Raw genomic sequence first — 570,813 nt, 5'->3', positions numbered from 1 at the left:
TGCCAACAAGCCCCTGGGTGATGTTAATGGATGCCACCACCACACCATGCATAGAAAGGAGTAGACTCTATGCTTGGTGCTTTCACTCCTGATCTCATGTGAGCCTCACAACAATTTTGGGAAGTGGGGTTATTATATCAAATTAATAGGTGATAAAACTGAGGCACACAGTAGGTACTCTCAATCCCAGCAAATCCATGATGGAGCCAAGATTCTAAAATGGGACTGCCTGTCTATAAAATCCAGGTCCTCTCCATTCCTTTGGTTCTAAATTGAGTGATTCCGTTAAAAAAATACCTTACATTGACTTCAGGCTTCCCACATTTCACCAACTTTACAGGTGAGGAGAATGAAGCCAAGAGAGGTGGTAATTGGGAGAATGTAGGGTGGGTCTTTTATCATGTTGTTGCTTACTTCTCATGGTCTGAGAACCAGCATATCAACATCACTTGGGAACTTGTGAAACATTTGGAATTTCAGGCCTCACTCAGGTCTACTCAATTAAAATATGCATTTGAACAGATCTCCTGGTGACTTACATGCCCTTCAAAGTTTGAGATGCACTGCTCTAGCAGCCTTTCTTTCTTTCTTTCTTTCTTTCTTTCTTTCTTTCTTTCTTTCTTTCTTTCTTTCTTTCTTTCTTTCTTTTTTTTTGAGATGGAGTCTTGCTCTGTTGCCAGGCTGGAGTGCAGTGGCACAATCTCGGCTCACTGCAACCTCCGCCTCCTGGGTTCAAGCGATTCTTCCACTTCAGCCTCCCGAATAGCTGGGACCACAGGCGTGTGCCAACACGCCCGGCTAATTTTTTGTTGTTGTATTTTTTAGTAGATATCAGGTTTCACCATGTTGGCCAGGATGGTCTCAATCTCTTGACTTCGTGATCCACCCACCTAGGCCTCCCAAAGCACTGGGATTACAGGCGTGAGCCACCGCACCTGGCCTCCTCATTTTTTTTTTTTTTAGACAAGGTCTCACTCTGTCGCCCAGGCTGGAATATAGTGGCTCCATCACAGCTCACTGCAACCTCTGCCGCTTCCTGGGTTTAAGTGATTCTTGTGTCCCAGCCTATGGAGTAGCTGGGATTACAGGCATGAGCCACCACACTGGCTAATCTTTGTATTTTTAGTAGAGATGGGTTTTACCATGTTAGCCAGGCTGGTCTTGAACTCCTGACTTCAGGTGATACACCTGCCTCAGCCTCCCAAAGTCCTGGGATTACAGGCATTAGCCACTGTGCCTGGCCCCTAGCAGGCTTTGGGGATGGGGTGTTGGCTGATCATGAACCCGGTGTGGAGGGGTAGGGAGGTGGCTCCCCTGTGTGGTGGGTGAGGGCTGGGCTAAGTGGTCAACTCATCCTGATGCTTCAACTACCCCAGGCGTGTGGCAGTGTGTACCTCTGTGGTGACCCAGCAGCTGCTGTCGGATCCCAGCCCCGAGGCCCCCAGGTCCCGGCCCTGCCGTGTAAGCACTGCGGATCGAAGCGTGAGGAAGGGCATCATGGCTTACAGTCTTGAGGACCTCCTTCTTAAGGTGAGAGTGCCCTGTGCGTTGCACAGCCCAGCTGTGAGCTGGGATTCAGCAGAGATGGAGGTCAGGGCTTAGAAGGTGACACGGTTTCCTTTCTGATACCAGCGCCTACTGATGGTAATGCCAGCCTGGAGAGCTGTCCAACTGAGTATCGATGGCTGATGTCTGTTTGGTAACAGGAGGAGGGCAGTATGTATGTTACCATCCTATGCTATCAGTAGGTCAGTGGTATTTTCAGGGCACATTTTTCTTGCTGGAAAATACCTGGCTTCCCTCTTCCATTAGTTTTTAAACTTGTAGAAATGCCTGAAAGTTAGGGAAATGAGCAGGAGTTTAGAGATTCCCTTCCCATCTCCTACCTTCAGCCAGGGCAAGTTCTCCTTAAATCTGCCTTCCAAAGAGGAACTTCCATGGAAGGCTTTGTTAATAACTGTGGAAGACTTTCCTCAAAGTATTGATTGGGCAAGCTTCCAGAGGAAGAAACCAGAGCCACACAGCTATTGTGGACAGTATTAACAGCAGGCAAGAAAGACAGTCTCCCCCATTCCTATCATCTGTTTCCACTCTGTTGGGTGTAACTTTCCCCCTTCCCCTCTCACAGCCTCTTCTCATCTTGCTCTGTATTAGTCACACAATCACATGGGCACCAGCTTCACTGGCCCATTCACTGATCATCTCATCTCTCTTTTTTCTTTTTTTTGAGACGGAGTCTCGTTCTATCACGCACGCTGGAGTGCAGTGGCGTTATCTCAGCTCACTGCAATCTCCGCCTCCCAGGTTCAAGCGATTCTTATGCCTCAGCCTCCTGAGAAGCTGGGCACACACCACAATTCCCAGTTAATTTTTGTATTTTTAGTACAGACAGTGTTTTGTCATGTTGGCAAGGCTGGTCTCAAACTCCTGACCTTAGGTGATCCTCCCACCTGTGCCTTCCAAAGTGCTGGGATTACAGGCATGAGCCACCACACCCATCCTCGATGATTATCTCTATGGGGGTGGAACCCTCTCACCTGCAATCCCAGGTGGCTGGTACAGGCCAAATATTTGCATTAGGCTTCCAATTATTAGGCCAATTTTAACATAAATTACAATTTCATGTAGAAATCATAGCTAAGCTCTTCAATCTAAGTTTCCTCCCCTATTTCTATGTATTAGTTCTGTTCTTCTAGGGAGCCAGTTTCCCCTCCTTTGTAAGGCTTCTGGCTGTGCACACTACATTTCTTGTGCTTTCACTCAAAAGGATTCATTCATACTCTAGTCTGGACTTGGTGCTGTTTTTTTGCCCTGAAGTCTTGCCACCCCTGGCATGAAAATGTCCTTGTATATAACTTCCCCTGGAGGAAGCAACTGCAAACTAACAATACCTTACATTGTACATAGTACAAATACAATACAAAACTTTTCCTGAATCATTTGAGAGTAAGTTGCCAACTTGCTGCTTATTACTCTTGGATACTTCAATGTGCATTTTCTACAAAGGAGGATATTCTCCTGTGTAGCCCTCATACAACTATTAAAATCAGGAAACAGTATTACATTACATTACTGTAATTGAATCCTGAGACTCAAGCATTGGCAGTTGTCCCAATAATATCCTTTGTAGCGAAAGGATCCAGGTCAGTATCAAGTGTTTATTTTATTGTATGTCTCTTTAGTTTCCTTCAGTCTGGAACAATTTCTCAGTCTTTCCTTGACTTTTATAGCCTTGACTATTTTGAAGATTATGTGCCAGCTATTTTTGTTTACTATCCCTTGGTTGGGAACTATCCGTTTCTTTAATTCAGGTTATATATCTTTGGCAGGAATATGATAAAAATAAGTTGCAGGCCAGGTGTGGTGGCTCACGCCTGTAATCCTAACATTTTGGGAGGCCGAGGCAGGAGGATTGCTTGAGCCCAGGAGTTCAAGACCAGCTGGGGCAACATAATGATACTCCATTTCTACAAAAATAATATACAAATTAGCTGGACATGGTGGTGTGCACCTGTAGTCCCAGTTACTCAGGAGGCTGAGGCAGGATGATTGCCTGAGCCTAGGAATTTGAGGCTACCGTGAACTGTGATTGCACCACTGCACTCTTCTGTGTGACAGAGTGAGACCCTGTCTCAAAAAAATTTAAAAAAAGATTGTCACTGCAAAATTATGTGCAGTTTTGATTTGTCACCTTACTGTTTTGTTTTGATTATTCAAATAAGGTGGTAGGTATAGTCAAGCTTCTTTATGCAACATTTTCCCCTCTGTTATTTATTTTCTAGGTCAATATTTTGTACTAAGTAAACATTGAATTCTGCATTTGTCATTGTATTCACTTATTGTTTTTTAGAGAAAGGGTCTTGCTCCATTGCCCAGGCTGGAGTGCAGTGATGTGATAATGGCTCACTGCAGCCTGAAACTCCTAGGTTCAAGTGATCCTGCCACCTCAGACTCCTGACTCACTAGGATTATAGGTACATGACCTCACACCTAATTTTTAATGTTTTTTTTAATAGAGATGGGGTCTAGCTATGTTTCCCAGCCTGGTCTCAAACTCCTGGCCTCAAGTGATTCTCCCATCTTGACCTCCCAAAGTGCTGGGATTAGAGGCATGAGCCACCGTACCTGGCCTGTTTATTCATTTATATCAAAAGGGATAAACATATTCCTATTTTAGTAGAATATATGAATGGCAACGGATTATTTATTGATGCTCAAGTTGTCCCATACTTGTCTGGTTGAATACCTTTCAACCTCCGCTTCTGTGTCTTTTTATAATGTCCCCATCATTCTTTGCATGCTTTCTTACTTTCTGGTGCAGCAAAGTATTACAGGCTCATCTTGTATTTTCCCTGCCCTGGTTCTTGAATTGGTCATTTCTTCTAAGGAGGTCTGCTTCATTTTAGTGGAGAATGGTATTCAGAAACCAAGATCAGGGAGCTAGGTATGTTCATTGCTATTGGTGTGTTGCTGATCCCAGGCCATTATTGAAAGATTTTAAAGTAGCAAAATATATTCCTTAGCAGACCCAAGCAAGAAAAGTGAAGTGAGAATTCCATTGTTCCAAGATAACTAATGATGTGGTTGTAAATGTCCTAAGGAGTCTATTTTTATTATGGACCATGTATTTTGGCAGGTGACTTGCAGCATTTCTTCTAATGAGAGCCTTAAGGTAGTTACCACTATTTTCATTCTCCAGAGGCAGAGGCCAAGTACATTCAGTGGGATTGAAACCCTGGCAGTTAACCCATGTTGTGCAACACTTTTGTGTTTAATCACTGTAACAATTTAAAAACTGTACATTTGGGAGGCTGAGGTGGGCAGATCACCTGAGGTCAGGAGTTTGAGACCAGCCTGATCAACATGGAGAAACCCCATCTCTACTAAAAATAAATAAATAAATAAAATTACTGGGTGTGGTGATGCATGCCTGTAATACCAGCTGCTCTGGTGGCTGAGGCAGGAGAATCACTTGAACCTGGGAGGTGGAGGTTGTAGTGAGCCGATATCACGCCATTGCACTCCAGCCTGATGAAAAAGTGCGAAACTCCATCTAAAACAAAATAAAACAAAACAAAACTATACTGTCTCAACTTCTTTTTTATTATGAAACTAGTTCAGAGAAGTGAGATAAGGAAAAATGGACCAATGACCTAAATGTAAGAGCTAAAACTATAAAACCCTTAGAAGAAAACATGAACATAATATGTAAGTCTTCATTACCTTGATTTCCTAGATATGGCACCAAAGCACGGCAACCAAAGAAAAACAACTAGACTTCATCAGCAATAAAACCTTTTCTTTTTTTTTGAGATGGAGTCTTGCTTTGTCTCCCAGGCTGGAATGCAGCGGTGCAATCTAGGGTCACTGCAACCTCTGCCTCATGGGTTCAAGTGATTCTTGTGCCTTAGCCTCTTGAGTAGCTGGGATTACAGGTGCCTGCCACCACGCCCAGCTGATTTTTTGTATTTTTAGTAGAGACAGGGTTTTACCATGTTGGCCAGGCTGGTCTCGAACTCTTGACCTCAGAAGATCCACCTGACTGTGCTTCCCAAAGTTCTGGATTACAGGCATAAGCCACTGTACCCAGCCTAAACTTTTGTATATCAAGAGATACTATCAAGAAAGTAAAAAACACAACCACAAAATGGGAGAAAATACTTGCAAATCATATAGCTGATAAGGGTCTAATATTAAGAATATATAGAGAGCACTTACAACTGGACAATACAAAGACAACCCAATTAAAAATGGGCAAAGGATTTGAGTAGAGATATTTCTCCAAAGAAGATACACAGTGGCCAATAAACACATGAAGAGATGCTTGGCTGGATGCATTGGCTCATGCCTGTAATCTAGCACTTTTGGAAGTTGGAGGTGGGCAGATTGCTTGAGCCCAGGAGTTCCAGACCAGCCTGGGTGACATGGCAAAACCCCATTTCTACAAAAAAAATACAAAAATTAGCTGGGAATGGTAGTGCATGCCTGTAGTCCCAGCTACTTAGGAGACTGAGGTGGGAGGATCACTTGCGCATAGGAGCTGATGCTGCAGTGAGCCGTAATGGCACCACTGCACTCCAGCCTGGGTGAGAGAGCAAGACACTGTTTTTTTGTTTTTTTGTTTTTTAAGGGCTCAGCATCATTAATCATTAGGGGAATGCAAATCAAAATCACTTCATCCACTAAAAAGTGGCTCTAAGGCTGGGTGTCATGGCTTATGCCTGTAAAAGCACTTTAGGAGTCTGAGGCGGGAGGGTCGCCTGAGCACCCAGTAGTTCGAGAACAGCCTTGGCAACATGGTGAGATCCTGTCTCTACTTAAAAAAAAAAATTGATTTGAAAGTAGATATAAAAATTATTTTTGGCTAAAATACCGACAATAAAAGCATCAGCGAGGATGTAAGGAAACTAGAGTTCTCATACATTGCTAGTGGGGATGTAAAATGATACAACCACTTTGGAAAACAGTTTTGTAGCTCCTCAGAGTTAAACATAGGCCCACTGTGGTGGCTCACACTTGTAATCCCAGAATTTTGGGTGGCTAAGGAAGGAGGACTGCTTGAGCCCAGGAGTTTGAGACCAGCCTGGGCAACAAAGTAGGATGCTGTATCCACTAAAAAAAATAAAAATAGAAATTAGCCAGGCCACATGGAGCAAGCCTGTAATCTCAGCTCCTTGGGAGACTGCAGCGTGAGAATCACTTGAGCCCAGGAGGTTGAGGCTGCAGTGAGCTGTGATCCTACCACTGCATTCCAACCTGGGTGAAAGAGCAAGACCCTGTCTCCAAAAAAGGAAAAAAAAATTGGCCAGGCACAGTGGCTCACGCCTGTAATCCCAGCACTTTGGGAGGCTGAGGCGGGTGGATCACGAGGTCAAGAGATTGAGACCATCTGGTCAACATGGTGAAACCCCGTCTCTACTCAAAATACAAAATATTAGCTGGGCATGGTGGCGCATGCCTGTAATCCCCGTTACTCAGGAGGCTGAGGCAGGAGAATTGCCTGAACCCAGGAGGCGGAGGTTGCGGTGAGCCCAGATCGCGCCATTGCACTCCAGCCTGGGTAACAAGAGCGAAAACTCCGTCTCAAAAATAAAAATTAAACATAGAGTTAATGTATGACTCAGCAATTCTACTTTTAGGTATATACCCAGGAGAATTGAAAATATATGTTCATATAAAAACTTGTATACAGGGGCCAGGCGCCGTGGTTCATGACTATAATATTGGCACTTTGGGAGGCTGAGGTGGGTGGATCACGTGAGGTCAGGAGTTTGAGACCAGCCTAACCAATATGGTAAAACCCCATCTCTACTAAAATTACAAAAATTAGCTGGGTGTGGTGGTATACGCCTGTAGTCCCATCTACTCAGGAGGCTGAAGCAGGAGAATTGCTTGAACCCAGGAGGTGGAGGTTACAGTGAACCAAGATCACGCCATTGAACTCCAGCTTGGGCAACAGAGTAAGACTCCATCTCAAAAATTAATAAAAAAATTAAAGTTAAAAAATAAAAACTTGTACACAAAAACTTGCTCAAAGCAGCATTACTCATAATAGTAAAAAAGAAACAATCCAAGTGTTCATCCATTATAAATAGATTTTTTAAAATGTGGGGTATATCTATACAGTAGAATATTATTTAGCCCCCCCCATCCCCAACCAAAAAAAAAAAAAAAACATGAATCACTTCTGGGCATGATAGCACATGTCTGCAATCCCAGCACTTTGGGAGGCTAAGGTAGGAGGATCCCTTGAGGCCAGGTGTTTGAGATCAGCCTAAGCAACATAGCCAGACACCATCTTTACAAAAAACATAAAAACTAGGCAGGTGTAATAGCATGCACCTGAAGTCCCAGCTACTAGGGAGGCTGAGGCAGGAGGATTGCTTGTGCCCAAGAGTTTGAGGCTGCAGTGAGCTACAATTATGTCATATGCTCTCTATTTATGCTTATGATATGCTTTTGATTACTGCATCCCAGCCTATTAGTTACTGCACTATTAGATAGCGGTGATGGTTGCACAACCTTTTGAATATACTAAAAAACTCTGAATTGTACACTTTTAGAGGGTAACTTTTAGATTATGTAAACTATACCCCAGTTAAAAATTATATGTGACTTACATTGTATTTTATTGAACAATATTGTTCCAGACTATGAACCCCGAAGCCAGGAGCCAAGAGGTACCATGATAATCTCTGGGTAGCGATTCCACAGCAGAGGGCCTGGGCTCCAGTTCCACCTCATAGATCCCAGCCCACTTGTTCTTTCCCTGGCAGCCAAGGAGCTATGATGTAGGGTTTCACCAGACTGGCTCTGTGGCTCCATAGGGATGGCAGAAGCATCACTGACCTCATTCCCCAGGTTCAGGACACTCTGATGCTGGCAGACAAGCCCTTCTTGCTGGTGCTGGAGGAAGATGGCACAATGGTAGAGACAGAAGAGTACTTCCAAGCCCTGGCAGGGGATACAGTGTTCATGGTCCTCCAGAAGGGGCAGAAATGGCAGCCCCCATCAGAACAGGTGAGGTCCCACCTGTCAGGGGAGAAAATCAGGACCCTGGGAGAAATCTTCAAGGGGTGAAGATCTAACCATCTGCTTGTCTCCATGCAGGAGACTAGGTACCAACTGTCCCTCTCCCATAAGCCTGCCAAGAAGATTGATGTGGCCCGTGTAACCTTTGACTTGTACAAGCTGAACCCACAGGACTTCATTGGCTGCCTGAACGTGAAGGCAACATTTTATGATACGTACTCCCTTTCCTACGATCTGCACTGCTATGGGGCCAAACGCATCGTGAAGTGAGTGAATTGGGATTTGGTGGGGACAGGGAGGGTACAGGCAATGGGAGAGCCCCAGTCTGTTCATGTGGACTCAGCCTGGGTCTGACATTGGTGCTGACAAAGCGTAGCCTGTAACAGACAACACAGAGCCTGATGGGCTCTTGAAGTGCTGTGGATGACACTGGTATGTGCCCAAGGGCCACACGTTCCTCCTGGTGGAACCTGGATGCATTTTGTTTTTATGACTACTTTAGCAACTACATTTTTAAATTGAAAATAGGAAGTTTTCCTAAGTAGTATTCAAGTCAATTTTTAAAAAATGAACATGTGTTGGCCAAGCGTGGTGACTCACACCTGTAATCCCAGCACTTTGGGAGGCCAAGGCAGGTGGATCACTTGAGGTCTGGAGTTTGAGACCAGCCTGGCCAACATGGCAAAACCCAATCTCTACAAAAATACAAAAATTAGCCAGGCATGGTGGTACATACCTGTAACCTCAACTACTCAGCAGGCTGAGGCAGGAGAATTGCTTGAACCCAGGAGGCGGAGTTTGCAGTGAGCCGAGATTGCGCCACTGAACTCCAGCCAGGGCAACAGAGCATGATTCTGTCTCAAAATAAGAAAAAATAAGTATGTGTCAAAGATTTAATGGAATTCATTAATTAATGAGAGAACCAGCAAGAAGTTACAATCAGTTCAAAGGAGAATTCAAAATCCCATACATATATAGGTCCAGCAAGAATGATGAGATAGACTGGGTGGAGTGGATCTCACCTGGAATCCCAGCACTTTGGGAGGTCAAGGAAGGAGGATCTCTTGAGCCCAGGAGTTTGAGAGCCTGGGCAACATAGTGAGACCCTGTGTCTACCACACTTGCACACACATGTGCACACTCACACAAAATGTTGTGAGTGGTAGTATGTACCTATAATCCCAGCTAGGTGGGAGGATTGCTTGAGCCTAGGAGTTTGAGGCTGCAGTGGGCTGTGTACTCCAGCCTGGGCAACAGAGTGAGACCTTGCCTCTAAAACGAAGAAAAAAAGAGATGATTGTATGTATACAAAATTGGGTTATTTCCCCCATGGCAATGGGAGGGATGAAATAATCTTCCCTCCATAAGACAGAATTAATTTGCAAGTCTCATCGACCAGAGTCATTTGTATTATATAATAAACGTTTCTTAAAACTTATTTTGAAAGTCTAACCAAGTGTTGCAGGAAGCATGAGAATATGTGAGGTCATGAGCCGAGTGCCGCCATGGCGATGTTTCCCAAATGCAGCTGCTCCGGTGGCAACCTGGGGCATCCTTACCTGTTGGGTGGATGTAGCCACCGAAGCTGAAGTGATCAAATCAGTCCAAACCCACAAAGCTTGCAAGCAGCAGAGCGTGACTGCTGGTCCATCTTTCCGATTAGAGTCTATTCTACCCCAATTCCTTCATTCAGTATTTCCTGAGTGCCCACTGTGTGCCTGGATGTATGCTGTAAATACAGATTCAGAGATGAACAAAATACCAGAACAAGTTCCATGAGGGCAGGACTTTCTGTGGCCACCAGTACCTTGGTAAATGCTGACACATAGTAGTTGTTTAAATGATGGTAGAATAAATGAAGACACAGGTGATCTCTGTTCCCATGGGGCTTCTGAGAAATCCTGTTCAGGGTCCCAAGAGTTCTACAAGATCATGTGTAACTAGAACATATCAGACCTTCTTGCTTTCTTCATTGATCTCCTGCAGACCCAATCTGCAGATGAGGACACTGAGGCTGTGTGGGTATCTGCTTGCCAGAGACAACAGTCGGTGGCAGGCTTGAGCCTGGTTCTGTGGCTGAGAGTTCCATTTTCTCCATGGCTACTTCTTCCAGGATACTACCATCTCATGTCCCCTCTTGATCTCAGACTGCCACCAATAGTCTGCATATTTCAAAACTGAGAACAAGAAGTTTCAGACCTTAAACTCAGTCCAGTTAGGGGAGGTGGTATTCTTAGACCTAAACACAGTAGATATGTGGGTATCAAAAAAATAATGGCAAGCTGGAATCAGCTTAGTGACTTAGTGGTATCACTGGGTTTTAAAAAATTGTGATAAATATATATAGCACAAAATCTGTCATTTGAACCATTTTAAAAGTGTACAATTCGGTGGCATTAAGTGCATTCACAATGTGGTGCAGCCATCCCTGCCATCCATTTCCAGACCTCTTGCATCATCCCAACCAGAAACTCTGTCCCTGAAGCCCGAAGTCTCCATTCCTCCACCCTGAAGACCCTGGTTGCCTCCACACCCTTTCTGCTATGAGTTTGCCAATTCTAGTACCGCGTGGAACTGGAATCAGACAATACTCATCCTTTGGGTCTGGCTTCCTTCACTTCAAATAATGTTTTCAAGGGTCATTCATATTGCAGCATGGAACAGCATGTCATTCCTTTTAAGGTCAGCTAGGTTGAAAGCCTCAGTTCCCAAATTTGAGAAGTAGGTATACTTCTAAGGTATAGCCTTGAAAATGTAAAGCATTCTCTTGTGCAGATGTGAATAGTTCTAAGTGTCTTTCTGCCCCCCACAGACTTATATGACCCTGGTCAGAATATAAGTTCACTTATTATTATTATTATTATTTTGAGACAGAGTCTCATTCTGTTGCCAGGCACCAGGCTGGAGTGCAGTGGCACAATCTTGGTTCACTGCAACCTCTGCCTCCCAGGTTCAAGCAATTCTCCTGCCTCAGCCTCCCGAGTAGCTGGGACTACAGGCACATGCCATCATGCCCAGCTAATTTTTGTATTTTTAGTAGAGACGGAGTTTCACCGTGTTGGCCAGGATGGTCTCGATCTCTTGACCTCGTGATTCGCCCGTCTCGGCCTCCCAAAGTGCTGGGATTACAGGCTTGAGCCACTGCACCCGGCCAAGTTCATTTATTGAATGAACGTTAATAAAAGACTAAAGTTTGAACAATAGCCAGGGAGCACTTCTTTGCCTTTTGTTTTCCCTTCCCTAATCCCACCTATGACTAGACACCTTGAGTGATCCTCACCTATCTCTTTCAAACAGATTTGGTAAGAATTTGATTAAAATTGTTTAACATTCTTTTTGTTTTTTTAGAGACAGGGTCTCACTCTGTTATCCAGGCAACAGTACAGCTGGGCAATCATGGCTCATTGCAGGCTCAACCTCCTAGCTCAAGTGATCCTCCTGAGTATCACAAGTGTGCGCTATCACGCTGGGCTAGTTCTTTAATGTTTTTGTAGAGACAAGGGTTCACTATGTTGACCAGGCAGGTCTTGAACTCCTGGCCTCGAGCCATCCTCCTCGGCCTCCCAAAGTGCTGGAATTATTGGCGTGATCCAGAACTGGCCAAAGTTGTCTAGCATTCAGCTGCTCTGGAACCCACCCCCACTTCTCCATTTCCCCTACTTTCTAAATATCCCACCCTGTGTTAATTGCTTTATGCTATTTCAGCCTCATGACCCTGGATGGCAGGTGTGGTGCCATTTTACCCATGAGGGAGCTGAAGCTCAGAACTAAAGCAGTTTGCTAAAGTTCACCCAGTTAATGACTGGATTAGCATTTAGCCCTGCCTGATTCAGGTTCTGTTCTCAGTACGTGATCACGCCAGGCATGGGTGTCTTCGTGTCCAGCACTCTGAACATGAGCTAGACTGAAGGTGACTTGGAAAGGCCTCAGAGTCTAGAACAGCAGTCTCAAGGGGCAGAGCCACATGATGGAGATTAATCTGGTTGGTTCAAAGTAGTAGTAGAAAAATAGAAGGCCTTATGAAATGAGCTGGGGTTTTGCATGAGAAAGTAGGGAGGTTCTGGGCATCTGAGGGAGAATTGCAGGTCCTCGCCCTAGTTCTGATTGTGCCTGCATTATCTGTTCCTATTTGCGCATCGCTCTAGAATTGATGAAGTGCTTTTAGTGCTACTACCTCAGTGGTATTCAAGTGTTATTAATGAAGAAAACAAGCATAAGGAAACCAATCCCTTTCAGGCCAGCATGGGAATATGGGGGTGCAGGGAGTGGTATACTCATGTTTTATTTTTATTTATTTATTTATTTTTGAGACGGAGTTGCCCAGGCTGGACTGCAGTGGTGCAATCTGGGCTCACTACAACCTCTGTCTCCTGGGTTCAAGCAATTCTTGTGCCTCAGCCTCTTAACCTTGAATAGCTGAGATTACAGGTATGCACCACCATGCCCAGCTAATTTTTTTATTTTTTAGTAGAGATGGGGTTTCACCATGTTGGCCAGGCTGGTCTGAAACTTCTCGCCTCAAATGATCTGCCTGCCTTGGCCTCCCAAAGTGTTGGGATTACAGGCGTGAGCCACCAAGCCTCATGTTTCTTTTTTTTCTTTTCTTTTTTTTTTTTGAGACAGTCTTGCTCTGTCACCCAGGCTGGAGTTCAGTGGCACCATCTCGGCTTACTGCAAACTCCGCCTCCTGGGTTCAAGCAATTCTCCTGCTTCAGGTTTTCAAGTAGCTGGGAGTATAGGCACCCATCACCATGCCTGGCTAATTTTTGTATTTTTAGTAAAGACAGGGTTTTACCATGTGGACCATGCTGGTCTCAAACTCCTGACCTCAGATGACCCGCCTGCCATGGCCTCCCAAAGTGCAAGGATTACAGGCGGGAGCTACTATGCCCGGCCTACTTTGTGTTCTTGACTTGCGTGCCCTCTCATTCCACCTAGGGAAGCTCTCCGCTGGGCCCTCTTCAGCATGCAGACCACGGGTCATGTGCTGCTTGGCACCTCCTGTTACCTACAACAGCTCCTTGATGCTACGGAGGAAGGGCAGCCCCCCAAGGGCAAAGCTTCATCCCTCATCCCGACCTGTCTGAAGATACTGCAGTGAAAGCCCAAGCCCTTGGAAACTTTCCCCAGCGAAGGACTAGACTAGGGGCCCCATGCTCAACTGGTAGTGCCCACAAGCCTGGCAGCTGTAGAGCCACTAACCTCCTTACACCTCCCTCACCGTGCAGGACCCTGAGTGAGGAGGAGGGGCTGGGAACCTGGGTGGGTTGGCCAAAGGAGAATCTCAGGCTCCTGGCCTGGCCCAGCTCCTTCCTGCCCAAGGCAGCTTAGCCCACCCAGACTGGTCCCTGCAGCTGTGGCATGACGTCTGCCCCTCAGCAATCCAGCCTCGTAGGCTGCACTCTCATGGTGCTCTCAACCTCCTGGCCCCCAGTCCCAGAACATTCCTGAGTGAATTCTCAAGCACACCAGGATGTGATATTAGGGAGTTTGCAATAAATTATTGATGCTGATATATCTTCTTTGCCTGTGTTATTTGGGGGTGGGGTTCCACCTGGCAGATTGGAGAGGGCTAAGGGAAGAGAAGAATCTATTGTCAAACCATTCTCTATAATGTAGGATTACAGATAACAGCACCTTTTCTACCAAAGGGGAAAAAAAAGAGCTGGGCACAGTAACATGTGCCTGCAGTCGCAGCTGCTCAGCAGGCTGAGGTGGGAGGCATCCCTTGAGCCTAGGAGTTCAAGCCCAGCCTGGGACATAATAGGCGAGACCCCAGTCTCTAAAAAACAAAATTGCAGTTGATTTTGAAACTAAAATCTGCTGTATTTAAGACTGGAGTTGATCATGTAATCGAAACCATAAGTAACAATTTCCTAATTAAATTCACCTATCAGAAAAGCTTCAATTGGGCAGGCGGGATTAATCACTCATCTAATTTCTTAGTGTCCCATTTTATAACTGTTTAAGTGGTTAGGTGAAAAAGTAGTACTGGAGTTGTAAGGCATTGCTCAGTCAATGCCCATCCTAACTTGCCAGACAGCTTATCGTTCATGTTCAGGACTTTCAACCTCAGGATTTCGAAGTGGGCTCATAGGTAGCCCCAAAGAGTACGAGTGTTTCATCAGTGTGAGCTGGCATTATCCAACATGGAACAACCCAAGACAAACATGAAAGGCTGAACTTAGGCTGGGCATGGTGGCTCATGCCTGTAATCCCAGCACTTTGGGAGGTCGAGGTGGCTGGATTAGCTGAGGTCGGGAGTTTGAGACTACCCTGACCAATGTGGTGAAACCCAGTTTCTACTAAAAACACAAAAAAATTAGCTGGGCATGGTGGCGGTTACCTGTAATCCCAGCTACTTGGGAAGCTAAGGTAGGAGAATTGCTTGAACCCAGGAGGCGGAGGTTGTGGTGGGCCAAGATTGTGCCACTGTACTCCAGCCTGGGCGACAGGGCAAGACTCTGTTTAAAAAAAAAAAAAAAAAGCTGAACTTGTAGGTGACTGTTTTATTTAGTCTGTTAATGAAAGATTTAAAAACGTGGCCAGGTGCAGTGGCTCATGCTTGATATCCTGGCACTTTAGGAGGCCGAGGCAGGAGTACTGCTTGAGGCCAGGAGTTCAAGAGCAGTCTGGGCAACATAGCCAGACCCTGTTTCTACACAAGATAATAAAAAAAAAATTAGCAGAGCATGGTGGCTGTAGTCCCGGCTACTCAGGAGACTGAGGCAGGAGGTTCACTTGAGGCCAGGATGTCACAGCTGCAGTGACTGATTGCGCCACTGCACTCTAGGCTGGGCAACAGAGTGAAAAAAACAAAAAGACTCAAAAACCCTATCATGGCCAGGCATGGTGGCTCATGCCTGTAATTCCAGCACTTTGGGAGGCCGAGGTGGGTGGATCATGAAGTCAGGAGTTCGAGATCAGCCTGGCCAACATGGCCAAACCCCATCTCTACTAAAAATACAAAAAATATTCTGGGCGTGGAGTTGGGCATCTGTAATCCCAGCTACTTTGGAAGCTGAGGCAGGAGAATTGCTTGAATGTGGGAGGCGCAGGTTGCAGTGAACGAAGACCATGCCATTGCGTTCCACCTTGGGTGACAGAGTGAGACTGCATCTAAAAAAAAATCCAAAGACAAAACGAAACAAAACAAAATCTATTGTTTCAGGACTCTTCCTATAAAGCCTATTTGGATTTAGTAAATACTAAGGCAAAGGCCTGTATTACCAAAGCTGGTCTGGGAGCTATTGCTGGCAGCAGACCCAATCCCTGCAGCCTGTGGGCAAAGTTGCTGAAGCTCGCTGAAGAGGGCCTGCTATTCTGGGCTCTCCTGCTCTTGCAGTTAGGGCTAGAGGCTGGCCCAGCACCAGGCTGGCTCTATGGCGTGAGCCTTCTGGCAGGAAGGCCTGATGTTTGTATTAGCACAGAAGCTATCCCAGTCCACCCTTGCCGAAAATGTGGCCAGGCCTACCAGCTCCTCCTGTAAAGTGCTCAGGAACAGAGTTAGAGTAGGGGTGGGAGGCTCGGTATTTGTCCCAAGCTTCTGTCCTCCTGACATCTGGAGTTTCACAAGTGAATCTTGAGCAACTGCCCACAGTTTCTTGGCACTGAGCCCAGGGAAAACAAGGTTCTTCCTTTTCTTCCAGGAGCTCAAGGGCTAATGGAGTCAAAGCAGCTGTGGTCAGTGAACAGGAAAGGGCAGCCTTTGATGAGGCCTGGGGCTGAGGAGGGAAGATTCCAAACAGCAAAGGAGAGCCAGCTTCCGCAGGGTCTGCTGGTCCTAGTTGGGGAATGGCCTTTCCTAGAGCCCCCGCACAGCCAGGAGCAGCTGTCATTAAGGTGGGCTGTGCCCCAGGCCCTCTGGCTGAGCTTTTTCATTTGCTCAAGCTGGTGGTCGGGAGTGCACAGGATGCCTTTGAGAAGGAGGATTCTAAATCTCAGGGGCCTGTGAGAGCAAAGTCACATATCTGAGCACAAAACAAGAAAACCACTTGTGTTTTTGCCACGCTTCTCACCAGCACTGTCCATATTTGTGCACATGATTTTTTTTTGAGACAGTCTCACTCTTATCACCCAGGCTGGAGTCCAGTGGTGCAATCTTGGCTCACTGCAATCTCTGCCTCCCAGGTTCAAGCATTCTCCTGCCCAAGCCTCCCAAGTACCTGGGATTACAGGCACCTGCCACCATGCCCAGCTAATTTTTGTAATTTTAGTAGAGACAGGGTTTCGCCATGTTGGCCAGACTGGTCTGGAATTCCTTACCTCAGGTGATCCACCTGCCTCGGACTCCCAAAGTGCTGGGATTACAGGTGTGAGCCATAGTGCCCGGCCCTTGTGCACATAATTTTATTTTTATTTTATTTGAGATGGAGTCTTGCTCTGTTGTCCAGGCTGGAGTGCAGTGGCATGATCTCGGCTCACGGCAACCTCTGCCTCTCAGGTTCAAGAGATTCTCGTGCCTTGGCCCTCTGAGTAGCTGGGATTACAGGCATGTGCCACCATGCCTGGCTAATATTTGTATTTTCAGTAAAGATGGGGGTTTCACCATGTTAGCCAGGCTGGCCTCAAACTCCTGGCCTCAAGAGATCCATCTGCTTCATCTTCCTAAAGTGCCTTTGGATTCCCAAAGTGCTGGGATTACAGCTATGAGCCACCATGCCTGGCATGTGCACATCATTTTAAAAACTGATATCTTTTACACAGGTTATCTTCCAAGAAAAAGAAGAAAAAAAAGCTGATATCTTTGAAAACATTGTTTATTGACATAATTTATATACAATAAAATGTATTTTATTTACAGGTATGTGGTTCAATAAGTTTTGGCAAATTTATAGTTATGTAACCACCATTTCTGACAAACCAAAAAGCTGTCCTCTGTCCCTTTATAGTCATGTAAATAGAATTTTTTAAATGTCATGTAAATATCATACTGTCAATTTTTATTTCTATTTTTATAAATTAAAAAAACACATTTTTAGAAAATTATTATGAGGCATACAGTCTTTTATATCTGGCTTAGATTTTTCAACTCTGTGTATGTGTGTGAAGAAGAAATATATCAGTGAGGTAAAACATTTAAGCAGTTCCAAAGGGTAAACATAATTGTTCATCTAACCCCATCTGATTCCTTCAGAAGCAAACACCATCTTGTTTTTGTGTGTACTTTCAGAAACACAGAAGGATGTAAATAAGAAATAGACATCCATCACTGGGCTCAGTGGCTCATACCTGTAATCCCAGCAGTTTGGGAGGCCAAGGTGGGCAGATCACCTGAGGTCAGGAGTTTGAGACCCGGCCTGACCAACAAGGAGAAACCCTGTCTCTACTAAAAATTAGCCCAGCATGGTGGTGCATGCCTGTAATTCCAGTTACTTGGGAGGCTGAGACAGGAGAATCGCTTGAACCCGGGAGTCGAAGGTTAAGGTGAGCCAAGACCATGCCATTGCACTCCATTCTGGGCAACGAGAGCAAAACTCTGTCTCTCAAAAAAAAAAAAGAAAGAAAAAAGAAATAGACATTCATCACATATGCTTATTCTGGTCACATGGTCCTTTACTTTCCTCTTTTGATTTAATATATTCTGGAGATCAATTCACATGAACTCCTATAGAACTATGCATTCTACCCTCAATGTCTCCATGGTACAGATGTGCCAGAGCTGATTTAGCCACTCCTCTGATAGATTTAGATTTATTGACAATATTTTGCTAATGCAAACCGCAAATTGAAAGTTAAAGTGCTCTTAGCAAATAAAACAATACAGAGATTGCATGGAACTTCTCTACAGTTGCCATCATAGGTTAGAACTGTTTGTTCTTCGCCTTTTCCTACTTCACATCTTGTTTCTCTTTGTTGCTTTTCCCCTCCTCCTCTGCCTGAGCCCCCCTACACACCTGTTCCTCCTGGTGAATTCCCATTTCTTCTTCACCACCCATTAATCAGACCCCTGCCCGGAGCCTTACCAGACTGCACCTCTGTTCCTGGCTCTTGTTTCTCTGCACCTCCCCAGCAGCATTTTGCAAGACAGTTAGTGATGCTGTAGCCTAACTCTGATACTTCCATGACCTTGTAGTGGGGCCTGAGTCTTGTTGATCTGTGTTTGCATCACACATGCCAGAGTTAGCATTCAAAAAATGTTGGGTGAGCGAGTGATGCTGTCTTAGATTGATTTCTCCTGTAGAGCTCACCACAGTATTAAGGTCTTTTAGGCTGACTGACTGTGCCATGGACAGCATGGTAACCTCTGTGACCTGCATGAACACCCTAGATGAGTTCCTGGAGAATAGAAAGTCTGAAGCAACTGGAAAACCACAGAAGGTGAAGAAATGATCAACGCCTGCAGCACCTAATAAACTTGAGACTTCTATTGTTCCTTATTCCTGCCTCAATTGATAAGGCAATTGGACTTTGTAACCAACGTTGGTCAACCTTGTGACTCCAGACCCTATGACCCCCTGCCAGCTTCCAAACACCACCCTAAACTGTAACTTCTGTAACTTTCCACTGCCTACCCCAAATCTATAAAACCAACTCCTATCCCACTGCCCTCCACTGACTCTCTTTCTGGACTCAGCCTGCCCACACCTGGGTGAATAAACAGCCATGCTGCTCACACAAAGCCTGTTTGTGGGGGTCTCTTCATTCAGAGAGTGCATTTTAATACACAATACAATTTATGTTTCACATTTTGAGATTCATTTCATCTTTGCATTGGCAAACAATGCTATGGTGAACCCCTTTCTACCCCTGGCCTCTTTCTCCTTGGTTTTTGAAGCAGGTTTACTGAGCCAAAAGGAGTGGAATTATTTTTTCTTCCCACTTTGCCTTCCAAAATTGTGCATACTAGTGGGTTTTCTTTTTTGTTTTTTGTTTTTTTTTTAAGTTAGGAAGCTCCTAAAAATCAGAATGGTCATCAAAAAACCTTGACCTTCCTTCATAGTTTGTAATTGCCTGATGAGGTCTTCCTGCCCACTGCACAGACAAAACCAATTCATTGAGACTGTGGCATTGCAATAAAGAAAGCGTTTAACTGACATGCGGCTGGCCATGTTATCCAGGAGATGGAGTTGCTACTCAAATCTACCTCCCCGAAAATGTGGAGGATGGATTTTTTCCAGGGTAGTTCGGTGGGCGGGGATTCGAGGAATAGGTGCTGCTTCCTGGTTGGGGATGCAGTCATAGGGGTGTGGGAAATGCTCCTTGTTCACTGAATCTGCTTCTTGGTGGGTCCACAGGACCGGTTGAGCCAAGAATTGAGGGTCCGGGTGGGACCATCTGGTCGTCAGAAATGCAAAAATCTGAAAGGATTTTGGTTGAAATGAAAGAGTCACATTTCAAAAGGCCAATCTTAGGTTCTACAATAGTGAATTGGGGAAGTTGCAAATCTTGTGACCTCCAGAATAATGACTGGTAACCATGTAACAGAATTCTGAGCAGAATTCAGGTGGCTTTTCATTCGTTGGCTCCAGGGGTTGTGGGAACCAAGTGGGCAAGATAGCTGAGGTTCGGTCACACACCCAGGAAGCACTGACCCTGTGTGAGATGACAGAGGCTAGGACAAACACAGGACCTGGGACCTGATGTGACAGCCGTGGGAACAACAGTGCCATGGTGATGTCTAATGGACAATTGTCAGTGAGTGTTGTCAACCCCACTTTCAAGGGACGTCCAGAACCTAGTCCTTCCCCTGACCCCTGCTGCCACCCCTCTGGTCCTGCCACTGTCATCACTTGCCTGGATCGTTGCAGTGGCCTTTCTGGGCTTCCTCCCTCCACCCACCCGCCCCTGGGTCCCTGGACCATGTAGCATCCAGAGGGCTTCAGGTCCCCATCGTGTTCCTCCTCTGCTCAGAAGAGGCTCCCCACACTGGGGTAAAAGGCAGAGTCCTCCAGGGCCCTGTGTGAACTTCTGCTCCCTTGAGAGAGATAGAGAACTCAGAAAGTCCTCCCTCCTCCTCCCCGCCCCCGGCTCCTCCTCTGCCACACCAGCTTCCTCGCCATTTCCACAACGAGCCAGGCACCTGTGGGCCTCCAGGTGCACACAGCTAACTGGCTCACTTACTTTAAGTCTTTGCTTCACTCTAACTCGACAACACAACCCACCCACCCCAGCTGGATCTTTCTCCTAAGCACATTTCCAATCGAACAGATGACATGTGATTTTTTTTTTCTTTCTTTTTCTTTTTGAGACGGAGTTTTGCTCTTGTTACCCAGGCTGGAGTGCAATGGCGCGATCTCGGCTCACCGCAACCTCCGCCTCCTGGGTTCAAGCAATTCTCCTGTCTCATCCTCCCAAGTAGCTGGGATTACAGGCACACGCCACCATGCCCAGCTAATTTTTTGTATTTTTAGTAGAAACGGGGTTTCACCATGTTGACCAGGATGGTCTCGATCTCTTGACCTTGTGATCCACCTGCCTCGGCCTCCCAAACAACATGTGATTTCTATTTACCACCATTATTGTCTGGCTTTCCTCACTGAAATGGAAACCCTGGAGACAGGAATTTTCTTATTTTGTGCACTGTGGTAACTGCTCAGCAACTGGAACAGTGTTGGGCACATGGACTAGAAGCTCAATAAATATTTATTGAATAAATGAATGAACGGTGTTTGCCGAAAGAACCTTCACACTCCGGAATACTTGAAGTGTTGCTGCAATTCCAGACCAGCAAGATGCAGAGGAAAACCTTGAGAAGAGGACCCAGAGGAGGAAACCACAGTGTTTACACACCAGCATCTGAAGGAGTGAAATATGCCAGCTTGGAGCTGGAGCCTGGCCAAGGAGGAAAAGGTCCTGCCAAGGACTGCACCATGCAGAGGCCACTGCCCCTGACCTGGTGTATGAGACTCTCCTTGATTCAACAATATTCCTATGAGACAGTCAGTCTGCAAAACAAGGTTCCTGACAGGAGGGGCTGAGGCAAGGTGGTCTAGCCAGTTGGTAGGATTGAGTGACAACCCCAGACCCATGCCAGAATTCAAGGCTGAGCAGGAGGTTCCACAAAGGCATCTCTTAGGTGCTGAGTGCTGAGACCACAAAGCCAAAAAAATGGGATGTCTTGGTTTGATTGCAGACTCAGCAAAAATGAACCTAAGCCTGCTCCCCATGGCTGGGTGATGTCTTGGGAAGGCACCAGGGTTCAGCTCAGCCTGCTTCAGTATAGAGATAGTTTTTAACCCTGCATGTGTTCTAGTGGCACTCTGGACATCTAGACACCTGTGCAGGGGGGCATATGAGGAGAACAGTCTCCCTGGCCAGCCTAGATGTGGCCTAGCCTGAGGTGGGAGGAAATCAAAGGTGGGGCTGGATGTTCTTTCAGCCTCCCTGGCAGAGATCAAGGTCAGCTTGGCCAAGCTTCTGAGGGCTGGCTGTGATGTTGGGGAGGGAGGCAGTTCCCAGAGCAGGAATGCCTCTCCTGGGGCTCCCATCCTTGCAAGGGAAGAGCCTGCCCTCCTCCCTTCACAGCCTCCTTCCCTGCAGCCCGCTGGGGGCAAGTGACGGGGGGAATCTGTGCCCCAGGGGCAAACCTCCAGGCTCTGGCTTAGCCCCACCCTGGGGAAACATTGACAGCCCCCCTGGAGGAGAGCCTTGCTGCAGGAAGACTCTAGGGAGGGGCCCAGCTGTGGGTCCTGGGCTCTTGGTGACAGTATCCCAGACTCCAAACTCTCTGTGCCTGGAGGCAGTTCCCTTCCCTGGTTACAACAGATTCCCATCTCACCCTGCCCTACTGCATGCCCCTGGGCAGGGAGGCACAGGGAGATGGCAGGGCAGGGGAAGCAGGGGCCAGACAGGAGAAAGAGATGATGCCCTGGGTGAGGTGTTCACCACCCCGCTGAAGTGGAAAACCCTGGCTTCTCCCAGTAGAAACTTCAGGATCCCCAAAATTGGACCAGCAAATAAACTTAGTGACAGTCACAGCAGCCTTCTGGAAACTCATAGCAGATGTTCGCTGCCCCTGCTGGTCCCCAGGACCCATCTGCCGGTGGCCTCGGGGACCCAGTATTGTACTTCCAATGCTCTGCAGACACACCTTGGGCTTGAATTCTATCTCACTAATTCCACAAATATTGATTTATGGCCTACTGGGTGTGAGGCCTGTGCAGCTGTGGGGGAGGCAAGGACCCTGCTCCAGTGGGAATGACAGGTGTAAAACAGGATGACTTAAGAATCTGGGAAGGGGGACAAAGCAGAGTACTGGAAAGTGGCTGGGTGAGTGGGGGAGGGCAGCCTGGGACGGGGTAAACAGCAAATCTTTGCCATCCTTTCCTGGCCAGATAGCATTGGGAGGCTACCCGAGCTCTCTTCAGTCTGTTTCCTCACCTGGATGGTGGAGCTGGAGCTCACCCACTGCCTGACCCTGCTTTCTGGGCTGCCTCTAGGGAATCCACCATGGCCAGGCCTGTTCCCTGTCTCCATGGCTGTCAGTCCCTCCGGAGAATGACCCCCGCGAAAAGGATGTCGTTGGCCAAAAAGGGAGATGAACAAGTTAAGGTTGTCTGCCCTGCACCTAGGGTCACATGGCTCCTGAGGCCCAGCCTGGGTGGACCCTGGAAGGGGCTTTGTCTGACTGTGGGTTTTGCCTTGGTGCCTGGAGCTCCTTCCCTATGGGAACCTCTCAGCCTGATTAACATGGGCAGACAGGACCTGAAGGGGCCATCCATTGGTCCTTCTGAAAATGCTCACCAGGCAGGGTGAGTGTGGGGAGGCCATGCGCAATGTGTGGGACTCTGCCCTGCACCCGCTCAGAGCCTCAGCCCTGCAGAGACAATGGGAATGATTTTCTGTGGGTGGGGTCACCCTAATACTTCTCTGAGGTCTCTTTTCGTTTCAGTTTTACTGAGTAACAGCGAGGACCACGTGACTGCATGCCACTTAAATTAGGGTGTGCAGAACCCCCATTCTGTGCAGGGAGGGCGAAAAGCAACAGAGTATCTGCCACCCACCTGCCACCTTTCCAGTGCCACTACAAGATTTGTAAGAAATGGTCATTTATCAGGAACTATCTTTATGAAAAAGGATAAAACAGAGCAGGGCAGGGGAGAAGTGCTGCAGGCTCCAACATTGCTGGGCACACAGCAGTCTGGGCGTCTCACCCGGCTCCTCCCTGCAGCCATTGGCATCCACTGTCAGGTTTCAATGTTGAATTCATCCGAATGATGTTTTTGCAGAAATAGAAAACTCTGGCTGAGGCCAGGCGCACCTGTAATCTCAGCACTTTGGGAGGTCAAGGCTGGCAGATCACTTGAGGCCAGCAGTTCCAGACCAGCCTGGCCAACACGGTAAAACTTTGTCTCTACTAAAAATGCAAAAATTAGCTGGCTGTGGTGGTGCACACCTGTAATCCCAGCTCCTCAGGAGGCTGAGGCATGAGAATCATTTGGATCCAGAAGGCAAAGGTTGCAGTGAACTGAGATCAGTCCACTGCCCTCAGGCCTAGGCAACATAGTGAGACTCGGTCTCATAAAAAAAAAAAAGCTGGAGAAGGATGGCTCATGTCTATAATCCCAGCACTTTGGGAGGCCAAATGGGGAGGATCTCTTGATTCCAGGTCCTCAAGACCAGCCTGGGCAATATGGCAGAAACCCATCTTTACAGAAATTACAAAACTTAGCTGGGTGTGGTGGCACATGCCTATAGTCCCAGCTACTCGGGAGGCTGAGATGGGAGGATGGCTTAAGCCCAGAAGTTGGAGGCTGCAGTGAGCTGGGCAACAGAGCGAGACCCTGTCTCAAAAAAAAGTGGGGCAGATGACTAGGCAGAGCACAGAGGGTTCTTAGGGCAGTGACACTATTCTGAAGGATACTGTAACAGTGGATGTGTGACATCCATCTGTCCAAACCCAATGGGTGAAATGCCAAGGGTGGGTCAGCTGTGGGCTTTGAGTGATTGTGAGGTGGCCATGGGCTCCTCCACTGTAGCCAACACAGCAGTCTGGTGGGGATGTAGATAGAGGGGGAGGCTGTGCATGAGTGGAAGCAGGCTGTATATGTGAACTCTATACTTTCTATTGTTTTTCTGTGAGCCTAAAGCTGCTTTCAAAAACAGGCTTTATTAAGAATTAATTTCACCTGGCCAGGCATGGTGGCTCATGCCTGTAATCCCAGCACGTTGGGAGGCTGAGGCAGGAAGATCGATTGAGCCCAGGTGTTTGAGACCCGGCTGGGCAACATGGCGAAAACCCATCTCTATAAGAAAACACAAAATTTAGCCGGGCGTGGTGGTGCCTGCCTGTAGTCCCAACTACTCGGGACGCTGAGGTGGGAGGATCTCTTGAGCTTGAGAGGTAGAGGCTGCAGTGAGACATGATCGCCCCACTGCACTGCGGCCTGGACAAGAGTGAGACCTTGTCTCAAAAATAGAATAAAAGACTAAAGATGAAAAGCGCTGTGGCTGCTGGGTGGGAAGACAAGGGAAGGGACAAAGGAAACCTTAAGGTTTCTGCTAACTCTTCCCAAAGAATTGGAAACAATCTTTACCAAATGTTTCATTTCCTTTTACACTCCCCTCCTGCAATGCAGTTCACCAAGCAAACTGTTCCTTATTCTTCCTTAGAAACCCCGCCCCCTTAGAAACCCCGCCCCCTCACAATTGTTCTTAACCTCCTGAAGTCTTATCACCCTCCACCCACCACACAAAAACACAGGAAGGAATTACTTAAATACAATGCAGGATTACTTAAATCTGAATGAGTATCAATTACCTATTCCTATATAATTAATAAATAAATAAATAGACAACATTTCCCTGTTGTCATACAGGCTGGAATGTAATGGTGCAGTCTTGGCTCACTGCAACCTCCACCTCCCAGGTTCAAGCGATTCGCTTGCTTCAGCCTCCCAAGTGGCTGGGACTACAGGCACGCACCACCACACCCAGCTAGTTTTCGCGTTTTTAGTAGAGAGGGGGTTTCACCACGTTGGCCAGGCTGGTTTTGAACTCCTGATCTCAGGCGATCCACTCGCTTCTGCCTCCCAAAGTGCTGGGATTATAGACATGAGTCACTGTTGCCTGGGCAAATATATTTCAAAATGGGGTTTCACCATGTCGCCCAGGCTGGTCTCCAACTCCTCGGCTCAAGCGATCCACCCTCCCCTCTGCCTCCTACAGTGCTGCCTCTACAGGCACCTACATGTTTCTGACAAGAATAGTGCATAGGTATCTCATAATGCCTGATTGTTTCACTATTAGATAAGTTTAATCATGGTATTAAGATAATCACAGCCTTTTCACTCCATGGTAGACATTCTTTTCCCTCGCCTTCCCCCAACCTCCATGATTAGGACGTGTTCTGTGGGGTGATACTTTGGTGTCACACGGATCTTGTTTCCCACCCACCTCTCTCACCTGTGGTATTGGCATCACTGGTGATCTCTACCTGAATCCTTTTTATTTCAGTGATTTTGAATATATTCCTTCTACTGGCATTCACCTGTTAGATATCCCCCCTGTTTTTCACCTGGTACAGTTTCTACGTCGTGTCTCTATGGATTTGGCTGTTCTGAACATCTTATGCAAATGGAATCATACCCTGTGTGGTCTTCTGTGATTGGCTCCCTGCACTTCACACATTTTCCAGTTTCATCCTCATTGTAGCATGTGTCAGTATTTCAGTCCTTTCTATGGCCAAATAGTAATCCATCGTATGTCTATGCCACATGAATTTTGTTCATTCATTCATCAGTGTTGGACATTTAGGTAGTTTTCACCTTTTGACTATTATCAGTAATACTGCTATGAACATTTGTGTACAAGTTTTTGTGCGGACATTTCAGTTGGGTACATACCCAGGAGTGGAATTGCTGGAGTCAAGTGGAAACTCTGTATTTACCTTTTTGAGGAATGATCAGTGTTTTCCCAAGTAGTCACACCATTTCACATTCCCACCAGCAGTGTGTGAACACTCGAATATCTCTGCATTTTTGGCAACACTTGCTATTATCAGGCTTTTTAACTGGAACCATCCTACTGGGTGATAGTGGCATCTCACTGTGGTTGTCATTTACATTTCCCTGATGGCTAATGATGCTGGGCATCTTTGTTATTTCTAACTCTTCTTTGGAAAAATATCTATGTGGATCCTTTCCCCAGTTTTTGTCTTTTTCTTAAGTTGTAGACGTTCTTTAGAATGTCTTCTAGACGTTTCTTCTAGAAACAAGTCCTTTATCAAATGTGATTTGCAAATACTTTCTCAGACTCTTTAGTTGGTCTTGTCTTTTTACTTTCTTGGTGGTGTCCTTCCAAGCACATACATGTTTAATTTTTTTGTTGTTGTTGCTCATGTTTTCAATATCAGACCTAAGAGGTGATTGCAAATCTGAATTTATGGAGATTTACCCTATGTTTTCATTTCCTTCATTCCTTCCTTCCCTCCTTCCTTCCTTCCTTCCCTCCCTCCTTCCTTCCTTCCCTTTCTCCCTCCTTCCCTCCCTACCTCCCTCCTTCCTTCCCTCCTTCCTTCCTTCCTTCCTTCCTTTCTTTCTTCTTTCTTTCAACAGTTTCACTCTTGTCGCCAGGCTGGAGTGCAGTATCACATTCTCAGCTCACTGCAATCTCCTCTGCCTCCCGGGTTCAAACAATTCTCCAGCCTTGCCTCCTGAGTAGCTGGGATTACAGGCATGCGTCACCATGCCCAGCTAATTTTGTATTTTTAGTTGAGATAGGATCTCACCATGTTGAGCAGGCTATTCTTGAATTCTTGACCTCAGGTGATCTACCCACCTCAGCCTCCCAAAGTGCTGGGATTACAGGTGTTAGCCGCTGCACCTGTCTATCCTATCCTTTTTTTTCTAAGAATTTTATAGTTTTCGCTCTTAATGTCTCAGTCTTTGATCCATTTTGAGTTAACTTTGTGGCATATAGGACTCCTGGTTGATGGGTGTTTTGGGTTTTGTTGAGCACCTTGATAATATCCTACTCCCTCTGGCCTCCATTGTTTCTGATGAGAAGTCAGCTGTTAATCTTTTGGGAGTTCCCTTGTTAATGATGAGTCATTTTTCTCTTGTTGCTTTCAGATTTTTTCCTAGCCTTTGGCTTTAAACATTATTGAAACTGTGTTTTATTTTACACAGCAGATCCAATCACGTTCAGGATCTTCTGAAGGGAGTTTCTGAGGAAGGTCTTTGTGATTTGTTCTGATCACAGGGGTGTTTTTCTATTTGTGTAGATCTTTGGGTTTATCTTATAGGGATTTCACTGGGCTTCCTGGATGTGGACATTAATATCTTACAATAAATTTGGAAAACTTTGAGCCATCGTTGTTTTAGTATTTTTTCTCCCTGTTCTTTCTCTCCTCTCTTTCCTGCTCTCCCATTATATAACTTGGTAGGGCCCCATATTTCCTGTGACTACATTTTTCTTCAGTCATTTTTCTCTGTTCTTCAGATTGCATAATGTCTGCCAGTCTATCTTCAAGTTTGCTAATCCTTCCTCTTGCAAGTTCAAACTACTCTTTTTTGTTTGTTTGATTTTTGAGACAAGGTCTCCCTCTGTTACCCAGGCAGAGGTAATCACAGCTCATTGCAGCCTCGACTTCCCAGGCCCAAGCAATTCTTCCACTTCAGCCTCCTGAGTAGCTGGTACTAGAGTCATGCACCACCACACTGGATTATTATTATTATTATTATTTGAGATACATTCTCGAGGCTGGGCATGCTCAAGCCTGTAATCCCAGCATTTTGGGAGGTTGGGGTGGGTGGATCATTTGAGGCCAGGATTTCAAGACCAGCCAGGCCAACATGGCAAAACCCCATCTCTACTAAAAATACAAAAATTAACAGGTGTGGTGGCTGTAAGGTTGACTGAAAGGATGGGGAGGCAGACCCAGGGTCAGGTGTAGCCAGTTTGTTTCAACCTGCCAGACTGGCTGCTTCACCATAGGCGGTGAAGGTGGCAGCAGCCTGGCTTACAGACTATGGGGGATATACAGGGGGTTTGCAGGTGGCTGGGTGCTATTCTAAGAAAAACCGCCTCGTGGTTCTTCAGTGCTAACATCCTACTTAATGGGGTCACCATCCTGGGTCCGAGAGCCAGATGCAGCCACATCCTGGAACCTAGGTGCCCTGTTTGCAAGGCATGAGGCTGTTTTCGCTGTGAACTTGGCTTAGCAGGGGAGAATGGGGAGGGGGGTCTATGAGCTTGCCTTGCTGTGATCCTAACAGTGGCAGACACCTGTAGTCCCAGCTACTCAGGACGCTGAGGCAGGAGAATCTCTTGAACCCAGGAGGCAGAGGCTGCAGTGAGCTAAGATTGCACCACTGCACTCCAGCCTGGATGACAGAGCAAGACTCTGTCTCAAAAAAAAGAGAGAGAGAGAATTGAGACAGTCTTCCTCTGTCACCCAGGCTGGTGTGATCTCAGCTCCTACTGGTCCGGCACCCATAACCCGCCAAGGTCTCTTACTGCAGTGCCCTCCCCCAGCCACTCCTCTTTCCAGACCCAGAGAAGCAGCTCCTCTGAAACATCTCTCCTCCCACCGGAGGGACCAGTCACCCCTTCCTCAGCCACATCTTCAGAGCCGCCCCCTTCCCACTGTTTGTCACTGCATCCTCTCTCTAGGAGGGGCTTCCCGTTCTGCCCGGCACAGGGTCTGGCCCACAGGTGCTGATACATGACAACAGAATAACTAAATCTCTTCACCAACAAGAAACACTCGTGAGTACCGACTGTGTGTCGGGTAGGCCCTGTCCTAAGGGTTGTCCTCAGGTATGTAACTTCTAGTTGGGGAAGATGAGCAGAAACTCCCAGTTTATGCTCTTCTCCCCTACTCTGCACTTCCCAGGGGACGGGGCTGGAAGCCTCCTGCAGCCAGAATGGAACTGGGTGGGGAGGAGGGAGAGTGGCTGAAGGCAAAGGCCAAGCTGAGAAAGGTCCAAGCCCACGGCTGGCTGGGGGCCCTAGTCAGGACTCAAGTTTTGTGAAAGGGAGAAAAAAAAAGCAACTCCCACCAAAGCAACAGTTAGTTTAGAGCCTGATGATAAACGTGCCACTGAAAACGTTTCCTTCCTTTATTCTTCTAGAACCAGAGAATTCTTCCTGAAAGAGATGGCCCCTGAGGCCATTGAGAAGCATCTTGGGGTGGAGTGGAAGCGGTCCTGAGAGCTGGTCTTGCTGTCCCTTGTCCCCCAACCCCAGGTGACATGAAGCCAAGCTCCAGAGAAGAGCCGGGCCCATGGGGTGTTTGGATTTTACTCCAAGTCTAATTCCCAGTCCGGTGCCCCTGCCTCCAGCGGCTCTACTTCCTCTGTCTGCTTGGCCTAGGAAGGGGTGCGTGGCAGAGTGCGGGGCATGGGGAGAGAAAGTGAGGCCCAGGGGAAGCCCCAGGAGGGCGGTGTGGTGCATTCGGCTCTGGCCCCTGTCTGGGTTCAGGCCTCCAAGTAGGTCCTCCTGTTTGCTCATCTTCTGAGGCCCGGGGCTTCTTCAGAGCCTCCATGGGTCCCACCCCGGCACCCATCACATGGTGTCTGGCCCCTGCCTGGCTCACACCCCCACCCCCACCTGCTACCCTATTTCTATCCCTAGGACACCCCGCTGGGCACTGCTGTTCCCTCTCATAGAAGACTTTTACAGGCCCTGCTCATCCCTTTTGCCAATCAAGTGAATGTCACCTCCTCAGAGAAGCCCTCCCTGAGCACCCCATCTGCAGTAGGGTCACCCCGTCTTCCACCCTCACTTTTCCTGGTGTTTCCTTGCTAGCCCCTGTCCCTGTGGGGAGTTTTCTGCACTGATAGACTAGTCTTCCTTAACCACCCAGGGGCCAGCGTGTCTGTCTTCTCTGTCCCTGTGCGTGGGAGATGCTCAATGATCATTTGTCAGCAAAAATGAAACAGGAAGACCCCTGAGGTGCTGGGATTAAGAGCCATTCACCCCAGGTGAGGAAGGAGCTTTGAGGAACGGGAGAGAACCCGAGTTAGTGCCCCCTGCCCACCCTGAGGGTCAGCCCCATGCAGGGTGGACCAATGAGCCTTGGGGTATCTGTAACCAAAGATGGTTCTTGATAAGTGACCATTTCTTGCAAATCTTGTAGTAGCATTGGAAAGGTGGCAGGTGGGTGGCTGATACTCTGCTGTTTTGTGCCCTCCCTGCATAGAACAGGGCTGTGCATACCCTAGTTTGTGTGGCATGCAGTCATGTGGTCCTCACTGTTACTCAGAAACACTGAAAAAAAAAGAGACCTTAGTCTTTTCCTTTCTCTATTTCTTTCTTATTTCATTCTTTTTTCTTTTTCTTTCTTTCTTTCTTTTTTTTTTTTGAGACAGAGTTTTACTCTTGTTCAGGCTGGAGTGTTATAACGCAATCTTGGTTCACTGCAACCTCTGCCCCCCAGGTTCAAGTGATTCTCCTGCGTCAGCCTCCCAAGTAGCTGGGATTACAGTCACGTGCCACCACGCCCAGCTAATTTTTTGTATTTTTAGTAGAGACAGGGTTTCACCATGTTGGCCAGGCTGTTTTCGAACTGACCTCTGGTAATCTGCCCGCCTCTGCCTCCCAAAGTGGGAGGATTACAGGTGTGAGCCACCGCACCCGGCCTTCTTTTTTTTCTTTTCTCACTCTGTCACTCAGGCTTGAGTGCAGGGACACTATCTCAGCTCGCTGCAGCCTTGACCTCCAGGGATCATGTGATCTTCCTGCCTCAGCCTTCCCGGTAGCCAGGACTGCAGGCGTGCACCACCACACCCAGCTAATTTTTTGTATTTTTAGTAGAGACTGCGTTTTGCCATGTTGCCCAGGCTGATCTTGGACTTCTGGGCTCAAGCAGTCTGCCTGCCTTGGCCTCCGAGAGTGCTGGAATTACAGGAGTGAGCCATCGCACCCAGCGGTCTTCTCATTGTTCTGCCATCAGCAGCCACTTCGTGTGACTCCCCAGCCTCCTCAGCTTCCACTGTTTTTCCATCACATGCAGAATAAAACCTAAAGGCTGGCCCCCAGCTGCCCTCCTAACCTTGTTTCTTATCACTCTCCCATTGGCTCCTCCTGGACCAACCTCACTCCTTGCTGACCTCAAAATCACCCTGTACTTGGCTGTGGGAGGAACGCCACGGTCACTGTTCCCAAAGCGCCACCAGGGGGCTGACGCCACACTCCCTGCAGGCCTCTGCTCCGACACCACCTCCCTAGAAGGACTCAGCCAGCACCATGTGAAGTACCCATTCGGTGAAACACACTAAATATTTTCAGTCACTTCTGCTCTTAATTTTTCTAGCAGTTACTCAAAACTCTAAACATGAGTAAGCCCCGTACTTCCGGATTTACGATTTCATGAAAGTTGAAGACTTAGCTCACTTTTACCATGCCCTGGCTGCATTCATTGTAACTGTTTCTCACCTCCTGTGTGAACTTCAGGAGTCGCCTTTATAACTCTGCACCTGTCTTCTCAGCTCTGTTTTGGGAGCCATCATGGGGAGATGACATCTGTGTACCACTCATGAGTCCCATAGCCACTGACAGCTTATCTGAGGAGATCGGGCGTTCGGGGTGGTGTGGCCGAGACCCCACTGACAGCTTTACATGGCCATTGACTGTCCAAATTCTGTCAACTATAGTGTTTAAATTGTTTTATTTATATTTTCTGTAAATCCAGTTGAGCTTTTCATGCTTTGTGTGCTGATTCAGAAAAGTAAAATAAGGAAAGTGAAATCAATAACCAGCACTTAGGCTGATATCATTATGCAACTTCTCCTGCAGATCCAAGACCTAAGATTGGACACAATGAATCCACACCAGCCCTGCGTCAAACTGCTTACCATCCATTCTATGTTTAAAGTCGTGCTCATGTTACTTGGTCTCATATTTGGTCTGACTTTCTAGCACAGATCTATCGTGCTAGACTATGTAATTGTCTTACTTACAGTTTTGACGTAACAGGCATATGGATTTCCCCTCATTACTAAGAGTCCTAATTGTAGCCTCTTAAGTTAATTATGACATATTGAACACAAAATCCACTTTCTCTGTGAAATCTCTCTTTGTGGGGCTCCTTGAATTCTTTTTCTAAGAAAGAAAGAGAAAGGATGAAAGAAAGACGGAAGAGAGAGAGACAGAAAGGAAGAATGAAAAAAGAAAGAAACTTAGGTCAGCTTCTCTTCCCCTTCCCTTCTCTTCCTTTCCCTTCCCTTCCTTTCCCTTTCCTTTCTTTCTCTTTCCTTTACTTTCCTTCTTTTCCTTTTTTAATTTCCTTTTTCTTTTTCTCTCTCTCTTCTTCCTTTCCCTTCCTTTCCTTTTTCCTTTCTCCTTTCCTTTCCCTTTTTCCCCTTCCCTTTTTCTTTCCCCTTCCCTTTCTCCTTTCTCCCTCCCCTCCCATTTCCTTCTTCCCTTCCCTTTCTTTCCAGGGTATCACTTTGTAACTCAGGCTGGAGTCCAGTGCTGCCATCTCAACTCACTGAAACCTCTACCTCCCAGGCTGAAGTCATCCTCCCACCTCAGCCTCCTGGGTTTACAGGTGTGTGCCACCACAGCCAGTTAATTTTTACATTTTTTTTTTTTGTAGAGACAGGGTTTCACCATGTTGTTCAGGCTGGTCTCAATTTTCTGAGCTCAAACGATCCGCCAGCCTCGACCTCCCAAAGTGCTGGGATTACAGGTGTGAGCCACTACTGTGCCCAGTCAGATCGGGCACTTTCTAGACCTTCCTAAAAGCTGTGTCTTGGATTTTGCTTTCCTCTACTGCTAGGTGAGGTCCATACAGCTACCCATGACTAACTCTGAAAGCTATTGATACATGGCAGTGCACTGAGAAAGTTCACACCTCACAGTGAATTAAAGAAATATGAGCATAGTCTGGGTGCAGTGGCTCACGCCTGTAATCCCAGCACTTTGAAAGACTGAAGTGGGTGGATCATGAGGTCAGGAGATTGAGACCATCCTGGGCAACATGGTGAAACCCCATCTCTACTAAAAATACAAAAATTAACTGGGCGTGGTGGCTCAAGCCTGTAATCCTAGCTACTTGGGAGGCTGAAGCAGGAGAATTGCTTGAACCAGGGAGTCAGAAGTTGCAGTGAGCCGAGATCATGCCATTGTACTCCAGCCTGGTGACAGAGTGAGAGTGAGAAAAGAAATGAAAAGTATGAGTATAAATTAAATAACTGGTGTCATTGGCCCTCCATATATCTTTTTTCTCCAAAAATTATTAATAAATAACAAAGTACGGTTATTTTGTATGCCAGTGCATACAGATTTTAACATTTGGATATATATTTCTTTGAAAGCTAGGATATGTTTTCTAATGCTCTTTCATTGAAGTCAGCTCCTAATATTCAGCATAAATATGAGTTATGAATCCCAGTATGTACCTGAGCCTCACTCTCCCTCCCCGAGCACCACACCCTGCCCTGGGCCCTTCTTTGGCACATGGACAGATGCATGGGACCGCTGGGGGTGGGAGTGCTGGACTGGGAATCAGACTTGGAGTATAATCCAAATGGCCCACGAGCACACAGCTTGAGCTGCCCCAGTGGGTTTCCGTGGCAACCTCAAATCAGACTCTGCTCCTTAGTTGGCCAGCACCTATTAAGAGTTTTCCACTTTGGGCGATGGTATTGGTGGTGGCACTTCCAGGAGGGACACAGCAACTTAGCAGAAGGACAGACTCACAGGGGCTCTTGGGGAGCTCAAGTGGGGCCCACAGAGACCTTCTCTCTGGGGTTCCAAACTGGCATTTAGAAGGAGATTCAGTACTCACACCTGGGGTGTTTCAGAATATTCAGGAGACCAGAGAGACCAATGGGTGAAACAGGAGGATTTTATTAAGGTGGCCACTGGCTCAGCCGATTAGCATCCCAAGATTGAGCAAAGGAGAAAGAAAATGGTAGACTTTTTATACATCCAGGATGACTTAACACAGGTTTGCAGAAGCCAGAACAAAGAACAGTTAATTTGTAGCATGTCTTGTGATGTATGTTACATTTGAAAAATAGCATTTTGAGAAACGCATTGCACATTCTTTGGGTGTTATCTTGCCCTGTGACCTTGCAGCTGGTCAGCAAGAAAAATGGGAGTCTTGAGATGCCTGGGAACTTGCTGAGAATGTGGGGAGAATAGATAAGGTAGGTTTTAAGGAGTTAATTTTAAGCAGAGCTGGGGTAAGATTTTATATTGAGCACAACACAGTAAACTGTATTATGCAGCAATTGTAGGCTACCATTGTTCTTACTGAATTTCCCTCTTCCTTTCCCCCCTTTGTTGCTTTTTATTAACTCTTTGGTAGGAAACAACCCCATTGCTTTCAGCATTTACTAGTATTTGGAAGTTAATTTTGGTTTAGGTCACTTGATATTTCTATGAGCTTATTTATTAGTTTTATGCCTGTTTGGTTTTTGTAGCTGGATGTCAGGGCGATGGCTTAGGTGTGTTGCAGAGCTTTTTAAGACAACCCTTTTGGGAGTGCCTTTGTATTTTTGGTGAACAGCAGGCTGGTGTGTTAGCTTATTACCCTTTCTCTTGGTGGTGATCTTACCCTTTCTCTTGGTGGGTGCAGGCAGAAGCACCTCATCAGTACTGAAATGCATCTCCTGACAGCCCTGTGGAAGTCCCAGCTTCTTCTTGGCCGAGCCAACACAGCCTTGGGCTGCCTAGCTTGGAGGACGCTGGCTTCCTGTGATGATGGTTGAGCCAGGGTGCTCTGGGTGGTGCTCTGGGTGGAGGAGGCGGCCATGAGGTCATGCTGGAGGGATTGTTGAGCCAAAGGTTCTAAATCTTCACTGCCGATGGAGGCTGCTGCTATGGTGGAGGCTGCGGCCACGGGGTCACGCTGGAGGGCCTGCTGAGCCAAGGTTTCTAAATCCCCACCACTGCCGTTGGAGCCCCAAGGGAGGAGGCCAAGGGATCACCACGCTGGAGGGCCTGCTGAGCCAAGGTTTCCAAATCCCCACCGCTGCCATTGGAGCTCCCAAGATAGGAGGCCACGGGGTCACGCTGGAGGGCCTGCTGAGCCAAGGTTTCTAAATCTCCACAATTGCTGATAGAGCTTTCGATGGTCGGGGAGGCCATGGGGGCATGCTGGGGGTCTGGATTAAAACTCTCTGGCTGGTTGTTCGGGTGGTCCACAATTTGCTCTTCATAAGTTGTCAGAGGTAACTCCTGGCCGTTGTTCACCCACGGGTCCTTCATGACTACTTCTACTGTTGGCCGCTCCCTGGGGTCTGGCGTTAACAGTTTTTTCATTAGGCTTTTAAGGCCTTCTGAAAAGAAGGCTGGGCAAATATAATTTCCAGATTTAATTTTTCGTTTGAGGATCATAGTACTCCATGAGGAGAAGGGCAGATCCCTGGACATCATCTGGTACAAAATGACGCCTAGGCTACAAACATCCATGGCGGGGCATTGGTAGCCCCGGCCCCAGAAGTCTTCTGGGGCCATGTAGACGTAGGTGCCACAGCGTGTTGTCAGCTTCTGCCCCTCACAGTAAGTTATTGCTGAGGCAAACAAAATCTGCAATTTTTATGTTACCTTTGCTGTCCAACAGGATGTTTCCCGGATTCAGGTCTCTATGTGCTATTCGTTTTTTGTGACAGTACTGCATGGCCGACAGCATCTGTTGGAACATGGCCCGGGCCTCCTCCTCCGTCACGTGGTTGCGGTACATCCACTGGTACAGGTTTCCTCCTGATGCGTACTCCATAATCAAGTGGCACACGTCTGTGGTGTCCATAACTTGATACAGCTTAATTATATTGGGGTGGTGCACAGATTTTAAAATATTCATCTCTCTCTGGCTAGTGGTGATGCAGGAGCCAGTTTCGCGGGTGATTTTCACGACCACCGGGGTCCTAGTCAGCAAGTGCCAGGCCAGCTTGACCTCACTGAAGTCACCACAGCCAATGAGGCCCAGCATTTCATAATTCTCCAGCCCCTGGTCAGGTGGGGTGGAGACCGATCCCTGCCCCATGGTGCCTGACATCTCTCTACACTACACAACTACTCTAACTATTCTAACTACACTAAAATACTAAACAATACTGACTATATTAAAGTATGCTAAAATACTGAGCAATGAAACTGACTATACTAACTATGCTAACAATGCGAACTAGAAAAACACACCAACGCCCCTCACACAGAAACCCTCCCCCACCCCCAACACCCCCCTGCCCTCAACCCCCTCCACACACACACACACACACACACACACACACAACTCGCAATCGCTAAACTGGTCTGAGTCCACAGGTCACCAAAGAAGCTTCCAGGGATCTATCAGACCAAAAACCATGACCCAGCCAGGGCCTTATACAGACCCTGACTGTGATTACATCACAAAGGCTTTTGATGACTTCAGAGCAAAGCAGGGGCCAGTCATGGCTGCGGATCATTCACAGTCCCCAAAACATCTTCCTCTTTTAAAAAGAAAAGTGCTTTTATCTAGATGGTTATAGAGATTGGTATTTAGTTTCCCAGCTATTTAAACTGGTACAACCCTTCAACAGCATTTTCATTTGTAGTTTTCTTTTTTCTATAATTTTTTTATTATACTCTTAAGTTCTGGGGTACATGTGTAGATTACGCAGGTTTGTTACATAGGTTCACACGTGCCACTGTGGTTTTCAATCATTTGTAATTTCAAAATCTGAAATAGCTTTTGGATTTTGAAGATCTCCTAATGTCTACATGCAAAATATTCTATTCCTTTTCTTTCATCTCTGAATAGTTGGTCTCAACCATTGAGAAGGGAGAGAATATTTTCCTTTCCTTTAGGGTTTTTCCTTCCTCATGTGGTTGAGATTATGTAATGGACACAGAGGAAACAGAAACACCCTACCCTCCATGAGCCCATAGCCTTGTCAGGAAGGCCCCCCAGCCATGAAGCTCCTTCAGTGTGAGGAGCACAGGTGAAGCGGGGGCCAGAGAAGAGTGGCCCTGGCCACAGGTCGGCGCTGGTGAGGGAGGAAGCACGGCTTTCTGGAGGCCAGTGTGCTGAGCCCTGCGGTGTGAGGAGGGGTCGCCTAAGTGAGTAGGGACAAGGGCAGGAGGGTGGCCTCTGCGAAGGCCCAGGATGACCGAGGGTGGCTCGCTAGAGGGATGCGCTAGTCTGAACGAGTGACTGGGGCCAGGTTGGGAGCGCTTGAGTCCCAGGACAGAGGCTGAGCCTGTATTTCAGGGCCGGGGCTGTGGAATAGTTCTGAGCCCCTCACTGGGCCACAGCCCTCAGACCCTGACTCTGCTCCTGACCTGGGAGTGAGCTCAACCGAACTTCACCTCCTCGCCAGCCTCGCTGCCTCCAGCCTTCCCCACCCACACCCCTCCTTTCAGGTTCCCAGAGGGATCCAAGGAAAAGCCACCTCTGGCCTCCACCACCCACCTGCTGGCCCTGAGACCTTCAAGGAGAAGCCCTCCTCCTTGTCCACCAGAGCTCACCTGGGCAGCCTGTTCTTCCCACGGTCCTGCCTTACAGACCACCCTCTGTACCCGGGTGAGTCAGTCCATCATGTTTTCTACACACAGTCCCCACTGCCTGGAGTCCCCCCCTTACTCTCCTGCACTGGGTGCCCTCCTGTCCCTTCAGTCCCAGCTGAGATATCTGGCACTCTGGGGAGCATCCCTGAGCCCCAGACACAGAGAAGCCTCTTCTGCCCTGGATCCCAGAACTGCTGGTGCTTTCCTTCTGCCATGGTGCAGAAACCTCTTACCCCCCCAACACACACATGCATACTCACACCTCGCACACACTTGCTACCATCTGGGGACATGGATTTCTGCCTGCTGGACTGCCTCTCTCCCACCCCAGCCTCTTGGGGGCCCCAGGAAGAGGTGCTGCTATTAATAGTAGGGGCCCCGTAGGTGCACTGGAGGTGGGGAAGGGAAGGGCTCCCGAGGAATAGCCCTGCATGGATGACAGCCACCCCACAGAGGGCATGGCCACCAGGAAATGTAGGTCTTTCTACATTTAGGTGGAGGCAGCAGGCACAGGCTGGAAGGAGAAAGTGGGGCTGGATTCCCAGGGTTCCTAAATGCCAGGATGAGGTGCTTCTGTTGCCTCCTGGGGAGCAAGCTTTGGAAGAGACTGAGGCCCATGAGGGCAGCACTGGGGAGGCTGGTCTGGAGGGAGATGGCCCCTGAAGGGGCATACCTGTGCCTGTCCCTGTTGGCTCAGCCCTCACTGTCACCAGGAATCCCTTGGTAGGGAATGGGGGGTGTCATGTCCTTCTGTCTGGAGCCTGAACACCCAGACATGTTCCCCCCAAGATTCTGCACTTTTTTATTTTTTCAAGACAGAGTCTCACGCTGTCATTCAGGCTGGAGTACAATGGCATGATCTCAGCTCACTGAAACCTCCGCTGCCTTGGTTCAAGTGATTCTTCTGCCTCAGCTTTCTGAGTATCTGGGATTACAGGTGTGCACCACCACGCCCAGCTCATTTTTTGTATTTTTAGTGGAGACGGGGTTTTGCCGTGTTGGCCAGGCTGGTCTTGGACTCCTGGGCTCAAGTGATCCTCCCACCTTGACTTCCCAAAGTGCTGGGATTCCAGGTGGGAGCCACTGCACTTGGCCTGCTCCTGCTCTTCCATCCGTGCATTGGAGTCGCCTCTCCCTGCAGGCAGCTGCTGCACCCTGAGTGCCTGGCACAACTGTGGCCCCGAGGAGATGCTCAAACACGTGACTCCCTGGGGGCCTCGGATCTGGGTGGCTCCCTTTTGTGACATGAGGCAGGAAGCAGAGCTCTGTGGGTCATGTGCCACCCTAGGGGATGAAGGCTGTCCTTGTTCTCTTGCGAGCCAGGCTTGGCCACTCTTCCAGGGGACCCACCCCCACTTCCTAGCCTGGCCGGCATCGGCCTTCCTGTCCCTGCCCGGAGTGGTGTCTGCCACATGCTCTGAAGTTGGTCCTTTGCTTCGAGGTCTTGAAGGGCAGGGTGTATGTGAGTCACCCACCACTGGGACCTGGTAGGGTGGGGAGGCATCTAAGCGGGACTGCTGCCAACCCCCTCCTGGGCCTGGAGTGGAGGCCGGCAACTCACTCCACCTTGCGGGGGGCTGATGGAAGGCCTCAAAGAGGCCTTGGCCATCCACTGGGCTCAGGAGCACCAGGGGCTTATCAGGGCTTGTGGCTGGGAGCAAGGCCAGGCCCTGGGGCTTCTGGGCCTGCTCTTGTTGAAGGGTGGCCTGTAGGTATTGGCCCGCGGGTGTCCCATGGCCTCCTGCATCTCATGGCCTTGCCCTTCCCCTTCAGCATGACCGTCCGGTGCCTTCATCAGCCTCCACAGAGCTCGTCCTGGTAGAGGATGTGAGGGTGAGCCTGGAAGAGGTGACCATCTACAACTGTCTTGGCTTCCAGATACAGCCCTTGCCCTGCCAGCTGCCTGGGTAAGACCCACCAGGGGACCCCCTCACCCTCCAACACACAGCCCAGCTCTCCCTGAATCTGCCTCCTGCAGGTGGAGCTCCGTCTCAGGAAAGACTCGGTGACTTCTTCCTCAACACCAGTGCTGTGGACGACATCAAGATGGCCTACCAGGAAACCAGGGCCATCACCATGGTAAGTTTGGGTCATTGGTCCCCAGGGTGATTTTCATTCTTCATCTGGGCCATCGTGATGTTCATAGATTGATATTTTTTAAGCTGTCACTTAATCTCATCAGCTATAGCTAGCAAAGCTGTTAGAGTCTCTGATTTATTCTGCAACTTTAGTCATTTTCATGCTACCTTTGTGATTTTTTTTATTTTTGAGACAGGATCTCACTCTGTTGCCTGGGCTGGAGTGCAGTAGCTTACTGCAGCCTTGACCTCCTGGGCTTAAGTGATCCTCCCAACTCAGCCTTCGGAGTAGCTGTGACTACCACCACCCGGCCGCACACACCACCACACCCGGCTAATTTTTGTATTTTTTGTAGAGACGGGATCTCGCCATGTTGCCCAGGCTGGTCTCGAACTCCTAGGCTCAAGAGTCCACCTGCCCTGGCCTCTCAAAGTGCTGGCATTACCTGTGTGACCCTCCGCACCCAGGCTACCTTTATGATTTTCATTCCATGTCCACAAACTACCCACACTGTCACCTATGGTTTCCTTTCTGTCAATCTTTTCATTAAAATTAAAATGTTATTACATAAGCAGCACTCTAACAACAATAAAGAAAATTGCTTTTAAGGAGGTTGTGCCTTTCTCTGTTTCCCTAGGTTGATTTCTTGACCCTCTCCCTATTCTTGCAAGTGTTGACTTATCTGTGCTCATGGCATGGAAGAATTTAGTGTTCTGTTTTCCATTATCTTATTCTATTCTCACTTTTTCTATTTCCCCATGTTGACAGGGAGGCTGGCTGATTATTTTTAATGTCATCATTTGTACTTCTGCCATTCTTTTCTAATCAGAGTGTTTGGATGGTCAGAATGTTTTTGTTCTTTCAAAAATATAGGGAAGAATAGAATGAAAAAAAGTAAAAGCAAACAAACACTGACATGTCTGCGTATCTGCACGACGGGTTATCATGCAATCACAAACACAACTCACGTTAGAAGGGAGCTCTTACTACGGAAAGTGTAATAAGCCCTCTCTAAGTCATCAACCCAAGGCAGCCCAAAGCTCATTGGTTTGATACAACAATGGCAGTGACACCCACCCCAGCATGTCATTAAACCACTGCTGTGCTGTGGCCTTTGAGGTGCTGTGAGCCCAAGACCTGCTTTCCTCTGTTAGAAGGGGTGGTTCCACATGGTTGAGGAGTGTTGCAGTCAGGCCAGCTTCAGAGACTTTTCCCGGACCCAGTGAGGCCTGGGTTGATTCGGTGCTTGGTGTGTGGTGGGGACTCAGATGGTGCAGCTCCGTGGATGGGCTAGAGGTGCACTGACCGTGGGTCTCCTGCCATCCTGATACTCGGGTTTGCTCTTGGCTTTGCCTGGTTCATGGAAGTAGCCCTTGAAGGCTCGCAGCAGCAGGAAACAACTTCCTGGCTTCAGGAAAGGCCAAAGTCGGAGTTCACCTTTGCAGTGACCATGTCCCAGAGTCTCCTTTCAGAAACACACTCAGGGCACCTTTCTTTTGCTTTTTGCACCTACTGACTTTCTGCACATGGACTGTCTCTAAATGAACTTCCTCTAGGGCACGATAGGTGTAAAGTCGGTGAGGGGAAGCAGCGGGGTGTGAGGAACAGCTGGAAGTGCTATGCTAAACAGACCTGGCCCCAAGGTGCAGTGTTGGGGAGTAACAGGGGAGGTGGAGACTATGGCAAACGAGCACACTGGCCAAGTCTAAGGGCAGCCACCACGCACCTCTAGCTGATTTCTGTTGTTCTTAATCACATCTATGTCGAGGTGATTCACATACCATGCAATTCACACACCTAAAGGATACAGTTCAGGGTTTTTTTGTACATTCTAGAACATTCACAGAGTTGGGAACCATCACCAAACACATCCTCCCCTCTGCTCCCCTCTCCTCTCTTTTCTTTCTTCCCTTCCCTTTTCTTTCTTTCTTTCCCTTCCCTTCCCTTTTCTTTCTTTTCTTTTCTTTCCAGGGTGTCACTATGTAACCCAGGCTGGAGTGCAGTGCTGCCAGCTCAGCTCACTGCAACCTCTGCCTCCCAGGCTGAAGCCATCCTCCCACCTCAGCCTCTTGAGTAGCTGGGATTACAGGTGTGCGCCACCAAAGCCAGCTAACTTCTATATATATATTTTTGCAGAGACAGGGTTTCGCCATGTTGCCCAGGCTGATCTTAACCTCCTGAGCTCAAGCAATCCACCAGCCTTGGCCTCCCAAAGTGCTGGGATTACATGTGTGAACCACTACTGTGCCCGGTCAGATCAGGCACTTTCTAGACCTTCCTAAAAGTTGTGTCTTGGATTTTGCTTTCCTCTACTGCTAGGTGAGGTCCATACAGCTACCCATGACTAACTCTGAAAGTTGTTGATACATGGCAGTGCACTGAGAAAGTTCATACCTCACAGTGAATTTATGAAATGTGAGCATAAATTAAATAACTGATTTCATTGGTCCTCCATATATCTTTCTAAAATTCTTAATAAAGTACGGTTATTTTGTATGCCAGTGCAAACAGATTTTAACATTTGGATATATATTTCTTTGAAAGCTAGGATATGTTTTCTAATGCTCTTTCATTGAAGTCAGCTCCTAACATTCAGCATAAATATGAGTTATGAATCCCAGTTATGTACCTGAGCCTCACTCTCCCTCCCTGAGCCCTGCACTCTGCCCTGGGCCCTTCCTTGGCAAGTGAACAGATGAATGGGAGCCACTGGGGGCAGGAGCACTGGACTGGGAATCAGATTTGGAGTATAATCCAAACGCCCCACAGGCCCACCGCTTCTCAATAGCTCAAAGCTGCCCCAGCTGGTTTCCATAACAACCTCAAATCAGACAATGCTCCTTAGTTGGCTAGAACCTATTAGTAAAGGTCAAAGGGAGTGGGGTGGGGGCAAGAATAATGGGGATGTCATAGTGATGGGGGGCAAGAATAATGGGGATGTCAGTGACCAGCAGAAGAGGAAGCCAGAGTTTTCCACTTCAGGTGATGGTATTGGTGGTGGCACTTCCAGAGGGGGCACAGCAGCTTGGCAGAGGGACAGACTCAGAGGTGCTCTTGGGGAGCTCAAGCAGGGCCCACAGGGACCTTCTCTCTGGGGTTGCAAACTGGCATCGGGTGGAGGGAGAGTCAGTATTCACACCCCGGGGGAGCCTCACCCCCAAAGTGGATTTTAAGGACAGCAGCACACTGGGGAGACAAGGGCCCCACATCACTCCCACCCTCTCCCCAGCCGCTTCTTGCTTCCTGGTCCTGCTCTTTATTGGGGACAGAGAATCTTATGTGACTGGTGGAACTCCAGGACCGTCCCTGGCCAGCGTCGGTAGTGGGCAGGGTCACCGCCTGTTCAAGGCTGTGCACACCGAGCCCCGGCCATGCATGATGGCAGGGCCTTCTGGACCTTGCTCAGGCTCCCTAGGGGCCCACAGGGAAGCTCTCTGATGGGTGCTGATGGGTGTCTGTATCAACAGATTCACTGCTTGGCACAGAAACACAGGGTTCCTGGGAGGCTGGAACCTGCCTTATGAAAGCCCCAGTTCCCATCACCCCCTCCATCCCTGGGGGCTGCTGTGTCTTGCCATCAACCCTCCCCTGACCCTCAGGACACCTGCCTCCCCCAGAAGCCCCCCACATCAAGCTGGGCTTGGCTGAAGGCTCACTCCTCCATCAGACCTCTGAGGGGGACCGCTTTGTGCTGCTGTTATCAAAAAGGGGAAACCATTCACAGCAGAAAGGCCAATGCCACACTAGACAGCCAGGAACCCAGCAGCACAAGTGGCCCCCTTAGGTGCTTTGGGGACCACACCCCCACCACTGTGACTCCAGCACAATCCGGTTCCCAGGACTTCTCCTCCTGGGAACCCCTCAGCATGATTAACACGGGCAGACGGGACCTGAAGGGACTGTTGGTCCTCCTGAAAATGCTCACCAGGCAGTGTGAGTGTGGAGAGGCCATGTGCAATGTGTGGGACTCTGCCCTGCACCTGCTCAGAGCCTCAGCCCTGTAGAGACACTGGGAATGATTTGCTGCAGGTGATGCTTCTCTGAGGTCTCTTTTCCTTGCAGTTTTTCTGAGTAACTTCGAGGACCCACGTGACTGTGTGCCGAATAAGCTAGGGTGTGCACAGGCCCCGTCCTGTGCAGGGAGGGCACAAAGCAGCAGAGCATCTGCCACCCACCTGCCACCTTTCCAATGCTCCTACAAGATTTGCAAGAAACTGTTGTTTATCAGAAATCATCTTTATTAGGCTGGGCGCAGTGGCTCACGCCTGTAATCCCAGCACTTTGGGAGGCCGAGGCGGGTGGATCACGAGGTCAAGAGATCGAGACCATCCTGGTCAACATGTGAAACCCTGTTTCTACTAAAAATACAAAAAAAAAAAAAAAACAAAACACGCTGGGCATGGTGGCGTGTGCCTGTAATCCCAGCTACTCAGGAGGCTGAGGCAGGAGAATTGCCTGAACCCAGGAGGCGGAGGTTGCGGTGAGCCGAGATTGCGCCATTGCACTCCAGCCTGGGTAACAAGAGCGAATCTCCGTCTCAAAAAAAAATCTTTATTTAAAAAAATAGAGCAGGGCAAAATAGAAGTGCTGCAGGCTCTGACATTGCTGGGCACACAGCAGTGTGGGCATGTCACCCGGCTCCTCCCCGCAGCCGTTGGCATCCACTCTCAGGTTTCCATGTTCCTGGACCTCAGCATGTTCCTGAGCCTTCGTCCTCTCCAATCTAAATGCAGAGACAATTGACATGGACTGTCTCAGGTGTTTTGCAAAATGCTATACATTCTCATTGACTCTGGTCACCCTGCTGTGCTCTAGAGTCAAAACCTCTTCCTCCTGTCTGGACTTCGGTCCTTTGCCCAACACTCCCCATCCCCTCCCTCTGCCACTCTCTGGCCCTGGGTCACCATCCATCTACTGCTACTTCAATGGGGTCGACTTGTTTAGATCAACACTTCCGGGGCATCACGTGGAATTGGTCTCTCTGAGGTGGTGGAGAGGCTGAGTAGTGGGATTTCCTCATTCCACGGTGCACACATCTATCTTATTCTCACATTGCACCCCATGAATGTACAAGCATGATTTGCCAATTAAAAGAATACTAATAAAGACAGGATAAATAGAGTAAAATGCCTGAAGTGCGGCTTCACCGCCACATCTACTTGATTTTGTCTTCAGCCATGCAACTATTTTGGGGTAATTTTTTATTTTTTTTTGAGATGGAGTCTTGCTCTGTTGCCAGGCTGGAGTGCAGTGGCATGATCTTGGCTCACTGCAACCTCCACCTCCCAGGTTCAAGCGATTCTCCTGCCTCAGCTTCCCGAGTAGCTGGTACCCGCCACCATGCCCCGCTAGTTTTTGTATTTTTAGTAGAGAGAGAGTTTCACCATGTTGGCCAGGATAGTCTCAGTCTCTTGACCTCATGATCTGCCTGCCTCAGACTCCCAAAGTGCTGGGATTATAGGTGTGAGCCATCGCGCCTGGCTGGGATGATCTTATTTCTCCTTTTCTTTGGTGGACACAAGCAACAAAATTTTAATAGAATGGAAAGCCATCACCTCGCATCCCTGCGGTAGCCCCAGCTTCTTTTTGGCCAGGCCAACGTCACAGCCTTGGGCTGCCCAGTTTGGACGACGCTAGCTTCCTGCAATGGTAGTTGAGCCAGGGATGTTTCTGGGTCTCTACCACTGTTGCCAGTGCTCTGGGTGGAGGGGGAGGCCACAGGGTCATGCTTGGGGGCTTCACTAAAGCTGTCTGGCTTCCTTTGCAGGCTGGCGGGTGCACTGGCAGGAGAGGTGGTGTTCTGCCGAATGTTGAATATGGGACAAGTTGGCTTGCTGCGGGCTCGCTTCAGTGGGAGAGGGAAGGCGGAAACTTCCGTGGATAGAGGACAGGTGGGAACCCCAGGAGGAAGGGATCATCATCTGATGACAGACTGTTTTTGTTTGTTCTAAAATGAGGCAGGTGGCCATAGGATAGTTAAATGCTTTTTCTTTGATTGACACAGCGATGCTTTTGGTCTGGAATCCCATGGCTACCATGAGCTGAGTTGCTTAGGGGTTCGGGTATCCAGGAGTGGCTCTTTGTATGTTGTCAGTGGCATATCTTGGCCACAGTTCACCCATGAGTCCCTCACAACTTGTTTCGGTGGGGGCTGCTCCTTGGGATCTAGAGTTAGTAACTTTTGAATGAGTCCTTCAAGTTGAAGGGGAGGAAAGCAGTGGGGCTTGGTAGCTTTCTGCAATAATACTATCCTTGAGGTCCATCGTGTTACCTGAGTAGAAGGGCAGGACCCTGGCCACCATACGTTCCATACATCCATGGTGGCACACTGGTACCCCTGGCCCAGGAAGAGTTCTGGGCAGGAATGGTGGCCTTCTGTCCTGACTTCTTGCCCTCCTTGGGCAGTCAAAAATTAAAAATGTGAACAGCCGGCTCCCCTTGAGCCTCTTTGGTTTCACAAGGAAGGCGGACTTTGTCAGGTGGGGAAGAGCAGGAGAGACCCCCCAGGAGGAAGGGACTGTGCTTAAATGACTCTGCACTTTTCCATATTCCAGGTTTAGGTAGATGGGATGATCATAAACATATTTTTTGTGGGGGAAATACTGATTCCAAGATGTGTGCTGCCTGGAATCCCATGACCACCATGGTCACAGGTGCCCAGGGTCTCTGGTGTCAGCAGTGTCTCCCGGCCACCATTGACCCAGGGGTCCCACGTCAGCTGGTTCAGTGGGGGCCACTCCCTGGGGTCGAGGCTGAGGAATTGCTTTACTAGTGTTTCCCGTGGAAACAAAAAAATAGGTGGGGAGTGATAGTGTCATATAGCCTGAGGTTAAAAGGGACCGCAGGTGGGGCTGGATGTTCTTTCAGCCTCCCTCACAGACATCACAGACAGAGCACTCAGCTTGGCCAAGCTTCTGCGGTGGCTGGCTGTGATGTCCGGGAGGGAGGCAGTCTCCATGCAGGAATGCCTTCCCTGGGGCTCCTATCCTTGAGAGGAGGAGTCGGCCATCCTCCCCTCACAGCCTCCTTCACTGCAGCCCATGGGAGCCCAGTGACATTGGAGGATCCGTGCCCCAGGGGCACACCTCTGGGCTCTGGCTTAGCCCCACCCCGGGAAAACATTCACAGCCCCTCCGGAGGAGAGCCCTGCTGCAGGAAGACTCTAGGGTAGGGCCCAGGTGCAGAGTGACAGTACCCCAGGCCCAAAACTCTCACTTCCCTGGTTACAACAGATTGCCACCACACCCTGCCCTACTGCCCGCCCCGCGGGGAAGTGGTCCAGGAGTGGAGGCGTGGACAGGCATCCCGGTGTCTGGAGTCGGGGCCAGCCTGGACAGCACGGCCAGCGCGGGGCAGACAGGGCGCACGGGGCAGGCCCCAGGCTTCAGAGCAGCCGTTGATATTGACGTGATCCAGCTGCATCGGGTCTCCAGGGAGATGCGGGCGGGGCCAGGCGACGGTGAGCGGCAGGGAGCTGGGCTTCCAACTGCCAAACGGCCCGGGCAGGCACCCCGGGACAGAGCCTGATTTCAGACCCCACAGGCGCCAGCGCCCTCTGCAGGTCCCGCGGTCCCGCGGCTCCCGGCCCAGCTCGGCGCCTCCAAGTACCTCACCAGAGCCCTCTCCGCTGGGTCCCTAGGGGCCTCAAAGCGCTGGCCCAGCCGCGGGGTCACCCCCTTGAGCCGCTCGACCTTCCCATGGGTTCTTTGGACCCCTTGGGTTTTAGAGTTTTTCTTTCCTAAGTGCTGCCCACCCGGACACCGCTGCCCCAGAACCGTAGCTCACCCAATGCGGCCACGTCCCCTGTGGGCCACCCATCAAGGGCACAGGCGACAGGAGACTCAAGGCACAGTGGTCCGCCCTGCCCGGGGCTCATCCTCGGAGTGGGGAGAGGCCACTAACTCGGGTTCTCTCCCCTTCCTCAAGGCTCCTTCCTCACCTGGGACGAAGGGCTCCCAATCTCAGTACCTCAGATAACCTTCCTGTTTCATTGATGCCAACGAGTGAACATTGACTATCTCCTGTGTGCAGGGACAGAGAAGACAGACACGCTGGCCCCCTGATGGGTGAGGGAGACTAGACTACCAGTGCAAAAAACTCCTCATAGAGATAGGTGCTAGGAAGGAAACACCAGGAAAAATGAGGGTGGAAGATGGGGGTGACCCTACTGCAGAATGGGGTGCTCAGAGTGCTTCTCTGAGGAGGTGACATTCACTAGATTGACAAAAGGGATGAGAAAGGTCTGTGAAAGTCTTCTAAGAGAGAGAACAGCAGTGCCCAGAGGGTTGTCCCAGGGATGGAAATAGGACAGTGGGTGGAGGGTGGGGGGTGTGAGCCAGGCAAGCAGAGCCTAGACTCTGTGCAATGGGTGCGGGGGTGGAACCCACAGAGGCTCTGAGAAAGGCCTGGGCCTCAGAAGATGGGGAAACAGGAGGACCCACTCAGAGGCCTTCACAACTGCCTAGGGCACAGGCTAGGATGTGGTTTAGGCTTCAGAAGGATGCTGGGTCCTCATGCTCTTCTCCAGGTGAAAGGGTTCCAGCTCCTTGGGCCCTTTGCACACAGACATGGTTCTGGGGCCCCGGCTACATGGACACCCTTCTGATGGTTATCGTCTGTAGCCAGGCAAGAGGGCTGGGCCGACTTTGCCGTTCCTTTGCCAAGTGGACAGAAGAAGGCAGCCTCTGGGGGCAGAATTGCTGGACTGAGAATTAGACTTGGAGTGTAATCCAAACACCCCACGGGCCCTGCCTCTTCTCTGGAGCTTGGCTTCAAGAAAAGTGGGACAAGGGATGGCAAGACCAGCTCTCAGGACCCTTGCCACTCCACCCCATGATGCTTTTACATGGTTCTCAGGGGCTACCTTTTTCAGGAAGAATTCTTGGGTTACAGGAAAGTAAAGGGAGGAAATGTGTTTTGAGTGGCACTTTGATCAGGCTCTAGACTAGGTGTGGGTTTGGTGGGGTTTGCTTTTCCTCCTGCTTCATACGGGAGTCCTGGCTAGGGCTGGGAGTGATATTCCTGTTTGTACATTTTTCATTCTATGTTGCACAGGAGGAGGTCTGGGAGAAAGGGGGACAGATACTAGCAAGTACATACATGATATGTATATATGCACCCGGCTCTGGAGCAGCTGCTGACATTTCGTCCAGCAGTTTTGAGTCTCCATGGAGATGAGGGCAGGGCCAGGTGGCAGTAATTCAAACGGAGCCTGGCTCCCAACAGCCATCTGCTGATGGCCCTGCCCAGCCTGGGTAAAGAGACAGAGCCTGGACTGGGAAGCAGAGCCAGGACCCTTAGGCAGAGCTGAACCCCTGAGAGCTTGCCCAGTAGGGAGCTTGGGATTCCCAAGATTGGACAGGCAAATAAGATTAGTGACAGTCCCACCAGCCTTCCCAAGAGTCACAGGAGGCACCTACTGCCTCTGCGTGTTCCCAGGCCTGCTCTACCAGGTGACCTTGGGGACAGACCCAGGGCTGCACTTCCAGTGCTCTGCAGACACACCTTGGGCTGGAATCCCAGGGTCTCACTGATTCCACAAATATTGATTGAGGGCCTACTGGGTGCGACACCTGTGTGGCTGTCAGGGAGGCAAGGTCCCTGTTCCAGTGGGGGTGACAGGTGTAAAGCAGGATGACTTCAGAACCGGAGAACGGGGACAAAGCAGAGTACTGGGAAGCGGTTAGGTGGGTGTGGGGCAGCCTGGGACAGGGTAAACAGTAAATCTTTGCCATCCATTTCTGGCCATATTATTGGGGATGCTACCTGATCTCTCTTCAGGCTCAGTTTCCTCACCTAGACAGTGGAGCTGGACCCACTCCCTACTACCTGATCCTGCTTTCTGGGCTGCCTTTAGGGAACCCGCCCTGCTCAGGCCTGTTCCCCACCCCCCATGGCTGTCAGTCCCCCAGGAGAAGAATGTCTGCCATATGGAGCCTGCTGGCAGCCAAGGGAGATGAATAAGTTAAGGTTGTCTCGTCTGCACCTGGCCCAGGTGGACACTTGAAGGGTGTTTCTCTCTTTGTGGGTCTTTACTTTGGTTCCTGGAGCCCCTTCCCTATAGTTCCTTGACTATAGGAAGTTCCTTGAGTTCAGCTCAGCTCTACGTGCCTGAAGCCCTGGCTTCTGGAGAAGAGATGTCAAGCTGTACCACAGGGCACAGCCAGAAACAATTCTAGCCTTGTCCAATGACAGTAAAAGCCAGGCCCAGGGAAGGAACACTCTCACAGGACCAGCACTTCCAGAGGGGGCACAGCAGCAAAGTGCAGAGACACACTCTGAAAGGCCTCTGTGGGGAGCTCAAGCAAAACCCACAGGGGCTCTCTTCCTGGGGTTGCAAACTGGCATTGGGTGGAGGGAGATTCAGTATTTACACCTAAGGGAGTCTCACCCCAAAGTGGATTTTAAGGACAGCAGCTCACTGGGGAGACAAGGGCTCCACATCACTCCCACCCTCTCCCCAGCCTGCTTCTTGCTTCCTGGTCCTGCTGTTTGTTGGGGACGGAGAATCTTATGTGACTGGTGGAACTCCAGGACCATCCCTGGCCAGCATCAGTAGTGGGCAGGGTCACCGCATATTCAAGGCTGTGCACTCCGAGCCCCGGCCATGCACGAGGGTGGGGCCTTCTGGACCTTCCTCAGGCTCCTCAGGAACCCACTAGGAAGCTCCCTGATGGGTGCTGAAGGGTGTCTGTACCAACAGATTCACTGCCTGGCACGGAGATACTGGGGTCCTGGGAGGGTAGAACCTGCCTTATGAAAGCCCCGGTTCCCATCACGCCCTCCACCTCTCAGGGCTGCTGTTCTCTCTTGCCATCAACCCTCCCCAGCCTTCCAGGACACCTGCCTCACCCAGAAGCACCCCTTCACCCTGGGCCTGGCTTAAGGCTCACTACTCCGTCAGGCCTCTGAGGGGGACCGCTTGGTGCCGCTGTTATCAAAAGGGGAACTATCGCAACAGAAAAGCCAATGTCACACAAGACAGCCAGGAACTCAGCAGCACAAGAGGCCCCCTCAGGTGCTTTGGGGACCACACTCCTGCACTCTGACCCCAGCACAGCCTGGTTCCCAGGACTTCTCCTCCTGGGAACCCCTCAGCATGATTAACATAGGCAGATGGGATCTGAAGGGGCCGTTGGTCCTTCTGAAAATGCTCACCAGGCAGTGAGAGTGTGGGGAGGCCATGCGCAATGTGTGGGACTCTGCCCTGCACCCGCTCAGAGCCTCAGCCCTGCAGAGACACTGGGAATGATTTGCTGTGGGTGGGGTCACCCTGATACTTCTCTGAGGTCTCTTTTCCTTTCAGTTTTTCTGAGTAACAGCGAGGACCACGTCAGTGCATGCCGAATAAACTAGGGTGTGCACAGACCCCGTCCTGTGCAGGGAGGGCACAAAGCAGCAGAGTGTCTATGACCTGCCACCTTTCCAATGCTCCTACAAGATTTGCAAGAAATGGTCATGTATCAGAAACATTTTTATTAAAAAAGATAAAATAGAGTAAGGCAGGGGAGACATGCTGCAGGCTCCAACGTTGCTGGGCACGCAGCAGTGTGGGCATCTCGCCCTGCTCCTGACATTTCCTCCAGCAGCCTCGGGTCTCCATGGAGATGGGGGTGGGGCCAGGTGGCAGTAACGCAAGTGGTGATTGGCATCCACTGTCAGGTTTCCATGTTCCTGGACCTCAGGGCCTTCATCCTCTCCAATCTAAATGCAGAGACATTTGACATGGACATGTTTTGCAAAATGCAATACATTCTCATTGACTCTGGTCACCCTGCTGTGCACTAGAGTCAAAACCTCTTCCTCCTGTCTGGACTTTGGTCCTTTGCCCAACACTCCCCATCCCCTCCCTCTGCCACTCTCCGGCCCTGGATCACCATCCATCTACTGCTACTTCAATGGGGTCGATCTGTTTAGATCAACACTTCTGGGGCATCATGTGGAATTGGTCTCTCTGAGGTGGTGGAGAGGCTGAGTAGCGGGATTTCCTCATTCCATGGTGCACACATCTATCTAATCCTCACATTGCACCCCAAGAATGAATACAAGCTTAATTTGCCAATTAAAACAATACTAATAAAGACAGGATAAATATAGTAAAATGCCAGAAGTGCGGCTTCACCATGTCACCTACATGATTTTTTTCTTCAGCCATGAAACTATGTTGGGGTGATCTTACTCTTCCTTTTCTTTGGTGAACAGAGACAAAAACATTTTAGTAGAATAGAAAGGCATCTCTTAGCAGCCCTTAGGCTACCCCAGCTTCTTGTTGGGAAGACTGATGTCATAGCCTTGGGCTGCCCAGCTTGGACAACGCTGGGTTCCTGGGAGGGTTTCTGGTGTGTCAGGGATTTTTCTGTGTTTTCACCACCTGCTGGTGCTGAGTGGAAGGGGAGACCACAGGGTCACCCTGGGGGCTTCAGTAAAACTTCCTGGCTTCCCAATCTGGCTTTCTCTATATGCTGGCAGGTGAACTGGCAGGAATGGTGGTCTTCTGCCCTGACTCCTGGCCCTCCTCCAGTGGGAACATTAAAAGTCTGACAAGCTGGCTCCCTGTGAGCCGACTTTGGTGGGAGAGGGAAGGTGGAAACGTCAGTGGATGGGGCAGGACAGGTGGGAACCCCAGGAGGAAGGGGTTCTCTGATGGTAGAGCACTTCCTTTCTCATTGTTTTGTGTGCTCTAAAATGAGGTAGGTGGCCATGGGATCATTGAATATTCTTTCTGTAATTGCCACAAGGATGTTCTTGGCCTGGAATCCTATGGCCACCATGAGCTGGATTGTTCAGGGTTCAGGTGGTCCAGGAGTGGGTCTTCATATCGTATCTTCTAGCTACTTTCAGTGGTGTCTTCTGGCTACTTTTCACCCATGGATTTTTCATCAGTAACAGTGAAGGACGCTCCCTGGCGTCCAGCGTTAGTAACTTTTGAATGAGTCAAGTTGAAGGGAAAAGAGTGGTGGGCATGGTACCTTCCTGGGAGAATTTTTTCTTGAAGCTCAGAGGGTTCCCTGAGTAGAAGGGCATAGCCCCAGCCCTTCTACGTACTGTACTCCTGGAATACAGCATGAAAAGACAGAAGAAATAGAGTAAAATGCGAAATGCAAGAAGTGCGCCTTGACTGCCCCACCTACATGATTTTCTCTTCAGCCATGCAATTATGTTGGGGCGATCTGATTCCTCCTTTGCTTTGGTTGACACATGAAAAAGGTTCTGGTGTCTCCTGGTGGGGCCAGACTGGCCACCATGGCTGCAGGCACAGACAGGGCAGAGATGAGGGCAGGGCCAGGTGGTGGAGATGGGTCTGAAACAGAAACCCAAGGGCAAAGGCCCCACCCAGCTTTAGCACCCAAGGTCTTCCGCTGTAAGCCCGCTTCAGTGCAAGAGGGAAGGTGGAAACTTCAATGGATAGAGGACAGGTGGGAACCCCAGGAGGAAGGGACCGGGGTCTAATAGTGGATAACTTCTTCTGTTTTGTTTGACCTAAAATTAGGTAAATGGCCATGGGATCTCTGAATAATTTCTCTTTGATTGCCACGGAGATGTTCTTAGCCTGGAATCCCATGCCCATCAATAGCCGGATTGTTTCAGGGTTTGGGTGTTCCAGGATTTGTTCTTTATACATTGTCAGAGGCAACTGCTGGCCACTGCTCACCCACAGGTCCCTCCTATGTTCTTCTAGTGTGGGCCACTCCCTGGGGTCTGGTGTTAACAGTTTTAAAGGAGGCTTTTGAGATGTTCTTAGCCTAGAATCCCATGCCCATCAATAGCTGGGTTGTTTCAGGGTTTGGATGGTCCAGGATTTCTTCTTTATACATTGTCAGAGGCAACTCCTGGCCACTGCTCACCTACAGGTCCCTCCTATGTTCTTCTAGTGTGGGCCGCTCCCTGGGGTCTTATGTTAACAGTTTTTAAGGAGGCTTTTAAGACCTTGGGGAAAGTAAACTGGGGAAAGATAGCTTTCAGGACCCTAACGCTGTGTGAGTGGAAAGGCAAATCCGCTGCCACCATCTGGAAAAGCGTTACTCAAGGACCCAAACATCTATGGGGGGCATTGGGAGCCCTGGCCCAGGAAGAGTTCTGGGGCCATGTAGGAGTCTGTGCCACAAAGGGCTGTCAGCTGCTGCCCTTCATGGGGCAAAAGCCAAAGTCTGCAATTTTTACATTACCGTCCTCATCCAGGATGGTGTTTTTTGGCCTCAGATCTCTATGTGTGATTTGTGTCTGGGGCAGTACTGCGTGGCCAACAGCATCTGCCCGAACACGGTCCCGGCCTCCTCCTCCTCATGAGGCCACCATGCTGTATCAGTTGAGCAGGTCTCCCCCTCCAGCATAATCCGTTACCGAATAACTGGTGTTGGGATTGTACACCTGGTACAATTGTATAATACTGGGGTGCCGGAAAGACTTTAAAATACTTCTCTCTCTGGAGAGTGATGCTGAAGAAGCCAGCCTTGTGGATGATTTTGATGGCCACGTGGGTCCTAGTCATTACGTGCTGAGCCCACATGACCTCACTGAACGTGTCATAGCCAATGATGTCCCGGATTTTATAATTCTGGGGTTCCCGGTCTGCTGGCGTGGAGACCACCTCGCTCCACTAACTACAAAACTCCTCTAACTGTGCCGCCTGTGCTAACAGTACTGACCCCACCTACTTGATTTTTGTCTTCAGCCATGCAACCATGTTGGGGTGATCTCATCCCTCCTATGCTTTGGTGGACATAGGCAAAAACATTTCAATAAGATGGAAAGGCATCTCCTGGCAACCTGCGGCAGCCACAGCTTCTTGTTGGCGAGGCTAACGTCAGAGCCTTGGGTGCCAGCCTTGGACGATGCTGGCTTCCGGGGAGGGCTTTTGGTGTGTTAGGGGTGTTTCTGGATTTCTGTGACGCCAACAATGCTGCGGGAGTTGGATGGAAGGGGAGACCACAGGGTCAAGGTGGGGGCTTCACTAAAACTTCCCAGATCCCCGGTGTGGCTTCCTCTGCAGGCTGGCAGGTGAACTGGCAAGAATGGTGGTCGTCTGCCCTGACTCCTGGCCCTCCTCTGGAGACTGAGTGCTCCTTGAGTAGAAGGGCACAGCCCCAGCCCTTCTACATACTGTATTCCTGGAATATAGCATGGCACTGAGGCTTCGTATGTCCATGCGGGTCACCCACACACCTGGCCCAGGGAGAGTTCTGGGGCCACGGAGGGGTACACGCCACAAAGACAATCAGCGTCTGCCCTCTCTGAACATTGGACTAACGCCGAAGTCCACAATTTATAAGTTGCCTTCTTCATTAAGTAGGAGTTTTATAGCTTTAGGTCTGTATGTGTGATGGTCTTTGAGTGGCAATACTGCAGGACTGATAGAACCTGCTAGAACATGTTCTGGGCCTCTTCCTCCTCCTCCTCCTCCTCCTCCTGGATGTGGCCATGGTGGCATATCTAGTGGTGCAGCTCTCCTCCTCTGGTTACTCCATAGCCACATAAATGGTGTCAATAACTTGATACAATTGAATTATATTTGGGCGACAGAGAGTCTTCTTGATACTCATCTCTCTCTCTCTGGAATGCAAGGCCAGCCTTCTTAGAGATTATTTGGATGGCAACCTAGGTCCCAGTTAAACTGTGCTGGGCCAGCTCCCTGGTGGACGGTGTCTGTGATCTGATAGTTTTGTATCTCCTTGACAAGCGAGGTGGAGGCTGATCCCTGCTCCATGGTGCCTCCCACCTATGCTGACTACAAACCCCACATCTGCAAACTATGCTGTGATGCACATCCGCCCTAACTACGCTGAGGCCACTAACTGTTGGTGACAATATCCCAGGCTCCAAACTCTTGGGGCCTGGGGGCCTTTTCCTTCCCTGGTTACACAGACTCCCACCACTCCCTGCCCACCTGCCCAGCCTGCGAGAAAGTGGACATGTCAACAGGCATTCTGGTGTCTCCTGGTGGGGCCAGACTGGCCACCATGGCTGCAGGCACAGACAGGGCAGAGACCAGGGCAGGGCCGGGTAATGGACATAGGTCTCAAACAGGACACCCAAGGGCAAAGGCCCCGCCCAGCCTCAGCACCCAAGGTCTTCTGCTGAATGCTGTAAGCCTGCTTCGGTGGAAGAGGGAAGGTGGAAACCTCGATGGGTAGAGAAGGACAGGTGGGAACCCCAGGAGGAAGGGACCGGGGTCTGAGAGTGGATTGCTTCTTGCCTGTTGTGTGTGAAAAATTAGCTGAGTGGCCATGGGATCACTGGATACTTTTCCTTTCGTTGCCATGGAGACATATTCTCAGACTTGAACCCCTTGGCCACCATTGGGTTGTTTTGGGGTTCAGGTTCTCCAGGACTTGCTCTTTGTTCATCTTCAGATGCAGCTCCTGGCCACTGTTCACCCACAGGTCCCTCCTAACTACTTCTAGTGTGGGCCATTCCCTAGGTCTAGCGTTAATAGTTTTTCAATGGGGCTTTGAAGACTTTGTGAAAAGTACCCTGGGAAAACGTAAATTCCAGTTACAATTATTTGCTTCAGGGTCCTAAAGCTGTGTGAGCAGAAGGGTGAAACCCCGGCCACCATCCTGAAAAGTGTACGTCAAAGCATTTATGGCGGGGCATTGGTAGCCCTGGCTTAGGAAGAGTTCTGGGTCCATGCAGGGGTCGGTGCCACAAAGGGCTGTCAGCTGCTGCCCCTCATGGGATGTGGTAGCAAAGCCGATGTCCGCGATCTTAACGTTCCCATCCTCATCCAGGATGGTGTTTTCTGGCCTCTGGTCTCTGTGTGCTATTTGTGTCTGGGGCAGTACTGCGTGGCCGGCAGCATCTGCCTGAACACAGTCCGGGCCTCGTCCTCCTCATGGGGCCGTGGCGGTGTATCCTGTTGTGCAGGTCTCCTCCTGCATATTCCATTATCAAGTAACCACTATCAGGACAATGATCGTACACTGGTACAATTGTATAATACCGGGGTGCCAGAGACACTGTAAAATACTTATCTCTCTCTGGAGTGTGACGCTGGGGGAGCCAGCCTTGGGGATGATTTTGATGGCCATGTAGGTCCCAGTCAGCAGATGTTGGGTCAGTTTGACCTCAGTGAATGTGCCAGGCCAATGGTGTCCAGGATTTTATAATTCTAGGGTTCCTGGTCAGGTGGGGTGAATGAAGATGGATCCCTGCCCCATGGTGCCACCTCTCTCCACTAACTACAAAACTACTCTAACTGTACCGCCTGTGCTAACAGTACTGACCCCACCAACTTGAGTTTTGTCCTCAGCCGTGCACCTGTGTTGGAGCAATCTTATTCCTCCTTTTCTTTGCTGGACACATGCAAAAACATTTAATAGAGTGCAAAGGCATCCCCTGGCAGCCACGTGGCAGCCGCAGCTTCTTATCGGCGAGGCTGACATCACAGCCTCAAGCTGCCTGGCTTGGAAGATGCTGGCCCCCTGGGAGAGTTTTTGGTGTGTCTGGGACATTGCTGGATTTCTGCAACTTCAACAATGCTGCTGGGGTTGGGTGGAAGGGGAGACCACAGGGTCACACTCGGGGTTTCACTAAAACTTCCTGGCTTCCCGGTCTGGCTTCCTCTGCTGGCAGGTGAACTGGCAGGAATGGTGGTCTTCTGCCCTGACTCCTGGCCCTCCTCAGGCAGCTGAACATTAAAAGTCTGACAAGCTGGCTCCCTGTGAGCCCACTTTGGTGGGAGAGGATAAGTGGAAATGTCAGTGGATGCGGAAGGACAGGTGGGAACCCCAAGAGGAAGGGGTTCTCTGATGGTGGAGCACTTCCTCTCTCGTTGTTTTGTGTGCTCTAAAATGAGGCAGGTGGCCATGGGATCGTTGAATTTTCTTTCTGCAATGGCTACAAAGATGTTCCTGGCCTGGAATCCCATGGCCATCATGAGCTGGATTGTTCGGGGTTCAGGTGGTTCAGGAGTGGCTCTTCGTTATGGTATCAGTGGCATCTTCTGGCTACTTTTCACCCATGGATTTTTCATGAGTTACAATGAAGGATGCTCCCTGGCGTCCAGCGTTAGTAACTTTTGAATGAGTCAAGTTGAAGGGAAAAAAGTGGCAGGGCATGGTATCTTCCTGGAAGAAATTTTTCTTGAAGTCCGGAGGGTTCCCTGAGTAGAAGGGCACAGCTCCGGCCTTTCCTGGAATACAGCCTCGCACTGGGGCTTCGTATGTCCATGGCGGGTCACCCGCATGCCTGGCCCATGGAGGGTTCTGGGGACATGTAGGGGTACACACCACACAAGGCTGTCAGCGTCTGCCTTTCTCTGAACATTGGACTACAGCTGAAGCCCACAGTGTAATGTTGCTGTCCTCGTTGGGTAGGATGTTTTGTGGCTTTAGGTCTGGATGTGTGATGTTCTTTAAGCAGCTGTACTCTAGGGCTGATAGAAGCTGACTGAACATGGTCCAGACCTTCCTCCTCTATGTGGCTGTGGTGGCATATCTGGTGGTGGAGTTACTCCATCACCACATAGATGATATCAATTTCCTGGTAGAGCTGAATATTTGGGCAATGGAGAGTCTTCATGATACCCATCTCTCTCTGGAGACCAAGGCCAGCCTTCTTAGGGATGATGTGGACGGCAACTCAGGTCCCAGTTAGCCTGGGCTGGGCCAGTTCCCTGGTGGATGTTAATGTCTTTGGAAGACTTTTCTCAAAGTATTGCTTGGGTAAGCTTTCCGAGGTGGAAATCAGGGCACACAGCTGTCGTGTTCAGTACTAACAGCATGCAAGAAAGAAAGGCTCCCCATTCCTATCCTTTTTGTCTACTCTGTTGGGGGTAACTTTCCCCCTGCCCCTCCTACAGCCTTGTCTACTCTTACTCTGTGTTAGTCACATAGTCAAATGGCCACCAGCTTCACTGGCCCATTTGCTGATCATCTTATATCTCTTTTATTTTTGTTTTGTTTTTTGGCTGGAATCTTGCTGTCACCCAAACTGTAGTGCAATGGTGTGACCTCGGCGCACTGCAGCCCTCACCTTGCAGGTTCAAGTGATTCTCATGCCTCAGCCTCCTGAGAAGCTGGGACTACAGGCACACACCACGATGCCCAGCTAATTTATCTATTTTAGGTAGAGTAGGGTTTTCTCATGTTGGTCAGACTGGTCTCAAACTCCTGACCTCAGGTGATCCACCCACCTCAGCCTCGTACAGTGCTGGGATTACAGGCATGAGCCATTGTGCCTGGCCAATAAATTCTTTTTTTTCTTCATAGTCTTTATTATTTTTAAAGGAGTTTCAGGTTCATAGCAAAACTGAGTAGAAAGTACAGAGCTCCTTTCTCAGATCTTCTGGTTCCAATGAGTTCGCTACTATGAACCCTGCGTCCAGAGAGGAAGACACAACATATCAGGATGATCACGGCTGTCAATCTGCCTGGCTGTGGGATCCACTCATGATGAGATGCAACCCTTAGGTCTTGTTTATAATTTGGTATGTTATTGCTATAAAGAGTCTGTTCTGCGAGTCTTGTGATCTCTGTTTTAATGCTAATGCTAGTAAGTTCTGCCTAAATTCCAAAGTGTGTGGGAGGGGAGGGTGTCTGACTCCTGCTTCCTATGGCCTGCACCAGTTTTCTGGGTATATTTGGGCTCTCCTTTGGCCAAGAGGGGAATCTACTCATCCTGTTGGAGGGCTTAGGACTTTTTGTTCTCTTTCCCTTTTCCTGTCAAGGAATACCAGAGGCAGCATGGATGACCCAGCTTTTCTTTCATCCTATGTTAACGCCGGGTGGCGTGCTACCTGCCCCAGGTCTACCATGTCTCCTGTGGGATCTTTCTGGCCAATGGACTTAGAGTCAAAGGACTTACAGCCAATTAAACATTCTAGGCCAGAGGAGAATGGAGGTGGGCAAGCACTCATGACCATCATTAAGCCTCTGAGGGCTGCGGCCTATCAATCTGGAAGCTAAGCTGTCTCTGAGCCTCAGTCAGCGCTTGCTGTGAAAGTGATCTAGAGCAATTACACAGTAGCGGTGATGGGGCCTTCTGATTGCTATGTGAATGCGCTGGCTCCTGAGGGTATTAAACCATCAGCTATTAATGCCGGGGGCTCTGAGCAGGGCACCCAGATGGGCTATCTGCAGGGCAAGGGCAAGGCCAGCCTATGGGCCTGGGTGGGCTGGCAGCACTTTCCACCCAGAGCAGATCCAGAGGTGACTTCGGACTTCACATCTGGGACCCAGAGCAGCCATGGCTCGAGAACACACACAGGCTCTGAGCAGAAATAAAAAGTAACCGGTCAGGCTAAAACCTGATACAGTGACTGTAGATGGTGCAGCGCCCTGAAGAAAACAGTGGTGGCCTGGGAGGGAGCCCACCTGGCCGGGCAGGCAGGGGAGGCCTGAGAAACAAGTAGCCAGCTGAGGTGACATCAAGAAGAGGATTCCCTGTGTCTGGAGGAACCGAAGACGCTGGGTGAGCTCTGTGCAGGGAGGTGCAGGAGGTGCTGGGCCTTGGGGAGTGGGGAGGGTGGGCTCTGATTGCCATCTGGCAGCTGTGGGATGAGGCCAGAGGAGGCTAGAGACCAAGAGGCTCCTGCAGGTGTCCCCAGAGCCCGTGGCCCACAGCGTCCCTTTGGAGTCTTCCTGGAGAGCTGTCAGCCCTGATGGTGGGGCTTTGGGGGCAGATGTGTTCTTTCTGAGGTCAACCATCATGGAGTTGTTGGTGGAAGTGACTTGGGTCATGTCCAGGCTGAGTGTCAAGTCCTGGAGCAGAGCCTCTGGCCAGCCTGCACTGGGCACATGGGCAGCTGCACCACAGACCTTTAGGGAATGGGACACAGATGCTGGGGAGTGGTTTCTGCAGCTTACAAGACTGCCAGGCTGCAAGTCAGTACCAGGACCAGCCCTATTGTAGGGAGGGGAACCTGGGAGCAGAGAGGTGAAGTCACTACCCTCGAGGACACACAGTTACCCATGGTGGGGCCAGGATTCAAATTCAGACTCTCTGCTGCATGCTGCAGCGCTTCTCTGTGGCTAGAGACTCCTGGAGGACAAACCAGGGCCTGATGCCCAGAGGCTTGACACAGAGCAGAGGGGCGAGAGCGGCTGGCAGTGAGCTACGTCCTGGGGCCTTGGGCACTTCGACGAAAGCATGATCTCAGGAACATTTCTCCTGTAGCCGCCTTGTAGATACTGGCAGCTCCTTGAGTCTGCCCCTGAGGCTGGGAGGCTCACTCCCTCTCCCCAGCATGGGGTCTGTTTGAGAGATGAGCTTTCCAGCCATCGTTATTGCATCCAGCTAAAACTGCCCTGAGAAGCACCTGAGCACATGTTCCCTGCTGGGTGCCCCTCTGCATTAGAAATGACAGACACTTAAGCTGGCTGGAGCAAGAAAAGGAACTGGCAGGCTCGTGAAGTTGACAAGTCCAAGGATGTATCTACCTCAGGCATGGCTGGATCCAGGGGCTCCCGGAGGTCATGAGGAGTCTGTCCTCCTTCTCTGTCCTCTGTATGGACTTCATTCTCAGGTCAACTCTTCCCAAGTGGGGGGCAGCGATGGCCACCAGCAGCTCTAGGCCTACCAGCTGAGCAGTTCCAAAGAAAACAGGATGCGCTTGGTCAGCGCACATGTCCAGGTAGGGATTTCATTGGCCAATGTTTGGGGCAATGTCTTGACTTGCTATTTGAATCAGTCATTTTGGCCTGAAGAATGAAGTGTTCTGATTGGTAGATCCAGGCCACATGCCAGGGGAGGGGTCAGTCCATTTGAACAGCAGGGTTTTGCAGGTTGTGGAGAAGTATGCAGGTAGAGGGGAGGTTGTCCTCACTGCTGGTGGGAAAGGAAAATCATATGGTTGCTGTGGACAAGGCATGGCGGCTCCTGAAAAAGCTAAGCATAGAATCACCATGTGACCCAGCAACCCCGCTTCTGGGTAAACGCTGAGCTGTGCACTTAAAAATGCTTAAGATGGGCCGGGCGCAGTGGCTCAAGCCTGTAATCCCAGCACTTTGGGAGGCCAAGGCGGGTGGATTACAAAATCAAGAGATCGAGACCATCCTGGTCAACATATAAAAAAAATACAAAATACAAAAATACTAAAAATACAACATACAAAATACAACATATAAAAAAAAATACAAAATACAACATACAAAAAAAATACAAAATACAACATACAAAAAAAATACAAAATACAAAAAAAATTAGCTGGGCATGGTGGTGCGTGCCTGTAATCCCAGCTACTCAGGAGGCTGAGGCAGGAGAATTGCCTGAACCCAGGAGGCGGAGGTTGTGGTGAGCCAAGATCGCGCCATTGCACTCCTGCCTGGGTAATGAGCGAAACTCTGTCTCAAAAAAAAAAAAAAATGCTTAAGATGGTATGTTTTATGCTACATGTGTTTTCCCACGTTTACAATTAATAATATAGTTTTTTAAAAAGAGTTTGAGCTTCACTGTGTAATGTGAGCGCCACAGGCTGTCCTCAAGCAGGAGACATGCACCATCACCTCCAGCAATGCTGGTGCCCCAGCCTCCATGCAGTCCTGGCCTGTCCTCGCTCACCACCCTCGGGATGCTGGCATCTCTGGCTGCTGCTCACTATATCCAGGGCAGAGCCTCTCTCCCTGCCATGCCCCATCATGGGCTCCCCATCTTGGCAAAGCCACCTCAGGGTGGAACTCTCCCAACTCTGAAGAAGCGCCCTGAAACCTCTGCCCCTTGTTGGTACATTCCAGAGGCGCGGGGGCCTGGGGGATATGAAGCTAGGGAAGCCCCTGCTTCGATTCCCCACTGCCCTTGTCCTGGATCCAACACCAAATAAAAAGAAAGAAGTGAAGTATTTGGGGCTTGGCTTCATTGCTGTTGGAAGGTCAAGAGTGGGTGGGGCAAGGCCCTGTACCCCAGGGTCCACAACAAGAGCCCGAGGCCATCAGCAGCTCCTCTGAGCTGCGAGACCCAGAATTCCCCACCTAGGGACAGATATGGGGCTTCCTATTGAGGTATTCCTCCAGTATCTTGGATCCAGGGCTGGGGAGCATGAAGTTTCACTTCACAGATGAAGAAACTGAGTCTGAAAGAGGAGGCATGGCTTGCCCAAGATCACATGGCAGTGAGTAGAGGGCGGGGACACACTGCCAGAACTGCCGACCACTGGGAGCCCCCTAACCCTGGAGAATAAGCCAGGCTGGCAAAATGACACCTAGCGGGCATAGGAACGTTAATACCATGAGACGGGAAAGAGTGGGCCCTGCCTAAACCTCAGCCCTTCTGCGGAGGGAGTGGGACTATCCCTTCCTCAGCAAGGGGCCACGGTCACCTAAAAAGGAAATATCCACAAGCCACACCCACCTGAAGAAAAGTGTGGCTCTGCCTAGTTGTGGGTTGAACTGTGGAAAAGTCTTTTCCTACATAACAGTGGCTCACGCCTGTTACCCCAGCACTTTGAGGGGCCAAGGCAGGAGGATCACTTGAGCCCACAACTTGGAGACCATGTTGTGCAACACAGTGAAATTGTTTCTACAGAAAATTTGACAGGCGTGGTGACATACACCTGTAATTCCAGCTACTTGGGAGGCTGAGGTAGAACTGCTTGAATCTGGGGGGGTGGAGGTTGCAGTGAGCTGAGATCTCGACACTTCACTCCAGCCTGAGTGACAGAGTGAGACTCAAAATAATAATAAGAATTAGCTGGGTGTGGAGGCACTTGCCTGTAATCCTAGCAGGAGAACTGCTTGAACCCAGGAGGCAGAGGTTGCAGTGACTGGAGATCATATCACTGCACTCCAGCCTTGGTAACAGAGACAAGAGACACACACACTCTCTCTCTCTCTCTCTCTCTCTCTCTCTCTCACACACACACACACACACACACACACACACACACGGATAAGGAAGCTGAGGTGGGAGAGTTGCTTGAGGCCAGGAGTTGGAGACTAGTCTGCCTGGGCAACATACTGAGACCCTGCTTTAAAAAACAAAAGAGTAAGAAGGCTGGGCACAGTGGCTCATGCCTGTAATCCCAGCATGTTGTGGGGGTGGCCAGGAGTTCAAGACCAACCTAGGCAACATAGCAAGACCCCATCTCAATTTTTTTTTTTTTGAGACGGGATGTCACTCTGTCACCCAGGCTGGAGTGCAGTGGCAAGATCTTGGCTCATTACAACATCTGCCTCCTGAGCTGATGATCCTCCCACCTCAGCCTCCCAAGTAGCTGGGACTACAGGCGTGTGCCACCACACATGGCTCACTTTTTTTGCATATTTTGTAGAGACAGGGTTTTACCATTTTACCCAGGCTGGTCTTAAAATCCTGGGTTCACGTGACCCACCCACCTCAGCTTCCCAAAGTGCTGGGATTACAGGCATGACCCACTAAGCCCAGCCCCATCTCTTTTTTTTTTTTTTGAGACAGAGCTTCACTCTAGTTGCCCAGGCTGGAGTGTAATGGCGCAATCTCAGCTCTCCACAAACTCCACCTCCTGGGTTCAGGCAATCCTCCTGCCTCGGCCTCCTGAGTAGCTGGGATTACAGGTATGTGCCACCATGTGCAGCTAATTTTTGTATTTTCAGTAAAGACAGGGTTTCTCCAGGTTGGTCAGGCTGGTCTCGAACTCCCAACCTCAGGTGATCTGCCTGCCTCAGCCTCCCAAAGTGCTGGGATTACAGGTGTGAGCCACCAGGCCTGGACTTTGTTTTTTTTTCTTGAGATGGAGTCTCACTCTGTTGCCCAGGCTGGAGTGCTATGGCGTGATCTTGGCTCACTGCAACCTCCACCTCCCAGGTTCAAGCAAATCTCCTGCCTCAGCCTCCTGAGTAGATGGGACTACAGGTGTGCACCATTATGCCTGGCTAATTTTTGTACTTTTAGTAGAGAAGGGGTGTCGTCATGTTGGCCAGGCTGGTCTTGAACTCCTGACCTCGAGATCCATCATCCGTGGCCTCCCAAAGTGTTGGAATTACAGGTGTGAGCCACCATGCCCGGCCTACAATTTTTAAAAGGATTAGCTGGGTGTGGTGTGTGCTTGTAGTCCCAGCTACTCAGGTGAGGCAGGAGTTCAAGGCTGCAGTGAGCTATGCCTGCACCACTACACTCCAGCCTGTGCAACAGAGTGAGACCCTGCCTCAAAAAAAAAAAAAAAAATGTCAGAAGAGCAGACAGACATGAGGAAAAAGCCATGTGAAGATGGAAGCAGGCAGGACACAGTGGTTTAGGTCTCTAATCCCAGTACTTTGGGAGGCGAAGGTAGGTGGATCTCTACCAAAAATACAAAAAATTAGCCGGGCATGGTAGCACATGCCTGTAATCCCAGCTACTCAGGAGGCTGAGGCAAGAGAATCGCTTGAACCCAGGAGGAAGAGGTTGCAGTGAGCCAAGATTGCGCTATTTCTCTCTTGCCTAAACAAAAAGAGTAAAACTCCGTCTCAAAAAAAGAAAAAAAAAATGAAGAAAGAAAGAAAGGACGGAAGGAAGGAAGGAAGGGAAGGAGGGAGGGAGGGAGGGAGGGAGGGAGGGAAGGGAGAATGGAGGAGAGCAGGCGTCCATGCTGCATCCTTGCTTTGTTCAGGGCGTTATGCTGAGACTGTCTCTGGCTCATCCTGTGGAGTTCATGAAAGTGGCAGATGCTCGGGAAGCTTACCCAGGACGCTGGGCTCCATCTTCTACCCAAATGCAGGTCCCTCTCTCCACCCAGCCACCACCTCTGTCACAGGTGAGCACACAGAAGTGAGGACCTACTATGGACAGGCAAGCAAAATCTGTTGTTTTTATTATTCACAGAAAAAATACTAACTGCTGTGGGTTGAAAATGTGAATAAGTTACTCTCTATTATTCAGGAACTGCTAGTCGGTTTTTACTGTGTCCCAGTGAATAACCAATCATTTCTACCTGCAGGAATACTGCAGCAGTGAAATGCAGACAGGAACGCTTCTTGCCAATGTACTCATCTTTCTAGGACAGAGGCTGTTTTAATTCAACTGGGCAAACTGACTTAGTTCTCTCCAAGCTTGTGAAAAAATACAAAAGTGGCAATCAGTTTTGTCAAACAAATACATACATCTGTTATTGATTTGCACAGGGGAACAGAGGAAGACCCTGTCTCAAAAAAAAAAAAAAAAAGAAAGAAAGAAAGAAAAGAAAAGAAAGGAAGAAAGAAAAAGACTGAGGTCTCTTTTCCTTTCAGTGTTTCTGAGTAACAGCGAGGACCAGGTGACTGCATGCTACACACACTAGGGTGTGCACAGCCCGGTCCTGTGCAGGGAGGGCACAAAGCAGCAGAGCGTCTGCCACCCCCCTGCCACCTTTCCAATGCTCCTACAAGATTTGCAAGAACTGTTGTTTACCAGGAACCATCTTTGGCGACAGGTACCTCAAGGCACACTGGTCCGCCCTGCATGGGGCTGACCCTCAGGGTGGGCAGGGGGCACTAACCCGGGTTCTCTCCCGTTCCTCAAAGCTCCTTCCTCACCCGGGGTGAATGGCTCCCAACCCCAGCACCTCAGGGTTCTTGCTGTTTCATTTTTGCTGACAAATGATCACTGAGCATCTCCCATGCACAGGGACAGAGAAGACAGACACACTAGCCCCCGGATGGGTAAGGAAGACTAATCTATCATTGCAGAAAACTCCCCATAGGGACAAGGGCTATCAAGGAAACACAAGGAAAAGTGAGGGTGGAAGAGAGGGTGACCCTACTGCAGATGGGGTGCTCAGGGAGGGCTTCTCTGAGGAGGTGACATTCACTTGATTGGCAAAGAGGATGGGCACGGCCTGTGAAAGTCTTTTATGAGGGGGAACTGCAGTGCCCAGTGAGGTGTCCCAGGATGAAAATAGGGCAGCAGGTGGGGGTGGGGGTGTGAGCCAGGCAGGGGCCAGACACTGTGTGATGTGTGTAGGGGTGGGACCCACAGAGGCTTTGAGGAAGCCCTGGGCCTCAGAAAATATGGAAACAGGTGGACCTACTTGGAGGCCTGCACCCAGACAGGGGGCCAGAGCTGAATGCATCACACCGCCCTCCTGGGGCTTCCCCTGGGCCTCGAATTCTCTCCCCACGCCCTGCACTCTGCCACGCACCCCTTCCTAGGCCAAGCAGACAGAGGAAGTAGAGCCGCTGGAGGCAGGGGCACCGGACTGGGAATTAGACTTGGAGTAAAATCCAAACACCCCACGGGCCCGGCTCTTCTCTGGAGCTTGGCTTCATGTCACCTGGGGTTGGGGGACAAGGGACAGCAAGACCAGCTCTCAGGACCCTTTCCACTCCACCCCAAGATGCTTCTCAATGGCCTCAGGGGCCATCTCTTTCAGGAAGAATTCTCTGGTTCTAGAAGAATAAAGGAAGGAAACGTTTTCAGTGGCATGTTTATCATCAGGCTCTAAACTAACTGTTGGTTTGGTGGGAGTTGCTTTTTTTTTTTTTTTTTCTCCCTTTCACAAAACCTGAGTCCTGACTAGGGCCAGGATTAGGTTCCAATTTCCAGATTTTTGTCATTTTGTGTTGCACAAGGCAGATACCTAGGGGACAAAGGGGGAGATTATTGACAACTAAATGATTTAGCTACAGAAAATGTAGGAGAAAAGGAATTAGGACAAGGGAGTAGGAATGGCAGAGGAGGAGCTGGGGAGAGGGAGTTGGGGGCCGGGCTGGGACAAGAAGAAAAGACACAGGGGAGGAGGCCAGGGAAATAAAGTCCCAGAGGTCAGCAGGGACTAGAGTCACAGCCTTAGGGGGGCCTCAGGAGAGCAGCAAGCTGCGTCTACCTTGGAAAGGTGGAGAGAAGACTACAGGGAGCTGGGCGGGGAGGAAAGAGGGTGAGGGGCAGGGCAGAGGAAGCAGGGCACAGACAGGAGGAAAAGCAGGTGCCCTGGGCACCATCATGGGGCCGTGGTCCAAGCAAGGACATGTGTCCGGGATGAGGGGGTGGGTGGCAGCTGCAGGGCCTGAAATCAGGTGCATCCTCCTTTTCCCTGAGACTGCTGTGTGGACAGTGGGGCACCTTCCCAGACCTCACACTTAGGAAGGTCATAGGCCTGGCCAGGTCTGCATGAAGTGTCATCCAGCTCCCAGGCCAGGGGCCTGCTAGTGCCGGTGATTTTTGTGTGAGCTTAGGTTGTCCCCTGCCAGGCGAGTAATCGGGAGCCCTGGCTCCCATGGCACCACCTGGCCCATCACATGACATTGACAAGCAGTCTGCAGGAAACAGAAGCTGATGGCTCCAGTGATGTTCAGAAATAGCTGTAGGGTCCCTTCTCCCCTCCAGTTGCCACCTGGCAGGGGATAAGTCTGAAGTGAGATCAGGGCTCCAGGAAGTGGGGGCCGAGATGATGCAGGCAGAGCCATGGAGCCTTCGAAGCTCCAGGGCATATGATGGTTTCAGCTCCCAGGTGCAGAGTTGCCTCTGGCTGCACTGATGGCATTTTAATGAGCAATGCGAATTTGTCATCTCCAACTTGATGATAAGATTTCCCCTTGGCTCAGCATTTGTCAGCATTCTCAGGTGGCACCTTCAGCACTGAGAAATTAGAATTCATTCCGGACATGGGTCACCACCACATCCTTCCCCTCACAAACGTTCTCCTGTGTCAATCAGGAAGCAGGTGTGTCCGGAACCCACGGAGAAGCTTTGTGGTGTGAGCCGCATGCACAGTGCAGTTAGGCGTGGGTGCAGGTCCCCCTCTGCCACCAGCTAGCAGCCAAGTGCCCTCCATTACCCAAGCCTCCAGGGTGGCCTGGTGGGTGCCCCCTTACAGTGTGACTCTGGGGCACATTTAGCCGATGTGCACCAGCCTGAGGGGCAGGCCAGGCTCCAAGGGCTCCAGAGATGACGGCTGGACGCCCATCCCCTGGGAAACTGAGTGGAAGAGCAATTGATTTCCCCACTGCCATTTTATGTCTTTGTTTAAGATGTGCAAAATGGTTTTTCTGAAGGAGAAGAAAAGGAGAAAAAGTCCTCCCCTGTGCTGCCCTGCGCGGGGCTCTGCAATGGGTGCACCACAGAACATCTTTGATTGTGAAGGAGCTGCCCACTCCTGACAGCAGTCACGTTGCAGGAATTTCAAGTCAGAGCCTCCAATTGAGTTCTCAAAGAAAGCACTCATTACTCTGTAACTTTCCAGTGGGGTTTCTTGGGGGAAATGTAATAAGCCGGGGTGAATCAGTGGCTCCTGGACCCTGCTCCTCAGCCTGTTTTGACACCAGGCTGGTGTGACGATGCTGAAGTTACATAGCCATGGTTTTGGAGTGTAAGCGTGACGTCCATCTTGGATCTTTGTTAATCTACTGTAAGTCATTGTATGAAATAACCCAGGTAGCCTTCATCTGTACCTTGCGCCCTCGAGCACGCTTACATGGGCGGCATGGGCGGCTTGCCGATCCTCTGTGCCCCCAGCCAGCCGTGGGCTTGGGCCTTTCTCAGCTTGGCTTTTGCCTTCAGCCATTCTCCCTCCTCCCCTCCCTGCAGTTCCATGCTGGCTGCAGGAGGCTTCCAGCCCCGTCCCCTGGGAAGTGGAGAGTCGGGGAGAAGAGCCTAAACTGGGAGTTTCTGCTCATCTTCCCCAACTAGAAGTTATATACCTGAGGACAACCCTTAGGACAGGGCCTACCCGACACACAGTCGGTACTCACGAGTGTTTCTTGTTGGTGAAGAGATTTAGTTATTCTGTTGTCATGTATCAGCACCTGTGGGCCACACCCTGTGCCGGGCAGAAGAATGGGAAGCCCCTCCTAGAGAGAGGATGCAGTGACAAACAGTGGGAAGGGGGCGGCTCTGAAGATGTGGCTGAGGAAGGGGTGACTGGTCCCTCCGGTGGGAGGAGAGATGTTTCAGAGGAGCTGCTTCTCTGGGTCTGGAAAGAGGAGTGGCTGGGGGAGGGCACTGCAGTAAGAGACCTTGGCGGGTTATGGGTGCCGGACCAGTAGGAGCTGAGATCGCACCAGCCTGGGTGACGGAGGAAGACTGTCTCAATTCTCTCTCTTTTTTTTTGAGACAGAGTCTTGCTCTGTCATCCAGGCTGGAGTGCAGTGGTGCAATCTTAGCTCACTGCAGCCTCTGCCTCCTGGGTTCAAGAGATTCTCCTGCCTCAGCCTCCCAAGTAGCTGGGCCTCAGCCTCCCAAGTAACAGGCACCTGCCACTGTTAGGATCACAGCAAGGCAAGCTCATAGACCCCCCTCCCCATTCTCCCCTGCTAAGCCGAGTTCACAGCAAAAACAGTCTCATACCTTGCAAACAGGGCACCTAGGTTCCAGGATATGGCTGCATCTGGCTCTCAGACTCAGGATGGTGACCCCATTAAGTAGGATGTTAGCACTGAAGAACCACGAGGCGGTTTTTCTTAGAATAGCACCCAGCCACCTGCAAACCCCCTGTATATCCCCCATAGTCTGTAAGCCAGGCTGCTGCCACCTTCACCGCCTATGGTGAAGCAGCCAGTCTGGCAGGTTGAAACAAACTGGCTACACCTGACCCTGGGTCTGCCTCCCCATCCTTTCGGTCAACCTTACAGCCACCACACCTGTTAATTTTTGTATTTTTAGTAGAGATGGGGTTTTGCCATGTTGGCCTGGCTGGTCTTGAAATCCTGGCCTCATTTATCCACCCACCCCAACCTCCCAAAATGCTGGGATTACAGGCTTGAGCATGCCCAGCCTCGAGAATGTATCTCAAATAATAATAATAATAATAATAATCCAGTGCGGTGGTGCATGACTCTAGTACCAGCTACTCAGGAGGCTGAAGTGGAAGAATTGCTTGGGCCTGGGACGTCGAGGCTGCAATGAGCTGTGATTACCTCTGCCTGGGTAACAGAGGGAGACCTTGTCTCAAAAATCAAACAAACAAAAAAGAGTAGTTTGAACTTGCAAAAGGAAGGATTAGCAAACTTGAAGATAGACTGACAGACATTATGCAATCTGAAGAACAGAGAAAAATGACTGAAGAAAAATGTAGTCACAGGAAATATGGGGCCCTACCAAGTTATATAATGGGAGAGCAGGAAAGAGAGGAGAGAAAGAACAGGGAGAAAAAATACTAAAACAACGATGGCTCAAAGTTTTCCAAATTTATTGTAAGATATTAATGTCCACATCCAGGAAGCCCAGTGAAATCCCTATAAGATAAACCCAAAGATCTACACAAATAGAAAAACACCCCTGTGATCAGAACAAATCACAAAGACCTTCCTCAGAAACTCCCTTCAGAAGATCCTGAACGTGATTGGATCTGCTGTGTAAAATAAAACACAGTTTCAATAATGTTTAAAGCCAAAGGCTAGGAAAAAATCTGAAAGCAACAAGAGAAAAATGACTCATCATTAACAAGGGAACTCCCAAAAGATTAACAGCTGACTTCTCATCAGAAACAATGGAGGCCAGAGGGAGTAGGATATTATCAAGGTGCTCAACAAAACCCAAAACACCCATCAACCAGGAGTCCTATATGCCACAAAGTTAACTCAAAATGGATCAAAGACTGAGACATTAAGAGCGAAAACTATAAAATTCTTAGAAAAAAAAGGATAGGATAGACAGGTGCAGCGGCTAACACCTGTAATCCCAGCACTTTGGGAGGCTGAGGTGGGTAGATCACCTGAGGTCAAGAATTCAAGAATAGCCTGCTCAACATGGTGAGATCCTATCTCAACTAAAAATACAAAATTAGCTGGGCATGGTGACGCATGCCTGTAATCCCAGCTACTCAGGAGGCAAGGCTGGAGAATTGTTTGAACCCGGGAGGCAGAGGAGATTGCAGTGAGCTGAGAATGTGACACTGCACTCCAGCCTGGCGACAAGAGTGAAACTGTTGAAAGAAAGAAGGAAGAAAGGAAGGAAGGAAGGAAGAAAGGAAGGAAGGAAGGAAGGAGGGAAGGAGGGAGAAAGGGAAGGAAGGAAGGAGGGAGGGAAGGAAGGAAGGAAGGAAGGAGGGAAGGAAGGAATGAAGGAAATGAAAACATAGGGTAAATCTCCATAAATTCAGATTTGCAATCACCTCTTAGGTATGATATTGAAAACATGAGCAACAACAACAAAAAAATTAAACATGTATGTGCTTGGAAGGACACCACCAAGAAAGTAAAAAGACAAGACCAACTAAAGAGTCTGAGAAAGTATTTGCAAATCACATTTGATAAAGGACTTGTTTCTAGAATATATAAAGAACGCCTACAACTTAAGAAAAAGACAAAAACTGGGGAAAGGATCCACATAGATATTTTTCCAAAGAAGAGTTAGAAATAACAAAGATGCCCAGCATCATTAGCCATCAGGGAAATGTAAATGACAACCACAGTGAGATGCCACTATCACCCAGTAGGATGGTTCCAATTAAAAAGCCTGATAATAGCAAGTGTTGCCAAAAATGCAGAGATATTCGAGTGTTCACACACTGCTGGTGGGAATGTGAAATGGTGTGACTACTTGGGAAAACACTGATCATTCCTCAAAAAGGTAAATACAGAGTTTCCACTTGACTCCAGCAATTCCACTCCTGGGTATGTACCCAACTGAAATGTCCGCACAAAAACTTGTACACAAATGTTCATAGCAGTATTACTGATAATAGTCAAAAGGTGAAAACTACCTAAATGTCCAACACTGATGAATGAATGAACAAAATTCATGTGGCATAGACATACGATGGATTACTATTTGGCCATAGAAAGGACTGAAATACTGACACATGCTACAATGAGGATGAAACTGGAAAACGTGTGAAGTGCAGGGAGCCAATCACAGAAGACCACACAGGGTGTGATTTCATTTGCATAAGATGTTCAGAACAGCCAAATCCATAGAGACACGACGTAGAAACTGTACCAGGTGAAAAACAGGGGGGAAATCTAACAGGTGAATGCCAGTTGAAGGAATATATTCAAAATCACTGAAATAAAAAGGATTCAGGTAGAGATCACCAGTGATGCCAATACCACAGGTGAGAGAGGTGGGTGGGAAACAAGATCCGTGTGACACCAAAGTATCACCCCACAGAACACGTCCTAATCATGGAGGTTGGGGGAAGGCGAGGGAAAAGAATGTCTACCATGGAGTGAAAAGGCTGTGACTATTTTAACACCATGATTAAACTTATCTAATAGTGTAACAATCAGGCATTATGAGGTACCTATGCACTATTCTTGTCAGAAACATGTAGGTGCCTGTAGAGGCAGCACTGTAGGAGGCAGAGGGGAGGGTGGATCGCTTGAGCCCAGGAGTTGGAGACCAGCCTGGGCGACATGGTGAAATCCCATCTTGAAATATATTTGCCCAGGCAACGGTGACTTGTGTCTATAATCCCAGCACTTTGGGAAGCGGAGGCGAGTGGATCGCCTGAGGTCAGGAGTTCAAGACCAGCCTGGCCAACGTGGTGAAACCCCCTCTCTACTAAAAACAGGAAAACTAGCTGGGTGTGGTGGTGCGTGCCTGTAGTCCCAGCCACTTGGGAGGCTGAAGCAAGCGAATCACTTGAATCTGGGAGGTGGAGGTTGCAGTGAGCCAAGACTACACCATTACATTCCAGCCTGTATGACAACAGGGAAATGTTGTCTATTTATTTATTTATTAATTATATAGGAATAGGTAATCGATACTCATTCAGATTTAAGTAATCCTGCATTGTCTTTAGGTAATTCCTTCCTGTGTTTTTGTGTGGTGGGTGGAGGGTGATAAGACTTCAGGAGGTTAAGAACAATTGTGATGAGGCTGGGTTTCTAAGGGGGCTGGGTTTCTTTCTTTCTCTTTTTTTTTTTTTTTTTTGAGAAGGAATTTCGCTCTTGTTACCCAGGCTGGAGTGCAATGGCGCGATCTCGGCTCACCACAACCTCCGCCTCCTGGGTTCAGGCAATTCTCCCGCCTCAGCCTCCTGAGTAGCTGGGATTACAGGCACGCGCCACCAGGGGGCAGGATTTCTAAGGAAGAATAAGGAACAGTTTGCTTGGTGAACTGCCTTGCCTGAGGGGAGCTTAAAAGGGAATGAAACATTTGATAAACATTGTTTCCAATTCTTTGCGAAGAGTTAGCAGAAACCTTTAAGGTTTCCTTTTGTCCCCTCCCTTGTCTACCCACCCAGCAGCCATAGCCCTTTTAATCTTTAGTCTTTTCTTCTTCTTCTTCTTTTTTTTTTTGAGATGGAGTTTCGCTCTTGTTACCCAGGCTGGAGGGCAATGGCGTGATCTCGGCTCACCACAACCTCCGCCTGTTGGGTTCAGGCAATTCTCCTGCCTCAGCCTCCTGAGTAGCTGGGATTACAGGCATGAGCCACCATGCCTGGCCAGGTGAAATTAATTTTTAATAAAGCCTGTTTTTGAAAGCAGCTTTAGGCTCACAGAAAAACAATAGAAAGTATAGAGTTCACATATACAGCCTGCTTCCTTCCACTCATGCACAGCCTCCCCCTCTATCTACATCCCCACCAGACTGCTGTGTTGGCTACAGTGGAGGAGCCCATGGCCACCTCACAATCACTCAAAGCCCACAGCTGACCCACCCTTGGCATTTCACCCATTGGGTTTGGACAGATGGATGTCACACATCCACTGTTACAGTATCCTTCAGAATAGTGTCACTGCCCTAAGAACCCTCTGTGCTCTGCCTAGTCATCTGTCCCACTTTTTTTGAGACAGGGTCTCGCTCTGTTGCCCAGCTCACTGCAGCCTCCAACTTCTGGGCTTAAGCCATCCTCCCATCTCAGCCTCCCGAGTAGCTGGGACTATAGGCATGTGCCGCCACACCCAGCTAAGTTTTGTAATTTCTGTAAAGATGGGTTTTTGCCATATTGCCCAGGCTGGTCTTGAGGACCTGGGCTCAAGAGATCCTCCCCATTTGGCCTCCCAAAGTGCTGGGATTATAGACATGAGCCATCCTTCTCCACATTTTTTTTTTTTTTTTTTTGGAGACAGAGTCTCACTATGTCACCTGGGCCTGAAATCAGTGGACTGATCTCAGTTCACTGCAACCTTTGCCTTCTGGATCCAAATGATTCTCATGCCTCAGCCTCCTGAGGAGCTGGGATTACAGGTGTGCACCACCACAGCCAGCTAATTTTTGCATTTTTAGTAGAGACAAAGTTTTACCGTGTTGGCCAGGCTGGTCTGGAGCTGCTGGCCTCAAGTGATCTGCCAGCCTTGACCTCCCAAAGTGCTGAGATTACAGGTGCGCCTGGCCTCAGCCAGAGTTTTCTATTTCTGCAAACACATCATTGGGATTTTAGTAAGAATGGCACTAAATATGTTACTTTGTGGTGCTTTGTATTCTAACAAGAGCAAGTTTTAAAATCAATAAACACTTCCATTTTTAGGTTTTCTTTAATTGTCTTCTGTAATACTATGTTGTTTTCTATACAAGTCTTATTCCTGCTTCATTAAATTTATTCCAAAGTATTCTTTTCCATGATACTGTCAGTGGAATTGCTTATTTTTTTTTTATTTATTTATTTTGAGACAGAGTTTTGCTCTTTCTGTCCAGGGTGGAGTGCAATGGCACGATCTCTGCTCACTGCAACCTCTATCCCCCTGGGTTCAAGCAATTCTCCTGCCTCAGCTTCCCAAGTAGCTAATATTACAGGCAACCACCACGCCCAGCTAATTTTTGTATTTTTAGTAGAGACAGAGTTTCACCATGTTGGCCAGGCTGGTCTCAAACTCCTGACCTCAGGTGATCCACTTGCCTCGGCCTTCCAAAGTGTTAGGATTGCAAGCGTGAGCCACTGCACCTGGTTGATAGAATGGTTATCTTAATTTCCTTTTCAGCTTGTTCATTGTTAGTGTAGTGTATAGAAATAGAACTGATTTTTGTGTGTTGATTTTGTAGACTGTGTCTTAGCTGAATTAGTTTTGAAAGCTGCGCACATGGGCGCACGTGTGTCAAATCTTTAGAGTTCTCTACTTTTGATCATATGTAAGATCGAAATCTGCTTTTAAGGTGGAGGAGATGGCATCATTCAAAGAGGGAAGAGTATAGACTTGAGACCCAGGGAATAAAGGCAGCTGTGAACCTGTAATCCTCACCTCAGGCCTTGAGCTGAGTCTCCTGGTCACAGAAGTTTGGTGGCTTCTCCATGGAGCTCAGGATGGATCCCAACAGGTCTTGGGAGTAACTGAGAGGGGGCTGAGCGTCTTAAAAGAAACAGGGAAATGCCTCTAAGGCTGAAAACACATTGCAGGCAGAAAAGCCACAACTGCCTGGGCCCCCTCTGCCAGGCTGCACCCCTCACTGGCCAAATGCCCCTACACCTTCCTGCAGGGGGAAAAAAAGATCATGTCACAGGCAAACCAAGATAATTTCACTTCTCCCTTTCCAATCTGGATGCTTCTTATCTTGTTCTTGCCTAATTGTTCTGGCTAGAATTTCAGTACTTTGTTGAATGAATAGAGGGGGAAAAGTGGACGTCCCTGTCTTGTTCTTGCTCCTAGAAGGAAAGTCTGCCGTCTTTCATTAGTGAGTTTGATGCTAGCTAAGGGTTTTTCACGTACGGCTTTTATTATGTTGAGGTAGTTTCTTTCTACTCCTAGTTTGTTGGGTGTTTTTATCATGAAATAGGTAATGAATTTCATCAGATAATTTTCTTTTTTTTTTCATCATCAGATAATTTTCTACATCAATTAAGGTGATCATGAGTCTCTTCCCCCTGCAATGAATGAGTTTTTTAATGCTGAGAAATCCTTGCATTCCAGGAATAAATTCCACTTGATCATCCTACATGATCCTAATAATACGCTGCTAAATTCAGTTTGCTGATATTTTGTTGAGGATTTTTGCATCAGTGTTCATAAGGAGTTAGTGGTTTTCTTTTCTTATTCTGTCATTGTCTGGCTTTGTATCAAGGCAATGCTGACCTCATAGAATGAGATAGCAAGTTTTGGGAACAGTTTAATAATTGGTGCAAGTTCTTCTTTTTCTGGGTGAGGTGGCATGCACTTGTCGTCCCAGCTACTGAGGAAGCTGAGACAGGAGGATCATTTGAGCCCAGGAGTTCAAGTCCAGCCTGGGTGACATACAGAGATGCCACCTCTGAAAAATGGGGCAGGGGTATGTTTGGTTGATTTTACCAGTGACAACATCAGGTCCAGAGCTTTTCTTTGTCTGGAGTTTTTTTGATAATTGAGTCAATCTCCTTACCAGTTATGAGTCTGTTCAGATTTTCTGTTTCTTTGTGATTCAGTCTTGGTAGGATGGCATTCCTAGGAATTTGTCTATAGCACCAAGTTGTCAAAGTTGTTCGCATACAATTGTTCAAAAGTACTCTTAGAATACTTTTTATTTTTGCAAAGTAATGTCCTCCCATTCATCTGTAATTTTGTTTTATTTTTATTTTTTGAGATGAAGTCTCACTCTGTTGTTCAGGCTGAAGTGCAGTGGCGCGATCTCAGGTCACTGCAACCTCTGCCTCCCTGGTTCAGGCGATTCTCCTGCCTCAGCCTCCCAAGTAACTGGGACTAGAGGCATGTGCCACCACACCTGGCTAATTTTTTATTTTTAGTGGAGACGGGATTTTTGAGGTCTGCCTCGTTTTTGAATGTAAATGTAAGTATTTATAGCTATACATTTCCTTCTTAGCGCTGCTTCCGCTGCACCTCATAGGTTTTGCAATGTTGTATTTTCCTTTCCTAATTGTGTTTCTAATCCGATTTTCTTTTCTAATTGTTTTTGTGATTTCTTCTTTGACCCATTGGGAGAGACGGATGAACAGGCAGAGCACAGAGGACTTTTAGGGCAGTGACACTATTCTGTGTGATGCTGCAATGGAGGCTAAGGTCGTTATGCATCTGTCCAAACCCACAGACTGTGCAACAGCAAGAGTGAGCCCGCATGGAAACTGAGGGCACTAGGTGATACTGAGGTTTCCTGTAGGCTCCTTGAGTGTGTGAAAAACACACTCTGGTGGGAAGGTTTCTAGAGAGGGAGGCTTAGGGTGAGGGGGTACATGGGAACTCTGTACTTTCTACTCAGTTTTGCTGTGAACCTAAAACTCCTCTAAAAATTATAAGGTCTATGAAAAAAAAATTCATTGGCCAGGCACAGCAGCTCACACCCAGAAATTTGGAAGGCCAAGGTGGGCAGATCACCTGAGGTCAGGTGTTCGAGACCAGCCTGGCCAACATGGTTAAACCCTGTCTCTACTAAAAATACAAAATTAGGCAGGCGTGCTGGCAGGCACCTGTAATCCCCGCTACTTGGGAGGCTGAGGCAGGAGAATCACTTGAACCCAGGAGGCGGAGGTTGCAGTGAGGTGAAATCGTGCCACTGCACTCCAGCCTGGGTGACAAGAGTGAAACTCTGTCTCAAAAACAAAAAAAAAAACTCGTTATCTCCCACTCCTGCCTTTAAGAAACAGTAGATGTGATCTATCTCATACAACGGCCCCTGGAAGCTGGGAGCTGGGAGCTGGGCTTCTGGTCTGGGCTGTACATCCCACCCCTCTCCCAGCTTCTGTCTCCTCAATAAAATGGGGACGACCACCTCTCTTCTCTCTCCCCCACAGTGGTGCAGTATTCTCAGGCATGGGCCCTATAAATACAGATACAGCTCTCCCTGTCCAAATGGGAGGAGCCTGAAATTCCCCCTCACAAGCCCACACAGCCCTTCCCTGGGTTGCCACTGAGATGCCTGGGCAGCCTGCAGAGCCTGGCTGTAGCCACCACACCTTTCATGCCCATGTTACGGGGCTACATTAAGGACTCACACAGGCCTGAGACAGCCCTGCACAATAGACGTGTAACACAGGCCACACATAATTGCCATATGAAAAAGTAACAGGTGAAATCAATTTTTAATAAACCTTGTTTTTGAAAGCAACCTTAAGTTCACAGCAAAACTGGGCAGAAAGTACAGAGTTCCCATTCACCCCCTTCCCCATGCATGCACAACCTCCTCCTCTACCCACATTCCCACCAGAATGGTTACAATGGAGGAGACTGTGGTGGCCTCACACTCACTAAGCCTACAGCTGACCTGACGGCCCACACTTGACATCGCACGTCCTATGGGTTTGGATGGATGGGTAATATCACACATTCACTATTATAGTACCTTTAAGAGCAGTGTCACTGCCCTAAAAATCCTCTGTGCTCTGCCTATTAATTCCCCCCCAACCCCACTGTTTTTCTTATTTTTTAGACAGGGACTCGCTGTCACCCAGGCTGGAGTGCACTGGTATCATCACAGCTCACTGAAGCTGCAAACTCCTGGGCTCAAGCAATCCTCCCACCTCTGCCTCCTATGTATCTGGGACTACAGCTATTTGTAGTCTACTATAGCTACCAGTAGCTTGGGATGGCAGGCACATGCCACCACATCCTGCTAATTTTATTTTTGTAGAGATGGGGTCTTGCTATGTTGCTCAAGCTGGTCTCAAACTCCTGCACTCAAGTGATCCTCTCATCTCGGCCCCCAACGTGTTGGGATTACAGGCATGAGGTACCACATCTGGCCTCAACCCTGTTGAGTTTTTTTTTTTTTTAATTCTTATCTTCAAAGCCATATTTGTTAAAAGTAACAGTTTATTTCTTTATTTTTATTTTTTCTCTCCTTTTCACAGGTGTTGAACAGTTTATTTTACTAATGCATGTGGTTTACCCTAACACATCCCAAATATTGTGATTCCAACATGTGGTTCTGGCTGCATTTCAGAGCTCATGGTCATATACCTTAGTCTGTTGTGGCTGCCATGACAAAATCCCGTAAAGGGGGTCTCTCCAACAACAGGAATATATGCTCACAGTTCTGGAGGCTGGAGGTCCCAGATCAGCCGGCATACGAAGTTTCTGGTGAGGGCCGGCTTTCTGGGTCATGCCTGTCATCTTCCCACTGTCAGCATATGGCAGAAGGGGTGAGGGAGCTCTCTGGGGCCTCTAGTATAAGGGCACTAATGCCAACCACAAGGGCCCCACCCCCATGACCCCATCACCTCCCAAATGTGCCACCCCCAGATGCCATCACCTTGGGGATGAGGTGTCAACACATGATTTGGGGGGACACAGACATTTGTTCACGTGATGGGTGGCTCCATGCTGGCCTGGCTCTGAGGCCTGACCTCCTGGTGGAGGGCCGTGCAGGTGCAGGGGTCTCATGCATTGGGGTCCCTGGTGGACACCTCCAACCCCTGCCCAGGCTCTACCTGGGAGGCAGTGGGTGCTGAGTCCTCTTGCAACCTTCTTAAGAAAGTCCCTACTAGCAGGGCACAGTGGCTCACGCCAGTAATCCCAGCACTTAGGGAGGCCAAGTCAGGTGGATCACTTGAGGCCAGGAGTTTGAGACCAGTCTGGCCAACATGGTGAAACCCTATCTCCACTAAAAATACAAAAATTAGCAGTGTGTGGTGGCAGACACCTGTAATCCCAGCTACTTGGGAAGCTGAGGCAGGAGAATCACTTGAACCCAGAAGGCAGAGGTTGCAGTGGGCAGAGATTACGCCATTGCACTCCAGACAGAGTGAGACTCTGTCTCAAAAACAGAAACAACAACAACAAAAAAAGAAATTTCCTTCTCTCAGAGCTCAGTGTGGGTAACCCCCCCATATAGGCACCAAGGAAGGAGAGCTAAGCAGAATCCTGGCACAATTAAGATCTCAAGAATATCTCAGTTTATAGTGTTACTACTCAGTTATTTCCCTTTATATAATCCTCTATATATAATCATATATTAGTTCACAGAATGAGTGCCTAGAGAATATCTTGCCATTCAGTTACTTCCACATATACATATATATAACTATATCTTAGTTCATAATCAGAGAAATGCCTAGAGTAGACACGGTACAGAACATGAATTAAGGAATAAGCACCTTATAATCGGAGGAATGCCTAGAGCAGACACAGTGCAGAGCATGATTTAAGGAAAAACAGTTATACCAGGAGAAGAATCCATGGCCCAGGCGGCAGCGTTCAGTATCGTAAAGATACCCGCTGTATGGCAGGCTTGGGGCAAAAGCCACTCCTCCTGATAAAGGAGTTGTAGGACCTTGCTCCTGCCCTCAGACTGGCAATCCCTCAAGCATCCGAGGGCTCAAAACCCCTCCAGATAATCACACCTTGATGACTGTGAACTTTATCAGCTCTTGTTACTGTGCTGCTCGAAAAGCATCTTCCTGTAGAACTCATTGGAAGCTGCCAGAAGGTGGCGGTAACCCTGACAGCTCTGTCACTACTGTGTGACTTAAAGCAGCCTCCTATAAATCTTAGAAGTAGCATGCCCCTAGATAAAGATATTGCACACTGCACCCTCTTCACTGCACACGGCCCATCTCCATGACCTAATGAGGGTGGACCCCTTACTGCACATGGCCTACTTCCTTGCCTCGATCACCTAATCGGAATGGACCCCTTGCTGCACACTGTCTACCTCCTCGCCTAGGTGACCTAATGGGGATGGACCCCATGTTTTATTGCTCATGACCCTATCACTATCCTTAAAGATGACTTCACTCACTGCCCTGCCCCCTAACCTATACACAATAAATACTGATGCTTGTGGACATTCAGGCCTCGCCTGACTCTGCTTATAGGTGGCGTGGCTCCCCGAGCCCAGTAGTGTTTTCCTTATACTTCTGGGTCCTGTCTCTTTATTTCTTGGATCCTGCGCCTCAGCACAGGATAAGGGACACCCCACGACCCTGTGGGGCCCCTAGCCCTACACTCAGGACTGGTAACAGATCAAGAAATGCATCCTGGGGAAGAGAGAAAGCAGCCTGGCCTGGCCTGGCCTGAGAAGGCTGGCATATACCATCTAAGGTGGCTCCCACCCTCAGGCCCTGGGTCCTGGGGCTTGATCCTTGGGTCCCCTCTCCAGCTGGCTGAGCTCTCTGCAGCAGGAGTGAGACTCCATCCTCCCTGCGCTCCCCACAAGCAGACCAAGTCTTGTCCTCCCTCCGCAGAGCCCCGCTCCCCCGGAGCCTGCTCTCTCTGGGTCAGGACCTGCATGAGAAGCAAGGGCAGCCCATGCCAACACCTCCCAGAGGCTGCAGGCAGTGCAGGCTGGTTTTCCTGTGATCAGTGCAAGTGTTTCTTCCAGTTATCTGACTTCCTTCCCGGGGACTCTGAGCCCACCGTAGCTTTCGGCATGCCTTTAAGGGACACAAAAGAACCACAACAGCCACCAATTCCGTGTCCTCATCAGTAAGGCAGGGCCCCCACCCACCCTGCCTGCCTCACACGGTGTGTAATGCTAGATGAAAAAGCCTATTACAAAGTGTCTAACAAAGGCTGGGGCAGTGGCTCATGCCTGTAATCCCAACACTTTGGGTGGCCGAGGCAGGTAGATCAAATGAGGTCGGGAGTTTGTGACCACCCTGGTCAACATGGTGAAACCCTGTCTCTACTAAAAATACAGAAAAATTAGGTGGGTATGATGGCGCATACCTGTAGCCTCAGCTACTCGGGAGACTGAGGCAGGAGAATCACTTGAGCCCAGGAGGCAGAGGTTGCAGTGAGGTGAGATTGTGCCACTGCACTCCAGCCTGGATGACAGAGTGAGACTCTGTCTCAAAAGAAAAAAAAAAAAAAAGGCTGGGCGCGGTGGCTAACGAGGCAGGTGGATCACCAGGTCAAGAGATCAAGACCATCCTGGTCAACATGGTGAAACCCCGTCTCTACTAAAAATATAAAAAATTAGCTGGGCATGGTGGCGTGTGCCTGTAATCCCAGCTACTCAGGAGGCTGAGGCAGGAGAATTGCCTGAACCCAGGAGGTGGAGGTTGCGGTGAGCCGAGATCGTGCCATTGCACTCCAGCCTGGGTAACAAGAGCGAAACCGTTCAAAAGAAGAAGAAGAAGAAGAAAGGAGAAAAGAGAAGGAGAAGGAGAAGGAGAAGGAGAAGGAGAAGAAGAAAGTGTCTGTTAAGTCCGATTGCAGTGGCTCATGCCTGTAATCCCAGCACTTTGGGAGGCTGAGGTAGGTGGGAGAGTCCCTTAAGCCCAGGAGTTTTATTTTCTTAAAGTATTATTTTATCATTTTTATTTTCTTGAGCCCAGGAGTTTGAGACTAGCCTGGGCAACATCATAAGACCCCGTATCTTAAAGAAATTTTTTTTAATTAGCCAGTTGTGGTGGTGCACACCTGTAGTCCCAGCTTCTCAGGAGACTGAAGTGGGAGGATTGCTTGAACCTGGGAGGTTGAGGCAGCAGTGAACTGTGATTGTGTCACTGCACTCCAGCCTGGGTGACAGAGCAAGAAACAAAGCACATTAGGAAAAGGTTCACACCAAACTCAAAGTGGAGACTGGGGTGAGAGTGAAAACTGGAAGCAGGCAGTAAAGGGGAGTTTACTTTTATCTCATTTCTTAAACAAGAAAAACAGTCAGGAAACTTGCGCGTATATATTGTTATATGATGACTAATTCCGATGGTAGGAATGTGGGCAGTCATTATATTATTCTTGTTTGTTTTTTTCTGTGTTCTTCTACCTTCGAAATAAAAATACCTTCCCTTTAATGTTAGTTGTAAGTTAGACAACTACTGTTATGCTGTCATCTTACAGATCAGTAAACTGAGGCTTAGGAAAAGGGCACTGGTTTAAGGCTCAGAGGCCAGGCAAGGCCACAGGAGTTCCAAGCTCAAAAGCAGGATGCTTTCTGCTATCGTGGCCACACAGAAGCACCCTTCCTCTTAAGGGCTGTCCCTACACCTCATAGCTTTCTAGGATGGGCCTTAGAAAAACCCTATAGATGTCCTTGGAGATTCAGGCTGGCTCTTTCCCAGGCTGGGAATGAAAGAGCTGGCCAGTCATGAGCAATTCGGGAATGTTTCTGTTTCTAGGATCTGGGGAGATGAGAATTACATCTACGTGGAAGGAATTTTTCACAGACACGTTGGTTCAACAAACCAATCCAGGCAAAGAGACAGGGAGTGTGGGAGGAGAGAGAAGAGGTGAGAGCAGGCAGGAACTGTGGTGTTCGTGCCAAGGGCTCGAGACAGCTAGTTGACTTGCCCCAGTTTGGCTGCTGGACCTGTACTGCATTTCCTCACCTTGAGCGCTGTCCAGTGAGACAGGGCCGTAAGCTGACTCACTAAAAGCAACAACAGAATGCAAAGCAAAGGCCTGCAGTTTATGAGGACATTGTGCTGTCTGCTTCCATGTCCCCCTTCAGTCTCTGTGTAAGCAATAAACTTGCTGCAATTAAGATGCCTAAGAGGAGCAGAGACCTCTGCCCATATTTTCCCTGGAGCCAAGCCTTTGTTATAGCTCCTGATGAAAACAGGTTTAACCAGCCACCTTAAGGGCGCCATTGTAGCTTTGAAATGTAAAATCTTTGAAATGTAAACTACTACCACTAGCCCCCTTAAACTGCCTTCTGAGCAGGATATCACAAGCCCCGGATATCTATTTTATGGAGTTTCTGTTTCCTTTCTGTCTACCCCTTTCTTTCTTTCTGCTGAGATAAGGTAAATGTAAACAAGAAAAAAGGTATAAAAGCTGTAACCCACAAAAATAAATTTGCTGCGTTTTGGCCATAATCTTCACGCATCCCTCCAGACTCTACTTTTCTATATTCTTTCTTTTCCGCGCACTCTCTCTCTCAGGTTGAACGAGACATCTACGTTGGCGGTCTCGGGGACTCCCGCAGGTCGGTAGTCCCCCGGCAGATGTGCCGGACCCCGACAAGGAACAACTCATTTCTGGAGAGCACTGAGATATCCGAGAACTGTTTTTTTATTAAAAATAAAAGTGTGCTGGTGGAGTGTGATGATTAACTATGTATCAACTTCGCTGAGCCAGAGGGACCAGATATTTGGTCAAACATTAATCTGGCCATTTCTCTGAGGGTGTTTTTGGATGAGATTAGCATTTGAATCTGTGGCCTGGGTAAAGCAGATGCTCCCTAATGTGGGTGGGCCTCATCCAGTCGGGTGATGGCCTGAACAGAACGAAAGCCTGAGCAAGAAAGAATTCCCGCTCTGGGCTTCCCAGTCATCTAGTGGGGATGTCAGTGTCTCCTGCCTTCAGACCTGAGCTGAAACATCAGCACTTCTGGGTTGGGAGCCTGCTGGCCTTCAGATTGAAACTAAACCATCAGCTCTCTTGGGATTCTAGTCAAATGCAGCTCTTAGGACTTTTCACCTGAAGTGAGAGTGAATCCAGGTAAGCAGCTTCATAGCCTAATTTATAATCACCCGATGGGTTCTTCCTGCCCACTGCACAAAACCAATCCACTAAGACCATGGCATTGTCGTAAATAAATTACTTAATTGACAGGAGGCTAGCCACGCCACTGTGCCACCGGGAAGATGGAGTTATTACTCAAATCAGTTTCCTCGAAAATTCCCAGGCTAGGATTTCTCAAGGATAGTGTGGCGGGCAGGGGCTAGGGGAATGGGTGCTGCTGACTGGTCAGGATGCAGCGACATGGGTGTGGGAAATGGTCCTCGAGCACTGAGTTTGCTTCTGGGTGGGGGCCACAGGACTAGTAGAGTCAAGAGTTGAGGGTCCGGGTGGGGTGATCTGGCCATCAGAAATGCAAAAGCCTGAAAAGACATCTCCAAAGGCCAATCTTAGGTTGGACAATCGTGAACTGGGGAAGCTGCAAACACTGTGGCCTCAGGAATAACAGCTGGTAATCAGTTACATGTACCCCTTAGCAGAATTCAGGCCCCTCTCTTCCTGCTAACCCGGTGGCCTTTCATTAACTCTATAAAGCCGGTTTAGTTTGGGGAAAGGGCTATTATCATTTAGACTACGAACTACCATTTCTCCCAAAGTTAGCTTGACCCAAGCCCAGGAGTGACCAAGGACGGTTTGGAGGTTAAAGACAAGCTACGGGTTGGTTAGATCAGATTTCTTTCGTTGTCAAAATTTTCTATTATAACTTTTGCAAAGGCGGTTTCAGGTTTTGTACTAAGACAGGTTTTCTGAACAGATCTAATTCATGCGCTCCCGCGCTCTCCCCAAAAGCAGTAGGACTCATTTCTGCCTTTCCTCCCTAGGCGGAGGCAAAGCCCCGCCTACTCTGGCTCTGAGTCCCGCCTGGTCACCATTCCGATTGACACTCAAACTGACCAATCAGCGCGCTGGTGGGAGCGTGACGCTGCGTCTCCGGACGCACAAGCGCGCTGTCCTTGTTCGGGAGATGGATGGCCGCCGTGTTTCGGGCTGGGTGTGGCGGCGGCGCCTAACTGTCCGCGCAGCGCTCGAGGACGCAGGCTTTGGCACCGAAGCCCGGTGATTAAGGACCCCCCTCCCTCTTGCGGGACGAAGGCTGGGGCAGGGGGAGGGCATGTGCTGGATCTGGATCCGTTAGATGTTACCTGAAAACAGCCCCCTTGGCCTCTCTGAGCCTCAGTGCCCTCGGCTATGGAGTGGGACCGGTCGTACCTGAATTTTCCAGAAGGTCAGCCCAGACATCTGAGGCATTTGTCAGAGGCCACAGGATTTGGGAAGAGTCGTGCAGACATAGGAATGGGCGGCACTTCGGGACCGAAAGATTCCCGTTGCTTCTCCCACCTTTTCCAGAAATCAGAACCAACCCAGAGGCTCCCGCCAACGGTCGGGGCCCCTCGGGGACCAGCCCTTCCCGGGGCTGCTGTCAAAGAACCTCAGTCGGGAGGAGTTGGTTGATGCGCTGCGGACAGCCGTGGTGGACCGGAAAGGTGAGGGGTGAGGGGGATTCCCGCGGGTGCGATCGAGCTCTCCAAGGAAGCCACAGGATCAGCCCTGCTTCTGCCTCCCGCTAGCAGCATGAGCTGGGACGAGCCACGCAATTTGCACCCTCTCCCCGCTCCTACCCCAATTGCCATGACGAAGTGGGGATAAGAGTGGGGAGAGGATGCAAATTACTAGGGAGCCTTGCACCTAGCAGCGCTCAGTAATGGGAGTTGCTGTACTAGATTATTGTTTATTGGCCGCTGTGGCTCACGCCTGTAATCCCAGCACTTTAGGAGGCCGACGCGGGCGGATCACCTGAGGTCAGGAGTTCAAGACCAGCCTGGTCAACATGGTGAAACCCCGTCTCTGCTAAAACTACACAAAATTAGCTGGGTGTCCGCTTATACTCGCGGCTACTCTGGAGGCTGAGGCAGGAGAACCACTTGAACCTGGATGGCAGAGGTTGCAGTGAGCCGAGATCATGCCACTGCACTCCAGCTTGGGCAACAAGAGCAAAACTCCGTCTCAAAAAAAAATTGTTTATTGATACACAAAACACAGGCTTTGGAGTCAGATGTATCCAGGCTCTGTGATCAGCTTGCTGTGTGGCTTTAGGAAAATGACTGAATTTCTCTGAACCTTAGTCTCTGTTCAGTGATTTATTTCTTAACTATTTCTTGAACATATGCTATGTTCCAGGCACTGTTCTAGGCAGGCTATAGAGTGCTGAAAAGGATAGATGTGGTTCCTACTCTCAGGGGAGAAATAGATGTCAGAAAATAAATGAACAAGTTACTAGTGATCAGTGCTGTGCATAATCATAAAACAGGGTTTTATGATTATGAGGAACAGTAGGAGGAGAACAGACATTAGATTGGAGATTTGGACTTCTCCATGTTGTGACTTTTGAGCCAGGATGATAAGGAGACAGACCTGGGAAATTTGGGGACAGAGGAAACAGCAAGTGCCAAGGCTCTGAGGTGGCAGAGGAACAGAACGCAGTTCAGTTTGGGTGAGGTTAACTCACGTCTGAGAGTCATCATAAGGCCAAGTGCGAAGATATTGGAGAAAGTGCTCTGGAAACTGAGTGCTGCATAAAGCGTTACCATTGCTTTTGCTGATGTTCATATGTGTATGTTTCAGGACCTCTAGTGACACTGAACAAGCCACAGGGTCTTCCAGTGACAGGTATGGGCAGGGGATGTGGGAAGGGAATGAAGTGGAAGGGGGTTTCTCGTCTCTGAGGATGGGAAAAGTGAAGGTTTGGCCTCCTGTATTTTTTCTTTCCTATTTCCCAGGAAAACCAGGAGAGCTGACATTGCTCTCAGTGCTGCCAGAGCTGAGCCAGTCCCTGGGACTTGGGGATCGGGAGCTCCAGGTTGTCCGAGCATCTGGGAAGTAAGTGGTGGGGGTGACAGGAGGCTGGGAGTACAGGCATCCGTCTGTGTTGGGGAAACAGCTGCTTGGGGATAAGCTGAGACATTTTCCTTGGGAAGGTGTGAGATCTTAGAGTTGGATACAAGTACTGTGAAGAGGAGGAAGCTGATGGCTCTGGGTTCAAATCCTCAAGTGTAAACGATGTGATACCAGGCCAAGCATGACACCTCCCTGAAGCTGGGCACAGTGACTTATGCCTGTAATCCTAGCACTTCAGGAGGCCAAGGCAGGAGGATTACTTAAGCCCAGGAGTTCAAGACCGGCTTGGGCAAAATAGACCCCATCTCTGGAAAAACAACAAAACCTTCCCTGAGGCCATGCACAGTGTTCACGCCTGTAATCGTTGGGAATTTGGGAGGCTGAGGTGAGAGGATTGTTTGAGTCCAGGAGTTCAAGACCAGCCTGGGCAATGTGTGAAAACCCTGTCTCTGTTAAAAAAAAAAAAAAAAAAAAAAAAACATAAAAACCAGCTGGGCATAGTGGCACATGCCTGTAGTCCCAGCTACTCAGGCGGCTGAGGTGGAAGAATCACCTGAGCTTAGATGATGATGGCTGCAGTGAGTTGAGATCCCGCCACTGTACTCCGGCCTGAGCAACCGGAGTGAGACGCTGTCTCAAAAAACAAAAAAACACCCTCCCTGAGCCTCAGTTCTCCTAATTGTAAAATCAAGAAAATAATACGCATGCTCAATGTGCAGTCACTTCTCCATGACTGTACTTGTGGCAGGCATTGCTAGTGGATCCATGATACCCTTTCCTCTAACTGCCATCAATTAAAGATGGTACTTGAGATGAAATATTTCTGTAGTTCCACAAACTCATGAGCTTTTTTGTGGGGAACTTAAGAGCTAATATATGCAGAATTTCTAGAAGAGTTCTGGCACATGGTGGACAATCGTTATATTTGGCGCTGAGCTCCCTGGGGCCTGGGCCAGAATGAGAACCACATGAAGCTACATAGTCCTGTTATATCAAACAAGGGGAGACCTTACTTGTTACTCAGGAGTGGTCTAGGTGGTAGTCCTGGTGTTAGTGTTTGGCCTGAAGCAGGTCCGTGTTGCTTCCTAAGAGCCTCCTTTTTAGTGGGTGAGTCTAAGGGACTTTAACTTGTGTGATTTGTCTCCTTACTCCAGGGAGACCTCTGGGCTTGTACTCCTCTCCAGCTGTCCCCAGATGACTAGTCGCCTCCAGAAGTTCTTCATTCATGCACGGAGAGCCCAGAGGCCCACAGCCACCTACTGGTGAGAGGCGCTGGGAGGTTCCTAGGGTGGTGGGGAGGTCCCAGCAAGCCATGATGTGATCTCCTCCTGCCCCTTTCTCAGTGCTGTCACTAATGGGATCCCAGCTACTTCTGAGGGGAAGATCCAGACCGCCCTGAAACTGGAACACATTGATGGGGTCAATCTTGTGAGTCCGGGTATGGGCAGGGAAGAGGAGGGATGCTTCTAGATATAGTATCCCTACAAGTCAGGGGTATGGATTTGGGATGGCTGGCTCTCCTGTCCCCTAAAACAGGCAAGTGACCACTGCCTAGACTGTGGCCCTGCCCAGAGTCTGTTGGGAGCAGGGAGGGTCTGGGTATAGCTGCCAGGCCTATGTAATGCTTGTTCCCTCTTGGCTGGCACCACAGTCAGTTCTGGTGAAGGCCCCATCCCGAAAGGACATCCTGGAAGGTGTCAAGAAGACTCTTAGCCACTTTCGTGTGTTGGCCACAGGCTCTGGCTGTGCCCTGGTCCAGCTGCAGCCGCTTACAGGTAGGTCTGGCGCACCTGCCAGCCTTTAAAACTGCACTTGATTTGGGAGGCTGTAGCCGGTAGATCACAAGGTCAGGAGTTCAAGACCAGCCTCATCAAGATGGTGAAACCCCATCTCTACCAAAAATTAGAAAAACTAGCCGGGCGTGGTGGCAGGCCCCTATAATCCCAGCTCCTCAGGAGGCTGAGGCAGGAGAATCGATTGAACCCAGGCAGCAGAGGTTGCAGTGAGCCAAGATCACACCACTGCACTGGAGCCAGGCACAGTAGCTGTAATGCCAGCACTTTGGTAGGCTGAGGCAGACAGATCACTTGAGGTCAGGAGTTCGAGACCAGCCTGGCTAACATAGTGAAACCCCATCTCTATTAAAAATACAAAAATTAGCTGGGGGTGGTAGTATGTACCTGTAATCCTAGCTACTTGGGAGGCTGAGGGAGGAGAATCACTTGAACCCAGGAGATGGAGGTTGCAGTGAACCAAGATTGCTCCATTGTACTCTAGCCTGGGAGACAGAGTGAAACTCCATCTCAAAAAAAAAAAAGATGTATTTGGTTCAGAGAGGCGAGGGGCTGGGGAGACAGTGGTGGTATCAACAGCAGCTTGGGGAGCATGTAATGGCCCCCAGAGGTATATGTGACTAGGCCCAGCTGGAGGAGGCAGCTCCAGGCCAGCACCCCAGCAGCAAAGAGCAGGCCTTAAGCCCAGTGGCTTCAACAGTTGGGGTTGCATCTCATCATGAGTGGATCCCACAGCCAGGCAGATGGACAGCTGTGATCATCCTGACCTGTTGTGTGTCCGTTTCTGGATGCAGGAGCCATAGTACCAACCTCACTGAAACCATATGGTCTGAGAAAGGCAGGTGGTGTTTCCAAAGGACGGGGAGGGGTGATACTGGTCGGACAGAAGGAGCAGCTGCCCACCGTCTCTCCTGGCTCTTTTCTTGCTCAGTGTTCTCCAGTCAGCTGCAGGTGCACATGGTACTACAGCTCTGCCCTGTGCTTGGGGACCACACGTACTCTGCCCGCGTGGGCACTGTCCTGGGCCAGCGATTTCTGCTGCCAGCTGAGAGCACCAAGCCCCAAACACAGGTACTCCAACCCACCTGCCTGCTGCTTTCTGGGAGGTAGAGGGAGATGTGAGCATGGGCAGCATCTCCAGACCTTAGCTGTGTAGCTTGCAACTACTGGGAGGCAGCCCATTTGGCTCCCAAGTCTCTCTCTGTACCCATATCTTGCTGTGTGGCCTTGGGCAAGTAACACCTGCTCTCTTGGGCTTCATTCTGTCCATCTGTTCAATAAGGGAGTTGAAGTGGCTGATTTTTTTTTTTTACTTTAAATTCTGGAGTACATGTGCACATCTTGCAGGATTGTTACATAGATATACACATGCCATGGTGGTTTGCTGCCTCCATCCCCCTGTCACCTACATTAGGTATGTCTCCTAATGTTATCGCTCCCCAATTTCCCCACCCTCTGCTATCCCTCCCCTAGCCCCCCCACCCCCCAACAGACCCCGGGGTGTGATGTTCCCATGTCCATATGTTCTCATTGTTCAACACCCACTTATGAGTGAGAAAACGCGGCGTTTGGTTTTCTGTTCTTGTGTCAGTTTGCTGAGAATGATGGTTTACAGATTCATGGCATACATACTACCACGTACGTTCCATTGTCTAGAGCTCACTCATGTCTCGCCAAGCTGCAAGAGGGCTGGGAAACTCAGTTGAGCTATGCCTAGGAAGAAACTGATCGGGCGACCCCTTAGCCAGTCTCTGCTGCAGTGTGAGTGCCTGTGTGAATGTCCACGCCTGTGTGCAAAGAGGAAATGATTAACAGCTGCAGAGCAGGGAGGAATGGAGGAAGCACTTGCCTTACTCCTTACTCCCATTTCCCTTAGAGCTGGGTACTCAGCTGCTTGGAACATGTGGGGCTGAACACAACATGGCTCTCCCATTCCAGGTCCTGGATGAAGCCCTTCTCAGACGCCTCCAGCTGACCCCCTCCCAGGCTGCCCAGATGCCCTTGCACCTCCACCTACATCGGCTCCTCCTCCCAGGCACCAGGGCCAGGGACACCCCTATTGAGCTCCTGGCACCCCTGCCCCCTTATTTCTCCAGGACCCTACAGTGCCTTGGGCTCTGCTTACAATAATCCTCCCTTTGTTCCTGACCCCTCACACACACACTAGATAGTGAGGGTGGGAGCTCCGGCCAGGCCCAAGGAGAATGAGGTCAGTGCTCAACATGCAGTCAGGTTTAATCCTGGGCTCTGCAGTCAGACAAACCCAAGATCACATCCTGGACGCTTGCTTGCTGTGTGACATTTGGGCAAGTAACTTGACCTCTTTGGACTTGTGATAATAAAAGTTCCTACCTCATGTTATGGTTTTGAGGATTTGCTAAGGAAGTAAATGTTTATTACAGACCTTGCTTTCTGCTGAGTTGACTACGTAGTCTTTTTCTTTGGTGGTTTCCATCCTGATCATGGCTGGGAGATGTTAGATTTGTGTGTGTGTGTGTGTTAAAATACATCTAAAACTTACCATCTTGGCCAGGGGCAGTGGCTCACACCTGTATTCCCAGCACTTTGGAAGGCCAAGGAGGGCAGATCACTTGAGCCTGGGAGTTTGAGACCAGCTTGGGCAACGTGGAGAAACCCTCTCTCTACTAAAAATAGAAAAATAAGCTGGGCATGGTGGTGCATGCCTGTAGTTCCAGCTACTTGGGAGGATCACCTGAGCCAGGGATTCAGAAGTTACAGTGAGCTGAGATCACACCATGCCACCTCACTCCAACCTGGGCCACAGAATAAGACCCTGTCTTAAAATAAAATTTACCATTTTAGCCATTTTAAGTGTACGGTTCTGTGGCATTAGTGTACTCACATTGTTGTGCAACCAGTACCACCATCCATCTCCAGAACTTTTTTTTTTTTTTTTGAGATGGAGTCTTGCTCTGTTGGCCCTGGCTGGAGTGCAGTGGCAACCTCCACCTCCCAGGTTCTTGTAATTCTCCTGCCTCAGCTTGTGCACACTGCCACGCCCGGCTAATTTATTGTATTTTAGTAGAGACAGGGTTTCACCATGTTGCCCAGGCTGGTCTCGAACTCCTGAGCTCAGGCAATCCTTCTGCCTTGGCCTCCCAAAGTGCTGGGATTACAGGTGTGAGCCACCGCACCCAGGCCAGAACTTTCTAATCTGATAAAACTGAAACTTTGGCCGGGTGCTGTGGCTCATGTCTGTAATCCCAGCACTTTGGGAGGCTGAGATGGGCAGATCCCTTGAAGTCAGCAGTTCAAGACCAGCCTGGCCAACATGGTGAAACCCTATCTCTATTAAAAATATAAAATTAGGCCGGGCACGGTGGCTCACGCCTGTAATCCCAGCACTTTGGGAGGCCAAGATGGGTGGATCACGAGGTCTAGAGATCGAGACCATCCTGGTCAACATGGTGAAACCCTGTCTCTACTCAAAATACAAAAAATTAGCTGGGCACGGTGGCACGTGCCTGTAATCCCAGCAACTCAGGAGGCTGAGGCAGGAGAATTGCCTGAACCCAGGAGGCAGAGGTTGCGGTGAGCCGAGATCGCGCCATTGCACTCCAGCCTGGGTAACAAGCGAAACTCCGTCTCTCTCTCTCTATATATATTATATATATTTTTTATATATAAATATTTATATATATTTTTAATTTGCTAAGCACAGTGGTAGGGGCTGTAATCGCAGCTACTAGGGCGGCTGATTCATGAGAATCCCTTGAACTTGGGAGATGGAGGCTGTAGTGATTGTGAGATGGCGCCATTGCACTCTAGCCTGAGTGATAGTGAGACTATCTCAGGGCTGGAAGTGGTGGCTCATGCCTATAATCCCAGCACTTTGGGAGGCCAAGGCAGGCAGATCACCTGAGGTCAGGAGTTAGAGACCAGCCTGGTGAACATAGTGAAATCCTGTCTCTCCTAAAAATGCAAATTAGTTGGGTATGGTGGCAGGTGCCTATAATCCCAGTTAGGAGGCTGAGGCAGGAGAGTCACTTGAATCCGGGGGGCAGAGGTTACAGTGAACCCAGCATGTGCCGCTGCACTCCAGCCTGGGCGACAGTGAGACTCCGCCTCAAAAATAAAATAAAACTTTGTCCCCATTAAACACTAATTCCCTCTCCCCCCAGCCCCTGTTAGCCACCATTCTGCTTCTGTCTCTATGAAGCTGACTATTCTAGGAACCTCATAAGTGGAGATGTCAGATTTTTTTGTTTAAAAAATTGTGAAATAGGGCCAGGCATGGTGGCTCACTCTTGTAATCCCAACACTTTGGGAGGCCGAGGTGGGTAGATCATGACATCAGGAGTTTGAGACCAGCCTGGCCAACGTGGTGAAACCTCGTCTCTACTAAAAATGCAAAAATTAGCTGGGTGTCGTGACAGGCACCTGTAATCCCAGCTACTTGAGAGGCTGAGGTAGGAGAATTGCTTGAACCCAGGAGATGGCAGCTGCAGTGAGACAAGGTTGCACCACTGCACTCCAGCTTGGGTGACACAGTGAGACTCCATCTCAAAAATAAAAATAAAAAATTACGCAATATAGCAAATGCCAAAGCATGCCTAAAACATTTCTGTGATTTAAAGGATACCATCATGGGGTGTGGTGGCTCATGCCTGTAATCACAGCACTTTGGGAGGCCAAGATGGGAGGATCTGTTGAGCCCAGCAATTCAAGACCAGCTTGGACAACATGGTGAAAACTTGTCTCTACAAAAAATTAGTCAGGCATAGTGGTGTACACCTGTAGTCCCAGCTACCCGGGAGGCTGAGGTGGGAGTATCACCTGAGCCCAGAAGATTGAGGCTGTAGTGCGCCGTGATCTGCCCTCCATCCTGGGCAACAGGGTGAAACCCTGTCTCAAAAGAAAACACAGGCTGGGCATAGTGGCTCATGCCTGTAATCCCAACTATTTGGGAGGCCGAGGCGGACAGATCACCTGAGGTCAGGAGTTTGAGACCAGCCTGGCCAACATGGTGAAACTCCATTTCTACTAAAAATACAAAAATTAGCCCAGTGCGGTGGTGGACATCTGTAATCCCAGCTACTCAGGAGACCGAGGCAGGAGAATCCCTTGAATCCAGGAGATAGAGGTTGCAGCAAGCCAAGATTGTGCCACTGTACTCCAGCCTGGGTGATAAGAATGAAACTCCATCTCAAAGAAAAAAAAAACAAAACACCACCATCCCCTCAGTGTCCATAGAGGATTGGTACCAGGATCCCCTTTGGATAACAAAATCTGATACCAAAATCTGTGGATGCTCATATCACTTGAATAAAATGGCAGTGTTTACATATACTCTACATACATCCTTTAAATCATTTCTGTATTACTTATCACAGCTAATGCAATATAGAGATATAAACAGTTGTTATACTGTATTGTTTTCATTTGTATTTTTTGTTGTATCATTTTTTATTTATTTTTACATCTGTGGTTGGTTGGGTCCACGGATGTGGCACTTTTGAATAGGGAGATACAATTATAAAGTAGTACCCATAGTACCCCCCTTGGTGCATGAAATAAAGGCACCCTCTCCTTTTTGTGTAGAGCAGCAATTATCAACCCTGGCCCTGTATTAGAATCCCCCTCCCCGAATCCCTCAGGAAGCTTCACTCCCCAATTCTGCACTGCAAAGATTCTGGCTTATTTGGCCTGGGGTGGCTACCCGGCCACTGATCTTTTAAAAAACTACCTGAGGCCAGGCATGGTGGTTCATGCCTGTAATCCCAGCACTTTGAGAAGCCAAGGTGGGTGGATCACAAGATCAGAAGATGAAGACCATCCTGGCTAACTCGGTGAAATCCCATCTCAGCTAAAAATACGAAAAATTAGCTGGGCGTGGTGGCACGCACCTGTAGTCCCAGCTACTAGGGAGGCTGAGGCAGGAGAATTGCTTAAACTTGGGAGGCAGAGGTTGCAGTGAACTGAGATGGTGCTGCTGCACTCCAGCCTGGGCAACAGAGTGAGACTCTGTCTCAAAAAAAGAAAGATCCTACCTGAAGGGGTTCTGTTCAGTCGAGGTTGGAAATGACTGCCCTGGTTTGGGAGAATTACTTGCTTTTCAAGTTTACTGCATATACATGCATTCCCTAACCAATGTATTTCATTTTGCCTGGTTTTGAAGTTTCTGGAACCACACTGTACATATTCTTTCATGATTGCTCTTGCTCCTGATTGTAAAGTGCGTCTGTGTTGCATAGCATGTGGTTTGAATTCCAGAGTTGGAATAGAGCAGTTAGGTCATTTGGCTGTTACCACAGTGCTGCTCCTGGTGCAGTTACACAAGGATTTCCGGATTAGAGTGTCTGGCCTGGTGTGTTTGTTTGCTAGAGCTGCCATTAACACATTAACACATTAACACAGCCCCAGTGGCTTAAAACAATGAGTGTATTAATAGTCTCTTGGTTCCAAAGGCCAGAAGTCCCAGCACAACATCACTCTGAAGGCTTGAGGGTTAGAATCCTTTCCAGATTCTCAGATGGCTCCAGGTGTCCCTTGGCTTGTGGCTGCATCACACCAATCTCTGCTTCCATTTTTCTAAGTTTTTTTTTTTTTTTTTTTTTTTGAGACAAAAATCTCGCTCTTCTTGCTCAGGTTGGAGTACAGTGGCACAATCTCAGCTCACTGCAACCTCCACCTCCCAGGTTCAAGAGATTCTCCTGCCTCAGCCTCCTGAGTAGCTGGGATTACAGGTGTGCAGCACCAGTCCCGGCTAATTTTTGTATTTTTAGTAGAGATGGGGTTTCACCATGTTGGCCAGGCTGGTCTTGAACTCCTGACTCCAAGAGATCCGCCCACCTTTGCCTCCCAAAATACTGGGATTAGAGACCTAAACCACTGTGTCCTGCCTGCTTCCATCTTCACATGGCTTTCTCCTCATGTCTGTCTGCTCTTCTGACTTTTTTTTTTTTTTGAGGCAGGGTCTCACTCTGTTGCACAGGCTGGAGTGTAGTGGTGCAGGCATAGCTCACTGCAGCCTTGAACTCCTGCCTCACCTGAGTAGCTGGGACTACAAGCACACACCACACCCGGCTAATCCTTTTAAAAATTGTAGGCCGGGCATGGTGGCTCACACCTGTAATTCCAACACTTTGGGAGGCCGAGGAGATGGATCTCAAGGTCAGGAGTTCGAGAGCAGCCTGGCCAACATGATGAAACCCCTTCTCTACTAAAAGTACAAAATTAGCCAGGCATGGTGGCACACACCTGTATTCCCATCCACTCAGGAGGTTGAGGCAGGAGAATTGCTTGAACCTGGGAGGTGGAGGTTGCAGTGAGCCAAGATCATGCCATTGCACTTTAGCCTGGGCAACAGAGCAAGATTCCATCTCAAAAAAAAAGTCTGGGTGTGGTGGTTCACGCCGGTAATCCCAGCACTTTGGGAGGCCGAGACAGGTGGATCACCTGAGGTTGGGAGTTCGAGACCAGCCTGACTAAACTGGAGAAACCCTGTCTCTACTAAAAATATAAAACTTAGCCGTGCATGGTGGCCCATGCCTGTAATCCCAGCTACTCAAGAGGCTGAGGCAGGAGAATCATTTGAACCTGGAAAGTGTAGGTTGCAGTGAGCCAAGATTGCACCATTGCACTCCAGGCTGGGCAACAAGAGTCAAACTCCATCTCAAAAAAAAAATGTATAGAGATGGGGGCCAGACTCAGTGGCTCATACCCCCATGTAATCCCAGCACTTTGGGAGGCTGAAGTGGGCAGGTCACTTGAACCCAGGATTCCAAGATAACCTGGGTAAAGTGGCAAAACCCTGTCTCTACAAAATATGCAAAAAAATTAGCCAGGTATGATGACACATGCCTGCAGTCCCAGCTGCTTGGGACACTGAGGTGGGAGGATCATCTGAGTTTAGGAGGCGGATGTTGAATGAGCCAAGATCTTGCCACTGCACTCCAGCCTGGGTAACAGACTGAAACCCTGTCTCAAAAAAAAAAAAAAATTGAGATGGGGTCTTGCTATGTTGACTAGGCTGGTCTTGAACTCCTGGCCTCAAGCAATCCACCTGCCTTGTCCCCCCTCCCCAAAACATGCTGGGGATGAAGCCCACTGTGCCCAGCCTTCTTACTCTTATTTTTTAAAGTAGGATCTTGGTATGTTGCCCAGGCAGACTAGTCTCCAATTCCTGGCCTCAAGCAACTCTCCCACCTTAGCCTCCTTATCCGTGTGTGTGTGTGAGTCTCTGTTGCCCTGGCCTCCAACTCCTGGCCTCAAGCAGTTCTCCCACCTCAGCCTCCTTTGTGTGTATGTGTGTGTGTGAGCGTCTCTGTTGCCCAGGGTGGAGTGCAGCGCCAGTCACTGCAACCTCTGCCTCCTGGGTTCAGGCAGTTCTGCTGGGATTACAGGCATGTGTCACCACACCGGGCTAATTTTTTTTTTTTTTTTTTTTTTTTTTTTTGAGATGGAGTCTCTGTCACCCAGGTTGGTGTGAAGTGGTGAGATTTCAGCTCATTGCAACCTCCACCCTCCAGGTTCAAGCTGTTCTCCTGCCTCAGCCTCCCGAGTAGCTGTAATTGCAGGCAAATGTCACCATGCCCAGTTAATTTTTGTATTTTTACTAGAGACAGGGTTTCGCCATGTTGGCCAGGCTGGTCTCCAACACGTGACCTCAGGTGTTCCACCCACTTCAGCCTCGCAAAATGCTTGGATTACAGGAGTGAGCCACTGGCCCTTATGCTTTCTTATAAAGACACTTGTCATTGAATATAAGCACCACACTGGTCGTTTGGATTATCTCATCTAAGATCTTAAACTTAGTTACATCTGCAAAGACTTTTTTTTTTTTTTTATAACTCTATCTCCCAGGTTCAGAGTGATCATGGCTCACCAGTTTTGATCTTCACAGGCTCAGGTAATCCTCCCATCCCAGCCTCCTGAGTAGTCAGGACTACAGGTGCGTGCCACCACGCCCAGCTAGTTTTCTGTAGAAACGGTTTCACCATGTTGCCCAGAGTGGTCTCAAACTTGTGGGCTTAAGCGATCCTCCTGCCTTGGCCTCTCAAAGTGTTGGAGTAACAGACGTAAGCCATAAGGTCACATCTCTTTTCCTACATAAGGTCACATTCACAGGGTCCAGGTAGACATCTCTTTTGAGGGGACCACAGTTCAACCTACAACTAGGCAGTGCCACACTTTTCTTCAGGTGGGTGTGGCTTGTGGATATTTCCTTTTTAGGTGACCGTGGCCCCTTGCTGAGGAAGGGATAGTCCCACTCCCTCCGCAGAAGGGCTGAGGTTTAGGCAAGGCCCACTCTTTCCCGTCTCATGGTATTAACGTTCCTATGCCCGCTAGGTGTCATTTTGCCAGCCTGGCTTATTCTCCAGGGTTAGGGGGCTCCCAGTGGTCGGCAGTTCTGGCAGTGTGTCCCCGCCCTCTACTCACTGCCATGTGATCTTGGGCAAGCCATGCCTCCTCTTTCAGACTCAGTTTCTTCATCTGTGAAGTGAAACCTCACACTCTCCACCCTCGGATTCAAGATACTGGAGGAATACCTCAATAGGAAGCCCCATTATCTGTCCCTAGGTGGGGAATTCTGGGTCTCGCAGCTCAGAGGAGCTGCTGATGGCCTCGGGCTCTTGTTGTGGACCCTGGGGTACAGGGCCTTGCCCCACCCACTCTTGACCTTCCAACAGCAATGAAGCCAAGCCCCAAATACTTCACTTCTTTCTTTTTATTTGGTGTTGGATCCAGGACAAGGGCAGTGGGGAATCAAAGCAGGGGCTTCCCTAGCTTCATATCCCCCAGACCCCTGCCCCTCTGGAATGTACCAACAAGGGGCAGGGGTTTCAGGGGGCTCAGCCTCTTTACAGGGCAGGCCTCAGCCCTGGGTTTGTCACAGTCTGGCCTTGAACTTGCCTTTCTTACGGGTGATAGGAATTGTTCCAACTTCAAAGGGCAGAGGCAACGCATTTCCAGGTGGTGGCCTCGGAGGCACAGGGGAGCAGGAACCTCGATGTGAAAGGAGGGGAGAAGAGGGAGATGATCAAGAGTCTGTTGAGGAAGCTCTTCCCTTGGGATGCCAGCCAGCCTGGGAGCTGCATTCTGCCTGTGCCCTCCAGCCCTGACCCCATGCTCAGCACTGCCCACTGGTTGTGAGTCATAGTTCGAGGCCCACCTTTCTTAGCTTCAGGATGCTGGGTGCCACCTTGAAATCAAGGTTAGGTGGGAGGGAAATGAAGACCTTGGGCGTGGGTAGAGTCCTCAAGGCCTTGCCTGTGATCCACAGGGCCTTAGTGCCCACCAGCTTGCTGTGCTGTTGTCTGAGGACCTGGCCCTGGTGTTGGAGTACTTGGGGAGAAGGCAGCTGGGCCTTGGTGTGGAGGCTGGGGAAATGGTGAGGGGCTGTGGGAGCAAGAGAAACTGTGAGGGCCTGCGGAGGCCCCAAGGTGGCCCAGCTGCCCTATGCGGTGTGTGTAGAGGATGGGGATGTGGAGGGGGTGGGGTAAGGGCAGATGGAGCCTTCCCAGTTCCTCCTCCAGAGGCAGTGAGAAGAACACAGGGCAGAGTCCAACAGACCTGGGTCTGCATCCCAGCTCTGCCCCTTCTGAGCTGTGCCACCTTGGGCAACTTCCAACTTCCTGATACCTCGGCTGGAAAATGGGGATAATAGCACCTAACTTGCTAGGTTGGTGTGAGGCCTAAAGGAGCTCGTAAGGTAGTAACACGGGGCAAACTGTTAAGTGTTGGACACATGTTAGTTTTTTTCCCCAGAGGTGACTCTGCTTGGACGCAAAGGCAGAATACTGCAGTGGCAAAGCATGGGTGCTGGAGAGAGCAACGTGGGCTTGAGTCCTGGCATCTTTGAAAGCAGGATAACTGCCTTGCAGAGTGACTACTCTGGAGGACACAATACTCATTTTGCCAAGTGGTTTTTTTTTTTTTTTTTGAGATGGAGTTTCGCTCTTGTCCCCCAGAGCGGAGTGCAATGGTGCAATCTTGAGTGACTGCAACCTCCTTTTCCCAGGTTCAAGCAATTCTCGTGCCTCAGCCTCCGGAGTAGCTGGGATTATAGGTGCCTGCCACACCTGGCTAATTTTTGTATTCTTTAGTAGAGACGGGGTTTCACCATGTTGCCCAGGCTGGTCTCGAACTCCTGACCTCAGGTGATCCACCTGCCTCAGCCTCCCAAAGTGCTTTTTGCTTGTTTGTTTGAATACAGCATCTCGCTGTCTCCCAGACTGGAGTTCAGTGGTGTGATCATAACTCACTGTACCCAGGACCTCCCCGGCTCAAGTGATCCTCCTGCCTTAGCCCCCTAAGTAGCTGGGACCACAGGGTCACGCCACCACACCCAGCTAATTTAGCTGTGTATTTTTAAAGAATACTTTGTGAGCAGTGGCTTTTACTTGGTACTGGTGGCTCTATGGTGGGAAGGCCGATCCAGGTGGTTGGAAGGAGCCTATGGAGCAGGAATAAATCGCCTTGGGACACTCGGGTGTTTTGGGGGAATGGTCTTACCCAGGGCCTGGGGGTTTTTCGGACTCAGTGGCAATCTGTTCAAGGGTTGAGGTTGCCTGTCCCACTAGAAAAGGTCATGGTGAAAATGCACCCCAATCTGGTGCTGGAGGAATCCCATTCCCGGAGACTGGGGCAGACCAGTGCTGTGGTACTTTTTGCCTTGCCTTTCTTCCCCTTTCCGGGGTCTGAAGTGGTGGCAGTGGAGTCTGGCTTCTCACTGTGCTCCAGGCTCCTGGCCCCAGCATCTTTCCTAGAAGCTGACCTGTGGGTAGGGGTCCCCGAGTCCTTGTCTTCCCCAGAGCTTCTCTGGCTCAGCAGGGGGAGTGCTGGGTGGACCCCCATCCGCCGATGACACATCACCATGGGCTTCTTGATGGTGGAGCCCTCTACCAGGAGCTGGATGCCCACATATCGGGGCACTTCCACAGCAGGCTGTGGGCAAGAAGAGGAGACAAGGCCTACTCAGTCAGTGGTCCTGGAATCCTTAGCCCAGCAGGACCCAGGGCAGAGACGGGTGGAATTACTTTCTGAGGCACCGGGTCAAAAAGACATTTCTGAGCTGAGAAATGGAAAGTCCACCTCTGAGTCAGTACCTAGAGTCACAGAGCTCCAGGGATTGCTAGCCCAGAGGAATGGAGGAAACCTAGCCATGCCCCACCAGCACCCCTTTACCACACTGTCCTAAGCTGCCCCCAGCCCCTGCTGGAGTGTGTGTGGCTCCGCTGCACAGGCTGCCGCTGGTGCATAGCTCTCTGAGCTGAGCCAATCAGATTCTCTGCACAGGGAATTTGAGTTATGCCACTCAGACAAGTAAGCGGCTTGGAGCCTGCCTAGAGCCTCGTGTGAACCCAGTTTATAGGGAAGCAGAAATTAAGAACCTTAAAGAAGACAGTCTGTGGAGAGAATGAAGTAGCGAATATGCAGAGGAAGGTAGAGAGAAAGGTCCAAGAGAGGAGCTCCCTTACAACTCTCAGTTCCTATCAGGCCAAGCTGTATGTCCTGCCCTCAGCTGGGCTCCAGGAGAGCTCCCTGTGCCTTGCCAGCAACCTGGAGCTAGTTGGAGGTGTCTTCTGTGCCACTGAAGGATCCTGATCAGAATCTATCTAAACATCAGAATTATTTGGAGCTTGTTAAAAATACAGCTATCAGCCGGGCACAGTGGTCACATCTGTAATCCCAGCACTTTGGGAGGCTAGGGCTGGCAGAACACCTAAGTTTAGGAGTTTGAGACCAGCCTTGCCAACATGGCGAAACCGTCTCCACTAAAAATACAAAATAATTAGCTGGGCATGGTGGCAGGCACCTGTAATTCCAGCTACTGAGGAGGCTGAGCAAGGAGAATCACTTGAACCCAGGAGGTAGAGCTTGCAGTGAGCCCAGATGGCACCATTGCATCCAGCCTGGGCAACTAAGAGTGAAACTCTATCTCAAAATAATAATAATAATAATACAGCTATCACCGGGTACAGTGGCTATGCCTATAATCCCAGAACTTTGGGAGGCCGAGGTGGGTGGATCACCTGAGGTCAGGAATGATCATGACCTCATGTTGACCAGCCTGGTCAACATGGCGAAACCCCGTCTCTACTAAAAACACAAAAATTGGCCAGGCGCGGCGGCTCACGCCTGTAATCTCAGCACTTTGGGAGGCCGAGGCAGGTGGATCACGAGGTCAAGAGATCAAGACCATTCTGGTCAACATTGTGAAACTCTGTCTCTACTAAAAACACAAAAAAATTAGCTGGGCATGGTGGCGTGTGCCTGTAATCCCAGCTACTCTGGAGGCTGAGGCAGGAGAATTGCCTGACCCCAGGAGGCGGAGATTGCAGTGAGCCAAGATCACACCATTGCACTCCAGCCTGGGTAACAAGAGCGAAATTCTGTCTCAACAAAAAATAATAATTAATTAATTAATTTAAAAAAAAAAAAAAATATATATATATATATATATATAACTTTCAGCACTCCTGAGTAGCCCCAGATGATGAGAGAAAGCTCATCTTTACAGAAGAATCTCAGCTAATAAATGCAGACGAAACAACAGAATTAGACATTCGATGTTTTGCAACTCTAATAAAATAGGCAGTAATCAAAACTAGTATCAAAACAATTAGATAAAAGAATGACAGGAAAATGTATAATCTGGACACAGCCAACACATTACCTTACAAAAAAATTAATTGCAAAGGGGAGATGTAGCTTTTATTATGGAGACATCTGGTAGCCACCATTGTAACCCAGAGTCAAACTCAGCAGCACTAACCGTGAGACACTCACAGGATGTGCCTTGTGATGCCACATGACGTACCTGGCATCACCTCTGAAGTGCTCTTGCCAGAAATGTTTAACCTGAACTCATCAAGCTGTTTGACCTAACTAATAAGTTCTGAGACAATCAGCTAACAGAAGACCAAGGTAAATAACACCATAAGGAAACAATCAGATAAATCCAGAATGCGGGACAGTTCTACAAAACAAACAGCCTGGCCCCTCAAAAGATCAAAACTATGGGGACAAAAGGCACTGGGGCTAGCCTAGATGAAAAGGGGCAAAAAAGTGCAAGGTGTGAGCCTTCATTATGTGCTGGCCTAAAGAACAAATCAGCAATAAAAAACATTTAGGGGGCTGGGCGCAGTGGCACACGCCTATATTCCCAGCACTTTGCAGGGGCCGAAGCAGGAGGATCACTTGAGGTCGAGAGTTCAAGACTGGCCTGGCCAACATGGTGAAATCCCATTTCTACTAAAAATACAAAAGTTAGCCAGGCATGGTTGTGGGTGCCTATAGTCCCAGCTACTCAAGAGGCTGAGGCAGGAGAAACACTTGAACCTGGGAGGTGGAGGTTGCAGAGCCAAGATTACACCATTGCACTCCAGCCTGGGTGACAGAGTGAGACTCCGTCTCAAAAAAAAAAAAAAAAGTTATTTGGGAGTCATTTGACAAATGCAGATGTGTAGTCTCCTTCCCAGGCTAGACATTTTGGATTTTGGGTCAGTCTCTGGGGTGGAGCCCCCTGACATCCATAGCAGCTTTCAGCTGCTTCTAGCCTGGGCACTGGCATTGGGAGCCCTGCACTACAATGGCACTTTTTCCCTCAGCTTGCCTGTGTATTTCCCCATTTACATTTTTTGAAACCAAATTGCCAATATATTAATTTAAGAAATGATCTATAACTGTAATAAAGACAAGATCTTTATCACACTTACGTGTGATCATTACATTCTCTTCCTGTAACCAAACCTTGACAGAAGCTAAATGCTAATCAGAAGCCACTTAAACTGCCACAAGAAATTCTATCCAGAGCTTAGAAAGTCTTGAAATCAATTTTATAATTTTTTAAAATGCTGTTCTATTTTACAAATAGATTCCAATCTCTTTTTGGAGCAAGATGAGTGAAATAATGATAATATTAATAATAAGAATGGTAGCTACCAGTAATTGCCTATTACTGTATATCCAGGCACTTGACAGGTTATGCATGTCCTAACCTCATTAGGTAATAACAACAATAGCTAAAACTTATTAGCATTTACTATATGCCAGGCACTATTCTAAAGTACTTTACTGGCTGGGCGAGGTGGCTCCTGCCTGTAATCCCAGCACTTTGGGAGGCCAAGGTGGGTGGATCACCTGAGGTCAGGAGTTCGAGACCAGCCTGACCAACATGGTAAAACCCTGTCTCTACTAAAAATACAAAAATTAGCCAGGTGTGGTGGCGGATACCTGTAATCTCAGCTATTTGGGAGGCTGAGGCAGGAGAATTGCTTGAACCTGGGAGGTGGAGGTTGCAGTGAGCCAAGATTATGCCAGTGCACTCCCACCTGGGCAACAGAGACGGGCTGTATTTACTCTGTCTCAAAAGTAAATAAATAAAAATGAAGTACTTTACTTATCAACTCATTTAATTCATACAACTCATAGTATCTAACTTTGATAATTAAGTACTATTTTTATTTATTTATTTATTTATTTTTTTAGACAGAGTCTTGGTCTGTGGACAAGCGCCAGGCTGGAGTGCAGTGGCACAGTCTCGGCTCACTGCAACCTACGCCTCCTGCTTTCAAGCAATTCACCTGCCTCAGCCTCCCGAGTTGCTGGGACTACAGGTGTGTGCCACCATGCCCTTCTATTTTTTTTGTATTTTTAGTAGAGACAGGGTTTCACTATGTTGGCCAGGATGGTCTCGATCTCTTGACCTCATGATCTGCCCGTCTCGGCCTCCCAAAGTGCTGGGATTACGGGTGTGAGACACCGCGCCCGGCCTATTTTTATCCTTACAGATGAGGAAACCCAGGGGTTAGGAATTTGTCCAAAGTCACACAGCTTGTTGTCACTGAACAGGAATTTGAACCCATATGTTATATGCCTCTCTAGAAATATCCACATATACTAATTCATTTTATTCTCCCATCCCCATGAGAAAGATGGTAATAATATCCCCATTTCAAAGATCAGGAGCCTGAGGCTCAGGGAGGTGAGGCCACCTTAGCAGGACCAGGACTTGAATCTGGGTCTTAAACTGGGTCTGACTGCAGAGCGCTATGCTCCAGTACGGGGCTGCCTGGAAGAGGGCACAGACTCTCTGGGGTTCTGCCTGGGTCCGACCTCCTCACCTGTTTATAGATGAGCTCAAAGGCTCCTGTGTCACAGTTGTGGTCCAGCCGCCGGTCAATGACGACTCGCAGGGTGTCAGCTTGCACACCAGCACAGAGCTGGGCAGTGACTGCTGTGGAGGGTGCCATGGTGGGGTTGGCATTGATTTCAATCAGCCAGGGCTGGAAGTCCTCCCCGAACACAAAGTCAGCGCCATAGAGCTCAAAGCTGGCCTTCCGACACTGCACAGTGTCCTGGGAGGTCTGAAGTGCATGGATCACAGCATTCTTCATGCCAGGCACGATGACGGTGGACCAAGCATTTGGGGCCCCCATCTCCTGCAAGTGAGCCTGGAACCTCTGGCTGGACCACATGTTGTCTGGAGGCAGCAGTGGATGCCGATGGCATGAGTTCTCCAGGTGCTTCTGGATGGAGTTGTTGCACAGGTGCACTGATCTGGGGAAGAGAACAGAAAGCTGAGGTCCAGGCCCTTGTGCCCCTCTCATCCAAGCTCAGGGAAGCAGGCAAATCCTGGAACCAGCCCTGGGCCACCCTGCACTGTTCAACTTGAGATAGGGCCCTACTGGGAAGGACAAAAAAAACAGAGGCCTGGGCCCCACCACATTCTTCTAAGGCCAGAACCACCCTTATCTTTGAGGGCTGCTCTGAGGGTGCCAATTACAGGAGCCACAGTACTAAGGGCTTTGTGCATAGTCTCAGTTAACCATCCCAGTGCTTGGAAGATGAGAGGGTGGGTAAGGGTATGGCCCCGTCATCACCAGGATGCCATCTCCACACTAGTTGTGAGATCTTAGGCAAGTCATCTAACCTGCATGCTCTTCACATCTGCAAAATGGGGGTAGTAACAGTACCCACTTCATTGTGGTTTTTTTTTTCCTTCAGACCTGGTGAACCAGAAGTATTCATTGGATTCTTATGAAGAATGAGATAATATATACAAAGTGCTCAGCACTATCACATATGAAGCACTCAATAATTGATAGCTATGAGTTTCAAACTACTGCCTCCCTTCTTCAGATGTGGAAACTGAGACTTAAATAGGTTTTCACGTGACCCAGAGTCAAACAACTTGGAAGCTGTAGAGACAGAATTCAAATTTAGGCTTCAAAGCTTTCTCTCACCCCAGAAGTTAATACAACATCTTGCCTTTCAAAACTCCTGACCTCCTTTCCCCTGCTCTACATTTGCTTCCCTTTTCCCCACAATGACACATATAATCTTTTAACCTGTTAGATAATTTCACTTGCGTTCATTGCTTCTTATTTCTCCCTGCTAGAATGTACCCTTGTGAGTTGGGATCTTGTTTTGTTCACTGCTATATCCCAAGTGCCCAGAACAGTAATGGCACAGGGTACACACTCAAGTCAAATCTGTTGGAGGGACCAAGAACAGTGTAATCCTAGCACTTTGGGACGCCGAGGTAGGACGATCACTTAAGCCCAAAAGTTTGAGACCAGCCTGGGCAACATAGTGAGACCTCATCTCTAAATGAAAAAATTTAAAAGTCAGCTGTGGTACATGCCTGTGATCTCATCTACTTAGAAGGCTGAAGAGGAAGGACTGCTTGAGCACAGGAGGTCGAGGCTGCAGTAAGCCATGACCATGCCATTGCACTCCAGCCTAGGCAACAGAGTGAGACTGCTCCATCTGTTGAAAAAAATAAATATATGTTGGATGCAAGGACAGCTGGCTGGATGCGGCCTCTGCCTGCCTGCAGCGTGTGTATGGAGCCCACCGCTGCTGCACAAGTCCCCTACACTGTAACCACCTGTTTGCTTGCCTGCTCCCCAACTAGGCAGGGAGCTCGTGGGAGGCAAGCAGTGGGGCTCACTTGTCTAAGTTCTTCAGGGAGAACGGCTGCGTGGAAAAGCGGAGATAGCTGTCACGGTAGAACCACACGGTAAGTGGGTTCCAGTCAGTTACCAGGAACCACTGTCTCAGGTCAAACTTGGTGCCAAAGATGAGCAGGGGCCGCTCAATATACTTTTGTACCACCCATTTGCTGTCCATCATCATGGGCTTGCCGTTCACCAGCTTAAGTATCTCCTCCAGGTGGTCCATGCACATGATGCCTATGCAGGAAAAGAGCAGTCAGGGATTGGGAAGTCAGACATGGGCTGGGAGAAGGGCCAGTTTGTCATGAGCTCTCATCCACAGAGCTGACAGGGCTGCATGGGTAAGGCTGCCTCCCTCAATTAGAACCCAGTTCCCTTTGGAAAAGCCAGGAATTTGCTAAGGATTTAAAATTTTTCCCAATTAACCAGTTTTGTTTGATTAAACAGGAATATGTATCTGAATAAAAATTTAAAGTGTTGGCCTTTTTTGTTTTTTAGTTTTTGGGATAGTCTCCCTCTGTCATCCAGGCTGGAGTGCAATGGCATGAGCTCAGCTCAGTGCAACCTCTGCCTCCTGGGTTCAAGTGATTCTCCTCCCTCAGCTTCCCGAGTAGCTGGGATTATAGGTGCCTGCCACCATGCCAGGCTAAGTTTTTTATTTTTAGTAGAGACAGGGTTTCACCATGTTGGCCAGGCTGGTCTCCAACTCCTGACCTCAAGTGATCCTCCCGCCTCAGGGTCCCAAAGTGCTAGGATTACAAGTGTGAGCCACTGCACCTGGCCAGTGTTGGGCTTTTTTAAAGCATGTGCATATTGCTTTCCCACCAATAATAAACAGACTATAAAACCAAAAATTAGACAGTACAAAAGGGCATACAATAACAAGTACATCTCCTTGTCCAGAGGCAGCCAACTGCTGCTTCCAGGTCCTTATGGATATCCTTCCGGGCCATGTCAGAGTCTACATGTGCTCAGTTTCCCTGCATTGTATCAATTAAAGCATGTTAAGGATTTGGAATAGTGCTTTAGATGCATGACTGCATTTACTCCTCACCTCACAGGAGGTATTATCATCCTCCTCATTTCACAGATGATGTTATATCACCTCAGGGAGGTGATATAACCTGCTAAAGGTCATGAAGAATATTAGTAGCAGAGCTGGGACTCAAACCCGAGCAATTTGGCTTCAATAAGACTGCACTATTCACTTCCTTGGCCTCTAGTGGGAGATGCAGGTTGTAGGGTGCCGGCGCAGGAAGTAGGAGCTGACCCCCACCTCGTCCGCGAGACTTGGCTCCTGGTTTCACGATCCAGATGTTGCGATCCCCTTCCATGTTTATCTGGGGTACCACAGCCCGCAGCTGCTGCAGGATGTCCTCACAGTGCTGGACCTGAGTGTCGTGGTGCCTGAGTTCTGCCCCTTTGCTGTGGAGAAATGATGGAACTTGGGACATGTGGGTGGAGAGGGTAAGAGGAGACATAGCCCACCCACCATCATCCAGGCAGCTTTGGTCACCCCCTCCCTGCAGATCTTGATAGGTCCCTCCCAAGCCTCCAGCCCCACCCTCAAGCCACCCCTGAAATCCTAACCTGCCCAGACTACAGGAATCAGAAAGGTTGATAAAATTCCATTTACCGCACCCCCTACTCCAACACTCCACCTGTGCCACCCTCTTCCTATTACATTAAAACTGTCTGACAGAATGTAATCATTCCAGTTCCTAATGATGGAGCACCACTATGCGCCAGGCACTGTGTGACAAGCACTTTCCATACATTATCACTAATCCTCTCAAGGCCGTGCCAGGGAACTGCTGGGACCTGTCCCCCACCCCCTGACCTTTTTTTTTTTTTTTTTTTTGAGACAGGGTCTTGCTCTGTCACCCAGGCTGGAGTGCAATGATGCAATCATGGCTCACTGCAGCCAGGAACTCCTGGGTCCAACCCTCAGCCTCCCAAGTAGTTGCAACTACAGGCATGCACCGCCACACCCAGGCTAATTTTTTTTTTGCAGAGATGGGTCTTATATTACCTAGGCTGGTCTTGAACTCCTGGCCTCAGGCAATCCTGCCTCAGCCTCCCAAAGTACTGGGATTACAGGCATGAGCTACCTTATCTAGCCCTGGTCCCATTTTAGAGAAATATAAACTGGGCCAGGTGCAGTGGCTCATGCCTATAATCCCAGCACTTTGGAAGGCCAAGGTGGGCAGATCAGGAGCTCCAGGCCAGCCTGGCCAACATGGCAAACCCCCATCTCTACTAAAAATACAAAAATTAGCCAGGTATGGTGGCGTGTGCCTGTAATCCCAGATACTCGGGAGGCTGAGGCAAGAGAATCGCTTGAACCCAAGAGGCAGAGGTTGCAGTGAGCCAAGATTGCACCACTGCACTCCAGCCTGGGCAATAGAGCAAGGCTCCATCTCAAAAAAAAAAAAAAAAAGGAAAAAAAGAAAAAGCAAAGAAAAGCAAACTGAAGCTTTGAGAGTTAAGGAACTTACCCAAGGCCACACACTGAGAGTTGAATGGTTCCTCCAGGATTCAAACTGTCCTGTCTGATTCCTTCACCTACAGGTGCTTTTTGAGGTTCATTCCCCTCTTAAATCTGGGCCTAACATTGGCTGATGCAATGTTAGCCTAATTTCTTTCAAGCACATCTGTATCACGCCTTTTCTTGCTTGTTTTCTCCTCATCATTTACCCCCACCTGACACATCTGCTTATTTGGTTCTAGTTAGGGATGCAGAATGTAACTAGAATGTAAACTCCGTAAGAGTAGGAACATTTTTTGCAGTTGTTCTCTGCTCTATTCCCCATCCCCAAGCACCATACCTGGCACTCAGCAGGTACTCCCTAAAAGTTTGCTCAATGAATGAATGGCTGCCTCAGCAAGTACTTTGGCAGGAGCTTGCCTCAGCAACTGGACTGCACAGACAGGGGTTCATGGACAAAGAGGGACAGAAAACGTCCTGTTTTCTACAGGACAGAAAATGTCCTGAACTAAACCAAGTCACAAAATACCCCAGATTGCATCTGATCCAGACTCTCCCATTTCTTTTCTTCTGACTGAATAGGACAGGAGTCTCCTATTCAGAGGAAGCTAACTCTGTGACACTTTTGCATCTTGAATGTTACCAGTTGTGGAGAACTTGCTCTTTTTTAAGGAGGAGGCAGCAGCCACTGGGGCAGTGCCAGGAACAGGGACAGCCAGATGCAGGGGGCTTGGCAAGGTCTCCTAGGAGTACTCACACTTAACATCCTGACAAACTTCTCTGTGGCCCATAGCATGAAGTATCTAGTCAGTACAGTAGTCTGTGATGTGGCCCAGAAAAATGTCACACAGGAGTGGCAGGAGCATGTGTAATTTGAAAAAGTATATTCAACATGACAATATGATTTTATAGTTAATGAAAAGAAAAAACACCAGTATTTTACTGAAAAGTCAGCCTTGATGAAAACCTGGCTGGCTTAGTTCTTAAAATCCAGTATTAGAAAAACAATAACAAAAACTGGCTGGGGAGGCAAGGATATTTTTGTTTGTTTGTTTTTGAGATGGATTTTTTTTTTTTTATATGGAGTCTCCTGTCTCAGCCTACCTAGTAGCTACAGGCATACGCCACCATGTCCAGTATTTTCAGTAAAGACAGGGTTTCAGTAGATTGGCCAGGCTGGTCTCGAAGTCCTAACTTCGTGATCCACCCACCTCGGCCGCCCAAAGTGCTGGGATTACAGGTGTGAGCCACCGTGCCCAGTGGATTTTTTTTTTTTTTTAAAGTTGAGAAGCATAACAGTAAATATTGAATGGATCAGGCTGGGTGCAGTGGCTCACGTCTGTAATCCCAGAACTTTGGGGGACTGTTTGAGCTCAGGAGTTCGAAACCAGCCTGGCTAATGTGGTGAAACCATGTCCTTACAAATATATATATATATAATACTAAGCACACTAAGATTAGCTAGGCCTGGTACCACATACCCATAATCCTATCTACTCAGAAGGCTGAAGTGGGAGAATCACTTGAGCCTGGGAGGCAAAGGTTGCAGTGAGATAAGACTGCACCACTGCACTCCAGCCTGGGCAACAGACTGAGACTCTGTTTCAAAAAAATAAAAAGAAAATATTGCCAGGTGCGGTGGCTCACACCTGTAATTCCAGCACTTTAGGAGGCCAAGGTGGGTGAATCACCTGAAGTCAGAAGTACGAGACCAGCCTGACCAACATGGAGAAACCCCGTCTCTTCTAAAAAAATAAAAAATAAAATTAGCCGAGCATGTTGGCATATGCCTGCAATCCCAGCTACTCTGGAGGCTGAGTTAGGAGAATCATTTGAACCCAGGAGGCAGAGGTTGTGGTAAGCTGAGATGGCACCATTGCACCCTAGCCTGGGCAACAAGAGCAAAACTCCGCCATACACACACACACACACACACACACACACACACACACACCACACACACTAATAAATAAGTAAAATATTGAAGGAATGAATGAATGCTGGTCATTTGTACTGAACCAATCAACACTGTGTATGTCTATTATATGATGCAATCTTTTATGAAATCCCGACTTTAGAGAGGGTCCTATAGCCCTCTAGAACTTGCCCCCACATACCAGAAATAAAAAGGACTCATATGTTTTACAATTAATGTTCTAAGCCTTGATTTTTCTTTTCTTTCTTGAGACAGAGTCTCACTCTGTCATCCAGGCTGGAGTGCAGTGGTATGATTCAGCTTGCTGCAACCTCTGCCTCCCGGGTTCAAGCCATTCTCCTGTCTCAGCCTCCCAAGTAGCTGGGATTACAGGAGTGTGACACCATCCCAGCCAATTTTCATATTTTTAGTGGAGATGGGGTTTCAACATGTTGGCCAGGCTGGTATTGAACCCTTGACCTCAAGTGATCTGCCCATCTTGGCCTCCCAAAGTACTGGGATTATAGGTGTGAACCACTGCCCCTGACCGCCTTGATAACTCTTAATTTAAGCTGGGTAGCTTTACTGTGGGAACAAGGGCTACACTTCATTTCTGGAACCTGGCATAATCCTTGGCACATAGTAGTTGCTCAAAAGTTGTTTACTATGTGTTCTGCCTTAGTCTATTCTCCCTCTAGTCCCTTCTGCATGCTTCTGCTGAATGGAATCTCCCTAAAGCAGCACCAGGCTCACCCTGATCCTCCCTTCTTCTACCTAAGAACCTTTTCCCAAAGTGTGTTCTGAAAACACTGCCCCTCAGGATGCTTGCGGGGAGGCAGGGCACTGGGCTCACTTAAGTACAGGATATGCTGCACACTCTCTCTATAGGCTTGCACCACCTATAGGTTCCAAAGAGTCCTGCACCGGGAAGGCCTCTAATTAACTGCTTAATCCAAGGTTTTCCCAATATGATGGACCACAAAAGCCCTTTTTTCATAAAATCTATTTACTTACTGTAGAATTAACCTCTGTGCACACACTTTGGGCAATGTGCTGTCCACTTGGCGGCACATGCTCTTAGTGACTATGCTATGCCAAGAACCAGAAAGAGTGGCCCAGACCCTATTATGGAGGCAGTGGGAGTCCTTGAGGGTTCCTGAGCAGAAGAGCAGCAGGGCAAACAAGAGCCGGAGGCTTGGTGAAGGAGTGGGGGCTGCATGAGACAAAGAGGGTCTGTCCCTAAGCACCTGCCCTCAGCCCAAAGTCCCAGCTGCAGGGTACTCACTGGACCACTTGGTAGTAGCACTGGAGGAAGAGGGACCAGTCCTTGGGGCTGAAATACAGTGGGGCCTCCAGGTCCTTGTCGATGTCCATGTGGGCCAGGTTGCTAAGGTACTCCTCGCACGCACACAGAGCTTTATCCACAAACTCTGGGGACACCAACACTTGGTTTTTCTCCTGTTTCTTGGGCTGCTTGTCTCCTTCACATAGGGAGGGGCCTGTCATGATCCCACATCAAGGCAGGTAATCTGACACATGCCACAGCCCCCATTGTCCTAAGGCCTGTCACTTACCTGAGGCACAGCACGAACCTATGTAGATCCCCTACTGCCCTGGGATGTGTCACTTAGCTGAGGCTTTGCTCTAAATTCACTGCAACTCTAGCACCTGCCCTTGGCTTCCACTGTCCCAGGACCTGTCACTCACTAAAGGCTCCACCCTAAGTGTCCCCAAGGCCTCTAACAGCACCTATAGCCATGGCACACACCTGCAGCCTCTCTGCCCCTGGGACCTCTGACACACCCGAGGCTCTGCCTAAAATGCACCTGGGAGCTTTGGCCTATGTGAACTCACTTATACATGAATACCCCTCCCCCAAGTCTGACACAGCTCCTTAAGTCCACACACTAGGAGTCCAGACCCATTCCCAGAATCTTGATAAAGAGCTACAACCCTTAGCCCACAGAAACACTAACCTCTGTGTGCACTGCTACTGCACAAGGCCCTGACACACACCTGAAAGTGATTACAGAAACTGACCCTTCAGAAGACCCCGTGCACACCCACAAACCTGACTCACCCCTGAACATCGCAATGCTCTAAAGATCCTCATATACAACTGAGGCCCTCAGTCTGACCTATACCATAAAAGCTTAAGCACAGGGTCTCTGGCCACACCTGAGGCCCTTGGACCCCTTATCCTGGCACACAACCAAGCCTTCCTTGTACGTGACACACACAAGAGACAGCAATGGGGAGATCTCCCTCTGGAAGATGCAGGACTGTCCTCCTTCCTAGAGAGCTGCCTCTACTTCCCTGAATCCCACGCTGATGGGTCCCTGGATTACAGGACTAGAAACCTGGAGACGGGAGCTAAATCCAGAAAGGAAAAGGCCAGGCAGTGGTTGGCTGGCATGCAGTGATAGTGAGCATTCCTCTGTGTCCCCCTCCAATCCCAGCTGTTCCTTCTGTTCAGGCCCAAGGTGTCCTTAGGCCATGTGTAAAGCCCGGTTTTGCTGCTTCCTTCTCCTCAGAGACCTGAGGCCCTCTCCAGGACGCTCAGCCACATGCCAGGCCCATGGGAGGGCTGAATGAGGAGTGGATCAACTAACAAATAGATGGGAAGACAAGTGTCTACATACCTGGGACAGAAAAATGGATGAGTAGATGGACTGGAAGACAGATAGGCAGGGGAGAGGAGAATGGAATAGGAGGTAGAGAGATGGGCTGATGGATCTGTGGAAGGATAGGTAGGCAGGGAGTGGATAGTTGGATGGGGAGTATGAAGCTGACGTCAGGTAGGTGAATGAAGAGATTAACAAAGGGTGACAGGTGAGAGGATGGAAGGATGAGTGGAAGGGTGGGTGGGTAAATTGGTAGATCAAAGAGTGGGTGAATAAGTGGGTGGATGGGTGAATGGATGGATGGATGGATGGGTGGGTGGATGGATGGGATGGATGGGTGGATGGATGGATGGGTAGATGTGAATCATACACAGATGTGTGGATGAACAAGTAGGTGGGTGGATGGATGGATGGATGGGTAGATGTGAATCATACACAGATGTGTGGATGAACAAGTAGGTGGGTGGATGAATAGATAGGTGGAAGGGCAGATCAGTGGAAGGACAGATGGGTGGAGGATAAATGAGTGGGAGAGTGGAGATAAGCACAGTACTTACCTGTGGCTTCTTCCTCTTCTGCCTGTATAGGGTATGACTTCCACTCAGACTTTACCACCAGCTTGAGAACGTTGCGGGCAGCTGTCAGCCAGAAGTCTTCTGCTCCCGGGGCATGGGATACCCTGCTCAGCCTCTAGGCTTGAGGCCTGTTCTGGTTCTAGAACCTGATCTTGACTTGTCCCATTTTGGATCTGGAATCTGACTCTACCTTTTCTGACTCTAGAGCCTGAGTTTAGAACTTGCTCCTGTTTCAGTTGTGGAACCAAACCCCAAATCTTACCTGACTTGGCTCATATTCTACCTTCAGAATCTGGCCTGGACCCACTGTCTGATTTATTTCATCTGTTCATGATCTATTTTTAATACTTATTCTATCCCGAGAACCAGACTGTATCCTACTTCAGATTTCGAATGTAATTTAAACCTGGCATAGAATCTGGATCCAAATTCTAACCTGAATTTAGAACATATTGTGGAATTGGAACCTAGTCTGCCTTAGAAACCCAAAGCCTGCTGCCTTCTTTGGAACCCAATTCAACTAGTGGAACTTGACATAAGCCTGGAATCTGTTCTGGATTCCAAACTCAAGGGACTGAGCAACTTTTAGAACCTGTTCTACAATATAAACCATGCTACCTGAGCTTTTCTGGAGGTCAGAGTTGACCAGACTAAGGGGCTCATTAAGGGAGGACACATTAGGGAAGGATAAAGATTGAGGGTAGGGAAGGAAGTCTGCTGGGACAGATAAGGGCATGAAGAGAGTCCTGCTGCTCTCCAATATGAGCTAGGTCTTTAGCCCTGCTCCTTCAGCCTCAGGTCCAGGCATGGGGCTGGGGTCTCCTTACCTATGAAGGCTTTTTTGTCATCCTCAGCCCCCAGGCGGTAGCAGCGTGGGAAGAAGGAGTCAGCATCAGCCTCATAAAACCATGGCAAATTCCGGAGATTGAGACATAGACCCACCTATGGAGTTAGCCGCTGAGGGGGCAGGACAGGACTGCCCACACTCAGCACACATCCAGACAGCTCAGAAAGCATCCCACCCGGATGCTCTCAGAGCCTTGGGCCCACTCGCTTGGTCTGACTTGCTCACATCTATCACTGTATGTTTGCCTGGGCCACGAATGTCTGACATCCCTCCTGTCCACCCTTTCACATTCTTAAAGAGCTGCCAAGGCCAGGTGCGGTAGTTCACACCTGTAATCCCAGCACTCTGGGAGGCTGAGGTGGGAGGATTGTCTGAGGCCAGAGGCCAGGAGTTCAAGACCAGCCTGGGCAACATAGCAAGACCCCATCTCTTAAAAATAAAACAAAAAAAGAGCTGCTTCCTCTAGAATCCTTCTTAACCCACATCAATAATATAATGGCAGGTCATTATTATAAAGCCCTTCGTCCTTGCCACAACCCCAGAAGATAGGCCTTACTGATATTCTCATTGAAAGGTGAGGAAACTGAGACTCAGAGAGGCAAAGTTACTTAATAAGAAACCCAGGTAAGGCTGGGCATGGCGGCTCATGCCTGTAATCCCAGCACTTTGGGAAGCGGAGGGAGGTGGATCACCTGAGGTCATGAGTTGGAGACCAGCTTGGCCAACATGGTGAAGCGCCGTCTCTACTAACAAATACAAAAATCAGCCAGATGTGGTGACATGCACCTGTAGTCACAGCTACTCAGGAGGCTGAGGCAGGAGAACTGCTTGAACCCAGGAGACAGAGGTTGCAGTAGGCCGAGATTGCACCACTGAACTTTTCTCAAAAACAAAATAAAACAAAACAAAAACAAAGAAACCTAGGTAAGACAGAATGGGTCCATTAGCCAGATATCTTTGGCTTAGGAGGTAAGAGCCTGCTTGTTCACTATCACTGGACTTGGTGACTGTTCTACCTCCAGACCCATTTGAATGCTGGAACATATTTTAGTCACTATGTCTATACATGCCAGATACCGCACAGGGGTTGGATTTGAACCAGTCAGATACTGGTCAGACTTCAAATCTGAATTATATACTTCCTCTTGCACTGAGAACTTCCTCTTACTGACAAGGAGAGTGGGGAGCAGAGCTGCCAACCCAAGGGCAAGGAGTTGGAAGCTGCCCTGCCTGCTCTGGGGAGCCTACCTTTGTGGTAAAGGAGCCAGCCCGGGCGTAGTGGTTTATCATCTGATCCTTAGAGAGGAAGCGATAGTCAAGCACGTCCCGCCGAGTGGTCCAGATGAAGTAGGGAGTCTCATTCCGAACCATGCGAGACTAGAGAGAAGGGGAGGAGATAGAAAGAGACCAGTGTGGGTAGCAGGGCTGAAGGCAGCTTCTCCCTGTCCTGCTGAGCAGGGTGGGTGAACAGGAAGGAGAGGATGCAGATGCTTCCAAGGTGGCCTCTAGCCCATACATCATCTTTGTGTAAGGCAAGAAAAGACTTCTCTTCCACCAGGGCACAGGAGGGCAGAGAGCAGGCCAGCCTTTCAACCTCCTTTTGGTCTTAGGGAGGCCAAAGGCTCCCTTCTGCCTCCTTTTGTCACTGTTTAAGGTGTCCTATGAGGCTTGTCATTCTCAGCCTCCAGGCAGTAGCAGTGTGAGAAGGAGTTAGCATCAGCCTCATCAAACCACAACAAATTCCGAAGACTAAGACATAGACCCACCTATGGAGTTAGCCGCTGAAGGGGCAGGGCCCCTAAGGGTGTTCCCAAGCAGTGACAAAGCTACACAACTTGTTTTGGCCCATGGTCATCAGTGACTTGCCCAGGGACAGGACGGTGACTCCAAGCAGATGGGCACACACCTTGTGACAAAGGCTATCTCATGGACCCCACCTCTCCATCCTTCCTACAACTCTGGGATGTGGGATAATTATTAATAACTAGTGTCAGCATATGTCTTTCTAAGCACCTTTCATGTCAGTTCATTCAAGGCTCACCACAATTCTGTGTGGTAGGGGCTACTGTTATCTGTTTCACAGATGAGGAAACCGAGGCACAGGGAGGCAAGTGACTTGCCCAAGGGCTCATGAGATTGATCCATATGAAGTTGCCAATATTCAACCATTCCTGACATAGAGAAATGGCTTTTTTTTTTTTTTTTTTTGAGATGGAGTCTGACTCTGTTACCCAGGCTGGAGTGAAGTGGTGTGATCTTGACTCACTGCAACCTCCGTCTCCTGGGTTCAAGTGATTCTTCTACCTCAGCTTCCCTAGTAGCTGGGATTACAGGCATGCACCACCATGCCCAGATAATTTTTTTTTGTATTTTTAGTAGAGACGGGGTTTCACCCTGTTCCCCAGGCTGGTCTTGAACACCTGACCTCAAATGATCTGCCCACCTTGGCCTCCCAAAGCACTGGGATTACAGGCATGACCCACTGTGCCCATCCAGAAATGGCAATTTTGTATAATTCAACTCAGTAAGTGGCACTGCCAGGATGCAAACCTCAACATGCATACCATCACAACCATCTCTTTCAGATTTTTTTGTTTTTTTTGTGGGTTTTTTTTTCTTGAGACAGAGTCTCACTCTGTTGCCTAGGCTGGAATGAGCGCAGTGGTGTGATCTTGGCCCACTGCAACCTCTGCCTCCCAGTTTCAAGCAAGTCTCCTGCCTCAGCCTGCCAAGTAGCTGGGACTACAGGTGCATGCCACCACCCCTAGCTAATTTTTTGTATTTTTAGTAGACACTGTTTTACCAGGTTAGCCAGGATGGTCTTGATCTCCTGACCTTGTTATCTGCCCACCTTGGCCTCCCTCCCAAAGTGCTGGGATTACAGGCGTGAGCCACCGCGCCCAGCCTTTTTTTTTTTCAGATGAAATATCACTTGTTCTGTCACCCAGGCTGCGGTACACCAGTGCAATCTCAGCTCACTACAACCTCTGCCTCCCAGGTTCAAGCAATTCTCCTGCCTTAGCCGCCTGAGTAGCTGTGTTTACAGGTGCCCGCCAGCACACCTGGCTAACTTTTGTATTTTTATTTTTGAGATGGAGTCTCACTCTGTTGCCCAGGCTGGAATGCAGTGGTGTGATCTCTGGTCACTGCAACCTTTGTTACCCAGATTCAAGCAATTCTCTTGCCTCAGCCTCCCAAGTAGCTGGGATTACAGGCATGTGCCACTATACCCAGTTAATTTTTCTACCTTTTTAGTAGAGATGGGGTTTCACCATGTTGGCCAGGTTAGTCTCGAACTGACCTCAGGAGTTCGAGATGTTCCACCAGCCTCGGCCTCCCAATGTGCTAGGAGTATAGGCATGAGCCACTGTACCCGGCCTTTATTTTATTTTTTGAGATAGAATCTCCCTCTGTCACCCAGGCTGGGGTGCAGTGGTGTGATCTCAGCTCACAGCAACCTCCACCTCCCAGGTTCAAGCAATTCTCCTGCCTCAGCCTCCTGAGTAGGGATTACAGGTGCTTGCCACCACACCCGGCTAATTTTTTTTTTTGGTAGAGACGAGGTTTCACCTTGTTGGCCAGGCTGGTCTCAAACTCCTGATCTCAGGGATCGGCCCCCCTTGGCCTCCTAAAGTACTGGGATTACAGACGTAAGCCACCCTGCTCAGCCTCTTCCAGAGCTTTTGAAGCCCTTCCTTCCTGCCTTCACTTACCAAGAGCAGAAGAAGGGGAACTATGCGGGTTTTTATTTGAAGGGGGAGCTATCATACATGGAGGCTGTGCTGGCATCTGATATGACCTAGCAGAGTTCTGAATCCAGGCCAGATGGGACACAGCCCTGCTGTGTCCCTCCTTACTCTGCAGGCCTAGCCAGCCTTTATTCACTTATTCCTTTTTCAGAGATAGAGTCTTGCTCTGCTGCCCAGGCTGCAGTGCAGTAGCAGGCTCATAGCTCACTGCAGCCTGTAACTCCCAGGTAACCTCCCAAGTAGCTAGGACTATAGGAACACACCACCACACCTGGATAATGTTTTTCTACATTTTTTGTAGAGACTGGGTCTTACTATGTTTCCCAGGCTGGTCTTGAACTCCTAGCCTCAAGTGATCCTCCCACCTCAGCCTCCTCATTAGCTGGGACCACAGGCATGAGCCACCATGCCTAGCTCTATTCAGCCTTTAAAGAGGCAGTTTTTACTATAGATAGGGAAACTGTGGCCCAGAAAAAAAGGACTTGTCTGAGTTCACCCAGCTGGACACCAGTGCTCTCCCTCTAAGCAGGCAGCCCTTGCTTCATCTTGGCCCCCAGGGCCCTCACCATCAGAGAATGTGTTCCATCTAGGTCATCAAATTTCAGTAAATCATCGAAGTCGAACACCTGTGGTGGCTGGAACTCCTCATACTCATCTTCATCCTCTGTGGATGCAGAGCCCAGAGCTGATGAGGCCCCTCTCCCTGACCCATAGCCCATAAGGCCTCCACCCTGGGACAGTGGGAACCAAAGGAAAGGGACTCAGAAGGGACAGCTGCGGAAAGGGAGGGAACAGCTCACCATCCTCAGTGGTGTCACTGTTACCCATCACTGAGCTATCCGGATCCTTCTGGAGTGGCAGCAGGGTGGAGCCTGAGCAATGGACCATCTTCTTCTCCACCCAGCCCCTCTGGCGCAAGAGACACCGGATCACCGGGTAGCGGCCTTGGATGGTAAAGATCTTCTTCTGCTACAAGGTGAGAGATGGATACTTTTAATAAGTATTGCATAAGTGCCAGACATAGGGGATATAAAGGTGAACCAGATAGTTATGGACTCTGCCATCAGAAAATTTTTATATTCCATAGGAGAGACAGACTATAAACAAGTAGAGAAATAAATATGCATGGTAATAATGATAATAGCAATGGCTAATATTTATTGAGGGCCTACTATGTGCTGAGAGCTTACATGCATTACTAACAATACTATGCCTTTTTGCTTTATTTTGTTTGAGCCAGGGTCTCACTCCATTGCCCAGGCAGTATCGTGGCACGATCTTCACTGCACCCTCTGCTCCTAGGTTCAAGCAATTCTCCTGCCTAAGCCTCCCTGAGTACCTAGGATTACAGGTGCGTGCCACCATGCCCAGATACTTTTTTTTTTTTTGAGACGGAGTCTTGCTCTGTCTCCCAGGCTGGAGTGCAGAGGCACAATCTCGGCTCACTGCAGCCTCCACTTCCCAGGTTTGAGTGATTGTCCTGCCTTGTGAGTAGCTGGGAATACAGGTGTGTGCCACCACATCCGACTAATTTTTGTATTTTTAGTAGAGATGGGGGTTTCACCATATTGGCCATGCTGCTCTCAAACTCCTGACCTCAGGTGATCCACCCACCTTGGCCTCCCAAAGTGCTGGGATTAAAAGTGTCAGCTACCACACCTGGCGCCCAGATAATTTTTATATTTTTTGGTAGAGACTCAGTTTCACTGTGTTGGCGCAGGCTAGTCTCGAATTCCTGGCCTCAAGTGATCCTCCTGCCTCAGCCTCCCAAAGTGCTGGGATTAGAGGTGTGAGCCACCATGCCTGGCCAATAGGATGCATTTTTGTTAGATGCTGTTATCCCCTTTTTACTGGCTATGAAACAGAAGCATAGCGAAGTTGAGCAGCCTGCCTCAGGCCATACAATGGTTAAGCAAAAGAGCAGAGATTTAAATCCTGGCAGTTTGGCTCTAGAAATTGCATACTTAATGGGGATTCAGAGAAACTACTTAGAAAAACATGGTCAGGGAAAGTTAAAAGGAAGCCATGAATGTACAGAGCTGGGAAATAAATGGTGGTTCAGGCAGAGGGGAATGCATGTGCAAAGGCCTTGAGGCTGGAGAGAGGTCAGAAGGAACTGAAGGGAGACCAGAGTGAGTGGAGATGGAAAATGAGGAGAGCCCCAGAAGAGGTAGGCAGTGGCCAGACTATGGAAGGCCCTGCAGGCCTTGAAACAGACTTGGATTTTATACAGAGTGTCGTGAGCAATAAAGGCTAAGGAAATCTTTCTAAGCTTGGCTTGCTGTTGTATGGAAAAAAGATGACGGGACAGGGATGGAGGCAGACCAGCTAGGAGGCTGTCATGGTTTGCTTAGGAGAGAAATCACAATTACTAAAATGAGAGTGGTGACAACACAGACGGGAGAAGGTGATAGAGTTGAAAATGGTTTTGAAGGTAGAGATGACGAGTAGTTTTGCTGATGGGATTAGACCTGTGGGTGAAGAAACAGAAAGATGAGATTTCTGATGTGAGCAACTGAGAGATGGGAAAGACCAGAGACTGGGAAGAACAACAGGTTTGGGCAGGAAAATCAGAATCTGGTTTGGGACATGAATTTGAAATGCTTGTTTAGTTCTCTGGGTGGAGATGACAGGTAGGGGCCTGAATCTACAGGGTGTGGAGTTCGAGGCTGGGCTGGAAGGGGCACAGAGCGGGTACCGCACACTGACTGGACTCAGAGCCAAGGACACAGCCAAAGAAGACAGACCTGGGGAAGGGGTCAGGGGGCCACTAACGGCTGAGAAACCTTCAAAGAGTGCTGAAAAGCAGCAGCCAAAGAGGAAGAAGGGAAAACTAGGAGCCTGCAGTCAGGCAGCCAAGGGGAAGTGTGTGGGCAGCGATGCAGAAAGATACTGTGTGCCCAATCGAGATAAGAGAGAAAGGCGCTGCTGGGTTTGGCTCCTGGAACTCACCAGGGCACCTTGATTAGGGTGGGACATCGCAGGGAACCAGAGTGGAGGGAGCCCAGAAGTTTGGTGCAGAAGGGGTAAATGGGGAGGAAGCTGATGATGGGTGTGGGGGTTGAGGGTTTTGCTGTTGTTTTCTCTTTTGCTTTTGTTTTTTTAAGGATGTAAGAAAATACCGCAGGGAGACGGGCTGAACCGCTCCCAGGGTCCTTTCTAAGCGCCCCCGCCCATCCTCCGACCTTGACAGCTCTCTCCACGTGGATTTTGGCATTTTGGAGCCGGTTCATGTTAGACGCCTTGGAGAATCGTCGCCAGACGACTGGGGAACCTGCAGAAAGATGCGGAGTAGGGGTGGGTAGACTGGGGTTTGGTCTAGGGTCTCCGCCTAGGATCTTTTCTGGCAGCCGATAGCCAAGCCTCTTCTCTTCCTCCCGCCTTCATCCGGATGCCCACCCTCGGCCGCTTTTCTCCCGATCCCTATTCCCTCCACCCCAGTGTCTTCTCCTCCTCGCAGCCGCCGTAGGCCAGGGCAAGCGGGTCGCACGGGGCCTCACCATCCTGCGGCAAGGGGTCATCCAGGACCAGGGTGTGTGGGGAGTCGAGGGGGTGGGGATCCACGTCGCCCTGGGCTTGGGTGCGGAGGACCAGGGTCTTGAAGGCGCGGCCAAGGCGGCAAGCAGGGGCGGGGCTGCCCGCCTTGCATCTGACGCCTGCCCGACCCGCCTCGGGCAGGGCGGAGGCGGGGCCTGGCCAAGGAGGCCTCCCTGGCAGACGGAAATCGGAGCGGCGTGCGGAGGGTAAACTGGTGCGTGGCTCGGGAGGCTGCAGCTTCCACAGCCAGTGGCACACTGAGCCGCCCTTCTGGCAGTACCAGGAGGCCTAGCCCCAGCGCCCAGGCCCCAGTTCCCCCGCGCTCAGGAGCGGTGGTGCGCCGGGCCCCTGCATGTGCCCCTCGCCGCGCGCACCCTCCCAGCACCGCTGATCCTGCCTCCCCTCCGCGTCGCCGCCTCCTCTCCCAGGAGGGCCCTGCCCAGGCTCGAGCCCTGTCCTTCATTCCAAGCCCCGCCCCGTTTGCTGTTACCTTGGAAACCATTCCCTGGGAACCATCAGACCGCTCCCAGCTGGTTTGGGGGCTGCGGTGGGCCCTGAGGCAGTCGAGCGAGGGCTTCTCTAGAAACTGGGGCCTCACCCAGACCGTCGATAAGCGGGGCACTCAAGGTGGAAGACAGCACTGAGTCCCACTTTAAGTTAGTGTCACGGTTCCTTATCCAATACTTCCTGGGTGCCACCGCCCTTAGGGCTTGAGTGATTCCACAGTATTTATAGGCGCTAACGAATGGTCCCTGACCTCATGGAGTTTACATCCCAGTGCGAGGGGAATAAGAAGCAAGTAACAAAAGAAGAGAATAGTGACAGGTATAATAAGGACAGTCAACAAGCAGAGGTGAAACCAGGAAGGGGGGCACATTTTAGGTAAGGTGGGGGTAGAGGATGTCCTCTCTAAAGAGGTGACACATTTAAGTTGAAGGTGTAAATTCGAGGAGTCACAAGTCACCAGGGAAAGGGGAGGAACAGTACTTCAGACAGGGGACAGTCCCAGCAACAGCTCTGAGGAGGGTAAGAACCTCTGTGCAAACCACAAGGCAGCTAATGTGGCTGGAGCCTGGTGAGGCCAGATCAGACCTGCCAGGCCTGGCAGATGGGCCTAGGGTAGTGTGTCCTTAGAGAGGGCAGCATATGGGGGTAACAAGAAAGTGCAGAGCATACCTTCCCCAGGAACTTGAAAATGGAAAAACATCATCTGAGTCAATTGCGAAAGAAACGTAACAGATCAGTTATGCCCAACCCCCAGGCTAAGAATAAGTAACCTCTTTGGAAGCACTGGAAAAGAATTATCCTCAAAAGTTTAAGGCTCCGAGATGTTAAACAATTTGCCTCAAATACCAGAGCAGAGGCGACACTGGAACCCAGTTCTGACTCCAAAGCCTGTCTCTTAAACATCCCTCTATATTATCACTCAGAAGGTTGCCTTGTTAGTCACAGAAGGACCTCACAGGGGCAGTTTAAGAGGCAAACTCTAGCAGCGTCCATGCAGGCAGAGTTGGATACGAGTACCCTGGCCCAAGAGCCCAGCTTTGTTAGTCACTGGGTATGAGTGAAGGTGGATCCCCCAACTCTCTGTCCAGCTGCCCCCAACCCCCCTTAGCTGATGGCTAGACTTCCTGAAAAGTATACTCCCCAGGAGAGGCAATTTAGGGAATTTGGACCCTGGGAGATAAGTGACAAATGAGGGTTTTGGCTGGTTCATGCAGGCAATGCTTTCCTGTAAGGGTTGTTGAGTGACCCTATCAGTCACCCAGTTTCACTGTGAGCACCTTTAACATTCACTGCAAAGCTAGAACAGAGTCATATGCCCTGGAGGGGAACACCTAATTTGGAGAGGTAGGGGGGTAGGTCACAGAGGTAATGTCATAAAGGGGATGATAGCACTTTGGGAGGCTGAGGCAGGAGGATCACCCAAGGCAGGCCAGGCAACAGAGAGACCTTAAAAAAAAATTAGCTGGGCATGGTAGTGGCACAGGCCTGTGGTACTAGCTACTCAGGAAGCTGAGGTCAGAGAATCACTTGAGCCCAGGGAAGCTGAGGCTGCAGTGAGCCATGACTGTGCCACTGCATTCCAGCCTGGGTGACAGTGCGAGACCCTATCTCAAAAATGAAAAAAAGAAAAAAAAGGGAGGGGGACAATAGTTATTTATGTTGCCCTCACCCCCTGCCTTTAACGTCACCCTTTCAAGAGACCCCTTTGGCCATCTGGAGGAATCCCTTTTGAAAGCTCACCTCAGCTGGGTGCGGTGGCTCACTCCTGTAATACCAGCACTTTGGGAGGCTGAGGCGGGCGGATCACAAGGTCAGGAGATCAAGACCATCATGGCCAGCATGGTGAAACAACATCTCTACTAAAATACATAAACTTAGCTGGGTGTGGTGGTGCGTGTCTGTAATCCCAGCTTCTCGGGAGGCTGAGGGAGAGGAATCGCTTGAACCCGGGAGGCGGAGGTTGCAGTGAGCTGAGATCGCATCACTGCACTCCAAGCTGGCAACAGAGTTAAGACTCCGTCTCAAAAAAAAAAAGCTCAACTCAAAGGTTAACTCTTCTTGAAGCTTACGCTGACATCCTCTCCTATAAATAATCCCTCTTTGGCCCCCAGACTTCCAATATTAAATATGAAACACTTCAGTGCACCTTTTACACATCTAGCTCTTTTCCTGGACCTCCCAAGTCTGAATGCAATAACATCATGAACACTGGAAATTATTCAACAGCCCAGCCACTGGGCTGGTAGAACAAACAACTACAATTCAGTCAGTGCCTGTGTGGCAGGGACCATGTCAGATTATTCATATTCATTATCTCCACTTTATAGACTAAGAAACTGAGACACAATAGAAATAACTTGCCCAAATCTGGCAAGATTCAGGACTCAAACACAAGGGGTTTTTTACTTCAAGATGTTACTTGAAGGCTGCACTAGGTAGCACTAGCCAACATAACTTTCTGCAGTGATGGGAATGTCTATCTATGTGTTGTATATGCTGTGTCTATATGCAAGTCTATATATGCTGTTGTAGATGGTACAGTCACTGGTAGCTGCTAAGTTGCCAGTGGGACCGGGGAACTAGATTTTAAACCTTTTTTAATTGTAATAATTAAAACTGAAATAGCCACTCGTGGATGGTGATTACTGTTTTAACACAGGCCAAAGTCTACTCTTGCTCACTGGCTGAGATTTGAGGCAAGCTATTACATCTCATGTCTGGAACCTCAGTTTCCTTATCCACCAAATGGGAGCACTGTTTCTCTGTGGTTACTTTTTAGCTCAAGTAAGATCATTATGTGAAAAACACCAAAGCTCTGAACGTTCAGGCAGAGAGAACAGTTTCAAAAATGAATGGTGCCTGGACTGCAATGAAAGGGGTCTCTGGATTGGGGCCCCTGGCAGGAATAATGACAGGACCAATCATGAGACTGCACCCAGTGGAGAGCTCCAGGCACAATTACCAGCCATCAGGGAAAATCAGCCCCACCTCCCCTCCTTTCACACAAACACACAGAGCATAGACCTCATGCAGCCCCAAAGGGGCAAAAAGAGACTTTAATTAGGGGAGAGAGGACCCACCAGAATTAGAAAAGGGACAGCTAGCGTGGGAGCAGAAGAGCCAGAGCAGGCAGGAGGAGGACCCGGCTGGGAAGCTCTGGAGGAGGACTCACCTTGCCACTATGGCAGGCACTGCACTGACAAAGGCGAAACAGTGGCCCCTCTCAACTGGGAGGGTACCCAATGGCCCCTATAGCCAGAGGTTGCCTGGCTTTTGGGCCCCAGGTCCTAGGCATGACTGGTGGTCCCCAATTTGGCCCTTGTCCCCAACCAGTGCTGGGTGGCCATCTTCAGGCAGAACTCAGGAAGCTGGCAGAGGGTTCCCACCACATATACTGTGCCCAAGGAGGCTTCGGAATAAAAGAGCAAGGGAGAGGAACTGGAATCTGAAACTTCCCTCCCTCCCCACGTGGGATGGCACAGGAGAGGAAAAATAGTCGCCTTCTGGGCTCCAGGCCCGCCCAGACCCACAGCAACCAATAAGGGACAATCACTGGGACCAGTCACAGCCACTGGAGGTGGAGGTTACTTTAAAAAAAAAAAAAAAAAAAAAGACAAAAAGGTTACAGACTCCTCTAAGCACAGAGTTTAAGTTTCAAGACATTAAAAAAAAATCTGTCCCGGCCCAGGGGACTTGAACATCAGAAGCCAGCCTGACCAGGCACGTGTGGCCTTGGGGCAGGTCCACTGCTGCTTTCTTGCCCAGCTAGCAAGCACACCACCCACCTCCCATATCAAATGCCCACCCTAACCCAGCTCCCTGCTGCCGCCACTGCTGTTCTAGAGAGTGACTCCAGGACGCCTTCATGGAGACATGGGGAGTCTGAGGGGGAAGGCCACAAGATCCAGCCGGATGGTTTAAAACTGTCAAGAGAACCAAGAGGCAGAACATGGTGGTTATTATTGCATCCTGGTGGGCCTGCTTTAAAGAAATGCATGAACCTGAGAGCTGCCACTGTGCTCAGATCTAAGGGGCAGAGTTGGGTCCCGGGACACCTCATGGTCTTGCTCTAATTCAGTCAGCTTTCAGAAGTGACATATGGGCACTGGCCCTAAGCCTAGCACTAGATAAGGCAGCAAAAAAAGTAACAGCCATGACAGCTTCTCCACAGCTCCCTTGTGCCCTGGCATGGAAGCTGCTAGAAAGCCCTGCCAGCATCTTGCTTGGTGAACTGAGGTTGCTTTCTTTAGGCATGGGGGCTCACATGCAAGGGGCTTTGGGACTTAGAGGGCCAAGTGCAGAAGGATCCAGGTTCTGGTACTTTTGTGTCAAGCTCTGGATGATCTGGCCCTTGAAATATTTTCTGCCCTCAAGGGTCCCCCATGCTGCCTAAGACAGTCCTGGACATTTTAGAGACCAAAGGTTGTGAACCAATGCCCATGCCTGCAACTATTCCAAAGATGAGTACTGTATGGCCCACGTGGTATTTATATGAATTAGTTGCTAACCTTGAAAACATGGGAGACACCATATACAAATCCAAATCTGGGGGCTCAATGGGCTGGAGCTGTGTGGGAGCCAGCCCCTGCAGATGAGGCATGTGCTCAGCAGCTCCTCACCCTGCCCTCTCCATACTCCATACTTAGCCCACTCCACAGCCACCCGACCTTTGCATGCACCTGATTTGTGACCCCTGACACATCTAAGATCTAAGATAGGTTATGGTACTATCTTAGATCTCTGAGTCAGACAACCCAGTTCCATGTTCTGGTTCCTCCTCTTACTGGCTGAGGGACCTTGGACAGTTGCTTTTAATTCCAGAGTCCCAGTTTACTGATCTCTAAAATGGTGATAATAGCTGACTCAAAAATTGTTTTGAGGCCGGGTGTGGTGGTTCAAGCCTGTAATCCCAGCACTTTGGGAGGCTGAGGCGGGTGGATCACGAGGTCAAGAGATAGAGACCATCCTGGTCAACATGGTGAAACCCCGTCTCTACTAAAAAATACAAAAAATTAGCTGGGCATGGTGGTGCGTGCCTGTAATCCCAGCTACTCGGGAGGCTGAGGCAGGAGAATTGCCTGAACCCGGGAAGTGGAGGTTGCGGTGAGCCGAGATCGTGCCATTGCACTCCAGCCTGGGTAACAAGAGCAAAACTCCATCTCAAAAAAAAAAAAAAAAATTGTTTTGAGTAATAAATGGGACATGTGAACATGCTTTTTTAGGTGTCTAATTCTATGAAATGTAATTGTCACAAATAAGTAAATGATTATTGAATGAGTGAGCCAAAGATTCAATTGGAACAAGAGCTATTTTCCCCTTCCAGTTCAATCTAGAGGCCTCCTAGTACCCTGGACATAAAATTTTGATACTGCAATACATGGAAAGCTTACTATGTACCAGGTGCTACATTTTACACATATGGTCTCATTTAATGCTCAACCACTCTGAAAGACATGTATTAACTACCAAATCCTCATTTCACAGCTGAGGAAACTGAGGCTTAGTTGAGAATTCAGTGACATGCCTAAGTAGGCGGTGGAACCTGGTTTCACACACAGGTTGTCGGCCTCCACAGCTGACTGAGCTCAACAACCACGCTGATCTGTGTGCACAGCACAGCTACTTTGTATGCTGGCCACCCTGAGTATAATTAAATCCCAGGGGAAGCAGGTATAATTTCCATTTTTAGCAATCTGAGCTCCTTCTGGACTGGGTGTGCACTCACTGGTGAGAGTACACACTAAGTCTACTGCCTAGAGATCACAGCCACTCTGGGTAGAACATGCCAACAAACCAAAGATTGTTTAGAAAAGTAGAAAAAAAAAGAAGGCATGTCTTGAATATCTAAACAACTAAGAACTATGTCATCAGTTACCAATGTAAATAATTCCACCTCTTCATATGACTACAGTCCTTTCGATTAGAAAGGCATAAACAATATAAGAGGAATCTGGAGGACTTAGGCCATGCAAGTGATGGAAAACAGGTTGAAGGAATCATGACTTTAAGCCTAAGAAACAGACGCTAAGGAAAGTACTGATGTCTATTTGAGAAGTGGAATTATACCATGATTAACTGTCCTATATTCCGGGAAAATTCACATGCAGACTTCACTTGCCTCACTTAGGGTTTGAACTAGATAGAGGTAAGGACTTTATGAACATCCTGAGATATAGAAATGAGTGTCCAAGTTCCTACAAGAGACTAAGAGACATCCTAGACACCCAAAAATACAGAAAATGCCTGTAGCGCTCAGAGATGAACCTGGGGCCTTCTAGCTCCAAAGCACCTGAGCAACCTGCTGTGTTCTAGGGGTTCCAAAGATATAAACACACTGCTAGCACCCCTTTCCCACCAGGTGCTAAGTTCTCAACATGACTCCAGATCCTTCAGCCTCTGGAAGGAAAGCAGAAAAGCCTATACTCACATTCTTAAGGAACTCCTCAGCCACAATGCGGGCACGGGCATTGACTGACAGCTTCATTTCACTGATCTCCTTGTCAATCTCCTCCATGAAGTGGATCACAAAGTCCACCAACTTGTGTTTGTACATCTGCTCTGTGTGGAAGTTGGTGATCAGAAAGCTGATGTCATACCCCTAGGAAAGAAGACAGCAGGGAGGAAGAAGGGAAGGAACAGGAGAGAATTAGCACCCCAGGGGAAGTGAGCTGGTCATGTCCTCCACTCATTCACATGTTTCTCACTGGCTGTGATCTTCTCCCAAGCTACACACCCTTCCAGTCAGCAGCCCACCTGCTCTGGGGAAGGGCGTGTAGGTTGGATCCAAGCAACTCAATCCAGTTGAGAATTCTGTGTGTATCAGACATCTCTGGAAGACTATCTGTGGCACAAACAACTCTACATTCAGAATGAGTCAAGGCACTTGAAGTCTTGTTACAGAAGAATCTAATCAAACAACAGGGAACATTTAGTCCAGAAAAGAGATGATGTGGAAGATGAGTGGGATTAAGGTATTTTTTCTGCTGGAGGCGTATGTGAGGAAGAGGAATTTTATTTACTCCAGGTGGCCAAAGAGGTTAGATCTAGGACCGGGAGAGAAAAATTTGGCTCAGGATGAGGAAGAACTTGGCCAACATGCCTGATGTATCTGATGATGGCATATCCTGCTGTGTGGTAGTTGTGGGGATGCTTTAAGTTAAGTTGGTAAGGAGTCTGTGGAGGAGGGTCAAGTACAAAGTCAGGCAACAACTGACCCAGTGTTAACTGTGGCTTTAAGAGACTATGATTCACTTTAGGAGGCCGAGATGGGTGGATCACCTGAGGTCACGAGACCAGCCTGACCAACATGATGAAACCCCATCTCTACTAAAATTACAAAATTAACCAGGCACGGTAGCACATGGTAGCTACTCAGGAGGCTGAGGCAGGAGAAATGGTTTGAACCTGGGAGGCAGAGGTTTCAGTGAGTCGAGATCACATCATTGTACTCCAGCCTGGGCAACAAGAGCAAAACTCCAACGACAATAACAACAACAAAATCACTGTGCTCTTTCTGCTGCTAGACTGTAGGCTCTGGGAATAAGCAATGTATCTTATATTTTTTGCCTTTTCCTTTTTCTTTTTTTAGATGGAGTCTCACTCTGTCACCCAGGCTGCGTGCAGTGGCACAATCTCGGCTCACTGTAACTTCTGCTTCCCGGGTTGAAGCAATTCTCTGCCTCAGCCTCCCGAGTAGCTGGAATTACAGGTGCCCGCCATCACACTGGGCTTATTTTTATATTTTTAGTATAGATGGGATGGCACCATCTTGGCCAGGCTGGTCTTGAACTCCTGACCTCATGATCCACCCTCCTCGGCCTCCCAAAGTGTTGGGATTACAGGCATGAGCCACCACTCCTGGTCCTTTTTTGCCTTTTGTATGGCTGAGGTAGACCCAACTTTTCCTAGGCTTCTGATCCTCTTGGTTCCCACTCCAGCTGAGATGAAGGCCAACTCTCAGTTCAGGCGGTGGTGCCAAACAGCTGGAAGAGCAGCAATCCAGGTTCTAGAAACAATTCCAGGCCATTCTGTAGCAGGATCCTGGGTATTGCAAATTCATGGGTCACAAGGTCTCACCTCCACAGGCTTTCTTCGAAGGATGAAGAAGTTTTCTGCTCGCATCATCATGAAGCGCATGAATTTGTGGCATAAAATCTTCTCAATCTCATCGGCCTGGGAAATAAAAGGGAGAAACATTTCTCTAAAGCCGACACCCAAGCCAAAAATACCCTGTAGCCTGGTCTTCTGACTCCAATTTCTCCAAAGCTCCCAGGAGACAGTGAGGTTTGGTACTCGGAAGGATCACTGAAGTGAGGGACCTGGCTGCCAACTGAAACAAGGGTCTATCTTGGGGCATCTCTTAATGAGGACCCATTCCAGAGAGGTAATTCTGGCAAACAGAGTCTTTTATGGCTTCTTTACGAGTCTACAGCGATACGCCAAGCTGCCCTTCTCATTCCCACTTCACTAGTGTTACATTTCCCAGGGTGTGTCGCAGCACCACCTGGGCTATCAGAGATAACTTTAGGTGGTCTCTGCTTTATAACACTGAACATCCAACAATCTCTGAAGTTTCTCCCTTCTGAACTCTCAACATTTCTTTTTTTTTTTTTTTTGAGATGGAGTCTCCCTCTGTTGCCCAGGCTGGAGTGCAGTGGCACAATCTCAGCCCACTGCAACCTCCACCTCCCAGGTCCAAGTGATTCTTGTGCCTCAACCTCCCAAGTAGCTGGGATTACAGGCACGTGCCACCGTACCCGGCCCTGAACGCTCAACATTTGTAAAGAAAGACTTCTGCAGCTGGTTGCTAGTATGCCTTAACACCTCCCAACACTTGTTAATCTCCCATTCTAACAAAGAAAGCAGGCCCCAGGGTTAGAACTTTCTGTAGAACACAGTATGTAGTCTGCATTTAATAATGCTGTTTTGTTTTTATCCTGTTGACAATTTAGAGTTGCCCACTACTGGCTGGGCATGGTGATTCATGCCTGTAATCCCAGCACTTTGGGAGGCTGAGGCAGGCAGATCTCCTGCGGTCAGGAGATTGAGTCCATCCTGACCAACATGGTGAAACCCCATCTCTACTAAAAATACAAAAATTAGATGGACATGTTGGTGGGCGCCTATAATCCCAGCTACTCAGGAGGCTGAGGCAGGAGAATTGCTTGAACCTGGGAGGCAGAAGTTGCAGTGAGCCAAGATCTTGCCACTGCACTCCAGCCTAGGCAACAAGAGTGAGCCTCCATCTGAATGTGGCACGCTGATCTCTCAGATGGGGACCCCTGGATTGAAAGTGAGGTCCTTATGTTACGTCTCTTACAAGGTGACCTTACCTGTTTCACAGCAATGCTGACCCGGACAGAGTTGATGGAGCCCTCAATCAGAACCTTTTCCTTCTCATTCCTGCTGATGGTCACAGGTTGTAACAGGAGTTCTTTGCTACTCCTGAAAACACAATGTCACAGAGTACTCTGTACTATAGAGGGACACAACAGTCAGAGTGACCCCACAGCAAGTCCTGGAATCACTATGACACCATGGAGTCCAAGGAATAGAAGACTCACAAGCAGAAGTGCTCCAAGATGGGGACCAGTGAGTGTGTTCTTCAGCAGAAAGAGCACAGGCTCTGAAGTCAGAGCGAAAAGGTTTTGAAATCCAGCCTCCTCTGTTACTTTCCTGGGCAAGTTACCCTGTTGGAATCTCAATTTTCTCATCTGTAAAATGACTCTGATTCCTATTTCATTGGCAAGGACTGAGAGAGATCAAAAAAGGGTCAGGTATCTAATAGCGTGCCTGGCACATAGTAGGAGCTTTACAAAGGACAGCTGATTTTAGTAACTACAAGTTAAATATCCCCAATCTGTAAATCTGAAATCCAAAATCTGAAACTGGCTGGGCACAGTAGCTCATCCCTGTAACTCCAGCACTTTGGGAGGCTGAGGCAGGTGGATCACTTGAGGTCAGGGGTTTGAGACCAGCCTGGCCAACATGGTGAAATCCCATCTCTACTAAAAACATAAAAATTAGCCAGGTGTGGTGGCACACCCCTATAACCCCAGCTTCTCAGGAGGCTGAGGCACAAGAATTGCTTGAACTCAGGAGGTGGCAGCTGCAATGAGCCAAGATTACACCACTTTACTCCAGCTTGAGCGACAGAATACGACTCTATCTCAAAAAAAAAAAAATCTGAAAGTTTCTGAGTGCTGACAAGATGCTCAAAGGAGATGCTCACTGGAGCATTTGGATTTGGAATTAGGAATGCTCAACTGGTTAAGTATCTGCAAATATTCCACAATCCAAAATACCTCCGGTCCTAAGCATTTTGCTTAAGGGATACTCAACTTATACAGGCAAATCAATATACCATTTAGAAATGCAGAGAGAATACCTGTCTTAGAAGTAGGGAAAGACTAAAACTGAACACAGTTTGGCTTCCTTTAATTATCAATCCAGAAATGATTATTTTTTTTTGCCTCTAGGGGCGGAGAGTGGCAGTCTATAGGAAATAACACAAAGGGCAGAGAAGATCAAAATCTGTCACACCAAACCCACTGATCCCCTATTCCAGCTCCCAAGAAGCCAAGTAGCACTGAGGGTGTGAAGCTCTTAAGACACCACAGTGAACCGAACAGACTAGGCCTTCAAGACCCCTACGAGTTCAGGTTCCAAGGTAATGTCTCCAAATACCTAGAGATCTGTAACAGTAATTAATTGTGGTGTGGTGTGTCTAAACTGGTATCATTTTCAAAGGCCCACTGGAAATCATGAACATTAAGCAAATATAACATCTTATCAGTTATTTTTAAAATTCAAAATTAAATGTTATCACTTAATGCAGTAACCCAGTTTATCTCAGTTATGTATGTACCAGATTGAATTTTATTTACTTATTTTTTGAGATAAGGTCTCACCCACGCTGGAGTGCACTGTCACAATGTTGGCTCACTGCAACCTCTACCTCCCAGGCTCAAGAGATCCTCCCACCTCAGCCTCCCAAGAAGGTGGGTCTGCAGGCATGCACCACCAAACCTGACTATTTTTGTGTATTTTTTTTGGTGGAGATGGAGTCTTGCCATATTGCCCAGGCTGATCTTGAACTCCAGGACTCAAGCGATCTGCCCACTTTAGCCTCCTAAAGTGCTCAGATTATAGGTGTGAGCCACTGTGCCTGGCCTCTAGATTGAATTTTAAAGGGGGAGAAGATATTTATGGAATGGAAATTAGATAAGAGGAAAATCATTCAAAATATGGAGTATTTGGATTAGGGGGTCAGAGGGTCTAGGCTGGTAGGGAAAAAAAAAATCCCTGATCCTTGCATTAGAAAAGTAGGGAGATAGCATCTTAGACAAATTAACTAATCTGACCATTCTTTAAACTACTAATATTTCAACAATGCCACAGGAGAGACTTCATCAACAGTCCTACTCTGAGAAGTCATACCTTGAGTCAAGCAATCTTGTCTTCTCCCTTGGGTTGTGTCCTGCCAACCCACTGACCCTATTTTCTTTTTCTTTTTTTGAGACAGAGTTTTGCTCTCGCTGCCCAGGCTGGAGTGCAATGGCACGATCTTGGGTCACTGCAATCTCTGCCTCCCAGGTTCAAGCAATTCTCCTGCCTCAGCCTCCCGAGTAGCTGGGATTACAGGCAGGCACCACCATGCCCAGCTAATTTTGTATCTTTAGTAGAGATGGGGTTTCTCCATGTTGGTCAGGTTGGTCTCGAACTCCCAACCTCAGGAGATCCTCCCGCCTCAGCCTCCCAAAGTGCTGGGATTACAGGCATGAGCCACCATGCCCGGCTGACCCTATTTTCTTAACTCCAAATCAGGAATCACCATTCAGCTAGCACCAAGACAAAATGTCAACTGCAGCTGTCCTGAGAACTCCAGGACATAAATTCATGGCACCCTCTAGACAGCAGCCATCTGTGTGCTGCACCCCCATCCCCACCTTGACTTGTCCTTCCCTACCTGACTTCCACTTCCGGTTTGTTGTGTCGTTCCACAACCTGGGAGGAGAAGTTCTCCAGGCAGAGGGCAGCCTGCAGCGTGGCCCGCACGGCACTCAGATAGGGGCGGAGAGTGGCAGTCTATAGGAAATAACACGAAGGGCAGAGAAGATCAAAATCTGTCACACCAAACCCACTGATCCCCTATTCCAGCTCCCACGAAGCCAAGTAGCACTGAGGGTGTGAAGCTCTTAAGACACCACAGTGAACCGAACAGACTAGGCCTTCGAGATGCCGTCCAAGGTATAGAGTGGTCGTTTTCAACAGAAGACTACTTTGCCTGCCAGGATACATTTGGCAATGATGAGACATATTTTCTTTTTCTTTTTAAACCTGGAGTCAGACCAGGGGAATGCTCAGATGATATATATATATTTTTGTTGTTGTTGTTGTTGAGATGGAGTTTCACTCCTGTTACCCAGGCTGGAGTGCAATGGCGCGATCTCAGCTCACCGCAACCTCTGCCTCCTGGGTTCAGGCAATTCTCCTGCCTCAGCCTCCTGAGTAGCTGGGATTACAGGCACGTGCCAGCATGCCCAGCTAATTTTTTTGTATTTTTGGTAGAGACGGGGTTTCACCATGTTGATCAGGATGGTCTCGATCTCTTGACCTCGTGATCCACCCGCCTCGGCCTCCCAAAGTGCTGGGATTACAGGCTTAAGCCACCGCGCCCGGCCTGCTGAGATATTTTCAACTATCGTGACTTGGCGGGGAGAGGTACTGCAGGCATTGAGTGGACAGATACCCACTAAACATTTGACAATGCATTACAAATAATTATCCAGCCTCAAGTATCAATAGTGCTGAGGCTGCGAAAGTGATCTAGAGACATACCAGTGAAATAATGATTGTCTTCAATCTTTATATGAGGCCAACAAATATATAGGTCTACTATTTGCCAGGCACTGAGCTAACTGGGAATTCAAAGATGATTAACACTATCGCTACCCAGACAGGTGTCAACTGGATAGCAGATATGCAGAAAATAATATGATATAAAGGAAGATGAAATGTGAAATATTTAGACTTACAAGTAATCTGTATTTGCAGACAAAACTGGTTTTGATTTGAAGATGAAATGGGATTAGGACTTTATAATGAGACAAAGCAGAATAAGGACATTCTTAGCAGAGGGATTAGCTTCTAGCTGCACTGGTCAGTCCTTACAGCAACCAAGTTCTTTGCCACCTCAGGGCTTTACACATACTTGACCATCTATTTGTAGGCTTTTCTCCTCTTTCTTTGCCTAAGTCATCCTTCAGATCTCAGCTTAATTAAGGAAGGCCTCTTAGAGGAGCCTTTCTTGACTTCCCCCTATAAGCATTTATTACAATTTAGAATAAAACATCTTTGTTTTATTTTTTGATTTTTTTTAACATTTATTCTTTTATTTTTATTTTTTTGAGATGGAGTCCTGCTTCTGTCGCACAGGCTGAAGTGTACTGGTGCAACCTTGGGTCACTGCAATCTCCACCTCTCGTGTGTTGAAGTGATTCTCCTGCCTTAGCTCCCAAGTAGCTGGGATTACAGGTGCACACCACCATGCCCGGCTAATTTTTGTATTTTTAGTAGAGGTGGGGTTACACCACCTTGGTCAGGCTAGTCTCGAACTCCTGACCTCAGGTGATCTGCCAGCCTCAGCCTCCCAGAGTGCTGGGATTACAGGCATGATCTACTACTCCCGGCCTTTATTTTATTTATTTATTTAAGACAGTCTAACTCTGTTGCCCAGACTGGAATGCAGTGGTGCAATCTTAGCTCACTGCAACCTCCACCTCCCAGGTTCAAGTGATTCACCTGCCTCAGCCACTAGAATAGCTGAGAATACAGGGGTGCACGACCATGCCTGGCTAATTTTTTATTTTAGTAGAGATGGGGTTTCACCATGTTGGCCAGGCTGGTCTCAAACTCCTGACTTCAAGTGATTGGCCCATCTCAGCCTCCCAAAGTGCTGGGATTACAGGCGTGAGCCACCCACCGCACCTGGCCTCCTTTGTGCCTTTGTAAAGTGATTTCTCCTTTACTAGACTGTAAACTTCATGGTCAACAAACGTCTATTTTATTCACAGCTATATAGTCTGCACCCTAGCTCAATACGTAACATATACATACAGTGTCTACTCATTTCCGGTAGAATAAATGAGTGAAAGAAATAATTAAGGTTAGAGTGACAAAAAAGGACATCAAGAGTTCCAGAGTAGTAATGAGTACAATGTTTCTATATATGAGAAGCATTTTAGATTCACTAAATGAGGCTGCGGTGGTAGGCTGGGGTGAGATCATGGGGAATCTTGAATGCCAGGCTACCAAGTTTAGCTTTTCTCTTAAGGGGGTAAGGAACTACTGGGGCTTTCTGAGGAGGAAGTTCATGACTGCAGCTGCATGGTGGCTCTGTGGAGAATGATCTGGAGAGGGAAGTGAGACATAGAGCAGACACTATAACAAGCAAAGAGTATCACAAGCAAAGAGTGTCATAAGCGTTGGACTGACATTAGATGTAGAAGATAATGGAATTAATTGAAAAACAACTTCCAACGCACTCTGGTCCAGCCATTCAATTAAATACTACTTAGCAATTCAAAAGAGTAACTACAGATACACACAACATGGATGACTCGCAAACTTACTATGGTAAGAAGCCACACTTAAAAGCCTACATACTAAAGAATCCATTTATATGACAATCTGAAGAAGGCAAAACTATAAGGGGGGAAAAAAATCACTGGTTGTCGGGGGTGGGAAGAAGGAGAGGACTGATTACAAAAGGGCTTGAGGGAACTTTTTGGGGTGATGGAAATGTTCTATATTTTGGTTGTAGTAGTGGTTACACAGCATGGCTTTCTTTTTTTTTTTAAACACGGGGTCTTTCTATATTGCTCAGGATGAAGTGCAGTAGCTATTCACAGGAGTGATCACAGTGTACTACAGCCTCAAACTTCTCGGCTCAAACAATCCTCCTGCCTCAGCCTCCTGATAGCTGGCACTACAGGCACATGCCACCATATCCAGCAAGATTTTGTCAACACTTATAGACAGTAAACCTAAAAAGGGTGACTGGCTCCATGACGCCTGTCCCTTCATGAATAAAACAGATGTAGTTTCATGTAATACCTCAATAAACTTGAATTTTTAAAAATCAAGAGACCTGTGCTCCATTAGGAAAAAAAAAATCCAGATTTCTAGCTGAGATACGAGGTCACAAAGTTTGCTAGGATAGGGAACCCAGGGTGAAGAGCAAGTTTAGAATGGAAGATGAGTTTTGAACTAGAGATCTAATTTCAATATAGCTTCAAAATATCCAGACAAACCCTGAAAGAGAGTTGGGAAGCCAGATTAGGAGTCACCAGAATGCAAAGGTCTTCGAAGCCAAGAGACTAGATCAGTATCACCAGGGAGGGTGTGGCGAAGAGGGAGGTGGTGATCCAAAGTCACAAATCCCAGGAATGCCCACATGTATGAAAAGGGAAGACTTCCAGGAAGGAAGGAATGAACAGTATGACAGCTAGCAAACACTAAGGCTGACACAGTTCTGTTCTGACTAGGAAGGGCCTGAGTGGAAGCAACACGAGAGATCCTCCAATGGGGTGGAAGCTGGGCTGGAGGTACCAACAGTGGTTCTCCCACTCTTGGTACATCCAGAAGAAGTGTGGCCGCCTGCCTTGAGCAACTGTAGGGTCAGGAAGGCAGAAGAGGACAAAGGGCGTGTTTAGTGACGCTCCATTGTGGATAGGCAGGTGGCCTTGCTACACGCCTCAGCGGCCCTACGACGGGCTAAGAAGCCGACTACGTACCCTCAAAACGCTCCAACAAGCCCTAGGAGGCCCCACTTCCGGCTTCCTCCAGGGCTCAGGAAAAGTCGCTACCTGCTTCGAAGGCTGATCGTGAAGCAGCAAGGCCCGCTTCATACCAGCGAATACCCCCACTCACCCCTTCCTCACCTCGGGCTCCCGCCCCGCCTCTTTCTCCCACCCTCATCGTGTCCCCACAGCCCCCGGCATCCATCGGCCCTGGGCCCCCACGGCAAAGCCACATCTCCCACCGGCCCACAGCCCTGAGGCTGAACAGCTGGGGGTCCCTAACTCGGGACCGGGCTCTCTCACCATCGCGGGCGCTGGATGGGCCGGAAAGCGGAAGTGCGGAAGCGGCCAGCCCCGCGATGCCTGCCCTTTCGCGAGAAGCGCAGCAGAGGTCTCCGCCCGACTTCCGGACGGTACCATCCATGCTCTGAGCGGGGTATGGAGCGCCTAGAACGCTTGGGCCTCCCGGAAGTTTTCCGGTTAGGGCTCTCTCGGTATTTTTAAACTCTTGTACACGGTTTACTACTCAAGATTCTCCAGGTATGCGTGCATCTCTCGCTTGTCCCTTCTGCCTTCTTGTCTCCTTTGCCACAGCCTCCCCCTAGACATGCAATGGTACAGCCCAGCCTCAGGTTGGGCACCAAATTAGGACAAGCTGAAGCGGAGGAGCCCTTCGTTTCTTCCGGTTCTGTGCCCCCATCCTTTCTCTCGCCCCTCCTACCCGCAGCTCCTGGGGTTCGGCGGGGCTAACTGCGGCGCCGCGATCTCAGCCGCCAAGCCCCGCCCCTCGCCCCGGGCTGTGCCCTGGGGCTCGCCTGAGGCCCACCACCCGCACCCAACCCCTAGTGGGCTTGCTCGAGGCCCACCTTTTCCCTACTTCCCTCAAATCCCAGTAGGCTCGCCCTCGCTGACTCCCCGCCCCCGCGTCAACTGCAAGGGGCCCGCCCATAGCCAGTTCCGGGGCGGTTGCTCCCACCGACCGGAACTCCCCGCGGCCTCGGGGCCGTAGGAGGCAGCAGTGAGGAGGTAGAGGGGGCGGGGGTCGCGCTAGGTGTCCGTGGATAACAGGGACTCTGAAGTCAAGACACTGGGGCGACCCCCGGGCGGTGCCAGCCATTAAATAGTCCCACTTCTTCTGTGCCAGGCACTGAACTGGGCTCTTGACTGGCATCATCTCTTAATCCTCAGACCATCCCAGGGAGGTAGGTACTGTTGTTATCCCCATTTTTCAGATTCAGACTTTTAATGGGGAAACAGACCAAGACTTCTTTTGTTCCCATTTTACAGATGGAAAAACTGAGACTCAAAAAGATCAAATAGGCCGGGCACGGTGGCTCACTCCTGTAATCCCAGCACTTTGGGAGGCTGAGGCGGGCGGATCACCTGAGGTTGGGAGCTCGAGACCATCCAGGCCAACATGGAGAAACCCCGTCTCTACTAAAAATACAAATTAGCCGGGTGTGGTGGTGCATGCCTGTAATCCCAGCTACTCGGGAGGCTGAGGCAGGAGAATCGCTTGAACCCGGGAGGCGGAGGCTGCGGTAACCCAAGATCATGCCATTGCACTGCAGCCTGGGCAACAAGAGCGAAACTCCGTCTCAAAAAAAAAAAAGGTCAAATAACATGTTCAGGGGCACATAAATAGAGAATGTTAAAGCCTGGGCTTGAACCCAGGTCTGTCTGGCTTACCAGCCCACGTTCTAAACCACTATTAGTGAGTGACTAGAGAAATGGGAAATGTGGAGTGTGGTAGGACAAGAAGAGGCAAGAAGAGGCTGAGTCCCAGAGAACTTGGTAAGAATGGGGTGCTTGGAACTCAGTCTTAGCAGAACCCAAGAGAAAAAGAAGGGAAGGAAAGAGCATCAGAAAGGCAAGGCATAGCAGTATAGCATGGTGATCAGGGGTGCAGACTCAAGACTAGCAGGGTTCAAATTGCATCTTGGAAGCATAGGCACATGCCCACCCTTACAGAGTCTCAGTTTCCTTCTCTGTAAAAATGAGATCACAGTGGTTCATGGTGCTGAGCGAGAAGTTCAGTGAGATAGACTGATAAAGTGCTCTGCACCTAGCTTGGCACAAGTTAAGTGCCCTATGAGTAGGAACTGTGCCATCAATCTTGTCAGGAAGGGACTGAACTCTGGCTTCCTTGAGGCTGTCCCTGGAGGTAAGAAGCCCTTGTTTTCAAACTATTTTGTCCCCCATCAATGGCTCTGTCCTCTCCAGCTCCACAGGATCCCCATATCCTGGGCCATGAGTGAGTTGAAAGACTGCCCCTTGCAGTTCCACGATTTCAAGTCTGTGGATCACCTGAAGGTCTGTCCCCGCTACACGGCAGTGCTGGCACGCTCTGAGGACGATGGCATCGGCATTGAGGAGCTGGACACCCTGCAGCTGGAGCTTGAGACCCTGCTGTCTTCTGCCAGCCGGCGCCTGCGTGTGCTTGAGGCCGAAACCCAGGTGATAGCCCAGAGAGGGTCGGTCACCAGAGATGGACTGCAACAAGTTATGGGATGGGTCATTGAGTTAGCCCCATATGCTGAGACCTGGGATACAGGGGTTTGTGGGGAGACGGGGAGAGACCCAAACTGGGCTTGCATGACACAAAAGGACTATGCATGATCCTCTTAAATTGCAAGATTTCTAATTCACTAAGCTTTTATTGACACCCCATCCCCCATTATGTTCTGGGTCCTATGCTAGCTCCTAGTTGGAGCTTGCCAACTAGGAAAGGGAGAAAGTCAGGTACATACTTGTGGTGTTGTGGTAAGGAGTACTAGGGAACTGGAATAGGGAGACCTGGATTTGAATCCTGGCATAAGCACTTGCTGGCATTGCTATTTCCTAGCTATGTGACTCTGGGAAAGCTGCCTCATCTCTGAGTATCAGTTTCCCTATCTGCAAAGTGGGGTGAATAATAGGACCTACCTTAGGGCTTTCATGAAGATTGAAAGAGAATTTTTACAAAAGCGCAGCCCAATACCAGGCACTAAGTAAGCACTTCAGATATTATTTATTCACTATTCTGATTACTTTATTCACAGCATAAACATTCCCTGAGCCTTGTGTGCCAGGCGCTATGCTGTATCCTGCAAAACAGAGATGGTTAAAATGGGCTTTCTGGTCTTCAGTAGCTTATGGTCTAGTTGAAGAGACAAGGTGTGATGGTCATTCCAATGTGACCAAACAACACAGTTGGGTCCACGGTGGAGGTATGAAGTGCCAGAGACTTGTAGAGGAAGGAGGTGCCAACTAAACCTAAAAGGATGAATGGAATTAACTGTCCCTGGGAATCCACGGAAGCTCCTTGAGGAAGGCTATGACACAAGCTGTATTTGAGCATCTAAGAACCTGGGTAACCGATTCAGAGAAGGCATCTCAATAGTAGTGAAATCAAAGTGAAGGTTTGCTGAGAGGACTCTTCTGTTAAACAGTATGTGACTAGCACGGGTGATACAGAGGTGAATCAGAGTACAGACAAACAAGTGAATGAGATGATGAGAAGTATATGAATAAAGTCTTGAGGCGAGGCACAGAAAATGAGCTGAATTTTGAAGGATGAGTAAGAGTTGACTAGGTAAAAAGAAGATGGGGAAAGACCCAGGAGCCTCCTTAGATTCTAGATCCTAATTTATTCACTAGAGGAAAGAGATATTCGGTGTTTTCTGTTCTCCCCCTCAGTGACAGTTTCTGTAAATTTCAGATCCTCACTGACTGGCAGGATAAGAAAGGTGACCGACGATTCCTGAAGCTGGGTCGAGACCATGAACTTGGAGCTCCCCCCAAACATGGGAAGCCCAAGAAGCAGAAACTGGAAGGGAAGGCGGGACATGGGCCGGGCCCTGGCCCAGGACGGCCGAAATCCAAAAACCTTCAGCCCAAGATCCAGGAATATGAATTCACGGATGACCCTATCGACGTGCCACGGATCCCCAAAAATGATGCCCCCAACAGGTCCTGGGCTAGAGAATATAGAAAGGGGCCTTGAGGTTCTGGTGGTGGCACTGGTGGGGCAGGGGTGCCCACTTAGGATCTGCTTCTCCCTGCAGGTTCTGGGCTTCAGTGGAGCCCTACTGTGCTGACATCACCAGCGAGGAGGTGCGCACACTTGAGGAGCTACTGAAGCCCCCAGAAGATGAGGCTGAGCATTACAAGGTAGAAATCCTGGGCTTTGATAGACGTGGTACAGAACAAGAGAGAATTAAAGCTATCAAAGCTATGCATCATCTCCCTTCCCCCACCCTGCCCAGCCTCCTATCTGCTCCATCAATGCATCCAGACACCCAGGCCCAAACTCAGCTTTCTCCATGCACTGCCTCCCCTCAACCCCAGCCAAATGGTCACCACACCCTCAAGCATCTACTTAGTGAAGTCTGCCCATGTTGCTTTATCTCTATCCCCTCTGCTTTGGTCCAAGCCTTGATCAACTTTTATCCAAACAGCCCCTTACGTTTCTTCCTGTTTTGAGGCCTCTGGAGAGAACTTTTTTCTTTCTTTCTTTGAGTCTCATTCTGTCACCAGGCTGGATTGCAGTGGCATGGTCTCAGCTCACTGTAACCTCCGCCTCCCGGGTTCAAGCGATTCTCCTGCCTCAGCCTCCCAGGTAGCTGGGACTATAGGCACGCATCACCATACCCAGCTAATTTTTGTACTTTTAGTAGAGACAGTTTCACCATGTTGGCCAGGATGGTCCGATCTCTTGACCTCGTGATCCGCCCATGTCGGCCTCCCAAGTGCTAGGATTACAGGCATGAGCCACCACACCGGACCTCTTCTTTTTTTAATATTTAAAACTCAGCCAGGCATAGTGGCTAACCCATGTAATCCCCTCACTTTGGGATGCCGTGGCAGGCAGATTTCCTGAGGTCATGAGTTTGAGACCAGCCTGACCAACATGGTGAAACCCTGTCTCTATTAAAAATACAAAAGTTAGCCGGGCATAGTGGTGTGCGCATGTAATCCCAGCTACTCGGGAGGCAGAGCCAGGAAAATCGCTTGAACCTGGGAGGTTGCTGCAGTGAACCAAGACCACGCCACTGTATTCCAGTCTGGGTGACAAAGCGAGATTCCCTCTCATTAAAAAAGAAAAAGAAGAAGAAGAAGATATAAAACTGTTTTCATGATGAAAATTAAATTTAGAAAATACAGAAAAATGTTGAGGGAGAATGCTCCCATAGGTCAGCTGTCATGATCAGATATGCTCATGATATGGCGCTGCTACTAGGCCTTTCTTCATCCCGTTACCTACAGGATCAAGTCCAAGTGTCTCAGTCCTTGGTGGCACAGCTCCAGTGCCCCTCTCCATTTTCCTCAGCCATACTCCTTTTCATTGCTGTGTTGACTGGTCCTACCAAGTACCTTGCCCTCATTCCAGGTCACCACAGGCTCCTTGCTGATCTCTGGGCCTCTGGCAATCTTTTTTCTCCTTGACAGACTTAACTCACCCTTCAAGGCCTTGACCTCATATTACCTCCACCAAAGCACCCTTTCAGTTACCCAGCAGAAAGTGAGTCTCTCTTTTGTGCTGCCACAACACTTTGATCTACCTCTTTCACGTCACTTACCTGATTTTTAAAAAAATTTATTTGAAAACGTAGTTCATAGTGACAGCAGTAGTACATTCAGACAATACAAACAGTAATTCCCTGTCACCTGTGACCTGAAGGCCCCTAATTCTCTCAAGAGGCAATTGCTGTGACCTGAGACAAACTGTGAATGTGGAGTATTCTGCACCTTCTATCTTGGGAATTGTTTCAGATTGGTTTCTGTGTATGTGTGTCTTAGTTCTTTTTGGACCTGTCTCCTAGAGTGTGAATGTAGAGGTTTTATCTTCTTTGTCCCTTCTTACCGGTACCTGTCACTGGGCTTGGCCCTGGACCTAGGGACTTGAGAGAGAAATAAGACAGATAAGTGAATTAATGAATGAAGCATGGCTGGCCAGTGTTTACCCACTCAGGGCCAGGTACCATCTTTACTACAGATCCCACCCCTGGGGAAACATTACTCCCAGCGCTGGGCCCAGGAGGACCTGCTGGAGGAGCAGAAGGATGGGGCCCGGGCAGCGGCTGTGGCTGACAAGAAGAAAGGCCTTATGGGGCCACTGACTGAACTGGACACTAAAGGTAGGCCCCCACCTCCCTGCCAGCCCCAGGTCAGGATTTCAGTTCCAGAACTTCAGCCTACCTGCCCTCCTTTCCCGTGCCCACTTAGATGTGGATGCCCTGCTGAAGAAGTCTGAGGCCCAGCACGAGCAGCCAGAAGATGGGTGCCCCTTTGGTGCCCTGACACAGCGCCTTCTGCAGGCCCTGGTGGAGGTGAGCACCCCAACCCAAAACATTACTTTGTGTTTTAATGTGTTATATTGGAATATATCATACATTGATTAGGTTGGTGCAAAAGTAAAAGCCTGTACTAATAGATAGCAAAAGATTGGGAATAATACATAACTTTTACACCAACCTAATAGAAAAGTCCACAGATCATAAATGTACAATTTTCACAAATGAGCTTGTATTACTAGCCTGGAAATTACAAAATGAAACATTACTATATCCTAGCAGCCCCTCTCATGTCTCTGCTTTTCTCCAACTTACCCCAAAGGTAGCCTCTACTCCACAGTTACTTTTGCTGAGCATTGGCTAAGGGCTGAGCTCTGTGGGGGTGCTTTATACACATCCTCCCTCTGGAGGCCAGGACAATGGTTAACCCTATGTTACAGGTGAGAATATTGAGGCTCAGAAAATGGAACTGTTTGTTTGAGATCTCACACAGCAGGATTCAAACGCTAGCTTCAGGGTCTCTGTCTTCACACCTGCTGGTTGACCTTAGACACACCCTCACACCCTTCACCTCATTGAACCTCAGTTTTCTGTTCTGGCTGAAACACAATAGTTTCTCTGATGTAACAGTCTGGGTACATGTTCCAGGTTGTCTAAGTTAGGGGAAGAGGCAGGTCTCTACCTCATATCATCAGACAGGGACCCCATCTGACGGTGGCCTTGCAGTCTGCACAGGGTCATTCTGGGTGTAATTGCCACTCCAGTCCCACAGAATAAGAGCAAGGAGGAGTGTGTGAAGGAAGCCTTTTGGGCCATGCCTAGCTGTGGCTGTTATCTCTTCTGATCACTTTCCCCTAGAGAGAATCTGTCACATGACCATACCCCCTTGCAAGGGAGCCTGGGAAATGTAATGCAGCTGGACAGGCATTGCCCAGCTGCTGCAGAGGACAGGAGAGCATGGCATTTAGACAATTAGCACCTCTGCCACAGCAGGCCTAGCACAGTGCCTGGTGTATTGCAGACACTTCACAAATCTTAGCTGTTCATTACCATTGTTGAGTATTAATCATTTCTCTTCTGTATTTCTTTGTTTTCGTATCATTACAAAAATAAAAGAGATTTCTAGAATGATCAAAGCAATTTGGGATCAGTACGGGAAGGCCTCCCAGAGTAGGTGGGATGGGAAAGATAAAAGGATATTTCTGGTCTGTGAAGACTATTGGTGTAGGTCAGAAAGGAGCAGGAAAGTGGAACAGCTCTTTTTCCTTCCACCCATTTCTGTGGTCTTCTAGGAAAATATTATTTCCCCTATGGAGGACTCTCCTATTCCTGACATGTCTGGAAAAGAATCAGGGGCTGACGGAGCAAGCACCTCCCCTCGCAATCAGAACAAGCCCTTCAGGTGAGTGGTGTCCTATCCTCACTCCACAATCTGGCCCCCGCTTCTGTTGGCTTCTGTCCATTTCAGCATGTAGGGGAGGTCCTCATCAATAGGAGACTATAATTAGGTGAAGCCCAATAGCAGTCTCAAGTGTGAGTGCTGGCCCAGCGTGTCTGCATGCACAGACTGAGTGCAGGGTTGTTCAGCACAGAAGTGTTCATACCATAAATAACCTAAATGTCCCACTGAAGGGGATTGATTGGCAAAATTGGCATGACTCCATATGATGAAATAACTTACAACTATTAATCATATAGTTGCAAGTATAGAGAAATATAGTTCATTGACATGAAAAGATGTAAATTATAGCATGCCAAGTGGGAAAAATGTTAGTTGTAGTCCAGTACAGACATTATAATCCTATTTTTACTTAAAATATATTTCTTTTTTTCTTTTCCTCTTTTTTTTTTGAGACGGAGTCTCGCTATTGTCATTTAGGTTTGAGTGCAATGGCACGATCTTGGTTCACTACAACCTCCACCTCTCGGGTTCAAGCGATTCTCCTGTCTTAGCCTCCAAGTAGCTGTGATTACAGGTGCCTGCCACCACACCTGGCTAACTTTTGTGTTTTTAGTAGAGATGGGGTTTCACCATGTTGGCCAGGCTGGTGTTGAACTCCTGACCTCAGGTGATCCTCCCACCTCAGCCTCCCAAAGTGCTGGGATTACAGGCATGAGCAACCACACCCAGCCTAGTTAAAATATATTTAAATATGTGCACATAGGGGAAAAAACCTGGACTAATATGTAAAAGATTGGGGATAATATATAACAAAATCTGGAATATATATAACAACATATAACAAAATAATAGTGCTTCTCTCTGGGTTGTTGGCATTACAGGTTTTTCCATATTTTTTGGACAGTGGATACATTTGCTTGTATTTAAAAACCAGACCAGATGCTTTACATCTGGATAGATTACAGAGGGGGTGCTCAGAGGGAAAGGCAGGTGTTCACTGACCTTGGGAAGCCCTGGGAACCTCCAAAGTGGGCCCTCCTCCAAGCTGGCTCTTGAGTCTGACAGGGGCCTGTCTCCTCATGCAGTGTGCCACATACTAAGTCCCTGGAGAGCCGCATCAAGGAGGAGCTAATTGCCCAGGGCCTTTTGGAGTCTGAGGACCGCCCCGCAGAGGACTCCGAGGATGAGGTCCTTGCTGAGCTGCGCAAACGGCAGGCAGAGCTGAAGGCACTTAGTGCCCACAACCGCACCAAGAAGCATGATCTGCTGAGGTGAGTATAAGCAGAATGCACGGTCCTGGGGGTGGCCTTGGAGACCGTGGCCACAGCTGGTCACTTTCTAGGGGCTTTACAACAGGCTTTCCAAACCTGGCTGTCCTCTAAATCACCTGGAGAGCCTTGAAAAAAAAGTAGTGACCAGTCCACCAGGTATTTCTCAAACAAATTCTAATCCCACAGAGGGGGGCTCAGGTACCTGTGACTGATCAGTTGATTTGATTTGGTTTGGTTTTTTAATTGTAGTAAGGGCATAATATAAAATTTATGCTCATGGAAGTCTGACGCAGGAGAATTGCTTGAACCTGAAAGGCGGAGGTTGCAGTGAGCCAAGACTGCACCATTGCACTCCAGCCTGGGCAACGAGCAAAACTCCATCTCAAAAAAGGAAAAAAAAAATTATCCTCTTCACCATTTTTAAGTGTATAGTTTAGTAGTGTTACCTATATTCACATTGTTATGTGATTTATTTTTTCTTTTCATGCTTCTTTTTCTCCCCAAAGTTTTATTATGAAAAATTTCATACATAAAATCTGAAATATTCATATAATAAACATCAGTATATTCTCCGCCTAGACTGATTAACTGTTAACATTTTGTTGGGGATCTGTGATTTTTATTTGCTCATCACAAGAAATTGATCAGTGTTTTAGGACACGTTCTTTAGGGAATCCGCCACAGTGCCTGCCATTCATTTGATGTCAACTCCCATCCATCTTGTCCTGCGTTGATAACAACAAGGGTATAAGTGACATCCAGAGGGAGACTGTGGAATAGCTGCCCTTTTGTTAAAGAGATAGGGAAGCAACCCAAGCAAGTCTCTTTGCTTCTCACCAGCAAGTGCCATGTCTTGACTTCACGGGGCCCTGACGGGTCAGGGCACAGTCATTCATTTGGTCTTTTTTTTTTTTTTTTTGAGACAGTGTCTCACTGTGTTTCCCAGGCTGGAGTGCAGTGGCGAAATCTCGGCTCACTGCAGCCTCCTCCTCCCGGGTTCAGACAATTCTCCTGCCTCAGCCTCCCAAATAGCTGAGATTACAGGCATGCACCACCATGCCCAGATAATCATTTGGCCATTCTTTTTGTCTCTTAGTCAGACATTGTGCTGGGGGCCAGCAAGAGAGGCAGGGCAAAGGACTTGCAGATTATTAGTAGATGATCAGTAAAGACAGGTACCATTAAAAGGAGAGGTAGTTGCTGACAAGCTGCTGCCAGGGTATTTAAGGATAAGGGTGACTAATGTATGTGGAGTGTCTACTGTGTGCCAGGGGCTTGTGTGCCAGGAGGGAGGTGGTATTTTCCTTGTTTACCAGATGAGGAAATAAAGGCCCGGTGAAGTGAAGTGCTCTGCTGAAGGTCACGCACTCAGTAAACAGCCAAGCTGAGACTTCATCCCATGGCTGAATCGAACCCTCTTTCTGTAATAGTTCATTTTTTTCTGAAGGGTGAGAAGAGGAAAACACAGATGAAAGAGGCACTAAAGGAAGGAGGAGAGACAGAAAAAGAGAGAAAAGTAGGCATGTGCAGTTACAGAAGTAATGGGCCCTATCAGGGCCTGGTGGCTCATGCCTTAATCCCAGCACTTTGGGAGACTGAGGCAGGAGGCTTGTTTGAGCTCAGGAGTTCAAGACTAGCCTGGGCAATGTGGTGAGACCTCATCTCTACCAAAAATTTTTTAAAATTAGCCAGGCATGGTGGCAGATGCCTATAGTCCTAGCTACTCAGGAGGCTGAGGTGGGAGGATCACTTGGTCCTGGGAGGGGGAGGCTGCAGTGAGCTTGATCAGGTCACTGTATTCCAGCATGGGTGACAGAGTGAGACCTGTCTCAAAAAAAAAAAAAGTAATGGGCAATAAAGAAATGGCTTGTGGCTCTTAGGAAACCAGAGCACAGCACTTACCCTGCTGCAGAACAGCTGCAAGGCCTTAAACACCGCCTGGCCTGAGCAGCAGCTTCCCCTTCTGGAAAACTGGCAGGCTGGACTCAATTGCTAAGCAACCTTCCAGCTCCACCATCAATGAAATGTATAAATCACATCCTATTCAGAGGGATTAATTTGGTGTCTCACCCACCTCCTGTCCACCTCAGGCTGCCTACACCGTGAGGGGGCTCTGAATATGGATGCCAAAGTAAGCAGGCCTTCTGCTGGCACCGGAGCACCTGTTAAAGAACAGTGTTTAAAAACAAGAGTTCGGCCCCAGCCTGCTCCAGATCTCCCACTTACTAACTGTGGAATCCTGGGATCCTTTTTGAGCCTCATTTTCTTCATTAGTGACATAAGAATAATAGTACATACTTTGCAGGGTTGTTAGGAGGATTAACAGAGAGAGAGAGAGCGAGTGTGTGTGTGTGTATGCATATGTATATTTTATTTAGAGACAAGGTCTTGCTCTTTTGCCCAGGTTGGTCTCAAACTCCTGGCCTCAAGTCATCTTCCTTCCTCCACCTCCCAAAGCGCTGAGATTACAGGCATGAGCTACTTTGCCCAGCCTACTGTATATGTTTTTAAGACCTTTTTTTTTTTTTAAGACACAGTCATGCTCTGTCACCCAAACTGGAGTGCAGTGGCATGATCACAGTTCACTCCTTGAACTCCTGGCCTCAAGCAGTCCTCAGCTCCTTTGGAGTTGGGACTACAGGTGTGCACCACCACACCCAGCTAATTTTTTAAATTTTTTGTAGAGACAGTCTCACTATGTTGCTCAGACTGGTCTTGAACTCCTGGGCTCAAGTGATCTCCTGCCTTGGGTTCCCAAAGTGCTGGGACTACAGATGTGAACCACCATGTGCAGCCAAGACTTTATTCTTTTAGAGCAGTTTTAAGTTCACGACAAAATTGAGAGGAAGGTACAGAGAATTCTCATATACTTCCTGTCCTTACATGTGCACACCCTCCTCCCTGATCAACATGAGTTAATTTTTCAAGAGCTTAAAATTATGCTATATAAGTGTGGTTCAGTAACTGCTTTTTGGTCACGATTGTATGAAACAATCCACAGGCGTGCCAGCCTGGGCTGGTGGGTAAGCTCAGTCTGGAAGAGGGAGGGACCACTCTCTGGAGGTGGGCTGACCATGACACCTGGCTGGCTGGTCCCCAACAGGCTGGCAAAGGAGGAGGTAAGCCGGCAGGAGCTGAGGCAGCGGGTGCGCATGGCTGACAATGAGGTCATGGATGCCTTTCGCAAGATCATGGCTGCCCGGCAGAAGAAGCGGACTCCCACCAAGAAAGAAAAGGACCAGGCCTGGAAGACTCTGAAAGAGCGTGAGAGCATCCTGAAGCTGCTGGATGGGTAGCCCTCACCCTTGCCTCAGGCTGCCTTCTGGGGGAGGGGAAGGGAGGCCCACTTCCTTCTTTGGGCACAGGGAGCGTTGGCCTGTGGCTGTCCCTCAAATGGTGGCAGTCTCTAGAGGACCGTGGCCCTTCCTTTGAGGTCTTTTGGCCTGCCTAGCTCTGTATAGCCAGGACATAGGAAGCCCTGCTGGGTTGGCCTGGGGCCTAGTCCGCTTGGTTCTCAAGATGAGGTTGGGGGGGCTTCGTTTCTGGATCTTCCTCTTCCCTCTCTTTACCATCCCCTACTCCCTAACCCCCTACCCCTCTCTCCCCGTCAAGGACTTCTCCCTGTGGTTTTATAAAGTGCAAACTAAGAATAAAGTGACTGCTGTGGTTTTTCAAAAAAAGCATCCAGTCTGAATGTCTGTTACGGTGAGGTAGGAAGGAACCAGTGTGGGTGGTAAGGTTTGTAGGGATATGCTTGGTGGCTCTCAGCCCGTGACCACCAACCTGTGGCATTCATTCAGGGAGAACTTTCTGAGCACCTCTTTCTGAGGTTACTCGTGGCTGCAGGTAACAACACCCCCCAGCTCCAAGTGGATTCACAATAAGGAAATGTGTGGGTGTGGACCGGGTGCAGTGGCTCAACACCTGTAATCCCAGCACTTTGGGAGGCTAAGACGGGTGGATAACATGAGATCAGGAGTTCAAGATGAGCCCTGACCAACATGGAGAAACACCGTCTCTACAAACAGTACAAAATCAGCCAGGCATGGTGGCACATGCCTGTAATCCCAGCTACTCGGGAGGCTGAGGCAGGAGAATCACTTGAACCCGGGAGGCAGAGGTTGCGGTGAGCTGAGATCCCGCCATTGCACTCTAGCCTGGGCAACAGAGTAAAACTCCATATCAAAAAAAAAAAAAAAAAAAAAGCAAATGTGTTGGCTGCAGGCTTGGCACCTTCAAGGTTAGCCAATATAGTAACTCTTCAGGGCCATCAAGGGTCCAGGTTCCTTAGGTGTCGCCACACTGCCCTCCACAGTGTCGATCTCTGCCTAAGCCAAGTTCTTTTCTGGTAGTAGTGTGGCAGTGGAGCAGTTGAGGCCAGATGCTTACTCATTTACATCCAGCACAGGAGGGAGCAGGAACCAGCAGGCTTCCATGGCACACCCACAGGAGCAAGAAGCCTTTTCCCAGATACCATCATGTTTCAGTGGCCCAAACTCAGCCTCACATGCCCATTCCTCAGTCACTGTGGCAAGGGAGACTGTCATGGTTTTACACCAATCAGAGTGGAGTTTGCTACTCCATCAAGGTGGTAGAGAGAGAGAGGGTAAAACCCAGCAAGATCTGAGTAGGAAGCGAAGAAGTGAGTGCTGGATAGGCCACCAACAACGTCCCTTCCACAGCTGGGGCAGGAAGCTTGGCCTGCAGGATACAGATGAATAAATATGCTGTGGTACCTACCTCAAGTTGTTCCCAGACTGGTCTGAGAGAATCAGGGAATAATCTGCAATTTACTGTGGGAAGGTGGAGGTCCACTCAGGGGAGAAGGGAGGGCAAGGTTCCCCGAGGAAGTGACCTATGAACTGAGCCATAAAGGAGGAGAGTGAACAGGGCCAACATTCTTGTATACCCAGCACCTCTCTGTTGGATAAAAGTCCCTTCCCCATCACATGGCTCTTGTCCAACTGCCAAACTAAGGTGGACACTTGACCCCAGCTTGGCCAGTCAAGTGCCAATCTCTAGCCAGAATGATTAGTCCTAGAAGCAGGCATGTGACCCAAGGTGGGTCACTTGAGGCCCTCCATTGCTCTGTGGATGCTGAGAGGAGAGCTTCACTTCTTTTCAGATCATAAGCCATAGGCTATAAGCTCAGACTACCCCCGTGACTTGTTCTCCTCCCATGGGGAAAGAATAAAGCTAGCCCAGAAAAGCAGGGCCAGGAGTTGGAGAAGCGCTGGATCCAGCTCTGCCTGAAACCACTGGATCCTCCCTTAGACTTCCCACATATATCAGCCCACAAAGGCTTCTTTTGGCTTAAACTAGTTTGCATTGGAGTTTTGTGACTTGTACCTAAAAAAGGCCTATTACAAGTGAATTTTGGCAAAAACAAAGCTGAAGTAGGATCCTGAGAGAGAGAGGACAGCATGAGGCCCTGCCTCCCACTAGGTGCGGGGCCAAGCTGCTGCAATTTTTCAGTGATCATTGTCCCCAGGTTGCTCACAGCCTTCTCAGAGAGAAAAGACACCCACACAGGCAATGATGAGAAACCAACTATAATCATAACGATAATGCAATTAAGTGCTCAGTAAATGTTAGGTATGTACCAGGCACTGTTCTGAGCTCATTCTCAGCTATCATAATAACATCCCAGTCACAGATGAGGAAACTGAGGCTTAGGAGGTGACATACCTTGCTTCAAGCAATTGAGTGGTTGAGCCACAATTGGAACTCAGGCCATTTGGCTTGCAGAGAGAGCCTCTTCATTACAACTCACTGTGGCCCCACTCCCATTACAGTCTATGTGAATGGTACTCCCTATACTTGAGCAGTGCCCAACCTGTGCAGCCATACATGGCAGCTCTGCTTGAAGACCCCTCCTCTTAACCACTCACTTCCATGTTCACTGGGCCACACCATAAGTATGGTGGGCGTTGTTAGTAGAGAGTTCCAAGAACAGAGACAGTTTTGTGGAGGAGGTGGGATAAGAGCTGACGTCCCAAAATTGGATAGAATTGTGAAAGAAGGAAGACAGATATAAATAGAAGGAAGAACCCTAGAAGACCAACTGGGCCTGGTTCACCAGGGAAGAAACTTAACTTTCAAGGATCAGTTGTGAACACTCTAGCTGTTCTCTGTTGCACAGCTACTATCTGCCTGGCACCGTGCCAGGCTGTTGACCCACCCCTCCTATCTGATGTTCACCACGCACCTTGAAGGGGATTTGTAATATTCCAACCTGCAGATGACACAGAGGCTCAAAGAGACACTGTGTCTTGCTGAGGCCATGCAGCCTTGATGCAGGAATAGTTGCTGTCCCCAGGTAGCACCATCCCTGGCAGAGTTCTTACAGTCATATCAGTGTCTGCTGAGCCAAAAGATGCCTCCGCTATGAATGTGGAGAAAGCTGGGTTGTCATCAGCAGGGCGGTTTCATTCTAATACCTCAAGTCTCCAAATTTAACTCAAAACAATTCTGATTCCTTATCACTAGTTTGGAGGCAAAGCCTTTTGTGTCTTGGCCCTAGAAAGCATCTGTCTTGCACAACATGGTCTCCCCAGAGTTCCAAATACCTTACAGCTGACTTTCAGCAACACCAGGGTGAGTGAGAACAGGGAGGGTGAGCTCTGACCCACAGTGGGTCCCCAGCCCCTGTCTGCTCCTGAGTACTCTGGACACCGAGTACTCTGGGTCCCAGCTGGCTCCTGCTGAAAAGAAAGTGATGGCTGGAACTTTGTGGAAATGTGGCCAGGGAGTAAATTTCTCTTTTGGCCTGGGGCTCAGGACTCAATGGAGAGCACCAAACCCAGTGGATTGTAACTCACTCGTTCAGTTATCAATAAACTCCCCATTTCTTCTCTTCACCTACCTAATTACCCCATTCACTTATTCACTCCATCTACACACCTCCATTTCCTCGTTATACTTTTGTTCCCTCACTCAGTGACCCTGTCACAATGGCTGAGAGCTATGGAGGTGACTAAGGCTCCAGAGATGGGGACACAGCTAGACAGATAAAACACTAGGCCACAAGAGCAATAAGAAGACTGCACAAAGTTGGCAGGGACCTGGGGCAGAAAAAGACTTCACAACAGCTTACAGGGTCAGGAAAGGCTTCAGGGAGAATGTAGAAAGGAAGCTGCTGGGCAGAAGATAACATTCCAGACAAAAGGAGCACGGCACAGAGGTGTGAAGAGCTGGCCTGCTTAGAGAGAAGAGAGAACTACCATGTGACTGCAGCCCTGGGTGTTTGGAGGGGAAAGGAAAGGATGAGTAATGACGCTAGAAAGTAGGCTGAAGACTAGGCTGGGCAAGATTTTGAATGGCAGGTTAAGGAGCATGGACTTTATTCTCCAAGTCAGTGGTGTTCCAAGTGTTGTCCCTGGACTGGCAGCATCAGCATCACTTGGGAACTTGATAAAAATGCAAACTCTTAGGCCACAGACCTACTGAATCAAAAGCTATGGGTGTATGGCCAGATGTGGTGGCTAACACTTATAATTCCAGCACTTTTGGAGGCCATGGAGGGGGGATCATCTGAGGTCAGGAGTTCAAGACCAGCCTGTCCAATATGGTGAAAGCCCAGATTCTCTACTAAAAATACAAAAATTAGCCAGACATGGTGGCCCGCACCTGTAATCCCAGCTACTTGGGAGGCTGAGGCAGGAGAATTGCTTGAACCCTGAAGGCAGAGGTTGCAGTGAGTAGAGACCGCACCACTGCACTCCAGCCTGGGCAACAGATTGAGCTCTGTCTCAAAACAAAACAAACAAATTTAAAAAAAAAAGAAACCTCTGGGTGTGGGGCCTAGCCACTCTATTTTAACATGCCTCCTAGGTGATTCCTAGTGTGTATTAAAGTTTGAGAATCACATTCTGAGGTAACAGGGAGCCATGAGTAGTTTGTGAGCAGAACAGTGCCATAATGGCACTCTGAATTAGACAGCACTCTCAAAGCAGCCTGGAGGCTGGACTGATGAGAGGGAGTGAGAGTGAAGTCAGTGCAAAGAAATACAAGTGAGATGGGGAATGTGGCAGACTAGTAGATGTCCTCCAAAATCTGTTTCAGCAATATTTCATGTTATTGGAATCATAAGTTGAAAATACTCTCCATACATTTGATAACAAATGGAATTTAACTTTCACATAGTGATTATCATAACCTTTAATCAAAAGGTCAAGACATATCATTCTTTGGGGTTCATTGTTGTTGCTTTTTGAGACAGGGTCTCACTCTGTTGCCCAGGCTGGAGTGCAGTGGCACAATCTAAATCACTGCAACCTCTACCTCCCAGATTCAAGTGATTCTCCTGCCTCAGCCTCCCAAGTAGCTGGGGTTACAGGCATGCGCCACCATGCCTGGCTAATTTTTGTATTTTTAGTAGAGATAGGGTCTCACCATGTTGGCCAGGTTGGTCTCGAACTCGTGGGCTCAAGTGATCCACCTACCTCGGCCTCCGGAAGTGCTGGGATTATAGGTGTGAGCCCAGCCAAAATAATAATAATAATTCAGAAATCTTGGAGCATATAGCCTTATCCTAATTTAGGATTACTTCTCTGAAATTGATTCCCAGAAGAGGAGTCTCTGAGTCAAAAGGCCTTGACATTATTTAAGCCTTTGATGCATACTGCCAAATTGCTTTCCAAAAGATCTTTAGCAAATCATTTTTCCGCCAGAATGTGGGACTACTCGTTCCTCACATCAACATGAGCCTTCAGTGTTACCAGCTTTTTAAACTTCAAATTTGAAAGGCTACAAATTATCTTTTACTTTGTACTTTTTTTATTACTAGTGAGATACAAAATGTCCTGTGTTTATTGTGTTTTATCTGCGTCCTTTGACTGTTTATTGAGTTCTTACTGTTTGTTTTCAATTCTGTGTGCTGTTTATATAATAAAAATATTAAGCCCATTATCTATAAAATATTTCCCTAGTCTGAAGTTTGCCTTTCATTGTTGGCTACCATTTCAGAGTAGGGTAGGGTTTTCACTTTTTGAAAAAAAATGTAACAAAAAGTAACAAAAGTTAAAGTTTCTTTTTTTCTTTCTTTCTTTTTTTTTTTTTTTTTTGAGATGGAGTTTCGCTCTTGTTACCCAGGCTGGAGTGCAATGGCACGATCTCGGCTCACCGCAACCTCTGTCTCCTGGGTTCAGGCAATTCTCCTGCCTCAGCCTCCTGAGCAGCTGGGATTACAGGCACGCACCACCATGCCCAGCTAATTTTTTGTATTTTTAGTAGAGGCGGGGTTTCACCATGTTGACCAGGATGGTCTCGATCTCTTGACCTCGTGATCCACCTGCCTCAGCCTCCCAAAGTGCTGGGATTACAGGTTTGAGCCACCGTGCCCGGCCAAGTTTCTTTTATTTTTGAGACAGAGCCTGGCTTTGTTGCTCAGTCTGGAATGCAGTGGTGGGAACTCTGCTCACTGCAGCCTCTACCTCCTGGATATAAGCTATTCTCCTGTTTCAACCTTCCCAGTAGCTGAAACTACAGGTGTGCGCCACCACACCTGGCTAATTTTTGTATTTTTAGTAGAAACGGGGTTTTGCTATGTTGCCCAGGCTGATCTAGAACTCCTGACCTCAGGTGATTCACTCACCTTGCCTTGGCCCCCCAAAGTGCTGGGATTCAGGCCTCAGCTACTGCACCCAGCCAAAGAATTTTTAAAAATAAAGCTGTCTGGTCGGACGGGGTGGCTCGCCCCTGTAATTCCAGCACTTTGGGAGGCCGAGGTGGGTAAATTGCCTGAGCTCAAGAGTTCACGACCATCCTGGGCAACACGGAGAAACCCCGTCTCTATTAAAATACAAAAAATTAGCCGGGAGTGGTGGCGTGTGCCTGTAATTCCAGCTACTTAGGAGGCTGAGGCAGAAGAATTGCTTGAACCCCAGAGGCAGAGGCTGCAGTGAGCCGAGATTGCCCCACTGCACTCCAGCCTGGGCGACACAGTGAGACTCTGTCTCAAAAAATAAATAAATAGGCTAGGGGCAGTGGCTCACACCTGTAATCCCAGCTCTTTGGGAGGCTGAGACAGGCAGATCATGAAATCAAGGGATTGAGACCATCCTGGCCAACAGATGAAAACCCGTCTCTGCTAAAAATACAAAAATTAGTGGGGCGTGGAAGCACATGCCTGTTATCCCAGCTACTTGGGAGGCTGAGGCAGGAGAAGCACTTGAACCTGGGAGGTGGAGGTTGCAGTGAGCTGAAATCAGGCCACTGCACTCCAGCCTGGCGACAGAGTAAGACTCTATCTCAATAAATAAATAAATAAATAAATAAATAAATAAATAAATAAATAAATAAAATAAACCTGTCTATTTCCTCCTTGTGATTTCTTCCATTTTCTCTAATGTTAGTTAAATACTCACTCTTTCAACAGCTTCCTTTCTGTCAGGTTCAAGAATTGATGAGGGTCAGGCACACTGGCTCACACCTATAATCCCAGCACTCTGGGAGGCTGAAGAAGGAGGGTCACTTGAGTCCAGAGTTCCAGAGGAGTCTGGGCAACAGAGGGAGACTCGATCTCTACAATAAATTAAAAAATTAAAAAAAATTAGCCAGGCATGGTAGTGCACATCTGTAGCCCCAGCTACTCAGGAGGCTGAGGTGGGACAATCACTCGAGTTCGGGAAGTCAAGGCTGCAGTGAGCCGAGATGGTGCCACTGTACTCCAGCCTGGGTGACAGAATTGATCGAGATGTCTGCACTGTTTTGTCATATATTTTGTTAAACAAAAAAGAAAGATTATCCCTGTTTTACCTGTGAACATTTGACTTTCCTTGACTCACCTTTTTTTTTTTTTTTTTTTTGAGATGAAGTCTCTCTGTGTCACTCAGGCTAAAGTACAATCTTTGCTCACTGCAACCTCCGTCTCCCAGGTTCAGGCGATTCTCCTGCCTCAGCCCCCTGAGTAGCTGGGACTACAGGTGCACGCCACCATGCCCAGCTAATTTCTGCATTTTTAGTAGAGTTGGGGTTTCACCATGTTGTCCAGGCTGGTCTCAAACTCCTAACTTCAGATGATCTGCCTGCCTCAGCCTTCCAAAGTGCTGGGATTACAGGCATGAGCCACTGTGCCAGGCCCTTGACTCACTTTGATTAGTACCGTGAAATGTGCTCATTGGGACTGGGGGCTGTAGAAGGATGTATATGTATATGCATCCAAAAAAATCTGGAAGAATTGTACTAAAAATGTGAACACTAGCTGTCTCTGGTTGGTGGGAGCCTGGCTGAGAGGGATGTGTTAATCTTGTCTCCCTGGCACCCCTAATTCCTTTAGACAAGATACATCTTCCATTCCTCATGGCTGCCCATTATAGTACACTTGTTCAATATAGTACCCTAATTCTCCTGGCAACAGTTCTGGAGGCCGAGGGGTGAACATGTCACCGTATCACTCAAGCAGAGCCAGAGTGCTTCCCTGAGGCTGAGATAGGAAATTGGGAGGATGCTTTCCATCTACTGTTTAATTAGAAAGCTGGGACTGCCTCACTCCATGTTTCCTGCCAAGTAGAAGATCACTCTGCAGAGAAAAAGAGGCCAACATGTGAAGAGAAATCAAGACAAGGAGAGAGGAGAGAAGACAGAGAAAGCAAATTCTATGAGTACTACATCTCCAGTTCCTGTCTCCAAGCCCCTGATCCCTGGTGTTTTTCTTGCAATCTTGTGCAGCTATTGTGAACTATCGATTCCTCTTGGGTGAAGCTGGTTTAGATTGGGATTCTGTCACTTAGGAAGTGAAAAAAATCTCATCAGATAGTCTGTGTGTGTTTTTAATATGTTATGCAATTTTCCTGCCATGACCATGTATCACTTGTTCAGTAGAAATACAAAATAAAGATAATGTGTTTGTTAAAGAAAAGAAAGCATGAGTGCATTCAGAAATGCTCAAAAGCAGGAAGAATTTAGAGCACACCATAGAAGTTGTACAAGTTGGCGGGGCATGGTGGCTCATGCCTGTAATCTCAGTACTTTGGGAGGCTGAGGTGGGTGGAATGCCTGAGGTTGGGAGTTCGAGACCAGCCTGACCAATATGGTGAAGCCCCATCTCTACTAAAAATACAAAAATTAGTTGGGTGTGCTGGTTCATGCCTGTAGTCCCAGCTACTTGGGACGCTGAGGCAGGAGAATCACTTGAACCCAGGAGGTGGAGGTTGCAGTGAGGTGAGATGACACCATTGCACTTCAGCCTGGGTGACAGAGTGAGACTCTGTTTCAAAAAAAGAAGAGAAGAAGTTGTACAAGCCTCAGAAGGACAAAGGCCACCTTATAACCCAGGGAGTGTTGTCATCAAGATAAACAGGAATTTGTGGCAAAAGAACTCCCAGTTCAGTGGGCATGTTTGGTGGGTATAGCAGAGAATCGGGGCTCAGCCCTGAGCAGGAGATTGATTTTTCCATAAACCAAGAAGTCTGGGATACTGAGATTTGGAAGAGGAATCCCTTAACCCCCTCTTCCTGGCCAAATCAAGTTCTTTCTCTGAGCCTCAGTTTACACTGAGGCTAGCTCTCATGTTTTGAATAGTGTTCTAGGCACTTCATATCATTATCTCATAGAATTCTCAGAACTCTGCATCAATCATCAATATTCCCATGTTCCCAAGTAAGACATTGAGGTTCAGAGAGTTACCTGTGTGACTGTTCAGAGAGTTACAGGATCAGTTAGACTGCAAAGCCTTTCTAGGAACCTCAGCTATCTTCCTCTGTCATCTGTAAGATGGGCATAATAAATTGGCCAGGTGCAGTGGCTCATGCCTGTAATTCCAGCACTTTGGGAAGTTGATTGGGGAGGATTGCTTGAGCCCAGGAGGTTGAGACCAGCCTGGCAATATAGTGAGACCCTCATCTCTACAAAAAATAAAAAGTTATCTAGGTGTGGTGACACGCACCTGTAGTCCCATCTACGTGGGAGACTGAGGTGGGCGGATGACTTGAGCCCAGGAGCTTGAGGTTGCAGTAAGCAGTGATCATGCCACTGCACTGAAGCCTGGGTGACAGAGCAAGACCTTGACTAATAAATAAAATAAAATAAAAATAAATGAGTGGGGGGATAAGCACTGTTCTCTCCCCATCACCAGCTGGAAAATGCAGGAATTCAGGAGTAGGGAGTGAGTGGAACTTGGAGGTCATTGGAGATAGAGTGGGGTCCCAAGCACCGTGCCTCCTCTGGCTGCCCCCAGTCCAGCCCCGTTCCCAATTCATGCGAGTTGCTCCCTGTGCTCCCTCCTTCCACTGGGCACCAAATTTCTTCCCAAGGAAGGCCTTGCACAAGCCGACCTTTGGCCCCTTGCCTTCTGTCCTAGTTGCAGGCTCTGTCCCCCACCTCCCCTAACCTGGCTCCCAGCCATCAAACCCTGGAGCCCAGCCAGTCACGTGATACCTCGGTCCTTTTTTGGCCTGCTTGCTTCAGGATCCCGATTTAACTTCCCCCTCCCCACCTCCCTCTGCCCTAGGACCTCTGGGCACCACCACCCACTCTGAGGAGCAAGTGTCTGGGGCTGAAGCCTCAGCTCAGTCTTGCAGAGGGACCTGGGCCTCTGTTTTCCCACCTGCCAAATGGTGTCCCCACCCTATGGCCGCCTCAACTCTCTTCATTGCCTACTCTTTCCAGGTTCTTTCCCACTCCCATGCTCCCCAACCCCCACCAGCCCCCACTTCTCCCCGCAGTTCTGAGGGCCTGTTTCCCTTCAGGGCACAGAAGGGTTGGGGAGAGGGGAAGGGCGACAGAGCCCTAAAGGAGGGTCTGAAAGAAACCACCACTAAGGGTCTGAAAGAAAACCATCAGGCCACAGGATGAGTTTGGCCGGCCTCTAGCCTCAGACAGACTGGGTTGGAATCCTGCTTTGCTTCCGACCACCCGCTGATTTGAAAATCATCTCTCTGGGCCTCAGTTGTCCCCGCTGTGAAATGGATCGCTGCTGAAGACCAAGGGCGGAAAGCGTCTAGCAGGAGATCTCTGACCAGAAGCAGGGAGGTGGCTTCCACCCGCGCCCCTTCCCCAGCCCTGGAGCGGCTCCTCGCCTCCCAATCCCGGGTCCCTCCGCCGCAGACTCCTCCTCCACTGACATCAGAGCCGCAGGCGGGCGGAGAGAGCCGGCGGAGCGAGCTGGCGGAGCGGAGCAAAGCCTCAGCCCCAGCGAGAGAACGGGCGGGCGGCCCAGGCGCTCAGCGGCGCGGACTGCGGCCGGAGCTCGGCGCCAGCCACCGCGGGCCTCCCAGCCAGCCCCGCGGCGGGGCAGCTGCAGGTACAGCCTAGCCCCCCGCTCCTGCACCCCTGGGCGCTGCGGAGGGGCGGCGGGAGCCCTCAGTCTCTGGGTAGGTAGCCTTCCCCAAGGAGTGGCCACTGGGCACTCTCCCGGGCGGTCTAGACCCTGAGGGGCAGGGCTGGGCCTTTTTCTCCTCCCTCTGCCCCAGGCCCAGCAAGTGCCAGGTGGGCCCATGGGACACTGAGTGGGTAATAGAGGAGGGGGCCTGAGTGAGCGCCTTCAGCTGGCCTGACAGTGGAAGGGCGTGGGCATTTGGAGGTATCCATGGGATGGGGGTGGGGGGCTTGTGGAGTGTGCTAATGTCTTAGGACAGTCGTGTGGGTCAGACGTGGGTGGGGGATCTGGGAATGCGCGTGTTTTTTTAAATTAGAGCAGTATCCACGTGTTGTGTGTGCTGGTATTTGGCTCTAAGGGTCTCAAGTCAGAGTTAGGAGGGGGTGTAGAATTGTGTACTGAGGATATTTGGAGTTAGGTGTTTATGGAGTTGGGGTTTGGTTTGGAATATTGGAGCTTCCAGGGGATGGGGTAGAGGAGCTGGAGGGTGTAGGGCATGTCTGGTATATGAGGGTGTGTGTGTGTGTCTGGGTGTCATCTTGTGCTGGTGTGGGTGGATGTGTCTTTTGGGAAGAGGGAGCTGGGTGAGGGATGTCTGGATAGACAGGCAGATGTTCGAGTGTAAGGCTATCTGGAGCAGTGTGTGGTGTAGACACGTGTGCTGATGTCTGGGAGTGTATGTGTGGTCATGGGATCTGGATACAAGGTGTACTGGATCTAGGAGGCAGGTGTTTGAGTTTAGGGCTGTTGGAGGGGACTTGGTATGGGTGTCTGCTACAGAGATGTTTGTGGATCTGTGAGGGTTGCATTTTGCTAGGCGTCCAGGTCTGTCTCTACATCTTACGCTCAAGTCTCCTTTCCTAGAAGTTTCTGCCCCTGGGATGAGTGGCCAGGGTCCCCTAGGAACAAGGTCCTGTTCCAGGAGTTGAATCTCACACCAGAGGCTCTAGTCAGGACACCAGCTCCTCATTCTCCCTTAGAGGAAAAGAGAGAAGGAAAGTGCTCTCCCTGAGGTCACAAAGCATGCTGGGCTCTGTTTTGGCCTCATCCTCTGTGGATGTATTGAGAGGCTGTGTTCGCTGAATGGGGCCCATTCTGGCTTCATATTGGAAGGATCAGCCTAGGGCATTCCATGGCCTTTACCCTCAGCAAGCTTAGCTGGGGGCCCTAGGCCAGGTGTCATTTGGGCCTCTGGACCCAGCCTCTACCCAACTCCAACCTCAGTCTCCCCATTCTTCATCTGATAAATGGGAGAGAACTCCCACCCTCTCCTGCTGGATAAGACAGATCTCAGCAGGGGAAGGGCCAGGCTAGATAGGATGAGATGGGGCCAGTAAGGGACAGAGTGGGTAGGACCATTTCTCAGGCTCCCGGGACCCAGATGGGGAGTCAGGAGGGAGAGGTCTGGGGAGCTCCAGCTGTGGCTGTTGTTGCTGTGGTAACAGTGCAGAAAGAGCTATTTTAAAATGTGGCTGAGATATTGCTGGAAGTCCAGGCTGCTGGAAACCTGATTTCCAAGAGGTCAGGGGCTGGAGGTGGGGAGGAGGAGGGCAAGGAGACACCCCAGCAATCTCCAGGGTGGGGCAGAGACATCACTAGTTCTAGGGACAAGGAGATCCTCCAGGCTTCTACTAGCTGCTCTGGGGGTTTATCTGTTGTACTGGCAGAGGTCAGGGTATCCCTGGGTGCTTGGATTTGGAGAGGGGGAAAACTGGGAAGTGAACTAGAATAAATGAATGAATGAATGCTGACTATGTTAAATAAAGAATTTTGCTGCCACCGTGAAAGGTTTTTCTCTAGGTATGAGAATTTGCCGAATGTTGAATAAACAAATGAATGTTTGTTGAATGATTTTGTCAAGTGGATGGATCTAGGATGGATAAATGCAGGTTGAATGACTGAATGGAGCCTGCAGCAAATTTCCAGACAGAAGACTGGGCTCCACTGAATCTCCTCCTTCCATTCTCTTGCAGGAGCCCTGGCTGTGGTCGGGGGGCAGTGGGCCATGCCGGGGGCAGTGGAAGGCCCCAGGTGGAAGCAGGCAGAGGACATTAGGGACATTTATGACTTCAGAGATGTTCTGGGCACGTGAGTACAGGGCAGGGCAGGATCGGGTGCTGGATGGCTAGGGGAGGCTGAGTCTAGGGTGGTGCTTCCTCTGGTCAATTAATGCTTCCTGTTTCCCACAGCCTAGGCTCTGTGGCAGCACTGCCTAGGGTCTAAACTGTCCCCAGCTTTTCACTTCTGGATGACAATGGGTGGGACATGGGTTGCTCTTCCAATATCCCTGGGTCCTTGAAGAAAAAGAAGTTGGGAGAATGGAGGTGTCAGTCAGTCCATCTAACTTGCTGCCAAGAGCTGGGTGTTCTGGCCTAGGTATGGGAACTGAGGCTGGGGATGGCTCTGTTCTTGGTGCTGGGAATGCAGAAATAACTCAAACCTGGTCTCTGCCCTTCAAGTTGATCCCAGACATGTGCAGGAGACAGACCCACAGAAAAATGACTACAGGGTGTGCACTGTGCTCCAATTGAGGTTGGGATTGAGGGCTTTGTGGAGCTGAGAGAGAGCTGTGCCTTCTGTCTGAGGGAAAACTTCCTGGAGAATGGGGCACTGGAACTGGGGAATGAAGGATGGGTAGGTGTGCACTTGTCAGAGAAGAAGAAGGGCATTACAGCCAGAAGGAATAGCATAAACAAAGGCCTATAGAGGCATGCTTCATGTGAAAAGAGGCAGAGAGTGGTGGAGCTTAAAATCAGAGGCTCACCAGGTGCGATGGCTCACACCTGTAATCCCAGCACTTTGGGAGGTTGAGGTGGGCGGATCACGAGGTCAGGAGATGGAGACCATCCTGGCTAATACGTTGAAACCCCGTCTCTACTAAGAATACAAATGTGTGTATTTTGGGACTATAGGCACGCATACAAATGGTGATGTGTGCCTGTAGTCCCAACTACTTGGGAGGCTGAGACAGGAGAATCACTTGGACCTGGGAGGTGGAGGTTGCAATGAGCCAAGATCGGGCCACGGCACTCCAGCCTGGGCAACAGAGCAAGACTCTATCTCAAAATAAGTAAATAAGTAAGTAAATAAATAATAAAATAACATCAGAGGCTGGGGGGAGAGTGGAATAAGAGGCTGGAGATGAAAGTGAGACAGTTTGTGTAGCATCTTGGAAGCCAGGCCAGGGAGGCTGGATATTGTCCCATAGGCCACAGGGAGACATTTAAGACTTTTTGGCAGGCGTGCAATTCAGGATAGTCACTCTGGTCACAGCTTGGAGGGTAAACTGGAGAAGGACAGGACTGGAAACCAGTGATTAGTTTACTACAGTAACTACCCCTAAGGATTGAAATTTCACCATGAGAGATGCTTTTCTTTGACTTGACTTCTTATTCTCCCAGAGAAACAAACAGATGTGGAAAGAATACCCTAGAAAATCCACCTTAATCAGTTAACTCTAGTTAAATGAGTTTATTTGTTCCTTTTTAAGAGCTTGTTCTAAAGCACTGCTTTTTTTTTTCTTTTTGGAGACAGAGTCTTGCTCTGTCTCCCAGGCTAGAGTGCAGTGGTACGATCTCCGCTCATTGCAACCTCTGCCTCCTGGGTTCAAGCAATTCTCCACTGCACCTGGCTACTTTTTGTATTTTTAGTAGAGACAGGGTTTCACCATATTGACCAGACTGGGCTTGAACTTCTGACCTCGTGATCCACCTGCCTCAGCCTCCCAAAATGCTGGGATTACAGGTGTAAGCCACCGTGTCCAGCCAGTACTGCTTCTTAAAGTTCAATGAGCATACAAATCACCTGAGGATTTTGTTAAATTGTGGATTCTGATTTAATAAATCTGGGACAAGGCCTAAGGTTTTGCATTTCTTTTCTTTTCTTTTTTTTTTTTTTTGACACAGGATCCAAAGCCATAGAGATTTTGCATTTCTAAAAAAGTTCCCAGGTGATGCTGAGGGTATTTTAAGGTTCTGAGTGTTAAATTAGCCATGACTCAAATTAGCAGAAAAAGGGATGAATCAACTGCACACATAATCAAAAAGCTCAGGGGTAGACTTCAGGCATGGCTGGATCCAGGGGCCCACATAATGTTATCAGGAAATGTCTCTGACCATTTCTCAGGTTGGACTTCCTCTGTGTTGATTTCATTCCCAAGCAGGCTCTCCCCAAGTGATGGAAAAGATGATCACCATTAGCTCCAGGCTTACATGGTACCAGCTCAGCAGGAGCCCCATTCTCAAAGTGCCAAGTAACCTGGCTTGCATCACGTGACCGATTACTGTGGTTAGGGGAGAGACTACTTTGACTGACCAGGCCTGGGTTATGTGATGACCTCTGGAACCAGGGGATGGTTGAGTGACTGGGGAGGATCATCCACATCCTTGATCCAGCAGTGGTTACAGAACCCATAGGGGATGGAGGAGAGGCTGGAGGGAAGCTGGGGTTCCAGTTCTTCACCTTGTGAATCCCCTCTCCCTATAGGGGGGCCTTCTCGGAGGTGATCCTGGCAGAAGATAAGAGGACGCAGAAGCTGGTGGCCATCAAATGCATCGCCAAGAAGGCCCTGGAGGGCAAGGAAGGCAGCATGGAGAATGAGATTGCTGTCCTGCACAAGTGCGTGGGCCACAGCCTTTCCCTGCCCCAAGTTGACCCTGCCTTGGCCCTCCCATCCTCCTCCTTCCCTGCTTTGAAAAAGTCATTTAAACTCTCTAAGCCTCAAATTGCTCATTTATAAAATGGGGATCACAATTTCCACTTGGCAGGGTTGTCGGGAATATCAGAGGTCCTTTATTTCAAGGACCTGGCACACAGCTAACATGACAGATGTGATGGAGATGCCAGTGCTTAGTAACCGGGGTTTAACTGTACAATCAGGTGTAAAGATCCATCCTGAACATGGGTTGAACCCACATATCTCAGTTGGTTTTGTCTCTGGACCTACTCAAGTTCCCCTCACATATTAAAGCCACTCAGCAAGTTTAAAAATGCCTGTCTGCTGACCCCCTGACTAAATCCACAGCAAACTGGTCTATGAATTGCTCATACTGATATGAAACCTCCTGTCCTCACTGGAAAACTTACAGAGAATCATTTCCCATCTCTCCCCTGAACTTCCAACCACCCTGGGCAGACCTTTTTTTTGAGTTGGAGTCTCACTCTGTCGCCCTGGCTGGAGCGCAGTGGCACAATCTTGGTTTACTGCAACCTCTGCCTCTAAGGTTCAAGCAATTCTCCTGCCTCGGCCTCAATAGTAGCTGGAATACAGGCACCTGCCACCATGCCTGGCTAATTTTCATATTTTTAGTAGAGGTGGGGTTTCGCTGTTGGCCAGGCTGGTCTCGAACTCCTGACTTCAGGTAATTCACCCACCTTGGCCTCCCAAAGTGCTGGGATTACAGGCATGAGCCACCACTCCCAGTCCCTGGACAGAGCATTTCTAATGAGACCCAGAGAGGACAAGGGACTTGTACACAGTCACATGACAAATCTGTGGCACAGCTGAGCCTTCCTCATCATCAAGATCAATTACTGCCTGACCAGCTTGGAGAAACCCCATCTCCACTAAAAATACAAAATGCCAGGCATGGTGGCACATGCCTGTAATCCCAACTACTCATGAGGCTGAGGCAGGAGAATCATTTGAATCCAGAAGGCAGAAGAGGTTGCAGTGAGCCAAGATTGCACCATTCATTGCACTCTAGCCTGGGCAACAAGAGCAAAACTCCATCTCCAGAAAAAAAAAAAAAAAAGATCAATTACCATTATTTATTCACTTATGAATATTTACTCTGTGCCAGGCACTGCCAAGCACCTTACCTGCATTATCTCACATGATCCTCACCCCAACATTTTGAGGGAAGTACTATCATTGGCTTTATTTTATAGGTAAAGAAACTGAGGCTCAGAGAGGTTACATTAAATCTAGCACCTACCCTGTACCAGGTGCTAGAGGAACACTGGCCATCAAGACAAAGCCTCTGGATTCAGGGAGCTTATGTCTGGTGGGGGAGGCTGATAAATGTGTAAACACAGAACCTCAAGCCCCCTTTTTTTTGAGACAGAATCTCACTCTGTCACCTAGGTTGGAGTTTAGTGGCGTGATCTGGGCTCACTGCAACCTCCACCTCCCGGGTTCAGGCACCTCTCCTGCCTCAGTCTCCTGAGTAGCTGGGATTACAGGTGCCCATCACTACGCCCAACTAATTTTTCTGTATTTTTAGTAGAGACAGGGTTTCATCATGTTGGCCAGGCTGGTCTGGAGCTCCTGACCTCAAGTGATCCTCCTGCCTTGGCTTCCCAAAGTGCTATGATTACAGGTGTGAGCCACCGCCTGGCCAGAAAACTCTTAAGAGGCATATATCAGGCTGGGTGCAGTGGCTCACACCTGTAATCCCAGCACTTTGGGAGGTCAAGGCAGGAGGATTGTTTGAGCCCAGGAATTCGACACTGACCTGGGCAACATGATGAAACCCTGTCTCTACCAAAAAATACAAAAATTAGCTAGGCATGGTTGTACGTGCCTGTAGACCCAGCTACTCAGGGGGCTGAGGTGGGAGCATCACCTGAGCCCAGGAGGTAAAGGTTTTAGTGAGCTGTGATTGTGCCACTGCACTCCAGCCTAGTTGACAGAGTGAGACCCTGTCTCAAAAAAAAAAAAAAAAAGTCATGTATCATCTGAGCACAGTGGTGAGCCTGCTGGTATCAGCTACTTGACAGAAGAGATCACTTGAGCCCAGCAGTTCGAGGTTGCAGAGCCACTGCACTCCAGCCTAGATAACACAGGAGACTCCATCTGCTGAAAAAAAAAAAAGGTCATATTATTGATCATTGTCATGAAGTGCAAAGTCCTGCACCCAAATAGCAAAATGTGACAGAGGCAGGATTTGGACCCAGGTCTGTGTGTGTCAGAGCCCAGTGTCTATCCCTCTGCTCTCTCACCTTCCAAGCAATGATAATCAAGCCTGGTAAGCCAGCTTTTCCTTTTGGGGCCTAGATCCCTGGTTTGTCCTCCACAGGTTTGCAGGCAGTGTGTGTGTGTGTGTGTGTGTGTTGGGAGGGGTGCGGTGCAAGCTGTCCTGAACTCTAAACCACTTTTTTTTTTTTTTGAGAAAGAGTCCCACTCTGTCACCCAGGCTGGAGTGCAATGGCACCATCTCAGCTCACTGCAACCTCCACCTCAGGAGTTCAAGCCATTCTCCTGCCTCAGCCTCCTGAGTAGCTGGGATTACAGGTGCATGCCACCACACCCAGCTCATTTTTGTATTTTTAGTAGAGACAGGGTTTCGTCATGTTGGTCAGGCTGGTCTCAAACTCCTGACCTTGTGATCTGCCCTCCTCGCCTTCCAAAGTGCTGAGATTACAGGCATTAGCTACGATGCCCAACCCATTTTTTTTAAGGGTGTCACTCTGTTGTCCAGGCTGGAGTATGGAGTACAGTGGCTATTCACAGGTGCAATCATAACAGATTGCAGCATCGAACTGCTGGGAGCAAGCGATCCTCCTGCCTCAGCCTCCCAAGTTCCCAAGTAGCTTGGACTACAGGTGCACACCACTATGCCTAGCTAAGCCACCTCATTTCTCCTTTCAGGATCAAGCACCCCAACATTGTAGCCCTGGATGACATCTATGAGAGTGGGGGCCACCTTTACCTCATCATGCAGCTGTGAGTGGCCCCACCTCTGCCTGCCCCCCACCCCCAACACACCTCTCCCTGCTGTCTCAACCCTCTTGGCCAGACTGCCCTATCCCCTGTTGCAGGGTGTCAGGTGGGGAGCTGTTTGATCGTATTGTGGAAAAAGGCTTCTACACAGAGCGGGACGCCAGCCGCCTCATCTTCCAGGTGCTGGATGCTGTGAAGTACCTGCATGACCTGGGCATTGTACACCGGGATCTCAAGGTGAGGCTTGATGGGGTGTGGTGGGCTGGGGTACCCAGAGGTGGAGCCTTTGCAAACCCCAAACTGTCTGACCTTGGACAACTTTCACCCCCTCACTGAGCCTTGGATTTCCATCTACAAGGTGGATCTTGTAACCCTTAATCTGCCTCCTCCCATTCTAGTCCAGATACTCAAAGGAACACAAAAGTGAATTGTGCTAGTATTTTATCCAAATAAAATGTTATGTCTTCTTCTGATTAAAAAAAAAAAGACTCACCAGGCATGGTGGCTTACACCTGTAATCCCAGCACTTCGGGAGGCAAGATGGGTGGATCACTTAAGGTGAGGAGTTAGAGCCCAGCCTGGCCAACATGGTGAAACCCCCCCTCCCCTGCCCCCGACTCTACCAAAAATACAAAAATTGGCCACGTGTGGTGGCAGGTGCCTGTAATCCAAGCTACTTGGGAGGCTGAAGCAGGAGAATCACTTGAACCTGGGAGGCGGAGGTTGCAGTAAGCGAAGATTGCACCATTGCACTCCAGCCTGGGTAACAGAATGAGACTTCATCTAAAAAAAAATCTTATTCCCTTTTTGTAGAAAACGTTGATGGAACAGCAAAGCATAAAGAAAAATGCCAGAGGCTGGGCACGGTGGCTCATGCCTGTAATTCCAGCACTTCGGGAGGCCAAGGCAGGTGGATCATGAGGCTGAGGCAGGTGGATCATGAGGCTGAGGCAGGAGAATCACTTGAACCCAGGAGGCAGAGGTTGCAGTGAGCCAAGATTGCACCACTGCACTCCAGCCTGGGCGAAAGAGCAAGATTCGGTTTCAAAAAGAAAAAAAAAAAGGCCAGAAATCCCTGAAATCCTACTCCTCAGAAATAGCGATGGGGCTCACATTTAGCAGTCCATCTCAATCCAGTCTACAAGGGCACTGGGGCTTGAATTCTGGCCCTTCTACTCCCTAAGTATGGGTTCTTGGGCAAGTCACTTTGCCTCTGAAGGCATCAGTTTCTTCATCTGTAAAACGGGATTATTCAGACTGGCTTGGCAGAGATGTGGTGAGGATGACATGAAATCAAGCACTAATCCAGGGTCTGGCATACAGTAGGCACTCAAAAATTTCTTTAGGGCTTTACAGTGCACACCTGAGGTTTATAGAAAGTTCTCTCTCACACTCTCTTGGCCCTTGTCCTTCCTGGAATTTTTGGGCTTCTTGAGAACTTCCTTGATTTTCTTATGGCAGCCATGAAGCCACAGTGGCTTTTGGGTGATCCATTATTTCTCAGTAGGTGCTTGAAGAGGCAGAAAGTTCTACTGGCCTCTAACCATCTCTGATTGCCCCTTCCCTTCCCTCCTGCCCTCCAAGCCAGAGAATCTGCTGTACTACAGCCTGGATGAAGACTCCAAAATCATGATCTCCGACTTTGGCCTCTCCAAGATGGAGGACCCGGGCAGTGTGCTCTCCACCGCCTGTGGAACTCCGGGATACGTGGGTGCGGAGGGCCCTGGGCTGGGGCTGTGGTGGTGGGGGGAACCAGGAGCTGAATGGCAGAGATTTGTCACCACCATGTCCTCTTCCCTCCATAGCCCCTGAGGTCCTGGCCCAGAAGCCCTACAGCAAGGCTGTGGATTGCTGGTCCATAGGTGTCATTGCCTACATCCTGTAAGTGGGGCTTAGCCATGGTAGGCTGTGGCTCCGGAGTTGTCCTCTCGCGCCTGCTTTCCTCTCTTCCTCCCTTTGCTATTCCTTCCTTCCTCCCTCCCTCCCCTTCTTTCCCTTTCTTTCTTCCTTCTACCAATCAATTACTAATATTAATTCATTCAGTAGATACTATGTTTTGGCCACTGTGCCAAGCACTGGGATTTAGCAGAGAACAAACCAGACAAAGTGCCTGCCCTCAGGGAGCTTTCTTTCTAGTAGGGAAGACAGCCAATCAACAAGTAAATAAATCTACAAAATAATTTCAGGAGATAAAAATAAATGCTGTGTAGTGACGTATGAATGAATGAATGAATGAATGAATGAATGAATGAATAAATGCTGTGGAGAGAAACCAAGCAGGGATAGGGAGATGGGGGTGATGCCATTTCAGTAGGGAGGTCAGGGACAGGCTTGCTGTGGAGGTGATGTCTGAGTGGTGAGGGAGCCAGACATTCAAGGTGTGGGGAAAGAGTGGCGTAGGCAGAGGCGACGGCAAGTGCAAAGGCCCTGAGGAGGGCAAGATGGCAACACATTCAAGAAACAGAAAGGACAATGTAGCTAGAAGGCGAGTGAGCAGGCAAGTAGGGCTGTGTAGAGTTTCCATAGGGAACTCCTTCCTGTGGGTTCTGCCTGACCCCTGGGACTGCCCCAGCGCTCCACCCCAGAGCCAATGGGTGCATCTGAAAGTGGAAATGAGGATGAGTTTCTCCCTGCCCAGGCTCTGCGGTTACCCCCCGTTCTATGACGAGAATGATGCCAAACTCTTTGAACAGATTTTGAAGGCCGAGTACGAGTTTGACTCTCCTTACTGGGACGACATCTCTGACTCTGGTATTTGGGGCTTTTCCCTTTTCCCCTGGGCCCTGCCTCTGGTCCTTCCCTCACCTGCTTTGGGGGCGGTCTCCCTCCTGCCTTCCTTCTGTCCGATTCTCCAGCGCTACACTAAGAGCTGTCTTTGAAACCAGACACCCCACCCCGGGCGCTTCCCTCTGCTTGGCTCCTAGAGTGAGAAACTTTAGGCATTCATCGTTCAATCTTCAAACATAGTCTATTTGAAACTTTTCCTACTGACTTCTAATGCCTAAAACACCACCATAAACATTATCATCCCTCCTTTTGTGCCCCCTATTGAGAAGCAAACCGGTGAAGCTACTATCAATTGTTTATGCATGGGTATAAATACACTGAGATTACTCAAGAACAAGTTTTTCTATTTCTTTTTTTTTTTTTTTTGAGACAAAGTGTTGCTCTGTCTCCCAGGCTGGAGTACAGCGACACGATCTTGACTCACTGCAACCTCCACCTCCTGGGTTCAAGCAGTTCTCCGCCTGTCTCCCGAGTAGCTGGGACTACAGCTGCACGCCACCATGCCTGGCTAATTTTTGTATTTTTAGTAGAGATGGAGTTTTACCATATTGGTCAGGCTGGTCTCAAACTCCTGATCTCAGGAGATCCACCTGCCTTGGCCTCTCTACTGTGCCTGGCCAAGAACAAATTTTTCTTAAGAGATAAAGGAAAGAGCTGGAAGGCTTGGGGTGGGGCGGGAGGATTTGAAGAAGAGCACAGGTAGGGTGGGGTAGGGCACGGACTGATCTGGCCTCTTTGTCTTGTTTTGATGCCAGGCCAGACCTGAGGGAGTGGGTATGATCTTGGTGGGAGTCCACAGGCACTACCATGCTGTCACTCTCTGCTTTTGTCTTGGGGGTTTAGCCAAAGATTTCATCCGGCACTTGATGGAGAAGGACCCAGAGAAAAGATTCACTTGTGAGCAGGCCTTGCAGCACCCATGGTGAGAATTCACACAAGCTGTGAGCTGGGTGGGATCTGGGGCCCCTAGGTCTGCCTCTGCCCTCATAGGCAACCCATCACATAACCTCATTCTAGGATTGCAGGCGATACGGCTCTAGATAAGAATATCCACCAGTCGGTGAGTGAGCAGATCAAGAAGAACTTTGCTAAGAGCAAGTGGAAGGTGAGTCCGTATCCTTAGTTCTGGTCCGAGCCTCCCCACGACTCCTCCCCATCCCTACCCATGCTCAGCTTGCACAGCACCTAGCACCAAGCTAGTCATACAGTAACTGCCTAGGGATCCTTACTGAAGAACTCCATTCATTCAACAAACACTCCCAATATCTTCCCTTTTCCAGAGAGGTTCCCTCACCTCCAAGTCTTGAGTGAGAAGCTATAATTCTTCAGGAGACATCTGATTCGGCCTATGGGGTCTGGGAAAGATCATAAATGTGGTGATGACCTGACAGAGCTGTCAGTGAAGTAGGAATCAGCCAGGCATAGTGGAATGTCTGCAGCCATTCAGGGAAGTGCCAATGCTAAGCCTGGCCAGACAGGAGGGCCTGGGAGGACTGAGAGGCAGGAGCCCAGGTTGGAGAGGCAGATAGGGGCCAGGCCTCTTAGGGCCTCAGATGCCACAGGGGAGCACCAACTTGATCCTGAGGGCACCAAGGAGCCCCAGCAAAATCTTAGGCAAGAATCTGCTGCATAGAAACAGCTCTCAGGGCTAGGCAAGGTGGCTCACGCCTATAATCCCAGCAGTTTGGGAGGCTGAGGTGGGCAGATCACCTGAGATCAGGAGCTTGAGACCAGCCTGGCCAATGTGGTGAAACCCTGTCTCTACTAAAAATACAAAAATTAGCCACACATGGTTGTACGTGCCTGTAATCCCAGCTGCTTGGGAGGCTAAGGCAGAATTACTTGAACCTGGGAGGTGGTGGTTGCAGTGAGCCGAGATCATACCACTGCACTCCAGCCTGGCTGACAAAGTGAGACTCCCTCTCAAAAAAAAGAAAGAGCTCTCGGGATGCAGAGAATGGCATGGAGTAAAGATTGGGTGACCCATTAGGAGGCTGTGAGAGAGATATGGGCAGGAGAGGTTAAAGGTTTGGATCACAGTAGTAGCAGCATGGGTGGAGAACAACAGTTGATCCAGGGGTCATTTAGGAGGTGGAACTAAGACGTGATGATGGAATGGACGTTGGGGGAAAGAGATGTCAAGGGCTGGCCCAAGTTTGTGGTTGGGAACAGAGTGGACAGTGGTACCAGGACTGAGATGGTAATCACAGGGACAGAAACATGTCTTGGAGGCATGGTTTTAAGTTTTAGACATGGTGAATTTGAGGGGTGTGTGGGACAGCTAGTTGGACATGTTGACTGGAGACACACACACACCTGGGCAAGTTACTTCAGCTTTCTATGCCTCAGTTTGCTTTTTTTTTTTGAGACGGAGTTTCGCTCTTGTTACCCAGGCTGGAGTGCAATGGCGCGATCTCGGCTCACCGCAACCTCCGCCTCCTGGATTCAGGCAATTCTCCTGCCTCAGCCTCCTGAGTAGCTGGGACTACGGGCATGTACTATCATGCCCAGCTAATTTTTGTATTTTTAGTAGAGACAGGGTTTCACCAAGTTGACCAGGATGGTCTCGATCTCTTGACCTCGTGATCCACCCGCCTTGGCCTCCCAAAGTGCTGGGATTACAGGCGTGAGCCACTGTGCCCGGCCTCAGTTTGCTTCTTTAAAAATGGTGATATTAGCTGGGTGTGGTGGTGCATATCTGTAATCTCAGCTACTCAGGAGGCTGAGGCAGGAGAACTGCTTGAACCTGGGAGGTAGAGGTTGCACTGAGCCGAGATCATGCCACTGCATGCCAGCCTGGGCAACAGAGTGAGACTACGTCTCAAAAAAAAAAAAGAAAAAGGAAATGGTGATATTAATAGTACATACCTCAAAGACTTGTGAAAATTAAGTGAATTACTATGTAAAGTGCTTAGAGCAGTAGCTGACATACAGTGTTATATAGTGTTTGCTATTACATAGTAATATGGAGTTATGTGTCTATTTTTATATATATACATACATTTAACATATGTGCATGTGTGTATAAATATATAATAAAGCCTTGTAGAGGTTTTTCAGGGGCTTTCGGGAAATCAATAAAATAACATCTGAATGAAAATAACAGAACAATTGCAAGAATCCCACTGCGCCCTTGCCCCATGACTTTTGACTCTCTCAAAAGTCCCTTCTTCCCTCTGCCTACAGCAAGCCTTCAATGCCACAGCTGTGGTGCGACACATGAGGAAGCTGCAGCTGGGCACCAGCCAGGAGGGGCAGGGGCAGACGGCAAGCCACGGGGAGCTGCTAACACCAGCGGCTGGGGGTGAGCAGCAGGCTCTGCAGAAGAGCATGGGTAGTTCATGAAGAGGCACCTGGGCTGGAGGGGAGGGCCTGCCCCTGTGGCCAGCTCTGTTCTCTCTTCCCCTGCAGGGCCGGCAGCTGGCTGCTGCTGTCGAGACTGCTACATAGAGCCAGGCCCAGAACTGTCCCCCACACTGCCCCGCCAGCTCTAGGGCCCTGGACCTCGGGTCAGGATCCCCTACGGGTCAGGATTCCCTACGTGAGAGGGCTTGAGGGCAGCCTGCTCCCCTTCCCTCCCTAAACTGGGAGTTTCCCTGCCCTGTCCCCTCCTCACCCACTTCCCCAGCATTCCTCACTGCATTTTCCATACAAATGTTTCTATTTTATTGTTCCTTCTTGTAATAAAGGGAAGAAGATAAAACCATTGTTGGCTTTGTTTCCCCAAATAGCCCCCACCCAACCTTGTTGTGCAAACTGCTTGATTTGGGGGTACCTGGCCCTTGAGGTAGTTGCAGGGAGGCCCCTCCCCAACATGAGACTGGGTAGGGATGGGGAGACAGAAGTGGGGAATGGAGAGGAAGGTGCTTGGGGAATTCCTTTGTCCAGGGCGCCCCATCTAGTCTTCCGGCCCTTTGGAACCCTTTCTGCGCTTTGCTGGTGCCTCCTGAGCACGGCGGGATTGACGCAGGTCAGCACTGAATAGCACCTGTAGGAGGGTGGAGTCTGGGTGGGGAGGAGGGTACACTGCGGTAGGGGCTGGTGGGACTAGTGACAGTGTTGGGATGTGGAAGAGTCCATGGGGAACAGGGCCAAAGGCAATGAGAGTCCACTGGGGTTGGGACAGGTGGCTGGAGAGTCCTTTAGGGCCACCTGGGGTGGTGGTGGTGGAAGAGTCCACTGGGTTAGGGCTGGAGGAGAAGTCCTATGGGGGTCTCGGCTGGAGAATGGGAAACCTAGGTATACTCACTGCTTGTGCCCAGCCAGCATAAGGTCCCCACAGGCTCCGGAAAAAGTTTCCTAAATCAGAAGTGATGAGGCTGTTAATTTGACCCCTTCTGTGACCCATCAACAGAGGTAGGGTCTGAGGGAGAGGTGACTAAGAGAGAAGATTCAACCATCCCAGCCCACTGCCAGCCCCTACAGCCCACTTTCTCTCCTCACCCAGTTCCTTGTTGGTCTGGGGGCTTGGGCCCTTTGCCTGGGACATGGTAGGGTGCCAGCTGTAGTCACGTTGGGCAATCTGCCACATGTGGACATCCACAGGCACAGCCTGGGGCTTGTCTAGGGCCATCAGGCAGATGCAGTCAGCCACCTTTGACAGACACAGAATGAGTCCTTGAGGAAGAAGGGCAGCATCTGGCCACCATCTTGCTTATAGCCCCAAAGCCAGCTGCTTTCTTGTTCACTCTGGGGTAACTGTTGTTCTATATTCTCAATCAATAAATACTATCTATGAATACACTTTGTTTTTAGAGATGGAGTCTTGCTCTGTTGCCCAGGATGGAGTGCACTGGTGCAATCTTGGCTCACTGCAACCTCTGCCTCCCAGGTTCAAGCAATTCTCCTGCCTCAACCTCCCATCACATGTGGCTAATTTTTGTATTTTTAGTAGAGACGGGGTTTCACCATGTTGGCCAACCTGGTCTCGAACTCCTGACCTCAAGTGATCCACCTACCTCGCCTTCCCAAAATGCTGGGATTACAGGCGTGAGCCACCATGCCCAGCCTATGAATACACTGAAATAGCTGTAAAAAAAACTGGTACTGGGTGAACACCTATGTGGGCCAGGTTCTTATCATAACCTGGGAAGACGGTATCACCACACCCATTTTACAGACAAGAAAACTGAGGTTCTGAAAGGTGAAGTGACCCGGCCAAAGTCACGTGGCTGAGAATAGGCAGAACTAAGATTTAATGTTAGGCTGTAGTCTAGAGCCCATCAAAAAAATTCTTTAAGCAAAAATTAATTTCTTAAACTGCAGAGAAGCGTAAAGAGAAAAAAAAAGGTTGGTGTGGTGGCTCATGCCTGTAATCCAAGCACTCTGAGAGGCCGAGGTGGGTGGGTCATGAGGTCAGGAGATCAAGACCATCCTGACCAACATGGTGAAATCCCATCTCTACTAAAAATACAAAAATTAGCTGGATGTGGTGGTGCGTGCCTGTAGTCCCAGCTGCTTGGGAGGCTGAGGCAGAATTGTTTGAACCTGGGAGGTTGCAGTGAGCTGAATCTAACCTGGCAACAAAGCAAGACTCTCTCAAAAAAAAAAGACAAATGCCTAATTTCCAATCATTTTATTGCCAGTTAACCCTATTGACATCAAACAAAAAGTTTTGTCAATACATGTAATTTTATGAAAGGAACAAAATGTGGCCAGGAGCAGTGGTTCATGCCTGTAATTCCAGCATTTTGGGAGGCCAAAGCAGGAACACTACTTGAGGGCAAGAGTTTTAAGACCAGCCTAGGCAACATTGTAAGAGCCTGTTTCTATAAAAAAAAAGGAAAAAAAAAACCCTGAAAAGAAGAAATATCTTCCCATTTGTCTCCCCAAAGGAATCTACTATTTCGTTTCCTGCAATTTCCTTCTGGAAATTTCTGCTTATATATAGAGCCATATATGTGTTACATCTGAAGAAATGGTCTTTCTAGAAATTCATTTAAAGGGCTATATCCTTTCCCTCTTTCTGCACTCTGCTTTTTTCTCTCATAAAACATCTACTGGCTGGACATGGTGGCTCACGCCTGTAATCCTAGCACTTTGGGAGGCTGAGGTGGGTGGATCGCCTGAGGTCAGGAGTTTGAGACCAGCCTAACTAACATGGAGAAACCCCGTCTCAACTAAAAATACAAAATTAGCCGGGTGTGGTGGTGCATGCCTCTAATCCCAGCTACTTTGGAGGCTGAGACAGGAGAATCACTTGAATTGGGAGGTGGTGGTTGCAGTGAGCCAAGATTGCATCATTGCACTCCAGCCTGGGCAACAAGAGTGAAACTCGGTCTCAAAAAAAAAAAAAAAAAAAGAAAAAAACAAACAAAAAAACACATCTACTTATATCCTTTCTCTTTCCTGCTCTACCTCAGGAAGCAAGCCTCCACCCAGCTCCCAGGCTTGGCTCATTTCCTGCTCTCTTCTCAGTGTCAGTGGAAAGGGCAGCTCCTACCCTGAGGCCTCACCTTGGTGCCCACTCCAGGCAGGGTGCAGAGGGCCTTGTGGGCCTCCTCATAGGAGGCCTCTCGTAGCTGCTGCAGCCAGGCTAGCCCACCCTGTTCTTCCAGGATGGCTCGGGCACTGGCACTCACATAGCGGGCACGGTAGCCCAGGCCCAGCTTCCTGAGATGAGCCTCCACATCTGGCCCTGTGGGGAGTGAGGAGAGCAGGCATCAGGCATCTTCAAGTTCTTCCTGTCCGTGGGCTAGTATGTAAGCCCTCCACCTCACAGGAGTGCTTTTCCCAGGTACTCCTCCCACCTCCCCACACTCTATGTGATAGTGGACACTTTTATGTGCAAGGGAAAATAAGTCATGGGTTCTGTCCCTCTACAAATGTTTTCTAAGCACCTACTATGAACTGGCCACTGGTCTAGTCCAGGTCTAGTCCAGGTCTAGTCCAGGGACTAGGAGCCCAGGTCTAGTCCAGGGACTGAGGACTTGCTGCCCTGGAGGAGCTCCCCAACTGAGTTCCTTAACCTTTCCAAAAAAGTGTTCACACTTGTGATCTAAAAAAATAACCACAATCTAGCAACAGCTTCTATGATCAAGTGCTGGGCATCAAGCACTGGCAACACGCTTCAGATACATTATCATGCTTACGTTTTCCAAGAACCCCATGGACAGTACTGCTATTTTCCCATTTTACAGGTGGAGAAAATGAGGGCTTACAAGAGGCTAACTTACTTAAGAAAGGACAGAGTGGAGATAAGATCTTGCACTTAGGTCTGGGATACCAACATCTGTGCTTTTTCTTTTCTTTCTGAGACAGGGTCTCGCTCTGTCACCCAGGCTGGAATGCAGTGACATGATCACAGTTCACTGCAGCCTCGACCTCCTAGGTTCAAGCGATCCTCCCACCTCAGCCTCCCGAGTAGCTGAAATGACAGGCTTGTACCACCATGCCTGCCTAATTTTATTTATTTTTTATAGAGAAGAGGTCTCATTATGTTGCCCAGGCTGGTCTCAAACTCCTGGGCTCAAGCCATCCTCCTGCCATGGCCTCTCAAAGTGCTGAAACTACAGGCATGAGCTACCACACCTGGCTAATGCCAGTGTTCTTAACCCATTACACTACACTGCCTCATGATTGCTTTATTCACCCCCCCAAACCCTTCTAGATTGAAACTGTTATTCCCATTCTACGAACAAGCTCAGAGAAGCCTGGAGAGGTGAATGACTTTCTTGAGGTCTCATGACTGACTAAGCCAGGAGCTGAGACTCAAGAATAGGTTTCTTTTTGTAATTCCAACACTTTGGGAGGCTGAGGTGGATCACGAGGTCAAGAGATCGAGACCATCCTGGTCAACATGGTGAAACCCCGTCTCTACTAAAAATACAAAAAATTAGCTGGGCATGGTGGCGCATGCCTGTAATCCCAGATACTCAGGAGGCTGAGGCTGGAGAATTGCTTGAACCCAGGAGGCAGAGGTTGCGGTGAGCCGAGATCACGCCATTGCACTCCAGCCTGGGTAACAAGAGTGAAACTCCATCTCAAAAAAAAAAAAAAAAAAAAAGAATAGGTTTCTTTTTGTTTGTTTGTTTGAGATGGAGTCTGGCTCTGTCACCCAGGCTGAAGTGCAGTGGCATGATCTTGGTTCACTGCAGCCTCCTGCTCCCAGGTTCAAGCAATTCTACTGCCTCACCCTCCTATGTAGCTGGGATTACAGGTACCTTACACCACGCCCAGCTAATTTTTGTATTTTTAGTAGAGATGGGGTTTTACCATGTTGGCCAGGCCGGTCTTGAACTCGTGACCTTAGATGATCTGCCTGCCTCGACCTGCCAAAATATAGGGATTACAGGCATGAGCCACCATGCCTGGCCAGAAATGGGTTTCTAAGCACCAAAAACATTCTCCTTTTTTGAGGTAGGCCGTCTCTTTGTCATGCAGTTCCCAAGTACTTGTCCTAGTTTGGTTCTCACATCTGCCAACTGAAACACTTGTCTCCATAAAATATTCATGACAACTCCAATAACAGCAAAGGTAGGTGCCATTATTATTCCATTTCACAGATGAAGGAACTTTAGTACAAAGATGCTAAATAATGTGCCCAAGTGAGAGTTGGCATTCAGAACCAGGCATGGGCCTGTCCCCAGAATGCATGCTTTTCTATGCATGCACAGATGTATTTCTATGAGGCATTGAACCCATTGGGCAAAAAGCACAGACCAGTGAGGTGCTGACATTTTAGGGATGCATAGGGAGGATGAGTAACTGGGGCTGATCAGACCAGGCAGGGCAGTTGTGGATGGGGGAAATGTTTGGGAAATGTTTACCAACTCAGGAAGCCTTGAGATAGTAACCAGGGGAGAAACGAACAGATCCTGAAAGCTGATGGAGGACCTAGGGACAGGGGACCTACCTACTCACCAGCCAGGGCCTGCAGGCTGGGGAAGCCATGGTAGGTGACATCATCAAGCTGGATGAGCTGAGGTCCAAAGGCCTGGCACAGCCGCTCCACCATACCCGTGATGCGGGCGATGTTGTTGTTGGAGGAACAGATAAAAGAGAAAAGGCACTCGATGGGGTCTTGTCGCAGCAGTCGCACACCTGGAGACCCGAAATGCAGGGGGTAAGAGAGAGATACCTGCTGTTGGGCGTGGCCTCTTCCTACCCACAGGCAAGATCCTAGGTACCAAAGCTCCAGGGGGATCCCAGGAGAATGATGGTCAGCACTATTATAGAAAGTAACACCAGACCTCTCATTCCTCACAGCATCTTGTGAGGGCTGGTTACCATCCCATTCCACAGATAAAGAGGCCACAATGTAAGCTCCATGAGGACCGGCATTTGGGTCCGTTTTGTTCATAGGTGTATACCCAGTCACACAGCAGATGCTTTGTATATATTTACAGCATGAATGAAGTCACTTGCCCTAGGTCTCACAACCAGGAGTGGGCTCAAAATCCTTGTCACTTCACTGTGGTGATAGCAGGATAATAATAATGGTAATACTAACTACCATGTGCCTGGCATTATTCTGAGCACTTTATATGTATTGGCTCCTTAAATCCTCATAAAAGCCTATGAAGCAGACAAAATCCCCACTTTACAGATGGTAAAACTGAGTCATAGAGAAGTAACTTATGTCCAAGAACCCTAACCTCAGCCCAGGTCCTGTACTTACCTTGGAATTTCTGAGCCACCTCTTGGAAGTGGGAGTCCACAGAACCCCAGTGGTGATACAGTTGAGCCAGGGTGACATCTAACTGGAAGTACTTGCATACGGCCTCCAGCTCATCTGGTGTGGGCCTGCCAGCCCGGCTCTGGTCTCCTCGATACACGGTGCAGTGGAGCTGCTCCTCAGTCTGAGTTAGTGTCCATACTTGATCCGCTAGTACACCACTCCAGTGTGCAGGGCTTTGCTCCCTCCACCTGAGCCCCAGGCACACAACAGCCCTGGTATTCAATTTCCTTTCTTGCACCCTTTCGGGTCCCTCCCATCCTACAATCGCTCCAGGTACAAAACTGATGTACTAACCGCAAAGTAAAAATGCTATCTTCCAGTCTGGGCAACATGGCGAAACCTCACCTCTACAAAAAATACAAAAATGTAGCCGGACATGGCACACACCTGCAGTCCCAGCTACTGGGGAGGCTGGGCCCAAGGGGCTCGAGGCTGCAATGAGCCTCTCTGCACTCCAGCTTCTGCGATAGAGTGAGACCCTGTCTCAAAAAAAGAAAAAGTGCCATTATCTTCTACATCAGTTATACCGCTTGATCCTTAAAATATCACTGCACAGACATATTAAAGGTAACAGGCTAGCCACCCTTGCTTGTTTCCTCTTTTATACCCCGGGGTTTCTTCCATCACTCCCCAAATTCCTTTGTATCCCATGCCGGGTAGAGCTGAGGCGGCAGGAGCCAGTCCCAGGGGACGGATCTCCCAGGTGCAGTCACTCACCGGAAGGACTGTCCAGAAGGCAGAACCAGGTCCAGGCGCAGCTCAGAGCGAGGGCACGGAATGGAGGCCCACATTGCAGGGGCGGAGGCTAGAGTACGATGCCCCAAGCGCCGGGGCAGAATCCCACGGGCCGGCATTTCCACAGTAGGCGCCGCCCCCAATGGCCCCGCCCACTCAGAACCGACCTAGTCCCCGCCCAAAAATCCCGCCCAGACAAGGACCACGCCCCTTAAGGCCTCACCCTCAGGGTCGTCTGCAACAACCTTCCCTATTTCACTTATTCCTCCACCTCCGGCAGGCCCCGCCCTTTGCGAGTTACGGAAGCCCGGCTTCCTGACCCAATCCTCCGGCTTTCCTGAGGTGCAGGTCCCGCCCCCTCCTTCCGACGCATCGTCTCCCGCCCCCAGGGACTCTAGGCGCTCAGAGCTGTGTTCTTCTGGGTTCTCCAGGGGCCGCCTCGCCACCACCGGAAGTAGGGCTCAAGCCCCGCTTATTTGACCTAGAGGTAGCCAATCCGCGGAGGAGGTGGGAGACGCCAATGAGAAATCGGGGTGGGCGGGCCGTTTCGAAGTGCCCGCGCGATTGGCGCGGACTGGGCTTCCTGCCCGCTACTGGCCTTTCCTCCTCCGGGATTGTCTGCACTCGCGGCGCTAACGAGTTCCATCCCGGCGCCTCGCGGTTCCTCAGGGCTGTCCGTCCTCAGAGCCACGTCCTTCCCTAGCCCATCCTCAGAAAGCCGTTCTCCCCCGAGCCTCTCCAGTTTCTGGCATTCGGTCTCCTCGGGCCGCCTCCCTCAAATCCTGTCTTCACAAAGAACCGGAGCGAACACAACTCCGGCCCCACAGCCCTCGGGAAGTATCTCCGGAGTATTCTTCAGTGCCCGCCGGCAAAGCTCGCCCCCTTCAAGCCCTTTAGGCGTCCTCTGAGACCTAAGGACTTCAGAGGCGTCCCTCGGATTGTCCCGCCTGCCGCCACAGCTGCTGCTTCCCTTCCTGGGCATTCTTTCCATACTCCCATCTGCTCATGCCCTCCTGGGAATGGGGCCTGTGACGAGAGGGTTTGTCTGGGCTTGGACCCAGAAGCCCATCAGGTTGAGTCCAAGTCCCAGTGTGTGGCCCTGAGGTAGCCGCCTGGAACAGGAGGATGGATTGTTTAATTTAGTCTTTCCTTCTGGAGGAAGACGTGAAAAAGGAGCTAGGAGACGCGAACTTTAATCTGGGCCATTCTCACTTTCCAGCATAGGGATCTGGGGTTGCTGTATCTGAACTATCAGACTGTTAATTTTTTTTTTTTGAGATGGAGTCTTGCTCTGTCGCCAGGCTGAAGTGCAATGGTAGCATCTCGGCTCACTGCAGCCTACACCTCCTGGGTTCAAGCAATTCTGCCTGTTTCCCGAGTAGCTGGGATTACAGGTGCGTGCTACTATGCCAGCTAGTTTTTGTAGTTTTAGTAGTGAGAGGGTTTCACCATGTTGGCCAAGATGGTCTTGATCCTGACCTCGTGATCTGCCCACCTCGGCCTCCTGAAATGCTGGGATTACAGGCATGAGCCACTGTGCCCGACTCAGACTGTAAGTTCTTGAAGTGCAACATCTGCAGCGGACTGACCCTAGTGTCCCAGGCAGAGACCTAGCAGCGTGCACCGTGAGCATGGAATCAACATCAGACCAATGTCATCATTATCTCAGTGCCGTCCTCAGTGGCTGCAAGGCCTGGGCCGCTCCCTCTTCCTGTGACTGTTCCTATCTGTAGGCATGCCACCCACAGGCACCTAGCACTTGGAAGGCATTCCTTCAATAAATGTTGGTGGAGTTGGGAAAGAAAGTGCCAAGGTTGGGGGTGAGCAAAAAGCAACTCTCTCCATCTCTGCTCTGTCTCCGATTAAGCAGTGGGGAAGGTCTCAGCTGTAGTGATGCTGAAGCATTTGGGCCATGCCACTGGCAAAGGACTTGAGGCCTCTGAGGCCCAAGAAGGAAATCGACAGTTGACTCTTTCGCTGGCAGTTCAACATACTGGTTCAAGAGCCAGCTTTACAAACAGAACTGGATTCCAATTCTAGCTCTCTAACTTCCTAGTTGTAGGAACTTAGGCAAGGTAATTTTTTGAAACCTCAGCATCTTTGTGGAGATAACCAGCTTATCATTAAACTACCGTATAGTTATTACAAGGATTACATAAAGCTTAGTGTCCAAAGGTACTTAGCACAGGGCTTGCTACTCACTCCATGCATGGGCAGTGGGAGCTCTCTTTGCTGTGTCTTATAAATGTAGCATGCACAGCAGTCAGCAACCACTTGGGCCAATTATGTGTCATCCCTGGGGCACAGAGCCTCCCTTTGTATCCCTTTGCCCTGGTAGGAGGCAAAAACAAAGAACTCTAGACAGTTTATTTTCTAAGAATCAATATATTTTCTTCCTTTGAAATAAATACAAACCAGTTTGAAAGGTGGGGGAATCTATGGGAAAGAGAAAGGAAATGGGGACAGGCCCCAGTCTTTTTTTTTTTTTTTTTTTAGTACCAAATGACTCTGGCGCGACCCGGAAACGCAGTTACAAATGAGAATAATTTAAATTCTCCGATTAATTACAATATTTACAACAGCAGGGGAGGGAGTCACCTAGTGCCCCTCTTCCAGGCTGGACAGATGCCCGCTCACCTCACCACCGGTAGGGGCCTCAGGCCTCTAGGCAGTATGGATTCTCCTGGCATGAGCAGGTGAAGGTGGTGGGAAGGCCTGTTTTATGCAGCATCCAAACTTTGGCCCACCACCCGCCCTCCAATGCCATAAGGTCTCTGGAGCTTTTTCTGACCTGTGGGCCCTCCGCCTCTTCTTGCGCTGAACTGCCATTGGCCCTTGGAGTGTTCTGTACAGTCCAGCTGCACTTAGGGCAGGAGGGACCTCCCCCACCCAGCTTCCCCTGAGACTGGCCCCAAGACCAGAAATGAGTCAGTGCAGAGGCCGGTGCCACTCCAGGACAGTGAGCAAAGGGGAGGAGAGAGGTCACAGGGCACTGTAGGTTGAACTGTGTTGGGCAGTATCAATCACTATCACTGGTATCACTGCTTTGCTCGCCTTGTACCTTGCTGCGGTGCTGCAGAGCCCTGTGGTAGGCGATCTGTACTGACTTGCGGATGTTGGACTTACGGCCCTCTAGCATCTTCTCCTTGTCTAGGTCCTGGTTCACACCCAGAGGAACCAGCTTGGTCCTGGGCAGCCACTGCCTACAGGACAAGGTGAAGATCAAATAAATCATCTCAGGGAGAACAAGCACCAGCCTTCCTCCTCTATTCACTCAAACACACCACCCAAGCACCCACTCTGGCCAGACTCTGATGGTCCCTGCCCTCAAAGGACTGTTCATGATCTAGTGATGAAAGAGCCCAGTTAACAGTTATACTGCATGGTGGCGGCGGGAGGGTAATCACAGGGTATTTATGGCTACAAAAAGGAGGTGCCCTGACCTCCCAGAAATAGCTACTCTGTGCCATAGGCTCCAGGCAGACTTTACTGACATTGAATACTCTCTGCAGACAATTAACAGAAAGACCACATGTGTAAATGTGACAGAACAGGGATTCAGAGCCTGAATGTTTATGCCTGCTTCATCCTCATTCACCGTGGATGCAGAAGTGGGAAAACTAAGTCTAGAAGCCATCTGAGTCTGGGTGGGAGCCACCTCTATATTTGTCATAGTCTCTGATGATCCTTTGGTTTCTAGCTACAGCTGTTTGTCCGCTACTGCCCACTCAGCCTCTCAGACTGATGGCCAATACAATCCTTTGCTCAAAAACCTGTTTTAAGTCTCTCCCTGGCTGATTGTTTTTTCATGATAGCCCAGTCTGCCTGTTGCTGGAGTTTCTTGGCAGTCTGCCCCCATACCACACAGGGCTACATCTGTGGCTACTTACCAGGTTCGTTTGTTGTCAAAGAAGAGGACGAGGTAGAGATGCTCTCGGGCTTCCTGGGTCATCTGCTCCCCAAGTTTCAGCACCTCCAGTGGGGGCACAGGGATGGGAACCCCATGGTGAAACATACCTTCTCGGGGCATCTTTGGATCAATGATCTGAGGGTTTAGTAAGAGCCTAGTTTGGTTCAGTCCACTTCCTCCCAAGGCTTGCCCTCCCCAAGAACTTGAAAACTACTGAAGTGAGGACAGAAAGGTTATCATGAAACTAGAACTACAGTGCTGACTCTTGGATTCTTTCTGCGTTAAATTATTTCAGAGCCCAAGGACCAAAGAGAAGGAAAAGGGAGAGAGGGAGAAACTGGGTGGGAGCTTGTAAGTGGTACTCAAACTGTATCTGCCCACCAGTCTACCTTGCCAAGAAACTGTGCCCCACAGCTCAGCAGGGAGTAGGAGAAGTCTGCTATGAATCTGTGTTCTGGGACTGGAAAGCAAGGGGCATGGTAAGAGAAGTGGAAGCGTACCAGAGCTGGGTATGATGGATACCCTCGGCATTTGGCCCACACGAGGTCCAGAGCATCCAGTGGGGAGTCCTCATCCTCTGACAGCCAACCAGCTCCCCGGCCCAGACTCTTCCTTACCACTTCGCAGGAATGGGAGAGAGGGGGTGGATCAGCAGCTGGGGGGCTGGCGAGGCCCTGACACTGGGTCCCCAGCATCCCTGGCCTTGGGCAAGGGAACTTACTGCTGTGGCCCACGCCGCGGCCAGTGCCCACGGAGTAGGCCTCATTCTCAGTGCCTGAGGTATCCTCACTGCTGTCCTCTGGGAAAGTTCCCCGAGAGAAGGAAGGTTTGCCCCGGCCTTGTTTTGAGGGCGTTGTGCTGTGGACAAAACAATGGGGGCTCAGCTCAAAGGAGGGGAAGAATGGGAACAACATTGTATGGGCCCTCTGCTCTTTTAAACTCCCGAGGTCTGAGACTTTTGGAAAGCAGAGGCTATATGAGAATTTCAAATTCAAAGACCCCCAGGGGCTAGGGTGGTGACCTGACTGAGGTGGGTTAGACTGAGCAGTGGCAGATAGGAGTGCATACTCTAATCGTCACCTTAACCCAGGATGGTTCTCTCTGTTCCATTAATGGTAACACTGATTTATTTATTTGGCAGAGAACCTTGAGTTTGAGCCATCTTAATCTAGACTGAGATGGCAGCCACCCCACTTCCAACTTCTAGGGAAACCTAGAAAGGCCCGAGAGCCCTGGAAGGAAATCCCGAGTCTGGCCTTGATCTGGAGGGCTGGTACCTGGTCCGGTCTGAGGCGGCACTGCTACTGCTACTGCTGCTGGACTCAGAGTCTGAGCTGCTCCGGGGAAGGCTGCAGTCATTACGGTACACCAAGAAACTCTTCTTCACTGGCTGGTTTCCACCGCTGAAGCCATTGGCTGGTAAGTCTTGGTTAAAGGGAGGGGGAGGAGGGAAGGAACCGGTCAGGAAGATGTAGATCAGAGATGACATGCAGGGTAAAGAGGGACTTGGAGCTTGGGTTCCCCTTCTGTGCTGGAAAATTCCTCCAACCTTGGCCAGCAGAGCTAGCTCTGGGCAGTGTCTACCACAGTTGACCACAGCCCTGCCCCACCCCTTGCTTCCCTTGGCAGTTACTGGCTTTAGGAGACAAATGGCTTAAAGGGCAGGAGATCCCCAAGGAAGGTGAGAAAAGAAAAGGTAAAGTGATACAATGGAGCAGGGGGCCCTGGGTGGGACTCTAGCTGGGTCAGTGTCTCTGGGCCTCAGTTTTCCCAACTATAAAATGAGTGGGTGGAGTTAAAGGATTCCTAAGTGCCCTTCTAGCTCTCTCTTTTTTGGGCAAATAAAGGGGTAATGGGAGAATGCTGGGAAGAATGGCAGCTTTGCTCACTCTCTTGGGGGGATGGGTGATGGTGAGGCTCACCCATTGGGGGGTCTTCTGTGGACTTATCACTGTCGCTGTCTGAGCTCGAACTGGGCCGGGGGCTCCTACCCCGCTTGCGCTGACGCAGGGACCCCATGATGGGGAGCTGGGGGGGCCCCACAGGACTGCCTCCGTGGCTGGGGGTCATCTGGCTCTCCCGGTTTTTGGGGGGCCGGCCCGGCCTCTTGGGCGGTCCAGCTGTCTTCGGGTTCTTTTTGGAGAACAGAACTGAGGTTCTCCTGCCCACCTCATGTGCGGGGGTTGAGGACATGTTGGGACCCAGGCCTGGAGCAGAGAAAGAAAGAAGGAGAGTTGGTGAGGGCCTGATTGAGAATAGATATCCAGGGTCATGCCCTGGGTATAGGACCATTTCTCCAGCTAAAGTTGGGGAGATCATTTTAGGGGCTTGGAATTTGGAACATTAACTCTTATACAAATAGCCAGAGAGGCAGCTAAGAGGCCCCTGATTGGGGAATGAGGGAGAAAGTACAGCTAGCTGTGTAGGAGGGACCTCTGCCTGGGGAATGGCAGGAGTTGAGTGTGTGCTGCAGAGCCAAAGTCTGACTTGCTTTGGGGTCCACCTTGCTATGGGGTTCAGACCTTTGCTTGTCTCCTGGCTGCTGCTCTCCTCTGCGGCACTGTCTGTCTGTCCATCCTTGTCACAGGCTGCCGGGTGGGGTGTCAGACTACCCCGGCCTGAGGGACCATGCCGCTCAGGCCCATCACGTCCAGTCTCTCGCTGGTGGGCAAGCTTCCGCCGCAGTGCTGTCATCTCTTTCTTGATCATCTTCGCACGCCGTGAGCGGCCTACACTCTGCTTGCTGGCATTCACTTCATCCAGCCGCTCTAGGAGCAGCTTCAGCTGCTCTTCCACTGGCAGGTGCTTCTGGTTCTCCAGCAAGACCAGCCGCTCTTCCTCAGCTGCTAGGGATAGGGTTGGAGGGGAAAAGGTCAGACTCAGGGCAGCCCTCAGGGCCCCTTGAACCTGGGCAGGCAGCAAGAAACCCACTCATCCCCCCTTGGCTTCTCACCAGGAACAGCTGTAAAATAGCAGCACCAAGATGTGGAATGGCGGGCACTGCTATCCATTCACCCATTCTGGCTTCTTGGGGAGCATTCCTGGGGATAGCTTGCCACTGCTCAGCCTAGTTCCTTTCTGCCTACACTGCCTGCTCCCAGGAGGGGACTTTTGGAAAGCTGTCCATCCCTGGCATTGGCCTCTTATATGTGTGTGTGACATATCACCCACCATCTTCATTGTGGTGTGTGGCCTCATCTCCAGCCAGGCTGTGGGGGATATGCATGCCCGTCTCAAAGTCAATGCCCATTTTTTCTGCCTGGCGCCGGGCCTGGCGGAGCACAGCACCACCCTGCTCACGAAGCCGTACTGCTGCCCGGTAGAAGATGGTGTCCTTGGCGTTATACTTGAGGCAGTTGCTGACGATGAGGTTGAAGTCCTCCTCAAAATCATCAAAATTCAGGTAGCGGTAAGCCTCCAAGTTCTGCTTCATGGTGAAAAAGTCCATGGGCTTTTTGATGTGGTCTAGGTAGTCAGGTACCTGGGAGGGCAGGGCAGGTTTGTCTTAAGTGGAGATATCCTCCTCATAGCCCCGAACCCTGCTCCTAACAAGCCCCCCTGAAATGTATCCAGCAACCTCCTCCCACCACAGTTAGAGGCAGGCATATAGCACAGGGAAAGGAAAGCTGGTTTCTGGTCCTGACTTTACCAGTCACAAGCTGTGTGACTTTGGCAAGTCTCTTCACCTCTCTGGGCCTACTTTTCCTTTCCTGGAAAATGTTGATGAAAGTAGAGCTAAATATATTTTCTAGACTACATGAGGCTTTACTAAGAAAATGGCTTGGGGACTTCTCTGAAAATAAACACCACCTTGCATTCCTATAGTTCTTTTTACTTCACAGTAACTTATAAGGAGGCTGCTGCCTCAGGCCTCTCATTTTATACCTTTTAGAGAGAAGAGTCTGCCAGTCAGGACCTAGGGCTTCAGAGCTGGTTCTTTAGGTGCTGAGCCTTCTAAAGTCTCCGTTCTAGGGTTCAGCACCCCGAAAGTGTCTTCCTGCCCTGGGATTATTCATTTGGCAGACTCAGTCCCTGCCTCTGGGGAAGGAGTGCAGACTGCCTCCCATTCTGGGCCCTTGGGGTGTGACAGGGACAAGACAGAGTCCAGGTGATACATGTGGCTCCAGTTCATCCTGCCCCAGAGCCACCAGCCCCTCTCTTCAAGGTCCCCATCTAGTCCCTGGCCCAGACCTGCAGCAGGGGTCCAACTGGGAGAGAAACAGAAAGAAGATGGAGTGAGGGGAAGGGATTCTTACTTCGTCCAATTCGGTTACCTCAGACAGAGGGACCGGCTCGCTGAAGATGTTGCCTGTGTCCTTCTCTTGGAGCTGCTCCAAGGTTTTGCGAAGGAGAATGAGGAAAGGGGTCAGTTGCATCTCCATGGCGATCTGCTGAACCTTGATCTAACACACAAAAAGGCCTGATCAGCCAGGCCTCGGCCAGTCCAGTGGCAGAGAGGTCTCAGGAGATAATCCCAGCTGGCCTGGGAACCCAGCTTCACAGCTGGGTGTACTCATACAGGTATACCTTCTACGAGGCTCCACCCAGGGAAACTTGTACCAACGATTCTGGTCTCCCCCTTTCTTGAACTACTAGCACCAGCTACCTATGTCACATAACCAAGGATTCTGTTCATACTCTCCTGTGACGTTCTGCTTCCAGTAGATCTAAAATCACACTGAGGACCAGGAGACCTGACTCCAGTGGCAGCTCTGCCACTATCTGGCTGGGGGACACATACTTTTCCTTCTCCTGGGTCTGTTTTCTCTTTTATAAAATAGGACTGGCCCAGGAGCACTCACCGTCTCCCTTTTGAGTTTTTCCCGCTTGCGGATCAATTCCACCAGCAGCCGAGCTCGCTCTAAGTCATGCCGGAGCCGCTGCCAGGACTTGAGCTGTTCTTTAAGGGCCCAGTTCTTATCCTCAGAATCTCTCTGTAGAGGCAAAAGGAAGATCAGGAGATGATCAGAGAGCCAGAGGAAAGGTCAGCAGGGAGAAGAGAGCCCAGGAAGCTAAGTTGACCTGGGCAGGTCAAGCCAAAAGAGGGAGCACAGTAATTTATTGGTAGTGCCTCTATCTGTGTGTCCCCAAGACCTGGCAGAGTAAATGTTTGGTATGTGTTTGCTGAATGAATACATAAACACATAGGAACAACATCTTTTCATTGAGGATTCCATGCTGAACCTGATTTAAGGGCTAGCTTAGAGGAGGAAAGAGCCTAAGCCCTCTGACACTGGAAGCTACAGTTGCAAATCTTGGTTTTAGTCTCCCCCAGGCCCTAGCTCCCAGAGCCCACAGGGAACTGGACACAGTACCCCAACTTGATCACAGTTCCTTTGAGATTGCAGGTGTGTCTGTAGGCGACGAAGCAATGGGACCCCATTCCGTGATTGCCGCTTCAGTGTCCAGTAGCTGTGCAGCCTCTGCATGAACTGGCTCTTCCTTTGGATGGTCAGGCGGTTGGTGATTTTACTAAGCCTGGGAGGAAGGAAACAAAGAGTAAAACCTGTTGGGCCCTGATTCTCTTAAGCAGACCAAGTGAGAGTTCCTAAATGGGGATGAAGTATCTCTTGTCTAAAAGGCCTGGGACTCTGGGCTTACAGCAAGGAAGAGAGAGTGGTGCCATCAATGGTACCACAGCAGACAGGAAACCAAGCTCCTGGCACTAAACCAGATCCTTAAGCCTGTACACTAGGGGTCAGGGACTTCCTCCCCTAAGATTGCTCTAGTCACTGCAGCCCAGAGTACTATTTGACCCTGGGAGCCCCACAGAGACTGAGCCTTTGAAGGTTTAAGATTAAATACAACTGTACACAGCAGAAATGTATAGTAAATCAAATAAATGGCACGAGAGAACTAAAATAATCCTGGCCATCACAACCCAAATGAGCATCAATAACCACTTTACAACTTCTTGAGCCTCCCCTTCCCTGCTTTTCATTCTATTTGTTTCTTCATAATTAGACCATGTTTTCCATTGCTGCCGATGGCAGTTCCATCCTCTTCCATCCCAGCTTAACAAACCACATCATCAAAGTGAAGGGCAGTTCAAAACACATTAGCTATGCCAGATAAAAGCTGACATTTCTGGCTCTTAACGTGAAAGTCAGGTGACCTGCTAAAGATAACTATCTCTTTTGAAAATATTTTGTTGTTTTTGTTTTTTTAACTTCTATGCAGCTCCTGGGAAGATAGCCCAGCCCTGCTGTTTTCTACTCCTGGGAGGAAGATAGCCCAGCCCTGCCATTCCACTCAGAAGGCTGCCAGTTCCTCTCCAGGACACTCCTTTGTCCCTCACCTGCCTGTCCACCTGCTCCCCACCTACCTGTGTGGTGGGATGCAGGGCACTGACACCACAGGCGCCGCTGCCCGCTTCTCTGCCAGGATCTTTCGTGCCTTCTTCATTTTGATCCGGGACTTGGCCTTGGCCTTCTTGACTTTCTCTGAGCTCCAGCCCTTACCCTCATCCTCCTCCTCATCTTCATCTTCCTCACCCTCACTGTGGGACAGGGCAGGCAGGCGGCGTGCTGAACCTGGAGGCGTGTGGATGTCGCAGTAGGCTGTCTTGCGGACACTGAAAGAGGTGCCGTTGGCGCCCGTCTCCCGCACAGGCTCCATCTTCATGTAAAGGCCAGCCTGCTGGGCGCATGTCACATGGAAGGCTGTGTAACAGTTGGCCTTGTGGCACTGGATGCAGGCCCCTGAGCCCCGTTGTTTGCAAATGTAGCAGGTGAGCTTCCAGCGAGCTGGTGGGATGTGCTCAATGCTGTCAATAGGCTCTAGGAAGACCGTGTTGGCAAAGCAGACCTCAGGGATCCACAAGGCACACACCACGTGGGCCCAGCGCCCGTCATCTGTCTGCTTGAAGGCACCGCCCTTGTTAGGGCACAGGGCACAATCCACAGCACGAGAGGGTGACTGCAGGCAACGGCGGCACAGCCACTGGCCCTCAGGGATATAGGGGACACCATAGCACTCCTGGTGCACGGCCAAGTTGCACATGTCACAGAAGAGGATGACATTGCTGTTCTGGCACTCACCATCGTTGCAGATACAGCAAACAGCATCCTCATCCACTAGAGCATTGGGGTCGCCTTTATTATGACTCTCAAAGTAGGACTCCTTCTCCAGCCGGTCCATTAGGTACTCAAAGATCTCCTGAGGGATGGGACTTACACCTTCTGTCTTCCGACGCTCATTCATGATATCCAGCCAGATGTAGTCCTCCTCGTCCATGTCATACTCTACTTCCTCATCCAGCTCCTCTGCAGACTTCTCAATGTACCTACAACAGTACACACAGGGAACTCAGCTTCACATGGTTGAGATTTCCCGCCCTTAAAGGCAATGGCTTTGCCTTTAAGGGCGGGAAATAAAGGCTCATTTGCCACTGAGCATTTATTCTCCACCTGTGCCCTTCAGATGTGTTGCTTCATTTCATCCTCACCTTAACTCCAGATACTATATATACTATCATCATTTCTATTTTGCTGAAAAGAAAACCTAAGACTTGGGAGGTTAATCACCCAGCCCCAGCTCACCTGTGAGAAAGTAGTAAAGCTGGAATGTGAACCTAGGCCTGCCACTACAAAGCTCATATCCTAGCTGCTTTATGTGACACCATCTTTGGGTTGCAGAGGCACAGCCAGCCTCCTCTAAAGGGAGGACGGTAGGGCAGCTAGGACCCCTTGGAGTGGTTCAGATGATGGTACGAAGAATCAGGGGAAGAAGGAAGGTCCTTGGATGTCACTGCCAAATTACATATAAGTAACTTTAACACTGGTGGGCAGGGCCTTGACTAGAATGCCATGGGTCTTCTCTTAGCTCAGGGCTCCCTCAAACTCAGGGTGTTTGTTCACTGGACAGCCTTGGGAGATAACAATCATAATAGCTAAGTTTTACCAAGCATTTACTATGAGCCAGGCATTGTGCTAAACTATTACGTTTATTCTTTCCACAGCCATAGAGTTAGTGTTCTTATTGTCCTCATTTTGTAGATGAGGAAACTTAAGCTTTGAGAAGTTAATCAAAACATAGATAGGTCACAACAATGGAGTAGCAGAGACAGAGGCATCAACCTCCAGCCCCAGTGCTCTTACTGTCCACCCTGTATCACTGTGCCAACAGGCCTGGAACTGAGGGCTACTCTACGTGCTTGTCACACAGAGAAGGTGCTCCTTGCCCTGCCATGCTATAGGTGGCCTGGACTCTGGCACTGTAAACTATAGGGTACAAAGGAAAAAATGGGGCTTTGGCTTCTAAGCAAACCAGATTTAAATCCTGCCTCTGCCATTTTGTGACTTTTTGGACATTACTGCTGTTATAAACCTCAGTTTTATTGATGACAGAACAAGGATAATACTACCTACTCAGAAAGATACTGTCAGGATTATATGGAATTATAAAAATGAATAAGCTACAAACTCCTTGCCTTTACATTTATTTATATAGTGCCTTGCCCAGGAGCCTCCTTCTCAGGCTCCAGCAGCCCCCCAGCACCCCATCAGGCCCAGGGAAGGAAGTATGAGCACCTTGGTATAAAACACCACCTAACCACTAAGTCATATGACCACATACAGACATGTGTGCAAATATGTAAACTTATCTTTTTATTAATAAGTTGTTTTAAAAAATGAATGAGCTAAGTCAAGTGGCATGTAACAGGCCCTAAAAAACATTAGCTCCTGTTTCTCCTCCCATGGAGGAAATGGGACTTTGGTTGCTACAGTGGGCCAGGCACACACAGGCTCTGGAGCCACACTGCCCGGGTCCTGTCTAACAGAGGGCAAGTGAGCAAATCTCCCTGGGACTTGTTTCTTCATCTATAAAGTGGTGATGCTAATCTGAACCTATTTCACGAAGGTATTGTGAGCATTAAATGAGTTAATGCAGGTAAAGTGCTTAGGATAGGGCCTGATGTGCAGCAAGCACTCAATAAATGTTAACTTCCTAGTTTTTGTATGGCCCTTACCCACCTTCCTAGCATTATAGCTGTTTATGTGTCTAACTCCTCCACTATAGGACAGAAGTAGGGGGTTGTGTCTGATTCACCATATAGACACAGGCACTCAATACTGTTCATTTGAAAGGCATTTTGAGGATGGAAGGGAGGAGAGAGACTGAAACATTGTAGGAAGCAGTTTCTTCCTTTTTAGCCTTTAACCTCTTCTCCAAGGTGACTGCAACATCCCTATCTTTGAAAAAGGGTATGACTCATGGATGGTGTGAACCATCTGGCTTCTTCCAGGCCTTGGCACCAGCTCTGCTGAGCACCAATTCTCACCCTTTTCTCTGCCATGACACACGTGACATTATGTGATGGTGCATAACACACTCCCACAGGCACCCAGATTACAGGCTGCAGTACAGATAAGGTAGGCTGCATGTCATGTATAATTCCTGGCACACCAGCTGACATGCCACCCTCTCTCGCCCCCTCAAGGAAGCATATCAGAATGCAAGCAAGAGAAAGTGATGTTATTAGAGAGATGACCTCAAATCTTCTCAATTTATATAAAAAGTAAATCATTTCCAAAACTTGGGCAGTTTTATCAACAGTGGTAACAAATCCCATGCAATATACTTCTCCCAGCTGTTTGCAGTATACCTGCTGAGAACTGCTCCCCTAAAAAATGGATCTGATCCCCAGAAAGAGTGAATCTAAGTGGAGGGAGGAAGAAAAGGAGCTGAATGAGCTGGGCTGGGATGCCTGTCAGAGCAGAGAGTGCTCAAGGGCCACTGGGAGGCAGGGGAAGCCCAAAGAGGGGTTTCTGTGTTAGGAGTGGGGCAGAGGTGGGTATGGCAGTCAGTATGAAAAGAGAAAATTGAAAAGACAGAAGGAACTGGAGTAGGACTGAAAAGATTAAAGAATGGGAGAAGAGGGAGATGGGTTTAAACTCAAACAGTGGAGAGATGAAAGTGCTACATGCCATATTGCTTGTGTTCCCAGATTTGCTTTTAAAGAACTGAGGTTTAGGTGGCTCACGCCTGTTATCCCAGCACTGTGGGAGGCTGTGGGCAGATCAGGAGGTCAGGAAATAGAGACCATCTTCGCCAACATGGTGAAACCCCCGTGTCTACTAAAAACACAAAAAATAGCTGGGAGTGGTGGCATGTGCCTGTAATCCCAGCTACTCAGTAGGCTGAGGCATGAGATCACTTGAACCCAGGAGGCAGAGGCTACAGTGAACCCAGATCGCACCACTGCATTCCAGCCTAGCAACAGAGCGAGACTCAGTCCCAAAAATTAAATAAATAAAATAAAAATTGAGGTTTAACATTATGTGGACTGCACTTTTGGTACAAAATGTTTTTTATATAAAAGTCTTTGTGACAAATCCTCCTCAGAGATCAAGCCTTCTGATTAGCTGACAACAAAACTTAACCACTGTTGGCAAATTAACTCAACAGAATGCTTTCTTTGCTTTGGATGCCAACTTTCAGGGAGGTTTTACACTTGGTTTTTGTACCATCCTTCAGCCAGGATTTCTCCATGTAGTTTCACCACCACACTGCCCGCCCCCATCCCTCATCTTTTACCTCATGTTAAAGGAAGAATTAAATGACAAAAATAGAAGGGCCACTGGAGAAGTATAAAATATTGCTTAAATATAAAATATTGCTTCAACATGTTAAAGGCTAGATGACAATAACAGAATAAATAATGTGAGAAATACAAAGGTAGATTTACAAAGTGCTTTTAGTACCTTATGAAATCAGTGACCCTAGTCTTCTAACTTTAGGGAGGCAGAGGAATACTGTATCTGCTCTGCAGATAGGGTCCGTAAAACACTGTAAGTTGGATGCATTTTTCCAAGGTCATGCAGTTAGGAAATGGAGAAGGCCAGGAATCAGAAATAGGATGTTTTGGCACAGTGGAAATAGTTACAGTTCAGGAGTCAGAGGAACCTGGGTTTGAATCCCAGTTCAGCTGTCTATTGGCATGTGATTTTAGATAAGTATGGCTGGGCACATTGGCTGGTGCCTATAATCGCAGCACTGTGGGAGGCTGAGGGGTGGATTACTTGAGCCCAGGAATTCAAGACCAGCCTAGGCAACATGGTGAAACCCCATCTCTAAAAAAAATTTAAAAAACTAGCTGGGCATGGTGGCATGCCCCTATAGTTACAGCTTCTTAGGAGGCTGAGTAGGAGGATCATTTAGGCACAGGAGGCAGAAGCTGCAGTGAGCCAAGATCATGCCACTGCACTCCAGCCTGGGTAACAGAGCCAGACCCTGCCTCAAAAAACAAAACAAAACAAAAAAACCAGAGAGATAAATCTGGCACCCTTTCTTGACCATAGTTTCCTCATCTGTGAAATGAGAAAAATACCTGAGAGTTGTGAGAATAAAATAAAGGAGAGGCATGTGGCACTGTAGAGTAACTGCCACCATTAGTGGGGTACCATTCCTCTCACTGCCCTGGCAAAATCAGTATTCTTTCACTATTCTTTATTCCTGCCACTCTCCTATCTGTGCCTCTTACCTCTCTCTGGCTCCTGAGCCCTGCTTGACCAGTTTTCCAGAGTTGCAAGATAGAGGTGGGCTTACCGGTAATAGGAAGTTGGCCGGGGTGGGGCATCAGGGGTGTCCTGTTCCAGCTCCCGATAGACCACCTCTGGTAGCTTGGGAGTGGTGCTTGCAGAAACATTGTGGTGGTGGTGATGGTTGGAGTCCTTGCGCTTCTCCTTGTTCTTATGTTTGCCTGACTTGGGAGTAGCAGCTGGCGTCTCAGTGTTCTCCTTGTTACTGCCATTCTCGGGGGCCTCCTCAGGGGCCTCCTCATCCTCTGACACCACATCCAGGTTGTCAAAGATGCTGATGCGGTGGACACGGCCATGCAGGTCCACCTCCACCATGCGCTGGGCCTGTGCATAGCTCATCACCTCACGGCCTGGTGACTGTGAGACCTCTGAGGGGCTGGGTGACTGCTTGTTGGCTGGGCGTGACTGGCGCCCTTTCTTCTTGTGCTTGCGGAGTGGAGTCTGTTGTGGGGGTGGTGGATTGTCGTGGTCATAGTGGTACAGGTGGTACTCAATACCACTGTAACTCTTGTAGACCTTTCGACAGGTCTCCACCGGGCACTCATATGGTGGCTTAGTCGCCCGCAAGTTGTGGCAGAAAGTCTTCACATCAAAGTCTACCCCCATGCTGTCACATCTAGAATATACAGATCAGTTAGCATAAGGCTGGGGATGAGTTACTGGCCACTTGCACCAGAGACCCCAGTCTTTCTAGTCCTTCCCCTCACTTGGTGTCACCAGGTCCTAGCCAGCCTACCTCTACAGTGTCTCCAAATGCCATCTCCTCTACCATGGCCCAGATCTGGACCCTCATCACCTCTTGCCTGGTCATCCTGCCCTATGTCTCAACCCTCTAGCCCAACCTCACATCATATTGGAGAGTGATCTTTCTACCAGGCAGCAGTGATGCCAGTCTTCTCACTAAAAGCCTCCTGATGCTCCCCAGTTCCTTCAAGATAATCTTCCAAATTCTCTATGATGCCATTCAAAGAGCTCTTCTCACTGTCTGGCCCTAGTTCTCCTTTCCAGATTCTTTTTACAAGTTACAGCTGTTTTTGTCTATACAGGGGAACCTACCATTCCCTGAATGTTATAGCCTCTCTTCCCTTTCTGATTGGTGGGCTCCTATTCAGTCTTCAAAAAAATCAACTCAAATGTTACTTCTGACACAACTTCTTTGATTCTCCCATGGGGAGCTGTTTCCACAGCATTCCATTCTCACCTCTACCACAGCACCTGACATACTGAAAGTTGTCTCCCCTCTAGACTGGGAGCTGTGTAGTAAAGACACCAGAGCCTATCCACCTCTGTATCCCCAGTACCTAGCATGCACTGGACACTCAGTTTTTGGCAAATGAATGACTTGTTGAATGAACAGCTGAATAAGGGGGATCACCAGATTGAGAGCTCAGATGGGATGAAGGCCATGTAGAAGGCTGAATGGTGGCCAATGATTCAGCCGTGGACTCCTGCAGAAATCACTGGATCACAGAAAGAATTCATTTAGTTTTGAGGTCTTTATGGGGAGCCTGGCTCTGGGACTGAGTAGGAGATGTACTGAGAAGCCAAGTGAAAACTGAGGTCATTTAGTCAGTGACAGCAGCCTGCATTACATATGAGCACTTCTTTCACCCATTCACGCAACAACTGAGTGACTACCAAGTGCCAGGCCCTAAGGGTACAAACACGAACACGACAGTCTAGGCATGCTCAGCTCCATGCTGGTCTGCAGGGGCCCTCCCTTCCCCCTCCTCAACATTCTTGGGTGAGTGTAGACAGCAGATGGCACCAGGCCTCAGGAAGCCCAGCTTGGTCAGAGACTGCCCCAATTTCTCTCGGCCTAGTTGAGTTCAACAATTCAGCTAGGGGCTTGGCACCATCCCAGCCGGGCAGAGCTACCCTGAGGTCTCTGACAAAATAAACCCTGTTGGTCTCTCCACCTGTGCCTTAACCAGGCAGGTGGGCTGCTTCAGCTCCTCTGTCAACGGCTCCTGACTTTCACATCAGTAACGCTACACGTCCAACTGCGACTCTCTTCTGCTTCCTACCTGCGGCTGTGTCTTTATAAACATAAGCCAACCGAAGCACAAACAAGCTCTCCTCTTTCCAAGCTGGGTCCCGGGTGAACGGCTCCCAAAGTAGTATAGCGAACCCAGCAATGTCCCCTTGGGACCCAGCAACAGGAGCACAGGTGAGGGAGACAAGAACTTAGATCAGAAAGCCCGCGGAGAGGGCCCAAGGGGAATGGCGGCTGCATCTGCCGCTGGAGCTCAGGGGGCTGGAGGAAGCAGGGGGCGGGGGCCGAAGAGATAGGGCTGGGCCCCGGCACTGCCCGCAACCCACTCTCCGGATGTGGTGGTGTTTCCCCTTTGTCGAAATGTAACAAGTGAAACAAGGCTTCCCTCCTGCCACTGGCCCGGGCAGCCCCGAAAGAGAACACTGTTGTCCCGGGATGCCTGCTGGGAACCAATGCACTGTCAGTTCTCCCAGCTGGAGTTGCCAGAGAGGCTCCCGGGCCACGCGGCTCTGCGCGCCCCACGAACGTAGCCTATCTCTTCCCTGCCGGCCACTCCCGCCCTGGTCCCAGGCCCGCACTCACCGGCCACCTCGAGTCCGGGCTCATCGCTGGGGGCGCCCGCCGGGGCTCCGACCCCACTTGGGGAGGCCGGCGGGGAAAGTCGGGCTGGGAAGGGGGAGCCCCAACTCCAGAGACTGTAGATCTCGCTACCCCGGCCCCCTGCCGCCCCACGCTGTGGTCCCGGCTCCCGGGAATTCCTGCGCTGACCCCTGCTGCTCCCGGTCCCGCCGGCGCCCCGGGGTCTCAACTCCGTCGGCCGCCGCCCGTTTCGCCGGCCCCTTGGATGCCCAGCCTCGGGACCGGGCGCCGCTGGAACAATGGAGGCTCCCAGAGGCAGCGCGAGGACAGCGGCGGCGGAGACCGTGGCGGCAAAGGCTGTGGCAGCGGCGGCGGCAGCAGCGGCGGCGACGGCGTCTGCGCAGGGTAAACGTGGCTTCGCAGCGCTGTTGAGCTGCACTTTCGCCACGTATCCCTGCCCGTCCGCTGAGGCTCGAGAGACAGTTCTCTGGAATTCAGAAAGGACCCTAGACACCCCAAAGGGGTCCTCTAGCTCTCTCATCTTAGAGTGGAGTTTCTGGAGACTGAAGTCGCCGTACTCAGGATCTCGGGTCGTCGGGCGGTTTATGGCGAATCTGCAGCCACGGACGGTGAGCGCCGGGTTGGGCGTGAGGAGCCCGCCCTTCTCCCCTCCCCCTCTGCCTCCTCCCTCTCCGCTCCCTGCCTCCTCCCTCTACGCGCCCTGCCTCCTGCTGGCGCCGTGGCTGCGGGAGGGACCCGGCCTTGGTCTCGGAGGAAGGCGGTGAGGCGGGGCCAGAGTAACGGGCGGGGCTGGGGGCAGGGCCGGGAGCAAGAGGGAGTCAGGCTGGAGCCTAAGGGGACCAGGAGTTATGGATTAGGGCCTGGGCGGGGCTGAAGACTAGGTCGGACTGTGGGGCCGGGCTTGTGGGTGGGGGCGGAGCCACTGTACAGGGGAACCCTGCTAGAATAGCGGGGTAAAAAGTGGGGCTAAACAGAAGAGGAGTACTCGGGAGATAAAGGGCGGAGCTTTGGATGGCCTAGAAAGTGTAGCTGCACTAGGAATAAAGCACACAGCTGGAAAAAACGACGCGACGCTGAAGGGAGCGGGCGGGGCTTGGGAAGGCAGGGGCGGAGCTAGGAGGACAGGGCGGGACCGATTAGGGATAACGGGATGTGATGCAAGGAAAGAAGAAACTCGGGAAAAGTAAAGGAGAGATGCTAGAGAAAAGGTATGGGTCTGAGGGAAGGGGCTGGGTTTGGGGCCGGTGGGTGTGAAAGGGCTTGTGTCTGGTAAAGCGGCGAGATCTCTGTGGGTTGGCAGGAATGTGCTCCGGGTTACTGATTGGAAGATGGTGCCAAAACAGCTGATTTAATGTGAGTGGGTCACCTCCTAGCAATGCGAACGTGGACAAGATCCGTTCTTCAAGTTTCTTATTTGTAAAATGGAGCTTGAAAATTCTATTGCCAATTATTGAGGGTTTCAGAGAACTTGGATGGCAGGGGAGACACCCTTAAACAATGCTTCTCCAGTTTTGTCATTAAAGAGGAGCATGAAAGGGTCTTCCAGGCTTCTGGGACAAAGCCCAAAGCATCTGAAAGCTTCTATCTTAATGCAAGCTTTGCATTTGACCCACTGAAATGTATGTTTTCTAAAAACCATCCCAATAAAATCGACATACCAGGAAGATGTTTGCTGATTAAGATCTTGGGATCTGAAGTCAAACTGATGAATTCTTTTAAACAAATGCCTCATCCTCTTAGAGCCTCAGTTTCCTCATGTGTAAAGTGGGAATAATATATGGTACTTGTTCTCACACAGTTGTGAGAATTAAATGAGATGATGCTTGTAAATCACCTAGCACACGGTTTAACATGTAGTGAATGTTCAAAGAAAATGTTAGCTGTTATCCTTATTAAAATAATTCAGAAGGCCGGGGCATGGTGGCTCACATCTGTAATCCCAGCATTTTGGGAGGCCGAGGCAGGCAGATCACCTGAGGTTGGGAGTTTGAGACCAACCTGACCAAATGGAGAAACCCTGTCTCTACTAAAAATACAAAATTAGACAAGTGTGGTGGTGGGCGCCTGTAATCCCAGCTAATCCAGAGGCTGAGTCAGGAAAATCACTTGAACCTGGGAGGTGGAGATTGCGGTGAGGCGAGATCACGTCATTGCACTCCAGCCTGGGCAACAAGAGCGAAACTCTGTCTCAAAAATAATAATAATAATAATTCAGGATAAATGGATCAAAATAGAGTTATACAAAGTCATCTCCTTTAGTTGTCAGGAATTTGTTTGGGAATCTGGTGAAAAGTATGGGCCATGTGCTGGATCTGGATTTTATGAAAAAACAAACAACTGTGAGCCTCTCTCCTGAGGAAAAACATACAAAGTTTCGCTTATTAAACTCTTTGAAGAATGTATGAAGAAGTGTTGGATGAACATGTTAGGATAGGGATGAACCTAGCTGAAGGCATCCTGGTTCCCTTCCTCTTGATGCAGCCCCAGGCCTTGGGTCCCATAGTCTTCCTTCCTTCCCCAAGATGCATGGAACAGAGGTGGAGTAAAGATCAGCTTTATTATTGGCATGAAGGCAGGGAGGTGGTGATAGTGCCAGGCCCTTCTGCAGGCAAGGAGGCGGAGTGCTTGTCAGCCAGCACTAATCCTTTAAGTTGGCCCTCCCAGTGAGGTCCAGGGTTCCAGGTGCCTCTGACTTAAAGCAGAAGCAGTGGGTGAGCAGGTGAGCAGACTGTGAGGCATTGGATATGTGGAATCCTCAGGGCTGCTCTGGAGCTGGAGTCGGGCTGGGGTTGACAGGGGGTGGGGGCCGAGGCTGGATGTCTCTGGTACGCATATAGGACAGCAACTGCTCCGGGATCTCGGCCAGCACATCCTTGGCCAGTCGGGCCATGCTCAACACCTGGTTCCCCGACCGGTCCACATAGTCTCGGAATGGGACGAACTGGGTCAGGCACAGACAAGAAGATATAAGCCATGACCAGGAGAGAGGGCATGGGGGTGCAGCAGGGAGGCTTCTTTTTTGACCCCCAATATCTCTTTCCAACTCTCACAGTATCTCCCTCCCCACATCTTGAACAGTTTTCTACATTTGCTGTCTCTCCACCCACTTTTTTTTTCCACCTTCTATTCACCCTCAACCCATTCCAGTTTGGCTTCACACAGTCCATTGAAGCTGCTCTTGCTGATGTCATCAGTGGCCCTGTGTTGCTAAATCAGTCCAGTGGACAGTAATTTTTAGTCCTCATCTTGTTTGACTTCTGTTTAGTTTTCCGTTATATTTGACCATAATTCTTCTGGACACATCCCATTCTTAATGCCACACTCTTCTGGCTTCTTGCTTACCTTTCTTGAAGCTCCCCCCTCCCACCACCATTCCTCTGGTCTACTTGCTCTCTAAATCTGGTCCCTTCTCTCTCTCAGCTCTCTTCCTGGATGATTTCATACACATCCATGACTTTAAAAATTGTTCCCTGGAGGGAAGTAGAGCAGGCCAGGAGGTAGGGAGGGAGACCTGGAAAGGAGGGAGCAGGGGAGGCAAGGGGCAGGGACCAGGGAGAAGGGATCCTGAGAATCGGAGGAGCCCAGAGAGATGGAGTTGGGGCAGGAAGGAAGAGGAGTCTGTGAGAAGGGGCTGGGAAAAGAGAGAGGCCTAGGAGAGGGACTTGGGGAGAGGAGGAGAAGAAACGAGGTATTGGGGGAGAGGAACTGATAAGAAAGTGGAGAATACTCCCCTTTCTGTGTCCCTGTGTTCTCATTGGGGGGAAAAGGGGAGGGCCAGTGGGAGGGGGAGGTGGGAAGGGATAGCCTGGGGAGAAATGCCAAATGTGGGTGAAGGGGAGAAGAAAAGCAAAGCACACTGCTATGTGTGTACCTACGCAACTGTCTTGCATGCTCTGCTCATGTACCCCAAAACCTAAAATCCAATAAAAAATTAAAAAATAAAATAAAATAAAATAAAAATAAAAATAAAATAAAATAAAAAAAAGAAAGTGGAGAATAAAAAGAAATCTGTTTCCTGATGACTGCTGAATTTATATATCTATCATGACCTCTTTTCAAAAAATTATGTTTCATTTTTATTTTTTATTTTTCCTTTTGAGATGGAGTTTCACTCTTGTTGCCCAGGCTGGAGTACAATGTCACCATTTTGGCTCACCGCAACCTCCGCCTCTCAGGCTCAAGCAATTTTCCTGTCTCGGGCTCCCGAGTTGCTGGGATTATAGGCATGAGCCACCACACCCAGCTAATTTTGTATTTTTAGTAGTAGAGATGGGGTTTCTCCATGTTGGTCAGGCTGGTCTCAAACTCCCGACCTCAGGTGATCCACCCACCTCAGTCTCCCAAAGTGCTGGGATTACAAGTGTGAGCCACCGCACCCAGCCTTTATTTTTTTAATGTAGCAGAGATAAGGTCTTGCTCTGTTGCCCAAGCTGGTCTCAAAACTCCTGGTCTCAAAGAGGTCCTCCTGTCTTGGTCTCCCAAAGTGTTGGGATTATAGGCATGAGCCGCCATGCCTGGGCTCATCCCTCACCTCTTTTTAAAGTCCAGAGCCACATATTTAGCTGCCCTCTAAATTTTTAGTATCACCTCTAAATATTTAGTATTACCTCTCCATTCACTTGTCACAGATACTTTGAACCCAATGTATGTATGTTCATAACTGAATTCTAGCTCTTTCTGCCAAATCTCCTCCTCTAGTTTTCCCCTTCCCAGCAAATGGGATGTCATTCACCCAGTTGCTTAAGCTGGAATACTGAGTCATCCTTGAAGCCTTCCTCATTCCCCATCATCATCTAATCATCAGGTCTTGTAACATTTTCTTCTTAAATATCTTTTGAATCTGCCACTTTCTCTCCCTCCCCACTGCTTCCAGCCAGATCTCTATCACCTCCCCTCTACTACTTCAAAGGCTTCCTCACTAACGTGTCTACCTGCCTTCTCTCTTGCCCTGCTGAAGTCCACCCTCCATGCAGCAGCTAGAGAGATCCTTTAAAAATGCAAGTCTGACCATCTCACTATCCTATGTAAAATCCTTTAAGAGCTTTTCAATTCTTTTATAACAAACTCCCAAATTTAGCCTCCCTTCTCACCCTTACCTGCTACCCTCGCTTCTGCTTTTTCATTGATTGGGCCAGTTCTTCTGAGCCTCAGAGCCTTGTCACATGCTGCTCCTGTCCCTGTAATGCTTATCCCCTCCCTTAGGTCTCAGCAAGCTAAATAACCCTTCCCTGACTATTGTACCTATGTTAGGTCCCTGTTACAGGCTCTCACAGTGGCATTTGCTATTCTTCTGGAGTACTTACCACAATCAAATGAGATATTTATTTGTGTGATTATTTATTATTGGTTGCCTCCACTAGAGGGCAGGAGCCTTGGGGATCTCCCGACCTACACCATGGATGTACCAAGGCTGCAGCAACCTTCCTATTTGTCAAAAAGGATGTATTCAAGGAATGAGAAAGGATGAAAGAGTGACAGGGAAGAAAGTAGGAGACTGAGAAAGTAACAAGTGTGAGTGGCTCCCAATTTAGCCTCTTCTTCTCACTGTGCCTCTCAGCTCCACCATCTCTCCCAGGTCAGGTCTACCTGAACGATGTCCCGCTCTGCGTAGCGTCCCCTAGAGGACACGCGCACATCATCACCATCCAACTCTTCCATTGCTGCAGAAAAGACACCCCTCAGCTGAATGGCCTCTCCGGCATACCCCATGTTGGCCCCTCCCTTTGAGCTCCCCTTTGGAGTCATCAGGAGAATGCTTAATGCTAGTGTTCAAGTCCTATGTCTTCTACAAAGTCCATCCTCCCAGGAACCCCAGGGGGAAGTATTAGTATCATCAGCCTTGGTTCTGATAAGGAAATGGGTTCAGAGAAGGTCTGTGACTTGGTCAAGGCCCCACAGGGGTATCTACCTTGTCTCTTCTGTGAGGCAGGCCCAAGTACCCGACCCCTTCCCACTTTTCTCCTCAGTTCTTAGTCCCATTCAGGGACACCCCATCGTACTCACCCTCAAACATGGCTGGTCCTACACCGACGATAATGATAGACATGGGCAGTGAGGAGGCCTGTGGGGGAAAGAGGGTGAACCGTTGGAGCAAGCAGCCATCACCAGGGAGGTAACTGTTAGGGGAAAGTTCTCCATGTATGTGTGTCATGGTTCTGCACATCTTGCAAGCAGAGGCATTGATTCTCTCTGACCCAGACTACTTTTTCAAGGATGTTTCTATATCAGTCAGCCTTGAAAGATTCAGTATTGCCGGGCGCAATGGCTCACGCCTGTAATCCTAGCACTTTAGGAGGCCGAGGCGGGTGGATCACAAGGTCAGGAGTTCAAGACCAGTCTGACCAACATAGTAAAACCCTGTCTCTACTAAAAATACAAAAAATTAGCCGGGCATGATGGTGGGTGCCTGTTATCTCAGCTACTCAGGAGGCTGAGGCAGGAGAATCACTTGAACCCGGGAGGTGGAGGTTGCAGTGAGCCAAGATCGCACCATTGTACTCCAACCTGGGTGACAGAGCGAGACTTTGTCTCAAGAAAAACAAACAAACAAAACAAAAAAAGAAAGATTCAGTATGTTCCTCTAGAGCAGAGGGCATATTTGCTTACTGTCCAACATAGTTTTAAAAAAAGGTCTCACTGGAGACCTTTGGAACAAAAGGCAAGCATGCTTACTGTCCATTATAAAAGACTCAAATTCCCTAAGCTCAGAGTTCCTCTTCTGTAATGCAACCCACAGTGGCTGCAAGGGTCATCTGTCCCTCTCCACATCATCCAGTGGGAACCAGGACTTAGAGAATTCAAGCAAATGCTAATACTCCAGCTACTGCTTTTGCTGGAAATCAAAGTCCTCTGTCTCTAATCCAAGAGTCTTGTGTCTTCTGCCAGCATCCATGAAACTGGCAGGCTAACTTGTTATCTTGCAAGTAGGATAAAATCTTAGCCTCTTCACAGTATTAACATTACTCCTCCCTGCCAAGCCCTCCTCCTCAGACTCACGCTGACGATGGCCTCCTTGGTCTGCGTCATGTCAGAGATGACCCCATCAGTGATGATGAGCAGAACATAGTACTGGGAACCATCAGAGATCTTGGCTGCAGCCCTGGATGAGAGGCCAAATCAGAATCCAGCTGAAAGCCAGACAGGCCAAAGGAACACCTTACCTCCAAAGCTTCCACAGCCAGTGGTGGACAGTGGGAGGTTCTGAAACCCATGCTCCTTCCCCAGACCTGGCAGCCTGCCCCTGTCTCTCTGCCTCTCTCTCTCTCTCTCTCTCTCTCTCAATATGTGTGTGTGTATGTGTGCACGTGTGTGTGCGTGTGTGTGTATTTTTGAGACAGAGTCTCACCCTGTTGTCCAGATTGGAGTGCAGTGGTGTGATCTCAGCTCACTGCAACCTCCGCCTACCCCAGGCTCAGGTGATCCTCCTGCCTCAGCCTCCAGAGTAGCTGGGACTACAGGCATGCGCCACCACGCCTGGCTAATTTTTGTATTTTTAGTAGAGATGGGGTTTTACCATGTTGGCCAGGCTGGTCTCAAACTCCTGACCTCAAGTGATTTGTCTGCCTCAGCCTCCCAAAGTGCTGGGATTACAGGCGTGAGCCACCACGCCTGGTCTGCCTTCAGTAATATTTATTGAGCACTTACTGTGGTAGGCACTGGAAATACATGAGGAGAAAAAAATAAATCCCTCCCAGCCCTCTGGAGTGAGGCAGACATTAATCCCAGATTCACACAAAAAGGTATAAAATTACCACTGTGATGAGTGCTGTGATGGAAGGGACACTGCTATGACTGGGTACAAGGGGGGAATCCTGGCCGGGTCCAGTGGCTCACACCTGTAATCTCAGCACTTTGGGAGTCCAAGGCAGATGGATCACTTGAGGCCAGGGGTTCAAGACCAGCCTAGCCAACATGGTGAGATCCTGTTTCTATGAAAAATACAAAAATTAGTTGGGCACAGTAGTGGATGCCTGTAATCCCAACTACTCAGGAGGCTGAGGAAGGAGAATTGCTTGAATCCAGCAGGTGGAGGTTGCAGTAAGCCCAGATCACACCACTACACTCCAGCCTGGGGGACAGAGCAAGACTCCATCTCAAAAAAAAAAAAAAAAAAAGTAAATAAAAAGAGGGGATCCTGATGTGACCCAGAAAGTCAGTGAAGGCTTCTTTAAGGAAGTGATGTTTGAGGAGAGAGAGACTAAGTGAAAGAGGAGAGGGATCTTTCTAGGAAGAGGGAACAGCAAGGACAAAGGCACTGTAGTGGGACTAAAGGACAACTTCCCTGTCTGGAGGACAGAAATTGAGGGAAGCAGACTGGGCCATGTGGCTGAGGGACATAGAGCTTAGACCCCACAGAGATTTATCAACCCCTGGCAAGATTTTGATGTTTATACATGAGCAAGAGCAAAGGCTGAAGGCTTCCTTGCTTCCCTGTCTCTCCCATTTTCTCTCTCTCCCTTCTTTCCTCTGCTGACCACATGTCATTGCCTGGGCTGCTAGGTCCCATGCAGTCCTCCCCCAGCCAGTCTAATAGCTGCTTCTAGAGCTCCTTTTCCTGCTCTCACTAGTCTTTGAATCCAAGATTGTTTTTCATCTGAAAAGGACTGCAGAATTCATTGAGTCCAGTCCCTTTATTTTGCATATTTAAAAAAACAGACCTAGAGAGGGCACAAAGGCAGTGGCAGACCCTGGTCTCTTGACTTCCAGTCTCCAGGCCTGTGTGGATTGGAAAGGATGGAGCTATGCTGTCCAATAAGGTAGCCTTAGTTGCATGTGGCTATTGAAATTTAAATTAAATAGAGTTAAACATGCAGTTCCTTGGTCACCCTAGCTATTTTCAAGTGCTCCATATCCATATGTGGCTGGTGAATACAATATTGGCCAGCATAGATACAGAACATTTCCATCATTGCAGAAAGTGTTAGTGGACAGTGCTGTATTGAAACCTCAAAATGTGAGGAAAGGCATGGAGAGGTTGTAGAATTATAAAATAGCTTTGGGGACAGGTAGGGTGGCTCAGGCCTGTGATCCTAGCACTTTGGGAGGCTGAGGCAGGAGGATCACTTGAGGCCAAGAATTTGAGAACAGCCTGGGCAACATAATGAGACCTGGTCTCTACAAAAAAAATTTAAATTAGCTGGGCTTGGTGGCACATGCCTATAGTCTCAGCTATTCGGGAGGCTGAGGCAGGAGGATTGCATGAGCCCAGTGAGCCATGATTGCATCACTGCACTCCAGTCTGGGAGACAGAGTAAGACCCCACCTAAAATAAAAATAAAAATAGGCCGGGCATGGTGGCTCATGCCTGTAATCCCAGCACTTTGGGAGGCTCAGGTGGGCAGATCATGAGGTCAGGAGATCAAGACTATCCTGGCCAACATGGTGAAACCCCGTCTCTACTAAAAATACAAAAATTATCTGGGTGTGGCAGCGTGTGCCTGTAGTCCCAGCTATTTGGGAGGCTGAGGCAGGAGAATACCTTGAATCCGGGAGGCAGAGGCTGCAGTGAGCTGAGATTTCACCACTGTACTCCAGCCTGGGTGACAGAGGAAGACTCTTCCTCAAAAAATAAATTAATTAAATAAAATAATTTTGGCTCAGTTTGCCTAGGCTGAGTGGGAATGGGTCATGATTCTCTCTTTTTTTGAGACAGAGTCTCACTCTGTTGCCCAGGTTTAAGTGATTCTCCTGCCTCAGCCTCCTAATTAGCTGGGATTACAGGTGCTCACCACCATGCCTGGCTAATTTTTATTTATTTATTTAGTAGGGATGGTGTTTTACCATGTTGTCCATGCTGGTCTTGAACTCCTAACCTCATTTTTCAGGTCTTAGGTTAGATGTTACATCCTCAAAGCCTAACCTCAATGCATTTTAGTAGTTTAAACCTCTCTCCCCCCTAGAACAATATCCTATTCTCTGCTGCCTGCTCAGCACCCAGCTTGGTACCTGACACGTATTAGGTATGCAATTGGTATTTGTGAAATGAGTGACAGGAAAAGGTACCAAGCTAGGTCTCTGAGGAGGCTGGGGCTAGAATTCAGGCTGAGGCTGAGGCCGCCTTGGCCTCCCAAGGTGCTGGGATTATAGGCATGAGCCACCATACCCAGCCAGCCACCATGCCTGGCCATGACCCTCCTTTACATCATCTACTCACTTCCTGAATTCTGGCCCCAGCCTCCTCAGAGACCTAGCTTGGTACCTCTTCCTGTCATTTACTCATTTCACAAATACCAATTGCATACCTAATACGTGTCAGGCGCCAAGCTGGGTGCTGAGCAGGCAGCAGAGAATAGGATATTGTTCTAGGGGAGAGAGGTTTAAACTACTAAAATGCATTGAGGTTAGGCTTTGAGGCTGTAACATCTAACCTAAGACCTGAAAAATGGGTTGGGTTTAGCCAGGTGGTGATGGGGGGTAGGGTGGGGTGATGGGGATGGGAAGGTAAAGGGAAAAGTATTCCAGAGAGAGAGAATGGCAAGTGCAAACCACGAGGAATTGCATGTAGAACTATAGCAGAGAAAGCTGGATCTGGTGGCTCACATCTGAAATCTCAGTGCTTTGGGAGGCTGACATCGGAGGATCCCTTGAGCCCAGGAGTTTGAGACCAGCTGGGCAACATAGGGAGACCCTGTCTCTACAAAAGTAACAAAATTAGCCTGGCATGGTGGCATGCACCTGTGGTCTTAGCTACTTGGAAGGCTGAGGTGGGAGGGAGGATAGCTTGAGCCAAGGAGTTCAAAGCTGTTGTGAGCTATAAAGGTATCACTGTACTTCAGCCTGGGCGACACAGTGAGACCCTGTCTCTTAAAAAGAAAAAAAAAAGACTGGGTGCCGTGGCTTATGCCTATAATTCTAGCACTTTGGGAGGCCAAGGTGGGTGGATCACAAGGTCAGGAGTTCAAGACCAGGCTGGCCGAGATGGTGAAACACCATCTCTACTAAAAAGACAAAAATTAGCTGGATGTGGTGGCAGGCACCTGTAATCCCAGCTACTCGGGATGCTGAGGCAGGGAATTGTTTGAACCTGGGAGGCAGAGGTTGCAGTGAGCCAAGATCGTGCCACTGCACTCCAGCCTGGGTGACAGAGTAAGACTCTGTCTCAAAAAAAAAAAAAAAAAAAAAAACTATAGAAGAGAAGGGACAGTGGGCATCATGGAAGGGTTTGGGGGCACAGGAGGTATATCTTTGGTTCCCTGTAGATGCAGTGCATTCTCAAGGCTATTTTGATCTGGAAGTTAGCTGAGGATATGGGTGAATGGCCAGGGGAGGCCAATCAGTGCCTCACTTGGCTGTAGAGTGGGGAACAATGGAGTCCTTTGTGATCATCAAAATCACAGCTGCACACTTGACATACATGATCTAATTTAATCCTCGCTGCCATTCTATAAGGTAGGCACTTTAAAAATTTCTATTTTTAGGGCTGGACACAGCAGCTTATGCCTCTAATCCCAGCACTTTGGGAGGCCAAGGGGGTGGATCACCTGTTAGGAGTTCAAGAGCAGCCTGGCCAACATCTGGCAAAACTCCATCTCTACTAGAAATACAAAAATTAGCCAGACATGATGGCAGGTGCCTGTAATCCCAGCAACTCTTGGGGCTGAGGCAGGAAGAGTTGATTGAACCTGGGAGGTGGAGATTGCAGTGAGCTGAGACCACACCACTGTACTCCAGCCTGGGTGACAGAGAAAGACTCCATCTCAGAAAAAAAAGTTGCTATTTTTAAAATGAGGAAACTGAAGCTTAGAGACATTAAGTAGCATCCCCAAGGGATTAAAAGCTGGGGTCCAAGCCCATGCTGACCAGCTGAGCCTAAAGCTGGAGTTCTTGCTTTTCTCACTCTCCATCCCCAGCCCATTCTCTGGATACTCCTCTGTATTCACTGCATACTCTAGTCTTATTAAACGCTTCACTGTTTCATGAACTTGCTCCTTCATGCCTCTGTGTTTTTCACATACCATTCCTTCTACCAGGCCTACTCTGCTTCTGTTTCACTGATAAAGCCTATTTCATCCTCTAGACCCAGCTGAGCAGTCCCCTTTATGGTATTGGAGCCTATACTCTTCCCCCTCTCTCTAGCATACTGCCTCACCCACCAAGATGGGCTGTCTGCTCCTCTAAGTGGGTTCTCACTGTATGATCTGCTGGATAAAGCTAGATGACTATAACTCCACTTAAGACACCTTTTTCCCCCTAAATTAAACATGGATGCAATGTGAGAAGAATATAAAATTTGCATGAATTTTTAAGATGAAATACAGAAACTTCAAAGACATTTTCAGCATGGCTGCTTTCGGCTATGCCCCCAGATTCCCCCAGAGGGACGCTGTCACTTGCCTTTGCCGACAGGCTACTTGCTAGAAAAGTCTGGGAAGCTCTGGTCTACAGAAGGCAATGATTTATTTATATTTCTGTCTCCTGCACCAAGGCGGGAGCTCCCAAGGGCAGGGACTAGATCTGATTCATCTGTGAATTTTCAGTGCCCCAGCAGAGAACTGAGCACACAGCAGATGCCCTTTGAATAGTAATAATGATAATAATAGTAACAGTAATAGCAAACACCTAGAGTACTTATGATGTGGCAGGCACTGTTCTAGGTGCTTGACATATATTATTTAGTTAGTCCTCACAACAACCCTATGAAGTAGACATTGTTATTTTCCTCATTTTACAAATGAGGAATGAGGCACAGAGAGGTTAAGAGTCTTGGACCAAAGCCACAGCTGGCGAGTGATAGAACCAGAGTGTTAACTACCCAGTCCGGCTCCAGAGCCCACACTCATGGCACATTGCCCCTTTACTGAATGTTTACTAAATGAATGAATGAATTTTGAATGAGTATAGTTGCATAAGATAATATTTAAGAAGTCTGCTTAATAACAAAAAATATGCTCATGTTCTAGTATTAGTGAAAAAAACCAGTAGTGAAATGTTACATGTATAATAATTTGAGTATAGTTGTGGATGCATAGGAAAAAGAACTGTATATACAGCCACAATTCCATGGACAGTATTCAGTGTGATTTCTTGATTTTCTACTGAAATTTTCTATAGTTATTATTAAAGAATCTATTATCATTACTACAAATTAGAAAATAAACAAATCTACTAGAATTAATACCTGGGTGATGAAATAATCTGTACAACAAACCCCCATGTGTCAAGTTTACCTATGTAGCACATGTACCCCTGAACTTAAAAGTTAAAAAAAATAAATCTTTGCTAGGGAAAAAAGTCTATGGACATATAAATCTCACTGAAATCCTTCCACTTCTATTCCCTTTTTGTTTCATATTTTTACCTCTAAGCTTTCTGAGGTGCTTTGTGTTAGATGGGTTTCTTCTGTTTACTATAAATTGGAGTTTGCTTATTTTTGATTCAATCAAATAATGTTTCTCTTTTTTAAGGTCAAACAGAGCTTTTCTTATTTATGTTTACTGACATATGTTTGGTTTTATTTCTGTCATTTCATAAATTTGTTTTAAATTTATTTTAATACCCTCTTTGGTTTTTTAAGTTATTTGATATATGATCTGGGTTTTCTTTGCTTTATTTTTATTCTGAAAATTTGGACAGTCACTCTTCAAGTTTTTAACCTACCATTTATTGAGCACGTACCATGGGCTAGACACTGTGCTAATACTTCTTACACTGTTATCTAATTTTAACCTTGCAATAACTCTGTAAGGAAGCTGCTATTGTCATCCATTATTACACCACCTTACAGAGATGAAGTGGATGCTTAAAGAGGCTAAGTTGCCTAAGGTCACATGGTTAGTGAGTGGTGGAGCTAGGATCACATTCAGGTCTGATGCTAAAACTTAGGTCTTCACCATTGTGCTGTAGGCTCTTCTGTCTCTTACCCAAACTCAAGGGCTGGGTTGTCATCCCTAAGCTGTGGGGTTAAGGTAATTTGCTGATATCCTTTCTTCCCCATAATAAGGTACAGTCATCCCTCAGTATCCACAGGGGATTGGTTCCAGGACCCCTGTGGATACCAAACTCCTCAGATGCTCAAGTTCGTTACATAAAATGGTGTAGTATTTGCATATAACCTATACACATCCTCCTTGTTTAATTAAAATATTTAATTTTGAAAAAATGAGCCAGGCATGGTGGCTTACGCCTGTAATTCCAGCACTTTGGGAGGCTGAGGTGGGTGGATCACCTGAAGTTAGGAGTTCAAGACCAGCCTGGCCAACATGTGAAACCCCATCTTTCCTAAAAACACAAAAATGAGCTGAGCGTGGTGGTGTGTGCCTGTAATCCCTGCTATTTGGGAGGATGAGGCAGGAGAAGTGCTTGAGCCTGGGAGGCGGAGGTTCCAGTGAGCTAAAATCATGCCACTGCACTCCAGCCTGGCAAAAGAGTGAGACTCTGTCTCAAAAGAAAAAAAGAAAAAAAAAAAGAGAGAGAGGGATTGGGTCTCACTATATTGCCCCGGTTGGTCTTGAACTCCTAGGCTCAAGTGATCCTCCTGCCTCAGTCTCCCAAAGTATTGGGATTGCAGGTGTGAACCACCGTGCCTGGCCTCTCCTATATACTTTAAGTAATTCTAAATTACTTAGAGTGCTCCTGACTATCCTTGGGGAGAGAGTCCCTTATGTGGGTCCCTGCATTTCCCCCACCCCCACCTAGTTTCCTTACCTGGCCACTTGGTTGATGACAGGAGCAAAGTAGGTGGGCCCATAGAGCTGCACTGTGCGCAGGCTCTGGAAATAGCTCTCCAGCACACCCTCAATGCCCGCACAGTTGGGGTCCTCATCATTGTTGTTCTGTCAAAAAATATGCCCTGCTAGGCTGAGCCCATGCAGGGTACACCCAGGAGTGCTCTGATCCCAGTTCACTCCTTCCATTTTTCATCAGTCCCTTTCATGCTCCCCTCCAAACCCAGCCCTGCTCCCCTCCCTGCTCTGCCATCCTCTCATAGCTTCCTGTTTCTCTACATGCCCTTTGAAGAAATGTAAACAGAACAAAATCATCAAATTGGGTGGGCCAGATGCCAGGGAATGGAGGGTAGGCTCTGGCCCATACCATACCAGGGGGAACTGGTGGGAGATCCGTCCCTCTGGGGGCAGCTTGGCTCCAAAGCCATAAGCTGGGAAGAGCTTGTCGCTGTCATAGTCCTGGATGATCTCTCCCACTGCCTTGAGGGCCATGGCATAGGCGCTGAGCTGGTAGGGACTCATGTAGTGCAGGGAGGTAGGTTGCAGAGGATTCCCTGTAGGGACACAGGAACCCCAGCCTCGTGATCATTGGATCATCCATCTGTTCACCTGTTCACACCATTGTGTGCGTTCATTCAACTATATCCATTTATCTGCCCTCTACCCATGCTCTCCCTCCTTATTTTACACAATCATCCATTTGTTCATTTATCCATCTGTCCACCCACCCATCCCTATACCTATTTATCCATTTACCTACCTACCTACACATCCATCCACCCATCTACCTGGTTATAGATCTATATTTAAGTCTACTTATGCGTCTTTATCCACTAATCTCTCCATTCTCTTACACAGCTATCCACTTACCCACTCATCCATCCATCTGTCCATCCATCCATCCACCCACCCACCCACTCACTTGTCTACTTGCCATTTTTCTTCATTTGCCATCCACTTATATAGCAATATTATTTTGTCCATCCAGCTAGCCAGCCCTCTCCATTCCATTCATTCTCCTGTCTATTCTCATATGGATCCATCCACTCATGCATTTCCCCTAGCTAATTACTTGTTGTTTCCCCAACTTAAACTCTGGTCCATTTGTCCACCCACATACCCATCCATGCATCTACTTGTCTAACCAATTATACTTACTCACCAACCCATCTACCCACTCCATTTCTTCATGGATCTATGCATTCATTCATGACTCACCACCTATTCACCTGTCCATCTTTCCTTATACCCTCTTTCTCTCTCATCCATGAGTCTACTCATCCACCTGTTGAGCTATCTATCCTTTCAACCTTCTATGATCCATCTACCCATCTATTTTTCTGCACTCTATTTTCCTGGCTGGGTTTTGCCTAAGTTTGGGCTTCTTGGGTAGGTAAACTTTTATCCCCAGGTAAGAATCCAGACCACTTCCTGATGACTCCCTTAGATGTCCCATCCCACCTCCCCCTTGTTCCCTCATCCATGCCTCACCATTGGAAGCTGTAAAGTCAATAGCTACTGTGAAGTTCAGCTGTGTCCTGTTGGGGAAGCAGATGAGTTGAGAGGTGAGGAACTAATAATTATTACATTACTATTTCTCAAACAATAATGTACATATGGATCACCTGGGGCTCACGTTAAAATGCAGATTCTGATCCAGATGGTCTGGGTAGAGTCTAACAAACTCCCAAGTAATGCTGATGTTGCTGGCTCATGGACCACACTTCAGGTAGCAGAATTAAATGCCTACTGTGTGGCAAGTGTATTAAATGTCATTTAATTTAACCCTTACTATAGCCCTGAAGTAGTAATTAATATCCCCATTTGGCTGGGTGAGTTGGCTCATCCCTGGTGGATAATCCCAGCACTATGGGAGGCCAAGGTGGGCGGATCACCTGAGGTTGGGAGTGCAAGACCAGCCTCACCAACGTGGAGAAACCCTGTCTCTAATAAAAATACAAAAAATTAGCCGAGCGTGGTGGAGCATGCCTGTAATCCCAACTACTCTGGAGGCTGAGGCAGGAGAGTCACTTGAACCTGGGAGGCAGAGGTTGTGGTGAGCCAAGATCTCGTTATTGCACTGCAGCCTGAGCAAAAAGAATGAAACTCCATCTCTCTCTCTCTTTTTTCTTTTTTTCTTTATTTTTTTTTTTAAGATGGGGTTTCACCATGTTGGCAGGCTGGTCTTGAACTCCTGACCTCAAGTGATCCACCGCGCCCAGCTTTTTTCTTTATTTTTTATTTTATTTTATCATCCAGCCCAAAATGTCAGAAACTCCATCTCAAAAAAAAAAAAAGAAAAAAAAAAAACAACAACCATTTTACATAAGAGAAAATTGAAGTGCAGAGAAGCAAAGTACCTTTCCCAGATCTGCCTGCCTCCTCCAGACCAAGCAGAATGTCCCCTATAGTCTGCTTGGTTTTTCCCACTCTCTCTACCTTTTCCTCTTGCCTGACTATAACTTCGTTTGGGATCCAATTAGGTTAGGTTACTGGGGCCACCAATGAAGACCACTGGTCTGGGAACCATCTTCCCAGGAGGAGCTGAAAGCTAAGAATGAAAGGCAGCCCCATGAAGGGAACTAAGAGGAGCAGTATTTTGCATTTTACAGAGCACTTTGTAGTTGGCCAAGTGTTTTAAAATTTATCTCCATGTCACTAGGCCCTGACCATTCATAAATAAGAAACCTGGGGCTCAGAACTGGGAGTAATTTATTGCCAGGCTTTCAGCCCAGAGTTTGGCCTGTGACTCACCCTCCCTTGATGTAATCAACAAAAGTGAATTCAGAGTCCACAGAGAAGGAGAGCAGCGTCACCTGTGGGACAGAATAGACAGCCCTGTCACTTTGGAAAAGGCAGTTGGGGTGGCAGAAGGGAGGGAGGCACATGGGATTTGGAAGGAGGCACATGACTGGAGGCAAATGATTCTACCCGCTCCCCCAGCCAGCCCCACCCTGTTCAACTTCCGACAGGGAAAAAAGGGGAAGCTGTCAGAAACAGTTGGCTTTCCAAAAGTATTTTAAATTGGGAAATGCAACTTAGTTTTTTCTTTCATTCTGTAAAAGAGTAAAATCTGAAAAATTTCCTGAGAAAAAAACAAAGAAAAAGTTAAGTGGTGCTCCTTGTGGCCAACATTATTATTCCAAGTAATCTGTGCCCACTGTCTTGCCTTGCCCTCAACATTTGTCATGCTATGTCAGTGGGGACAGACACGGAAGGATCCAGGGAGGGCCACAGCTTCAGGGAGCACTCACAGTTCCCGAGTTGACATATTTCTTCTTCTTACATTTCTTCCGAGGGTTAAGTACCTAAGTGGAGGTAACAGTGATGATAAGAAACAAAGGAAGAGAGGTCCAGACTGAGCACACTAGGATGGAGGGCCTCGGTGACCTGGGAAAGGCTGGAATGCTCACCTCATATACTGTGAACTGGTTCTGGGCCTTGCTGAGCTCCCGGTAGCTGGTGGTGAACTCCCCAATGAAATCGTGGCTGCAATGAGGTAGGCATGGCTAAGCAGCAGCTGCTGCTGGTTTGGAACCAGACCTGAAACCAATCTTTTATTCCTCCTATCCTAAGCCCCTACTTAGGCCGCAGGGCACTAGTGCTGGGGCCAGAAGGGAGGCCAAACATAGGGAAAAACGGGAAGAGACAGTGTCCAGAGAGACAATGCGGGGATCAGTTTTATCCAAGACACTAGTGTTTATCATCACCTTTCCTGGCTCCCAAAGCTGCTTTGGGGTCCTCAGTGAATGTACAACATATTATTGAGAACTGCTTGGGTCAAGTACAGGAGAAGGGACCATGTGGGGCAGTTCTACCTTCCATCCCGGTCCCAGTCGTACACATCAATCTTCACTGTTCTGAAATGTAGGAGGTAAACATGGTGAGTGTGGATGATAAACCCGAGACACCTCATACACTTAACCATACACATATCACCTCCCCGTCCACCCATTTGTCTTTCCATTAACTTGTTCATCTTTAAACTTACCTCCCATCCCATCCTGTCTATTCATTCATTAGTCCATGCCTGTACCCAACCATCTACCCCTATTAAGACTATTGCTGTTAGTACCACGAGTACTTTTTTTTGTTTGGTTGGTTTTTTTCCTACTCTGAGCCTTACTGTATTCCAGGCATTGTTCTCAGCACATTCACAAATTGTCTCATTTAACTTAACAATCACCCTATGTAAAGTAAGTACCATTATTCTTATTTTGGGATAAGGAAACTGAGATGCAAAAAAAAAAAAATTAATTTGGCTAAGATCCCATAGCTAGTAAATGACTGAACTGAGGTTTAAACTGAGGCATCCTGATTCCAAAGACTTTGTTCTTAACTGTCATGCCTAAATCATTCCATATGTCTGCCTATCAGTATATTAGCCCATCCAACCATCTATTTATCCATCTAGCTACCTATTTACCCATACATCTGTCAGTCCAATTTCCTATCAGTTCATCTCTTTAGCGACCTAGCTATACGTTTAGCCATTCATTGACTCACTGAGGCATGCAAGCATCCATCTGTCTGTCTATTCATCTACCCAACTATATAACATCTATCCATCTGGTTATCCACTCATCAACATAGCCATTCATCCACTCATCTATGTGCCCATCGATTCTTCCACCCTCCCACCTACCATTTACCTTTATATTACCCATTTACTCACTCATTTGGTTTACCTATCTATCTACTTTATACCCATCTATCAACTAATTCACCCACAAATCCATCCATTCATCCATTTGCCATCTATTCACCTATCCAACCATCAATCCACTTGTCACTCTACCTATCTTTTTGTATTCCACCTGCTTTTCCATTCATCCTCCTGCCTCCCCAGTCATCCATCAAACTCTCTTTTATTCATTTATCACCCACCCACTCATCCATCTGTTAATCACCCATCTGTATATCCACAAATCCACCCATCAGTCCAATTATCCATTCATCTGCTATCCATTCATTTATCTGCCCTTCTGCCCACCCACCAATTCATTTATGTATCCATCCACATACATATCCAGCCATTTACCAGTTTACCTATCCAACAATCCATTCATGTATCTGCTTATTATTTGTTCATCTCCCCTTTCATCTACTTGTCCACCTACCATTCCATCCATCAGTTGATCCATCCCTGGGTAGTCCACCTATCCATCTGTGTGGCTATTCGTCTGCCTCTCCTTCCACCCAACCTCATGTCCCAAACTGTCTCACTGAGCAGGACCATCCAATGCTATTAGGATACTTTTACTATTATTCTTGGGCCCAGGAACCCCACTGGCATGTCCTTGGCTCCTTACTCCCCAGTTTATGCTGAAGCTAACCTGTCATAGTCTCCATTGCACAGAGCCCGCACAGGGATGCTGAAGGGCTGCCACACAGGATTCAGTGTGTTTTTCACAACCTCTGTCTTGTGGCAGATGGTGAACCTGGAGGGGAGTGGGAGGGATTGGTATAATTTATCTCGTGACCAGGGGTAGGACTGAATCCAGAGACAGAGCCTGATGCTCTCAGAGATTCCTGAGATCCCCCACTTGTGAAGCACATGCCCCCACCCCAGTCTAAGAGCCCTGATGGCAGTGACTCACGTGCCATCTTCATTGCTCCTGTAGAACACAAGGAAGGGGTCTGATTTCCCAAAGAAGTCCTTCTTGTCCAGCTTGTTGGCACACAGCTGCATGGTGGCAATGTCCTAGGGATGGATGAAGTTGGGCTGGTGACATCCAAATTGCCCATAGCCTTCAGACAGTCCATTAAAGGGCTTATGAAGAGAGAAGGGAGCTCCTGGGTCTAGCATGTGGCCCTTACTGACCCGACAATTGCTAAGCTCTTCTGCAGTCAGCAATATGGTCCCACACTTCTTGCCTGGTACACCCCTGGAAGCAGAAAAAGCCCTCTTAGTGAGAGGAGGGATGGTAGGCAACAAGGACTGAGTGGCCAGTCTGGGGTTAGGTGGGCCAGGGGATTCAGTCCCTTCTGTCTTGAATGCCTTCTGGTGAGGAAGGGCCTCACTTTGACGGGTGGGATCTGTAAAAAGGGCTCAGACCAGCTTAGGTGAACATCTCACAACAGTGGTATGAGAAAGACATGGGATTTAGAGTCAGTGGATTCTAAATGATTGTTAAGCTGTGTGACCCTGGGCAAGTTATTTCCCCTTCCTCAGCCTTAGTTTTTTTCTCTATGACATGGGAATCATGATGACTTGTCAGGGCTGTGAAGAGATCTGAATGAGTGCATGGAAGGAAAAGCAACTTGTAAGCTTTACAGATATGAGCTGGTTGTATTCTTCCAAGCAAACTCTGGTTCCTACTATATGCTGGGTGCTGTGATAGATACGAATTGGGCAATTGGCGCTCTCCAGCTCTGCTAGACTGCCCGCAGCGAGCTCTGGGGGCAGGGGGAGGTGGAATGTCAAAGCCAATAGGTAAGTAGAGTGGGTTGTAGTGATGCCGAATAAGGGAGAAGAAGTTCTGTCCAGACCCAGGAACAAAAGGGCTGGTTTGTTAGGTCAAAGCTGATGTGCTTTCTGAAGACCATGGAGAGGGAGATTTTAAAGACAAGGGGACCTTATCCTTTCCTGATCCTAGAAGGAACACTTCCATGTGCTTGAACAACGCATACAAGGACCCCCATCCCCAGCAGTAAGAGACCTTGTTGATAGGGGCCTGCAACCCCTGATTCCCAAAGGAATCCAAAATGTGGCAGAGAGAAAACTAGGGTCCTGGGTCCCAGTACTGGCTCTAACTTGCTATGTGATTTTCCCTATCCTTAGAAGAGAGTTGAACTATTTCTTTCTTTTTATTTTTACCTGGTCTAAAACATCCTTTTATAGCGAAGTTGAACTATTTCTTTGGCTCCTTTGGTTTTTGACTCTTTGTGCTTTACAAAGAGGGAGTGTGATGAGGATAGGGACTATTCGCCTACAGCTGGCCATGGTGGCTCACATCCGTAATCCAAGCACTTTAGGAGGCTGAGGCGGGTGGATCACCTGAGGTCAGGAGTTCGAGACTAGCCTGACCAATATGGTGAAAACCCGTCTCTACTAAAAGTACCAAAAAAATTATTCGGGTATGGTGGCGGTTGCCTGTAATCCCAGCTGCTTGGGAGGTTGAGGCTGGAGAATCACTTGAACCCAGGAAGTGGAGTTTGTAGTGAGCTGAGATCAAGCTCTTGCACTCCAGCTTGGCTGACAGAGTGAGACTCCATCTCAAAATAAATAAATAGATAATTTGCCTGAACATAGGGGACTAACAAATTGTTGATTCTGTTGCCTTCTTATTGTTCTTTGCCTCCTTGGTGTTCTCCCTTACCACCTTATCCATCCAGTGTGAATTCCAGTCTGTGATTATAATAGTCATCCCCTTGCATCCTGTCTATTTTCCCCTTCTCTCACTTTTTTTTTTCCAAGAGTTGGGGTCTCAGGCGAGGTGTGATGGCTCATGCTTTAATCCCAGCACTTTGGGAGGCCGAAGAAGGTGGATCACCTGAGGTCAGGAGTTTGAGACTAGTCTGACCAACATGGAAAAACCCTGTCTCTACTAAAAATACAAAATTAGCTGGGCATGGTGGCACATGCCTGTAATCCCAGCTACTCGGGAGGCTGAGGCAGGAAAATCATTTGAACCTGGGAGGTGGAGGTTATCGTAAGCTGAGATTGTGCCATTGCACTCCAGCCTGGGCAAGAAGAGTGAAACTCTGTCTCAAAAAAAAAAAGTTGGGGTTTCACCCTGTTACCCAGGCTGGAGTGCAGTGGCACAATCATAGCTCACTGAAGCCTCAAATTCCTGGACTCAAGAGATGCTCCTGCATCAGCCTCTCAAGTAGCTGAGACTACAGCTGAGACACACCACTACACCTGGCTAAGTTTTTAATTTTTACTTTTTGTAGAGACAAGATCTGGCTATGTTGCCCAGACTGGTCTTGAACTCACGGCCTCAAGAGAGCCTCCTGCCTCAGCCTCCCAAAGTGCTTGGATTACAGGCGTGAGCCACGGGCCCAACCTTTTCTCTCACTTCACTATACTTATTTGGCAGAACCACAGCTGTAATTAAGCCTAACTCTGCCTAACCCATACTGCACCTATGAAACTGAACAAGGCCAGACAAAAACACACAATTATGTGAACTTGTGTCATTTTAAATGCATGCCTGCAGACCTCAAGAGGATCCTTAATGCTGCCTCAGAGTCATACTGTACATCCTGAGGCCCTTCACTCTTCAGTTTTGGTAGATGGCAGTTTCACTCCTCTCTCCTCAACCCCTAAAACCTCCTCCCCCATCCTTATTCTCAGCCAGTGACCTTGTTTCCCACTCACTGACAAAACTGAAGCAACCAGAAGAGAATGTCCACCCACCATGACACCTACACTGCCACCAGTATCTTCACCCACACAAGTGTGACTCCTACAGTTGCTATAAATGAACTGTCCTGTGCCTATTTATCCCTCCAGTGTGTACTACATTTCATACTGTCTTGTCTGTACAAGAAAATCACTTCAGGCCGGGCGTGGTGGCTCAAGCCTGTAATCCCAGCACTTTGGGAGGCTGAGGCGGGCGGATCACGAGGTCAAGAGATCGAGACCATCCTGGCCAACATGGTGAAACCCCGTCTCTAATAAAAATACAAAAATTAGCTGGGCTTGGTGGCGTGCACCTGTAGTCCCAGCTCCTTGGGAGGCTGAGGGAGGAGAATTGCTTGAACCCAGGAGGCGGAGGTTGCAGTCAGCCGAGATTGTGCCACTGCACTCCAGCCTAGCGTCTGGCGACAGAGTAAGACTCTGTCTCAAAAAAAAAGAAAGAAAATCACTTCAGTAACACTCACCTCCTTCTATTACATCAAGTTTGTACTCGGGCATTCCCATCAATGTGTAAATGTGGTATAATTTTCCTTGGAGAGATGGAGTCTCACTATGTTGCCCAGGCTGCTCCTGTACTCCTGGGCTCAAGTGATCCTCTCACCTCAGCCTCCAGAGTAGCTGGGATTGTACTACGACTGGCCAGTGTGGTATAATTTATCTCATGTTAAAATATTATTTTTTTTTTTGAGAAGGAGTCTCAATCTGTCACCCAGGCTGGAGTGTAATGGTGTTTTCTTGGCTCACTGCAACCTCTGCCTCCTGGGTTCAAGCGATTCTCCTGCCTCAGCCTCCCTAGTAGCTGAGATTACAGGCACACTCCACCATGCCCAGCTAATTTTTGTATTTTTAATAGACATGCGGTTTCACCATGTTGGCCAGGCTGGTCTCGAACTCCTGACCTCAGGTGATCTGACCGCCTCGGCCTCCTAAAGACCTGGCATAGTGGCTCACACCTGTAATCCCAGCACTTTAGGAGGCCGAGACAGATGGATCACCTGAGGTCAGGAGTGAGCCACCTGGTCCAGTCTTGTGTTAAAAAATTATAGACTTATTCTTGACCTCACTTCCTGCTTCAGCCACATCTCCTTTCCTTTTCTTTTTTGAAACAGAGTCTGCCTCTGTTGCCCAGGCTAGAGTGCAGTAGCGTGATCTTGGCTCACTGCAACCTCCTGCTTCTGGGTTCAAGCAACTGTCCTGCCTCAGCCTTCTGAGTAGCTGGGATTACAAGGGTACACCACCACTCCCAGCTAATTTTTTTGTATTGGGATTTCACCATCTTGGCCAGGCTGGTCTGGAACTCTGGACCTCAAGTGAATCACCCTCCTTGGCTTCCCAAAGTGCTAGGATTATAGGTGTGAGCCATGGTGCCCGGTCACACATCTCCTTTTCTCTTCTCCCCTTTGCTGTAAAACTCCTTGGAAGATTACTTGACTCCCATCCTCTTCTTCCATTCTCTTCACCTCCACCTCTCCTTCAAAACTATGGTTGCAAGAGTCACCAGGGACTAGGTGCAGTGGTCACACCTGTAATCCCAGTGCTTCGGGAGGCGGGCGGATCACCTGAGGTCAGGAGTTTGAGACCAGCCTGTTCAACATGGTGAAACCCTCTCTCTACTAAAAATACAAAAATTAGCTGGGCATGGTGGTGTGTGCCTGTAATCCCAGCTACTCAGAAGGCTGAGACAGGAGAATCACTTAAACTGGGAGGTGGAGATTGCAGTGTTGAGATCGCATCATCCCACTCCAGCCTGGGCAACAAAGAGTAAAACTCTGTTCAAGAAAAAAAAAAAGAGTCACCAGGGATTTTCATCTTGCTAAATGCAATGGCCAATTCCCAATCCTCATCTTTTCTGAGCTGCAGCAGCATTTGACGTGGTTGGTAACTCTCTCCTTGATATCCTTTTCTTTGCTTCCATGATGATGTCACCCTCTCTTGCTTCTCCTCCAACTTCATTCATTGCTCCGTCTCAGTCTTCTTTTCTAGGTCCAATTTGTGGAGCCTCAGTCTTTGGTTCTCTCTCTCTAGTCTCTTTCTCTCTTTTTTTCTCCTGCCATTCCTTCCCTCCTTTGGTGATCTTATCTAATAGCATAGCTTTAAAGTTAACATCTAAGGCCGGGCTCAGTGGCTCATGCCTGTAATACCAGCACTTTGGGAGGCCAAGGCAGGAGGACCACTTGATGACAAGAGTTCAAGACCAGCCTGATCAACACAGTGAGGCTCCCTGTCTCTACAAAAAATAATTTAAAAATTAACTGGGCCTGCTGGCATCTACCTGTAGTCTCAGCTACTTGGCTACTTGGGAGGCTTCAGTGGAAGTATTCCTTGAGCCCAGGAACTTGAGCTGCAGTGAGCTATTGCACCATTGCACTCCAGCCTGGGCTGCAGAGTAAGTGCCTGTCTTGAAGACAACAACAACAAAACCAGCATCCGAGACTCATTTGATACCTCCACTTGGATGTCTAACGTTTTATGAAACATAAAACGTCAGACTGAACTCTTGATTGAATTCCTCCCCCAACGTGCTTCTCCTTCACATGTTTTTGTTTGTTTTTTGTCCAGAGGCAGAGTTTCACTCTGTCACCCAGCTTGGGGTGTCACCCAAGCTTGAGCCCAGGAGTTCAAATTCCTGGGCTCAAGTGATCCTCCCACCTCAGCCTCCTAAATAGCTGGGACTACAGTTGCATATCACCATGTCTGGGTCTCCTTTTTTTTTTTTCCCACTATTCTCACATGGTGTCAATTCCATCTTTCCTGTTGCTCAGGCCAAAGACCTGGTATTGCCCGCAACTCTTTTCCTCTCACGTTCGTATTCAATCTATCAGGAACCTGTTAGCTCCTCCTTTAAAATATATCCTGAATCTGACCACTTCTCCCCTCCTTCAGTAGCGTGCTAGATTACTGTCAGTTTTCTCATTGGCTCTCTGCTTCTACCTTTGGCCACCCAAGGTTTATTCTGAACCCCACCACTAGCACCATCCTTTGCAAGCAGTCATATCATGTCACTCCTCTGCTCAGAGCCCTCCAGTGACTCCCATTTCAGAGTAAAGGTGGGAGTCCACTGCAAGGCCCTAACTGTTAGCTCTCCAACCTCACTTCCTCCTGCCTCCCAGTCACCTGGCTCCAGTCACGCTGGCCTCCTTTCTGTTCTTTGAATACACCAGGCTTTTGCACTGGCAGTTTCCTATGTCTTTCTTCCTCCATATGTCTGTACCATTTACTCCCTCACCTCCCCAGGTTGTTGATCCAAAGTTACCTGTCCATGAGGCCTGCTCAAACACACTGTTGAATCATGCACTTCCCACTCACCCAGTATTTCCAGTTCCCCTTATTCTGCTCTACTGATCTCTTTCCCTATAGCATTTAATATTGTCTAATCTATTATGTAATTTACTTATGTACTTTTGTACTGTCCTCCCCCCCACAACTAGAGTATCAGCCCCCTGAGGACAAGAACCTTTGTTTTGTTCACCATTGCAAGCTAGTCTTCTTTAGGAGTGGCTGACATAGGGTAGGTATACATAGTGTTTGTGGAATGGATGAAGCCCTGGTGCCTAGAACAGGGTGTGGCATATAAAACATGCTAATGCATATTTAATGAGTGGATGTAATGGAAATTCCTGCGGATTTGATTTAGTCCAGGGGAGTTCCCTGTGGAGAGGGGCTTGGAAATGGACCTTAAAGGTTGAATCACACTTAGAAAAAGAGTGAGGAGAGAGACAGAGAAAGAAAAAGAGGACATATCAGGCCTGAGACTGACTTGGGCAGAGCCCTGGAGATTGGATTTTCCTACGAGGGTGATGGGAGCCAGTGCTGTCCTGACCAGGGGGAACCCCAGCCTCCACTACTATCAGTCAGCGGCATCCTTGGGAAGGAGAATTTGGAAGCCTCCACCCCACTCCCACACCCCTTCATTCAGCTTACGTGAGGGTTCGCTCTACACGGCTGCCCTGGCCTCCAATCACCTCTCCCAGGGCCAGGAACGCTTGTCCCAGGAAATCCTATGCAGGACAAAGAGGCAGTGAGACCAGAAGCTCTGTGAGTGCTGAGTCCCAGCTCAGCCCCGGTGATGCTCCTGCACAGGGCCAGGCCAGTTCCCAGGTGGGTTAGCGGTGCAAGAGCCACTGCCCAGAATGGGCTTTAAAGGACGGGGGTATGAAAGAAGGAGTCTGTGGCAATCGCTGTCTCATCAGTCCAAGCCTGTGTCCCCAGCCTCTGCCCAGCCCCATTCAGCCTCACCTTCTGCAGGTCCCAGCAGTGGCAGCCAAGAAGGAAGAGGAACAGTGAGTGGGGGGCACAGGCAGGACACTCAGGCAGGAGGAGAGGGAGCAGGAGGGTGGGTTGGAGGCCTGAAGAAGATGGGGTCTGGTCGAGGGTTACAAGGAGTTCTAAGGGTCTTTTAACACATCCAAGCACCTCCTGTGCACTCCGCCAACCCTCGAGGAAATGCTTGCTCACCGGTTTGGAGATGTTGGTTTTGGAGTCCACGTTGTACCTAGGAAAAGAGTGGAACCGGTGTGGGGTGGGGCTGGCTGGGGGAGAGGCTGGAAAGGGGTTGGGCACCGAGTCTTGGTGAACATTTTGGGTGGAGGAATGGGTAGCTGTGGACCCGAATTCAGCTTTGGTCTCCTTTGGGGTAGGAGTCAGGGTGGAAGAGGGTCAAACCTGGGCCGAGGCCAAGTCAGGGGCTGCGGGGGCAGGGTCGTCTGGAAGGGGTCGGGCCTGAAGTGGAGCTGCGATAGGAGCAGAGTGGTGGGCGAGGCCAAAGCAGGGGACAGAACGGGACCACTTATCACTGAAGGGCAGGGCTCAGACTAGAGAGGGCCCTTCAGAATGGGAGGGAGGCCTGGGGGAAGAACCAGGCCGGGAGGCGAGGCGGGGGTGGGGCCAGCCAGAATTCCGGGTGGATCCAGGTCGGGGGGCGGGCCAAGACAATTCCGGGCGGGGCCTCACACATCGAAGCGCAGGTTTTGCTTTTCCTCAAAGAAATAGTCGAGGACGAATTTGCGCACGAAGTCTGGGTTCAGAGTGTTATCGATCACCTCGGTCCGTCCGAACTGGGCAGGGGGGTGGAGGGTCAGCGTGGGATGTGCAGCCCCGGGCGCGGCCCTGGGTCGGGAGAGGGGGCTCTGGGACTCACCTCCCGCCACTCCTGGCTGGCCCGGCTCTGCGTGTAAAGCACCACCACTGCAGGTGGGGGCGGGGAGGGAAGGACGTCAGGTCGGCTCGCACCCCTTGCCCCTACTCCACCCGCCCCTGAGTCGCGCCCAGACCCCAAGTTCCCCCTCCCGGTCCTGGAGCCGCCTACTGGGGTCGGACTTGGAGAAGGTATCAAGGTCTAGCAGGTTCCTAGAGAAAAGCAACAGACAGATAGAGAGTGGATCATCCTGGAGCCCGCGGCCTCGAGTCGGCTCTGAGCCCGGCACTGAGGGGAGGCATAGGGCTCGCAGCGAACCTCTGTCCCTCTTGACTACCCCAAGCGGGGGGTCCGCGCTGTCAGCACTCTGGACAGCACCAGAAATCGCTGTCCAGGAACCATGGCTCTACGGGCTGGACGCGAACGCACCCACACTGCCGCCAAGGGCCCAGGAAAGAGGGTTCGCCCCGGAACTTTGTCCTCCTGGGGCCGAGCTCCTACTGGGTACCTGCGACCCACTCCCGAACCCGTAGGCTGAGCCCTCTTTTGCGGGGTGGGGCTGCCCAAGATCCCCTCCTTCTCGATCCCACCAGCGACTCCCGTCATCAGCTGTGATTTTCCAGCCAATTACACCTCTCCCCCGGGGTCTAGCCCCTGCCCGGGCTGAGCCCCGGGGATGGGGCTGTGCCAGTGCCTAAGCCCTCCCCAGCGCGGCCCGCTCACCGGCAGGACACGGTAATTTCAATCTTGGTGGCCGGGACGCTGCGCTCTGAGGCTCCGCCGAGAGACATGGCTGGTTGGGCGACCCGAGCCGCAGGAGGCTGCGAGACCAGGGCTGCCGGAGCTAGGGGCGGCGGCAGCGGCGGGGCCGACCCATGTGCCTCGGCGACGGCAGCGGTGGCGGCGGCGGCGGCGGCAGTGGCTACACTCCCTCCAGCCCTGCGTTCGCTCCCGCCGCTCGCGCCCTGACAGTGGCCGCCGGCAGCAGCGGCTCCAGATGGCAGCCCAGCCCCGCCCGGCCCTGCGGGCGGCCCGCGCCCCATTGGAGCAGCGTGAAGCCAGCGGGAAACCTCACCCGACCCTCAGCTCCAACCCACACCTTGGTAGACTCTGACCTACTCTCTGGGGTGGAAACCCAAGCCCCCTAGAGTTGTCCATGATGCTGAAACATTTGGGGCACCTGGTGGGCACTGGGGTTGTTGACTCTTACTGAGCCACTCCCTTAGTGTTTCTGCCCTTTCCCACTCCCAGCCTGCCTAGGTCTCTGAATAGGAAAAGTACATTTCTTATTAGCTGTGTGACCTTGGACAAGTTACTCAACATCTCTGTGGCTCAATCTCACTGATGGAAACACTGTAACAGCAGCTACTTAAGGTGCTGTAAAATTTTACTGAGATAATCCAAGGAAAGCACTTAGCCCACAGCAAGTGCTCAATAAACATTCACTGGTATATTTATTTGTCCTCTGGGTATTCATACTGATGACAGTAAATGGTGGCTGTTGAGCATGGTGCAAAGCCGTCTGCCCATGCTTTTGAACCCTCACGACTTTCATGGCGTTACAGATGCAGACACACTGTCAAGATGCAGTCTACTGTAGGTCACACCGTAGAAGAGGATGGTAGTCAGTCAGGCCCTCCGCAACCACACATGCGCACCTGCTGCTATCTCCAGCTTCAGAAGCCAGTCCCTACTCCATAGGCAGGGCTCAAGGCAGGGGCTGCAGGTCACCTGTATCAGGACTGTGCTGCCTACAGAATGTGTTAAAGATGAAGATCCTAGCCAGGTGCAGTGGCTCACGCCTGTAATCCCAGCACTTTGGGAGGCCAAGGTGGGTGGATCACTTGAGCTTAGGAGTTCGAGACTAGCTTGGCCAATATGGTGAACCCCATCTCTACTAAAAATACAAAAATTAGCTGGGCATGGTGGCAAATGCCTGTAGTCCCAGCTACTTGGGAGGCCGAGGCAGGAGAATCGCTTGAACCCAGGAGGTGGAGGCTGCAGTGAGCCAAGATTGTACCATTGTACTCCAGCTTGGGTGACAGTGAGACTGCTTAAAAAAAAAAAAAAGAAAAGGAAAAAGATAGAGATCCTCCATCTCCTAAGTCCCAGGCAACTTCCTTAGCAATCCTAAGCCTAAAGCTTAGGCAGCCCAGAGAATGTGCACAGCTAAACCAGCCCCCTAGGTGACTATGGCCTGCTTAGGCTCGAGGCTCACTACTCCCAACAGTCTTGAGTACTGTCCCCACTCTAGGGATGACCATGGCTCATGAGTGGGGAGGTACAACTGTCCCCAGTTCTCTTCCTGTTTTACCTGCCCTCCACTTAAACACTCCTTGTCCAGCACAAGGAAGGACAATGAGAACTTCCTAATAGCTCCATAAAGACAGCAACCAAATGAGGACACAAGAGAGGGGCTGTTCAAAAAGACTTCAATTTTATTTTGTGATCTGTGTCAAACTGCCTCATTCTCAGTGCATGTGATCCCTCCTCCCCAGGAAACAAGAATTGAGAAGCAGGGTCTTTGTGAAGTCATGGCTTCCACAAGGCCCCCAGGAAACCCCACACAGTTCTGAGAGTTGATAGGAATCCCAGCAAAGATGGGGTGGGTGGGAGACAGTGACAAGAAGGGGTGGTGGTCACTAGTCAAGAGGCTGGGGGTTGGAAAACCCTTTCTTTGGCCTTGCTCAGCTTTGGGGCTGCCATGTACATGATGGAGAAGGGGGAATGACATTTCCCCCTGACCTGGAAGTACCCCTTTGGCCAGGCATGGCTTTGATTCTGCTAAGGGCTCAGCTGAGAGAGGAGCAGGAAACTGTCATGGGCTGGCTTCTTCACAAGGCGTTGCTGCTGATGCCCCGGAGTCCAACACCACGGGCAAACTGCTCCAGCAGGCCCCCGATGGCACCGGAGGGACTGGGGGCTACTGCCCGAAGCCCCACTGTGCTGCTGTAAGCAGCCAAGAAGGCTGAGCGCACCTCCTGCAGCCGAGTCTCTCGATCACTCAGGGCTGCAAGCCTATGGGGAGGAAAAGAGAAAACAAAGACATAACCCTGGGACAGGACCCAGCATCCTCATCCTCATTTCCCTCCACACCACTTGTCCTTGTGCTTCTGACTGCACAAGGCCAGTGTCTGTCCTGTGGTCACACTATCCTTGTGGTTCAGGCCCCAAATATCTGGCCCTGTTTTCCCTTAAACCATTCCTCTAAGCCCTCAGGCTACTGTTCCCACCCAGAGCAGGAACTTTTACTGGGGCACTAACCTTTCTTTTTTAAGTAAAAAAAAAATTTGTTTGAGACAAGGGCTCACTCTATTGCCCAGGTTGGAGTGCAGTGGTTGGGTCTTACTGTAGCCTCAACCTCTCGGGCTCAAGCCATCCTACCACCTCAGCCCCTCAAGTAGCTGGGACTACAGGCACGTTCCACCATGATGGGTTTTGCCATGTTGCCTAGGCTGGTCTCAAACTCCTGGACTCAACTGATCTGCCTGCCTAGGCCTCCCACAGTGCTGGGATTATAGGCATGGGCCACCGTGCCTGGCCTGACCTGATCTCTTGGGAAAATAACTATTTCTGCAATCCCTGGGAAGGAAGGAAGCTAAACAGGAGGGAATCGGCCCCAGCAGTTCTCTGCTTCCACTCCTCACAAAGAACAAGCTGAGGCATGAAGTTTTATACCTAATAGTAAGGAGACCCCCAAAATATGGCAGCAGGCCTCAGCCTTGGCTGGGCATGGTGGCTCACGCCTATAATCCCAGTACTTTGGCAGGCCGAGGTGGGTGGATCACTTGAGCTCAGGAGTTCAAGACCAGCCTGGCCAACGTGGCAAAACCCCGTTGCTACTAAAAACACCAAAATTAGCCAGGCATGGTGGCATGTGCCTGTAATCCCAGCTACTTGGGAGGCTGAAGGCAGGAGAATCACTTGAACCCGGGAGGCAGAGGTTGGAGTGAGCCAGATTGCGCCACTGCACTCCAGCCTGGGCGACAGAGAGAGACTATGTTAAAAAAAAAAAAAAAAAAAAAAAAAAGAAAAAAGAAAGGCCTCAGCCTTGAGGCTTAGACATGTCACATCTTAGGAGGAAGCTCTTGCCCCACTGCTGCTGGGTTGAGGCCAGGGTTCCCTACTGTAAACCTCTAGGGCTTTAGTTCCACATTCAGTCACTGTGGTTCCCAGGTAAACAGCTGAAAGGGTATTGGCTTTTCCAGAAAGATCTGTGTTCTGGTTCTATCCCCCTTTCCTCTCTTGGCCTCTGTAGGCTCTGATCACAGATAAAGGCCCCTCTTCTCTCCTTATCCTGGAATTACAAGTCAAGGAGGGAAACAAGTGCATGCAACTCAGGCTTATCAAAGTATGACACCACATGAGGCTGTGTGACATCCCAAAGGGCCTTTAATAGAAGAGGCTATACCCAACCTCTGGATTCAAAGGTCAGGTACTCACATGGCATTCCCCTGATGAGTCCCTGGAAGGCCCTCTCTAGGGGTCACAGACCTATATGAGAAGAGCCCTCACATTCCCATCCACCTAAATAGTAAGACCAGCCGTGGCTACTAATCTTGCTCCAAATCTACCCCCAAGAAACCAGTCCCACACAGTCCCTCCCTGGAAATCTGTCAGAGGCAGCCAAATCCCAAAGCCTCAATGACTTGTACCACAGGGCTTGTGGGAGCAGAGGGCGGTCTGAGGATAAATGACAGTCCTGGGGTAAGTAAGTGGGGAGACAGATGGGACTCTAAGGAAAGCAGATTGGTGGGAGCGAAATGTGAGATACGGAAGCAGTAGGCTCTGGGGCAAAGAAAAGTCAAATCACTCCTGCAGCAGCACTAAGAACATGGAGCTGAGACCGCATTTCTGCATTACCATGAACAGTCCTTCCCTGGCAACTGGGGGAGAAGCATGGCCCGAGATCTTCTTTACTTTCTAATTAGGTTTCACACAGGCCAAAGGCCACGCATGTTTGCCTCAGCATCTCCTTGTAGCATACAAGGGAGAAATAGACCAATAGTTTACACTCACAGGGGAACAACCAAAGATCCATACATGAGCATTCTAACTGTCCTGCCCCACCCCCTGCCACAGCTGCCCATTTCTGAGGGGTGGAAGGACAGAGACCACAATCTAATAAGAGACAAGAAAACAGTAGAGGATCTGTGATCCGTTTAGGGACACACACCAGGCAAAGGACTACCTACCACAGTGCCATTCCTTCTTGAGAGATGAGCTAACAGGCTCAGAAACGGCAAGCCTGACACTTGAAGATACAGCTAGTGAGTAGAGCAGCAAGGATTTGGACTGAAGTTTCTATGATAGCAAAGCTCAAGTGCTGAACCCACATGCTGCATGTCTTCACAGGAATCAACTCTGACTGCATCCCACAATCTTGGGGCCTTGAGATTATACAGAATCCAGCCCTTCTCTGAGACCCTTCCAGAACTAATGTATTAGCTAGGAGCTTAGAGTGCTGCCTGGGGCCTAAACTGTAGGTTCTAGGCTGGGTGACCTGAGGCCAGAGTTGGCTGTTTCAGTGGTTAACCCCAGGTAAGGGAGGGGTGCTATAAAGCAGGGATATCTGTGCTTCCTTCAGAGATGGCTCTTGAGCAAATGTGGCTGAAGTAGGAAGGCCCTACAGAAAGGTGCAATTTTTTTTTTAACCCTTCAAAAATCTAAGAGATCTTGTTTCTGGCCTAGGAGCTGGCTGCAGAGGAGGCTGTGCCAGGCACAGTGACCTCAGAAGCTCTTTGGTGACTTCACAGCTGCGGGCCACAGCCTGTGCCATCCTGGAATTTCAAGGTCTGACTGGCTCCTGACTGCCCCCCGCTAGGATCCAGGACCTCCTTTCCCTTCCCAACTCCCCAGGGCACCTTGCCTCCAACCTGCAACATGGGTGGGGATGACCTGGATTGTGGTGCGGCTCCAAGGAGCAGGTCTTGCTCCCCCAGCCACCAGAGGCTTTCTCCTCCCTGACATCCATGAAGCAGCAGAACAGGCCAGGGACAGGTAGTTCCCCCAGAGGCAGCTGCTTCAGTTAGGTGGACATACTATAAGAGTTGGAGACTCAGGGTTTTGTAGGTGTGGGATCTAGAATTCCCATCTAATTCTTATTCCTGCCCAGAGGTAAAAACAAAAGACAAGGTGGGTGGGGATGGCAAGTAACCCTAGATTCTGCTCAGCACAGCCTCAGGCTAACCCAGCACCACTCTGGCTCTGGCCTCCTCCACACACCTACCTTCACTATCCCACTGTTCTGCCTTCAAACGATTCTCATGTCAGGCAAAGGCTTATACAGAAATAGAATCTTCTATATTTACAGTCCAGCAGCTTTCCCTTTGGGTACACCTGAGACACCAGTGGATAGGTTTTAGAGGCTACAGAATGAACACACAAACCAGTGCACTTCCTGACCAGCCATAGGCCTCCTTCATACCTCAGGGGTCCAGCAGCTAAGACGGGGGAGGGCAGGAGGCCAGGCCAGCTCTTGAGCGCCAGCCTCTGCCTCATTTCTACCCAGCTCTCCTGACTGCTCACCAGCTTTTCACACGGGCAGGGAGCATCCTGCCTTCTCAAGCAAGACACTTACTGACAACTGTTAGGGAGCTCATCCGGGAAGCTGAAAGGGAGAGAGGAGTCTGTGTGCAGGACAGCCCGCTCCTGAATACTGCCACAGCCTGTTACCATCTGCCAGCTGCCATAGTCTGTGGAGAGAGAGGATCCGGGCAGGGGATGGTCCACTGATCTGGGGCAGAGAGGAGAGAGGGGAGAGGATGCAGTCAGTCAAATGCCTGACACAGAGGCTCTGGAGGGGGTTGGGGGGTGGCTGCTAGGTTCTGTTGTCAACCACTTTCTCCAAAAGTCTAAAAAAAACATGCTGGACAAGTAGTGACCGAGAAAAAAGAACAGATCATCAGGTAAGCTCAGCTGTGAGGATGGTACTTTGTGCAGACTTACTGTGGAAGCAAAAAATGAGAACAAAGCATGGCAGCAAGAGGTGAGTCGGAGCCACAGCCTGGGGCCAGGGCATGCCTGCGCTAGGAGTAAACAAGGCAAGGACAATCTCAACAGCACCAAATGAAGGCAGCAAGGCTGGCATCTAAATGAAGGTGACCCAGAATCTGGGTCACCCATGCTTCCTGGCATGCAGATTTGCAGGGTGGGCAACAGAGAACCCAGGAGCCACTGAGGTCCTATCAGAGGAGACAAGATCAGGCCTCTTGGGGACTGTAAGGGTATGACCTAGACTGAAGAGTGATGGAATGAGAGCCCTGAGATCCCCCTTTCTCTGCAGTGCCTTCTAGGTGCCATAGTTTGTATTCAGAAGCATCAGCCCAGCAGACTCACTGGCTATGCCCAGAGGGAAGGGATGAATCAGGCAGGCAGCCTGACAGCTTCATCAGGCCTTCTTCAGATGGAGGTTTGCGGGGTGGGAGGAAGAAAGTTGTGCTGGGAATCTACTGCTTCCACCTCCTCCCCACTCACAGCCAACCCCCCTCTTCTGTCCTGGGCAGTAGTCCAGCCAGTGCAGTGAGGGTGGAGACAGGGAGACATCAAACAAGGCCCTTCCACCTGCTACCCCAGGTCCCAGTCCCCAGAGGAACATCATCTTTGATGCCTGACCCTTTATTCTTTCATCTAAGAATAGCAGGTGGTGTTCCAACAGGGACCCAGAAACAGGAATGAAGAGCAGCGGGTGGGAGTGGAGAAGAACGTTCACTGGCTTTGGCACCCCCAGCTGGCTGGCATCAAGGGCTCCTACTCTGAGGTGACAGCCTGACCGGTCACCAGGCCAGTCTTATCCTCAAGCAGCTGCCACCGGAGTGCAGCCGGCCAGGTACTGCAACTCAGGAAATCCTTAACCATCCCCAAATGTAAGATGGGGAAACAGCAGCCCAGGCAGGTGAAGACATTTGCCTAAAGTTTCATAGCTAGTGAGCACGAGAAAACCTTTTTTTTTTTTTTTTAAGACAGAGTTTTACTCTTGTCGCCCAGGCTGGAGTACAACAGTGTGATCTTGGCTCACTGCAACTTCTGCCTCCTGGGTTCAAACAATTCTCCTGCCTCATCCTCCTGAGTAGCTGGAATTACAGGTGCCTGCCACCATGCCCGGCTATTTTGTGTATATTTTTAGTAGAGATAGGGTTTCACCATGTTGGCCAGCCTGGTCTCAAACTCTGGACCTCTGGTGATCCACCCGCCTCTGCCTCCCAAAGTGCTGGGATTACAAGATGTGAGCCACTGCACCCAGCCAAGAAGAGATTTTTAAAACCAAGAATGATTGCACATTTGTCCTGAAACAGAACCACCTTGGGACAAGGGAAAACAGATGGTTTTCTATGTTAAGGCTGTTGTAATCGGAACCCCCTACAACATACAGACTTGCCACATTCATCATTCCTGCTAAACTCTAGAAGGTGCGTGATGGCAGCATTAGGGATGAGAACAGGACGTGGTCTGTCACCTGATGGAAGCCCCTGGGGCCTGGACAGAGCAGGGCTTCCTTGTTTCTAGATGGAGAAACTTGGGTTCAGGCAGTCTGTAAATCAAAGAGACAGCTCCCAGGAGCAGCCTGCCCTGTGCCCCGTCCAGGTCACACCAGGCCTTCAGCTGGCACAACCCCAAGGTGCAGCGTAGCTCCACAAATCTCATCTCTTGTTCAAGCTGTAGGGTAGAATCTTTTGCAGTTTTGGCAGCTTGTGGGAAAACAACAGCTAAAAACCAGAATGCCGAGGGAATGGAAGGGATGCTGACTAGGAGGAGGCACAGCCCGGGCTGGGAGCATGGGGAAGTTTCTCAGGTCCCAAAACCACTCCTCCAGAGCCAGAGTAACACTGCCAAGGGAAACATGACCAATGGGATGGAGTTGTTGACGGGTTCCCCTCAAGGATTCCAGGCACCTTGGGCTAGTCGCTTCCCTTTACTTCCCCTGTGTCCCAGCAGGTAACATTGGCCAAGAACTGCAGTTGGAGCAGCTGTCAGATGGATTAGGCAGCACAGACAGCAGCAGGGTGTGTGATCCCAGGGGACAGAGGCATCTCTCAGCGAGCAGCCATCTTCTGCAGACCCTGGGATTTTTCAAGAGTGAGCACACCGGCTACAAAGGAGTATTCCTACTTGAAGGCTTTGTCAAAGAAAGGGCTACAAAGTGACCATTCAGCTCCTGGGGTTAAGTGCTCTCAATGCTAAGCAGGAGGGTGTTCATAAATACCACCACGGATTAGCTGGATGCAGGAGATACCCACAGAGCGTCAAGTCACCAGGAGTAAGGACCTGTGCCCACACACTGAGAAGGGAGGAAAAGCCTTCCAGTCAGTCTAAGAGCACGGGTAACTTAACCAGTTTCAATAAGAGCCCAAACTCTTTTGCCCTGTATCCCTACCTAAGTGCAAACAGAGCAGCAAACAGAGGGGTCCAAGCTCCACTGCCTCTGCTCTCCCACTACAGGACTAGAGAGAACATGGGACCAAGCAACCCTCAAACTGGAGGGTGGCGGAGCTGACAAGGCTTCAGAGGTCACCTGTCCATATCCCAGTGGCTCAGACCTCTGCCTAGGAGGGTGGGAGCTCAGCAACATTTCACTTCTTTAGTTGGATGCAGCCCAGAGCCCTCTTCACAGCACCCAGAGTTGCAGTTTCTACCGGCTCCCACCTCCCCAGATGCCCAGCTGAGGGCCAACTCAGAGAAGGTGCCTTTTAGCTAGTCCTTTCTGGAAGGGGGTACAAGAATACTCAGACAAACCGAGCTGGCTCAGCCTAGGAAGTACACAGCTCTGGGTGGGCATCTGGCCTTTTATGCAGCTGCCTAGTACCCTGACAGGACCTACAGGCTCTCAGACTAATAAAGCCAAGTCCTTAACCACAGCTACAGTTTACTGAGCATTGGTGAAAAGGTTATCTACTATGGGCAGTTTTTTTTTTTTTTTTGAGATGGTGTTTTGCTCTGTTGCCCAGGCTGGAGTGCAATGGCGCAATCTTGGCTCACTGCAACCTCTGCCTCCCGAGTTCAAGCAATTCTCCTGTCTCAACCTCCTGAGTGGCTGGGATTGCAGGCATGTGCTACCATGCCTGGCTATTTTTTGTGTTTTTAGTAGAGACAGGGTTTTACCATGTTGCCCAGGCTGGTCTTTAACTCCTGATCTTGTGATCTACCCATCTCGGCCTCCCAAAGTGCTGGGATTACAGGCATGAGCCATGGCGCCCGGGCCTTCTACTATGAGTATTTACTCCATCCATTCCAATCCATCCCAGTCCAGTCCAGTCCCGTCCCATCCATCCATCCATCCATCCATCCATCCATCCATCCATCCATCCATCCTATCTATCTTTAGTATTGGCAGGGTCTCACTATGTTGCTTAGCCTAGTCTTGAACTCCTGGGCTTAAACGATTCTTTGACCTTGGCCTCCCAAAGTGCTAGATTACAGGCATGAGCCACCATGTTCAGCCCATTATTTCATTTAAACTCAAACTTATGAGGGCCTGAATCATTTTCCTCCTTTAAAAACAGGATAAAATAACTGAGCTGAGAAGGGAAGTGATCTTTCCAAGTCAGACAGCTAGGACTGCAAAGCTATGATTGAAATCCAGGTCTGACCAAAGCCCTTGCTGATAATACACTCATCTTCCTTCCTGCTAAGGGGTGGGTGCCTCAGAAATTGGTTCATGGACCAGCACATAACCTCCAATGGGAGTAAAGCTTCTATGTATAACTGAAAAAAAAAAAAAAAAGGCTCTCATGTGACCCCTGGATGTGAGAGAGGAAGCAGGGTGTCATCCTGGAGCTGCTGTCAGCCATTTTGCCACCATTAGGGAAGCTAGCTGAACAAATCTGACATGTAGGAGGACGCAATGGGAACCACAGGGAAATAGAGCTGGAAACTTGAGAAGTTCCACCTGAAAACTGCTTTTCCATATATAGTTATTTCTTGTTATTCTTTTGTATCTGCAGGAGATTGGTTCCAGGACCAAGCCCTCGGATGCTCAAGTCCCTTATCAGCATGGCTCATCCTTGAACACCACATGCATAAACTGCACGGTTCACTCATATGCATATTATCTCCTGCCTCTGCTGCCCAACACAGCAAGAGACCTCCTCCCTCCACTTTCTCCTCAGCCTCCTCGGTATGAAGACGAGGAGAATGAAGACTTTTATGATGATCTACCTCTACTGAATGCACAGGAAATACGGTTTCCCTTTCTAATTTTCTTAACATTTTATTTTCCTCTAGCTTACCTAAGAATACAGTATATAATAGACATAACATACAAAATATGTGTTTACTGACTTTACATTATTGCTAAGACTTCTAGTCAAGAGCAGGCTATCTGTAGTTTTTGGAAAGTGAGAGTTATACATAGATTTTAATTGCATGGGGGTGACCAGCCCCAATCCCTGCACTGTATTTGCATATAACCTATGCATATCATCCTATATGCTTTAAATCATCTCTAGATTATCTAATACCATGTCAATGCTCTGTACGTAGCTGATACACTGTATTACTTTCTATTGTTTATGTTATCTTGAATGTTTTCAATCTGGTTCATTGATCATGGATGTGGAATCTGCAGATATGGAGGGCTGAGTGTAAATGCATCACCTTTATTGTTTCAGTCAGTTTGAGATGTGTTTTCTGTTATTTGCATTTGAAGACATCTGACAGGGCTAATATCGAAGGCTTGAAGGTATACAGCTAGGAAGGACCTTGGAATTGACCAAGCCTCTGATTACACAGATAAGAAAATGGAAACCCAAAGTCATCAAGTGACATGTCATGAAGTCACACAGAGTTAGTACTTTAGCTAAGATGTACAATCCTCGGCTCTGAAGGGACCTGGCTATCACCTAATCTAAACTTATCGTGCTTCCACTCACAAGCAGATGGCCTAGGGCAGAGTTCATTGCTCAAACAGTAGTTATAGTTAGCAGGTGGTGGTGGCTGGGCGAAGAGTAGCAAACTGGGCAGCAGAGTGTGGTCCCTGTGTGGCTGCTGGGCATCCCTAGCAAACTCCATCTGCTCTTCAGGCAGCCTGGCTTCAAGCTGGGACCAGTGGTGACACCATACCTCCCTGGGCATGGACACTGCTGTGCTAGCAACCCCCTACTCCTAAAGAATGCGTGACTCTGGAGCAGAGGCCAAGGCCACGCAGAGTGGAGCGACCTGCTAACCAGAGCCGGGGAGGCATGTGAGCTCAGAGCACTGGTCCTGGCCTTTCCCAGCCCTCAACCTTGTCGCTCATGAGAGGTTTAACAATGGTCGAGAAATGTAACTTAATCAGAAGCTGCAGGAGCAACAGTTAATGTTTAAAAACCACCAGGCAGGCCGGGCGTGGTGGCTCAAGCCTGTAATCCCAGCACTTTGGGAGGCCGAGGTGCGTGGATCACGAGGTCAAGAGATCGAGACCATCCTGGTCAACATGGTGAAATCCCATCTCTACTAAAAACAATACAAAAAATTATCTGGGAATGGTGGCACGTGCCTGTGATCCCAGCTACTCAGGAGGCTGAGGTGGGAGAATTGCTTGAACCCAGGAGGCGGAGGTTGCGCTGAGCTGAGATCGTGCCATTGCACTCCAGCCTGGGTAACAAGAGCGAAACTCCGTCTCAAAACAAACAAACAAAAAAAAACCACCAGGCTTGCTAGTGAGGGGTATGGGCTGGGGGTTAGGAAGAATCAGCACCCCACAGAACTTTCTTCCCAACCTGATTCATACCTACTACTTAACTTTGAACAAAGCTCCACAGATTCATTCCACGGGGGAATCCTGCTTTAAAAGAGAGATGCCTGTAGAATTTGGAGCATATAAAAGCCCAGATAATTCACATTAGGAGAATTTTCGCTGTCACAGACAGCTTCACTGAAAGGTTTTTCTTTCCATACAGCTTTTCCTACCACATTAAAGACCTGATTGGCTATTGTCACCTAAGAGGCAGGGAAGCTAATGACAGGATCCCTTAGGCACTTTAAGATAAAAGAGACTAAATTAATTTTAATGGTAATGGAAACACATAATTAGAATGCTCCAAATCTGAATAATTTAGACTTTCAAACCTCTGACCAACAGGTATCCAAGTCGGAAGCCTGGCTCCAGGCAGACATCCCCCAAACAGACAGCAGAGGGATCAAACATCTCACAGCGGCCCATCCCACACTTTTCAAAGCCTTGCAACCATCTTGGTCCAGCTAACCCAGGCTTGGCCAAGCCCCAGTATGCAGGGATCTGAGGTGAGGACAACCCCAGTCTTCCTCAGCCTCCTGAGAGAGGGCCTTAGTGACTATCCTGGACTGGCCACAAGAGCCTGAGCCATGCCATGCAGGCAGAAAGTCACCTGTGAGACTGAGGGACACTATCACAAGACTGGAAAGTGGGATCTTTTGGCAGGCAGAAGGGGATGGCGAGCTAGGGCATGGTAAAGGGTGACAGGGTGCTGCCCTCTGCATGGGAGCTCACTGCAGTCTGGGCGGTTAAGACTGAGGCAGGACCCAGATGACAAAAGGAACCCTCTAGTTTCCTCCCTAGTTGTTCAGCAATGCTGCACAGGCAGAAAAGGAGGCAGGGATGATGGCCTAGAGCCACAGCCAAGAACAGTGAGGGTCACACAGTGCCACTGCAGCCCCAGAGTGGCCCTGAGGACAGCTGGGTGCAGACAAGGGTGGCATGGCAGCAGGCATGCACACGGAAGAAAGGAAGGGGAACCAGCATGTGGGCTTGTCTGCCTGGCACCATCTCTGCCCTGCCACTTCCACCACACCTCCCATGGGCCAGACAGTGTGTGGCTGTGGTTTCACAGGCTCAGCTCCAGCACTTGGGCAGTGTTCTGAGCTGAAGAGCTCACCCAGTGGGGTGAGCACATGGGGCCCATGTGGGCAGTACATTCTGGAGCGCCCACTTGCCTCCCGCTTATCTGCCCTGCCTAGGTGCAGAGGATGTTCTTCCCCATCTTCCTTCATTGCCTGTTTTGGCCCAGAAGAAAAAAATCACCGGGTAGGTATGGGAGGAGGGTTCCAGAAGTTTCAGAATGTTTTTCTTCTTAACAGACCTGTTACTAACAAGGATGAAACTGAGTCTGAAAATCATGGGGACATGACGTGGCAGAGCTCTACTTGAATCTGGGATGTACTCCAAAGCTCATGCCCATTCTTCTAAATGTCCTTTTCTCCCTGGAATTCAATAAGGGCCTGAAGTCCCACACTGCTTTGTTCTCTCCAGAAAGGCAAGACATTCTCAAAGCTTTAGAAAACAAAGCAATTCACAGGATTCTTTTGATGGGGGTATAAAATGGAAATAGTGGTAGAAAATACTTTCCCCAAGTGCCAGACCAGCCCTCAATCCCAGCCTCTGGCCCATGCTCAGCTTTAAACTCACCCAGGAAGCACTGTCCCTGTAGCACCCTTCAGCCACGGCCCTGGCATGACCATCCTGGCTGAGCTGCTCCCTTTCCAGGTGTGCAGTCGCCCATGGTTTGTCCCAGCCACACACATCTAGCTCAGCTCCCTAACATCTGTTCTCACTGCCCCACCAATTCAGACGTGAAATGTGAGCCAGAAGTTACTCAGAATCTAGATCCGGCTCTTCAATCACAATGGGAGGTGTGCCTAGGATGTTGGGATCTGCCAAAGGTAACAAGCAGAGGCAGCCCCTATTCCCCACCCATCAGATCATAGCCACTGCACTTCTGGGTTCCCCTGCATTCTGCCAGGGTTCCAGGAAGAAGGAGCCTCAAACCACTCTACAAAGCAGCCCTTGCTTTGTTACCAAACGCTAACCCATACTCTAAATACTGGGCCTATAAGCTTGCTCCTCTGGCCCCCTAGGTCTACTGCCCACCAGGCAACATGTCAAGGAACCCCATCTTGAGACCCCAGTTCAGGTGCTGGCCCCCGACCCTCATCTTGCTAAGGGTGAAAGCTAGCCACTTCCAACAGCAAGGGCTTTGGAGCTCCTCACCTGGGTTTGGGGACCTCCAGGGGACTGCTACCCATCCTGAAAAAGTTATCAGAATGGTTTGAGGATGAGGAGCTGGAAGACCTGGCTTCCACCAGCCCCTGGTGGGAAGGCAAGTGGTCCTCTGAGGGTTGTGGCCGGTTCCAGAGGACACTCTGTGGAGAGGATGAGTGGCTCTTCCTCCTGCAGTGGAAGGAGCAGGGCTGTGAGCCAGGGGCCACAGCAGGCAAAGCCCTCTGCCCACCCTCATTGAACTTCAAGCCCAGCCTTTATTTCCACTGGGAAATCATCAAATGGGAGTAGGTAAATATTAACTCTCTCTCCAGCTCAGGTCCATGGACAGCAGGGCTGGGTCTTTATGGAGGGACTGTGGCATCCAAATCACACCAGCCTACTGGCCCCGAAGTATGTGCTAGAAAATGATTTCTCACAGTTCAGTCACTGCCCACCTCCATATGTTACGCAAAATCTTTTTTTTTTTTTTCTAAGAGACAGGGTCTCATCATATTGCCCAGGCTGAACTCCTGGGCTCAAGTGATCTTCCTGCCTTGGCCTCCCAAAGTGCTGGGATTACAAGTATGAGCCACTGCTCAGGACTTTGTTATGCAACATCTTGGGCCATTTGTCTAGGGTAAAAGTCATCAGGGTCTCAATTTCATGAGATTCTCAAAGGAGCTGACCCTCAAAGAAGTTCCCAATTCCCTATCATCTTACACCCACCTTTTTGGTTTTCTTTTTCCAAAACAGCCCCTATCTCCCCTGCAAATGATACAAAAGAGTTCCTCCAATAGCAGCCTCCCTGCCCCCTGCCCTACCTGCCCAGCTGTTTCTCTGTCCCACAGGGAGCCCTGGCCCTTTATGCTCCTGGGCCACCACAGGCAGTGCCCTTCACCAACCAGATGGCTGGCTTCTGAGGCCCAGTAGAGACAGGAGGAGCATGGAGCTATCCTCTCAGCTCTTCTGTTGGGGGCCCCCTTTGTTCTTGGGGCTCCAGCCTGGCTCCCTGGTGCTCATGGCCCTGGGCGACAGCTGTGAGTGACCTGGGTCCCAGTCTGGCCCCTTACCAAGCTGCCTGAGTCGGCGCTCCTGCTGGGACCAGCTCCACAGCCTCGTAAGTAAAGCTTCCAGCGGCTCCTGGGGAACTCTCCATGACCAGGGAGAAGTCACTGCCAAGGCTGGTGGTGCTGCCACGGTCCTTTCGTCCTAAAAGAGGCCACTGCCATCAGTCAGAATGTTCTTCTCCCACTACTGGTCCTGCACCTTTTCCACACCACAGAACTGGGAAAAAAAGTCCTTGCACAAACAGTTCCTGCCTGATCTGTACTCGGAAAGATGCAGGGATGAAGGGAAGTCTGTCAGGGCCCAGGACTCACTCAGCATGCAGATGTCTTCCAAGGTGAAGCCTGCATCCCGGGCTGGCAAACTCTTCCTCCTGGAAACAGAACCCAGAGCAGTAAATTCCGTATCTATCTGGGGTCTTATTGTCCCCCAACTCCCAATCCTGCCTGCCCTGGAAAGTGGCTCAACTCACTGGCAACTCGTGGAGACGTCCTACTCTAGGAAGTGTTATAAAACACCAGGCCCACTTCTGGGACCCACCCTGCAAGGCTCTGTCCAACACACAGGTGCAGATTTCTGAGGCCAGCAAGGTCTGCATCCTCCTCATCAGCTTGTACCCTCAGAGTTCAAGTCTGGCCCAACATGTTTGTAGCTCAGATTAGGAAGGTAAACCAACTCAGGCAAGACCCCAACTCTCACAAGGCAGTTGCCAGCCAAGACTCCTGCATTTCCCAGGCCAGAAGCAGCCTTCTGCCCCTTTGTAGGGGGCTGCAGTGTTCAACCATGCCTTCGGCTGCAGGGCATGGAGGGCAAGAGTTAGCTTGGGTGCACTGGGAGTTGAGAGTCCTACTCTCGGACTGGCTTCTTCCTGCAGCCAACACACCTGTTCTCTTGGTCATCAGAGACCACTCGTCTGTCCCAAAGCCTGTCTGCTAGTATGACTCCAAGTTGACCCCAATATGGCCTTCTCTGCAGAAGAGCCTCTTCACCAGGGGCCCTCAGCAGGGACCCCTAGGCTGGCGTCAGAGCGAAGGCAGGAGGGAGTACCAGCCCAACAAGCAGGGAGGCAGGGCGGGAATGAGGTGGACAGCCTCTGCCTGCCATGGAGCAGCCCTTCTCAGGGTGCCCTGGCCCAGCATGACACTTACCTCTGGGTTTTCAGAGCAGAGAACTCCTCAGAGGTGATATGCTTCAAAAAATTGAAGCAAAAGAAGAAAATCTAAAGGAGAGACCAAAGAGCAATGTACAGTGAGAAGAACCGAGGTGGCAGAACTCCCAGGAGAGGGCAGCCAGCTACTCAGGTCAAGGCCCCCACTGGACAGTGAGCCTGCTGTGGGACTGTGGGTGTGCTGGTCCATAAATGGTGTGGGTGGTACAGAGGCCTTCAGGGTCTGGCACATGCATTTGGGATGGGGCAAGGAAGGAAAGGATTTCCTTCCTGGGATTGCCAGAGATTAAGCCAGTGATTTTACAAACCATCGTCAAATTCAACGCATTGTGTTCTCAAGTGGTTAAAAAGGATAAAGTGAAACAGTGCCCTCTCGCCTCTTCTAAGATTCCCAGGGAGAGAGGCTAACAGGGAAGGGCAGCTGGGAGAGAGATGACTTGGGCATAGGGAAACAATGGATGAGGCAGGAACATAATGGAAGGGAAAGGAATCACATTTTTTAGGGGAGGTACCCAGAAATACTGGTTCAGAACTGGGGATTTGAGTTTGAGCCCTTGGCATCTCTCCATGTAGTCAAGAGGTGCTCCTCTTGTGTGGCGGTGTGGGCAGCCGCTATCTGGCCTGGAGCCTCCCTTGCTGAGGAGGTGTGAGGGTCAGGTCTTAAGTGTGAGGCAGGCACAGTCAGGAGATTCCTGATCCCAGCCTCAACCCCACCTCCATGAGCAAATTCTCTTCTCCCTTCCAGCCAGTGCCTAGCCCAGGGGCCTCCAGGAAGCACACACCAGCCTTCCATTTCTGTAGTGATTCCCAAAGGCCTGGTCCATGAGCCCCTCCTCACAGAAATCCTCACCTGGCATCCCATGAGCCCCGTGAGTTCCTTATCTCTGTGTGCCCTGGCAAGGAGCTGCCCCCGACAAGGACAGGGCTGCCCAAGTGGGGTCAGGATGAAAATGATGTGTTACCTAAGATTAAATAGGTGTTTTCACCACAGACTTTGTATGCTAATATGTTGACTGAACCTCAAAGGTGAGGTGGGGAGAGGACACAATGATGTTTAATTAATAGGCCCCAGGTTTTTACTTTGGACACATCACTGTCTGGATTGTCTGGGCAGGTAACAGAAAGGTCCTCAAGATGAACCCTGAAGCTGAGGAAGGCCTCTTGTCTACAGAGAGATGCCAAGGGCTGGAACTCACACACCACTTGGCTCAGCCACACTCTCTGAAGGCAGATCTGGTCTGCTTTGCAGGGGAAGGGATACCACACGGAGGGTAGAATGTCCTGGAGCTCTGGGAAAGTCCCAAAATGAAAGGCTACAAAGACGCTTCTTGAAGCACTGAATTCAATGCCAAACTCACCGCCTCTGAGGGAGTTCATGGAGGCCTCTGAGGAACAGGCTTTGAGCTCTACAGCCCTGGCAAATGCGGTAAGTATTCAGAAGAGATTTGGAAGGGGAGAGGAGCAGCTGAGACGGAGGAACAAAAGGAGGAGGCGCGAGATAAGATGCCCAGGAAGGAAGCAGCCTCACGAGGGTGAGAAAGACGAGAAAGACGCTTCGGGAAGATGAGGGAGTAGGGGCCAAAGAGAAGGAGCTGGCGCTATGGGACAGCTTCCATGCTGGGCGTCTGGACTCATTCTCCTAGTGAGGTAGCACACTTAACACCAGGAGACTCAGGTGAAGCACATCACCCAGCGTCATACAGGCAGTAAGGGGACCAACTAGGGGACACACTCAGAAAACAGGCACTAACAGGCAAGGCCTGCAGAGAGTGGCTGACAGAATTCGGGTGCAGAGAAGGTGATGGGCATGGGGGAGTGTGCTAAGTACACAGGAAGAGGAAAGAGGACACGGTCCACCTGGAGGCAGCCATGGGGGCAGGACTCTGCTGCTGGGCGCCCTGACATTGAAAAGTGGCTGAAGCGTGTGATGGAAGGATGGAGAAAAGAAGTGCTGCTGTGTTTTAGCTGCAGAGACAAGGGGCACAGAAAGGACTTGTAAGATGGTTCCAGAACTGAGCAGAGAAAACAAATGGTCTGTGAGAGGGAAGATTACAGGCAGCCAAGGCCACCATGTAACTGCTCACCCTGACATGTGGGCATGTATTCTCTCCACGGCACAGGCTCCTGAGGCCCAGAACAGAGAGCTGCTGTGCGCTTGTCCTGCCATGCTGCCTCAGGAGGAGAGGACAGGGGGCCACATCCCCGCACGCCAGGGCAGGAACTGCCCCTAAAACATGGAACGCAGAAAGACCACCCCCTGCCCCTCTTTCAGTGCTGAGCTGTGCCCACCAGCCATAAGCAGTACTCACCTCCTCCCCTTTGCTGAGCCGATCTACCAACATGTGCCTGAAAAAAGGAGGGTGGAGAGGCAAAATCAGCAGCACCAAGATGAGAAGGCCAAGGGGACAGGGTCACCAGACACAGACTGTGTCACTAGCACCAGCATGGCAGGTGGAGGGTGATCAGCAGCTTCGGTCCTTCTTGAGGGGTGGAGTAATCCTTACCTCTGACCCCAATCAAGGGAGCCACCACACCACTCACATGGAAACTGTTACCAACACACCAAAACCGAACTTCCTCAAAGGCTTACCCGAAGAGGAACCAGTCATAGGCCACAGTGAGGTAGAGGATCTCAGCAGGCTTTAGGGATGCGTGGATGAGCCCATCCTGGAAGAGACAACAGGAGATGTGACAGAGCCCTCTTCTCGTTCCAGGAGCTGAACCATAACCAGACCCAGTGACAACATAGGCTGAGGAACACCCCAAAGGACAGGGTTAAACACACCTGCTCTAAGTGATGGCATCCCCTGCCCCAATCTCTGTCTGGAGACAATCCTAAAACACCCAAAGAGGAGAGCTTGGTAGGGGCCCATTCATACTCACAGCCCACAAGGAAAGGCGCAAGAGGGAGATGAAGAGGGGCGTCCGATCCCAGCCTGAGATACAGTGTACCAGCAGCCCGCTGTCATCTACTCAGGAACGACAGAGAGAACCAGACATGGGCCAATGAGCAGGGAAGTACCACCACCTGGGCCTGGCGGGAGGGAGCCAGGCCCCACCAAGCCTCTGTCTCCTGTAGTGGCCTCCCCACGGATCTTCTCCAGCCTAGACCCAGAAAGGGGTGAGTGGCAGGCCTCTGGCTTTGTAGCCTCCTTTCTTCCTCCTGGCTATACTTCTCAATGTACTTCTGGGGATACAGTGTAGCCTACACAGTCTACTCTGCCCAGGTCATTTAAGCAGGGGCTGATATCCCTATCCAGTTTCTCAGAGGGCATTACAAGTATTTTTTTGGCCGGGGGTGGGGAGATCGTAATGAGTTCTTAATTTTGTTTTCCAGGATTTTGAGGACATGGAATAAAGCTACCAATGGACAAGTTCCATTCAGCCTGTGGGATTCTAGGGACTCCCTAAATCCCTCCCATGGCACAAAAGTTAGGTGTGTGACCCCAACAATCTATAGTTGGGGTAGAAAGAATTGGGAACTCCCCAAGGGTGCAGTGGCTTGAGGGCTCCGGAGAGGACAGACTCACCATCACTGTTAACTAAGGAAAGCAGCAGCTTCAGGTAGTTTTGTGTTTGTTGCACCAGGTCCCAACTCTGTTGGAGAAAATAGAGAAGAAAAGGGGTCTAAGAATGGACACGGACTCTGATTTAGAATTTTAAGGATTTAAAAAATAAAATGCCAAGAGTTATTCTGGGGCAACAAGTACACAAGGCCCTTGGTCACAGGCCATAGGTTTTGAATCCCAGGTAATCTGGGACATTCATATTCCAGCTCCAGCAGCTCCTTCCACCTCTCCTAGCAACCCTCAGCCTGTGGACCCCCTACTCTTGTGTTCTGACCCTGTGTGAGAATGAAGAACAGAAAGGGATGCTGAGGCCAGAGTGACCCACGACTCCCTGCCCACATTAGGGTCCTCTAAGTGCTGGACTCCTGGTATGGCTGTTCAGGAAGTCAGTAAAGGTAAATGAAGAGCCCTGAGGCTGTAGCCAATGTCTCCAAATGGCCACCTAAAAAGATTCATTTCTTCATTTGCCATCACATCACAGAAACTAAAACATCAACCTTTTCAAACATGCTTCATTTGCTTTTTATTACTATTTACTGCACACTATCTTTCGATCAATAATAAGTGGAGTCTGTCTGGCAGGGAAAGTCTTTTAAAACAGGAGGCCCATGAAGTAGAAGATGGAAAATTAAGCAAAAGCCTTAAAGAGATGATAAACCTTGTTCTAGCCCAAGTGCAAGGTCTAGCCCAGACCCTCTGAGAAACAGCCCAATTGGAACCTGGAACTCCATGGAGGGGCCTGACCCAGTTTTGCGGCACCCTTTTCCCTAGCTGGGGCAGCCTCTGTTCTCTTAAGATACAATTGCTTAGCAGTGTTCTGGGGCTGTGCAGAGAGGGTGGCGCATGCCAGCAAGATAGCACTTCCCAGGGGGAGGGGGAACACAGCACCTGTAATTGGAATGGCTTTCCCAGGAATTTAAAACAGGCTCATTTACCTGACCCTCCCATGCCCCCAGAGAGTTCTGACCCACTTTTAGTGGCTCCAGAGACAGGCACAGCAGTGCTGTGCTAATAAAGTCATTATCAGTAGTTGCACAAGGGGTCTCTCATCTCATCTGGCTCAATGTGTCAGACACACTCACTGCCAATGGAGCAGTGATTCTCACAGGGCAAGGAAACGCAGGAGAGGGAGATAGGAGCCACACTGTACCAAGCCCAGTGTCAGGTGGGCTGGGGAAGACTGCAGCAGACAGGGAGGGCAGGCCCCACCAAGGACTAGAGAGCTGTGGAGCACCAGCCACCATGACAGCTGCCTGGAGGAGATACTGACCTTTGGGGAAGGGCAGCAATTTCCCAGGGCTGGGGCAGGAGCTACAGGCTGGGGAGGGCTACGCTGGTAGAGAACCAAGGTCACATGGCTGAGCTGAAGGATAAATCCAGCCCTGTCGGACTCCAAAGACTCCACATTCTTAATCGTATCCTACACTGTAGGTACTTTTTTTAAAAACACCAGAGTAAGAAGCAAAAGTCTGAGGGGACTGCTCAAAGTGAGGACTGGGGAGATATGCTAAAAACTAGGCGCATGCCTGACTCTCATCCTATGTGCTTCATGAAAAAGTCTCCGGGAGCTGAGCTGAACACCATGCCTCTGCTTATGTTTCTATGCCTGGGGCACTCTTTCTCCTGGTTGGCAAACTCCTTTTCATCCTTCGAAGGCCTTGCCCAATTATCTTCTCTTTGGGGCTTCTGTGACTACTGGTCAAAACTATAATGTAGGTGATGGTTATGTTGTTGCCTCTTTTCGTAGTCTAATCCTCATGAGGGCAGAAGCTGCTTTGGCATTCCTCCATCTCTAAGGCTTAGTGTTTAGGGACTAGGAATCATTGCACAATGTCCCTTGCTGCCTGTTCATAGTTGGGGCAATGCTGAGTGCCTGAGGAGCAGCAGCCCCAGGGAGGAGTCTTAGGACACAGAAAGAAGGGGCGTACCTCTATGGAACTCAGTCTGGTTACATGGAGGGGAGCAAGACACATGTATACTTCTGCAACTGCTCCTACCATTCATTCATTCAGTGAACCTCACACTGCATGACTCCTAAAGGGCGTGGCACCAGGTGCACAAGGAAGAATATGACTTCAGCCCTCATGGAGCCATGGGAGAGGGAAGATAAAGCAAACCACTCCCAGGTGTGCAACTAAAAGGAGACCTTTAGGATGCTGTGCAGCCATGTGACTGGAGAGCCAGGCCTTATCTGTAGGGGCATCAGAGAAGGCTTCTCAGAGATGGTGATGTGAGACAGCATAAGCAACAGAGAAAGGAGACGTGTTTCTGGCAGAGAGCCTTAAAGAGATGAGAAATCCTGTTCTAGCCCAAGTGCACAAGCAAATGTGGAGAGGGCCGCCTTCTTAGGGAGCTGAAGGGAGGCCAGTGAGGCTGCAGGAATATCAGCTCGTCACAAGAACAGGCAAGACCAGATGGTATGGAGCTGGGTAGGCCATGTACAAGTTCTTGCATTGCATTCTGAGGAAAATGGGAAGTCAATGGGAGGTTTTAAGGCAGGGGTGACAATAATGAGGCCCCATGCTCAGCTGCCAGATGCACTGAGACAGGAATGGCCTGAGCTAGGTACTGCCTAAGAGATGAGGGCAAGGATTGCAGTTGCACCAGAAGCAGAGACAAGAGAACCAATGGGAGCTGGTGATGGATGTGGGGGGAGCAAAGAACTCGAGTTTCAGGTGTGAGCATCTGGGTAAATGGTGGGCTATGGTCAGCTCTACTCTGGACAGCTTGAGTCTGAGGGGCTGCCTGAAGGGACACATGTGAAAGGTGATGCAGGGCCGGGCACAGTGGCTCACACCTGTAATCCCAGCACTTTGGGAGGCTGAGGTGGGTGGATCATCGGAGGTTAGGAGTTTGAGACCAGCCTGACGAACATGGAGAAACGCCGTCTCTACTAAAAATAAAAAATTAGCTTGGCATGGTGGCACATGCTTATAATCCCAGCTACTTGGGAGGCTGAGGCAGGAGAATCACTTGAACCCAGGAGGCAGAGGTTGGAATGAGCCGAGATTGTGCCACTGCACTCCAGACTGGACAAAGAGCAAAACTCTGTCTCAAAAAAGAAAAGAAAAGAAGGAAAGAAAAGGAAAGGAAGAGAAGCGAAGAGAAAAGAAAAGGAAGGAAGGAAAGAAGGAAGGAAGGAAGGAAGGAAGGAAGGAAGGAAGGAAGGAAGGAAGGAAGGAAGGAAGGAGGGAAGGAGGGAAGGAGGGAAGGAGGGAAGGAAGGAAGGAGGGAAGGAGGGAAGGAGGGAAGGAGGGAAGGAGGGAAGGAGGGAGGGAAGGAGGGAGGGAGGGAGGGAGGGAGGGAGGGAGGGAGGGAGGGAGGGAAGGAGGAAAGGAAGGAAGGTAAGTAGGAAGGTTATGCAGGTATGGATGAGAGAGGCTTGGCCATGGGCTCATGGTGTGGACGATGGATGAGATCACCTGGGGAGATGGTGAAAAGTAACAAGGTATCAGCACCCCCAGGGCTTTGCGGGCAGAAAGGGCAGAGCGCACACCTGGCCAAGGAAGAGGATGCTAGGAGTCCCAGTGAGGCAAACGGGTTGAGCAACACCAAAGAGGTGGCTTCCCAGAAGGCGTCTGCCTGCCTGCTACACTCCAGCCCTGCCGCCTTCAGGCCTGGAAGTTTATCAGTGCTCATTTCCCTGAGTTAACTAGCTAGCAGCCTCTTCATAATTATCACTACAATCTGCTGGTATTTCAGGTCAGGAATCACTTTCAAGCAGTGATCATATTTGAGCCTGGCACAACTCTGAAATAGGTACTGCCAACACCACTTTCAGGGGAAAGTGAGGTCATTTGCTCAAGGCCACAGAGCCTTGAAGGAGGCGCCAGGCAAGCTGGAACCTAGATCCATGGCCTGCATCTACTAAGCAGAGCACCTCCTCACACGCACAGGACCCCTTCCTGAAGAGGCAAACATTCTTGGTGGGACCAGTACCAGGAACTGTCACATCTCATTTGCTGAGTAGTTCATCAGATCCAGTTTGTACCTGCATAAGGAGAAAAAATGGTGCCAGAAGGGACCAGGAAGAGGGTGGCTTGGGGCAGCGTCTACTTGACCTCTGCATGCAATAAAGAAAGAAGGAAGCCTGCAGGTTCCTTCATCCACTCAATCTGTCTAGGCACTGCTTCAGACATGAGACCACAGCACAGGCACCCCAAACCTGTTCGTTCTCCAGGCTTCCAGACCGTAACAAACAACTGGCCTGCTTTCCTCCCCAGTGCTCCCTCTCTTGCAAACACCTGCATAGGGGAGATCTGACATCACCCTACTTCATACATTCAAACAGTTGCTGTGAGTATCTACCTTGTGATTAGGGGCTAGATATAGAGAGATAAAACAAGACGGATCTTGCTGCTATCAGGACCACAGAGTACTGACACTGGTGATCTAGGAGCACCTAGTTGCTTAACATAGATGGGCCAGGCTTTCAAAGAAAGAGAGATCTCAAGGCTTGGTGGGAGCTGTCCAGACCTGGGAACGGGGAAACTAGCAGGGAGGCAGAATGTTTTCTGTTGTTTACTGGCTCGGTCTTTCAAGTTCTAGGCTCTGTGCCTGTTTCTGTGCTGGGATGCACAAGCTGTGGGTCCCCGTCCTCCAAGATTTCAGGGAAGCAGATCTCTAAATCAGTGACTACAGCTCAGTGGAAAATTCCATGACGGATGTGCCCAGGGGGTTAATGGGAATATAGATGCAGGCATCCAACTCGCCAGGGATAAGGAAGAGGCAGATGAGGGAAGTCTTCCTGAAGTAGATACTTGAGCCAAAGCCTGAAGGGCAGTATGTCAGCCAGACAAGAGGAAGCTGAGAGGTGGCAGCCAGGCAGAAGAACAGGACATGGGGAAGGTCGCAGAAAAACAAGACTACTTGTTCTGTCTGAAGCAAGTGACAAGCAAAGCTGCTGGCAGCCTTCAGACTGTGTGGGCTAAGGGTGGAGAGACGTATCCAGTAAGACTAGGGGCCCCTTCCATGGTGCGCAGTGACAGAGGAGAGCACGGTGGAAGTAATTTTAACGTTTCTATAATCAAATGAGGTCAGGCAGCTCTGTACTTCCTCTGGCTGAACACGCATTTAAAAGGAAAAGTGAAAAAGTAACTAAGCCCAGATCTGGAATAACAGACTCTATGAGGTCCTCTGGAAACAGAACCCCTGGTGGATGCAAATCTTTGAATGAGTCACGTTCAGAAAGCTTTGATTTTCTGGGCCATGAGCAAATCAGGAGATAGTTAAACAGACACGCAATTCCTCCTGTCTGAGAGGTCAGAGGGCCAAGGGCATCTGAGGGGACAAGCCAATCCATCAGGCAAATGCACGAGGGCCTTGTGGGGCAGGCAGCAGGGGTCCCCTTGGTCCCCACCCCCTTATCCTGCCCTCAATGCTTGAGTCAGGCCCCTCACCTGATACTGGCTCCAGTCAATGTTCAGAGAGTGAGTCAGGAAGTCGGGGATGCTCAATGGGGCATCAACGTAGTCCTGGAGACAGAAAGACGCCTGTGAGATGTGGGCTGGCCACCAGAGGAGGCTGAGGTAACGGGGAAGCTTGCAGTCCCAAGGCTGTGACTACCACAGGCAGCACTTGCCTTCTCCAGGCCAGACACCTGTGCTACCTGGGAGTGACAGCTTAAAAAAATCTATGTGACCAGATCATCACAGCTGAGTGGAGTTTTTCAGTCAGACACTGGTTGGTTGTCACTGAAATAGGCAAGGTCAATATGTATTCAGCTTCCAGCAGGTTTCCCTTAGCCTGCACCTACAAGCTGGGAAAGGAAAAGAATGCTGACCCTAGCCTATACACAGACAGTAGAGAAAGGAAGAGCTTTTCCTGAAAAATTCCCTTAAACAAAAGAGAAATAATGGGGAGAAGAAGGTATATATGACAAAAAATTTAATATGTATATACAAGGAGAAGAGGGAGCTAAAGAAAGAATGAAACTATCAGGGAAGAAGGTAGAAAAGAAAGAGGGAATTATTTTCCCAAAAAAGACTGCTAGCTGTTCTCTTTGGTCTCTCTTTACAAAGAGACCTGACCCAAGTTGATGTATGTTATTGCTCATACCTGCTTCCAGTTAAATATGAGCCCTTCCGCCATGTAATCCCGATCTTTATATTCCTTGAAAAATTCACAGCCTGGAAAAGAAGGGCAGAGTTATGACACCTCCCTTCCCAGCCCAAAGTCTTCTGAGACAGCCCTGGCCAGACCCAGAGCCCTGAATGCTGTGGACAGAGGGAGCCACCAGCTCACACTTCTCCAAACTAGTGGCTCCAGTGACGCCAAGGCTGACATGGTGGGCAAGAGCCAGGGGCGAGCCTCCAGAGCCCCTCTGGTTTCCTGGCTGCATGCCTTTTCTTTGAGGTGCCGCCTGCTCTCAGCCTCTTTGTAACTTTCTCCATCTATGCTCACTGATCACCGGTCACTTCCCCGACATTGCAGGTCCCTTTGCCCTACAGGTCTCTGTAGTGCCAATCCCCGTAAACAAAGGCATGACGTACCACTGCAGCCTAGTTGCAGAGGATCACTCTTCTTCATCTCTAAAATGGGAGCAAATAATGCTAGCCTCGCAGGCTTTTAGTGAAAAGTGAACATCCTATCATACTGGAAAGGACCATGGACAGTGCCTCAAACCTGGTGTTCAAGAGACACTGCCATGCCCAACAAAGCAAGCAAAGAGGCACTTTTCTGTGTTATTTGGTGGAAAAATTGTAAGTAACACCACCAGGATAAGCCTTCAGGAATAGAGAGCGAAACAATAGAGAGAATAGGGCTTTGGCAACATTACCAGCTTCAAATCTCAGCTTTTCACTTAACACTGTGACGCGGAACAAGTTGTTTAATGCCTCTAAGCCTTGATTTTCTCATTTGTAAAATGGCTATTTAAGGATGACATAATACATACAAAACACCTAGCACAGCACTGGTCCAAGTGGCACCCACACTGCCACTGCAACAAGAGCCCATGGTGCCTTCCCACAGTTTGAAGTCTACTTTGCTCTGCACTTGGGTTTGGCAGCCTTGGTCAGACAGAATCTGTTTTGCCTCTAGACTGTGGCCTGCCCCTGCTGAGTCTAAGCACAGTACAGTGAGCATCTGGGCTTTCAAGGAGCTCCTGGTGGCTTCAGGAAATGTGGTGGGAGAACACACTTGGCTGGCAGTTTCTTGCAGTCATTCTCAGCACCCAGGGCCTCTACACAAACCTCAGAGGGCACATGGCTTTGGCCTCACCTCCAACTCTGATGAAGTCCCAGAAGGCAAGAAAACAATCGTCCAAATTCAGGAGAAGTAGCTGCAAAGATTCCATGGAATGTCACAGCAACTCTTGGGTCAAGTTCCTGTCTAAGACCACCTCAGGGAAGATAGGAAAGCTTCTCTAGAGACCCAGCCCATGTTTTCCAGAAGTGGTTTTCATACCATATACATCCTACACTCTAATCCCCAGACCTCAAGAAGTCTGCAAACAATCCTCAACCATAACACTTCAGCCTATTCTTGGGAGCCTCAATGGGAGAAAGAATTATAGATCTCAGACAGAGGCCCTAAGTTATGAGCCCAGGTTTAGAAGAGACACCAATTATCCCTCAGAGCTCTTGTGAAGTGCTGTTTCTCCAACTCTAGCTGCTCAAATCAACACTGCGGGCCTTAGGCTGAGCTCAGACCTGCCTATGATGCAGAAGCAGTTTTTGTGAGAAATGAACAGGGCAATGCCTGATGTTCATTACCTGAACAGGCTTCTGAACCACTTTCAAGCAACAGGGGAGGGACCAAGACTGAGAAGAGCCACTCACTCAAGGAGGAAACAAATTATACTTGTGCTGCAGAGGGCCCCATCTATTTTGGTGCGCTGAAAGAAATGATCCCAGAATACTTCTTATTTCCAAGAGCCCAAGACAGTTTGACACAGCGAGAACTAAGGCTATTTAGTACCTGTTTGGCCTCAAAGTCATCATAAGGCTCAACTGAGATTCCTTAAATAGCATCAAAGTGCAGCTCATGGCTTGGTTTGGATCATTGTAATTTTATTTCTTTTTCTTATTATAAAGTGATACAAGTATGCAAAGAAACACAAGAACACAAGTATATCAAACAGGAGTGATTCTCCTGTTCCCCTTATCAGGGTGTGCAATGGTGTCTCTCCCCATCTCCAGCTTTTTAATTTTTATTGATACTCGTTACCCACCCCAACACACATACAAACTTAGATACAGTACATATAAACTTTGGTCTCTTTTGATGCCTCTTATAACAAAAAAAGTTTTGGGGAAAGCACTCAGACATCTTAACATTTGGCACATTTCCTTCTTCCTTTTTAGTAAGCACAGTTTCCTTTACTTGAGAGTGTACTATGTGATTCTGAATCCTGCTTATCTTAAGCTCTGTGACATTTTCCATGTCAAAAAGTTTAAGCATTTTCTATTTTTTTTTTTTTTGTAGAGACAGACTGTCGCTATGTTTCCCAGGCTAGTCTTGAACTCCTCGGCTCAAGCAATCCTACTGCCTAGGCTCCCCAAGGTGCTGAGATTACAGGCGGGAGCCACTGTGCCCAGCCCATTTTCTATTCTTCTACAATTATGCAATATTTCATCCTACTGATGGATGTGCCATCATTTAATCATTATTCTGATTCGTGAAAACATTTCTTGTTTTGCTATTACAAATAGATATTGTGATTAACATCCTCAGCACCAAGTTGGCTGAATTACATACTAATGACCAATTATCAGAAAAATACCTGGGTCAAAGAGTGCTAATATTTTGGGAGTCTTGTACCAAGTTGCCAAACTACAGCAGAAAGGACTCTGCATTACTATTTTGAAGCAGTGGTATTTATACTTCTAGCAAAACTATTTTTTCCAAACCAAGTCCTACTTGGAACCTAAATTTAAAATGAAGAAAGTGATGCCTGGTTCCTCAGGCAGTACAATCCTGCAGACAGTTCAGTCTGTGGAACCCCCGAAGCATCTCCTGGGAGTTGGAAACTGTGTCTGAAAAGCAGCTACAGAGTTACCCAATGGTTCCAATGTGAATCCCCTTATGTAGGATACTCCTGTCAGAGTGTAGGTCTGATACTGTCAAGCTCACCCCAGCATCGTTATCATCATCAGCTACATCAGCCCAAAGTTGCTTTTAGGGAAGAGGAGGTTCCCTGAGTCTTTCTTTCCCAACTACTCATCATTAGGCCTGTTACTTACAGGACACCTGTTATGGATGGGTCCAGCACTTCATTCTGAAATGGGTACCATTATCTTCATTTTATTAAGGAGGAAACTGATGCTCAGAAGGGTTACGGGACTTGTTCAAGGAGACAGTGCTACGGCTGGGATTCCTGCCCAGTTCTATGTGGCACCAAACACCATGCTGGCAAAGAACAGTGCACAGACTCAGGGGAAGTCCCCTGTAAAGGTGCTGGGTTACCAGGAGCTGGAGTTTGGATACCACCAGCTTGCTCATCTCTGATGAGATACTCCCCCTTAACCCCTCAAGGCACTAGATGAACCTGCCTGCCCTTTCTCATGGCTATGTGGCCCCAAAATTGAGGAGATGAGGTCCAACACAAAAAGGCAGATGCTTGTGTGAGGTTTTAAGGAGAAAGAGTATATTACTCCCTGTTGTCTGCTGACAGCATCTTGCACTGATGTTAGAGCTCCTTGGCCTCCCTTGCTAAACAGGCAGGTATTTCCAGAAAGCTTGAATGCTATAAACTAGACTACCAGTTTTAATATCCAGTGCAGAGACTACAGCCCCGGCCACAGGTTGCACATACTTTCATGTGCAAGGGACAAATGCAGCTTTGTGGATACCAATGTGCTTCGCAACATGGTGTGGCCATTGTCCAGTTGCTGGGAACACAGCAATTATGTGTTCTTCTACCACCAGAATAGCCTTGCCTGGGGCAATTTCCACAAATAACTCAATCACTTCAAGACATGCACCCAAAAGGGTGACATCCACTCAGACTAGAGCAGCAAGTGCAGCTGCTGACATGGACTACTAATAATGTCATTTTACACTTAAACAGTACTTTCATGTACAGAGCACTTTCATATAAATCAAAACTCTGAGCTACATTGTTTCAAGTTCCTGAAAAAATTTGAGCCATGGAAGGGTAAGTACTTCACTCAAGGCTGTGGCTAGTACCAGTGACAGTACTCAAACCCTAGACCCCTTGAGTGGAAAGCCCCTTCTCCAGGACACTGTCCTACACTTAGCTGGCCTGTAACTGGGAACCAAAATGTCCTATGCTGCCTGACACAAACCCTCCAGGAAAGCTCCCTGGACACCATTGTACCTAAGTAGAGAGGGCTTGCTCAAGGTCCCCCCCAGGTCCCCAGTCCTAGGACGCCTGCCACTAGATGAGAGCCCCCTACCTGGATATGGGATGGAGAGGAGGGTGAAGTCGGCATAGCGCTGGGCTTTGTCCACCTTCTCAGAGGAGGTTACACTATAAGACAGGGACACAATGTGTTACAGTATCATAACACACACACACAAACGCACACACACACACACATCCCATTCCTCAAATAAGGATTATAATCACAAATGAAGCTTCTGCTAAAAAACTATTCTTCAATGTTAACAATTCCCTTTGGCAGTGCCTACTTTGTACAATTAAGAATTCTCACTTTGGCTGGGTGAGGTGGCTTGAGGTGGAGTTCGAGACCAGCCTGGACAACATGGTAAAACCCCATCTCTACCAAAAATGTAAAAAAATTTAACTGGGTATGGTGGTACATTCCCATAATCTCAGCTACTCAGGAGGATGAAGCAGGAGAAGTGCTTAAACCTGGGAGGCAGAGGTTGCAGTGAGCCAAGATTATGTCCAGCCTGGGCAACGGAGCCAAACTCCACCTCAAAAAAAGAACTCTAACTTCTCTGCCCCTATTCCAATGTATCAAGTAAGGAAGATTACTCCCCCTCTAATACTACAGCAATCCTCAATCAGAGCCTAAAGGTGCAGAACAACCTTCCACCTGACCCCAAAATGCACACAGTATAGGCACTCTAACCCAGGAGTGAGATGAGAGCCAAATAATATAATCCTATGGGAATCCTTTTTTTTTTTGCTCTCCTGTTTTCAAGCCCACTTCTAAACAGGGTGAACAAATAGCATCTGAAAATAAACATTAGGGACTCTAACAGATAAAGGAAGGGAGGAATAAGGCAACATTCCGATCTGCAGATAGGTGAGCTCTGACTTTAGTCTCAGTGTGCTTCTAAGACCACCTTTTAGGATCATTAAAAGACATCATTTAAAAACAAACAAAATTTTGGAAAAAGCTCCTATAGTCTCATCACTAACCCAGGCAATATTTTTTAGTTTTGACTTCTCATATTTGAATTTGGTCCATATGTGTTTTTATATAATTGCAGTCACTGAAGTAAAATTTGAATATATGCTGTTTTTTTGTTTAATTTTAAAAGAAATCCTAGGACAAGGCACAGTGGTTCATACTTGTAATCCCAGCACTGTAAGGCAGGAAGACTGCTTAAGGCCACATGTCTGAGACCACCTTTGGTAACAAAGACCCCATCTCTATGAAAAATAAATTTAAAAAAATTAAGAGATTCTAATTTGTCACACATGGCATAGAACTTGGAGCCAGAAATAAAAATTACAGAGATATGTAAGAGAAGATGGCAGTAGAGCACTGGGTTGAGACTAATGGATTCCTCAGTCACTAACATACAACCTGAGCAAGCTATTTAAGCTCTCTGTGCTTCAGTATCTGAAAAAGGGGGACACTGGTACCTGTTTTGCAGGGCTGTCTGAACATACAGTGAGACAATGTACAGAAAGCCCTCTGTAAGGCCAGCACACAGTGACAGCTATGTACTGACGCCAGCCCTGCAAATCTGTACACACTGTCTCTGCTCATTTTGTGGTGGGTGCCTGTACTTACTTCATGCCAAACTTCACCTTCTTGTTCTCCACCATCAGGTCACAGATGTATCTGACTGACAGGTATCGAAGCAGCTTGATGTCATAGCCTCTGACCTTATCAAAAAGATGCGTGTCACCACTTCTGAAACAAAGAGCCAGGGGGAGAAGTCACACGGCATGTTCACTCAGAGGAGCATAGGGGTGGGCATTCATTCAGGGAAATATGGATGTCACTTTTCTCCAGAAGCTGGGGCATGTGCTAGGTAGATGCATGGGTGCCAAAGAGGCCAACTAGTTACAGAGAGGTTGCAGCGAAGGTGACTTCTAAGAGATTACCCCAGTCTCTGGGATGTATTTCAAAGAGGAGCAATTTGCAGGTGGAAATGGAAAAGGACTTCCTGGCATTGCTTGACTTTAAGCCAAAAGACTCAAGATAATCTCGGGATTCTAAAAAGCGGCAGGCTGGTAACTGATAGAATCTTTCCGTTTCCATTAGAGTTGATTTCCTCCACTCCCTCCTTTTCCCCCATTTATGACCATTTTTAGCCACATGACTTGCTCATAATGTAACAGGCTGAAATTCTTGTAGAGATAAAGTTTTTAGAGCTATTTTATCAACTGATTATGAAATACTAGCAAGTAAATTCCTTCTACCTAGCAGGCCAATGAAGCAAAGAAAAAAATAAAATGTTTCTATCTCAGTGCTGCCTTTTGATCAGCCCTGCAGATTTATGCAGTAGAAAGCACAAACAGTCACCAATACTTTTTTATTTTTTAATCCACACTGCTTTGTTGCCCCCAGCAATCTCTTTGCCAAAAACAGTATATGCTGAAGATGATGACCTGGCTGGGCAGAGGTCACCTGATCTAGGGAGAAGAGCCAAACATTCTTGAGCACAAGCCAGAGCCACTGCTTTCAGAGCTAACAGGCAGAACCCAGGCATAGCAAGATGCCCTTTCATGAACTAAACTATGATTCGGGAAGCTGATTTTAATGAGGGTGCTTGTGTGCATTCCAGAGATGCTTGTCACCAGTTAAAGACTTTCCATGTGGTACAGACCATGCAAAGGAGCTTTTCTAAAATATCCTGTAGTATTGTTTTCTAAAAACATTTGGGAATGGGATAGGAAGAGTGTAAACCAGCCCATTTCCTTTTATAGGGACTCAAACTTCTGTTCTGTACCAAGCTTTTCTTAGGTATAGCACCAATCATGCCGCTGTGAAACATCTGATCTCCAAATGTGCCTTCCAGGCTAGACCTTGTGTCTCCTATGTATTGACTGTAGCCCTTGCCCTGTGCCTCAGTAGTACTAGGTGTACTGGGTAAGATCTGGCAGGTTGGTAGCATCATAGCTGCAAACTGGCAACTCTGGGGGGGCTTTAAAACAAATATAGATGTCTGGGACCTATCTCAGGCCTGCAGTATCAGGAACCCCAAGAGCGGGACATTCTCTCTGAATCCAGATGTGCAGCCAAGATGGAGACAGACTGCTCAGGTATTTGGATGCTACCCAGTGGACTTCAATAGCCCTGTTTCAGGGATACAGACTTGGCAGACAGAAGGAAAAAAGGCCAATTCACTCACCTGAACCAGTGATAAACACACACAGACAATATGGCCATCTCTGGCCAGACACCCCATCCCCAACACAAGCCCTTGACCAGAGCAACCCGGCACTGACCGAACAGCACAGTCCTCCTCCGTGACGTCCTCCACATCTGCCCAGGCATCATCTGCACCCCCTGCCAGAAAAACCTATCTGTCAGTACTGAGGCTGTGACCCAGGGCTCCACACAGGGACTTCCTTATCAGCATCCTTCCCTGTAGTGCCAAGGGTGGGCTGGATCAACTTGGCTCCACCCCTAAGGACACACTATGCCCCCATATGCCTGGTAGTTTTCATCTCTAAGGTGAACTCGTTTGTCTCCTGGTTCCTGATAAAAGGAAGGCCCCTGATCTCCACCCAGCTCACTCAGACCCCCTACCTATACTACTATGGGCATGGGTAACTTCTGTTTTGAGATGGAGTCTTGCTCTGTCGCCCCTAGGCTGGAGTGCAGTGGCATGATCTCAGTTCACTGCAACCTCGGCCTCTAGGGTTCAAGTGATTCTTATGCTTCAGCCTCCCAAATAGCTGGGATTACAGGCATGTGCCACCATGCCCGACTAATTTTTTTTTTTTTTTGAGATGGAGTCTCGCTGTGTCACCCAGGCTAGAGTGCAATGGCACAATCTCGGCTCACTACAACCTCCGCCTCCTGAGTTCAAGTGATTCTCCTGCCTCAGCCTCCTGAGTAGCTGGGATTACAGGCATGTGCCACCATGCCCGGCTAATTTTTGTATTTTTAGTAGAGACAGGGTTTCACCATGTTGGTCAGGCTGGTCTTGATCTCCTGACCTCGGGCGATCCGCCTACCTTGGCCTCCCAAAGTGCTGGGATTATAGGCATGAGCCATGGTGCCCAGCCCAGGTATCTATTCTCTATGACTGGGTTCTCATTCTAGGTCAGAGGATGCTGTTCGACATTCACCTGAGAAAAAATAGTTGTAGCCTGAGCGTCCATACAGCTCTCCCCATCCAGCCAGTGTGGCCGACCTGCAAATGTGCTAGGAGAGAAACAGCATTTTCAGGGTCAGATGGTTTTCTGAAGCATGCACAGTTGAAGGAACACCTGGGATTCTCTGATTCTTCCAGGCCAGCATAATGGGCCCAAGAGCACTCCCCTAAGTTCAGCATCAAGGCTGCCACAGTCAGTAGGAAGATGCCCAGAATCAATCCACAACCTCTACCGAGAGAGTCTCACTCCCAAACAAGAGGTGCCAGTGTTACCAACAGGATTGGATTAGATAGAGTGGTTGTTGCATGTGTACTACATCCTGTACATGGTACTGAAAAACCCACCATCTACTCAGTGAATTTCAAAACAAGCCTATGAGGGAGATGTGGCAGGTGGCATGCATTGGTGCTGTTTCACAGATGAAGAAAAGAAAAGCAGGCTAAGAGGTTAAGTGATGTATAAGGTCATATAATGAGGGGTAAGCTGGGATTTAATCCAAACCCAATGACCCTAAAGCCTGTGTGCTTACTGTAATCTGAAACTGTTTAGCATAGAGGGGAACAACCTTTGTAGTGGCGAGAAGAGATGAGAAATGTTTTAGAGCTTTCTTTTCATCACTGAAGGGATTATTTTAAGTGAATTCTAGAAACCAAGCAATTGGCATGAACTTCAATATCTAATTGTAAGGCTACTTATTTAAATAAATAGTTTGCGGAAATCTAGTAGGGTGGGGGAAACGGGGGGAAGATACCTGGTGATAGGGAGGCAAATCAGCCCAAGTTTAGCTAAAGACTAAGAGAACATGGCCCTGTTATACTACAATGGGGAATGGGGAAGTTGTGAGGTGACAGACAGGGAGTGAAGTGCACTGCTTGAGTGGGTCACACAAAGTACTCATGCAAAGTTGGTCCCTAGAAGACTGCAAAGTACCATCTGAAGGCTTCTCCTTCTCTACCTGTAAGATAATGGGAAGGAAAGTTTTGCTGCTAAAGCAAAGAGTTGGTGTGTGGGAACGACTAGGTCACTTTCTGGCTCTCCCTGAGGTAGCAGCAGCCTAGGGGCGGGGACATTAATAGAAAAGTTACCTGCATATATATAACCTGGACAGAGCGAAGGACTTTATTGGTACCAGGGCAAGAGCTGGTTTGTGGAGAGGTTGTCCTAGAAGCCTACGAGAAGGATGAGGGCTAGTATTTCTGCTGGCCTAAGTAGGATGGAACTCCAGTGGGAGCCACTTAACTTTCTGTGTGTCTAAAAGCAATCTGAAAATCTGATTAAAAACTATCAACTGTCTCCTGAAAAAAAAAATGTACACATCATAATTTACTTACATTTCCAGGGATTTCTGGACTCTCCCAAGTCCACTGATGAACCTATCCCCAGACCCTCTTAAAAGCCTCTTTAAAGGAGTCAGCCATGTAATAAGGAGTAAAGTGGATGCTTCCACAGGAAAGGGCTGAGGACCCCTAAGACGCCAAAGGAAAGGGGGAAGTTTGGTTTCCAAAATTCAAGTTGTTGACAGGGTGTGTGGCTGCCTGTTCCACTGGCATATGTATCATGGCCACCCTCCCCGCTTCATCTAAGCTGCTGGCAGCTGACCTCACTCTCCTTTGCATTGTTTCTGTTAAATCTGTCAGAGCAGACGGCTGCCTTCTTTTTGGCTGTTGAGCTGAGACCCTTTTTCTGTTCCCAATTCTTCTACATCCCTTCTAATGACCTTGTCTTTTCAGTAATTGAGGCAGCCAGACCCAGGCCAAGAAGACCCCAGAGTCACATGGAGAAGAACAAGTTGGCCAAGTCCCCAAGCGGGGCACAGCCTCTTCAGGAAGGCCCCTGGGGGAGGGCTGACCCCTCTTGATACACACCTGTTCCTTTGCCTCATAACCCATCATCTCTGCCCTTTAAGCTGGTTCTTGACTGAAAACGCAAAAATGTTCTCTATTTATCTAGTTAGGAATGGCCTCCAATTCTGCCTGTGGAAAAGCGCTATGTAGGATTTGCTAATTTAGTAACCTCTGACCTCTGCTCCCCACCTCTTAAACGAAAAGAAAGATGAATTGTTCCAGTTTCAATGGTCTAAAACCAGACACAAGTGTTTGGGGAGAAAAAAGTCTGAGAATTTACCCTTCAATGATTGAACTGAGTTTTGAAAAAAAAATTTTTAATATATTTTACTTAACTCATCACATCCAAGATGTTATGTCAATATGTAATGACTTTTAAAATGAGTATTTTACATTTTTTCTATTAAATCTTCAAAATTTGATGTGTATTTTACACTTAAAGCATATCTTAAGTAGGATATGAAACTCTGGGCATTGGCTGGGCATGGTGCTTCACACCTATAATCCCAGCACTTTGGGAGGCCAAGGCGGGCAGATCACTTGAGGTTAGGAGTCTGAGACCAGCCTGGTCAACATGGTGAAACTCTGTCTCTACTAAAAAGACAAAAATTAGCCAGGTGCGGTGGAACGTGCCTATAATCCCAGCTACTTGGGAGATTGAGGCACAAGAATCACTAGAGCCCAGGAGGCGGAGGTTACAGTGAGGCAAGACGGTGCCACTGCACTCCAGTTTGGGCAACAGAGAGAAACTCTGTCTCAAAAAAAAAAAAAAAACAACAACAAAAACTTTGGGCATTTCAATAGAAATGTGGTCCCATTTGAAAGTTGTTTTTAACAACAAATTTTTATATCGCTTCGTCTTAAAAATTAAATTGAAATGAAATAAAATATAACCCTTGGTTCCTCAGTTGCACTAGCCACACCTAACTGAGTTTTGAAGGAAGCAGAACGCAGGCATTTCTTTTTCCTTAAATGTTAGACTCAGGGGGTATGGGTGCAAGTTTGTTACATGGATATACTGTGTAATGCTGGGGTTTAGTCTTCCATTTAACTCATCATCCAAACGGGGAATGCAGTAACCAACAGGTATTCAACCCTCGCCTCCTCCTCTCTCCCCTTTCCAGAGTCCCCAGTATCTACTGTTTCCACCTTTATGACCATGCGTACCCACTATTTAGCTCCCACTTATGAATGAGAACATGTGGTATTTCATTTTCTGTTACTGCTGGAAGCATTTAGGTTTAAAAAATTTTTGTAGTTATATGTATTTATTTATGGGGTACATGAGATATTTTGATACAGGCACACCATGCATAACAATCACATCAGAGTAAATGAGGTATCTGCCACCTCAAACATTTATCCTTTATGTTACAAACAATCCAATTATACTCTTATTTTTAAACGTACAATAAATTATTGTTGACTGTAGTCACCCTGTTGTGCTATCAAATACTAGATCTTACTCATTCTAACTATATTTTTGTACCTATTAACCATCCCCACTCCTCCCACTTGCCCCTGACAGTAGCCTTTCTCTGTCTCTGGTAATCTAATTCTACTCTTTAGCTTCATGAGTTCAATTGTTTTAATTTTTTTAGCTTCCAAATAAGTGAGAACATGTGAAGTCTGTCTTTTTGTGCCTCACTTATTTCACTTAACATAATGACCTCCAGTTCTATCCATGCTGATAACAAATGAGAGGATCTCATTCTTTTTCATCACTGAATGGTACTCCATTGCATACATGTACCATATTTTCTTTATCCATTCATCTGTCGATGGACATTTAAGTTGTGGAAGCAAGCATTTCTTCTTCTTTTTTTTAAATTTATTTTTATTTTTTAAAAAATAAAGATGGGGTTTCACCATGTTGTTCAGGCTGGTCTTGAACTCCTGGCCTCAGGTGATCTGCCCGCCTTGGCCTCCAAAGTGCTTGGATTACAGGTATGAGCCACCATACCAGGCCAGCAAGCATTTCTTAATACACCTCTCTCTTCACCAACCTGGCAGAGGTTGGTGGCCCTAAAGTAGTGTTGGTAATAATGCTGCCACCATCAATACTAGTTCTTAAGTGTCTACTGTGAGTCACACGTCTGACTTGACAAAACTACACAGTCCTCTCTGCTACATGCTTCTCAGAGCCTTAACTGTATCAACAAACATTTATCAATGTACTTCATGAATCTAGTATGCAGTATTTCTAAGTCTTGACAGGGAATGCTTTTCACAAGCATATCCTTAAACTGCTATTCTATGAAAACACTGTCTGGAGTATCTCCTGTGCAACTGATGAAGAGCACTGTGCTGCACAGAGTGGTACTCTTTAAAATGAAGCTGCAGGTCTGCATAGAGGCTCACGCCTGTACTCCCAGCACTTTGGAAGGCTGAGAAGGGCAGATTACCTGTCAGCAGTTTGAGGCCAGCCTGGCCAACACAGAGAAACCGTCTCTACTAAAAATACAAAAATTAGCTGGGTGTGGTGGTGCACTCCTGTAGTCCCAGCTACTGAGGAGGCTGAGGCAGGAGAACAGCTTGAACTTGGGAGGAGAAGGTGGCAGTGAGCCGAGCTTGTGCCACTGCATTTCAGCCTGGGTGACAGAGGGAGACTCCATCTCAAAAAAAAAAAAAAAAAAAAAAAAAAAAGCTGCAATAACTGCCAGGAACATGAAACCTTTTCCAAAGTGAAAACACCTTTAAGATCAGTTTCTAGGACCTAACTTCCATACATACTTTTCCCTAAAACTGATATGCCCAAGAAAGCCTTTGGGAGAGTCTCCCCTCCTACCTTCCTTTCCCAATTGCTCTTTTCCTACTTTATAAAAAAGGCACACCAGGGACTAAGACAACAGTCAATCTCTCCCCACTGCCCTGCCCTTGACCACTGAGGCACTCAGACACCAGCTAACGAAATAAACAGACTGGGGCCGGGTACGATGGCTCACGCCTATAATCCCAGCACTTTGGGAGGCCAAGGCGGGTGGATAACAAGGTCAGGAGATCAAGACCATCCTACCAATGTGGTGAAACCCCATCTCTACTAAAATATAAAAAACGAGCCTGGCATGGTGGCACATGCCTGTAGTCCCAGCTTCTCGGGAGGCTAAGGCAGGAGAATCACTTAAACCAGGGAGCCTGGCGACAGAGCAAGACTTCGTCTCAAAAAGAAAAGAAGAAATAAATAGACTGAATTCCTGCTTCCCTTCCCTTCTGAGGCTTCTTTATTCGTCTACTCTTCCTGGACCAATTTCCCCCAATTGCTACTTGCATTCAGGATTTCCCCACTCTAACATCACAATGGCTCACCTAGTAAACACAGAGCCACCTTCCTTCTCAAGCATTCAGCCTTCTTCATTCAATCCCCTCCATCCTCTGCCCTGACATGTACCCTCTACTTAGGGAAATTACTTATTCACTCTGAGCCTTTGTTTCATCTGCAATGAATTGGGCACATCCCTTATACCAAAAGATAGGTAAAAATGAGGCCGGGCGCGGTGGCTCAAGCCTGTAATCCCAGCACTTTGGGAGGCCGAGGCAGGTGGATCACGAGGTCAACAGATCGAGACCATCCTGGTCAACATGGTGAAACCCCGTCTCTACTAAAAATACAAAAAATTAGCTGGGCATGTTGGCACGTGCCTGTAATCCTAGCTACTCAGGAGGCTGAGGCAGGAGAATTGCCTGAACCCAGGAGGCGGAGGTTGTGGTGAGCTGAGATCGCGCCATTGCACTCCAGCCTGGGTAACAAGAGCGAAATTCCGTCTCAAAAAAAAAAAAAAAAAAAAAAAAAAAGAAACCATACTGGTGAGTTAAATTAACAAAAGTCCTTAGAATATAAGTTCCATGAGAATAAAGATTTTTGTCTGCTTTACATGCTGATGTATTTTAAGGACTGAAGCAGTATCTGGCACATAATACAGAATAAATACTTGGTTTATTATATAATTGAAAGAATGAACAAACAATATGCCAACTCACTTGATTTAATCTACTCCATAAACCTTTGAAATAGGTGATTATTATTCCCATTTTATAGGAGAGGAACAGGAGGCTTTGCATAGGCAGGAAGTAAGAGTCAAGATCTGAACCTAGGCAGTCTGGTTCTAGAACACGGGGTGGGGTATGCTGGTGTGACCATCCCTTCCCTACCTAGAACCATCCTTCAGTCAGAATTGGTCTGTTTCCCTGGATTGCTTCCAACAACACAAGGCACCCAGTAACCACCCAAGGCTTGGCTACTAAATGTTGAGGGGCAAAAAGACCCTATACTTTACATTAAGCCAGTTACCCCAGAAGACAATCTTGGGGGCAAAAAGACCCTATACTTTACATTAAGCCAGTTACCCCAGAAGACAATCTTGGAGCATGAAACTATGGTATGGCCTTACCTTGCCCTTGAACAGGATTACTGGGCAGACAAACCGTCCTCTGCACCGGGCCATCTTGCTGCGGTGGATGAGGTCTTGCAACTTGCTCACCTGCACAGTACTCTCAAACCTAACACACAGGCGAGAGGCAGGTCAAGCGGACTTCGAAGTGGGTACTTTGTGTACATCTGTTTATTCACACAGACCCCCATACTAGATCTATGCATGTAATACTTGCTTGAAATTAAATGTCATTCCTAAATTTTATATCATCGAGATACATACATACATACATACATACATACATACATATATATATATTTTTTAATATATATTTTTTATTTTTTGAGATGGAGTTTCACTCTTATTGCCCAGACTGGAGTGCAATGGCACTATCTTGGCTCACTGCAACCTCTGCCTCCCAGGTTCAAGCCATTCTCCTGCCTCAGCCTCCCAAGTAGCTGGCTACATTTTTGTATTAGCTGGCTAATACGAAAATTAGCAGCCACCATTCCTGGCTAATTTTGTATTTTTAATACAGACGGAGTTTCACCATGTTAACCAGGCTGGTCTCAAACTCCTGACTTCAGGTGATCCACCCACCTCGGCCTCCCAAAGTGCTGGGATTACAGGCATGATATATAATACGTTTTTCAGGAAAAAAGTGCTAATTATAAGTATTAAAACTTAAATCACCCTGATTTCTGAATCTTTTAAGATTTAAAAAAAAAAGTGAGCTAAATTGAAGACATACAAAAAAAATTCAGAAATATATACAGCAAACTGAATATTATGTCTAGGGTGTCCAGTTTTTTTTTTTTTTTTTTTTTTTTTGAGACAAATTCACTCTTGTTGCCCAGGCTGGAGTGCAATGGTGCGATCTCAGCTCACTGCAACCTCCACCTCCTGGGTTCAGGCAATTCTCCTGCCTCAGCCTCCCAAGTGGCTGGGATTACAGGTGTGCACCACCAAGCCTGGCTAATTTTGTATTTTTAGTAGAGACAGGGTTTCTCCATGTTGGTCAGGCTGGTCTTGAACTCCCAACCTCAGGTGATCCACCTTCTTGGCCTCCCAAAGAGCTGGGATTACAGGCATGAGCCACCATGCCCAACCTAGGGTATCCAATTTTTAATTCCCAGGATAAAACCTGGTGTGCCCTGGGGACTCTCTCTCTGGAAATCACAGGGCCATTTTTGTGATTATTTATCTATTTATTTTTTACATAACTTTGAATACAGATTTTTATGGTCTTTTAGAGTAAGGAGTCCCCAACCCCTGGGTTCCAGACCAGTACAAGTCTGTGTTCCGTTAGGAACCAGGAGAAATGAACAGACTGGGCTGGGTACAGCAGGAGGTGAGCAGCGGGCGAGTGAGCATTACCACCTGAGTTCCACCTTCTGTCAGATCATCAGCAGTGGCATTATATTCTCACAGGAGCTTGAACCCTATTGTGAACCGCACATGTGAGGGATTTAGGTTGCTGAGAATCTAATGCCTCATAATCTGAGGTGGAACAGTTTCATCTGAAACCATTTCTCCCACCCTGCTGTGGAAAAATTGTTTTCCATGAAACCAGTCCCTGGTGCAAAAAAGGTTGGGGACCGCTGTTTTAGAGGGCAGAATAAAATGACATTTCTTGGTCCACATGGCTCAAAGCCTCTGCTTTCACAGTCCATACAGCCAACAGTGCACAGAGCAAAAGAGGCAAAAGAAAAGCCGTATGTGACACAGGGACGTGAAGTGGTTAACTCACTGGGCTTGGTAAGCGAGCTTCTAGAACATGAAAGAGTCAGGTTTAGAAGTGAGCTCCAGCAAGTCACACCCATATCAAATCACACTTCCCTAAAATAAGGGTCTACTCTCAAAAACTCACCTACCAACCTTTGGCAAAGCTCACATCAGCCAGTCAGAGCTTCTGGTAGCAAGAGAAACAAGAGGCAGGAAAGTTAGAGCAGGAAGCTTTCCCAGCTACGCAGAGTAACCAAGCAGAAGGAAGGAAAGACACTCATGTTCCTTCCTTAAAAGGGCTGACCTTTCAGATCAACTCCTAGAGGGAATTTAATTCCTTCCACATCCTAATCCTTCTAGGGATCTGCAAGTTATTACACAGCTCCTCTTGTACACATCCACCCAAATATTATTTTCAGAAGGAATAAATCAGTGACTCCCACATACCTGTGGTACCTCTTTAAATGCATCTGGATGCTGTTGGGGTTAATAAAAACACAAAGTCTTTAAAACACTGCTGAATTCTTAGTCAAAATATATCCGTAGGCCGGGTGCGGGTGGCTCACACCTGTAATCCTAGCACTTTGGGAGGCCAAGGCGGGCAAATGACTTGAGGTCAGGAGTTCAAAACCAGCCTGGCCAACATGGTGAAACCTTGTCTCTACTAAAAATACAAAAAAATTAGCCAGGCGTGGTGGCAGGTGCTTGTAATCCCAGCTACTTGGGAGGTTGAGGCAGGAGAATTGCTTGAACCTGGGAGGCAGAGGTCGCAGTGAGCCGAGATGGTGCCACTGCAGTCCAGACTGAGCGACAGAGCAAGACTCCAACTCAAAAAAAAAAAAAAATATATATATATATATATAGATATATCTAAAACTATATATAGGTGATTGTGGCTTGACAATATAACTACTATCAAAAGGGGGTCTGAAAAAGAAGACTTCAAATAATAACTAGAACCAACAGTTTGATGACCTTGGAAAGAGAACAAAGGGATATAAAAACAAGACTGAACTTCCCATGGTGTCTTTTCCTGTAAGGAATAATTTTTGTCATTAATTTTTTTCTCTGTTGAATGAAGGAAAAACAGCAAACTTGAAAAGGTGCCTTTGCAAAGTGCCCATAGGGTGACAACAACCCACCAGGCAGCCCTAAGCATACAAGCTCATGGAGAACCAGAGTGTGCTGCCTTCCCCTCACTCAGTTTCTCTATGAAATCAAAAGGCACCACAGTACCAATTCATTACCTAATTAGACTCCATGAGAACATAAAACTGAACACCGTTAGTACTGCCACAGTGGCCTTGCTCCCACTGACTTAGCCCACGGCTGATGTCGCTGATCTGGTCAGCACCATCTGTTGCAATGGACTCTCACTTAGCTCACACCAGCCCTCTGAACCCTAAATGCCTACATCTGATTTTCCCAGGTAGAGTCCTCTCCTCAAAACCAAGGTGGATTTCTCATGCCAAACTTCTGTTAAAAACAAACAAACAAAAATCCCTGGTGGAGAACACATCAGCATTTTCCTCTAGGGAGGTCTTTTAATGTTTTCTTATTACACCAGCCAGTGGTTTACTGGTTCCCCTATATCAAGAATCAATTCAGTTTCTGTTCTCTCACTAGTTCCTGTTTTTATTTTTATTATCTCTTGTCCTTAAGATTCTTTTATTACAGTGCTAAACACTGAGCTGTGTCTGGCATATCATATTCACATTTGAAGGAATAAATGTAGGCTTCTGTATTTACATTTGTAATGTATGCACTGAAATCTCTGGCAAGACATTACCAGGTAGTGAGATTTTGTTTTTGTTTTTTCCTGACAAGGTCTTCCTCTGTTGCCCAGGCTGGAGTGCAGCGGCGTGATCATGGTTCACTGTAGCCTTGACTTCCTGGGCTCAGGTGATCCTCCCACCTCAGCCTCCCAGGCAGCTGGGACTACAGACACATGCCGCCTGTTTAATGCTTTGCATTTTTTGGTGCGACAAGGTCTCACCATGTTGCCCAGGATGGTCTCAAACTCCTGGGCTCAAGTGAAATGCCCATCTCGGCCTCCCAAGTAGCTAGGATTATAGGCATGAGCCACCATGCCCGGCCAAACTATTTTCAAATACAGAAGAAAATGCTGTTGTCACATGTCACATATTTCCAACAGGAAGCTTTCCCAACCAACCTGGTTTGGTACTTACCAAACAACCAAACTAGGTTGGTTGTTCCTATGATATGCACCAAAACTTCCTGAGATAAATGTTACTGCTGCTATTATTTAATAGGTAAGAGGCACAAAGCAGAGCTTACACCTACATTATCTCACTCAGGCCTCACTAACCCTATTTTACAGATGAAGTAGTTTAATGAGATGGAATCTCTAGCCCAAAGTCACAGAAGAGGTAAACAGGGTAGCTGAGATTCTAAACCCTGGTGGGTAGCCACTGGGCCCATGGTTTTAATCACTATTCCACGGTGCCTCACCTGTATTTCCCCTCATTCCATCTCTTATTAGACTCTGTTTCCCACTAGACCTAATGGTAAGGACTTCATCTATCTGGCTTCCAACTCGATCCCTGGGATCTATTAAACAGCCGCAGCTGAATGAACACTGTTGACAAACATGTCTTGGCTATTGAGAGATCCTGTCCAGGCTTCTATTCCCAGATTATGAACCAAATTGGAGAGGTTCCTTAACAGGACCAAAACATTGCTTAAATCCAATTCTACCCTGTTTAGCTCAGTCTATTCAGTATATGAGTAACAACGAAGCCAGATAGTAAAAAAGCAAAAATTATGTTTCTTCCCACCCAAACATACCCAAAGTCCTCGCTTTCAACAAGTAGACATCACCCACTCAGTTATCACTTCAGTAACACTTCAAGGCCTTGCAAGGAGTGAAAAATAAAAACAAACTCCTCTAAGGTTAATGATGTTCCATAGTGGCCTTGGCCTGACTGAATGGTTCTGCTAGACAAGGTGGGAGAGCCGCGGTGGTGAAAGAAAAGGCAGACAGGTGGATAGAGGAGAATCAGGAAATCTAGCTTTTAACCCCACTCTGCTTACTATCCCTGTGATATTGGGCAAAGGCAAGTTACTTCTCTGGGCTTCAATTTCATGTATAAAAGAGTGGTGATACTGTCTTCTTTGCTGGGTAGTTGTAGGCCTTAAGTAAGCTAGTGTGTAAATCCTTAACACCTGCCAAACAGCAGGTGCTCAATAAATATTAGTTTCCTTCTCTTTAAGGGATCAACACTAAACTTGTTTCCTTCCAGAAAAAGCTTATACAAGGCAACCACGACTAGGTTCCTCAATGTACTATTATGTTACCATAGGGTAACATTTGGTATTACCTGAGAGGTTGTTAGAATATGCCAAATCTCAGGCCCCACTTCAGGTAAGATCCCCAGTTGATTCACTCACAAAATCAACATAGAAAAGAACCACTCTGCTGGGTGCGGTGGCTCACACCTCTAATCCCAACACTTTGAAAGGCCGAGGTAAGGAAATCCGTTGAGAGTTTGAGACTCTCCTGGGCAAGGTAGTGAGGCCTTGTCTCTACTAAAAATTAAAGAAAAAATCAGCTGGGAGTGGTGGTATATGCCTGTATTCCCAGCAACTTGCGAGGCTGAGGTGGGAGAATCACTTGAGCCTGGGAAATCAAGGCTGCAGCAGCCATGACTGTGCCACTGCACTCCAGATCCTGTCTTAATTAAAAACAAAAAACCCGCCTCGATTATAGCTGAGCTTAATATCAGAATACCATCATCAGGGCAGAGGTAAAACCACCAGCCAGCCAGCACTGGAGGGGGTAGGAAGAAGAGGAAGGAGGAGAAGGGCAAGGCAAAAGCAAACAAAAACAAAAATAAAAAAACAAAAAAAACCCTCTTGTTCAGAAACTTTAGCTTAAAGGTTTACAGAAACTAAGTTTACCTGGTGGGGCGTGGTGGCTCATGGCTGTATTCCCAGCACTGTGGGAGGCCAAGGCAGGCAGATTGTTTGAGCCCAGGAGTTTGAGACTAGCCTGGCCATTATGGCAAAACCTCTTCTGTCCTAAAATACAAAAATTAGCCAGGTGTGGTGGCATGTGCCTGTAATCCCAGCTACCTGGGAGGCTGAGGCAGGAGAACTGCTTGAACCCAGGAGGCAGAGGCTGCAGTGAGCCAAGATGACACCAGAAAGAAAAGAAAAGAATGAAACTAAGTTTACCTAACTCCAAAAGGAGGAATTAGGGAAGAGCTAAGAACCATAAATAATGGGGCCATAATAAAGCCCAATTCTTTAGGCTTGGAGATCCCGAGTTCTTGGGTTACACAGCTGAGCATGGATACAATTTCTGTGATCTATATACAAGAATCCTTAACACTCTTTTCTTAGAGAACCCTATTACAACATTGTGAAATGGGCATTCTTTTTTTTTTTTTTGAGACAAGGTGTCACTCTGTCACCATGCTGGAGTGCTGTGGCATGATCTTGGCACACTGCAATCCCTGCCTCCTGGATTCAAGCAATTCTCCTGCCTCAGCCTCCTAACTGAGATTACAAGCATGTGCCACCACACCCAGCTAATTTTTGTATTTTTAGTAGAGATGGGGTTTCACCATGTTGGCCAGGATGGTCTCAATCTCCTGACCTCGTGATCCACCCACCTAAGCCTCCCAAAGTGCTGGGTTTATAGGTGTGAGCCACCACACCTGGCCGAAATGGGCACTTGTACAAACATCCCCACTTTACAGATGAGGAAACTAAGGCTTAGTGCTTAAACTCCTCCCACTGGGTTGTTCCTCTGCTGTAAACCTTCTCTGGCTCCCCATTGCCTACAGCAACTGTTCTCAAGCTATAGTGTATTTAAGACATCAAGGGAGCTCTCATAAAATGTAGATTCTGGAAATTCTGATTCAGAAGGCCCAGGAGAGGCTCTAGAATCTGTAATTTTTTTTTTTTTTTTTTCAGATGGAGTCTTGGTCTTGCTCTGTTGCCCAGGCTGGAGAGAACTGGCATTATCTTGGCTCACTACAACCTCCACCTCCTGGGTTCAAGTGATTCTCCTGCCTCGGCCACCCAGTAGCTGGTATTACAGGTGCCCACCACCACGCCTGGCTGATTTTTCTATTTTTGGTACAGAGGGTTTCACCATGTTGGCTGGGCTAAACCAAACCTCAGGTGATTCGCCCAAAGGAGGCTGGGATTACAGGCATGAGCCACCATACCAGGCCGAGAATTTGCAATCTTAGTAAGTACTCAGGGGTTCCTAGCACAATAAAACCACTGATAACCACACACAATCCACAAGTTCACACTCCTTGGCCTGATGATTAAGACCCTATATGAGCTGATTCCTAAGGACATTTCAGGGAAACTCTTGCTCATCCTTCTAATTCCAGTTATTCCCAGGCACACAAACACCAGGCAGAATTAACCATTCTCCTCAGCTGGCCTGTAGCAGTGCTTCTCAAACCTGGTATTGCATTTGAATCACCTGGACATCTTGTTCTCTGTGATTCTGGCTCAGTGGCTCTGGAGCCTGAGCTTCTGCATTTCTAACAAGTTATCGAATGCACTGATAGCCTTGCATTGAGTAGCAAGGGCCTCCTGCACTATTCAGCACGACTACTGTGGTGGTACTCACAACATTTCACCCACTGGGCTAGGATTTCACAGAGAGTGCTGACAATGGCACCTGAAATTCCCTTAAAATCAGCAGGAAGTAGGGAGATTAGGGGAGCAAACTTTGAAATCAACATATAGCACTTCCTAGAGCCTCAAGCTGTGTTAACTTATCAGTATCAACTATACCATTCACCAACTACCCAGAGGCCATATCCTGCACCAAGCTTTCTGTTCTGGTATAAACTGTTATCCCACATAAGGTACTCAGGTTGCTCACCATAAACGGTAGCTTTATTTCTAATTCTTAAAACATACACATCAGGCTTTTATAAGCCCTATTTATCATCTGGACTGCACTACCACTTTTCGAAAATTTTAATTAGTCCTTAAAAGGGCTAATTAACATGAGGTAGAGAATTACCAATAAGAAAACTAAGGACAAAGTAGATCGTTAACTTGCCCAGCATCTGTTACACAGCCAGCAACAGGGGAATCCAGGACGTGAACTCGACTCTAGACAGTCTGACTCTAGACCTTAGGCTCTTAAGTGCTACATATGGTAAACGCTGGTAAGCCTGTCTTGACACAGTGTACCTCCCACCCACACTCTCTAAAAAAAGGACACTGATGTTCAGAGAAGTCAAGTGTGAAGTTAGCTGTCTTAGGACAATGAGCTCTAGGGTGGAAGTGAAAGAGAAATGAAGGGTGGTTACTCCCAACCTCTCATTCTATATGCCATACCACCTTGCCAGTCTGACTTGTCCAACCTTGAAGTAAATAAAAATGCCAATAAGGCTTAACACCTGAGGAAAGTGAATCTGCCCTGCCCAGCTGCAGACTTCCTGGCCATAGGGATTAGCTGCCAGGGCCTCCCCAGACATGCACACTACGGTCACATGATGCTCACGTGTCTTTCTCCTTCTCAGAACTCTCATACTCCAGGAACACGATGTGCCGGGGATAGTGGCCGCAGATATCCCCATTCATGTTTGGAATCACGCTGAAACAGTAGTCTCGGCCAAACAGCTCCAGACATCTCTTTTCAATGCGCTCAACCTGCACAGAGAAGGGGACCAGAACACAAAGACAATTCTGGGGTTCTGAGGGTGAGAATTAGGAGGTCCATGACCTGGGAGGTCACTTGGAAAGACATGTACCTCAGTGACGATTACTCCGTGCTGGGAAGATGTGATGCTAGGCCACAGGCCCTATATGTAATTCATTAACCCATATATTGTATGCTCCAGGAAGGGTCCTTAACCCCCTAACAATGAATCTGAAATTGTAAGTTTTGAGCATTCAGGGGAGAGGATTATAGCTTTCATTAGATTCAAAGAGGCCTACAACCCATAAAACATAAGAACTCTTGCTGCAGGCTACTGAAACTGGCACTAATCCACTACCGTCCTTGGTCAGCTTCCCCATTTTTTTTTTTTTTTTTGAGACGGATTCTCGCTCTGTCGCCCAGGCTGGAGTGCAGTGGCAGGATCTCAGCTCACTGCAATCTCAGTCTACTGGGATCAAGTAAGCATATCTAGCTAATTTTTATATTTTTAGTAGAGATGGGGGGGTTTTACCATGTTGGCCAGGCAGGTCTTGAACTCCTGACCTCAGGTGTTCCATCCGCCTCAGCCTCCCAGGTATGAGCCACCGTGCCTGGCCTCTTCCCCATTCTTTTTTTTAACAAAAGTTTTTTAGTACAGATGAAGTCTATGTTTCCAGGCTGGTCTCGAACTCCTAGGTTGAAACAATCTACCCACCACAGCCTCTCAGTGTTAGGATTACAGGCATGAGCCACTTTTCCCCTTTCTTTAGCCATAGACTAGTACCTACAAGCTCTAGTTCATGCAATCAGTAAAAGCTTCAAAGTCTCACTTGTGAGACTCACTTGCGAAATAGAAGAAACAGCTCCCCCTAAAATTGCTTGTTTTGTTCAAAGTTCAGAGAAAAATGCACTAGTAAGAAAAGGCATAAGAACTGTAACATGAAGAAGTTTGCAAGAGGGCAGGGGGTGGTGGCTCATGACTGTAATCCCAGAACTTTGGGAGGCATGGAGGTGGGCGGATCACTTGAGGTCAGGAGATCAGCTTGGCCAACATGGTGAAACCCTATCTCCACTAAAAATATAAAAATTAGCCAGGCATGGTGGTATGTGTCTGCAGTCCCAGCTACTAGGGAGGCTGAGGCAGGAGGATCGCTTGAAGCCGGGAGGTGGAAGTTGTAGTGAGCCACGATCACACCACTGAACTCCAACCTGGGAGACAGAACAAGACTCCGTCTCAAAAAAAAAGAAAAAGTAGTTTGCAAGATGTTAGTCCAAAAGTAGTGAGTTATCTCGATTGTTCAGTTACAGATCTAACTCTCTCTTCTGCCTGAATAAATAAATAAATATATATGTTTGCAGGAGATTGGGAAGCCCAGAGAGATATTAAGGTATTAAGGCCAGGGGCGGCAGATATCAGGTAACTTATGACAACGCATATCTTCAGGGTCATGTAAGTTGGAAGAGAGGTCCAGAAAACCAGTGACCTACAGCCATTCAAAAGACCCTCCTTGGCCAGGGGTGATGGCTCATGCCTGTAATCCCAGCACTTTGGGAGGCCAAGGCAGGAGGACTGCTTAAGCCTAGGAGTTTGAGACCAGCCGGGTCTCATACTTGAGACCCTGTCTCTATGAAAATAAAAAAAAATTAGCCAGGCATAGTGTGTGTGCCTGTGGTCCCAGGTACTTGGGAAGCTTAAGTGGGAGGATAGCTTAAGCCCAAGAGTTCAAGGCTGCAGTGAGCCACAACTGTACCTCTGTATTCCAAGCTGGGCAACAGAGAGCCTGTCTCAAAAATAAATAAATAAATAAAAAATAAAAAAAGGGCAGATGCGGTGCCTCATGCCTGTAATCCCAGCACTTTGGGAGGCTGAGGCAGGCAGATCACCTGAGCTCAGGAATTTAAGACAAGCCTGGCCAACATGGTGAAACTCCATCTCTACTAAAAAATACAATAATTAGCCAGAAGTGGTGGTGGGCTCCTGTAGTACCAGTTACTTGGGAGGCTGACAGGCAGGGAGAATTGCTTGAACCAGGGAGGTGGAGGTTGCAATAAGCCGAGATTGCACCACTGCACTCCAGTCTAGGCGACAAAGCAAGACTCCCTCTCCAGAAAAAAAGAAAAGCAAATTCCAGGATCCCACCCCCAGAAATTCTGACTTGGTAGGATTGGGTGATCCACCCACCTTGATGCCTCTCAAAGTTCTGGGATTACAGTCATGAGTCTGACTTGGTAGGACTGGGTGGATTTAAGGAATCTCTAGTTTCACAAAGTACATAAATTTTAAAAGTATTCCAGATAATTCTGAAACAGGTGGCTCCCAAGACTACACTAGGAAAAGTTACTTGGCCATTTGGAGAGTGAGGAAGCCCAATCCTTACTGAACTCCTCCCTGGGTTACTTCAGAGACTACCAGATGGCAACTACAGAATCACAACTCAGAGTTGCCTCTGGGGCCAAACCAAAATTCTGTGGTGCAGGATGGAACAGAATTCCACTGGAAAACTTGGAGCTAAAGCTGCCAAAACCACGTGGGGGAATGAGATGGCAGGGTCAGCAAGATTCCCATTGCACTGCCAGACAGTGGTTAGGGTGGGGATGGCCTGAGTTGACAGGAAGCCCTCCAGGTCTGGCGATAAGATGATTGAGTGGAAATTCCAAAGGGAGGAAAAAGAGGAACTGAGACCTGCTTGATAAAGGAACTGAGAGGGAGTGTGGGTTATCTTCCTGCTCTATAGGGGAAGGAAAGGGATGGGCCTAAGTCATGCTGAGACCTTATAAGGGGGTAACACACTGGGTTCACCTCCTGGCTCCATTCTGACCTCTGACCCGGAGGAATCGTCTCCCTATTTTCCTCAGATTTGAGGGCTTTCCCCCTGACACAATTCATCCTAAGGCACCTGAAGCAGGGAACAGGCCTTCCTTAGCTCCTCCTACCTGATATTTGAACCTGGCACCTCAGCTTGATCTCTGACCTCCAGACCCCTTCTTAAACAAAAAGGATCTCTTTGCTGGGTTCATTCTAATCCCAGTTCCTCCTTCTACGGTTGTCAATTCCGAGTCTTATACTCCAGGTCCAAACGCTGGAGAGCTCCCCTCTTTCCCCCCTTCCTCAGCGGCGAGATCCTACTCCTACCTTTCTCTGACCCCTGGCCTCAGCCTTTTCTCTGTAAGTCCCCAAGTTAGGGACCTTCACCAGCTCATCGGGCCTCCAGTCTCACCTTGGAGCCACCGGTCCCGCTGCATTCCTTGGCCCGGTACTGAGTCCGGGAGAACTCCTCCAGCAGCTCCCCGAGCCCCGGCTCCTGCGGCGGCGGGTTGCCCGAAGAGGCCGAGGACCCCGCCGAGGAGGCGGTGGCGGCGGCCCGAGCGCCCGCCATGGCCCAGCCCCGCGTCCCCTCAATGTGCCCCAGACCGGCCCATGGCACCTGACGGCACTAACACCGACACTGGAACCTCGCGAACCCGCTCAGCCACCGCCTTCTACCTCCACTTCCGGCCCCGCCCCGTCCCGACGGATGTTTACTGTGGACCTGACCAATCGGAGCTCGCGACTTGCGCCCCGCCTACGATTACTGGCCCGCCCCCAGCGCGGCGCGATCCAAGTAGCCTTCAGGGAGGGGACACGAGGCCACCCGTGTTCCTCCCCAAGGGGTTTCCCCTGGGGAAGCCGGGCTCAACCATTGGGCTGCCGGGGGGGGGGGGGGCGATGCTAGCAGGAAGGAACCATTGGAAAGAACCAGAGGAAAAGTGGAATCAACAATTACACGGAGGCCGCGCCTAGTGGCTCACACCTGTAACCCCAGCACTTTGGGAAGCCGAGGCGCGCGGATCGCTTGAGGCCAAGGGTTCGAGACCTACCTGGCCAAGATGGTGAAACCATGTTATCTACTAAAAATACAAAAATTAGCCGGGCGCGGTGACACCCGCGGGTAATCCCAGCTACTTGGGAGACTGGGCAGGAGAATCGCTTAAACCCGCGAGGTGGAGGTTGCAGTGAGCCGAAATTGAACCACTGCACTCCAGCCTGGGCGACAGAGCGAGACTGTGTTTAAAAAAAAAAAATTACAGGGAGGGGAGGAGGGAACACTTGGAGGCCACAAATTAGTACTAGAAGCCATAATGGCAGTGGTAACCAATATTAAAACATTTCATAAAGCACTTTTCTCCCCCCGCTCCTCACAACATCCCTGTGACTACAGTGCATTATATCATCAGCCCTATTTTATTGAGACAGAGACTGGGAGTTAGGGAGGTGAAGTGACTGCCTTGAAATTCTGAGATGAAAAGCCTCTTGTTATTATTATTAATAATAATAGATATTACAGGCATTCGAGAAAGTGATGACAATAGTATAATGAACCCTCATGTACCCATTAACTGGTTTTCAACAATAATCAACATCTGCTTATCTATACTGTTTGAGCAATCCCTTCCCATCCAGGGAATTATTTTAAAGCAAATCCCAGACATCACATTATTTCATTTGTGAATACTGAAGCATTTATTGCCAACAGATTAGTACTTCAAAAAAAAAAAATGCATAACCGGGGTCCAAAGTGGCTCCCGCCGGAGGTCATGGCGATCGCGAAGGTGAGGTCATCAGTTCAAGGCTAACCTGAGCAACCTCATAAGCTCAAACTGATTGGCAAAAAAAAAAAAATGCATAACCACAAGGCCATTAACATACCTAAGAAAATTAACAATATTCCTTAATGTGGTCTAATACCCAGTCTGGGTTCCATTTTCTCAGATTGTCTCACAAATGTAATTCGTTTTTGGTAAACTTTTAATAAAAATATGATATGTACACCAGCGCATCGGAAGCCCCCTCCTGCCCACTTTCAGTCACTATCTACCCATTCACCAACAACTGCTCACCACCCTGCCCCCCTCACAGGTAATCACTAACCTGGCTTCTAGAGTCTTAATACTGTAGATTCTTTTTTTTTGAGACAGAGTCTTGCTCTGTCATCACGGCTGAGTGCAGTGGGGCGATCTTGGCTCATTGCAACCTCCGCCTCCCGGGTTCAAGTGATTCTTCTGCCTCAGCCTCCCGAGTAGCTGAGACTACAGGTGCGTGTAACCACATCCAGCTAATTTTTGTATTTTTAGTAGAGTTGGAGTTTCACCATGTTGGCCAGGATGGTCTCAATCTCTTGACCTCGTGATCTGCCTGCCTCAGCCTCCCAAAGTGCTGGAATTACAGGCATGAGCCACTGTGCTCAGCCGATTCATTTTTAATTTGATTTTTGTTGCTGTTGTTGCCTAAACTGTAGTGGCATGATCACGGCTCACTGCAGCCTCCAACTCCTGGCTTCAAGCAATCCTCCTGCCTCAGCCTCCCCAGTAGCTGTGACTATAGGGATGCACCACCACACCCAACTACTTTTTGTATTTTTTTTGTAGAGTCCAAGTCTCACCATGTTGCATTTGGTCTCAAACTCCTGGGCTCAAGCTATCCTTCTGCCTCTGCCTCCCAAAATGCTGGGATTACAGGTTTGAGCCACTGCTCCCGGCTCGTAGATATTTTTTTACAGACAAATCTATATACACATTTATCTCAAGCACCAAGGAATGAAATTGATGGATTATATGGTGTCAAAGAAAAATAAGAGGCTGGGCATCTTGGCTCATGCCTGTAATCCTAGCACTTTGGAAGGCCAAGGCAATCTGAGCCCAGGAGTTTGAGACCAGGCTGGGCAACAGGGCGAGACCCTGTCTCTACGAGAAAATCAGTGGGGTGTGGTGGAGCACATTGAGAGGCTACTCGGGAGGCTGAGGTGGAAGAGGATCACTTGAGTCTGGGTGGTCAAGGCTGCAGTGAACTGTCATCATGAAACTATACTCCAGCCTGGGTGACAGAGCGAGATTCTTGAGACTCTGTCTCAAAAAAGAAAAGAAAAAGAAAGTTATAGAAGGCCATTATTTTGGACAAAGCTCCTGCACTAGATCCTAACAAACCAGACTAAGAACCAAAATGGAGTAATTCCTACTAAAGTTACATCTGACCGAGCTGAAACTAAATTATGTGACCTTCAGAGAAATCTGGAGCAATAACAGTGATATCTCCCACACCGGCCATTTTCAATAAGCAAATGAAGTTTCCTCTGCCTTTAATCCTTACGACGAAAGTAACCTGATGTTAACCAATCCGCTCTTTTTTTTCTTTTAGTTTTATTTATTTATTTTTTCGAGATGGAGTCCTGCTCTGTCCCCCAGGCTGAAGTACAGTGGTGCAATCTAGGCTCACTGTAATCTCCGCCTCCCGGGTTCATACAATTCTCCTGTCTCAGCCTCCAGAGTAGCTGGGATTACAAGTACCCACTGCCATGCCCTGGTAATTTTTCTGTATTTTTAGAGGAGATGTTTTTCTCCATGTTGACCAGGCTGATCTTAAACTCCTGATCTCAGGTGATCCACCCACCTTGGCCTCCCAATCCATTATTTTTCTATTGTTCTGTTTCCTTGTTCTCGCCCTACAAGGAAGTAACTGAAATGACCAATCCACTTTGTGTTCTTTATTTGTGCTTTCTTCAGCCCTTTTCTGTCTATAAAACAAGTCTCCTTCACTCAGCTCATCAAAATATGGTATTTTAGAATGAGATCCTGCCTGGTTCTAGAATAGAAAATTGGCTAGAAATGGTGGCTCACGCCTGTAATCCCAGCACTTTGGGAGGCCGAGGGTGGTGGTTGGGGGATTACCTGAGGTCAGGAGTTTGAGACCAGCCTGACCAACATGGTGAAACCCTGTCTCTACTAAAAATACAAACATTAGCTGGGCTTGGTGGTACGTGCCTGCAATTCCAGGTACTCAGGAGGCTGAGGCAGGAGAATTGCTTGAACTCAGGAGGCAGACGTTGCAATGAGCCAAGATTATGCTACTGCACTCCAGCCCAGGCGACAGAGCGAGACTCCGACTCAAAAACAATAAAATAAAATAAAAATAAAGCCAATTAAGATACTTAAGTTGCATTTTTGTCTTTTGACAAAGATCAAAGTGTAACTTTCTAAGAGTTTTCCTAGATGGTTGTGCCATTTACATTGCCTCCTGCAACTTAGCAGAGTTCTAGTTGCTCTGTGTCCTTGTCAATGCTTGGTAATTTTTATTTTAGTTTTTCTGGTGAGAATGTACTGGTATCTTTTTTGTTTTTTCCTCATACTAGTTTATACTTTGGAAGAATGTAGTGGTATTTTATTGTGCTTTTGTTGTTGCTGAGACAGGGGCTTGCTCTGTCCCCGAGGATGGAGTGCAGTGGCTTGATCTTGGCTCACTGCAGCTTCCACACCTGGGCCCGAGTCATGCTCCCATTGGAGCCTCTGAGTAGCTGGAAACACAGACATGTGCCACTGCACCCAACTAATTTTTTAATTATCTGTAGAGACAAGGTCTTGCTATGTTTTAGTCCGATCTTGAACTCCTGGTCTCAAGTGAACCTCCCGCCTCAGCCTTCCGAAGTGCTCGGATTACAGGCATGAGCCACTGGTGCCCAGCCCTGTTGTGCTTTTAAAAAATCAACATTATTGAGGTATGAATACATAGAATAAAATCCAGAGAGTTCCCTCGAGTCCCACCTCCTTTGATTTCTTTAATTATATATTCCTCTTTAATTGTATACTGTGATGGGTGTTGCCAAATTACAAAATCACCAAATTGTAAAATCTCGTAATCAAGATATTGAACATGTATATTACCCCCAGAGAGTTCCCTCGAGTCCCACCTCAGTCCATTCCACCTCCACCCCCAGCCCCAGGCAACAACTGATTTGCTTTCTGTCACTAGCCTTCCTATAAATGGAATCACACCCTGTGTACTCTGTGTTCTTTCAGCATAGCTAATTTTGGTTTCAATTTGCATTTCCCTGATTAATGAAGTCGATCACCTTTTCACATATTTATTGTTCATTTGAATATACTCTTGGGTAGTGCTTGTTAACATCTTTTACCCATTTTTCTGGTAGGTTGTCTGTATTTTTTATTTTCAGTTTTGTATAAGATGTTTGAATATTCTGAACATGAGTTCTTTTGAAATTGCCATTACAAAATCATAACAGACAGTGAAAGAGATCTGACTTAACAACTCCAACTCCATCTTGCTGCTGCTGCTTTTTTTTTTTTTTTTTTTTTTTGAGAGAGTCTCACTCTGTTGCCCAGGCTGGAGTGGTGCAATGGCATTGTGTCAGCTCAGTGCAATCTCTGTCTCCTGGGTTCAAGCAATTCTCCTGCCTTAGCCTCCTGAGCATCTAAGATTACAGGCACCCACCACCATGCCTGGCTAATTTTTATATTTTTAGTAGAGATGGGGTTTCACCATGTTGGCCAGGCTGGTCTTAAACTTCTGAGCTCAGGTGATCCGTCCACCCTGGCCTCCCAAAGTGCTGGGATTACAGGCGTGAGCCACTATGCCTGACTCCTTTGATTTCTTTATTGATTTTTTGTAATTTTCAGTATACAGAGCCTATATATGTTTTGTTAGAACTATACATAAATAATTCATTTTTTAAAACTGTTGTAAATGATATTGTTTTATTTTCCCTCCCTCCCTTCCTTCCTTCTTTCCTCCCCTTCCTCCCTCCCTCCCTCCCTCCTTCTTTCCTTTTCTTTCAACAGAGTCTCCAGGCTGGAGTACAGTGACACCATCTCGGCTCACTGCAACCTCTGCCTCCCAGGTTCAAGAGTTTCTCATGCTTCAGCCTACCAAGTAGCTGGGATTATAGGCATGTGCCACAGAACCCAGCTAATTTAGTATAGGCAGGTTTAGCCATGTTGGCCAGGCTTGTCTCGAACATTTGCCTTGGCCTCCCAAAGTGCTGGGATTATAGGCATAAGCCACCGTGCCTGGCTTTATATTGTTTTCTTAATTTTGGTACCTGATTGCTCAATTTTCTAGAATGGATTGTGTAGAATTGGTATTATTCAGAGCAGAATTAAACTAGAAAGCAGCAATTAGAGTATAGCATTAATAGAATAATAATTGCAAAATCCCTAAATGTTGGGAAATTAAATAAATAACCCCTGAGTCAAAGAAGGCATCACAATGGTTATAAGAAATTATTTAGAACTATGAAAATAAAATGTGACAAGCCAAAACTTCTGGAATGAAGATAAAGGCAGTGTTTAGATAGAAGTAGTCATCTCTCAGTGGGGTACAATGGCTCAGTTCCGTAATCCTTGCACTTTGGAAGGTGGAGGCGGGCTGATCACCTGAGGTCAGGAGTTCAAGACTAGCCTGGCCAACATGGCAAAATCCTGTCGCTACTAAAAATGCCAAAATTAGCCTAGCGTGGTGGCACATGCCTGCAATCCCAGCTACTCAGGAGGCTGAGTCAGGAGAATCTTTTGAACCCAGGAGGGCAGAAGTTGCAGTGAGCTCAGATTGTGCCACTGCACTCCAGCCTGGGCGACAGAGTGAGATTCTGTCTCAAAAAAAAAAAAAAAAAAAAAAAAATCTGTTTATCTTCCCAGTGGTATCCAGCTCTGTTGCCAATTATGGAGCTGGAGAGTCATTCAGGTTCCAGCAGTACCAAGGAGAACATCTCCAAGCTCCTCCACCCTGCTCCTTCTCTCTAGGATCTATCCCCTTTTCTCTGAGAAATTCGCTCAACTCACAGCAGCACTCTGTTGTTTCCAGACCTTTGTGACCAGCCCCAACCTTTGATACCAGGACTGGAGCCTAGACAAGGCCACATGCAGACATCAAACCGAACAGAACTAAATCTGAGTGCTTGATCCCTCTGTAGCTTTCCAAGTGTCTTCTTTTTCTACCTTTCTTACCTCAATAAAGAGAGGCATCAGCCACCTGTTCTCAAAGTAGAACCCTGGGAATCTTCCTTGATTCAACCCCATCTTTCTTCCCTGAGAATTTCCTCTCTAACATGATCCTTCCATCTCCGATGTCTTACTGTATCTGAATTAGGGGCTCCCTTCTCTTTGTTAGGCTCTAGGTCAGGCACTTTATGCCCTGTCTCACATTCCTCAGCTTACCCTTTTTGCTCTGTTGGCAACAAGCTGCTCGCTGATGTAGCCTGCCAGCATCTTGCTCCAGTTTCTTTTGCTCTGAGCCATGGGGCTTTTCTCTCACTGCTTCTGGGGACACCTGCAGGAGTTGGTCAGGCAATATGGCACATACACACAGCTACAAGTGCCCAGAAGTGAACATCCTGGCCAACTGTTGACCAGTGGAGGATGAGAGTTGGTGGAAACAGTATTTTCTCTTCCTGTGTCTTGGGAAGACAATTTGAGGACAAATTGCCCATGGTTCCTCAGGGTTTCCAGGGTTTAGCAGGCTAAAGTCTAGTTGCCCACAGTGGTAATCATCTCAGCAGTGCACTGGATTGGCTTTTTGACTTTTCCTTTTTCTCCATTTGTCTCTTCCAACTCCCTCCTGCACTATTTCCTGGTTTCACTTCTCAGAATAAACTACCTGCATCCAAACCTTTATCTCTCTGCCTGTGTTTTGGAGAGCCCAAGAGAGAGAGAGAGAGTTATGAATCAATCAGTATGTTCTTTTTTAAAGCACATATTAATTAGGAATTGTGTTTGCTGCTATAACAGAGACAGAAATAAAAAAACAATCATTAAACCAGATAGAAGTTTGTATTTTCTCTCACATAAAAGCAGTCGGGGAAAAGGCAGTCCAAGATCAGCATGGTGACTCTCTGATCCACAGAGACACAAGCTCCTTCTATCTTATGGTTCTACCATCCTTAGCCCTTGGCTTCTATCTCTAAAGTTGCTGTATGGGCCAAGATGGCTTTGGAAGCTTCAAGATCACATCTACATTCCATGCAAGAAGCAGGAAGAAGGAGGGAGGACAGAAAGGGCTTTCCTGTAAGTCTACCCAATGCCTTTTACTTATATAGAATTGATCCTCTCTCTCTGCAAGTGAGGCTGAGAATGCCTTTTTCAGGCATTTTGCTTCCCAAAATAAACTTGTGGTTTCTATTCCTGAAAAGTAGATATTGTAGGAGAATGGGTGTTGTGCAGGCAACTATCATTCACTGTCAGAAAGTTCAGAATGCAAAGAAATAGACATCAGTTACTGTACATCTCCTGACACAATGCAATACAAGTCATAGTACCACCTATGAAATAGTCTTTTAAAAATTAAATCTCAGGGCCAGGCATGGTGGCTCATGCCTGTAATCCCAGCACTTTGGGAGGCTGAGGTGGGTGGATCACAAGGTCAGGAGTTCAAGACCAGCCTGGCCAATGTGGTAAAACCCCATCTTTACTCAAAATACAAAAATTAGATGGGTGTGGTGGTGGGCACCTGTAGTCCCAGCTACTTGGGAGACTGAGGCAGGAGAATGGCTTGAACCCAGGAGGCAGAGGTTGCAGTGAGCCAAGACCATGCCACTGCACTCCAGACTGGGCAGCAGAGCAAGACTCCATCCCCCCAAAAATTATATCTCAATTTAATTAAGACTTCAGATATTTCTTTCACACCACAGAAATACAGGGTTAGAGGAACAAGTTAAATGACACCATGAAGAAACTGCCAGCCAAATCCAGAGAGTAGGACATTTTACTGGACGACTGACCTCATTTCTTCAACAAATCAATGACAGGTTAAAAAGGGAGGAGCCAGGGCTGGGTGCAGTGGCTCATGCCTGTAATCCCACACTTTGGGAGGTTGAGGCGGGAGGATCACTTGAGGTCAGGAGTTTAAGGCCAGTCTGGCCAACATGGCAAAACTCTGTCTCTACTAATAATCCAAAAATTAGCTGGGCGTGGTGGCATGCACCTGTAGTCCCAGCTACTCAGAAGGCTGAGACAGGAGAACTGCTTGAACCTGGGAGGTGAAGGCTGTAGTGAGCTGAGATAGTGCCACTGCATTCCAGGCTGGATGACAGAGTGAGACTGTGTCTCAGAAAATAAAAAAAAAAGGAGGAGGCTATTATTTTCAATTGAAAGGGAATTAAAATACACTTCATTGGTAGAACAATCTAATATAATAAGACCTGTTTATATCCTGATTTGAACAAACTAACTATAGAAATATACTTTCTACTCTCTCAGGGACATTAGAGTGTATACTAGGTTTTAGGAATGGCATTAAGGAATTTAATTTTGCTAGAGTGCTAAATAATAGTTGTTTATTAAATGTTCTTATTTTGAAGAAGCAGCATTAGATTTCGTGGGGAGAAGTGAAAAGACATACTGTCTGTGATTTATTTCAAAATGCTCTAGCCAAAAAATAAAGTTGGGGAGAGGCAAGGGGAGTGATAGATTAAACAAATGTAGCAAAATATTGATGGTTGTTTAGGTTGGATAATAGATATTGTTTTCCTAATAAGTTTAAAGAAAAAGAATCAAAGAAGGGTATGTAACTATATGTTCTTGTTTTGTTTTTTAGAGACAAGATCTCACTATGCCGAACTCCTGTGCTCAAGCAATACTTCTGCCTCAGCTTCCTGAGTACTGGGACTGAAAGCATGTGCCACCATACCAAGCTAATTTAATTTGTGTGTGTGTGTGTGTGTGTGTGTGTGTGTGTGTGTGGAAACAGAGTCTCACTGTGTTACTCAGACTGGTCTCAAACTCCTGGCCTTAAGTGATCCTCCTGCCTCTGCCTCCCAAAGTGCTGAGAGATTCCATGCATGAGCCATCGTGCCCAGCCACTATACAGTCTTTATCTTCTCCTCAGGATGACCATTATGTAGTAACTGGGATGTCGCCCCTACTGTTCCTTGGTGAGGTTGGCTCTGTGAGTCATCTTACAGTCTGAGCTGAGCCTGACACTCTCCAATGTTTTCAGGAGATGTGTTCATTTGTGAGGGCTGCCATAACACAGTCTCGCAAACTAAGAGACTCAGAACAACAGAAATTTATTTGTCTAAAAATTCTGGAGACTAGAAGTTCAAAATTAAGGTGTTGGCAGGCCCATGCTCCTCTGAAACTGCAGGGAGAGTATCCTCCCTTGCCTCTGCCTGGTTTCAGGTGGTTTGCCAGCAATCTTGGGCCTTCCTTAGCTTGTGAGTGCTTCGTTCCAATCCGTTCTTCACATCATGGCTGTCTTCCTCCTGTGTGTGTCTGCCCCATATCCACATTTCCCTTTTTTTATTTTTTATTTTTTTTGCTTCTGGCACCATGCATTCTGAATTCAGTCAAATTCAGAGTGTGTTCATGAGGACCTACCTTAATAATTTCACTTTCACTTTATTATCTCTGTAAAGACCCTATTACCAGGTAAGGTCATATGGCACGTTTGGACTCTTTTTTTTTTTATTGCATTTTAGGTTTTGGGGTACATGTGAAGAACATGCAAGATTGTTGCATAGGTACACACACGGCAGTGTGATTTGCTGCCTTCCTCCCCTCTGGCTCTTTAACGTATCTTTTTTAGGGAAGTTGGCGGAGAACACAATTCAACTGAGAGAAGAAAAACAGCTCAAGGCAGTTTGAGCTACATGAGGTTTGCAATGTTTATCAGGCCCAGAGAGACCTGAGTACTGAACTTCAGTCAGGCTCCTCCCTTTCTCTCTTCCTCTCACTAATGCCTGGGGGCAATTGTTTAAAGGCATTCTATTCCTGAGCAGCTGCCTCACAAATTTGAGATACAAAGAACAAGGTATCTAGATAGTTTATGTTGGTTGGCCCAGTGGCTCATACCTGTAATCTCAGCACTTTGGAGGCTGAGGCAGGAGGATTGCTTGAGGCTAAGAATTTGAGACCAGCCCAGGCAACATGGTGAAACCATATCTCTACAAAAAAAATTTTTTAAAAATTAGCTGAGGCCGGGCTCACGCCTATAATCCCAGCACTTTGGGAGGCCAAGGCGGGTGGATCACGAGGTCAAAAGATCGAGACCATCCTGGTCAACAAGGTGAAACCCCGTCTCTACTAAAAATACAAAAATTAGCTGGGCATGGTGGTGCGCGCCTGTAGTCCCAGCTACTCGGGTGGCTGAGGCAGGAGAATTGCTTGAACCCAGGAGGCAGAGGTTGCGGTGAGCCGAGATCCTGCCATTGTACTCCAATCCGGGTAACAACAGTGAAACTCCGTCTCAAAAAAAAAAAATTAGCTGGGTGTGGTGGCACTCACATGTAGTCCATCTCCTCAGAAGGCTGAGATGGGAGGACTGCCTGAGCCTGGGAAATCAAGGCTGCAGTGAGCCGTGATTGCACCACTGTACTCTAGCCTAGGCAACAGAGCAAGACCCTGTCTCAAAAAAAAAAAAAAAAAGAAAAGAAAAGAAATTTACATTATTTTAATGTAAATTATTGGTAAAGAACTTGGGAACTGCCCCTCTACTTTTCCTTTAAATGCCTACTTGTAGGCCTGGTGCAGTGGCTCATGCCTGTAATCCCAGCACTTTGGGAGGCTGAGGTGGGTGGATCACTTTAGGTCAGGAATTTGAGACCACCCTGGCCAACATGGTGAAACCCCACCTCTACTGAAAATATAAAAATTAGCCGGTCGTGGTGGCAAGCGCCTGTAATCCCAGCTACTAGCTACTTGGGAGGCTGAGGCAGAATTACATGAGGCAGAAGTTGCAGTGAGCCAAGATTACGCCACTGCACTCCAGCCTGGGTGACAGAATGAGACTCTGTCTCAAAAAAAAAGCCTATTTGTAACTGCTGCTAATCATAGTGAATGTTCAGGGCAACGTGAATCTTTTCCAGTTGTAGCCTTCAAACTTGACCTAGATAACCTCTCTATTTATACTGATTTTGGTTTTTTTACTTTAGGTTGACAGGACAAAGGTTTATCCTCCTTGTGCTCTGTGGACTGCACCAGGTCCCTGCTTCTCCTGTTTGACATGGTCACTTCCTCTTATATCCCAAGAGGACTGACAAGGATGGCGTTTAGTTCTCCCTTTCCTTTCACCTTTGGGGCACTGAGCTGCAAGCTCCTTCTATTCTCTAAATGAAATATAAAGACACAGCCAAACAAAAATTTTTTTTTGAGAGTCTTGCTCTGTTGCCCAGGCTGCAGTGCAGTTGCATGATCTTGGCTCACTGCAACCTCCACTTCCTGGGTTCAAGCAATTCTCATGCCAAGTAGCTGGGAGTACAGGCATGCACCACCATGGCTGGATAATTTTTTGGTAGAGATGGTGTTTCGCCATGTTGCCCAGGATGTTCTTAAACTCCTGGCCTCAAGTGATCTGCTCACCTTGGCCTCTCAAAGTACTGGGATTACAGACATGAGCCACAGTGCTTGGCCACAAACAAAAATTCTAATAACACAGGGAGAAAAGGAGACAGAAGGGTGTGCCATGCTTTTACACCTGCCCTTTGTAACTTAGATTATTTGCTGGGGATGGAACACCTCAAGCCAGCAGTGCTGTGCTGTTCTGGTGGCAGCCTATGCAGTCTGTCTCCCCAACAATAAGGAAGCAAATGGCCAAGGAGTCCCCTTCCCTGCTCTGCAGATTGTCTAAGACTCCCCTGACTCCACAGGCTTTGGTCACATATATCAGCTAAGGTCGCTGCAGGAAGCAGACTATATGTTTAAATTTGGGTGAATGGGCTGGGCACGGTGGCTCACACCTGTAATCCTAGCACTTTGGAAGGCCAAGCCAGGTGGATCATGAGGTCAAGAGACCAAGACCATCCTGGCCAACATGGTGAAATCCTGTCTCTACTAAAAATACAAAAATTAGCCAGGCATGGTAGCACATGCCTGTAGTCCCAGCTACTTGGGATGCTGAGGCAGGAGAATCGCTTGAATCTGGGAAGCGGAGGTTGCAGTGAGCTGAGATCATGCCACTGCACTGCAGTCTGAGCAACAGAGCGAGACTCTCTCAAAATTTTTTTTTTTGGATGAATGGAAGAAAGTCCAATAAGGGGACTACTTATAAAGGTGTGAGCCAGGTGTAGGGAAAACAGAAGTGTGGTGCCTGTGACTAGTGACGGGAGCTGTTGATGCAGGATTTTTTGGTGCTGCTTTGCCAGTCAGAGACCTCTGTGGCCAGTGACACCCCTACCTGAGCGGGAGGTGCCCTGCCCACTCAGCCTGGCTGGCTGCACTTAGCTTGCACCCCAGCCTGGATCCTGCACTCACTGTGGGATCTGTGCTTAGCCTACAGCTGGGCTGGGTGTGCTGTGACCTGCTTCCACCTTGGGCACCAGTGTCTGGATGAGGGTAACACAGTGACACCCAAAAGCTTGGTGATGCCAGCAATCTTGAAACCCCAAAGAGGCTGTGACAGCAGTTTACAGGTCTGGCTTGGGGAAACCCCAAGGTCTGGGCCCCCAAAAGGGTTGTGACTCTTTCTTCTTCCCACCACCTGCAGCACAGTGAAAGAGGGTGGGGACAGAGCATGTCTCATCCCATTTGTGTTACAGTTTGTTCAGTCTCACCACCCCACTCTGGCCTGCAGCTCCTGGGCTGACCCTGTCCTGCTTCTGCTTCCAATTGTGTGGGGAGGCCCCCTGGCACTGGCAGAGGGTGGAGAGCTGCTGTGTTACATCCCTTTTCATACCTGCATTTGGTGGGTCCCAGGTTCTTGTCCTACATCCAGGAAGAATGAGGTTATGCTGACAACTGGAGGGTGAGTAGGATAGAGAAGAATTTTATTGAGCTCTCAGCAGAGAGGAGACCCAAAGTGGGCAGCCCCTACCCAAAGATGGGTAGTCCCCACCCAAAGGCAGGTAGTTCCAAAATGTGGCTGAGTGCAGGGTTTTTATAGGCTCAGAATTGGGGAAGGCATGTCGATTGGTTTATGAGTATGCAAAAAAGGCTAAAAAAAGGCACCACTCAAAGATGGGCATGACGGTGTAAAACACCAATTAGGGAAGAGTAGGTATATAAAAAATAGGTGAAAGTTGGGGATCAATCAGAGGAAAGTGCACCAAACAGGAAGAGGTGTTCTCAGTCTGGTTCGTGGATTTGTCAGAGACTTGTAGGTTGGTTTTCAGGCGTTAAACTCTCTTCGGCTTGAAGGTTGGGTTTCACTAGGGACCTGCCCCATCTGCCTAAGAATTTGTCACCCTCCTGCCACTCTTACTGTTACCATCCCAATAGCCAAGGGCATGCAGTGAACAGTTATGTGAGTTATGTAGAGAGGGAGTCTTGATGGGTCAAGACCCAGTCAGCCCAGCCGGGCTTGGTGGCTCACCCCTGTAATCCAAGCACTTTGGAGGCCAAGGCAGGTGGATCACCTGAGGTCAGGAGTCCAAGACCAGCCTGACCAACATGGTGAAACCCCGTCATAAAAAAAAAAAGACCCAGTCAGCCCAAGGGGAGGAAGCTGGGGAGATAGACACCCCCACCTTACTCTCATTCTTCTCTCCACTCCCCTCTCAGTTCTGCCCTTTGACTGAACATCATTGGAAGGCAGAGGGCATGGAAGCCTTTCATGAGGCCCATGGATGTCAGTCTCCAAGGGCTGCAGAGAGTAGTAGGGGAGGGTGGAGAGTGGGTCTGCAGGGGCATATAGAAGACATTAGGGCCATTTTCTCTCTCCTGGAAAACTGCAGTCCCTTACTCTGTGCTCTTTCTGACTCCAAAGCTGACGCCCCTTTCTCAAGCCATCTCCTACTCAGGCACCAGAGTGATCTTTCTGAGAAACAGATCAGATCAAATCATGGCCTCTTTAAAAACAGCACTCAACCTCCTGTTTTTGAATGAAGACTACTTAGCCTAACATCAAGGCTCTTTCCCACATGGGCCCTGCTAACCTTTGGAGGCTGTGTACTTCCTAGCAGGCAGGGGCTGGGTCCAGCATCAAGGGGTGGATAAAGATCATTTCAAACTAGTCATGGTAGTTTGATTCCCTCAATTATGATTCAGGCATGGGCAGATAACACACTCCTGGCCAATGGAACACAAGGGAAGTCTGCTGGGGGCTTCTGAGAAAGGTTTCCTTGTTGGTAGAAAGAGATGCCATTTCTTCTTTATTTGGAAGTTACCATGCATGGAATCGAAGCAGGTATCTTACAACCATGAGGGCAGCTAAGACATGTGGCAGTAGACAGAGCAAAGACATGAAGAAAACCTGGATTCTTAATGATATCACAGAGTTGCTGATTTAAACAGTCTAGACACCATCTGCCTCTCCTCATCTTGTTAGGAGGTCTACTAAATTGTCTTTACTGTTTAATCTAGTTCAGTTGAAAATATCCTAATTTAATCAATATGCCAGGCACTTTCCATTTTTGTGCCTTTGGATAGACTGGTGTCCTTTAACTAGAATGCCTTTACTGTGCTTAATGGACAAACTCCTATGCATCCATCAGAACTCCCCTCCATTGGCATCTTGCCTGCAAAGCCCTTTTTTCTTCCTTTGGGGGGTTTAGTTACTGCCTCATCTGTAATCTTCTAACTTGTGTGCCTATGACAGGAGAAATTGGGTTTGTCTAGTTTTCTTTTTTCCCTTTTTCCTACTTAAGAGAGTAACCAAGTCACTGCATTCTGGAGGTTGGGGTTTATCTTGTCCCAAGGACAATTAACTGGCTTACAGAAAAGTTTTTTATGAAGGAACTTTTTGAACATATGCAAAAGTCAAGTGAATAGTAAAATGACTCATATGGATGTATCGCCCAGCCTTAATAATGATCAATATTTTGTCAGTCTTATTTCCTCTATCACCACACTTTTTTTTTTTAGATGGAGTTTTGCTCTTGTTACCCAGGCTGGAGTGCAATGTCTCGATCTTGGCTCACTGCAACCTCCGCCTCCTGGGTTCAGGCAATTCTCTTGCCTCAGCATCTTGAGTAGCTGGGATTACAGGCACACGCCACCATGCCCAGCTAATTTTTTGTATTTTTAGTAGACATGGGATTTCATCATGTTGACCAGGATGGTCTCAATCTCTTGACCTCGTGATCCACCTGCCTCAGACTCCCAAAGTGCTGGGATTACAGGTGTGAGCCACCGTGCCTGGCCCTGTCCCCACACTTAAAAAAAAAAAAAACTAATATTTTAAAGCATATCTTAGGCATTGTATCATTTTACTGATTAATACTTCAGAATACATTTTTAAATAATAAGTTGAGGTTAAAAACAAACCTTGATGACTGGAACTTTTGCTTTTAAAAGCTAAATCTAATGGTTTATTAAGTTATTTAACAAATATTTACAAGCTCCCACTGGGCACGAGGCCCTTTTTTGGCTCTGCTGGTATTGTGGCAAACAAGGAAGAAAAAACTCCCATCTTCATGGAGCTAGACAAGAAAACACGTTATGAACAAGATAATTTCAGAAATTGATCAACAAAATGAGGACCTAAGACAGAGTCATGGGCCGATGACTGGGGCAGGGAGGATATTTGTCTTTCTGTGCCTGGCTGATTTCACTTAGCACAATGTCCTCTGGTTACTTGCTTCTTCTGTGCTATAAAGTACCCGCCTCCAAGGCCATGGGAAGGAAGAAATGGTTGAATAGATCTGGAGCACTGGTTACAGACCCAGGCACCTAGTAAGAGCACAACACATATTGTTGGAAACAACAACAAAAACACAAAGCATTTCTAAGGCTAAGGAAGAAGCAAAGCCTTTCTAAGGAGGTAACTTTTGAGCTGAAACCAGAATAAGGAGGAGAAGGAATAGCTCCTTGAAGATCTGCAAAGAGCCTTGGAGTGGGGAGACAGCAAAAGAAAAGGCCCTGAGGCAGAGCTGAAGAGACCAGAATGAGAAGAAGCCACGGTTTTATTTTGTTTTTTTTTGCCTTTTTTCCATATGTTCTAACAAGCCACTTTTGTTTTGTTTTGTTTTTCTTTTGAGGAAGGGTCTCACTCTGTTGCCCAGGCTGGAGTGCAGTGGCGTGATCTCGGCTCTGTGCGACCTCTGCCCCCCAGGTTCAAGGGATTCTTCTGCCTTAACCCCTGAGTAGTGGAATTATAGGCACCTGCCACCACACCCAGCTAATTTTTTGGATTTTTAGTAGAGAAGGGGTTTTGCTATGTTGGCCAGGCTGGTCTTGAACTTCTGGTCTCAAGTGATCTGACTGCCTCAGTCTCCCAAAGTGCTGGGATTGCAGGCATGAGCCACCATGCCCAGCCCAAGCCGCAGTTTTATATGCCCGAAAGTCAACACAGTCTTAAAGATGACTAAAGTTAATTATTGTGAATTGTCTGTCTGAGTGTTTTGTTCATAGAGTTTTGATTTTCAAAGATTAAATGATACATAATTTATAAATGAGTATTTATTCTATTAAATTTATTTTTCTTGCTGTCCTGTCAGAAACATTATTATATTAAGTCATATTCTTCACATAATCTGTGTCCTATTGACAGTGGTGATCATAAAGTTAAAAATTATATTTGAACTACATAAAATGAGAATCTATTTTTATTAAATATAATTAAAGTAAATGTAAAATATTAATATTTAAAAGTTGTTTATTTGTTTTCCCAAAAGCTATTTCTCTTCTAAAATATGCAAAATTGGCTGTGCTATGAAAACAACCTAAAATATGTGAAATTATTAAAATTAAAAGGAAAACAGAATTATAATAAATGAATGTTTAAACTTCAAAATTAAAGTTTAAAAAAACAAATCTAAAATTATTTTTTGAAAGTTTAATTAAATATCATTAGTGTTTTTTCTTTTTTCTTCTGAGACTGGGTCTTGCTCTGTCATCCAGTCTGGCATAAAGTAGTGTGAACACAGCTCACTGCAGCCTCAAACTCCTGGGCTCAAGAGATTCTCCTGTCTCAACCTCCCAGGTAGCTGGGATCACAGGTGCATGCCACCACATTCAGCTAATTTTTAAATTTTTTGTAGAAATAGGGTCTTCCCATGTTGCCCCGGCTCATCTCAAACTCCTGGCCTCAAGTGATCCTCCTACCTCAGCCTCCCAAACAGCTGAGATTACAGGCATGAGCTGCTGTACCTGGCCTTCCTTTTTCTTTTTTTAGAGAAGAGGGATCTCATTATATTGCTGAGGCTGGAGTGCAGTGGCTATTTATAGGCACAATCATAGTGCACTTTGGCCTCTAATTCCTGTCTTCAGGGGATCCTCTCACCTCAGCCTCCTGAATAGCTGGGACTCTAAGCATGGATCACTGCTCCCAGCTAAATATTTTTTGAAACCTAAAACCATTTGCAGTTCCACTTGCAATGCCAGTGCCCATCTAGTTGCCAATGTAAATAACCAGTATCACATATCACTCACGTTATATCTAGACAAACTGGTAGGCAAAGTAAGAGTAATAACATTGTCAGTATTGCAAAATGTTCCTCAGTTACCATGTGTAACGCTTATGAGTATAGAACTAATTTGTGAGTACTTTTGGCACCACAAATTGAATATGGAGAGCAATGAGAATTGTACATCTGACACAACTGGGGAAAATGCTTCATTGTGCAAGAGCCTACTGGAAGAACAGAAACCCAAATACCACATGTTCTCACTTATAAGTGGGAGCCAACACTGAGCACGCACAGTCACAAAAAAGAGAACAATAGGCCAAGTGCGGTGACTTGCACCTGTAATCCCAGCACTTTGGGAGACTGAGGCGGGCGAATCACGTGAGGTTAGGAGTTTGAGACCAGCCTGGACAACATGGTGAAACCCAGTCTCTACTAAAAGTACAAAAAAATTAGCCAGGCATGGTGATCTGTGACTGTAGTCCCAGGGACTCGAGAGGCTGAGGCAGGAGAATCACTGAAACACAGGGGTTGAGGTTGTACTCTAGCCTGGGTGACAGAGTGAGACTCTGTCTCAAAAAGAAAAGAAAAAAGAAAAAAGAAGAGGACAGGAGACACTGGGGCCTGTTTCACGGTGAGGATTGAAAAATTACCTATGGGTATTATTATGCTGATTACTTGGGTGACAAAATTATCTGTACACCAAACCCCCATGACATGTAATTTGTTTGTGTAACAAATGTGCACCTGTACCCCTTGAACCTAAAATAAAAGTTGGAAAGAAAAAAAATGCATTGCATTTATTCTTTCTGAAGGGAAGGATTTGGCAAATTAATTCATATGTCTTTTCTCTTATCCAAGTGATTCCACCACTCAAATCCTCCCCATACCCTGAAACAGTGACTGTCTTGAATGTGAGCAATGGCACAACCAACTGAAAGGCGTTTGAATGCAGTTGTCTCTTCTTTTTCTTTTTGTTGCTTTTTAGAGAGACGGTCTCACTCTGTTGCCCAGTCTGGAGTACAGTGGCACAATCATGGCTTGCTGCAGCCTTGACCTCCTGGGCCCAAGCAAGACCCCCACCTCAGCTTCCCTCGTAGCTGGAACTACATGCATGCACCACCACACCTGGCTAATTTTTGTACTTTTGTAGAGATGGGGTTTTGCCATGTTGCCCAGGTGGGTCTCAAACTCCTGGGCTCAAGCCATCTGCCTGCCTCAGCCTCCCAAAGTACTGGGATTACAGGCATGAGCCACCATGCCCAACCTTGTCTTTGGAGATATAGATAAGCATTTTCCTGGGGCCTGAATGGGGTTGGTCCTGAGAATGGACATTTAGGGTTATGGGTTGAATGATGCCAGTGCTGAGCACCAGATCCCAAATGACAGAAGTGGCTTTACATACATTTCACCTATGTGTTTGTGAGGTATGGAGCCCTCTGGAACAGGAGCCAAGAGCAAGGGTCCCTCTCTGCTGGTTCTAAGAAGGTACTGCTATCTGGGAGTACCAGACAAGGGCTGGAAGGAAGGAAAGCAGCCCAGAGTCTAGTGTAGGGGAGCAGTCACTAGTCCACCTCAGATCTGGGGTACAGGAAGGCCGTATGTAGCAGAAGTCACTGCTCTTGGGAAACTCTCAAAGAACAGCAGGTGCCACTGAGGCACGTTTTCCTCGTGAGTTCTAATCCTGCCATTGGGAGATTTCAACACACTAAACACACACATTTCAACATAATTTGGGAGCAACTGAATGCTGGCAGTGTCAATGGTTTGTTAATCAATACACAACTTAATTGAGCGCGTATGCAGTGCCGCTATCCAAAGTTAGGGAGTTCCTTGAGCTTTGCTGTTCACAGTCTTGCAGGCAAGGCAGACCACAAATCCAGTGGGTAGACTTTCCAGGAAGAGCAGTGTGAGTTATATAGGAATAGATGGTTCTTCTGAAATCTCTTCCACAGCAAATGTGGACTGGGAGGCTGAGTTCCCCAGTGGATCTCTCTCTCAGGACTGCTTCCGGAATCAGGGAGGGAATTAACTCTCCAGCCAGACTGATTTATGTTCTCAAGTTAATATCGCTAAATGGCATCCCCAGAGACAGTCTGCTAGAATTTCATTTGTGTTGCTAATCAAGGGACTGTCTGATGTATTACTTAATAACAAGATCCACTCTGATAATTTCTGACCTCAAGATGGATGTTTTAGGCCCAGTTGATGCCCAGAAAATTACTTTCTGGATCCTCAAGTCTGATCCTTACAAATAACTAGGATGAGGAGAATAAAGGCAGAATGGCTTGAAGAAAAGAGCAGAGACTTTGGAGTCAGGTGGACCTGGAAGTGCTGGGCTTCTAGGCTATGTGACCTTGAGCAAGGCACTTCTATTCTCTGAGCTTCAGTTTCCTCATCTGTAAAATGGTGACTTGGTATCTGTATCAGGCCATTCTTGCATTGCTATAAATACCAGAGACTGGGTAATCTATAAAGAAAAGAAGTTTACTTGGCTCACAGTTCAGCAGGCTTTATAGGAAGCAAGGTGTCAATACCTGCTTAGCTTCTAGGAATGCCTCAGGAATCTTACAATTCTATGATACCTCAGGAATCTTACAATCATGGAGAAGGCAAAGCAGGAGGAGGCATGTCACGTGGCAAAAGCAGGCGAGCGAGAGAGAGAGACAGAGGGAGAGTGAGAGAGTGTGTTGAGGAGGTGTTGCCACACACTTTTACATAACCAGATCTTTGTCTGTTCACTATCATGAAGACAGCACCAAGTCATGATAGATGCACCCTCATGATCCAAACACCTCCCACCAGACCCCACCTCCAGCATTGGGGATTACAATTCAACATTATGTTGCCTAGGCTGGTCTCTAACTTCTGGCCTCAAGTGAATCTCCTGTCTCAGCTTTCCAAAGCATTGGGATTATAGGCATGAGCCACTGTGCCCAGGCTGTTATGCTTTTTATATACTGTATTCTTATGATAAAGTAAGCTAAAGAGAAAATGTTATTAAGAAAATCATAAGGAAGAGAAAATATATTTACTGTTCATTAAGTGGAAGTGGATCGTTGATATGGTTTGGCTGTGTCCCCACCCAAGTCTCATCTTGAATTGTAGCTCCCATAATTCCCACATGTTGTGGGAGGGACCTGGTGGAAGATAATTGAATCATGGGGCAGTTTCCCCATACTGTTCTCATGGAAATGAATAAGTCTCACATGATCTGATGGTTTTATAAGGAGAAACCCCTTTTGCTTGGCCCTCATTCTATTGTCTGTTGCCAAGTAAGATATGCCTTTTGCTTTCTGCCATGATTGTGAGGCCTCCTCAGCCATGTGGAACTGTGAGTTCATTAAATCTCTTTTTCTTTTTCTTTCCTTTTTTTTTTTTTTTGAGATGGAGTCTCACTCTGTCACCCAGGCGTCACAATGACGTGGTCTTGGCTCACTGCAACCTCCGCCTCCCAGATTCAAGCAATTCTCCTGCCTCAGCCTCCTGAGTAGCTGGGACTACACACCTGGCTAATGCATGCCACCACACCCAGCTAAATTTTTTTTTTGTATTTTTAGTAGAGACATGGTTTCTCCATGTTGGTCAGGCTGGTCTCAAACTCCCGACCTCAGGTAATCCACCTCCCTCGGCCTCCCAAAGTGCTGGGATTACAGTTGGGAGCCACCAGGCCCAGCCTAAACCTCTTTTTCTTTATAAATTACCCAGTCTTAGGCCGGGTGCAGTGGCTCACACCTGTAATCCCAGCTACTTGGGAGGCTGAGGCAGGAGAATTGCTTGAACCCAGGAGGCAGAGATTCCAGTGAGCCGAGATTGTGACACTGCACTCCAGCCTGGCGCCTGGCAACAGAGCAAGACTCTATCTCAAAAAAAAAAAAAAAAAATTATCCAGTCTTGGGTATATCTTTATCAGCAGTGTGAAAATGGACTAATATAATCATCATAAAGATCTTCATTCTTGTTTTATTTTTTTTTAATTAAGAAGGCTGAGGAGGAGGAGGAGGAAGAAGAGTGGTTTGGTCTTGCTGTCTCAGAAATGGCAGAGGCAGAAGAAAATCCATGTATAAGTGGACTCACACAGTTCAAACCTGTGTTGTTCAAAGGTAACTGTAGAGATTCTAGAAGTGAAAAAGTATAATCATTGAAGTAAAAGTTCATCGACCTGGGAAAATGGACTACAGGACTGCACACCTATAGTCCCAGCCACTTGGGAGGCTGAGGCAGGTGGATCACTGGAGCACAGGAGTTTGAGGCAGCAGTGTGTTATGATTAGCACTGCACTCCAGCCTGGGCAACATAGTGAAACCCTGTCTTTATAATAATATAAATACATAAAATAATCAACATGGCCGGGAGTGATGGCGCATGCCTGTAATCCCAGCACTTTGGGAAGCTGAGGTGGGTGGATTGCCTGAGGTCAGGAGTTTGAGACCAGCCTGGCCAACATGTTGAAACCCTGTCTACACTAAAAATACAAATATTAATCGGGTGTGGTGGTGGTCGGCTGTAATCCCAGCTACATGGGAGGCTGAGGCAGGTGGAGTCCAGTTGCTCCCAAAGTGCTGGAATTACAAGCATGAGCCACCTCACCCAGTCTCAACCCTATCAATTACCCAGACTCAAGTGTTCTTTTATAGCAATGCAAGAACAGTTTAACACAGTTTTTTTTTGTTCTTTTCTTCAAAAATCAATAATCTAAGCATTCAATTTAAGAAGTAAAAAAGGAAGAATAAATAAAAAATAAAACTGGCCAAGGGAAGGACAAAATAAAGAAGAAAATCACTAAAATTAAAAAATTAAGCAACAGAAAATAGAATAAATGGGCCAAGCATGGTGGGTCACACCCATAATCCTAATACTTCAGGAGGCAGAGGCGGGTGGATCACTTGAGATCAGAAGCTCAAGACCAGCCTGGTCAACATGGTAAAACCTGTCTCTACTAAAAATACAAAAATTAGCCACGTGTAGTGGCATGTACCTGTAATCCCAGCTACTCAGGAGGCTGAGGCAGGAGAATCTCTTGAACCTGGAAGGCAGAGGTTGCAGTGAGCCAAGATGGTGCCACTGTACTCCAGCCTGGGTGACAGAGCGAGACTCTATCCAGAAAAGAAAAAAAAAAAAGGAAAGAAATTGGAATTAATGAAATCAAAATCTGCTTCTTTGAAAAGATAAATAAAATTGATAACTATTCTACCCAGCCTGACAAAGGAAAACAGAGGAAAGATATAAATTATGAATATCAATAATGAAATAGGCTGGGCATGGTGTCTCATGCCTGTGATCCCAGCACTTTTGGAGGCTGAGGCGGGCAGATCACTGGAGATCAGAAGTTTGAGACCAGTCTGGTCAACATGGTGAAATCCTGTTTCTACTAAAAATACAAATATTAGCCAGGTGTGGTGGTGTATGCCTGTAATCCCAGCTCCCTACTCGGAAGGCTGAGAAGGAGAATCACTTGAACCCAGGAGGTGGAGGCTGCAGTGAGCCAAGATCACACCACTACACTCTAGCATGGGCGACTAAATAAATAAATAAATAATTATTCTGCCACAAAAAGGAATGAAGTATTGATATTTGCTATAACATGGATGAACCTTAAAAACATGTTAAGTGAGAGAAATCAGACACAAATGCCACATGTTGTATGATACAATTTATATGAAATACCTAGAATAGGTAAATCCATAGAGACAGAAAGAAAATTGTAAGTTGCTAATCCTGGGGGAGAAAGAAAGGAGGACTGACTGTTTAATAGGTATGGGTTTTTTGGGAGGGTGGTGATAAAAATATTTTGGAGCTAGATTTAGGTGGTGGTAGCACAACATTTTGCATGGGATTGAAATCGGCTGTGCAAAGACTATGACAGTGAGAGAAGTCTAGCATGGCTGACTCCATCTCATGTCTAGCCTCACAGGATTTGTGACTTCTCCAATTGCTTATCTAGATAACATCACTATTATAGAACCTAAGATTGGCCCTTTGAGATGTTTTTCAGATTTTTGCATTCTGGCAACTGACTGACCCCACCTATACCTGTGACTCATGACTTAACTGGTCCAGTGGACCCACCCAGAGGCAGACTCAGCACACAAGGACCATTTTCCATACCCCTATGATTTTATTCCCAACCAATCAGCAGCACCCATTCCCTAGCCACCTGCCTGCCAAATTATCCATAAAAATCCTAGCTTCTGAGTTCTCTGGAAGACTGCTTTGAGTGATAGCGTCAGTCCTTTTGCTCAGCTGTCTTACGTTAATTAAACTTTTTCTTTACTGCAATACCAGGGTCTCAGTGAATTGGTTTCGTCTGTGCAGCAGGCAGGAAGAAACCACTTGGTGATTATGTGCTGAATAGCACTGAATTGTACACTTTAAATGGTTGATTTTATGTTATGTGAATATCATCTAAATTTTTTGAAAAAGATAAAGAACCAAAAAGGGGACACCCCTATACATCCTACAAACATTAAAAGGATAATAAGAGAATATTACCAAGAAATATATGGCTGTTTATTTGGCCACTTAGATCAAGCAGACAAATTCCTTAAAGGACACAAATTGCAGGCTGGGTTTGGTGGCTCACACCTGTAATCCCAGCACTTTGGGAGGTTGAGGTGGGCAGATCACCTGAGGTCGGGAGTTTGAGACCAGCCTGACCAAAATGCTGAAACCCTGTCTCTACTAAAAATACAAAATTAGCCAGGTGTGGCGGTGGCACATTCCTGTAATCCCAGCTACTTGGAGGCTGAGACAGGAGCATCTCTTAAACCTGGAAAGCAGAGGTTGTGATGAGCTGTGATCTCGCCATTGCACTCCAGTCTGGGCAACAAAAGTGAAACTCCACCTCAAAAAAAAAAGGGACATAAACTGCCAAGCTCATTTAAGAAGAAATAGATAACCCGAATTGTCCAATATCTGTGAAGTAAATTGGACTTTTTGTTTTTGAGATGGAGGTCTCACTCTGTCACCCAGGCTGAAGTGTAGTGGCTCACCATAATCTCAACCTCCCTGGGCCCAGATGGTCCTCCCACCTCAGCCTCCTGAGTAGCTGGAACTACAGGTGCGTGCCACCATGGCTGGCTAATTTTTGTATTTTTGTAGAGACAGAGTTTCCCCATGTTGCCCAGGTTGGTCTTGAACTACTGGCTTCCAGTGATCGACCCGCCTCAGCCTCCCAAAGTGCTTGTAGTACAGGCATAAGCTACTGTGCCCAGTCAGCAATTGGATTTTTAGTTTTAAAAATTCTAACAAAATAAACTGCAGGCCTAGCTAGATTCACTGCTAAATTGGTTCAGATATTTATTTATTTCCTTTACTTTTTTTTTTTTGCACAATAAAAAAAAAAAGAACAACCAGTTATATACTTCTTTTCTTCACATTCATATGGGTTTTAGAAAATTATTGCCTTTTACCCTGGAGAAATAACCTACAGACACACACACAAAAAAAGTAGTACCACATTGCAAAATCTACAAATTCCAGAAATTGGTAGCTTGGGGACAACCCTCAGGGTCAGGGAGGAAAACAACTATCATAAGAGACCAAGCATATATGACAGGAAGCTGAGAAAACCACCGTGTTCAACACCACTGACCCAGAATACACAGCAGGTACCCAATTCCTCCTAGCACCCACTGCTGCCACCTGAAAGGTATGATTTTTTTTTCGTTTATGATCTGAAAAACACTTTTCTCAAATAGTTGCTTCATTTGAGAAAAGGTGTAACGAGAAGAGAAGAGCTGTAACAAGACATGTTCAAGCATGAATAAGAATCATATCAAACTCCAAGGTCAGTGAAGAACTCAAAGTGAAAAAGAAAGCCAACATCTTGCTATTTCAACCAACTGCCTCCATTAGACCCAAGAGGGAATCTTAAAAACACGTCAACGTTCAAATCAATGCATATATTGTGTCCCTACAGTATATGCATTGATATGAACTTTCCTGGCTACATAGTGATCAGCTTATGCCCTGAAGCAACAGAGACAGACAATGAGACTGCCAAAGTTCAGAAAAGAAGGTGGAAATTGTGCTTCCTTCCAAAGGAACTGGCTTCCAAACTGCCTTTTCTACTGGTCCAGCAACTTTTTTCTCCTAGACTGCTGCATGGTATTTATTGCCTTATGCTTGAAATGAAAAGGCAAACTTTGAGGTGCAAGGACTGGGCAGTCCTGAGACGGCAGGGTGTCTGAATGCACAGTAGTTAGCACATACTGTGCTCCCATGATGGCTTGGCCCTCCTTTGGTGTTTTGAGGACCTACCTCCAAGTCAGTCTGAAGTTCATTTGCAAGCCAAATGAGCGCTCACTGTCTTACTGGGGCAGTGTGACAGAGTGAGGTCTTCAGTCTTGCACAGGGATGAAATGTCCACGAGTCTTAGAAACAAAAACCACAGCTGCTCTTGGGACCGGGCTTGTCCCTCCATCCCAGTTTTAGCAGAATGTGGCCCTGGCCACAGGAATCCTGCTGACCTCTTAGACTGCCCGGTGGATGGGCACCAGGGCCAGCACTGGGGCAGGGAATGTGCAGTAGGCATCCTGCAGGTCCCGGCTCAGTATCTGCAAATGGCCTATCAATGAAGAGCTTGTTGCCTCACTTGGTAGGAAGGAGGCTGGGGGTGGGTGAGGAGGGTGGATTCTCAGATTTCTTCTGTAGGAGCTGGCCCACAAAGCCAAAGCTGGACCAGATCATGCTTCTCCTCTGATGTAATCAAAGGTCTCCTTCAGGTAGAGCTATCTGATCTTCATGGGGTAAGCCTTGCTGGTGAATGAACGGGAGATTCCAGCCTCACAGTGGACCAGGACCTTGTCTCCTTTTTCCCTGACATAGTCAATGAAGTCTATTGTTTCTTTTTTTTTTTTTTGAGACAGAGTTGCACTCTTGTTGCCCAGGCTGAAATGCAGTGGTGCCATCTCGGATCACTGCAACCTCTGCTTCCCAGGTTCAAGTGATTCTCATGCCTCAGCCTCCCGAGAAGCTGGGATTACAGGCGCTTACCACCATAGCCAGCTAATTTTTATATTTTCGTAGAGACGAGGTTTCACCATGTGGCCAGGCTGGTCTCGAACTCCTGACCTCAAGTGATCCACCTGCCTCAGCCTCCCAAAATGCTGGGATTATTGGTGTGAGTCACCTTGGCCAGCCTGTCTATTCCTGAAAGTGGGAGTTAGTGTCAGCCATGTGGCTGTATTCCATGGGGATCCATTTGTAGTGAAGGTGGGTTCTTTGGGCCTGGGAGGTCTGCCCGGAGACCTGTGATGTACAGGTCTGTGCCGGGGAGGAACTCTCCCTGAGATGCATGGTTGACCCTGCCAAAGTAGAGGGAGGGAAAATTTCAATTGGGCCACCCTGGTCATAAGCTGGCCTGTAGCTGATGTGTAGCACTGGTTTTCTAGACTGGCTGATGAGGGCTTGCTCTCTTTTCTTTCATTTTTTTTTTTTTTTTTTTTGAGACAGTGTCTCACTCTGTCACCCAGGCTGGAGTGCAGTGCCCAATTATGGCTTCCCGCAGCCTTGAACCCCTGGGCTCAAGCGATGTCCCCATCTCAACCTCCTGAGTAGCTGGGCCCACAGGCACACTCTACCACACCTGGCTAAATTTCCTATTTTTTGTAGAGGCAGGATCTCTCTCTGTTGCCCAGGTTGGTTTCAAACTCCGGGGCCCAAGCTATCCTCCCTCCCTCCTTGGCTTCCCAAAGTGCTGGGATCATAGGCGTGAGCCACCATGCTGGACCGGCTCTCCCACTTTTTTTTTTTGAGACTGAGTCTTACTCCATCGCCCAGGCTGGAGTGCAGTAGCGCAATCTCAGCTCACTCCAATCTCCATCTCCAGGGTTTAAGTGATTCTTCTGCCTCAGTCTCCTGAGCAGCTGGGACTACAGGCGCCCCTCACCCCCCACACCCAGCTAATTTTTGTAGTTTTAATAGAGATGGGGTTTCACCATGTTGGCCAGGCTGGTCTCAACCTCCTGACCTCAGGTGATCTGCCCACCTTGGCCTCCCAAACTGCTGAGATTATAGGTGTGAGCACCGTGCCTGGCCGGCTCTCCCACTGTCGACCTTGTGGAATGGTCGCTATCACCTCCTTGCCAGGCATCTAGCCAGCTGGCACCCATCGGGCCCGTGACCCTCATGCCCCCACCCAGCGGGCCCCCCCCACTCCCACCCCACCAACAGAAGCCCTGGTTCACATATTTAGGGAAGAAATAATCTCAATCCTACACCAACTCTCCTAGAACATAAAAGAGGAGGATACTTCCCAAACTCATTTTAATTTATATTTGAATTACCCTGATACTAAAGACAGTCTAAGACATTACAAGGTGGGTTGGAGAGAGAACCTATAGAACAATATATCCTTCATTACCCAATATCCTTCATATCACAAAGTGAATTTAGCAATATATAAGAACGATAGGCCCCATGGTGACTGATACCTGTAGTCCCAACACATTGGGAGGCCCAGGTGGGAGGACTGCTTGAGCCTGAAGTTGAGACCAATAACAAGCTAAGACCACTATCTTAGTTTGTTCCCGCTCTACATCAAAATACCATTGAAACCAAAACGGCCTTTGCAAAATTATGACTGAGACAGTGAAAGAGATCTGACCTAACTGACTCTTGCTTCTAACCTCCAAGTTCTCCTTGTTCATTCCTGGACATAGGCTGAACTAACTTTGGGAGAAACTTAGTTTGTGGTTTAAACAAAGACGGTGACATCCTTTTCCAAAAGCAGACCTCCTTTTTGCCTGGGGACTAGATTGCCTTTGTAGAACTAACATTAGCCACAAGATTGGAAATTGGTTTAAGGGTCATGAAGTTGGAGGCTACAAGATTCTGACCCTGCCTGAACTGCTCCTAAGATCAGTGCTTGAGATATTTTGCAGACCCTGCACTTGATGGATCAGCTGGCCCCACTCAGATCAATGAACTGGCTCATCTGATCTTGTGGCCCCCACCTGCCTCCCCACCACCCCCAGCAACTGACTCAGTGCAAGAAGACAGCTTCCACTCCCTGTGATTTCATCTCAGACCAATCAGTACTCCTGGCTTTCCCCCTCCCACCAAGTTATCCTTAAAAACTCTGCTCCCCAAATGCTGAAATGCTCGGAGAGATTGATTTGAGTAATAATAAAACTCTGGTCTCCCACACAACTCAACTGGCTCTGAGCGAATTAGTCTTTCTCTATTGCAATTCCCCTGTCTTGATAGAGTGGCTCTGTCTAGGCAGTGGGCAAGGTAAACCTATGGGGTGGTTACACCATAGCCTGGATAATTTACAAATAATTTATTTCTCATACTTCTGGAAGCTGGGAAGTCCAAGACTAAATTGCTAGCAATTTGGGAGTTTGGTAAGAGCTCACTCACTGCTCCATAGATGGGCAATTTATCACTGCATCCTCTCATGGTAGAAGTGACCTAGGAGCTCCTTTCAACTTGTTTTAGAAGGGCTGTAATCCCACTTTTGAGAACGGAGTTCTCTTGACTCAATTATTTTTCCAAGTGCCTCATCTCCTAATGCTGCCGCAATGGGGATTAGATTTCAACATGAATTTTGGAGGTACGTGTTCAGACTATAGCAATATCATGATCACACAAGGAATGCAGAGATGGTTCCAGCTTGAAAGTCTTCCAAGCTAGAGTTTCGGATTAAAAAAAAAATGGAAAAACAATCAATGTAATTTATCATATCTAGAGTCTAATGAAGAAAACTAAAACTGCTTTTGCAAAAATTATGACACAGAGAAATCTAATATAGCTGGCTCCATCTTGCTTGTCAACTCACAAGCTAACCACCCTTGTAAATTCTTGGGCAGGAATTCCTGGGAGGAATTTAGTTAATAATTTAACTTTAAAGCAAGGATGATAGCAGCCGCTTCCCAAATCACCTTCTCTTTGTTTGAGGACTAACATTGCCTTTTAAAAACATATGGAAGGCCATAAGATTAGAATTATAGGTGGGTCCCAAATTCTGCGAAGACCTATGCAGAGTTCAATAATAACTGGCCATTGTTTTCTAACTTGCTTACTGCTCAGAATTGGTATAGCCAGTGGCCACAAGATTTATAATTTCTCTAGTTGCCCCTATAGGTAACATCACTATTGTAAAACCTAAGATTGGTATTTGAAGTATTTTTCAGGCATTGCATTCTGGTGAAACATGTGATGCCACTCAGACCTGTGACCCCCACCCAGGAACTGACTGAGGCACAGAGACAGTTTTGATACCCCTGTGATTTCATCCCTGACCGAACCAGTGAGTATTTCCTATTCCCTAGCTCCCTGCCTGCCAAACTATCCTTAAAACCCTAGCCTCCAAATTCTCTGGGAGGCAGATTTGAGAAGTGTCTCATCTTCTTGCTTGGCTGGCCTTGCAATTATTAAACATGTTCTTTGCTGCAAAACCTGCTGTTCTTAGTGCATTGGCTTTTCTGGGCAGTGGGCAAGAAGAACCTATTGGGCTGTTACAAAACCATATGATAATCTCAAAAAACGCACACATAAGAAAGGCATTTGAAGAGAAAGTCCAACATCATTCATGATAAAAACTGTCAGTAGACTAGGAACAGAAGGGGATATCCTCAACCTGATAATTGATATCAACAAAATACCCACATCTAACATCACATTTAATGGTAAGAGACTGAGTGCTTTTTCACTGAGAAAGAGAACAAGGCAAGGATATCTGTTCTCATCACTTCTATTCAACATTGTAATGGAACATTAAAATAAGATTATAAAAAAGCATATAGATTGAAAAGGAAGAAGTAAAACTATACTCACAGACAATGTACTATATGCATTGTCTATGCAGGAAATCTGAAAGAACCTACAAAAATGTGCCACTATAAGTAATAAGCAATTAGCAAGGTCACAGGATATGTGGTCGATATGAAAGTCAATTTTAATTCTGTACACTAACAATGAACATTGGAACTTGAAATGTAAAAAACTGGCTGGGTGCAGTGGCTCACGCCTGTAATCTCAGCACTGTAGGAGGCCGAGGCGGGTGGATCAGTAGGTCAGGAGATCAAGACCAGCCTGGCAAACATGGTGAAACCCCATCTCTACTAAAAATACAAGAAAATTAGCTGGGTGTGGTAGCACAAGCCTGTAGTCCTAGTTACTCGGGAGGCTGAGGCAGGAGAATTGTTTGAACCCGGGAGGTGGAGTTTGCAGTGAGCCGAGATCAAGCCACTGCACTACAGCCTGGGCAACAGAATGAGACTCTGTCTCAAAAAGAAAAAAGAAATGTAAAAAGCCATTGTAACATGCAGTACCATTGAGATGTAAAGAACCCTCACCAGTTGCAGTGGCTGATGCCTGTAATCCTGGCACTTTGGGAGGCTGAGGTGGGTGGATTGCTTGAGACTAGGAATTCGAGACCAGCTGGGCAACATGGCAAAATTCACTGCAGAAAAAAAACACAAAAAATATCTGGGTGTGGTGGTGCACGCCTGTAGTTCTAGCTACTTGGAGGCTTACCTGGGAGGACCACTTGAGCCCAGGGAGGCTGAGGCTTCAGTGAGCTCTGACGGTGCTGTTGCTGGACTTTTCCTTAGTTCAGCTAAAGATGGGGTCCTTCTCACATGGCCACAAAAATTTAGGCTTGCAGACAATTTGAAGAGTGAGAAAAACAGGATTTATTGGGCAAAAAGGAAAAAAAAAGGGAGACAAGACTTTCAGCAAACTGAGAGTCCTGCTAGTACATGCCTCCGGCCTCACAGATTGAATTTCGGGTTCCATCCAGGAAGAGGAGGGGCCAGGCTCCTCCCCACTGGAAACAGCAGGAACTTCTGTGGCTCCACATTAATCTGCATTACTCCCAGTGCATGGGCTGGCTAAAGTTCTCTGGGGACCCCTTCCCACCTGGCTGTCTCAGTGTCACCGCACTGTAGCGTGGGTGACAGAGTGAAACTTTGTTTAAAAAAAAGTATCCTTTATGATAACATCAAAAAACATGAAATAGGTATAAATCTAATGAAATATATGCCACATATTTACATTGAAAACTACAAAACTCTGACGAAAGAAATTAAAGGCGATGACAAAATATATCATGTTCATGGATAAGAAGACTCAATATTATTAAGGAGTCAATTTTCCTTAAATTGATCTGTACATTCAGTGCAATCCATTTTAAAGCTCTAGCAATATTTTGGTAGAAATCAACAAGCTTATTCTAAGAATTATATGGAAAAGAAAAGGAACTAGAATGGTCAAACAATTTTTGTTTAAGACAGGGTTTCACCATGTTGGTCAGGCTGGTCTTGAACTCCTGACCTCAGGTGATCCGCCCACTTTGGCCTCCAAAGTGCTTGGATTACAGGCGTGAGCCACTACCCCTGGCCGGTCAAACAATTTTGAAAAAGAACAAGGCTAGGCTGGGCGCGGTGGCTCATGCCTGTAATCCCAGCACTTTGGGAGGTCGAGGCAGGCAGATGAGGAAGTCAGGAGATCAAGACCATCCTGACCAACACAGTGAAACCCTGTCTCTACTAAAAATACAAAAAATTAGCCGGGCATGGTGGCACACGCCTGTAGACCCAGCTACTCAGGAGGCTGAGGTAGGAGAACTGCTTGAACCCATGAGGCCGAGGTTGCAGTGAGCTGAGATTGTGCCACTGCACTCCAGCGTGACAGAGCAAGATTCCATCTCAAAAAAAAGAAAAATTATCTGGGTGTGGTAGTGCACACCTGTGGCCCTAGCTACTAGAGAGGCTGAGGTGGGAGAATTGCTTGAGCCCAAGAGTTAGAGGCTGAAGTAAGCTTAAAAAAAAAAAGAATAAATTTGGAGGATTCATAATACCTGACTTAAAGTCTTGCTACAAAGATAGATAATCAGGGTAAAGTAGTATTGGCAAAAGGATGAACATATACATCAAGGGAACAAAACGGAGTCCAGAGAATGATCCACGCATATATACCAATTGAGGTGTTTGTTTGTTTTGAGACAGAATCTTGCTCTGTCGCCCAGGCTGGGATGCAGTGGTGTGATTTCAATTCACTGCAACGTCTGCTTCCTGGGTTGTCCTGCCTCAGCCTCCTGAGTAGCTGGGATTATAGGTGCGTGCCACCACAACTGGCTCATGTTTTGTATTTTTAGTAGAGATGGGGTTTCACCATGTTGGCCAGGCTGGTCTCAAACTCCTGGCCTCAGGTGATCCACCTGTCTCGGCCTCCCAAAGTGCTGGGATTACAGGAGTGAGCACCATGTCTGGCCACTAATTGATTTTTGAAAACATTTTTATAAAGATGTAATTCATGTACCATAAAAACTCATCCATTAAAAGTGTGCATTTCAATGCTTTTATTATGTTCACAGAGTTGTACAACCATTATCAAAATGTAAGTTTAGAACATCGGATTCCTCAAAAAGAACCCCATATCTATTAGCAGTCTACTCCTCACTCTCCTACTCCTTCAATCCTAGGAAATCACTAATCTACTTTCTGTCCCTATAGATTTGCCTAATCTTGACATTTCATATGAATGGAATTATACAATGTGTGGTCTTTTGTGACTGGCTTCTACTTAGCATAATGTTTTCAAGATATAGCCACATTGTAGCATGTATCAATATTGAATTCCTTTTTATTATGAAATAACATTTCATTGTATGGCTATATTACATTTTAGGTATCTGGTTAGCAGTTGAGGTGTTGGGGCTCAGGATACCCCACCTCAAAATACAAATGTAGGAGACCAGAATATCCTGCCCCAAAATATACTTCCTTGGCATATTTCAGGCTGGTTATTCTGAGAAACTGCAGACAGGAGTAGCTCTAAAAAGCTGTCCTTTTGTAAAAGAAATTTGCATCTATAAGGGAAGTCTATCCTAGTAAAAGTATCTGTATCAGAAAAAGGCTGCTCAGAGACAATTTTTATTACCTCAGAGCAGGAAATGCCATCGAAAAACATGATGTTTTGGGATGTTGATTACTTTAAACCGAGGGCACTTCTGGAACAGCAAATTCAGACTGAGGCTTTCTCTGAATTCCACCTTATTTGCCTAAAGATGGATCCTCCAGGCCAGGCATGATGGCTCACGCCTGTAATCCCAGCACTTTTTGGGGCCAAGGCAGGCATATCACTTGAGGTCTGGAGTTCGAGACCAGCCTGAGCAACCTGGAGAAACTCTGTCTCTACTAAAAATACAAAAAAAATTATCCAGGTGTGGTGGCACACCTGTAATCCCAGCTACTCAGGAGGCTGAGGCAGGAGAATCACCTGAACCTGGGAGGTGAAAGTTGCGGTGAGCCGAGATGGCACCATTGCACTCCAGCCTGGGCAGCAAGAGCAAAACTCCATCTCAAAAAAGGCCGGGCACGGTGGCTCACCTGAGGTCAGGAGTTTGAGACCAGCCTGGCCAATATGTGAAACCCCATCTCTACTAAAAATACAAAATTAGCTGGGTGTGGTGACACACGTCTATAATCTCAGCTACTCGGGAGGCTGAGGCAGGAGAATCGCTTGAACCCAGGAGGCGGAGTTTGCAGAGCTGAGATTGTGCCATTGCCCTCCAGCCTGGGTAACAGAGCAAGACTCCATATCAAAAAAAAAAAAAAAAAAAATGAATCCTCCAAAAGGAAGTTGACAGTCAAGAAGATTAACTCCATATCAGGAGAAGAGAGTAGAGATCTGTCTTCTCTCTATCCCACCCAGACTATCACCTCTTGTTCTGAGAGCCTATTCATCTTCCCAAAATTCAGTTACTCTCCCTTAAATTGTCTACATTCCCCTTCACCTCTCCTCTAAGAAGAGGGCATATAAACTTCTAGATCATCCTGGGTTATCGTGTATTCACTTTTCTTTCATGGGATGCCCTTTCGTATGTAATAAATTTGTATACCTTTTCTTTCGTTAATCTGTTGTATGTCAGCTTCATTTGTAGCCCAGCCAAAGAACAGAGCAAGGTAAAGGGAAGCTATTTTCCCCTCTTGTAATCACCCAATGGGTTCACCTTGCTTGCTGCTTAGACAGAGTTGATTTATCAAGACAAGGCAATTGCAATAGAGGAGGAGTAATTCACCCAGGGCTGGCTGAACAGAAGATTGGGAGTTTTATTATTACTCAAATCAGTCTACCTAAAAATTTGGAGATTAGAGTTTTAATATCTTTTAAAATTTTTAAATTTTTTCTTTCTTTTTAGACAAGGTCTGAAAATTTGGAGATCAGAGTTTTAATATCTTTTAAAATTTTTAAATCCTTCCTTCCTTCCCTCCTTCCTTCCCTCCCTCCCTCCCTCCGTCCCTCCCTCCCTCCCTCCCTCCGTCCCTCCCTCCCTCCCTCCCTCCGTCCCTCCCTCCCTCCCTCCTTCCTTCCTTCCTTCCTTCCTCTCTTTCTCTCTTTCTTTTGAGACAAGGTTTGATTTTATCACCCATGCTGGAGTGCAGTGGCACAATCTTGGCTCACTGCAACCTCTGCCTCCTGGGATTAAACCATCTTCCCACCTCATCCTCCTGAGTAGCTATACACATGCACCACCATGCCTAGCTAATTTTTGTATTTTTGGTAGAGACAGGTTTTCTCCTTGTTGCCCAGGCTCATCTCGAACTTGTGAGCTCAATCAATCCATCTACCTCAGTCTCCCAAAGCGCTAAGATTACAGGTGTGAGCCACTGCGCCCAGCCAGGATCAGAGTTTTTAAAGATAATTTTGTGAGTAGGGGGCCAGTGAGCTGAGAGTGCTGATTAGTCAGGTCAGAGATGAAACCATAGGGAGTCAAAGTTGTTCTCTTGTGCTGAGTCTGTTCCTGGGTGGGGGCCACAAGACCAGATGAGCCAGTATATCAATCTGGGTGGTGTCAGTTGATCCATCCAGTGTAGGGTCTGCAAAACATCTCGAGCACTGGTCTTAGGTTTTACAATTGTGATGTCATCCCCAGGAGCAATCTGGGGACAATCAGAATCTTGCAGCCTCCAACTACATGACTCCTAAGCAATAATTTCTAATCCTGTGGCTAATTTTTCAGTCCTGCAAAGGCAGCCTAGTTCCCAGGCAGGAAGGGGTTTGTTTTGGGAAAGGGCTGTTTGGTCTTTGTTTGAAAGCTAAACTATAAACTAAGTTCCTCCCAAAGATAGTTTGGCCTACACTCAGGAATGAACAAGAACAGTTTGGGGATCAGAAGTAAGATGGAGTTGGATAGGTCGATCTCTTTTGCTATAATAATTCTCTCAGTTACGATTTTTGCAAAGGCAGTTTCATTCTCCTATGATGAACATTTGCATTGTTTCCACTTTTTGGCTATTATGAATAATGCTATGACCACCCATACATAAGTTTGTGCAAACATACGTTTTAATTTCTCTTGAGGCAACCCCCAAGAGAATAGGCATTCAGTTGTCCCAAAATTAAGTTGAATTGTGTGTGCTCAGGGTGTTTAAAACTCCAAATGGTTAAGTTAGAACCAATCAGGGGCTGTTTCTGTCATCTGCTGGCCTTTGTGGTTTCCCAGGAACAATGACTTCTGCTTCTTGTAGCCTTCCTGTGCTCCAGATCTGAGGTTGTGGCCTAACCACTACTCCCCTATGTCAGGAGTGGAATTGCTGCTGGGTCATATGCTAACATTATGTTTAATATTTTTAGAAACTTCCAAATTGTTTTTGTTGTTTTCTCGTTTTCCTTTTTTTTTTGAGACAGGGTAGAGTTCTGTTACCCAGGCTAGAGTATAGTGATGTGATCTTGACTCACTGCAACCTCCACCTCCCAGGCTCAAGCAATTCTCCTACCTCAACCTCCTGAGTAGCTGGGACTACAGGCATATGCCACCATGGCTGGCTAATTTTTTGTATTTGTTGTAGAGACAGAGTTTTGCCATATTGCCCAGGCTGGTCTCAAATTCCTGGACTCAAGCAATCTGCCTGCCTCAGCCTTCCAAAGTGCTAGGATTATAGGTGTGAGCCATTGTGCCTAGCCTAAATTGTTTTTCAGCCCAAATTGCCTAGCCAAATTGTTTTTCAGGGCAGCAACTTCATTTTACATTCTCACCAGCAATATATGAAGGTTCAGATTTCTCCATATCCTTACCAACATTTGGTATTATCTTCCTTTTTTATTTTAGCCACTAATAGTTGTGAAGAGGTATCTCAATGTGATTTTATTGATTTTTGTAAAGATGCAAAGGCTATTCAATTGAATAAAGGATTGTTTTTCAACAAATGGTGCCAGAATAATCAGTTATCTATACACATTAGTTGACCCTTGATTCTAATCTTTCATCACAAACAAAAATTAACTCAAAATAGACGATAGACTATCTGAGTCATGAAAAAAAAAAGATTATAGACTTACATGTAAAGGATAAACCTATAAAACTTCCGGAAGAAAACACAAAGAAAAAGCTTTGTCAGCTAGGTCAAGCAAAAATGTCTTGGATATTATGTAAAAAATATATAACAAAAGAAAAAATGGGCTGGGTGCAGTGGCTCACAACTGTAATCTCAGCACTTTGGGTGGCTAAGGCAGGCAGATTGCTTGAGCCTAGGGGTTCAAGACTAGCCTGGGCAACGTGGCAAAACCCTGTCTGTAAGAAAAATACAAAAAATTAGCTTGGCATGGTGGCATGCACCAGTCCCAGCTACTTGGAAAGCTGAAGCGGGAGAATTACCTGAGCCCAGGATGTCAAGGCTGCAGTGAGCTGTGATTGAGTCACTGCACTCTAGCCTGGGTGACAGAGTGAGACCAAAAAGAAAGAAGGAAGGAAGGAAGGAAGGAAGGAAGGAAGGAAGGAAGGAAGGAAGGAAGGAAGGAAGGAAGGAAAAGAAAGAAAGATTGGACTTCATCAAAATTAAGAACTTTCACTCTTCAAAAGACACTGTTAGTAGAGTGAAAAGACGAGCCACAAATTGGGATGAAATATTTGTAAAACACATATAAGGCAAAGGGAAACCTTCCCCTTTGCTTTCTGAATGTTCACTGAAAATCAACTGACAAAAGACAGATTAATAGGAGATAAGGCATACAACTTTATTAACGTGCATGGGGTGTTAGCAGTAGCAAATCAACATGGGTCTGCAACAACTTGATTCTTGCCTCCCAGAAGGAAAGAATTCATTTGAGGGACATAAGGCAGAGTAAGGGATTGAGGCAAGTTTTAGAGCAGGAGTTAAAATTTATTAAAAAGTTTTAGAGCAGAAATGAAAGGAAGTAAAGTACACTTGGATGAGTGTGGGGATCGCTCCCGTGTGAGGCCCCTAGGAAATGGGCCTCGCAATACGGCGAGCTTGAGCCCGGACACAGATCCCTGGTTGAGGGAGTCGAGCTGAGGGAAAGCAGGAACTGAGAGAGGGACTATGTTATTCAAAATAATTAACAGACATTACTTTATGGATATGAGGACATGGGAAGCATTGTGTCCACTTTCGGCTTCTTATAGTTTATTGCTTGATTGTGTTCATTTTGGACCCTTGTTACCTTCATTGTAAAATATTAACTTAAGTATTTACACTTGGTAACTTACTTACCGTAACTTACTTACCTTGACCTATTGGGTGTAACCTACTTACTGGAAGTAACCTACTTACTGGGCGTAACCTACTTACTGGGCTTAACCTACTTACTGGGCTTAACTTACTTACTGGGTGTAACTTAGTGGGTGTAACTTGCTTACTGTAACTTAAGTACGTTGATCTGGCATAAACAACTTTGACTTCAGAAAAGTATATAATGAAACATATTGCAAAAATAAAATTGCTGCTTGGACATAGCCTAAGCCAGCCCTCCAGACTACACTTTCCTTTATTCTTTCACTTCCGCGCACTCTCTCCCTCAGGTTGAGCGAGACATCTACATTGGTGGTCTCGGGGACTCCTGCAGGTCGGTAGTCCCCCGGCAGACGTGCCAGAGCCCAACAGATGAGGGCCAAGCAGTGGCCTGTTGACATTTTGACATTTGACTTAGGTTTTTTCTTGTTTTTTTTTTTTTTGACAGAGTCTCATTCTGTCGCCAGACACCAGGCCGGAGTGCAGTAGTGCAATCTCGGCTCACTGCAACCTCCGCCTTCTGGGTTCAAGCAATTCTCCTGCCTCAGCCTCCTGAGTAGCTGGGACTACAGGCACACGCCACCACGCCCAGCTAATTTTTGTATTTTTAGTAGAGATGGGGTTTCACCATGTTGACCAGGATGGTCTTGATCTCTTGACCTCGTGATCCACCAGCCTTGGCCTCCCAAAGTGCTGGGATTATAGGCTTGAGCCACCGTGCCCGGCCCAGGTGTTTTCTATCTATGGAGAGACTGCCTTTCCCTGGCACTGGTTGCAACCAATTATTATTTGAGAGAGACAGTTAAACAACCACCTGACGGTCATTTGACATACCTGTAATCCCACCACCTCAGGAGTCTGAGGTGGGAGGATCACTTGAGGCTGAGGGTTCAAGACCAGCCTGGTCAACATAGCAAGACCCCATCTCTAAAATAAGAAAATAATTTTTTTTTTGGGAGGAAGGGAGGAAGGCAGGAAGGGAGGGAAGGAGGAAGGGAGGGAGGAAGGAAGGGATGAAGGAAGGAAGAAAGGGAGGAAGGGGGGAGGAAGGGAGGGAGGGAAGGGAAGGAAGGAAATCAAGCAATGAGAGAGACATTGCCAACCTGGATCTAGAGGTTTACAAGTTGATTTCTTTCTTTTATTTATTTTTTCTTTTTTTTTTGAGAGAAGGAAAGAAAAAAAAACGAGTAAAGGAGAGGAAGAAAGAGGAAGAGAAAGAGGGAGGGAGAATGGAAATATTGCTTTATTCTGAAAAAAATGGGTATAATAATGGCCAATCAATGTTTCATTTAAACCTATGAGTACATGTGATGTGGTATTGACAAGAATGTATATTTTGTGTATTTGAAGTGGAGAGCTCTATAAATATTTATTAAGTTTACTTGTTCCAGATCTGAGTTTGAGTCCTTGATATCCTTATTAATTTTCTGTCTCATTGAATCTAAGTCTCTATGTATCTGGGTGTTAGGATCGTTAGCTCTTGTTGTTGCATTGATCCTTTACCACTATATCTTTGTTGCTTTAAAATCTATTTTATCCGATACGAGAATTGCAACTCCTGCTTTTTATTTATTTATTATTTATTTTTGCTCTCCATTTGGTTGGTAAATCTTTCTCCATCCCTTTGTTTTGAGTCTTTGTGTATCCTTGCATGTGAAACAGGTCAGGATGTAACATGCTTTTGGGTTTTGGCTGTGTCTTTTGATTGGGGGATTTAGTCGATTTAAATTTAGGGTTACTGCCATTTGATGTTAACTGGCTGTTTTATCCATTCGTTGATGTAAATTCTTCTTTATGTTGGTGCTCTTTACTTTTTGGTATATTTTTAGAAAGGCTAATACTGGTTGTTTCTTTCTGTGTGTAATGCTTCTCTCAGAAGCTCTTGTAAAGCAGGCCTGGTGGTAATAAAATCTCTGAGTTCTTGCTTGTTCATAAAAGATTTTATTTTTCCTTCAGTTGAAGCTTAGTTTGGCTGGATATGAAATTCTTGGCTGAAGGTTCTGTTCTTTGAGGATGTTGAATATTGGCCCCCACTCTTTTCTGGCTTGTAGAGTTTCTGCTGAGAGATCTGCTGTAAGTTTGATAGGCTTGCCTTTGTGGGTAACCTGACCTTTCTCTCTGGCTGCCCTTAGTATTTTCTCCTTCGTTTCAACCCTGGTGAATCTAATGATTATGTGCCTTGGGGTTGCTCTTCTTGAGGAATATCTTTGTGGTGTTCTCTGTATTACCTGGGGTTGAATATTGACCTGCTTTGCTAGTTTAGGAAAATTTTCCTGAATAATATCCTGAAGGGTATTTTCCAGCTTGGATGCATTCTCTCCGTCGCATTCAGGTACACCTATCAAACGTAAATTTGGTCTTTTCACATAGTCCCACATTTCTTGGAGACTTTGCTCATTCCTTTTTATCCTTTTTTCTCTAATCTTGTCTTCTTGTTTTATTTCATTAAGTTGGACTTTGACCTCTGATATCCTTTCTTCTGCTTGAACAATTCGAGTGTTTAAACCTGTGCATACTTTTCGGAGTTCCTGTATTGTATTCTTCAGTTCCATTAATTCACTTATATTCCTCTCTAAGTTGTCTATTCTCAATAGGATTTCATCAAACCTTTTTTCAAAGTTTCTAGTTTCTTTACATTGGGCTACAACATGTTCTTTTAACTCACAGAAGTTTCTTATTATCCATTCCCTGAAGCGTGATTCTGTTATTGGGATGCACTCGTTCTCCATCAAGCCTTGTTCCATTGTTGATGTGGAACTGTGATAATCTTTAGAGGGAGAGGCATTCTGATTTTGAGTATTCTCAGCCTTTTTACACTGGTTTCTTCCCATTATTGTAAATTTATCCTCTTGTCGTCTTTGAAATTACCAACTTTCAGATTAGGTCTCTTGAGTGGACATCCAAGTTGTTAGTTCCCAGGGCCAGAACAGCGGCATTAAGACTGATGGTGCTTTTCTGCCCAGGATTCTCCTGTCTGGCTTCCTTCTTGTGTCCGTAATAGGCGACTCTGCTTTCCCGGGCCCCCAAACCTCAGTCAGAAGGGGAACCAGTCTCGTTTACTCTGCGCCGAGGTGCCATCACAGTCGCTGCGCCGGCCTCAGGAGTTGTGCTGGGGACCCGTGGGTCCTCCAAACCTCAGTCAGAAGGGGAGCCAGCCCTGTTTACTCTGCTCCAAGAGCTGCTGCGCTGAGGTGCTGGTGAAACCGCTGCACCGGCCACAAGAGTCGCGCTGGCGACCCGTGTGACTCCTCCACTGGGGATCTTCTGCTCCATGAGCGACCAGAATTTGTCTGAAAGTGTGGCATCCTCTAGTTCTCTGCGCTTTCACTGAGAGCTGCAATCCTGCAATCCCGAGATGTTAGCGATCGGCCGTCTTGGATCGTTCCCCCAATAAATTTTTTTTTTAAAAAAGAAATACATTCCCTGCTCATGGATTGGAAGACTCCGTATCATGAAAATGGGCCGGGTGTGGTGGCTCACGCCTGTAATCCCAGCACTTTGGGAGGCCGAGGTGGGTGGATCACGAGGTCAAGAGATCAAGACCATCCTGGTAAACATGGTGAAACCCGTCTCTACTAAAAATACAAAAATTAGCTGGGCATGGTGGCGTGCACCTGTAGTCCCAGCTACTCAGAGGCTGAGGCAGGAGAATTGCTTGAACCCAGGAGGCGGAGGTTGCAGTGAGCTGAGATCACGCCATTGCACTCCAGCCTGGGTAACAAGAACAAAACTCCATCTCAAAAAAAAAAAAAAAAAAAGAAAATGACCAGATGGCCCAAAGCAATCATATATTCAATGCAATTCCTATCAAAATACCAACATCACTTCACAGAATTGGAAAAAGCAACCCTAAATTTTATATGGAACTAAAAAGGAGCCCAAATAACCAAAGCAATCATAAGCAAAAAACAGATTTGGTGGCATCATATTACATGACTTCAACTTATACTACAAAGCTATAGTAACCAAAACAGCATGATACCAACATCAAAGTAGATACACAGACCAATAAAGCAGAACTGGAACCCAGAAATAAAGCCAAACACTCACAACCAACTGATCTTTGACAAAGCATACAAAAGCATAAATTGGGGAAAGGATATATTGTTTAATAAATGGTGCTGAAAAAACTGGATAGACAGCTGTAGACAAATGAAACTAGATCCCTATCTCTCACTATATACAAAAGTCAATTAAAGATGGATTAAAGACTTGAATCTAAAACCTGAAACCATAAAAGTTCTAAAAGAAAACATAGGAAAAATTCTTCTGGACATTGCCCTAGGCAAATAACTTATAAATAAGACCCTGAAAGCAAATGCAACGAAAACAAACATAAATAAATGGGGGCCTGGCACAGTGGCTCACGCCTGTAATCCTGGCACTTTGGGATGCCAAGGCAGACTGATCACTTGAGGACAGGAGTTCAAGACCAACCTGGCAAGTAGGGTGAAACCCTGTCTCTACTAAAAATACAAAAATTAGCTGGGCATGGTGGCATGCACCTGTAGTCCCAGGTACTCGGGAGGCTGAGGCAGGATAATTGCTGGAACCCGGGAGGCAGAGGTTAGAGTGAGCTGAGATTGCACCACTGCACTCCAGCCTGGGTGACAGAATGAGTGAGACTCCATCTCAAATAAATAAATATCAAATAAATGGGACCTAATTAAACTGAAAACATCTGCACAGAGAAAGAAATAATCATCAAAGTAAATAGACAACCCACAAAATCAAAGAAAGTATTTTCAAACTATATATCCAGCAAAGAACTAATATCCAGAATCTACAAGGAACTCAAACAAATCAGCAAGAAAAAAAAAACCAGATAATCCCATCAAAAAGTGGCAAATGAATAGACATTTCTCAAAAGAAAATATACAAATCACCAATATGAAAAGATGCTCAACACCATTAATCATCAGGGAAATGTAAATTAAAACCATAATGAGATACCACTTTACCTCAGCCAGAGTGGCCATTACTCAAAAGTTAGAAAACAATAGATGTTCGCAAGGTTGTAGTGAAAAGGGAACACTTATGCACTATAGGTGAGAATGTAAATTAGTATAATCTCTATGGAAAAAAGTATGGCAATCTCCCAAAAATTCTCTCTCTCTCTTTTTTTTTTCTTTTAGATGGAGTCTTGCTCTGTGGCCCAGACTGGAGTGCAGTGACATAATCTAGGCTGACTGCAACCTCTGCCTACTGGGTTCAAGTGATTCTCCTGCCCCAGCTTCCCAAGTAGCTGGGACTACAGGTGCTCACTCCCATGCCCAGCTGATTTTGTATTTTTTCAGTAGAGACAGGATTTCGCCATGTTGGCCAGGCTGGTCTCAAACTCTTGCCCTCAAGTGATCCACCCTCCTCAGCCTCCCAAAGTGCTGGGATTACAGGCACAAGCCACCACACCTGGCCGATTTCTCAAAGAATTAAAAGCAGATTTACCACTCAATCCAGCAATCCCAATACTGGGTATCTCCCAAAGGAAAAAAAGTCACCTGCACATTGGCTGGGCATGGTGGCTCACGCCTGTAATCCCAGCACTTTGGGAGCCCAAGGCAGACGAATCACATGAGGCCAGGAGTTTGAGATCAGCCTGGCCAACATGGTGAAACCTCGTCTCTACTAAAAATGCAAAAATTAGCCAGGTGTGGTGGTGCACACCTGTAATCCCAGCTACTGGAAAGGCTGAGGAAGGAGAATCACTTGAATCCCTGGTGATGGAGTTTTCAGTGAGCCAAGATCGTACTGCAGCCTGGGAGACAGAGTGAGACTTTGTCTAAAATATAATAAAAATAAAAAGGAAATAGTGTCTTTGGCAGAAACCTGGACAGAGCTAGAGGCTAGTATTCTAAGTGAAGTAACTGAAGAATGGAAAACCAAATACTGTATTTTCTCACTGATAAGTGAAAGCTAAGCTATGGTACACAAAAGCATACAGAGTGGTATAATGGACACTACATTCGCAGAAGAGGGAGGCTGAGAGGGCAATGCATGATTAAAAACTACATATTGGGTACAATGTATATTACTTAGGTGACAGGAGCACTAAAATCTCAGCCTTCACTACTATACAATTCACTGATGTAACCAAAAACCACTCATACTCTTAAAGCTAGTGAAATTTTTAAAAAGTCAAGTTCTCTCACAGTACAGAGTAATCCCTGGCACCCCCTGAGAAAAGAAAAACAGCTCAGAGTACTTTGAGCTATGTGAGGTATGCAAAATTTATTAGTGCCAGAGAGATATGAGCATGGGACTTCCATCATGCCCTTTGCACCCATGCAATTATTTAGAGGCATTTTGTTCCTGACTAGGTGTCTTACCTATTATCTTCATGTTCCTGGAGTTTTTAGTACAATGAACAATGTATAGCCAATCAATAGCTTCAGTTATTTTCATGTATTCCTTTTTTTTTTTTCTTGAGATGGAGTCTCCCAGACTGGAATGTAGTGGTAGGATCTCGGCTCACTGCAATCTCTGCCTTCTGGGTTCCAGCAATTCTCCTGCCTCAGCCTCCCAAGTAGCTAGGATTACAGCCATGTGCCACCATGCCCAGCTAATTTTCATATTTTTAGTAGAGAAGGGTTTCACCATGTTGGCCAGGCTGGTCTCAAACTCCTGACCTCAAGTGATCCACCTGCCTTAGCCTCCTCCTGGAATTACAGGCATGAGTCACCTGGCCTGGCCTTCACATAAATTCTTGATAAATGACTTAGAAACTGCATTTTCTTTCTCCCTTTAACATCCACTTGTAACCGCTGCTAATAGATTCAGGGTACTTAGATTTGCAATCCTCAAACTTGCCCCCAATAAACTCTCCACTTATATTAATATTGTACCTTTTTTTTTCTGTACATTGACACCCAGAAAGCCAATTAGATGAGAGTGAAACTGCCCCTATCAACTTTATAAAATTAACCCGGGAAGAAGGGAGAGGGAGAAATGAAAATAAGCCAAACTTGCAGCACACTCAGAATTAATTATTAGGTCACCTTGCTCTCTGACCTGCTTCCTGGGAGTCGTGTAGCTGACCTAGAATCATGTCAACCCTAGATTATAGTTCCTCTCAACTGTTCTATAGGTAACAACTTGAACATTATGAAACATAAGTTTTACCTTTGAGACATTCCTTAAGATCCTTCATACTGATGAAACTACTGACTCAGTTGGTCTGAAAGACCCTGCCGACCAAGCTGATCTGAAGGACCCCACAGATACCAGCTGCTCTGAAGGACCTCACAAGGAGCTAACTCATGAAAGAATGCAGTTTCCAGGTCCTGGTGATTTCCTCTCCCTTTCCCTGATCAATCAAAAATTCCGTTTCCAGTCTTTCACCCTCCATAATCCCTTTAAAAACCTCAGCCCAGAACTCCTTCAGGAGATGGATTGGAGGGTCTCCTCCCATGTCCTCACTTGGTGTGCTGTGATTATGAAACTCTGTCTCTGCTGCAAATCATGCTGTCTCTGGTAATTGGTATTATTGCACAGTGGGAATACAGTGGGGATACAAACCTATTGGTCCTATAACAAATGTTAGCAATCTAGCTAGGAGCCCCTTGTGGGCATACACCTGCACCTTGGTGACCCCTCATTATTGGTATGGAACCAGAGACAAGCACAAGTGGCTGTTCAGTTTCACTGAACCAAGGGCTATCTCTGGGGCCTTGCATGTTGAAAGAGCAGTGTCAACTTGTGGTGCACAAATTTCTTGCAGCAAATAAACAGTTTTTGGTCTTGAAAGATGTCTTTGGTAACTTTTCTCTGTGCAATCAGCACCACTTTTCCCTTCTCCCAATTTGCTGTCCTCTTTGGAGGTCTTGTGGCCTCTTTGGAGGTCATGTTGACCCTCCCTAGTAATAAGAAGGGCCTTGTTTGAGGGGATTTCCCCTAAAGTGGAAATTGAATAAAAGGCATGACTTGGGAAAAATACTCCTGATTTCTAAAATTTGAAACTTTAGTTTGGAAGGCCTTCTTGTTTGTCTGTCTTGTTATGTAAGTTTATGTTTGTGGAATTACTAGTGGAAGCTCAGCAGGCCTAACTCAGGAAACTATTTGTCTGGCTAGTCACAATCAGTGAACCCTGAAGGAATTGCTAATGAAATCTCAGAAGGCCTAACTCAGTGTGACTGGCCACTTTTCCATCTTGCCCAGAGACCATCCACTGCACTCCTGGTTGGAAATTATTCTTCTCCACCTTGAGTGAATCGAAGGCACCAAGGGCCAACAGGGGCAAGTTTGAGCTTTGCCAGGTCAAACTTGGGCACTGAGCAGAGTGATTAGTGTCTGTATTTTGGTGTGTGTCCATAATCTCAGCTGGAGTTGGAAATGTTCATTTGGCGTCCTCAAATACCCCATTGGGCTGTATCCTGTAAAATTAAGATGCTTTGTCTGTGATTCCATGAAACAAAAAAAAATAGTTTTCAGTGAGCTGCTGTGGGTCTTACCCTCACTCACCCTCTGTGCTTCGCTGCTCTTTGATTCTTCTGCTCTGTCTGCCGCCATGGCCCAACCTGACATCGCACTGATCGGATTGGCTGTCATGGGCCAGAACTTAATTTTGAACATGAATGACCACTGCTTTGTGGTCTGTGCTTTTAATAGGACTGACTCCAAAGTTGATGATTTCTTGGCCAATGAGGCAAAGGGAACCAAAGTGGTGGGTGCTCAGTCCCTGAAGGAGATGGTCTCCAAGCTGAAGAAGCCCCGGTAGATCATCCTCCTGGTGAAGGCTGGGCAAGCGGTTGATGATTTCATTGAAAAATTGGTACCATTGTTGGACACTGGTGACATCATCATTGATGGAGGAAATTCTGAATATAGGGACACCACAAGATGGTAGCGAGACCTCGAGGCCAAGGGAATTTTATTTGTGGGGAGTGGAGTCAGTGGCGGAGAGGAAAGAGCCCAGGATGGCCCATCAGTCATGCCAGGAGGGAACAAAGAAGCATGACCCCACATCAAGACCATCTTCCAAGGCATCGCTGCAAAAGTAGGAACTGGAGAACCCTGCTGTGACTGGGTGGGAGAAGAGGGAGCAGGCCACTTTGTGAAGATGGTGCACAACGGGATAGAGTATGGGACATGCAGCTGATCTGCGAGGCGTACCACCTGATGAAAGACGTGCTAGGCATGGAGCAGGACGAGATGGTGAAGGCCTTTGAAGATTGGAACAAGAAAGAGCTAGATTCATTCCTGATTGAAATCATAGCCAATATTCTCAAGTTCCAAGATGCCGATGGCAAACATCTGCTGCCAAAGATCAGGGACAGTGCAGGGCAGAAGGGCACAGGGAAGTGGACCGCCATCTCTGCCCTGGAGTACGGTGTACCCGTCACCCTCATTGGAGAAACTGTCTTTGCTTGGTGCTTATCATCTCTGAAGGATGAGAGAATTCAAGCTAGCAAAAAGCTGAAGGGTCCCCAAAAGTTCCAGTTTGATGGTGATAAGAAATCATTCCTGGAGGACATTTGGAAGGCTCTCTATGCTTCCAAGATCATCTCTTATGCTCAAGGCTTTATGCTGCTAAGGCAGGCAGCCACCGAATTTGGCTGGACCCTCAATTATGGTGGCATTGCCCTGATGTGGAGAGGGGGCTGCATCATTGGAAGTGTATTCCTAGGAAAGATAAAGGATGAATTTGATCAAAACCCAGAACTCCAGAACCTCCTACTGGATGACTTCTTTAAGTCAGCTTTTGAAAACTGCCAGGACTCCTGGAGGCGGGCAGTCAGCACTGGGGTCCCAGCTGGCATTCCCATGCCCTGTTTTACCACTGCCCTCTCCTTCTATGACGGGTACAGACATGAGATGCTTCCAGCCAAACTCATCCAGGCTCAGCGGGATTACTTTGGGGCCCACATCTATGAACTCTTGGCCAAACCAGGCAGTTTATCTGCACCAATTGGACAGGCATGGTGGCAGTGTGTCATCCTCGTCATACAATGCCTAATCATGCTGCTTCTGTCACCCTCCACAATTCCACAGACCAGGACATTCCATGTGTCTCATGATGCACCCACATGGCCCTTTGCCCTATTTTCTGTTCATATCTTTTTTAAAAAAGTGTTGTAAGTGACTCCTGAGGAAAGCACAGAGTTTATTTGTAAAGTAGCTTTGTGAGAGCTGTTTTGCCCACTGCCCCTGCCTCTTGGGACTGACCAGGAGCTGTTCATGTGCATAGATGTGGGAACCTCCTCCTCACAGCAGTGTCCCCTGTGTTGGTGGAGTTCCCATCACACAGATGGGAAGAGTGTCTGTATTCTAACAACTGGAACCTCTGTATCATGTGGCTCAGTTCCCTTTTCCTTTACTCAATAAAACCGACATCAGACTGAAAAAAAAAAAGAATAATTTTCATTTATACTTGTGCCTGGTCCCAACACTTGCTGGATTCAAGAAAATAGTGGCCATCAAATGGCTCCATTAATTATAATACTCTCCTACAGCTAGACTTGTTCTGTAACAGGGAAGTGAAATGAGATCCCTATGTACAATGTTGCATGCAGCTTTGGCAAAACGGACCAATGCAAAATCGTGGTTCAGCAAGGAAAAAGGCTTGTTTTGACTGACCCCTAACAAAAAGATGTTGATGTCTTGGTGATTCCATTAAAGGAGCCTATGGCTCCAGCACCTGATGTGGGAGCTGCAGCAGCTCGGCTGGCCTCTGAGCTGGAGTTCTCACCCTGAGAAGTAAGGTGTCAGGGGCAACAGGAATGGTCTTTCCTTCTCATATCTGACAGGGAACTCAATTTAGTTAGGGTGCTATTTGGCTCTGGAAGGGTAATTGCTCTTATGCCAACTACCCAGAGGAAGTGTTAATGCCACCACAGGCCAACCTATGGGATTTGCCTGGGTCTACTCTCCATTTTCCATCTCTGACTTGTTTAACTGGAAAAATAAGCGCACCTATTAGGAAGATACAAAGTGGATGGAGAATCTGTTCTCTTCTGTGTTGACTACCCACAAATCCATCTGGGCAGACGTCCAAAATTTGCTTAACACTATTAATTTCAGAGGAGTAGAGAATAGTTTCACATAAAGGCGAGGAGAGAGGGTGGGGTGAGAGGTAAAAAAAGTGGGGGCAAGGAGAAAGCTGATCAACTGCATGCAGGCTGTCCTGGCAACCCATAAGCGCAGTTCCCAAGTTGCAGTACCCACCATTGACCTGGGATGAAATGTAAACACTGGAGGTGGACATAAGCTTGAACACTACCAGGATTGCTCTTTGGCTGTCCTCTGCAAAAGAGTGTCCAAGCAAAAGCCTCAATAAGGCCTAGGAAGTTAGATGGAAACATAATGAGATCCCCTCAGAATTCATAGAGTGGATTTTTTCAGAGCCTTCAGACAGTACATGAACAGTAATTCAAAAGCCCCAGACAATTGAAAAACAGTAAACATGACATTTATCAGTCAAAGTGCTCCAGATATTTGGAAAGAGCTGCAAAAGATGGATGAATGTCTTCGTCTCGATTTGTGAAGACTACTTTCTTTCTTTTCTTTCTTTTTTCTTTTTTTTGAGAGAGAGTTTCATCCTGTTACCTGGTGCCTGCTACCTGAAGGGCAGAGGTGCCATCTCAGTTCACTGTAACCTCTGCCTCCTGGTTTCAAGTGAGTCTCCTGCCTCAGTCTCCCAAGTAGCTGGGACTACAGGTGTGTGCCACCATGCCTGACTAATTTTTGTATTTTTAGTAAAGACTGGGTTTCACCATGTTGGCCAGGCTGGTTTTGAACTTCTGACCTCAAATGATCCACCCACCTTGGCCTCCCAAAATGCTGGGATTACAGGTGTAAACCACCGCACCCAGCCTGGAGACTGCTTTCAAGCTATATACTGATCAACCTAAAAAAATGGAAAAAACAAAAATAATAATAATGGAAAATGAACAAATAAACTGAGTTGCTGGCTGTGACTTTAACTCAAGAAATCCCTGGACCATGATGTGGACATGTAGCAGGCACATCATCTTAGGTAGGATGACCAGAGCTCCAAATTGTCAATAAAAAGGGACATCCCACTGCAGGCCCCAACAGTGTAGCTATTGCAAACAGAAAGGTCACTGGAAAAAAGATTTTCCAGGCCTCAAGAAGCCCAATGCTGGAAAAAGTTAGTCTTCAATCCACCTAACGCCTGGGGTGGCTGAAGAGGTTGAGGCAGATCAGGAATAATGGAGCCCAGCGGTTCTTCCTGACTCAGAGAACACTCTCCATATTTTCCACATGGAGCCCTGGGTCAGCTTTTGGACTTTTCAGAAGACACTGGTGCCATTTATTCTGTATTCAACATCTGATTAGCCAAACTTTCTTCAGAGACTGTAAAAATGACTGAGGTATTGGGAAAGATATTGACAAGATTTTTCCTCCAACCTTTAGACCATCACTGAGGACAAACTCTTCTAAAAGATAGTTTCCAGCCAGATGCAGTGCCTCACACTTGTAATCCAGCATTTTGGGAGGCTGAGACAGAATTTCTTCAGTCCAAGAGTTCAAGACCAGCCTGGGCAACAAAGGGAGACCCTGTCTCTGAAAAATTAAAAAACAAAACATAATTTCCTATACATGCCTAAATGTCTACTCCTTTGTTAAAATGAGACCTCCTGACCAAATTAAAGGCTAAGATTACCTTTCTTTTTTTTGAGACAGAGTCTTACTCTGTTGCCCAGGCTAAAGTACAGTGGTGCCATCTTGACTCACTGCAACCTCTGCTTCCCAGGTTCAAATGATTGTCCTGCCTCACCTCCCGCGTAGCTGGGACTACAGGTGCCTACCACCATGCCTAGCTAATATTTGTATTTTTAGTAGAGATGGGGTTTCACCATGTTAGCCAGGTTGGTCCCTGACCTCAAGTGATCCTCCTGCTTCTGCCTCGCAAAGTGCTAAGATTACAGATGTAAGCCACCATGTCCGGCCTAAGATTACCTTTTCTCTGGGGTGACTGAACATCTGAGTGTCACTGGAATAAACTTGTGCTCTGCAAACTGCTTTGTTGCAACCAGAAGTTCTTGAAAATTCTCCCATCCCTGAAGAGATTATCTTAGAAAACCCAAGCGGTGAGTCCAAAGGCATGGAAGATGAGAGGCCAGGGAAGGCAAAAACTACAGCTCCCGTGCAAGTCAAGCTTTGTGCAGCAGTGACACTGCCAAACCTAAAACAGTATCCTCTGGAAGAACAAGCACAATGGAGCATCTAGCCTCTGTTGTCCAACGTCCTACAAAATGGGTTCATTAGATCTTCTCAGTCTCCATGCAATACACCTATTCTGCCAGTACAGAAGCCCAGAACTAAAACATACAATTTATACAGGATAGGAGGACCATTCATCAGATTGTGGAAGATACCGTACGATGGTCCCTAATCCTTACACACGACTCACAACATTGCTAGTTTTCACAAACATTTTGCTAGTTTTCAGTCTTAGATCTAGAATATGCCTTTTTCTGTATTCCTCTGAGGCCAGAGTTTTAAGAACTGTTTACCTTTAGGCCGAGTGTGGTGGCTCATGCCTGTAATCCCAGCACAGCGGGAGCCTGAGGTGGGTGGATCACCTAAGGTCGTCAGGAGTTCAAGACCAGCCTGAGCAACATGGTGAAGCCCCAACTCTACTAAAAATACAAAAATTTGCTTGGCATGGTGATGTGTGCCTGTGATCCCAGCTACTCAGGAGGCCAAGGCACAAGAATCGTTTGAACCCAGGAGGTGGACGTTGCAGTGAACGGAGATCGCACCATTGCACTCCAGCCTGGGAGACAGAGCGAGACTCCATTAGAAAATAATAATAACAAAACAACTGTTTATCTTTAAATGGGAAGACCCAGATGCCAAAGCCCAACCACAGTACTGTTGGATAGTGCTCCTTCAAGTTTTCAAATACTCTCCAGCTGTCTTTAGGGAAATACTTGCCAAGGACCACCAGGACCTCCAACTAAAAGGCGAGATAGATTTCGTTACAATGTGTCAATGGCATATTAATAGCCAGTAGCACTAAAACAGACTCTGACCAGAACACTATACTGCCTTTTAATTTCCTGGCAGAAAAGGGATACAGTGTATCCAAAGAAAGAGGCATAGATCTCACAGCCCTCAGTCAAGTATCTCATGTCTGAGCTTTCCCAGGAGCAAATAAATCTACTCCTGAACCAGAGGGAAGCTCTTGCCAGGGTGGTCAGACCCACCACACAGCAGAAGCTATAAGGGGTTTTGGGGTTTGGCTGGGTTTTGCTGCATTTGGATTCCTAATTTTGGACTTACAACCAAACTTCTATATAAAGCTTCAAAATGAAGAGACATCAGGGAAGAAGTGAGAGGGAATGAAACTAAACCAGACTTGCAGTATTCTCAGCTTCTCAGCATTAAGCATTAGGTCAGCTTGCTCTCTGTGCTCTCTGACCTGCTTCCTCATAGGTGTTTGGTGCCTATTGTCCGAGCATCCCATAGACCCTACGTTATGTTCTATAGATAACAACTTGAGCATTATGAAACATTAAGTTTTCCCTTTGAGATATTCCTTCAGGTCCTGCATACTGATGAAACTACTGACTCAACTGGTCTGAAGGACCCCACTAATGCCAGCACATCTGAAGGACCCTATAAGGAGCTGACTCACCAAAGAATTCAGTTTCCACATCCTCATGATTTCATCCTCCTTGTTTTGACCAATCAATGACCCCAATTTTCTAGCCCTTCACACTCCATGGTCCCCTTAAAAATTTCAGCCCAGAACACCTTGGGGATATGGATTTGAGGGTTTCTTTCTATCTCCTTGATCAATGCCCTATGATTATTAAAGTCTTTCTCTGCTGCAAACCCTGCTGTCTCCATGTAATTGGTCTGTTAATGTGCAGGGGGCTTGGGAATCTGTTGCCTATAAAAAGCGTACTCAATGCAAAAGAGAGCAGAGCTTTAGACCTGGGAGGAATCTGCCCATGACTCTTGGGACCCCATGAGGAAGACAGGGCACCCAAAAAGAGGTCAGTGATACCTTGATTGTATTCCTCAAGGAGTCTTAGAGTTGCTAGAAGTCTCCTCTAGATCTCTGCTTGTGGAATTTAAGGTGGAAAAAAGAACGTGAAGTAGAAGTGAATAGGAATGGAAGAATAAGTCTTAAAGGAGCCAGTTTGGAGATATGTTAAGCTTTCCAAAAGGCCAATGAAATTTTACGATTTTCTAAGCAAAAATCATGCCGACAAGAAAGGAAGCAAACAGAGAGACAAAACCTGTAATTAAAAAGAGGTTACAGTCAACTGAAAAAAATTCCCACAAACAAGATCCAAAGGAGAAAAAGCAGAAAGCTCTTTGACCCCACAAAATTGTAGCCTGAATATCAGCTTTTAATTAAGTTGACTTCTGACTGTAGAGCTCTTTAAAAAATCCTTTCAAATCTCATATTATCATATTTTAGCCAGGACAAACAGCCAATATTCCTGGCTTCTGAACTTTTTTCTCAATCCAAAGATATTTTCCAAATGACTCACCAAAATCAATAAGCTTTAACCAATGTTATGACTTAATCAAGGACAGGTAAGACATCTCCCAAGAGGTGCAAAGCAGTCCTCACAAATTCCAGAATCATCTCAAAAACAGCTCAAAGAAAGGAAAGTTTCACTAGCTGCAAATGGGGTACCACCCACATTTTATCCGGCCATATTTTCTAGGGTCTCAGCTTCTCATCTGACATCTGCACATGAGGACCCAAAAGTCCCATGTGCAGCAGAGAGGAGAAGACAGGAAATCAAAAGCTGTCCATGGAAGGGAAAAGCATCAATAACAAATGAGTATCCCTCAAAGTCAAAAGTCACACACATATCAAAATAATTTTTTTAATAAATGTTTCTTCTCCTGAGTTAAAGAACTTACATTTCCAAAGAATTGTTTCCCTGACCAGGAATTGATCCCAAATTGCAGTGGTGAAAGCATGGAATCCTAATCACTAGACTACAGGATGAAGCACTTAAATTTTTTTTTTAATCCTGTAGGGGAATCCAAAAGAGGTATTTGAGCATTTAAAAATATTTTGACTTTAATTTTGTCAAGAGAATTTCTAAGGCTAGCTATGACACTATTATGTGTCTTTTTAAAATAGATCTTTCTATAAATAAAAATCAGGCAATTTTTTAGAATGAGAGACCCCTAAAATCCTTTTCAAATATGAGTCTTTTTAATTTAAATGATGCATCTTTTAAATACAGGCAATTAAAACTTCCAATAGTGTACTTGCTCCAACAGCAGCATAATCCAATAAGCCTTTTCATGGAAAGCCCAGGAGTCAACTTTCCAGGTTTAGAACAAGTTTTTACCATTTAAGCAAGAGATGTTCCTAGAAAGGGCAGAGAAGAAGCATTCTCCATGACCCCAAGAAATTTACCATCAGGAATAGGCTAAGATACTGGAAAACTGTTGTTGCCACTGACAGTTAAGAATGGTATTTGTGGCTCACACCTGTAATCCCTTTCCACTTTGGGAGACCGAGGCAGGTGGATCTCTTGAGGTCAGGAGTTCAAGACCCACCTGGACAATGTGGTGAAACCCCATCTCTACTAAGAATACAAAAATTAGCTGGGCTTGGTGACACATGCCTGTAATCCCAGCTACTCAGGAAGCTGAGGCAGGAGAATTGCATGAATCCAGGAGGCAGAAGCTGCTGCGAGCCAAGATCACGCCACTGCACTCTAGCCTGGGTGACAGAGCAAGATTCCATCTCAAAAAAAAAAAAAAAAAAAAAGAATTTCTTACCCTTCTGTACCCTTCTGATGGCTTGTTAGGTCCTATGACTCCCAGAAGAGCAGAGTAGCTTTGGTAACCTGCTCACAGTGTCCAAACTGGGATTCTCCCCAATCCCCTGCATGTTGACAAATTTGTATGCCTTTCCTCCTATTAATCTGTCTTTTGTCAGTTGATTTTCAGTGAACCTTCAGAAAGTGAAGAGTTTGCCCTTTGCTCCTATACATCTCTGATAAAGGACATGTGTCCACACTGTATAAAGAACTCTTAAAAACTTCACAATAATATAACCAAGAAACTAATATGAAATGGGCAAAAAATTTGAACAGACGCTTTACCAATGAAGCAAATAAATACATGAAAAGAGGCTCAGCATCATTAGTCATCAGGGAAATGCAAATTAAAACCTCAAGGAGAGATCCACTCAAATGACTCCAGTTTATTTTATTTATTTATTTTTAAAGACAATACTGAGTCCCATTGAGGATGTGGAGCAACTGGATCACTTACGTATTGCTGGTGGGAATGCAAAATGGCATAGTCACTCTGGAAAACTATTTGGCAGTTTCTCATAAAGTTAAATATATGCTTACCACATGACTCAGCAATTGCATTCCTAGGTATTTACCCTAGAGAAATGACAACTTACATTTTTACAGAAACCTATAGAGGAAGGTTTACAGTAGCTTTATACTTGTCAAAAGCTGGAAACAACCCAAATACCCCCAAGTGTCCCTCAGATAGTGAATGGACAAGCAAACTGTGATGCATCCATACAATAGATTATTAATCAGCAATTAAAAGGGACCAATTACTGATACCAACAACATGGTTGAATTACAAATGTATTGTGCCAATGGAAAGAAGCCAGATTCAAGAGAGTACATGTTGTATGATTCTATTTATGTGCCATTGTTGAAAAGGCAAAACCCACAGGGATAGAAAAGAAGCAAATGGTTGCCCAGGGTTTTAGGTAGGGTGAGTGGCCAACATCAAAGGGACAGCAGGAAATTTGGGGGATGATGGACCTCTTCTGTATCTTAATTTTGATAGTGGTTAATACTGGTAGTAATGCTGAACCATTTGATTGTGGAGGTTCAGCTTGTCAATACTGAAAAGGATGAATTTTTCCATGCATAAATTATACCTCAATAAACCTGACTTTAAAAAGTTACACTTTGGGGGGGGCTTTAAATAGAAGATGGAACTAAAAATGAATAGGCAACAATAGCACTGAAAATAGAAGAGTATGGTTCTAAGTTAAAATATTCTAAGATCCATTTCTATGTAGGAGGAGTATAGAGACCTTGATTTACTTTAAGGGTAAAGTTAATAAGGATAAGGGTAAAAACCAGGCACAGTGCCTCATACCTGCAATCCCAGTGCTTTGGGAGGCCGAGGTGGGAGGATTGCTTGATGAATTTATGACCAGCCTGGGCAACAAAGGCAAAACTTGGTCTCTACAAAGAATTTTTTAAAAGGAAAATAAGTAAAATGTAAGGGTAACTAGTAAGGTATAGAAATAAAATACAAACATCTCTTGCTTAACATCAATAATCCGTGTTAGAAATCAGAAGTTTTGTGTGAAAACATACAATAGGAAGAAGCCTAATTCTCATTATTTTAAATTAGCCAGGCACGGTGGCAGCACCTATGGTCCCAGCTACTTGGGAGGCTAAATTATGAGAATTGCTTGAAACCGGGAGGCAGAGGTTGCAGTGAGCCAAGATTGTACCGCTGCACTACAGCCTGGGTGACAGAGTGAGATTCCATCCAGAAAAAAAAAAAAAGGAGATTCCAGCAATAAACCCTCACAGATATTGGTGAGTTGATTTTTGACAGAAGAGCCAAGACCATTCATTAAGGAAATAACAGTCTTTTCACTCACACTGCTGGGAAACCTGGATATCCATTCAGAAAAGAATGAAGTTGGACCCTTACCTTATACGATATACAAAAATTAACTTACATGGACTACAGACCTAAATGTAAGACCGAAAGGTATAAAATTCTTACAAGAAAAAATAAGAAGAAAAGCATTATGACAACTGGATTTGGATATGACACCAAAAGCATAGACAACAAAAGAAAAAACAGATACATTATACTTCATTCAAAATTAAAAATGTTTGTGTATTGAAGAACACTATTCAGAGAGCGAAGGAAGAAGAATGAGAATAGATATTTATTTATTTATTTATTTTTGAGACGTAGTCTCCCTCCATCACCCAGTGTGGAATGCAGTGGTGCAAGCTCAGCTCACTGCAACCTCCGTCTCCCAGGTTCAAGCAATTCTCCTGCCTCAGCCTCCTTATTAACTGGGATTACAGGTGCCTGCCACCATGCCTGGCTAATTTTTGTATTTTTAGTAGAGACAGGGTTTTGCCATGTTGGCCAGTCTGGTCTCAAACTCCTGACCTCAACTGATACGCCCACCTTGGCCTTCCAAAGTTTTGGGATTACAGGTGTGAGTCACCGAGCCAGGCTGAGAAGAGACATTTCTCCAAAGAAGGCATACAAATGGTCAATAAATACATGAAAAGATGTACATCTCCAGTCGTTAGGAAAATACCAATCAAAACCTCAATGAAATACCACTTCATACCAAATTGATACCTATTAAAAAAACAAGTAAAAAACTGGAAAATAGCAAGTGTTGACAAAGAGATGGAGAAATTGGAATACTTGTACATTGCTGGTAGGAATGTAAAATGCTGCAGCCACTGTGGAAAACAATATTGCATTTCCTCAAAAAGTTAAACATAAAGTTACCATATAATCCAGCATTTAATTTCTAGGTATATACCTAAAATAATTAAAAGCAGACGCAAATATCTGTACACCAATGTTCATACCAGTGTTATTCACAATAGCCAAAAGGTGGAAACAACACACATGTGCATCAATGGCTGAGGACAGGCAAAATGTGGTATATACCTACAATAGAATATTGTTCAGCTTTAACAAGAATGAAATTCTGATACATGCTACAACACGGATGAACCCTGAAGAGATTATGCTAAATGAATAAGCCAGATACAAAAGGACAAATACTGTATGATTCCACTTAGATGAAGTGCCAGGAATCGGCAAATTCTTAGAGAGAAAGTAGAATAGAAGTTATCTGGGAGCAGGAAATAGAAAGTTTATTTTTATTTTTAATTTATTTTATTTTTTCTTTTTGAGACAAGATTTCTCCATGTTGATCAGGCTGGTCTTGAACTCCTGACCTCAGGTGATCCGCCTGCGTCAGCCTCCCAAGGAGCTGGGATTACAGGCGTGAGCCACTTCTCCCAGCCAGAAGTTGTTTTCTAATGGGTACACAGTTTCTGCTTAGGATAAAAAAAAATTTGGAAATGAACAGTGGTGATGGTCACTCAACATTGTGAATGTACTTAATGTCAGTGATATTTAATAATGGTTAAAAGGGTCAATTTTATGTTTTGTATATTTTACCATACACACACAAATCAAAACCAAAAATCATTGTTTCCCAATCCCAAATGAATTATACAGCTGTTAGCAAACAATTGTTTTATATGCAATAACATGATACTGCAATGACTCTTTTAGTTGTGACTCACTCAACAAGGACTGAGGTTCATACCCTCTTTGTTGACTTGAAGGAATGCTTTTTTAAAAAAAAAAAATTATAGAGAGACAGTCTCCCTCTGTCACTCAGGCTGGAGTGCAGTGGCTCAATCATATCTCGCTGTAATCTCGAACTCCTGGACTCAAGTGACTCCTGCCTTGGCCTACCAAATGCTGGGACTGCAGGTGTGAGCCATGTTGCCTGGCCAGGGAATGCTTTTCAAAGAATACTTGATTCTGATATTCTACCAATAGTAGTTGGAATGTATCTTAAGATATTTCATGCACTGAATTTTGTATAAAATGCTTTACTGAGTTTTGGGGACATAATATAAAATTTTGTTATATAAATATTGGTCAAAAAAATTATGTTGAAAGGCAGTTTGTATAAAGTTCTGGTATTGAAAACCAAGAGAAAAATGCTAAACGGGGAGCAGTCTCACAAGGTATGAATTACAGATTTCTAAACAAGCAGATGGAAAACAAAGAATAAAGAAAATTTAAACAATAAAATGAAGGCTGAAAGGTGAGAAAGATGCATAGAAAAAGCATAGTGAATGTAAAACACCAAATTAGATGGTAGAAATAAATTGGAATTGATCAATAATCACCATAAATGTAAACAGATTAATTTTACCTATTATGAGACATAGACTTTCATATTGGATTTCTTTCTTTTTTTCCCAATCCACATACCCTGGCATCATATTGGATTTCTCTATTTCATTTTTACAAAAGGCATGTCAAAAACATATGACACAGAGTCTGGGTGTGGTGGCTCATGCCTGTAATCCCAGCACTTTGGGAGACTGAGATGGGCAGATCACCTGAGGTTGGGAGTTTGAGACCAGCCTGACCAACATGGAGAAACCCCGTCTCTATTAAAAATACAAAATTAGCCAGGCATAGTGGCGCATTCCTGTAATCCCAGCTAGTCAGGAGGCTGAGGCAGGAGAATTGCTTGAACCAGGAGGCAAAGGCTGTGGTGAGCTGAGATTGTGCCATTGCAATCCAGCCTGCGCATCAAGAGCGAAACTCTGCCTCAAAAACAACAACAACAACAACAACAAACAAACAAACATATGACACAGAAAGGTTAAAGGTAAAGGAATATGTACCAGAGAAATACTAGCCAAAAGAATCCATTATGAAGCTAACAACTTAGTCTAATTATATGTAGCAAAACTTGACAGACTCACTGGAGAAACTAGAAAATCAGCAATCACCATGGGAGATTTTTCTCCCCAACATTTTAAAATAAAAAATTTCCAATATCTTAGAAGTTGAAATAATTTTACAGTGTAAAGTAAAAAGTGAAAAAAAGAAGGAAAAAGAAAAAATAAGTTAAATGACAAAGAGTCTTATAGTATACAGCCATATGCTCACTGCCTAAATTCTACCAATAACATTTGCAATGTCTTATCACATATCTCTTCATCTTCATCTCTCCATCTTTCTATTAATCTATTTTGTGTTTTATGCATTTCAAAGTAAATTTTTTAAAAAGGTCTCTTGTCCTTTAGGTCTCCCGAGTAGCTGGGATTACAGGTGTACACTATTGTGCCTGACTAATTTTTGTATTTTTAGTAGAGATGGGGTGGTTTCACCATGTTGGCCAGGCTAGTCTCAAATTCTTGACCTCAGGTGAGCCACCTGCCTCAGCCTCCCAAAGTGCTGGGATTACACAGGTGTGAACCACTGCTTTTGGCCTACGATTCAATTCTTTACAACTGCTCTGCAAGTGCATTTCCAATACTACTGCTATTTCTACTCTTTGGACAAGTCACTTTGTACTAAACTTTAACGATAATCACTTACATGTATAGTGTTGGTTATAAACACATGCACTGGCATCAGACCATCTGAGTTCAAGGGTCATTTCTGCACATTACTAACTGCTTTTACGTCTCAGTTTCCTCATCTTTAAAGTGAGGATGATAACAATAGTAGTGTCTTCTTCCAAAATTTTTCAAGATTGAATGAGATATTGTGCACGCAAAGTGCTGAGCACTTGAAGAACATTCAAAAGCTATTTGCTGTTAATATTGCATATCTAGAAAGTGGTAGTTCCAGGAACGAAATCTGGGTTTGTTTTCATCCACACCTCATGCATGCATTCCTTACATCAATCTTTAAGTTCCTAAGCCCCTAAGGATAGGAATTAGAGCTATAAAGTCAGATAAATAGGTATTTGTATTCTAACCCTGATACCTAAGAGCTTGTGTGATTTGGCTTTTTTTGTTGTTGTTCTTTAAAAAAAAAGTATAACTCTACAGAGTACAGTCCAGGTGTGGTGACTCACACCTGTAATTCTAGCACTTTGGGAGGCCAAGGTAGGTGGATCACTTGAGGTCAGGAGTTCAAGACCAGCCTGACCAACATGGTGAAACTCCATCTCTACTAAAAAATACAAAAAAATTTAGCCAGGCATGGTGGTGTGCACCTGTAACCCCAGCTATTCAGGAGGCTAAGCCATGATAATCACTTCAACCCAGGAGGCAGAGGTTGTGGTGAGCTGAGATCACACCACTCCACTCTAGCCTAGGCAACACAGTGAGACTCCATCTCAAATAAATAAGTGTATGGAATACAAGTGAAATTTTGTTTCATGCATAGATCGTGTCATGGTAAAGTCAGGGTTTTTAGGATACTCCTCACCCAGATAATGTGCATTGTATCCATTAAGTAATTTCTCATTATCCTCCCCCCACTCTCACCCTTCTGACTTTCCATTGTCTATTATTACACTTGTATGTGTTTTTAAAAATTATCTGAACCTTATTTTTCTAACTTATAACATTGAACCTACAGGTTCAGCCGTTGTACTGCTTAACCTTACATGGTGAAATACATAAGGTGCTGGTCACACAGTAGATGCTCAGTTAACATTAGCACAGAGGATTTCATCTTCTGTGGGAGGTTAGGTCCTAAAGACAAATGCAATTGGGGAGGTGTATGGTATAAATTATTCTTGAAAAATTCCTTAATTGTCCATAAAATACAATAACCAAGGTTTTATATATATTATTCCATCCTGTACTTCACAGGCACTAAAGTTGGAGAAAACAGAGAAACTAAAGAAAGAAACAAAGAAAGTCTATTTGAAGATGTGAAAACATTCAACCGTTCTGCCTTTTAAAAAAAATCATTATTCCTTTGAAAATATGGGAGACATGGAAAATTCTAAATGATTCATATTTGCCTATAGAATTTGCTCTTTATAGGTTCTTAATCTATGAAGTCTACAAAGCATTAATACATAAACTAGATACATTTGTGCTTGTGAAGATAAAGATAAACAGGATAGTCATCTCTTAAGGAATCAGTCTTTAAATTAAATGTGTGTATGAAACCATCATTATATGTTGAAATGGAAAACCTGTAGGATTTGTCTATTGTAATTTTTTGTTGTGTGTGTGTGAGACGGAGTTTTGCTCTTGTTACCCAGGCTGGAGTGCAATGGCGCGATCTTGGCTCACCGCAACCTTCACCTCCTGTGTTCAGGCAATTCTCCTGCCTCAGCCTCCTGAGTAGCTGGGATTACAGGCACGCGCCACCATGCCCAGCTAATTTTTTGTATTCTTAGTAGAGACGGGGTTTCACCATGTTGACCAAGATGGTCTCGATCTCTTGACCTCGTGATCCACCCTCCTCGGCCTCCCAAAGTGCTGGGATTACAGGCTTGAGCCACCATGCCTGGCCCTTGTAATTTTTTAAAACAGAGACAGGGCCTTGCTATATTGCCCAGGGCCTTGAAGATATTTTTTTCCCCAAACTCCTGGGCTAAAGAGATCCTCCTATAATGAGGTCAAGAGATCAAGACCATCTGGCCAACATGGTGAAACCCCGTCTCTACTAAAAATACAAAAATTAGTTAGGCATGATAGTGCACACTTGTAATCCCAGCTACTTGGGAGGCTGAGGCAGGAGAATCCCTTGAACCCGGGAGGCAGAGATTGCAGTGAGCCAAGATTGTGCCATTGCACTCTAGCCTGGGTGACAGAGCGAGACACGAAAAAAAAATTGAATCCATTCTTGAGAATGGTTTATATGACATGACAATTAAGAATGTGGGCTTTGAATCAGATTGCTTGGGGATGAACCCCAGCTCTTCTACTTGCTAGAGGTGTGACTTTGGGCATATCAAAGAACCTCAGTGTTCTCATCTGTAAAATGGGCATACAGTAGTGCCTCGCTGTATCAGTTTGCTAGGGCTGCCATAAAAAATATTACACACTGTGTGGCTTGAACAACAAAAATTAATTTTCTCACAGTTTTGGAGGCTAGAAGTCTAAATGTTGACAAATGTTGTTTCTTCTGAGACTTCTTTCCTTGGCTTATAGATGGCTGCCTTCTTGCCATGTCCTCGCACAATTATCCCTTGGTCTCTGTGTTGTCTGTGTCTTAATCTCTTTTTATAAGGATTCCAGGCATTTTGGATTAGGGCCCACCCATATGACCTCTTCTATATCTTTGTCATCTCTTTAAAGGCCCTGTCTCAAAATACAGTCACATTCTAAGGTATTGGGCAATTGGACTTTAACATATCAATTTTATAGGAGATCCAATTCTGCCAGAACACTACCTCATAGAGTTACTGTGAAGATTAAATGAGATGATACAGGTAAGACAATGAACAGGGGACCTAGAATGCAGTAAGAGCTACCAGCAAGCTGCAAATCACTCCTCAGCAGGATATTGGCTAAAAGTGCTCAGGGCTTCTCTTCTCATCCAAATGCAGTCCAGAATCATCCTTGCTTAGGAGCTGCAGTCCCCATCTGAATCGCATGAGTCTTCCATTCTGGTCTGGCCCCTCCCTAGGGTCGATAAGATGTTCTTCCCATAGAAAGCTCTCAAATTTTCTTTCTGTAACTGCACCAAGTTTAGTCTTTAGAATGAGAACATGTCCTGTCCCAGCTTCTTAAGGCTCAGAAAGTGCATTTCCAATACTACTGCTATTTCTACTCTTCGGACAAGTCACTTATTATTAAACTTTAATGATAATCACTTGCATTTATAGCCTCTTTCAGTTTACAAAGCTCTTATCCATTATCTCTTTTAATCCTCACAACATCTGTGAGAAGGAATTACGTTCTTCTCCACTTGACAAATGAAGAAAACAATGCTCTGAGGAGTAGCATCGTCATCCTGGTTACACAGTTAACATGTGGCAGAGATAGGCTTCAAATTCTGGTCTTCTACTTTCAATCTATCAGGACTGGCTCACTCATCCAGGCACTTTTCTTCCTCCCTCCCTCCCTCCCTCCCTCCCTCCCTCCCTCCCTCCCTCCCTCCCTCCCTTCCTTCCTTCCTCTTTCTCTCTTTCCCTTTTTTTCTTTCACAGAGTTTCACTGTTGTCGCCCAGGCTGGAGTGCAATGGTGCAATCTCAACTCATTGCAACCTCTGTCCCCTGGGTTCAGGCGGTTCTCTTGCCTCAGCCTCCTGAATAGTTGGGATTACAGGTGCACGCCACCACACCCGGCTGACTTTTGTATTTTTAGTAGAGATGGGGTTTCACCATTTTGGCCAGGTTGATCTCCAACTCCTGACCTTAGGTGATTCACCCACCTTGGCCTCCCAAAGTACTGGGATTACAGGTGTAAGCCACTGGGCCTGGCCCAGGCATTTTTCTATAAAAGTGGTATATTGGATAAATAATGCCCCTACCTCTTTCGGAGGAATGTAGGTAAATTATTGAGGTTAGTTATTTTGATTGGAAGTTATTAAAAACTAACTCAAACTGGTTTAAGCAAAAATTGGTTTATTAACAGTTTGGAAGTAGATTTTCAGGCACAGATGGATCCAAGTGCTCAGACTATGTCACCTGAATGCTCTCTCTCCATTTCTTTCTTCTTCTTCCGCCTCCTCCTCCTCCTCCTCCTCTTTTTCTTCTTCTTCCTTTTTTTTTTTTGAGAGGAGTCATGTTCCATTGCCCAGGATGGAGTACAGTAGCAGGATGTCGGCTCACTACAATCTCTGCCTCCCAGGTTGAAGGGATTCTCCTGCCTCAGCCTCCCAAGTAGCTGAAATTACAGGCATTCCCCACCATGTCTGGCTAACTTTTATATTTTTAGTAAAGACAGGGTTTTGCCATGTTGGCCAGGCCAGTCTTAAACTCCTGACCTGAAGTGACCTGCCTGCCTCGGCCTCCCAAAATGCTGAAATTACAGGTATGAGCCACCGTGCTGGCCTCCTTCTCCATTTCATAGCTTTCCTTTATGTAGACATTATTTTTAGACAAGTTCTCTGCTGAAGCTCTGTCTCTACTAGCTTCAGCTCACAATTCCCTCAGCTCAACACATGCAATAGAAAGCGAATACCTCTTTTCTGTAAACTGCAACACATGAGCTGGATATTATTCTCAACTCTTTGACCTGGGTTATGGGCCCATTCATAAACCAGTCACTGTGTCCAGGACAGTGGACTATTCTCATTGTCCAGGCCTGGACATTTGTCCCCTCTGGAGTGGAGTATGGTGTGTGTGTGTGTGTGTGTGTGTGTGTGTGTGTGTGTATGACAGAGAGAGAGAGAGAAAGAGAGAGAGAGAGAGAGACCCACTAAGGGATCAAGTGTGGAGAAAGAAAGTTCTTCAAAGAAAAAGCACTGTTGTCAGAAATGAGTGGGTGGTGGGCAGACCTCTAAAGGGTGTCTTTGCTCTGTAGAGCAGCCACAGAGGACCTGGGGGTCCATCTTAGCAAAAACTCTCACTTCTTGCCTTGAGGGAAAGTAGTAAGTGGATTTTTATGATTTTTTTCCCCAGGACTGCTTAGCTTGGCTCAGCAGGCTAGACAATAAGGCAATAATTCAGGCAGGGTAAGGAGTAAAGAGTAATAAATGACCTGGTATACTCAAGACAGGACCCAAACCAAGAGCAGCCCAGAGGGGACTCTGAGATGCTCTTTAACAATGGCCACCACCCTGCTCCTTGCCCCCATCACCTTCTGTCTTCTGTGAAGCTGTGAGCTCCATAAGAGCTCACGGGCAGGGACCATGTCTGTTTCACTGACCACCTTCTCCCCAGTGCTTAGTCTGGTAACTGTGGCTGGCACATCACAGGGAACTCACACATTTATTGGATGATTAAATAAATTAATGAATCAGGTTGATCAGTCTGACTGGCAGGTGTTGGGCACATTGTGTAAAGAGACCACCAAGCAGGCTTCATGTGGGCAATGAGGCCATTTTATTTGGTGCTTAGGTGCAAGCAGGCCAAGTCCAAGAAAGGAGTTAGGCGAGGGGTGTAGGAATAGAAACTGGTTTATAGGTTGGGGCAAAATGGTCAGTTAAAGGTGGTTGTCTATTTTAGGGAGGGGAAGGGTGTCATAGGATGCATGGTCACAAGGGTAGAGGGTTATCTATTACAAACAGGCCTAGTCATAAGGGTGGGGGTTATTGGTTGCAAGCAGTGGGAAGGGTTCAGTTACAGGGGTGGGGGACTTGAGAAATGTAATGTTTGGGGGAGAAATTTCACAAGGTTGAGCAGAAACAATGGTTGAATATTTTAGGGAGTGAGCAATCAGTTGAGGCAGGAACCAGTCGTTTCAACTCTCTTTGTGGCCATCCAGTTACTTCAGACTTTCTGGCTCCTGGAGACCATTAGGAGGTGTACGTGCAGGTCACCAAGACTATAATGGCCTGGTTTGGACTTAGCGCCTGACAGCAGGATCTATCTACCTCTCTGGATAAATCAACCCCCTTCTTTGACCTCTGTTCCCCATCTATAAAGTGGGAATACGTATAGAATGAAACGTTCTCCACAGACCCTTCAGCTCATGATTCCAGCATAGCAGGGTTCTCAGGAAACAGCCAGGCTGCCTTTCAAGAAACCAAGTAGAAGGGGCAACCAAAATTTATTGAGCACCTCATGTTCAGGGGCTGAATGAGACAAATTCATATGGCTCCAAGGTCTTTAAATTATGGAATTTTATGGATCCATAACTTTAATAAAATTTGGGATTGAAATAGACTACCTATTTTTATTTTGCCAAATAAAGACATTTTAAAAACCTTCCATTAACTATCACCACTATTTCTTAAAGTAAGTGGATTTTTTTGCGCTAAGAAAGTAGGAAATACATAATCTCAAAACAAAAAGAGCAGTCCTACTTCCCCACTGGAGAAAAGATAACTGGCAATCTTACATGATTTTTTTTTGCACGTAGAAATTCATTTCTTGTTGTATTTTATTATTTCTTTTAGAGATGAGGTCTGTCTCTGTAGCCCAAGCTAGAGTGCAGTGGCATGATCATAGCCCATAGCAGCCTTGAACTTCTGGCCTCAAGCGGTTCCCCCACCTTACCCTCCCTAGTAGCTTGGATGACAGGCACAAGACACTGTTCCCAGCTCCAGATAGATGTTTTGAGATTGACCTGTGTATGGGGTCCAGTGTTTGAGACCTGCTAACATGGATTACTTTTTGCCACTTCACCCCACTTATATATCCATCCACTTTACAGATGAGGAGACAGGTTTAGAGAGAGTGGTAGTGCAAGGTCACAGAGACAGTGTTAGTCTCAGTTTGTCTGGGTTTCAACCCACATCATCTTGACAGGTCCTAAGCCAAAGGCTATTTTCCAGCTGGGAAGGAAATGACACATGCTCTCTCTGTTGCAGTGCCCCTGGGGTGTTCTGTGGCCTAACCCTGTGCCTGGCCTTTGATGCTTTGTTCTTTAACACATCTTTATGGTGTGCCTACTTCATGTCAGGCGCTGGGCTGGGGGCAGGGGAGAGGGTAGGGAGGGAAACTCAAAATGTCCCAGCCCCTTTCTCTCCTGTCCCCCAGTACTCACTCTGGGTCCCGTTCCCCAGGCTTGGCTCCCTATCCTGGTGGCCAAGGAATCCCCATCGCAGGCGTGGGCTGCTAGCAGTTTAGGGGGTTCCCTCTCCCAGGGGTGTTAGCAGTTTCCTAGGAGACTCTGGGAACCTTCAACGCCTCCAAGACCCAAAGGACCGAAAGCGTAATGGTGTAACTTCAGGCACTGTGCTAGGTTGTAGGGGAGGTAATTGGGAGCAAGAGATCCAGTTCAAATCCTATCAGATAATACTCCCTCCAGCCCCTCCCCGACTCCCGTGGGCTTTGTGGGGCCTCACAGCACCTCAGCTCAGAATGGAAGAAGGGAGGCTCCCACATCAGGGGACCCTACTGTGGAGGGGTGCTTGCTGCCCTGGCTGGGGGACGCCGGGGATCGTGGCCACCCTTCCCTCCAAATACCAGAACCAGGAGCATCCTTCCCTGGTTCCGCCCCGCTCCATCCTGCACGCCCGCGCGGGAGCGCGCCTCCTCTGGGCCGCGCTGGTGCACGAGAGAGCGCGCCTTGGCGCGGGAGCGCGCCCCGGGGAGAACCCGAGCAAGATGGAGGCCGCGCAGAGGCCGCCGCCTGGGCCGAGGCAGCCGCTGCTGGGAGCGCCGAGCCGCGGCGCCTAGGCCGTGCCAGTCCAGGATCCGCTGCCCCTGACCGTGCCCAGGTTGGTCTCCCCGCACCCTCTCCCCTCGGCCGCAGCCTCGCGCGCGTCCGGCCTGGGCGCGGGGCAGCCGCCCCCCCCAACCCTGGCCCTACTTGGGCCCGGCCGCTCCCCAGCCCCCCGGGGACAGTCCCTGCACACCGCCCGCCCCTCGCGGGCCCCGCTGCCCAGCAGCCCCGGTCTTTCGTCCCTTTGGCCTGGAAAGCCCCTCTCCCCAATCCTGGCCCGCCAATCCTAGGCTCCCTCCAGCCTACCTCCAGCCCTGGCTTCTGAGGACACCCCCCCACCTCGCCCCGTGTCCAGTAGTCCCAGCCGACTCCCCTCTAGCCGTATCCTAATTTTGCCACTTTGCCCTCTTAGACCCTCATACCAGCCCCCATTTCCCGTCCCTGCCCCCATATCATCTTCCCAGTCACCCAGTCCCAGCCTCTTTAATTCCCTCTTTCCCTATCCTAGAAGCGCCCACCACCGCCTCATAGTCCCTTCCTAGACACCCAATACCAGACCTCCTTCTACCCCTTAATACCAGCCCCCAAATTTTTCTAAGGAGCTCCTCAAATTCAGCCCCTCTGCTAATCCTCCAATGCCAGTCTCCAGCCTCCATTCCACCTCCCCCCCCGTCCCCTCCTACTCCCCTAATACCAGCTCCCAAATCCCCTCCCCAACTCCCCCATGACCACTTTCAAGCACCTCCCCCTCACTTTCAGGTCTCATATCCCCATCCCAGGAGCCCCCCAACTTTTTCATGGCCCCTTCCTAGGTCCCCCAATAGGACACCTTTGCCAGTCCCCCTAGACACCGCCCCAACACGCTCATGACCCCCTCCTCTCTCCCCATATCAGCTCTCAGACGCCCCCAGCTCTGCCCCAGGCCCCGCCCTCGCGGGTTCCTTGACTCAGGCCCGCTTCTCGCGTGCGTCCCCAGCTCCCGCCCGGCAGCAGCCCGGCGCTCCGTCCCGGGCCGGCGGCCCCAGCCAGCCGCCGCCGCCGCCGGCCCCGCCCCCGGGCACCATGCTGCCCTCGCAGGAAGCCTCCAAGCTCTACCACGAGCACTACATGCGGAACTCACGGGCCATCGGCGTGCTGTGGGCCATCTTCACCATCTGCTTCGCCATCATCAACGTGGTGGTCTTCATCCAGCCCTACTGGGTGGGCGACAGCGTGAGCACTCCCAAGCCTGGCTACTTCGGCCTCTTCCACTACTGCGTGGGCAGCGGGCTGGCGGGCCGCGAGCTCACCTGCCGGGGCTCCTTTACCGACTTCAGCACCATCCCGTCCAGCGCCTTCAAGGCGGCCGCCTTCTTCGTGCTGCTCTCCATGGTGCTGATCCTTGGCTGCATCACCTGCTTTGCGCTTTTCTTCTTCTGCAACACGGCTACGGTCTACAAGATCTGCGCCTGGATGCAGCTCTTGGCAGGTAGGGGAGGGGGTGGGCAGAACCCCCGGAACAGGCGCCGAGGACGGGACTCCTTCCTGCCAGGTCCCCTTCCTGAAGGAGTCAGATAGATTCTGCTTCTCTGTGTTAAGACACACACCTCCTTGGCTGACGGACCCTCAGTGGCTGCTGGGGAGGGGGTGCGCTGGAGAGAGACACCTTAGGGCAGGGTACAGAGCCTTAGGACTGGGTAGGTGGGTCTGTATGCTTGGATATGGGCAGACTGCATTTATTGATGGGTTGGCTTCATGTTAGTGTCTCTAAGGGTCTCTGTTGGCTATCTTGGGGGAAATATTTATCTGAATGAGGGGTTGCTGTAGGTATGATCGATTTCTGTTAGGTTGAAAAAAAGCAGGATATAGGGAATCAAGAGTTCTGGCTTGGACTTTTAACTTACTGACACTATCAACTTGGGTGTTTCACTTTACTTCTCTGAGGCTTGGTTTCCTCGTCTGTAGAACAGTGGAGAGGATTTCAAAAGGACAAACAAAAGAGTGTTTTGTAGCATTTAAAATGCTGTGGTAGGGTGGGAGAGGCTGTCTATAGTACTTATCCAATATTTTAGATGTGAGTGGTTGAAAGCACTGGGCAACATGGGTCTCTGGAGGGCAGGTCTCCATCCCCCACCCCCACCTTTGCACCAGGCAGGAAAGTTCTGGTGCCATGTCCAATGGGAATGAGTCCCTGGGACCCTCTGAAACGCTTGACCAAGACAGTCATCTTACCCTAAGAACCAGAGAAGGCCCTTTTGGGAATGAGAAATGCTGAGACAGTTTTCCAGGATCCATTAGAGTCCCCCACTTCCACCTACCTTTCGATCAGAGACAGATTTTGAAGACTCAGCAACTTGGGCTTTTGCTTAATTGCTGGCAGGAAAGAGAGTTGGTCTGGGGAAAGTGGGGCCAGGGGATGGGAGGGGTGAGGGAGGAGAGCAAGTGAAGGGAAAAGTTTGGAGTCTTCCAGGAATGAGAAAGAGAAGGGGGAAATGTGATTATCATGCAGCAGATTTTTTTTTTAAATAAGCACTTCAGGACATTCAACAAGTGTCTGCCATTCCAAAAGAGACCCTTGGAGGAGGCGTTACATCACTTGCTGATTATTCCATTGCTCAAAGTATTGCAGAGAATTAGCTTGGGAACATGGGGTGTAATCACTTGAATATTTTCATTGAGAAGAAACCTCTATCTTTTTTTTTTTTTTGAGATGGAGTCTTGCTTGTTGTCCAGGCTGGAGTGCAGTGGCACGATCTCGGTTCACTACAACCTCTGCCTCCCAGGTTCAAGTGATTCTTCTGCCTCAGCCTCCTGAGTAGCTGGGACTACAGACGCATGCCAACACACCTGGCTAATTTTTGTATTTTTAGTAGAGACAGGGTTTAACCATATTGGCCAGGCTAGTCTCAAACTCCTGACCTCGTGATCTGCCCGCCTCAGCCTCCCAAAGTGCTGGGATTACGGGCGTGAACCACCGTGCCCGGCCTGAAATCTCTATCTTTTAAAGGAGGAATGTAACTTTTGGAAATGGCTGGAAGTCACTCCAGGTCAAGTATAGAGAATACAATGGGTGATCAAATTGATATTTGTCACTTGGAATGACAGCCAAGGTGTGAGTATAAAGTCATGAAGCTGGTCTATTTCCACAAGAGGACTTTTACAAATGCAGGGAGGAATTACTGCCTCATTGGAAAAATTGCCCACCCTCCTAAAAGGACTACTTTGAAGAAGGCAGAGGTGGACATTCTAATGGACTTGTTTCAAATTCATCTCACCCAACTCAATTTAGTTGCGGATTTTTTTTAGGATCATTGAAGAGGGAGAAAGGTGAACTATAGGATGTGAGGAATATGGCTCCATTCTTCTCTGTGGTACCCAGGGAGGTGATATTATATATTTCTAGTGTATTTCTCCTACAAAGGCAAGCTGGAACCCTCAATTCATCAAACTTAATTTGGAGTCTGCAGATGGGTTGCTGACCTCTTGGCCTTCAAATTCTCTGTAATCTGTTTGGGCTTAATCTTGGAGATTTGATGAATTGTCCAACAACCCCCATACAATCATAGATTTTCAGGGACCTTAGAGATCAGCTCCTTCAAATCTCACCTCCCTGCCCCCTGTTTCCGAGAGAAGAAACTGAGTATAGAGACGAGAAGGGCTTACTTGAAGTCACACAGTTGGTAAGGGAGGAAGCTAGTTCTACAATTGGGGGTTCTTGACTTCTGGCTTTTCCTTACATTACTGCCCCACTCATGTGGACTGAGGGGGCAGTTGGCAGAATTGAGCAGTTTATTCCATTTTGTTCAGAGATTTCTGAGTTCTCTGGGTGAGTGACTAATTCACTTTGGTTAATAAAGTGACACCAGGACAGAGGCCAGAGCACTGGACTACGAGTGTTGGAATGGGGTTCTTGGCTGACTTGGATCTGTGACTCACCGTATAGTGTTAAGCAAGCCTTTTAGTTTAAATCTCAGTTTCCCATTTGTACAATAGGGAATGGGGAGCAGGTAGGTACGCTGATTTAAAGTATCTCTTGGGGACTAGGCGTGGAGACTCAAGCCTGTAATCCCAGCACTTTGGGAGGCTATAGCAAGCAGATCACCTGAGGTTGGGAGTTTAAGACCAGCCTGACCAACACGGAGAAGCCCCACCTCTACTAAAAGTAAAATAAAATAGCCAGGTGTGGTGGTGGATGCCTGTAATCCTAGCTACTCAGGAGGCTGAGGCAGAAGAATCTCTTGAACCTGGGAGGTGGAGGTTGTGGTGAGCTGAGATGGCACCATTGCACTCCAGCCTGGGCACCAAGAGTGAAACTCCATCTCAAAAATAAATAAATAAATAAAATAAAGTATCTTTTGGTCAGACATGGTGGCTCATGCCTATAATCCCAGCACTTTGGGAGGCTGAGGTGGGAAGATTGCTTGAGGCCAGGAGTTGGAGACTAGCCTGTTTTTTGTTTGGTTTATATCTGTGAAAAATAACATAAAATAAGTAAAAAATAAAGTATCTCTTTCAGTCCTGTGGGGATCCTGGAACAACTCTTTCATCAAGATCATTCCATTCAGAAAGTGATAAATCAGTCATCCTTAGAGGAACTGTGGAGAATCAAAGGGCTTTTCTTTGTGTCAGATAAGAATTAAAAAGTGCCTATCATAAGATATTGTTCCTGTTAACTTTTATTCAAGTATTTTAGGGTCTTCTGAGTACATAGCATGGGGCCATTGGAAAAATACAAAAAGACATTTATTCTTTTGTTTGTTTTTCACCCGCTCTGTAATCATCCCGATGCTTAGTTCTGTAATAGTGAGATGCATGAGACATCATCCCTGTCTCTAAGGATGTTAAATCTATACATTGTAATTCCTGCTCTCAGGGAGCATACTCTCTAATTAGGTCACTATATTAGTCAGCAGTCTTTCAGTGGCAAACGACAGAAACCAAACTCGAGCTGGCTTAAATAAATTAGAATAAAATAAAAAGGCTAGGGTTTATCGGCTCACTTAATTTGAAAGTCAAGAGTATTTGGCTTTGGGCATGGACAGAGCCAGAAGCTCATATCATGCCATGAAGAATCTGTCTCTCTCCATTTCTTGGTTCCTCTGTGTTCGCTCATTTTAAATCCACTTCTGTCTTCAAGGTGACAAATAAGGCTACTAGTAGCTCTAATTTACATTGTTTCAGCTTAGCAGGGCCTGTGGAAAAAGAACTCCAGCAAACATTCCAGGGCTGAGGCGGCAGATTAGCCCAGTTTGGTCAAGTGTCCACCTCTTAATTAATCATGGTGACTTTGTTTACAGCCTGAGCTACATGCCCATCTCTGGAACCACACATGGACTGATGGAGAAAGGTCGATTTCCTCAAAGATACATCAAGTGTGAGCAGCGGAAGAGGGGTAGCATGGGCAATACAAGCACTAAGCTCCCATTTCAGCCCCCTCAGTAGTTAGGACTATAGGCACACACCACCATGCCTGGTTAATTATTTAATTTAATTTATTTTTTGAGATGGAGTCTTGCTCTGTTGCCCAGGCTGGAGTGAGGTGGCATGATCTTGGCTCACTGCAACCTCCACCTCCTGAGTTCAAGCAATTTCTGGCTAATTTTTGTATTTTTTAGTAGAGATGGGGTTTTACCATGTTGGCCAGGCTGGTCTTGAACTGCTGAGCTCAAGTGATCGGCCCACCTCAGCCTTTGTTTTATTTTTCGTAGAGACAGGATCTCACTATGTTTTCCAGACTGTTCAACTCTTGGCCTCAAGTGATCCTCCCACCTCAGCCTCCCAAAGTGCTGAGATTATAGGCCTGAGCCACTGCGCCTGGTATATTTCCCCGGGTCTTGTTTCAGATTTGATTTGGGATTTTATTCTTCCGCTGTCTTTGTTGTATATCCATGATAACTGATAAACACGTTGAGAGAATTTATTTCCTCTCTCCCTCCTCCCCTCCCTCTTTCCTCCATTCCTCCCTCATTTCTTTTTTCTTCTCCCAACTCTCCCTTCCTTCCTCTCTCTCTTTTTAGTACTTTCAAGTGGCTGTTTTACTTTCTTTCCTCTCTTCTACTGTTCTCCTTTCCTTCCCACCCTTTAATTTTGCCTCACTTCTCTCTCCCCACCCCACTTCTTTTCTTTCTCTCATAAACCCTTTACTAAGAGCATCGTGTGTGTCTGTAAGGCACTGTGCTAGCCTCTAGAGATCCTGAGTAAGAATCCTTGCTCCCAGAGAGCTCATAGTCTGATGGGAGAGGCAGAAATCAAACACAGATCATCACAATGTGGTACAATACATGAAATGGGAGATTCATGCACAGGGTATTCTGAGGGCAGGGAGGGAACTTCCAACATGGTTAAGGACAGCCAAGGAGATTTTCCAAAAAGGGTAACATTTGAGCTGAGTCTTAAAGGATGGGTAGGAAAGAGGAAGAGGATGATCAAAGGCATGGAGGTGAGAATAGCTACTGTGTCTGGGGACTCTAAGGAACTAGACCAGGAAACGTAAGAGTTGAGACTGGGGAAGTGGGCTGGAGCTGGACTGTAGAGACCTTCTAAGTCATGGTAAGGAGTTCAGACTTAATTTTTGTTTGTTTTGAGACAGAGTCTGACTCTATTGCCTGGTCTGGAGTGCAGTGCTGTGATCTCAGCTCACTGCAACTTCTACTTCCTGGGTTCAAGCAATTTTCCTTCTTCAGCCTCCTGAATAGCTGGGATTACAGGTGCCCACCACCACGCCTAGCTAATTTTTGTATTTTTAGTAGAGATGGGTTTTCACCATGTTTGCCAGGCTGGTCTTGAACTCCTGACCTCAGATGGCTACCTTGGTATCCCAAAGTGCTGGGATTACAGGCATGAGCCACCATGCCTGACCTGACTTTATTTGTAGATGGCAGTGCATTGTTGAAGGTTTTTATTTTTATTTTTTCCAGACTTTTGCCTTTTTGGAAAAGTAATGCATGTACACATGACAAAATTTGGAAGGTAAAAAGGGCACACAGGCAGATATAAGTCTCCTTTACATCCTCACCCCCACCTGTTTCTCCCAGAGACAACTCCATTACCAGTTTGAGTACCCTTTCCAAAACATTTCTTAAATATGCAAGCAAATGCAAACATGTTTTTTTAATAGTGTATTAATTATCTATAGCTGCATAACAAATTACCGCAAGCTGGGCACAGTGGCACTCACCTGTAATCCGAGCACTTCGAGAGGCTGAGGTGGGCTGATCACTTGAGCCTAGGAGTTTGAGACCAGCCTGGGCAACATGGTGAAACTCCATCTCTACAAAAACATACAAAAACTAGCTGAGCGTGGTGGCATATTCCTGTATTCCCAGCTACTCAGGAGGCTGAGGTGAGAGGGCCACCTGAACCCAGAGAGGTCAAGGCTGCATTGAGCCATGATTGTGCCACTGCACTCTAGCCTGAGTGACAGAGTGAGACCTTGTTTCAAAGAAACAAAACCCAAAACAAACAAACAAACAAAAAACTTACCCCAAAACTTAATCACCTGAATCAACAAGTATTTATGATCTTTTTTTCTATAAAGACACAGAACTTTGGGAGCAGCTTAGATGGGTAGGTAGCTGTGGCTCAGGGTTTCTCATGAAGTTGCAACCATGCTAAGGACGACGGGCTGGAGGACCCACTTTTAAGTTCATTCTTGTGGGTGCTGGCAGGAGACCTCAGAATGAGTGCTCTAAGAGAGAAAAAGGAAGAAGTCACGCTGCCCATCCCCTTTTTGTGGCAATAATTGTATTGAGATATAATTCATATGTCATATAATTCACCCATATCAAGTGAACTATTACATGGTTTTTAGTACATTCATGGAGTTATGCATCCATGACCACAACTAGTTCCTTAAGAAGAAACCTCATATACTTTGGCTGTTACTCCTTAACGCCTGGCCCCCTATCCTCCTCAGCCCTAAGCAACCACTAATTTACTTTCTGTCTCTATATATTAGCCTATTCTAGACAATTAATATAAGTGGGATCATATGACATGTGACTTCTTTTTTATTTTTTGCGATAGGGTCTTGCTCTGTTACCCAGACTGGAGTACAGTGTTGCAGTCATAGCTCACTGCAGCCTCAATCTCTTGGGCTCAAGTGATCCTCCCTCCTCAGCCTCCCAAGTAGCTACGTGTCACCACGTCTGGCTAATTTTTAAAAAATTTTGTAGAAACATGTTATCTCTATGTTGCCCAGGCTGGTCTTGAACTCCTGAACTCAAGCAATCCTTCTGCCTTGATCTCCTCAAGTGGTGGGATTTCAGGTATGAGCCACCACTTATTATTTTTTTCTTTTTGAGACGGAGTCTCACTCTGTCACCCAGGCTGGAGTGTAGTGGTGTGATCTCAGCTAACTGCAACCTCCACTGCCCAGGTTCAAGTGATTCTTGTGCCTCAGCCTCCTAAGTAACTGGGATTATAGGCACACACCACCATGCCTGGCTAATTTTTGTAGTTTTAGTAGAGATGAGGTTTCACCATGTTGGCCAGGCTGGTCTCAATCTCCCGACCTCAGGTGATCCAGCCCACCTCAGCTTCCCATAGTGCTGGGATTACAGGTGTGACCACCGTGCCTGGCCTTGTGTACAAGTTTCCCGGTAGACATGTGCCTTCATTTCTTTTGGGTACATACCTAGAAGTAGGATTTCCAGGACAAATGGCAACAGTGTATTTAAAATTTTGAGAAACTGGCAGATGGTTCCCAAAGTGGCTTGCCAAATCCAAGAACACAAAGATTTACCCCTGTGTTTTCTTCTAAAAGTTTTGTAGTTTTGGCTCTTACATTTAGGTCTTTGATCTACCTTTTTTTTTTTTTTTTTTGGTGAAGTTTTGCTCTGTCACCCAGGCTGGAGTGCAGTGGTGCAAACTCGACTCACTGCAACCTCTGCTTCCCAGGTTCAAGCAATTCTTCTGCCTCAGCCTCCCTATTAGCTGAGATTACAGGTGCATGCCACCACACCTGGTTAATTTCTGTATTATTAGTAGAGACAAGTTTTTACCATGTTGGCCAGGCTGGTCTCAAACTCCTGACCTCAGGTGATCCACCTGTTTCGGTCTCCCAAAGTGCTGGGATTACAGGTGTGAGCCACTGCATCCAGCCTTTGATCCACTCTGAGTTAATTTTTGTATATGGTGTGAGATACGGGGTCTGAATTCATACTTTTGCATGTGGCTATTCAGCTTCCCAGCACCAAGATTGTTCTTTTTTCATTGAATGGTTCTAGTACTCTTGTCAAATGTCAATTGACCATAGATACTTAGATTACTTTCTAGACCCTCAGTTCTATTCCATTGGTCTATATATCTATCCTTATGCCAGACTAGACTGTCTTTAAAAATTTTTTATTTTATTTTATTTATTTTTATTTTTTATTTTATTTTTTCGAGACAGGGTCTCACTCTTTCACCCAGGCTGGAGTACAGTGGTGTGATCATGGCTCATTGCAGGCTCAATGTCCTGAGTTCAACTGATCTCCCACCTCAGCCTCCCCAGTAGCTGGGACCACAGGCTTGCACCGCCATGTCTCGCTAATTTTTTTTTTTCTTAATTTTTGAAGAGACAGAGTCTTGCCATATTGCCCAGGCTGGTCTCAACCTCCTGGGCTCAAGCAATCCTCCCTCTCAGTCTCTCAAAGTACTGGGATGACAGGCTTGTACCACTATGACCAGCCCAGGCTGTCTTGATTACTGTTGATTTCTAGTCAGTTTGAAATCAGGAAGTGTGAATCCTCCAACTTAGTTCTTCATTTTCAAGGTTGTTCTGGCTATCACACTGCCTTTTATGTCTTAATAGCAGACATCATAAATCATCACTTATGCCACTCTATTACTAGAAGTAAGTTCCTAAATCCAGCCCACATTCTAGGGGAGATTTAGGATCCTTCTCTTGAAGGGAGGAATATAAAATAATTTCTGGACATATTTCCAAGCCACCACTAATAGTAAATACTAAACACTTGGTTATGTGGCTTGCTTTCTTACTCAACAATACATCTTGGAGATAGTTCCATATCAGTGTGTAAAGAACCACCTTTTTCTTAAAAACTGCATAATAAACTATTTTTTTTTGAGACGGAATCTCGCTCTTGTCCCCCAGGCTGAAATGTAGTGGCATGATCTTGGCTCAGTGCAACCTCCACCTCCCAGGTTCAGGTGATTCCCCTGCCTCAGCCTCCTGAGTAGCTGGGATTACAGGCATCTGCCACCAGGCCTGGTTAATTTTTTTTTTTTTTTAGTAGAGACAGGGTTTCACCATGTTGGTCAGGCTGGTCTCGAACTCCTGACCTCAGGTGATCCACCCGGCCTCGGCCTCCCAAAGTACTGGGATTACAAGAGCCACTGCACTAAGCCAACAACTGCATAAGAAACTTTTCTATAGATGCACATGATTTAATTAATATTTATTTACAATATTTTGGTATAATAATGCTTCAGTGAATAATGTTATTTCTAAATAATCTAATACATGTGTAAGTATAAGGCTAAAGCCCTAGAAGGGGAATTGCTGGATTAAATGATATATACATTTATGATTTGACAGATGCATCAACAGTGCCCTTCACAGAGGTTGTACAAAGTTACCCTCCCACCAGAGACGTATGATAGTACCTGTTTCTCCATGTCCTTGCCAACTGAGTGTATTATCAAATATTTCATTTTTTTCCAACTTCATAGATAGAAAACACTCTCTTATTGTGGTAATTTGCCTTTCTATTATTATGAATGAGATAGAATACCTCTTTTATATGTACAGTTGTTGTATTTCATATATATATATATATTTAAACTGTCTTAAATCTTTTAAAACCAATATAATGGTATTTTTCCACTTTGATTTGTAAAAGCTCTTTATCTACTAAGAAAGGTAGCCTTCTGTATGTGAGATGAATTACAAAAATTGCTTCCCAGTTTATCTTTTGACTTTGTCTATGGATTTTTTTGCCCCATAGGGAAATTGTTTTCTTCTTACCATAAGCAAATCATCAATTCTATCTTTTATGGCTGCTGGGTTTAGTGTTAAACCTAGAAAGGCTCTGAAGTGTATCAAGCCTGAGGGGAACATGATTGGATCTGGTTGTTTGTGGAGAGGATGGATTGGAGGTGTCAGGAGGACAAAGGTTGGACTATTCTCTCTTTAAAAAAAAAAAAAAAAAAAAAAAAAGAGGTTTCACCATGATGGTCAGGCTGGTCTTGAACTCCTGACCTCAGGTGGTCCACCCACCTCAGCCTCCCAAAGTGCTAGGATTACAGGCATGAGCCACCCCGCCCGGCTCTTCTTTTTTTTTTTTAAAGACAGAGTCTCGCTCTATCACCCAGGCTGGAGTGCAATGGCGCAATCTCAGCTCACTGCAACTCTGCCTCCTGGGTTCAAGTGATTCTTCGGCTTCAGCCTCCCAAGTAGCTGGAACTACAGGCGCCCGCTACCACGCCCAGCTAATTATTGTATTTTTTAGTAGAGATGGGGTTTCGCCATGTTGGCCAGGCTAGTCTAGAACCCCTGACCTCAAGTCTAGAACCCCTGGGATTACAGGTGTGAGCCATTACACCTGGCCCCAGAGCAGTTTAATGCATTATGAGTGCCCCGGATCAAGAATCTGTACCTGGCACATAGGTGTTTAATTAATGTCTATCGAATGAATGAATGATGATATCAGATTTAAGTCTCAGCTCTGCCACCCACTCCTTTGGAGGAAGCACAGTTTAGTGGTCAAAAAACCTGAATTTGGGCCAGATGTGGTGGCTTATAACTATAATCCCAGCACTTTGAGAGGCCGAGGTGGGTGGATCACCTGAGTTCAGGAGTTAGAGACCAGCCTGGCCAACGTTGGGGAATCCCATCTCTACTAAAAATACCAAAAAATTAGCCAGGCATGGTGGTGTGCGCCTGTAATCCCAGCTACTCAGGAAGCTAAGGCAGGAGAATCACTTGAACCTGGGAGGCGGAGGTTGCAGTGAGCCAAGATCACTTCACTGCACTCTAGCCTGGGTGGCAAAGCAAGACTCCATTTAAAAAAAAAAAAAATCAGGCCAAGCGTGGTGGCTCATGCCTGTAATCCCAACACTTTGGGAGGCTGAGGCAGGTGGATCACGAGGTCAGGAGTTTGAGACCAGCCTGACTAATGCAGTGAAACCCATCTCTACTAAAAATACAAAAAAATTTAGCTGGGCATGGGGGCACACGCCTGTAATCCCGGCTACTCAGGAGGCTGAGGCAGGAGAATCTCTTGAATATGGGAGGCGGAGGTTGCAGTGAGCCAAGATTGCGTTATTGCACTCCAGCCTGGGCGACAGAGTGAGACACCATCTCAAAAAGAAAAAGAAAGAAGGAAGAAAGGGAAGAAGGAAGGAAGGGAGGGAGGGAGGGAGGGAGGGAGGGAGGGAGGAAGGAAGGAAGGAAGGAAGGAAGGAAGGAAGGAAGGAAGGAAGGAAGGGAAAGAAGGAAACCTGAATTTGAATCCTGATCATGGGGTTACCAACTAAGTGTTCTCAGGAATGTTACCTGCTTTCTGAGTCTCAATTTATTCACCTATAAAATGGTGAACATAATAATAGCTGGCTCATGGGGCTGTTGAAGGATTGATTGTGAATTTGTCTGTACACCATGGCATAAACAAAATCCTTAATAAGTGTTAGCAATTATTATTTGTTGCTTTGTGACCAGAATCAAATCACTTTGGCTTCAACTTTCCAACGTTCCGTGGCCTGTGCTAGAACAAGGGAGAAAGGATTGAAAAGTGGGAAGAGTTGGGAGAAGAGCCTGGAGAAGTAGTTAGGGCTGGCTTATGGAGGGTCTTGACAGTGGCTTTGGAGTTTGGGTCTTATTCTTAGATGATGAACAATCACTTTCAGGCATGCAAGTAACCAGGGCCAGATGTGGGTTTAGAAAGATGGCTTGGGAGGCTGCTGTGGAGAATAGACCGGTTGGAGGCTTGATGGGAGCAGAGAGCCCAGGAAGAAGGTGGTCCAGGTGAGAGATGCCAACGATGGCAGAGGGAGAGGAGGAGAAAGATTGGAGGCTTATTTAGAAGACCAAAGGCTGTGTTGAGTTTGAAGACAAGGCAGTTGTTATGATGACTGCAAGTTTCTTATGGATGATTGGATCTGTGCAGTGACATTCACAAAGGATGTAGGATGAAGATCAGATATGAGGCAGAGGAAGAGAAGGTCTGTTTGGGAAACACTGATTTTGAGGTTCTTATGGGATGCACAAGAGGAAAGGTCCAGTGAATGTTTGGATACTGAGGTCTGGGGATAAGGAGAAGCTTCTCAGCTGTGGATGGCGATTTGAGGCATCATCGTATGAATCTAAGCATGGGTGAAATTGCCCAGCGACAATGTATGGAGGGAGAAGAGACAGCCTAGGGAACAGCAAACTTAAGGGGCAGGTGGAAGAGGAGGAGCCAGAAAAACCAACTGCGAGACGAGTCAGAACTGGGGAGGCAAATTAGCAACTGAGGGGCTGGGGAAGACAGGCTGGAGGAAGGCTGCATGTCTGGAGGAGAAGGTGGACTTGGAAGGGATGGGGAGAACAGCAGGAGGCTTTTCACCAAATCCTAGAGGTGGATGTGGCAGAGCCAGCCTAGGACAATAGGGGGAACCCAAGGAGGGAAAGATGCTGAGGTTATTAACAGGCTGTGGACTCCATGCAGGCTGGGCCTAGGGTGGCAGGTAAGAGTAAATGCTGTTAACAAATAATTACCACACAAAGTGATGGGGGTTCCATCTCTCCATGAGGCATCTGCGATGCCAGATGCAATTATTTGTTTTCCCAACAGTGCCCCCCTCCAAAACTGTGAGCCCCTCAAGATCTGGAACCATGAGTTGAGACTGAATCACTTAGAAGAAGAGTGTTCCAGGTACAGGGGATGAATTTGACACGTTTTCAGGGACAGAAAGGAGGGCAGTGTGGCCAGAGTGCAAGCAAGAGGCTGAATGGCACCAGAGGAAATGGAGGGAGGCGGGGGCCTGGAAGGCATGGTCAACTGTTGCCAGTATTTTATTCTGAATGCCCTGGGGAGACAGTTAATTAGGAGAGTGATACCTTCTGGTTTCTTATTTTTTTTTTTAAGACAGGGTCTTGCTCTGTTGCCCAGGCTGGAGTACAGTGGCACAATTATAGCTCACTGCAGCCTCAGATTCCTGAGCTCAAATGATCCTCCTAATTTCAGACTTCTGAGTAGCTGGGACTACAGGTGTGCACTACCACACCTGGCTAATTTTATTTTAGAGATGGGGTTTCACTGTGTTGTACAGGCTGATCTCGAACTCCTGGCCTCAAGCAATTCTCTCACTTCACTCTTCCAAAGTGCTGGGATTACAGGCATGAGCCACTGTGCCCGGCCATGATACCATTTGTTTTTGAATGTTCATTCTGATGCTGAATGGGGAACAGGTGACAGTGGGTCAAGGGTAGAAGCAGAGAAACCAGTTTGAGGGTGACTGTGGCAATCAGGGAGGAAGATCATGGGTCTTGAAACAGGGTGGTAGCTAGCAGTGGAGATGGGGAGAAAGGATCTGGCGCTGGACATTTTTTGGAGGTTGAGCCAGTCAGCCTTGCAAATGGATTGGCTGTGGAGGTGAGGAAAAGGGAGGAGCTAGGATACTTCGCAGGCTGCCCTCAGCATCTGGGTTGTTGGATGCCACAGGAGACCCCTCCTAGATGCTGATAGGGGCATTAAGATTGGGTCTGGATCTCTCATTTTAGAAGGAAAAGCTCAGCCTCCCTTGTAAGATAAGCCCCTGCCCTGGATGGGCAGAAACAGAGCCGGCTGGTCAGACCTGGTAGAGAGGGCCTGTGGACAGGTCTCCCCAACCCACCTCCTGAACTTCTGTCTCCTGGGGGATCCCTCAGTGAGACAATTGTCACCACGGCCACCTTGTGTCCTTGGGAAGCCATTCCCTTTGAAAGCTGTGGCCCCCTGGCCAGACCCGGTGGCTCATGCCTGTCATCCCAGCACTTGGGTGAGGCGGGTGGATCACCTGAAGTCAGGAGTTCATGACCAGCCTAGCCAACGTGATGAAATCCTGGCTCTAAAAAAATACAAAAATTAGCCGAGCATGATGGTACATGCCTGTAGTTCCAGCTACTCAGGAGGCTGAGGCTGGAGAACCACTTGAACCTGGGAGGCAGAGGTTGCAGTGGCCAAGATCACACCACTGCACTCCAGCCTGGTGACAAGGGTGAGACTTCATCTCAAAAAAAAAAAGAAAGAAAGAAGGAAGGAAAGAGGCCAGGTGTGGTGGCTCACGCCTGTAATCTCAGCACTTTGGGAGGCTGAGGCAGGTGGATCACCTGAGGTCAGGAGTTCAAGACCAGCCTGGCCAACATGGTGAAACCCTGTCTTTAAAAAAAGAAAGAAAGAAAGAGAGAAAGCAAGCAAGCAAGCTATGGCTGTAGTGTGAACAGAAATCATTCACTGGACTCCCCTCAGCCCCAAACCCAGCCAGGTCCAGGTCCTTCTGGAAAAAAACCTTCCCAAATCAAAGGAGAGACTGTCAGAGGACACAAGCAGATGGCTGTGTATTCTGTGCCACACTGATTCTTTGTATATCTCGCCTTTTCTAAGTTGTATTTCTTTTAAAAAAATTATCACTGTTCTTTGTGGAAAAATTGGAGAATATATTTTGAGCAGAATTACACCCATAGTCTTACTCTCCCAGCAATGTCATTCTTAACTGCATGGTCTCTACTCATAATAGTATAGAGTGCTGGTTAGAAGCAGGCTGTCTGGGTCCAAATCCTGCAACTTACCAGTTGTGTGACCCTGGATAACTTGGATAACCTCGAACCTCTTGCACCTCAGTGTCCCCATCTGTAAAAAGAAGATAATAACAGTATGTGTGCCATAGAGTTGTGGGAATTAAATGAACTAACATGTGTAAAGTACTTATTAGAGCACCTGGCGTGGTAAATTCTATAGAGCTATTTGCTGCCACTGTGTGAACATTTTTCCAAAAAAGAAATTATGCTATGTGTTATTTTTAAAAGAATTTTGAAACCTAATACATCATGAGTATTTCTTATATGTCATTAAATCTTCCTCAACATACTTTTAGTAGCTGAATAGTATTCTGTGGTATGAAAGAGCTATATTCCTGTATTGATATGGTAAGGGTTTTTGTCTTTCTTTCTTTCCTTCATTATTTCTCTGCCTTCTCCTCCCCTTGCTCTTATACCCTCCCTCCTTCTCTTTTTCTTCTCCCGCCCCATCTCTCTCTTTTATAAACAGCAATGTGATTAAAATCCTCAGAGCTAAATCTTACAGCACATCCATGAACCCTTTCTTATGACAAGTTCCTGGAAATTGGCAAGCTCAATCAAAATGTGTTTAAAGGTTTTATTTTTTGGTTTTTGAGATTAATCCATGATTTCTATAAGTTACATTTGACCTGTGCATTGCTTTTCTTTGTTGCCTTAATTATTTCATTGCAAGCAAATAAAAATATCTGGCAGTAGTCACTTACTAGCAGCCAACCCCCACCCACTTTATGGTTTCTGTTAGTAATTTATTCAGCTGGCTTCAAATTCAAAAGGTGCAACAGGTTAAGAGAAAAATCTGCTCCCCCAGCTACCCATTGCCCCTCTTTAGAAGGAGCCAAGGTTGTCGGTGTCTTATAAATATGTCCAGAAACAGTTTATGTACCTGCAAGAAAATATACCCCACATACATATGATTTACCGTCTCTATTGAAATGGGAACATCGTGTAGTATTTGTTACCGTGAGCCTTGCCTTTCACTTAGCAGGGTATCCAGAGATCATTCCACATCAGCACATAAGGAGCTTCCTCATTCTCCTTAATGACTGATTATATTACTGAATGCTACTGCAGAGGGGCACTATACCTAATCAGTTACCTACTGGTGGGCATTTATTTCCAATGTTTGCTTATTACACATCATGGTATGCAACAATTTTTTTTTTTTTTAAGAGACAGGGTTTCACCATGTTGGCCAGGATGGTCTCGATCCCCTGACCTTGTGATTCACCCACCTCGGCCTCCCAAAGTGTTGGGATTACAGGTGTGAGCCACCACGCCCGGCCAATTTTTTTTTTTTTTTTGAGAAAAGGTCTCGCTCTGTCTCCCAGGGTGGAGTGCAATGGGACAATCTCAGCTCACTGCAACCTCTGCATCCCAGGCTCAAACGATTCTCCTGCCTCAGCCTTCCAAGTAGCTGGGACTACTGCATGGTGGCATGCACCTCCATGCCCGGCTAATTTTTTGGTATTTTTTGTAAAGATGGGGTTTTGCCATGTTGCCCAGGCTGGTCTCAAACCCCTTGGCTCAAGTGGTCCACCTGCCTCAGCCTCCCAGAGTGCTGAAATTACAGGTATAAGCCACTGTGCCCGGCCCTATGCAACTTTTTTTTTTTTTTTAAGTCACACATCTACAGCCCAAAGAAAATCACAAAGTGAACATGACGGTAGAAAAGCACCCAGGTCATAAACCTCATTCTCCCTTCCAGGCACTCCCCTAAAGCTAACCACTATCCTGAATTTTAATCCTATAGACTAGTTTTGCCTGTTTTTGAAATGTATGTAAGTGGGATTACAGTTTTGCTTCACATTATGGCTGTTAGATTCATGTAGGTTGTTGCAGGTAACCACAGTTTGTCCATCTTCACTGCTGTATACTATCTCATTGGATTAAACTGCACAATTTATTTATCCATTACATTGTTAATAGACACTTGGGTTACTTCCAATCTGGGACTGTGAATTAAGCTCCTACGAACATTTTGGTGAGCTCATCTACACAGTTCAGCTGGGGATAGCCTGAAAAGAGTGGTCTCGGTTTAGGGGATGGTTCATTGGGTTCAACCCCAGGAGACACTATGGCAAGCAGCTTTTGGAGACTGTTACACCCAGTGCTGGATCACCTTCCAGTGCCTGCCCGCTTTGAACTTCTAGACTTTTTCCTACTCTTGCTGAGGAGGGTCCTAACACATAGGGGACATGTGGCATGGGGTGGGAAGGTGAAGGTTCCTTTGGTAGCTTCTGCAGCCCCACACTGTCCTCCAGGATCCCTGCAACAGCAGAATCTTCTGCCCCCCGAGACCTGTTTCTCCCCTCTTGCTGAGCTTCCATCTGCAGGGCCTGGGGGACAGGGACCCAGGTATAAAAGCAGGAGGTGGCATATCAGAGAGGCCACATCAGGGGAGAAGGGAGTGGGGCCTCCGGAGAGTCTGTTCGGGGACAGAAGACCCTGAGCACACCCAGTCTGACCCCCTGTAATGGATGGCAGCTGTGTTGAGTCATGCACAGAGGGGCAACTGAACACAAAAAAGGCCTCCCTCTAGGAGTGCCCAGCTGAGCTAGGGCCTCTTGGGTGTAACAGTGTTTTAATGAAACTCTATTAAAAAGCTAAGCATAGGCCAGGTGCAGCGCTTCATGCATGTAACCCCAGCACTTTGGGAGGCCAAGGAGGGAGGCTTGAGGCCAGGAGTTTGAGACAAGCCTGGAAAGAGAGTAACACTCCATTTCTACAAAACATTTAAAAATTAGCTGGGTGTGGTGGCTCATGCCTGTAGTCCCAGCTACTGGGGAAGCTGGGGCAGGAGGATCACTTGAGACCAGTTTGAGGCTGCAATGAAACACCTGGGTGACAGGGTGGGACCTTGTCTCTAAAGTATAATAACAATAGCTCAAGGCTGGGCACAGCAGCTCATGCCTGTAATCCCAGCATTTTGTGAGGTCAAGGCGGGCAGATCAACTGAGGTGAGGAGTTTGAGACCAGCCTGGCCAACATGGTGAAACTCATCTCTATTAAACATTTAAAAAAATTAGCTGAGTGTAGTGGTGCACACCTGTAATCCTAGCTACTCGGGAGGCTGAGGCATAAGAATTTCTTGAACCTGGGAGGCAGAAGTTGCAGTGAGCCAAGATTACACCACTGCACTTCAGCCTGGGTGACAGAGTGAGACTCTATCTCAAAACAGCAACAACTAAAAAACAATAGCTCAGCATAAAATGCATCATGAAAAGGCTTTACATAAAGGTACATTGATAGCACAAGCTTTAAAGAAAACAAACACCTGGGCATAATGTATATGTTCTCTTATTCTTTACCTCTTCTTAGGCTCATCCTAGTTTTATTCCCTAAACTCAAGTAATCTTCCTTTGAACTCTCCTTTCCTTTTTTAGTTATTTCTTTTCTTTTTCTGAGATGGAGTCTCACTGTGTCACCCAGGCTAGAATGCAGTGGCCCGATCTCAATTCACTACAACCTCCCCTTCCCAGGTTCAAGTGATTCTCCTGCCTCAGCCTCCCAAGTAGCTGTGATTACAGGTGTGCACTCCCACGCCCGGCTTATTTTGTATTTTTAGTAGAGACAGGGTTTCACCTTGTTGGCCAGGCTGGTCTCGAATTGTTACCTCAGGTGATCAACCCGCCTCTGCCTCCCAAAGTGCTGGGATTACAGGCATGAGTCACCATGCTGGGCCGAGCTTCTTAATTATTTCTTAAAAGCTTGAGAGGATTCCATGACTTGAAATAGGTGGAATAGGATTAGACATAATAACATTGTTTTAACTAAAAAAACAGTAACATGTAGCCCAGGTGCAGTGCCTCTTGCATGTAACCCCAGCATGAGGCACCTTTGGGAGGCCAAGGAGGGAGGCTTGAAGCCAGGAGTTTGAGACAAAACCAGGAGATTTTTCTTTTCTTTTCTTTCTTTCTTTTTTTTTTTTTTTCTGAGATGAAGTCTCACTCTGTTACCGAGGCTGGAATGCAGTGGCCTGATCTCGGCTCACTGCAACCTCCCCTTCTCAGGTTCAAGCAATTCTCCTGCCTCAGCCTCCCAAGTACCTGTGATTACAGGTGTGCACCACCAAGCCTGGCTAATTTTTGTATTTTTAGTAGAGACGAGGTTTCACCATGTTGGCCAGGCTGATCTCGAATTGTTACCTCAGGTGATCCACCCGCCTTGGCCTCCCAAAGTGCCGGGATTATAGGCATGAGCCACCATGCCTGGCTGAGTTTCTTAGTTATTTCTTAAAAGCTCTTCTTCCCCGCCTTCCTCCCTATCTTCCTCAAGCCATTTCTCAGAGGTAACCGTCATTAAGCTGCTTCTGTATCCTTCCAGAAATGCTTATAGATACTCCAGCTTATATGCAGGCATACCTCCTTTTATTGTGCTTTGCTTTATTGAGGTTTACAGACTGCATTTTTAATAAATTGAAGGTTTGTAGCAACCCTCAGTCGATCAAGTGTGTCGGAACCACTTTCCCTGCGGCACGTGCCCACTTCGTGGCTCTGTGTCACAGTTTGAAATTTTCACAATATCTCAAACCTTCTGTTATGATTATATTTTTATGGTGATCTGTGATCAGTGATCTTTGATGTTACTATTGTAATTGCTTTGAGTGCCCATATAAGACGGCAAACTTCAGAAATAAATGTGTGTATTCTGATTGCTCCACCTGCTGGCTGTTCCCCTGTCTCTCTCCCTCCTTTGGCTTCCTTATTCCCTGAGACACAACAATTTTGAAATTAGACCAATTACATGGTGGCGTGTGCCCCTGTAGTCCCAGCTACTCAGGAGGCTGAGGCAGGAGAAGCACTTGAACCCAGGAGGCAGAGGTTGCAGTGAGCCGAGATCGCGCCACTGCACTCCCCCAGCTTGGCGACAGAGTGAGACAAAGAAATTTGGCCAATTAATAACCCTGTAATGGCCTATAAGTGTTCAAGTGAAAGGAAGAGTCATACATCTCTCATGTTAAATCAAAAGATTGAAATGTGGGCTGGGCATGGTGGCTCTCGCCTGTTATCCCAGCATTTTGCGGGAGGCTGAGGCTGGAGGATTTCTTGAGGTCAGAAGTTCAAGACCAGCTTGGGCAATGTAGTAAGACTCTGTCTCTAAAAAATAAGTACATGAATAAATATTAAAAAACAAAAGCTGGAAATGATGAAGTAGTGAGAAAGGCATGTCAAAACTGAGATAAGCCAAAAGTGAGGCCTCTTGTGCCAGTTGGCCAAGTTGTAAATGCAAAGGAAAAGTTCTTGAATGAAATAAAGTGCTACTCTAGTGAACACAGGAATGACAAGAAAGAAAAACAGCCTTATTTCAGGTATGAAGAAAGTCTTAGTAGTCTGGGTAGAAGATGAGACCAGCCACAGCATTCCTTTAAGCCAAAGCCTAATCCAGAGCAAGACCCTCACTCTGTTCCATTCTGTGAAGGTTGAGAGAGGTGAGGAAGCTGCAGAAGAAAAGTTGGAAGCTAGCACAGGTTGGTTCATGCAGTTTAATAAGCCATTTCCATAGCATAAAAGTGCAAGGTGAAGCAGCAGGTCCTGATGTAGAAGCCACAGCAAGTCACTAGAAGATCTGGCTAAGATCATTGATGAAGATGGCTAGATTAAACAAAAGATATTCAGTGTAGATGAAACAACCTTCTATTGGAAGAAGATGCCATCTAGGTCTTTCATAGCTAGAGAGGAGAAGTCAATGCCTGGCTTTAAAGCTTCAAAGAACAGGCAGACTCTCATGTTAGGGGCCCCTGCAGCTGGTGACTTTAAGTTGAAGCCAGTGCTTATTTATTATTTGAAAATCTTAGGGCCTTTAAGAATTGAATTATACTAAATCTATTCTGCCTGTGCTGTATACATGGAACAACAAAGCCTGAATTACAGCACATGTTTACAGCATGGTTTACTAAATATTTTCAGTCCACTGTTGAGACCTATTGCTCAGCATAGAAAAAAAAAGATTCCTTTCAAAATATTAGTGTTCATTGACAATGCACCTGCTCACACAAGAGCACGCAGGGAGATGTATAAGGGGGTTAATGCTGTTTTTATGCATGCTAACACAATATCCATTCTGCAGCCCACGGGTCAAGGAGTAATTTTGACTTTCAAGTCTTATTATTTAAGAAATACATTTCAAAAGGCAGTAGCTGCCATAGACAAGTGGTTCCTCCGTTGGATCTGGGCAAAGCAAATTGAAAGCCTTCTGGAAAAAATTTACCATGCTAGATGCCATTAAGAACATTGGTGATTCATCAACTTAACCCAGGAGGTGGAGGTTGCAGTGAGCCAAGATCATGCCACTGCACTACAGCCTAGACCACAGAGTGAGACTCCATCCCAAAAAAGTGGGGGCAGTGCAGTTTCTCATGCCTGTAATCCCAGCACTTTGGGAGATCAAGGTAGGTGGATCACCTTAGGTCAGGAGTTCAAGACCGGCCTGGCAAACATGGTGAAACCCCATTTCTATTAAAAACACAAAAATTAGCTGGGTGTGGTAGCACATGCCTGTAATCCCAGCAAATTTGGAGGCTGAGGCAGGAGAATCACTTGAACCCGGGAGACAGAGGAGCAGTGAGCTGAGATCACACCACCGCATTCCAGGCTGGGTAGCAGAGCAAGACTGTCTCAAAAAAAAAAAAAAGGAACATTGGTGATTCATGAGAGGAGGTCAAAATATCAACATGAACAGGAGTTTGAGAGAGGTTGATTTCACCTCTCTTGGATGACTTTGATGGACTTAAAACTTCAATGGATGAAATAACTGAAGATGTGGTGAAAATAGCAAGAGAATGAGCATTAGAAGTAGAGCCTGAAGACGGGACTGAATTGCTGCAATCTCACGATCAAACTTAAATGGATAAGGAGTTGCTTCTTAATGGATGAGTAGAGTGGTTTCTTGAGATGGAATCTACTTCTTGTGAAGATGCTGTGAGCACTGTTGGAATTCCCACAAAAGATTTAAAATATTATATAAACTTAGTTAATAAAGCAGGGTTTAAGAGGATTGATTCCAATTTTGAAAGAAGTTCTGTAGATAAAATGCTATCAAACAGCATCACATGCTACTGAGTAAACTTTTGTGAAAGCAAGAGTCAATCAATGTGGAAAACTTCATTGTTATTTTATTTTCAGAAATTGCTACAGCTACCCAAATCTTCATTACAACTTTCTGAAGGCTGGCTCAGATGATAATTTAGCAATAAAGTATTTTTAAAATAAGGTATAAAAATTGGGTTTTTTTTTAATGCTATTGCACACGATTTCAATATAGTGTCAACCTGACTTTTATATGTACTGGGAAACCAAATAATTTATGTGACTTGCTCTATTGCAATATTTGCTTTATTATGGTGGTCTGGAACCAAACTCGCAATATCCCCAGAGTATGTGTGTGTGTGTGTATTTGAAAAATTAAATTTTACAATTATGGGTTTTCTGTTTTTTTTTAAAAAAATTATTCCATCACACTAGTCTACTATATATGGGTTTTGTTTTTGTTTTTGAGATAGTGTCTGGCTCTGTTGCCCAGGCTGGAGTGCAGTGTCATGATCTTGACTCACTGTAACCCCTGCCATCTGGCCTCAAGCAATTCTCCCACCTCAGCCTCTCGAGTAGTTGGGACTACAGGCGATTGTACCTATAGTCCCCATGCCTGCCTAATGTTTTGTATTTCTGTAGAGATGGGGGTTCGCCATGTTGCCCAGGCTGATCTCCACCTCCTGGGCTCAGCAATCCTCCCACCTCAGCACTTCCAAATAACTGGGACTACAGTAGCAGTTAGTGGCATGCACCACGATGCCCACTAGCTTTTTGTATTTTTATTTATTTATTTTTAGTAGAGACAGAGTTCTGCCATGTTGCCCAGGCTAGTCTCAAACTCCTGAGTTCAAGTGATCTACCTGCTTTGGCCTCCCAAAGTGCTGGGATGAGCCACCATGCCTGGTCAAAATTATGTTTTTAAGTTTCACAAGTAACATATGAATATACCCACTCTGTAAAAGCTGAAACCTTACAAAAAGACTAAAATCCCCTATAGAGGCCATCACTCTTATAAACTTAGTTTCTATACATTTACATACATATGCATCAGGAAATGATATCATGTCATTTCTGTGTGCCCCTACTTACTTCTTTCTCCCTTCCCCTCCCTTTCCTTCCTTCTGTCTCCTTCCCTCCTTCCTTCCCTTTCCTTTCTTTCTTCCTTCCTTACAGTGAAATACATGTACATGAAATTTACCATTTTAACTTTTTTTGTTTTTTGCTTAAAACAACAAAAATGTATTCTTGTTCTGGAAGCTAGAAGTTCAATATCAAGGTGGGGGCAAAAACCACACATGCCCTGCAGACTCCGGGAGAGAAGCTTTCCTGTCTGTCTCCCTTCTGTTGGCTGTGAGCCCTCCTTGGTGTTCTTGACTTATAGCAGCATCCCTCCAATCTCTGGTCCTCGTGTGTGTGTGTATGTGTGTTCCTCTTCTCTTCCTATAAGGACACCAGTGACTGACCTTAGGGCCCACACTAATGACCTTATTTTGTCTTGCATCTTAATTAACAGGCACCCTGTTTCCAAATGAGATCATATTCACAGGTACCAGGGATTAGGACTTGAACACATCTTTTTGGGGGATGCAATTAAATGCACTACATTCACCATTATTTTAAGAGATATTTGAAGGAGGGAGATGATATGAGAGATGTTAGACCACAGTCAACTATAATTGTTAGCAAAATAAAGACAGTTATTTAAACTATTGTCAGATTCATCCAGGGACATTCTTCCCCCTGCCCCATTTTCTTATTGTGGGAAAATACACATGACATAACATTTATCATTTTTACTGTTTTTTAGTGCACAGTTCTGTGCACTTCTGCATCAAGTACATTCACATTATTGCTCGATCATTACCACCATCCATCTCCAGAACTCTCTTAATCTTGCAAAACTGAAACTGTGCCCATTAAACACTAACTTCGCATTTCTCCCTCCTCCGAGCCCTAGCAGCCACCATTTCACCTTCTGTCTGTAAGAATGTGATTACTCTAGGTAGCTCATATAAATGGAATCATATAGTATTTGTCCTTTCATGACTGGCTTATTTATATACCTAGCAAAGTGTCTTCAGGATTCATCCATGTTGCAGCATGTGTCAGGAACATTTTTGAGGTTCAATATATTTCATTGTATGTATGTACTATCTCCTACTTTTTTAAAACAAGAGGGATCATGCCTATGTATGGTCTTTCTACCTGCTCAATATGTCAGAGAAGAGAGGTAGTTAAGAGCATGGACTCAGGCCCCAGGAAGCCTAGGTCAGACTCATCATTTAACCTTTCTGAGCCTGTTTAATCACATATAAAAATGGGGTAGCAATGAATCAATACACATAAAGCAGTTTAAACAGTGTCTGGTACATAGAAAACACTGGAAACACATTTGACTTTTTTCTCTTTTTTTTTTTTTTAAGACGGTGTTTCACCATGTTGGTCAGGCTGGTCTTGAACTCCCGACCTCAGGTGATCCACCTACCTTGGCCTCCAAAGTGCTTGGATTACAAGTGTGAGCCACCACACCCACATTTGACTTTTTTTTTTTTTTACATTATGATTGTGGGGGGGGAAGATTGCTTTTTTCAGATGACATTGTGTCAAAGAAAGCTTGCTCTTTCAGTCATTAAAGTGCTACGCATTCTTTCTCATTGTTGCAATGCATTTCATAGTATGCATATCCTTTTAATAAAAAATGTAGATGAATGAACTTCTGGTTTCTGATCAGGGGTGTAAGAAGCTTGGAAGTTGCTACTTTATACTAACAGCAAGTAAAAAGCCAAACAAACTGAAAAATCAACACTCTGCTAGATCCATAAGAGACATAAGGTCACAGGGCAAACTTCTGCCCCCAAATTTGGAGAGACAGACAGGAGGATACAGAGAATCACAAGTTACAGGAGCAGAAGGAACCCACGAATAGAAACCTTTATGGGAACCAATGCCCAGGCAAGGGAAAACTAAATTGTTACTGACAAATTACTGAAGGCTCAGATGTACATAAGTAAGTGAAGAGTATTAAGGAAGGAATAGCCAGGTGCGGTGGCTCACGCCTGTAGTCCCAGCACTTTGGGAGGCCGAGGTGGGTGGATCATGAGGTCAAGAGATCGAGACCATCCTGGTCAACATGGTGAAACCCCGTCTCTACTAAGAACACAAAAAATTAGCTGGGCGTGGTGGCGCATGCCTGTAATCCCAGCTACTCAGGATGCTGAGGTAGGAGAATTGCCTGAACCCAGGAGGCGGAGGTTGCAGTGAGCCGAGATTGCGCCATTGTACTCCAGCCTGGGTGAAAAGAGCGAAACTCTGTCTCAAAAAAAAAAAAAAAAAAGAATGAATATGTTAAGGTAAAATAGAAACTTCATTTTCTTTTTTTGAGATGAAGTCTTGCTCTGTTGCCCAAACTGGAGTGCAGTGGCACCATCTCGGCTTACCACAACCTCTGTCTCCCAGGTTCGAGCAATACTCCTGTCTCAGCCTCTGGAGTAGCTGGGACTACAGGCATGCGCCACCATGTCTGGCTAATTTTTGTATTTCTAGTAGAGGTGGGGTTTCACTATGTTGGCCAGGCTGGTGTCGAACTCCTGACTTCAGGTGATCCACCTGCCGTGGCCTCCCAAAGAGCTGGGATTACAGGTGTGAGCCACCGTGCTCAGCTCTTTTTTTGTTTGTTTCTCTTTCGCTGCCCAGGCTGGAGTGCAATGGCGCAGTGTCGGCTCACTGCAACCTCTGCCTCCCAGATTCAAATGATTCTCCGGCCTCAGTCTCCCAAGTAATTGGGATTACAGGTGCATGCTCCTATGCCCAGCTAATTTTTGTGTTTTTTAGTATAAACAGGGTTTCATCATGTTGGCCAGGATGGTTTCAAACTCCTGACCTTAGGTGATCTGCCCACCTTGGCCTCTCAAAGTTCTGGGATTACAGGCATGAGCCACCATGCCCAGCCAAAATCTTTTCTTTATTATTATTTTTTGTTTTTGAAAGAAAGAGAAAGAGAAAGGGGGCAAGAGAACAGGAGTCTTGCTCTATTACCCAGACTGGAATGCAATCTAAAAATAGGTATTAAAACCTCTTTTATGCTGATAGTTGTGCTTAACAGCGGAGACAGGAAAGAAAATAACAGACAAACAGCCAACAAATATTTCATTTAAGTCTGTGAGATGCTATGCAAATGCTGAAGAATGATTTACTTCCAATTATGTGGTCACTTTCAAAATAGGTGTAATGTGATACTGAGAAAAATATATGTTCTGTGGACCTGGGGTGAAGAATTCTATAAATATTCACTGAGTTTACTTGTTCCAGGTCTGAGTTCAAATCATAGATGTCCCTGTTAATTTTCTATCTCGTTGATCTGTTGAATATTAACAGTGTGGTGTCAAAGTCTCCTGCTATTATTGTGCGGGAGTCCAAGTCTCCTTATAAGTCATTAAGAACATGTCTTATGTATCTGGGTGCTCCTATATTGAGTGCATATATATTTATGATCATTGACTCCTGTTGTTGCGTTGATCCTTTTTTCATTATGTAATGTCCTTCTTTGTTTCTTTTAGTCTTTGTTACTATTAAAGTCTATTTTGTCAGAGACGAAAGTTACAACTCCTGGGTTTTTGTTTTTTCTCTCCATTTGATTGGTGAGTCTTCTTCCAACCCTTTGTTTTGAGTCTTTGTGTGTCCTTGCTTATGAGATGGGTCTGGATATAGCGTACCAATGGGTTTTGGCTTTTTATTCAATTTGCTTGTCTGTGTCTTTGATTGGGGCATTTAATCCATTTAAATTTAGGATTAATATCGATATTTGTGAGTTTAATATTGTTGTTTAATGCGAGCTGGCTATTTTGCCCATTAGTTGATATATATTCTTCGTTATGGAGATACTCTTTACCTTTTGGTAAGTTTTTGGGATGACTGATACTGGTTGTTCCTTTCTGTGTATAGTGCTTCTCTCAGAAGCTCTTGTAAAGCAGGCCTGGTGGTGATTAAATCTCTGAGTGCTTGCTTGTTCACGAAAAATTTTATTTTTCCTTCATTTATGAAGGTTAATTTGGCTGGATATGAGATTCTGGGTTGAAAATTCTTTTCTTTGAGGATATTGAATATTGACCCCCACTCTCTTCTAGTTTGTAGGGTTTCAGCTGAGAGATCTGCTGTGAGTCTGATAGGCTTCCCTTTATGGGTAACCTGACCTTTCTCTCTAGCTGCCCTTAGAATTTTCCCCTTTATTTCAACCGTGGTGAATCTAACGATTATGTGTCTTGGGGTTGCTATACTTGAGGAATATCTTTGTGGTGTTCTCTGTATTACCTGAAGTTGAGTATTGTCCTGCCTTACTAGGTTAGGAAAGTTTTCCTGAATAATATCCTGAAGAATATTTTCCAGCTTGGATTCATTCTCTTCATGACATTCAGGTACACCTATCAAATGTAAATTAGGTCTTTTCACATAGTCCCATATTTCTTGGAGACTTTGCTCATTCCTTTTTACTCTTTCTTCTTTAATCTTGTCTTCTCATTTCATTTCATTAAGTTGGTCTTCGACGTCTGATATCTTTTCTTCTGCTTGATCAATTCGACTGTTAAAACCTGTGCATACTTCGCGGAGTTCTCGTGTTGTTTTTCAACTCCGTTAATTCATTTATATTCCTCTCTATATTGTCTATTCTTGTTAGCATTTCGTCAAACCTTTTTTCAAGGTTCTTAGTTTCTTTACATTGGGCTAGAACATGTTCTTTTAACTCACAGAAGTTTCTTATTATCCACCTTCTGAAAGCTAAATCTGTTAATGGAACGCACTCGTTCTCCATCAGGCCTTATTCCCTTGTTGATGAGGAACTGTGATCCCCTGTAGAGGGAGAGGCATTCTGATTTTGGGTATTCTCAGCCTTTTTACGCTGGTTTCTTCCCATCATTGTAAATTTATCCACCTATCATCTTTATAATTACTGACTTTCAAATTAGGTCTCTGAGTGGACATCCAACTTGTTGATTCCCAGCGCTGGAATCTGAGCAACCCACTCTGCCAGCTAAAACAGTGGTGTTAAGATTCGTGGTTCTTTTCTGCCCAGGAATCTCTGGTCTGGCTTCCTTCTTGAGTTCCTTTTTCAATCAGCTGAATAGGTGACTCTACCTTCCTGGAGCTCCAAATGTAGACCAAAAGGGGACCCAGTCCTATTTACTCTGCACCAAGAACCACTGAGCCAGGGCACCAACAAAACTGCCGCACCAGCCACAAGAGTCATGCTGGCGACCCGTGGAGCTCCTCTGCTGGGAATCTCCTGATTCGTGAGCCACAAAAATTCATCTGAAAGTGTGGCGTCCTCTTGTTCTCTGCGCTTTCACTGGGAGCTACAATCCCGAGCTGCTAGTAATCAGCCATCTTGGATCTCTCTAAAACTTTTATTTTTCTTAGGCATAATTGATCTAACAGATATCTGCTTGTTTAAAATAATTAGAACAGGCCGGGCGCGGTGGCTCACGCCTACAATCCCAGCACTTTGGGAGGCCAAGGCAGGTGGATCATGAGGTCAAAAGATCAAGACCATCCTGGTCAACAAGGTGAAACCCCGTCTCTACTAAAAATACAAAAATTAGCTGGGCATGGTGGTGTGCGCCTGTAGTCCCAGCTACTCGGGAGGCTGAGGCAGGAGAGTTGCTTGAACTCAGGAGGCGGAGGTTGCAGTGAGCCGAGATCGTGCCATTGCACTCCAGTCTGGGTAACAACAGCGAAACTCCGTCTCAAATAATAATAATAATAATAATAATTAGAGCAACAATGTTTTCAATTATACACACACCTATGCTCATTTGCTTAAAGTGAATGAATGACAACAGTCATACATATGATTGTTCTGTTATTATAAGGTACTTGCACTGCCTGTGAAGAGGTATAGTGTTATTTGAAAATGGACTTCCATTAGTTGGAAATGTATATTGCAAACTTTAGGGCAACTACCTAAAAAAATTCTTTTAAGTATAACTGATATTCTAAGAAAGGAGAGAAAAATAAAATCATTTAAAATGTTTAATTAAAGCCACAAAAGACAGGAAAATAGTAGAAGACAAAAAAGAGATAGGGCAACAAATAGAAAATAGTAACAAATATGGTAGATGTTAATCCAACTATATCAAGAATCATTTTTAATATCATGGTCTAAATGCACCAATTAAAAGACAGATTGTCAGAATGGATTAAAAGAACAAGACTTAGTTATATGTTGTCTTTTAAGAAACCCACTTAAATATAAAGACACATATTGATTAAAAGTAAATGAATGGAGAAAGACGTACCATGCTAATACTAATAAAAAGAAAGTGGGAAAAAAATTAGCCAAGCATAGTGGTGTACACCTGTAGTCCCCACTACACAGGAGGCTGAAGTAGGAGGATCACTTGACCCCAGGAAGTCAAGGCTGCAGTGAGCTATTATCATGGCACTGTACTGCAGCCTGGGCAGCAGAGCAAGACTGTGAAGAGGAAGAAGACAGAGAAGGAGAGGAGGAAGAAGAAAGAGGAGGAGGAAGGGAGAAGGAGGAGGAAGAAGAGGGGGAGGGGAAGGATAAGAAGGAAGAGGGGGAGGAGGAGGGAGGTGGAAGAGGAGGAGGGGGAAAGGAAATGAAAGTGGCTTTATTAATTTAAGACAAAGCAAACTCCATGGCAAAGAAAGTTGTCAGGGATAAAGAGAGGCATTGCCAGGTGATAAAACATAATGATCCTTAACATGCGTGTCCCTAACAGCAGAGCATCAAACTACATGAGGCAAACTGATAGAACTGCAAAGAGAAATAGATGCATCTACTATTGTAGTTGGAGACTTCAAGACCTCTCTATCAGAGGTGGAAAAATCCAGGCAGGAGTATCAGTAAGGACATAGTTGAACTCAACAACACCATTAATTAAATGTATATAATGGATATTTGTAAACTACTTCATTTGACAACAGCAGAATACACATTCTTCTCAAGCTCACATGGGACATTCACCAAGACAGATCACATTCTGGACCAAAAAACATACCTTAACAAATGTAAGCACCAGAAATTATACAACGTCTGCTTTCAGAACACAATGGAGTTAAAACACAAATCAATAACAGAAAGATAGTTGAAAAATACCAGAATGCTTGGAGATTAAACAACACACTTCTCAATAACACATGGATCAAATAAGAAATCTCAAGATAGAAGCCGGGCATGGTGGCTCACGCCTATAGTTTCAGCACTTTGGGATGCTGAAGTGGGTGGATCACCTTAGGTCAGGAGTTTGAGACCAGCCTGGCCAACATGGTGAAACCCCATCTCTACTAAAAATACAAAAATTAGCTGGGTGTGGTGGCCTGCATCTGTAATCCCAGCTACTCAGGAGGCTGAGGCAAGAGAATCACTTGAACGCAGGAGGCAGACGTTGCGGTGAGCTGAGATCACACCATTGCACTCCAGCCTGGGCAACAAGAGCAAAACTCCATCTCTCTCTCTCTCTCTCTACATGTATATATATAGATAGATTTGGAAAAAAAATCTAGATTATCTTGGGTTTGGCAATGACTTTTGAGATACAACACTAAAAGCCCAATTCGTGAAAGAAAATATTGGTAAGCTGGAGTTCATTAAAGTTAAAAAGTTCTGCTGTTGACACACAGTCAAGAGAATGAAAAGATAAGCCACATACTGAGAGGAAATCTTTGCAAAAGACATATCTGGGCTGGGTGCCATGGTTCACACCTATAGTCCTAGCACTTTGGGAGGATCGCTTGAGGTCTGGAGTTTGAGACTAGCCTGGCCAACATGGCAAAACCCCATCTCTACTAAAAATACAAAAATTAGTCCCAGCTACATGGGAGGCTGAGGCAAAGAACTGCTTGAACCCAGGAGGTGAAGGTTGCAGTGAGCCGAGATCATGCCACTGCACTCCAGCCTGGGTGACAGAGTGAGATACCCTCTAAACAAAAAAATGACGTATCTTTTAACGGATTGTTATCTAAAATATACAAAGAACTCTTGAGGCTGGGTGCAGTGATTCACGGCTGTAATCCCAGCACTTTGGGAGGCCGAGGTGAGTGGATCACTTGTGGTCAAGAGTTCAAGACCAGCCTGGACAAAATGGTGAAAACCTGTCTCTACTAAAAATACAGAAATTAGCCAGGTGTGATGGAGCATGCCTGGAGTTCCAGTTACTTGGGAGGCTGAGGCAGGAGAATTGCTTGGACACGGGAGGCAGAGGTTTCAGTGAGCCAAGATTGTGCCACTGCATTCCAGCCTGGGTGAGTGAGATTCCATCCAAAAAGAAAAGGCCAGGCGCAGTGGCTCACACTTGTAATCCCAGCACTTTGGGAGGCTGAGGCAGGTGGATCACAAAGTCAGGAGTTTGAGACCAGCCTGGCCAATATGGTAAAATCCTGTCTCTACTAAAATACAGAAATTAGCTGGGTGTAGTGGCACGCACCTGTAGTTCCAGCTATTCGGGAGGCTGAGGCAGGAGAATCACTTGAACCCGTGAGGCAGAGGTTGTGGTGAGCTGAGATCGCGCCACTGTATTCCAGCCTGAGTGATACAACAAGACTCCATCTCAAAAAAAAGAAAGAAAGAAAGAAAGGAACTATGAAGCCACGAAGAGATATGGAAGAACCGTCAATGCATATTACTAAGTGAAAGAGTCATACTGTATGATTACAATTACATGACATTCTGGAAAAGGCAAAACTGTGGAGGTAGTGAAACGATCAGTGGTTGACCAGGGTTGAGAGGAGGAAGGAATGAATAGGCAGAGCACAGAGGATTTTTTAGGGCAGTGAAAATACCCTGTATGATATACTACAATGGTACATAAATGCCATTACATATTTGTCAAAACCCATACAATGTACAACACCAGGAGTAATCCTTAATGTGGACCGTGGTCTTTGGGTGATAATGTGTCAATGTTGGTTCATCAGTTGTAACAAATATGCCACCCTGGTGGGGGATGTTGATAGTGAGGGAGGCCATGCATATGTAGGTCAGGGAGTGATGGGAAATCTTTGAATCTTCTACTCAGTTTTGCTGTGAACCTAACACTGCTCTAAAAATTAAAGTATATTTTAAAATTGATGGGATTATACTATGTACAATTTTCTGTATCTTGACTATCTTTATTTTTTAATTTTTTGTGGAGACAAGGGTTTTGGTATGCTGGTCTTGAACTTCTGGACTCAAGCGATCCTCCCACCTCAGCCTCCCAAAGCACTGGGATTACAGGCATGAGCCATTGTTAATGACCTTTTTTTTTTTTTTGGAGACAGAGTTTCATTCTTGTTGCTTAAGCTGGAGTGCAATGGTTTGATCTCTGCTCACTGCAACCTCCGCCTCCCAGGTTCAAGTGATTCTCCTGTCTCAGTCTCCCAATAGCTGGGATTACAGGTGCCCACCACCACATCCAGCTAACTTTGTATTTTTAGTAGCGACAGAGTTTATCCATGTTGGTCAAGCTGGTCTTGAACTCTCAACTTCAGGTGATCTGCCTGCCTCAGCCTCCCAAAGTGCTGGGATTACGGGTGTGAGCCACCACTCCTGGCCTCCTCCTTTTTATTTATTAATATATCTTAGAAAGATTTTCCATGGGCTGGGCACAGTGGTTCATGCCTGTAATCCCAGCACTTTGGGAGGCTGAGGTGGGTGGATCACGAGGTCAACAGATCAAAAGCATCATGGCCAACAGGGTGAAACCTGGTCTCTACTAAAAATACAAAAATTAACTGGGCATGGTGGCACATGTCTGCAGTCCCAACTACTCCAAAAATTGAGGCAGGAGAATCACTTGGACCCGAGAGGTGGAGGTTATCCCACTGCACTCCAACCTGGCAACAGAGCAAGACTCTGTCTCAACAACAACAACAAAAAGAGAGATTGCCCCACTGCACTCCAACGTGGCAACAGAGCGAGACTCTGTCTCAAAAAAAAAAAAAAAAAAAAGATTTTCCATGACAACATATACAACTGTACTCCATTCAATCAAATGGATTAATACTATGTCATGGCATAGATACCATCATAAGTTATATAGCCAGATGCCTCTTAGTAGACATGTTTTTGGTCCCTTGTTATAGATAATACTTCAGTGAACACCCTTGTATTCATCCTTTGTGTACACACAAGGGAACAGCCATAGGATAAAGTTGAGTCAAGGGGTAAGTATATTTACAAGAGTGAACGTACCACCCTCCCACTCCAAAGCCAATGGAGACGTCCCACCATTACAGTCAATGATGGTGACCACTCAGTCTACTTTGTGGCTTTGAGAAGTAGGTATCACCAAGAGGTGAAGAGACTAGCCCAGTGACACACAGTTAAATGATTTTTCCCAATAAATACACGTGATACAAAATTCAAAAAGAATATAACGTTATGCCAGTTAGGACTAGGTTTGTCTGCATGTGATATAAAAAAATCAAAATAATTGTGGTTTAATGACCCAAGGCTGGGTGCCGTGGTTCACATCTGTAATCCCAGCTCTTTGGGAGGCCAAGGTGGGAGGATCACTTGAGGCCAGGAGTTCGAGACCAGCCTGGACAACATAGCAAGACCCCATCTCTACCAAAAATTTTTTTATTTAGCTGAGCATGGTGGCAAATGCCTGTGGTCCCAGCTACTTGGGAGGCTGAGAAGGGAGGATTGCAGGAGTTCGAGGCTGCAGTAAGCCATGATCCCACCACTGTACTCCAGCCTCAGTGATAGAGCAAGACTGTCTCAAAAATAAAATAAATTACTCAAGGTTATTATCTCTTATATAAAACAAATGCCCCAGAGTGGGGCAGTCCAGAGCTGGTATCATAGCACCTGAAGTCATTAGCAACTTCCTGCTTTCTGCTCCACCACTCCTGGGGTGTGGTCCCTATCTTTATTGTCAAAGATGCCTGTTAGATTCCTGACCATCACATCTGCATTCCAGGCAGCTGGATGGAGAAAGCGATGAAGAAATATGGGACAAAGATTACCCGGTAGCATCTTTATAAATCTATTTGTATAAAGTTTTTTTTTTTTTTTCTTTTAGACGGAGTTTCGCTCTTGTTACCCAGGCTGGAGTGCAATGGCGCAATCTCAGCTCACTGCAACCTCCACCTCCTGGGTTCAGGCAATTCTCCCGCCTCAGCCTCCTGAGTAGCTGGGATTATAGGCACACGCCACCATGCCCAGCTAATTTTTTGTATTTTTAGTAGAGACGGGGTTTCACCATGTTGACCAGGATGGTCTCGATCGCTTGACCTCATGATCCACCCACCTCGGCCTCCCAAAGTGCTGGGATTACAGGCGTGAGCCACCGCGCCCGGCCATAAAGTTGTTCTTTAACATCACAAAATACATCTACATGTATTTTGCTTAGTCATATGGTCACATCTAGCTGCAAGGGAGGTTGAAAAATGCAGTTTTTATTCTCTACAGTCAAAGTCTTAGCTAAAAATTGGGGGTTCTAAATACTAAGGAGGAAGGGATGAATAGATATTGTAGCAAGCAATTTGTCTCTGTCGTGGTTACATTGCAAAAAACAAACTTACCTCCTTTCCCAGGCAGCCATTGTTAACATGTCTTGAATATCTAGAAAAAATCCTTTGTTCAGGACTTTTTTCCTACTCTGCCAAGAGTCATCATGACCCGCTCACACTCCACCCTTATGAATTTGTCCCGCCACTTCGCATCTCTTATTTGATTCTCACAAAAGCTCTTCAGTGGGTTGGGCAGATCCCATGATCCTCATTTCATCCGGGAAGAAACTGAGGCCTAGAGGGGGAAACTGACTGCCTAAAATCGTCATGTAAAGGATAGAGGCAGGAAAAAGTGGGGCGTGTTTCCCAAACACAGGACACATGCAAGATGCATTGGGCAGCCAGTGGCGAACATGTGGTTCCATTTCCAATTTCTTCCATAACTTTAAGGAGAAAGTTTCAGTTTGGGGCTAATGCATCTTTAACTCCCCTCACATTTACTAACAGGTCTTTTAAACAAAGAGGAATCGGCCCTCAGGCTAGATTCTAAGAACATTGTTTTGATTTCATTATACCTATATTTATAGTGTTTTTCTATTTATGGCAGATGATCCTGGTTTCCTTTTCTTCGAAAGTAATTTAAATTTACTTTTTAAGCAAATGCATCTAAGTTAAAAATGAATTTATTCAAAGAAAAAGCATGCAGTAAGGAACTCTCTGTGCTTGAATAGATTCCCCCATTCACTAGCTGAGTGACATCGGATGAGACACTTGGTATCTCTAAGCCTCAGTTTCCTCATAAGTATAATGAGGGTGGTATTTTTTCCCACATCATGGATTTTTTAAATTAATAATAGGATTAAATGAGATAATGAATGTCAGAAACTTAGCACCCTAGCACATAGTTAAGTATTCAACACTTTTTTTTTTTTTGAGATAGAGTCTTGCTTTGTCGCCCAGGCTGGAGTGCAGTGGTGCGATCTTGGCTCACTGCAATCTCCATCTCCTGGGTTCAAGCAATTCTCTCCTGCCTCAGCCTCCCAAGTAGCTGGGATTACAGGCATGCACCTCCATGCCCAGTTAATTTTGTTATCTTTAGAAGAGACGGGGGTTTCACCATGTTGACCAGGCTGGTCTCGAACTCCTGACCTCAGGTGATCCACCTGTCTCGACCTCCCAAGGTGCTGGGATTACAGGTGTGAGCCATTTACACCCGGCCACTCAACACTATCTTTAATAATATTATCACAATATTAAAAATATTAATATTCGTCTTTTGTCATAATACCTCCTGGCTGCTTGGAGCAGAGAAAGTCAGTGGGACTGTGGGGTAGCTGGATAGAGATCCCTCACCCTAGGACTTCTGCCCCTACACCACTGGTTCTCAGCCAGGGATAATCTCCTCATTGGGAACTCTTTTTTTTTTTAGACTATGTCTCTCTGTTACCCAGGCTGTAGTGCAGTTGTGCAATCTTGGCTCACTGCAGCTTTGATCTTCGGGCTCAAGCAATCCTTCCACCTCAGCCTCCTGAGGACCTGGGACTAAAGGTGCATGCTGCCATGCCCAGCTAATTTTCGTAGATGTGGGTTTTCACATTGTTGCTCCAGGATGATCTTAAACTCTTGGCCTCAAGTGATTCTCCCACCTTGGCCTCCCAAAGTGCTGGGACTACAGGTGTGAGCCACCCATGCTCAACTGACGGTTTTTAATCATTATGACTGGGGTTGGTGGTGGCCGTGGCATCTGGTGGGTAGAGGCCAGGGATGACACTGGTTGACCCCTACTATGAAGAATCGTCTAGCTTGAATATCAAGAGCATTAAGGTTGAGAAACCTTGTGCCATCCTGCACCCGGATATGTGCCTACCAGCAGCTGGCTCTTCAGCCAGCTCATTATTTCCAAAAGAGACTTGAGCTTGGAATCCAAAGGCCTCAGCCCCAGTTTCCTCATCCAGTAAATGGGAATGCTGAAGCCTGCCTTATCTGCAGTCATTCCATCTCCTGATGGTTGGCTCTCCTGGGCACTTCCCCGGCCTAGGCTATCTCTACTGGTCCCTTCCTATCTTTTTCCCAGGTGCAAGGAAACCCATCTAATTGGCTTTTCTTCATTTGCTTGACTTCTGATATTTCCCATTCTGAGAGTGGCCTCTGGGGCCCCACAGCCACCATCTGAAACCATGCAGGCTGTGTGCCCCAGCCATCTCTGACTACTCCTGGTATTGTGGGTAGGAGCTGCTGGTCTTTTTCCTTTGAAGCATGCCTGACATGTGAAACTCTTCTATTTGTATGTTGATTTGTTGACTGTATTCCTCCCCACACGCCTCCGCCCTGAGGACAGACACCAAGCCTGCTGTCCCTGGCACACTGCACAGTGCCTGGCACATACTGGGCAAACAGGAATGTATTTGTGGGATCTATGAGGCGAGAGGCAAAAAGAGAGGATAAGGTGAGGGGACAGATATAGAGAAGGGGGAAAAGAGAAAAGGAATAGAGAGGAGGAGGGAGTTGAATGAAAGTTAAATGCTGAGTAAGGGGGAAAGTGGGCAGGGCAGGGCGGGGGTCCAGACTGCGACTTGAGCACAAGGTGGACTTGCCAGAGAGAGAGAGGGGTGCAAAAAAAAAAAAAAAATGAAAAGGGTGGAGAAAAGAAAGGAATGGAGACACAGAACGAAAGGGAGAGAGAGGCAGAGAGAACGTGCAGGCGGAAAGCAAAGGGAAGAAAACCTCCCGGAGGCCTCAGTGCTCAGGTTGCAGAGGGGAGGACCACCTGCAGGAGCCGGCGTCGCGCTGCTGGGAGCGCCAGGATGCAGGCGCGGTTTCCATGGAGACGGGATGCTCCCAGCGGGAGCCACAGACTGCAGCAGGACCCGCACCTCTGAAACCTTGGGAGTGGACGGCCAGAGAAGGGATGAAGGGACGGTGTGGATTTGCCCCTCCTCGGGCTCTTTCCCACTCCTGCCTCCTGCTGGAGATTTAGAGCCCGGGAATAGGGAGGCAGAAGCACACCTGCCTGGGAAGGGGCCCTGGGGACTCCGAGGGCGGGGGAAGGATGGGCTGAGACCACTCCTCGCCCTACCCCGTTCCCTTCCTTGGGGTTTGACCCTCCTATCCTTTCACATAGGGTCCTGGAGGGTCTGGCAAACTGCAAGGCTATGTGGGGAGATGGATGGCCAAACCTTCTCTGCAGGACCCTCCTCCTCCTCCTCCCGCTCTGTTAATGCTGGAGCACCAAGGCTCAGTCCTAAGCCTTCTCTTCAGTTTCTACCATTTCCAGTCATTGGGATGTAAATACCTACAAGTGCCCACAGTTCCCAAATTTGCATGACCAGCCCTGGCTTTTCCCAGCACTCTGACCTGTTCAAAGTTGCTGATTCTTTAACTCACCCACCTTGTTCCCACCACAGGGCTTTTCTTTTGCCATTCCCTTTGCCTGGAACTCTTTTCCCAGCCCTTAGGTGGTGAGGTCCGCTGGAATGGAGAATTGCCTTGGAGGAGGAGCGTTGGTGGGGGGAGGAGCCCTGCTGCAGTGCCTGTGTGACCACAGTATTGTAGGGGGAGCCTGCACCTGGAAGAGGAGCACAGAGTTGGGGAGAAGGGGAGGACTGGCTGAATCTGGCAGTGCCACGATGGGGAGGAGGGCCCACTCCATTGGAAACCAGAGGAGGCTGGGGCCTGGGAGCATTCCCTCCACAGTAGATGTGGGAAGGATCTGGCACAGCCAAGGAAGGGCCCCCTCCCACCCTGGGGACTAGATGGGCCAGGTGGACACTGGGCAGAGCTGACCGCCACCCCCACTTTGCATTGCTGCCATCTAAAGCCCAGGCTAAGCACCCCATGGACCTGGTGCAGGCTCAAGGTCTCCACGGTTCCAAACAGAGCCCTGTGGAACCTTTGGGTCTCAGACACAGTAACCCAAATGCTGGCAGGACTGACAGTACGAGGGCCCCATCAAGCTGGTGATGGAGCTGGTGGAGAGGGAGACCCCCATCTCCACAGTGGCCTGCCAAACCTGGGGTTCTGACTGCCCTGTGATGTGGCATATGCCGTTTTTCAAGCCAATCACTCTTACTAGAAGAACACACTGTGCTGATTAGCTCAGGCTTGGGTCTCATCCGCTAGGCCAAGTGCTGACCAAGGGCCCACCTGGGCTGGGATTGGGACAGGTGGGTTGCTAAATCCAAAGCAGGTAGATGCTAGCTAGGAAACCATTGTCCACGCCCTTCTGAGCCTGCCCCCTCTTCTCTTCTTTGCCTCTGTCCTCCTCACCTGAAACCAACTCTCCGCATTACTTTCTTAGGTAATTATTACTTTTGGTGTTGTAACTGGTTTTGATAACAGCCAAGATTTACCCAGAACTTACTGTACCAGGTACTTTACATTTTGCTGCCTTCTGTAATCTTTACAACCACTTGAGGATACCATCATTATTCTCATTGTACAGATGAGGAAACTGAGGCTTAAAAGTGAAGGAATTTGATTAGTGCGGCACATCTAGAAATTAACTAAGTCAGGATTTGAGACCCAGACTTCTTAATTGCCTTGCTATTACGTACCTCTCCCCACACTACGTTGCAAGCTCCACGAAGCTAAAATCCAAGTATCCTACCTCCTAGGCCTGGTCTAGTGCCTGGCATATGGTAGACCCGGGTAAATATTACCTGAGTGCCTGGCACTGTGCTAAGTTTCTTGCACAAATTACTTCATTTAATCCTCCTAATAGCCCTGTGAGGTAAGTATCCTGGTATTACCTCACAGGCCTGTTCAAGTTCGGTGGCATCCCCCAAGGTCATACAGCCAAGTTAGGGGAAGAACTGGGCTAAGTCCTATCATTGGCACTCCATAGTCTGTGCTCCTAGCAAAGTGCTCAATTGCATGAATGCTGTGTATTCCAGCATTGAGAATGAAAGGGAAACGGTTCCCAATAAACATTTGATGAGTGAATGACAAGAATTTAAAAAATGAAGAACAATGAGGGTGGGCACGGTGGCTCACACCTGTAATCCCAGCACTTTGGGAGGCTGAGGTGGGGAGAAGTCTTGAGGTTGGGAGTTCGAGACCAGCCTGGCCAACATGTTAAACTCCGTCTCTTCTAAAAATATAAAAATGAGCTAGGCATGGTGGGGTGGCACCTGTAGCCCCAGCTACTCAGGAGGCTAAGGCCTGAGTATTGCTCGAGCCCTGGAGGGTGGAGATTACAGTGAGATCTCACCATTGCACTCCAGCCTGGGTGACAGAGACTCCGTCTCAATAATTATACTGATGATGGGAGAGGGAGTTGGTCCCGATGCTAGAGAAAGTTGAAGGAGATGGCTCTGGATAGCTGTTTTCTCATATTCCCAGAAGGCTTCCTGGAGAAATTGATCTGATGGGGGAGGGCGAGGCGTTTCAGGTTCCAGAAAGTTTCTGCCACCCATCCTAGACTTCTTTCTCTCTCTCTTTTCCCTGCCTCCACCCTCTCTCTTTCCCTCTCTGGAAGTGGGTAACAAGCACGTGGTTGGGTTGATGCTCCCGCAATAATACCCGGCCCAGACTGCAGACACTAGGGAGTAATGGTCTTCTTCTCTTCCTTCCTGACCGTGATGGTGGGCCCGGTGCTCGTGCCCCTCAGCTCTGTGCCTCGTCCTGGGCTGCATGATCTTCCCTGACGGCTGGGACGCCGAGACCATCCGGGACATGTGTGGGGCCAAGACGGGGAAGTACTCCCTGGGGGACTGTTCGGTACGCTGGGCTTACATCCTGGCCATCATCGGCATCCTCAACGCCCTCATCCTCTCCTTCCTCGCCTTCGTGCTGGGCAACCGGCAAACAGACCTGCTGCAGGAGGAGCTCAAGCCGGAGAACAAAGGCGAGTGTGCTGTGGGTTGGGGGACAGCGGAGAGAGCCAGGCCTGCTCTGGGGAGGCGGGACAACTTCAAATAAAAGGAGTAAGAGGGAGGCATGAATTGGAAACCCTGGCTGGGCATGGTGGTTCATGCCTGTAATTCCAGCACACTTTGGGAAGCCAAGGCAGGTGGATCACTTGAGCCCAGGTGTTTGAGAGCAGCCTGGCCAACATGGCAAAATCCCCTCCCTCCAAAAATCCAAAAACCAGCTGGGCGTGGTGGTGAATGCCTGTGGTCCCAGATACTCAGGAGGCTCAGGTGAGAGGATCACCTGAGCCTGGGAAGTCATGGTTGCAGTGAGCTGTGATTGTGCCACTGCACTCCATCCTGGATGATAGAGTGAGAGGCTATCTCAAAAAAGAAGAAGAAGAAGAAGAAAAGAAGAAGAAGAAGAGGAGGAAGAAGAAGAAACCTGATAGTACAGCCACCTTTCAAATTATTTGGCATTCTTCCTCAGATCTGATCATTTGCCTATGACCCAGCGAACCCTTCTTGGGTACAAACCCATGAGAAGTGTGCAGGGGTGCTGGTGGCCGCAACTTCACTATAGCAAACAACTACAAACAATCTAATGGCCATGGATGGGAGGCCGGATAAAGACATGTGGCATGTTCCCATCACAGGGCAGCTCACAGCTGTGAAATGTTGCACTTCAATTATATGTACCACAGTGGCTGTATCTCAGCAATATAATATTAAGAGAGGGGGAAAAAACCAACTTCCAGAAGATGACAGAGTGATATATTTATTGAGCTCGAAACTAAGCAAAACTAAGCAATATATTGTTTAAACACACATGTATTTGAGGCAATATTTTTTTTAAAAAAGCAAAGAAATAATAAATATGAAAGATAAGATGACAGTCATTTGTGTTTATAATGGAAGCGGAGGAGGTCAAGTATATGAGATGGAGCATGGAGTTATATGCAAATTATGGGTACAGTTATTGTTCTTTTTTTTTTTTTCCTTGAGATAGAGTCTTGCTCAGTTGCCCAAGCTGGAGCACAGTGGCACAGTCTGAGCTCACTGCAACCTCCACCTCCCAAGTTGCTAGAAATAGATGTTTAGTGCCACAAAGAAAAATCAGCACTGAGACAAAGGATTTTTCAGCAAAGCAATTTTTACTTCCTGGACTGCAGGAAGGGTACTCCCAGTAGCCATCGTGCCACAAGAGTACAAAGAACAAAGGGAGACACAAATTTATTTTTATGCATTTGGGGTCGTCCTTACTGCTGTGTCTGATCTCTGTTGGCTGCAGCCAGACCTCACAATTTAAACTTTTCTAAACAAGTAGAAGCAACGGAGAGCTGGGACATGCCTGTGAGCACATTCAGCACAGATATCTTGGTTAAAGTACAAGGACGTAGAATGTGCTATATGCCTGTAAGCACAGCATGTCTAACAGCTACATAGGATAAGGTTTCACACGGTTATTAGCACACTTATTCTTTAACAAGAAAGGTAACTTTAAAAAGGAACTTTTCTACTTCCCACACAGGTTCAAGTGATCCTTGTGCCTCAACCTCCTGAGTAGCTGGGATTACAGGCATGTGCCTCCACACCCGGCTAATTGTTGTATTTTAGTAGAGATAGTGTTTCACCATGTTGGCCAGGTTGGTCTCAAATTCCTGGCCTCAAGTGATCTGCTTGCCTCAGCGTCCCAAAGTGTTGGGATTACAGGCATAAGCCACCACACCTGGCTGAGTTATAGTTACTGAATGGTGAGCTCACCAGTGTTTATAAGAGATCAGGGTGGTGGACGGGTCTCACTCTGTTGCTCAGGCTGGAGTACAGTGGTGCAATCATAGTTCACTATAGCCTCAATCTCCTGGACTTAAGCGACCCTCCTGCCTCAGCCTCCTGAGTTGCTGGGACTACAGGCATACACCATCACACCTGACTAATTTTTGTATTTTTTGTAGAGACGAGGTTTCCCCATGTTGCCCAGGCTGGTCTTGAACTTCTGGCTTCAAGCAATCCTTCTGCCTTGGCCTCCCAAAGTGCTGAGATTACAGGTGTGAGCGATACATTGTATGCTTTATAATTAGTGTATTGCATATAAATATTCATATATATCAAGCAGCAATAAAATACAATAAAGAAAAAAGGCCAGGTTTCAGAGAACTCCAGAGCTCCAGTAACTTGCCCAAGGTCACTTAAGTGGTGAAGGCAGAATCTGAACCCAGGTCCAAGTCCGAAGCCCAAGCTCTTCCCCGCTGTCACGCTGCCTATCTCAACCTGGTGAAGCCCCAGATTTCCTGCATGGCTTTGGGAGCTGTCCTGGGATGCCGATCTGCTCATCTGTAGTCAGAGGCAGGTTCTAAATACCTGATGCAGTCTCTCAGACCCCGGTTTTTCTGTGGACTTCGTGAGAAATCAAGGCCTGCCCTCTGGTGGCATCTTCTAGAAGTGCAAGACTAAGACTGATCTGGCCTTTAAGAAGGGGTGTGGATGTGACTAGTGTGAGGTGGCCCCCGTCAGTGTCCCTCTCCTCCCTCCCCAAAGCCCTCTAACAACTCAGTGTTAAAAATTGATGTAAAGGAGCCCCAGTTGTCCTTCCTCGAGTGTCCAGGGAGTTTCCGTCCCTCACTGGCCGTTCATGATGAGTGAGCCTCACACTTCAGTTTTGACCCAAAGACTTCTGAGCCAACAGCCATGGCATGCACCTGTGGTCCCCGCTACCAGGCTGAGGCCGGAGGATCGCTTGAGCCCACGAGTTCAAGACCAGCCTGGGTGATGTAACAAAACCCAATTTTTATTAAAAAGAAAGAAATTTTAAAAAAATTAAAAAAGACCTCTGGAACCCAAGAAAAAAATAAATTGCTTCAATTTCCAGCATATTCTATGTACCAAACACCGCCAAGTTGTTAGCTGACATTATTTGTCTCTTTTTGACCCTTCGGAATTACCCTGTGAGGTAGGCTATGATCCTCATTTTTCAGATGAGAAAATCAGGGCTCAGAGGGGTTAAATGGCTTGCTCAAGGACATCCTGCTGGTCAGGCAAGGCTGGGATTTCAGCACTTGTGCAATTTGCCCCTCTGACCCTTTTTTTTGAGATGGAGTTTTACTCTTGTTGCCCAGGCTGGACTGCAGTAGTGTGATCTTGGCTCACTGCAATCTCTGCCTCCTGGGTTCAAGCGATTTCCTGCCTGAGCCTCCCAAGTAGCTGGAATTACAGGCATGCACCACTATACCTGGCTAATTTTTTTGTATTTTTGGGAGACACAGGGTTTCTCCATGTTGATCAGGCTGGTCTCGAACTCCTGACCTCAAGTGATCCACCCACCTCAGCCTCCCAAAAGCTGGGATTACAGGTGTGAGCCACCACACTCAGCCTCTCTGCCCACTTTTGCCCTGGGGAATATGCAAGGAAAGCCTGAATGCCCCAGCAGCCTCTGACTTTCTCTAATTCTCTCTCCCTCTCTCTCTTTCTTAGATTTTGTGGGCTCTACAGTAAGCTCCGTGTTGCGGCCCGGGGGTGATGTCTCCGGATGGGGAGTCCTTCCCTGCCCTGTGGCTCACTCACAGGGACCCTGAAGGCGGGGAATCACAGCCCAGGAATTGGCCTGACCTCAGCTTGTCCTGCCTCCTGCCCTCTCATCACTCCATTGAAGCTCTGAGGGAAGACCCTGATCTCAGACTCACTCCTCACCAACTGCCCTGCGAGACCCAGGCTTTGAGGAGAGGAGAGCCTGGATGTCCCCTGAGGGAGGGAAGAGTCCCTCCAGACCCTGGGAGGGTCTAATTCTTGCTCCTCCCTCAATTTGAGCTAAGGGAGTCTGCATCCACCCAATCCCTTGGGCTTCTCCTCTACTCTCTAGACTGGCCTGGAGGTCCCGCAGATCCCCAAGGAGAGCAGAGCAGTAGTTCCAGCTCCCCAGGCCCCCTCAGTCTGGAGGGCTGCTGCCTGGCTGTATCCACATCTCCTCTGATCCCTGCCTCCTCAGAAAATTTATTCTAGATACTGCCCCAGGGTGGGCTGGACTCTTTCCTACTCTTTTTTTTTTTTTTTTTGCTGATGTTGGTTCTACCACATCTGCCACAAAGCTCCAGGTGCCACCAGTCTCCCCCAGGACCTCCTCTGCTCCATTCCAGCCTGCTCTCAGCTCACCCTGAGGGAGAGCTGCACCGAGGGATGGACGCACAGGGCCTTGCTGTCAGCTGCAGACTGGGGCCCTGATCAGCCCAGAGTCTGAGAAAGGACCTTCAGGCTCTGGAGGCAGCGGGAGGGGCCCCATGGCCTCGGCAGCTGGAGTTTAGAAGCTGCTCAGCCTGGGCCATCCTGGCCTCCTCTTCCTCTCTGCTGGGACATCTCACCAATGACTCAGCCCTTGACCTTGGCCTGTTTTGCCCAGGCCTCCTCTCTGCTGGGATGTCTCACCAATGACTGGACCCTTGACCCTGGCCTGTTTTGTACAGCACAGACTTCTTGGCCCTATTGTCAGGGTTGGGGGATGTGGAGGGGCCCCAGAGGTGGGGAATTAGGGGATGCATTACCCCTTCTGCCCCTTCTCATGGCCTCCACACCCCAGGCATCTACCAAGGGCAGAGACTGTCTTGTCTCTTTGATACTTTTCTGCATAACTTGAAGTTGCAGGTCATCTCTGAACAGGGTACCCCTGTCCCCCCTCCCAGGCCTTGATACCCTGTCCCAGCCTCTTCCTCCTCCTGGCCCACATCTCGCCTTGCGGTATGCCCAGGTCTACACCTATGGGCAGTGCTTGGAGCCGAGGCATGAGTGTATGTGTATGTGTGTGAGTGTGTGTGCCTGTGAGTGCGTGTGTGAGCATGTGTTAGAGGGGCAGGTGAGAAGTTTCTCCCCCCTCTTCCTACTGTGGGGGCATCTTCCTCCCCCTTGGCAGGGAGCAGGTGAGGGAGGGTCCTGGTGTTTTTTGAACCCCTCATTCCCCTGTGAGTCTGGTGGCAGAGCCATCTCGCCCGGGATCCTCCCCACCCTGGGGCCTGGACAACTCCCCTTAGCACTCCTTGCTGGTGCAGACCGGGTTCGTCCAGCACCCCCTGGTTGAACAGGCCTGGGAGGTGTTTATCCTCGCAGCCTGGGAGGCACCCTACAGGCTGCCAGGGATGCCGCCTCTGCGGGCCTTGGCAGAGGGGTTGGGACCGCTTGAGTGCCATGTGTTTGCCAACCTTGTGTTCATTTCCAAAGGACTTGGACCTGAGAGTTAGGGTTTCTAAGAAAGAACCTAGAAGTCCCCTGCTGGTCTCCCCACTCTGGACCCTAGCCGGAATCAGATGCTGGGGCCTGGCGGGTTCCTGCCACTTGTAACTTACCAAGTCCTCACGCCACTCCTCCACTCACTCCTCCGGGGCAAATGCCTCCCCACAGTGCTTTGATCCCAGCTCTGGGCTCCTCATCCCTGCCCGCGCCTTCCCTGCCAGCATCTTCTCATGCAGGCAGCCTGGAGTAGGGGCGCTGCGAGACAGCGGGTCCCAGTTAAATGCGAGGGTGCTAGGAGCCCTGTGGGAGGGAATGGAGGCAGGAGGGAGTTTCTCAAAGAAGCAAACCAAAGCCCAGCACTAGAAGGGGAGAGCAGAGTTGGGAGAGAGTGAGGGGTGCAGAGACAGGGCGATGAGAGAAGAGTGGAGAAGGAGCAAGGGGGACGGAGGGCACAGAGTGCGAGGAGGAGAGATCAAGAGAGACAGGTGCAGAGACAGAGAGGGATGAGAGACCAGCTGAGAGGCTTCCTGAGAGCTTGGGGTGGGGGAGGGGAAATGGATGGAAAGGCGGAAAAAGGACTCAGGAGGGGGAAGAGGCAAATGAAGATGTGGGTTGGGGGCAAGAATGGGATGCAGGGGAAGGAGAGAGGGGGATGGAGCCAGGATGCGGGGGTATGAGGAGGGGGCTCTGTCTGGGCACTGAGTGAGGGCCGAGAACACCTGCCACCGAGAACACCACTTATTCCCCCGAGAACACCTGCCACCTGGTGTCCTGGCCATACCTTGTTCCCCAAGGACACCCACCAAACCTGTGCCCTGGTTGGGGGAGGTTTAGAAATGACCCCTCAGAGGTCAAGAGGCCGGAGGCCCGGGTCACAGGCAGCCAAAGCCCCATCCTTTTGGGGAAGACTGGAGTGGAAAAAACCACTTCAGAGGGCAGAGGGGGTCCGGGTGACTTAGGAGTGGCCTAACAGGCGCATGGAGAAGAGAGAGGCTAGTTCCCTGATGGGGCAGCCTGACAACGTTCTCACGCCACTGCGCCTGGCCAGCTGCCGTTCTGGCAGAGCCAGCGGGGGAGGCACCAGGGAGTTTGGGGTCAGGAAGGCAGAGTTGTGTGGGCTGATGTTTGCAGGAACCCTAAGGTGGTAGGCAAGGGGTGGAGGTCAGGGTGGGGACCAAACCATAGACCAGGGCCCTGGGTCCTGTAGAGGTGTTGATGGGGTGGGTGGCAGGTGCTCCAGCGGGGCTCTCCTGCAGTAATGAAGACATCATGGGGAGGGGACTTCGTGGTTTACCTCTGCTCTCATTGGGCGATCTGGCTTTAGACTTGAGGAGGAGTCAAGCAGAGGAGATCAGTGCCTGTTTCTCACCCCAGGAGGGCCTTATTGGGCTCTAACCTAGAGCCTTCTGGCTTCAGGTCCCAAAAGAAGTCCCCCTCTAACTGTGACCGGATCAGAGGTCTGCCTGCTTTTTTCTGCCTGATCTGAGGACTCAGAAGAGGCCACGGCATCTAGGGGTGTTTCAATCCCTGGCCCACCGCGCTGGTCAGTTGAGTCCTTCTGGGCCTGGGGCTAGGAAAGCTTTGGTCTTTGGGGACCGGTACCCGTGGAGGAAAACTGCTTTCCTGAGGGGGTGAGGACCAAAGAATCAAGATCCTTTTCAGGCCTGCGATAGCCAAGATGATGAGAACTTTTAGATAAGGCTGTGGGGAGAGTCCCTGGCCTTTTGAACATCCTGCTTGGGCACAGGGGGAACAACCCTTCTCCAGCTTCCAGTGTGAACTGAGAAAGGGAAGCCCTGTCTTTGGAGAAGCTGGGATCTTCCCAGCATGAGAAACTTCTGCAGGCCCCTGCCTGGCTCACGGCTAACCTTTGGGTAGGACTGGAGTTTCCTTAACAGGGAACAAGGGAGCCACAGTCCTGCAGAGCTCTGGGGGCCTGTGCTGTGTGCTGTTAGGATAGCTTGGTGTTGTCTACACCCCATCAGTAAGTTTTGTCTGAGTGTGTCCTCGCTGTTCATTGTCTAATCTGGTAACATTTATTTTGGTCCTGACCCCTTCTGCTGTTGCTGGGTTTGAGCTTCAGTGCAGGTGGAATGACATGCAAATAAAGAAACACTTTCTATCACCCATGCTGGCTGCCACTTCTCTGAGTCACTGGAATCAAGAGGGGTCAGATTCCAACCCCATGGATCATGTTTGGCTGGTCTTAACGGCCCTATCATTGTGGCTGAACAAGATAGTTTATTCCACCATCACATAAAAAAAAAAACACCCTGGAGGTGGGTAGATCACGACTGATATGGCCCTCAGTGTTATCCAGAACCCAGGCTCCTATCTTTCTGCACTTTTCAATCCTGGCTACATCCTCAAGAACACCTCATGGCCCAACATGGCTGCTGCAGCTCTGGTAACTTGGTCCACATTTTATTAGAAGACTTCTGGAAATTCCAGGCTGGGCCCCGTGGCTCAAGCTTGTAATCCCAGCACTTTGGGAGGCCGAAGTAGGGGGATCATGAGGTCAGGAGATCGAGACCATCCTGGCTAACACGGTAAAAACCCGTCTCTACTAAAAATACAAAAAATTAGCCAGGTGTGGTGGCACACACCTGTACCCAGCTACTCGGGAGGCTGAGGCAGGAATCGCTTGAACCTAGTGAGCCGAGATCACACCACTGCACTCCAGTGTAGGTGACAGAGCAAGACTCTTCTCAAAAAAATAAAATAAAATAAAATAAAAGACTTATGGAAATTCCACAGGACTGTGTCACATGGGCCACATAACTGTAAAGGAGGCTGAAAAGATGTGGTCTGTTATCTGGGTGCATTGCCAGCCCAAATAAAAGTGGGCCAGGTGAGGTGGCTCACGCCTGTAATCTCAGCACTTTGGGAGGCTGAGGTGGGTGGATCACCTGAGGTCAGGAATTTGAGACCAACCTGGCCAACATGGCGAAACCCTGTCTCTATTAAAAATACAAAAATTAGCCAGGTATGGTGGTGTGTGCCTGTAATCCCAGCTACTTGGGAGGCTGAGGCAGGAGAATTGCTTGAACCTGGGAGGTAGAGGTTGCAGTGAGATGGCGCCATTGCACTCCAGCCTGGGTAACAGAGCACTTTGCCTCAAAAAAAAAAAATGGGTGGGGGGTTGTTACAAAGAAGAAAGGAGTGAATAGAGGGAGTGATACAGTAGTCTCTGCACACCCCTGACAGCACAGGCTTTACTTTTCCAAGTCCATACAAGCAGAAAAGAGTGGAGCCTCATTTGCTCTAGCCAGAGTGCTCAGTCCAGTTACTTTGCCTCTCTCTGAAGCCCCACTGAATCATTGAGTAAATAGGGAAAACGATAGTGACTCCCTGCAAGGGAAGCCAAAAGCAACACACCAGGGAATGGGTGCACCCTGCTCTGCAGGTGTCTGGCACACTCTAATGTCCCTGGTATCAGGCAGCTACACTGAACACTTGGAAATGGAGTTCTCTTCCAACACATTTTAAACACTTAGTGTATGCTAAGCACTTAAGCTAGAGAAAAAGAACAAAACAGAGATCCTGTCTTAAGCATAAGTCTGGCTGAGGAGATGAACATGTGGCAATAACGCATGACTTCCTATGTGCACGATACTGTCAGTGTCCTAGGCAGGGACACCGTAAATGGCTTTTGGTGGAGTGGGCAGGGTAGGAGGTTTTGCTGTAGGAGGAGAAGTTAGGCAGGAGGGGTCAGGAAGGCCATTCAAAGAGAAGGCAGCTTAAGGAAAGAGACTGAGGTAGGAAGCAGAACTGTGTTTGGAGGACAAAACACAGCTTAATTTGAAGCATGAAGTATGAGGCAAGGAGGAGTCAGAGATGAGTCTGGAGAGACAGGCCACGGCCAGACCATGAGCAAGATTGGGGGCCATGGACAGGCGTTTGGACTTAAGAGCAATGGGGAACCACTGAAGGATTTGAAGCAGAAGGAAAATGACTCAATTTGCATTTTAGAAAGAGCGCTCTGGTGACAGCGTTAGGGGACTGGATGAGGGGTAGACTGTTAGCCCATTTTTGCATTGTTATAAAGCCATACCTGATAATGCATGCTTTATTTAATTTATTTATTTATTTTGAGATGGAGATCTCCTTCTGTCGCCCAGGCTGCAGTGCAGTGGCACATTCTCGGCTCACTGCAACCTCTGCCTTCTGGGTTCAAGTGATTCTCCTGCCTCAGCCTCCCGAGTAGTTGAGATTACAAGTGTGCACCACCACATCCATTTTAGTAAAGACAGAGTTTCACCATGTTGGCCAGGCTGGTCTTAAATTCCTGGTCTCAAGTGATCCACCTACCTCGGCCTCCCAAAGTGCTGAGATACCAGGCATGAGCCACTGCATCTGGCCTGCATAATTTTTTATTTTTATTTTTTTGAGACAGGGTCTTGCTCTGTCACCCAGGCTGGAGTGCAGTGGTGCAATCACAGTTCACTGTAGCCTCAACTCCCAGGCTCAAGCAATCCTCCCACGTCAGCCTCCCAAGTAGTTGGGACCACAGACAAGCACCATTATGCTTGCCTATTTTTTTTTTTTTTTTTTTTTTTTTAGGGACGGTGTCTCACTATGTTGCCCAGGCTGGTCTCAAACTCCTGGGCTCAAACAGTCCTCCCACCTCAGCCTTCCAAAGTGCTGGGATTGCAAGCATAAGCCACTGCACTTGGTTAAACTGGGCAGTTTAGAAAGAAAAGAGATTTATTTCGGCACATGGCTCTGCAGGCTGTACAGGAAGCATGTTGCTGGCATTTGCTTCTAGTGAGGCCTCAGGAAGCTTACAGTCATGGTGCAAGGTTAAGGGAAGCCAGCATGTCACATGGCAAGGGCAGGAGCAAGACAGAGAAAAGAGGGTAGTCCCAGGCTCTTAACCAGATCTTGTGTGTGTGAACTAACTCATCACCAAGGGGATGGCGCTACACCATTCATGAGGGATCCACCCCCAAGATCCAGTCACCTCCCACCAGGCCCCACCTCAAACACAGGGGATGACATTTTAACATGAGGTTTGGAGGGGATACATGGCCATACCATATCACAGACCACTTTGGTGAAAGAGAAACCAGAAGCCTGGCCTGAAACAAGGAGGTGTCGGTGGGTCTAAGAGAAGTAAGCCGTCCCATCTTTAGGAAGTAGAAGGGAACTGACTGTGAGAGTAACGTACAGGCTGGCAGAAAGAGGATGGTTAAAGCTTTTACTTGGGGACTAGAAAGATCTGCCAGTATGGCAGGGGAGCAAGATGATCAGTTCAGTTTGAGATGTGCTAAGTTTAAGATGTATGTGAGACACCTTGGTGGAGTTGAACAGCAGTCAGCTGACATGAATTTGGGAGCTCGAGAAAAATCCGGGTCAGAAGTATCGAGGTGTGGGTAGTGGTGGAAATCAGAAGCATAGAGGAGCCTGCTCCAGGTGACTGTGTGGTGTGAAGAGAGCATGGAGCTCTGGAACACTGGAGAACACTGCAAGATAAAGCACTGTCGGAGGAACAGATGTCTGTAAAGGAGAGGACAGTGGAAGAGTCAGGTTTAGGAGGAGAATCATAAGTGTGGCTTTATAGATGCCCAGGATGTAGAGTTCAAGGGGAAAGTCAACTGGCCAAGTAGAGCAGAGGCCCTGTATAAGAGACTGAAAAATGTGTCCATTGGATTTGGGAACAAGGAGGCCACACCTGAACTTGATAAGAGCATGTTCACGAGTTGGGGGAGAGCCAGACTGAGGTCTGTTCAGGGAGGGAGTAGGAGGCAACGGGTTGAAGACGACTATTTGGAGAAATGTGGATAAGAAGGGGAAATGAGCGACTGGAATTCATCCAGGCAGGAGCAATTACACTCTGGGAACCAGCAGCGGGCAAGGAGCAGCATTACTTGGAGGGAGTGTGGAATCTCTCTCTAATTATGGGGCATTCCCAGTGCTCACTGGTCATGGCAAGTAAGAGGATAACAATAAAGAAGAGAGAATGACTAAAGGAACAGGGTCCCCAGGGAGGTCCCCAGGCTAATCTTATGCATTTTCCCCCGAACGTGGAATCAGCCATTTCTCTAAGAAACCTTGTTTCTATGACTGTTCAGTTGACAGGGCTAAGATACATACACTATGGATGGATGGGTGGATAGATAGATAAATAGATAGTTTACAGGGCTAAGATATATATATACACAGTAGCTAGCTAGCTAGAGATAGACAGTTGACAGGGCTAAGATACATATATGATAGATAGACAGATAGATAATAGGTAGACAGAGAGACATATGGGATCTCTCTGTGCCTGTGGTAAAATGCCTCATGAGTTAATATTAATACTCAAGGGTTTTGGCTAAACATCTTCAAGTTTAACATCTATACCTCCTTTTTCCCAACATTGGGAAATATTAGTTCTGAAGAACACTGTATTCATTTGTTTTATCCCATATTCAAGCACTCAGATAGACTACTACCAGTATAATTATTTAAAACATTCTCTCCTGCTTATTTATTTAAATTAGTACTATATCCACATTGTGTGTGTCCCATAAACCATTTTATACTATACCCTTTCCTTATATCTCATTCAGTCTATTCTGCATGTAAGTATATATAATCAATACTATCAGGCTTTTTGTTGTTTAAAGCTCAGTTTCTAACAGATCCCTAAGGAATACTTCATGAAAATAAAATTCCCAAAGTTTTTGCATGATGATAATGACAGTTTGTGGCTACTACACTGGCAAGTAAGTTCAATTGGTATAAATTCTTGGCTTTTCTCTTTCCTTATCTTAAATTATCCCATTTTCTTTTGCCATTTAAGTGTTGCTGTCAAAAAGTCTGACACAGACTAATTTTCTTTCCTTTTTAAGTAACAAATACACACACGCACACAGAGAGTCATGTGCTGCATGCTTCCTTCCATGACAGACTGTGTAGTGGCTCCCTAAGATTATAAAGCAGAATTTTGGCCAGGCACGCTGGTTCATGCCTGTAATCCCAGCACTTTGGGAGGCTGAGGCCAGTGGATCATGAGGTCAGGAGTTTGAGACCAGCCTGGCCAACATGGTGAAACGCTGTCTGTACTAAAAATACAAAAATTAGCTGGCATCGTGCTGTGCATCTGTAATCCCAGATATTTGGGAGGCTGAGGCAGGAGAACTGCTTCAATCCAGGAGGCAGAGGTTGCAGTAAGCTGAGATCGTGCCACTGCACTCCAGCCTGGGCGACACAACGAGACTCCATCTCAAAAAAAAAGAAAAAGGTTACAATGCAGTATATTTACTGTACCTCTTCCATGTTTGATATGTTTAGTGATATGTTTAGATACACAAATACTTATATTGTGTTCCAATTGCCTACAGTATTCAGTACAGTCACATGCTGTACAGGTTCGTAGCCTAGGAGCAATAGGATATGCCATATAGCTTAGGTGTGTAGCAGGCTACACCATCCAGGTTTGTGTAAGTGCACTCTATGATGTTCATATAACAATGAAGTCACCTAAAGATGTATTTTCCAGAATGTATTCCATTAAGTGACATGATTGTGTGTGTGTAAATATGTGTGTGTATTTGCCTAAGATTTTTTATAAAATCTAACAATTTTACTATAATATTCATCATTGTTATTGAATTTACTGGTATGCAATATGTAAATTCATATTATTATCATCATTCTGGATTGAATTTACTAGGTATACAATATGCTATTTCGATTTATAGTTTAAAATATTTCATGAAACTTTCCTTAAATTATAGCTTTCATTTTTATTTCGAGAGGGTATTGCTCTGTTACCCAGGCTGCAGAGGTGCAAGCTGGGCTCACTGCAACCTCTACCTCCTGGGTTCAGTAGATTCTCCCACTTCAGCCTCCTGAGTGACTGGGAATACAGGTGCCCAGCTAATTTTTATATTTTTTTGGTACAGATGGGGTTCAACCATGTTGGCCAGGCTGGTCTTGAACTCCTGACCTCAAGTGATCCATATCTGCCTTGGCTTCCCAAAGTGCTGGTATTACAGGTGTGAGCCACTGCTCCTGGCCAAATTATAGCTTTTGATATTTGTTCTGTTACCTTACTTTTACTATTTTGGGAACTCCTGTTATACATATGGTATCTGCTCTTTGCTTGTCTTCTGTGTTTGTCCCTTTTCTTAGATTTTACTTTTCCTTATTTTTTAAAAATTAAACTAAGAATTCAAAAAATAGAAACAGGGTCTCATGTTGAGAAGGCTGTTCTTGAACTCCTGGGCTCAAGTGACCCTCCCACCTTGGCCTCCGAAAGTTTTGAGATTACAGGTGTGAACCACTAGGCCTGGCCTTACATATATTTTATTTTTCAGGATAGTTTTTTTTGAGATGGAGTCTTGCTCTGTCACCCAGGCTGGAGTGCAATGGTACAATCTTAGCTCACTACAACCTCTGCCTCCTGGGTTCAAGCGAGATTCTCCTGCCTCAGCCTCCTGAGTAGCTGGGATTACAGGCATGCACCACCATGCCCTGCCAATTTTGTATTTTTAGTAGAGGCAGTGTTTCACCATGTTGGTCAGGCTGGTCTTGAACTCCTGACCTCAGGTGATCCACCTGCCTTGGCCTCCCAAAGTGCTGGGATTACAGGCATGAGCCACTGCTCTCAGCCAATAACAGTTATAAGTTAACAGCAAGATTTAGTGGAAACTGCGGAGTTCCATTATATCTCTTTCCTCCCACACACCCACAGCCTCCCCCTTTATCAACATTCCCCACCAACGTGGGACATTTTTACAATTGATGAACCTGCATTAGCACATCATTATGACCCAAAGTCCATAGTTTACATTAGGGTTCACTCTTGGTGTATATTCTATGAGATTTGACAAATGTATAATGGCAGGTTTCACTTAGGGCTTCCCTCTCCCCTAACGTCGGGCAAGCACTGATCTTCTTACTGTATCCTTATCTTTGCCTTTTCCAGAATGTCATATAGTTGGAATCATATAGTATGTAGACTTTTCAGATTGACTTCTTTCACATAGTAATATACATGTAAGGTTCCTCCATGTTGTTTCCACGGCTCGAAAGCTCATTTCTCCACCCCACTTCAGCTCTACTGAGGTACAGTTGACGACAAAAAATTCTGTATCTTCAAGGTGTACAACATGTTTTATGTATATATTGTGAAATGATTAGTTAACTTACATACCCATCACCTAACATTGTTACCTTCTTTTTTTCTGGTGAGAATACTTCTAAGTTTTTTTGTTTTGTTTTGTTTTTCTTGAGACAGCGTCTTGCTCTGTTGCCCAGGCTGGAGTGCAATGGCATGATCACAGCTAACTGCAGCCTCCACCTCTCTGGCTCAAGCAATCCTCTTGCCTCCACCCCCCAAGTAGCAGGGACTATAGGCACGTGCCACCAAGCCTGGCGAACTGTTTTGCATTTTTTGTAGAGAGGGGGTTTTGCCATGTTGCCCATACTGGTCTTGAACTCCTGAGCTCAAGTGATTTGCCCACCTTGGCCTCGCAGAATGCTGGGATTACAGGCATGAGCCATCACGCCTGGCTGAGGATACTTAAGATCTATTCTCGCTGGGCACGGTGGCTCAAGCCTGTAATCCCAGCACTTTGGGAGGCCGAGGCTGGTGGATCACGAGGTCAAGAGATCGAGACCATCCTGGCCAACATGGTGAAACCCCGTCTCTACTAAAAATACAAAAATTAGCTGGGCGTGGTGGCATGCACCTGTAGTCCCAGCTACTCAGGAGGCTGAGGCAGGAGAATTGCTTGAACCCGGGAGGCGGAAGTTGCAGTGAGCCGAGATTGTGTCACTGCACTCCAGCCTAGCGCCTGGTGACAAAGTGAGACTCTGTCTCAAAAAAAAAAAAAAAAAAATCTATTCTCTTAGAAAATTTCAAGTTACAACATATTTTATTAACTACAATTGCCATACTGCACATCGGTTCTCCAGAATGCACCCATAACTGTAAGCTTGTACTATTTGACCAACATAAGTCTGTTTATCCCCAATCCTTGACTGATGGTAATCACTCTTCCACTCTGTTTCTATGAGTATTTTTACTGGGATAAGATTCCACATATAAATGAGATGCAGTATTTGCCTTTCTGTGTCTGGCTTATTTCACTTAGTATAATGTCCTTCAGGCTTATCCATGTCGTTGTTGCAAATGGCAGGATTTCCTCTTTAAAGGCCAAATAATATTTTACTGTGTGTGTGCATATATATATATACATGCAGTGGAATATGGTAATATATGTGGGCATATCTATATATATAGATAAGTATGCACATACATATCTAACAGGTATGAGGTGATATTTCATTGTGGTTTTTGGTTTGCATTTCCCTGATAATTAGTGATAGTGATGGTACCATCACACCTTTACATTTTTGTATCTATCATGCACCTCCACCATTTTCTTTATCCACTCATTCATTGATGAACACTTAGGTTGTTTTCATACCTTGACTACTGTGAATAATACGCAATGAAAATGGTAGATGGCTCATTGAGATAGTGAGATAGCCTATAGTTGGGATTTGTTTTTTTATCCATGTAGCCACTCTGTCTTCTGAATGGAGAATTCAGTCCATTTATATTCAAGGTAATTACTGATAGGTAAGGACTTACTATTGTCATTTTGTTCAGTGTTTTCCATTTTTGTAAATCTTTTGCTCCTTTCTTCCTCTTTTGCTGTCTTTGTGATGTGATGAGATGATTTTCTATAGTGGAATAGTTTGATTCCTTCCCCTTTATCTTTTGTCTATCTACTATAGGCCTTTGTGGTTACCATTTTGCCTTGTGGTTATGATGAGGCTTACAAGACATCTTTTAACTGTCACCTATTTCAAGCTAATAACTTTACTTGCATACAAAAAGTGTATACTTTTTTTTTTTTTTTTGAGACGGAGTTTCGCTCGTTACCCAGGTTGGAGTGCAATGGCACAATCTTGGCTCCCCGCAACCTCTGCCTCCTGGGTTCAAGCAATTCTCCTGCCTCAGCCTCCTGAGTAGCTGGGATTACAGGCACGTGCCACCATGCCCAGCTAATTTTTTGTATTTTTAGTAGAGACGGGGTTTCACCATGTTGACCAGGATGGTCTCGATCTCTTGACCTCGTTTTCCACCCGCCTCGGCCTCCCAAAGTGCTGGGATTACAGAGCATGAGCCACCACACCCGGCCCCAAAAACTGTATACTTTTACTCTCCCCCATTTGTATATTTGAAGTAATGAATGACTTTTTGACAACGTTTCGCTCTTGTTTCCCAGGCTGGAGTGCAATGGCGCAGTCTCAGCTCACTGCAACCTCTGCCTCCCAGGTTGAGGCGATTCTCCTGTCTCAGCCTATGACTTACAGTTTTATATTGTATGTCCATTAATAGATTATTGTACTATAAATTTTGTCTTTTAATCTGTATACTAGAGTTTATATTAAGTGATTTATATACCATTACAGTATACGATAGCTCATTTCTTTTTAACACTGAGTAATATTCCATTGGGTATATCACAGTTTACTTATCCATTCACCTACTGAAGGACATCTTGGTTGCTTCAAAGTTTTTGCAATTATGAATAAAGCTGTAATAAATGTTCACATTCAGGTTTTTATGTGGACCTGCTTTCAATTCTGGGTACATACCCAAGAGTCCAACAACCAAATTGTATGTTTACTTTTTTTTTTAAATTGCATTTTAGGTTTTGGGGCACATGTGAAGAACACGCAAGATAGTTGCATAGGTACACACGTGGCAGTGTGATTTGCTGCCTTCCTCCCCTTCACCTATATCTGGCATTTCTCCCCATGCTATCTCTACCCAATACCCCAGCCCCCACTGTCCCTCCCCTATTCCCCTCGACAGACCCCAATGTGTAGTGCTCCCCTCCCTGTGTCCATGTATTCTCATTGTTCAACACCCGCCTATGAGTGGTATTTCATTTTCTGTTCTTGTGTCAGTTCGTTGAGAATGATGTTCTCCAGCTTCATCCATGTCCCTAAGAAACTGCTAAAGTGTATTCCAAAGTGACTGTACCATCTTGCATCCCCGCCAACAACAAATGAAGAGTACCTGTTACACATCCTTGTCAGCATTTGGCTCAGTGTTTTAGATTTGATCATTCTAGTAGGTATATGGTGGTATCTCATCGTAGTATAATCTGCAATTCCTATATGATTCATGATGTTGGGAGTCCTTTTATATGAACTTGTTGTCTGTATATGAGGTGTCTATTTAGATCTTTTGCCCATTTTTAAGTTGGGTTTTTTCTTTTGTTGAGTTTTCAGAGTTCTGTGTATTGAACAGTCCTTTATCAGATTTTTTTTTTAACAAATATTTTTTCCTACTCTGTGGCTTGTCTTCTCAATCTCTTGACAGTGTCTTTTGGAGAGCAGATGTTTTTAACTTTAATGAAGTCCAGCTTACCAACTGCTTTTTTCATGGATCATCTTTTGGTGTTGTATCTAAAAAGTCAGTCAAATCCAAGGTTATCTGGATTTTCTCCAATGTTTATTATTTTAGGAATTTAATAGTTTTAGTTAGGTCTACATTCCCTTCTAATTTTTATGAAGGATGTAAGATCTGTGTATATATTCATATGAATAGATATTCATGAATATATATATAATATGATGTGGATGTCTGGTTCTTCCAGTATCATCTATTGCAGACCTTCTCCTCTATAGTTTTGTTTTTGCTTGACTCTATTTGTGTGGGTCTATTCCTGGACTCTATTCTATTTGCTTAATCTTTTGCTAATATCACAACTGTTTTGATTACTGCAGCTTTACCATAAGTGTTGAGGTAGCGTTAGTTTAAAACTTTAGAATCAGTTGGGTGCAGTGGCTCATGCCTGTAATCCCAGCACTTTGGGAGGCTGAGGTGGGCAGATCAGTGGAGGTCAGGAGTTCAAGACCAGCCTGGCCAACATGATGAGACCCTGTCTCTATTAAAAATACAAAAATTAGTTGGGCATAGGGGCACACACCTGTAATCCCAGCTACTCAGAAGGCTGAGGAAGGAGAATCACTTGAACATGGGAGGTAGAGGTTGCAGTGAGCTAAGATCATGCCACTGCGTACTCCAGCCTAGGCAACAGAGCAAGACTCTGTCTTAAAAAACAAAACAAAAACTAACCAACAAAAAAAAAGGACCTGTCTTAAAACAAAGTCTCACTCTGTTGCCCAGGCTGGAGTGCAGTGGTGCAATCTCAGCTCACTGCAATCTCCACTTCCTGGGTTCAAGTGATTCTCCTGCCTCAGCCTCCCGAGTAGTTGGATTACAGGTGCCCACCACTACACCCAGCTAATTTTTAAATTTTTAGTAGAGATGGAGTTTCACCATGTTGGCCAGGCTGGTCTCAAACTCCTGATCTCAAGTGATCCATCTGTCCTGGCCTCCCAGAGTGCTGGGATTACAGGTGTGAGCCACCACACCCAGCCTTTGGGCAGGCACTAACTTAAATGGTATTGTGTTTATTTTTTAGTATGGGGTCTTGCTCTGTCAGTTAGGCTGGAGTGCAGTGGTATGATCATGGCTTACTGCAGCCTTGAACTCCTGGGCCCAAGTGATCCTCCCACCTCAGCCTCCCAAGTAGCTGGGACTGCAGGTGTGCACTATTATGCCTGCATGGTATTGTTTTAAATTTCAAATTCCATTTTTCATTGCTAATATACAGAAATGTGATTAACTTCTGCACAAAAATCTTGTATCCTATAGTCTTCCTATAATTGCTTAATTAGTTCCAGAAGTTTTGGGGGACTTTTGGATTCTTTTTGATTTTCTACACTGACATTCATGTCATCAGTGAATATGAAGTTTTATTTCTTCCATCTCAATATATATCCCTTTTAGTTCCTTTTCTTCTCCTATTGCATTGGTTAGGACTTCCAGTACGATATAAAAAAGGAGTGGTAAGAGGGGACAACCTTGCCTTGTTCCTAACCTTATCAAGAAAGTGTCTAGGTTTTTGTAAATGTCCTTACTAGTTAAATTGAGTAAGTTCCTCTCTACTCCTGGTTTCCTGAAAGATTTGTTACTTTTGAAAATTACAATTTTTTTTTTTTTGAGATGGGTCTCACCTGGAGTGCAGTGGTGTGATCTTGGCTCACTGTGACCTCCGCCTCCCAGGTTCAAATGGTTCTCATGCCTCAGCCTCCTGAGTAGCTGGGATAACAGGCATGCATCTACATGCCTGGCTAATTTTGTATTTTGAGTAGAGATGGGGTTTCAGCATGTTGGCCAAGCTGGTTTCAAACTACTGACCTCAAATTATCTGCCTGTCTTGCCCTCCTGAAGTGCTGGGATTACAGTTGTGAGCCACCATTCCTTGCCATTTGTTACATTCTAATGTTTTACCTTCATGTCTCTGGCATACTTCAGTTGTCTCTATAGATGTCATTCTGCTCATTTTTTCTTGCAGGTTTGAAGACTTGTGATTTTATGGTTATCCATTTTTATATGGAATTAGTGATCCTGCACTTTTAAAAAGCAGGCATGACTTATGAGTTTTTCATTTCATGGCTATATTCTCATTTTTGGTGTGTATGTAAAATATTGAAATATGGACTGTGAACCACAGCTATTTAAATTCAATACAGAATATGCTTGCAACTTTATGAACAATTGTTTCAGAAGTTAAAAAACAAGCTATTTAATATCCTTGTTTCTGTAAGGGTAATACATTCTGGATTTTATGAGATAATCATGATTTTATTTTTCAAAATACTTCATTTAATCTAATGAATTTAACCCCTCCAAGTCCCCTCCCCTAGAGTATCCTGTTCGGTTTGCATTCTACGAGGAATTTCGGTGTGGAGCATTGTCCTATAAGGGCTTTGAATTAAGTTTCTGAGGTCCAGACTGCTCCAGCCCTTTCAGGCCTAATCAAGCATCTTTTTTTTGAGACAGAGTTCCACTCTTGTTGCCCAGGCTGGAGTGCAATGGTGCGATCTCGACTCACGGCAACCTCTGCCTCCTGGGTTTAAGTGATTCTCATGTCTCAACCTCCTGAGTATCTGGGACTACACACATATGCCACCACACCCAGGTAATTTTGTATTTTTAGTAGAAATGGGGTTTCTCCATGTTGGTCAGGCTGGTCTCGAACTCCCAACCTTGGGAGATCCACCTGCCTCGGCCTCCCAAAGTGCTGGGATTACAGGCATGAGCCATTGCACCTGGTCACATCCTTTGTATTCACTGCAAATGCCACCCAGTTTCAGCTTGCTGAGCTTTCAAGTGAGTACTTGTTATTTTGAAGTTCTTAAGATCCATCAGATGTGCCACTGCTTCCACTAGAAGATGGTGATACCATGCAGGTCTTGTGGCTGTAGGTGGTTTATCTGTTTTTTTGTTTGGGGGTTTCTGGGGATACCTAGTTTTGCTGCAAGTTGTCCAAGGTTTCCAAGTTTCCTATCATGACTGCTTCGTGAGCTTTAATGGATAATTTGAGAAACAGTAAAAACTGCGATTTCAGAATCCCTGCCAGTTAACTTTTTAATGCAGGAGCAGGTGAAAAGTTACAAGGACACCATCTCCTTCAATGACTGTGCTTTTCTCCAAACTGTTTCCTTCATCTATTTTTAGAACACAGAATTTTAAAAACTCTAGCAGGCTGGGTGTGGTGGCTCATGCCTGTAATCCCAGCACTTTAGGCCGGGGCAGGAGGATTGTTTGAGCCATGGAGTTTGAGAGCAGCCTGGGCAATATGGCAAGACCCTATCTCTACAAAAAAAAATAATTAGCTGGGTGTGGTGGTGCAGGATAACTGCTTGAACCCAAAGGGGTTCAAGCAATGCAGTGAGCTATGATTATGCCACTGCATTCCTAGGTGACAGACTGAGACCTCTTTTTCTTTTGAGACCGAGTTTTGCTCGTTGCCCAGGCTGGGTGCAATGGCCTGTGATCCACTTCTCTTGGCCTTCCAAAGTGCTGGGATTACAGGCATGAGCAACCGTGCCCGGCGACACCCTGTCTCTTAAAGGAAAAAAGAATGACTCTCTCTCTCTCAGCCTCATAGCAGATTATGGAGGTTGTGATCAGTGTACTTTAAAAGCAAAGGGCCTGCTCTGTTTGTATAACTGCATTTCTTTCCCTTCAGGGTAACCTCTGCTAAACAGAGAACCCTACACTTTCAAGCAGATGGCTGGGGGCCAAAAGGGCCAGACTGCTGTTTTAAAGATAGTAAAGGGTATCATACTTTCTCAGCTAGGTAAGTGGTTTCTGGTCATACTGTCATGACACCTCTAGCTGTTTGTTTCCTGGGTTAACTGCACAATTTCCAAAACTGTTCGGGTCTGCCACTTAAAAGAGAGGAATCTTGAGTAAGTTGTATATTCTGAACTTATACCCACATTACACACTGTTACATGTGAATGAGGTAGCTAATGACGTAAGTGGAAGAATCCAGGAAAGTGTAAAGTGATATAGAGGGTGCCACTGATGCACTGGCTTACTTGTTTAATCTTGTCTAGCTTCTATTTACACCAAGCTTGTCCAACCCATAGGCCACGGGCCACAGGCAGCCCAGGATGGCTTTGAATGCGGCCCAACACAATCATAAACTTTATTAAAACACTATGGGATTTTTTTTTGGCTCATAAGCTATAGTGGGTGCATTTTAAGTGCTGCCCAAGACAATAATTCTTCCAATAATTCATCAGTGTGGCCCAGGGAAGCCAAAAACATTAGACGCCTCCAACCAGGCGCGGTGGCTCACGCCTGTAATCCCAGCACTTTGGGAGGCCGAGGCGGGCAGATGACAAGGTCAGAAGATCAAGACCATCCTGGCCAACGTGGTGAAACCCCGTCCCTACTAAAAATATAAAAAGAATTAGCTGGGTATGGTGGCGTGTGCCTGTAATCTCAGCTACTCAGGAGGCTGAGGCAGGAGAATTGCTTGAACCCAGGAGGCGGAGGTTGCAGTGAGCCGAGATTGCGCCACTGCACTCCAGCCTGGCGCCTGGTGACAGAGCGAGACTCTGTCTCAAAAAAAAAAAAAAAAAAAAAAAAAAAAAAAAAAAAAAAAAAAAAAATTAAACACCTCTGAATTACACCATATCAAAAGCAAAGTACCTAGTAACACAGTAGGTACTTGAAAAGAATAGCAAATAGGTTAACTCTGATGGGCAGTTGATGGTCTTACCTTAATACTCTCAGCATTTCAGATGTAGCCTAGCACACAGGTGTTCAGCAAGTGGTCATGAAACAGAACCTTCCAATTCTGGCAGAAATCAGTTAGTTATTTTATTTTATTTTTTTGAGATGGAGTCTCACTTTGTAGCCCAGGCTGGAGTGCAATGGTGCGATCTTGGCTTACTGCAACCTCTACCTCCTGGGTCCAAGCAATTCTCCTGCCTCAGCCTCCCGAGTAGCTGGAATTAGGAACACACCACCATGCCCAGCTAATTTTTGTATTTTTAGTAGATAAGGTGTTTAGTTTTATTCATTATCAGAAGCCCTATGGTATAGCTGAAACACTATACTAGGTCTCAATTTCTCATCTTTAACTTCTGGCATTTGGCTTGCTTTCTTCACAGAATTATGAGTCTAAGTAAGACACTGTATATGGAAACACTTTTTAAAGAGCATGCATACTATTCTCTTCCTACCCCAGGTAGAATTAGGTTGTGGTTGGTGGTAGGCTACCTAGGTATTCCTAGGGCATTTTGGAGGGAGTCTTCTAAGAAACAAGTGGTTTTGTTATGTTTCCAATTACTTTCTAACCTCCTCAAACTAATAAATAGTATCTTCATCTTTGAATCCCTTATGTGCTTTGCAAAATGCAGTCTACCTTAGTTACCTGGTAAATATTCGTCAAACACATGTTAGAACACAATAATGCCAATTCAATCCATTGGCAAGTTCTGCTGTGTACTTGAAAAACATATTCTGATTCCAATTACTTCTTATCCCCATCATTACCATCTTAATAGACACCACTATTGCATCATTGCTTGCCTAAACAACTGCTCTACTTTCCAAACTGGTTTCTCAGCTCCTACTCATCTCTTCAGCAACAGGATCAATAGAGTAGTTAAAAAAAATTAAACCAAGAGAGGACTCAAGATGGCGCAGTGAGAACAACCCAGGATTGAAGCTCTTGGTGAATGCGCAGAGAGGGTGAGTCAGGGCCGCATTTCCACACGGATCTTTGTTGCCCACAGAACGGGGAAATTCCCAGGTATAAAAGAGATGCGGGACGCCAGGCAGAGGTTTTGGCTGGTGCAACCGGGAGTCGGTGCGGCCAGTGGCCGGCGCTATAGCGCAGTGATGCTACACAGCGCTCTGCACAAAGCGCACTGGTCCGGGTGCCCTGAGACCTGAGAGGGCTGAAATTGAGACTGAATGGGACTTGGACAGTGAGCCAGCTCAGGAGATTCCAGGAAAACAGCATTTGGGGTAGCGCAGTGGGACAAACAAAATGGAGATTCCAAATGTTCCCGGTGGAGAGGTTCCCTTAGAGCACAGCTGAACCCAGTATGGTGCAGCTCCGTGGCGGAGGGGCGTCTGCCATTACCGAGGCAATCTGCTCCTACTGAGGTACATGACCATTGCTGACGCAGCCTGCTGTTGCCGAGGCAACCCGCTACAACAGAGACTCCGCCGCAGGGCATAGCCCGTGGCAGCAGGGTGGAAACCGCAGCAGAAGGGCAGAGCCTGCAGCAACAGGGCGAACCTCACACCAGCAGGGCGGAGCCTTGGCAGGCAAATAGTGACTAGACTGCCTCCTAGCTGGGCAGGACAGCACAACGGACACTAACAAAGGAAGCCCCAACCCCCCCAAGACAGAGCATCTGAGAAAAAAAGGGTTTTTTTTAATGAGTTCTGCTGCAGCAGAATTAAACGTAGCCGCCTAACAGCCCTGAATGAACAACAGAGCTCACAGCTCAGCACTTGAGCTCCTATAAAGTACAGACTGTCTCCTCAAGCAGCTCCCTGACCCCTCTATATCCAGAAGACTGACATTTGGCAGGCATCATTCTGGGACAAAGATAGCAGAAAAAGAAACTGGTAGCATCCCTCACTGTTCCGCAGCTGCTATAGGTGCACCCCAGACAAGCAGGGCCTTAGAGTGGACCTCAACAGTAGTACAGTGGAGGGGCTAGACTGGTAGAAGGAAAACCAAGTAACAGAAATACTTCATCTACACAGACGACAGGTGGATAAATCCACAAAGATGGGAAGAAACCAGCGCAAAAAGGAGGAAAACACCCGAAACCAGAACACCTCACCTCCTACAAAGGACCAAAACTCCTCACCAGCAAGGGAACAAAGCTGGAAGGAGAATGACTGTGACGAAATGACAGAATTAGACTTCAGAAGGTGGATAATGAGAAACTTTTGTGAGCTAAAACAACATGTTTTAAATCAATGCAAAGAAACTAAGAACCTTGAAAAAAGATTTGAAAAAAGATTCGAGGAAATGATAACAAGAATGGATACCTTAGAGAGGAATATGAATGAATTAAAGGAGCTGAAAACACAATACGAGAACTTCACGAAGCATGCACAAGTTTCAACAGCCGAATTGACCAAGCAGAAGAAAGAATATCAGAAGTCGAAGATCAACTCAATGAAATAAAACGAGAAACCAAGATCAGAGAAAAAAGCGCAAAAAGGAATGAACAAAGTCTCCAAGAAATGTGGGACTATGTGAAGAGACCTAACCTACGTTTGATAGGTGTACCAGAATGTGATGAAGAGAATAATCCAAGCTGGAAAATACTCTTCAGGACATTATCCAGGAAAATATCCCCCACCTAGCAAGACAGGCCAACACTCAAATGCAGGAAATACAGAGAACACCACAAAGATATTCCGCAAGAAGAGCAACCCCAAGGCACATAATCGTCAGATTCAACAAGGTTGAAATAAAGGAGAAAATACTAAGGGCAGCCAGAGAGAAAGGTCGGGTCACCCACAAAGGGAAGCCCATCAGACTCAGCAGATCTCTCGGCAGAAACATTACAAGCCAGAAGAGAGTGGGGGCCAATATTCAACATCCTTAAAGAAAAGAACTTTCAACCCAGAATTTCATATCTAGCCAAACTGAGCTTCATAAGTGAAGGAAAAATAAAATCCTTTGCAAACAAGCAAGTACTCAGAGATTTTGTCACCACCAGGCCTGCTTTACAAGAGCTCCTGAAAGAGGCACTACACATAGAAAGGAACAACCAGTACCAGCCATTCCAAAATCACACTAAATGCTAAAGAGCATCAACATGATGAAGAATCTACAACAACTAATGGGCAAAACAGCCAGCTAGCATCAAAATGGCAGTATCAAATTCACACATAACAATATTAACCCTAAATGCAAATGGACTAAATGCACCAATCAAAAGACACAGACTGGCAAATTGGATAAAAAACCAAAACCCATCAATCAGTGTGCTGTATCCAGGAAACCCATCTCACATGCAAGGATACACAAAGGCTCAAAATAAAGGGATGGAGGAAGATTTACCAAGCAAATGGAGAGCAAAAAAAAGCAGGAGTTGCAATTCTCATCTCTGATAAAATAGACTTTAAAGCAACAAAGATCAAAAGAGACAAAGAAGGCCATTACATAATGGTAAAAGGATCGATACAACAAGAAGAGCTAATGATCCTAAACATATATGGACCCAATACAGGAGCACCCAGATACATAAAGCAAGTTCTTAATGACTTACAAAGAGACTTAGACTCCCACACAATAATAGTGGGAGACTTTAACACTCCACTGTCAATATTAGACTGATCAACCAGACAGAAAATCAACAAGGATATCCAGGGCTTGAACTCAGACCTGGAGCAAGCAAACCTGATAGACATTTACAGAACTCTCCACCCCAAATCCACAGAATATATATTCTTCTCAGCACCACATCACACCTACTCTAAAATTGACCACATAATTGGAAGTAAAGCACTGCTCAACAAATGCAAAACAACGGAAATCATAACAAACAGTCTCTCAGACCATAGTGCAATCAAGTTAGAATTCAGAATTCAGAAACCAACCCAGAACCGCACAGCTTCATGGAAGAAACTGAACAACTGGCTCTTGAATGGATAAAAATGAAATGAAGGCAGAAATAAAGAAGTTCTTTGAAACCAATGAGAATGAAGACACAACATGCCAGAATCTCTGGGACACATTTAAAGCAGTCTCTAGAGGAAAATATATAGCAATAAGTGCCCATATGAGGAGAATGGAGAGATCCAAAATTGACACCCTATCGTCAAAATGGAAAGAGCTAGAGGAGCAAGATCAAAAAAACTCAAAACCCAGCAGAAGACAAGAAATAACTAAGATCAGAGCTGAGCTGAAGGAGATAGAGACACGAAAAACCCTTCAAAAAATCAATAAATCCAAGAGCTGGTTTTTTGAAAAGATCAACAAAATAGACCACTAGCCAGACTGATTAAAAAGAAAAGAGAGAACAACCAAATAGATGCAATAAAAAATGATAAAGGGGAAATCATCACAGATTCCACAGAAATTCAAACCATCATCAGAGAATATTACAAACAACTCTATGCACATAAACTAGTAAACCTGGAAGAAATGGATAAATTCCTGGACTCCTGTGTCCTCCCAAGCCTAAACCAGGAGGAAGCTGAAACTATGAATAGACCAATAACAAGGTCAGAAGTTGAGGCAGCAATTAAGAGCCTACCACACAAAAAAAGCCCAGGTCCAGATGGGTTCACAGCCGAATTCTACCAGACACACAAAGAGGAGCTGGTACCATTCCTTCTGAAACTATTCCAAATAATCCAAAAAGAGGGAATCCTTCCCAAATCATTTTATGAGACCAATATCATCCTGATACCAAAACCCGGCAGAGACCCAACAAGAAAAGAAAACTTCAGGCCAATATCCATGAACATTGACACAAAAATCTTCAATAAAATATTGGCAAGCCGATTGCAACAGCAAATCAAAAAACTTATCCATCATGATCAAGTAGGATTCATCCCCGGGGATGCAAAGCTGGTTCAACATATGCAAGTCTATAAACGTAATTCACCACATAAACAGAACCAAAAACAAAAACCACATGATTATCTCAATTGACGCAGTGAAGGCATTTGACAAAATTCAACAGCCCTTTATGCTAAAAACCCTCAATAAACTCGGTATTGATGGAACGTATCTCAAAGTAATAAAAGCTATTTATGACAAACCAACAGCCAATATCATACTGAATGGGCAAAAACTGGAAGCATTCCCTTTGAAATCCGGCACTAGACAAGGATGCCCTCTTTCACCACTCCTATTCAATATAGTACTGGAAGTTCTAGCCAGAGCAATCAGGCAAGAAAAAGAAATAAAGGGTATTCAAATAGGAAAGATGGAAGCCAAATTGTCTCTATTTGCAGACGACATGATAGTATACCTAGAAGACCCCATCACCTCAGCCCAAAACTCCTGAAACTGATAAGCAACTTCAGCAAAGTCTCAGAATATAAAATCAATGTGCAAAAATCACAAGCATTCCTATACACCAATAACAGACTTAAAGAAAGCCAAATCAAGAACGAACTGCCATTCACACTTGCTACAAAAAGAATAAAATACCTAGGAATACAACTCACAAGGAACGTAAGGGACCTCTTCAAGGAGAACTACAAACCACTGCTCAACGAAATAAGAGAGGACACAAACAGATGGAGAAACATTTCATGTTCATGGTTAGGAAGAATTACTATTGTGAAAATGGCTATACTGCCCAAAGTAATTTACAGAATCAATGCTATCCCCATCAAGCTACCATTGACTTTCTTCACAGAACTGGAAAAAACCACCATGAACTTCATATGGAACCAAAAGAGAGCCCGCACAGCCAAGTCAATTCTAAGCAAAAAGAACACAGCGGGGGGCATCACACTACCGGATTTCAAACTATACTACAAGGCTACAGTAATCAAAACAGCATGGTACTGGTACCAAAACAGAGACATAGACCAGGTGGAATAAAACAGAGGCATCGGAGGCAACACAACATACCTACAACCATACAATCTTTGATAAACCTGACAAAAACAAGCAATGGGGAAAGGATTCCCTGTTTAACAAATGGTGTTGGGAAAACTGGCTAGCCATGTGCAGAAAGCAGAAACTGGACCCCTTCCTGACACCTCACACTAAAATTAACTCCAGATAAATTAAAGACTTAAACATAAGACCTGGCACCATAAAAACCCTAGAAGGAAATCTAGGCAAAACCATCCAGGACATAGGAGTAGGCAAGGACTTCATGACCAAAACACCAAAAGCATTGGCAACAAAAGCCAAAATATACAAATAGGACCTAATCAAACTCCACAGCTTCTGCACGGCAAAAGAAACAGTCACTAGAGTGAATCTGCAACCAACAGAATGGGAAAAAATTTTTGCAGTTTACCCATCTGACAAAGGGCTGATATCCAGAATTTACAAAGAACTCAAACAGATTTACAGGAAAAAATCAAGCCCCTTCAAAATTAGGCAAAGGATATGAACAGACACTTTATGAAAGAAGACATATATGAGGCCAACGATCATATGAAAAAATGCTCATCGTCACTGGTCATCAGAGAGATGCAAATCAAAACCACATTGAGATACCATCTCACGCCAGTTAGAATGGCGATCATTAAAAAATCTGGAGACAACAGATGCTGGAGAGGATGTGGAGAAAAAGGAACACTTTTACACTGTTGGTGGGAGTGTAAATTAGTTCAACCATTGTGGAAGGCCTCAAGGCCTTAGAAATAGAAATTCCATTTGAACCAGCAATCCCATTACTGGGTATATATCCAAAGGACTATAAATCATTCTACTATAAGGACACATGCCCACGAATGTTCACTGCAGCACTGTTTACAATAGCAAAGACCTGGAATCAACCCAAATGCCCAATGATGATAGACTGGACTGGGAAAATGTGGCACATATGCACCATGGAATATTATGCAGCAATCAGAAATGATGAGTTTGTGTTGTTTGTAGGGACATGGATGAATCTGGAGAACATCATTCTCAGCAAACTGACACAAGAACAGAAATTGAAATACCGCATATTCTCACTCATAGGCGGGTGATGAAAAATGAGAACACATGGACACAGGGAGGGGAGTACTAAACACTGGGGTCTATTGGGGGGAAAAGGGGAGGGCCAGCGGGAGGGGGAGCTGGGGAGGGAAATACTGGGGAGAAATGCCAAATGTGGGTGAAGGGGAGAAAGGAAGCAAAGCACACTGCCATGAGTGTACCTATGCAACTGTCTTGCATGTTCTGCACATGTACCCCAAAACCTAAAATGCAATAAAAAAAAAAAATTAAACCAAATATAAATTAGACCTATGTCACTTCTCTTCTTCAAATCCTGCAATGACTCCTCCACTGTACTTATTGAATCCAGATTATTTAAACTATACCTACAAGGTTCTACATTAGAGACCAGGAAACTACAGCCTACAAATCAAATCCAACTTGCCACTTGTTTTCTGTAAATAAAGTTTTATTGTAACACAGCCACATACTGTCTATGCCTCCTGCACTGCAATGGAAGAGCTGAACATTTTATTTTTTTGAGACAGAGTCTTGCTCTATCGCTCAGGGTGGAGTGCAATGGTGTGATCTTGGTTCACTATAACCTCTGCCTCCCAGGTTCAAGTGATTCTACTGCCTTAGTCTCCTGAGTAGCTGGGATTATAAACATGCACCACGCCTGGTTAATTTTCGTATTTTTAGTAGAGACAAGGTTTTGCCATGTTGGTCATACTGGTCTAGAACTCCTGACCTCAAGTGATCTGCCTGCCTTGGCCTTCCAAAGTGCCGGGATTACAGGCATGATTCACACCCAGCCAAAGAGATGATTAATTATAACAGAGACCATATAGCTTGCAAAGTCTAAATATTTACTACCTGGCCCTTTATAGAAAGTTTGCTGACCCTTGCTCTACATGATCTGACCCCTATCTCCCTCTTAATGGATCTTCTATGCCCTTTCCCAGCCCCACCCATTCACTACATCTTAACCAAGCTTTCTTTACCAGAGTCTGCAATGCCCAGGAATGAACTTCATTCACATCGTCCCAGGACTGCCTCCTTGTCACTGAGGTCTCAGTTTAAGTGTCAACTCCACAGAGACTTTTCTTGACCAACCAATCTAGAGTGGCTCCTTCAACTGCCTTAGTCACATATCTCCTAGGAGACAATTAAAATGGCAATGACTATTTAAAATTTTGTACCAGTTTAGGTCTCTATTCCAGTAGAATTTAAACTCCATGAGAGAAGAGACATTACTTTAACCACCCCAACCAGCATTCTAATCACCATAAGTCTAGCACTAAAAACAGTGCCTTTTTGAATGAAAGAGAAAGACCAACAAATAGTTGCTGAATGAATGAGGCCAAGGTCAGGAACACTACTCAAGTTCAAGGCAGTTTGTAATGCTCACTTGCACTGTTGCAGGTTTGCCTTCACACTGTCCTGACTGCAATCGTAAAAAGCAAAGTAGATCAGACAGTATTCCTGGCCCCATTATGACAGGCAAAACAACTCCACCAAGGGCACATTCTCCTCAGGTAAAAATGGCATTAGGAAAAGCAGGTAAGGCAGGGCCACAAAATTGGACAAAGAAGTTCTCAACTTTATGATTATTATGGTTAAGAATTTTATTATCAAAATTATTACATCTCTTGTGAAAGTTCAAATGTTACAGCAAGGTGTAAACACTCCACTTGAGAAAGAAGTGATACTTCTTTCCTTCCAAGAGTTCCCCCCACCCACCCTCCCCTACCCCCCCAAGAGGTCTGGTCTTGACAGCACCCTGCCCACACAGAGTGGCTGGGGTCTCTGCACGTGCCAGGCAGGGTGAGGGCCGCCTGCCCGCTGGCCTCTCCCCTCGGTCAATAGCCAAGGGGAGAATGCAAACCCCAGCCCAAATGGAGAGACATTTACATACGTTTTATATAATATACAAAGAAACCAGCATCCCAGGCAACATGATTTCCACTCCCAATGCTCTCCCAGACTGATGGGTTTGTGGGGGAAACAACAAAAAGAAAAGTACTCTGCTGAGGTCTCAGCATTAAAAAAAAAAAAAAAAAAATCTCCCCTCATTTGAGCAAACACCTGATTCGATTTTGAAAAGTGAAATTTTGTAACAGTCACACACAAAGAGAGAAGACTGTGCATATGAGAGTTGTAGGACAGGGTAGAAAAGGGGATGCAAGAGGCTGGGGGGAAAAAGTAAGAGAAAACAAATTAGAGGGAAGGAAGGAGGGAAACTCACAGTATTATCTTGTCCAAAAGAAAAGAAGGTCCACTGCAGCACCAGGGATTACACCTGTCATATATTCACTACCCCTACCATGGTTATAACTGAATACAAAATTAGATAAATAAAAACACGCCAGATATTACAGTAAACAAGTGAAAGAAATAAGCTGGCAACCATATGGAATTTAAAAAGATTGTGTACCCCACCTGGGCTGGCTCTAGGGCTCCTCCAGGGGTGTACAACAGGCACAATGCACTGATGGGGAGAAGCCAGTCTGCTCTCATCTCTCATCCAGAACAGTGTTAGGGGTGTGGGTGGCTTGGTAACTTTCACTGGGCCCACTCACATAAGCATTCCCCCAAAGAAATGTGGGGCAGGCCCACACACAATCACAGTCCTGTCGGTGCCACTCCACAAACCTATCTTCCTACTCTTACCCTGCAGTCACAAGTACATACTCCCCAATCATGGAGGCGGTCCTGCTCATGGGATCATCAACTCCTGATTAACTGGGAGTAGAAAAAATAAAATTCAAAGCATTCCCAAACCACTTGGTATCCTTCCTCATCAAATTCATTGCCAAAAGCTGGTAAGTAGCAATGCAATTGGCCTATACCACGTCTCATTCCTCTTTTCCTTGAATACTTACTCCATGGGTTACTGAGCTGTGAAATAGGTTGGGAAGGAGAAGTAGTATGGAGGCTCAGACAATCTACTCAGATAATCTGCTCCCGAATAATCAAGAGCTGACCATGAGCTTTTCTTCAAAGAGCCAGGCACCTTCCAGTTGGTGCAGGTTCCAAGCTTTACTATCCCTGCCTATTTCTTGGTGATCTTAAGACAAAGATAGGCAGGATTCTTGGTGGACACACACTGGCCAGATACCTGCTTTTGGAATGGTTGTCTTAGGATGAACATTTATATACCTACCTTTTTTCTTAAGTGCATGAAACCCTAACAGTATTCAGATGGCTTGGAGCTTTGAGATTGGCTCTTTTCACTTTTTTCCTTTGAAAACTTTTTTTTTTTTTAATTTAAAAAGATGTCCTCACTGCACAAGTGACTACAGGCTACAGGCAAGGATGGGAGACGGAGGCTTCAACACAACTCATTGCACTTAGAACCGTTACTAACCGAAACACCATTTGCTTGTCAACAATGTACCCTTGACAGCAGGGAGAAACTTCTTTATAGTCTCTGCTTCAGACAAGATTTACATCTTTCTCCAAGGCCAGAGGCCAATTGTGACCACAAGTCTTGTTTCTTGTCCACCAGACCCAATCCTCTGGCACCTTGTACCCCCCCTTCCCCAGCAATATGCTCAGCCTAGGTTCCAGAGGCAGCTGGAAGGAAGCAGCTATGGGCTCATTCAGTTCAGTTTGCCCAAATCCAGAAGCCCTAGGAAAGTCCTGTCTGAGTCTTGACTCCTGACCCTTGCAGTGGCTGGAGTCGGTACTGGTGCACACCCCCACTCCCACGGTGTGGGTAGTGCTGTGAATTGGAAACCGCAGATACCCTGGAGGCCTGGTAGACAGCTGACTGCCCAGCACTGGGCAGACTGATAGTCCGTAAGTCTGATGGCAATGACGACCTAGAGTTCTGAGGAAAGGAGGTGGAACTCAGAGTTCCTGTGCTGGACTGAGAAACTGAGTCTGAGGTTGGTGAGTCTGAGGGTCCCTGCAGGGTAGGGCTAGCAGCACTAGACGGGCAGCTCCTCCTTGGAAGATTGCTGCCAGTGCTGTTTCCAGAATGTGGCTGGCTGCTAAAATACCCTGGTGTCCCCGTAAATGGGGCCAACGAGTCTGTGGACACAGGGTGGGCGGGGCTGGAATAGGATGTGGAAGAGAGGGATGATTCTGATGAACTGTGAGAGGGAGGGTTTCCAGGTCTCAGTGCAGTAGTTCGATAACTGTATCCTGGAGATTGTGTAGGATGTCCTCTGAAGGGGGAGGAACTCTGCTGAAGGAGGCTTTGTGATTCTGTCCGGGGACTATCACACTGCAGGAGCTAGACAAAGTTGGGAGGAAAAGAATAAGGAGGTGAACAAGTCCCTTAAATGGCTGGTGAACATTAATAATACCCTACTTTTTTTCTTCTTCAACTTTTAACCATGTATTCTTTTTAGGAAACCAAAGGCAGTAAAATGGCGGTCTTTGATCACCTTATTCATGTTCTGGCATAATTTATTACCTGAGGGTAAGCAGATGATGACTTATTTCCACGGTTGCTGAAACTATATGCAAAGACAACATCTCAATGGCAAAGGATGACTAGGACAAACAATTTGGAACCCAGAATACACTCCTATGTCTAGAGATCAGCAATTTCTCATCTCACCTGGTAGCTGTATCTGGAAGGGCTGTAAACAGTTGCTCCTTTAGAAAGTGTGGAGCTCAGTGTCTCTGGGCCTTCTCCATCTGCAGGATCTGGAAAGTAAAATATATATATATGAAAAAATCAACTTGGCTTCTTACAATAAGAAATAGCCATTGTTCATTCAAATCACCAATGCCATCACCAACCCATGCTGCTCTCTTTGTGACAAATCAGGTGAGTGCAGCATGCCAGAAGGGCAAAAGGAGTGGTTAATTATGGGCTATGTTCTAAATGCCTGATCTGATTCTTGTCTCCTTCTTTTTCTTCATCCTTCATCGAGGTGGATTTCCAGGATTTTGGAGAGATGAGAGTTACTGAAAGGTATCCCTTGGGGAAAAAAGAGCAGACAGAGAGCAAGCGATGCTAGATCTTACAAATGTAACCCAAAAGCGCCCAAGTGGGCTGGAACCTAGCATAGAGAAGAGTCTAACTGCATCAGAAACTGACTCACCTCAACTCAGCACCTGGCATGAACTGTACAGAGCTTGGCTCATGTGTCCCTGAATGTGGTTGGCAGCAGAAGTCCAAGGGCTCACCTGAATCTTTCTCTGTGATGTTACTTTCCCACGTGGGAGAGGGCTCTCCCTTTTGGGCCACCCTCACACTGCTTCGGAGGACCTTGGGGATACTCCCTCCTTCTCGGAGTCGTTCTACTGATGTGGGAACCATCCTGTAAAGGCAATAGGGTGCAAGTTCAAGTCACAGGACTTACCTGAAACAAATGAAGCCCAACTAAGGTACACAATCTATTTCCTTAAAACATCCTCTTAAACATTACTTCCTTCAGAACCAATTTAAAACAAGGTATTTCCTGTGCCCCAAACTATGTCAGGCACAAAAAAGAAACAACCACTTAAAAAAAAAATAAATCAAGGAAAAAATGGATTAAAGATGTCAACTTCCCTAAACTGCCATTTAAAAAATGTTAAAAATTTCTCCTCTGGGAAATTATGTGCCTGATACATAGTAGTGGTTTTAATAAAGGTTTCATAGATTAATGAATATTAAACATTTGAGCCAGAACTCTTCTTTCCCAGTCTTATTTTTTTCAGTTCAAGATCCCTGAACTCCTATGCTTCATTCTCTATTTCACTCACTTGATCCTCAGTACTTGCCACCAGTAATATTCATTTTTAAATTCATGGTCTCCCCTAAAACAGACAAGTACTTTCAGAATGTCTTTTTGCTCTGTGTATGCTAGCTGTGTGGAAGGAGATATCTGCTGTTAATTCATGTGGAACTTGGCTGGATTCTTGACTCACCTTTCATGTGAAATGAGAAATACAAGAAGTAGTGTTAGTGCCCACCAAATAAAAGAGCTCATCTGCATCCATAACTACATGTCATCCAAAGTGCTGCTCCACAGGCATTTTGGTAATTCTTAATTCTGCAAAGCTGGGGGATTGCAGCTGACACTATTAAATCAGCTGAACAGGACAGATGGCAGTGTCGGCTGGCTGTCTCAGATGTTCCCATCAAGTGTTCCCATAGATTTTAGGTAAAACTGGGAATGATCCTAGTTTTATACTCCCCCAACCTCCAATTTAACTATAAAACATCAAATATAAACTTACCACCTACTGCTGATATTCTCTTGAGGTCTGCAGTGAGATGAAGAAGTGCCTCTGGAATCTGATGGGCTTACCGCCTCCAAATGGGACATAGAGGAATGAGATGGGGAGAATTTTTTGTGAGGGGAAGATGGGGTTCGGGCTGAGGATCCCTGCACACCATGGGCACCAGTGTCAGAAAGAGAGTTACTGCTGCCTTGCCCAGCTCCTGCAGACTTGCTTTTGCTTTGTGCAGAGTCACCTCCCCCACCAGCAGAATTTTCCTTAGCTTCTTGTTTCCGTTTTCGGTATTCCAGCAAGGATACCTAGAAAGGAAAAAAGAAATGGTACTCTAGCTGGATATCATTAGTGGATCACTAGCAACAAGGAAAGATGGAACCATAGTAAACCACTAGCCAAGTCATTCAAACAAAGCAAACACCGATCCTGACAACGTTTTTTTTAGATGTGACAGAGATCTGAGCAGGGCTACATATTTAAGACATTCGGAAACTAATAAGAGGAAGAGAATAAACTAGGAGGCAAATTTTTGAAGAATGATGTTGGGCAATTAGATCACCACCTTTTTTCTGTCTTCAGGAACCTGTGAGGTTACCATTACACAGTAACAGAAGCGTGCTATCATAGTTATTTGGAACAATGGGAGTACCCAGAAAAGGGAGAACTGGAAGCTTATATAGTTTGAAAAGCCTCCTATGTGATTCTAACGGCTGTTCTGTACTCCTTGGGAATCCCTAGAGTTAGCTGAGAGAGAGAGAAAGAAGGAGGGAAAAGGGGAGAGAGAGAGATGGAGAAAAGAGATGGAGAGAGAAAGAAAACAACAAAAAACAAACAAAAGAACACCAATGTTCCAGGGTACTTAGATATGATCAATTTTTCAAGACATAAATAGAAATTTATTATTGTTTGTCTTACACATAGATGTAATTAATGTAGAAAGAGAGGAAATTATTTCTAGTTTATACTTTAAAATTTTTTTTAAAAGATAGGGGTTTCTTCATGTTGGTCAGGCTGGTCTCGAACTCCCGACCTCAGGTGATCCAACCACCTCGGCCTCCCAAAGTGCTGATATTACAGGCGTGAGCCACTGCGCCCGGCTTCTAGTTTATACTTTCAGCAAGCTAGCTCTAGAAGAGTACTTGATAACTTTCCCCTTCACCTCCCTAATACTTACTCATTCTTTCCTGGCAGCGGATCCCCCACCCCCACCTGACCCTGCCCACCACAATCCCTGCCCTGCCTAGTATACCACCTCTTTGCTGTTCTGGCACACTGGTTATACACTCTGTAGAACCTATTACACAGTGTCTTGATTGCTCCCTGACTAAACTATAAGTTCTAGGAGGGCAAAGGTTAATTTTATTTGGCTTTTTATCTTTAACACCCAGCACAGAATTTGGCATAGGCTTAAATTTATGCTTAAAGGGGCCCAAAAAATTTCAGAAGTGTTTCTGAAATAACACATCATGATTTCTATGACTTTTGCACATAGTAAATATTATAAAACTAGAAACCCAAAGATTGTTTTCATGTTTGTTTCTAGCAGTCAATGTTGTTCATGCAACAGTCTTTGAAACCAATTACTATCTTATTCCAAATTATCTGCCAACATTTCCTCCTCCTTCTGTCCCCTTCGGGCTCTCATTTTGCTGTCCAAATATAACAAAAATATAAATTGTAAGACAGTTTTGCATATGCATTTTCTATACATAATTTTGGAAAGTTAATAAATTCTGGTAATGAATATCATTGTAATGAAAATATAAAAAACCCCCAGGTTTTATTTTAATGAGGATACTACAGATGTTTGCCATTACATGGGATTGTCCCCTACACAGGACATTCAGCATCCCTGGTCCTGCTCAGTAAATGCAAGTCACTGTGACAATTCAAAACACTCCTACACATTCTCAAACACCCCTGGTTGAGAACCACTTATGCAAAAGCTTTGTGACTTCTAGATCAGGTGTTACTTACAAGTGGAGTCCTAACCCATTAGCAAGCTCTCTATGGCCTGGCCCGGCCCAGCCCAGCACTCTCTGCACTTTCCTCCTGACTATCTTAGTCTTCCACCATAGGACAACATCCAACTGTTTGCAGCACACGGCATGCCAGCTGCCTACCCAATGGAGTGCCACCTATTTACCTGATCTACTCCCTCTGCAGTAACATCACCTCACCGGCATTTGTTGGTTGGCTGACTCCTATTGTTTGAGATTCAGCTAAATCAGTAACCTGCCACCTCTCACTCCAGCCTTCTCTCTCAAGCTGGGTAGTATCCTGGCCCTTCCATTTACTATCTGTGTGACCACTGCCTTAGCTTCCTCTTGTGCAAAATGGAAAACTGCCTATCTTATCGGATTACTGTGAGTATAAAACACATTTAAAGAGCTTAACACAGTGCCTAGAACTTGGGATACACTAAGTAATAGGTAAACTTTCTTTTTCACTGCTCTATACTCACAATTGCCTAGCAAGTATATGGGACATATAGGCGTTTACATTTGCTGAATATTTACAACATTCATCAAATTGTACTAAAATAGTCTGTCTTTCACTGGATATGGCAGAGGCTATGTCTCACTTGTCTGAAAGCAGTGTGGAACACACAGCATAAACTTAGTGAATATCTACTGAATTAATTGGTTACCATTCTTGAAAAGTTCACCAATATAACATGAAACACTTACTTTTTTCCTCTGTGGTGGGTTCTGGGGGGCAGATGGGACTCCTTCACAGGCCCTTTCACCACCAGGTGATAAGGATCCACGAGAGAGGTCTTTCATTAAGCCATGTTCATATCTGCTGGAAAATCCTTCTGCAGGGGAACAATATCCCCCATCCAAATGTAAAGGCTTCCTATCCCCTACTAGAGGAGACCCTCGATACAGTCCATCTGCTCGAGGCATAGCGTTCAAAGGGGAGTAGGCATACATCAAATTGAATTCTGTCCGAAATGCCTGGTCTGAGTTTCTCATGAGGGTCTGATGTCCATCTCCACTTCTGCTTGGGAAACCAGTCTCAGAAGTGGGTCCAATGGAAGGAGCCAGGTCAGAATGACCTGAGTTGAGCAGGGAAGGTCTATCAGCACAGCTGTTAGTGTTGGAGTCAAGGTATCCTACTTTTGCCAAATCCAGGTCTTTTCGGTGACAAAGCTGAAAGAATAAAAATCAACGGAGACATGGGGTAGGGGAGAAAGGAAAAAGTCAAAGGGCAGAAAGGAGGGAAAGAAGGACATAGGTGAATAGGGAAAGATAAGAGGGATAGAAGTAGAGCGATAAAGCCATTATATTCTGTAAAAGTCCCATGTATCAACAGTGTACATTGGCCAGAGGACTAAAGAATCCCGGCCTTTCCCAAATTGCTTTCAAGTCTTTCTGGATGGGAAATACTGGGAAAGTTAGAATTAGGTAATTGGCTAAATGTGACTATTTTGCCTGCTTAGTCTTTCATCAGGTTGCTGAAGTCACCTTGTATTACACTAAGGGACAAGTCGTATAATTAGAAATTTACCTTTGCCCCATGCACACTACAAAGATGAGACTGGTGTCTTAAGATAACTGGCATCTGGGTTTATTCATTTCTAAATTAATATTGATGGAAGGTGGGGGGAGGGAAAAAGGTGGAGGAAAGGAGAAGGTAAGTATTTAAGTTACTGGTTCAGTAAAGGAGGATGGCATTAAAGACATCAACCAACCAGTTCTTGACTCACTTTCACTGTTAAAGAAGGTTATGTTTCTCAGACAACTTTCTGGCCACTCAATTCTTCTTTCTTTATCCTCTAATGTATGTCAGTATACCACAAAACCACTAATGCTCATCACTGCAGATTCTGAAATGCTGAAATGTACCAAAAATAAACCCCCCGCTACGATTTGGTTATCATAACCTCCAAACTTCCAATAAATACTAGGTCAACTACAGCTAACCGTCTACAAAGAATGGTACCAGAAAACCAGATACCATACCATATCAGTCTCCAAATTATGCTATCTTAGAGTCTTTAACAACTGGAAGAGACAGCATTACTTTTCTGACAAGCTAGAGTCAAAACACCAAGAAAATCTCTAGTATATTAGTGGAATACAACCTTTTTCAGTTTCACATTGACCTATAAACTACTACTGATTCAGAATTTGGTAAATTGTCACTGAATTATGCCCTAATTTTTTATTGGAAGGTGGTGGGGTTAAAGTTCAGTTGAGTATTTCTGAGACTCAAACTTTCTCTTCAAGAGAAAAAAGGTCCCATGTATTAATAGATTCAGAGTTAATCGTTACCACACCCAAAAACTTATAATAAAAACATTAGCACTAAAATCTGAATCTGACATATTCACAGCAGCAGGGTTTGTGAGAAAAGCATTCTACTGATATACTAAGAGGTAACACTTGTACAGCAACCATATCCTAGCCATTGCAGAATGGTGACCTGTGACACAAAGCCAGGGACTCACTTGGTTTCCATGTGTACCCAGTAAGGAGCTACAGAGAAAATGTAGAAAAGCTGAAAGAATAACTTTCCCTTCCTAAAGAAGCTGCTCAATCTATCAACCAAAGGCCAAAACATCTGGTTTACAGAGCTGTCAGATTAACCCTAGAACAAGGCATAAGTCAACACCCAACTCAAAAACAGGCTTACAAACTTTTGACTCAACGTTCCTTATTTATTAACAGACCTTATTCATTAGCCTTTCTTTAACAAGGCTCCACATACCAGCATCTTGACTTCTAGATTCTATTCTTTAACAGAACTTCAGCCACCCCCTCCCCCAAAACAATAAAAACCAACCCACCACACACACACACACACACACACACACACACACACACACACACACACAGCAACTTCATTTTCCTCCATCTACATTGACAGTCCTGTGTAGTCACAGTCACACAGGAAGACTCATTCAACTTATGGTGACTGAGCAGCCGCCCTCCAGCCCATCACCCCACTCACTCAGATCCCCGGCCCTCCCCATACTCTCAGGAACACATTCATGAACACTCACTCTCAGCCTCCAAGTGTGATTGAGATGGTGTGATAACTACCTCGGGTGACAGGGACTCGGGCCTATGCGCAGGGGAACTCTCAGGGGAGGATATGTTCTAGAGGAGGGAAAAGCATCTTGTTATTCATCTACTCGAAGTCAAGAAGCAAAACAAAACAAACAAAAAATAAGAGCAAGCATAGATGTTAGCCACAACTTTTTTGCGGGGGTGGGAGGAGTTCTGAATAAGAATGCATAGGGGAAATGTTTAACTGCAGAACTCATCTCAATGGACAGAATGACTTGTTGAAATGCTTCCTGGTGTCTTTGAAAGCATTTAAGGATAAACTGGTTATAATGTTTCATGCTATAAGTAAACATCTCAAGCACATTCAAGAAGGAGTTAGATTGGTGAAGTTTTAGTGTTATACTTCTTTGTAATTTAGATGAGAGTTTAGCAACCTTTAGTATTTGTTATTGAGGGGGCACCCTACCCCTTATTCCTCATTAGATGGACCTTATTCCTTTACCCAATGTCTCTTCTGCTTGTCACATTTCTTTATTCTCTTACATGCCTCAGGCCCCCACCCCTGCTATTCAGGGGGAGATGTTAGTGTGTTGGGGGCTGACATGGTTAGGGAGATGACCAGTTCCTCTTGAATGACAGTTACAGGAAATGTGACTGATGGAATCCCTAGCTCACAGGCTAGAGATGGTTCTTCGCATAGTCTAATTAGACCTGAGCACCCCTATTAATCTTCTTTTGTAAAATCCAGTGTACTTTTGGCAACACAACAGACAAACAATGTATATGTATACTTAAGTCCCTGCATCCTACAGAGGACTCTACCTTGGGACTTTCAGCTGAGGCAGCACTCCCATAACAGAGACTGAGTAGTGAGTGCTTAATGGAAAGATGTAAATGGGAACATGTATGGAAAGTGATGGTGGTAGTGTGACAAGGACGCAAGGGTGCTAGGGCTGACGTAAGGAAAGGGTGCCTAATGTGGATAACTGTGGTCTAGGTGGTAGGCATATGCTGAGGTAGTGGGAAATTGAGGCTGCTTCAGCAAAGCAGGGTTTTGGCTATGAATTTTCCTTGGCATGGAAAGTGGGTGGTACACATCTATGTGTGAAATGGCAAGTAGAGTATGGCTCTCAGGGCAAGAAAAGAAGGGGAGAATTATCCTGGTGGAAAGGAGAGGCTAACTAAGCTTGCCCTCCCAGTGTTGTTTTCACTCATCTTTCTAGATGCTTTCCCCTCCTGAAGATCTTGTTCTCTTCTACCACTTATCTTCTTCCCTTAGCACTTAAAACTTCTTACCATTTTCCCGAATGCTATTACCCTTTTCAAAAATATCCTTCCCCAAACTAAGTTGATAAGGTGGCTTTTTTTTTTTTTGAACAGTCTTGCTCTGTTGCCCAGGCTGGAATGTAGCGGCGTAATATTGGCTCACTGCAACCTCTCAGGCTCAAGGCTCAAGCAATTCCCGTGCCTTGGCCTCTCGAGTAGCTGGGATTACGGGTGTGTCCCACTGCACCTGGCCTAAGCTGGATTTTTAATTAATTTATTTTTAGAGACAGGATCTCACTGTTGCCCAGGGTGGCATGTAGCGACACAATAATGGCTCACTGCAGCCTTCAACTCCTGGTCTTAAGTGATTTTCCTGCTTTAGCCTCCCAAATAGCTGGGAGTACAGGTGTATGCCACCACACCTGGCTAATTTTTGTATTTTATTTTTGGAGAAATGTGTCTCACTATGTTACCCAGGATGGTCTCAAAATCCTGGCCTCAAGCAATCCTCCTGCCTCAGCCTCTCAAAGCACTGTGATTCCAGGTGTGAGATCAGCCTAAGCTAGCTTTATATATGACACCTTTTTGATATGTCACAATGTGTCAGGCCTTTGATACAAAAAAGACTCCCCACCTCTCTGTACTACAACACAGAAAAGAGTATGGCCATTAAAATGGTGATTAGAATGGGTTAGGATGGTTAAAATCTGTTCTATCATTGATGAAAAAGGTTGTATTTCCTTAGTGAAATTGCAAGTGGAACCATGCCTTGGACCTTTTACTATTTACTATTTTCCTTCCCTCCTGATATTTTAACATTATGCTTGGACTGTATCATTGAAATGATTATCAATTTAAAAAAATGACCTTATATTTACAGTATTTAATAGTTATCCCAAATACTACAAGGGATAAGGAATGCACTGAGTACTGAATCTGCTTGTTTTGGAAAGTGACTTACCTTCTAATTTTCATAATTCCACATTTATAATAAAACCTGTATTGGTAAAATATGAAACTCTATTCCTAAAATCTTATGTCCTCCAGGGAGAATTCCTCTATGATACCTTACTATAAAGCTCTAGGTGCAACTGCAAAGTCAACTGCAAGTAGACAAAGTAAAGTTAGAAAGGCCTGAATCAGCTGCTTTATTATCTGGCTGAAAGAATGTCATAAAGAATCTGGTAAAGAGTAATTTCCCTGGAAAACTCATTATGTAACCAGGAGGTGTTTTCCCTCACCCAGAAAGAGGTCTGCTCCAAAAGTAGAGGTTTAGAGTAATATAGAGTATGGTTTTGCTTTCAGTGTTGCTAGCTCTCCCTTTCTGATTTACTCATACAAAAATCCAAGTATTATGAATCCTCACATTTCCAAAAGCTCAGTAGGAAAGATAAGATTGGTTAGAACCTTCACCTTTCTCAAAAAACACATCTGGAGAAGTGTAAGCAAGGGGGCAGAGTGTGTTTAGTGGTCAGAACAGGTTTTTCTTGGAAGAAACAGTGTCCATTTTAATTACAAATCAAAGTAACATGAAATAGATGAAGTGTTTTAAAAAAGTATAAATGGATTGTATTCAAACCTGCTGTCACCCAAACCTGAACACTAAATTGATTCAAAATTACTTTTTGAAACAGGTGAGACAGACATTTCTAACTTAATCCAACAGTGAAGGTAATACATTTGTCTCATGAATACGTGTTGCTAGCCTTGTTTACTTCTCATTCCTAAGACGTTACAACAAAGAGGGAAAGTAACCTGGAGTGGAAAAAATCCGCATTCACCATAAGCCATACTCCAATGTTTTCTAAATCTCTGTTCACTAAGGTCACAATGAAAATACCTAACAACCTGGGAAAGACACTTCACTTATTTAAAGGCCTAGAAACAAAGACCACAATCAATCAATATCACCTGTGCTCTCAGGTGGGTGTTACTAACAAGTACTACAGGCAGCTAGAGTCCTGTTTTGACCAAAGTATACAGTAAAGATAAAGATGGAGACCTAGCATGCTTACTACCTAAAATTATGGAGACTGATGGATTGCATGTAAAAGATACAAGAATGGGATTTGTGGTAGCACTGTGCCTATTCTAGGAAGTACAGGGGCTGCCAAGGTGAGAGGCTACCAGTTAATAGGCCACAATGACCCTGAGATTTCCCATTCTCTTGCTGAGATGGGGAAGGAAGATAGTAAAGAAACATCTGGAAAGGTATTGTATTTGAAATGAGAAGGTATAAATGATGATTTTCATATCCAGCACTCCCGACAACCGAACCCAAATCACCTCAAACTGCAGAGGAGTGTTGCAGCGACTAGCAGTAGTAAGAGATGTGACTGGTGAAAACATGAGGCTGTATCCATTTCGACACTCCTCTTCTCCTGGGTGTGATGAACCAGGTGTGGCCAGGTGGGGGCTCTTTGAGCCTGAATTGGGAGGGGGTGGTGTGACTGGAGACAGAGGCCGAAGTAATTTGGTGACATTCTGCTCCATCAGATAGCGAGACTTCCATTTCTTTAATGGGCTCAACAAGTCTGTGAAACACAAAGCTTGGATGAGAGTTTGAAACCACAGATTAATGGAAGGCTTTAAAGTAAAGCCATTAATCTGCAATCTACAATGGCTCTTAACTGTTTTCTGCCTCATCCCATTAAGTTATCTCCTCCAATCAAACCAAAATCCCAAAGAAACTCTTTAATTACCACACTTAAAATAATTCCGAAATATTCTATCTCCCAAACTCTAGATAAATCTAACAACTCTAGTGACTGATCCCTAAAGCTAATTTAATTTCTACCAGTGTAAAATATAAATTTCTTTTATTTATTTATTTATGTATGAGATGGAGTCTTGCTCTCTCACCAAGGCTGGAGTGCAGCGGCGTGATCTTCTCGGCCCACTGCAACCTTTGCCTCCTAGGTTCAAGCAATTCTCCTGAGTAGCTGGGATTACAGGCACACACCACCATATCCGACTAATTTTTGAATTTTTAGTAGAGATGGGGTTTGGCCATGGTGGCCAGGCTGGTCTTGAACTCCTGACTTCAGGTGATCCGGCTGCCTTGGCCTCCCAAATTCCTTGGATTAAAGGCATAAGCCACTACTAAATTTATTTCATACTGTGTTTCTGAAAATCTTCAGTCTCTGTTACTCTGTCAAAGTTACCCTCTACTAAACTGTTATATCACCAACTAAACGTACTGGGATGCTAAATCCAAACTCCTTTCACCATTTCTTATATATTTGTGTCCCTTTTCAGTAGCTCTTTCTATAAAGTTCTTATATGATTCCCTGATCTGTATCTAGCTCCTTTTCTACCTACAGAGTGTGAAATGATTTCTAGAAAAACTTCTTTGAACCATTAAAAAATTAGGTTCATACTCTTTTTGACTAGAGTAATCCTATTTTCTGTAATTCTTAGATCCACTTAAAAAGCACGTTACTACACTAAATATTTTAGTGACCATTCAGGCCAAAGCACCTTTCTCACTTGAGTCTCAGAATAAAAATACAGTTTTATTTATTTCCAGTTAAAAAGATTTATTTATTTAATACCTACTGATTACTGAACTAGGTATGAAGGGAAAAATGGTCATCATACATTCTATTTTCAAGAGGCTTAAAATCTGTAAGAAACAGATAGTGGGCCAAGTGTGGTGGCTCACACCTGTAATCCCAGCACTTTGGGAGGCTGAGGCAGGCAGATCACTTGAGGCCAGGAGTTTGAGACCAGCTTGGCCAATAATGGCAAACCCTGTCTCTACTACACACAAAAAATTAGCCAGGCGTAGTGGTGCATGCCTGTAGTTCCAGCTACTTAGCAGGTGGAAGCACAAGAATCACTTGAACCCAGGAGGCAGAGGTTGCAGTGAGCTGAGACTATGCCACTGCACTCCAGCCTGAGTGACAGAGGGAGGAAACTTCTCAAGAACAACAACGACAATGACAAAAAAAAAAAGAAATAGACAACATAGTAGTATGATCAAAAAAAATTATCAGGCTGGGCACAGTGGCTAACGCCTACAACCCCAGCACTTTGGGAGGCTGACAGGTGTATCATGAGGTCAAGAGATTGAGACCATCCTGGCCAACATGGTGAAACCCCGTCTCTACTAAAAATACAAAAATTAGCTGGGCGTGGTGGTGGGCGCCTGTAGTCTCAGCTACTCAGGAGGCTGAGGCAGGAGAATCACTTGAATCCGGGAGGTGGAAGCTGCAGTGAGCTGAGATTGTGCCACTGCACTCCAGCCTGGGCAACAGAGTGAGGCTCCCTCTCAAAAAAGAGGGTGATCATATTGCTATGCATTAGTTTAAAAAATGCTATATTTTCCAAATGATTATTATATACCAGGGACTATGCCATGTGCTTTATTGTGAAATATCTAATTTTAACAACTCTATAAATCAAGCACTATTATCATCATCCCCATATTAAGGGTGAGAAATTTGATAGGTGGAGAGATACACAACAGGTAATCTATCTACATTCTTTTTTCCTCGAGACAGACTCTTGTTCTGTTGCTCAGGCTGCAGTGCACTGGCATGGTCTTAGCTCACTGCATCCTCTGCCTCCCAGGTTCAAGCAATTCTCCCACCTCAGCCTCCCAAGTAGCTGGAATTATAGGAACCTGGCACCATGCCTGGCTAATTTTTATATTTTTAGTAGAGACAGGGTTTCACCATGTTGGCTTAGCTGGTCTTGAATTCCTGACCTCAAGTGATTCACCCACCTGGGCCTTCTAAAGTGCTGGGATTATAGACTTAGGCCATCGTATCTGGCCCCATCTAGCTATAATACTCTTAATCAATAGGTTAAAGTTTATCCCCAAGACTTGGTGGATGGAAGGAGTGACATTTATTCCTGGGCTTCAAGGAAAATATTTGGGTCAGGAAGATTAATCTGGAAGCAATAGGCAGTATGAGACTGGTAACCAGGAAACCATCTGGAGTTAATACAGTAGTTATCAAAAGAGTTATGAGGGACTAAACTAGGGTAGGAGATGTCTGGATGAAGAAAGAAGAGTAAATGCAAAAAAATACTGAAGATGTATATTTTTTCCTTTCTGATCTCTCAGAATTTTTAATATGCCTAGGCTGGAAGTATATTTTCATTTTTCTTTTGTTCCAGATACTAAATTTTCTTTCCTCCTTTTAAAAAGTGTCTAGATATAAAACGCAAACAAACATGTAATTCATGGCTTATATTCAGAGTAACTTTATATATTTAATATTTCAAGGGTCTTAAAAAATGGAATCTTTCAGACAATCTCTGTACTGCTAGGTCCAACACTGTAACTACTAAAGTCAGTTACGTTATGACATTAGTTGTAGAAAAAAGTTGAAGATATACGTGAAACCTGTCACCTGCAAATCAATGTACATGGCATTTATTCAACATACATATACTGAGTACTTATTATGCTACTGTATTCAAGAAGAGATCTAATGTCTTCCCTTAAGAAGTTTAAAGGCCAAAGAAGGGCATTTGCCTACTTTTTCTTTTCCCTGCATATAGTTTCCAAATTTTAGGTGGTCAAATCTATCTATCCTTTATTATCATTTTTAACCTTTGCTCAAAAAAATGACCAAGGTTATACAAACATATACACAACTGGAAAATCATATCCACAAATAAACACATGCTAATATCCTAGCAAATTTTTATCCAGACATTGCTTCACTGACTCTTGCCTTACCCACACTACTCAATATTTTCACTCAAAAATACACGGCTAAGACTTTTTTAAGACAATGAATAGAAATCTACAGTTCAGGTTTAATGGCTGCATATTAGTATTATCAAAATTTAACCAATTTAAGTATTTTTCACTTTTTGCTATTAGAACAAATGGCTACACGTAGGATCATTAAATCAAAAGAATATCTACATATGTGTACTAACTTTATATTTAGTCCTGTGAGAACTGCCAGCTCATGTTCTTTAGCCTGCATTCTATTAGGGTGTTGGGGCCTTTTTCTTCATCTGCAAGGGTCTTTAAATATTAAGAATGTTGACCCTTTGTCAATAAAATTACAAATGTATTTTTTCAGTTTACTGACTGCCTTTCAATTTTATTTACAAATCTTTATTTACATGTTTTGTTTCTATTTAGTCAAATGGACCATTTTATTTTCTGCCTCTGATATGTTTTTGTTAATCCACCCTGAGATTGTAAAAATGTCAGCCTATTTTCCTTTTATCTCCATATTTAATTTTAATTTTAAAAAGCCGTATTTTACTTCACATTGATAAACTGCCATTAAAAAAAAAAGAATAAAGAACATACTTAAGTATGGGGTAGCAATTAATCCATCCTTTTCCTACAACAAATAGCTAGCATCTTCTTCCAAAATCTTCTGTAATTGCAAAATAATTGTAATTTCCCTGTTAATTTGAAATACTGTATTTATCTTATTAGAATCTTAGGTATAATGGGTTTATATTCTGAATGTTTATTTCTGAATGTTATTCTTTCCACTTATTGTTGAATATGGAATCAACACCAGCATACTAAAATTGTTAGGGCAATTCCAGTTATTCTATTCTAGTTTCCCAAAATACTTTAGGTATTCTAGCAATAAACTACAGAAATCATTCAACGACCATGCTGACACTATTGAAGAAAAAAAAGGTTAGGATTTTGATTGGTGTTACATGAAATTCAGGAGTAATTTGAGAAGCATTCTTACCCAGGAACATAGCATAATCTTTGTTATTCACATCTTTTGTCCTCCTTCATCCAGATATACCACATGTCTAATTAGGTTTACTCTCCAGAGTTCTTTGGTTTGTTTTACTATTATGAATAAGACATATCTCTCCCTTTGTTATCTAAATGTTGTTAACATTTTAAAACTTTACATATTTATTTTTCATCTAGCTACCCTATTAATCTCTATCCGTTTTCCAGTTAATTCTCTAGGTGGATGATAGTACATTGTAACAATACTAAGTGCCCTCTTTACCAATACTTGTATCTCTTATGTTGATTTTTTTTGGGGAGAGGTAACTGCTTTGGCTAATGACTGGACTATGTTAAATAATAATAGTAATAGAGGGATAATTCGATAACTGATTTTAAGGTTTAACTAGTTTTCATGATGCATGACAAACAGGCAACTTTTTAGCTAGATTGTTAAAAAAAATCTAAAGTATGTTATTTTACCATTAAATTGGTAACACTGCGTTATTCTTCTCTCCCACTTGACCTGCTAACAAATGAATTATATTATTAAATTTTCAAATATTAAATCATCCTTACATGCCTAGAAGGAACCTCAGTCATAGTATATATTTTTAAAATATTCTTACAAATTCAAGGTGTTAGTTAAAATCACAAATCTTATCCAAAAGTGGTACAATGCTGTTTTTGGAGGTAGAGGGAGTTAATTTGATAAAATGAATCAAGAATAAATTTTTTTTTTTTGAGACGGAGTTTCGCTCTTGTTACCCAGGCTGGAGTACAATGGCGCGATCTCGACTCACCGCAACCTCCGCCTCCAGGGTTCAGGCAGTTCTCCTGCCTCAGCCTCCCGAGTACCTAGGATTACAGGCACGCACCACCGTGCCCAGCTAATTTTTTGTATGTAGAGACGGGGTTTCACCATGTTGACCAGGATGGTCTCGATCTCTTGACCTTGTGATCCATCCGTCTCAGCCTCCCAAAGTGCTGGGATTACAGGCTTGAGCCACCGCGCCCAGCCAAGAATAAAATTTTTAATAAATAGTGTATGATACTCCATTACAAGTATGTGCACAAGCATAAAATTACAAATCCTACCATTCCTAGGGTTGGAATTCTGGTTATTTTTAACCTATAGTTCTGGCAATTGTTAATAACTAAGAATTATTCTAATAATCAATTCATTCAACTTTTGAAGTGTTGATCAAATTGGGCTAGGAAAGTGTCTCACTCACCATGTTCACCTGACCCTCCCCCAACCAACTTTTTGCAGGGAAAGCACTTCCACAAAATGCAGAGAACATTTTGCAAGAGTTTGTCAAATCCTGAAGCATGGATGTTTATGCTACAGGAATAAACAAACTTACTTCTCATTGGCAAAAATGTGTTGATTGTAGTGGTTCCTATTTTGATTAATAAAGATGTGTTCAAGTCTAGTTACAGTGATTTAAAATTAATGGTCCAAAACTGCAATTACTTTAGACCAACCTTAGATATAAATTTTGGTTTCTATGTCTGTTTCTGTAGGAAAGATACCAAGCAGGGCAAATGAACAACTACTAAGTTAAGGAATATGAATGTTTTTAATGCACATGATAAATCTTACCAAATTGCTAGCAGGGATATTACTGTCCTGTCAGTTTTACTGCAAATCCTTTCCCCCATGTATTAATCCTCTAATAATTCAGAGACAATATAGACACAGAAACATGGTTAATACAGTTATATTATTTATTATTATTTTTAGAGATACTTGTCTTGCTCTCATTCAGGGTGGAATACAGTGGCACTATCCCAGCTCAAGGCAGCCTCAAATTCCTGGGCATAAGCCATCCTCCTACCTCAGCCTCACTAAGGGTACAGGCAACACAATACCATGCCTGGCTAATTTTTATGTTTTGTAGAGACGGGAGTCTCTCTATGTTGCCCAGGCTGGCCTCAAATTACTGGCTTCAAGTGATCCTCCTACCTTGGCATCCCAAAGAGCTAGAATTGCAGGTGAGAGTCACTATGCCAGGCCCAAGATTGAAGTAAAAAATATATATATATTTCAATGCACCTAGAACTTTCTTTCGCCAAGGACTTAGTCCTTTTAAACAAAGGGTCTTGCTGTGTTGCCCAGGCTGAACTTCAACTCCTGTGCTTGAGTGATCCTCCTACCTCAGTCTCCCAAGTAGTTGAGAGTTATAGGTACCTGTCACTGGGTCCAGCTAGAATCTAATTCTTTTCCAATCTCCTCAGTAAAACTTCCAGGACAATTTACCAACTTTTACATTTATATTCAGGCCTGTTCTATTTTGTTTCATATATACATTCATTCTTGCATCAATATTATATTAATTTAACTACTAGCTTCATATTAGAAGCTAGTCTTATATTTCAAGATAAATTACTTTGTTATATATATTTTTAAAGGCAGACTTCAGAGTCATTCAATCAAATTCCAAAAACAAGGCAGTTTCATGGGAATTATATAAAAAGAGACAGAGAGACAGACAGAGAGAAATACACACACACACACACACACACACACACACACACACACACACACATATTCTTTCGATAATGAACATGAAGTTTCTCTCAAGTCTCATGTACGGTTCATGGGAAAAATAAAAATTAAAAAAAAAAAAAAAGGAATTTCCATTTCCCCAGACTTTAAAAATATTTCTCAGTAGCAGTTTACTCCATATAACCAACTAAGGTTATTCCTAGGCAGTTTCTTAGTTTTGTTAAGTTTGGGAACAAAAAATTTGTATTCATTCACTTTCTCAGTATATTAATGATTTTTAAAAATATATTTACACTTTATATATATTTAAGCTTCTATCCAGTGATTTTACTAAACTCTTATAAATTCTAAGTTTTTTAGCTGATTATTTAGGCTTTCCTAGGCATATATCCGTATCATTTACAAACAATGAACATTATGCCCCCTGCCCCACTTTGATAGTAACTTTTATTTCTATAAAATTTCAGCTTTTAGGAACTTAGAATCTTTAATGCATTTATTAATCCATACATATTCTACAAGAAAGAGTATTCTGCGTAGAACAATGACTGTGTAATAATTCCTCTTATGGGCCTAATACTATACTGAGAACTTTATATGCTTTATTCATTCTAATGTTAGCCCTATAAAGCAGGTGTTACTATACTATTCCCATTTTATAGATGAGGCTCAGACTGATTGACTGATTGACTCCTTGAGACAAGAGTCTTCCTCTGTCACCCAGGCTGGAGTGCAGTGGCACAGTCTCGGCTCACTACAACCTGTCTCCTGGGTTCAAGCAATTCTGCTTCAGCCTCCCAAATAGCTGGGATTATAGGTGCACAACCAGGTCTGGCTAACTTTTGTATTTTTAGTAGAGATGGGGTTTCAACATGTTGGCCAGGCTGGTCTCGAACTCCTGACCTCAGGTGATCCACCTGCCTGGGCTTCCAAAGTGCTGGGATTACAGGCGCGAGCCACCATGCCCGGCCTCAGAGACTTTAAGTAACATCATATAGTTAGTTAGTAAAGGGACAGCTGGTTTTCAAATAAAGGTCTGTTTGATTCTTTCTACTATAGCAATCCGTTCCCCTTTCTTAATTAATGTCTCTCTGGTATTCTTGAAAAATAAAGAGAGCCAACAAATAAAAGTAATTCTTAAGAATTTACACAAACTTTGTAGTAATATAACTCACTCATTTGACTGCTGCTGGATTTTTTAAATCAAGTATTTTGCTTCTATTTTTGTTGCTCTTTAAGGGCAAGGTGTGTCCTGTGAACGTTTCTCACTGTTAGACTAGGACAGAAGCTCAACAACAGAAAAGGCTGATGACTAAGAATCCTAAGTTTATTCCAACCAGGGCATGTAGTAACATAAGACACTTTTCCTATAATGCTTTGCTAGTCAGGATGTGAACTGCTATACAATCTCCTATTCCCAACTTTAATCATACACATGCATTAACACACAAACCAGAAAGATATGCAAACATGACAGTCTATTTCAGCTAAGTTATATTCTTACTACACCTTAAAAGCTGTCAAAAAAGTATTAATATGAACAGAAATCTGGTGCCAAGATTTCTTTATATTAATCTTATTTGACTAAATCTCCCTGTCTTTGGCAAATACCAGAAGAAAATGTTTTAAATAAACAGTATAATTTATCTTTCAGATAAATGGGATTTTATTATCCTGAAGTATATATGTGCTAACTTAGAAGGTATAATCTAGAGATAGAAGAATAAACTAAATCCATAATTTCAAAACTATCAATTCATGGCCAGGTGCAGTGGCTCACGCCTGTAATCCCAGCACTTTGGAAGGGTGAGGGGGGCAGATCACCTGAGGTCAGGAGTTCAAGACCCACCTGGCCAGCATGGCAAAACCCCATCTCTATTCAAACTACAAAAATTGGCCAGGCATGGTAGCAGGTGCCTGTAATCCCAGCTACTTGGGAGGCTGAGGCAGGGAGAACTGCTTGATTCTCCATCTCGGGGAGAAAAAAAAAAGTGATTAACTTTTTCCCAAATAAAATCTTAAGTAAAATGCAAATGAAATTAGAACTTTTATTAAAGTAGCAATATCTGCTACTAAAAATTTATCTAGACCGGGCATGGTGGCTCATGCCTGTAATCCCAGCACTTTGGGAGGCTGAGGTGGGCGGATCACGAGATCAGGAGTTTGAGACCAGCCTGGCCAACATGGTGAAACCCTGTCTCTATTAAAAATACAAAATTAGCTGGGCAAGGTGGTGGGCATCTGCAATCCCAGCTACTTGGGAGGCTGAGGCAGGAGAACTGCTTGAACCCGGGAGGCAGAGGTTGCAGTGAGCCAAGATCATGCCACTGCACTCTAGCCTGGGCAACAGAGCAAGACGCTTTTCTCTCATTAAATTCAAGTTCATTATATTTATTCTGGAATTTGGTAAACAGGAACAATGAAGTGGTTTTTTAAGGAAAATCTGAAATATTATATTTGCTGCAGCCTTTCATGAGCTTTAGCCATCTAATTTACTTAGGTATTTTGATTGCATAATATTTAAAAAACTGACTCAGAGACAAAGTTACGGAAATCACAAAGAACTTTTCAGTTAAGCTGGTATTTACAGGAGAAACTGGCAAAAAGATTGTCACAGAATACATTAAGATGGTACCACAAGTGCTTTCAATTATAACTCTTGTAAATCACTGAAAAACAATGGACCAAATGACTTCACAGCCATCTAGCATAAAAATGTACAACAAAAACTTTAGATTTAAAGCAGTCTTTAAAAAAATTTATTTTTTAATTTTTTTTTTGAGACGAAGACTTGTTCTGTTGCCCAGGCTGGAGTACAGTGGCACGATCTCAGCTCACTTTTACCTCTGCCTCCCAGGTTCAAGTGATCCTCCCCCGCCTCAGCCTCCCAAGTAGCTGAGATTACAGGTGACTGCCAAGATGCCCAGCTAATTTTTCTATTTTTGGGAGAGACAGAGTTTCACCATGTTGGCCAGGCTGGTCTTTAACTCCCAACCTCAGGTAATCCACCTGCCTCGGTCTCTCAAAGTACTGGGATAACAGGAGTGAGCCACTGCAAAAATTTTATACTAACTATATATGCCCTTTGAAAACAATCAATTGATAATAATTTCTCACTTATTTCATTCATTCCCCTGTCCCCTGAACCATGCCCCACCAACTTAATAACTTAGGACTTTAATTCTTTCCTGAATATTAATGTTCCACCACTTTCTTGTCATTTTCCCATCTTATAAATATGAATCTAGATTTCCTAAACTTACTACTTTAAATGTATCTAACCTTTTTTTATAACCATTTCTGCTGTTATCTGTACACTGTCTAGTCCTTCTTTGTCGTCCTGGGAAAACTGATCCCTGACTTGAGATCTCTCTCTTCCTCTGTAAAGACAGATGTAAAGTAACTATTTAGAAAACATGCCATTTCTTTTTTGTATCAGAAGTACTCATACTGAATTTTTTTATGCAGACCTAAAACAATCACTGGCCACATACTCAGAAAGGTTTTAGATACGTACCTGCATTGTCTTTGCAGATACTAGAAGAGCTAGTATTCTCATTACTTTGGTATAGGTGCTGAGTTCTAGTCTCTTGGGGTACAGATGATGTCTGAGTCATCCCTTCTTCTAAGGCTTGTTTTATCCAGCGCTATAATGGGAAAAGAACCACAGAATTATCAATAATCATTTAAAACTATTTAGTACACCTGTTTTAAATGTACATTAACTAGTGAGTGATACAATCCAACACACTAATTCAGTTACACAGTCAAGCATTTTATTCTCTTGTGCCTTAGCATATTAGAACACTGTCCCATCAATTCCTTTTAACTGACAAAATTTGAGAAAATCTGGATTACATATAATGAGATCCCATTAAAAGACAAAAAACAACAAAAAATGACTACTATTCAACTTTTCATACTGTTTGGGATGATGTAAAATGGGAAGACTTAGGAAGAAATCTTAACATTTATTTAGGAGAGGCTCAGATCATATAGAATAAAGTGCATAAAATAAGTGCCTAGAAGGAAGATAAAGATCTCTAAAAAGTTGTCTGCCCTATGCTGGAGACATGTGAAGAGGTAATAAAAAAGATTCACAGGAAGATTTTGGATAAGGATGAGTCTTTACTAGAGCTACCAAAAGATTTGCAAAAGGTCTATCTCAAAAGAAATAACCTAGGGGATCTCCCACCAACAAGCAGTTTGGTTAAATTATGCACGAGTAATGCAAATCAAGAAATGAACTTCTGTAGAAATCAAAAAAAGAAAAAAAGTCAAAAAGAATACCTATCAGTCACAAGTTGTTGGTAGTAAAGATGAGAATAATAAGCTGACGAGAAATAAATGTTGAACAGATAGTAAGCCTGCAAAAATTAGGATAAGATTACGCATCCTGTGGAAGAGAGAAAATTTCTTACCTGTAATTGTGTTCTCTTAAGATATACAGTTGTAGGTTGCTCACCACTCTGTGGCTCTCCTGCCCTGACATAAGACAGATCGAATTTTGATAAACATCAATTTCTGAGTAAGACCCTCCCCCAAATAGGAAGAGCAAAGGTGAATTATTATAATTTATACCTTTAGAGAACATGTATTACAGGAAGTAAATATTCTCTTCACCAAAGAGAGCAATTCTCATAGATTTTTCCCTCTTAGAAACATAGGAAATAATCCATAAAAATTTCACCAAAAAACTTACACCATATAAATGTCATTGCGGCTGGCCAAATGAAAGCAAAACTAAAATTGTAAACATTTGGAAGGAAGAGTGAATGAGTATATAAAAAAGAGCTCTCAATGGTTAATTTGAATCATGTAAACATTTTAGAATACAACCAGGTCTCTGAAAAGCAAACACAAAAACAGAATAAAAACCTCAAGAATGAACTCTCTTAGATACAGAATACTGATATAAAGATGAATTGTCAGAACCATACATATAGCCTTAATGCTCAGAAGAAAACTTAGAAGTCATCTTGTACAAAGCACTCATTTTATAAATGGAAAAATTAGGCTCAGGAGTGAAAAATCTTTTGTTACAGCCACCTTTTTCTTTTCAGAGGAAAAAACAGACTCATTTGGGGTCACCGAGCTTTCCGATATGAGTAATTTTTTAATATTTCTACATTCTAGTGTATGTACTCATAAAGGAATTTACATTCTGGATCTGATGACTACAACAAGGGAACGTAAAACAAGAACTGGAGTATTCTAGAACAAAGATACTACCATGTTAAGCTATAAGGTAAAACTCAAAAAAATATGGTCAAATTTTCTCCCGGTCCTGTTGTATAATTTTACAATATTTCAGGACTCATATAAAAAAGGAACATGGCCAGGCGCGGTGGCTCAAGCCTGTAATCCCAGCACTTTGGGAGGCTGAGGCGGTGGATCACGAGGTCAAGAGATCGAGACCATCCTGGTCAACATGGTGAAACCCCGTCTCTACTAAAAAATACAAAAAATTAGCTGGGCATGGTGGCACCTGCCTGTAATCCCAGCTACTCAGGAGGCTGAGGCAGGAGAATTGCCTGAACCCAGGAGGCGGAGGTTGCGAGGAGCCGAGATTGCACCATTGCACTCCAGCTTGGATAACAAGAGCAAAACTCCGTCTCAAAAAAAAAAAAAAAGGAACATGGACATTTGTTTGTATCTAACAAGATACCATTAACCCTATTGACAATAAGTTAATTTAGATGCATCTACTCGGCAAGCTGTTAAAATCAAAAGAATATTTCTCCCTTCTCTGAAACTCTGTATTAAAGTGAATTGCAAAGAGTTTTCTAGGAGGCTCAAAGATGGGTAAGAGGAACGTTTTAAGAGGTCTCGTTATTATGGGAAAAGAGCAAGGAAATAATACAGCTTTTGGAGTCCAAAAGCCCTGGCTTGAAACTTGGCTATGAGGATGGGTACAGTGGCTCATTGGGAGGCCAACTCTTTGGGAGGCCAAGGTGGCAGATTTCTTGGGCTCAGGAGTTTGAGACCAGCCTAGGCAACAGAGCAAAACCCTATTGCTACAAAAAATACGAATAGTAGTCAGGCATGGTGGTGTGCCTGTGGTCCCAGCTACACAGGAAGCTGAGGTAGGAGGACGCTTGAGCCCAGCAGGTCAAGGCTGCAGTGAGCTGTGATGGTGCCACTACACTCCAGCCTGGACAACAGTGAGACCTGTGAGACCCTGTGAACCCCCACTACCTGCCACCAAAAGAAATTTGGCTGTGTCACTTACTAACTGCTTTACTTTGGGCAAGTTACCAAACATGTCTGAGACAAAGCTTCTGGATATATAAATTAAGGACAATAATCCCAATATCATGAATGATAAGTGAGATAATGTATATGAAGAAAGCTTGTAGCACATTACTGAGCACTCAGCAGGTTTTCGACGAGTCCCTAATTCAACTAAATTTCAATGTTATGTTTAGAGATTTACAGACAGTGTTTCAGTGTATAAAATGAAATATTAATATCAAGGCAAAGCACAGTGTTTCATTATTAGTCAGAATGGTTTTACTAAGAAGTCTGGAGACCAAAAGCCCTTTACACATTGTGTCTAGAAGATGAGTTTAGAGAGAACAAGGTGAAACACTACTGAAAGCTTTGTTGGCCACTTGTAAGTGCTTCTAAAATAACAACTGAAGCTCTAAAAAATAATACACTATAAAATGCTTCTTAAGAACTATGATTCAATTTAGAAACCCCAGAAATATCATAAAATGTTCTGTCAAATACTCAAACTCTTCTCTTCGGAAGCAGCAAAATAATAATGAAAATTAAAAAAAACGGCATAAGAATCTGAGTATGACCGGGCCAGGCGTGGTGGCTCACGCCTGTAATCCCAGCACTTTGGGAGGCCAAGGCGGGTGGAAAATGAGGTCAAGGATCGAGACCATCCTGGTCAACATGGTGAAACCCCGTCTCTACTAAAAATACAAAAAATTAGCTGGGCATGGTGGCACGTGCCTGTAATCCCAGCTACTCAGGAGGCTGAGGCAGGAGAATTGCCTGAACCCAGGAGGCGGTGGTTGCGGTGAGCCGAGATCACGCCATTGCACTCCAGCCTGGGTAACAAGAGTGAAACTCCGTCTCAAAAAAAAAAAAAAGAATCTGAGTACAACTAATGGATACAACTTTAATTTGTCCTATATTCATAAGTTTTTAAGTTACGAGGACAGGCCCTTACCTCTTTTAGTCAGGTATGAAACAGTAAGCCAATAGAAATATACGTCATTCTAAATTATCCCAAAGAGGGTTGTTTTTCTCATCTATCTGATTAACTTACACTCTGAGGGATTTTTCAGAATTTTATTACAATTTTGTTTAATAATGGAAATGTTCTCAGGTTCTATATTAGATTAAGTTCTTTCTCACCAATCTAAGAACTCTTTCTTAGATTACTGCCATAAAGCCAAGTTCAATTCTTGATAAAACATTCAATTTGATTTTATTTTGCCTCATAAAAAGCTGCATTTTAAAAAATACAATCTTGATATGTGGACAGCACACAAAAAGCAATGATTTAAACTTAAACAGTTTTTAAAGACTCTATTTAATAGTCTTGTTATGATAATCCTGTGTATATAGCCTAAACTCTTTCCTAAAAGACTAACCATGACACATAGATAAAAGTGCTTAAGCAGAGCCTGTATAAATAAGATTAAGGATAGTCAGATACATTTGGAAAATATAACATGGACTTGTGTTAAACGGAATTTCTATTTGTTGCCCGTAGAAATATAAGGATGCGCAATAGAAATAAGTACTACCTTGGTTAAAAAAGCTTAAAGAAATGCATTTTCTACCAGATTGGAAGTTACGGTCCTAGACACATGTTTTTGGTTTTCATAAGTCTCTGCTAGTTGGAAAAGATGGAAACAAAGACTGCAACCCAGCATCAAAATTATCAAGAAGGAATTTCAATTCAAGAGCATAGTTCATATTATTTGCAGCTCCGACTTCACTACTAATCTATAACAAATAATCGCCTACACTTCTTAAAGGACCCAAACAGGAGATAGTACAATCTGGCTTGATAAGATGCTTTAACAGGTAACATCCTTAGAAATGGTCAAATTTCTCTTTAGGATTTCTTCTACTAGGGTTTCCCTGAACAAACCAAATGAGTGATTCCAATATTTACATAAGATGTGCAATTAGGGAAAGACGTTCTGCAGTGTGCTGATGTGTCCTTCCTTTTTGCACAGATTCCTGTTGCCGTCCTCCCCTCCATATCCCACACCATTCTGGCTCATCTTTCATGTTCCCCCCCTCCCCACCCAGAAAATAATTTCTGTTCTTTGGGGAAAGAGAAAAAGTTTTAAGTTTGGAGGAGTCAGGGAAGACCTGCCTGGAGTTGTAGACTTCATCACATCAAATAATCTACATGCAGCATCCTCATGTACGTGATGCCAGTGGAGGAGGGCAATGGCAGACACTGAGGAAGGCAGCCTGAATCCAGATCTGAGGATAAGAGAAAAGGGTGTTCCAGGGAACAGACTCTACCTCAAAGGAAGGCCAAATGAAAGGGTGCCCTATACTTCTAGAAACATGGAAAATGACATCATAGATCTGAGAAAGTGATCTATTCCTAAGAGACACGTTTGGAAAATATGCAAGCCTTCCGGGAATTAAGAAAGAACATTCCAAAAACACCACCAAACGCTACTGCCAGTAGATCCAAAAACAGTAAGTAACTAGAAAGAGGAGAAAGAGGCAGAGACAGAGAGAGAAAGAGAGTCTTTTAGGGTAGACTGCGTATTCTCTAGGGAATAGACAGTCAGACTTGTCATTTGATCAAGGAACAGGAATTACGCCAATTACAACAGGGTTTTTTCAATAATTTCCTTCAAGTGATGAGGGTGGATAATAGTGGTTGAATTGATTTAAAACACAATTTAATTACTTTTCATTTATGCAACAGTGTTCTAGAGGACCTGGGGCCTAATCTCACACAATAATCATAAGTGGACACATTAACCAGTATCACAAGAGCACACACAAAACATATCCATTCCTACCCAGTCATCCACTGCTGTGTACTCTCACTCAGGAACCTCAAGGGTTCTCAGAAGAGACATCAGTGACCAGTCACAAATTTGAGCACCAAAATGCAGTATATTTATTCCATCATTGTCTGACTCTTATTGAATCAGTTTTTATGGCTGAACAACTAACTCATTATAAACTCACATGGGCAGAATGGCTATGTAGAGAACATGTTATTTATGTCATGATAGGAATCTTAGGTTAAAACACACACACACACACACACACACACAAACAAACAAAACACACATACATAAACACAGACATACCTTCTTACAGGAGCTGAATGTGCCATCAGGCAGAAGCGGCCTTCGACGCCTCTCAGGGATAAAGGGTGATCCAAAACGAATGTAGTGTTTGGGGGTGGTGCAAATTAATGGGGAATGGATAAGACCCGGTAACATGTTCAGGGTCGTTGCCAGTACAGTTGGATCCGTTGTGATACGTAAAGGACACTCAACAGGGCACTCTTGCTTCTCTGCTTTATCATTCAACCATTCTGTAACTAGATACTAAGGTAAAAAAGAGATCATTAGTTGATGCTGCAGATGTATAAATCAAGAGGTAGTAATGTAGTTCACAAAGACAAATGTCATCTAGAAACTAGGACAGAGGGAGATGCAGCAGCTGCAGTATGAACTGGGCAATCAGAACGCAAGGGTATCTTCCTTCACCCTCTCCATGTCCACTAAGAGAGGAAAAATTTCAGCTATCAGTGATTTAAGCTGATTAAAAATGAGGAAACAACAGGCAGCAGGATGGCTCAGGCCTTTTGTGTCAAAGCATTTTAGAACTTTCAGTCTAATAATATTGATATTAGTTTCTTCTGGGGATTATAGGTCCTCTCATTTCACTAAGACAGCCCTTGCCAGACTAGACTTATAAAAGATGTTATTTGTGACTTACCTTTTTGGTTTTGGGGTATTTAGATGCAGCACGGTTGACATGGGATCCACTAATTGACACCACAGTTGGGTCAGACCCTGTTAATTGCCTGTTTTCTCCTGAAATGTCTATACTTCCAGCTTCAGTAGGAGTTACTAAACTGTTATTTCCTCCCTCTTCCAAGGCAGCTTGTGACAACTCTGCCTGCTGTGCATTGGCCTGCTTTTGACGCTTTAGTCTTTGGGCTGAACTGGTTCTGTATCGAGAAATTCGACTCTTCGGCCGGGGCCTAGAAGGCTTTGCTGGAGGTGGCTTGGGGACTGGTTTTTCTGCAGTAATATCCTGTAGCAATAGTAGGTAGGGTCAAATGCTTAGCAGAAATGCCTTATCAGCAAACGGTCTAATTTACTATTTATATTAAGCATTCAGAATATCTACTGATGAAAAATGTAAGGATTAGAAACACTAATTTAAAATGTAATTCTTAAACACAAAAATGTATACATTTAAATGAGCTAGAGAGGCTAGGGGCAGACGTCTGGGTTAATTATTTCTATCTCTAATAAGCTTTTATAAAATAGGCCAATGAAATGGTTCCAGTTAAACAGTTAATGGCCTTATTTATTGTGATATGGAACACAGCTGAAAATACTGATTTTAACCATTCCAAAACATTAGCAAAGGTGAGGATGTCTAAGCTCTGAAGACGTTTCAACTCTTACCCCTGCTTGGGAAGACCGCCGGGTGTTCACACCAACACTCTGTGGGGTGCTTGGGATGGTAACATTTGAAGCAGAGTTACTAACTTCAGATTCAGGGACTTCAGTTTTTGTCTCTTCACCAACAGGAGCCTCTGAAGTGGTTGTAGTAATTTCTACATCAGAGTTGCTCTGTTCCAAGGGCTGATCCCGCCGCTTCTTTCTTTTCTCTAAGTTTTCAAAAGCATGCATGATGGCTTCTACCTTCCTGTCCTCTCGGGTCTAGAAAGAAATAGCATTGGTGTAGAAGGGAGCTTCAAATGAGGATGAAAGAACAGGCTTTACAAAAGTATTATTAATGGAAATTTATAGAAGCTGATTTAACTACCAGTAAGATGACACACATAACTTGGAAAAAAGATAAAAACTAAAAATAAAGTATTTCATTTTAAATGTAGGGAATAGTTGTAAATAAAGGCAAGGTCAAACATAAACTTCAAAAAGGGTCAGTTATTTTGAAACTTTTTAATATAAAAAAAAGTTGTCAAAACCAAGTTTTCTTTGTATTTTCAGAGTTTTAAAATAACCAAGTAGATTTTCTTTAAACTAAATGAGGTTCATAAACACACAACTGGTTTCAGCATAAAAGTAGAATATTTTAGTTCAAATGACTAAAAGTATTTTAAAAAAATTCAAAACTCACACAAACCTAGAAAAGTCCTAATTCAGAGCAAATCAACTATAATACATTTTGATTCTGACCAGCCAACTTTTTGGAATCAGACTGTTAGTTAAAAAGAAAAAACAAACAAAAAAAACAAACAATTTTTAAAACCATCACTACATAATAATCACTAGAAAACTGCTGGGTATATAGAAAAAAATAAATAAAAAAATTGTAATAAAACATGTATTATGGAAAAAGGCCAAATTATAACCTACAGGTCAAATCAATGAGATGATACAAAGTCAAGAGAACAGAAGGGGTTCACATAATGCAAGTAGCAGAAAGGAGAAGGCGCAAAGGACTGTCAGAGGTACTCACCCTCCTGCTATGAACTAGGTTCTCCTGGTCATCTATAATCTCTTCTTTCTCTTCTTCTGGTTTTTCTTCTGGATTGTCTACTTCCTTTAAGACAGAGGCAATATTCAGCTGTACTCAAGCTCTGAGAAAAAATCAATCTGTTTTATTCTGGTAGCTTAAAACTCTCTAAAACAATTTCTAGGGCTTTAAAGTATTAACTCATGTAAGGCCACATGGTAAACACAGATGATAACCCCCATTCTCTGGTGCAAAACCAACAAAGGATGTTCTTGACATTGCAAAACAGGAATGAATGAACACAACACACCCGCATTGATACAAAGGGTATTAAGTGTTACTAGCTCCCCTACTTAAACCATGCGGCAACCTGGGATCCTCTTCCTTTGGAGGATAGCTGCGATAGCATCATTATTTGACCAGGGACGATTACCTCATGGTCACTGGATACAGTTACTTTTTCTGGAACTTCTTGTGATTGCTGGTCATTATTCTCCTCTGGAGCCTCATTTTGCTGCTCCATCTCTAGCTCTTTCCGTCGTGCTTTTCTACGTCTAGTCTCTGCTCCAATGGTGGGTAGGCTTGGAGTAGGTGGTGGGAGTGGCAGTTCTGTAGCATTAGGATTCCTTTTTTGTATAGGACAATTCCGGTTTCCCTTGTGACATGCACAGTCCACTTTATAATTACTGCTCCAAAGAAACAACCAAAATGCCTGTCTCAGTACCCTTGAAATTCAGTTTTATTATCCATTCACCCTCTCAAAATATCAGCACAGTAATTTCCTCTGATATTATATCTGAATAAGTTAAACAGAGACATTAGAGAGTCCTATACATACTTTTGTTTTTCTTTTTATTAGAGACAGAGTTTTGCTCTGTCCCCCAATCTGGAGTGCAGTGGTGCATCACAGCTCACTACAGCCTCCACTTCCCAGGTTCAAGCGATGTCCTACCTCAGCCTCCTGAGTAGCTGGGACTACAGGTATGCACCATCATGCTAAGCTAATGTTTTATTTTTGGCAGAGATGGGGTTTTGCCATGTTGCCTAGGCTGGTCTTGAACTCCTGGGCTCAAGTGATTTTCCAGCCTCAGTCTCCCAAAGTGCTGGGATTAAAGACATGAGCCACTGTGCCTGACCTAACACTTTCAGTGTTCTGTCTTTCTCTGGGTAACCCCAATTCTACCCCATGGTCAGTGGAGGAAAAAAAAAAAGCCATCTCTAAATTCAATTCTCCCAATGGTATATTTGCTATTTAGTAGGCAGTGAATAAATGATAAAGGTTGATGTGGGCAGACTCATCTTATGCCCACCATTACTATGACCTCACTTTCACCTACTAATTCCCTACTTCTTATTAAAATTTTTTATTTTCTTTGATGAATTAGGTATACCTAGACCTCACATCACTTTAACACATAATCTCTATTTTGCCCAAAGTGACCAAGGAAAAGCATATACTTTATAAAACCCACCACATATTCATCTATAAATTGGCATTTTGTTTTCTGTATTGTCATATACAGCTAGATTACATGGTTTCTGTGGACATGGTGAATCTTTAAATCCCACCCCTAGCTTTATAAGGGTATAACTGACAAATTAAAAGTACTCGCAACATATTAAATTCTCATTCTATATAGTCCCTGACGTAAGTACTCTGTGCATAACAAGAGGATGCTATTGTAATTCCCAGGAGTACCTCATAAATATATACCCATTTCGCTATTCTTACTAAAAAGGCATTAAGTCAAAACGCTTCTGTCAGAAAACTTGTGAGCAGTATCATACAAGGTATCTGTATCTCTAAAAAAAATCTTAAGTCTGTCTTTTCCTTTACAATTTCTAGGCAGAAAATGCATTAGTCATGAAAAGATTAGGTAAAACAAAGGAAAAGGCAAGAAATAAAAGCAGACTTTAAACAGAGTGAATAGTTTAATATGTAAGACAAGGACATTTATGTTAGGAAAGGTCTTAGAGGTCTTACCAGTTACTATACTCATAATCAAATGCTATGGTGACCTCAGCATCCTTGGTGATGGCAGACACAGCATAGATACACAGGTGAATCATCCCATCTGCAATCATGTGTCGCACCTGGGTGAAAAGGCTTCTGGTTGGATTTTTCATAAACATCATGAAGTTTCCATAAGAGAGAAAAAACCTTTCACCCTAACACTTTCTCTTCATTTAGAGTTAACGGTAATCTGTTATATAGCCCCTTCATTTCATCTGAAAGTAATATACTGTATAGGCTTGAAAATTTATGATACTTCTTGAAATACATGGAGAAATCTTGAGATGTTAGAAATCAGGGTAAAATCTCTGCTTTCACATCTTATAGCTGTTTCCAGCTCCACCAGAGATTTAAAATTCCTTAGCCAGTAAGTAAAGCTCTGTGGACTTTCTTGCTTTATTTGATGTGGTTGCTCTAAGTAATGAATTCTGGAAATGTATAGATCCTCTCATACAACACTAGTTACTAAAATCTAAAAATACTGCAACCAAATAGCTGAGTTAGGCCTAATGACATCTACTTCCACTGAATGGCAATTTCTTTAATAAAACTGCACTGATTTTCTTATCCAGTTTAGCTTTCTCCTTAGCGCTAACTTGCTCTTTCCTATTTCTGCCTTCTCTAAAGAAAATTCTTTCCTTACTCCGTTTTATCAGTATAAAAGCACCATTACTTTTGTTTTTCACCTCTCACAATGAAAGATCACCACTATTATCTACAGACCTTTATCTGAGTGAAGTTTCACACTGCTTCTTCAGTAAGCTTGTCATTTGGTGGTTCCACTCAAAGGGATGTTGCTACAGATATCTTACCTCTGCATTTGGTGTACAAGATCTTCTGATGAACCGAGCGTCATTACCGAAAGTACGGGCATCCACACACATCTCTACACCATTGAATTTTGAGTAGAAGAGCACAAAGGGATATGGTCTAGGGATATAATTAAAATTCCTGTAATTCTCAACACAAATAAAAAGGCCACCCCATGACTCCAAATATGAAGCATATGCTAAGAGAAGCAGCAGTGGTCTTTTGCAATGCCTAAACTTGGAAAACATCACATGATTGTCTGCTTTTGATTAAAGAACAAGCACAAAGCAAGGAATGCTTGGCTTGGAAAGGAGATGTCACCAATTTATACATTAAACAATTTGCAGATTTACTTGCACTTCTCTACAAATAGCAGACAGGCGTGAGCTTATCTGAGTAGCGATTTTTTTTTTCCTCCCAAGAGCATCCTATCAAATGATGATTTTTACAATAACACTGGTCAGTCAGGTCCACATTAGCCCTCATTGCCCAATGAATGATGTTCTTACTTTTTGAAGAAATGCCCATTGACCTCAAATTGCTGTCGTAACATGACTTTCCCACGATACTCTATTATAAGAGTGTCCAAAGCCAAATCTCTTGCAGCCCTCAGGATCTTCCGGTGCTTTTGAACACGAGTGACTCTTCCCAGCTGTAACTGAATAAAACCAGAGCAGTAACATTAAACAACAGCAAGAACAGCTTAGTAGACACTCAAATTATTTCATAATTAAGGAAAAGGCGCTAACATTTTCAGGTTTTATCGGTGTTATTTAGATCAATGATGAGAAATTTTAAAATGAGATAAAAGCTCAATTTTTCTAAGAGACATGCTATATCTAGTGAAACTACCTCCCCAGAAAAGGCAAAAATGGATCAAACAAAAATATAGAACTAAGATTTCAGTGACTCTATCTCTAACATAAAAATGAGAGGCCGGGCACGGTGGCTCAAGCTTGTAATCCCAGCACTTTGAGAGGCCAAGGCGGGTGGATCACAAGGTCAAGAGATCGAGACCATCCTGGGCAACATGGTGAAACCCCATCTCTATTAAAAATACAAAAAATTAGCTGGGCATGGTGGCGCGTGCCTGTAATCCCAGCTACTCAGGAGGCTGAGGCAGGAGAACTGCCTGAACCCAGGAGGCAGAGGTTGCGGTGAGCCAAGATCGCACCATTGCACTCCAGCCTGGGGAACAAGAGCAAAACTCTGTCTCAAAAAAAAAAAAAAAAAAAGAGAGAGAGAACCCACTTAACTTTCTATAAACCTTACATAATTCCTACCTAGGCTGTATAAAATTTCCCATACTAAGTATTTTTCTCCTAGAGACAGGGTCTCACTCTGCCACCCAGGCTGGAGTGCAGTGGTGCAATGATAGTTTACTATAACCTCAAATTCCTAGGCGAAAGTGATCCTTCCACCTCAGCCTCCCCAGTAGCTGAGACTTACAGGTGTGTTCCACCACAACTGACTAATTTTTAATTGTTTTTGCAAAGACAGGGTCTATGTTGTCCAGGCAGGTCTTGAACTGCTGGCCACAAATGATCCTCCCACCCTGGCTTCTTGCCAAAGTGCTGGTATTATAGGAGTGAGCCATTGCACACAGCCTTAATTCATCTATTTTTGATTAATAAAAGTAGTTTAAAAATAAGTATCCAGATAGTTTCCAGTTAATGTAACCTACTTTTGGTTACATATGATTGACACCCGGCTAATTTGTTATTCTAAGGCCTTGTACATTTGGAAGGAACAGTAATTCCAATCCATTACCCTCTTCCTGGGTCCTTAAAATTTCAGCTACTTAGAGAGTCTTCAATCCTTTGATACTTACCTGCATTTGGGAACCAATAACTGTGTTATTACAGGCCAATTCAGTCTTATTAATAGTGTCTAAAATAGTAGGTTTGCCCACAAACTCCTTGTTAGAATGTAGATGTTGTTCAAGGGCGTTCTGTACATCTGCACTGTACTGATTAGTGAAAGCTTCTTCATACTGGTCAGTCCATAATCTTATCCGATTTTCCCAGCCCTCAGTTGTATTCTCATCTAAATTCTGTGCTTCAGAGGGAGAATTCTGTAGAAAAAAAATTCAGAGAGATTAGTAAAGTCCATGTATAAATAGGGGGTTGGGAATGGGGGCGGGACATGTTGGGGTTCCAGAGAAAATTTATCACTTGGCAATTGATGTGGCATAAAAGAGTAATGGACTGGGAGTCAGGAACTGGTTTCTATCATGCTTTTGTTACCAATGAGAGGTGAGATCTTGAAAAACTTCTTTAAATGGGGAAGCTCAGTTTCTCCATTTACAAATTAAGAAATTAATCTGGATCATAGAAATTCATCCCATCACTGTGATTTTATGACCATTTTAAAGTCATAAAAATCAATTTTCTTATAAAAAACTGACATCAAGTTTGTAAGAAAATCTCCGTAAAAATAAAGAGTAGAGATCTCAAATTTATCACTGATTAAATTTTCATACTCATTGAACATCTGTGTTAGTGGTAGCCCAAACTGGTTTTCTGACTATTTTCCAGGAGAATGAATGTTTTTGTGTCACTTATTTTCATAATATATGTTCATTCTAAATCTACATGTGACCCTAATCAATCTCATCAATTCAATCATAATCTTACTACTCATATATTATTTGAGTAATATCTTTCTAACACTCTATTTTCAACAATTTAAATTAGCACATTCTAAATAATCTGAAGAGGTGAAATGAGGGGAGAGGAGCAGATAGGGAGAACAGAAAATGTCTAAGGGGTACTTTGTTATACTCCTCTAGATAAACCACTGCCTTTTACGGTGACAGTATTGAGGAAAGATTACAACTCAGAAACAGTTTCCTAAACAGACAGTGCCTGAGCTACAGAGACAAAGCTTAAGCCCAACACATGTTCTCCTCCATGGTGTTCAAGACTTAAGTGCCATCAGAAAACAAAACAAACACTGATAGTGATGATGTCATGCTAGTGATGATTAGAAGGAAAAGACATTGTATTATCAAAGCTACTTGAAAATCTATGTCCACATTAAACTTGCAAACAGGCACAACAAAATTAAATATACTTTCCATGAATAGCACAGAAAACACTGATGCTTATCATAACACTTTTACCACTTTTGCATCACTGTTGCTGATTGATTATTGTCTATTATCCTTTCTGCAAGGAACAGTATGGAAGAAAAAAAAAAACAACACTATTGTTTCCACATGTCTCACTAGAGTCCAAAAGACTGAACAATAAACAAAGGGATCTAAAGAAATACCTAAGGCCAACATACTAAGAATCAGAATATCACCTGCTTGACATCAATAGCAGCTGAGCAAAAAAATAGTGCAAAACCTTAGACTTAATGGAGGTTACAGACTAGGGATTAGCAGTGTCCAAACAATATTCCCAGCTTTACGTAGTGATTATTAAACTTATGACTTGATCAGTGTACTGTATTCTGGGAGCCTCTGTCACAATATTAGCCATTGTTCACTAATGTCACTGTGTTTACTCTGCTGACTCATCCTTCAAGGCATTAGAGACTCTACCTCAGTTGGGTTTAGAGCAGTGGTTCTCAATTGAGGGAAATTTTACACCCAAGTGACATTTTGTAATATCTGAAGACATTTTTTTATAATCTCAACTGAGTGTATATATGTTACTAACACCTAGTGAGTAGACACCAGGGATCCTGTTCACATCTTGAAAGCATAGGACAGTCCCTTCCACAACTCAGAACTAGTTGGTCCAAACTGTCAACAGTGTCAAGGTCGAGAAACCGTGATTTATAATTAAGTCTTCAGTAGGGAAGCTGCTCTTGACATTGGGATTAAAAATCCAAATGATTTTTTTTTTCTAATTCTTATGGCTCCCACCTGGATCACCAGAGGAGTTTTAAACTAGTAATTCTGAGCAAAAATGTATAACTCTATTTACCATTAAAAGAAAAAAATGACTAGAAATTTTATTTTTCTATCTAAATTTTAACACATTGGTGAGGCTGTCAATCTCCTGAAACTGCAAACAAAATTTGGGGTTTATGTACAGTTTTCTGGAAGAGACAGTCTACAGCTTTCAAAAGATTTTGAGCTTCTGGAGATAAGTTACGATAATTGCTTGATAAGAGAAAAGCATTTAGTAGCCAGGATTAGGGCTATTATTTGCCTCCAAAGTCTATTTAAAAGGCCCCTCTCTAAGCAAATGAGAGAAAAATAAAGGGGCAGTTAAAGCAAACGTGGCCACCTGCAGGAGGACGGATCCAGCAAAAAAGAAAAAAAAAAAAAAGATTAATTTGTCTTCCATCCCAGGCCTCAGATGCTCTGTAGTTCTGAGTCCTCTCCCATCTCTTTCACAGGTGTGTGCAAGTCTTTTTATAGATAGATACTCAGTGAGGCCTTCAGACTTTAGGTAAAACGTTACCTGTAATCTTGCTAACACCAGTCATATTGGTGCTGCACATAAAGCAATCCTCAAAAGCTTATCGTTACTGAAGTTTTTTTTTTTTTTTGGATGGAGTCTCCCTCTGTCGTCCAGGCTGGAGGGCAGTGGCATGATCCTGGGTTCAAGCAATTCTTCTGCCTCAGCCTCCTGAGTAGCTGGGACTACAGGCACCTGCCACCACACCTGGCTAATTTTGGTATTTTTAGTAGTGATGGAGTTTCACCATGTTGGCCAGGCTGGTCTTGAACTCCCAACCTCAGGTGATCTGTCCATCTTGACCTCCCCAAAGTGCTGGGATTATAGGCGTGACCCAATGTGCCTGGCCTTACTAAAATTAATGTTTATGCCCTACAACTTTCAATAGGAAAGATGCTGCTTTTACACTATTGAGGAATATGAATGCTTATAAATTCAAATTTAATTCTAATTAAATGCTTTGAAGCCCTAAGTAATAATTTGGGAGGTATGTTGTCCTCCTATATACATGTACATAGGTTACAGAAGATACCAGACAGCATAATCAAACCACCTCTTGGCAAACTGTTTTTAATCAATCAGCACCTAAAAGTTCTTTTAAACCATTGCACATAATCTCTCTATTCTCCCTCTCCAAGGTCTTTACAAAATCATGCCTCATAAACTCTTAATTTCATGTCTTAAGAAACATGCTAGCGTTACTTAAGTCTTTTCCACCAAACAGATATGCTAAGAGAAAACAGTAATCCTTATCAATACATGCTTCCTGCAATTAAAGACCACACAGTGCTAGGGTAGATGCACAAAAGATCCTATGTCATTACCAGGAAAACTGCACTCCTAAGGTTGAGCTCAATCACAGTGACAGAACACACCAGCCTCATTTTGTTTGGAAAAATGTCACTTACCCCCTAGAAAAGCAATGAATGAAAAACCAATCAATGAAAGCTGATTACAGAAAGGGAAAATATTTCAGAAAATGGCCAAGAAAATCTACTTTGGAGAAAAGCACTATGAAAACTGAATGGCAACAACTACAAACTAATGAAAAGCAGAATCCAAGATTCCCAGACCATCAGTGTCAGGAAAGAAGCTGACCAAAATGCAAGATCACAGTGAAGTAAAACACAGCATCAGGGAAGATTACCCCTTACCTTCATCCGCAAGGACTTCCGGGATCCCTCTCGAAATGCCTATCCCAAGGAGGAAAACAAGTAGAACAAACAAAACTTGGTACCAAGAATGACAGTTATACCTATCTGAGACTAAAGCTAAGGCACAAACTAGTGTTCTATTCTGTCCCCCTTTCTCTAGGTAAAAAATACCATGGAATTCCCCAAACTCTTATCAAGAATAGGGGTAGCTCAAGGCCAATGAACTCTGAGACTGATTTCAATACTTTCTACTGTGAAGTTAGGTAATTAACAGGTAAGAGCATGCATCTCTTAAATCCTATACGCACCCCTGATACTCAGAGAAAAAGTAAATAAAAAAATTTTAAAGTTGCAGATTTACCAGTTTTGAAACTTAAGAAGGAAACAAAGACCAATCCCCTTAACAAGGGGTGAACAAGTCACCTAGAAGCAACAGAGTTGCTGTGATGGGGAAGAAAGAACACAAACCAGAAGAAGTTTCTCCCGGAGACTTTTTAGCTGAGAATACAGGAAAGTGACCACGACACTGAGGAAGCCTAGACCATTCAAGAGATGTTTCCTGATATATATTTTTTTGAAACAAGGAAAAACAATCAACCCAAAGACATGAGGCATGTAACCAGGACAAGAATTTCAGACTGTACTTTGGGGTTCAGAGGTGGGGAGATACTGTAAGGATAGTGGAAGCCTAGACTTGAGGCTGCAATACATATGGGCTTGTGCCAGGTAGGGCTGGAATTTCATACCTGGGATGGGGGCTGGAGTAGAAGAAACTTTGAGCCAGTGGTGATGATATGGTGTGGCAGAAGAGAGGTTGGTCTACATGCACATAACACAGATTAGCTCATTTTTGCAAGGAGAACAAAAGTGGCCCTTCAAACATCTGGATCAAACTTCTTAAAAGAATTTTGGGGCATTCTTGCTCCAAAATTTGAGCTATTTCAGACATTTCTATTTAAGATATTTTTTTACCCTCCATACCTTGATTTTCTTCGTCTTTGGTGCTGCACGACCCTTTTCTGGACTCTTTTTCCGCTTCTTGGGTTTGGTTCTTCGAACAGTTAAAGTGATGCTTGTAGGTGTGTGCTGTGTTGCTGTATACAACACAGTGGAAGGAGAAAGCTCTTCATCCCAGCTTTCTGTTGCACTGCTATCCCCACCTGGAAAATGATGATTTCATAGTTCAGGTACTAATAGTCTCAAAAGCAGCTTATTGTTTTAGATGTGCCCCACATCCAGTAAGTCATTACTTCCACTATTAACTCTTACAATCTGTAAAGCAACATTAAGTACAGATCTTCCTTATGAAAACAAGACATTACGTCATTGGCATTAAGCATATAAACTCTATTCCTCATGGTATCTATTTCTCTCCTTGTATTCAGTCCCTAAGCTTTACTGACTCAATCTATAACAATTTGAGACTGGCTAATTTTAAAAAGAAGGATCCATATTTTTTGTGTTCACAAGGAATGCTTTGCTACAGGACTAGAATGTTCTCAGTACATTTTGTTTACAATGAGAGAACCATACAGTGGTCTTGAGAGGACTTCTATCTCTTTCCGTGAAAAGAGCTGTTTGGGGAGACCATGGGAACTTTTAAGAGGGGTTCTTAAAATGAACATTCAAATCACAGAATATTTATATGTCAAACTGTGGACCTAAGCATCTTCTGCTCACCTGATATGTTGTCCTGCTTCCGCCGATGAAGTCTAATAACCTTCCCCCTGCTCATTCCCCTAAAGAGGGAAAATAAACTTAAAGTAGTCCTTCCAACAGCATGCACCACATCATAGCACACATGGGCGAAGTGTCTCTGCATATGCTACCCCCTCCCTCCCACCTACCAAATGGTTCCAGGACATTAAATTTCATATCAAATTCAATAGCTTTAACATCAATCTCTCATTCCTTGTTGTCAGCAATTCTCACCTAGTGCAGAGAATTCGAGCCAAGGAGCACTAAGGAATCATCTACATTAACAAACACAAGAAAGAATACTTTGAGCTTTTCCCTACTAGTAAGAAACCCTAATCCCAGCAACCCAGACTTAAATTTAGATGGAACAGGATCTTACCTGCACTTGTCACAGTTGAGAAGGAAGCCATCCTGAGAAAGACCACAAGGACACCAGGTAGGTACAGTCTCTCCTTCAGAGTTCGGGCTGTCTCCACAGCGTTCCTCTACAGGCGACGGCAGGCCATTCAGGTCAGAACGAGGGATGATCGTCTGGACAGGGGGAGAAGCAGGAGGTGTCGGAGGAGGAGGGGCTCCGTAATTATGATCCTGAAAATAAGATTTTTTAAATCAACAGTGTCCAAACACTGGCCCCTCTCTCCCCTAAAGTATGGTACATATGGAAAGAAAGAAGAAAGTAGTACCCTTCGTTTTTTGGCTTCAACCAGGAAAGTGATAAAACAAAATGCCAAGGTCAACTGGGACATAAAAACAAGAACAATGATGCAAGGCTAGACGTCCGCTGGAGTCAGGGAAGTGCAAAAGGGGCAACTTCGTCATGCTGCATATAAACATTTCAAGAAAGTCACAATGTATAAGAATGGATTACACTCCAGGAAAATCACTGCTCTGGAGAGAAACAAATGCATACTCACAGCATAAGGCAGTCCTCGACACCCATGCCTCTGAGTGGTCCCATAATTATGAGTGGAATACACGCTCTTCTCATTAACTGCTGGACTAGCCTCCACAGATTCAGGGCTGCACAAAGGCGAAAAGCAATGCATGATAGCATAACACCTAATCTTCCCTTAAACTAACACTTCATTTCCCATTTTAACCCCTCCTCTTTCCACAACCACTAGCCACTAGGATAAGAGAAAAAACTCAGAGTGAAACAATCTTATTAACATAACTAAGCCTATAAATAACAGTAGGAGTGTTATTAAATGTGGACTTGTGTGTAACATGAAGCCAGTACAGGGAGATGTCTGGAGGCAGGCACCTGGGATACAAGGTGTCCCTAATGACAAACACAAACGTACCAGCTGAGCGGGGAGTTTCCCCTAGAGAAGCCACTCTGGGCTGGTTTAGACTCAGAACTATTCTTCTTAATTGGATCTCTTAATACTTCCATGAAACCTCACATGACATTTGCAGTGAGTGAGATGATGAAAGTGCCTTCTGCACTGCCCCAGGGACCAGGCCCTCTTCCATTCACTACCAAGACAGGATACCCTGAAGAAAGTACAGGTAAAAACAATGGCATCTTATATTTATCATACCTCTCATCTTGATGAACCCCCAAACACCTTTCAAATATTAGAGTCATAATTTCTCATCCACCAATGACATGCAAGCATATTAAGTACAAAACTATTTATCAGCTGCATGATAATACCATAGAACTTCAAAATGATAAAAACTAAACTGGAAAGGTTAATTAGTCTAGTGACAAATAATAACAATAGTAATGGCTACCATTGTGAACTGCCCATTATTTGGTAGGTGCTTTATATATATTAATTCATTTAATTTTGGCAACCACTAAACATGATGTATACCCCATTTTTACAGAGGGGGATGATTTGGTGGTGAGATTACATGACTTCCCCAAGGTTACACATTGACACAGCTAAGATTTGAAACAAAGTCTGTCTGACTCCCAAGTCTATGCTCTTTCTGCTATAGAAACGAGGATGACATTCAGTCCTTTAAAGAAAATTTGAGACCTTTATTAACCATGCTTAGTGAGAAGCTTGGTTTAGTATCTTTTTGTACCCTTTGTGAGTAGAAAATAAACTATCCAAGCACAATGTATTATTGTGGAATTAAACATGTATTCAAAGTTAGAAAATTAACGCAAGCCTTTACAATAAAAAGGCTTTGATGGCAAAGGATAAATTCAGGTTTATGGGAAGAAAAAACTTCAATTCTGATTGTTACCTGGTTAGGTTTCAGGGCATACTGAAAAATAATTCAAAAATATAAAGTCTGCATGACTTTGCAGAACAGAATAATGATTTGTAATTTATAGTGCTTAGAACACAGATTCACAAATTAGAAACTCCAGTGAATAGTATAACTCAAACTTAGAGATTAATGGGTCTTTCAGGGAGTCAAATAATGCATATTGTTTGCTTGAAATAACAGGCATTTTTTCCTGCTTGAAGTTATACAATATATAGTATGGCAGGAATAAAGTGTGCAGTTCAATGTGGTACAATGTCAATTGAGAAGTGAGGGATCAAAGAAAATTCTGAGATATGTATCCAACTCACCCAGTTATATGCTCCAAAACTGTGAGAAGGGATCTTATTAATAACAGCAAAGGAAATTTCTAGGTGAAGAAGAACTTTAGACAGAGGAAAGTATTCTCTGTTAGTGAGGTGCATGCATTTTATTACTTAAAAGTGTCTGCAAGATGGGAACAGGGGAAGGGGTACATCAAGAATGCAGGTCAGTATTCTTGAGAAAAAGATGATCTGAACATGGCTCACTGAGAGGCAATCATCTCTGAGTATTAGGAAACAGGTGGGGTTTCCTAAATGAAACCAAAGGTAGACAAGCATTAATAAAATGAAGGTATAATTTTGTTTCTATGATGGATAAAAGAAAGTAATTAAATTTATACAACATTATTAATTTACTAGGTACATTACTAGATAAACAAGTATTCCAAAGAGCTGTACATATTTTATATAGATTTTGTACTACTGAACACATGGGGTGAAACATGACAGCTGTTTATTAGGAATGGTTTTTTTTGGGGGGGCGGAAGACAGGATAAAGGAAAAGTTGCATGAAATCAAAGATGGCCATGGAGATGGAGCTATGCTGGTTGTATGTTACCCATCTCCAAACGGGTAAATATGAACATATGTAAGTCTTGTGCAAGTCTAGGGAATAAAAATAAAATGTATATTGTGGAGGTTAAAAGGCCATCCCATTGTACAATACTTACTAGTCAAGCACAGCATTTAATATATTGCTGAGCATGCCAAATGTAAAATTTAAACTCCTATCTTCTGATGAAGAAACTCTGCAATTTCCATATTGGTTACTGATTAAATACATAGTTAGACGTTGACAGGTAACTACAAGAGTTCCTAAAATATTCCTTGATATATATACCAGTTTTATATTTTAAAATATGAATTTAAAATTTGGAATAATGGAATTACATCTCTTTAGTAGACAATCACTTTATGCAAATGCAATTATAGTCTTTCTTCTCCTATCATAGAATTGGACACATACACAGAAACCAGGCTCACAACAGATATACTCCATCAGTTGTGTTCTAAGTACAACATGCAATCAGCTGCTATCATGCCATTTCTTGGAAAATGCCTGAGATTCTGTTATGGTAGAGTTGGAAATTCAGAAAAATCTTTGCTTGTCTTGTTACATCTATAAATTTTCCTATAAACACACACAAAAATAAATGCATATTGCATATTGTTGCCATCAGATTTTAAATCCCATGAGGTGAAGTCTAGGTCTAGCTGAGTATGTTGCACTTATTATCAGATTTAACCTTAACAGTGAAATAGGCATGATGAAACATTAATAAATATCATTAATGATTTAACAGAATGGTACGTAAGCTAGTTACTGACATTCTTTTCCTTTGTAGAAAGGCAAACTATTTAGTTAGTTATGACCAAAGTATCAGAAATCTGTCTAGAGATCATGGATGAAAATGTTTCAGGAAATCCTAGGATATGCTCGTGTTAATACAGACAATGCAATCTCATTTGTAGACCAGAAGTATTTTTATTTCTGGAATTACTCCTGGACCCCCTAAGCAGTATTTATGGGCAGTCATGTCTACACTTTGGGGAAAACACCAATTTTAAGATTAACCGCTCTGGGTCTCTTATCTACTAATTCCAAACTTATCTGTTTAACCTCTTTGTTGAAATTTCTCACAAATGTTAATGCTACCTATCTATATAATGAGACAATGCACATAGTAGCAGATTAGTAGCTGACTTTATAAAAACCTATAAACACAATACAACTGGGCTACCTACTAATGCAGGAAGAGTTTTAAGTAGTTTATTTTGGAAAAGAGTTGTAAAATGGGAAGTCTCAGTTACTGACATAACTAAATATCTTTTGCATGCAAAAAAAAAAAAAGAGAGAGAGAGAGAGAGAGAGAGAGAGAGAAAAGCTCTAGAAGAAACAAAATCAACCCTTCCCCACCCTCAACCCTCTTTTTTCCTTTTTATATCGGAATAAGCTCAAACACTGTTTTCCATTTTAGACTACCCCAGAGTATTATATACTATTTCTTAGGGTAGCTTTAAATCTCCCTCTTTACGGAACTCAGTAAACAGGTAAATTATATTAGGTGGCTTTATGAAGAAATATACATGCTCTTTAATAATATTCTCAGTTTTAAGGAAGAAAACCACTATTAATCAGGGATTCCATTCAACCCAGAAATCTGGTACAGTTGCTTTGCTCTGCTGAAGGGGGAAGAATCCCCAGGGACTGTGAAAATGGCAAGAGAAACAGGGGAATTAGAGCAACACCCACCTCACTCAAGAAGTGGCTGTGGGATCAAGAGTCTGAACTGGACCTGAACATATTCAAAACACCAGGATTTTTCCAGCCCAGACCCTAATCCCTGGTACTGCCTGGAATAGACTTGGCTTCTGGGGGTGTGCTGCCCCCTAGGCCCCTTGGGTCTCTTTCGCTGGACTTTCACATCCTGGTGTAGTGCCACTTCGTCTTGAAAGGTAGGGGGCTTCCACTTCCTTTCTGTAAGCAAGGAAGATTGGGTACAAGGGAGGTAAAAGGACAAGAGGGGGAATCTGTGAGCAGGGGAAGTCTTGGACAACTTAAAAGATAAGGGATACAAAAAGGCTAAAATTTTTAAAACTGTGAATAATATATATAAAGTTGTACAATGAAGGCCTACCTTCATTGTTATTTGGCATTTAAATTCTTCAAGAATTGAGAGTATAATTTTAGGGATTGGGCCTTTGGACAAACTGAATTCCTAAAGCTGCTCTTAGCTGAAAAAAAAGTTTGGTACCACTGATTTTGAAGGTCCTCTTTCTAGGCAACGAATATTATAAAAAAACAGATGACATTGCTCTCCATGTTTTCTACCCCAGATGTCAGAAGCCCTAGGCAACCTGCCCATATAGTTTTAGCCCCTTTACTCTAGAACAATGGGAAGTACATAGGAAGAGGACTTCAAGGAAAATCAGTTGGAAAGAACACCTCCTTATCTCTCTCCATCAGAATAATCATTAATTCTACAGAAGCAGGTAGTAATACCTACTTTATTTAAATCTTCCCCACCCAGCAATACAAATGAAAATGAATTCCTACTTTGCAACTCTGGTTCTATTCATTATTTGCCCAGAAATACCCCTCTGAAAACTCTTCCTTCTCCTTCTAATTTCTTTTTTCCTCCAGCTTCAATGGGGGAAAAGGGAAAGGTCTAATGTTAAGAAAATATTACATATTATCTTATTAGCTGTCCAAAAGAAAGTTGTCTCCACACAGACTGGTAATGTATCTACTACCTAGAAAGTAGCACTTACTCTGATCCAGCAGCCATATCTGAGTAGGATGTATCTGGTGTGGTGACTCCCAGAGGGATTGCAATGCTCATGACGTCCAACACAGCAGAGTTTGGAAATCACGGGGTCCACTTAATGGAGACTGACCACTCTGAGAGTGGGGGTGAGCTGCAGAGCCTCATCCAACATGTTACGGACATGAGGAATCCTGCAACAGAAAAGGAAAATATCTAGTAAAATAAATACCTAGTTATCAAGTAGTTCTTTATCTTAAATGCTACTGAATATTTTTCTGCTTTCTTGAACAAGGCTTATAAAGGATAATTATAAAATAAAAACAGCTACAGTGTCCCATGTTTATTATGCATTTCATTAATGTTCCACAAAGTGAGGTGGCAAAAAGTTATGATTACATTTCAGTAGAAGGGGAAGAAAGACTCTGCTCATCTCACTAACTAGCATTCTGCCAATTCTAAAACTTCCCAGACAAAATTTTCTGACAGCCTAGGACCTAGCAAACAAGTTTTAAGGCACAGGATGGTTATTAGAAATATCCTAGTTTACTTAAACTCTTAAAAAATCAAGATCTTCAATGAAGCTTTTTTCCTAGGCCACAATTAAATGCAGTTTCACAAGTAGTCAATACTGTTATTGCTTCCAAATTAAAAGAGATCAATTTGTTGCTTATACTGGATTGCAAACAGTTGTTTCTTACTGCCTTCTTTTGTCACTGAAAACTCATCCTTCTTTTAAATCATCTTAACTATAATTTTGGGAGAAGATGCGATCATCTTAGCAACTTTATTTGTGGGGTAACAATACACTGCTAGATATGAACAAAAATATAAACCAGAAGGCTATGTGTGCATGGGTGCAAAGGGTACATAGGAAATCTCTGCATCTCTTGATGAATTTTCCTGTGAACGTAAAACTGCTCTAAAAAAATAGTCTAGATTGTTTTTTAAAAACAACAACAACAAACCCCAAATCATGAAGAGTACAGTTTCATGATAAAGACTTAAGAATTGTGTATGAAAAAGCAGTGAGGATAGCTTGACATGGTGACCATAAACCAGTGGAATTGGGAAGAGAAAGACTCAGAAATAACTGAAGTATAAAAAAAATGAAAAAATAATTAAGAGATTTGGAGTTATGGTTCAGAGGCAAAAAAGTTTTCTTTGTGTGACTTTATGTTAGTTTTATAGTAGTGTATAAAAAACATTAAAAGAATAAAACAAAAAGCACTTAATTTGGGGGGAATGAAGTCAATGTGAATGTCAAAGACCCATGTTAATAAGGACTTTTACAAAAGACTACAGAGTCATGACTGATACAGTGATTCGTAATAAAACAAAACATTAGAACAATTATTAATACTAAAAAAAAAAAAAAACCAAAGGAATGAAAAGTACATGATACTGACTGAGTCAACCCAGGGGGTTAATGTAAGATTTTTATTTTTTTATACAGTTTCACTTTTGTTGCCCAGACTGGTATGTAATGGCGCAATCTCGGCTCACTGCAACCTCCGCCTCTTGCATTCAAGAGATTCTCCCACCTCAGCTTCCTGAGTAGCTGGGACTACAGGTGCCCGCCACCATGCCTGGCTAATTTTGTACTTTTAGTAGAGATGGGGTTTCACCAGGTTGGCCGGCTGGTCTCAAACTCCTGACCTCGGTGTTCCACCTACCTCAGCCTCCCAAAGTGCAGGGATTATAGGCATGAGCCACCATGCAAGGCGGGTTAATGTAAATTTTAAAGTAGATGGTCTGAGATGCTCCAATCTTACTTTGATAGACAAAGATTAATGCAAACAAACAAAAAAAAAACTTGTGCGTTGGGTACAGTGGTTCACAACTGTAGTCCCAGCATTTTAGGAGGCCAAGGTGGGAGGAACACTTGAGCCCAGGAATTTGAGACCAGCCGAAACATAATCAGACCCCAACTCTACAAAAATAGTAAAAGAAAAATAAAATTAGCCAGCCATGGTGATGTGCCTCAGTCCCAGCTACTTGGGAGCTGAGGTGGGAGGATCACCCAAGTGCAGGAAGCCGAGGCTGAGGTGAGCCATAATCATGCTACTGCGTTCCAGCCTGGAAGATGAAGTGAGACCTCTGGGTGTGACAACACAACTGTTCCTACCCAACTGGAGGTAACATATAGCTGGGTTGGGGAATGACTTGACTGCTCGTGGTGGCTCATTCCTGTCATCCCAGCTCTTCAGGGGGCTGAGGCAGGTGGATTGCTTGAGCTCGGGAGTTCAAGACCAGCCTGGGCAATGTGGCGAGACTCTGTCTCTAATAAAAACACAAAAATTACCTGGTGTGGGCCGAGTGTGGTGGCTCACGCCTGTAATCCCAGCATTGCGGGAGGCCAAGGCGGGTGGATCACTTGAGGTCAGGAGTTTGAGACCAGCCAACCAACCTGGTGAAACCCCATTTCTACTAAAAATACAAAAATTAGCTGGGCGTAGTGGAGCATGCTGGTAACCCCAGCTACTCAGGAGGCTGAGGCAAGAGAAGTGCTTGAACCTGGGAGGTGGAGGTTGCAGTGAGCCAACATCGCACCACTGCACTTCAGCCTGGGCGACAGAGTGAGACCCAGTCTCAAAATCTGGTGTGGTAGCATGAACTTGTAGTCAATCTCAGCTACGTAATAGGCTGAGGTAGGAGGATTGCTTGAGCTTGGGTGGTGGAGGTTGCAGTGAGCTGAGATTGCGCCACTGCACTCAGTGTGGGCAATAAAGTGAGACCCTGTCTCCAAAAAAAAGGAAAAAGGACTGATAAAATTTTCTGCCTTTAGGCCAATCTTACACATAAATGTTTCCTTTCTCTAACAGTATATCCAAACAGAGACTTTGGCAGTACATCGTCTAAGCCTTTGGGAAACTTAAGTAAAATCTGTAAATAATAAAACAAGAACACTCATCAAGTAAACCCAAAAAGACATAGTTACATACTGGGGGCTGTTGGTTACAACTCTTTCTATCAGTATCGTTGTATAATTCAGATTTTTAAAAAGCCCCAAAGCTGTCTGACCAGATAATCCTAAATCTGATTATCATTATCATCACACCTCCCCTGATCAGTAAAAGGAATCTGAATCATGTTATATTTTTAGTAAAAGACTTAAACCAAAAACCTTACTCAACATCATTAAAAACCCTTTGTTGTAGCCATTACTACTGTATGCCCATTTAGAAAATGTATGGTTTCATGGTGAAATCCCATCCCTACTAAAAATACAAAACTTAGCTGGGCATGTTGGCACATGGTTGTGATCCCAGCTACTTGGGGGGGCTGAGGCATGAGAATCATTTGAACCTGGGAGGCAGAGAATGCAGTGAGCTGAGATGGCGTCACTGCACTCCAGCCTGAGCAAGAGTGAGACTCTGTCAAAGAAAAAAAAGTACAGTTTCTAGATAAAAGACAAGTTATAAACCTAAGCTGATACTTGATATTTTTCCTAGAGCAATTTTTAAAAGATATTCTAAAAGGAAAAGATGAAAGAGTTACTTCAGATAACATCTTAATAAGTGAATAAATGATTGCTAAATTCACTAATTAAATACCAACCCAGGTATTTTGGATAGATGATAAATAACTTTATGAAACATTAAGTCAGCCAGGTGCGGTGGCTCAGGCCTTTAATCCCAGCACTTTGGGAGGCTGAGATGGGCTGATCACCTGGGGTCTGGAGTTCAAGATCACCCTGGCCAACATGGTGAAACCCTGTCTCTACTAAAAATACAAAAAAATCAGCCGGGCATGGTGGAAGGCACCTGTAATCCAAGCTACTTGGGAGGCTGAGGCAAAAGAATCACTTGAACCCAGGAGCCAGAGGTTGCAGTGAGCCGAGATCACACGATTGCACTCCAGTCTGGGCAACAAGAATGAAACTCCATCTCAAAAAAACAAACATTAAGTTGATAACTATAAATTTCTGTTTCATAAAAATTCTTCCATTTTCCTTGTGGCTAGTTTAGCATGACTGTTCTACTCTACTGATCCTAACTAATGTTTTAATAATAATGAGGCTTCTTAATTCAAATTCTGTTAATAACCCAAAATTTCTCAAATATAACCCTAAGAATAGTTCCTTCCCTAAGTAACTCTCTGTAAACTGTAGCAATTAAAATGTTAACTGAGAAACTTTAACACACCAGCTAAATGCAGTATTTTCTTATTATAATTTGTCTGTTTTTTCCTACCAGAATATAAACTCTATGAGTACATGAATTTTTGTCTGTTTTATCCACTGCTGTAGTTTCAATGGCCAGAACAACGACTGACACATAGAGAAGTTCAAGAAATATCTGCTAAGTAAATTATAATCACCATTTACTACAACATAATTTTAGAATTCATTAGAATGCAAAAAAAAAAAACAAATTAAAAGGATTTACTTGCGTCAGTCACCTTTATAGACTTCTGAATATGAAGTCCCCCAAAATTATCTGCTAAGAGTTCTGAAGACCTAGAAAAAGTTGAGACACAAATTAGTATAGAAAAAAATAACATTGATGAACACATAGAATGGAATTCAATGGCTATATTAATGATAATTTTGTTTCTGTATACTGTCTTGTTTGACCATCCTAAATCTATACTATCTTGTTAACCACCTTTTGTCCATCCAGGACTAAATTTTTGCCCTTTAATCTTTTTTTTTCCATAAATCGAGAAACTAGAGGGTAGGGAAAGAAATTATTTGACTTAAATGGTAAATACTTCTGTCACTGGCTAATTCTTCCCCTTTCTTCATATTAGAATTATTTCTCACTTTCCAAGGTACCCCTTCTTTTTCTCTTTACTAGACGTGCTTCTCTTCTCCACTGAACACTTCCCAAATGCAGAGACCTTTCTTTAACCTGATGCCAGACAACTCTCCAGCCAGACAAGGGCCCATCGCCACCCATTAAATTACAAGTCCTTATTTATCACTCCTTTCTTTCCCCTCATTCTATATCCTCTAGTTTCTAGTCCTACTAAAAAAAAAAAAAAGAGTGATAAAAGGGAGTCAATTCTATTTGTGGTCAAATGGAAACATGCTTGAAAAATGGGGTTTAATTTTCTACCTTCCAAAAAGGAAGGGAAAGTAAGTGACCCAGGACTTTGGGGGGAAAATGTACCCTTTAAGTCTGGTGTTTTTTCCATAAAGTCAAATTTAACACTAGCCAGAATGAGTTGTTAACATCTTAAAGATTAATATATCATAAACACAAAAAGAGCTGTTCACAGGATTACAATGACCCAGCATTAGATTTATTTATGTTTTATAATTTCTAATTAAAAAAAACTGGAAAATAAACTATTCTTTAGAAACAATTTAAAATAGTACATCCAGAATTATTAGAGAAATAAAAAGTATCGAAGTACAGTAAAAGGAAGGAAGAAACAAAGTAAATCAAGGAATAAGCAATAGCAAATAAAGAAAAAAGGAAAGGAAGAAAAAGAGAAATAGGTGTGAGTGTACAGTAGGAAGAAAATGCATCAGAATTTCAATTTCTTATTAACTATTTCTAGAACAACCCATTAGAATCCACAGGAACATTAGCAAGTTCTTGGATTCAGAAACAGATGCAGTCTGTATCTTCCAGTACCGAGTACTCTCTTTAGGAGGTGCCATTTACATAGTTTCTAGGGAAAAGGATGTTAAATAGAACATGCCAGAAACGTTTCTTAATTACCCCATCTTTTTAATTGGGTTCAGAAATGGCCAACAGTCTCTGTATCATCATTCTGATTGATAGTCTCTTCTCTATATGACTTGCTGTAAGCACAAGACCTGTATGATCTGCCTGGTCACTTTCAGAGAAAACAAAAAGTGTTTTATGAACAATTCCAACAGAGATTTCAGAAGAAGAAATTGCATCAGACAGGTGAGGCGGAAGCAGCTGGGAGACAAGAGTCCAATAAACAACCAATCCAATGAAAGAAATTCAGAACAAGTCTGCTTCAGTAATCCTGTGAAGAGGACTGGCAGGAAGAGGAGTGCCGCTTCAGAAAGAGAACAGGCCTCATATGCTTCAGACAGTCTTTGTACTGAGGCTGTGGACCTTGGCCATTCTCCCAGAAATGATGCAATCCTGATGAACAAGATCTGCTGCCAGAGAAACAATTGTTAACAGCCTATGCAGACAGCAACTCAGCCAAGGAGCAATCTCTGATCAACTCTCCATAAACCACCAGAATGCCAAATCTTTCTTTCTCAATTTCAGTGTCTGACAAAACATAAGTGAACATAGTATATATTTAGATACATAAGAACAAGCCATTTTCTCAAAGTGTCCTTTTTCTGTTAATTCCTTTGGCTGTACAATATCCATCATTAACTTGAGATAAAGTACTGAGCATTTTTTACTTCTATAAATATAATTATCCAATCATTTAACAGTGATATTAACACAAATACAAAAATTTTTACTTATTTTTCTCATTCTCTAAGAAAACCTTTTATGTGAGGTAGTTTCTTCCCTAAGCATAAAAATTGCTCTGAAATCTATCGTCCAACGATAATATTTCAAAGTAAAGATAAATATGTACACATATTTATTCCATCTCTAATTCAGAGACAGAAAGGCCTATTTCAAATTTTTAAAATTAGATAAAAGTAAATATTAGCATCTTTTACAGAAAAGAGAAAATCTAATCTTGCTTAGGCTGACATAAAGGGTAGACCAAGCAGTATCATCTCACAACAGTACTTACAACACTCACTTTTTCTTTGCAGGGCAGCAATATTACTTACTGAAGGATCAGATTTTCATCTTATTATCCACAATTTACTAATTTAGAATGTAACTTAAAAATAATCTTCCCTAGAATCCTCATCTCCCAGGCCTGGTTTCTTTTTCAGAAGTTTTGTTATCAGATTTTTCACATGATACTATAAAAGTATAAAAAATTATTTTTTTCTCACTAAAGATCCCGTATACAGTTCTCTAAACTTCGACTAGCCAACAGCCATGATAAACCAAATTTCTTCCTTTTGAAAGCAATAACCGTTAAACTGGGATTCATGAAAAAACACAAATATCTAAGATATATCCTGAAATAAATATATTCAGCCCAACCTACTACTTCTATACACTACTAAATAACGAAAATGAACAGATATACAGAATAGCTATGAAGCACTAAAAAAAAAAAAAAAAGAACCCCTCTATAATAGGTCAATAAATGAATCAATTTAATTCAAGAAGAGAAAAAACTTTTTGAGAATATTTCAAAAGGGTTAAAGCTGCTAATAAATTTTTTAAGATCCAATTTCTGAACTTGATTATTCAAAATTTTGTTTTTACATATAATTATTTTACACATAATTTCTTCTTAAATACATCTATAGTTCTTTGATTTCTCTTTTGAATGACTTTACAAAATAGCAAAAAGGGGAAATGGTAAAAGAATTTTAGGCTTTTCAGTATGATGATTTTTACTCTCTACTTAATTTTTAAATCACAGAACAGTCCAGAATGCAATAAATATATGACTACCTTTTATCTACATGATCGACTTGTATGAGAATGAATGTGAGAATGATGGAAGATGTACTTATCTTCCATCTCCATTTCAAAGTCAAATATCTCAAGTAAAGTCACTGCAGCTATACTATGACATATAGCCTTTTACCTTAGAAGAAGAAAAAGTATGCTAGGGAAAAGCACTGTAAGAGGCCAGGCACAGTGGCTCACACCTGTAATCCTAGCACCTTGGGAGCCCAAGGCAGGAGGAACACTTGAGCCCAGGAGTTCAACGCCAGCCTGGGCAACAGAGTAAGACCCATCTCTTAAAAAAATAAAGAAAGGAAAAAAAAAGAAAGGCACTATATTAGGAGTTAGGAAACTTGAGTTCTAGCCTACAACATAATTAGTGACCTCAGAAAAATCACTTTACATAGATGAACCCTAAATTCCTCAAAGTAAAATCTTCATCGTGTTTCTTCCTGCTCCAAATTTCTATAAATCCTGGCACTGCTGCCAATTAGCTTAGGTAATTCATAGAATGTCTCAAAGTCTCAGTTTTCTCATCTGTACAATAAAAAAAAAATACCTGTTGTGCTGACTCATAGGCGCACACAGACTAGCGTTTGTGGCAAGAGCTTAAATAACTTTCTGGTTAAATCCAATACCACATGTTCTCACTCATAGGCGGGTGTTGAACAATGAGAACACATGAACACAGGGAGGGGAGCATCGCACAGTGAGGTCTGTAGGTGGAAACTAGGGGAGGGACAGTGGGGGGTGAGGAGTTGGGGAAGGGTAACATGGGGAGAAATGCCAGATATAGGTGATGGGGAGGAAGGCAGCAAACCACACTGCCATGTATGTACCTATGCAACAATCTTGCATGTTCTTCACATATGCACCAAAACCTAAAATGCAATTTAAAAAATATATATATACATACACACACATACATACATACATACACTTTCTGGTCCCTTTAAGTATATGTGAAGGAAGAGGAGCTGCTGATAATAACGTGAGTATGGCTAAACTCTTCTCCAAAAACAAGTATTTTAAGTTTGCTATAGCAGACAATGGGGAAAGAAAAAATGTGAGAAACATGAAAAAAAAGAGAAAAAAGTGTTAAGCATTAGAAGAAACAAATTAGGAGTTACTGGAAAACAAGGAGATGAACTCTAAAAGAGCACTCAGAGATAAGTTCCTGTAATTAGAACAGTATAAATTAGGCTTATAATCTGAAGCAAGTTAACGCAAGCAAAGGATTCAGGGGTTCAGAGCTGAAGAGAGAAATACTGATTGGAGTGAGCAGTGAGACAAGAAACATCATGATTTAGTAATTTAAACCAAGATAAAAATCTCCTTTTCTCCTATCTCTTCTACAATACCAGTTTATTCCCTGATTCCTCTGCCTAAATTTATACTCCCTCTAGGAGATATTGAGCTTGGCACAATAAACTGATGTCCATAAAAATCTAAGTTTACTAGAATAAAAGGCCATTAAAAGACAACTTAAAAAACCCAACTTTAGTCTACATTAAGAATTTCCTTCCCCATTAAACAAACGTCATTAATAGTGAATATTATAGAGATCAAGTCATACTTAGCAGTATGTAAAGCAAGAGGGGAGTGGCAGTAGGATAAGACTACATACCATAAATAATAATTATTATCTAAATATTCTGATCACAAATTAACACTGAAGAAAAATAAATATTTTATTTACAGCCCGTTTAACAATGATAAACGGCAGGTATTTACTGCTAAACTAACCAACAATACAGACTCTTTGCAACCTTAACAAGATCAGGAAGATTTTAGACTTCTAAGTACCAAATAAAGGTAATGCCCTCAAATAATTTAGACTGACTAACCTCTTTCAACAGTTATATTGTCAACACTTTCTGAAGGTTCTGTCCTCCTGTGTTCTGAGGCTCAGAACATGTGTTAGAGACCAACGTACCAAACTACAGTAGGAAAAAGAACTTCTCCTCTACACAGGCTTCCTCTGTGAATTCAGATATTTTTCGTTTTCAAACCCCAAAATGGAAGCCACTTTTACTTGGTATAGATGAAGTGGGTTGTACAAATTTGTGAGGCATTAATGTCTGTATTTTTACTTCTATTATTTTAGGAAAATTTCTCCAAATGATGAAGAAACAGAAACGACGAAACAGAGCTACAAAAAGATTAACTTGTATGAAGTCTACTACACACCTACATTAGTAGAGTTTAAAGGAAAGAAAATTAAGATTTTAGTGTATAGCTTCTGTTTATTATAGCAATTACTACTTACTTTAGATAGCAACATCTGAATTATAACGGTTTTATTTTTATTTCTGAGACAGGGTCTCACTGTCACCCAGGCTGGAGAGCTTTGGTACAATCATAGTTAATTGTAGCCTCAACCTCCTGGGCTCAAGTGATCCTCTCACCTCAGCTTCCCAATTAGCTGGGACCACAGATACTTACTGCCATGCCCACCCCTGCTTTTATTAAGTATCAATGATTATTGGTGCCATGTTAGACAATTAGGTCCAGATAAAATTCCTGGCTGTCTTGGGATTTATATTATGTAGATTTGCAACTTTTTTCCTTTATTCATCATTCATTTATTCATTCATTCATTCAACAAACATGAAGTAACTTCTCTCTCACTATACACACACACACACACACACACACACACACACACACACACACACACACACATATATACACACACCAACCATGTTAAGTGCTATCTTAAGAGGTTTCTTTTATCCAAAGAAGAAAAGGGTAGGCAACTTGCAAACTGTTTAGGTTTGCCTATGTGCCAAGTATTGCATGTATACAACCATGAAGGGGGAAAATAAAATCCTGAAAGTGGACCAAGCACAGTGGCTCATGCCTGTAATCCCAGCACTTTTAGGAGGCCAAGGTGAGGGGATCACCCAAGGGTAGGACGTCGAAACCAGCCTGATCATCATAGTGAAACCCCGTCTCTCCTAAAAATACAAAATTAGTTGGGCGTCGTGGTGCACACCTGTAATCCCAACTATTCAGGAGGCCAAGTCACAAGAATTGCTTGACCCTGAGAGGCGGAGGTTGCAGTGAGCCGAGATTGCGCCGCAGCACTCCAGCCTGGGTGACAGAACGAGACTCTGTTTCAGAAAAACCAACACCACCACCACCAAAAACTTAAAGCTTAATAATTCTGATATGCACAGGATTCCCCTCCCCTTTGAATGGCTGTATCAATAAAAATGCCTGTAAAAATATGCAAATATTACAAAAGTATAAAAAGTAGAAGTTAAAGTCTCATGTAAGTGATAACTGTACTGCTCTGTAAGCTGCTTTTTAAAATTTAGCAGTAAGTTTTAGATATGTTTCTATGAGTATGTATAAAACCATTACTTTCTCTTAAGTGAGTATTCCAGTCTATGCATCTACTGTAATTTAAATCAATCCTCTGTTGGCAGATGTTTAGATTGTCACTGCTTTCCCATAACATATGCAATGCTGTGAACGGTCATTTACTTATACTTTTCTTTATACATATGCACAAACATTTCTTAGGACAAATTCCTAGAAATTAAACTGCTACAATGGTATGGGCATATTTATTAGTGATGACAAACCACCCTCCAGAAAGTTAAAATCATTTTACATTTTCACAAACATTTAGGTTCTTGATAAACATGGTAGACGGCTAATTTCCTTAAATTATTTCCTTAAAAGAATTTTTCTTTCTTTTTTTTTTTGAAACGGTGTCTTACTCTGACACCCAGCTGGAATGAAGCGGTATGACCAATGGCTCACTGCAACATCAACCTCTCAGGGTCAAGAGATCCTCCCATGTCAACCTCCTGAGTAGTTGAGACTACATCACCATTCTCGGCTAATTTTTAAATTTTTTTGTAGCAATTGGGGTCTCACTACGTTGCCAGCGATGGTCTCAAACTCCTGGGCTCAGGGCAGTCCTGCTGCCTGGGTCTCTCAAAGTGCTGGGATTACAAGTTTGAGTACCACACCCAGTCTTAAAATAACTTCAATTCTCACTTTCCTCATACAGTCTTTTCTATAAAAGATTCTCTATATTCTAAAAGAAAACCCGAGGGCCAGGCATGGTGGCTCATGCCTGTAATCTCAGAACCCTGAAAGACTGAGGTGGGTGGATGGATCACTTGAGGTGTTCAAGATGGCCTGGTCAATATGGCGAAATCCCATCTCTACTAAAAACACAAAAATCAGCTGGGCATGGTGGTGGGCACCTGTAATCCCAGCTACTTGAGAGGCTGAGGAAGGAGAACTGATTGAACCCAGGAAGCGGAAATTGCAGTGAGCCAAGATTACACCACTGCACTCTAGCCTGGGTAACAGAGTAAGACTCCATCTCAAAAAAAAAAAAAAAAAAAGAAAAGAAAAACAAAAAGAAAGCCCTAAAATGAAAAGTTATCTGCAAATTCTCAATGTTTATGTAATTTGCTTTTTTTTTTTTTTTTTTTTAAGACGAAGTTTTGTTCTTGTTCCCCAGTCTGGAGTGCAATGGTGTGATCTCGGCTCACTGCATCCTCTGCCTCCCAGGTTCAAGTGATTCTCTTGCCTCAGCCTCCCCAGTGGCTGTGCTTACAGGTGCCCACCACTATGCTTATTTTTTTTGTATTTTTAATAGAGACAGTGTTTTACCATGTTGGCCAGGGTGGTCTTGAACTCCTGACCTTAGGTGATCTGCCCGCCTCAGCCTCCCAAAGTGCTGGGATTACAAGGGTGAGCCCTGAGCCTGGCCAGTGTGATTCATGTTGAAGACTACTACTGATTGGATGTCTTGTAAAGTTCTTATATGCTGAATATTAGATCTCAGTTGAATTTCCACAAATTTGGGTTGGGAGCTTCAAAATAAACCCTAGCTGAAGCAATATTTCAGAACCAAAGTATTTTCTTATAGTTGTCCTTTGTCATAACCTTTAATTCGTTTAATAGACTGTACTAAGCTCTACATTTCTTCTTTCAGTAATGAAAAACCTTATGCTAGCCATCTGTAATCTAGCTGGCATCTGTAGAGATCTGACTGCAAATACAAGTAAACTAGAAGATTTGAGTGCTTCATTTCAAACAGATTATCAAAACTGTTGTAGCAGTTCTGCCTCAGAAGTATAAAATATGATGCATCATTTTAAATCACTTTTGGGGAAAAAAGAAACCTAGATAGTGTAAGAGACTTATCTTAGAACACATGGGAAAAAAATAAGAAAATAATTTAAAAACTTTTCTATACTGATTTACTAAAAGACAGGAGATAAAATATTGACTTCATTTTCACCACAGGAACAAAATCACTTTTGGTATACTCCATATGACACACTCATGGTCCAAAGCCATGCTGTGGCCAAATGAGGGGAAAAAAACCTCTTTTTTGTTGTGCTGGCACTAGCACCTGACTGAGAGCCTGTGTGAAGAGTTATTCTCCTCTGAAATTTTTGCAGACTTCTAGCAATCCACATCAGTCGCCTCCCTATGATTTCAAGGTAGCATTATATAATAGCAGTGAACTGGTCTCACTACCTCTGGGGTGTGAACGTTTCAATCTACTCTACATTCTTCCATGATGTTATCCCTTCTAGAACATAACATCGGTCACTATCCTTCCATTATTTGAAATCTGCAAATAATGGTTTCCTTAATGCTTATCGGTTAGTCCAAATTCCTTTGCCTGAATGGGAACAAGAATTTTTTTGTCAATTTGCTACTAAGCCATTTCCTTTTCCTTCAAAAACTGTTTACACTATTTACTCTATCAGTTTTTTTTTGTATCTTAAAAAAACAACTTATGTTGAAAAACTTCAAATAAATATAAAATCAGAGAAAACCCCATAATGAAGTCCATGGTACCTACCCAGCTTTAATCAACTATCAATTCATGGCCAATCTTATTTTATCTATAACCTCTCTTCCTTCCAGGATTAGTTTACAGCAAAACCCAAAAATACCAGTTGTGTCTATGACATGTGGTGGGTGGAGCGATCCCTTGTTTATCCTTATAATAGGTATAAGGATACATAAGAGGGGCATGCTTATCATGATAGGTGATGGTGATAGAAAATCGAAGGTCATCATTGTTTAGCAAAAGTTCCCATGAATAAAAAGCTTATGCAATTCAACAATTGCTAGATTTGCTGAGTAATGCTTAGGTTTTACAATTATATACTTCAGTTATTAACAAATGTCTTAATCATTGAAACATTTTAAGAAAAAAAATCACTGTAAATTATTTTATGACATGTTTGCTGATAAATTTCTTGTATTCCAAGGAATGCAAGTTTCTCCTCAGAACACAGCTAACTGTATATATACATGACCCACAGCTGTGACATAGCATTCCTATATTTGCTATATGCCAACATACAAAAATGGCTAAGACATAGGAGAAACACCCCAAAGCAGGCAGTGAGTGTAATATTCCACAAATGTGTGTACTAAAGATAAGGACTGATTGGATCACAAAAGTTATGGCTCACAATTGAGGTAGATGAGCAGCTGTTCTTATTTTTAGTGAGCAATCTCTTAGAATATTTGTAGTCTTAGAGTGCTGACAGACTTAGGGCAAAAAGGCTCACCCACTCTGAGGCACACCTCCCAATGGAAAAATGACTCATAATAACACTGAGTGTCACAAACCAAAAATATTTTGGATACATGTGGAAAATTCCTATTTGAACCACAACAACAAAAAAAATTACAAACAAAGTAGCCAGGCATGGTGGCACACACCTGTAGTCCCAGCTTCTCAGGAGGCTGAGGTAGGAGGATGGCTTGAGCCAGGGAGGTGGAAGTTGCAGCGAGTTAAAGATTGCGCCACTGCACTCTAGTCTGAACAACAGAGCCAGAGCCTGTCTTTAAAAAAAAAAAGAAAAGAAAAAGAAAAGGAGTTTGTGGCCACACCCTGGGCCACACAATCAGACAACCAGGAGTGATGGTGCTCGCCTGTAGTCCTAACTACTCAGGAGGCTGAGATAGGAGGATCCTGATCTCTTGAGCCTAAGAATTGAGACTGTAGTAAGCTATGGCTGTGCCACCGCACGCCAGCCTGGGTGACAAGGAGATCCTGTCTCTTAAAAAAAAAAAAAGTAACAGCAATGGAAGACAATGACCAACTCAAACAAACATTTAGGAGGTTACTGAGCAAAATAAAACCTTTGGAACAGTGAGCACATTTATTTCCCTAGAAGCTCATGAAGCCAAATGTCTTTGGATTAGTTAGCTAGTGGCTTGTTATGAGACCAGAGACCTTCAACAGTTCCTGTCATCTAAAACATTAAAAATATCTAACTTACAGATTACAAAAACATTCTCTGGAAATCTTAATATGAAAAATGATTTTAAAGCCTTGACACATATGCTCATTTTTAATCTAGTTTCAATAAACATTTCAACTGTATTTGGGTCAAAATGCTCATGTCATTAACTTTTACAATAAATTACCCCCAGGAAACTTAATAAAATAGTACTTTTTAGTTATGAATACGACTGGCATAAACTGCTTTCATTCTTATACAAAATATAATTACAACCATACACCAAGTTCAAACTTTCCCATTTATGTTACTGTCTCCTTTAATAATCTCTGTTAGTTTTCCTGTCATATCAGAGTTTGACCCCAAACAAAGCCCAGAATTCTAGCACTGAACAGAGTAAAGCAAAACACAGACTATCTCGGATTTCCATATATTTGCTATTTTATTTTTCATTAAAACATCTTCTATTTATAAACTTATTTTTTCCTGAGTAAAACAGTTCCAAATCCTGAATCTTTTTGTTTTGGAATACTCTATTTCCTTTTCCAATACTCAGTAAACAATGTAAAAACATTAATGAAAAATTCATGCCCCAGATTTTTAACAAATCCATTGTAGATCACTGTTAAAAACTTAAAAGAGTAGTTCCGAATCTTTTGGAGAAAAATGCTTGTTTTTTTCTTCTAAGTTTAAAAATTTTCCTTCTGTTGATGAGGAAAATACAGTAAAAAATATTCTAGAGAACTAATAATTTGCCCGCACAATATCCTTCCATTTTATGACCTTAAGGACCATTATCTATTTAGCCAAGACAGGACTAAACAATTTATATCCTGGTGAATACATGGAATGATACTACTAGTGAAAAAGGGAAACAAAGATCCCTCTAGAAAAGGCTCCTCCTTTCACCTGTTGTGCCAAACAGCAAACTATCATTAAGGCTCCTTGTAAAAGCAATGACAACCTCCTACTCATCCTCAAATTGTTAAAAACCACACAGACACACCCCCACACCAAAAAACAAAACACACAACCAATGGCTCTTCAATGAATTAAAAGTTTCTTAATCTACTGAGATTCAAGACTGCTTTTCACATTTTGAACTCCAACTCTTCTTACATCTGAATATGAAAGTAAAAAGGAAATCTAGTAGCAATCCATTTGCTCTAGTACCAATATTCAAAAACTGATCCTGGGCATACCCACTTAATTACCTTGTGATTGTTTTTCTAGCAGGTTTCAAACTTAATACTTAGCTATTATTTGAGCATGCATACTCATTCCTCAGAAAACTGCAGACACAAAATTTGATGCAAAACTTCTAGGCCTCTGTTGTATATTCTTCCCTAAACTGCAGCCAGTCTGAGAAAAAGGAAGCCCCAAACTGATTGAAAGACCAAAGTATTGATGTTTGGAAGAGGCCAATTAACTTAAAAATACACACACACACACACACACACACACACTCCCACCCACCCACCCACCAAAGTAGCTAGAATTTATAATCACTCCAGTAACATCTGAAAAACACCCATCCTCTTCCTTTATCCGTGTTCCAGATCCAGAAGGCCCATGCAATTCTAGGCAAAGAATCCTAGAGAAAAAAGATCAAAACTACAGATGGGCAGCAATAAAGTCAGGAAGAGAGAGAAGGGCAGATTATATCAGTAGAGGTGGAAGGCTAATTAAATAAGTCTGACATTTATATCTTTTCAGAAATTCAACCATATCATAAAATGTTACCTATTGCATACTGAACATACTATTACATTAATCCATTTGCTTCCTCAATCTTCTGCTCAGGAATGGTCTCCAGAATCTGTATAGACTTCTTTATAATATTAAAATTTCCCTTTTAGTACAAACTCATTATGTATCTATGTAGGTTACTCTATTTTTCTGTTGATTGGAAACAGATGATTATCAGGAGAGGAAATGGGTTCAGAGGGCAAGCACTACCAACAAGGAAAGACAGAAACATTTGATTATGTTCTCTAAGTCTGTTTTACCAGGACCCATGATAGCCCAGTGTATGAATACTTTTATTTTAAAATTTAAAACTTTCTGTTATTGGCTGGGTATGGTGGTTCATACCTCTAATCCCAGAGTTTTGGGAGGCTGAGGCATGAGAATCTCTTGAGGTCAGGAGTTCAAGGCCAGCTGGGCAACACAGCAAGACCATTTCAAATAAAGTATGAAAGTAAAATGGATAAAGAAGTCCATTTATTAACTATCCAGTACCAACAATGACCAGCGAATAGCTGATTGTTTCGTCTACTATCTCCTCTCTGTCTAAAGCAAACCCCAGACAACATTTCATTTCATCCATAAATATTTCAGCATGTATCTCCAAAAGATAAAGACTAATTTAAAAAGCAAAATGTGGGCTAGGCATGGTGGCTCATGACTGTAATCCCAGAGCTTCGGAAGGCTGAAGCATGAGACCACTTGAGGCCAGGAGTTTAATCAACACCAGCCTGGGTAACATAGTGAGACCCGCCCCACCCCCGCCAACCCCCTTTTGATATATATATATTTTTAATTAGCTGGGTGTGGTAGCACACACCTGTAGTCCTAGCTACTCTGGAGGCTTTCATGAGCCCAGGCGTTCAAGATTACAATGAGCTATGATTGTGCCACTGCACTCTAGCCTGGGCGACAGTGTAGAGCCTTGTCTCTAAAAAACATAAAAATAAAAACCAAAACTGTGTATTGTAGCTTTTTTTTTTTTTTTTGGTGGTGGAGGAAGGAAGATAACCTTAGTATACCATTTTTTGTCCTTTCCTAGAATTCCCATATCTAAGAAACCATCTTCTAATCTGAATTCCTTATAACACTCTATAACCTCACTCTAATCCCAAAGTATTAAAAAAAAAAAAAAGCCTGAACTAATGAACAATCTGGTTATATAACTTACATTGAGGGCATGTAAAGGCAAATGCATCTCAAAATTCTAGAGTTAAAGAAACAAACCAACCACCTGTGACTGGTCAGCATACACAATACCCGAAAGCCACATCAAATAATACAATTTCAGGATCCAGTGTTTGAAAAGGACACTGGCTCCTCAACAGGAGGCTTGTTTCCTTAAAGCTTTCTTTATTAAATTAATAATTTTAAATGTGATTATATAGTAAGCACTGGTATACGTGTGAAGTCAGAGGCCTCAAATTTTAGCTAGATACCAATTATTCCTTTGTTAACAGTTGTTTTTCATAAAACCAATGAAGTCATGAAAGTCAGGTGTTACTAATTCTAAGTTCAGACAGAGTTTAGAGAACTGATCAAATGCTTATAACAATAATAACCCCTTCCAAAATAAAGGCAGCATTTACTGGATGCTTATTTTGCACCACTGTTTCTTTAACCACTTTTCATGCATTAGCTTATATAATGTTCACAAGTTTAGGAGAAAAGTATTATTCTTAGCAGGCCAAAGAATTAAACTGATGTTGGCCAAAGCCAAAGCAAAAAAAAACATAGCTAGAAACCTTCCATTCTTAATCACTATTTCTTCACCATTTGGTATAACTTAATTTAGCTTTTTTTTTTTTTTTTCCTGAGACGGAGTCTCGCTTGGTCACCCAGGCTGGAGTGCAATGGCACAATCTTGGCTCACCGCAACCTCCACTTCCCAGGTTGGAGCAATTCTCCTGACTCAGCCTGCTGAGTAGCTGGGATTATAGGCATGCGCCACCACACCTGGCTAATTTTTTGGTAGAGACGGGGTTTCACCATGCTGGCTAGGCTGGTCTCAAACCCCTGACCTTGTGATCTGCCTGCTTTGGATTCCCAAAGTGCTGGGATTACAGGTACGAGCCACTGTGCCTGGCATTTTTAAAATCCATATAGATATTAGAAAGTGACGTATTGATGAAATAAGATAACTTTAAGATACTGTAATTAGGAAGGAGAAAAAAACAGATTTAATATTTACCAGGTATAAGACTTTTAAACTTTTAATATTTTATTTAAGACACATAAAATCAAATAACTTGGATTTTAAATGACAAAGTTAAAAAATAGATAACATCCTTTCTAAATAACATACATTTCAAGTCTAAGGACAAACCATTCAATAAGTTAATTGATGAGCTCTCTACTTCAAGTAACACCAGTTCCCAAGTGTACCTGAAATCCCCAGAGACAAATATGGCCTGGCATTTCAAGAGAGAGAATTTTGGCTGGGTACAGTGGCTCACACCTGTAATCCCAGCACTTTGGGAGGCCAAGGTGGGTGGATTACCTGAGGTCAGGAGTTCCACACCAGCCTGACCAACAAGGTGAAACCCTGTCTCTACTTAAAATACGAAAGTTAGCCTGGCAGGAGCCTGTAGTCCCAGTTACTCAGGAGTCTGAGACAGGAGAATTCCTTGAACCTGGAAGGCAGAGGTTGCAGTGAGCCAAGATCACACCACCGCATTCCAGCCTGGGCGATGAAGTGAGACTCAATTAAAAAAAGAGAAAGAGAATTTTTACTAGAGAAAGTCTCTTATCTCAAACTGCTTTAGTAAGCCAATTCTGGTTCCAAAAAAAGAACAGAAATGTCCACGTTCCTCTTCTATAGTGTAAAAATATTAGTTACTGAAAAATCTAGGAGATAGTTTTAGTAAATGAACTAACTTAAATGCTTACACTAAAAGGGGAAGTATCATGACAAAATATCACTCTGAAAATTCATGATGACTCTGTCCAGTCTAACATATAGGGACAGGGAGAGAACCAGCTGGAAGACACTAGGATAGAAGCTCAATTTTTCTGACTATACCCAGCTTCATAAATTTCACTTACTAACCATTCAAGTATTTTACATAATTATAAAACAAAACCTAATCCCTGAAAAACCTGAAAATATAACAAATTAATCTCACTGTGTATCAAACTGGTGGCATAACCATAGAGAAGAACTATTCTAGGTGGGATTTCAAAATACTGTAATCTGACTGTATACAGTCATGTGTCACATAACAACTTTTCAGTCAAGGTTGGACCACATATGATAATGATCCCATAAGACTGTAAAGGTGCTGCCTTACACAGGGGTACCATTTTTTAATCTTTTATACTGTATTTTTACTTTTTCTTTTCCATGTTTAGATACACAAATGCTTGCCATTGTGTTACAACTGCATATAGTATTCAGAGGTCACATACTGTACAGATTTGCAGCCTAAGAACGATGGGCTATACCATATAGCTTAGGTGTACCATGTAGGTTTATGTTAGTATATTCTAGATGTCCACACAATGACAAAATCACCTGACAACACATTTCTCAGAAAATATCCTCATCATTAAGTGAGGCATGACTATTTCCATCTCTAAAGGGATATTCCCTAAGGGCAAAAAGACATGAGAAAACAAAATAAAAAAACAGTTTGCAGTAATTGTATTGTTCTGTCACTTTAAAACTGTTGTGTATATATTATGGCACAAAGCAAAGAGAAATTACATTGGTGTTAGTGAAAACTGAGATTCTGGACATGGGGAAAGGGAGAAAGATTAGGTTTACATAAGTATCACATAGTACTGAGTTTGAAATAGAACTTTTCAAATACCAACAACTGATATTTTAAAAAAGAAATAAAACATTTTTCAACTTTGTTCATTGAAAAATCTAGAAACGACTCAATCCAAGAGCAACGAACACTCCTGCCATCCACACTGTGGTTTCTAAGTACCATTTCTCATGGAAAAACTTAAGAGGTTTTTGCACAAATGGCTGATTCCAGGTTTGGGGCAAAAAATGTGCAAAATTATCCCAGAACATCTAGTAACACTAGGAAGCAAGGAAACAAGTGAGGAAAATATTAAGAATGAATCAAAAGAATTTAGTAGCCGACAGACAAAGGTAGGACAAGCTGAATGTCAAAAACAGTAACTGCCAGACTGTAACACATCAAACATGTTTAAAGCCATGAGTACACAATAGTAATACTTCAAAAAGTGGGCAAAGGATATGAACAGACACTTCTCAAAAGACGACATTTATGCAGCCAACAAACATATGAAAAAAGCTCATCATCACTGGTCATTAGAGAAATACAAATCAAAACCACACTAAGATACCATCTCATACCAGTTAAAATGGTGATCATTAAAAAATCAAGAGACAACAGATGCTGGAGAGGATGTGGAGAAATAGGAATGCTTTTACACTGTTGGTGGGAATGTAAATTAGGTCAACCATTGTGGAAGACAGTGTGGCGATTTCTCAAGGATCTAGAACTAGTAATACCATTTGACCCAGCAATCCCATTACTGGGTATATGCCCAAAGGATTATAAAACATTCAGTTATAAAGACACATGCACATGTATGTTTATTGTGGCACTGTTAACAATAGTAAAGACTTTGAACCAATCCAAATGCCCATCAATGATAGACTGGATAAAGAAAATGTGGCACATATACACCATAAAATACTATGCAGTCATAAAAAAAGGATGCATTCGTGTCCTTTGCAGGGACATGGATGAAGCTGGAAACCATCATTCTCAGCAAACTGACACAAGAACAGAAAACCAAACACCACATGTTCTCACTCATAACTGGGTGTTGAACAATGAGAACACATGGACACAAGGAGGGAAACATCACATGGGGGGCCTGTTGGAGGGTGGGGGGATTGGGGAGGGCTAACATTAGGAGAAATACCTAATATAGATGACTAGGGGATGGATGCAGCAAACCACCATGGCATGTGTATACCTATGTAACAAACCTGCATGTTCTGCACATGTACCCCAGAACTTAAAGTATTATTTAAAAAAGAAAAAAAAAGACTTCATGCACATCTTTACATATTGCTAAGTTATCAACTCATTACTCTGAAAACCGGTAACAAGGGCGTAAAAAATCCAAGTGCTTATCTTACCTTCAGTATATAACCTATCTTACTATGGCCAAATAAAAATGAGGGTGCATATTCCAGACAACAAATGAAGAAGTGATAAAATATCATCTGGTACAAAGTAAATAATGAAGATAGGCCAGTGATTCTCAAAAACTGTAGTCTGAGAATGCCTGAATTCCTCTAGATTCTGTCAGAGGGTTATATGAGGTCTTCCATTATACAACTAATTAATCTGTGCAAGGCCAGATTTTCTTCAGTCTACCAAAACAACTTATCACAACAAATTAAATGCAGAAGCAGTTACGAGAAAGCAGCTGTCTTCTATTAAGTCAGATATTAAAGAGATTTGCAAAAATGTAAAATGCCACTTTAAAAATGAGAAGTATAGTTATTTTCATTAAAAAATCACATTACTTGTATTAGCAGGCTTTATTATTTTAAATAATTTAAAATTTTTCTCAGTTTTAGTTTCTAATATGGTAAATCTCAACATAATCCACATAAACAAAAGCTCTTCGGGGTCTTCAGTTTTTAAGACCACAAAGTTTGATCTAGGCAATAACAACAGCTACTTAACATTACATAGACAAGCAGACATTATGTAACTTTTAATGGAAATACATGGTCCTATTATAATATGCTTGCAATCTATCTAATCACTAACTTACACGAAATATAGGTGGGGAAATGTTATTTAATAGTGGAATGTGCTAAATGATGATCAAACCTTCAAAATCCAGAGTAGGAACTCTATAAAACAATACATTTCTTCAACAAGAATCCTACAGAGAAAAAGGAAAGAGAGAGAACCTATAAAAACTCAAACTTAACAATCAGTTGCAATGTATGGACTTTATCCTGATCAAATGGAACTTTTAAACTGATAGTTCAATAAACTCTAAACAAAGGGAGTCTACTTTTCTATTTTGTAGTATTTGGAATTTTTTATAATAAAAAATTTAAAAATTAAGCAAATCTATACCTACACCTTCTGTTACTACCAACTAATGGGAAAAGAAGAAAGGCATTCTAAAAAAGGCAGTCATTTGGAAATGGGGGTTCAGAGAAGTCAACAGATAAACTGCAGCACAGGAGACTCCAGAATCAGAAAAGCTCTATAAAGAAAAACTAGGATGCTAGGTAGTGACTAAAAGTCTCACAATCCTCTACAATTATGGTAAGCATATAATTTATGGTCCATTTTCGAGAGTGAAAGGGGTACTATTACTAATTATGCTATGACAGCAGGTATAAACCAGGACTATCTCAAAGAAAGTAAAACATATGGTCACTATCTGTAAAAAATTATTATTTTTTGAGACAGAGTTTCTCTCTTGTTGCCCAGGCAAGAGTGCAATGGCGCAATTTCAGCTCACTGCAACCTCCTCCTGGGTTCAAGCTACTCTGCTGCCTCAGCCTCCCGAGTAGCTGGGATTACAGGCATGCACCACCATGCCCAGCTAATTTTGTATTTTTAGTAGAGATGGGGTTTCTCCATGTTGGTCAGGCTAGTCTCAACCTCCTGACCTCAGGTGATCTGCCTCAGCCTCCCAAGTGCTGGGACGACAGACAGGCATGAGGCACCTCACCCAGGCAAAAGATTAATTTTAATTTTCACAACAGATATTTGACACAGTCCTTTGGGGGTAACTATCTGCCACAGAAATATACTCCTAGTATTAAAGAGTTTTTAAAAAATGAGGTGTGCTATAAAAAAAATTATTTTCCCATTTCCTTTGGCTGGCATGGTTATTTCATGAAGTAGGATATGTTTATTTCTCTTCTTGTTGCTCAGTGTACTATTGCAAACTTCCAACCATTCCTTTTCATACCAACTGTTCATCAGAAACTGTAAGAGGAATGTTACACCTTCCTAGAGCCTTGCTTCTCTAAAAACATGTCTTCTCCTGGGACTCCACACGTGGCCTAGGGTTTAAGTAAGAGTGGTATGACTATAGTAAGTTCTCTATTTTTTATTTTTTTGAGACATAGTCTCGCTGTTTCTCCCAGGCTGGAGTGCAGCGGCATGATCTTGGCTCACTGTAACCTCTGCCTCCCAAGGTCAACCGATTCTTGTGCCTCAGCCTCCCAAGTAGCTGGGGTTTACAAGCTCACACCACCATGCCCTGCTAATCTTTGTATTTTTAGTAGAGATGGGGTTTCACCATGTTGGCCAGGCTGGTCTCGAACTCCTGACCTCAGGTGATCTGCCTGCCTTGGCTTCACAAAGTGCTGGGATTGTGTGAGTCACCATGCCTGGCTACAGTAACTTCTGAGCTCTGTATATGATGTTAGTACAATTTTCATATTTTTTGATTATCAGTAAATATCTGGCTTTAGTATACTTACATAATATGCCACTATGTTTCCAAGGGTTTTTTTTTTTTTTTTGAGATGGAGTTTCGCTGTTGTTACCCAGACTGGAGTGCAATGGCACGATCTTGGCTCACCGCAACCTCCGCCTTCTGGATTCAGGCAATTCTCCTGCCTCACCCTCCCGAGTAGCTGGGATTACAGGCACGCACCACCATGCCCAGCTAATTTTTGTATTTTTAGTAGAGATGGGGTTTCACCTCGTTGACCAGGATGGTCTCGATCTCCTGACCTCGTGATCCATCCGCCTCGGCCTCCCAAAGTGCTGGGATTATAGGCGTGAGCCACGGCGCCTGGCCTAAAGGTTTTTATATACTGGATAAACTTTTGCAATAAAATAGCCCAAATACTAAAAGGAGTAACAATTTGGTATGTAGACCCTGTAATTTTTAGCTTTATCCTAAAATGTGCATTGACATGTAAACCCACGATTATTTTGTTCTATTACTAAGTTAGGACATTAAAGTTCTATTTGCTACAAACACTAAATTTGTCTAGGAAAAAATATTTTAAAAAGGACTTCAAAATTTTAGACCTGCCTTTACCTTTTCCTCAGATCTGTTCTTTTTTAAGGCATTCCACCAAATAGATTTCAGGCTATGGGCATAGACATACTTCCATGGCTGTGGCAGTTTGTACCATAGAAATTGAGAAAATAAAAATGTATGCTTTCATACAACCACCTAATGCCACATTCAGCATGTAATCAACCATAGTGTTTCAAAGGCTCTTCTCTTTGTTCTGTTTTAGGAGGTTAAACTCTTGTCTTTAGAACTAGAAGTTTTTTTAAAAATGTGCCTTTTGATTCTTCCCCAAATGTTGTCATAATAAACACATTTATTTTTCAAATAACTCTGATTGGGGCTCTTCTCTATCAATCTAGAGATTGACTTGTTTCTCTTATAAAACAAGTCAACTCTCAACAGCCTATGTTAATAAGAAAAAATGTAAAATAAACACAGAAGTCGTCTAATCGCCAACAGGTCCTTCAGGTTCTTCCTTCTAAGTAAAACCTTCCTTGGATACCAAGAATGCTCAAATAGTTGATTATTAACTGCAGATCATCTTCCTTCACAGAAACTGTGAAAGTTCAAATTGCATGTGTTGTGGCATGTAGAGCAGGAAGTACAGGTAGGAAACAATTTTTGAAATGTAAGCAAAAGAACCTAACAGGACGGCAATTAAAAATACGATAAAGATGGTGGGGGGAACCCAACCCCCCTCACACAGAATGACAGAAAACCGGCACAAATAGAAAGCAAGAAGATCCACCTGGGCATGTATTGAAATTAACATGTCAACATTACTAAATATGCTAACATGATACTAGAACATTCAAATCAGATCATAATATCTAAGAATGATGAAACAACTGTCTTACTATATTCAGCAACACATATATCTTAGTAGATTACTGAGTTTTATTTGAGTCTTCACAGTTCAGGAGTGGGGAGGGGAAAATCTCATGATCAAAAGACAATAAAAAGGATAAAAAATAAAATTTCTCCCTTTGTGGGGGTGGTATGGGATAAAAATGGCTTGAAGAACATAAATTACACAACTTGAAAAAAGAACTCTTGAAACACGAAAAATTTACATTTGATTAGCTAATTAATTTCACCCCCAATAAGGTAATAGGGAAAACATACATAAAAGACTAATTTTTTTAACCTTATTTTAGTCATAAATCTGATTTACACAAATTAGTACTTTCCAATACAAATTGCAGATATTATCTACAGAAGAGATTCCACCTTTCTTCAAGCTAATAATACAGTGGCACCTGGTGGTAATAATGACTGTGTGAACAGCCAATGAAAATTAAGTATTCTTAAAATTTTTGTTTTTGTAAGGCTGAGAATCTGAAATGGTTTATCAAGAAAAAAAGTAGAAGATACAGAAGTTATAATATTTCTATCACTAGAGACTTTTAAGAATGGGCCAAATTAGCTTTGTATTTAAGTACATATAAACAAGCCCACAACCTAAGCATAATAAAAATCACATTGGCCCATCCAATTTCCCCCTTTGTCCTAGTTTCTTTTTGCTGGGAAGAGGCGTTGTGAGATAATAATAGCAGGAAATAAGGTGGAGCAGCTGCACAGGCAAGATGAGGTACAGTGCTTGTGTTTCACCTCCATTCTAGCCTTAAGCCTCAGCCTAGTGAAAATGAGATTAGCTGTTTGGGGAGCCCTAACAGTTATCAAAATCTCTGGAATCAAAGTGTGGTCCCTTACTCTCTCACTTTTGCCAGGAACTTTTTAGGGCCTCTAGCAAGATCCAGGTAATAGGACCAATGGAAGCTACACTGAGGAGATTTCTAATTATCTTGGAAGGGGGAGGGTGCAAAGGATGTTTAATACTAACAATGTGGGTCATAGCACATGCAGAGAAAACTGTCTGGTATAGAGACTGGGGCTTGACTAGATGGCTTCTATTTTAGTCCCACAAATTTATGGAAATAATCCATGTGGATAAATTATAAAGAAATGACCACTCTAAACTTCTGCAGTGACATAAAATATAGCTCACTAGATTTTGTGTTAATGCTGTTGCTATTTTACTGATGAGAAACTTCTAACTAATTGCAATAATAATTACTCAAAATTTATTTTTTATTTCAAAATATTACATCGTTACTACCAAGACCATTACACATAAAAAATAATGTTAAGTGGAAACACATCCAGTTTTCTTTTACAGAGGGCAATAACACAAAACTTGGTCAGGTTTGCTTAATATTACAACATGTACTAAAGGCAATTTTTGCTTATTAATTAGGTTAAAACATCTCTGCTTTGCTAATCCATAAATAGAAATTAGCATTCCAGTTCCCTTTATTGTTGCATGGAGTATAGAGAGAAGGGAAAACTTTAAGGCTAGTTTAGTAACATTGCAATATAGGTGGTACCTCAACCCAAGCAACAAATGTGCTCTTGGAAAACTGTTCAAACCAATTATTTCTAAAAATTAAAGTCTCTTAAATACATTAAACATTTTTTTTAAAAGCTTGTCATATATTCCTTCATAAAAGAGAAATCCTAACACAATTCAAATAATTGCCAGCTATTTGCCTGTAAATGAAAATTGTTTTAAAAAAGAACTGGCACAAAATATTTATTTTTAAAGTAATTAAAGTGTTGTTCAGAACACCGATCCTTTAACATTTTAATGAAAACTTTAACAGGGACCCAAATTTCAAAATATTTCATTATGATTTTGTTTCAAAGGACCAGGTAACAGAAAGATCTTTTCCAACTCTATGATCCATATTAAATCTAATAAACTGGATGCAACCATCCCACTTGCATGGGAGCAAAGCACAAATATATCAAAGGAGGCTGCCTAAACTAAAAGGTGGGGGAGGGTGTAATCTCCAGGGAACATCAGGTTCTCCAGGAACTAAGGATGAGGCTGAAATAAAAAGTAGCCTGTCTTCAGCTAGCATTTTACATGATGGCAATCCAACACATGAATGCTGTAAGGTGCTCTCCATATTAATGAAATAATATTGTTGACAACAATATATAACTATTGCATAAACCGAAATAAATTTATTCTCCATGTTCTGGTTCAATCCCAACCCAAATAAATACAGTGTATTACAATGTGTTTTTATTCAAATGTTATTTTCCATTTCTTAATGAGAATTCAGCTCTAGAACCGGTTTACTGGAAGGTGACTTGTACTTGGGAGGATGTAGAGGGTGGGATTTATTTTATTTTTACCTATACAGAGCTTTAGTTTTTTGTTTTTTCCCCTTGGCGAGAATGGGTCCCTACAAGATATTCTGAAATGTATCAAATTTGGGGTTAACAGTATGTGGTTGGCAAAAATTCAATGCTTGAGTGGGAACTAAAAATGATTTCTTTAATTGTATGCCAAACTGAATAATCTCCCAGGGAAAAGAACCTCCTCCTCCTGCCTTTCCTACCTCCTGCCCCTCCCCCACCAACATTGCCTCCCTGCTGTGCAAAGAGCCCTTTGTCCTGCCCCGCACTTATCTAGCTGTTTGGCCATATTGACAGGCCTACTGGAGGCATAATAAGGGAGTCAGTCTGACATAAGCAGCTGGCAATTTGAAACAAAAATCTTCCTTTTCTACCCAGACCAAATCCTGCTGCAGAAGTCTCTGGCTCCTCCCATGCTTCCATCTATTTCTCAAACAGAGCAGCAATAAATTCGGCATTTTTCCCTCCATTAGGTAGCAGAAATCAAAAACTTGATTCCCCAGACAGAAACCTATTCTGTATACATTCCTACGGCTACCGATTTTTGTGATTCATAACATAGGCCAAAAAGTGTGTACACATAACATGGCTAAGGCAATGCTTCGTATTACTTCAAACTGCCATGAAAGCTCTGGGAATCCTTATACAACAAGGAATTCAGAAGAGAAAGCAGCAGCCCAACCAAAGTAACAGACCTAAGCATCAGGCAAAACTGACCTGTTGTAAAAACTTAGTGTTTTAAAAATACTAAGGCATTATTCCAATAAGCAGAAAATTCCTGTCTTCATATCAAACATACTTAATGTGACCTTACATTAAGTAAGGTATTCCCCTCCGGTATTCAGCAAACAAAATCAGTATCATGGAATAACCGAGTGAGGCACGATGGGATTACAAATTCCTTGCTCAGTGAGGGCACATAAAAAGCAGACTGAGCTTACCTTCATTGTTTCTTTATTATATCCCATAGTTCCCTTCACTAAATGTTAAAGACTTTGAACACATTTTGTCCCAGGTAAGGGAATTCTCCAACGTAATGCTTTCTAACCGAACCTCCCCTTAAAGTTACTGGGCATCTTTTACCCAATTCATAATTAAAGATATAATAGGACAGTTTCATAAGACTGATTTAACAAAATGTATACTGGTAAGTGAAGGAAACTATAAGCTCCACCTTTCCCAAAGTTCCCAGAATTCCAACCACAAGAGAAATCAATCATTTTACTACATATTTTGGAATTTGTGGCAGTAAGGAATGGTATCAATTCCTGCCCATCATAGGTGCATTACACTTGTTTTCTAAAGCGTGCCTTTGAAAGGATATTTTTAATTACAAATGACTACCAGTCATATTATCAAATACACATTTTGCAGTTTTATATTGGCCAAGAAGTTTCAGTTTTCAACACTTGAAATACAATTTTTATAAATAAAATTTACTGCTAGACCTTCTAATTTCAAATTAAAGTGATGAATCACAAGAGTTTAGCTAAAAAATATTTTTAAAATTTTATTTTAACATAATCCAGTTCCTCTCTGATAAAATGTATCCAATAGTCACTGACTGCTGCCAACTATGGCCTAATGTTTCACAAGTTATTTCAATATGAAGAGGATAAAGCAAAAGTGGTTATCTGCAAATCTGTACTCTGCACTTTATTATGCCCCATTCAAAGGTAAAAATGAAATAGTCATCCCCCCCGCCCCGCCCCAAAAAGCCAGAATAATTTCAGATAGTCAGTTCTTGGACACAAAAAGGTATCAAAAAATATAAAAAAGTTTTCAAGCGTATTACTTAAGTAAATCCTTTTATGAAAAAAGGGCCTGTATGATCCTTCAGAAAACGATTTTCTCAAGACCACAAAAGGTTCCAAACAACGGAAATTCGAGTGAAAAAGCAACTATTTTATATGGTAACTTAAGCCACATAGTAAAAAACTACAAACGTTTCTATCTTAAACCCTAAGTATGTCAAACAGCCAGTACACATGAAATCAATCATATTTATCTGATATTGCATCTTATCTATGTGATAGTAAAAAGAACTGGAACCACCTAAAATAGTATCCATGAAAGATTCTGTTTCATTGGTCTGCTTTTATTACTGGTAAAACAATGTGAGCCACATTTGTGAATGACAAAATTCATTTCCATTCTTTTTGGTTCTCTGCCACAAATGCCAGAGTCATACTACAAATTATAGATGTTTGTGGGATTTAAATACGTTTACACAAAAATGAACAAATCAAAATTCTGAGAGGAAAAAAGTATAAGATACAAGTGTCTTGGGGGAGAAAAACAGCACACAGGCATGTCTAATACTGCATATAATTGGTGGTGGTTCTCCTTCAAGTATTTCCATGCTCAGATTGTTTTGCTTAATCAGAGATCATCCTAATGTTCAGGAGTTGTGGGGGAGGGGAGATCACCTAAGGGGCTCAGAAGCCATCTTCTCAGTATCCTGAAGTAGACTTATTCGATTTCTGCATATTTCTTTTGGTCTGTCCTACTTTTCAGATGGATCACAGCCAAAGACATATCTTAGTGATGTCAGAAGGCTATATCCAACATGCCTATAATGAATCCATCTTACAAGTTAAACTCCAAATAAAATATCTAATCTGGAGTTTATTACTAATACACAAGTTAAGAAGCATATTTATTTAGAAACCACTACAAAATGGCAGCTCTTTTTAGAGTTTAAGAGTCCAAGTTTAGTAAAATGTTTAGCAAAACATCTATAAGGTAAATACAGCCTAATCGACAGGAAGTTAGAATGCACATAACAAAAAAAATCAAAATTAATTCAATGATTAAAGAGATGGTGGAAAACATGTCATGTCAGTTGCAGGAAAAAAATTCCTGTAACTTTCTTCCCATTGTGGTTATGAGAAACGTCCTTAAAATTATTACTTTCGTTTTTAAACTGATTCAAAAATTAAAACTCTAATGGAACTTTCATTCCTATCCAGCAAAAATCTCCAGATAAAAAACAAAAATCTGCCAAAAACCAAAAACCAAACAAAAAAAGAAAGTCTTTAACTATGATCCGGTTTCCAGATGCTAATATCCATAAATGGGTAGGTTATGAATTGCTAATTCCCATCTCCCCACCAATAAAAAAGCAAACCAGCTCAGCAGTGAGAATTCCCAGGAAAGCAAGGTTTCTTCTTAGTCCTGAAGCAGCCATCGCCTAAGTGCTGCTCCCTGCAGCCAGCAGCATTAATGGACGCTGCACTGCTGTCCTTCCCTGGAGACAGCAGCCAGCACTACTCAAGCTTCTCACGTAGCAACCAGAGCTCCAGAGCCAGCAGCTGCTGCTGCCTTGTATACTCACCCCTGTGATCCAACCCAAAGGAACAACCTTCTCTTTACCCCACCCCCACTCCTTACACACACTTTTTTTTTTTTGGACCAGTGCTCCAAGCCAGAAGGGCTGGAATTATGCTTTTAGAAAGAAACAAACCTAAGGTCACCCTTTTAAGCCAAGGCCTTTTATCAGAAAAACCAACATTTACCGAATTCTAAATATCCATTTTAATTAAGCCAGCAGTTTAGGAGTGAAGATTAAGCTTTGGTCTTTTGAAAGCCAATTTTCCAAGCACTCTATAGCCGAATTTAAATTTGCAGCTAGAAACACAGCCTTGTGTCATGTCCTACCAAAGGGCATAATTCATTTTTCTACACATGACAGTCTGAGTAAACCTTAAAGATTCCAATCCCATAACAGGCCCGAATTTTTGGCTACAGAAGAAAATTAATGATCCTGAGAAAACTGGAAGAAATCCAATAGAAAAAAAAATGCCCTGTGTCCTCCAAGGAGCCCAGAAACCTTTGATTATGTGAGTATTCTCTGCTTTAGTCCTACCTCAGATCCCACACATCTAAAATTACCACTTAGAACTTTCTCTGTGACCTAAAAACGCAAAATAAAATTAACCACCAAAAAATAATTTTAAATAGGAAGTACACTCTCTCCCGAAAAGCTCAGCACACTCCACTCAGCTGGATTCTCCCCAATCACAAGTATAGCTATGTAATATCGGCTCAACAAAGAAATGTAAATATGACCTTGGTCACAAATGTCATCTAAAAACAACTTGTTTAGTCAAGTGATGAAGGGAATTGGCGGAGAGCTTGGGAATTCGTTTAAGTACTTACATGCACGAAGAAAATTGGAAAAATGAACTTAAATATAGACAAAGCCCAGTGGAACCCAGAGGTCTGGGCAAGAAATGAGTTACTGGTGAATACATTGCAGAAGTAACATGAGAAAGCAGAAAATCCAGGTCATACACGCACCCCTTACCCAGACCAGCAAAGCTGGCCGCAGCATCCGCATCCAAGAGAAAGACCACTGACGCCCAAGAAGTGAGACAAGCACAGGCTCTACAGAATCAATTAGCATAGAAGGGGCTTTCCCAACAGTTAAACTTTCTCTCTCACGCGATTCACCTACTTGAACCAGGGCTCTTTCCCACGCACCTCTTCACATCCCCGACTTACACGCAGAGGAAAAGAGAATTCATAAAGGGTAAAATTTTCTCCCTTTGAAGATATTCTCACAAGATCGCTCTCCACGCCCAAGGCAAGTAAAACGACACAATCTGGCTCAACTCCAGGCTCGAACCCTACACATTCAATGAGGCTATCTCAGACACGCTGGGGCACACGCCACGGGAAGCCAGAGAACGCGAGGTGGGGGTGGCGAAGGTAATGCCTTTGGGAAGCAGCCATCTGAGGTAGGAAGCCAGAAAACGAGAGGGAAGGCGTCCAGGAAGATTACGGATGGGAGGATCGCGGCCCTAGAACGATCAGAGTTGTCTGTCACAAGGCCGCGAGAACGGGGGTGGGGAGTGGGGGGATCGGGGAGAGGAAAAAAAAGTATGCCTGTGTATTTCGAGCGGAGGGCAGCAAGAGGCCTCTCCTCAAGGGAAAGGTAAACGTGGAGTAGGCAGTTCCCAAGAAAGGGGGTGAAGAGGCGTGGGGGGAGGGGAAGCGTCCTGACCCAGGAAAGACATGAAAAAGGGAATGGGGTCGCCTAGATTAGAAGGGGCCTCTCTCCCCAGGAAAAAGGGGTGCAACGATGTGTTCGAGGCGGCGAGGGGGATAAGAAGGGGCAGCATCCTCCTGCTAAGAGCTTGGGGAGGGCCAGGCCCATGACCCAAGGAGAGCAAGCGCGGGGAGACGGAGGAGGTGACCCTTCCCTCCCCTGGGGCCCGATCGTGAGGGTCGGTCTCTTTTCTGTCTGACCCTTACCTTTTCCCAGGCGCTGCCGGGGCCTGGGCCCGGGCTGCGGCGCACGGCACTCCCGGGAGGCGGCAGGACTCGAGTTAGGCCCAACGCGGCGCCACGGCGTTTCCTGGCCGGGAATGGCCCGTACCCGTGAAGTGGGGGTGGGGGGCAGAAAGGCGGAGCGAACCAAAGGCGGGGAGGGGGGAGGGCCAGGGAAAGAGGAGGGCCGGCACTACTGTGTTGGCGGACTGGCGGGACTGGGGCTGCGTGAGTCTCTGAGCGCAGGCGGGCGGCGGCCGCCCCTCCCCCGGCAGCGGCGGCGGCGGCGGCGGCAGCTCACTCAGCCCGCTGCCCGAGCGGAAACGCCACTGACCGCACGGGGATTCCCAGCGCCGGCGCCAGGGGCACCCGGGACACGCCCCCTCCCGCCTCACCATTGGCCTCTCCGCCCACCGCCTCACACCCATTGGTCCGCTCGCCGCCAATCAGGGGAAGCCGCCGGGGCCGCCTAGAGAAGAGGCTGTGCTCTGGGGCTCCGGCTCCTCAGAGAGCCTCGGCTAGGTAGGGGAGCGGAACTCTGGTGGGAGGGGAGGTGCGGTGGACTGGGGGGATGGGTGGCTGGGGTGACCGACTAATGGCTTGTGGGGGTTGCCTTTCCCTCGGGAACATAATGTTTGGGAACATAATGTTTGATACAGTGGAAGAGAAAGGGGTGGTTGGATGCGGGCGGGAGGGAGGCCCGCCCTGCGGCAACCGGAGCGGGAGGGAGAAGGGAGCGGAACATGGCTCAAAACCGGACGGAGCCATTGCTCTCGCAGAGGGAGGAGCGCTTCCGGCTTGCCTCTTGTCTCTGATTGGCCGCTTGTCCTCCCGCCGTGTGTGAAAACACAAATGGCGTATTCTCGTTGGAGTAAAGCGCTTGTCAGTTACAGCGTGGGGAGTGCGCAGCCGCCTAGCGACCCTCGCCTTGCCCCCTGGGTGGGGCGGGTAGGTAGATGGGGTGGGGAGACGCTGGGTGTGCGGGCGCGGCCGGCTTCCCGCGGCGGGAGGGGAGGGTTAGTGAAAGTTGCTCCGGCGTGGGCGTCCTCTCTCACCCTCCCCTTCCTTCGGGGGAGTCGGTTTACCCGCCGCCTGCTTGCCTTCGACACCTGATTGGATGCCGAAGCTGGGGGACCGGGCTCATGCTACTGGCTCGAGTCCCACATGAGCGAAACCACTGCGCGGGGGTGGCGGGGAGGCGGGTATTGGTACGGTCCTCCACGAGGCCCAGCGCCGCAGTGTCTGGCCCCGCGCCCCTGCGCAACGTGGCAGGAAGCGCGCGCTGGAGGCGGGGGCGGGCTGCCGGCAGAGACTTATGGATGGCGGCGGCCGCGGTTCCGCCCCTGGTGCCCGCTGCCTGAAGGGCGAGACAGGCCCGACTTGCTACGGGCACTCGTGGGGGTGGGGGAGGAGCGGGGGTCGGTTCGGCTGGTTTGTAGGTGGGAGGCGCATGTTCTCCAACTACCGGCGCGAACTGCAATCCTGAGGGAGCTGCGGTGGAGGAGGCGGAGAGAAGGCCGCACCCTTCTGTGCAGGGGGCGGGGAGTGCCGCAATACCTTTAAGAGAGTTCTCTGCTGCCTCTGGTCTTCTAAGGACCGCCCTGGGCCTGGAAGAATCCCTCCCTCCGCCCTCCCAGCCCCCCTTTCATCTCGTCATCGCCTCCAAGTCGAGTCGCTTCTCGATTCTGGGCGGGATTCTTTTGCCTAGACTTAAAGAGGCTAGCTTGCTACCAGGGCGTTGCCCTGCAGCGGAGTGAGCAGGTGTAAGATTTGAGGGGCGAGGCGGATTATGTTCCCACGGACTTGAGTTGATGTGGAGGTTATTGTAATAAGGGTGGGGTAGGGAAAGAGAGCCTAGGCATTCACCTGGGGCTGATTTTATGCAACGAGACTGTAGATTATCACTACTTAAGATCGTTTTTGGAGTATTTTTCTAGAAATAGAGATAAATTAAGGCATGATCACCTGAGTTTTACACCATTTGAGAGCCTTGCTGCACTACCAAAGTTATAACCTCAGATTAAATCTAAATGGAAAAATTTTAGCCTTTGCTTCAGAAACCAGTGCTTCCCTCCCTCCACCTCTCTCCCCAGGCTCTCCCCTCTGCATCCCTACCGGGCATCTTAGCAACTCTCACTCATACATTGATCCCATTTTCCATTTGTTGTACTTGCTTATCCAGTATTCAGATATACCGCTGGCTTTCTCTCTCTCTTGATCTTGGGTAGCCTGGTGATTCATGAAACCAGACAGATTGGTTCCACCACAAATTAAAGCTTGAGCTGGAGCTTGACTCTTACCCATCAGCGCTTTTATTCCTCCCTACTTTACGTTCTTGAATGTTTACCTTGGTTTTAATTTTATCCTTTTTCCTTTGCTGGGATTCTACCCCGGTCCTCTTCACAGTCCAGGTAATCTTGACTACTGCTTTACAGAGAATTTGACCTGAGGTTAGGTAGCACCTCCCTTTCTCTTCCTTGAAATACCTCTCGAGCCATCCCTTCATTTCTGGTCTCATCAGTAACTGAGCTCAGATGCCAGTATGATAGCTTTCAAATTGCTGTCTCTGTTTAGTGTTATCTTCTGATCCATCTTACATCTTGTCAGGAAGATTGTCTTGAAGGAAGATAGAGCATGAAAATGTCAGATGAAACTCCATTACTGGTTTGTATTGTAATGGAGTAAAACTCTTTTACTTGCTTGTATATTTCAACATTCCTTGTAAAAGGAAAACCTGAAATTTACAGCAAATTGTTCAAACCGCGGGTCGCATGGGACCTAAGATGGCTTTGCGGTACAACAGAGATTCGTAAACTTTCTTAAAATGTTAGATTTTTTTGCGGGTGTTTTGTTTTTTGGGGGGCTCATCAGCCATCCTTTATGTGTGGCCCAAGGCAGTTCTTGCAGTGTGGCCCAGGAGAGCCAAAAGGTTGGACACCCCTGGTTTATAGGATAAATTCTGCCTTTGTGATTGTGATGCACAAGTTCCCTGGATAGACTTAACTCAATTTAACAGCTTTTTCATTTTCACCGTTTTCCACTTATTACACAAACATTACCTCTCTCCTGAAGTCACATGGAATACTTTGCAGTTACCCAAATCAGAGAGGCATTGTCAGTGGGGTGGTTCTTTCTGGAATGCTACCCTTGCTGCTTCTGATCCTGCAGATTCAAATGTCATCCCCTCTCCCCTTTGGTCATGCCTTTCACGGTCTGTTGTCCTATGAGCAAAACTCTCCTATTAAAAAAGGAGTTTTCTCCTGACTTCTGAGCATGACTCAGTATTTCTCAGGTTGTTGTCATTGATGATTTAAATTATCGTAACTATTCTGAGCTTTATGAGGGGACAGTTTCTTGTATCTTGTATTCCTGAGCTCCTGGTATACTCTAATGTCTAGCCAACCCTAAGTAAATGGAGTAAGCGACATGTAAATGTCTTTACAGTTTGATATTTTATTCATCTTGAGCATTGGAAAAGTGGCTGGTAGGAATAAAGAACTGAAATTTTATTTTTTATCTAATTTAAATTGCAACTATGGACAGTATAGCTGTAGCCACAGACTTGTTCTTTGGATTACAGAATACATGGACATTGATTGTTTTCTCTTTGTACTGAGCAGTAAGGAAATAAAACCTGAAGCTCTTTGGCCCATTACATTTTATTTAACTGCTTTTTTTAATTTTACTTTTTATGTATTTAGCTGAAAGCTAAATCCAACCATTTTTAAAGATGTGCCTGCCTTGGACAACAATGTGTTGAGAAAAGTGTTAATGAGTTTGGATTTCAAAGGAAAAAAAAAGCATAATGAATTTTAGGGACGTGAGATTCCATTGAACTGTGACAGGAGTTACATAATTAAATATAACAACTTTAATGAGGAATGGGTCTCTCTGATATAAATGAACCCAGCCCTAAATTTTAGTCCTATACGTTTTCTCTTCTGGGAAACACTTGATTGGAGGAGCCATAAGCATCATGTCTTCTGTTACAGAAAACAGTAACTAAGTTTTATCCTGAGGAATTATAAATTAATACCAACATTTTAACACCAAATGCTTTTTATGTGCTAATCTTACACATTTTAATAATTTATTTTTGAGATGGAGTCTTACCCTGTCACTCAGTCTGGAGTGCAATAGCATGATCATGACTCACGCAGCCTTGACTTCTTGGGCTCAAGTGATCCTCCTGCCTCAGCCTCCTGAGTAGCTGGGACTACAGGCACATGCTTCCATGCCCAATTTTTGTGGTTTGTTTTTTTTGGTAGAGATGGGGTTTTCCTGTGCTGAGCAGGTTGGAACTCCTGGGCTCAAGTTACCTTCCTGTCTAAGCCTCCCAAAGTCCTGGGACTACAGGCATGAGTCACTGCCCTGGGCCATTGAATATCCTTTTAAAAATACATTTTAATTTAAAGTTTCTCTTTAGAGAATAAGACCCTTGGTCAGTGGTCTTCAAACTTCCTGTGTGCAGAGACAGTTAGTTGTCTTACTTAATACAGATTCCCAGACCATGGAAGATGCTGAATTCTTTTGGGGAAGGTGGAACCCCACTGGGCAGGCTGTGTAATTTGGTATCTTTTCAAGTTCATTTGCTTACTCAGAACCCCAGGGCTATAGTATCCCTATTTACCTGCCAAAAATGATTAAAATTTCAGAGAAATTCTTCTCAGTTGTACGGTACATGTCCCTCAATTTATTTTCTCAAATGAACTGTTTTTTCCTCCCCCTAAAAAAATAACAGAATGGGAAAACATTTTGAAAGGCAAAGAGGAATAGTAATTAATATTTTTGGAAACTTGTAGGTCAGGTTTGTTTTTTTTTTTAACAAGGAATGTTGAAATATATTTTCAAACAAGAGAAGTTCACCTTATTTTTTGTTTCTCCTGCTTAATTGCAGTCCTTAAGGAAAGCGATTTTTCACTCCTCAGTGCCAAGCACAGAGCTGGGAGCTCAAAACATGTTAGTTTTGTTGGTTTATATGTGAAATTGATTCTCAAGTAATAGTTAAGCTCACAAAACATATCAACAAGCTTCCTTTTCAGGAGAGACTTCAGGGTCCATTTAACCTACTTCAAGTCTCCTAATATTCTATTCATAGAGGAAACTGATGCCTCCTCGTCTCTGAATACATTTATCCCATCATTCACTTCTTTGGGTTTCCTGTACTAACCATTGCAATTAGCCTCTTCCTATGCTATACTTCCTTGGGCTTTTTGTTTAAATTAACCAGCTACCTATCTCCTTTCCAAGTAGTTACATACTACTTACTACACTTACAAGACAAATTTATTAGGTATATTACACACTTGTACTTGCATGAGAAAGCTGGTGAAGGTTTTGAGGTCTAGTGTGTGTGTGTGAGATTTGCAAAAGTTAAACTAGATAGGTTACTTCCATATATTTTTTGTGAATGGGGGCTTGGTGTAATTATATAATTCTGTTTTGCAACACTAGTTTGACTGTTAAGTTAGTTGTAGAGCACCTTGTTAGGTTGCAAATCCAGAAGTCTGGTGGCGTTGGACTTTGCAGGTTGCTAATTTAGTGGCATGGTAGTTTATATTAGAGGGCATACTTCTCAAGAAGACTTTTTTTCTTGTCCATGACTCTGCGTTCTTGAGATTAGATAATATATTGGATTATTAGAGAAGTTGTTAGTGAGCATTGAATCAAATAGTTGTTTTATCTAGACCAGGGTTAAACCTAATGAATTCTTTCTGTTCTGTTATGGAGTGTACTTTCTTAGTGACAAGAAAGACTTCCTGCCTCTTTTTATCTCAGTCATGGTTACATTTAATAATCCTGCTTTCCAGCTTTTTCCTAGAGCTCAGTCATCAGTCACTTTTCGTTTTCTGTTTTTTTTTTTTTTTTTTTTTTTTTTTAATACTTATGTAACATTGGCTTTTCCTACTAACATCGTTTTAAATCATGTTTACAGAATTGGTTATTTCATCACCTATCTCACCTCTAGTTTATGGATTCTGGTAAACTCAGTCAAAAGTCTTTACAGCCTTTTCTCTTTTTACTGACATTGATTTAAAATTGAATTTCAGACTGAGGTATTGCCTACTATAATAATGGTAACATACTCTAGTGAATACTATAGGCAAAGAAATGAACTAATAATAGTTATTGAATGCCTTTTGTGCACAAGACACCTGTAACTGCAGGTGTGGTAGAAATAGCAAGAGAACTGGAAGTAGAGGGTTGAAGAAGTGACTGAATTGCTGCAATCCTCATGATCAAGTTTGAATGGATGAGGAGTTGCTTCTTAGGGATGAGCGAAGAAAGTGGTTTCCTGATATGGAATCTACTGGTGCAGTTGCTGTGAACATTGTTAAAATGACAACAAACTATTTCGGATATAACAGAAACCTAGTTGATAAAGCAGTGCCAGGGTGTGAGAGAGTTGACTTTAATTTTTAAGTAAGTTCTACTGACTGGGTGTGGTTGTTCACACCTGTAATCCTAGCACTTTGGGAGACTGAGGCAGGCAGGTGGATGGATCACTTGAGGCCAGGAGTTCAAGACCAGCCTGGCCAACGTGGTGAAACCCCGTCTCTACCAAAATTAGCCAGGTGTGGTAGTGCACTCCTGTAGTCCTACCTACTTGGGAGGCTGAGGCAGGAGAATCTCTTGAACCTGGGAGGCACAGGTTGCAGTGAGCCAAGATGGCGCCACTGCACTCCAGTCTGGGGGACAGAGAGCTTGTCTCAAAAACAAAAAAGAAAAAAAAAGTTCGGTGGGTAAAATGCTATCATGCTATCAAACAGATGAAGTCTTGTGAAAGGAAGTCAGTGTAGCAAACTTTATTCTTAAGAAATTGCCACAGCCATCCCAATCTTCAACAGGCACCGCCCTAATGAGTTAATAGCCATCATTAACATTGATGCAGGACCCTCCAGCAGCAAAAAGATTGTTAGCATTTTTTAGCAGTGGAGTATTTATTAATTACACATAATACTATTGTTTACTTTTAAAACTGTGGTATAGTGTAACCAATGCAGGACCCTTCAGCAGCAAAAAGATTGTTAGCATTTTTTAGCAGTGGAGTATTTATCAATTACACATAATACTATTGTTTACTTTTAAAACTATGGTATAGTGGAACCGTAACTTAAACGATGCATTGGGAAACCAACAAATTCATGAGACTTTATTGTAGTGCTCTGGGATTGAGCCTGCAGTGTTTTTGAGGTATACTTCTTGTATTTATTATGTTCCTTATATATAAAACCCCATTTTACAGAGTAGGAAACTAAGGCTCAGAGTTTGAGCAATTTTCCCATAGAAAACAGTAAATTGAGGGCTAGGGATTGAAACTCAGGTGTGAGTGATGATTTGTATTCCTAACTAGCTTGTATACCTTTATCTGATGGAAACATTCTTTTAGGGAGTTTAATCTGGCTGTAGGATATAGGATAGGTTGTAGGGATGGAGAGATTTGAAAGCAGAGAGACCACTTAGGTGGTTGGTACTCTTACAGTAGTGTAGACATCAGGTAATGAAATTTGGCTTAACAGCAACAACAGAAGGAAGTTAAAGGATTCAGGAACCAAATGTCAGTTATTGAGTAGAGAGAATGGTCTCAAAACATCACTTCTCAAGGAGGCCTTCCTTGATACCCTCACCCCTACTATACTGTATCCTCCATTTGAATGTTGTCAAAAGCTCTTCTCATAATTGTAATTTTGTTTCTTTCCCCTACTTTAGGTTGCTCCTTGACAGCAGGACAATGCTTATGGCTTTATCCGTTGCCTAAGCTCAGAGAGGTCTGCGAGGTCAAAACTATTTTCATGATAGCAAGATGCTTCCCTTTTTCACTCATTCTCTCAGTGTTCAGAGGCTCCATGATGTGTGATGACATCGTCATTGATGTTAATGAATGGTGCTATACTTGAATTCTCTAAGGTGTGGTTAGGTAGGTTTAGGTATGCATACTTTTTAAAATTAGTTTTTTCCCCTTTTCTCATTTTTAGAAATAACTCACTAGGTTATGCCTTCAGTAATCTTTGCAACCTGAATATTATAGTTTTCGTGCCTAAGCATGAACATAAGAAGTACATTTTGTTGTGTTGTTTGCAGTGGTTTAAATATTTTCCTAAAATACCCAAAATTAAAAATTTTACAACTTTAGAATTTAATAACTATTCTAAAATAAATCTATATTTTTCTCATTTAAGAATGGATCATTGGCTTTAAAAGACTGCTTCTTACCTACTTCTCGGCTATACCATCTGCATACTAAATGCTAGAAAAACAAGATTGATTTGGAATGACTAACAAAAAACTAATAGAAATATGAAACCTATCTTTCTGCTTTGGAGATATTTACCTTACCATGTCTGCAGTAGAATAATCTTGTTCTTTTGTCTTCCTGGAGATTGAGGTTTTGCTATGTTGCCCAGACTGCAGTGCAGTGGCTATTCACAGGTGCCATCATAGTGAACTACATCCTGAAACTCCTGGGCTCAAGCAATCCTCCTGTCTCAGCCTCCTGAGTAGCTGGAACTATAGGCATGTATCACCAAGCCTGGGCTTTAAAAAAAATTTTTTTTAAACAATTTTTTTTGAGGCAGGATCTTGCCATGTGGTTCAGGCTACTCTTCAACTCCTAGCTGTGAGTAGTCCTCTTGCTTTGGGCCTCCCAAAATGTTGTGTTAACAGGCGTGAGCCACCGTACCCAGCCAAAAATTTTTTTAGAGATGGGAATGGAATGATTTTAAATAGTGTTGGTGCCACCTCTGTTGTGGCATCATTTTGAAACCAATCCTTCAGATGGCTTTTTTTGGTAAGGTACTGAGTAGTTTTTTCTTCTTCAAATAGTTTACCCCTTTTTTTTTTAATTGCATTTTAGATGGTACTGAGTATTTTTTAATGCAGGTATGCTGCTACTGAAAAGAAAACCAAGTTTGAAGCTAGAAATGTTCGAACAAGTTACCTAAGTATCTTAAAGGATAAGTTACTTTGTAATACTGTATAGAAACATACACAGAACACCAAAACCCTTATATAAAATGGCACTGTGTTTGCATACAACTTTACACATCTTCCCATATACTTTAAATCATTTCCAGATTTTTAAATATTTCACACAGTATAAATGCTGTGTAAATAGTTGTTACATTACATATTTATATTTGTATTGTTATAATTTTTTCTCAAATATTTTCAAGGACATTTGGTTCAATCTGCAGATGGAGAACCTGAGGCTATGGACTGACTGTGCTTATACTTTATAAATGGATGTGTGTGTGAACGTGGCTGGACTTGTTATTTGGCTTTTATTTGCCAGGTATCAGCATCAACTAAGGATACTCTTATGTGTTGGCAAGAAACACGTCCTGAAGTAATGCAAGTGTGGAATAACTTTTTAAAATCTCATGGTGTATCCTAAACTGTATGTTGACATTTGTAAGAATGGTGATAAGGCAACAGTAGGTAAAACTTCAGGCACCTTGGCAGAAACTGAGGTGGCATCAAACTATAAGTTATTCTTCACTGCCATGCATTTGTGGTGTGGACCCCCACAAAAGAAAAAAAAAAACAGCTGCACTCATGAAATGTCCTTGTGAAAGCAGTGACATTTTGTTAAATTTAGACCTTTGAGTACCTAACTTTTTGAAATGGTTATGCAAGCTGAATTATCTATTATTTCCTTGGAGTCTAACAACTGGCAGCAATTGTTTTCAATAATAAAATCAAACTCTGAGTCAAAAATCAGAATTTTGGGAAAACTTGTGCCTAGTATCAGGAACTTGACACTTCCCAATACTTAATGAGATAGTGATATTGAATGTGATATATATTTTTTTGAGGCAGAGTCTTGCTGTGTCACCCAGGCTGGAGTGCAGTGGCATGATCTTGGCTCACTGCAACCTCTGCCTCATGGGTTCAGGCAGTTCTCCTACCTCAGCCTCCCGCGTAGCTGTGACTACAGGCATACACTAGTATGCCTGGCTAATTTTTTATTTTTAATAGAGACAAGGTTTCACCATGTTGGCCAGGGTGGTCTTCAACTCCTGACCTCAGGTGATCTGCCCGCCTCAGCCTCCCAAAGTGCCAGGTGTGAGCCACCATGCCAGGCCCACCTAATTATTTTTTTTAAAATACAACACTAAAATATTAATGCATTTGTAACTATAATATTTAGGTTTCTAACATGGTAAAAAAAGTGATCTGGGGCCCTCAGTTTTTTAGAATGAATTCACTGAGGCCACAAAGTTTAAGAAATGACTACTCTAGCACAACACACATAAATAAGTACCTGTTGAATGACCTCATGGAGTTAAAGTGACTTTTTATATTAAACTGAATGGCTGGGATAATGGGCATGCTAGGACAGGAAGCAGAGTTCCTCAACTTCACCATTGTAACTCATTGACAAACATGTTTGCCTAGGACAAAAAGAATTAAGGGGCGATAGGGAAGACTTTCATAAGCAATGTGATACTTTTTGCTATCTTTTTCTATGCTTATCTTATTAATGAATATGAAGGACTTATAGGCTTTAATGTACTTGAGGGTCCAAAGATATTTCCAAATCTTTCCTTTTTCAGTCTTCAACTTAACCTAAGTCCTATCTGACATTGGGCCTACAGTTATGGCAGAATTTCCTAAACTCCCATTTTTTAAAGAAATAAGGGTAAACAAATGTTCACCTTATATATAAGCACTCTGGTATACTCTAGTATTGGGAGGTAACTATCTCCCCCAATTAGATTTGTAAAATATTTCTCAATGTTTACATTTTTTCCCCTTGAATATATTTTTCATTCCCAACAACATGTCTGGTCTGTAACTCAGTCATTCCATGTTCAGATTACAGATTCCTTTCCCCATCTTTTCACATTCCTTTAGTCCAGGAGAGACAGTTCGAAGGTTAAAACCAAGGTCACACAATGAATAGGCAGCAGTGTCACATGTAACTCCAGACCTTCTGAATCCTGCCCGCAGCCCATTGCCTATTCTAATTGCCATATTGCAAAACACTATACTAGGAAAGAAGATGGCAAACTATTGCCCCCTACATACTTGTATCAGTCTTGTAAAACTTTTATTGTAGTATTTAGAAGAAAGTTATGATAGGTCAAGCAAAATTTATTTCCTCAAAAACTAAGCTAATATGCCAAAATATTTGTTCAACAAATGCCCACTCTGGCAGATATGGTACCAGGCATTTAGTTTAAAAAAAAAAAAAAAAAAAAAATGTGGTGAAAACAGACATGGTCCTTGAACTTCACGATTCTGTGGGTTACTTACTTAATTTGAGGTTTAAATGGTTGCTTTCATTGGGTGAAAAGTTTTGTGTTTAGCCCATAAATACAGCAGCTGTGTGAATTCTGATGCTGAAAAGGCCAGTGTAGGATATAAAACCTTCATAAACATCTTATCTTCAATTCATTATGAAGTATAGGGTAGATTGGAGAAACTGGATAAGGATTGCTGGCTGTGCTGCTAAGGTGAATTCTGCTTTCAAAGGAAGAAAGTACTGTGTCCTTTTATTTGAAATGGAGATATCAAAAAGTATTATGAATAGAAGTATTAAAAGACTAATAGGATACTGAAAATCTATGCTGAATGCAGCCAGATGCTCCAAAATCAACTGAATACTATGATGAGTTCCACATAAAACCTCAACTACTCTTTGTTCCAGGGAAGCACCATTTTCCACAAAACTCTCAAGGGCTTGTTGCAAATGGAAAAGCAATTAAATGTGAATAGTGATCCAGGAGAAAATAACAAACTCATATAACTCCCAAATTAAAGATTTTTCAAAGATCATTTTTTTTCCCTCTTGGCTGTTTAATAAACTAGCCAACAAATAAATACTTCGAGAGGCTGTGTTTGGTTTTGAAAAGCAACACACACCTTAGTATACTGAAAAAAAAAAAAAATTAATTTGGTTTGTTGGCCCCATACCCCATCTATCAATGTATGTGTTATTTACAAGTAAGAATGTTCTATACTAATGGTATTTTTGCAGTCCTTTTGATAATTCCTAGACCTCTATTTTAGTTCTATGTATTAATCTGAATAATAAATGGATACTTTAAGGCAGATGGTAAACTTTCCTATAGGTCTTAGGAGATTTTGTCCTAGAGGCTGAATACCATTCACAAAATGTAATAATGCTTCATTTCTTGAGTTTGAAGTAAAGAACTTGAGCAACTGGATTAGCAAAGCTGCAAAGGCAGAGAAATGTGGCCTAAGATGTGATTATGTTCTTTGCCTTTGCTTTGGGCCAGGGTAGTTTTGTACTTGACAATGGAAAATAGGTGATAAAGCCTGAAAATAAAATGTTCTAAACCCCAATCACAGAGCACTTTTGTGGGCTTTTCACTAAGCATCTTTATAAAATATTTTAAGCAAAATTAAGGTATCATTTCAAAAGAGCTTCAAGGAGAGGCTGTGCTTTCTTACAAAACTTTTCAGACGGAGTTTTGCTCTTGTCAGAGTGATCTTGACTCACTGCAACTTCTGCCTCCGGGCAGTCTCGTGAGTAGCTGGGATTACAGGGGCCTGCCAACCACATCTGGTTAATTTTTGTATTTTTAGTAAAGACGGGGTTTCACAATGTTGTCCAGGCTGGTCTCGAACTCAAGCTCAGGTGATGCACCTACCCCGGCCTCCCAAAGTGCCGGGATTACAGGCGTGAGTCACTGCCTGGCCACATAAAACTTTTCAATTCCATCACATTACATTCACACCTTTTGCTAACCAGGACGAAGAGCCTTGAACAGGTTTAAAGAGTGCAGACTGCACTTTTGTTAATACTATTTTTCTCTCCAAGTTCTTTACGCTAACATTTCCAGTGGTGGGAAGTACAAGTACTATTAGTCATCTTCATTCTTTGCATTACCAAAGAGTTCCTCTTTCTCCATCTTGTTCTGAAGGATGAACAAAAGCTTCAGGTGTACGTAACAGAACATAAACTGCAGCACGAAGACCACCAACGTTCACCCAGACTGTATCCACCTTTCGCCATACATGTCGCATTCCAGATAATGCCTGTGTACACACAAAAAGCATAAAAATTAGGTTGACAATCTACTTTTACACCAACCAGGATTCTTAGCTGCCAGGTAAGAAACCTCAGGGGAAGAAAAAACAAATCCCATCCAAATCAACATCCACAAATCTCAAAAATATCTGAAAGTTGCCCCAGGCTGAGATTTTGAGCTAATTGTATAGCACCTTGGTAAAGCACTTTGTGTCTTGAGTAAGTAGTACAGCTCGGCCTGTGGTAGGTGTGCAGACACGGCTCATCTCCCGTAGGCAAGCCGGATAAAGGTTCCAGTTTCTTTTCTTGGATCCTATCCTGTAATAGAAGATATAATGAGTCAAACACTTGCAAAAGATATAAAATTGAAGGGCCATATTAAAACAGTTTCATGCATCCTGAGGCTTGAAAAATAGCTGTATTTTCAGACCTTTGCCATTACATGTCAATGAAATAAGCTGAGTTAGTAAACTGCTTAGAATGCTGAATCAAAAATTTTTTTGGACAACTATGTCAGTTATGTAACTTGTCCTCTTACTGAGTGTAATAAGCGGTCAAACTATAAACGAAACAAGTGATCAGAAATCATTTAGGCCCGGTGTGGTGGCTCATGTCTGTAATCCCAGCAGTTTGGGAGGCTGAGGATCACCTGAGGTCAGGAGTTCGAGACTAACTTGGCCAACATGGTGAAACCCATCTTTACTAAAAATACAAAAATTAGCCAGGTGTGATGGCACATGCCTGTAATCCCAGCTACTCAAGAGACTGAGGCAGGAGAATCGCTTGAACCCAGGAAGCAGAGGTTACAGTGAGCTGAGATCGTGCACCACTGCACTCCAGCCTGGGTGACAGAGCGAGACTCTGTCTCAAAAAAAAAAAAAAATTTATGTTGAGAAACAGAATCAAGTCTTCCACCACCTTTTTGTGTAAAATATATAATTCAAGAATGGGCTAGAAAGTGAATTATAGGTAATTTAAAAATGAACCTCCTAGGCCGGGCACGGTGGTTCACGCCTGTAATCCCAGCACCAGGCGGGCAGATCACGAGGTCAAGAGATTGAGACCATCCTGGCCAACACAGTGAAACCCTGTCTCTACTAAAAATACAAAAATTAGCTGGGTGTGGTGGCGCACGTCTACAGTCCCAGCTACTCGGGAGGCTGAGGCAGGAGAATTGCTTGAACCCGGGAGGCGGAGGTTGCAGTGAGCCAAGATCGCACCACTGCACTCCAGCCTGGCGCCTGGCGATAGAGTAAGACTGTCTCAAAAAAAAAACAAAAAGAACCTCCTATGATGGTCAGGATTCAAAATGTAGTTAATACGTTCCTGAGAGTTCTCAGAAGAAACATAATGGGTGAATCCATCATAATGTTAAGTGAAAAATAGCTCTGCTAAGTCTGCTAAAATTAAAATTTTTTTTCCTGACTTAAAATAAGAAGGAAAATAATGACACTTTTAGAAGACAAGCAGGTACTAGTATAACGAGTGAAAGTTAAACTCAGTAAATAAACCCAACCAGTTCTCACCTTTTTCCAAATGGCAAATCTGTTACAATAATATCCACAGAGCCAGTTCTCAATGGCAGATTGCAGATATCCCATTGAACAGCATCTATGGGCAAGCCCCAGGATGGTTTGCTGTGGGGACAAAGGAAAGGTGCTTCAACATATTGTGAAGCATAAAATTGTTAAAACAATTTCTTTTTTTCTGAAAAGAGATTGCTACAGCAAAATATAAAATGCTAAGACTATCAGTGATAATATCAACCTATTCAAAATTTAAGAAGTGGCGTGAAGATAAAAAATAGAAGGTCAGGCTGGGCACGGTGGCTTGTGCATATAATCTCAGCACTTTCAGGGGCTGAAGTGGGATGATCACTGGAGTCCGGGAATTTGAGACCAGCTGAACAACATAGTGAAACTTTGTCTACAAAACTTATAAAAAGTTAGCAAGGCAAAGTGACACGCCTATAATCCTAGCTACTCAGGAGGCTTAAGGTGGGAGGATCACTTGGGCCCACCCAGGAGTTGAAAGCTGCAGTGAGCTACGATTGTGCCGCTGTACTCCAGCCTGGGTGACAGAATAAGACCCCATCTCAAAAAAGAAAAAAGAACAAACTGAAAATATGATTGTAATGCAAAGAGAACTGCAAAAGGCAACTTTAAAAATGATGTCGAAGACTGGGCTCGGTGGCTCATGCCTGTAATCCCAGCATTTTGGGAGGCCACAGCAGGTGGATCATGAGGTTAGGAGTTCAAGACCAACCTGAACAACATGGGGGAAACCTCATCTCTACTAAAAATACAAATATTAACCAGGCATGGTGGAGCATGCCTGTAGTCCCAGCTACTTGGGAGTCTGAGGCAGGAGAAGAGCTTGAACCCAGGAGGCAGAGGTTACAGTCAGTCAAGATGACTTCACTGCACTCCAGCCTAGTGACACAGTGAGACTCTTGTCTTAAAAAAAAAAAAAAAAAAGAAAAAGCAGCCAAAGCAGTAAATTACATTTTGGGATGACTTATGTGAAGAATAAAGTTTGTAAAGCGATTTAGTAATAACAGGAGACCTTAAAAGAAAAACAGATATGTAAAATTGGTAAATATATAAGTCATCGTTTTAAGATGAAAAAACAAAAGGAAATATATGGACCATGCTATATAAAACAAGACTAAGAAAACAGTTAATGTAAATATAGATTACAGAAGACAGAATGAATAATAAATACAAAGGATTTAAATCCTCCCCATTAAGGCAAAGCAACTGGTTTAAGAAAACAAAATAGGCCAGGCGTCGTGGCTCACACCTATAATCCCAGCACTTTGGGAGGCGGGTGGATCACGAGGTCAAGAGATCAAGACCATCCTGCTCAACAAAGTGAAACCCTGTCTCAACTAAAAAAATACAAAAAATTAGCTGGGCATGGTAGTGAGCGCCTGGCGTAGTCCCAGCTACTCGGGAGGCTGAGGCAGGAGAATTGCTTGAACCCAGAAGGCGGAGGTTGCAGTGAGCTGAGATCGTGCCATTGCACTCCAGTCTGGATAACAACAGAGAAACTCCGTCTCAAAAAAAAAAACCAAAAAAACGGAAAAACAAAATAATGCACAGGTTAGGAACTGAAGGTAAGTCAAAGGTTATCAGCAGAAATTAAGGATTTAATTGATATTTAATGAAGAATTTAAGAAAAAAATACAATAAGGGCAATCAATACATAATTTTTAAAGGTATGTATTATAACCACATATCAATGACTGCACAAAACAAAGCATAAGGCAAAAAATATTAAAAACCAAAGTAAAACGGATAGAAATGTATAAGTTGAATAGACAAAAAGTGTAGGTGTGAACAAGATAAAATATTCAGAAGCTAGAAAAGAAAGTTTGTTTAAATATTCATCAGTTTGAATTAAAAAAGACTGGCCATATACTAGGCTCAAAGAAACTCCATGAAACAACCATTCAAAACTAATTCATCACAATAAAATAAACTAGTATTTAAGAAAACTGAAAGGAGTTTCCTGGAAGATGCAGACTCTTGGGTCCCATCCCAAACTACTGAATCAAATCTGTGTTAACAGTACCCCCAGGTGATTCACATGTACACTAATGTTTGAAAAGCACTCTCCTAAGAAATGAGATCAGAGAAAAATATTTAACCAAGGACTTAGAAAGTAACAAAAACAGAGAAGAGACTATATAAACTGTAGCATTTCTATACAATGGAATTTATATAGCGACTTAAAAAGACTATGGTCTGGGTGTGGTGACCCATGCCTATAATCCCAGCATTTTGGAAGGCTAAAGCGGGAGGATCTCCTGAGGCCAGGAGTTTGACATCAGCCTGGACAAAACAGCAAGAACCCCATCTCTAAAGAGTTTAAAAAATTAGCTGGGCATGGTAGCACTTGCCTGTATTCCTAGCTACTAGGGAGGCCGAGGGAGGAGGATTGCTTGAGCCCAGTAGGTTGAGACTATAGTGAGCCATGATCATGCCACTGCACTCTAGCCTGGGTGACAAAATGAGACCCTGTCCCCACAGCAAAAAAGAAGACTATGTAAAAATATAAAGTTTAAAAATTAAAATGAATCTATAGAATATTCTTCCAATATGTGGGGGAAAAGACATATTAAGACAGGTATGAAAAGCTGCATATGGTGGGGAAATTATAATTAATGATTTTAAAATATAAATTATTTTCAATAAATTTTAAAAATGTAAATGGAGTCTCAGTTTATTCATTTGGGTTACAATGATGTCACAATGCACTGGGGGTATTACTTCATAAAGTCAATGTAAAAAGTGATTCTCTCAGTCAAAAATGCTAAGAAATCTTAAATTTTTACCCTTCTTTAATTTGGCTCTTGGTCAATAAAGATGCGATGTTATTTGCTACCCTATTCACAGCCAGTGGGTTATTATCACCAGCAATGTGGAAACAGTCGGACCATTCAGTAGCGCCCTAAAAGATAAGAGAATGTGTTAAAAGTAGTAAATGGCAAAATATGATTATTTAAATTGTCAACAAACAAAGACAATCCCGTGCTTTTCTAGAGCAGTAAAACATTGCATGTTGTCAACTGTGCTATTTCCCTGGCTGAAAACACTGTGATTCTTTCACTGCTTGCTGCCCTCTCATCAACCTCAACTCTCCAAGCTGTCTCGTGCCGTTCCCAAAAGCACTTTGTAGGTAAGCACCTCTGCCACTGTACTTGCTCTACTTTTAATTATTTCTTCCCCTCTGTGCCTCCCAACTAATCTGCAAGCTCTTTGAGGTAAGTTCTCGTATTTTATTCAGTTCCTCATCCAGCAGTGTCTGGCACACTAAGTAAATCCTAAATAAATTCTACGTAAATGTGGTTTGAAAATATTAACCAAATCAAACTGACCAAACCTATACTCTTTTGTGGTTGTGGGAGTTTACATAATCTGATACACTTGAGAATTGCAATTTCTGGCTGGGCATAGTGACTTATACCTGATATCCCAGCACTTTGGGAGGCCAAGGCAGGAGGATTTCTTGAGCCCAGGAATTCAAAATTAGCCTGGGAACATGGCAAAACCCCATATCTACAAAAACACAAAAATCAGCTGGGCATTGTGGTGTGCATCTGAATCTCGGCTACTCAAGAGGCTGAGGTGGGAGGATGGCCTGAGCCAGGGGGGCAGAGGTTGCAGGGAGCTGAGATCACACCACTGTACTGGTCAAGAGAGTGAGACCCTATCTCAAAAAAAAAAGAATAACTGTAGGGGAAAACCCCAAGTGCCCTGGCAAGGATCTGAAACCACAGCCTGTTCCCATATAAATAATGATTTGGAAAAGAATTAGAAATGTAGGCACATAGTTATTCCTTTATATAATCATAAATCTTTTCTCACTTATAATCATAAAGATATATACTCAATATAACCTTTAATTTTACTAATGACTATGGGGTTATGAAGCATGGAACTGAGGTGACATTGTGAACAAAGTGATCCTAAGGCAAGATGCTCTAAGCCCTCTGTCACGCCTGCATAAGGGCTGCCGGAGGGCATCTTAGCTGTGCGGCAGCGCCAGCACTGTGAAAGCACCCGCTGTTTAGCCAGCTAGGGAAGGAGATGTCCAAAATGATCAAGACATCTCCTTCCTGGGGAAGTTTGAAGAAAACTCTGCTTCTCCAAGCTCGTGGTAAGGCCTGACCACTGTCAGGGAAGCCCACAGACTTCCGGGGGGCTTAACTCTCTCTATGTGATGCTGTGCTTCAGTGGTCACATTCCATGTCTACTCTCACGCCCTGCTTCTGCACCTGGTGTTTCTTTTTCTCAGAAGATAAGAATTAATGTCCTTGACATTTTTAACAAATATGTGAAGAACGCTGATGCATTAGGTTTTCTCATTGCCTTGGCTACTTCAAAGTATTGGGCCCCCTATCTCCAAGACACGTGATTTACCGGACCCTATCACCGACCACCATTACCTCACCCTACCTTCCTTGCCCACTGCTTTGTACTCAATAAAAGTCAGTGTCCAGGCACTTGGTGCCACTGCAGGTCTCTGCGCTTTGGTGGCAGCGGACCCCCGAGCCCAAACTTTCTTTTCTCTATCTCTGTGTCTGGGTCTACAGTTTCTCGTCTCTGCACCAACATGGAGGGGGGGCTCACAGAACCCTATATAATAATAATAATAACTATATAATAATAATAATGATGCAATTTCCTTTGTATGATAAGCTTTTGAATAGTAACCACCATATCCCTGGAAGGACTTAGTAACTTTAAATAAAAAAACCTGTCAGCAGAACATAAATACCAAACTGTCATATATCATTTGTGCAATGAGGTGACATGTGACCCTAGGCCTGAACAACATTCTATGCAGATTAACAGAAGGTTTCTGACCTGAAAGCAGAGAAAGGCTTGCCTCTACTTGGGGATGAGTAGCAAACACCTCTTCCTTTGTGAACAGTAACATACTTCTCATCCATGAATACAACTGCTTCATAAGTTTTCACTAGAAGCTGATGAAATACTCCTGTCTATAATCCTACAATGACTTCAAACAAAATAGAAGCCGATGTATGCCAGAATTTCAGGTGGGTGGGGAAATAGAGGGGACCTAGAGTTTGAGGAAGCTTCTCAGTGATTCTGATTCCCCAATATTCCTTTTTTTTTTCTACTAAACCTATTTAGATTTTTCAGCATTGGAAAGAGTTGGGTTTTACAGTATAGTATTTCTAAATTTAAAAAAAAGTATTCTAGATCAAGTATTTTATACTCTGGTGAACAAATCTTTACATATATCTTGTCAATTTCTTCATAATTTTATTCATTTTGATCATCTATCAGCTTAGGTTTTCTACATTGACATCTGCATGTCTACTCTCACATGGAAATGGTTCAAACTTCATCTTTTAATTTTTTTCAGCCTTTATTTTTACTCAGAGTTCTGTTATGTATTTCTTGACATGTTGTGACCTTACCTGCTATTTCATATACATATCATGATTTCATACTAGAAAACAACACTCTGTTTTGTTCCCAGAATCCTTCTTGGCCACAGTTGGGTTTTCACTGTGAAATCTCTTTAGCGACAGTAATTTCTCTAGCTTTCAGAGAACACAGTCATCAGGTAGACTTCTATGATTTCATTCTTGGATTTTAACTCCCAGAACACATGTATCATTTTCTAATTACAGTTTAAATTATTTCTCCCCTTGTGGGCTTGCTCATCTGTCCAGTTTCTACACAATCATATAATCTGCAGTATCTCCCTGCAGCTTATTCCAATTGGCTTTCAGTATACTATATGGAAGAACAACTGTTTTACACAAATTTCAGTGATTTTACTGGGAGCTCTCTCTTCTAAATCGTTTAAAAACATATAGATGATACTGATTATTCAAGGGGACTCTACTGTGCCATATTATCCATTTAGAAAATGCCTTTCCATTTCTTGCTTTGCTTTACACAGTTTTTATAAACCCTCTTAATATCACAGTAATTTTGAAAACTATTTAAGAGCATTTGGTATTAAGCTTGTCAGGTTTCCTAAAAAATCCAAGCAATGTTCATAAGTTTCCCCTTTTTACAACTATATTTATTCCCTCTAGGAACTTAAGTGGATTACAGAGAAGAAAATTACCTTCCTCAAGTTTATGCTTATGCCTTCAATTCCCATTCAAGTCTACCAGCTTGTCTGTTACACAAAGAGGACTCATACCAGTTTCTAATTCTCAGCTTCCTCTGTAACCTAGTGAATAGATATCACCAACAATCTATCTAGTTCAGTGGCACTTGGCTATTTGAAATAAGTAGTTATATTCTTTACAAAAAAGTTCCTACTTTTCTATTGTTAATTATTTTAAAACTCTTGGGTCCACCGATCCAACCACGAAGATTTCATTATGTCTAATTTGCCTATTAGGTCTGGAATATTCGGGATGTATCACTGTTATCTAAAAGCTAAAGAAATATGATTACCTCTATTGGTATTGCCCCTGTTCCACACATTGGATCGACTATTATATCATAAGGCAGAGGATCACAGAGCCTAAAGAAAAGAAAACAGCCTATGTGAACACTCAACTAAAAGCTGAGGCTTTATACTAATGATTCCTGAAGCTATAAGATTGAAGACCTATCACACTAGCATGAAGAAACACCAACCTACAAATATTTAAAAAATCAATTTGTGGCTGGGTATGGTGGCTCATGCCGGTAATCCCAACACTTTGGGAGGCTGAGGTAGGCAGATCACCTGAGGTCAGGAGTTCCAGACCAGCCTGGCCAACATGGTGAAATCCCATCTCCATTAAAAATACAAAAAAATTAGCTGGGCATGGTGGCAGGCACCCATAATCTCAGCTACTTCGGAGGCTGAGATGTGAGAATTGCTTGAACCCAGTAGGCAGGGGTTGCAGTGAGCCAAGATCATGCAAGACGCAGCCTAGGCAACAGAGTAAGATTCCATCTCAAAAAAAAAAAAAAATCAATTTGTAATGATATGTTGACTGTATATTCTATTACTCTGGGAAAAAAAATCATTACATATAACCAGATCTCCTTTGACTATCTTCCAAAACCCATTTCACTTTCAGATGAAATTTAGTCTGCAGACATCTTAAAATACACACACACACACACACACACACACACACACACACACATGCACTCTCTCTCATACCTTAAGACAATAGTGTTGTTTTCAACAGAAACCTGTATTACATTAAAAATACTCGAAAATGTCTCAAGTAAAATATGCCTCAATATAAGGTTACTGGCAATAGATATTCAGTATTGCTTTCCTTTTGAATTTAAAAATAATCTTGACATAAAAAAATTGCTCTGTGGAACCAGGTAATAAAAAAAGGAAAAAAAAAAATGCTTTACTCTGAGTACTTAGTATTTGCCGGGCATGGACTTGAAGCTTTTTTCATGTATTATTTTACTGAATCCTCAGTAAGACCATGTTAGATAATTATCATCATTCTCATTTTAACGATAAGCTGATGCAAGGAAACATGAAGTTACCTGCCCAGGGACACAAAACCGGTAGGTAATAGATTCAAGATTAGAGGCATTATTGTTAGTAGCTTAAGTGTTACCCTCTTTATGAAGCATCCCATCCTGCAACAGTTCAGTAGGTTTCTTCCCTTCTCTTATTCTTCTAATCTTTTCATGTGCTGGTGTGGGACTTACACATGTATGATAATTATTTATCTTCCACACAAGTTAGATTCTTGGGGGTTAACAGTGGGCTCTTATTGTAACATTGGTCCTGTTCTATCTCCTTGTTCCTACTTCTCAGCACATGGCAACAGAATCCCTGGCAACCTTTTTGAGGGGATAAACACCCTGTACTCCAAGCCATTCCTGATGAGTAAGGGGTAAACACCTTATCAAAATAATGTCAATCAGATACTCTCTTCCAGGAATTTAAGAACAAAGAGCTAAAAGCCCTAGTCATTTGAAATTGGAAATACATAAATTCAGATGAGACAGCATATAAATGAGAAGAGACAAGAGTCCACAGGCTCTAAGGGTGATAAAAATGGCTGCTTACATTTCTGGTGGTTTTCCAAGATGTGGTTCCTACCCTACTTGAGAACCAACATTCAGTTTTTCTGTGGAATCTCCAAGATTTCTCTCTTTATCTTTCCAATAAACCCCGCTCTGGCACAATCATCACTTTTCTATCTGAAACTTGATTACTTAGGTTTTTAACATTTGTACCTAAAATAATTCCCTCTCTGTATCCCTGGTTTCTACCATATGCCTGGCAGTAGATAATACATATTTGTTAAACTAATGAAGATTAGAAGGATTAGAAGATTTTCCTTTATCAAATGGGCCCAATTTTCTATTACTGTCATTGAATTAGTATGTTAGGAAAATAAAAGATTAGAAGAGAAGGAATACAGTCATGCGCTGCATAACAATCTTCCAATCAACGATGGACCAAATATATAAATGCAGTAATTATATTGTATTTTTACCCTACCCTTTCTATGTTTAGATACACAAATACTTACCACTGCGCTACAACTGACTACAATATTCAATATAATAACATGCTTTACAACAGGAGATACCATATAGCTCAGTGTACAGTAGGCTATACCATCTAAATCTGTATAAGTACAATCCACGATGTTCACACAATGATGAAATTGAGCAATGACACATTTTCAGAACATATCCCTGATAAAAGATGCATTACTGGACTGAAGTACCAGAACATACCAGGAACTGTATATAATATGTATTTTGTATATGCTTCAGCACTTAATCCTCACTAATAATCCTTTAAGTCTCACATGAAACCCATTTTGCCATCTGGAAAACAGAAGCTTAGAGAAAATAAACATTTTCAAGTGGTGAAAAGAAGCACCCAATAAAAGACAGAAGGGCAAAGAAGAAGGAAAGACAGGTCTTGCACTCTGAAGAGTGAAAAATTCTAGGACAATTTCTGGGTTGCTGTAAGTACAAAGCTTAAAAATCTAAGTAAAAGCTCTTTCTGTTCATTTACACCTTACACAAAAAAAACTCTGCTTTCATCTTTTTCACTGCACAGAAATGAAACAGCAAAATTTGCTCTATCTGTCAACATGCATATCCTTGCTAAACAGAAATGTGGTAACCCCATTCAAGAGGCAGATAAAAACTATCACTCTGATTTTAAAATCAAGAAAACTGGCTGGTGAGGTGGCTCATGCCTGTAATCCTGACACTTCGGGAGGTGGAGGCAGGTGGGTCACCTGAGGTCAGGTATTTGAGACCCACCTCACCAACACGGTGAAACAGACACGGTGGCTCACACCTGTAATCCCAGCACTTTGACAGGCCGAGGCAGGCAGATCACGAGGTCAAGAGATTGAGACCATCCTGGCCAACATGGGGTGAAACTTCATCTCTACTAAAAATACAAAAATTAGCTGGGCGTGTGGCACATGCCTGTAATCCCAGCTACTCGGGAGGCCGAGGCAGGAGAACTGCTTGAACCTGGAAGGCGGAGGTTGCAGTGAGCCAAGATTGCGCCACTGCACTCCAGTCTAGCACCTGGCAATGAAGTGAGACTCTGTCTCAAAAAAAAAAAAAAAAAAACAAAAACCCAAAAATTATCTGGGTATGGTGACAGCTGCCTGTAATCCCAGCTACTCTGCTAAGACAGGAGAACTGCTTGAACCTGGGAGGCAGAGGTTACAGTGAACCGAGATCATACCACTGCACTCCAGCCTGGGCGACAGAGTGAGACTTTGTCTAAAAAAAATAAATACAATAAAGAAAACTGAGATACCTATTAGGCAGTATTTTCAGGCCACAAGGAGTCAATACTAGAAAGAAATAGACCATTAGCTTTCCATCCTATTCTTGATCCACTGCCTTCCAACACAGTACCTCAAACACACATATACAAATCAGTGTTCTGAAGGGGAAATTCAAACCAAGGTACCACTTTAAGCTGGACAGCACACTATTTTCTTACCTGAGCATCCCATAGGCAAGAGTTGATCTAAGAGTTGTAGGTCCAAAATGTGTGATATTTCTTCGGTGGAGACTCTCTTCAGTCAATGCAATCCCCACAATGACTTCATTATCATGGATGTTCAGAAGAACCTACAGTAAAGTGGAACAAGAGAAAACAGTTTTAGGGTTGTTCAAACTGCACTTAGTAGTAAGACTTTCTGACCTGGGCCATTTCACCCCTTCTTAGGCAACCTGGTGGACCCCACTCCTGGGAGGTCGCCATATTGATGCCAAACTTAATGCGGACACCTGATCAGCACAGCACACCACAGCCCAGACTGTCTAAAAAGTTAGACATTTAAAGAAATACATATTAAAAACCTGTAAGCCTTCAAACTAGGTTTGTGTTATAAAAATTGGGGTGAAATCTGGTTGTAGCCAATTGATAAATAACAGTGAATTAAAAGAAAATAGATGTTAAAATGAAACAAAGAAGTACATACTATATGATCTCATCTATATGAAGTTCAAAAACTGGCAAAACTAATTTATGATGGTAGTAGTCAGATCAATGATTGACTGCCTTGAGTGGGTACTTACTGGGAAAGGGCAAGGGGAGCTCCTGCAGTACTAGAAATATTTTATATCTTTATCTGGATGGTTACACATTGTGTATATAAGTAAAAACTTGCTGAGCTGTACACTTGGGATCTGTACACTTTATGCAAAATATATCTCAACAAAAAAGTTTTCAAAATTGGCAGAGTATCAATAAAAAGTCATATTACACTGAGTACAGTGGCACATGCCTGTAGTCCCAGCTACTCAGGAGGCTGAGGTGGGAGGATAGTTGCGCCTAGGAGGTCAAGGCTGCAGTGAGCCATGATTGCCTCATTGCACTCCAGTTTGGGTGACACAGTGAGATCCTATCTCAAAAGTGGACGAAACTAAACTAAAATGATCCCCAATTTTTCACCAAAAGATTTCCTCATCATGAGCTTACCAGCAGAAGCACAGCTGACACTCATATAGCACTTCTTAATGCAAAGCACTATTCTACGTGCTTTACATACATGGCCTCATCTCATATTCATATCCCCTAAGCTAGGTATTATTCCCCTTATAAATGAGAATACTGAGGCACAAAGACAGCTCCTCTGGGATTCATTTTTTTTTTTTGAGACAGCGTTTCACTCTGTCACCCATGTTGGAGTGTAGTGGCAGGATCACAGCCCACTGTGACCTGGACCTCCTGGGCTCAAGCAATCTTCCCAAGTCAGCCTCCCAAGTAGCTGGGGCTACAGGCATGTGTCACCATACTCAGCTAATATTTTAAATTTTTTTGTAGAGACAGGGTCTTTCTAGGCTGGTCTTGAACTCCTGGCCACAAGCAATCCTCCAACTTTGACTTCCCATAGTGCTAAGATTACAGGCATCACCACACCCGGCCTCCTCTGGGGTTTAAACCTATGCAGCACAGCTCCAGAAATTGTCCTCTGAATCACCTTACTCTCTTACTAACTGTTAGACATCACTGTTTTAATTAACCTATTCATTTTCTTTTTAAAAACATCTGTTTTATTTTTAGTAGAGACAGGGTCTATTTTGCCCAGGCTGGTTTTGAACTCTTGGGTTCAAGCAATCTGCCTGCCTCGGTTTCCCAAAGTGCTGAGATTACAGGTGTGAGCCTCCTACTCATTTTCATGGCAGTATATGAGGAAAAAAAGAATGGGGAATTATTCCCCTGATTTGACATGCACAAAAAAGTTAGAAAGAATCAGTGACTTGCTCCAGATTCAAGTGTCCCAAAAGCAACAGAAATTGGCTCCTTGGTAAATATATCAGCTGCTAGAGACATTTTAAGCTGTCAGAGATGACTTCAAGACTCTAGTTCCTATGGCTTACATGCCAATCACCTAGGGAGAAGAGGATTCAGACCAAGGAAAGTAAACATGCTAAAATGAAGTATCTGGCTTTCGAAATCTAGCAGAATTTAAGAAAGAGGACAGCTGACTCTCCCTAACTCTAGAATGAGTGTCAGCAATGATGTCCCAATTTGAGAAGGTCAGGGTTTGTTTAAAAAATGCACTTTTTTTTTTTTGAGAGAGTCTTGCTTTGTTTTTTGAGAGAGGCTGGAGTGTAATGGCACGATCTTGGCTCACTACAACCTCCACCTGACTGGTTCAATGATTCTCCTGCCTCAGCCTCCCGAGTAGCTGGGACCACAGTACCATGCCACTATACCCGGCCAATTTTTGTATTTTTAGTAGAGATGGGGTTTTGCCATGTTGGCCAGGCTGGTCTCGAACTCCTGACCTGAAGTGATCCACCCACCTCAGTCTCCCAAAGTTCTGGGATTACGGCATGAGCCACTGCACCCAGCCTTATTTTATTTTTTCAGTAGCAAAGTTCTGCAACCAAGACACACAAAAACAAAATAACTTTTTTTTTTTTTTTTTTGAGACATAGTTTCGCTCTTGTTACCCAGGCTGGAGTGCAATGGTGTGATCTTGGCTCACCGCAACCTCCACCTCCTGGGTTCAGGCAATTCTCCTGCCTCAGCCTCCTGAGTAGCTGGGACTACAGGCACACGCCACCGTGCCCAGCTAATTTGTTGTATTTTTAATAGAGACGGGGTTTCACCATGTTGACCAGGATGGTCTCGATCTCTTGACCTCGTGATCCACCCGCCTCGGCCTCCCAAAGTGCTGGGATTACAGGTGTGAACCACCGTGCCCGGCCAAAATAACTTTTTAGTTCTGGTTGAATTTTATAATATGAAAGCTGAGATCATACCACTGCACTCCAGCCTAGGTGACAGAGCAAGACTCTGTCTAAAAAGAAAAAGAAAAGAAAAGAAAACAGACAACTCAACTTTGATAGCTTCCATCTATAGAATACTTAGTGTATGCAAGGTATTGTATGAAATATTTTAAATGTACATCATAGTAAAAAAGTACCCTATTAGGAATCAGGGCCGGACATGGTGGCTCATGCCTGTAATTCCAGCACTTTGGGAGACTGAGGCAGGCAGATCACCTGAGGTCAAGAGTTCGAAACCAACCTGGCCAATATGTGAAACCTGTTCTCTACTAAAACATACAAAAATTAGCCAGGTGTGGTGGTGGGCACCTGTAATCCCAGCTACTCGGGAGGCTGCAGCAGGAGAATCGCTTGAACCTGGGAGACAGAGGTTGCAGTGAGTGGAGGCTGTACCACTGTACTCTAGCCTGGGCAACAGAGCAAGACTCTATCTCAAAAACAAAACAAAACAACAACAACAACAAAGAAATCAGGTCAGGCCAGGTGTGATGGCTTACGTATGTAATCCCAGCACTTTGGGAGGCCGAGGCAGGCAGATCACTTCAGGAGTTCAAGACCAGCCTGGCCAACATAGTGAAACCATGTCTCTATTAAAAAATACAAGAATTAGCCAGGCGTAGTGGCATGTGCCTATAGTCCCAGCTACACGGGAGGCTGAGCACGAGAATCACTTGAACGAGGGAGGTGGAGGTTGCAGTGAGCTGAGATCATACCACTGCACTCCAGCCTAGGTAACAGAGCAAGACTCTGTCTAAAAAAAAAGAAAAGAAAAGAAAACAGACAACTCAACTTTGATAGCTTCCATGTATAGAATACTTAGCGTATGCAAGGTATTGTATGAAATATTTTAAATGTACATCATTTATCCTTCAGGACCTTAAAGGTACATAACTATTATTGGTTCCATTTGAAACAGACTTAGAGACTATGCAGTCTGAAGTTACACAGTTGTAAAGTTAAAATTTGGATCTAAATCTGTCTCCATAGCCTATGCTCTTCTTAACCACCCCCTACTATTTCCTCAATTAAATTCAGCATAAAATCGGATTAGTCTGAAAATCCTACATATCTGTGATGGCATTCTTCAATCATCATAGTCAGAGCCTATACCTACCTCCACATCAAAGTTGGTCATGTCGGCCTTCCACTTAAAATAATCTTGAACAGCACCCCCAAAATCTCTTGCAGCCTCATTTGAGGTAAAGCAGTGTTTTTCTCCTGCCCTGTTGCATGTGACTCTAAACTTTAGCACTTGAGGTTCAGTTTCTTCTTTTGAGCTTTCATCAGTCTCATCTTTGCAAGATGCCAAATCATCACCTACTAATGTTGATACCTCCTCTCCGATGGCTGGATTTTCATAATAATCTAAGATATGAGAATCTGAAGCATGGCTAGTGAAGTCTCTTTTATCATTTCTCTGATCGATTTTGACTTCTTGTCCATAATTAATCTTCCCTTTACTTGAATTCTGATTTATCTTTTTGCGCTTTGCTTTTTTCTTTTTAAAACTGTCATTAATTTTCCACACTTTTAAGGGGTTTGACCATGAAAGTTTTCCAGCCAAGTCTTCAAAATCCTTTAGAACTTCTTCCTATAAAGAATAGAGAAAAAAAATCCATTCATTTCTCACCACATAATCGAACAAATAAACCTCTACTTTTACCTACAGGCAGTTGGTCTCCATGGGGAACACTGGTTCCAGGACCCGCCCCAAGGACACCAAAACCCAAGAATACTGAAAAGTCCCTCATATAAAATGGTATAGTATCTGCATATGACTTACACACATCCTGTCAAGAGTACTTTAAATCATTTCTGTTTTTATCTATAATACCTGATACAATGTAAATGCTATGTAAATAGTTGTTATACTGTATTGTTTGGGAAACAAGGACAAAAAAAAAAAGAGTCTGGGGTGCATACAGCGGCTCATGCCTGTAATCCCAACACTTTAGGAGGCTGAAGCAGGCGGATCGGTTGAACTCAGGAATTTGAGACCAGACTGGGCAATATGGCAAAACACTGTCCTGTCTCTACAAAAAAAATACAAAAATTAGCTGGGCATGGTGGCACATGCCTGTAGTCCCAGGTACTTAGGAAGCTGAGATGGGAGGACTATTTGAGCCTGGGACGTCAAGGCTCCAGTGAACTATGATCATGCCACTGCACTCCAGCTTAGACAGCAGAACAAGATTCCGTCTCAAAAAAATAAATATTTTACAAAAGACAATGAACACTGACTAAAATATTCTTTATTTTTTTATTTTTATTTTTATTTTTTGAGACAGAGTTTCGCACTTGTTACCCAGGCTGGAGTGCAATGGCACCATCTTGGCTCACCGTAACCTCCGCCTCCTGGGTTCAGACAATTCTCCTGCCTCAGCCTCCTTAGTAGCTGGGATTACAGGCACGCACCACCGTGCCCAGCTAATTTTTTGTATTTTTAGTAGAGACGGGGTTTCACCATGTTGACCAGGATGGTCTCGATCTCTTGACCTCGTGATCCACCCGCCTCGGCCTCCCAAAGTGCTGGGATTACAGGCGTGAGTCACCGCGCCCAGCAGAAGGAGAGCCTAATTCCAAATTTTATACCCAAACTATCAGCTAAATATAAAGGTGAAACACAAACATTTCTGAACTCATGCCATTCAACAGATACAAAGTATAAAAGAAGGACAAATAATGTGCCTATAAAACAGAAAGTGAATGTTATAAACTGACATGGCATGTAAATGGGCTTACTGATACTCTCATCTCTTATACCCAGAGGTAAAAAGATAGAAGTTAAAGCTGATAAATAAAATATATTTAAAGGGTTAAGGGTGAACACTAAGAAAAATAATTTAAGAAATGAAGAAAAAAAGTATAAATATGCCAATTTCATCATTGCTTTTAGCAGGGATTCCAAAAAATACTGTGTATATATAGTAGATAATAATATCAAATTGTAGTTATAAAGGTAACAGTGCGCACGTGTATGCGCACACGCGCGCGCACACACACACACACAGCCCTTCCAAACTATTAGAAAACATAGGCACGTGAAAAAAGTAAAGATGACATAATGTAGAGGCTTTTCAAATAAGAAAAAGCAAAAAGTATGAGCATGAGGCCAGGCGTGATGGCTCACTCCAGTAATACCAGCACTTTGGAAGGCCAAGGTCAGTGTATCACAAGTCAAGAGATCGAGACCATCCTGGCCAGCATGGTGAAACCTGGTCTCTACTAAAAATACAAAAATTAGCCAGGCATGGTGGCACACGCCTGTAATCCTAGCTATTCAGGAGGCTGAGGCAGGAGAATTGCTTGAACCCAGGAGGCGAAGGTTGTAGTGAGCTGAGATCACACCACTGCACTCCAGCCTGGGTGACAGAGTGAGACTCTCAGAAAAAAAAAAAAGTATAAGCATGACAAAACTAAAATTAAACAGTTGTCATTATCAGTAAACATCAATGGGATAAACACAAAGATGACAGTTTGAATACGTACAAGAATTTACATAGTATATTTGTTACACCACTGTAATAGCAAAAGAGTGTGAAAAAACCTCATGTCCTAAAATGGGACTGGTTAAATTATGATACAGCCACACAATGGAGTATACACAGCCAACTCCAGCAATGATACTGCTGGGATCTCCAACACATAGGTTTAGCATTCCTAATCTCAATGTCCCAGATCCAAAACCTAAAACTTGAGTGCCAATATGATGCTGCACAGGTAGCTGATAATGGCACCTTTGCTTTTTGATAGTTCAGTGTACACAAACTTTGTTTCATGTATAAAATTATTTTAAAAATCATATAAAATTACCTTCAACCTATATGTATAAGGTATATATGAAACAAATGAATCATGTGTTTAGACATGGATTCCATCCTCAGAATATTTTTCTTCTTTTTTTTGAGACAGATACTTGCTCTGTTGCTCGGTCTAGAGGGCAGTGGCGTGATCTCAGCTTACTGCAACCTCTGCCTCCCAGGTTCAAGCAACTCTCCTGCCTCCGCCTCCCAAGTAGCTGGGATTACAGATGCCCGTCACCATGCCTGGCTATTTTTTCTATTTTTAGTAGAGATGGGGTTTCACCATCTTGCATGTTGGTCTCAAACTCCTGACGTCGTGATTTACCTGCCTTGGCCTCCCAAAGTGCTGGGATTACAGGCGTGGGCCACTGTGCTGGGCCCAGAATATTTCAAAAAACAAAACAAAACAAATTCAAAGCACTTTTGGTCCCAAGTATTTGTTAAGGGATACTCAACTTGTATATGAAAAAAGCACAGCACCCAACAGTATGTATGCTATGCTTTCATTTGTGTAAATAAAATACATTTATTTGTAAAATATCTCTAAAAGAATACCCAAGAAATTGGTTGGAATTGTTGCCTCCAGGGAGGGAGCTGCATAGCATGGGGATATAGAAAGAAAGACTTACTTTTCACTCTTTATCCTTTTAGTCTTTACATTTTTGCTCCAAATACATGTATTAACCAGTTTTTAAAAACCCATATAAATCACAGATTTGTTCACACTTTTAAAAAGGGGGGATGTAGGCTGGGCATGGTGGCTTACGCCTGTAATCCCAGCACTTTGGAAGGCCAAGAAGGATGGATCACAAGGTCAGGAGTTCAAGACCAGCCTGGCCAACATGCTGAAACCCCATCTCTACCAAAAATGCAAAAATTGGCCAGGTGTGGTGGCATGCTCCTATGATTCCAGCTACTGGGGAGGGTGAGGCAGGAGAATCGCTTGAACCCGGGTGGCAGAGGTGGTAATAAGCTGAGACTGCACTCCAGCCTGGGCAACAGAGCAAGACTCCGTCTCAAAAAAAAAAGGGGGCGTGGGTATGGGTGGTATTGCAATGGCTCACACCTGTAATCCCAGCACTCTGGGAAGCCTAGGTGGGAGGATCACTTGAGCCCAGAAGTTTGAGACCAGCCTGGGCAACATAGTGAGACCCTGTCTCAGTATTTTTTTAAAGAAGGGGGTGGGGCTAATAAATTCATGATTATTATCTGAATACTTAAAAATAAGAGAACTCATTAGAATGCTTTAAAGTTTTTTAAAAGTTAGATTTTTAGTTAATAAAATTTTTATCTATCTTCAGTCTGACTTCTTTTAGGTCTGGTCTTATTTTTTTCTAGGCTGTGGGTTCATACAACTTTGATCAGTTTTTGAATAACGTTTCGGAAGTCAACATGTTGCCAATGAATAAAAGACAACTGGTAGCATATCACAGTTGTTTTTAAAAAGATTATTTCTAAGATAGGTAAAACTGACAGAAAAATGTTTTTAAGCAAGCAGTGAACTCTAGAAACCTAACCAAAAAGCAGTGTGGAAAAAACCTAAAGCCTTGCTGCAATCTATTTTCAACCTTCAGCTTAGGCAGCAGCTGAATATTTAGGATTCAGACGCTAAATACATATTGGAGACAAAGCTGTTGTCCTAACAACTGAAGGAGTATTTAGATATTACTTTGGCATTATTTCAAAAAATGAAGAAAGAGAAGAAAGCAGAGCAAAATCAGGATGGTAAGGAAGCGTTATTTGTAGAAGACACAAACTGTCACTGGTTCTTTGGTTCATGTTCTGCAAGCAATTCTATTTTGGAACTATATATATGTATGAGCAAAGCTAATGTAAGCTTTATATCTTTTGTAAGTAAAACAATGTTTTCTTTCTCATAAACTTCAATGGTTTTCAATACTAATTTTTTAAAAAACATCTTTTGGGGATAGACTGTGAGCAGAATTCTGGATTTTACTGTAAAAGCCTCCCAGTATTCTCTATTACAAATGCTAAATGTTCAGACTGTGAAAAGTGGAAATAATCTCTTCGGGGAAGACAGCCAAAAATCAGCCACCATGTTTGGAATAGCCCACCTTTGTTTTTTTGAACTGGTAATCTTGGAACTCCTGAACCACCACAAATAAGTTATCAACTGATCTCAGACAATGAACCTGGGAGGAAAAAAAAGACACACATTTCTAAGAGCTTTTGAACAACACGAGCTATCAATAAGTAAGTATTTTAAAAACTAGGAATAATAGTTTTAAAGCAGCTACTATATTTTATATTTTTAAAATGTTCCATTTCCCTAGTTTCTCATCTCTTTGGTTACCAATCAGCTTTCCCCTAGAGAAAGGGAGAAAGGGCAGATGGAAAGAGAGAAGCTTGAAGTGTTTTGTGGGCAACATGTCTTTTGGGGGAGAAGGGAAAGGTGAAGCCACTCAAGTAGGCTCTATCACATTTCCCTGATGGCTTTTTATGGTACACTGTATGCTGCAATGGTTAAAGGCAGGGGATTTGAGCTCCAGTTCTGTGATTACCAGCTGAGTGATCCCGGGCAAATTATTTATTTGTCCTAAGCCTAATGATTAATGAGGATAATAATAGTGTCTATCTTCACAAAGCTGCTGAGGGTATTGGCTAAAATACTGGACGGAAAATATTTGCTTACCAATTCATCCCACAGATATTTTCTGGATACCTACTATATGCCAGACACTAAGAGCTTGGGATATATTGGTGGGAAAGAAAAAATAGCCAACAATCCCTGCCCTCTTGCTGCTTTTGTGGTAATGAGATATATCTTAGCTTTATCACAGCAAGATTGCAATTTGGTGATCTTTGCTTTTTACCTTGAGTCGTAATTACTTCTGAGCAAGAATTTTCTATGCAGATTAAAAGGAAAATCTCTTTTATGTTTCAACACCAAATTTTAAACATCTGCTAGATGCTGAAGTAAATAAATACTGTGCTACTCAGAGATTCTTAAGTTAAACAGTATTCTTTCTGGTGAATTCAATCCTCAAGAAATACTAGGCTCACCTCTAAAAATGTAACAATCCTATTATAGGTTGAGCATCCCAAATCTAAAAATCTGAAACTTTTTGAGCCCCAACACAACACTCAAAGGAAATGCTCAATGCAGTATTTCGGATTTTCAGATTAGAAATGCTCAACTGGCAATACTCCAAAACTCCCCCACGCCTCAAAAATTTGAAATCTGAAACATTTCTGGTCCTAAGCACTCCAGAAAAGGGATACTGAAACTACACTCAAAACTACAAATCAGTATTCAATAGAAAATGCAGTCATACTTTAAAATCACCTGATTTGGGGCAGAGCAATGAAAATCAGAAAGGATTCCAAAGGGGTCTATAAAATGAAAAGTAATCATAAAATGATCAACTTAGAAAACTATTTTAAATATTGCTCCATTCAAACCTGTGCCAGACTTTCCAGTGAAATGACAAAATATATCTTGCCGCGATCTCTGCTGATTTTGCATGGTGACCCAAGTTTCTCTCTCACTTCATCTGCAGCTGTTTGTTCAAAGCCAGTAGGTACAGTGGCACCAACAGTGACTAGAAGCTCAGATTCACTTGTGAGGTCACTTTTTGTCACTTGTACAGACCTCTGGTTCTCATGAAGGTTCACATCTAGGAGTTGGTTAGTGGCTTCTTCAATGTTACACATGTTGGTTGTGCTTCCGAGGTTCCTAACACTGTCCCTTTAAAAGAAAAAGAAATTAAGTCCAAATATTGTCATCTCATATTTCAGTTATAATCAAAAACATGGGCTCTGGAGGTCAAGAAGAACAAGGCAACACAACCGATAGCCATAAAAGGTCAATACACTTGATAAGCAATCACCAAAGTAAAAAGGGTTGAATAACATGGGCACAGAGTGCAGGTTGTAAAACACAATGTTATTATTAAACAAGGAATACAGATACCACGGGAGAAAAAGAGACAAAAAGTATTTCCATAGCATGCAGTGTTTGTTTTGGGGTCACCCATGTTGACAAAAGCCATTTCACAACTACAATAGAGACTGCAGATCACATTCAAATACATTGCTGCATCTAGATGTTAAGAACATGATTAGTTAAGAATATAGGGCTTGGCTGGGTCTGGGGGCTCTTGCCTGTAATCCTGGCACTTTGAGGCGGCTGGATCGCCCAAGGTCAGGAGTTTAAGACAAGGCTGGGCAACATGGTGAAACCCCGTTTTTATGAAAAATACAAAAATTAGCCGGGCATGGTGGTGGGCGCCTGTAATCCCAGCTACTTGGGAGGCTGAGCTAGGAGAATTGCTTGAACCCAGGAGGCGGTGACTGTAGCTGACCAAGATTGTCCCTCTGCACTCCAGCCTGGGCGACAGAGCAAGACTCCACTTCAAAAAAACAAAGGGGGGGTGCTTTTGGAGTTTCAGATAGACACAGGTTTGAATTCTTGCCTCCACCATATAGGTTGAATGACTTATGGCAAATTAATTCTCCCAAGCCTCCAAATGAGAATTAAGTAAGCCTCTCTCCTAGAGTTGTCAGGAGACAAGTGAGAGTAGCACATGGCCAGGCCAACAATTAAAACTTAATAATAGGATATCTATCTTTTTCCCTCCTGTGAAGTAGACAGCATTTCATACATTAAAAAATGATTAACTGGGTTGAGCACAGTGGTTCATGCCTGTAATCCCAGCACTCTGGGGAGCTGAGGGAAGTTGATCACTTAAGGCCAAGAATTGGAGACCAGTCTGGGCAACATGGCAAAATCTCATTTCTACCAAAAATACAAAAATTAGCTGGGCAAGGTGGTGAGTTTTAGCTAGTTGGGAGGACTGCTTGTGCCCAGAGGTCAAGGCTGCAGTGAACATTATCTTTACACTCCAGCCTGGGCGACACAGTGAGACCTGTTCTAAAAATAATAATAATTAAAAATAAAAATTATTAACTGAACACTTACTATCTAATGATTACAAATATTGAAACGCCTACTATGTCTACTTGCCAGGCTCTGGGATCCACAGATGGGCTTCAGGAAAGAGATCTTGGAAGTAATCTGAAATAGTAAAACTTCCTGTACATAAGCATTTGTGTTTGGGGCGGGGGCCAGGGGAAGTATTAGAGAGGTGGAGGATCCGTAGCTCACACCAGATTTTCAAAGATCTGTGACTCCAAATAACTTAAGTGGATAGAGAATACCTATACTATCCTTGTACTGTGCCAGCGATACACGACAGTGTTTAACACTAAGTCAGTTCCCGCCGTTAAGAAGCTCACAGTCACTGTGAATACAATCTCCATCTTCTAAAAAAGGCAGCTGAGGTCACAGTCACTGTGAATACAATCTCCATCTTCTAAAAAAGGCAGCTGAGGTCAGATAAAGGACGCGTTCCGCTCAATGTCAGAGAGCCAATGAGAGGCGCAGAATGGAAGAGAACTCACGTCTCCCGACTCACACCCACTGAGCCCCGGGAATCCTAGGGAGCGGGTAAAGGCCTGGGAGGGGCAGCAAAATGGGCTCCGCCACGATACTGGACTGAAGTCCCGCCCGGCTCCAGCCTCGGCTGCAAGAGGAAGGCCGCCCCTCTCTCCCCAAGCTGAAACACTAGAGAAGCCATACTCGACCATTCCCAACCGCCGACAGTTACCGGCCGTCTGCGAAGACTCCTTCAGCTCCCGCACTCCACTGGCCTCTCGCCCTCAGGTCACGCTGCCGGAAGCTGCCGCCGGAAGCGGAAGTCAGGCTGCGGGTCACCGTGACTCCGCGCTAGGGGGCGGGCGCTCGCATAAGGTCGTGAGGACAGGAGCATGCGCTTGAAACTCTATGCTCTTGGCCTTGAGCCTCTGCAAGCTGAACGCGGAGAGTCAAGGGCCTTGTGCCCTATCGTGGTATTTGCTAACCTTTAGAGAGTGCTGCCCGTTGCCAAGCACTGGGTAAGCGCTTCACATGCATCATCTCGTTTGGAACAAGCACCTATGAACTGGCAGAGGCTGATTTCTGTTTTAAAGCTGGAGAAACTGAGTCTCTCCAGCTTAGTTAAATATCTTTACCAAAATGTCATGCCACTAGTTCCTGATTTCTGTATTGCCATCACTATTTTAGCAGTTTACTTAATATTTTTCTTTAGTTAAAAAAATTTTTTTTTTTTTTTAAATAGAAATGGCGGGCCTCACTATGTTGCCTAAGGTGGCTTTAAACTCCTGGGCTCAAGTGATCCTCCTGTCTAGGTCTCCCAAAGTGATGGGATTACAGGCATGAGCCACTGCCCAATCAGACGAACTCTGTTTCTCATAAAGCGTTGAATCTGCCCGGACCCAGTGGCTCACGCCTGTAATACTAGCACTTTGGGAGCAGAGGTGGGTGGATCACTTGAAGTCAGGAGTTTGAGACCAGCCTGGCCAACATGGTGAAACCCCATCTCTACTAAAAATACAAAAATTAGCAGAATGTGGTGGCCCACGCCTGTAGTCCCAGCTACTTGGCAAGATGAGGCAGGAGAATTGCTTGAACCCTGGAGGCAGAGGTTGCAGGGAGCCAAGATTGTGCCACTGCACTCTAGTCTGGGAGCCAGATACAGTCTCAAAAAAAGGGGGAGGGGGCGGGGTGTGGTAGCCATTATTGACAAACTGGGAATCCTAGCCTTCAGTCAGAAGCCAAACACAGGCACTTCCAGGGTCAGAAGAATAAGAAGGATTTATGCCAAGGACAGTAGCCAAATGTACATATTAAATAAACTGTAGGAGAGGTCATGAATATTTATGAAAGGAGCAACCTGTGCATGTGCATTTGAGCTTCATGCCTCTCCATGGATCCCATGTTTAAAAAATGGTGGCCATAGCATGATCCAGGGGTGGAGTTTTGTGTCCTCAGACTTCAAAAGGTGAAACAGGGTATGTGAAAACCCTCACTGCACTATGTAGACTGGCCAGAACCACTCGCTGGATGGTGGGTAGTCTCTTATCAGGAAGGAATGCTGATCAGTTGTTCTGTAGAAACTGCGAATGGGAGGGTCAGCATCAGGCTGGTGGAGTGAATCTTCCAAAAGGGCTGGTTTCTGTTTAACCCTTAGAAAATAAAAACTATGGCCGGGCATGGTGGCTCATAATCCTAGCACTTTGGGAGGCAGAGGCAGGTGGATCACGAGGTCAAGAGATTGAGACCATCCTGGCCAAAAAGGTGAAACCCCGTTTCTACTAAAAATACAAAAATTAGCTGGGCATGGTGGTGCGCGCCTGTACTCCCAGCTACTTGGGAGGCTGAGGCAGGAGAATAGCTTGAACCCAGAAGGCGGAGGTTGTGGTGAGCCAAGATCGTGCCATTGCACTCCAGTCTGGGTAACAACAGCGAAACTCCATCTAAAAAAAAAAAAGAAAATAAAAACTAATGGTGATTATAGAGGGAGGGGTTAGAAAGTGGTGTGTCCAACCTACCATCCTGTCATGACCAGGAACTCAGCTTCCAAGGTTTTTCTGGGGTCCTCTTGGCTAAAAGAGGGCCTGTTCAATCAGTTTGGGGGTGTAGAGTTTTATTTTTATTTCTCAACAGAAGTTAACTTATTGTAAAAGGAAACTTACAACTCAACAACAAGAAGATAAACTGAATTTAAAACAAAACAAAACCAAAAAGAACACAATTTATAAATGTGCAAAGGGGCTAGGAGTGGTGGCTCATGCCCATAGTCCCAGCACTTTGAAAGGCTAAGGTGAGTGGATCACTTGAGCTCAGGAGTTTGAGACCAGTCCTGGCAACATGGCAAAACTCTGTCACTACAAAAAGATAAAAATTAGCTAGGCATGGTGGCACTCTCCTGTAGTCCCATCTACTTGTGAGGCTGAGACAGGAGAATAGCTTGAGCCAGGGAGGTTGAGGTTATAGTGAGTTAAGGTCACACCACCACACTCCAGCCCAGGTGACAGAGTGAGACCTTGTCTCAAAAATAAAATTAAAAAAAATATGTAAAGGGCTCAAATAGATATTTCTTTAAAGATAGACAAATGGTCAAGAAGCACATGAAAAGATGCTGAATATCAATAGTCATTAGGGAATTGCAAATTAATCACAATGGGATACTCATCAAAATGGCTAAAAGTAAAAAAAACAAAATCAACAGTTCCAAGTTCTAATGAGTATATGGGGCAATTGAACACTTATATGTTCTGATGGGAATGCAGAATGATATATCCCCTGATATGGTTTGGCTCTGTGTCCCCATCCAAATCTCATCTTGAGTTATACTCCCATAATTTCCACCTGTTGTGGGAGGGACCCGTTAGGAGATAATTGAATTATGGGGGTGGTTCCCTCACATGCTGTTCTTGTGGTAGTTAATAAGTCTCACAAGATCTGATGATTTGATAAGGGGTTTCCACTTCATTTCTCTCTCATTCTCTCTAGCCATCACCATGTAAGAAGTGCTTTTTGCCTTCTGCCATGATTATGAGGCCTCCCTAGCCACATGAAACTGTAAGTCCATTAAACCTCTTTCTTTTTATTTTTATTTTTTATTTGAGACAGAGTTTTGCTCTTGTTACCCAGGCTGGAGTGCAATGGCGTGCTCAGCTCACCGCAACCTCCGCCTCCTGGGTTCAGGCAATTCTCCTGCCTCAGCCTCCCGAGTAGCTGGGACTACAGGCGGGCGCCACCATGCCCAGCTAATTTTTTGTATTTTTAGTAGAGACGGGGTTTCACCATGTTGACCAGGATGGTCTCAATCTCTTGACCTCATGATCCACCCGCCTCGGCCTCCCAAAGTGCTAGGATTACAGGCTTGAGCCACCAAGCCTGGCCCTCATTAAACCTCTTTCTTTTGCAAATTGCCCAGTTTCAGGTATGTCTTTGTCAGCAGTGTGAATATGAACTAATACACCTCCATCGGAAAACAATTTAGCCTTTTCTCAAAAAATTAAAAGTAGAATATATTACTCAGCAATTCTACTACAAATGATTTTTGACTTAGGATACTTTGACTTACAATTTTTTGACTTTACAATGGGCTTATGTGTTATAATGCATTTTCAACTTACAATATTTTCTCTGTACAGTATGTTTATTGGGATGTAATCCCACTGTAAGTCAAGGAACATCTGTACTAGCTTTATACGCGAGAAGACAGAAAACAGGTGTTCAAACAAAAACTTGTATACAAACTTGGCTTGCTGGCTCATGCCTGTAATTCCAGCAATTTGGGAGGCAGAGGCAGGAAGATTGCTTGAGCCCAAGAGTTCGAGACCAGTCTGGGAAACATAGGGAGACCTGTCTCTACAAAAAATTTAGAAAGTAGCTGGGTGTGGTGGCAATCACCTATGGTCCCAGCTACTCAAGAGGCTGACATGGGAGGATTGCTTGGGCCCAGAAGTTCGTGTCTGCTGTGAACTATGATTGCACTACTGTACTCTAGTCTGGGCAACAGAGAGAGTTCCCATCTCTAAACAACAACAAAAACAACAGCTTGTGCACAAATATGCCTAGTAGCCTTATTCATTTAGCCAAAAAGTAGAAACAACCCAAATGTTCATCAGCTAATGAAAAGATAAGCAAGTATGTTATATCTATACAGTGGAATATTATTTGGTCATAAAAAGGAATGGAGGACTGTGATATTATGATACATTGGTTTCCATCCACAGTGTCCTGGCTCATAACTTTCCTATTCCATTTTACAGTAAATGGAATTTCTTTTTCTGACCTTCTCTTTTCCTCCTTTTACCTGCCTGCTTGGCAAGACTCTAATCTGATTGTGGTCATAAGGCACCCATTTCAGAGAGGGTCCTACCTCATACCTGGGAGGAAGGAATGCTTCACAGAGAGGTCAGGAGTCGTCTGAATAGATAGACTTTGCTGAGTTTAGAGCATACCTTTTTTTTGTCCAATCACTTTTTGATGTGGTTGTCCATGATTGAAGCATGGACAACCAGTGAAGTCTTCATAAAAGGCCAGAAGGAGCACAGGGAGTTTCATCCCAAAATACAGCTCCCAGGTATGAGGATTTTGAATTAAAAACCCTTAGGGATTAAGTTGGAAGAAACTTTTCCCCTATCTACATAAAGATAGGATGGACCCTCCAAGGAGAACAGTTGCTCCCCTCCTTGTCTCATTATCCATAATAGGAAAGAAAACAAAGAATATACTTGAACAGACCCTTTTTATAAGATCATGACTGTCCCTGAGGATTATTTAAGTTCGAGAAAGAACTTTAACAAATTAATTTCTGTTTCCCATCTAATCATTCTCCCTAGTAACCATTTATTGCCCCTGAATAGAATGTATCTCTCCCCACCATAATCTGTTTTGCCAGGGTCCAAGTCCATATTCTTTCTGTAATCTCAAGATGGTATATAAACTTCTGGACCCCACTGGGATGTTGGGCAATCACTCTGTGATTCTCCCTGTGTACATGGTTTAATAAATTTGTACACCACTTCTTTTATTAATCTGCCTTATTGTGGGTAGATTTTTCAGTGACCCTTCAGAGGGCCAAAGTCCCTCTGACGGGCATCCTTTCCCCTATCCCTTGCCCTATGCATCTCCACATCTGTATCCTTTGTAATATGCTTCATAATAAACCAGAAAATATAAATGTTACACTGGGTTCTGTGAGCCTTTCCAGCAAATCGGTTGATCCCAAAGAGGGGGTCATGAAAACCCCAACTTAAAGCCGGTTGGTTAGAAGTTCTGGAGACCCAAACTTGCAACTGGTATCTGAGGTGGGGACAGTCTTGGAGACTGAATCCTCAACCTGTAGAATCTGACACTATGTCTAGGTAGATAGAGTTGAAATTGAATTAGAGGATACACAACTGGTACAGAATTGATCACTTGCTGGCTGGCTGATGAGGAGAAATCCCCACATATTTTGCGGTCACAGAACTCTTCTGTGTTGATTGTTTTTGTGTTGGTGGGAGAGCAGAGGGGAAGCCTGGTTTGAGAGTTTTTCTGAAGTACAGATATATTCTACAATGTGGATGGACTTTTGAAATATTATGCTGAGATACCAGACACAAAAGACCATATGTCATACATGCATACAAGATTTCATTTATTTAAAATATTCAGAATAGGTAAATATATAGAGACAGAAAGCAGGTTAATGGTTGCTTATGGCTGGGAGAAATAGGGAGATTGGCAGGTGACAGCTAAAGGGGATAGAGTTTCTTAGGGAAGTGATGAGAATGTTCTGGAATTAGGTAGTAAAGATGGTCATACATTATTATGAATATACAAGAAACACTGAATTTATGGTTTAAAATATTTCAGAGGCTGAGACCAGCTTGGCCAACATGGTGAAACCCCATCTCTACTAAAAATACAAAAACTAGCTGGGCATGGTGGTGTACACCTGTAATCCCAGTTGCCCAAGTGGCTGAGGCAGGAGAATCATTTCAACCTGGGAGGCAGAGGTTGCAGTGACCTGGGATCATGCCACTGCACTCCAGTCTGGGCAACAGAGTAAGACTCCAACTCAAAAAAATAAAATGAAATGAAATATTTGAAATGGGGAATTTTGTGTTATGTTCCTATTTCCTTTATAAAGGAAAAAGGAAACTTTGGTCTTATGGTCATCATTTCCCTCCTAGACTTATTGGGAGACTTAAACGAGATTAACACATTACCAGGCAAATGATTAAAATAGATGGTATCCTTAAGAATAAATACAATGAAAACAAAACAAAGTTATTAAATTCTGGTCAGGCACTGTTTCCTTGCAAAGGCTCTTAGGCTCTAAATTTAAGGCCCATTTTATACTTTTTTTTTCTTTTACATACTTCCCAGAATAGCAACATTCTCTATTCTTTAAGGATAAATTATTAAGCCAGGTATGGTGGTGTGTGCCTATAATCCCAACTAATTGGAAGGCAGAGGTAGGAGATCACTTGAGCCTAGGAGTTCAAGACCATCCAGATACATGCTACAATATGGATGGACTTTTGAAATATTATGCTAAGACACCAGACACAAAAGACCACATACATGCCTACATGATTTTATTTATATGAAATATCCAGAATAGGCAAATATAGAGAGACAGAAAGTATGGTGCGATCCCATTACCAATTAAAAAAATATGTATATGTATTTTGAGATGGGGTCTCTGTCGCCTAGGCTGGAGTGTAGTCATGCAATCTTGGCTCACTCCAATTTCTGCCTCCCAGGCTCAGGCGACTCTCCCACCTCAGCCTCTGGCTCACACCACCATGCTTGGCTAATTTTTGTATTTTCGTATTTTTAGTAGAGATGGGGTTTTGCCATGTTGCCTAGGCTGGTCTTGAACTCCTGAGCCTGAGTGATCTGACTGCCTTGGCCTCCCAAAGTGCTGGGATTATAGGCATGAGCTACCATACCCACCCCAAAACATAAAATAATATAAATAAAGATAAATTATAAGTATTAGAGACAAACTAGAAACAATGAGATTTTCTTGACATAATGAGAGAGATTAAACCATCAAAAAGAAAATATTCTCTTGATCTGGTTCAGTGTTATTTAATACCTATCTTTGTACTATCTAAAATCATGTCCCAAGATGGGTACAGTGGATCATGCCTGTAATTCCAGCATTTTAGGAGGCCAAGGCAGGTAGATTGCTTGAGCTCAGGAGTTTGAGACCAACCTGGGCAACATGACAAATCCTCATCTCTACAAAAAATACAAAAATTACCTGGTCATGGTAGTGCATACCTGTAGTACCAGCTACTTGGGAGGTTGAGGTGGGAGGATTACCTGAGCCTGGGAGGTGGAGGTTGCAGCAAGCCACGATCATATCACGGTATATCAGCCTAAGTGATCGAGTGAGATTCTGTCTCAAAAAAAAAAAAAAAAAAAAAAAAAAAAATTACATCCAATAAACAAGATTCACAGTTCAGGAAATACTGTTCTAGTACATGTTGTTCATCAGTAGTATGTTACTGTGGTTTGAATGTATCCCACCAAAGTTTATTTGTTTGAAACTTAATCCCCAGTGGAACAGTGTTGAGAAGTAGGATCTTTAAGAGGTGATTAGGTCATGAGGGCTCTGCCTACATGAATGAATTAATGCTGTTATCATAGAAGTAGGTTAATTATTACAGGAATGGATTCCAGATGAAAGGATGAGTTCAGCTCCCTTCTCCCTCTCTCTCATGTGTGCTGTCTTTCCCTTCTGCCTTCTGCCATGGGGCAACATAGCAAGAAGGCTCTCACCAGATGCCAGCACCTTGACATTGGACTTTCTAGCCTCCAGAACTGTGAGAAATAAATGTCTTTACTTTACAAATTATCTGTATTCTAATGGGAAAAAACAGATAATACAGAAGATATGTACATCATATTTCTGTGATATAAGCATTATGGAGAAAAACTAAGCAAGGTGGGTGGTGGACAGTGTTGGAGAGTTGGAGGAATATGCCTATTTTGTGTCAGGTGTAACAAGCCTCTTTGATAAGGTGACAAAGTAGACCCTGAATGAAACAACAGAGCAAGTCATTTAGATAGCCAGGAGGAGAGCATTCCAGGCAGAAGGCCGCAGCATACTCAACAGGGCCTAGGAATAGCCAGGTGGCTAGTGAGGCCGCAGAGGAGTGAGTGAGCAGGATAGAGGTAGAAGAGAGATGGGATGGGTACATCATACTCAGTGTTTTACAAATTATCACTATGCCTTAACAACAACAAAAAATAATGATGACTCTGGCTGCTGCCTGGAGAATGTTAGGGAGCAGGGATGGAAGCAGTTACTAGGCAATTTCAGTGATCCAAGTGAGAGATGATGATAGCTCAAACTAGGATATTAGGGGTGGGTGTGGTGAGAATTGTCAAATTCTGGGGTACTTTGAAGGATGTGTTGTCATTGCTGGTGTATTAGACGTGGGTTTGAAAAGAAAGAAGAGGAAGTTTGAGGGTCAGACCTAGCAGATTTGTGGGTCTAGAGTAACCATGTTCTGCTAACAGATACGTGGCCAAGTACAAGGCTAAACTGTCTCAAAGGAAGTACAAGAGGGCACATGTGCTCTTTTTTTTTTTTTTTGGGGAGGAAGTGGGGAGGGAGGGAAGGAAGGAATTCAAGCAATGAGAGAGACATTGCTGACCTGGATCTAGAGGTTTACAAGTTGATTTCTTTTTTTTTTGAGTGAAGGAAAGAAGAAAAAAATGAGTAAAGGAGAGTAAGAAAGAGGAAGAGAAAGAGGGAGAGAGAGTGGAAATATTGCTTTATTCTTAAAAAAAAATGGGTATTAATAATGGCCAATCAATGTTTCATTTAAACCTATGAGTACGTGTGATGTGGTATTGACTAGAATGTTTATTTTGTGTATTTGAAGTGGAGAGCTCTATAAATATTTATTAAGTTTACTTGTTCCGGATCTGGGTTCGAGTCCTTAATATCCTTATTAATTTTCTGTCTCATTGTGTCTAAGTCTCTATGTACCTGGGTGTTAGGATCATTAGCTGTTGTTGTTGCATTGATCCTTTTACCACTATATCTTTGTTGCTTTAAAATCTATTTTATCCGATATGAGAATTGCAACTCCTGCTTTTTATTTATTTATTTATTTATTTTTGCTCTCCATTTGGTTGGTAAATCTTTCTCCATCTCTTTGTTTTGAGTCTTTGTGTATCCTTGCCTGTGAAACAGGTCTGGATGTAACGTGCTTTTGGGTTTTGGCTGTGTCTTTTGATTGGGGGATTTAGTCGATTTAAATTTAGGGTTACTGCCCTTTGATGTTAACTGGCTATTTTATCCATTCATTGGTGTAAATTCTTCTTTATGTTGGTGCTCTTTACTTTTTGGTATATTTTTAGAAGGGCTGATACTGGTTGTTTCCTTCTGTGTGTAATGCTTCTTTCAGAAGCTCTTGTAAAGCAGGCCTGGTGGTAATAAAATCTCTGAGTTTTTGCTTGTTCATAAAAGATTTTATTTTTCCTTCAGTTGTGAAGCTTAGTTTGGCTGGATGTGAAATTCTGGGCTGAAGGTTCTGTTCTTTGAGGATGTTGAATATTGGCCCCCACTCTCTTCTGGCTTGTAGAGTTTCTGCTGAGAGATCTGCTGTAAGTCTGATTGGCTTGCCTTTGTGGGTAACCTGACCTTTCTCTCTGGCTGCCCTTAGTATTTTCTCCTTTGTTTCAGCCCTAGTGAATCTAACGATTATGTGCCTTGGGGTTGCTCTTCTTGAGGAATACCTTTGTGGTGTTCTCTGTATTACCTGGGGTTGAATGTTGACCTGCTTTGCTAGTTTAGGAAAATTTTCCTGAATAATATCCTGAAGGGTATTTTCCATCTTGGATTCATTCTCTCCGTCGCTTTCAGGTACACCTATCAAACGTAGATTTGGTCTTTTCACATAGTCCCGCATTTCTTGGAGACTTTGCTCATTCCTTTTTATCCTTTTTTCTCTAATCTTTTCTTCGCATTTTATTTCATTAAATTGGACTTTGACCTCTGATATCCCTTCTTCTGCTTGAACAATTCTAGCGTTTAAACCTGTGCAAACTTCTCGGAGTTCCTGTATTGTATTCTTCAGTTCCATTATTTCACTCACACTCCTCTCTAAGTTGTCTATTCTCAATAGGATTTCATCAAACTTTTTTTCAAAGTTCCTAGTTTCTTTACGTTGGGCTACAACATGTTCTTTTAACTCACCAAGTTTGTTATTATCCATTCCCTGAAGTGATATTCTAGCATTGGGATGGGCTCGTTCTCCATCAAGCCTTGTTCCATTGTTGATGTGGAACTGTGATCATCTTTAGAGGGAGAGGCGTTCTGACTTTGAGTATTCTCAGCTTTTTTTACGCTGGTTTCTTCCCGTCATTGTAAGTTTATCCTCCTGTGGTCTTTGAATTTACCAACTTTCAGATTAGGTCTCTTGAGTGGGTGTCCAGGTTGTTAGTTCCCAGGGCCAGAGCAGAGGCGTTAAAACTGATGGTGCTTTTCTGCCCAGGATTCTCTTGTCTGGCTTCCTTCTTGTGTCTGTAGTGGGCGACTCTGCCTTCCTGGGGCTCCAAACCTCAGTCAGAAGGGGAACTGGTCCCGTTTACTCTGCGCCGAGAGCTGCTGCGCCGAGGTGCCATCACAGTCGCTGCGCTGGGCTCTGGTGTCCTGCTGGGGGCCCTTGTGGGTCCTCCGAACCTGTTTACTCTGCTCTGAGAGCTGCCCCGCCGGCGGAACCGCTGCGACGGCCACGAAAGTCGCACTGGCGACCCGTGTGATTCCTCCACTGGGGATCTTCTTCTCCGTGAGCGACCAGAATTTGTCTGAAAGTGTGGTGTTGTCTAGTTCTCCGCGCCTTCACTGAGAGCTGCAGTCACGAGATGTTAGCGATTGGCCATCTTGGATCGGTCCTCCCACATGTGCTCTTTATGGTTCTGGTTTATTGTAAAGAATAATGACACGTTAGTTTATATCAGAAAGAACCCGATGACCTCCTGGGAAAATGTAGACTAAATGGATCTTGCTAGAAAATGCCAGTTAGAGACAGTAACATTACATGTGGAAATCGAAACCTCTCGTTTCTTTCTAATTGGAAGTAGTGGTTTTATTAAACTAAAGAGTAAACAAGCAAATGATTAAGTGTGATAATTCATATCAGATATAGTGACACAATGAGGAACTCAATGGTGATTGTTCCCATGAACCTAGATATCTGTTTTACCTTAATGTCTTCCTATCCTTGCCTATTCTTAAAGTAAAACAAGGTCCTGAGTAGAAAGTCAGATAGTACAGCCACTCCCTTGCCCATCTCCTTCCTCTCCTGCAGAGAGAAGCAAGGACTATTAGCCACTTCTGCTTTTTGTTTCTGTGGTGATTACCTTCATGGCTCTAAAAGACATGCCTGTAGTGCCATTTTTTGCTTTTTCAATTTTTGGTATTATCTGTGGACACTGTTATGGTACTTAAGTTTAGCCTATTAACATTACTACTATCCTGTCTCCCCTTTCCTTCTCCTGCCTTTATAGCTACAACCCAATGTACTTTGTTCTTCTATGTTAAATTTAACTTTGTAAGTGTAAGTGATATGTTAATATTAAACATCTTGTTCTATCAGCTATAGGCAGCATCTCTTGATCCCCTGCACTGTGAGACACGGGTTTTATTAGCACTCCTGGCCTTTACCTCTCTTCCCTTCCTTGTACTCTCCAATATGTTTTGTTAAAAGAATATCCCATTTGGCCAGTTGGATTCCTGTGGGGATGTAATTGAAAGAAGGATGCCCCTACATCTGCTTTTCATTCAGTGCCCTACTGAAATTCCATCTCCCCCAAGAAAACCTTTTGGGACTCATTGGGAAATAAGAGATGTATCTATTAATACAATCTTATTAACAAAATAATAGCCTAGGAGTCCATGAACCTTTAACCCAAAAGACCTTTGTCCTGTCAAGTATTAACAACTAGAGGGAAATACAATCAGCTTTGGCTGTGCCCTAAGCAAGCAGTGGCTTATTTAACTTTCCCAGGCCCTTTCAAGCCACAGGATACAAAACCGTTTTGGTAACACAACCCCTGTGAGAGCTTGCTGGTGGACTCAATGCCATCACAGTAAATTTTCAAGAGAATGTATATGAAATGTATTTTTCTCCTCGAATTTTATATTGATAAGTTGATTTAAAAGCAAGTTATTTGTTTGGAAAGGAACTGTATCTTTGCTATTATTGAGATTACTGGAAGAAAGAAGGTCATGAGCTGGGGAGTGCAGCACCCCTGCCACCTAGTGGTTCCTCCTGCTGGTACACTGCTCTTGCAAAGCACAGAAAACACTAATTGTTAGTTATGTAAGTCAGATACAGCAATTACCCCGAACCTGGGAAACTTCCATTCCCTCCTCCCTTTGTGAAATCAGAAGAACAAAAAGAGCACTGACAAGGGAGAATGTTGTAGGTAAGCATGGATAGCCATGAGGTCTCCTGCACAAAAGGGGCAGCTGTAGGAACAGGAAGTACAACAAATGCGCAAAGAAAGGGACAGGATCCCTCAGCAGTGGTCACTGCAGCAGCAACACGGGGCCAAAGGCAAAGCAGAATCAGCAGCAAGATCAGCAGGGACTATGATAATAAATCCACATAGGCTCAGCATCAGCAGCAGCCCTAGAGATTGTGGCCTTGGTAATGTAGTACTGCTTGATTCAAGATAAACTAATCAGGACACTCAGGGAACAACAGAAATGAGCATTAACTACAGGCATGCATTGCACAAAAAAAGGGGATATGTTCTGAGAAATGTGCTGTTAGGTGATTTTGTTATTGTGCAAACATCATAAAGTGTACTTATACAAACCTAGACTGTATAGCCAACTACATGCTGTTAACTAAAGACCATGAGGCTGGGCATGGTGGCTCACACCTGTAATCCCAGCACTTTGGGAGGCTGAGGTGAGTGGATCACTTGAGGTCAGGAGTTTGAGACCAGCCTGGTCAACATGGTGAAACCCCATCTCTACTAAAAATACAAAATTTAGCCATGTGTGGTGGTGCATGCCTGTAATCCTAGCTACTCGGGAGGCTGAGGCAGGAGAATCACTTGAAGCTGGGAGGTGGAGGTGGCAGTGAGCTGAGATTGTGCCACCAAACGATCCAGCCTGGGGGACACAGTGAGATTCCATCTAAAAAAAAATCTGCAGATTGGGGAGATGCAGCCTCAGGTGTAAAACGGAAGTGGGCTCCAAGCAGGGTGGAGAGTTAGAGATTATAAAGGCAAAAACTGCAGGGCACCATAGGTAATCAGGGGAGTAAGAAACAGAGTCTTGATTGGATGGACTTAAAGCCCCAAATCATTAGTCTCTCTCAATAGACTGGTTCCAGGTCGTCGTTGATTGGTGCGAGGTGGTCCTTTGGTGGTCAGTTGGGGAATTCCCAGCTGCAGTTGTTTTCCAGGAGCTCTTCTTTGACTTGGTTGCAGAAAAACAGGTTTTGCAGCATTCTCTAATAACACAAAGAGCTTGACCACTCCCTCACCCTGCCATGGGTGAGCCCCTTGGGTCTGCTTTTACTTTTGAGCCACAGGGAGTCCATGTTATCTGTTAATTGGGGATATACTTTGACAACACCTAGGCTGTTTGATATAGCCTATTGCGCCTAGGCTACAAACCTGACAGTATGTTACTGTACTGGGTACTGTAGGCACTTGTAACACAATGGTAAATATCTGTGTATCTAAACTTAGAAAAGGTGCAGGAAGGCAGAGCATTGTGGCTCACACCTGTAATCCCAGCACTTTGGGTGGCTGAGGCGGGTGGATCACAAGGTCAGGAGTTTGAGACCAGCCTGGCTAAGATAGTAAAACCCTGTCTCTACTAAAAAATACAAAATTAGCTGGGTGTGGTGGTGGGCACATGTAATCTCAACTATACAGAAGGCTGAGGCAGGAGAATCACTTGAACCTGGGAGGTGGAGGTGGCAATGAGCTGAGATCACACAAGTGTACTCTAGCCTGGGTGACAGAGCAAGACTCTGTCTCAAAAAAAAAAAGAAAAAAAAAGAAAAAAAAGAAAAGGTACAGGAAAAATACAGTATTATAATCTTATGGGACCATCTTTATATGAGGTCCATGCATTCACTGAAACTTTATTATGTGGTGCATGACTGTGCTGTGCTTTTGTTCTTCCCTCAGAGTGGAGGGAATGTGAAGTTCAATCACTCTAACTCTACTGACTTTCATATTGAGGGATATTTGTGAATTGGAACTCTAAGATGATTAAGATTGGTCCTAGATCTGCCATCAACTTTCAGAAGCATATTTAGCCTTTCAGGAACATTTTCCTTGCCTGAAAAATAGGGATAAAATGGTGACTATCTCACAAATTGCTGGGAAGTTTCACTGAGATAGGGTAAAGTTTCTAGCACATGGCAATTGAGGTAGGTTTTAACAATTCTTCTCATTGTTGTAAATACCACTCTTGCTTTCTACAAGAGGTGGAATCTGGGCTGCGTTTGTGATTTGCTTTGACCCCCTAGAATGTGGCAGATGTGTCATTGGCTAATTCCAAGTCTAGATTGCAAGAGCTTCCTTTTTCCTCTATTGGACGGCTCTTGCCTCTATGTAAAGAAGCCCAGCCTAAACTCTTGTATGATGAAAGACCACATGGAGAAAGAGGCACGAGGGAGCCAGCATCCCAGCAGAGCCCACCATCTGACTGCAGCCACAAGCAAGCCTATGTGAGCCCAGGACTCACCTGCCAACCCCTAGGATGACAAATAATAAATCATTGTTGTAAACTACTAAGTTTTGGGATAGTTTCTCATGTAGCAAATAATAAGTTCTCAGTTACCAGTTACCTATTAATATTACAATTGGTGCTGGTGAGAGATTCAGCCAGCTAGCTGGTTCATCATTTTTTTTCCCTTTCACCACAAGAGTTACACATACAAATGAACACTGCTTATTACAAATGTGTCTGATCTCTTTATTAAAACAGAAGGATTATTCAGAAAGTCTATTCAGAAACTTTGTTGGCACCTCAAATTGCCATCTACATTTGAAATAATGTGGAAGCATATTTCTTCAAACATATTTACAACTCAGACTTTTCACTAAATCCGTTGTAGTGGGACCCTTGTAGCCATTATGTTGAAGAGTCTGAGGCAAGGACAGGGAGTTATCCTTTTCATTGAGCATCTCAAAGCCCTGAAGATGGTGCTTTACTCTAACCTTCTTCCCCTTTACATTGCCCGCCCTAAATTCTATTTTTTTCTTCATCCGTATCCTTTCCCTCTCTCCTTGCTTTTCCCATCTCTTTTCCTTGTTGTGATGGTTAAATAAGGCCTTTCCTACTAAATATCAGCTCCAAGGAGATTTTCATCTGTTTTGTTGTCTACAAAATATTCTTTGCTTAGAACAATGCCTGGCACACACAGGTGTGCAGTGAATATGTGTTCACTGAATTAAATGATGCGTGTAAAGCACTTAGAACAGTGTCTGACATAGAGTAGATGGTGCTCAATAAATATAACCTATGGCAACTCAGTACTGTAACAAATGAAATTATTCATGTTTGTCTTTTTTTTCACATCACTCCTTTATTACACAGTTCAGGAAAAAGGATTTTGTACAGTTATGCTCAAACGAACAGTGGACCCACGTGGCGGGGCCAGGCAACTAGAACATGAGTCGGAAATCAGTCAATGAAAGACACGCTTGGACAGGATCAAGAGGCATTTCATTGCCACAGAACAAGGTGAGGGAGGGATTCCAAAACACACAGCAGGAAGTACTTCTACCCCTCAGAGGTCAAGGAGCTTATCCAATTTGGTATGAGGAATGGCTTATTTTCTGATGGACTATTTCAACTGCCATGAGAAACCCCAGAAAGGTTATTGTTTTGTATTATTTATATATACTATACCTTTTTTTTTTTTTTAAAAAGTAAATGTAACACATAAACTAAATTCAGGATTGATCCCAACCTTCTAGAGCCAGCTTCCCTGGGGTCAGGGAGGAAGCAGTTGTCACATCACCATGCTGGTTACATTAATCTTCTACTGCAATGACTAGAGTCCCCAGGCAGTGGCCTGACTATTAAGAGCACAGAACTGGCTCCTGGGGACAGACAGGCTGTCTCGCTTCACTGGTCATGGCTTAGCATGGTTTCGCCCCACAAGTCCTTAGTAAACAAAGCACTTGCAAAAACCCAGATCACTGCTTTTAAACTGTCTTGGACAAGGGGAGCTTTTCCACAGCTTGGACGGAGAACCCGTGCCCTGAAATGCTATTCTGACTAGGTTGTGTGAGGAGAGTGGCTGCAGGAAACAAAATGGCTGAAATGAAAATGGGAGCCACCTGTCTTCATCTGCAGCTACAGCTCAAGATGCCTATAGATGCGGTCAGTGTGACATGTGCAGGAGGGAGGGGCAGAGGGACATGAAGGAGGGAGGGGCAGAGGGGCAGGGTGCTCCTGGGGACAGTAGCCTGCCTGCTGGCCTTCACTTCTTGGCCTTGCCCTGGGCAGCCACAGCGTCCATGGCTTTACACACGGTTTCTTCATCCCCTAGGAATTGCATGCGCCTGATGGGCTTCAAGCTCTTGTCCAATTCATAGGCAATGGGAATACCAGTTGGCAGGTTCAGCTCCATGATAGCCTCTTCAGAGAGACCCTCCAGATGCTTGACAGTGCCCAGAGGCTGTTGCCATGGGCTGTAATTGTACTTGTTTCCCCTCCTTGATCTGCGGAACTATTTCTTCATTCCAAAATGGCAGAGTTCTGGCAATAGTGTGCTTCAGACTCTCACAGGAGTGTAGCTGATCTTCTGTGAGGTCTGCATACCTGTGATCCTTATTGATGTTCCTGTAGAAAGGATGGTTGGGCTTCATTGGAGGTGATGGGACATCATAGGGGTGCCTCCAGATCTTCACCTGGGCCTCATCCTGCTTTGCTGCAGTATCTGCTTTATTGAGACCAGTCAGACCCACATAGTGCCACTCATTGACGCACCAAGTTTTCACTACTTGCAGCCACATCTGATCAATGGCATCTAGCATTGTCCAGGGGGTCTGGATCACTCTCTTCTGCACTGAGGTGAAGCAGATGTAAAACCCATAGCTGGCATCTCACAGCACCTGCCTGCCACACTTCACCTCCTCATGGCCCTCTGGGCTCAGGTCAGTATCATGCCAGCCACTAAAGCAGTTCTCCACGTCCTGCATGCTCCCACCATGCAGGATCAGCATCAGTTTATAGGCGGCCATGGCGGCAGGCTGGGGATGCGACGCTGACTGGGGTTCGCAGATTCCAGAGGCACATTTGTCTTTTTAAATGATTGATTACTTTTAGTCTGTCTCCCTTTTCTTTCCACTCTTCTTTTCACTTTCTTGTCCCTTTTTTCTTTTCTTTCTTCCTTAGTCATTGCATATTCTCTGCTATCCTTACTGTGGTCTGCCAGGAACCCTCATAGATGTCATTTCACCTAACATGTGAATGTTCAGAGAAAAGGTTTTGGAGCTTTGTCTTGGATGAAATATAACTACTTGTGATTCATAGCTGACTTAGTACTGCACACAAAATTCTACTGTTGAGGTGAACCCAGTTCTGGTGTTACTGAATATTTTAACAAGGAGCCTAGATTATTGAAAATGGCAAGCTCATTAGGTTATAGCCTAACAAATGCCCGATTGTACATGTCTGTGAGTGTGTGGGTGTTTCTAGTGCCTGTTCGTGAGTAACCATGATACTCTTGGCAGTAGAAATGTGAGCAAAATCAAGTAGTACTGATTTAGCCAACTTTCTCTTCTTTCCTCCATAAGGGAATGGAAATGTACTACTTAGTAGTTCAGTTCTTTCTCAGGCTGGTAACATTACAGAATCCCTGTTGAAGTGCAAGCTGGGCTGGTGGAAATCAGATTCCCACATCCTTTTATAAGCTTTGTTTGTCAAGGTAAATCCCATGCATTTTAAACACATGACTTCCTAGGGCTAGATGGGCAAATAAGAAGCTTTGAACCTATTACCAGAATCAATTGTACAGATGTCTCCATTTCCCTGAATAGTGATTCATATAGGAAGATCTGTCTCCTCTTTTCTGCTAGTCTTTCATATTCTAATCAGGAGTATGAATCTGCAGGTCAGTGGCTGAGTAGCTTAGGCCAAGCACAGAATAGTATTAATGTAGTTCTCAACAAAGCCTTGTTTATGCTTAGATTAGGCTCATTGGTAGCTCAGACCTCATAGCCCTGCTGATATTTGGCAGAATCCTGCATATATTCTTCTGTAACATAAGACCAGTGTTTCAGAAACTGCAAGTTGGCCCTGTCTCTACAAATAAAAAAAAATTATCATTTAAAAAATTGTACATAGATGTATGCCTGCTCACTAGCCAGGCATGGTGGTACATGCCTGTGGTTCCAGCTACTTTGGAGGCTGAATCTCTCGCCTGAATACAAAAGATTGAGGCTGCATTGAGCCGTGATCACGCCACTGCCCTCCTGCCTGGGCAGCAGAGAAAGACCCTGTCTTAAAAACAAACAAATAAACAAACAAATCAACAGAGTTGGGAGGAGAGTGAGTCTTTGGGCCTCCTTGTCATCTTTCCTCAAAATTGCTTTTAGTTGTTCTATTCTTATTCCTCCCTTCAAGCATCTGATCATCTTTTAGGCAGCAACTTACCAGCTCTCCTTATGAATTAGCCAATGTAGTAAATCTAGGAAACAAACCTAGACTCAGGGTAGTGAGATTTGGAGGCATCTAGACCATCAGTTCTTGAACATGCTCACTTAATTGGGTCAAGGAAACCCCAAAATATACCTACCCTGTTCATTTCACTTCTGGTGGGAGAATAATTTGGTGAAATAAAAAATGAAAGAGGAACAAAATAACAACCAAAAATGGCAACATCATAGCATGTTTAATCATAAAATTATTAAAAATAGAAAAACAAACCTGTCATGCTGGCCAGTGCCTATAGTTCTAGCTACTTGGGAGGCTGATGTGAAGGATCACTTGTGCCCAGGAGTTCAAGGGTGCAGTGAGCTATGATTTCACCATTGCACTTCAGCTTGGGTGACAGAGTGAGACCCAATCTCTAAAAAATAGGAAAACAACATTATACTGTAATATACTAAAAAAAAAAAAATCCTTGAAAATTGTGAGAACTCCAGCAACCTATGTTTTCATATGTGCAGCAAGAAATTTGCATCATTGCCAAACTTTCTGTGAAAAGCAGTTTTTAATAATTGGCACAACCATGCTTTTTTTTTGTGAATATAAAATTTTAATTACCATTAATAATGAATGAAGGAAGCTATTAAGGACTTAGTCATATGTAAAAACGAAAGTCCCTGGCTTGGCATTTGCTGTAAGAGTTAAAGAAAGAACTTGCATTTCAAAATTTTTTCTTGGTTCTTCCAGAAGACTAATGGGCCATACTGTGCTTGGAGGCACTATGGCCTAGATGACTATGACAGTCTTGTTTTTGCGCCTTCTCTACTCTTCCGTTCTCTCTCTTTTTTGAGATGGAATCTGGCTCTGTCACCCAGGCTGGAGTACAGTGGCATGATCTCAGCTCACTGTACCCTCCATCTGCCAGGTTCAAGCAATTCTCCTGCCTCAGCCTCCTGAGTAGCCAGGATTACAGGTGCCCACCACCCTGCCCAGCTAATTTTTTTTTGTATTTTTAGTGGAGACGGGGTTTCACCATGTTGGCCAGGCTGGTTTTGAACTCCTGGCCTCAAGTAATCCGCCTCCCAAAGTGCTAGGATTGCAAATGTGTGACCTTTTTTTTTTTTTTTTTTTTTGAGATGAGGTCTTGCTCTGTCACCCAGGCTGGAGTGCAGTGGTGTGTTTATGGCTCACTGTACCCTTGACTTCCAGGTGGGCTCAAGCAATTCCCTCACCTCAGCCTCCAGAGTTGCTGGGACTACCACTCCTGGCTAATTTTTTTATTTTTATTTTTGCAGGGACAGGTATTTCCCTATTTTGCCCAGGCTGGTCTCAAGCTCCTGGCCTCAAGTAATCTTCCTGCCTGGGCCTCCCTAATTGCTGGGATTACATGCATAAACCATCATGCCTGGACTGCTTTTCTGTTTTTGAACCTGAAACTGCTCTCCAAGTCTTTGGGTCAGAATCTGGCTTGTACATTAAAATGATCATTCTATTGGTAGATGTATTGGATAAGACCTTCCTGGGAGAGTATTTGGCAATGGGTCTTAAATATTTATCCTCATTGGCTTGGCAATTTCAGTCCTAAAGAAAAAATTATGAATATGTACAAAGATGTATGTACAAAGATTTTTTTTTATATTAGGAAAGATAGTAAGGGATTGGCTAAACAAGTGTTGCTATTTTCATTGGATAAAATCCCTTCTTCCCTCCCTCCCTCCTTCCCTCCTTCCTTGCTTCCTTATCTCCCCTCCCCACCCCTCCCTTCCCCTTCCCTCCCCTCCCCTCCCCTTCCCTTCCCTCTTTCCTTTTTTTTTTTCTGTCACCCAGGCTGGAGTGCAGTGATGCAATCCTGGCTCACTGCAACGTCTGCCTCCTGGGTTCAAGCGATTCTCCTGCCTTAGCCTCCTGAGTAACTGGGGATTTACAGGCACCTGCCACCACCCCAGCTAATTTTTGTATTTTTAGTAGAGATGGGGTTTCACCATGTTGGCCAGGCTGGTCTCAAACTTCTGACCTCAGGTGATCAGCCCGTTTCGGCCTCCCAAAGTTGCTATTATAGGGATGAGCCACCATGCCCAGCGTGTTTTCATTATAAAGATGATTATGAGACTTACTGATACAGAAAAATTGTTCTCAAGACTAATTTTTAATTTTAATTTTTAAAAGTAGGGCAGGCTGTGTGCAGTGGCTCATGCCTGTAATCCAAGCACTTTGAGAGGCCAAGACAGGCAGATTAGAAGTTCAAAACCCTGTCTCTACAAAACAATACAAAAATTAGCCAGGCATGGTACTGTGTGCCTATAGTTCTAGCTCCTTAGGAGGCTAAGGTGGGAGGAGAGCTTGAGATGGGAGGTCAAGGCTGCAGTGAGCCATTATTGTGTCACTGCACTCTAACCTGGGTGACAGAAAAAAAAAAGGAAAGAGGGAAGGGAAGGGGAGGGGAGGGGAGCCTTCCCTTCTCAAAAAAAAAGTAGAGTATATAACAGTATGCATAATATAATCTCTTTTATATAAAGATATATGCCTATTCATAGAAAATGGCTGAAAGTATAAAATACAATGCTAATAGTAATTATGTTTTTGTACTATTAAGGATTTTTCTGAAATGTCTACAATAAACATATATGACTTCTGTAAAAAAAAAGCATTTACATGTACTTGAAACAGAAAAAGATTACTTTGGCAGCACTTAAAAGAATGTGAATGAGAGAGATTGGATGAGAGATTGTTGTAGTGGTTCAGTCAAAAGGCAGTGCAAGTAAGAACCAAGGTCATGGTGTGGATGGAGAAGAAAAAACTGACTTAAGACATACTCAGCAGTCCTACAAGAACTATGAACACATTCCACACCTCCAAGTCAATAATAAAATTGGTCTTTCAAAAGAGCCAGCATGATTCTTCCGTATCCTTGTAGTACCTTCAAATATGCATTTGAAGAAACTTGAGGTTTTGGCTTTCTAACTTGTTTAGCTAAGTTAATGGACATACACTTGAACAAAAAGGAGACTATGAGAGGAGGATCAGATTGGAAGAAGATAATAAATTCAGTTTTGCATGTGTGCAGTTTGAAGGGCTTGTGGGACATGTACTAAGAGCTGAGCAGGGGATGCTGGGGGACAAGGAGGCAACTGAGAAGACTGAAGAGGTGTGGTGGGCCCAGACAGTCCAGAATGGACTAGTCTGGGTTGAAATCCTGTTAAGAATGACCAACTGGATAAGTTCAAGGTTGCTTTCATTTCAGCTTCCTGTGAAACCTGCAAGTAATCAGCACAACAGGCACAGGAAATGAGAATAAAAAAGCAGGTGAGTCAGGACTTTGGAGGTTCTTCTGCCTCCTCATGGAGTTGTAACCAAAGTTTGAGGGTCAGTGCAGACTTCTCAAGTCTGATCTTCAATTCACTCCTTTTCAGGTTGGGAAAGCCCTCAAGAGTCTAAGTTCTACCACTTAAGGCAATTCCTTGCTGTGCCATAGGCACATGTTCATATGTTTTCTTACTGCCTCTTCACCAGCATCAGGCCCAACCATGGTACACCAAGATGGTCAGAGAGGCCAGAGGAAGAAGTCAAAGGAAGAGAGAATATCAGGGAAGAAATTTTCAACAGTAGCAGCTGCCAGAGACGTCAAGTAATATAAGTACTGAAAAGTTCCTGTGCCGTTTGGCAAGGTACAGGCTATTTGCAGCCATATTGGTAGAGTACCACCAAGCTCAGATTCCTGTGAAAGTCATTTTCATTCTCATGAAACATAGTCAAAATAATTTTTTGTTTTATTTATTTGTGAAATGGAGTCTCGCTCTGTCTCCCAGGCTGGAGTACAGTGGTGTGATCTTGGCTAATTGCAACCTCTCTCTCCTGGGTTCAAGCGATTCTCCTGCCTCAGCCTCCTGAGTAGCTGGACAACAGGCATGCACCACCACGCCAAGCTAATTTTTATATTTTTAGTAGAGATGGGTTTCACCATGTTGGCCATTCTGGTCTCGAACTCCTGACCTCAGATGATTTGCTCACCTTGGCCTCCCGAAGTGCTGGGATTACAGGCATGAGCCATTGTGCTTGTCCTGATTTTTAGCTTTCCTACTTGACTTTTAATTGAAACGTTGACAAAAGTTACTGTTGTTAGCAGAGTACTGGTAAAGCCTGCATCTAGATTCTCAAGCAGTTTGAGACAAGAGGATTCTACAAGTTGGTCGTCTGTAGGGTGATAGGGGAATGCCAGTAGCACAAATGTCTCTTGGCTTTACCAACTGGTGAAGACAACTGTGACATTTACAGCCATACTTCAATCCATGTTTACTAGAAAGCCTAGTCAGTCTAGAAATCAGTGGCCCAGGCCTGGCTTGGTGGCTCACACCCGTAATCCCAACTCTCTGGGAGCCCGAGGTGGGTGGATTGCTTGAGGTCAGGAGTTCAAGACCAGCCTGTCCAACATGGGTAAACCCCATCTCTATAAAACAAACAGTTTGTGGCCCAAGTTGCTGACCAAGTTGTCTGCCAGCCTCCTTTGAGTACTTACCTGCACCCTGCTCAGGGAGGTACCACAACACAGCCTGTGTGGCTGCTGACCTCTTCTCCCAAGGTTTTCCCTGCAGAATACTGATCTCCAGTGTTCTTTCACAGCTGTAAGCAGCTGGGAAACATTTTCCTTTTCTTGGATATTTATTTCAGGGGAGGCTCCTATAGCTGAGCTCTTGAGCCTTAGGACACAGTCTTCTCTTCACGCTTTAAACTTTTCTTTCCCATAGCAAAGGAGCAGTTGAGTATGGAAGGTAAGGAAGACAATCATACTGGATTGAATGATAATCAGGCAACTGTTCTAGGAATGTCCACACCATGCTGCCCTCTGTAGCTCACTGCTATGGACTGAATTGTGTTCCCCTTCCCTCCCCAAATTCATATACTGAAGCCCTAACCTGCTATGTGACTCTATCTGGAATGAGGGTGTTTAGGAAGTAATGAGGGTTATATGAGGCATTAAGGCTGGTGTCCTAATCACGTAAAACTCTGGCTTTCTAAGAAGATAAAGATTCCCATTTTCTCTCTCTCTCACTTTCTCTCTCTCTCTCTCTGTCTCAATCTGCTATGTGAGGACACTTTCCTTCTGCAAGCTAGGAAAAAGGCCCTCACCAAAACCCAACCATAGTGGCTCCCTGATCCTGGACTTCCAGCCTCTAGAATTGTGAGAAAATAAATAAGTTTCTGTTGCTTAAGCCACTTAGTCTATAGCATTTTGTTATGGCAGCCCAGGATGCCAGATTCCTTCATTCATGGTGATTTTCTTTTAGGGGCCCCATTGTCTCTTCTAATAGTCCAGCACCCCCCCCTTTTTTTTTTTAAAGGAACTCATAGTGCATCATAGAGGGTTAAATATCTCAATTGTGGGCAGAGTCCAACAGCTCTTCCACAGGGCTCTTGTGTCCTGTGCACATCAAGAAATGGGGCTGGGTACCCATTTTATTGTTTCCAGATCTTCCCAACAAGTAAAAACACTACTGAATATTGGTTTTCCCAGAGCATATGATGGACTTCTGGGATGACACATGTCTGTTAGGGTCATCTCTGACTCATGGAATCCTCAGTTGCCCTTCTATGGCTGAACAAGAGAAACACATTAAAGGAGGGCATGTGAGTCTCTAGCATAATTATAATTACTGGGGTTTATAAAGCCAGGTAAATCTTGGAGTTAATAATGCTTAGACTTTTCTGGAAGGGATGAGGCAGCTCCATTCTTGTAGTCTATTGGGCTAGCTTCATTTGGGGGATTAAACCAAAGTAATACAAATATCCATATCTTTTTACATCTGTCACTGTTTATTATTTGGTTTTCCATCTGGCCTGCTCTGAAGCAGGAGGGGATAGCGAGCAAAGAGGGAAATCATGAGCTCTTTGGAGGAATAGTGCCAGATATTAAATCTACAAACAAAATCGGTTGAACTGGAAAGAATGAGTCAGAGACAAAGGAAGCAGTAAAATCAGTGAATATCACCCTAGAAAATATCACCTGAAAGTGCTGACAGAATCTTCCCCCTGTATTTGTGATTATCCCTGTGGTAGATACCCTTAAATCCGATCAGCACAATTTGGTGCCTGAACTGCTTGTGCTTCACTGCTCTCTATTGGGTCCCTTTTCATCGTTTCCTCTTGTCTAGCCTTTATATTCATTTCTATAATGCAAGCTGATGATCCATGGTGAGATTTTTCTTTCCTCTGGTGATAATGATTCTGTCACTCCAGGTTCCTGTTTCAGCAGAGCATGAAGAGAGAGTCTGATTGACTGAGACCAAGCTGGAGTGAAATAAGGATTTTACTTGAGGGTTCATTAGTCTTCCTACATCATGCCCCAAAGAGCCCTGAAAACTGGGAGTTATCTGAGTACCTTGCCTTTTGGGTTAGCTTGTATAGAGGTGGCAAACTGGCAGCCCCTAGGTCAGATGTATTTTTTTTGGCCCACCCATAGTTTGAAATTAATTGTCAAATTTAAATATAGAGATATTTCCTGCTTCTCTTTAAAAACTGGGAGAACAGTCATCTGCATCCCCTTCTAGAAACAATCAGCTGATGCTGAACGTGTCTCTACCCTTTAATGAAGTCATGAGCTCTCCATATCACATTGCCACAGCCCCCACTGCTGCACGTGTTTATGCTGGCCACCGTAGGCACTCGAGTTTATGTCCTTTGATCTATAGGAAACAAAGGGACTAGTGTTTATTGAGTGTCTTCTATGCATGAACCACTGTACCTTGTAATTTGCATACATTACTTCATTTGATTTTTTTTTTAAACTCACTAAGATTTAAGCTCCCTGTCTATAGGCACCATGCCTGCTTCTTTTGCCACTGTGAGAGTACCCAAGACTTGGTATTGTCATAAGTGGGAGCTGAAAAGCATTTGCTGAATGAATGCATAAACAAATGAAAAAGATATTTTTATTCCATTTTTGTACATGAGAAAACCAAGGCCCAAGGCACTTAAGTAACCAGACGGCCCCCAGGGCTGACAGTTAGGATTCAAATATGGGACCGTGCAACTCCAGAGGTCCAGTGTATAGGAGAAGGAAGACCATGGATCATTTCAGAGCTAAGTACACAGAAGTCTCTTTGGAAGTCCTTACAGAATTGATTGACAATGCTCAAACATATTTTCATAAGTACAAGCTTCCAGAAGAGTGCATGTTTTTAGCTTATGAAATTTGTCTAAAACCTACTGTGTCTGGTTACCTTCAGCTTTGGAATTATATAAAATTAAGGCTCTGCAGTAGAGGGTATGTGCCAGTGGTTTGGCACGTAGTAAGGACAGCAGAATATTTTTGTCCATAGTTGACTTGTGTTCCATAAATGTGGTCAAATTCCTAAGTTTATTTTCCTTGTATATCTAAGGAACTCCCTCCAGAGCTTATTTTTGTAAACTTCCTGCTGATGGTACATAGTTACCACTACAGAGCACAGAGCTGTGTTTAGGAATGAGTATAATTAAAAGTGCTGCTTTTTGAGGCTTATCAAGAGGACCCAAGGCTGGTTGGGGAAGCATGCCCTCAAAATGAAGCCACTTGCAAAGAGAAGGGATTGACCTGGCTGAGGGAAATGGGGAGGAGAGTAAGAGTTTAATCTTATGACTTAGTTTCCATCTCTATACTGGTGAGTCCCAAATTGATTTATAGTTTTGATGTCTCTCACATAAGTCTCATAATTCCAAAAATGGCTAGATATTTCTTACAGACTTCTTTCTACCACAATTCTAAACCCAACATATCAATAACTGAGCATATCACATTTTGCCCCTGAACTAGCCTTTCCTTTGGTGGCCATTTAGTCTTTCACCTACCAAGTCCCAAACTTTGGAGTTTTCTACTACTCTTTTGTATTTAGAGTCTATATGCACAAGTACTTTTCCGTGAAATGGCTCATTATCTTCCTTTTCTGCCTCATTCCCACCCAAGTACAAGCCTCTGTCACTTCAGACCTGGATTGCTAAAGTAGCTTTCTAGCTGAGCTCTGCAGTAGAGCATATGAGCTCTGAAGCTTCTAGGCTCTTTCCCCTTTAATATCACTGTACACTACTCTCAAATTTATTTTACTAAAATCCTGTTTTCATGTCCCTTTCCACATTCTCAATTTGTATTATCTTCTAGCAGCGTAGAGTAGCTTTTCCCAAAGTATGTTATGTGAAACTTTAGTTCCATGGGAGATTAATAGATGTTAAGTAAAAAATTGGCATTGTGATGAAATGCCAGAATTAACAAAGTTATAAACCATTTCTTTCCTGCAGGATGATTCATAGCTTTGATGTGTTAATATGCTTCAATATGCAGTGTTTTCCAAGACATGTTTTTTCACAGAGCTATGTTGGTGGAGTATTGGCCTAGGTCTTCATAAACTATATTTTGTGTCTTAGTCTATTTTGTGTTGCTGTAACAGAGTGCCACAAACTGGGTAACTTGGAAATAATTGAAATTTATTTGGCTCATGGTTTTTGAGGCTGGGAAGTCCAAGAGCATGGCACTGGCATTGGGTGGGGGCCTTCCTGTTGTATTATTCCATGGCAGAAGGGGGAATGGTAAGCAAGCATGCAAGACACAGAGAGGAAACTGGGCCAAACTTACCCGTTTTATCAGGAACCCAATTCACATAGATAACAGCATTAATCTATCATGAGGGATTCTCTAATCACCTGTTTATTGTACCACCTCTTGATCTCATCAAAATTGCAATTAAATTTCAACATGACTTCTGGAGGGGACATTTGAATTTTAGCATTTTGGAAATGCTAGTCCACAGATATAAGTCCATATTCCTTGTGGTGATAAATTTTATGTGTCAAATTGACTAGGCCATGGGTACCCAGATATATGGTCAAACATTATTCTGGGCATTTTCGTAAAAGTGTTTTTTTTTAAATGATATTAGCATTTACATTGGTAGACTGAGTAAAGCATATTGCTCTTTTCATGTGGGTGGGACTCATAAAACCAGTTAAAGGCCTGAGTAGAACATAAAGTCTAAGAATAACTTCACCTGCCTGACTAACTTTGAACTGGGACATCAGCTCTTTCCTGCTTCTTTACATGAGCTCACCTGGGTCTCCACCTTTTCAGTTTACCTTGCAGTTCTTAGAGATTGTCAGCCAGCCAGACTCATGCCTATAATCCCAGTACCTTGGGAGTGGAAGGTGGGAGAATTGCTTGAGCCCAGGAGTTCAAGACCAGCCTAGGCAACATAGTGAGACTCTGTCTATATTAAAAAATGAAAGAGAGAGAGAGAGAGAAATTGTCAGCCTCCATAATTATGTGAGCCCATTCATATATAGAGATATCTCCATCTTACTGGTTCTGTTTCTCTGGAGAACTTTAACTAATATACTCTCTGTCGTCTTCTTGAAGGCTGTTTAAGGTAAGACTCTTATTCCACCTCTCTGAGTTTATTTACTTCCATTTCTCAGCACATATCTTCTGCCCTAGGTCAGATGGTCTCCTCATTCTCTAAATTCCCCTTGCAGAATTCACCTCCAGCCTTTGCTCAAGTTGTGTTTTTTGTTCAGAATGTGGCCCTCCCTTTTCTTACATATTTACATTCTACCCATCTTGTTCTCTTTTTCTCCTTCGTTTTTTGTTTTATTAGAAAATAAACTACAGCCAGGCATGGTGTCTCATGCCTGTAATCCCAACTTCTTGAGAGTCTCAAGATCAGGATGATCACTTGATGCCAGGAGTTTGAGATCAGCCTATACAATATAGCAAGACCCCATCTCTATAAAAAGTAAAAAATTAGCCAGGCACAGTGGTGTGTGCCTATATTCCCAGCTACTCAGGAGGCTGAGGAAGCAGAATCCCTCCCTACAAGAGTTTGAGGTTACAGTGAGTTATGATCATACCATTGCACTATAGTCTGTTCTACAGAGTGAGACTTTGTCTCTAAGAAAAGAGAGAGAGAGAACGAACTTCCAGAAGACAAGTTGTGAAAAGAATTAAATTGCATTCATTCCTGTGTTCTGTGCTTTGTGGGAATGACCGAAATACTGATACATTTGAAGTTCAAGGAAGGAAGACCTAGAGGAAGCCTCCATTACAAATAAATAAAGAAAAAAGTGTGTTTCTTTCCTAATGTTCTAATTCCCCAGCGATATGTAGAGTCTCAACCAGTTTCTTTTTTCCCCTAATTTTAAGGTCCAAGTGAAGTCCCATGGCTGCAAATTAGAGTCACTTAAAAATTCTAAAGGCTGGATAAGCAAGAGACTGACTAGAAAAAAAAAATGAGGAAAAATCCTAAAGTCCAGGCTGCATCCCAGACCATTAAAATCTTCATCTGTGGCTGGTACCTTGGGATTGATATTTTATGAATTTCTCCAGGGTGATTCTAGTGCATAGCTAGAGTTGAGAACCAGTGTGAAGTCTTCCGGATACCTGGGTTTCATCCCTAGAGTATATTAATCAGTAGGTCTGGGGTGGGGCTCAATACTGAGTGTCTCCTACCTGCTATGCCTCATGCTGGGGATAGAGATCAGCATTTCTTTTTTTTTTTCTTTTTGTTATTTAGTTTTTATTTCATAATCATAAACTTAACTCTGCAATTCAGCTAGGCATGGAAGGGAACAAGGAAAACATGAAACCCAAAGGGAACTGCAGCGAGAGCACAGATTCTAGGATACTGTGAGCAAATGGGGTGGAGAGGTACTCTCCTGAGCTACGGAAGGAATGGTCTGGTGGTTAAGATAAAACACAAGTCAAGCTTATTAAAGTTGTCCACAGTCAGCAATGGTGCTCTTCTTGCTGGTCCTGCCATCCCCGGACCCATAGCGCTCCATGGCCTCCACAATATTTATGCCTTCTTTCACCTTGCCAAAGATCACATGCTTGCCATCCAACCACTCAATCTTGACAGTGCAGATGAAAAACTGGGAACCATTTGTGTTGGGTCCAGCATTTGCCATGGACAAGATGCCAGGACCTGTATGCTTTAGGTTGAAGTTCTCATCATCAAATTTCTCCCCGTAGATGGACTTGCCACCAGTTCTATTATGGCGTGTGAAGTCACCACCCTGACACATAAACCCTGGAATAATTCTGTGAAAGCAGGAACCCTTATAACCAAATCCTTTCTCTTCAGTGCTCAGAGCACAAAAGTTTTTTGCTGTCTTTGGAACCTCATCTGCACACAGCTCGAAGGAGACGTGGCCCAAGGGCTTGCTGTTGATGGTGATGTCAAAGAACATGGTGGGGTTGACCATGGCTGATACTACAAGGCTCCAGGTGGCGGTGGCATCTGCAAAGCCAATAATGGGCATTTCTGACAAATTTGGAGGTGATGCTGATACTGCTGGTGTGGGGAACCTCACTTTGAGAACTACTTTTCAAAAGACCAGGACTAAGGAAAAGAGCCCGGATGAGCCTGGTATGACTCCCTGTAATTGAGGAAAACCTAGTAGAATAGACACAAATATAAGGACAAGCAGGAAACATTACTTTACATGGAGGTTACTAATTGGTGGCCCAAGCCCCAAATCTAGTCCATAGATGTGTTTTGTAGAGTCACATGATGTTTTCCATTAAAAAATTAGTTAATATTTCAAAATCAAAGACTTACACACACATACATTCAGTTACACGTACAAATCTTTTGACTTTTCAAGAAAAATAGGCTGGCAACAAGGAGCCCAGTTTCCTACATGGCAACATTCAACATTAACCAACAAGTAATAGCTGCTCTGCTATTCTAAATGAGCCCAGCCCCCAGGCAATCTTTCAAATTAATGGAACTATATGAGTGAGCCCAGGCAAAACCAGCAGAAAAACTGCTGAGAAAACCCAGAAAATAGTGAAAAGTAATATACATTGTTGATGTAAGCCACTAAGTTGTGGGATGATTTGTTATGCAGCAATAGCTAACTGATACAATTGGGAGAGTTCTTATAGGCCTGCTTTGCTCAATTATGTTACCTCCCTCGCCCTTTAGGCAGGTACATTTCTAGCCTGGTTCTTACCCTAAAGACACTCGATAGATTTCAAAGACTTTTTTCACACCCATTATCCCAACAACCTTGCATGGTCAGCTGGTGTTAAATTCCCATTTTGCAGATGAGGAATCTAAGGACCAGAGATCTAAGGGAGATTCCTAGAGCCATATAGTGGCAGAGCAGGATTTCTCATCCTATCACTTTTCACCTCTGGTTCAGTGCTTTTCTTCTTCCATTTGGGTAGTAGTCTCCTGAGACCATTAGACCTTGCAGTCGCCAAGGCCA

The 570,813-nt window shown here is 45.4% G+C and overlaps 14 protein-coding genes, 5 long non-coding RNA genes and 4 pseudogenes across 146 annotated transcripts in view; 12 read left to right on the top strand and 11 right to left on the bottom strand.

The window, feature by feature from the left end:
• CIDEC (cell death inducing DFFA like effector c) overlaps positions 1-14,045 on the top strand; it is a 16,154-nt gene extending 2,109 nt beyond the window's left edge. For all 3 annotated transcript variants that reach the window (XM_008982137.4, XM_008982136.4, XM_035276258.3), the window contains exons 3-6: positions 1,377-1,530; positions 8,362-8,520; positions 8,611-8,798; positions 13,471-14,045. In XM_008982137.4, coding sequence (XP_008980385.1) covers positions 1,377-1,530; positions 8,362-8,520; positions 8,611-8,798; positions 13,471-13,633 — 664 coding nt within the window. In that variant the 3' untranslated portion in view covers positions 13,634-14,045. The remainder of the gene's footprint in view (positions 1-1,376; positions 1,531-8,361; positions 8,521-8,610; positions 8,799-13,470) is intronic.
• Positions 14,046-29,567: 15,522 nt separating this feature from the next.
• Positions 29,568-40,491, top strand: LOC128929751 (uncharacterized). 3 transcript variants are annotated; one of them, XR_013527490.1, is made up of 5 exons: positions 29,568-29,796; positions 37,777-37,936; positions 39,694-39,827; positions 39,899-39,999; positions 40,355-40,491. XR_013527490.1 is itself a non-coding variant. In XM_078351620.1 (4 exons), exons 1-4 carry the CDS (start codon positions 29,702-29,704, stop codon positions 39,927-39,929), a joined length of 420 nt encoding a protein of 139 aa, XP_078207746.1. In that variant the 5' UTR covers positions 29,568-29,701; the 3' UTR covers positions 39,930-40,059. The 3 variants fall into 3 exon arrangements, 1 of the variants encoding a protein (XP_078207746.1); XR_013527491.1 differs by lacking the exon at positions 40,355-40,491 and adding an exon at positions 40,196-40,333; XM_078351620.1 differs by lacking the exon at positions 40,355-40,491 and having other exon boundaries at positions 39,899-40,059.
• A 45,474-nt stretch (positions 40,492-85,965) lies between these two features.
• Positions 85,966-115,650, top strand: RPUSD3 (RNA pseudouridine synthase D3). Of its 13 annotated transcripts, none has more exons than XM_078351612.1 (10): positions 85,966-86,066; positions 86,358-86,494; positions 87,633-87,677; positions 87,788-87,887; positions 89,060-89,167; positions 89,249-89,333; positions 89,557-89,680; positions 90,630-90,769; positions 105,155-105,282; positions 114,563-114,737. In XM_078351612.1, the coding sequence occupies exons 1-10, from the start codon at positions 85,975-85,977 to the stop codon at positions 114,621-114,623; spliced, it is 1,020 nt and encodes a 339-aa protein (XP_078207738.1). In that variant the 5' UTR covers positions 85,966-85,974; the 3' UTR covers positions 114,624-114,737. The 13 variants fall into 13 exon arrangements, with proteins under 13 accessions (XP_078207738.1, XP_054101897.1, XP_035132142.1 ...); XM_054245922.2 differs by lacking the exon at positions 114,563-114,737 and adding an exon at positions 106,673-108,105; XM_035276251.3 differs by lacking the exons at positions 105,155-105,282; positions 114,563-114,737 and adding exons at positions 91,355-91,459; positions 91,637-92,117.
• On the bottom strand, positions 99,372-123,786 carry TTLL3 (tubulin tyrosine ligase like 3). Of its 5 annotated transcripts, none has more exons than XM_002758610.8 (14): positions 123,324-123,786; positions 123,009-123,097; positions 120,624-120,792; positions 120,390-120,487; positions 117,323-117,451; positions 116,055-116,169; positions 115,210-115,308; positions 113,314-113,509; positions 108,902-109,050; positions 107,622-107,862; positions 105,790-106,225; positions 101,341-101,608; positions 99,834-100,060; positions 99,372-99,667 (listed from the first exon to the last, which is right to left on the bottom strand). In XM_002758610.8, exons 2-14 carry the CDS (start codon positions 123,054-123,056, stop codon positions 99,428-99,430), a joined length of 2,415 nt encoding a protein of 804 aa, XP_002758656.4. In that variant the 5' UTR covers positions 123,057-123,097; positions 123,324-123,786; the 3' UTR covers positions 99,372-99,427. The 5 variants fall into 5 exon arrangements, with proteins under 5 accessions (XP_002758656.4, XP_035132137.1, XP_078207720.1 ...); XM_035276246.3 differs by having other exon boundaries at positions 113,314-113,458; XM_078351594.1 differs by having other exon boundaries at positions 120,624-120,789.
• Positions 120,666-125,750, top strand: LOC144579572 (uncharacterized). Its single transcript, XR_013527492.1, has 3 exons — positions 120,666-120,799; positions 121,064-121,174; positions 122,931-125,750. It is a non-coding gene; the product is annotated as an uncharacterized LOC144579572 (long non-coding RNA).
• A 1,142-nt stretch (positions 125,751-126,892) lies between these two features.
• ARPC4 (actin related protein 2/3 complex subunit 4) lies at positions 126,893-140,016 on the bottom strand. Of its 3 annotated transcripts, none has more exons than XM_003734886.5 (6): positions 139,974-140,016; positions 135,836-135,954; positions 133,200-133,311; positions 131,944-132,039; positions 130,295-130,465; positions 126,893-127,790 (listed from the first exon to the last, which is right to left on the bottom strand). In XM_003734886.5, the coding sequence occupies exons 1-6, from the start codon at positions 139,974-139,976 to the stop codon at positions 127,785-127,787; spliced, it is 507 nt and encodes a 168-aa protein (XP_003734934.3). In that variant the 5' UTR covers positions 139,977-140,016; the 3' UTR covers positions 126,893-127,784. The 3 variants fall into 3 exon arrangements, with proteins under 3 accessions (XP_003734934.3, XP_008980375.1, XP_035132147.2); XM_008982127.4 differs by lacking the exon at positions 139,974-140,016 and adding an exon at positions 139,665-139,878; XM_035276256.3 differs by lacking the exon at positions 133,200-133,311.
• Positions 140,017-140,088: 72 nt separating this feature from the next.
• TADA3 (transcriptional adaptor 3) lies at positions 140,089-152,298 on the top strand. 7 transcript variants are annotated; one of them, XM_078351610.1, is made up of 10 exons: positions 140,310-140,355; positions 140,815-140,872; positions 141,894-142,127; positions 143,371-143,621; positions 143,717-143,822; positions 145,630-145,789; positions 145,878-145,981; positions 147,238-147,347; positions 148,433-148,618; positions 151,722-152,298. In XM_078351610.1, exons 3-10 carry the CDS (start codon positions 141,921-141,923, stop codon positions 151,912-151,914), a joined length of 1,317 nt encoding a protein of 438 aa, XP_078207736.1. In that variant the 5' UTR covers positions 140,310-140,355; positions 140,815-140,872; positions 141,894-141,920; the 3' UTR covers positions 151,915-152,298. The 7 variants fall into 7 exon arrangements, with proteins under 7 accessions (XP_035132140.1, XP_035132139.1, XP_078207736.1 ...); XM_008982130.5 differs by lacking the exon at positions 140,310-140,355 and adding an exon at positions 140,369-140,696 and having other exon boundaries at positions 145,648-145,789; XM_008982129.5 differs by lacking the exon at positions 140,310-140,355 and adding an exon at positions 140,369-140,696.
• Positions 150,644-184,249, bottom strand: OGG1 (8-oxoguanine DNA glycosylase). Of its 11 annotated transcripts, none has more exons than XM_035276243.3 (7): positions 183,782-184,249; positions 183,005-183,252; positions 182,248-182,427; positions 179,841-180,022; positions 177,829-177,979; positions 177,635-177,684; positions 169,518-169,734 (listed from the first exon to the last, which is right to left on the bottom strand). In XM_035276243.3, the coding sequence occupies exons 1-7, from the start codon at positions 183,916-183,918 to the stop codon at positions 169,645-169,647; spliced, it is 1,038 nt and encodes a 345-aa protein (XP_035132134.1). In that variant the 5' UTR covers positions 183,919-184,249; the 3' UTR covers positions 169,518-169,644. The 11 variants fall into 11 exon arrangements, 10 of the variants coding, with proteins under 10 accessions (XP_078207745.1, XP_035132136.1, XP_035132134.1 ...); XR_013527487.1 differs by lacking the exon at positions 169,518-169,734 and adding an exon at positions 177,028-177,373 and having other exon boundaries at positions 182,240-182,427; XM_002807602.7 differs by lacking the exon at positions 169,518-169,734 and adding an exon at positions 177,028-177,373.
• CAMK1 (calcium/calmodulin dependent protein kinase I) lies at positions 162,693-177,088 on the top strand. Of its 3 annotated transcripts, none has more exons than XM_035276240.3 (12): positions 162,693-162,860; positions 164,909-165,023; positions 167,421-167,552; positions 170,527-170,601; positions 170,697-170,835; positions 172,183-172,309; positions 172,404-172,479; positions 173,237-173,349; positions 174,229-174,307; positions 174,403-174,490; positions 176,572-176,689; positions 176,797-177,088. In XM_035276240.3, the coding sequence occupies exons 2-12, from the start codon at positions 164,941-164,943 to the stop codon at positions 176,877-176,879; spliced, it is 1,113 nt and encodes a 370-aa protein (XP_035132131.2). In that variant the 5' UTR covers positions 162,693-162,860; positions 164,909-164,940; the 3' UTR covers positions 176,880-177,088. The 3 variants fall into 3 exon arrangements, with proteins under 3 accessions (XP_035132131.2, XP_035132133.1, XP_078207735.1); XM_035276242.3 differs by having other exon boundaries at positions 162,693-162,930; XM_078351609.1 differs by lacking the exon at positions 164,909-165,023.
• Positions 184,250-186,164: 1,915 nt separating the features above from the next.
• Positions 186,165-202,224, bottom strand: BRPF1 (bromodomain and PHD finger containing 1). Of its 10 annotated transcripts, none has more exons than XM_002758607.4 (14): positions 201,831-202,224; positions 199,260-199,868; positions 194,035-194,994; positions 193,025-193,187; positions 192,512-192,643; positions 191,966-192,112; positions 190,881-191,190; positions 190,232-190,555; positions 189,632-189,916; positions 188,987-189,134; positions 188,431-188,567; positions 188,210-188,328; positions 187,690-187,844; positions 186,165-187,002 (listed from the first exon to the last, which is right to left on the bottom strand). In XM_002758607.4, the coding sequence occupies exons 2-14, from the start codon at positions 199,856-199,858 to the stop codon at positions 186,819-186,821; spliced, it is 3,663 nt and encodes a 1,220-aa protein (XP_002758653.1). In that variant the 5' UTR covers positions 199,859-199,868; positions 201,831-202,224; the 3' UTR covers positions 186,165-186,818. The 10 variants fall into 10 exon arrangements, with proteins under 10 accessions (XP_002758653.1, XP_008980367.1, XP_002758654.1 ...); XM_008982119.5 differs by having other exon boundaries at positions 190,232-190,552; XM_002758608.5 differs by having other exon boundaries at positions 191,984-192,112.
• Positions 202,225-204,386: 2,162 nt separating this feature from the next.
• On the bottom strand, positions 204,387-230,983 carry CPNE9 (copine family member 9). 13 transcript variants are annotated; one of them, XM_054245918.2, is made up of 21 exons: positions 230,737-230,983; positions 230,185-230,225; positions 230,017-230,063; positions 229,830-229,933; positions 229,335-229,371; positions 229,116-229,241; positions 228,801-228,877; positions 222,336-222,399; positions 222,112-222,215; positions 221,848-221,952; positions 220,330-220,371; positions 219,925-220,000; positions 219,766-219,819; positions 219,266-219,327; positions 218,003-218,049; positions 216,884-217,065; positions 216,492-216,619; positions 208,845-208,947; positions 207,852-207,909; positions 207,435-207,508; positions 204,387-204,789 (listed from the first exon to the last, which is right to left on the bottom strand). In XM_054245918.2, exons 1-21 carry the CDS (start codon positions 230,802-230,804, stop codon positions 204,604-204,606), a joined length of 1,785 nt encoding a protein of 594 aa, XP_054101893.2. In that variant the 5' UTR covers positions 230,805-230,983; the 3' UTR covers positions 204,387-204,603. The 13 variants fall into 13 exon arrangements, with proteins under 13 accessions (XP_054101893.2, XP_002758651.3, XP_078207727.1 ...); XM_002758605.7 differs by having other exon boundaries at positions 229,116-229,118; XM_078351601.1 differs by lacking the exon at positions 229,116-229,241 and having other exon boundaries at positions 229,542-229,933.
• Positions 230,984-232,428: 1,445 nt separating this feature from the next.
• MTMR14 (myotubularin related protein 14) lies at positions 232,429-283,260 on the bottom strand. 9 transcript variants are annotated; one of them, XM_035276226.3, is made up of 19 exons: positions 282,985-283,260; positions 279,629-279,777; positions 271,417-271,525; positions 265,158-265,233; positions 264,309-264,369; positions 262,645-262,767; positions 261,109-261,182; positions 256,805-256,875; positions 256,147-256,221; positions 250,709-250,775; positions 250,062-250,147; positions 249,769-249,845; positions 249,488-249,524; positions 247,159-247,229; positions 246,325-246,383; positions 246,016-246,154; positions 244,955-245,134; positions 236,594-236,749; positions 232,429-233,031 (listed from the first exon to the last, which is right to left on the bottom strand). In XM_035276226.3, the coding sequence occupies exons 1-19, from the start codon at positions 283,141-283,143 to the stop codon at positions 232,848-232,850; spliced, it is 1,953 nt and encodes a 650-aa protein (XP_035132117.1). In that variant the 5' UTR covers positions 283,144-283,260; the 3' UTR covers positions 232,429-232,847. The 9 variants fall into 9 exon arrangements, with proteins under 9 accessions (XP_035132117.1, XP_035132118.1, XP_035132119.1 ...); XM_035276227.3 differs by having other exon boundaries at positions 262,645-262,764; XM_035276228.3 differs by lacking the exon at positions 236,594-236,749.
• Positions 234,584-237,426, top strand: LOC144579573 (uncharacterized). The gene is made up of 3 exons (XR_013527493.1): positions 234,584-234,720; positions 235,705-235,806; positions 237,299-237,426. It is a non-coding gene; the product is annotated as an uncharacterized LOC144579573 (long non-coding RNA).
• A 46,530-nt stretch (positions 283,261-329,790) lies between the features above and the next one.
• On the top strand, positions 329,791-331,640 carry LOC100397205 (6-phosphogluconate dehydrogenase, decarboxylating pseudogene; annotated as a pseudogene).
• Positions 331,641-350,924: 19,284 nt separating this feature from the next.
• On the top strand, positions 350,925-399,420 carry LHFPL4 (LHFPL tetraspan subfamily member 4). Of its 4 annotated transcripts, none has more exons than XM_035276224.2 (5): positions 350,925-351,060; positions 351,982-352,473; positions 391,837-392,073; positions 394,033-394,125; positions 395,549-399,420. In XM_035276224.2, the coding sequence occupies exons 2-5, from the start codon at positions 352,068-352,070 to the stop codon at positions 395,647-395,649; spliced, it is 837 nt and encodes a 278-aa protein (XP_035132115.1). In that variant the 5' UTR covers positions 350,925-351,060; positions 351,982-352,067; the 3' UTR covers positions 395,650-399,420. The 4 variants fall into 4 exon arrangements, with proteins under 4 accessions (XP_035132115.1, XP_035132116.1, XP_017820549.1 ...); XM_035276225.2 differs by having other exon boundaries at positions 351,900-352,473; XM_017965060.4 differs by lacking the exon at positions 394,033-394,125.
• LOC118148067 (uncharacterized) lies at positions 358,479-383,340 on the bottom strand. The gene is made up of 3 exons (XR_004734848.3): positions 383,216-383,340; positions 366,739-366,799; positions 358,479-358,671 (listed from the first exon to the last, which is right to left on the bottom strand). It is a non-coding gene; the product is annotated as an uncharacterized LOC118148067 (long non-coding RNA).
• Positions 399,421-422,894: 23,474 nt separating the features above from the next.
• SETD5 (SET domain containing 5) lies at positions 422,895-503,817 on the bottom strand. 50 transcript variants are annotated; one of them, XM_078351555.1, is made up of 28 exons: positions 503,472-503,817; positions 474,932-474,989; positions 470,535-470,721; positions 469,516-469,740; positions 466,014-466,206; positions 465,624-465,729; positions 465,089-465,297; positions 464,944-464,984; positions 464,692-464,750; positions 463,993-464,171; positions 463,012-463,050; positions 459,271-459,513; positions 457,949-458,097; positions 457,442-457,559; positions 456,600-456,709; positions 455,049-455,301; positions 454,619-454,702; positions 453,598-453,855; positions 452,897-453,217; positions 452,260-452,502; positions 446,460-446,589; positions 436,035-436,282; positions 432,516-432,572; positions 430,155-430,619; positions 427,468-427,769; positions 426,430-426,563; positions 425,855-425,943; positions 422,895-425,524 (listed from the first exon to the last, which is right to left on the bottom strand). In XM_078351555.1, the coding sequence occupies exons 9-28, from the start codon at positions 464,744-464,746 to the stop codon at positions 424,916-424,918; spliced, it is 4,086 nt and encodes a 1,361-aa protein (XP_078207681.1). In that variant the 5' UTR covers positions 464,747-464,750; positions 464,944-464,984; positions 465,089-465,297; positions 465,624-465,729; positions 466,014-466,206; positions 469,516-469,740; positions 470,535-470,721; positions 474,932-474,989; positions 503,472-503,817; the 3' UTR covers positions 422,895-424,915. The 50 variants fall into 50 exon arrangements, with proteins under 50 accessions (XP_078207681.1, XP_078207678.1, XP_078207697.1 ...); XM_078351552.1 differs by having other exon boundaries at positions 465,089-465,240; XM_078351571.1 differs by lacking the exon at positions 432,516-432,572.
• A 119-nt stretch (positions 503,818-503,936) lies between these two features.
• On the top strand, positions 503,937-512,747 carry LOC118148066 (uncharacterized). Its single transcript, XR_004734846.3, has 2 exons — positions 503,937-504,008; positions 511,197-512,747. It is a non-coding gene; the product is annotated as an uncharacterized LOC118148066 (long non-coding RNA).
• LOC144579454 (uncharacterized) lies at positions 504,339-505,112 on the top strand (annotated as a pseudogene).
• Positions 512,490-540,263, bottom strand: THUMPD3 (THUMP domain 3 tRNA guanosine methyltransferase). 7 transcript variants are annotated; one of them, XM_078351589.1, is made up of 10 exons: positions 539,541-540,263; positions 537,977-538,262; positions 536,629-536,706; positions 531,865-532,341; positions 527,947-528,077; positions 524,442-524,511; positions 520,826-520,941; positions 518,013-518,123; positions 516,681-516,804; positions 512,490-516,494 (listed from the first exon to the last, which is right to left on the bottom strand). In XM_078351589.1, the coding sequence occupies exons 2-10, from the start codon at positions 538,226-538,228 to the stop codon at positions 516,342-516,344; spliced, it is 1,512 nt and encodes a 503-aa protein (XP_078207715.1). In that variant the 5' UTR covers positions 538,229-538,262; positions 539,541-540,263; the 3' UTR covers positions 512,490-516,341. The 7 variants fall into 7 exon arrangements, with proteins under 7 accessions (XP_078207715.1, XP_078207716.1, XP_008980336.1 ...); XM_078351590.1 differs by having other exon boundaries at positions 539,735-540,263; XM_008982088.6 differs by having other exon boundaries at positions 518,013-518,145; positions 540,156-540,263.
• Positions 540,264-540,361: 98 nt separating this feature from the next.
• LOC144579570 (uncharacterized) lies at positions 540,362-555,659 on the top strand. The gene is made up of 3 exons (XR_013527483.1): positions 540,362-540,469; positions 542,931-542,999; positions 555,523-555,659. It is a non-coding gene; the product is annotated as an uncharacterized LOC144579570 (long non-coding RNA).
• A 755-nt stretch (positions 555,660-556,414) lies between these two features.
• On the bottom strand, positions 556,415-557,177 carry LOC100395756 (phosphoglycerate mutase 1-like; annotated as a pseudogene).
• A 12,130-nt stretch (positions 557,178-569,307) lies between these two features.
• LOC100407026 (peptidyl-prolyl cis-trans isomerase A pseudogene) lies at positions 569,308-569,802 on the bottom strand (annotated as a pseudogene).
• Positions 569,803-570,813: the final 1,011 nt, after the last annotated feature.

Source organism: Callithrix jacchus, chromosome 15 (genome assembly GCF_049354715.1).
Source record: "Callithrix jacchus isolate 240 chromosome 15, calJac240_pri, whole genome shotgun sequence".
Classification (NCBI taxonomy): domain Eukaryota; kingdom Metazoa; phylum Chordata; class Mammalia; order Primates; family Cebidae; genus Callithrix; species Callithrix jacchus.
This window is presented reverse-complemented; position numbering and strand designations above follow the sequence as displayed.

Bases quoted from the DNA above. Each gene is read 5' to 3' on its own strand.
- LOC128929751 (XM_078351620.1), top strand. From the start codon at position 29,702: ATGGGGTGTTTGGATTTTACTCCAAGTCTAATTCCCAGTCCGGTGCCC. The intron at 29,797-37,776 runs GTGCGTGGCAGA...CCCTCCTTTCAG, and splicing joins TCTGCTTGGCCTAGGAAGGG to GTTCCCAGAGGGATCCAAGG. The intron at 37,937-39,693 runs GTGAGTCAGTCC...CTTCCCCTTCAG, and splicing joins AGACCACCCTCTGTACCCGG to CATGACCGTCCGGTGCCTTC.
- RPUSD3 (XM_054245921.2), top strand. From the start codon at position 85,975: ATGGATGGCCGCCGTGTTTCGGGCTGGGTGTGGCGGCGGCGCCTAACT. The intron at 86,495-87,632 runs GTGAGGGGTGAG...TGTATGTTTCAG, and splicing joins AGCCGTGGTGGACCGGAAAG to GACCTCTAGTGACACTGAAC. The intron at 87,888-89,059 runs GTAAGTGGTGGG...TCCTTACTCCAG, and splicing joins GTTGTCCGAGCATCTGGGAA to GGAGACCTCTGGGCTTGTAC.
- TTLL3 (XM_002758610.8), bottom strand. From the start codon at position 123,056: ATGAACCGGCTCCAAAATGCCAAAATCCACGTGGAGAGAGCTGTCAAG. The intron at 120,488-120,623 runs GTGAGCTGTTCC...CTGCATCCACAG, and splicing joins CAGTGACACCACTGAGGATG to AGGATGAAGATGAGTATGAG. The intron at 115,309-116,054 runs GTAAGGAGACCC...CCCCGGGAGCAG, and splicing joins TGACAAAAAAGCCTTCATAG to AAGACTTCTGGCTGACAGCT.
- ARPC4 (XM_008982127.4), bottom strand. From the start codon at position 139,778: ATGAAGCGGGCCTTGCTGCTTCACGATCAGCCTTCGAAGCAGGTAGCG. The intron at 132,040-133,199 runs GTAAGGTCACCT...TTTATTTCCCAG, and splicing joins TCAGCATTGCTGTGAAACAG to GCCGATGAGATTGAGAAGAT. The intron at 130,466-131,943 runs GTGAGACCTTGT...CTTCTTTCCTAG, and splicing joins TTCGAAGAAAGCCTGTGGAG to GGGTATGACATCAGCTTTCT.
- TADA3 (XM_035276248.3), top strand. From the start codon at position 141,921: ATGAGTGAGTTGAAAGACTGCCCCTTGCAGTTCCACGATTTCAAGTCT. The intron at 145,982-147,237 runs GTGAGCACCCCA...GTGGTCTTCTAG, and splicing joins TTCTGCAGGCCCTGGTGGAG to GAAAATATTATTTCCCCTAT. The intron at 148,619-151,721 runs GTGAGTATAAGC...GGTCCCCAACAG, and splicing joins AAGAAGCATGATCTGCTGAG to GCTGGCAAAGGAGGAGGTAA.
- CAMK1 (XM_035276240.3), top strand. From the start codon at position 164,941: ATGCCGGGGGCAGTGGAAGGCCCCAGGTGGAAGCAGGCAGAGGACATT. The intron at 172,480-173,236 runs GTAAGTGGGGCT...CTCCCTGCCCAG, and splicing joins GGTGTCATTGCCTACATCCT to GCTCTGCGGTTACCCCCCGT. The intron at 174,491-176,571 runs GTGAGTCCGTAT...CTCTGCCTACAG, and splicing joins TTGCTAAGAGCAAGTGGAAG to CAAGCCTTCAATGCCACAGC.
- OGG1 (XM_008982124.5), bottom strand. From the start codon at position 183,918: ATGCCGGCCCGTGGGATTCTGCCCCGGCGCTTGGGGCATCGTACTCTA. The intron at 183,253-183,781 runs GTGAGTGACTGC...CCTGGGGCTCAG, and splicing joins CCTTCTGGACAGTCCTTCCG to GTGGAGGGAGCAAAGCCCTG. The intron at 177,685-179,840 runs GTGAGGCCTCAG...CTTCTGATTTAG, and splicing joins TGCCTGGAGTGGGCACCAAG to GAAACTTTTTCCGGAGCCTG.
- BRPF1 (XM_008982117.5), bottom strand. From the start codon at position 199,858: ATGGGGGTAGACTTTGATGTGAAGACTTTCTGCCACAACTTGCGGGCG. The intron at 192,644-193,024 runs GTACTGTGTCCA...TTGCCTCTACAG, and splicing joins GGAACTGTGATCAAGTTGGG to AGAGATTCTGAGGATAAGAA. The intron at 191,191-191,983 runs GTAACCGAATTG...CTGCCCTCCCAG, and splicing joins AGCCGGTCCCTCTGTCTGAG to GTACCTGACTACCTAGACCA.
- CPNE9 (XM_054245914.2), bottom strand. From the start codon at position 230,804: ATGTCTCTCGGCGGAGCCTCAGAGCGCAGCGTCCCGGCCACCAAGATT. The intron at 221,953-222,111 runs GTGAGTCACTGC...ACTCCCCTCCAG, and splicing joins AGGAGCAATGAAGATGGCAC to GTTCACCATCTGCCACAAGA. The intron at 219,820-219,924 runs GTGAGCATTCCA...ACCTCCACTTAG, and splicing joins ACCAGTTCACAGTATATGAG to GTACTTAACCCTCGGAAGAA.
- MTMR14 (XM_035276226.3), bottom strand. From the start codon at position 283,143: ATGGCGGGCGCTCGGGCCGCCGCCACCGCCTCCTCGGCGGGGTCCTCG. The intron at 246,155-246,324 runs GTGAGTCCTGGG...GGCCTCTTTTAG, and splicing joins GGAAGACATCTGCATGCTGA to GACGAAAGGACCGTGGCAGC. The intron at 236,750-244,954 runs GTGAGGAGCTCC...TCTCTGCCCCAG, and splicing joins CTGGAGGTCCCCAAACCCAG to ATCAGTGGACCATCCCCTGC.
- LHFPL4 (XM_035276224.2), top strand. From the start codon at position 352,068: ATGCTGCCCTCGCAGGAAGCCTCCAAGCTCTACCACGAGCACTACATG. The intron at 392,074-394,032 runs GCGAGTGTGCTG...TATTTTTTGTAG, and splicing joins GCTCAAGCCGGAGAACAAAG to AGACGAGGTTTCCCCATGTT. The intron at 394,126-395,548 runs GTGTGAGCGATA...TCTCTTTCTTAG, and splicing joins CCAAAGTGCTGAGATTACAG to ATTTTGTGGGCTCTACAGTA.
- SETD5 (XM_035276180.3), bottom strand. From the start codon at position 466,105: ATGGAAGTATTAAGAGATCCAATTAAGAAGAATAGTTCTGAGTCTAAA. The intron at 453,218-453,597 runs GTAAGAGTTGAA...CTATTGCTACAG, and splicing joins GGCGGTCTTCCCAAGCAGGG to GATATTACTGCAGAAAAACC. The intron at 452,503-452,896 runs GTAAGTCACAAA...TTTTTACCTTAG, and splicing joins AATACCCCAAAACCAAAAAG to TATCTAGTTACAGAATGGTT.
- THUMPD3 (XM_008982087.5), bottom strand. The intron at 524,512-527,946 runs GTAAGAAAATAG...TCTTTTCTTTAG, and splicing joins CTTGCCTATGGGATGCTCAG to GCTCTGTGATCCTCTGCCTT. The intron at 516,805-518,012 runs GTGAGAACTGGT...CTTCTATTACAG, and splicing joins GATTTGCCATTTGGAAAAAG to GATAGGATCCAAGAAAAGAA.